Genomic DNA, 457,619 nt, shown 5'->3' with positions numbered 1-457,619 from the left:
TTTATCATTTGTTGTATTAATACGATTAGCAAAATAAGCAACTTGAACTCCGGATAGCCGGATATAAGGAGCACTGCTTATATTTTTTAATAATATTCAATCACGCGACGAATTTTTTCGTGGTTTCTATCGTGTCGGTGCTGATTTTACCCGGCGATCGTTTGAATAAAATGAGGAATCTTATACAGAAGGTTCATCAGACTCTTCTATAGGTTGCAATTGCAAGCAATTTCAACTCCACACAGGCGATCGTGGGAGTATTGCCCAGAAAAACTAATCTTATTTGCTTAATGGGCCGGATCACTATTTATTGCGACATTATTTAAACTAACTTCGCTATTCCTTCTCTACGATATATTTTTGCCTTTCTCAATAGAAAGGTATTGCAATTGCTCTGAAAACCGACTTTTTAACGGAGGGCCGAGTGACATATACCATTCGATTCAGTTCGTCGAGTTCGGCAAATGTCTGTGTGTGTATGTATGTGTGTGTGTATGTGCGTATGTGTGTGTATGTGACCAAAAATGTCACTCGTTTTTCTCAGAGATGGCTGAACCGATTTTGACAAACTTAGTCTGCTATTGAATTTCTAATGGATCCGACTTCCGGTTCCGGAATTACAGGGTGATGAGTACGAACACGCAGAAAATGCCGATTTTAATAAATTCTGCAATGAATGTATAAAGGTGAAAATTTTTCCAACATATGACCACAACTGCTTCGATTTGTAGTATTAGGTCACTAACATCCATTCAAAGTCTATTTGGCCACATTGGCCACCATCATCGGTTCCGGAAGCCCCGGCGGAAGTATCCAAATTCAGAGTAACAGTCACATTGGTTTCTCGGAGATGGCTAGACCGATTCGACTAAGCTTGGCCTCAAATGAAAGGTATTGCGTCCCCGTAAATGGCTATTTAATTTCATCCCGATCCGACTTCCGGTTCCGGAGTTACATGTTGTGGCGTGCGATCACATAGCAAATTGTGATTCAAACCGATACTCCGATGAAAGCAAAAAAGGTAAAAATTTTGCTAAAATGTCTCTCAAACAACTTAAATTTGCTGTTCTAGGTCACCGACGGCCAACCAAACATTCGTTGACTACATTGACCACCACAGACGGTTCCGGAAGTGCCCGGGAAAAGCGGCCACCTTTCAAAATGTACGAACTCACATCAGTTTTCCTGGAATGGTTGGGCCGATTTTCACAAACTTAGTCCCAAATGATAGCTATAATATCCCCACAGATGTCTATAAAATTTCGTACGGATCGCTTATATGGGTCCGGAAATATAGACTAAATCGTCCGGTCACATATGAAATTCCCATATAAGCCGGAACTCAAATTTTTTTTTTCAAAGGGGGGACCCCATGAAATTTCAGAAATCGAATTCGTATTTTTGATGCCAAACGTCTTTAAAATGCATGAAACGTCGAGATTTTATGTTATCTCGAAAATTTTTTTTTTTATGAAAATCGACTTTTTAGGACTTTGCCGATTTCGCACCTTTTTTCAGTTCAATATTACCGTGGCTGTTTTTTTCTTTTTCAAAATTTTAGAACTCGAATAATGATTTATTTTCCTGTATATAGTTGTCATGTGATGTATAATAATAAAATGTAATATATGCATTTAAAAGTTTTTAATGAATATAAACAACGCACACATTCTCGTGATTCATGATTGAGAAAGGCACAATTGCACCGCTAGGTGGATTAAAATAGGTTTTTGGGTTGCAAACTACCGAATGATGACACGTTATACAGACAAAGAGTTATGATAGCTCTAGATGTTATAAATCAACGAAAGTGTTTCCTATTTCTAATATCGGATTGTTTGTATACGATGTGTACGTATATTGTATATTGTATAGGATTGTATACGAATGATTATATCGAACATTGAAGGGAAATACAGAGGATCGTTAACCTGATGGACGGGCTTGTTACCAATAACGGAACTTGAAATTAGATTCATTAAAACAGACGCGGCGAATTTTCAGTACGTATTGATCCGCGATCATCGATACTAGTTAAATTAAAGTCTTATTGGAGCTGATACCCGAACAACTTTTACGGTATTGCTTTCTCGGCTAGATCTGTTCGCACAGTCTCATTCTGCTACTATCGGCAGAAGGCTGATAGTTCCCAGTCGTCGCCGGTCTAAGGACCAAATGTCATCAATAGACTTAGACTCGCGTGGAGGCATGAGATAGAATTGAAAGCTAATCAATGAAAATTACAACAAAACACTTATTCTTCGTGCTAACATAACTTAAGGTAATTGCCAACCGGTCCCCGATCCCTCTCGCGAATTGTCAATTCTCAAACCTTATACATGATTGAAGTCATCATTCCACTCAAATAAGGTCATGTGTTTTCCCTAAGCACATTGAATGCTCTGTGGATCAGTTCCTCCGTTGGTAAAACAAACCCTAAGCAAATATAGAAATTAATTTGCCGACCGGCAGATACGTGTTTCCTTACAGCGCCATCACATCAACAGACACCCAAAATTTACATGCGACAAAATATCTGCAATCCCGAATCTAAAAGATTCAAAACCTCTACTGATTTGCAATAAAATAGGAAAGTAAAAAAAAACAGTTGAATATCCAAGGCGGCTCATTTTCAAAGATAGCACCCCTAATAAACATCTTATGATCCAAGAGCCTAACAATCTGTTCAGGGTATCATCCAAACAATATGTGGAATCGTTAGACTATATAAGTTAAAGTTCATGTATATTTTTTTTATTAGGGACCGCGGATGAATCTCTAAATAAAAATAGGTGACAAGGGACGCGGACGAAATTAGCTGAGCTGGTTTGCCACCTATTTTTCGGGCGAAGAATTTTGGGGCGACACGTGGTAGTCGCTAGACGCTGGTGAAACGCCAAGTATTTGAATATGTCAATTTTTCTTATTGCCACATTTTTTCACTTTTCGGATCGAATTTTTTTCTCTGAAAAACCATTTTTCACTATTTTTACAATTTACGCTGTGTTTCCAGACATTTTCTGTGCACTTTTATTGTCATTGCATCGGGAATCGACGGCCCGTCATGCGAGGAAAAGATATTTTTCATTTGCCGGAATTCGATTTTCACAAACTGTCACCACTCGGGTCTGTCGAAAATATGCCGAAAAATGCTTTTATAAGCCACTTTACTTTGTATAGTCGTTAAATTGCACCGTTATTTACACTTTTGATAACCGGGAGGCAGTAATCTGTGCCGAAAATGATGAAAATTAACCGACTCGAAGGGAGCTCTACGAGAGTCCGCTGACTACGACAGTATCCTGGAACTACAAGCTTCACCCTTTATGAGGCGGTGGCAACTATATTGCCACCTTTTCGTTTCGTTCATAGCGCAGAAATATTAAGTGAACAGTGTTCCAATCTTATGAAATTTACTTGTTCGGAGTCTGGCAACTCCTCTTATTACTTTTTATTGAGATACAGTGAAAAGTGGCAGATTGGTGAGGAATTTTTTGAACAAAATGCGGTGATTGCCTTTTGGACAATAAAATTCTCCACACCCTATATGTTGATGATGCAAATTTGTAAAAACAACTATTTTTAATTCGAAAATTTGGTTTATGAGTGGGAAAAATTGCATAGAAATAAATAACATGAATAAATGAACGTCTGTAATCTGTAGTCTCATTTTTCTACTTATCCTCAGAATCCAGGGGTTATTTACTGTTAATCAGGTAATAACCAGTAACCCACCTTAATTTCTTTCCGAATTTCTGATCCTGCTCGATTTGTCTTTATATTTGCACCAATCTCGTTGGTAAATACATAAAACATTACGAAGACTGACATTTTCTAACGGGCGGGCTAGTATATTTTCAAAACAGTTTTCATTACGAAAAAAATGTAACTATATTCTAAACCAAGTGAATGAACCGTGTTTCTATAAATATAACATGCATTCATAGCCCCAAACCCCTTATAAAGGGTTAACAATAACGACGCGAACGATGCAGCGATGACGTTTTCTAATATTCTTAACTACCTAATCGACTGCCATGTGCCAAAACGAACTATTAGTACCAATCAACATCCTCCGTGCTGCCTACCTAAAAGCCAGAAGACGCGTTCAGAGAGCAAGATCTGAGGCAGTCAGAGAAGAGTGTAAGGTGACATTCCGGGCGGCTAGGACCGCTTTTAAACGCGAGATAGTGTTTATTAATTCTACTTTGCTACAGGGAGCTGTACATAAAAGTAGACGCTAACTCCCGGGGCAACGCTTACCTTGTCGTGATGGCCAAGATCAAGGGTTCAACGACGCCAACTGAACTGTGCGCGGAAAAATTAAAAATTGTCTTGGAGGGGCTTTTCCTGAAGCACAACCCAACCGCATGGCCTCCTACACCGAACGTTCATGCAGATGGTGGAGATGCTGGCGACAATCGAGTCCCCAACGACGAGCTTCTTATAGTGGCAAAAAGGCTGAAAACGAAGAAAGCTCACGGTCCGGACGGTATCCCCAACGTGGTACTGATGACCGCGATCCTAGCGTTTTCGGACATGTACAGAAATGCCTAAACCAAGGCTACTTCCCGGATAGATGCAAGATCCAGAAGCTGATGCTGCTGCCAAACCCTGGGAAGCCACCAGGAGATCCAGCATTGGCCTATATGCCATCTGGATACCCCTGGTAAACTTCTGGAAACGGTCCTCCTCAACAGGCCGACGAACGCTGAAAGTGAGAACGGATTATCGCAGAGGCTTTTTGGATTCTAGAAAGGCATCTCGACGGTGGACGCCATGCGCACAGTCATCGCGAGGGCGAAGCTAAGGAGATGGGATAATCGCTACTGCGCCGTGGTAACGATCAACGTGAAGAATGTGTTCAACAGTGTCAGATGGGTGGCGATCGCCGTGGCGGTGCACAAAATGCGGGTTCCGGATAATCTGGGCAAGGTTCAGAAAAGTTACTTTCTCTACGAAACGAACATGGGGCAGAGGTCGATTAGGGTCACGGCGGAAGAATCTCAGTGCTCCATACATGTCCCAACGATCTGGAATATAATGTTCAGCGGAGTGTTACCACTGGAACTGCCTAGAGGAGTTGAGATCGTCGGCTTTGCAGATGACGTTGCTTGACGATAACCAGCGAAACCCTTGAGCAGGACGAGGTGCGGATGGCAGAGACAATAGGCATCGTGGAAACCTGGATGGCTGACGTCAAGTTGCAGCTGGCTCACCACAAGACGGAGGTAGTGCTGATCAGTAACCGAAAAAAAATATCCAGCGAGGACCAGGACACTCAATTCCATCGATGCGTGCGCTAAAACACCTGGGTGTGATGATCGACGATCGGTTAAATTACAACAACCATGTCTACTATGTATGTGAGGACAACTAACGTATTGCGAGTAGATCTCGATAAAGCTGCGAGCCAAATGGCTCAAGGAAACGGGTATCGGTGTCTTCGACGGAGAACTCTCACTCGGAGTAGAGTGAGTTTACCGTCGGGTACTTTCCGAGTAGACCGTGATAAAGTTGGGAGCTGAATGTCTCACGAAAATAGGATCTAAATGGCTCACTGGGACAAGAGCTACACGGCGACAGAATAGATGGAGACAAGAAGGCTCAAAGGTCGAGCCATTTCATGGACCAACTGAGTCTCTAAAACAGAATAGAAGATAGAAGTGCGACGAAAGCACAACGTGCCCCCCTTCCCCCACGAAGTAATACCTTGACGTAGTTCCGTGGGGATGAAGGGCGAAAAAATATTAGGGAGTGCTTTTAGTGGTTGGGCATGAAAGTGAATCGTGAGTTCCATACAGTGCCAATGCACTACGGGCCATGCTTTTGAAGCTTTTTAAAACTTGTTATAAAAGACACGCACACACACCCCACACGAAGATCCCTACATACACGCTCTATTAGAATAGGTACACAATGTACACAATATTCATTGCAATATTCAACACATGAATTAGCAAATTCTTTATTTCAATTCGGATCCATCCGTCGGTGTACTGTCCGACGTCGCTGAGGTTCCGTTGCCAACGCCACATATGCTCTTCAGGTGCAAACTAATGCATATAGGGCGCAGTTGTCAGCTCGACCGGTGGAATCTCGTGATAAACGTGATAATATGTTCCGTTAACCCATTATATCCTAGCGTATGAAATTTCATACGCAGAACTATCCATCGGTTTACGCGTATTTACTACAGAATTTTGGCATCTAACTGCTTTTTTATTGCACTAATGGGATCATTGCACCTCATGTTTCATTGTGAAACAAGACAACTGCCATTTTTTATAATTTTGTTTACATTTTTGAATCATGTATAGTTGGGGCAAATGGCGGCTGAAAAGTAAGCAATACATTTAATTGAATTTTATTGTTGGAATTCGTGCTAATAATTCCATTATGTGACAAAACGTTCCTACAGGTGTAAAAGAAGTGTTGTCTATCAGAAAATCCGAAGAAATATGTCAAACAACTTAAAATTTGTTGTTTTTATTTAAGCGTACGAATTTTTTTGCACGAGATATTTTCATTCTCAAAACCATTTTAACCGGTGATTTTATTTTTCCCATAATCCTTGATACATTTTTTGGTGGAATTGAAGATATCACTGCATTTGGCTCACTTTTTGAAACCCCTGGGTTATAATGGGTTAACAAGTCGAATCAATTAAATTAGTAATTATATCATGCAGGGTGGAAGTCCATTTGGCATAATGTAGTTAGTAAATAGTAGCTCATAAAGGTTATGTGGCGAAGCTAGTGCAATGCGGGTTTGCCACAATTGCCGAGGTCGAGCAACCGAAGCGGAGGTCCCTCCCTGCTTGGTTTACTGAAACATAGGGGTTGATTCCTTCTTCAAATATGAGCAGTTCTTTGAGTTTGTAAACCAAATTGCCCTCGCAATTAAACTGGTGATCCACTCGTTTGCGCGGTTTACTCACACTTAGGGATTGATTCCTTCTTTTAAACAAGAGCAGCTCTTTTCTCACAATTAGGGGCTGATTGCTTCTTTCAAACGTAAACACATCCTTGGATTCGGAAGCTCACCGAATACAACTCATTTACAAACAAGTCATTGCCTTGGCTTTCTTGCCCCAACAAGGTATTCCAATGGCACTCGAAGAATTGAGGTTCTCGACGATTTTTTGGATTACATTAGTAAAACATTTAATTTTCGGTAGGAAAGAAGCTAACAAAAAGTTTCTCGATAACAGCTCTTTCCCCCCGCTTCGTGGTCCCTTTTCGAAAATGTATCGAAAAAGATTCCTAGGACCACCAATAATGTAGAAGGCTGGCACAATAAATGGAACGGTTTGTTAAGCCGTGGAAATCCTACATTCTATGGTGTTTTGAGGCAGTTGCAGCTTGAAAAGAAAAGCCCTAGTACGGATGTTTTACGTACACTACAACAACGGTACCAACAGCTAAAAAGTCTAAAAAAACTCACGAAAGGACCTAAAACTGGAAACCCTAGCTAAATCATACAAAGCAGATGATTGGATTAACTATTTGACTGGTATAACTTTAGTGTTAATTTCTTCTTAGCATCAATTGTTATAAAATTTGTATTTCAGCTTAATAAATTAAATTTTTTCGATTGACGTTTCGATGTTTTTCGGGTATATGGAATTCGGGCGAATGGCATTCGGGTGAATGTCTTTCGGGTGTTCGTGGCATTCGGGTGAATGACAATCGGGTTTATATGTGGTTTTAACCATAGGGTCATTCGCCTCTTTTCGGGTTAGAGAAATCTCCTTTTGGAAAAATCTCTAACCATGTGCGGGGTTGGGAATCGAACCCAGGTGAGCTGCATACAAAGCAATCGATTTACCAACTACGCTATGCTGCCGTTCTACGCATAATTGTCCCATGTATATAGGGAATCTTTGAGAACATGGAACAATTCAATATTAATTCGTCAAAAGGGCGAAAGCGTTTTTTGTAAACAAACTTATTTCGCTCATTAGTCTGCTGCAGAGTGGAATTTCATGAAAAATATGCCGTTATGTAAATTTTTACCCTTCGTAGAAGTAATTTCAATTGTTTTCTGCTTTGAAATTATAGTAAATTAAGAGAAACCATCAAAATAAAAGTTTGTTCACAAATCTTATTCGCCCTTTTGCAAATTTAATATGGAATTACGCGAATAACGGCAGTATGCCCGTCCCCCAAATTTGAGTTAGTTTTCTATTAAAATTGCTTAGGAGTTAGCATGGTTCCATTATTGGACCAGCTCCCCTATATCAAAACAATAACATCTGGGACAACAACATTGTTCAAACAACAAGTCTTTCATGCAATCTTGTATACAATATGCCTTTCGAGATGCGCAGTGTCATCTCCTTTGGTCATAACAAACGACCAGAAAGTTAAACATTACAGCAACCGCAACAAGAAGCCTTTCCATCCAAGCTGATTGCTCTGATGAACGTTGCCTATTAACTAGAACAGTTCAGAAAACAAACCACGAACTTATCTAATTCAAGTTCGTGGTCTGCAGAGGAACGTCTCATTAAAATAAATGGACAAATATTGTCCGTTTCGTCTGTAGATAGACATTCGTGTAAATTTTTGAAGCAGCTAAATAAATATCCTCACATCAAACTGCACGGGAGACAGCAAATAAACATACCGAACAGCTTATGCACAATCCTAGAGAGTGCGTTCATTGTTGTTTTTGTTAGTCGCCGCAACAACTAATCTATGGCAGATGCGGTGTGAGCATAATTTCGTGTGACAAAATTATTTTGCTGTGAGTCTATCTAGGGGTAAAATTCGCAATAATTCAAATACTAGATCACTTCTGGGTCATTATATTTATTTTTTTTAGTAGAGGAAATGTTGTAGTTTGTTGCCAGTGGTATTTCGGATAATAAATGATAGCATTAAGCCGTCAGTCAGATTGAACGAAGGACCAGACCGACATTAAAAAGTTAAACCCGGTAAAAAGCCATAGCAAATCGTATCAAATTACCAAGCACTCCCAAAAAACCCAGTTTACTCTAATTCTGAACTGTGACGTGAATTAACACTACATACAGACATGAGACGAATGACATGTGATGCTGCTCCTGTTCGGACAGATCATTCCGCCGAACAAAGTTTAAACTAGCAAATATAATTTCTCCAAGTCCAAAACTGAAGTCTTTATTACTCGATTACGTTGTGAAACTATCGTAAAATGTGATAACTGTAGCAGTACTTACCTAATCTAATATTATCCCTCTTTTATTCCTATAATAGACTATGTAGTACTTGGTGGTTTGTAGTATTTGGCAGCAACCGCTTCCGCCCACTGTTCGGGATGCGCTGTCTTTTTGTGGGTATACATGTTCGAGCTGGAGTTACACATTCGTGGACAGAACGGACATCTGTACAGCACATCTCCAGTATGGTTTGCCTCATGTTCCTACAAATAAAACCAGTTATAGACACTTAATCAAACGCGAAAACCAATCAATCGACGTACCTTGCAGCGTAATTGCTTTTTGAACTCCTTCCCGCAGAAACTGCATGCATATTTCGGTCGGTTGGAATGATGTAAGCGATTGTGTGACCTCAAAGCGGTTTCATTGACTGATACCAATCCACAAACTTCACACTTAACTGGTCCGCGGTTATTGAAACAACGCCGCTTGTGTCGCTGGTAGTTTCGATGGTTAGTTAACCTATTTTATAGTTCAATTTTGTGTTTAATATTTAATAAAAAATCAGAATCATTTAAGTATTACCATCTATTACACTTTTCACACTGTTTCCTCAAGCTCGCCAAACCCTCCTCGGTATGCGTAAGCCGATGCTGCTCCAACAGCGCCCGATGGGTGAACCCTTTGGCACAAGCATCGCACACCCAATCGCTCACCGCACCGTGCTGCGTTTGCATGTGAGTTTTCAACTGCTGACCGGTGGTGTAGGTCCGTCCGCACTGATCACAGGTGTGCGTCTTCCGTTCCTTCTCCATGTGTCGCTCCATATGCTGCTTCAGCAGGTAATCCTTCACAAAAGCATCTCCACAAACGTCACACTTAAACGGACGCTCCGAGACCGGCGTATGAATCCACCAGTTGTGATGCTGCAGTCCGTAACTGTCGGTGAACGTTTTCCCACAAAGTTCACACTTGAAATGATCCGGATTCAGGTGACGCAAACAATGTTCGTACAAGCGCAACCGCTTTCCGAAACGTCGCTCACAGCAAATTACAGCCCCACTGGCTGTTTTGTGAGCCTTCTTGCAATGGGATACCAAAGTTGTGAACGAATCGCCTATGAAATCACATCGGGTACAGTTGAAGGAAACAAACTGCCGTATTAGCGCTTCCTGTACGGCAATATCCTCCGGTGTACCACGTTTCCTTCTTAGTGGAAATTCCAAACCTTCCTTGACCGGAGTTTTATCCGTTGCCCTCTCCGTCGACTCCGGATTGCTATCATCATCGTCGTCATCCTCATTTTCCGCGGCAGTGTTTTGCACTGCAGTCGAACTTTCCTTTGCCTTGATGTTGCTGTGATGACTGATATTGTGATTATCCAAATTACCGGCACCCATGAAGTACCGATTACACAACGGACAGTGATGATTCCGTTGCTCAACCTCGTCGTGCCATTTAACGTGACTATTAAGCATTTCTTCATCGGCGAAGGCCTTCAAACAACGATCGCACTTGAACTGTTTGGCCTCCTCGGGTGTGTGCACTAAAAACATGTGATGTGCAAAAGAACCCTGATCCTTGAACCAGCGTTTACAGTCGAGACATCTCAGGCTGTTTGTCTTATTTTTCTTAGTGCCGCTGTGATAGGTTGTATGCAGATTGTAACTTCTTGTCGTTGGCCACTTTTTGTTACAGCAAAAAATGTAACAGGGCGAATCGTGCACTTTTTTGAAATGTTGCTTCAACCAGTAGAACGATTTGAACGTTTCACCTTTATCTGTCCGTGCTTCTACGCACTTGTGACAGGTGAAGTTGTCATTGCGTTCCGTTTTCTTTGGCGACGGACGTTTCTTTCCTGTCCGTCTGGCGATCGCACGTCTTGCCAGCGGGACATTCGACTCGGATTCGGAGTCTGATTGGTTTGTCTGTCCGATCGGTTTGTAGTCTGCGTCGTCACTCTCGCCGTCATCGTCATCATCATCTTCGTCGCTGTCATCACTCGATTCGTCTCGCTTAACTTCAATATTGTTGGATTTTTTGTCACTCTTTTTGTGTTTTGGGTTTGTTCCCTCAACGTCCAAGGGTTTTTCTTCTTCCGAATGATAAACTGCTTCCACAAACAGTTGACTGAAATATGCAAACACATATCATATTTTAATCTATAAATCTGTCGTAGCATCATTTGCAACCAATCAATTTTGCGCTAATTGCGTTACATAAACCAGAAAAAAAATCACGCACCTGCCAGCATGCTGACTTTCCTCTCCGGCAACTGCTGATTTATCATAGTCTTTGCCCATGGAATCCTGTTCCAACATGAACAATGCATCCTCCGGTGATTGATCCGAGGGTTCCAGCTTGACTTCCACGATCATATCTGGAGCATGAAATTTCTCGACTTCGCAGTAAAATTTGTGGAATTCGTCAATCTTCTCCCAGCAGCTGGTGCAAACGATCCGATTTTTGTAGTCATCTTTCTGAAAAATAAAAACATACCCACTGCTCAGCAGACCAGTTCAGTCCTACGCAGCATCCACTTACGGTAAACCAAAAATGTTTGGAAAAAATTGCTTCCACATTTTCACCGCTGACCGTGTCCTGTTCCGAGATGCACAGGAAATTTTCCGTTCTCCGGAAGCAGGTGAAACAGTTCTTCAGACCGATTGTGGTCATTCTGCACTGGGAAGCGGAAAAACTGGAATAATTGGAAATATTTACCAGTTTTCCAAAAACGAACGGTACTGTACTGACAGACTGACTAGGCGTGAATTTCCCCTCCATGAAAATTCATCTCACAAACGTTGAGATTATTTTTTTCGGATTTGTCGGAGTAACCTTTCACCGACAGCAGCGCTTGCGGCAAAACAGAACTTTCATATCTTGAATCATTTTTGAAAAGGGCCGGAGAACCGACCCCTTAGAACGGATGGTTTCAAAATCGCCCAATGAAGGACATTCGTTGGACAAATTTTTTAGGCTTCTCAGTGGGGACCCATCCCATAAAGATATATTCGAAAAGACCCCACAGAAAATTCTCCCGATTTTCCCACCGACCAGATCCGTTTGCATCGGCACAAACGGCCGACTATGCCACTATCTGGGTCATTAAATGAGAAAAAAAATTCGTTTTTGCCTTTCTCATATAAAGAAAGGCTATGCAATCACTGTAAAAATCGACTTTTTAACGGAGGCCCGGAGGGCCGAGTGTCATACACCATTCGATTCAGTTCGTCGAGATCGGCAAATGTCTGTGTGTATGTATGTGTGTGTGTGTCATTTAAACTCACACAATTTTCTCAGAGATGGCTGAACCGATTTTCGCAAACTTAGTTTCATATGAAAGGTATAACGCTCCCATAAGCTGCTATGGAATTTTTAGTTGATCCGACTTCCGGGTCCGGAGTTACGGGTTGAAGAGTGCGGTCACACAGCAAATTCCCATATAAACTGGTACCACCATGATGTTCAAATGATGTAAAACATTAAAATTGATGTAACATCACTCTAGTTTGCGGGTCTGGATCACTAATGATCAATCAAAGCAGCTTTGACCACATTGGCCACCTATGACAGTTCATGACGCCCCCGGGAAACCCGCCAAGTTCCTTAGCTAATATCACACCCATTCCCCAACGAATTCTCTACCGATTTTTACAAACTTGATTTCAAATGAAAGATACAGTAATACCATTGACTGCTGCTGAATTTCATTCTGTTTTGACTCTTGCTTCCGGAGTTACAGGGGTGTTAGTAAGGATACACTGGAATTTCCAATATAAATCGGTACAATCGTAATACCTCAGAGGCTAAAAACTATTGAAATGGTCACCAAATTACTTCTAATCGCAGATCTAGATCACTGATTGCCAATCAAACATTCTTTGAATATATTGTCCACTATCGATTCCGGAATTCCGGGCATATTCCACAAATAAAGTCACATCGGTTCTTCGGTGATGACTGAACCGATTTTCTCAAACCAAGTCTCAAATGGAAGGCAAAATATGCAGCTGAGTATTGCATCAGAGCCCCTCCGCCCCCCCCCCCCCCCCTTGCTCTTACATCTCCCTCCTTCATCACTACCCTCCCCTCCTTGGACCACCCTCACGCCCGCATTTCCTTCATCCACCCCGTATACCAAAATAAGATGAAGGATTTCTGACGCATCCTCCACTCCCACTCTACTAACCCCCCATTCCCTCCACTTTTAAACCCATTCCACCAACATTTCAAAATATAATCACATGAAGATAACATTGAACTCATGCTGATTAAGCTAATTAAATACTATTCTTTTGCCTTTCTCATATAGAAAGGTTACGCAATTGCTCCAAAACCGACTTTCTAACCGAGGCCCGGAGGGCCGAGTCTCATATAACATTCGACTCAGTTCGCCGAGATCGCAAAATATCTGTGTGTATACACACACACATACTGTGTATGTGACCAAAAATGTCACTCATTTTTCTCAGAGATGGCTGAACCGATTTTGACAAACTTAGTCTCAAATGAAAGGTGCAACGTTCCCATAGGCTGCTATTGAATTTATAATGGATCCGACTTCCGGTTCCCGAATTACAGGGTGATAAGTACGAACACGCAGAAAATGTCGATTTTAATAAATTCTGCAATGAATGTATAAAGGTGAATTTTTTTTCCAAAATATGACCACAACTGCTTCGATTTGTAGTATTAGGTCACTAACATCCATTCAAAGTCTATTTAGCCACATTGGCCACCATCCTCGGTTCCGGAAGCCCCGGCGGAAGTATCTAAATTCAGAATAACAGTCACATCGGTTTCTCGAAGATGGCCAGACCGATTCGACTAAACTTGGCCTCAAATGAAAGGTATTGCGTCCCCGTAAATGGCTATTTAATTTCATCCCGATCCGACTTCCGGTTCCGGAGTTACAGGTTGTGGCGTGCGATCACATAGCAAATTGTGATTCAAACCGATACTCCGATGAAAGCAAAAAAGGTAAAAATTTCGCTAAAATGTCTCTCAAATAACTTAAATTTGCTGTTCTAGGTCACCGACGGCCAACCAAACTTTCGTTGACTACATTGACCACCATAGACGGTTCCGGAAGTGCCCGGGAAAAGCGGCCATCTTTCAAAATTTACGAACTCACATCAGTTTCCCGGAAATGGTTGGGCCGATTTTCACAAACTTAGTCCCAAATGATAGCTATAATATCCCCACAGATGTCTATAAAATTTCGTACGGACCGCTTATATGGGTCCGGAAATATAGACTAAATCGTCCGGTGACATATGAAATTCCCATATAAGTCGGAACTCTAATTTTTTTTCAAAGGGGGGACCCCATGAAATTTCAGAAATCGAATTCGTATTTTTGATGCCAAACATCTTTAAAATGCATGAAACGTCGAGATTTTATGTTATCTCGAAAAATTTTTTTTTATCAAAATCGACTTTTTGGCACCTTTTTTCAGTTCAATATTACCATGGCTGTTTTTTCTTTTTCAAAATTTTAGAACTCGAATAATGATTTATTTTCCTGAATATAGTTGTCATGTGATGTATAATAAAATGTAATATATGCATTTAAAAGTTTTTAATGAATATAAACAACGCACACATTCTCGTGATTCATGATTGAGAAAGGCACAATTGCACCGCTAGGTGGATTAAAATAGGTTTTTATTACTTACATCGATAAAGCTGATTTTCGTAATTGCAACAATGTTTTTTTTCCAACTCAGGAAACGTGAAAATAATATTAAAATTTAAAATAAAGAAATATGTTGACAGTCTGGATTTGACACTATAGGAAGGATTTGACATATCGAATTTCACGACAAATGATGTCCTGTCAGAAAAATTAGGGCATGTTTTCTCGGTTTTCCTGAAAGGGTTATTTTTACTTGACATAAACACCATTGCGTATAGTTTTTTTTTTCATTTTGGGTGTTGTCCTGATAGGCCAGATGTAAACAACCGCAGTTTTCCTATGTATGGTTGCCAAGTTTACATAAGATTTATTTTAAAAAACAAAAAAATCGTTTTTACGTATTACAATGAAATTTTTTTTTGAAATAATGTTATATTATGTATTTTGGACCTAAAATTTATCGAATGGAACGGAAAACTATATATAGCTTAATGACCCAATTATTCGGTCGATTGTTGCACCGATGCTTATGCGAGTTTAACACGAGTGTCTGTCGACGCCACAAAATTTTTGCCACCATAATTTTTCGCCAATTTCACTTTCAATGTACAAGGAATATTTGAATAAATGAAAATTTTGTTTTTTTTTTGATAGCCCGCAGGATAGCTCACATACACATGTTAGGGAAGTGGTCGCAACGGTTAGAGCGAAATATGTCTCGCAACAAACCATCCACGGACGTTGAAGCCCGCGGAAGGCTTACCAGTTCCACAGAGATCTCTCAAAGTTCGTATAGAATACAAAATCAGGCCCGACCTACACACAGAAAAAAATGTTGGTAAAAATAAGAGTTTTTCACTCTTAGCAAAAAACAACCAACGTATAGTCTTAAATAAAAAATAAAACTTTTATTTTGAGTACTATTCTTCATTTGCTTAAAAGGAAAACTTTTACTTTGATTATTATTCTTGATTAATTTAAAAGTTTTACTTTCAACCTAATAGTTGGCGTTGGTTGTTTTTTGCTAAGAGCGGAACACTCTTACTTTTACCAATATTTTTTTCTGTGTGTAGATCAAGCTTGATCAGGCAAGGGCAAAAATAGTTTTGCCACAGAGAACAGACATCCATGATCGAACAAAAATATTAGATATATAAGAAGCATAGCGATTAATTAAAGCTTGTTGTTAGGTTAACGATCTATCGCAGATCACAGTGGTCTAGTTCCGCTTGTGTAAAAATACCTGACAGAAAAGGTAAATTAATCATTGTGAAAATAGGAATGTTGTACTAAAATTGCTAAACTAATGGGTCCCCAGCGGACCTTTTTGTCTTTCATACTTGTGCGAATACAGTTGTGATTCGCTGGTTGGACACTTTTTAACTGGACCGCTTTTTAGTTGGACCTCCGCTGGTTGGATCATTGTCCAACTAAAAAGCATCTGAACGCCAAAATCTTATGTCATATTACTTTGACAATCAATCTGACACTAGGGTAACCAACCTAATTTGAGCCCCTACATATTTTAGACCCTATTAATGTATTTGCCTCCTACCCGACCAGGAGAAAATAACTGGATAATAACCCGAGCATACTATTTTTTGGTATTCATACCAAAACTTGGTATTAATTGATTATTATACCTTATTGAGGTATTAGGCAGGTATTGAAAAAACATTTTTCAATACCTGCTTAATACTTCAATGAGGTATAATGCTTCATTTTAGTATTATTTATGTGTTCCAGTGATTTTTACAAATACCAAATCAATACCTTCTTGAATACTTCCATGGAGTGAATTTTGATACTGGAAGGTTGAAAAATGTTTTATTATTATTCAGGTATTATAATAACTCGTTTCATTATCAAATAGTTATTTGTAAAACATGTCTGTGTTATTTGTTTTGGTATTTTACCTCTTATGTAGAGCTTATTAATACCATATTGTGGTAAACAGTCGATGGTATTGATACCTATATTTAGTATTCCGCAGTTATTATATTCTGCTCGGGTACACTGCCAAGTTTCTCTGCATTTGTTTGGTTTGATGCAGCAATCACATTCCTTGGGTAGTCTATTAAGTTTCAATATCATTAATTCATCTCTAATTGTTTAAAATTAAACAGAATCCACAGTTTTCAAAAATATCACCGAAAACGTTTCATGTTTCAACGATAGCCAAGAGGAACCGGTGGAAATGATACATTTTCAAATTGGATTTAAATGTACAATTATAATATTTTTTATCGACTTAATTAATTTGTCTGATTTGGTATTATGCATGTTACGTGTTTGAAAAGGTTTCTTCCCGCATAAATGTGTACCATATGCCAACCATTGCATCAATCGTTTCAAAACCATTTTCAATATGGTTCGTTCAACAATAGATTAACCATTGCCTAGTATGATATCGAACATAATCAGTGTCGTTTTTCCATATTCGACCATACAAACAACGGGTTGTTAAGAACAGTCACCATACCAAAATGTGCTGTTTTCCATATACATTTTGACAACATACCATTCAAGAACCATACAGATTATGGTGGCATGAATATTTTAGGTCTAGCGATGGATAAAATATTAGCTGGAGAAAAAATCTCTTCCTCTTCACATTTCAATTCTATCGATAGATGAAATATTATTTTGCTCTCGCCATCTTCTGAAGAACGCTTCGTTGGCACTAAGTGGACTGACACTTTATCCAATTGAGCTATCGCCGTAATATTGTAAGACGAGGATTTTTGACCATCTTAAACTACAGATTTTTGGAGCAAGGTAAACAGATATACGAATAACAAAGCCCACCAGAGCAATATTAACCTCTGGCGCCAAAGGACAATGTAGTATACAAATCTTCGATATATGATACACGGAAGGTATTGGAAATGGTAACTAAAATGGGTATGGTAGTATAACAGTTCAATTATAATGGTGAAATATATCAGTACAATTCACAATATGGTGAGCATTATACGAATAGTTTGGAAATGGTTCCGAAGATTTCTGGAATGGTATTTATTTATACGGGTTCGCAATGTTTTATCTAAAAATCTTAAATGAATGGTGTCCACAATATGTCTTAAAAAATTGATATCAACTTATTTTGGATACCCCTCGATTTTCTTTCTTGACAGCGTTGTTTATCGAGTGCTCTTTTTGGTCAAATTATTTAAAAATGTCCAAACCAATGGATGTCGAAAATCAAACGATTGAGGAACATTTCATTGAAGACCATAATATGACCAAAGAGGAGACTTCTGAAATCCATGTTCACGAACATTTGTAGTTCAAATTTGTTGAATTCGACGAGCTATATGTTGACAAATCTAAGAGACATATCACAGCTAAATAACGATAATAAGAGTGAGCTTGCTGAATTCCTAGAATCGCCGAACATCACGATTCAAGCGACGTAGTCCTGCTGTTTTAACATTGCGCCAAACAATTGAATACCACAGGTTCGCCCTGAAGAAAAAAGGAAAGTAAAGGAAGAGAAACAAAGAAAAACTGAGCTTAGAAAGAATAACCAGAAACCACCTCGTAAACAAAAGAATTAAAAATTAATATTTAGTACAAGAAGATTCGTGACGAACTTTGAACCTTGATTTATCATACACTTGAGGATGTTACTCCATAATACTGTTACAGATGAATTGTTACACGAAATATATTATTGTTAACTCTATTGCATAACATTTAATGCTGCTTTGTTAAATCTGCAGTAACCTAATTGTACCGAAAGTTTTTCTATTTCTCAAAATGATAGAACTAAAAAAAATACTTCATACAGTCAGCCTTCCATATAATGATTAATGTACCATTTTTGATTGGCAGTCACTGGTTTGCTTATGTTCTTCTTTCATGCATTAAATATACTGCAAAGAGAACGAGTCAGTAGGCCAGTTTAGTAGAAAAAACTTCCAAAATATATTCAGTCACATTCAGTGTGTCAAAAATATGCTTGGAACACTGTCCATATTAGTATGGAGGGGTCCGAAATGTGAAAAATTCAAGCTGTGAAGAAATGTCATTTTCAAGTTTATGTCAATGTATAAAACATCCATTGACATTTTTCTTTCGAGAACAGTAATTTTGGAGCAGACTCGTGCATGTATTGCATTAAAAACATAGGCAAGCAAATATTTTTTGACGTTCACGTAATTTCACTTTCTCTAGGGGTCCAAAATTAGTTGGTTACCCTATTTAGAGATGTGAACAGATGCATTTACACTGCCAACATCTCTTTTGGAGAGTTTTTGACATTTGTCAGTCGGTCCAACTAGCGAATCAAATTCGTTAGTTGGCCAAGGCTGTGGCCCAACCAGCGAATCACGACTCCCAGTCAAAAAGGGCAAGTTGCTGGTTAACGATGGGCTATTTGCCAACTCGGATGCGCTAATTGCCCTTCAATTTGCCAACAAATTACTAGCAGTTAGGGGGCTATTTCAAATGCAACATTTGGGCGATTTGCTGCCGTCATTTTTTTGCCGCCCAACCCTGCCTCAAATCGCCCCCAAATTGCCCATGGAACGCGCCATTTAATCGCCCTTAATTACCTAATATGAAAATTAAAAATAATACTTATTTTCGGATTCATTATCTTCTCACATAAACTTATCAGTACACTAGGTAATCACTACCAACCTATAGGAAGAATCAAAGGTGAAATTGGTATTGCACACCAAAACTTATCACAATCTGACGTTCATTAAGACTTTAGGTCAGAGATCTTGTTCTACTATACTTACACACGAATCCACAATTTTTTACATTACACAACATACAAGTGAGAACACACCAATTGTTCAAAAAACAATTTTAAGCTTAAGCCAAACATGAACCGCCATGTTTGAAAAATGCAAAAAACAACCAAGTCCATTTCAGCCGCCAGAAAATTTGTCTAAGTATTGAAATTGCCTTTAAATCGCATTCGCAAATTGCATTTCTCGACAAACATATGATTACGGCCTAAAAGCCAACTGTCATAATCCACTTTGAATGGAAATTCCGGACAAACCGTTACATGCCAATCACAGATGTTGATAGTAAACGAAAAAGAAAAGTTTTCTCTTTCATAAACTGTTGTGAACTGTGTTCAGCTAGTAACGGTTTGTCCGGAATTTCCATTAAAAGTGGATTTTGACAGTTGGCTTTTAGGCCGTAATCATATGTTTGTCGAGATTTGTTCCTAGGGGCAATTGGCACAGGCGAGTTAAGTCAAACGTCAAACTTTTGAAATCGCTTGACCATGTTCGTCCGCATTTTTTGACAGGGTTGTAGTTTTCTTCAGTGCGGGATTTGCACATATTTCACTAATAGATGACGCTTTGTTTAGTACAACCGTTCGCCACGAGTCATCGCTTGTGATCATTCTAAATAATTTTAGAGGTTTGCTTGACGCAAGTCTCTGTGTATCAACCATCGGCGGTGTCAGCCAAAATAAACATAAACAAAAACCGATGAGATACTAATCCGTTCTATTTCAAGATGACTTCAAAGAAAAAACCAGCGAATACTTTAACAATCGAAAAAGTGCGCATGAAGCGAGTCAACGTCTCCCAGTGTCGACTTTGTCTACGCATCGTTCCACTAGAGCAACTACGAAGCACCCGCACTAGTCCCGGTTTTCAGCAGAAAATCGCAGAGGCGGTCGCAGTAAAGATATCACCACTTGAACCGAAGGCCTCTGTGTGCTTCAACTGTCTTCGATTGGTAAGCATTGTTTGGGACTTTCGGGAGGCTTGCCGGAAAAGTAACTTGATGCAGATAGCCAAACTGCCGATGAGAATGGACAACGGTAATTGGACAAGTGAGGAGAACCAGGAATCGTTGGAAAATTGTCAAGAAATGTTGAAACGACACCGGTCGCAAATGGATGCACTATTCAAATTGTCTGGGGTTAAGGAAGATGATTTTCCTGAGGAAATTTACAACCCGCTTCCAATAGAAGTGCTTATTGTTGACCAGTCGAACGAACCAGAAAAGCGGTTGGATGCGGCAACTAATGAGTCGTGTGCAGAAAAGAGGTTACTCGTCACGGATAAAACTGGTAGTGAGACCGAATCATGCGATGATGATTTTAACTGTTCCATTCCAATAACAATACCCGTGGAAGATGATCAACCGAAGGTCTCTAGCGTACCGAAATCGAAATATATCTGCGAAATTTGCGGGTTTATTGTAAGTCGGGCGAAGGAAGAAATTCACAGAAACAGGCACTTGGACGTTAGGCCATATACCTGTACGCAGGTGGGTTGCGAGCTGAAGTTTTTTTCGCTGGAAAGCATGAATGATCACGTGAAATTTGTTCACTCGGATTTCTACAAATACATTGAGTGCGAGATTTGCAACCGGAAACTCAAAGGCTTAATGCGGCTCAAGAGACACATGAACGGCCACGGGGAAAATAATAGGCTGAAGGTTCCATGTCTCATTTGCGGTAAGAAATACTACAAGTAAGTATTAATATACATGTAGCGAAAACTTAATGGGCAAGGCATTATCTTTCAGACATTACCTAATAGATCACCAGTCTGTACATATAGGAGCGCTAAACTATTCTTGCGAGAACTGCGGACGGCAATTTGCAGCAAAGAATAACCTTACCACCCATAAAAAACGTTGTCCACCGAAATCTACGGAAATGGTTTCTTAACGTTGCTTGTAAAATGCCGGTTTAATTCATTATAAGACTCGTTGAATTAAGATTAAAGTAATTCAATCTTAACGTTTGAAAAGGGTGTAACTGCTAAAGGTAAACATCAAGAAAATGGCAAAATAATGTTTAGTCAAATTCATCCTAATCCTATTTAAAAAAGAGGGACAAGCTTCGAGCAGTTGTAGTTTCGAATAATTCACTGTGTAGGTACTGATGAAATTGTTATCCAAAACCTTAATAACTCAATTATTGTAGTTTAGTTAAATAGTTAATGAATCAATTTGTTTACATTTTGCAGTTAGGCCCATTTCAAATATTTGGTTTGAATTGAGATACTACGTTTCTACTTAGTGAAGCGGGACCACATCATGTGAATCCGGATGACATTTTTTTCTATGTTTAAGTAGATTCGATCGTGCACCATACCGTTGCCCACAATCCGTGCATTCATGTGGCATTACTCCGGTGTGAACCGCCTGGTGGTCCTTCAAATAAGACCTACAAAAAATCATATATCCCTCTGTTTCGAGTTGCTCTTTTCGGTTTACTTACTTGTAGAACAATTTTTTGCAGATAGGACATGGAAACTTGCGAGGGTTCCGATCCTCATGACCTTTCATATGCCTATTAATTGAATGTATCCCTTTAACAGTTTTTTGGCAGATTTCACACTGGTATAGTTCCGGGTTGTGTACATGTTTATCGTGCACCCTGACTTGTTTAGGCGTATAGAAAGTCATTCCACACTCGGTATAGGGACAGGCATAAGGCTTTATCCCCAGGTGCTTGTTTTTGTGGTATTCGACCATAAAATTCGGTATCAGCACTCCACATTCATCACAGAAAAAATGCGACGACTTTTGATTGTTTTCGAGGGTTTCAGCTTGTGGAAAGCTCTCGCACTCTTCCGGATGATTGTCGAAAGACTCATCATCCGGTGACTGGTAAGAGAAGTCTCCCAATGGCGAAGGTGTTTCTTCTAAAATAAGTTCCTCTTTAAAAACCATTTCATCCTGTGCCATGCAGTCACTGTCGCTGTCTAGGCCAGCGCTCTGCCACAGTTCCTCCATGGCGGTGTAATGATCCTTGACAACTTTTTGGCAGTTTGCTAAAACTTGACTAGTTTCCTCGTTGTTCCATCTACTCGCAGGCAAGGTCTGGAATTCACCCGAGAGGATCGCATCTGCACGTCTGCATGCCACCCGAAAACGATAGACCACATCCACTAACCGCAAACAGTTTATACACACAGCAGTTGTTTTATCCTGTGCTGTTATATCTATCGCGACTGCGTCCAGTATTTTCGGTAGGAACTCAACTTCCACCTGAGTTTCCCGCAGTTTGTTGCGAGGCTGAATTCGCAAGCATAGCCGACAGCTAAGTTCTGACGATTCATCGACGGCACTTGATACTGGCGAGATGGCCAGATGAATGGAGATCACTCTCGCTCCGTTTTCGGTTGATTCTTGCTCCATTTCTTCCTTGATCGAACGTAAAGTGTAACTAACAGGCCCTCGTATAATTAATAAATTACAATTACAGTTTGATGTTGTTTATTCGTCCAGAAACCACAACAAACCAAGCTCGTAACTTCCGTGCTGGAATGCCAGGTGATATTTTGAAAAATCTGCGCGCGCACGCAAACGAAAAACTACCTAAAATTGAGTTCTTTTGACTCAATCTTGGGGTATCGTGGTCGTGGAGGTAAAATTAGGTAAACCGTGTTGAAGGTAGTTTCCATTTAACCACGGCAAAAATTACAACTCATTGATAGATTTTTTATACTCAAATTCTCAAACACCCCAAACAACTCAAAAGTACCTTCCTCCACGGAAGACCTCGACTGAGTCGAATCTCTCGTTTTGTTTTTGACAACACTAATAAGTGCGAAAGCGACGCACAACTCAAAAGTAAGTCAAAAGAACTTATTCTGGAGGTTGTTTTATTTTACCGTGTGGCCCATTTAAAATTTGTGTCCATTGAAGAATCAAAGCAAAACAGGGGTGCCAAGCTTCCAGATTTATCTGGATTCATCAAGATTTTCAAGCCTCGTCCAGACATAAAGATTTATGTTTGTCTGATCCAGATTTTAGGGAATTTGTCCAGATTTATCCAGACAATTTGAAAAATAACAAAATAAGTTTCATAAACCACTTTTTGAGAAAGCTGGAAACACAACATACCACCGTTTTTTCGTGAAAGTCAACAAATTTTTTGCCGAATTATATCATCTAGAAGTTCCAGCAGTCCAATATTCTGGAAACTCTGAGATTCAAATTTAATCAATGTGATCTATGCTGAAAATCAAGCATTGGACATTTCCAGATTAGCAGCGCAATCACCAAATTTTTAGTAAGCCGATATATTTACTAATATACAAACATGTTTCATTAGTAAAACGTAACAAATATAGCCGTCGGTGAGGAATGCACCTTTTCCTAAAGAATTTGGGTCATCCAGACAATTCCAGACTTTTTAAAAAAATATTACAGATTTTTTGGAAAAGCACTTGGCATCCCTGAAGCAAAACTAAAACGTGTTGTGAGACACCTGTCTGTCAGGCCTGCAATTACAAAAAGGATGATGGCGACATAGATCTTTCATTAGGGCTTAAATCGCAAATGTAAACAAACTGCGTTTTCGCTATTATGACATTATGCGACAAAAATACTACAAGATTGAGGTGAAAATTAGTTAAAATGGTTTTTAGTTCGATTTATAATTAAAGAAAACAAAACGGCGAAACATGCATTTTCTTCAAGATTTCGACTTAGGCCCTTCTTCTCATATGGAATATAAAGGCTAAACTTACATTTTTTGACAGAACCGGGCGTACGGTTATTATTCACAAAATTATTCTTTAAACGGCGGTTCTATTATATAAATGATAAGCAATATCTACTAGGATCATGTCTACTCGATAGTTGTTGCACATAAACATTCGAATATTTCGATATTTTCATGAAATTCGAAGAAAAGATGCACGCGCCCTATCATTTACATTGGGTTTCTATGCGCCCATTTGCTGAGCCCTATTAAAAAGTATACTGTCAAGCTCGCCCATTTACCCAGCCCTACCCAGCAAGACAGAGTCAGTTTAGCCCTTTTACCGCGCCCTTCTGAAAATTATGTACACCGTTTAGCCCTTCCGCAAATGGTGGTTGCTGAAGGGCGAAATCACGACTGGGATGCAAATTGGGCGTAAGCATTTTTTTAGTTTCTACCCACTAAAAGCACATAGGAATTAAATTCTTTGTTATATTGTCATAAGGTTTAACCAAAGATGCTTCCGGAAAAACATGGTCATAAAGTAATTTATACCTACAATAAAAACTACATTTAGAAAAGCATCGCCGTATATTGAAACTGATTTTTCTCCATTTGAGTACATTGCGACTTTGGCCCTATTGAAAGATCTGTGTCGATGGGTTAATTTTTATTCGTGATCTAACGCTAGATGTCGACCGCCAGAGGGCACGGAAGTTCAATGATGATGTTTTTATTTTCATCTGTCAAAACGCATTGGAAAGAAAATTCTGATTTTTTTAAATTCAATCAATATTATAATTAAACGTTATTTCTTCTAATGAAAAGTAATATTGGTGAAGAAAATATGTTTCCTACCTCTGAAAAATATCCAGATGGTAAATTTCTTGTTACTTCACTCACATTTGTTCTTCCGGTTTCAATTTATACTAAAATGAAATTCAGAGATTGAAATTTCGATAGAAAACACGAAGGTGGGCAAAAATCACTGGATTAAAGAGTGTAGTTGTTGGTAGTCGAGGTTATCCACTGATAAGTCCAATTTCTAGATAAACATTTTCCATATCTTAAACAACCAACCTAACCTCAGCAATACAAAAATAATTCCGGATCTCAATAATTCGTAATAAAATATTGAGTTCAACTGAATGTTTTGGTGTCAAACGAAAGAACGAGTGTTTTCTTATCACCTGTAATCAAGCTTTTTGTGAAACTATGTGATATTTATTTTAAAACAATTAAAATAGAACAACAATCCTATACCATCAATGCAAGAAAATGTTTTCATCATCATTTGACTAGTACCGAAAATGAAATCCAGTTGGCGCATCGAGCGAAAAAGTTTCACGTTTGAGAGCCAATAGACTTATCCAGCTGCGTTGGTATTGTGCCGTTTTGACGTTTGAATTGGGAGGAAAACAAATCGATTGCACGGCGAATTGGGAGGAAAACGAACCGCTTCTGGGCTTGAGGGGAGGGCGGTAGTATAAAAATGTAAGATATCAGTGTGAGTATTTTAAACGTCAGATATCTCAATAGAGGAAGCGAATTTCTAAACGATTCGTTGTCTAACGACAAAACGATACATAGGGCTGCGCTGCAGTCAAAATGATCATGTTTGTTAATGGAGCTGTCAAAATACAAGCAAAATAAAATTTTCGTTATAAAAATCGTTAATTTCTCTTTAAAAGTATCATTTGCGAACCAAATTCAATCGTTAAAGGGTTAGAAAAGTGTTTTTGTACCGATTGAAAAATTTTAATCGTAATTTAAAGATATTTGATAAAAGTTATTTATTTACAAAAAATAAGACTGGAATTTAAAGAAAATCAACTTTCTTCCCCGTGCCTCCAGTTTTTGTTAAGAAATATTACGTTTTTACTGCGCATCTATTGATTTTATTCGCGAGTTGTATGGTGCATGTCAAAATAAAAATCATTTTCTTGGTTCATGCTATGGGAGACAGGCGGCGCATGGCTATTTAGAGTTTTGCGTTAGACAGTCTATATTCTTACAGGTAAATTGGCTCTCAAACGTGAAACTTTTTCGCTCGATGCGCCAACTGGATTTCATTTTCGGTACTAGTCAAATGATGAAAACATTTTCTTGCATTGATGGTATAGGATTGTTGTTCTATTTTAATTGTTTTGAAATAAATATCACATAGTTTCACAAAAAGCTTGATTACAGGTGATAAGAAAACACTCGTTCTTTCGTTTGACACCAAAACATTCAGTTGAACTCAATATTTTATTACGAATTATTGAGATCCGGAATTATTTTTGTATTGCTGAGGTTAGGTTGGTTGTTTAAGATATGGAAAATGTTTATCTAGAAATTGGACTTATCAGTGGATAACCTCGACTACCAACAACTACACTCTTTAATCCAGTGATTTTTGCCCACCTTCGTGTTTTCTATCGAAATTTCAATCTCTGAATTTCATTTTAGTATAAATTGAAACCGGAAGAACAAATGTGAGTGAAGTAACAAGAAATTTACCATCTGGATATTTTTCAGAGGTAGGAAACATATTTTCTTCACCAATATTACTTTTCATTAGAAGAAATAACGTTTAATTATAATATTGATTGAATTTAAAAAAAATCAGAATTTTCTTTCCAATGCGTTTTGACAGATGAAAATAAAAACATCATCATTGAACTTCCGTGCCCTCTGGCGGTCGACATCTAGCGTTAGATCACGAATAGAAATTATCTTGATAGGAAATATAAAAGTGATGGTAAAAAATTATTTTTATTTTATTGCGCAATTTGGTAGAGTTATATATAGTTCATGAAGTTTTGAAGTATTGCAAAACCGACTCTGAATTATAAAAGGTTATGTTATTTTTGTCATATTGCGACCATGAACGTCCTGCATTACGTCGGAGAATCCGTCCGTCCAATAAAAAAAGGATATGCGGTTTTCGCAGCTTTTCTTAATTGCAATAATATCCGCCGAAGTAAAATGAGCTGAACATATAAATTCGGCGTTTACCGGAGAAGTGCAAGAGCTGCTTTCATTTATGAAACATGTTTAAATTGGCTGACAGTTTTATATATGACAGCTGGAGGAAAACAAACCCCCAAGTAGTGTGAGTGAAATCCCAGTGAGCAAATTTTCTGGTAGAGACCGCTCTGCTATAGATTTCTTCAAGTCTTGGTTTGGCAGCCCTGTCAGATTTCTGCGCGTATCCTGTCGGGTTAGTTGAGCTAGGGCGAACACGGTTTCGCTCGCGTTTTCTGGCATAACTCGGACATTAACTGTGCAAAGAGCCTGGCAATTCCTACCTGGTAGAAATTAGCACGAATCGAGCAAAACATCTGACACAGATGTGGCAGGACGCGTACAGAGATCTTGGTCGTACATTTCTGGCTGGATTCTGGATAAAAGTGAGCAGCATAGCGTTGGTTTAACCGCTTCTGTCAGAAACGGTTGGTGCATTTGAGCGAATTCGTTGCCTGAATTCTCGCACAAATCGCGCAAAATGCTCGCAGAAACTCTGCCAGCATCAATTTCGCTTTGCTTAACTTTTGCTAATTTTGTGCTTGCCACGCTGACCGGGATCGTTTGCATACACTCAGGTAACTAGACTAGCGTAATTCGTAAGTTTCGCCTTATGAAGCAGCAAAAACATTGGAAATCTAAAATACATAAAGCAACTATGAGTTCCATACGCTAACCATAATCCTTTTTAGAACAACGTATGAATATCGTACGTCACACATTGGATTTTCATTACCGCGCCTAATGAAATTCAATGTTGCCACTTGTGCGAAAAAAAAGTGAAGCAAACACAAAAATGGCGCCTATAATTTTGGACGAATTGAAGCTAATCGCGGATTTTTTGAACGGTGCACCCGGTGTAAACTTGAAAATATTCCAACGTAAGTCAAAGTAATTGTTCTCAATTGATTTAATAAAAAAATCATTTTGCTCTTCCTTTCAGGCGCAAAAATCACAACGATCCAACTGCTAACATTCAGCGAGACCGAATTTTCCAGCGCAATCGGAAACGTTCATGCGGAAGTTGACACTAACCAGTTGTGGTCCTGGATCGTTAGCTGGCGCAGAAGAAACGTAAGTAGAATTGAAAAAGCTTTGCAGCAGAAAACTTTATATTGGTGTTCTTAACAGGGTTTGGATAACGTGACACTTGCCTCGAAAGAAACTGAAAGTGAATCCATAAATGTTTCTCATCCTGAAAGCGTTGAGGTTTCACAGCAAGCTGAGCAAACTGATTTAGAACAGGTTTGATGCTCCAACTATATTTTATAGTTATGTAAATTTAACATTTGGTTTCGATTTATTTTTTCTATAGGATGCTACCAACGTTGATGCTACTGCGGAAGAATGTTCAGATATAGCGGAGACCAAAACTGTTAACACAAATTTCGAGGAACCTTTAGATTTGAAGTTGGTGCGTAATATGCCGGCAATCAAAATAACTTAAGTCATTATCATTCTTACTTTTTTTTATTATTCTAGAGTACGACATCGGAATATGATTTAAACTGTGGAATCATCAATAATGAACCTAGTTGCAGTCAAACAGCATTTCGGAACGAGAGTGATATTGTAGATGACGAATTTTCATCTTCTCTTAGTGAAGACGCAACAAATCAGTGTGAGGTATTTACAAACAATGAGAAAAAACTAAAATAATTTCTAAAATACTTACTTCCGTAATAGTTACACATCAACAAAGCAGACCTCCAAGGAAAAATCTTTAGGTGCTATATGTATTCCACCCGTCAAATGCGAAACTGCGGGCATTGATGTAGAAGGCAATGCAAGTTCATCCCGTTTAACTCCAGATTTGCTGAAGGATCTTTTACGGCAAACTATATACGGTAAACAATTATTGCAGACAGCTGAAACGCATTATTTATCGGATACTGTAAGGAGGTTAGTTGTAGATACTGTTGCAAGGTACCACCTAACCTTAAACCAACGTTGCTTAAACCGCAAAACTTCTGCCGAAGCTGTAGATGATTTGAGCGAAGTTGATGTTGGACTGTTCAAAAAGGAAAGAAAGGTAATGCCTAATAAGTTGCACTACTGATAGTATCATATACTTATATGTATATCTGTGTTCTCTATACAATCGGATGGTCATATTGATGACAACATTTTATATTTTATATTAGGAAACGTATTACATGCCAAAAGTTAAAAGCCGTGGCAATCCCTCTGGAAAATTGTACAGTCGGATTAATTATATTAAACAATCCGAGCGTAAGCGGGATCAAAAGGAAAAGCTGCATATTGCACTGAATACTAACGATAGCGACAGTGTAGGTCTTTTGCCAGAAGTATCTTCAGCGTTAGCTTGGTTGGAAATTAACAAGTTTCCTTGGACTACTGTCCTGGCACAGTGGGAAGTTAGTTTTCCTGCCAGAAAAGCTGCTTTACGCCAGTAAGTCAATCAGCTCATTGATAGCTACCCTCATTTGACAGAAGAATTTGGGTACCAACTGGTAATATTGTGTTTTATAATGTATTTGTATGTTATAATTCGATATAATTTATTCTAGTTGGATATTGACTACAAAAAGCTAGGACTGGGGAATCCGGCAGATCCATCTAAGAAGTGGAATTCTTTGTTTGAACCTGTCGCGCTATACATAAATAAAAACGCCAAAGATCCAATAGATTTAAGCCGCGCTCTCAAGGATAACGAACTTTCAGCTGGTAAGATAAACTAATTGACCAGCATAGATCGGGGATTTCAATGGTTTATTAATTTAGTTTTTTGTTCCTCGGCTTTTTGGTCTTTCAAATCAGAACGGGCATTGTATACTGCCCGAAAAACCGAGGAATAAAAAACAAAATTAATAAATATCCGGTCGTATTTATATACTTTAAAAATCAATTATTTATTTTATCATTACCAGGCCGTCGACTGCTGCACTTGCTTTTAGCTTTGAATACGGTACTAATTCCAGTTAAGGCTTCGAAAGGGTTCAAACCGACAGTAGCGACTGGTCAGGCTGAAACGTTTTTGTTGGTGAACAGCAAGGATCGCGCTCTAACTGAATTGGAGAAAACAATAAAAATATACGAAGAACATAATTTTGCCATTCCACCAAAGCTTATCGTCGTTGGAAGTAACTTGACCAACACTATAGAGGAGTGCATGGTGGTGTATAAAAGCATAATATACACCCTGCCAACAATAGACCTTTCTCGTCCGACCTAACCCCCTTTTTTCTTATTTTTATTCAAAAGACTACACATTTTTAAGAATATTGCCGTTGAAATGAGACTATTTCGAGCTATCGTGATTTTTTAATGATTTTTTTAAATTTGAAAAATGCAAGAATGTTGAGTATTTTTTTCACCTTTGCAAGAATGGTGGGACTCAAAATGTGTGTTTGGGCAACACTGTTTTGAATATTTTTGCTTGAGTTCCTGGCAACGCGGCAAATGAAGTGGTGAGTCGCGGTACAAAGTTCATTGGTTATGTAAACAAACTAAAGTGAACCTCTCGGTGGAGAACATGGCATGATAATGTTTAACCTCACTTTTTTGACAGTTCAGAGAGATTGTTTACATGGTCTTGGAAGTTTTGTTGATTCGGTCACAGTATGAGAAACTTGGTTTGGTTCGCTGCCAAATATTAACTCTTTCCAAACAAGCTCGCTCAGCTGTAATTTTTATTTGATGTCGGCATCATACATTGTTCCGTTAAATTTAACATTTTTACTTTTCTTGTACATGATTCATTGAAGAAGTAAGGAATTTCTAACCAAACATTTGAAAAAGGCCTACTGCCAAATCGAATTTTCATGTTCTCTATTAAAATCCTGGGACAGAACCTGTGGATAGATGTTTTCTGTTTTTTTTTTCTGTTCATTTTATCTCTTGTCTTGCATAGCCACTCTTTCTTACTCACATATTTTAAATGGACTGGCTACATTTGACAGTTCCCTCTGACAGCATTTGACGGTTCCCTTTGGCTGCATTTGACAGCTTCCCCTGGCTGCAATTGACATTAGGTTTTTCGTATCCATACGCCCCGTCCCAGTTAAAAACTATCTATCTGGCCATGTACATAAACATAACGCAACAATGGATTATGAAGAATTTTGATAATGATTTTATAACAAATTATAAAAGGGCCCGGCTGATATAAAAGTCCTAACTAGCAATACACTTATTATAAAATGATTATAAAGGATTATTGTAAATGATTCCAAAAGGATTATAAAGGCAGTGAAATACGTACTCAATGAATTAAGGGGAGTGTCTGATGTAAACAATATGCACAATTAAACTAAATAAAACAGCATTAAATCTTTTAAATTATGGCAGGGACTTGGATTAAAGACTAAAATGTCAGCTACGGCTGGTGAAGTTACTGCAATCGGCTTGCCTTCGGCCACGTTGGACATTCGGCTAACGGGAATATTCAGCGATTCCGATTCGAAGGAAGCAGCGCCAGTAGCAGACTGCTTCGGTTCAGCAATACGCTCCGGTATCGGGCGAAGCTAACACTCCGACAGGACGAAGGTTTCAACGAGGGGCTCAGGCATAAGTAGTAGAGTCCTTGCACTTACTGCGTGTCGAGTGAACAATTCCGACGAAACTACTGCTGCTCTCGCCAAGTTTGAATACCGTAATAAGTGCGACATCAGCGGTATAGTGCCAGGAATAGTCGAGAAGAGTGCCAGGACTGACTTGCCGAGAGCTACAAGATTAAATAGCAGGGCGTTTTTAAAGTGACCATAGTATAACCTAGAGGCTTTTTAGCAAAATTAGCCAAAACATAAGAGCGGGCTGCCGAAGTGAATCCACACACAGCATCACCTACAGAGGCAAGCAATATTGAAACGCAGCGAAATTCCTCACAATGAATTGATCTCGTCAGATGAAATTCCAGAAAATACAATTTTCATAGCATAATTTATCCGACCGAAATTGTAGTCCTCAATTGAGAGACTAATAGAGTAGCAGCAGCTAAGAATTTTCTTTCGAAAGCTGGCAGCGGTTTCGCGTATCCTGCGCTAAGTAGAGAGTGTTAAGACAGATCTCCGAAGCATGCCTAGTTATTTCCTACCAATTTGAACAAGACAGCAGATGAAAGATAGCTTTATTGCGGTGCCAAAATGATGGCAACTCGGGATATAATATAAATTTACATATAATTTCTCCTCCCTGATATTCTTCCAGAATGTATAATGCTCTGCATTCTTATCACTCCTATCAAATCCTTCTAACTCCTTATCGTCAGTGCCGAGCACTGTTTTGCATTTGCCGGCTAAATCAACGACAATGTGATCATCGACGAAACTTTTGCTGTAATGGAACTTGAACACGATTAATAAATAATTGTTCCATTCGAAAGCGATAACCTTGTTGTCCTCATGTTTGCAGCTATCATACGCTGGCAGGCATTCTGACCAATGGAAACGTTCTTCGATATGGGCATTGAACGAACAAAATCATTTCAACAACTTATCATAGACCGAATTCGTTACCTATACAGTTCAGGTAAACTTCACCACCTAAAATGAGTAATCATCTTGTTAGGACTTAACCCACGAGCAAACAAACAAATGTGTACAAATCCTTATCCATCATCCAGAAAGCAATCGTTTAATAGCCCAATACTTGATCTTGCGATTCACCATATGTCACCGGGTATTACATCCAGCGCCGATTGGTCAATGTATGAACAAAGAGCATCAAAATTATTCAAGTAATGTAAATTTTAAAAGTCCATGTAAACAAGTTTTAGGTAAACAAGCACACTGAACTGTCAGAAAAGTGAGGTTATACATTTTCATACAATGCTCTATGTTTTTGACAGGTATATGAATGAATCATTTCAGCATCAGTGATGCCAGGTCCATTTAAACAATAGCCTGCAGTAAAAATATAAAAGTCTGCAGATTGCTACAAAAATCTTTAATAAATTTGACATAGAAATGTAGTATGTATATATTTTAAATGATCAAAAATGTTGAAAGCAGATGTATAAATTGGCTGGCATCGGCTTTGTTCTGCTAAATATTTGTAATCTGCAAAAGATCTGCAGTGAAAATGCAAAATCTGCAGATTTACTAATATATATGCAGATCTGGCATCCTTTTAGTATTCCCCTCAGGAAATTCATCCAAATGGTGTAAAAATACGGGGAAGCAAGGCAAGATAGGTATTCAGAATATGGGGTTAAATGGGCAGCTTGCACTATTTTTTATTTTTTCAATAGTTAGAGGTACCAAATCATCGCGGCAATAGGCAGTAACGAATTGGGAATGAAAAAGGAAGCATCCTATCATATACAAAATTTTGACGAGAAAGGTCTATTGTGCGCGGAGTCGACGTTTTGGTGAAATTACAAATAATCTTCGGACTACCTGTCGCAAAGTTTTCCAAGTTGGTGTGGGTATTTATCGAACAATTTGTTTACGGAGTATAATCTGATCACGGAGGTTATTTGTGTATCAATAAGCTTATTCAATTTTTAAGAAGCCAGTCACAATGATAACGTGTTGCATCCCAGAATGCACCCGCACATTTGGAACGGCAGAAGAACTGATCGATCACGTTCAATGTATACATAAACCACCTGTTGAGTTCCTATATTAATGTACGTTTCCGCGATGCGTACAAATATTTTCGAAAATATATAATTATAAAAAGCATTTAAAAAATCATTAATTTGATTCTGTAGAGTCAGAATTGATAAAAGATAACAGTGAGCCCGATATTGTTGCAAGAATCGATGAACCCCCATGTAAGACCAGGAAGACTGTAAGCATCACAGATACAATTGATCTAATTTTCGATAAAAATTTAAATCACATTCAGCAAACTGCTCTGGAGTTCACATTAGATATGCACCTACGTGCAAACTTTGCCGGACGCGATGTACGAGACATACAAAAACCCACACAGCAATTTTGTTCTAAGGTTGTAGAACCTATTAGGAGCCTCAATATATCTGTAGAAAATCCAGAAGCTAAGTATCAGTTTCAAGTATACTTTTCCCAATTGCAACATTGTTTTGACTTTATTGATAGCGATTTTAAATTCTTTAAACATCTTGAAAACATTGGCATTTTCAAAGCACCAGTAACAATTACATTGAATCAGAATCAAGATCATGAAATATGTAGGAAATCATGTTTGATTTTAAATCCCATTGAGTTTCAAATTCGCACTTTTTTCGAAACAGAATATGTTCTACGTAAAACAATTGAACATACGAAAGCGTTGGAGAAATCATCTGATATTGCTCACTTTATTAACGGAAGCGTGTGAAACAAAGTAAAGGCCAAATACAACCAAGAAGACTGTGTTATACCTATTTGGATATATGCGGATGAATTTGAGGTTAATGATCCGCAGAGTTCGCATAACAAAGTGGATTCGATTTGTGGTATATACTACACCTTTCCAACAGTTCCTGATGAGTACAAATCAAAACTGGTGAACATTTTTGTAGCTGGTATGATCAGGAAAGTAATTATAACCACAGATAACAGACGTTTAGGCTAGAACAAAATTTCTTCAAAAACCTGTGTAAACTTTCAAATTGATATACGTTGAAAACCCGTGTTTCACTATTGCCATCTGCGGAACTGTTTGCTACACATATTTGACAGCTGCACTCTAACTGCATTGTAGTGATCACTGCGCCATCTGCAAACGTTTACCAAACATGTTTCAGATGTCTGATTTATTCGGAATTTCAGCAGCGGGTATTTACACACGATTCAAATCGAGCCTAAACGTCTATTATCTGTGTTATAACTAAAACTGGCATAAACAATCTTGTTGAAGCTTTGATTGCACCTTTTAAATCTATTGAAGCGGAAGGAATTATTTTAAAATAAGGGAAACAGCAAATCAAAGCTCGATTTGTCACGTGTTTATTTCAAGGTGACAACCTAGGAGTGCATTCCTTGTTATTGCTATCGAGTGCAAATTTTTATTGTCGATTTTGTCGTAGACATAGGCTTCAGCTACAGACTGACTGTAAGGAGCATGTCGAATCTTTAAGAAACAGACAAAATTATGACGAAGATGTTACCGTTAACTCCATTCAGCGGAATCACTGGTAATTCTGCGTTTAATCAGTTAAGCTCGTTTCACGTGATTGAAAACCCCAGTGGAGATGCAATGCACGATCTATTCAGCAATGGTGTTTGCAAGTATGGCCTTTTGTCTTCTCTTAATTATTTTATATACATAAAACGATTTTTGAGCCTTGCAGTTTTGAATACCAGGTTAAATTTCATCAGTAGAACTTCTTTGGATAAAGGTTTAAAACGTATGCCAAATTTTGACGAGACATATGACAAAAAAAGAAAAGAAAAATAGTAACAGTACGAATGACTGCAGCAGAAATGAGAGCTTTTTCTAAAAACTTTACTTTTATAATCGGACCTTATGTCCCTTACGATGATTCTGTATGGGGCTTTTGTAAAGTGTTGATAAAATTGGTGGACCTAATTATGTCAACATCATTCAACGAGACTACCTTATTGGAAATGGAAGGATTAATTCAATTACATCATAAATTGTATCAAGAACTTTTTTTTTTGCTTTCATTTAGGAAACACTGGATAGGGAATTTTAAAAAAGGTGGTAAAACTTTCGGATGCACTAAAATAGCTCAGGCACGCGTGAGGAACACATTTTTTTTTCTTTTCTGAAAAATAACCAATGTCAGCGGTTATTAAAACAGAAAACTATTTAAGTAACGTCAGGTTTTTGCAGTTATATCTTTGATAGATTTCAATAATTTACCTAACGTTTTTCTTGCCATTTTGGGTTCCATGTTGAAGATATTAGAGAAAGTTTCGCAAATACCAAAAAAATCACCGTAGTTTGACGGATGTCAAATTTCCCATTATCATTTTTACATACTTGCCATCTGTGAGTCAATCGCGCTTTGATTCGCCAATAGGGGTTGCTTGCGTTATGAAAAATATAATTTTCGCGATTTTGTGTTTTTATTTTGTGGTTAATATGATTTTCTCAAACACAGGTAGCGCGATTTTAGTACAGCCATTCAGCACTGGTTGTCGCTAAAGTGAATCGTTTTTTTGTAGATTGTTTCACGCGTCTGTTTTTATGTGAAAAAATGTCAGATATGACAGTCGCTTTTGGTAAGTGCCACGCCATTCCTCTCTCGGTTGTTCGAGTGTTTCAAAAAAAGAAAAGAACGCCGGCTTTTTTCCGGTATTATTGCCATTTTTGCATTGTTAAAATCCTATACCTACGGCTAAAATTGCTTTTTGTCCAATTCTCAGGTAACCATTGGTTGATTCAAAATGGAATAGCGAAAAAAATTGTACTGTTTTGGTTGAAATTGGACTTATCGAAGCGACATTTTACTGCGTTTGGTCTGCTAGGGGAAGGGGCGTCTGTATTCTACACGTACTGCGGTTCTAGTCATTTTCACCCGAGAACCGGTGAGAAAATTGTAACATCGACAGAGGAATAACATCTTGGTCATCAAAATGGAGCATGTTTCCAAGTTCCGGTTGAATCTGGAAAAGCAGGAGAGTCTGGTCAAGCTCGGAATTCTTACCACGGCTGCCATTCTGTGTAAGTTACGGTTCGCTAGAAACAGAATTTGTTTATAAGATTTTTTTTGTCGATTTTCAGCATTCTCGACCCGCCTCTTCTCGGTGCTGCGGTTCGAAAGTGTAATTCACGAGTTTGATCCGTACTTTAACTACCGAACCACAAAGTTTCTGGCCGAGCAAGGGTTCTACAATTTTCATAATTGGTTCGATGAACGAGCCTGGTATCCGCTGGGGCGCATCATTGGCGGTACTATCTATCCTGGCTTGATGGTTACGTCGGCCACGCTTTACAGGATACTCTGGCTGCTGAATATTACGGTAGATATTCGAAATGTTTGCGTGTTTTTGGCACCGTTCTTCTCGTCGTTGACCACCATCGTGACGTATCTGCTGACGAAGGAAATTCACAGTACTGGTGCCGGGTTGGTGGCAGCCGCCATGATCTCGATTGTTCCGGGATATATTTCTCGCTCGGTTGCCGGCTCGTATGACAACGAAGGCATCGCTATCTTCTGTATGTTGTTAACTTACTACACCTGGATCAAAGCCGTCAAAACTGGAGCTATTTTCTGGGCGACAATGTCCGCTTTGGCGTACTTCTACATGGTATCCTCATGGGGAGGTTACGTATTTTTGATCAATCTGATCCCGCTGCACGTGTTAGCCCTGATGGCTACTGGTCGGTTTACGCACCGAGTTTATATCGCGTACAGTACTTTGTACACTATTGGAACGATACTGTCGATGCAGATTTCCTTTGTCGGATTCCAGCCGGTTCAAAGTTCGGAGCATATGCTTGCGTTTGGCGTTTTTGGACTGTGCCAGTTGCATTCATTCGTTGATTACGTCCGGTCCCGCGTTCCGAAGGAACACTTTGAAATCTTGTTCAATGCACTGGTGGTAACGATTGCCTCGGTGACGGCGCTGGTAAGTGTGATTCTAACGCTTACCGGAAAAATTTCGCCCTGGACCGGACGATTCTACTCGCTACTGGATCCGTCGTACGCTAAGAATCACATTCCAATTATTGCCTCCGTATCGGAGCACCAGCCGACATCGTGGTCATCGTTCTACTTCGATCTTCAGATTTTGGTGTTCCTGTTTCCGGCCGGGCTGTACTTTTGTTTTTCGAAACTTTCCGACGCCAACATTTTCATCATCCTGTATGGGGTCACCTCGATCTATTTCGCGGTATGTATCAATTAAGCAACGAAACGCTGTCACAAATTACAAACTTTCCTTCCACAGGGCGTCATGGTGCGTCTGATGCTTGTTCTAGCTCCTGTAATGTGCGTCCTATCCGGGATTGCAATTTCTCATCTGTTGAGCAAATACATCCGCAATGTTGACACTGGAAGCGGCAGTAGTGGTTCCGGCGGTAAGACAGCGGAAACGAAGAAAGCCAAAAAATACGAACAACAATCGCCGATGAAGAGCGAAATTGCGATTGCGTTCGTCGGGGTCATTACGCTGCTACTGATCACGTACACTTTCCACTGCACCTGGGTCACATCGGAGGCGTACAGTTCCCCGAGTATCGTTCTCAGCGCAAGGTCCCACGACGGTGGACGGATCATTTTCGACGATTTCCGTGAGGCGTACTATTGGCTGAAGATGAACACACCGGAGGTGAGTATTTGCGTGAAGCGCATGTCTACTGTTTCCGACAAAACGCAATGATGAGCAATAGTTTAAGTTTGAGAGATCGGTCAACTAGCTTAGCTTCGGCAGCCTTGACAAATTTCCGGTTGAGTTCCTCGAGAATTCCTGGATCTTGTGCTAGTTTGCTGGAGCATTAGTCCGACCGAAAATGTCTCCATGATCAATAGCACTTTGATCGCTGAGCGTTATTTTCCACTGCACTCATACATTACTTTTTGTCAACGTTTGCTAATGTACGTCTTTCGAAATTAACTGTTTTTTGGCAGGACGCTCGCGTCATGTCCTGGTGGGACTACGGCTATCAGATAACGGCCATGGCAAACCGCACAATTTTAGTCGACAACAATACGTGGAACAACACGCACATCTCGCGGGTCGGTCAGGCAATGGCTTCCACCGAGGATAAGGCGTACGATATAATGAAAGAGTTGGACGTGGATTACGTCCTGGTAATCTTCGGAGGGTTGACCGGTTACTCATCGGATGGTAAGTAAACTTGAATAAAGATTTAGCAAAAATAACCCTTTTCTCCCACTCTCTAACAGACATAAACAAATTCCTGTGGATGGTCCGCATCGGTGGCAGCACGGATCGGGGAGCGCACATCAAGGAAACCGATTACTACGCCTCCAGCGGAGATTTCCGTATCGACAAGGAAGGATCTCCGACGCTACTCAATTGTCTGATGTACAAAATGTGCTACTACCGGTTCGGTCAAGTGTACACCGAAGGTGGTAAGGCCCCAGGGTACGATCGGGTGCGTGGCGCAGAGATCGGCAACAAAGACTTCGAACTGGATGTGCTCGAGGAGGCGTACACCACCGAACACTGGTTGGTGCGAATTTATAAGGTCAAAGACTTGAGCAATCGTGGCGTTTAGATAGGGTAGGATATCAGCTAATCGCGCACCAGGTTCTTCGAATAATGCGCTCGTACTCAAAATCTTTATTTAGGACATGTAATGCTGATTTACTATTTTGATTTATTTTTTCCGTGAACAAACTACTGATAAGCTGATTAATAATTGCACTCGCAGAAAAGTCCTAGATAGTGTGTACGTAATCCTCCCTATGTGGTGGACAGTTTTGTAATATGTACCCGCGGAAGTGATCAATAAAACAGTCTGTCACACAAGCCAGTAGTTTTTAAGCACAGCATTTTATACGCCAATGCAAAAATACAAAGCAGGAATCACACACACTAAGATTAAGTTGAGTTTTTATAACGAGCCGTGAACGTAATAAATCTGGAAAACTTGATATGAAATTGGCACATCGAAAAAAGTCTGCTGGTCTTTGTAGTACGCATCACAAGTCCTTTGTTATGTATTTAGAACCACGTCTTCTGCAAGAAGACCTACCTCTTGTGAAAGGGTAACTTCCTCTGGTCCCTGTATGAGCTTCGAGTTCCCTTCTCTCTGCTCGGCGCTGTAAATCTGAGTTTGGGGCTATTGAGCGCTATTCTCACAGTCACGTCACCTAGTGACTAGAAGGAAATTTTCTTCTAGTCACTAAGTGACGCGACAGAGAGAATAGGGTCCAAAAGCCAGGGATGTAATGCACCTCAGAGTAAATAAGAAGAGGAATTAAAAACGCTCTTTGCACTTTTCAGGCGAACCACCGCTCTTCTCTTTCACTAAGCGAGTAAAGGCGCTTTAACTTAGGCTTATTAGCCAGGGCAAGGTGTAAATACCTCTGTCCCATCCCAAAGGACCAACGGAGTGACATTAACCTTCTTAGCCAAGTCACTCCCAACGATTTATTATATTCCCTTTAAACTGAAACGGTCGGTACGGTTGTCCTCGTTTCTTCCTCCTTTAAGATTCAAAACAATTCGTCAATTAAATTATTCATTAAATGAATAATTTAATTGCCGTCTTATTTTGAAACAACTTCAAAACCCAACTCTGCACAGTAGGCCTGGCCGTTTTAATATTTGCGACATATGAAAATATGCTTCAAATATTAATATTGACAAGAAAAACACTTCAGACTAACTGCAGTGTTTTCCAGGATGCTTTTCAATACTGGCTGTGTAAGGGTTAGAATAGAATAGAACCACCGCTCTTCTCTTTCACAATAAACCTCTTCACTCCGATGTGTGTGGCTCCCCTGCGTGCATTCCACTCGATGGCTGCACGCATCAAAGAGTAGAAATAAAGAGGCTCTTTAGTGTGAATCTTGGTCCCACGCGCACAGAAGCAGAGAAAGCAACCAAAAAACATTTTAAAAACGTTCTTCCTACTACTTGCCGGTGAGGGGAGGCACAAAAATGAGACTTCAGGGGAGGCACAAAAATGAGACTCGCGCTTAGCGGAAAACGCCGGCAAAGCCGCTACTGCCTAGCCATTAACAACACTACCTTCACCGACCACGATGAAATCGCGGGCAGGATAGAATACCACTTCGAATCCCTATCCACCGACAAAGCTCTGATTGCTGCCTTCGTCCAGCGCAAAAACAGACTACAAACCCCTCCGACCACCTTGACGGCCGACTCCACTGCCGCCTACAACAAATCCTTGTAAGTAGCGGGTTTCTCCACTACTTAGGTTCTTATTTGCCTTTTTTTTACAATGGAGCATACATTTACGTACTAACCCAGTACACGTGCTATTAGTAGATGCCAAGCTACCACACGGGGTGTACTGGGGGTGTGTCGGGCTCTAATGGTGACGCAGCCATTGATACCGACTAAACTCCGTTGGGCTCGGTATTACTTCTAAGGGGGATGGCTGTATTTGATGTACTCATTCACTCTCGCTCACGCGTTCATACGTCCTGTATGGGGCTTACTTGGGTGCTCTCTCTGTCACACCTTGATTCACTCTCAATCATACCACTCTATTGCACCCCTGTCGCTCCCCCTGGCATCCCATGTAGGACATTTTTCTTAGGCACCACTTCTACCATACCATGTGAGGCTGGCTTTTGTGCTCACCCTTAACATACCGTGTGAGGATGACTTGGATGCTCATCCTTTCGCTCCTCTGCCGCGCCACGAGGCATCGATAGCTAAGTCCCAACATAATACGCTACGACCCACCCATCTTGGCATGAGGCAGTCCACATATACGCCTATACACTCGCTCTTCTGCCTTGCTTCGGGGTGGCTGGGTTTACCCCTTACACGGTTGCCAGTCGCTACGCCAAACCTGCCTCAGCATGGACAGACCATTCACTCACTTTTTTGCGCTCGGCCTTTTTCGCTCCAACTAACCAATCACTAGTTAGTCGTGCCCGTCGTCTGTTGCTCGGTTCGCCAAATTACCTGTAGCCTACAGGCAATCTGGGTGGTAGCAGCCGAGACTGCGTTCCACTTCTCCACCGATTGACACATCCGCTGAATAAGGGTATCAGGGGTTTCGTCCCAGCCGCAGACGACAAGCATTGCGAAAAGTATGTGCTCGGCTGTTTCGTCGACACCTAAGCAGTCAGGGCAGACGGGGACCTCCGCGTGCCCGAACCTGTGGAGGTACTGTCGGAAGCAGTCATGGCCTGACAGGAATTGTGTCAGATGGAAGTGAACTTCCCCATGGGGTCTGCCCACCCAGCTCGATATGTTAGGTATCAGCTGGTGGGTCCACCTGCCTTTCGAGGAGTTATCCCACTCACCCTGCCATCTGGCGACCGAGGTCACCCTGGTGCGCTCGCGGGCTCCTCTAGCTCCACGTAGCTCGAAGCACTCCTCGCGTTCCCGGATGACCAGCCCGACTGGCATGATGCTCGCTATCACGCAGGATGCACCGTGTAATACCGTGCGGTAAGCAGATATCACTCTGAGACGCATCACGTGGTAGGTGCTCTCCAGTTTCCGTAGGTAACTGGTTACCCTCAGTGCTCTTGACCACGACGGGCCGCCATACCTGAGGATAGATACGGCAACGCCTGCCAGTAGCCTACGTCTACTGGCGCACACCTTTAAGCTGTTGGACATCATCTTCGATAGTGCCGCAACAGCAGTCGACGCTCTCTTGTATGTATGGTCGACGTGGCTGCCGAAGGTCAGCTTGTCGTCTATAATGACTCCGAGAAACTTCAGAATCCGCTGTGAGGTGTCGACTTCTCCCACATGGATAACTGCATGTTGTGCCGACTTGCGGTTGTTGATGATAACTACCTCCGTCTTATGCTGAGCGAGCTCCAGGCCTCTCGCGCTCATCCATTCCTCCACCGTGTTGATCGCGTGTTCTGCAGTTAGTTCTACCTCAGGGATTGACTCCCCATAGACCTCCAAGGTTACGTCATCGGCAAATCCGACGATCTTGACCCCAGGAGGGAACTTGTCTCAGAACCCCGTCATACATGAGGTTCCATAGCACCGGGCCTAGAATCGAGCCCTGCGGGACTCCAGAAGTAATCGGAACCCTTTTCTAACCGGCATCGGTCTCGTTCTGGAAGTAGCTTTCCAAGATCCGGTACAGACCCACCGGTAGGCTAAGCCGGTGTAACGAGAGCATCCCAGCTCTTCACATCAAGTGTCACTAACGCATGCCTCGCAAAACAAAAATTAACGACGCTGAATCCTTCTGGATAAAGACACGACACGTCTATCGTTTGTTTACTATTTATCTATCAGTGTCATTCCAATCGAGCACGAGACCTGTCAATGACCCTCGTTCCAGAAGAATTCGAAGCGATTTTCTTCGGATTGAGTGCTTTTGACAGGTCTCGTGCTCAATTGGAATAACACCGCCAGAGAAATAATAAGAAAAAGATAGAGACGGCGAGTCTTTATCCAGAGGGATTCAGCGTCTTTAACAAAAATGTAAACAAACAAATATAAATTTACCGACTTTTATTCCTTCGCAGGACTCCACTTTACTGCAGCTGCTGTTGACCCAGTGCTGCGGGTGGAAAGGCGGGAAATAGGCGGTGAAGGCGATCTTGATAGCTTCATGATGAGACAGATACCGAATCTCGTGAATGGCAATGTCGGTAGATCTGGCTGGAACAACGATGTCCAAAAAATAATTCAAACCTCACTCTGAGGAAACGAGTGAACAATAGATATCACCGCACAGGGAATAGAAAAAAAACGCGTGTACTTTGTTTGGTTGTTCAAGTTCAAGTGTGTAATTCCTATATTCTGGTAGCAGTTGAAAATCGAAGAACTGACTTGCGCCTTTCGTTTTTTCTCTATTTGCAGAGTGGGCAACTAAATCGCATCTTGTGTACATGTTAGAGAATCAACTTGCGCATCATCTACACCAGTTGCGCTTTAGTTCCGCACGCTGTAAATAGGAGAAAAATCGAAAGGCGCAAGTTCACTATTTCGATTTTCAACTGCAACCAGAATAATAAAGGTAGGTTATACACGGGGAAAGTTCGTGGTAACGTTTGGTAACGGCAGGGGGTGCACAAAAATTTTATTCGTTGAATGTTGTAGCGAGTTACCCAACAGGCGGTTTCGTCCGACCAGCTGGGACTACAACGGCCGAGTTCTCCGGTATGTCGTTGGCTGCTCCGGCAGCGGTCATTTGCGTTTAGCTAGGGAGGTGAACTTGGCTTCTTTGTTGGAAGGGACATTTGCGAACGATCTGCGGATCGATTTGCTCGCCGCAAGTGATTCCGGAAGCCACCACAGTGATCTTCCCAGAGGGAACCTTTATCCGCCCTGCTTCGATCTCCTTGGCAATTTACTATAGAGGAGAGCTAGGCTCGTTCGACTTATCCTCTATAATGAGAACGATGTGTTGGTGTTCGGTTCCTTGAGTTTTAGCGGGGGACGCGAGAATGCTTCTTTACGGTTAGCTATAAACCATGGAACCACGAGTCGGCACTTTCCAAAGGGGATTTTTACTATCGCACACGCACACTATACCGTACTGGTTATGGTGGCGGGAAACTGTCCCGAAAAAGGATAATCTAATTTGGACGTCTGTTCGATGCCGTGGTTCATCACTGTCTACTCTTTTCGATTGCCGCCTTCCGCACTCGACCCAAACAACCAAACAAATCCAAAAACCCGCACCACCGCATACCTGTCTTCGCTATGGTACACCAGTCCGAAATTTTTTGCAGCGAGAGGAGAGCGGTGACCCACCCAAGCCCTATGTTATTAATAAACATTCAACAAAACTTACTACACCCATAACAAACGCGAAAATGAACAAAAATTTACAACCAAATGTGAACGCACGGAACAGCGGTGATAAGCATAATGTTGCGTAAACAAATACACTCTACGGAGTGTATAAACAAAAAATGGTATATTTTGCCCCAGTGGTAAATTGTTACTCTGACGGGTTACACCTAGGGGCAGATCACTTGTGATGCATTTTTAGAAATCAGCGAAATTAAATGCATTTATTTTTATAAAAATAGAAATTCATAATGTATTTTGCGTTGCGTGCAATGTTTTTGCGTTGCGTGCAATGTTTTTGCGTTGCATGCAATGTTGTTTGCGTTGCGTGTAAGACGTCAAAACCCTACAGAAAAACTAGCCCCACATTTAACAAAACGTCAAACAAAGTGGATCAGCGTAGGACGTTTGTTAAACCAACTTTTTTGCGAGGCAGTGCAAAGCTGATGCAAAAATGGAAATTAAATGCATTTTTTTCAATTTGATGCAAATTTGTTATACATTCTTAGAGTGATCTGCCCCTAGGGTTACATCCTTCACGGGAATAAAACTCGCCGCTGCCCTCAGTAGCGCCCGCGGATAAACCGACGACCCCGACAGAATGGAATACCTGATGCTCCGGCACAGTGCTACGAAATTTCAAAATCAGTTGCCTATTTCTGCTTGTATTTACTTGTATTCATTAACTTTCCAACTGACTGAAATTTCAAACAGAATCGAATGCTTGAGTGCAGAGGAAACATAAATTTCCTTCACCAACCAAAACATTCACTTGTTATTATGTGGACAGTTTGAAGGCAGAAGTTAGCATCTTCTGCATTTTCGAGCATAAGTGCACTGCGTAATCCATATCTGGTGCACTTTTGCTCAATAATCCCTCTCATAGCTAACATAGAAACAAAATTCAGTTTGCTGCTGAAACCGAACATGTGCGAACCAGAATGCGCTGTGTCGGGAGAACGAATGACGAGGGAAACGAATCAAACATTTCATTCATCGGTGCGGGCACGAATTGAATTTTGTCTCTCTTTCAAGTTCACGCAGGGACGTCAATTTTTTTAAGCTCCGCTCCGACATCTCCCCTTGGTGGATAAAGGGCCCTAAGCGATGCATTCAACGCTATCTGGAAAGACGGATTCTTCCCAAATAAATGGAAACTGGCACACGCAGTACCCATCCCCAAAAGTGCCAGGGGATGCGCACCACTAGCGATTTCCGACCAAACAGCTTGCTGTCTGGTACCAGCGACTGACCACGTGGCTGGAAGACCACAAACTCCTCGACCGCGTCAATATGCCTCCCGAAAGGGACTCGGGACCGCAGCTCACCTAGACTTCCTCGGTGAAGTGCTCGACAAGGCCAACGCTGAAACATTCACGCAGACATCGGCATCCTTCAAGTGACAAAAGCCTACAACACAGTGTGGTGCAAAGGCGTACTCCAAGAGCTCAAACGTTGGGGCCTGCAGGGAAACCTGGGCAGATTTATTCAGAACTAACTTACCAATGGCCGCTTCCGGGTCTGCGTAGGCGGGACCTTATCCCAGGAGTTCCATGAAACCAACGGGATGCCACAAGACTCAGTACTAACCATGACGCTATTCCTTTCGAGGATGAACTCGCTTTCCGTCGCGCCACCCGGAGGCATCTACGTTTTCGTTTACGCCGACGACATCATCCTCTGCTGAAAAACGATCCCACGTACCCGAATATCACTCCAGGCGGCCGTCAATGCGGTCGGTCGATGAGCACTCACCACTGGATTCAACACCTCTGCTGAAAAGTGCGCTATCACCTACTGCTGCGGTTCTCACTACCTAGCGAACTCAAGGCAAATCCACCTCAACAACACCGTCGCCCCTATCGGAAGAAACCAGTCGCCCTTAGAATTACTCTCAACCGAAAGCTAACATTGACGGCCCACTTCCGTCGTCTAAAAAAGGATTGCGAAAGCACAAAGAGGCTGGTCCGCACTATCTGCTCCCATCACCTCAAAAATAACGGCAAACCGCACTGAATGTCGGACGATCTCATATTCACAGCAAAATTTCGTACAGGACCGAACTGAGCTGCCTGAACCAGTATACCGCGGTTAGCCTGCGGATTATCAAGCACACCTGCCGAATCAGCCTGCGTCGAGACCGGAGTACTACCCAGGACTTCAGCAACAAGATACTCCCAACCATCGCCAGACGGCATCACGTGAGACGACGGGCCTGGCCTAACCCCGGACCAAACATCGACGACAGTTTTCCCGGTTAATAAAAGTCGACGACCCCCCGAGCAGCATAGTGACAAAATACAATGAACTCATCAACCGTAGATACCAACGGCACAACAAAATCTACACCGATGGTTCGAAGGAGCGAGAATCAGTGGCCTTGAGAGCGGATTCTCCTTACGTCTACCCCCCTCCTGCTCCATCTTCATGGCGGAAGCGGCTGCAATGGCTAATCCTGACGCACCAACAGTCATCTTTACCGACTCCCTATCCGTCCTGAGAGACATTGCATTAAGCACCTTCACTCTCCTTCGTACAGGCCATCGAAGTCACTACGCTGGGTTCCCTGGCCACAGCGGCATCAGAGACAACACCGAGGCCGACCGTCTGGCCCTACACTGCAGACGTGCCCTGACCCAACTCTCAGGCGAGACTCCAACCTCCGACATCTACAGGAAGTTCAACACAAACCTGCACGGATTCGCCAATCACTGGCGGAGATGCCAAGGCCACACAGAAAAGGCCAAGGCATCAAACGACAGGTGAATCGACCGGGTCAATCATAATGAGCAGAAGATACTCTCCCGACTCCGAGTGGGACACTCCAGGATGACCCACGCACACACCAGATGAGGTGACACCGAAGAACCACCACAATACTCGCTCGGAGAAAAGAGTGAGGCAAACAGGGGGACCAAGACGACCCGAAAATCAGAAGAGTGAGCTGGAGGGCACTGGCGAGGAATGTTAGGAAGGACCGTGGATGGTACATTGCGGTAAGTTAGCAGGCGCGGAAGGAATGAAAACGAAAAGACGTAACAAGAGAACCCAAGCAACACTTGCAACATGCAATGGCCGATGTTTGTTACATAACCATTAACTTTTTCTGGTGCGCTTTTTTGGTTGCTAAATCAGATGAATACAGTCGTGATTCGCTGGTTGGACACTTTTTAACTGGACCGCTTTTTAGTTGGACCTCCGCTAGTTGGACCATTGTCCAACTAAAAAGCACCTGAATGTCAAAATCTTATGTCAAATTTACTTTGACAATCAATCTGACAATTATTAGAGATGTGAATAGATGCAATTACACTACTAACGTCTCCTTTGGAGAGTTTTTGACATCTGTCAGTCGGTCCAACTAACGAATCAAATTCGTTGGTTGGACAGAGGTGTGGCCCAACTACCGAATCACGACTGTAATGGTTGATGTACGCTTCTTTTCAACGAATTATGTTGCAGAAACTGCTAATCAACAAACGGTGTTGCTCGGGAAACGCAAGTCTTCTCAGGAGAGGTACAAGGGCGATACACTGATCATCGAAGTGAACGATAAGCCGTACCACGCCGCTTTTCTCAAGAGAGTCAATGAGCACGCAAAGCTGAAGGAGTTGGGAACGACTGCTGGTAAAACGAGGTGCACTCAGAAAGGTGAGATGATCTTCGAGCTGAAAAAGGATCCTTCCGTCAAGAGCTCGGTCGATCGCGAGCTCGTTGCCCAAATCCTTGGGCAGCGAAGCGAACTCTGTCGCAGGAACTCGAATGTAAGAGTCTAGACGAGATAACGACCGTAGAAGAACTGAAGGGTGCACTGATCGAGAATGAACCGGTGACTACAAGGATGGAGATAACCCAGCTTAATCTCAATCATTGCGACATTGCACAGCAACTGTTGTGAAAGTCGACAAACAAACGAAGTACGACGTTGCAATTATTGCAGACCCGTATCGTGTTGCATCCGATAACGGTAGCTGGGTACTGGATAGTGCAGGTATGGTATCAATCCAAGTGATGGGCGGTTTCCCTGTCCAAGAGGCGGTGGATTACACACGTGATCGCCAGGACCAACGGCGTATTCGTCTGTAGCTGTTATGCTCCCCCTCGATGAACGCCAGGGCAATCGGAGGCTGGACGCACTAAACGACTCGTTAGTCTAACGAACGCCGGTTGTTATAGGAAGAGACTTGGGCCGTGGAGTGGGGTAGCAGACTGACCAACGCAAGAGGTTACAGCTTGTTGGAAGGCGCTAGCTGTTGGTAAAACTGGATGTAAGATTGTGCCATGAAGGTTCCACTATCCCATTCCGTAAAGATGGTCGGGATTCCTTCATCAACGTAGCATTCTGCAGTCCGTCGCTGATGGATAACATGAATTGGCGAGTTAGGGAGCAGTACACACATAGCGACCACCAGGCGATCCACTACACCATTGATCGACGGAATTGCATTGGAACGCGGAAAGTGAGGACTAGCGAGCGGAAGTGGAAAATACAGGACTTCGACAAGGATTTTTTTGTGAATGACGCTAACCCCTGAGGCCATGCTTACCGTGTTCTTATGGCCAGGATCGAAGGTCTAATGACGCCAATCGAAATGTGCGTTGACAAAATGAAGATTGTCAATGGTCTTTTCCCGAAACACGACTCAACCCCATGGCCACCTACACCGTTCGTCAATGCAGACGGTGGAAATGCTGGTGACAATCGAGTCTCCAACGACGAGCTCCTTATAGTGGCAAAAGGGTCGAAAGCGAAGAAAGCTCTGGTCCGAACATTATCTCCAAGGTGGAACTGAAGACCGCTATCCTGGCGTTTCCGGACATGTTCAGGATTGTTCTACAGAAATGCCTAGACGAAGGCTACTTCCCGGATAGGTGGAAGATCCAGAAGCTGGTGTAGCTACCAAAACCAGGGAAGCCACCAGGAGATCCGGCATCGTATCGGCCTATATGCCGGCTGGATAACCCTGGTAAACTTCTGGAAAGGGTCGTCCTCAACAAGCTAACGAACTACACTGAAAGTGAGAACAAACCTTCCCAGAAGCGGTCCGCGTCATCAGCGAGTGCGGAGAAAGCATCGAAGCAAAAGAGAAGGGGTAATCGCTAGTGCGAAGTGGGAACGATCGACGTAAAGAACGCGTTCAACAGTGCCAACTGGGTGGTGATCGCCGTAGCGCTGCACAGAACGTGGGTTCCGGAGTATCAGTGGTAGGTTCTGAAAAGTTACTTTCAAAACCGGACACTGGTCTACTGGTCTAAACGAACATGAGACAGAGGTCGACTAGGGTTTCGGCGAGAGTACCTCAGGGCTCCATACTCGGCCCAACGCTCTGGAATATATGGTACAACGGAGTCTTAATACTGCAACTGTCCAGAGGAGTCGAGATCGTCGGCTTTGCAGATGACGTTGTCCGATGACGATAACCGGCAAGACCCTTCAGGAGGTTGAGATGTTGACGGCAGAAACAATAGGCATCGTGGAAACCTGGATGGCTGACGTCAAGTTGCAGCTGCTTCACCACAAGACGGAAGTAGTGCTGGTCAGCAACGGGAACAAAAATCCAGCGTGTCGTGATCAGCGTCGGCGGACACTCAATCTCATCGGTGCGCTTAGGCGCCTGGGTGTGATGGTTAACGAGCGGTTAAATTACAAGAACCATATCGACTGTGTATGTGAGAAGACTGCGAGGACAGCTAACGTACTGGCAAGGATCATGCCGAACATCGAAGGAGCAAGATGCAGCGCGAGACGTCTTCTGGCGGGTGTCTTATCCTCAATACGAAGGTATGGCATACCGGCCTGGGCTATTCGTGGCGCGAGCGCATACAGCACGATATCGTCGGAGACGGTAATGTCATTTATTTATTTTAGAGATGATTCCGTTCTGCATCACTGTGGCTGAGGACGTGGAATGCTACCAGCGGAGGAATACACGAAATGCAAGAAGACTGGTCAGAGTAGACCCTTTAGCTAAGTGGCAGCAAGAGTGGGACAACGCGAAAAAAGGAAGGCAGACTCACCGACTCATCCCAAATGTGTCGGTGTTGGTGCGTAGAAAGCATGGAAAGAGTGTGTGAGAGTGCAAGAGACACCGAAACACGTGGTCTTCAAATGCCCTAGGTTCGAAGAAGTTCGTAGGGGTATGCCTGGTGTGACAGTTGACAATATCGTCGAAGAGATGTGCCACAATGAGTGCGGTCAACCGAGTGCTGACGAGTATATTCTTCGAGTTGAAGAGGAAGTGGTGAAGACACCAATAAAGCAGCGCCGTTTACTAGAAAACCGCTGTGACACAACAAATCGGATTCGGGAGAAATTCTACCGCCGAAGTAGACTAGATCCACCACCAGGGATCGGTTGAGTAGTACGCGACGCAGCACCATGTCGTCGGAGCGCAGCGAACCGAGCATCGGCTTCACCGGAATCGCCGGACCGAATTCGACGCAGGCAAGATCCACCGCCGGGGACTAGATCGAGTAGACCGCGTCGAACAGCCAACTGTGGGTCGTTGGGGCGCTAGTGAACTAGAAGCTACGCTCCACCCGGAATAGCTAGGCAGATCTCGGCACCTACTGGCTGGCCCGTTGAGTAGGCTAGGTCCACCGCCAGTAGATCGAGACGCTCACGGAAACGAACATCAGTATCGGGTAGAAATCTACCGCCGGAGAATACACAGTAGGGTAGATTCGCCGCCGAGGACTATCCGACTATATCGTGACAAAAATGGGAACTAATTGGCTTACGAAATAAACTTCGGTACCAAGAGAAATTCCGCTGCCGGAAAACTCTCAGTCGTAGTAGGATAGTTCACCGCCGGATAATATCCAAATAGATCTCGATAAAGCTGAGAGCTAAATTGCTAAAGGAAGTGAGTCTCGTTGTCGGGAGATATTCCTCCGTCGGGGAACTATCGGTCGGAGTAAGATGAATTCACCGTCGGGGACTATCCGAGTAGATCGTGATAAGCCAGGGACCTCAATGACTCAGCAGTAAAGAGCTAAATGGCTTATGGAATCAGAATTTAAACGGCTCACGGAGACGAGAGTTAAACAGGCGACATAATAGATGGAGACAAGAAGCAAGAGAAGAGTCGAGAGTTAAATCAAAGCTCAAAGGTTGAGCCATTTCATGAACCAAATGAGGCCCCGAGATCGAGCTGAAGAAAGAAGTGCGACGACAGCACAACGAGACCCCCTCCCGAAGTAATAACTTGATGTAGTTTCGTGCGGGAGGGCGACAAAAAAATAAAGGATTGTTTCTAGTGGTTAGGCACGAACGTGTGTCGTGATTCCCACACAGTGCCAATACACTACAGCAGGCCGCCAGGTTTTTCAAGCTTTTTTAACTTTACTACCTAAAACATACATACAGACAGATAAACACGACACAATTCTCAGCCGAAGTAGGATAGTTTCATCGTCGGATAATATCCGATTGGATCTCGGTAAAGCTGGGAGCTAAATTGCTCTAGAAAGCAGGTATCGGTGTCAGGAGAAATTCCTCCGTCGGGGAACTCTCAGTCGGAGTAGGGTGAGCTCACCGCCGGGGACTATACGAGTATATAGTGATAAAGCTGCTAGCTGAATGACTCACGTAAACAGGAGCTAAATGGTTAAGGAAATCATCAGCTGAACGGCTCACTGAGACGAGAACAAAATGGCGACGTGATAGATAGAGACGAAAAGCAAGAGAAAAGTTGAGAGCTAAATGGCTCAAAGGTCGAGTCATCTCATAGATCAAGGGTTCCGAGATAGCTGCGGAAAAGAAGTGAGCAAATGACAGAGGTGCGACGAAAGTACAATGAGCCCCCAAGAAGTAATACTTAGACATGGTTCCGCGGGAAAAGTGTGAAAAAAGACTAAAAAATTTCGGAATTCACATTGATGAACCCGTTCGTACACTGAGATAAGATTTTGTAGACTTTATTTCCGAATCGCTGACATTACATAACAAGAGAGAAAAGAACGTAATGCTCTACCCCTAACTAACAGAAGAACAACGTATCGCGGATGACGCGAGCGTAGTTGTTGAAACGCTCCACACCGCGATCGATGCAGGTGGAGATACGGGGCAGCATCTCGGTGGTTAGATCGAAAATTTCCTGCAGATTACGCTCCAGTGCCGGCTCGGTGACATTAGCGAAGTATTCGTGCTTCTGCTGGATGCGAGCACCCACAATGGTTGAGATGGATTCGGTGTAGTCGATCGCATTCCAGTCGATGAATCCGTGCACCACGATGTTCTGCAGTTCGGTTGATTGAGCCTGAGCTTCCTCAATGGCCCCATGAACATCGGCAGTAGCACGGGTAATATCCAGGTTGGCCTGAGTGGCGCAACGCTGCAGAGCCTGACCGACCCATTCGATTTCGATGTCCCAGTTAGCCATGGCCACATCGATGCAGGTCTGCTGGGCGTCCGATTCACTCACAAATGCTTCGGTGCTTTCCTTGATTTCCTCAATTCGGACCAAAGCGGTGTTCATGCGGGAAATCAGGTCTCGGTTCAGTTCGATCAGTTGGTCGCTCATGGTGAAACGCATGTTGTCGAACGTACCCTCCATGATTTGATGCACGGATTCAGCCTGAGCCTGAAGCTCCAGCAGGTATTCGACAAACTCATCCTGGCTTTGGGCCAACGACTAGTTGCGGAACAAGGAGAAAAAAAAATCACTAACAATTTCATGAATCAAACCATTTTTTCACTACTCACTTGTCCGGCCAGGGCCAGCAGCAAACACACTAAAAATGCCTTCATCGTAAGTTGAATTTACACTCACTGTTCCTTTCTTCAAACCGTTTCCTGGGACGGCTTCGACAAGACTGATCCTAACCGGTCAGCAGTTCAGAATAAAACTTTAGTCCACCCGCAAGTTGCGCTGCTTTTTGTTATAAAATCGACTTGTATTGGTGACCGACCATAGCTGGTGGACGTGGCCAACACATTGTGGAAGAAGTTTTTCTAGACCTGGCGCCTGATAACCGCACCAGACTGCGGATGACGTTCGCAGATTATCGCCAGGAACTTCAGATCGGCTAAATGGCGGGATGGCGTAACATCAGGGGGTTTAATCTAATCACCTCCACTGGCCGCTAACTTATTGCCCTGTTGTTTTTGGGCAATCTAGTGCGCGATTGTGTCCGAACTTAAGGTCGATAAGGATAAGATTATACCGGCTTGATTGGAAGGTTGATATTGTGGCAATTGGGTAATACGAAAATGTTGCCTTTTCTTTGTCAAACTAACGGACTTGATGGAACAATTATCGGCACATTCGGGTAGCTGATAGTAAGTTGAGGGGTTTTGCTATTTTTTATCTGAAAACTAAGAGTTTTCGAGTTAGTTTTTCTGGCTTGCAAAGTGAAGTCTTAGGGACCTCATCAGTGGCTTCTTGAAAAGGTGGGTTTTTGGCAGTTTTTCAAATAAACCACACATTTCACTCCAAGGAGTCTGTTACCAAAGGAGCGGTGGGAACCAATCACGTTTCTGGGAGTGAGTAAAAAGTCAAAGAAATCCAAAAAAGTTTTGACTCATAGGTTTTCATTTCCTGGTTTTGGCTCCTTCTGTTCACTCCGGTTTGTGATTCTTGTTCTGGCGCTGCTTATAAAAGGAATTTAATTTTAAACTTTGCCAAAAGTTCTTCAAGATTTGTACGTTCAATTTCTCAATTATCCCAGCAGCTCGTTAATTTTCGTTAACAAATATATTATTATAACGATAGTCTCGGGAAAACACAACTCAAATCCGGAGCAAAAATATTTCTGCTGGAGTGAAAAATCCAAAAGTTCAAATGCATAGTGGAAGCCATCAAAGCAGGTGTACCAGGTGTACTATTTATTACTGTAATAGCCGATTACGCTAATCATTGAATTCTAACTTGCGAAGTCTATCGAAAAAGAAGGTTTCGCCACGAACTGTACTAAGGTTCTGTTTTGCTTTTGTGCTTGATAAAAATGAAAATTAAAAATCTAAATTAGGCTCAACATCGGGCGCTTCAACTGTATGCTGCAATTATAATCTAGTAACCTCTTTATCGGTTTTCACTCCTCAAGAGCCAAAAAAATCATAAGTGATGAAATCATGGATTTTATGATTTGTCAAACTATAGTTTTTTTAACGCACACTGATTAGAGTGATTTTTGAAACACTGGTTTTTTGGATTTTTTTCGAACATGAAAACAACAAGAGAAACAAATTATCTTTCGCGTATTTTTTAACATATTTTTACTCAACAAAACAATTTTTGAATGTCGCGAAAAAGAAGAATGGTGGATTTTAAAGACGCTGAATCCCTCTGGATAAAGACTCGCCATCTGTATCTTATTCTTATTATTTATCTGTAAATGTCATTCCAATCGAGCACGAGACCTGTCAAAAGTACTCAATCCGAAGAAAATCGCTTCGAATCCTTCTGGAACGAGCGCCATTGACAGGTCTCGTGCTCGATTGGAATGACACTGACAGATAAATGGTAAACAAACGATTGATGTGTCGAGTCTTTATCCAGAGGGATTCAGCGTCTTTAGTGGATTTAAAAACAATCTCACGCAGCAGCTCACCACGTACAATTCAAACTCTATGCACGATTCAGTTCGTAATTTTCACCTGAAACAAAAAATTTAAATACTTCCTTATTCGAAAGGCTTTTCTGCTCAGAATGGACTATTATCAGGGCCTTGCCTCCACCGATTATTTTTTGGATCAATTTGGATTCGCCAATAAGAATAACTCACGGTCCCTCGAAATGTCGAACAAAAACATGACGTTTTACTGACGTCATAAATACGGGCACTCATTTTTCTAACGATGAATGGTATCCAAAGAAAAAAACAACATAATGGGCCCTATTCTCACAGTCACGTCACCTAGTGACTAAAACAAAATTCCCTTCTAGTCACGTATCGATATTGAGAGAACTGATGACCCAAACAGTCTTGATGATCATCTCATAGAACTGGCTGACCTGGAAATTCGATGCTGTGAAGCCAAAGGTATCTCCTTCAGTCTCGTAGGTGAAGCAGAGAAACCTTTCGAGAGTGTAGACATTGAAGCTGACACTCAGGCATCTGTGTGGGATGCTTTTTTGATGAGGTATGACAACCATCGATTCTTTAATTAAGCTGTTCTTTCGAACCCTCCATTATCTGCCACCGATGAAGAAAGAATCTACGCAAGAGTTACACGAGTTCGTCGATGAGTTTCAACATCATGTAAAAGCTCTCGCTAAGCTGAACGAACCGATCGGACTGGGATACTCCACTCGTCAATAATCTCGATCCAATAACACTCCGTGTATGGTGGAAAAAAGCAATCAAAATGAGGAAGTGATCTTCGACGTCTTCGTCGATTTCCTATATCAGCGAGTAAAGAGTATTGAAATCCGTTGCGTCGGATCTGTTACAACGTTCACAGTCGACTCAAGCAAAGGTGACCGGTATAAACGCATCTCCGAAGAAGTTTTCAGGCCCTATTCTTACCGTCACCGTCCAAATTCACGTGCCGCATCTGTCGCGATCGTCATCATACGTTGCTACACAATTCCAACTTGACATCCAAAAGCTTTGTTACTCCAAGAGTGACATCCACTTCTATGGTCCAGCACAAGAATCCATGGTGTAACATGTGAGAAATCCAGGATTGAACCTGTTGACTCCAAGTGGGAAATTTCGAAGCAAGAGCGTTATTGGATTCCGCCTCGATCTCAAAGTTCTTGTTGAAGAAACTTGCCAATCCACTTTAGAAACATTGTTTATATTTATTTGCATGCATCTAGGCCTGCGTTGATGATTTTCGTTTTATCAGAACTGAGCATTGCATGATGACGTCATATGAGTAAACATGCTCGAAAAAATGACAGTTCAGCGAGCTTGTTTACATGGTGTTAGAATTCGAACCAAGTTTCTTATACTGGGTGGAATCAGAAATTGTCTAAATCCATGTAAAAAAGCTCCCTGGACTGTCAGAAAAATGAGGTTATACATTTTTATGCAATGCTCTACTCTCTTAAAAGAAACTTCAGACTGGGGCGCCATCAAACCGTGAGTATGGTCAAATCACACGGTGTCACTCATTCAAAAATTGTAAAATGAGCCACAAATTTTAAGAACTTTCTTCGTACGATTTACGTCGGCGGTAAAACATGATGACGATACATACATACGGGGAACGTGCCATTTAAGCCAATACATTCTGATTCCTGAAATCCTACTTAGCAGAAGGCTAAGTGTTACACTCATTCAAACTTGGGTGTAATCAGTCTATCTCTTTCTTTGCACTACACCGGTGTAGCACCAAGAAAAAACGAAAACGCTATTGGCGATTCTACGTTGAAACCGCTCGCAGATAGCGCAGGAAGGAAAGTGTTACTGATTTGATTCTGTGCTGTCATAGTGCATATATTTTCTGTAAACATTGGTAAAAAACGACTTTTAAACACCAAATTACCGATCAAATTGTTGATAATTGTTTATGAAAATGAAGGAAAACCATCATTTTATAAGATGATGAGTAAACATCTTGCGAAAAGAGTGTAAAACATAGTGGTTTCTAATATTATTCGTAGAGCTATATGCGCGCTGTTTCGAAATGTAATTTGTTGAGCACCGTAGCCGCCGCAACAGCATTTCCCGTTCATCCTAAGTTAAGCTAAACCTTCATGAGATGGTGTAAATTCATGCAACTCTCCAGATCAGGCGAGGAAAGAATATATCCGGCTAATAGGAAAGTGTCAGCTTTGTATCATGCACAGCCGATCCTTCTCTCCGATAGCCTTCACTGAATCTCCTACGTAGTTCAAAATATGAAGGAGTTTGACATTGGTACTGATTGGGTCTCGGTTTCGAGTTGGAACTTTATTTATGGAACGATTTTTTATAACCACAATAATACCCCGATTACATTTCGAAGAAATGTATGAGTGAAATAGTTGCAAATGGCTATAATTTCAGAATAATTGCAAATAAAACTAAATTTCTTACTCGTTTCATTCATATTTTGGCAGTGGTAAGCTTTTTCCGAGAAGATAATGAAGATTTTGTTGTAAGCTACGACTCACTTACGGGTGAAAAAAAGCAAACTGTATCACTTTGCCAGTTCATGAGCTGAATCATAGGTGTCGCACGACTAATTTTGGCTTTGCCGCAAATCGCCAATTAGTCTTAAATTTGCCGAAAATAGCCAACAAAATCGATACAGTAGAACTTCCACTCGCCTGGGAACTAGCTATCGGTCTAATCTAAATTCCTCCGCCGCGGACTAGATGAGTGATGTGAGACGATGTAATGTTTTTGGACCGTCAAGACACCAGCGTGTAACCCGTCAGGGTACAATTTAGCACTGGGTGGATATATACCAATTTATGCGTACTCTCTCCGTAGAGTGTATTGTTTATGCTACATAAATGCTCACCACCGTTCCATATAATCGTTCACTTTTTAAGCGGCCCTTACACGTTCAATATTTTTGTCAATACCACTATTGACGATATTGTTGCAATATTTCAGTCCCGTTTGAAATCCACATCGTCAATACAACTTTTTTCCATTACACGTACAATACTTTCGACAATACTCTCTAGTATTGACAAAAATATTGAACGTGTAAGGGCCGCTTTACGTAAATTTTTGTTTATATTTTTGTTCGTCAACGATTTTGTTAGTCCAGATAGGTGTAGCACAGAGAACAGACATCCATGATCGAACAAAAATTAATATACGATAAACACTAGCGCCGCCACACCAACCTATCCCAACTATCCGTCAAATCCATTCCGGAACCGGTTCGAAATCCTGAATGGATTCAGTATGGTATCTTGCTCAAAGAAAACAATCGATTCCGACTCTATCGGTTAATGCATTTGAGATGTAATTCATGCTGGAAGTCCGAACCGGTTCCGGACTAGTTTGACTGCACACAGAAAAAAAATGTTGGTAAAAATAAAAGTTTTTCACTCTTAGCAAAAAAGAACCAACACGTACTCTCAGTTTGAAAATAAAACTTTTATTTTGAATACTATTCTTCATTAGCTTAAAAGGAAAACTTTTATTTTGATTATTATTCTTGATTAATTTAAAAGTTTTACTTTCAACCTCATAGTAGGCGTTAGTTGTTTTTTGCTAAGAGCGGAACACTCTTACTTTTACCAATATTTTTTTTCTGTGTGTGGGTAGAGGAACAACCGCTATCAATTCTGTCGAACTCAGCCACAAAAAAACATGACGACAGTAGCGCACCTGGTTTGGATATCCCAACTACCTTCGATGCCGTTAGAGATTTTACACAAGTTGAATGCTGAAGATGGACGTCTGTTCTCTGTGGGTGTAGTAATTTTTGTTAAACATTGGTATATAAGAAACATAGGGTTTAGGTAGGCCACCGCTCTCCTTTCGTTGAAATAAGTGTACTGACTATGCTACGCATGGGTGATGACCAGGGTTGCCACTATTTTTCAAAGAATATCTGGCAGATCAATTAAAAATGTCTGGCAAAATCTGTCACTTAACAGCGACCTCAAAGTCATTAATATTTATCAATCGATTTTTGATACATTTTGGAAAATATGCCCGAAATTTCCAAAACGTGTGTGCAATCACTTCTTTAATTTAAAAATCTGGCAGAATGAGAGGTTTGTCTTTTTGTGTGGAAGCTGCAAAAAACTCTTGCTGTGCCAGATAAATCTGGCATAATGGCATCCCTGGTGATGACAGCTATGCGGCGGTACGTTTTTTTTCAAAGGCTTTAGTATAAAGGTACGCAAAGAGTGTGCAGAGAGTGAAGCCAAAAAAGTCTACTTATCGAGCAAAATTAGAATGCAGCTTTGCTGCAGAGCTATCAGAGATGGATTCCAATTGTGCTTGATAGGTAGACTTTTTTGACTTCACTCTTTGCGCAACTGTTCTCTATCAACGGTGGTTTTTTGGTGTTGGTTGTCTTGGTCGAGTGCGGAAGGCGACCATAGCAGTTAGTGACGAACCACTGCAACGAGAAGACGTCATCGATTATTTTCGCGATAGTTTACCGCCACAAGCACAATTGTGAAGTGCGCGAGTGCGACGGAAACAAAACCCGTTGGAAAGTGATGGCCAGTGGTTCGGGCACTCGTATTTGCGGCTAACCGTAAAGGATCCAGACGCACCAATCCGCCCTCGCTGGGAAGGATAAGCCGAACGAGCCTTGCTCTCCTTCCCAGCTAAAAGCCAAGGAGGGCGAAGCAGGGTGGACCAAGGTGCTTAGAGTTCTAAGGTGATTCCTCTTTGGCAGTAACTAGGTGAGGAGTGAGGTAAGCGTGTAGCAAGCTGCGGGGAAGAAATATGACAGCGAACAACTTTGTTTGCATACTGAAATCCAAGCAAACATGCATGGAGATGCAGTAAACAATGTTGTTAGCTGTCGTTTCCAGCACCAACATGGCTGATCGGCGACTTCAAGGATCGTATCACCTGAAAATAAAAGCTCCTTGGGGTGGACAGTGACATCCCCTGGGAAGATCTCTGCGGTGTCTTCCGGGATTCTTTGCGGGGAGCAAAGAATCTAGTGATTCGTCACCACCGTCGCTAGGGAGATTCCAACAAAAGAGCCTGGCTCACCTCCCTAGCTAATTCATAAGGACCAGAGAGACCAGGCCGTTGTTGTCCCGGCCGTACGGAGAAACCCTCCGTCCAATTGCCGCCAGTATACTGTCTCCATCGAAGCGGGCACAGCGAACACAGCTACTTCAAGCAGTATCGTCATCGGTTCCGTCACACACACCTTCACCCTATTGCCTGGAGTGGAGGGTTTGGAGGAAACTTGAAACCCGTCAGAGTAACAATTTAACACTGGGTGGAAATACATCTATTTCTGGTTACTCTCTCCGTAGAGTGTATTTGTTTACGCAACATAATGCTCACTACTGCTCCTTGACCGTTCACAACTATCGTAAATTTTTATTTATATTTTGGTTTGCGAACAATTTTGTAGGTTTAGATAGATGTAGTTATCTTTATGGGTTGTTTGTGAATTAGTGTTAGGGCTTAGTTAGGTCACATTTCTCCTCCTGCTGCCGAAAACGTGCGCTGAATTCGCTATCCAGCAAGCGATGGCGGAGACGGTGATGGAAGGCGGGATGGTTTATTTACATCGTGTGGAAGGCGGCCATCGAGGATAGTCAGTGAGTTGCGGACCACGAGGGCAGAACGACGTTGTGGACTGCGAAAGTTTTGTCGGTTCCTAGCTGAAACAGCCCAGTGCGAGTGTGTGGGAAAATCTTCACCACAAAGCGCCGGCTGTGGTTCGGAAATTAGTGCGTTGGTGCTGGATCGCTGTTTGTGGGAGGTTTTGGTTCGCCGGCTAACCGTAAAGGATTCAGTTGCACCCATCCGCCCTCGCCGGGAAGGATAAGCCAAAGGAGCCTTGTTTTTCCTACCCAGCGAATCAAAGTGGATAACGGCTCCCCTTGGGAAGAACACTGCGGCTAGCAAAACATTCGGTGATTCGTCACCAACGTCGCTAGGGAGGTTCCAAAAAAGACTCAAGCTCCCCTCTCTAGCTAAAAAGCTAAAAATCAAGGACCGTTGCTGGAGCAGCTCACGGCACTTCGTCAGAGAATGCGACCGTTGCAGTCCTGGCCAGTCGGAAGACACCACCCGCCTTTCCGCCAACAATCGTAGCAGCAGCAGCGTGAGGATTTTGGGGAATATAAAAGTCGGTAAATTTATATTTGTTTTGTTTTCCCTTTTGTTTGATTATGTACGAAAATCCAAAATGCTTGTGAAGGCACCTAGGCCGCCCTGACAAATAGGGTCCACTGACCAAATAAGAACCCTATTAATAAGGAAACTTCTACTTACAAACTCCAAAGCACGTGGTCTTCGACTGCACTAGATACAAGAGATGTTTAAAGAAGAAAGGGCGTGGAGTACCGTTAGTATAGTCACGCAGCTTCTAGTGGAACTGCTAGAGAAATGGACAAGAGATCAACAAACAACAGCTCCGGGGACTAGATCGAAGTTGATCGCAACGAAGTGGGGAGCTGAATTTCTCACGAAAACGAGCATTGGTATTGGGACAAATCCAACGCCAGGGGATTCATGACAAACCTGTCTAGCTAGTGTTGTACCATTGTGGTAACGTGGCACGGAGCAATATGTATCATGTATGTAGGTATAAATGTAGTTGTGCGATATATTACAAGAATGGGAAACTTGTTAAAATCACGAACGCATATAACCAGTCATGTACCGTGACTGTTTGCCACTATGTCCATCAGAGTCAAAACTTCTGTACTAACGGGACTTAAGTTGATTAAATGTTAACACAAAGTTAATGCTCCCAAATCAAAAAATCTATTTATCTTACACTGATTCATCAAATAACTGAACCCAATTTAAGCAAACAAAATGAGTATGTTGGTGGTCAAATTTCCACTTGAGCTTAATTTATGACCGTGCTCACAATCACCCAGTTTCGATCGTATTATTACCGAAATATCCTCCCTTTGTAATCAGAAGACAACAATGGCCCCACAACACGGCGACGACAGGAAGTAACGGAAGATACGAGATTTGCCGAAATAAAGCGTTGTGTACCTTCAGCGTAGGGCTTTAATCGCGCGTGTTCAGGAACTAACGCAATCAAGCACCTGCACTCGATTGGCGCCATCGAGATACGGGTTATCGCAGGCCAATTTTCGACCCTGCTCTACTACTGATTGTGAAAATGGCAGCGTTTCTCACATTTCCTATTACGAACAGAAGGGGACGCAGCTCAGTTTTGAATTATTTTATGTAACTTCAATTTATTTTACATAGTTTTTTTTTGTCTTATGATATTTCTGTTTTCTTATGTTTCCTTCCATTCCGGTATAATTGATGTACTTGAATAATACCATATAAACTGTTGATTTTTTTTTTCTTTTGTTTGTCAGTTTTCAATAGTGATTAATTACTTTTATTCATTGATTTTCGATTCGTGGGCTCAAATTGTTACTTCTACACTGATTTAGATGGGAGTTGCTTTAAATGAGGGACTCGGTCGCTTGCACTTTGCAACACCTACTGTTTGTTATCTTGGTTTATGCTATCGTATCGTAATCGGGTAATGCACTGTATTGGTTAATGTGGTTCTGGCTTATATAATCTGAATTTAAAACATCATCAATGCAAATGTAGGCTACATTTTGGCGCCCTATCTCAAGCACATCCCTTCAGCAGTAGGAGCTGGTCGGAGACAGTCTGCTGCAGTTGGAATTTACGGTTTACCCTCTATTATCTCTATTGTGATGGGTGAACTTTATACAAAGAGGGGGGAATACTTTTGTTTTGCGATTCGTGGCGATTGTGAGTCATTCTCCTGGCGTGGCGAGACTATTGTTCGTTTTGTTTGTCTGACTGCTGTGTTGGGATTACGATGGTACTGATGAACCAATGAATGATTATTTGCTTCTTTAAAAAAAAAACAAAATTCGGATGAGTTTGTTTCAGTTTCTATCCTTTAAGTATATGAATATATTAAAACAATTCAACGCGTTGTTTTTTATTCTTTTTACCCCTTTGATTAAAAGGTTTATTTTTATTTATTATTATTTCTCTTCGATAAATACCTATTCAGGAAAGATGCTTACATACGTTATTGGGTAGGATCTTAATCACACTCCCATGCGGGGTTCGCCTTACTTTTTCATCTGGTATTTTGGCAAACGAAGAGCAGTGTAACACGCAATCACAGGATGCTGCCTTCATAAGGAAACAACTTAACCTTACAGACATAGTGGCAACCAATACAAATAATGATGGGTGTGCACAGTATTTTTTTCGTAATCCATTTTCAACGAAACCGTTATGGTTTTCGCCGGTGCTACTACTTTTTTCCCGAGAGTTATTTCCAAGAACGTAATTATGTAGATGAAAATTATGAATCTGAAAATTGTTGAAATTTTGGATCTGTCAAAAAAGAGCAACCGGAGAATGTATCCTGCACTGCACAAAGCAAGAACGTGTGCAAAAAAGTGCGACAAACTAACCCACCCTCTAATAGTGGATGACACATACATGAAATTGAGCTTACAGCTATTGAATTTATTTCCAATCTGATCGTTGTAGGTTACGAGCGTCGTCTGAGCGCGATGTGTCCCCTAGCCAAAAGTAACAAACGAAGCACTATTCTGCAACTTTTAAAGTCGTTTCCATTACAAAACAATACTTTCATGGCAATTTATCACAACATTTGCCATTTTCCTGTACATTGTACATTCATTGGAAACATCTCTCGGAGAAATCAAATAAATTTCAAAAACATCATACCGCCCAAAACGTAGGCGACGGAAGCAGGAAGGCAGCATCAAATCGAGCGAGCTGTTGAAGTAGGATAAGCTATTTACCATTCATTGTCAGCTGCTTTATACTATTATTAAATAGGCCTTGCTTTTGCTGGGCCCCGCAGTTCGTACATGGAAACAAGGAATCGATTGGCCTGAAGTAGTAGGGGTTCAAGTAATTGTTTCGCTGCCCAACAGTTGGCAGCACTCGTTTTCGTTAAATTATTATCTGCTTAGCAATACACCGGGTGTTTTACACTCTCTGGAGACTTTCGATTTTAGGATTTCGCTAACTACTAAAAGATTTGTCTCTTTCTGTTGATTCTTTTTTTGTTTAATCTGCCTCCTGCGAGGAAGATGCTCTAGCCATCTATTCTTGCGTAATGTATGTCCATCACTGCCGCATGAAGTATGAATGTATAAAATGCCATTGTTTAACTATGGTTCACTCATGTTTTAATTGTAAAATATACAACATTCACGAAAAATCTATTTCTCTCATCATTAATCTGTGTGTTTCGTAAATTAATGAAAATATTCTTGCTTAAAACACTCTTCACACCTTATCAGTCATTCAATTCACGCACATTCGGAAAGTGTGTGTGACTGTGATCATTCAAATAGCCTATAGGTAATATGCACGTGTGTAAGTTAAGGTAAGGAAATAAAGCGCCGTCAATGAAATCTCTGCTTAGAACCGTTCGAAAAAAAAAATAATAACTGCCAAGCGAATACTCTGATGCTTTCGATCGTCCGAGCGAAAAAAAAATCGTCGAAGGACATTCAGGATGATAAATGGGAAGCCTTCCGATTCGGATGGATGGAACAACAACTAATCATATATGTAACAATTCGAACATGTACAACATTGGACAACGCCGCATCGAGCGTTTTGGCTTTTGGGTGATATTCAAAAAACACGAGGAACGTGAGAGCTGCTGTGCTACACGCTACTATACTCACACATTGTGACCGTAGGGGGGTGTTGTAGCCACTTGTATGCTGTCATCGCCGCCGCCGCCGCTGCCAATCGTGACTGCATGATTTCGTGGGAACAGGAGGTAGGACAAGGATCGTAAGGTGGCGGTCATAGCGGCTAGTACGGTCGGACAACAGGACGGGGCACCAACGCCGGCGGTTTCGGTGGACCGAAGTGTGCCCCGGTGCACCTTTGAACCGCCGGAGCCAAGGGATTCTAGGTGATGGTGGTAGTCGTTTCGGTCATAAGCATGGTTCTGGTAGTGGTAAAAGGCAGTTGTGATGTACAGAGCGTCGTCTCAGGTTTTATACATTCTACTATCGCTCCTACAATGAGAAAGAGAAATTCGAGAATGGTATAGAATTACAGCGCGCCTAGCTATGAAACTTCTTTTGCGGAAGAACTGAATAATGTACCAACACCGAAATACTAATGATAACAGGAAAACGGAAGCACAGATGAAACAAACTACAAACATGCAGAACGCAGTTGAAGAACCGTCCGTGAGACCCGGGCAATGAGACTCATATTGTACCCATAATCTAATCTTGGCTTCCTTTATTAGGCTATTCTTATTCCGACAATTGCCCACGATAGGTATGGTTACATCTAATCAAACAGTAATCTAAGCCATGCTGTCATTGTAGTAATTCGAGATAATTAGACGTAGCAGCACTCTATCACGATAGGCGCCAATGTCAACTTAATAAAAAAAAAATAAAACATGTGTGGCTTGCGCTGCTCACGATAAAAACAGAAATAGAATTATGTATGTAGATTAGCGTTAGTTATTCAATCGGGAATTAACCCGAAAGCAGCTGCAGTCGTTTATCATTTGAAACCAATTATGTGGTCCCGCTCTAGCATTTTGTTACTCAGTCCTTTGACATGTGGGCCCGGGTTAATAAATATTAAACAAATGGTTCTATCATATGTAAGAGTTTGATAATATAACAGGTCTAACGGCGACATACACTCTTTGGTAGTTATAATCTCTTTTTGAATAAGTGTTGAATTACGATGAAGTGACATCTGATTCAGCGACCAGCTTAGTCATCCCAGTCCTTGCGTTCGGAGGTCGCGAGGAGGTCTTCCGAACTCCCTGCTCAGACGAGCATTTTGCTTTCAAATGATAATCCGCTCTCTGAAAACCTCTTCGTTCATAGCACACCGTCGCGTACTTACCTTACCTTTCAGGCTAGACCCTTGTTGTCTCTTGCTGTATGCAGAAGCCGTCTCCACTCTACTCGGTCCATTGCTGCTTGTCGCCAGCCTCGACCTTCGAACCACAGGACGTCCTCTATCTGGTCAATCCACCGTGCTCGCCGTGCGCCCCGTCTTCTTGTTCCTGTAGGGTCGCTCTCAAGAACCATCTTCACCGGGTCGTCGCCGACATTCCAGCCCACCGCAACCGTCCTATTTTTGCGGTATACTCGATGGATGGTTCTTCCAGCAGCTGATGTAACTCATGGTTCATTCGCCTACGCCACGTTCCGTCTTTCATCTGCACGCCACCATAGATGGTACGCAACACCTTTCGTTCGAAAACTTCAAGGGCGCGTTGGTCCTCCACGAGGATAGTTCAGGTCTCGTGGCCGTAGAGGACCACCGGACTAATCAGCGTGCGGCGGCGAATTTTGTTCGACCGGAGCGTTCCCCGGAGTCCAAAGTAGGCACGATTTTCCGTCAAGATCCGTATCTGAATTTCTCTGCTGGTATCATTGTCTCTAGTACCTTATCCTCTCATGTCTCTTTGTCTTCGAAACGTTGATGGTAAGTCCAATCCTGTTGGCTTCAACCTTCAGTCTGATGTAAGTTTCCGACCTCGCCTCAAAGTTCCGTGTCATTATGTCAATGTCGTCGGCGAAGCCAAGAAGCTGGACGGACATCCTGAATATCGTGCCACTCGTGTATATCCCCGCTCTCCTTATTACACCTTCTAACGCAACGTTGAACAGCAGGCACGATAGACCATCACTTTTCCGTAACTCTCTTCGAGATTCAAAGGGACTCGAGAGTGTCCCTAATACGAACAACGCACATTACCCGATCCATCGTCGCTTTGACTAATCGTGTTAGCTTATCCGGAAAACCGTACTCGTGCATTATCTGCCATAGCTGATCTTGATCGATTGTGTCATATGCCGATTTGAAATCGATGAACAAATGATGTGTGGGCACGTTGTATTCGCGGCACTTCTGCAGAACCATATGCCGGAATCGCGAATATTTGGTCCGTGGTGTCGTGGAAACCCACGAATCCTAAGTAGTGTGATCGCGCGGTAGTTGCAGCAATCCAACTTGTCACCCTTTTTGTAGATTGGGCAAACGACACCCTCCATGCACATTTAGCTACACTAAGTACCATCATATTTATTTCTTTATAACTAGAAATATTTTCAAGTCGTCGGCGAAGAACAGTTTCCCTCCACGCAATAAGACGAAAAATCGTGAAAATACTCGAGAAGTATCTGGCAAATAGGGAGCACTTTGGCACCGTCGTAGTCGCTACTTCGCCATTGTAGACCATCCTAGACGGAAGACCCGTTTCCTTTCTATTCGTATTAACAAAAGTCCAGAAGCCTTTCGGATTTCGTCGTAAGTTTTGTTGGATGCGGTTCACATATCCTTTGTACAGCAATTTATTGTAACAGCGGTACTCATTACTGGCTATAGCGAAAAAGGGCTTCAGAATAGGGCATCGTCGATTTGTGTACGCAGCTTTGGCACGGATGCGTTTCAGATTCCGAAGCATTGCGTTCGATCAGGGAGACTTCCTGGGAGGTTGATAATTTGGAACGAATTTTCCAACACAGACAAGAAGTAATCGATTATGGAGATTAACCGCAGCATCTACATCCACTTGATGAGGTAGTACACTCCAGTCAATCAGCAATAGTCAGCGGCGTAGACCTACTAGATCAGTTGTGCGAAAATTACGACGATTCACAGCTAAAGCTTCTTAATATAGTGGTGAACTAGTAATGGAAACGGATATTTCTAAAGCGGGATGATAGTTATCCAAAGGAACGATCGCACTGGAAGCTTCACTCACAGAACACTCAGGCAAAGCATTCTCATTGATGAGAATCATTGAGTACGCGGCTGGCAGGATTTGTTGTCGAGGGTTAGGGTAAGCGTACCCACGTCCCCACATGAATCCTGGTTGGTTGAAATCGCCTGGGACTATCATCACATCGTTTGCATCTGCCTGAGAAGAAGCGCGCTCTATGGAGTCTAGATGGAATTGCGTAATAGAGCAATCAAGTCGTTTTTCTGGAGGAATGTAAACAGCTCCCATAAAGTAGTTCTTCGTTTGCGTAGTAATCTTCGTCCAAACTGCTTCAATGCTTGATGAACTATCCACAACAAATTCACAGGAGGAAAGTGCGGAAGCAATCAAAACTCCCCCGCCGCAACCATGCATACTGTTACGAGCACCTCGATCCGCACGATAAACCGCGTAAGAATCCCCGAAGAGCTGCATCGATGTAATACGATCATCAAGCCAAGTTTCCGTCAGAACGTAAATATCGTAGTCACCGTCAAAAGCAGCCCAGCACAAGTCCTCGATTTTCGTTCTTAGCCCTCTGACGTTTTGGTAGTACAACCGCAAACCATCGGCGCCACGTGCCAAGAGTCACGACATAATGCAAGGACGTGATGTACCCGATGGCAAGCTGGAAACCAGAAGGTTTTCTGGAAGCGGATCGTCATTTAAAGCAAAATACGCGCCAGAGAAGGGAGTTGGGAAGATCCCCTCACGACTTCCGAACGCAGGGCCAAGCTGGTCGCTGACTGCGTCGAAACGCGCTCGGGAGCTTCCGTAGTGCGGCATAACAGGCGTCCCGGTAATGGCAGCGCAGCGTGAATTTGTTTGTTTGGCGGCGGAACAATGCTTCTTCGTAACGGTGGCAAGTGGTGCAAGAAAGGAATTCGGAAGTCGGCGATGTAACGTGTACTATTTCACATCAGCTACTTAGTCACCATTGAGTTATCCAAATTCTCAGTATGATTACGTCCGCTTGGAGTTTGGATTCGGTTTTGTCCGGGTCCACGATTGTATCGTGTCGACAACACACAACAGTGCAATGAGCCAACAAACGAGCCAGATTGTCAATGTGCAAGGTTACAGTTACACTCAATCGAAATGACAAACAAGACACCACGGCTAGAGCAAGGGCGCGTAAGTTGTACGCAGATTAATGGCGTCAGACTGGACGATGAAACATACACCAAAGTGGATTTCAAGCAATTCCCAGGCCAACAATCATACACAGCTTATAGTTTCCGAAAAAAAAACACTTGATTTGGCAACGGATTTGCACATGTGGGCTAAAAAGCAAATTTTTCTTGATAGCTGGCTTTGTTTGACTTAGCTTTTTCTCTCCATCTTGGGCTATAAGTCCTAGCAACAAGAGCGCAAGTTTCAAGGCGGATCCCTCGTCACTTCCGTTGGTTATATGCACCATTGCCCATGGCACCTGTACAAACCGACTTCAATTGGCTTTATTGGTGTGAGTCACTTCTGTTTTCGAGTGCTGGACGATGGTCTCTAACCAACCCATACGGGGAAGGCTGGCGGAATGCAAATCTATTTCGTTCGAGCCTGGGTGAATTTCTCTATCAGCCGGTCGTGATCGAGTTCCTGAAGGTTGATGCCGCTGTCACTCTAGATCACTGCTGGAACTCCCCTTCTAGTGTAATTATTCCGAATGTCCATCATACAGGAGTTGGTCGTTAGTATGTGAGTTCTAAGTTCTAAGTGTACGGCGCGAATGATACGACATGTGGCCAGCACTTCGAACTGCTTCTTTCTGCGTCATCCAATGCATACCGTTATCCGATCAAAGTAGTTTAACCCCATATACGCAAGGCAAGCGTGTGGTAGATCAATTACAGCAGGTAGTTGGGGGGTTGCTTTATTATTCTTACAATGTTGGCTCTCCTTCCGGATCGCACGATACGTTCCTTTCACACGTTGTTTCTTCTTTCATTGCTGGATTTGTGTGGGGGGTGCTGTCTGGATTACTATGTGATCCGGGCATGCGTCTGGTTGTGCAGTAGGGAAGACTTTTCAGAGAATTCATGTGGTTGAACCATTGGGTCTACCGCCACGGTATGAAGCCTAATTTGAGGTCGCAGCTCCTCTTTGTTTGGTTTGAACGAGAATCGGGGCTGTTGGCAGTCATGCTTCTCTCGATTACCAGAAAAGAATTGAAACCGCACAACCATCGACTGGAAAGTCATATTCGGAGCGCATGTAAATTTTGTTTCATTATCTATATTTCCTGATTATACATCATATTATCATGATTTAATCTGTTCCACAATATTTCGCCACGTCACTCGGTCAGTTGCTGATTGTCTCCAACCTCTCAGGTGTCCGATACTCGCCAGGTTCTGCTCCACTTGGTCCAGCCACCGGGAACGTTGCGCTCCTCTCCGTCTTGTACCTGCCGGGTTGGAGGTGAAAACCAACTTGGTGGGGTTGTTGTCCGGCATCCTCACAATATGCCCCGCACACCGTACCCTTCCAGCTTCAGCTACTTTCGGGATACTTGACTCACCATAGAGTCGCGCAAGTTCGTGGTTCATCCTTCTCCTCCACACGCCATCCTCCTGCACACCACCGAAGATTGTTCTTTCGAAGACCTAGATCCTCCTCGAGCATTGTCCACGTTTCGTGCCCGTAGAGAACCACCGGTCTAATCAGTGTGTTGTATATGGCGCATTTTGCGCGGTGGTGAAGCTTCCTGGATCTCAAAGTTTTGTGGAGCCCATAGTAAGCACGACTTCCAGAGATAACACGCCTTCTGATCTCCCGACTGGTGCATTGTCCGCAGTCACCAATGAGCCTAGATAGATGATCTCGTTAACAACCTCGAACTGGTCGCCGTCGGTCGTAATACTACTGCCCAAGCGTTCCCTATCGCGATCGGTTCCGTCAGCCAGCATGTACTTCGCGCTGCTTCGCGCTTCAGTCGGGTATAGAGATATGCTACCGTCTCCTTGTTTCTACCAATTATGTCCACGTCGTCAGCGAAGCACACGAACTGTCCGGACCTCGTGAAAACCGTGCCCCGCATGTTGAACCCCGCTCTTCGCATTACACCTTCCAGCGCTATATTGAACAGCAGGCAGGACAACCCATCGCCTTGTCTTAGTCCCCTGCGTGTTTCAAACGGACCCGAGAGGCCGTCCGAAAATTTGACACAACACCTTACACCATCCATCAAAGCCTTAATCAGTCTTGTCAGCTTACCAGGGAAGCCGTTCTCGTCCGTCATTTTCCATAGCTCTACACGGTCCACCGTGTCATATGCGGCTTTAAAGTCGATGAACAGGTGATGTGTCGGGACCTGGTATTCACGGCATTTTTGGAGGATTTGCCGTATAGTGCCGTTAATGAAACCGGTCTGATAACTAACGACAAATACATTTACCGGCGGTGATGGGCACCGGAACAGAATCTGGGATAGCACTTTGTAAGCGGCATTTGTCACTGTGATCGGTCTGTAGTTTTCACAGTCCAATTTGTCGGCTTTCTTGTATATCGGGGTGATGACCCCTTCCTTCCACTCCACCGGTAGCTGTTCTCTGTCCCAGATTCTTTCGATTATTCCGTTCATGCTTTCCGTCAGTTTCTCCGGACCCACCTTGAAGAGTTCCGCTCCTAGACCATCCTTACCAGCTGCCTTGTTGAGCTGTTGAATAGCCTCATTAACCTCATTCATAGTGGGCGCCGGTACATCCCATTCGGCTGCGACACTGACATAAACGTCCTCCTCGAACGCCTGATTGTCCGCCTGCGCACCATTCAGATGTTCATTGTAGTACTGCCTCCACCTTTCGACCACCTCACATTCGTCCGTCAAGATGCCACCTTCCTTGTCTCTACACATTTCGGCCCGCGGCACAAAACCGTTACGAGAGTCATTCAGCTTCTTGACGAACGGCCGTGTTTCTTGAGAGCGATACATCAGCTCCATCTCCTCTCTCTCTCAGGCTCTTCCAGGCGGTGCTTTTTGTCCTGAAAAAGACGAGTCTGCTGTTTTCGCTTCCGTCGATATGACTCCACGTTCTGACGAGTGGCTTGAAGCAACATCGCTGCGCGTGCTGCATTCTTCTTGTCCAATATCTCTTGGCACTCGCCATCGAACCAATCGTTCCGTCGTATCCCAGGACGTTCTCCGCAGTGCTGCTTATGGCTGCTTTAGTCCTGGTCCAGCAGGCCTCAAGGGTAGCATAGATGAGCTCCTCCTCCGGTGGCAGTGCTGCTTCAAGATGCTGCGCGTACGTTGTCGCAACGTTGGTTTCCCTCAGTCGGCCCAGGTTATACCGCGGCGGGCGCCGGTATCTGACACTGTTCACTACGGATAGTTTTGGACGCAGTTTAACCATCACCAGATAGTGGTCCGAGTCGATGTTAGCGCCCCGATAGGTCCTTACGTCGATAATGTCCGAGAAGTGCCATCCATCAATCAGAACATGATCAATTTGCGTCTCTGTTTGTTGCGGTGATCTCCAGGTGTATCGGTGCAGGAGGCGGTACTGGAAGAAGGTGCTGCTCTTGCCCATGTTTCATCATCTCTCATGTTCAATTTCGTTGGCACCCAATGCCCAGGGCCGGCGTTACACTATTACTATTTCCCGGAATATCATTTCCCGGAATGTCCCATTTCCCGAAATATCGTTTCCCGGAATATGCCATGCCATTTCCGGAAAACCATTTCCCGGAATGTCTTTTCCTGGAAAACCATTTCCCGGAATGTACCATTTCCCGGAATACCATTTCCCGGAACGTACTTTTTCTCGGCAATTTGTTATACTATTGAAATCTGAAGTACTTTGAGAACATTTGCATTTAGAACTATGTTGCTACTCAAATATTTGTTTGGTTCCCTTCACAGCTTCCCTTTGCTCGCTGATCATGTTAATGAATTTAAAAAAAAACTAATTCTTATGCATATGTAATTTTATTTGAAATTATTATCAATCGAAGGTCCAGAAAACAGCTTATGCTAAAAAGAAGGCGATATCAAAGAAGGTCATAATTTAATTTAAAATTAATAACAGTTCAAATTATGCTACGAAAATTTTAAAGAAGGCAAATCCATTTCATTGTATTTATTGTATTTGAATCAATGAAATTCTAAAATTATTTTCATTGATTTGCTCTTGTTCCAAAGAAGTCTAATTCATATAGAAATTTTTAATACGAAGTGAATTTTAAAATACTGAAGGCGTTTTCAATGCACTGTTACTGTAAGCAAATATTAGTGAGAATAAAAATGAATAAAAGTCCAAGAGTATTTTCAGAGAAACTTCAACAGTCTACAAAAAATTCAAAAGAAGAATGCATTTTTATAAGAAAGCAACATCTCAGACAGATACATTCACAATCTATAAAATTTCAAAGGTTCCAGGAATATTTATAACTAAATTTTAGGAAATGTTTATATTTTTTCGTTATCTTTTACCTAATCTTCAGGGCATTTTTGGAGTACTAGTAATTGGTTATCATAAAAATGGTGTTGTGGAAAATACTGCCTTTTCAATTTCAAAGATGGCCGCATTTCGAGGCGTTCTAAATTGATCGTAAATTGAATTTACACCATTCTAGAGTACGGTATAAGCTTATTAAATAAGCTTTTTTAAATTTTTCTTTGCGCAATAAGGAGATGAATCAAGATCCCAAAAATGGGTTTCATAATACGACTTATGCAACACAAAAATATTAATTTCAAGTAATTTCGTTCACCATTTTCAGTATTACCACGCGACGAAATCGATTCAAAATAGTAAAAAAATTGAAAATATACCATTTTAACTGAATCCGCAAAATTTGCAACAAATATCAGGCAAAATATAGGGCCTGTTAGTCAGGAATTAGACGGTCATGAATTTATTCACCCCTTCACTACCTGCGGTGGGAAAATTGGAAAGTATTTGTTACTATTTTGATACCCATTTAATTCATTGATATCCCATTCATTGGGGTGCTTTTTATTCCCCACTCGATTTTTTTAAATCCTCCCAAGTTTCTTTTTGGCTAAAAACCAAAAGTCGTTCGTAAGCTATTCATATAATGATCAATTTAAATAAATTTTCCTAACATCGCGGAATCGAGGAGATTAAATCTTTAAAATGACAGTTTTGCAATCTTGTCGCTATGTTGTTTTTTTACCACTATAACCACCAAATATTAAAAAAATAAAAATATTTTCAAACAACTTTTCATGTTCTAAAGTAGGTAGAATCTCCTAAAACATAATTAGCTGCATAGCAGGTCTTCCAAAAATAAGTGTGGTCGGTGAGGTGCGGGTTTTTTTTATTTTCCGGGAAATGGTATTCCGCGAAATAGTTTTTCCGGGAAATGATACATTCTGGGAACCAGTTTTCTGGGAAATGATACATTCCGGGAAATGGTTTTCCGGGGAATGGTATGCCGGAAAATGACGTACAACCAATTAAATCACTTGCGGTGCGATTGTGCAAATGGAATTGTCGTACATCGATGTTTTCAAATGTGTGCCCGAGATACTTACGTGGCAGATTTCAAATTTATGAAAAAGTCCAAAATTTCGAGTGGGTAATTACCCACTCGGATATTTTCGAGTGGGTAGTACTACCCACACTACCCACGCTATCCACCGGCCCTGCCAATGCCAGTCGTTGATGTACGTACGGCCTTATCTGAAGGGCGTGTGACGTGAGACGACTAGTCTCACCTCACTCTACGTGACTTTTCTACCAATTTTGAAGAGTCACTTAGGGCGTCTCAGGTGCGGGTGAGAAAAATCACGTAAAGTGAGGTGAGTTTAGTCGTGTCACGTCACACGTCGCGCAGAAAAAGGTTGGTAGTCTCGAGGATTTTGCTGACGCGGAAAGCCACAAATCGGCTGTAACAATGCTAATCCTAGTTGAATCTGCAGAGGACATCTCTAGAATCAGTCCAGAAGAAGCGTCGTTTAATTTAGATGGATAATGGTTTGGCGGGGGAAACTCATTTGGCATAAAGTCATTTGTCGTTTGGCTGATTTGACAATGGTACTCTCACGCGTATCACTGCAGCTTGTAGTTCGGATTACGGCTTTGAGAGAACCTTTAGCGGTGCGATTTTAGTTTTCGCTACGATAAATCTGCATTCGATGGTTTCTCCTTTTTTGAAAACACGGCAGCAACGTCTATGAACGTGTTCGTTCCGTCCATCGCAGACATGAGTGGTTGGTATCATCGAAGTATTTCGATAGACGAAAGCTGCGGCAATACTGTCAGCAATGCCAACCACTCTTGACATTGTGTCTTATTGATGGGCTCGTCCCAACTGATTGAAATTCGCCAGATTTCTTGCAGCATTTCAGTTGCAATAAGTCGCTCAACGCTACCCACAAATCATTTGCTACTCGTAGCGGGTTGACATTTTATACGTGAAGCAGCCCATCAAGGTGTTCCAACGTATTCCGAGAATCCGTTTAGTCACGTGCTCGTCACCGACACTGAGGTTATTCTCGACGAAGCCTGTTTCGCTCATAGCTGCTACAACTGAATAGTCAGTAGACGTCGAACCATTTGTAATGCTTCCTTGTCTGATTCTACACGCAGACGCATATCGTCGACGTAGTGTTGAGTTGCGATGGTGCCACTGGTGCGACCCTTTGCATTGTAATTTTTCATGTATTGTGCCGTACTCGGCGAGCAGGATGCACCAAATATTTGCGCTAACTAGATACGTGGCTCGCTATTTGTCTAAAAAGCTTTGGCAATGCGTGATCTTTTTCGCATCTTGGTACTACATTTCGCGAATGTCACCGATGTACCAAACTCCTGGAGCTGGAGTACCACAGATAAAAGGGACGTCAGTTGATCTGAATCTCTTGAGCTATGTATCAAATTTTACTAATCTTTGAGTGAAATATCAATTGCAATGTTTCCTTCTCTTGGAACAACCTTGATCTGATTAAAATATACAAGACTAAAATGAAAGGCATACAATACCATCACCTGAACCATAAAAAATCGATAAATTTGTGGCTGCTGTTCAGATCACAGAGGCAATTGCAAAATCAGCGTAAGTTCTGTCTTTAACGAAAAAACGCTTCAACACTGCACCTAAGACTATGTCCTGTAGATAAATTCTGCATGGAAACCTTTTCTGAACTTTTTCCATTTAATACTAAGCTTCACTGTGAAATAATGGTACGAGATTTAACTACACTAAGCAAACATTCAAATAAGGGAGACACCATATACCAGTAAGAAAAATAATCAACAAGTGCTGCAATAGTAAAGGCTACTTTCATATAATTACAATAGTGCGTACAATTTAAATAAATACTACCGGAAAATGATACACGCTGTTTTGATTATCTTTATCTCATGAGTAGATTAGCTCAGCGATAGTTACAGTATAGTTCAGAGTAGAGTAAATGTATATGCAGTAGGATTCTAGTAGGTTCATTACTAGCTAGAGTAACTAGGATTGGGTCACAGGTAGCAGCCGGGAAAATCATAGCAGATGATATTGATAGTACGAACAACAGCAGCAACAACAACAACGAATGTGAAGCACATAGTGCGAAGGAATGATCCTACACCATACACACAGAGAGTACGCCCAACACCCGTCAGCCTAGATCTTTCTCCACCTCGGAGCGGTAAATTGCCGCCCGATAACTGTACCTGTTGGAAGCGCTGCTACTGATCATGGGACCCAGTCCAAGCGAATTGTTCTCATTTGTTGTCAATCCTCCTCCTCCTCCTCCAACTCCAATACCACCACCAACTGTCTGTAGCTGAAATTGCTGCTGGCTTTGCTGGCTTAACGGTTGCTGCTGGATGATTGCCTGGTTAGCGCCTGCGCCTCCGAAGCTACCAACCATCAGCTCGCTGCCAGTGCCGCCACCACCGGCCGAGTTTTGTCGGTTCCGCTGCAGAATCTCGTCCGTTTCCATCAGGACACCACTTTCGCCCAGCGTCAGTAGATTTTCGAAATCCAGTGCCTGATCCGAGTTGATGCGGGAGCTTAGCAGGTAGTAGTACGTTTTGTAGCGTTTCAACTGAAGGCGGAGAGGGTTCAAATGTTAAATTAGAATATGTATTCTCAGAATCGGATGAGGTTGCCATGTATGGCAGTTAAGTACACCTACCTCATAGAGCAGATAAGCCTCTTTCTCTTTGTAGTTCTGCAGAGCTAATCCCTTGGTCGGAATTGTTGACCTTTTATGCTCCGTCAGCAGGTTGTCCAGTTTGTTGACCTGTTCTTCGTGGGATGCCACTTGTTCGCGCTGCAATCATAAGTTGGATCAAACCAATGTCTCAAACGCACACCCATACTACCATTAACTTACCAACAACAGCTTGGTGTGCGTGCAGGGCAGCAACGGTCGCTGAAATCGCTTCTGACTGCCAACGCCTCCCTCCAGGGGCGGTGCCGAGAATGAAGCGCACACGAAGTTGATCGTATCGATCCAGGACTGCAGCTCCTTGGAGTCACTGGTTTGGAAAAGATACTCGGACTGGTCGGCCGTCTGCAACCGGAAGACATGCTGCTTTTTGGTGTAATCGCTGGCCTTGGTCGCGAGGGCGTGGTGAAGACGAATCGCATTGTGCACATTGTCGGACATTTGATTTTTGCGGAAACCGTGCTCGTCCTTGTGCAGATAAAGCACCAGATCCCGTAGGGTGCAGTAGAACATCTTCCACGAACGCTTACCGAACGGGGCTGTAAAGAAAGCACAACAACCTGCGTCATAGGCGTGACTGCGGCACGGGATGGGGTAGGAAGGTTTGCGATTTCAAACTCGAACGGGTGCATATTAGTATTTTAGTGCATGCAATTACTATTCTACTCCCAGGAAGGTAATCTACTCTTTTGTTATTCGAGGGGGGAAGTAACGTACGTGTTAGGGTTAGATTTCAAGCAAGAGCAAGAACCAAAATTCTACTGTACACCACTCCAGTGAGTGCCGACAGTTTGATAAGGGCTTACTTTTTTTGAAGTTCGTGTCGTAACAGCACTTTCGCATTACGTAACCTTTCTTGTACTCGATTGCGGCCGGTTGTGGAGGATCCAGAAATGGATTCATGCCTACCGCACATCCCGGTGAACTTCCACCATTGCCACCACCGTTTCCACCCATGGTGCCCTCGTTGCGACCGGTTCCGACTTTCTGCTGATCGGGGGAATCGTCATCCCTAAAAAATAACGATAAAATTTCAGCATCCGGACTGATTCACCTAAAATTACAACCCGATAACTTACAAAGCCCACTCAAGCGGTTGCGATTTGATCGCTTGATACAGCTGCTTGAGGATATCCTTCGGGAAATTTTCCCCATCGTTCAGTTCGCTCAGATTTTCAATAAACTCCGAGCAGGTCATCTTTCGGCCAATGTTCTGACCGTGCAGGTCCGTGTTCAGCAGCATTATTGCACATGTCAAGGTGTGAACGGCATCTAAAAACAATGACGGATTTATTGTAATTCAAGTTACACTGGAACTAGTATCAACCTACCTTGAGAATTGAAAGATCCCAGATTGCAGTCCAGATAGCGTTTAGAGAAATGCACCAGCACCCGTTCACGTTCCTGCGTTTCGCCGGAAAGTGAAAATTGTTTCAGGAACATCCGCAGAGCTTCGTCAAGCGTTAACCGCTCAAACAGGAAAAATTTCAAATATTCATCAGCGACGGCACGACTGAAGTCATTGCTAGAATAAACGATTAAAGTTTGATAAACATATATTATACAAGTCAAAACTTTCCCAGGCATACTTTTTACTAAGATGACGCGAGACATCGCTCTTCTTAAAGCCCTCCAGATAGTACAAGCGCTTTGCCAGACGCTCAGCCGACGGTAGATCGACTGCCTTCGGCGAATAGTGAAACGAATGCAGCGAATCCACATCGCTTCCATCATCCGAAACGGGTGGCGACGATTCTCGGCCGCCACCGCTTCCAAATTGACCATCGTGTCCCAGCGGTCCCATTGCTGGCATATCTTCGGTAAGTGTCGCCAGTTCGTCTTCCGAGTCTTTCAGCTCGGAATAGCGCACACCTTCCTGCTGGCTATGAAGATGCAACTGCTGTTGCATTCCCTTAACCTGTATCACAATTTTATGATCACGGTCACGATCGCGATCGTGCACTCGATGCGTTGTCTCCGAAACCAGTATCGTTGAGTCGGAATCACTGGGATCGCTGATAGCCATCGCGGCCAAATCCCGTGTGCTGAGCAGATCATGCTCATCCTGGTAGTCCGGGCTGGAAATGTTCGAAACCGCTTCCGAGACGCTTTGGTCCATTGCAGTACCACCGCCTCCTCCGCCACCTACCCCAGGTCCACCATTCTGGCAGCTTAAACTCTGCAGATTACTATGCGTCCCGCTGCCTCCTCGGCCACCTTCGAAGCCACTGTTGCTGTACCCGTTGTGGGTATGATCATTGGCACCCTTAGAACCCCCGGACGAAGACATCACCGATGATGACACCGAAGTAGGAGAAGCAGGACTATCGCTAGCGGATCGCTGAGGTGACGAACTCATCGAGCTTGAGTGGGAAATAGGGGAAGTAATGATTCCGGCTCCTCCCATATGACCACCTCCTCCTCCTCCAGCGCCATTGTTTTGCGATACCGGCGCGTTGTACGTCCAAACTATTCGATCATGGTCGGATCCCTGAAATAAGAAAAAAAAAAAACATTTTCAAATCGACTCACAAACAATTTCCTTTTTCATCGAACAAACCTGCACTTCCTCCGAATCATGCCTGGTATCCAGCAGCGTATTCAACGAACTATTGACATCCTCATCGATATCAATTGGCACCACCGCTCCGATTCCGCCGTCCCGCTGTGTCTGCTGCAAGTGATCCTCGGATCGGCTGGTTCGGAAACCAGCGGCATCACACTTGCGCACCACCGCTCCACTGATACCCGCACCGGCTCCGGTCATACTGGCACTGACGAGATTGAAACAACCACCACCAACCGGTCCACTGTTTGCGGATTGGTTGCTACTAGATGTGAGATGATGATGATGGTGGTGATGGTGATGATGGGGGTGATGGGGATGACCGCTACCGCTGCGACGTACAACTTCCTGCGCTCCCGATTCCGGACTGGTTGGGACCGAGTTCGCCAGCAGCATGTCTCTCATTTTCAGTGAAGATGAATAACCATCCAGAATCGGTGCTGCCGATAGTGATGTTGGGGATGTTGGCACAGAATAGCTCATCTCCGGTGAGCTTTCACTTTTGACTGTGGCTCCACCACCGGAAGATGCAGCCGATGAAGACGATTTTATCCGTTCCCGGTCGGAATAGGGATGATGACGATGGTGACGCAAATCTCCGTTGGTGACAGCCGTGCTGCTACTATCGACACTATCGTTTCCCGTTCCGGCCGCTAGCTGCTGGGCGCCAACACTATTATTACTGCCATCCTGCCCTGGGCGAACATCTCTCCGGACGGAGTTCCGCTCTCCCAGCAACGAGGAAGACACACAGCCACTAGTGTTTGTTCGGTTACTTCCTAGATCCATAAAATCATCCGCATTTTCCTCTTCGTCGGCTGCGTCGACGCTACTTCCTCCGCTGTTGCTACTGCTGCCAATGGTTCGACCGGCGCCACCACCAGCAGCAGTAGCAGCCGCCGATGCACTGCTGCCATGTCTCGAAATCAATCCCTGCTCGTGCTCCTCTTCCATGATTCGGTTGTTGTTGTGATTGTTGTTATGATAGCTACCACCGCTAAGCTTTTTGCTGCTACTGTTCACTATCGACTCTATCGAACTGCCCGTGTTTTGATCGTTCTGTTCCAGTTCATCCACCTCCTCGTTCTCTTCCGCTTCCTCTTCCTCCTCGGCCCTTTGCTGACTGCGGTTCCGTTTCTTCGACGATGGTTGATCAGCCGGCGGCAGCACAATCTGCTGTTGGTGTTTGCTGTGTACTTTACCGTTGCTGTTGTCCTGTTGGTGGTTCTCCGAGTAGCTCTCGCTGGACGGTGACGACGGGGATGAATCGCACTTGGCGTGTGGTGCAATTGCACCGTTTTTCCGCTTCGTACTGGCCCGATGGCTGGGAGAGTCCCGTAGGCTGTCGATCTGGAAGTGAGAATAGGCGATTAGTTTACCGTTATGTTTAAAGAAAGGTACTGTGTACTGTAGGTAGTTGGGTAGGAATGCGTTGAAAGGCGTCAATTCATTGGTCATTACACTCTACAAACTGGTGCTAGGAGAATAATACTCCGATAGATCATTATGTCTTATCTGTTTTGACTACCGATCCAACCGGGTAGGCGCGACATTCTCGGTAATCAAAAAATAGGGAAGGCATAGGTACTACATACGTTATAATTTATAAAACCAATCGCTAAATAAAACTTGATATCGATATATTAAATAGAAACGAAAACATTTAAATTTTCGCTCAATTAATGACCATCTGATTCAGGGCATATATTTTACCTGAAATTTGGTCTAAATTTGGTAATCCATGAAACGTTTCTGATCACCTGATTATTTCTTGTTTATTTCTTCTGACAACACTTTGGTTGCGCGACGCCAGTCAAAATCGTTGATTCGATCCAATCGGACCAGCGCAAGATGTTCGTCGGGCGGGTTTTTCAATTCGCAAGAGAAGAGTAAAACAAACTTGTTGACAAAACCCACCGCTTAATTGTCAAACAAATGTCGAACAAATTTTCGGTGAAAACCGCAATAATAACGAGACGACTCAACAATAGAATACAAAGAGACTTGCATTACCTAGTAGTAGGTCGAGATGCATTATAGTATAGGTGTTCACATTCGTCATGTATGAGTGTGCTGGTTTGTTACTAGTGAAATTAATCATGGCGGCCCAGGACCGCGAAACACATAATCAACAAACCGACCAATCGAAACTAAGCTTGTAAGCACGTGGTAAAAATAAGTATGGCGTCCGGGATCAATGATATATATAGGTGTGGCAGAACACACGGTTTGCTAGTGTTGGCAACCGAAAATATGTAAACAATCCAGAAGCACAACGGGTCAACGTCATAGCGGTCACACGATTCAATGGGAGCGGAACGACCGCTATGACGAAAGCAAGTCGATTTATACTGTGATCACTCACACCACTCATGTAAGATTCATCTTACGAATACCAAAGTGCCATCTTCGCCAGACCTGTATATACGACATTGGTCCGGGATCGCAAAAGAGCAAATGTTTACATCACTAACCAATCAGAATGAAGCATGGGACCACGTGCTTCTGTTTTCTTCTTGTTTCCCCGAAAAAAGTGACAGCTGATGCACACATAGAAAAAAAATGTGTACACCTGTATACACCTCGGTAGTAGGTAATCTGAAATTAGTACTTCCTACTTCCTCCAACGAAAAGCTAAAGAGAGAATCCAATTATAACGATTATATAGAATTATATAGAATAAACGAGATATTCCGTAAGGGGTTACACAGCTTTGGCGAGAAGAAATTGAAAAAACTTTTTCAAAGTATACAAGAAATTTTTTTGATGGTGTATAAGAATGATTATCTTACATTAAAGTTATAGTTTTTTGGATTGTATACTATTCCCCCGAAAATCATTCCCCAGAAAGCCATTCCCCAGAATTCCACTCCCCAGAATATCATCTCCCAGAATATACTATTCCCCAGAAAGTCATTTCCCAGAATGTACCATTCCCCAGAATTCCATACCCCAGAACGCACCATCTCCCAGAAAGTCATTCCCCAGAAAAGTTTAACTTTTTTTTATTGATTTGATCTTTTCAAACGTACTAGTCGTTCCCACTTCCATCGAACGACGTTCTTCGATTCGGTCACATTTGAAATGATTTACGTTGTGTTGAAACCGGAAGTTAGGATGACATTATTCCGAATTGAAATAAAGAATGGCTGACTTTCCCCAAAAACCATTCCACAGAAACTAAAATCCCGATTTTTTTTCCCAGAAAGAACTATTCTCCAGAAAACCATATCCAGATAGAAACAATGCTCATAAGTTCATTCCACAGTTATAACCATTTCCCAGACTTTTTTTATAGTGGAAAATTTTTTTTGATGAAAATCAAAACATTTTTTCAGTATGTTGGCCATATTTCTCCCCTCGAAGAGTGCACTGGTAGCAGCATTAGACAATAGCAATATTTTTACCTTTCTTTTAATAATATAAACATACATATAGGAAAAATCGCAAAATTCAGTACAGGTGTGTTTTTCAGTGCCATTTGGCACCAACCATAGAAACCGGTAGCACCCTTCTTAAGATCCAAAAGAATGAAACAGTGTTATGTAAGTAAGGTTATGTGGCGAAACTATAACTTTGTACAGTACCTAAGTCAAGGAACTGATGCATGATGTTAAGCTGGTAAGGATAAGCCGTCGAAAGCAGAGGCTTCTCGCAAAAATATCGTTGCACCAATTCGGCCAAAACACTAGCTACACCTTTTATACACGTTTCCAACCACTCATTTACAAATTAGTTAACCCTCAGGCCCAGGAACAATTGGTATATCCGGTATATACTTGCGCATATGTCAGTGGCGCCATAATCGCGAATGCAATAACAGTCCCAACTAAATTTTATTCAATTCAAAATTACTGCTACCATTGACGAATAATTGTTGTCGAGTATTATGTCTGTAACTCTGTGGTATAAGTACCATTTGGCGTAAGCAGGCATTGCATTTATCGCTCATATGAGTAAATGCGCCTGGATAGTTTCCCGAGCAGAGTCTGATATCAAATTGAGAACTAAACTTGATGTTGTGATGTAGTAAGGAATGATTGCTCAGGTTGTTATCATTTTGGTCGTTTAAACGTTTAAAAGATCAAAATCGAAAGCAGAAAAATTGCACTATGACATCAAACAGAAAACTATTTATGCTATCAGTGAAAGCAAATTAAAAACTAATTGAGATGGTGAAATATTTATTGATAACAAAATAAGTAATCAATTTGATGTTTGTCAAAGAAATAGAAACAAACATTTTTTTCTAAAAATGTAAGCACATCAAAATGAGATCAAAATACGATGTCATATCTGAAAAAGTTCAAACTGATATCAAAATAAGATTTCAATTTGATGCTTGATATCAAAATATGTTGTATATTTGCTGTAATTTTGATGTTGGACTTTGCTCGGGTTGCTACTGCGACAATAAAAACTCACATTTTCACACGAAAAGTCATTGGCACTCACACAACTTCTCCGGATAAATACAACGTGTTATTTCTCCAGATAAATAAAACAGCCGGAGAATGAGTGAATGAGTTTATCACGGTATCCTTTTTGCGTTCGCTGCTTTGCTGTCGTTATTCCAAAACACGAAAAAACAAGTCTATCATATTTCTTTGCCGCTTTTCTTTGTAATTAAAAGTATTTTTGGGAGTTTTAATTGATTTTCACGAAATTAAAATTTTATCACCTTCTCCGGTGAGAAGGAAAAAGTAAAATAAATTTTATCCGGAAAATCATTCTCACGCTATTTGTGGAGACGGAGAATTTTGCGACTCATCTTATCTCGGAAAAGTTGGACATCGGATAAGCTACTTCTCGCGTGAGTGAGAGAGAATTACAATGCCTGGGCGTAAGGTATGAAAATACTTTCGAATGTATTTAGTGCAACCTGTTTGAGTAAACCGAGCAATCGGGTGGATCGTACATTTTCGTACGAAACATTACCAATACAAAAGAAAGATAAATGCTCTAAAAACCTACGAAACCATTTGTCAAAATATGCATTCATTTCGATTTTAATGGCGTACAAATTCAAAGAACTGCTCATGTTTGAAAGAAGGAACCAAGTCCTATGTTCGAGTAAACCGGTTATACGAGAGGATAACAGGTTTGCTTGCGAGAGGCCGCCACTTTCGACGGCACATCCTCAACAGCTTAACACCGCACCTTGAATTAGGTATGCGCAAACCTTTGGCTTAACCAAAGTTTGGTTGAATAAAAACATGTACTTTTCTGGGTAATGGGGCATTCTGGGGAATGACTTTCTAGGGAATAGGGCATTCTGGATAATGGTTTTCTAGGGATTGGTACATTCTGGGAAATGTCTTTCTGGGGAATGGTACGTTCTGGGGAAGGGAATTCTGGGGAATGGCTTTCTGGGAAATGGCTTTCGGGGGAATGGTATACAACCGTTTTTTGATAGCACATTTCTTCATAAAAAGAACAAGCATTAGTTTATAAACAGACTATTTAAAATTGGCAGAGTATTGGCCTTTTCCCCAAAAAAAATTGTTAAAGACTCCAAATATTTCTTTAGTATAGGTGTATTCCTCTTTAGTTAAAAAAAATATTGTTCTTTTTTGCATACGGAAACGTTTAGCCTTTCTCAATAGAACGGTATTTTCTCAGACAAATCAATGTTTTGGGCCCTAAAAATTGAATTAAAAAAATTTATTTACAAAGAAAAAATTTATATATATTTAAGGAATCGTTATTGGGAAGAAAAGGAATGTTAGTGTTACAAACGTTATTATGGAGACCGTGTATACCTCTGCATTTCCACGTTTTCCACCGGAAGGCGTTTTTGTTAGTGGATGGGGTGAAACGTTATACAAATCTGGATTTACCTTATCATGTATTATCACGTGTTTATTGCTCTGGGCAGCCGACTACCGAGAATACATGATAGATTTATCGTTTGTTGAATTAAAAAAAAATCTAAGTTGGTAAAATATGCAACTTCATCATCGGACAACCGACTGTCGGGATCGTGATTTTATTATTCCTTGCTCCTTTTTTCGGCGTTTCATGGAGTTTGTTTGCATCGTGTTTACGTTTTCTGGCTCCAATGGAAGATTTATTTTATCTGTTTTATACCTGCTGTTTTTTGGTGAAAAAAAAATCCAGTCGCTTGACTGGCATACTTTTCCCAATGGTGTACTGCTCACCAGCGAAATGGTGCAAAAAGGCTTTCTTTCGTAGTGTGAAAACTTTGCCAGTCTACGGGAAAATTGTGAAACTGCGTCCTATGTGTAATTTCCCACAGAAAATTTACGCGCTCATTTCGACATCTGCACGTGAGAACTGGAAAGTGTTGTGAAGCTGTAGATCATTTAAACGTGGTCGTCTCAAATCTCTCGAGCTGCATTAAAACTCACTTTCTGGCCAATTCTGGTGCTGTTTGTCAAGCGACTTCCGGGGGATCTGCCCACTGCAAAAATTCGCGCCACTGTCTGTGGTACTAGAACCCTTCAGCGAGAAATCGGAACAATTGAGAATAAGCGGGAGCAATTCTGAGACTATTTGAGCCTTCGCGATCCGAACCATACAAGAAATTGTTCTATGCTATATTTCACCCTAAGGAGGAAAATTTGGTAAAAACCAAAATTTCTCACTAGGGTTTCCTCCTTAGGGTGAAATATAGCATAGTGCTTTCGCATAGGCCTGCTAAGCCAAGACAAGTTTCGGCTTCACTTGTGTCTCATCGGCATAAACAGAACTTCTGCTCGAACGGGACATCACGTTTGATCAGTCGTTTGATTGAAACACATAGTGTGTTTTAGTTTTAAGGGATTTGCGTCAAGCCGGCGCTAATCTATTCCGACAATGTGTTAGTGTCGGTTTCTGATGAGGCGAAGCCGAAACGCAACATAGTATGAAGAAATTGTTGTTACGACTCAAGAATGCCTCGGAATAAGCGATACACCCAAAGTAATTGCGTTAGTAACGAAGCATACCGATCTCACGAAATTCAACTTCATTTCTTTCCGAGTTAAGCTTCCGAGCGAACTAAAGGACACTGCACTAAAAGCGTCTACTTGACCGACTGGAGTACTCGTTCGGGAATTCAATTTTGACCAGCCAAAGCAGGATAGATTTTGCTAATGGGATACCGGGATGCACCGCCGCTTGTATTATGGAAGCCCTCGATTCCCCCGCCACATTCCAGCTACTGCAACCAACGTACACCAGTTGTCCCGGTCTCGGCCCTGTGGTGGAGTTGAGACAAGGAGTCATCCACGAACCTAACACAGGCAAGTACAATGCATCTGTGAGCTCTTGCTTGCCTCAAAGCTCTTCGATTTCCAGCCTTGGTCAACGACAGGACAAGCTGCTGCTATACTACCAAAATGTTGGTGGTATAAACTCGACCGTTGAGCAATATCGCCTTGCTGTTTCTGATAAGAGTTTTCGCGTTTTTTTTCCGATGCGTTTATTTGACATGGCATTTGCGAAGGCTTTTACGTCCAAGTTTCTTTTTTTACTTAGCATGTTACAAAAATTCTTCAGACTAATGTTGACTGCCATCATAATATTAATTTGTCTAAAACTAACACCATAAAAATTATCATAATTTCAATGTTTACTTTTTTCTTAGATTCTTTTATTTCCGAATGATCTAATATTTTTAGTGTACTTATTAACATTTTTCTGGTATTGTCTCAACTTAAAACAATACTGAATATTCTAGGACACTTTAATTGGTAAATGATTAGCCTAGGATGAGAGTATGCGGAGATGAACCTAATAAAATTTTGGCAGACACTGTTTTTAAAAATTGATAGATTAGTTCCATTTATAGAGGATCGCGGCAAGCCAGGATGTCTCTAATAGGAACACGGATTCGTCTTCCTCGACTTCACGATACTCAGTGCACGACCAAACAACATACTCAATGTCGCGGAAAAGTTTTAACATCGTTGTATCCGTCGAAACGTGGTTCAACGATGATATGCTTTCTAGTCAGATGTTCGGTACGGACTACGAGGTGTTTCATTGTGACCGGAGCCCTAGCAATTGCCAAAAATGTACCGGAGGTGCTGTATTAGTAGCAGTTGTTTGCAGCATGAAGGCAAGAGCTGTCGAAAACATTTCTTGGGTTTGCCTTGAGCAGGGTCGGACGATTATCGATTATTGGCCATCGTAAGTTGTACTTGTGTGCGTTGTAGGTTCCACCCGACCGCGCTCGTTCATCGAAACAACTGCAGTTCAGTTTTTACGATCCTCGAAGATGCTAATACAGTTGATGAAATCATGATACTAGGTGATATTAATTTCTCTAGTATTTCATGGGAATCTTTCCGGGATTTCTTTATCCGGATCCCGACGCTTCCGTTCTCCATCAAGGTGCAGTGGGGCTACTTGGCAGCTATAGCTCCGCCATGTTACTACAAATCAATACTATTGCCAATGAAAGTAGCCACCATCTCGACCTTTGTTTTGCCAGCGATCAGGTTTCCGCCACATCAATGGGAATGGTTCCCTCTCCTCTAGTAAAACCAGTAGAGCATCATCCTCCATAGAGCGTCACGATTGATAGCACTGTGGTTCATGATTTCGATGTTTCACCGCTCTCCGTCTCTTACGATTTCCATTATCGATTGGAAAAAATACTCTGAACCTCGAAGATGTCGAAACAACAGTTCAAACTTTTTCCAACGTTCTGGTGTACGTTATTGACAGCCACGTTCCGAAGAAAGTTCACCATCGACAAACCCGGTCCTCCTTGACTATCGATGTCAATGCAACGATGATTACCAGAGCTTGCTCTCGGCTTAAGTCATCTTTTAATCCGGAACCCGACGGGACGACACGAATCTTCCGTTATCCTGAAAAAGCATATCGTAGCTTTGATTACTCCGCTTCATCACATCTTTCGCGAACGTATTCCCAGTTCATAAAAAGGGTAATAAGCGAGACGTCAATAGTTATCGAAGTTGTTCGAGCTGGTGATTATGGAACCTCTTCAGGCTCACTGTAAGCAGTACCTACCTAAGTGACGATCAACACGGTTTCACGTCTGGACAGTCAGCTGCATCTAACCTGCAGTGTTTTACATTCTACATCAGCGATTCTCAACCTGGGGTCCGTGACTTAGTTACCAGGGGTCCGCGCAGAAGATTATTTATCTCGGAAGGAGCTTTTTGTAACAGATTGAAAATAATATTTGGATAGTACACAAAATGGATGTTAATACGTGGGGGTCTGCAACATCCCTGGGTGATAACGAAGGGGTCGGCGGAACGAAAAAGATTGACAACCACTGTCTTACATAACAGAAAGTACGGAACATCGTGATCAAATCGACGTTGTTTACACCGACTTATCTACTGCTTTCGATCAGAAAAATCCCGATATCACAATCGCAAAAATGAAAAGATTTGGAATAAATAGTGTTTTGTAGTGCTTTCGATCCTACCTCACCGACCGAGAGATAGCGGTTGTGATAGGAGATTGTCACTTTCACTTCAACGCCAGGAATACCTCAAGGAAGCTATACTTCAATGATGTACATCTAGTTCTGAAGACTCCACGACTGTCCTTCGCGGATTATCCCACGATTTTTCGTGTAATTTGTTTAATTTAAGATTGCAGATTACTCCAAAAGCAGCTTCAAGTCTTTGATGATTGGTGTAACACGAACCGCATCACAGTGGGACGAGCCCGGACTTAAGTCCATATATGAATGTTATGCGATATTCTCGCTAGTATTTTTCTCCTATCAGCTGAGCCATCAGAGACATTTTTGCGAGATTTTAAGTGATTTTAACGTAAAATCAATTTTTGGCAGCTTTTTTAAGGGCATATTTCAGGTGTTTTTTGCATAACTTGACCATAGGAACTACATCCGGTTATTTTCGTTTTTCAAAGAAATGGTTGATTTTATGCATTGCATTACTTCACCAAAATTATCCGTGTGATAAAATTACATCATAAAATCGCCGAAAATAAGTTTAGTTTAGTTAGTGCTTAGATTACTGTTTGTCATAAGTTTTTATTGAATTCGAACTTCTAATGCGATAACAACAACGACGCCCGTGAATGCCTGCGATCACACTATACTCATTCGAAAGCTTTTAATTTTCTCTTTAAAATGAGTATATGCTAGTTTTGCGAAAACTTGCGATAAGCAGTCAAAATTTTAAAAAACTGTGAATGGAGACGCATGGTTATTACTGATATTGAATTTGAATGATCACTTTATAGCTAGAATAATGACGCGAATACATACACAACTGCCAAATAGTATTGAGAGCATGTTGAACAAGGGTTTTACTAGTGATCAAGAATAAGGAGCCGAGTGGGAAGTATGTTTTTTAAATGGTAGAGGCAGAATGTTTGAAAATCAGTAAAAAATGTTAACCATCTGAAATAGGTTATAAAATGTTTCTGTCGAACACACCTTATTTGATCCGTAAAAACAAAATAGTCATTTCTGAAGCCCCATAATGAGTGTCCATTAATTCGTTTCAATATGGAAAATAAATTCCAAAATAACTTGAAAAAAATCATTATAAAAGACAAAATATTTACTTTTGAACCACTCTAATAAGTAGTAAAGTTAATTTCTATTTTTATAATTAAAATAGAAATTTAGCGCATAAAAACTTCTTTAAACAAATTTTTGAATCTTCACAACAAAATAATTTTTTGAGCCACCCTAACGTAAAATTAACTAATTTTTTGCATGTGTTAATATCAAAATCGATTAAGCACACAAAAATTAATATACACAAATTTTAAGAACGATTTCGAAAAAAAATATTTTTGGGGCACCCTAATGATTAGTAAACGCTTATTTTTGAAATGTTTTAATATCAAAAACGAATTAAGCGTACCAAAATTACATAAAATCGTCCTATTTGAACCGATACGGCAAAGTTTGGACTTTAGTCCACCTTTTGTTCTAAGTCGTGCCACTGTGCGCATGTGTGTGAGTTCGAAGAAGTGTTCGTTCGAATATCATCTTCACGGAAGAAAGATTCGATTTATTTTAACTGCCGTCTACTAGAAGCAGACATTGAATGCGTCAGTCACCTTGACGGATCTGGGAGCGATTCTGAATTCTCAACTTGCGTTTAAACAACACTGTCTTCTATGCAGTTGGTAAAGCGTCTTGAGCACTGCGATCCATCTTCAGGATAGCTAAAAATTTTACGTATGTCTATTGTCTCAAATCATTCTACTGCTCATTTTCGCGATCAATCCTAGAATATTGCCCTGAAATGTTAGGCTCCGCTATAATAACGGCATTGGTAGAATTGAAACCGTGCAGCGTAGCTTTTTACGTTTCGCATTTCGTAGATTGCCGTGGAGACATCCTGCCCGACTACCTAGCTATGAAAACCGGTGTCAGCTGATTCAACTGGTGTCCTTTATGTTCGAAGGAATACCGTCCCAGCTATTTTCGAACAAATCAACATAAACGTCGCACCTCGAGCATTACGCAACAACATTATGTTCCGATTACCATTCTGACGTACTAATTATAGTAGGTATGGAGCCATCACTGGTCTGCCACGAAATATTAATCAGGTCGCTGCAGCATTCGATTTCAACGTTGCTCGACAAACTTATGCGTAAACGTTTTTCCAAGCTTTTTAATCAATTCGTTAACACCTTTTTATTCTTTTTTTAAATGTTGTATGACTATTGTTTTTGTGTATGACTTGATTGTTAGAAATGAGATTAATATTGAGGCCAACATCATTGGGGCTTTGATATGCCTGTTGATGTATATAACAAACATATAATCAAATATCTACAATACATTTCTTGTAGGGTAGGCAAGATACTGGAGCATACTTCGGAAAGTGAATGGCCATAGCTACCCTCCAAATCCAATCCGACGGACCACGATAGTGACCGCAGTTTCTAGGTTTCTAGCGAACAGACTGGATCCTTCGCAAAGAACCAACTACGGTTATCACGGAAGACCAAATGATGACAAACCTGAATAAAAAAAGTTTGCTGCGAGCACAAGACCGAGTCACGGCGTCTAAAAACATCGCTTACAACGTACGTTACCCGGTGATCATACCGACTGAACATCGCGTCACGGAACTCCAATGCCGAAACGGTCTGAAGAAAATGTGTCGTTGCGATTATTGCAGAGCCGTATCGAGTTTCTCCTACCAACGACAACTAGGCTTCGCATAGTGCAGGTATGGCTGCGATACAAGTTACGGGCAGATTCCCTATCCAAGACCCTGATGCTGGATGTCGAATGATGGTTGCCATCAGAGTTTTCAATGCATGGGTGGTAGAGTGAGGTAGCAGACTAATCAACACAAGAGGATCCAACCTACGGGAAGCTCTGACACAGAAGAAAAGCTGTGTAATGAAGACACTGTTAGCACATTTCGCAAAGACGGCCGGGAATCTATCATCTACAGCACGTTCTGCAGTTCGTCACTAGTGAAAAACATCAACTGGAGAGTTAGTGAGGAGTACACCCACAGCGACCATCAGGCGAATCAATACAGTATTGGCCTACGGAACTCTACGGCATTACAGCGATTAGAACTATCGCAACTTATCGGGGGAAATCACTCGCATAGACAACGGTATTCAGGACATGGATGCAGACAAGTTAACGGAAACGTATTGCGCGCCAACCGACATGTTTAGGACGGTATTTATGAAATGCCTGAGAGAAGGCTATTTCCCAGACAGGTGGAAAATCTAGAAGCTGATGCCGTTTCCCAAACCAGGGAAACCGCCCGAAGATTCAGTATCGTACATAGGTCTGCTGGATACCTTCGAGAAGCTCTTGGAAAGGAATACCCTGAACATAACGCACGGACCTTAAAAGCGGTCCGTCAAACAGACAGTTTGGATTCCGGAAAGAAAGATCGACGGTGGAAGCAATCCGGACAGTCATAGGGTTAGCGAGGAAGGCGTCCAAGCAGAAGAGAAGGGATAATCGGTACTGCGTAGTGGTAATGATAGATGCCAAAAATGCCTTCAGCAGCGCCAGCTAGTGCTATAGCAGCATCATTGCGCAAAATGCGAGTCGCCCAATGCTTGTGCAACATTCTGAAAAGCTAAAGCTCATAACTGAGTGCTGATCTACGACATAAATTCGAGGCGAAGTTGATGAGGATCACGGTAGGTCATAGGATATGTTGACGTTCTAACGCTAAAGCTGCCCATAGCAGTTGAGATTGTTGGGTTCTAACGATAACAGGGGAGACACTGAAAGACGTGGAAATGTTGACAATGGAGGAATCCACCAATACGCTCGAAAACTGAGTGCTAGTCAGCAACTGCAAAGCGCCCAGATCCGTACGAGGTCATAGCAATAGCATTGAAATGTGTACTAAAACGGGTGGGAGTAATAATCGACACTCGGTTAAACTTCAATAACCACGTCGATTATGCCTTTGAGAAAGCGGAGAACGTGACCAACACAGTGGCTAGAATAATGTCGAATATTGGTGGTCCATGAAGCAACAGGAGGCGTATTCTAACTGATGTGGTATCTTCCATGGTTGGGAAGGGTATTCAAGCCTGTGGGCTGCACTGAAGACCAAGCGAAATCCAGATAAGCTGAACAGTGCGTTCCGGATGATGGCCATGCGAGTCGCGAGAGCGCACAGAACCTTGTCGAGGAGGCAGTATGTGTAATCGCCGGGATGATCCCTGCCTGTATTACTCTAGCCGAGCATATCGAGTGTTATCATAATAGGGATAACAGAGGTGCGAGGAGATTACTAGATCTAGTTCGATATCCTACCGGGTAGCCTTTCAGCAAACTAGATTCACCGCCGGGTTCTAGATCAATTAGATCGCGGTGAATATCCAGTGGCGGGTTGTCAGGGCGCCAGTGAACTGGAACCCACGCTCAACACGGAATCGCCGGACATCCACACTTACTGGTTGGCCGGGGACTAGACCGACTAGATCGTGACGTAGCGAGGAGTTAAATGGCTCTCGAAAACGGGCATTGGTATCGGGAGAGATCCCGCCGTCGAAACTCTGTCGGAATAGGGTAGTTTCACCGCCGAGGCATATCCAAGTATATATTACGACAGAGCTGGTAGCTAAATGACTCACAGAAACAGGATCAGTATAGGGAAAAAATCAGAAGCTAAATGGGTCTGAACAACACCCATGAGAGATTGCCAACCTAGAAACCATGGAGCTGGACATACTGCAACGTGAAAGTAATGCGTCAGTAATTGCAGCAATACGGCGACAAAAAACGTCGCGTCAACTCAAATGACAGATGTCATTTGACGGAAGTTGACACATCATAGAACTGTCTACAAGCGAACCATATCCTCGTTTGTGGTTTTTTTCCGTTTTAGAGGCTCAGGCGAAAATAGTGCTCCAAAATACAAAAAAGTAGTTCTGTCCATTATTCTCCTTAATGGAGGTTTCTGCCTAAACATTTTTCCTTTGGGATAAATATAGCTTAGCGCATCATGCGTTGGCTGGTTAAGCCGAACCAAGTTTCGATTTCACCAGCTTTCATCAGCGTAATAAAACTGCTTTTCTTGCGGGATTCCACGCTTGACTAGGGGTTTGCACAGGAACACAAATTGTGTCTCCGTTTTTGGAGCTAGCGTCAATCCAGCGCTAGATTAGACCCGGAACTAACTTAGTGTCGGATTCTAATGAAACGATGTCGAAACGCAAATTCTATAGATAATTTAAGAGGGACGCCATTTTTGACACCTTACACTCGAAAATTTTTATTTTATGGATGAAACCTTAATAAAAATTTTACAGAATAGCGCACATGTCTAAGTCATTTTACTGCTTAAAAAAAAATTAAACATTAGGTACCTTAATGAATTCAAAAACATTTTTTTGATACCTTTTAAGAATCAATCAAATCACTGTCAACCTAGTTATCAACGAAATAGAGTGGCATCCCGACAAATGAGACGGATAAGGTTCGTTTACACTTGTAGGGTACATCCGTTTCCATTTTTTACCAATAAAAACTTTTATTGACCAGAAGGGGAAGTTCAAAAGAAACGCAATCTACCAGTAACTACGTCAAATCATGTACCTAGCAAATCGTTACTTGTAGTTAATAACGAATAAATTCTCACCTTAGCCTTCGCCTGCGGTAGAATTCCCGAGCTCTGCGGCGTCCGCGAGAGATTCAGGATAAGATCACCGGTCATCATGAACGCTTCGAAGCCTTTCTTCGGCGGGGGCTGTGGCTGCTGCTGGTAGAACGCAGATGCCGACGATGAATACTGATTGCTGTGCTGCTGCTGTTGATGATAGTGACCTTGCTGTACCGCAGACGCCGACGACGTTCCGTTAGCGGTCGGTATCTGCGACGGGCGCTGCACTTTGACACCGTGCGGAGACTGGGGTGCACTCCAGGAGTTTTTCGTGGCCTGTACTGCCTGTGGGATACGCGAGGGTCGACATGACGGATCGGATGTAGATACCCGGTGCCCGTGGCGACTACCGGCGGTGCTACCACCGGTCACCACCGGTGACTGAATTCGGCTGGGACCCCGCTCGGAAAGTGGTGACGCTGGCGAGTGCCGGTTGTGAATTGGCGACGAGGGATTAGAGTACTGCAGCTGATGACCGTCGGAGTGGGGATGCTGGTTGCTGATCGAGGCCAGGTACTTACGGACGTGAGCTTTTATTTTGGGATCTGAAAGGGTGAAATAAAAAAAAGATTAGTATCTTTGTTTTTTGTTTTGGAAGGTCAACGACAAAAAATTAACCATTTAGATTGCTGTAACGATCGGAATCTGCTAAGAAAAAGCTTCCCCTATTTCTTGTAATATCCATAATTGTGAAAATTATTACGCTGCGACAACAGACGCATTCCTAATCGTTGCCGAAGCTAACAAACAAATGTGTTTCAAGTAATTCTCTAGCCGCACAAAGTGTTCCAGCAAATATGTCCAGCGCTATGTATCAAGCTGATAGCAACATTAAAAATATAAAGCTGTAGATAAAAATACAAAAGGAATGTGTTTGGTTGCGGGTGGGCAATAATCTAATGACGGTTTTATGTTGGTACACACAAAAAATTGCGGAGCCGTTATTGTTCGTTTAGAATATAAAATGGCAATCAAGTTATGGTGATTTTAAAACTGATCACAACTCTTATGTCTGTTCATTCTATGGTCGAAAATAACCAGCAAAATAATTACGTGTGACGTAATTGTAAACTTAATATGTGTTTCGCAATTGGTCCCAGTTTACGTTACGGTACCGCGCGAAAATCCTAATAATTCGAGACTATTTTTATCCTCGTACATTGGATTCTCCAAGAAAAGGTCTGCTAATTATCGTTTTTGTCAAAAACACGCTAAATCAATTTTAATTTGACACCAGGGCAAACAGACAGGCACGATTTAACAGATCTGCATCAATGAATACTGTTTTTAATTTCACCTCCAGCCAAATGTCCGAACGGGGAGGAAAGTCTATCAGCTACGATAATCGTGATCTTGTACCGAATTAGCTACATCAAAACAGCATGGAATCCAGCTATGTATAGTGCGTCCGTGTGCTTATCACCTTCAACCTCGCCCCGTCAGTCATAGGCTTAATCCGCGTAGACGAAAACGGCACGTTTCATAGGTGTGGGCGGCCAAGCGTGACGTTGTGTTGGCATACACAGGCAGCTTGAGCTTTGACGAAAAAACAAGTTGGTCTTACTAGTAATTTGTTTAGCAATGATAAGCTTCGCGGATGACACACACAGGTTGTACAGGATTCCTTTTCCGCTTCTAGCTGGTGATGTTTATCCGAATCGAACCAGCTGCGGTCACGAGTTGTAAACGTGGATGGAATCTTAGCTATCGGAAGGAACGTATGTTACCTACTTCCAATAGGTTAAGTACTACGACTTTCACTAACTTCGATTGCGTAAAAAAAGTATTAAGTAGTAATACTGACCTCTTTTCAGCTCTAGCGTAACCGGATCCGTCGAAAGTCGAAGACATTTTAGCACTAAAACGAGACCAAGAAAACATCGAGAAACGTGAGAATTGTGGTGGAAGAGGAAAGTCACAACAGTTTCAGCGAAGAAAAAAAATAAGATGAAAATTTTCATTTCACTCGCTTACCATCTTTAGTAGTAAATCCGTGCACGTCAGTTCCGTTGACTTTCACGATTACATCGCCGGCTTCGACCTGAAAGGCAGAGGAGGGAGAAAAAGAGGAAATAATTAGACTATTTGGATAATAAAACCTATTCGGTAGGACAGACATTGTGCAGACTGCAATCGACAGTATACCGAGTGTCGATGTTTCAAATCCGGTTTAACATAAAATTTAGACATAATGGCGTTCGTCCAAGCATGTTCGTAACCCATATAAGCTCAAATAAAAATGTTCATGTCCAGTTTCAACCGTCTAATTGTTTTTCGTAAAACTAATAACACCAACAAAATATAGAATATGTTGAAAATTTCCATTTGCATCAATTTGATGCAATGTAGAAAAATATTATACAAATACAGTAAAGACCCGTTTTTATCAACCTCTTGGTGAAATTTAGGCTAATAAAACGGGGACATGTTCTTCTTTAGTCCCTAGATAGGGCCTCATAACCTTTTCTGATGATTTAGTTTAAATTTCCAGCGCAAAATTTAAAAAAAAATTATATTTTTGCAAATTTCGGATCTCTAAGACAAGAAAAATATGCTCAAGAAAGGATTTACTCCAAATCAACTTGGTTCGTCTGCTCGAGCCCATCAAAATATCAATTATCAATTTTCATATAAAGCTGATAAAATCAGGTCCAAAAGCTGATAAAAACGGGAGTAAACAAAATCGGGGGCTGATAAAATCGGATCTACACTGTATTACGAAATACGAAAGGCAGTTATTTTTTAAATTAGTTTTTTTCTGCTTCGTAACTATATTATTAATAAAATTTAAAAAACTCAAGGGATTGGACTCATAACGCAGATCGATTGGGTTTTCTGAGATCTTCTAGAGTCTTCTAATTTTTCTGAAACTTCTGAAATAAACTTAATTCTGCTCCAATTTTAGAACATATTTTCAAATCTGCTGAAATCTCTGGAAATCTGCTAACACTATCAGAAGACTTTTAATATTTGAAGACTGCCGATAAAATCCTATGGAACTCTTCTGGGATTTTCTAAAATCTGCTGAAAATATTTGAGCTCTTTTGTGTGGAATTTGTTGAAATTATCCGATGTCTCCTAATTTTCCAAATGCAGCTGAGATCTGCTAAAATTATACAAAGTTTTCTAAAACCTTCTGGAATAACTTGAAATTTTCTAAAATCTGCGAAAATCTAGTGAAATGTGTTAAAATGTTATTCAAAAATCTTCTGAATTCATACAGATATATTCTGAAGTCCGTTGAAACAGTCAGAACTATTCTTATATCTTCTTGAATACCATGAAATTATCCAAGATTTTCTATATCTTCCAATGTTCCCGGGAAAATTCTCAAAACAACTGCAGTCGCCAGAAGTCTTTTTGATTATTTTTAGAAATATCATAATGCTTTTCAGCAGATTTGGAAATCTTACAACTTCGGAAAGCTGCTGACATGATCGGAAGTCTTCTCTAATCATCTTCTGAATTCTGCCGAAATACTCGGAAAACTTCGGAAACATGTTGGAACCGTCTGAAATTTTCTAAAAAAAATTCTGGAATCTCTTGGTATCTTCTGGGAGCTTCGAGAATTTACTGATACTATTTGAACTCTTTTAAAGTTTGTTGGAGTCTGCCGAAAATCTTATGAACCCTTTTAGAGTCTTCCGAGATCTTCTGACAGCTTCTCAGATCTTCTGAGATCTTCTGGTAGCTTCCGACTCCACTGAAAGCATCTGAAATCTTTTGGAATCTGCTACATACATACATCTGAAATCCTTTGGAATCACCAAAATGTTCTGAAATCATTTACAATTTTCTGAAATCTATAACACTCTTCTGTAATATTCTTAAATCTTCCAAATTTTTCTGAAGCCTTCTGGAATCTTTAGGTATCTTCTGATTATTTTTTAAAGTTACAAAAGATCTTCTAAAATCGTTTGAACACCTCTGAAAGATTCTGTAAACGTCCGAAGTCTTCTGAAATCTTTAAAAATCTACCTCAATCTCTGTTGATACCTTCTAGGAGCTTCGAAATTTTTCTAGAACCAACGGAACTGTTCTAAAATCAGATGAAATTTGCTAAAACCTTCTTAATCTTTTTAGATTCTTTTGAGATTTTCTGAAAGCTTCCGTGAATAAATGGAAAACATTTGCAACGTTTTGAAATCTTCTACAATCCTCTGAGATCTTTTGCAGTCTTCAAGAACCATCGTAAATCTTCTAAAATTGCCTGAAATCTATAAAAATCTTCTGGAATATTCTTAAATCCTCCAAACTCTTCTGAAGCTTTCTTAAATGTTTTGGCATCTTCTTAAATGTTTTGGCATCTTCTGAAGGTAGTATCTAAAGTTACAAAAGATCTTCGTTTGAAATCTTCTGAAATATTCTGAAAACGTCCGAAGTCTTCTCAACTTTTTTTTTAAATCTACCTCAATCTACTGGAAATGGAAATTATTATTTTATAGAAAATCAACACTATCTCAAACTTTAACGTATTTTAGCCTTTCAGACCTTTCCAGCCGTCAATCGTCGACTTTTTTCGCTGTTTTGAACGTTTTCAGCCATTCAATAGTCTTTTAGCCATTTTAAATTGCTTTTTTGTCTTTTTGTAGCGTTTTAGACGTATTTGCCATTTTTAAAGTTGTCAGCATTTTTGAAATTTTGAGCCTATTTTATCCTTTAACCCTATTAAGTTTGTTAGCATTTTAAAACATTTTTTAGAATGTTAAACATTCTTAAGTTTTTCAACATTTTTTTGCATTTTAAGCATTATTGAGCTCTTTGAAGCGTTTTACCCTCTTTCAGGTATTTTAGCATTAAGATGCGTTTTTTCTCAATCTTTTTAAGTGTGTTTAGTCTTTTAAGTTTTTTTTTCAAACCTTCATTTAACGTTTCTCTATATATTTAAGCGATTGAGCCGATATTTAAACTTTTCAAGCCTTTTCTAATCCATTTTAACCTTTCAAAGCAATTCTTAGTTTTCTTGAAGCGTTACTAGTAGAGCCTTCATTTCCCGACGCATTTCAGCTTCCCGGGATTCGGGAAATAAACAAGTCTTTTTCCAAGAAATCCCGGGAACACAGAAGAAACATGTAAATGAATCGTTTACTTGAAAACAAAATATTTTTTTCAAAGCCGATTGATTGTATGTATTGCTGTATTGAAAGAGTTACGTCGGTTTGGTGGATTACAGATCACTGAATTATTCGATAACTTGACATTCAGTTTATAAAACGTCCTTTTGAATAATTTTTCTTGGATATACAACCTAAATGATGGTAATCACAATTCCGACTGAGACGATATATTGAACATAGCTGCTTGAGAATTCGTGGCAGAGCATTATGATGGTATTTAGTCGATTTAATGCAAAGCATCTTCTTTGGTTACACTGATTCAGCTGCTCAAGTGTTTTGTACAGTTACAGTTCTTCGAATAAGGATTGACTCAAAATTCGGCGGTGCACGAACAACACAGCGAGAAGATGCATCCAATAAACCGACCAACTATTTCAAACTTCTTTTGATAGACCGAATATAAAAAAAACATAATTTGCAAACCGGGTATGATAAATGTTTCCGTTACTTAAATGAAAAATTAGCACTAAAAATTGCATATGAAGGTACCTCAGATGTACGTGGTATTCTTGTAACGGGTCGTTGAATGTACGCTAGAGCTATCACCTTTCATCTCCAGGGCTAAAAATAACCATATCTGGATGTAATAGATATGTATCAAACGATGTAAATAATTTCTACCATAAAAATACTGTCGATCAGTGGGAGATAGAAAGTATGCACACATACACATACATTAGCTATGCGCCATTAACATCAAACTTCCTTGTTAAAAAGGCGCGAAGACTCCCATTTCACGAAAACAAGCAAATTCAATATTTATTCAGTTCAAGCGCATTAGAGTTCTTGTTCCAGAGACATTATTTCTTCTGTATGTGTTAGAATTGTGCCTTGTTACAAAATCAAAAACCAATAAGGGTTACAAACCTACAAGCTTGGTAAAACTCAGCGGATTTTCGTGATTTTTTTTTGCATTTAGTAGTAACAATATGAAGTATCACACAAATCATTTTAGGAATTTATTTATAATTATATTTATAAGGATGCACTTCTCAAAAACCTGATAAATCGGTGGCGAAGATATCGTGCGTATCGCAAACGCCTTAACAAAGATATATTTCAGGACAACAGTTGGCAACTTTATTCTTTAGTGATTACGTGTATAACTTGGACTATACACTCAAGTTTTTTTTACGCGGTTTTTTTTGCGCGGTATTTTTTTACGCGGTTTTTTTACGCGGATTTTGAAATTTACGCGGTTTTCATTTACGCGGATTTTGAAATTTACGCGGTTTTCATTTACGCGGATTTTGAAATTTACGCGGTTTTCATTTACGCGGTTTTTGAAATTTACGCGGATTTTGGAATTTAAGCGGTATCCATCAACGAGGTTCCCTTTATCGCGGATACTTAAATTTAAGTGGTCTTCATTTACGCGGATTTTGAAATTTACGCGGTTTTCATTTACGCGGATTTTGAAATTTACGCGGATTTTGAAATTTACGCGGTTTTCATCTACGCGTATTTTGAGATTTACGCGGTTTTCATTTACGCGGATTTTGAAATTTACGCGGTTTTCATTTACGCGGTTTTCATTTACGCGGCCTGTATCCCCCGCGTAAAAAAAACCTGAGTGTATACCCGAAAAAATACGAACAAATTTTGTATTTTACCGAGTTCAAAGTATTATTACCAACCTACCTACTAAATGATTACCGATCAAAAAAAAATATTCAATGCTTCGAATCGAATTTTTCATTCGATCTTTTCAGTTTGATTTTTGACATCAATTTATTAAAAAAAATCGCTTTTATTCTCAAGATACCTAGCAGATATATTCGCTTAACTTTCGACGAACTCAAGACTCTTGCAAAAAAACATCAAACAATCTTTTTCTCCCGGGAATAAAAACATGAAGAGGGAAGTGTAAGAATCCCGGGAAATAAACTCCCGTAATGAAATTTTAAACCTGTTTACGCCTCCCGAAGTCGTGCAGTGCACTGAGTTGAACTGCCCATGATCGCATAGTTGTCTCATTTTCAATGGGTTTTCCTATCTTTATGGGACTGATTTGCGATCATGGGCAGTGCACAACGCTATGAAAATCAGGTAAAATCATCTTAGAACTATAAGTGATCGCCTAGATGTAGATATTACAACGGTCAAGCCTTTTTGACGTTTAGTAGGCACTTCAACCTTTTGAAACATAAATTGGTTGCGAAGTTTGCATTTCGATTTTGTCTCTTCAGAATCCAACATTAACTTGGTACCAGGACTAAGCTATCCGACAAAACAAAAAACCCATAATATCCCCGTGGTCATGGTCCAATTTCAGCCCCACTGCATGGTGCTTGGGTAGTTTTTTTGAATCCATTTACAGTCTCCATGGTCCGGTTGATCCCATATAAAAACCATATTTTGGTGTATTTATGGATTAGTGAGACCATTTTATGTTGTTTGGATGGTTGTGAAACTTGACACGGATCATATTTATGGTGCTGGTAAGGGGATGAGTATCCTTTAGAATATGCTCGAGTAGCACCGGATTGACCCTAATTCCAAAAACAAAGACAATTATTTGTGTTTCTGAGCAAACTCCTAGTCAAGCGTGATATCCCGCAAGAAAATCACATCACCCTTGACTAGGGGTTTGCTCCAGGAACACAAATAGTGTCTACGTTTTTTGGAGTTAGCGTCAATTTGGCGCTAGCTTAGTCATGGTACTAATTATGATGAGATTATGATGAGACAAATGAAATTGAAAAAAAGGCTCTCAAAGCCTTCAATGAAGTAGCCAATTGCTAACATTCTTATTGGAAGCCCAATTAGAACGTTGTAAGATTGTGTGAAACATATCGAATTCTTCAAATATGAAATACATGCGTAACTGAAGAAAAATTTGGACCTGAAAAATAGAATAAAAAATATGTACATTATATTGAGAAAAAATGTACGTTTTACCGAGGATACGTTATATCAAGGATACGTTATATCGAAGATTACTTGCAGTGCGTCTCTATCTAGATTGATTAAAAAGTTAATATTTTTATCTTAGTAAAATTAGAACCACCCCAACTGTTTTTTAACAAAAAGAAGGGGCTCACAAACTATGAAAACTTTTTTCAAAGTCAGAATAAAGTTTAGTTAAAGTAAAAATTTAAAATTGTTGCCAAATTTGCAATCTGGGCCACTAAGCAGTGCAGTGAAGCAAACGAACAAATCGTTCCTATCTACATTCTACTTGTACTATAAGCAAGCAAAGTTATCAAAAAATAGCAGTCGTCCAAGTAAGTGTAAACAATTGAGCATCATTACGTTCGTCGTTGCGTTAACAATCGTTAACCAATTTTTTTGAAAATTGTCTTGGTTTTCGCAATTTTGTTTTAAAATAACATTGCGCATTTAAGAGTTAAAACCCGGAGAAATGGTCTAGTAGATATTTCAACCGGCGTTCGTGTCGTGAGAATGGGTGGGAAGAAAACTTTACCTTCTTACCTGACCTTTAATTACGAGATCAAAAGTGTTTGCAATTTTCAAACCACGTTGTGCACATATGAAGGACTGTCTCCACCGTGACAACTCTGTAACAAAAAAGACACTACGGTATTCGTTACAGTGTTTCAAAGATTGGAAACAGCTGGGGGCCCGAATTAGATCATATACCCCTATATAATAATCGGAGCGAAATTTGTGGCATTGTCCTCTGGTGATCTGCGCCGATTTTGATCAATTCTGCAGGAGAAACTCGAAATATATATTTTATAAGATAAGTTTCGGCCTTTAACTACAGTTTCGAATGAAATTCTCTACCGACTTCAGCTGGTTCTTTGTTAAAAAACAGATAACCACCTGAAATGGCGCATTCCAACATCGTTCCTACTGCCACAGCAAAAAAAAAATAAAAACAACGGAGAAGCAATGCAACTTGTACAACTTTCGATGTAGTATAATGAATTACAATTAGAAGCAGCACAACACGGAGTAAAAATTTTATCTGCTTGTTGTATGTAAAATATAACAGGAAAATAGTTTTACAACTGCAGCCAGACCTCACTGTGATGATGGTGGTGGTAGTGGTGGAAACACGCACAGTGGAAGTCGATAGATACAGACTAGCTTCCACCGTGTAAAAAATGCTAGAGCACATGTTCCCACCATACTAACTACTACTGCCGCTAACGATACATACATTAAACACCTTGAACAACTATTCCTCAAATGGAATTGGCATAGAAGAAGTGTGTCACTGAGAGTGAAAAAACGTGAGGAATTTTTGCAGATCTGTTCCCTGCAGCGGGCGGGCGGCGGAGCACTAGCATTGGCTAGCTTTCGAACCATGTTTAGTAGTAGAATGTGGACCTACAACAGTTAATATCGAAGGGTCGGTCATGTAACAAACGAGCGGTATGTTTTTCATTTGGGCTGGGAAACGTGAAACATTGCTATCGGGTGTAGAGTATGATTATGAATGGTCATTTTTTTATTATACTGGGTGTACATTGGAGCGCCCAAAGTCAATCCGTTTTTAGTGTCCATCTCCCGGTTATGCCGGATTACAAATGCGTCGGTATTTTGAAGCTAGGAATTGTTTCTTTAATGCGCCAAATGGTTTAATCCAGTTTCATCGGTTTTTTCGTCTGACTTAGTCGGCAAATGCCCGAGCGTCAACCGAAATGCAAATAAATTGATACTGCATGAATGTGCTAATGTGTGTAAACTTGTTGTAGAAATGGAAGTGCAGTACATTTTTTTCCAAAATTCAAGTGATGCATACATGCTTAACGCATATTATGCAATACACAAACAACCCGATGATTTGGTATGGATGATATGAAAACTAAGGGAACATACGGTATCACATATTTAACATGAATGTTTTACAGTGAGGACTTAATTATAGTTACTGTTACTTTTCGATATTTGTTTTATTTTATTATGCTAATATAACTAATATATTTGTATAATAAAATATTTAGGGTTTTTTTATTTTTTGCCGGGAAAATAAATAAAAATGATTGAGGAAGAAGTAGCTGGTTTTTAATTTATTTTTTATTAAGTACAAATTAAGTACAAATGGTGTTATGGTGATTCCGTGATTGGTTAATACCCTAAACGTTATTTTTGCAATATGATCCAGACAAAATCCATCATACATTGTCGAAGTGGAATCCCCACCTGGCTCGAAACCATGCAAATATATGCAAAACTGCACATATTACGCCACCTTTTGGGCAGCTTCGTGTAACTTCAAAACAAAACGAGAAAAAACAACACCTCACCAGACTTAACCAGTCGGCGGCAGTTCGTCTTCGCTAGCCAGCAGGTAATCACTACCACCAACGAAAAGCCCAGGTGATGCGATGGGTGGTAGTGGTTTGGTTCAGTTCCCTGGACAATCGTGGTAGACTACTACCCAACATCGACAACTGAGCTGGCTGTGTATTGGCACGCGCAGGGGAGCCTTGCCTTTGACTGTCCATGAACTAAGGTGTGGGAAATAAATTTACACTTTTTTATCTTTGTTTGTCTTCGGAGCCCAATGCTCTTGCGCCGGTTATGAACTCCTCAACCCGCCTAGTGGTATGTGTGGGTGGATTTGGCGGATAAAGAAATTGTGTACAGTTGTTTTTTTTCGACTGGTGGGTGGGGGTATTTTGCAGAAGAGTAGTTACAGGGTGTGAATTGATGAAACGAAAACAAGTTTTTGGGCCGGTCCGATTCGATTGAAAAATAGTGATTGGCAAAGTGAAAGATCAAATTCGGATTTTCGTCATGGAAATATTCGTGAAGTAATCTTAAGGGTAAACCGGAATGCTCCGCCATTGACGAAGTGTCAGACCCAATTTGAAAAAGCTATCGTGACAACATCGCCTTACTCGCTGCACAAAGCAAACCGTTGTTGGGCGGACTTTGATTTTTCGTAAATGATAGAGTATCATGAATAACTTTTAAGTCTACTGCCCATAAAAGCATAAGAGTCCCATATTGAAAAACAACAAGCCGAGAAAAACACTATTGAAGATTTATATTCTCATTGAGCCTAATGGATGGGACAACCATGTTCTGGTTTTTTTTCGGTATTTTCATAACAAACCTGGTAATTTTATTTGTTCATTGTGATTCAGTGGTGATACAGAATACAATCCAGCAGATAACTCATTTTCGTCATAAATCCATATGGGACTCTTATGCTTTTATAGGCAGTCTATGGGTTATCATTTAATATTCTTACCAACATATCGCTGGTATCTTGGATTTGAATATTTCTGAAGAATATCACAAAGGGATCATCCATAAATGACGTAGCATTTTTTGAGTGATTTTTAACACCCCCTCCCCCATCGTAGCATTTCGTCACAAACCTCTAAATACCCCCTGGTAATTACGTAGCTTAACGGTAACCCAACCCCCCCCCCCCCTTGTCACCGTTCCAAATAAAAAAAAATAAAAAACGATGTTAGTTAAGTGAAACGAATAAGATTGTCGTGACACTCCTATTCCCCTTTTAAAAAGCTACGTAGCATGACATGACACCCCTGTCGTCACGCATCATCACAAAATACAAAACTCCTCCCTCCCCCATATAATGCTACGTCACTTATGGATGATCCCAAAACGTGGAATTGTTATTCCAAAGCTTCGTTTTTTAATTTCAATTATAGAGATTTTAACCTTAAGGTCATTCGCCTCTTCGGGTTAGAAAAATCTTAGGAACCCTATGTGCGGGGTCGGGACTCGAACCCAGGTGCGCTGCGTACAAGGCAATCGATTTACCAATACGCTACGCCAACTCCCACCAAAGCTTCTCTTTGTACCTGTTATTAATCAACAAATTAATCAAAATTTGCACCATTTATTTAATTTTAGATCAGTTCCTAACCTCTAATAGCATACTATTCTTTTGACATCTTCCACAGCTAAAAATATTCCCAAAGGGGAAAAAACATTTTGGATTGAACCAATGTTTTTTGGTGTGAGAGAGCACAATACCTAACTTAAAGATAGTTTTTGACGTAACGAATTCTCCTCATCAGCAACTAGCATCAACTTGGGGTCAGTTAGCACCAAAATCGGACAGACTAGAACTTCTGTGCTTGACTTCCGAGAAATCATTCGAAACCTGCCAGATATTTAGGCGTCCATGCAAGACGTATGACCTCTTTGATCTAGGTAATGCCAATTTTGGTACCAGTTTAGATTTATTATTTGACTGATCCCAAGTTAGTAGTAAATTACTGATGAGGATAATTCGACACGTTAAAAAATAATCTTCTGCAGGATTTTAACATAACCAGAAAGTTATTTTGTATTTCTGAGCTCAACCCTTACGTCTAGTAAAAATGTTTCCCTATGTTTTAGTAGAGTCAAAATGGTTTAGGACTATAGTGTCACGGTGTCTCAGGTAGAAAATTTTATCACAAAAATCAGTACTGCTGAAGTATTCACTATTCGAATGCTTCGTGATTCGTTTTCATCTGAGTTTGAATTTGAAATGCTTTACCGAGGGGTCTAGAACATTTATTATTTTTTTAATCATTTTGATGATCAATTTTTTGAAACAGTTTTTCAATAAATACTTCTGTAATATCTCCCTTTTAGGAGATTCATACAAGATTTACCTTTAATTTTACTTCAATCTGGTTTCATCTTTTCATTCATTCATTCTTTTCTTTGAAAACTACGAGTTTTATTACGATCGAAGGAAATCCCCTCCGAAAACATATATTTTAGCAGTAAATTATATTTAAAGATTTCAGAAATATCCTAAATCGGCAGCAGGTTTCCGAAGATTCCAGCGAAATCTCAGAGAATTTTAGCAAAATTGAAAATATTTCTGGTGATTTCGGAATATTTTAGAAAGTTTCACAATACTCCAGAAGGTTTTTGTATATTGTAGAAATTCTAGATGACTTTAGAATATTTTTGAAGTCTTTTAGAAGATTTCAAATAATTTCAGATGCTTTCAGCGGATGTCGAAATCTTTCAGAAGCTTGTAATAGATTCTAGCAGATACCATCCGATTTTTGAAGATTTCAGATGGTTTCAGAAAATTTAAATTATTTTTGGCAAATTTCAAAAGATTTCAGAGAAGTTTAGAAATTTTTCGAAGATTTCAAAAAAAATCGGAATAAAACATTCAGCATTTTTCTTAAATATTGGAAGTTATTTTTTGTTTCGGAAGTATTTAGAATATTTCAAAAGATTTTAACAGTTTTTTTTATTCTCGTTTATTTTTCGTCGGCCTGAGTGTCAATCAATGACACTAGAGAGGTGACTTCACCATCTGGATTCCATATCGGTCGATCAACACATGACACATGGTCCGGGGCCAACGACCTAATTTCCTTTCCGAAGCAAGACGTGACCAAAGATTTTTCACCACAGAAAGTCTCTACGATCTCGGCTGGGATTGAACCCAGTTTGAGCGCTTGCCACTCAACCACCGGCGCCATCTATCAAAAGATTGTTTAATGACTTATATTTAAGCAGGGTTCCAGAAACGATTTTATAAGATTTTAGGAGATATCAGAATATTTCAGATAATTTTTGTAGGTGCACCTTCATTCAATCGCCGAGTATTTTATATATGTGGAACATCTCTGCAGTCAATTTTGTACAAAAATTTGTGGTGATGAAATGTGTACTGCTCTGATCGACAATGGCTAGAGTAGAACCAATCAATTTTCGGCAAGAGGTGTTAGACCGAACTCTCCGTTCCGACAAAGTTATCACATCATAAATAAATAATTTTGATCATTTCAATCTCTCATTAGATATCGTCTAATATCGTAATCCCAAATCTACAAATTGGGACCTCTACGAATAAGAATTGGCGATTAGGTTTCATGGGTATTTTTCAACGATTGAATCAGCAAATGACTTGGATGAAGTCGTGGATAAAACAAACTCACTCATAGTAGCAGCATAGCAAGCAGCCTTGCCGCTTCGGGTTATACGTACTTCTAGAGAAACCCATTGGTGGAATACCGAATTTGTTAGACACAAAAAGCTATGTAGAAGAGCTTGGAATGGCAGACGCAGGGACGGGTCGGAGGCATTTAAGTTGGCTCGAAAAGTATACCCTTCGGTCTTTTGAGCGAAGTGGTTGGAAATGCACATTACTTTAGCGTAGTGGGATTTCAATTTCCATTTCTAACGGTGGCAACATAACCTATGAGGAGGCAAAGAGCTTTAGCCCGATCAGTCTTACCGCCATCCCTCTCAAATTAGTGGAACGTTGTTCCCAGTGACCTTATACTTATAATCAACACATCTAGTCGACATCCAGGCGCTATGCATAGCGCAGATGAGTAGATTGTATACTTTTGAGGAAAATTCCAATCGATGTGGAATATATCAAGCAGTTTGTGCTGCGAATCACAACTATAGCGCACTTCACCTAGCGCAAGCGGACCACAACTTTAACTGTAGTCTACAGCCTATTGAAGAGAAGATTGCAGAATGGAAGCATAAAATTGTGCACAGTGAGAGATGAGTGAGTCGCATAAGCAAATGATGGTGGTCCTGCCAATCGCTACGACTAATGACTTTCCATCTGTTTGTATAAGACCGAGCATTCGTGACGTGGAATTTTTGTTGATGACCATGGAGTTTAGGCTTTCGGAAGTTGCATTTATCCAGTTCGAGCATGTCAGGCATTCAGTGCGCTTAACGTTTAACAAATTGCTTTAGGTCGAAAGATTCATTTTGCATAATAACATAAAGCACGTGCTTGTGTATGACAATACTAAAGTCAAGATCCCCATGAATATGGACGGTAGAAAAATCGAGGTTCGGCCAAATGATATGACACCCCACTCGCAGTGTTCATTAAAAAAATTGGAGAAGTGGAATCAAAGAGAACTTAATACGTACCAGTTATATGAGCATTATAGACAAACCTGCTGAAACTCATGGCAAATAAGAACCAATACACAGCCTACAACTACATTACGTGAACCCATCTAGTAGCGTGCCCTTGGCCGAATTGACCCCCGCCAACGGCGCCAAACCTGAACTACTTTATAAAATCATTGGAATGAATCATGAAAATTCGTTGAGCTATTTCCAGGCACATAATAATTTATTGTTCGAAAAGCGAACTGAAATAGATAGGCAATGTAAACACCAAGGGGGTGCAAAACTGATACTCCATGAAACAATTGGGAAAATTATCGCAAACTTTATCGCTCATTTTCTTAACTTCATAAAATGATAAATAGGACAGATTACATTCAATACCAGTAAAGCTGTTCTTAAAGCTACATAACAAAGATCGTGGAGTGAGCTTAATCGATTACGAGAACGCTTCAGATTCTCCGAGCACTGTTGTACGCGGGAGATGGTAATAGATGGAGACACTCCCACAGTAGACACGCTTTTCAGCATTCCTAATTTAAGAGTCCTCCTAACGATTCTCTGTGCACTTGCCACACCAGGCCTTTGCCATTCAAAATATTCGTTCACTGGAGCAAGGGGTCCTTGATACAAAAAATCCCGTGCTTCGGTAGTTCTATGCCAGAGAAACCCGAATCGATCACCACACCTACGATCTAAACTTTGTACGCGGGTACGTAGACGAGGTAATCTTTTATAAAATACTTATCGCCAGTAACCTCATTTGATTGCTTTTGGTTGGATATTATAGATGCTGAGCTTATTTTCGAAATCTTTAGAATACCTAGCGGATTAATAAATCAAATATGGTCCGACTTAGTTCAACGTGTATGATGTCCAATAGGAAGGAGTCTTCGATGACGAACTTGTGCGAAAACCGTTTTACCAACATCAGATTCTTTTTCAGGAGAGTTCATTTAAGCAGTCCTAGAATCTTGCGCAAAGTGAACACATTAAGAGTGCAAAGGAAGAGACAGAAATTACGGGAGATGTAAGAATTTGAAAGACGAGTCAGGAGGCAGTGAAGCACAAATGACCGCCTTTCTCTTCTTGATGTATGGCTGTATGTTTCCGTTAGAAAATGGCAATAAAAAGCTTTAACAGCAGCAGATCATGAAAGCATCGTTATTTTACACGCTTTTTTAAATGAAATGTCGTGATGGTATGTATGGTATGCACCATAATCAACAATCCACCTATCAGGTCACAGGTCTCAACAATTGTCTTCTCAGTGTACTGATGTTGATAAATGATGCAAATATTCAAATAAATTTTACGATTTTTTCTATGAGGGAGGCGGGTTGATTTCCCGAATAAATCGCCTGTTCAGTTAACCGATCTGCATATACATTCTCCCGAACAAATGCTCCGTTCATCGCATTAAAACACCTAGCGTCGAATGATTTCCACCCGTCCTCAAACACCGCAATGATGGTATTACAGAAAAATCAGCAGTAAGCTTATATTTCAAATTTTACAAAACTGCTTTATTGGTGCACCAAATTGATGGCTTTGCTCGAAATTGTGTGCCAAATTTCGGTTTTCTGCGTCATTTTCGAAAGATTGTTATACAACTTATGTTGTTTTCATTCTTGACCCCTGAAGTATTTCTTAAGGGGCATTGTAATAACTTGCCGGTTGTATTGTCGTACAGACACATAACATCATATTCATCGCAGCATATTGGATGAAAATGATGCTACCTGTGCAGGCCCGTAGCCATGCAGTTGTCCGGACTGTCAATTTGTGATCTAACGCTGGATGTCTACCGCCAGACGGCACGAGAGTGCAATGATGAAGTTTTTATTTTCATCTGTCAAAACACATTGGAAAGTAAATTTTGAATTTTATAAATTCAATCAATATTATAATTAAATGTTCTTTCTTCTAATGAAAAGTAATATTGATGAAGAAAATATGTTTCCTACCTCTCAAAAATATCCAGATGGTAATTTTTTTTTTTTACATCACTAAAACTTCGTTCTTCCGGGTTCAGTTTCTACTAAAATGATTGAAATCTCGATAGAAAACACGATAGTGGGCGAAAATCACTGGATTAAAGAGTGCAGGTGTTGACAGTCGAGATTATCCACTGATAAATCCAATTTCCAGGTAAACATTTTCCGTATTTAAAACAACCAACCTAGCCTCAACAATACAAAAATAGTTCCGGATCTCAATAATTCGCAATAAAATATCGAGTTCGACTGAATGTTTCGTTGTCAAACGAAAGCACGAGTGTTTTCTTATCACCTGCAATTAAATTTTTTGTGAAACAATGTAATGTTTATCTTAAAACAATTAGCATAGAATAACCATCCTATATCATCAATGCAAGAAAATATTTTCATCACCATTTGACTAGTACTGAAAATGAGATCTAGTTGGCGCATCGAGCGAAAAAGTTTCACGTTTGAGAGCCGACCAAGTGTGCCATTTCCACGTAAACAGCGCGGATAATGACATGGGCGACACAGATAGTAAGGAAGCAAATGCCTCCCCGCCTCATAAATAGATACTCGCGTGCACGAGATTTGATGGCCGACCATTAATAATTATATTTTTTTTTGTGCTTATTGTGTAAACTTATAAAAGATATACGGCTCCGTTAGGCGAACTCAATAAGTAGTCAACAACACAAATTTAAAAAAAGGTGATTTACGTGTGACATTTCTAGAACACGGAAGCATTTTCCCAGTTTCTCAAAAATGAAACACAAATTTTTGGAAATAGCGAAAATCGTATCCGATCACTAATCCGACCCTATTTCGTTTTGTTTTGACTACATTTTCGTTAAAACGTCACTCCACTTTGCGATGTAATGCAACAGGCCACAAAGTCGGTCCGGTGATTGGCACATGAGCTATGGAACCCACCGTTAGATGGCATCATCTTAGTAATAACATGGTGGAAATGCTAACACCTCAGTGGTCCGATTATTTTGACTGACATTGTAGATGATAAAAATGTAATAAGCGACTTTTAAAGTTCTTGTCGAAACAGGTAATTTTTCAACAAGAAATTAAAATAAATTGAGTAAAGGATAGAATAATCTGTTTTTTCTTTATATCCGTAAAACGTTTTAAACTATCTCAATTTGTAATGGTATTTACTATTCTCCTCGTCAGTAATTAGAGTTTCTGTGCATGCGGGACGTCACTAATGTTTCCAATATTGGATTTGACGTCTATCTGGTTGCCAAGTCAATCTTCAATGATACTGATGAGACAATGTCGAAATGCAAATTCCACGACTTATAATTTTGTGTCAAGAATGATCACACGCGATTTTTTTGCGCGGAGAAGGCAAACAATGTTATGTTAAATACTTTGTACTTGTTTATTGTTAACTCTATGGAAAAATAATCCATAAAAAACTTCAGCCTATCTCAAAATCGCACCACCGAAAAACTGTCCAAATATTAGCGGAACCAATTTTCGCAATTGAACCTCTTCGCAAATTGATCTATTTTCATCTAAACAGTTGATCAACAAATTCACAAGTTTTTATCGCTGTTGCTGACGGACACGGTTGAACGCTTCCCCTTTCCACTTCCGTCCGATTAACACTTTCCCAAAGTAGCATACCATTTGATAGATGATGACATTGATGGATTCTGCAATGTTGAAGTGTGAAATGGATATCGATATATTGTTTTCTGTTGGCCTTCGCGCTACCGGTGTTAAACTTTAACGAAGTAAGGACGCGCACATGCCAAGGGAAAAGGCAAAGACCAAAATAACCCAAATCAATTAGGCCTACTTTCAATTGCGAACATTTTGCAGCGTTGGTAAGTGTTGTTTTTTTCGGTACCTACTCGTTGGGATGGTTATAAATTATTCATGCTTGATTGCGTCTTAAATATTTCTTAACTGGGTCGGTTGAAAAGTTTTTCGATCGAATATCCCACAGGGATTGAGTATTTCAAAGAATTGTGTTAGGTTTAGTTGCTACCATACCGTTATCACTTAGTTTCTAATTCATTTGAAACCAGAAAGATAAATAATTGTTTTTAAATCGTTTTTCAATCTGGTAAGGGTGCAAAATGGGAATTTAAGTCAAAAGGACATAACTTTTCACTGTGCTAACTCATTATATGTGAATGAAATTCATTGTTTAGCGTATTACAAAATTATTAAGTTTATTCAAATTTTGCCAATCAAAGTTAATTAGAAACATTTCTTTATTTAACACGAGAATATATAGGAAATAGGAATTATAATTATTAGAATGATAAAAAATAAATGGCGAACCATGCGATCATTAACAAAGAACCGAATCAGTACTAGTTGTACAAGAGAGTAGTCACAAGAAAAACCGAGAGAATCACTAGAAAAATATTTTAGGCTAAATTTACAAAAAACGGTCCATCAATTTTTTGTAAATAGATAGGGTGATGAGCCTATTTGCACCATGTTTCTATTATCACCCTACCCATTTAAAGCCGTTGGTTAGAGCAGTGTCTGCCATCTTTGTTCAACGCATTGAGTCAAATGATAGCGCAACAATAGGGGCACCCGATTCGAGTTTTCATTGTGCTCAAACACGAGAATTTTACTGTTTTCAGCACATTTGTGTTATTATATTGGTTCTTAACAACGAAGCAAAGCGGTTCATGTCAATTTTTACGCATTCCATTGATTGTAAGGCAAGAAATTACCGAATTAGTGAGGCACCTTTCTTAGTATGGTGAAAATAGGCTCATCACCCTATCTGGGATCGCGTGGATCTGTGCTTAGCAAAGTTTTGTCAAGTTCCTTCTGAGCACATTGCCGGAAATTAAGTAAACAACCGGTTTCCCTTTACCTATCACTTTTACAAGCGAAACCACGACATCAATTTCGTATGAAGTATGAATCTCTTACCATGCGGGTACAAAACGATGACACGTCCAGCATTTTTCTCCAACACAATGTTTTCTACACAAACTTCGAAAAAACGTTCAAAATAATCCACCTGATGATGATTGCCGACCAAAATACGACCCCGCTCTCTGTTGCTAGGGGGCCACACATACACGAGCGCACGCACTTCACCGTCTCATCAATATCCACTTTCTCCGAGACGGAAGAAATCAGCTCCGCCCTTTCGCCCACATGTACCAACACTCAACTCGAAATCCAGAACTTTAGAGCACTCACAGCTCGTGCACGGCGCACGATCCCCCAATTAAAGAAATTCCTCACAGAACAGTCGGATCATGATGGGACCCGCAATTTTAGACAACTTCAAACTGACACGATCGGTCGGTCGGTCGGTGTCGATCCGCAAGCAAAAGTTTGCTGCCGAATGCACACACGGCAAACGAAACATTAAAACTGAACGCACGCTCGGGTAAACGGAAAGCGCGATTTGGGACAGTTGAATGTGTTTTTTTTTCTTGAGCGCGCGCGACCGCCGCAGGCATATTATCGCAATTCAGGTGAGGGCGATTGAGAGAGTGAGAGAAAGAGAGATAGCGAATTCGAAAACTATGTGCGTGGCATGGTTGCTAGGTACACAGCGCACCAACACTAGCTAGGGGACGCGATCAGCTGAACTGAACTGAAAACATTGCCGAGGGGTCCGACAGTGATTACTGGAGAAAATTTAGAATAAGGCGTAAGTAACATTGAGAGCCTCTCTTTTTTAATTTTCTCTTTCGATTATTAGGACGTCACTATAACACTTTGCACTAATTTTTGAGTACATATCGAAAGCCGATTGTTTCTACTAGAATATTATGCGAAGAGTTAAGTACTAAATGTTCAAACGACCGAGTAATGAACAGAAGAGAAAGGCCCCAAAGAGAATCTCTCATTGTTACTTACGTCCTATTCTAAATTCTTTGCTTGAATTTTGAATGGCTTACAGGCGGAATAACGCCCATAATGATCAGTTTATTCATGATACTTTTTGCAACTATTCCAAATGCCTAATGTTTTAAATTGGTTACTCAGAAAATTTTAGATAAATAATTCGAACGAATAATGCCGTTTTTGCTTGACCTCGAAGATGAGTCAGGTTCCAACCCACCCGCTGTCGGTTAATCCATTTTGACAGCAGTTGAGGTTAGTGACTAACTCAGTTTCGCTTCAAGCAAAAACCAAACGAATAAAAGTGGTACGCATGATGGACCCCCTGGCACCAACTTATCCAACTGTAGTAGGCTCGGTTATGCGCGTAACGACAGTTAGCGAGTGAGAGAATCCGCGTGAACGAGATAGTGGAGAAACATAAAAAAGAAGATTTTATAGCATGGTATCGCAGCGCAAGTTGACCCGGTCGCGCACTACGCCATACGTGCAGCAAGTTTACGAACGTGTGAGCGTTGTATGTATGCAGTTGCAAGTGCGGAATAGGCTCCGGAGTTGGAAACTAGTGTTGGATAGGTGTACCGTCGCATGGTAGGACTATGCAACAGAATCGTATATGAGGCAGTATCAGCAGTTAAAGAAAAGGGTATTGAATTTGTACAAATCAATTCACCCAAAAGTAACATTTTACTTTTTTATCCGAATCCGAAAACATTAATTCAACCCACTTATACCGAGAGTAAGCATCACAAATAAAATACCGTGTAACAAAGTAACACACTTTACTTTTAAAATTTTATTCGCATAGATTATGTACGATACAGATTTTTGAGGTAAACAACAGTTTGGTATAGATTTGCACAAGCTTTAATTTTAACCAGGACATCGCAAAGACTCTTTTTGAACAATGTTGCTGGATCGGAAAAAGGTCGAAATGGTTGTTGGTTCGAAAGACAGCAGAAGTTATTTCGAATCAGGTATACTTGGAGAATTCCGAAGCGATATATTAGGTCATCACACTCAGTAATAGTAAACGAATACTGACGGCTCAAGAGGAGGACGGACGGAAAAAATTTGCTCCCAAAATCGTGAACAAAGTGCCATGAATTTTGAAACAATCATGTTTTTACGATATGAAAACAGGACCATGAACAAAAATCATGTTTCATAATTATGCTCAATTTCCCTTCAGTAACGCGCGCATAACGCTTTTATTAGTGGAAATATTTATTTTTGTTTTGTGAACTTCAGTCACGGTTTCCGCCAAGTCATTTCTAATTCTATTTTCTGAACGCGAACTAATTCACAACTTTATGAACATTATTCATAAAACCAAAGGTTGACTCATGATATTTTTCATAGATATAGGAACCTTAGTTCACAAAATCAAAATATTCTGGATATTTTCACGAAATTCGGATTTTTTTCATGAATCCATTCAATCCTCGTGAACTAATTCATGATTTCTAATATATTAGTAACAATCCAATATCCGTGCTCGTGAAATAGTTCACAATATCATCAAATATTATTCATGTATTCGTGAACTGGTTCATGATTCCTAATATAATAGTCACGATCCAATATCCATACTTGTGAAATAGTTCACGAAATCATGAAATATTATTCACATATTTATGAACTGGTACACGATATCTAGTATAATAGTCACAACTTACCATTCGTTTTCGTGAAATGGTTCACGAAATCATTAAATATTATTCATATATTCGTGAACTGGTTCGTGATTCCCAACGTAATGGTCACGATACAATATCCGTGCTCGTGAAATAGTTCACGAAATCATGAAATATTATTCACGTATTCGTGAACTGGTTCATGATTCCTAATTTATAAGTCACGATCCAATATCCGTGATCGTAAAATAGTTCACGAAATCATGAAATATTATTCATGTATTCATGAGGTGGTTCATGATTCCAAGTACATGATTTACCATCTATGTTGCGTTCTGCTGATATTTAGAAGACATCCCTAATCATTTACATCCCTAATCATTTAATCTTTTTCATGAAATGCCCAGCTGCTAGCGATCAGTAATAGGTATGAGCAGTAGATATAAAAAAACTATTAGAACCTCGAACATTTCATATTCATTTGATAAGGTTCATTGTGATGTCTGGACAGAAAACGAAAACTGCGCTGAGAACCGCAAATAGTGTGCGTGATATAGCTCACAGTACAAGATATCGAGAATAAGTCACATTTTCATGACCATACTGTCACGTTGTTCCGTGTAAAAAAACCGATGGTAACTAAAAAATAACAGTTCACGTTAAGGCGAAGAAAATTAACGAATACCGTGATAAAACCGCTGATATCATGAACATTAGTCACATAACTCTTCGTGTCAAACTTGAAAGTAAGCTGTAAAATAAAATGTCACGATAACATGAAGAGAAATTGCGAAAATCGTGACTAAGATCCTCAAATCATGAACACAAATCGCACAACTCGTTGCAAAAATATCTAAAATCGTGACTAAGATCCTGAAATCATGAACATGAATCACGCTACTCATGACTAAAATATCACAATAACGTGAATAGAAATTACGAAAATAGCGACTAAGATCCTGAAATCATGAACTTTAATGTCTGCCAGAAAAATCCGACAGAAAACTCATGAATGAAAAAGCACGGTAACGTGATGGGCAATCACAATAATCGCGAATAAGCTCTTGAAATCATGAACAACGTTTTTTGACTGTCGACAGTGTATTCCCGAATCATGAACAAGAATCACAACAAAAACTAATCATGTCTAGGGAACAAAAGCAAAAACCCAACCAAATATTCTAATGTAACGCCATGTATATATTCGGCACGAACTAGTTTTTGAAAACACAAATAGTTTCAGGTTTATTATTCATAATTTCAAGAACTTGGTCACAGTTTTCGTAAATTGTTCAGTTCAGAGGCACGTAACTAAGTTTCGAAATAGCCGGAACAATTAGGCCAGCGATGCTCTTCAGAATCTGACCACACGAATTTCCCTTGGGTCGTGTAACGAACACTACAACAGGCTAATTTAAAAAATGGCGGAACTTGACCGGAAAATTTGTTAATTTTTATGTTAACCGTTGTGTGTCCGACGCGGTACCCGGGTACCTTTTTAAGTTTCAATTAATTAAATTCCTATGTTTTATCCATAGCTGGAAATTGAAATTTTGTGACATCTTAGAACTTTACTAAGTCAAGCTTTTGGGTTAATAATATTGTTGATATAGAAAGGGTGGGAGTGAGGAGGGGCTCCTGAATTTTTTTATTACGTAACAGGCCGACGTGGGTACCCGGGTACCCACAAAACTAAAATGCCCATAACTAAGGTAATATCCAACCGATTTCGATACTTTTGGCCGTTTTGGATTCAGGAACTCATCCACTTTTGGATTTGGTAAAAATGAATCGGGTTACTTCGTTCGGTTCCCGCGAATCCGGGTTTCCGGAAGCAGGTTCCAGAGCTGGGGTACTATTTGCGAACTTCAATGGAATACTAGCAATATGGGTATCAAAATTCTTGGAATTGCATCAGTAGGTCGTATCTCGTGGTTTTGGAACCATTTGGTGATTTGACCCCGGAACGGACATTCTGGAGCAGGTTCCCGTGGGGCCGTGAGTGGCCATTCCATTCCAATTCCATTTTTCAAATTGCCATAGGGTCTCGTAACAATAAAAAACAGACTTCCGAGACAGTTTGAAGAGTTTTGATACTCATATTGCTAGGGCATTATTAAAATTTACAAATCACATCCTAGTACTGGAACATTACTCCGGAAAATCCGGATCACCAAAAACCAGATCCATTATTCCGGTTCTATTGTACAGAATCAAAAAGTAGACGAGTTCCTGAATCCAAAACATCTAAAAGTGTCCAAATCGGTTAAAGGAAGCCATAGTTATGAGCATTTCAATTTGTGGGTACCCGGGTACCCTCGTTGGCCTGTTAAAGGTGTTTTTTGTTGGACACATAACTGTTAATTTTCTTGAAGACAAATGAAAAAAAAATTCTTTTAAACATTTGACATTTGAAAAATATATCTGATACCCCTGCCTGTTTCCAACAGTTCGTTCACAGAGAACAGACGTCCATCTTCGGCATTCAACTTGTGTAAAATCTCTAACGGTTTCGAAGGTAGTTGGGATATCCAAACCAGGTGCGCTACTGTCGCCATGTTTTTTTGTGGCTGAGTTCGACAGAATTGACAGCGGTTATTCCTCTACCCAGTCAAACTAGTCCGGAACCGGTTCGGACTTCCAGCATGAATTCCAGCTCAAATGCATCAACCGATAGAGTCGGAATCGGTTGTTTTCTTTGAGTAAGATTCCATACTGAATTCATTCAGGATTTCGGACCGGTTCCGGAATGGATTTGATGGATAGTTGGGAAAGGTTGGTGTGGCGGCGCTAGTGTTTATCGTATATTAATTCAAATGTTTACACACGTTTTTTTAATATTTTTGTTCGATCATGGATGTCTGTTCTCTGTGGTTCGTTTCAAAATGCGAAAAAGAAAGCAGACAAAATGGTAGGATTTAGTAGGATAGTTGTACGAACAATTCGACTACAAATCCTTACCGGGCCACAATATTACACGGTGCAAGGGTCAAGCTATTCGTGGCTGTGGTAAGATATCGCAACCATTCATTTCAACATTACATTAAAATTGCAACTAAGCGAAATGAAAGGGCAGAAAGGTATACTATCATGAATGTAATTTTCATTCCAAAAGACATGAAACCTTCTTCTTGTCTGCAAATTCCACTAATTGAAGAAATTGAGTTTTGACGAAGAAAGTGTCAAAATTTGTCGCCAAGAAGTCTGTGCTGAATGCAAGCAAAAATTATCGCGATAAATTGTTCTAGCTAGCATAAAATCGTTAGATAGCAAATATTGAGAACACGGACCTGTTCTAATCTTAGAGTATATCTAATAGAGTAAGGACCTATTTTATCAGCCCCTTAATGAATTTTATGCTAACAAAACACAGACAATGACAAAATCAGCACATTTTTTCTTTTCTTCTTAAAGTTTTTAAAATATTCTTCTTAGTTCCTAGACACGAGGTAATTTTGTTGGGAGTTCTCCTACTGGAGCTGTAGAGCTTAGTTCTCGGTAGGACTCCCTGTCAGAATCGCTCACTACAATTGCAGACGAAACGGGAAATGTCACCCAGTGAAACAGGCCAATTGCAGCGGGCCATGATTCTGACTGTTGATATCAAGTGTACTGTTTAGATGTACGGGCGTAGGGCCGTCGAGATTGCCTGGGTATAAGCGTTTATTTGTTCGCGCTTGGGGCTGTTTTTGTGTTTGCGAAAACTTGGCCGTAGATATGCGTGGATGATCACGATTGCATGTTCGTCTATGTGTATCATCGCGAGGAACTCGAGCGATTGTATGTTAACGTGTTCGATCGCGTGGATGTTTGAATGTTGAATTTGCTAACGTGTATGTAATTTCGCATGTATAAATTCGATTTTATAACCGTTCGGCCACTCGCATATTCGCGATTGTTGAATGATCGCGGGCGGACCGTGGATCTGATACTTAATTTTCAGTGTGCGGTTCAAATGCTAGGAGAGAGTTTTCCCATACCACTAGAGTTCCCGGTCATGTCATCATAAAACGTGTTGTCTAGTGGAGATGGGCGTATTTGTTTTATTAGTTCAACTGAACCAAGTGTATAAGCCTCCGGACGAGAAGAATTCATGATTACGTGGGAATGCGCGTTTGTATAATCGTACTTGATATCGCGTTTATACATTAGTAGGTATTAAAAAGTTCACACAATCACAGCGGTGTTTTTATGTTTATGGGATTACGGTTGTTGGTTTGCGTGGACGATCGCAATTACGGGTTCCCGTTTGTTATCAATGTTATATTATCGCCCAGAGCTCGAGCGTTCGTATGTTAACGAGTTTGATCGTGCGGATGTGTAGGTAGCGCGAATGTAACATCGCGTGCATAAATTCGTTTCTATAATCCTGTTTTTTTACTTATTCGCGTGAGCATTTTGATATTCGCGCGATCCACGATTTTGAGTGTTCGGTTCAGATCTAGAAAGGAATGAGTCTTCCCATATTACTAGAGTATCCGGTCATGGCGCCCTGAGACTAGTGTATGAGTTTCTTGAGACGAAACTGAAGGCTTCCGGACGTAAACGTTACCATATTGATTTGATCACCAGAGCGTTTTATGTATGCGAGATAGTGGGTGTAGGTGTGTGCGGATGATCGCGATTGCATATTTGCATTCATGGCCAGATTTGTATTACCGCGAACGGCACAAGCGGTTTTAGGTTAATGTGTTTGATGATCGCGTGGATGTATCAATGCTGCGGATGCTAGCGTGTGGATACTTTCGCGCGCTTGATTTCATTTTTTTATAAAGGGTAGTTGTTTGCATATTCGCGAGAGCCTTTGAATGTTCACACGGGCCATCGTTTTGAGAAAATGAGCTCTCCGTTCTCACTGGAGTCCTTAGTTGTGGCGCCCTGAAACATGTTATCTAGTGTATAGAAGTTCCGTACGACGATTACGATTCATGATTTCGTAAGATCGAGCATTTCTATGTTGGCGCTTGAGACTGTGTTTATAAATTCGTAATTGGATTTCTGTTATAAGAAGGCAATCGACTGTCCCTTTACCGTAAATTCATTTGCAGGAACCTAATTGTCGAGACGGAACAGGATCATTTTCTCGAACATTTTTCGAATACAAATTGTGATTGGAAGCTTGTTTTCCCTGTTTTTGGAATAGCAATCACCGTCACTTGCCTCCAGGGTGACAATGTTACTCGTTGATATTGTTTCGGTTGCGCATAGGTCGGCCAGTACCCTAAAGTGTGCTCATCGTTGTTTCTCTCGTTAATTCGTGGACAAACTGGCGCCTATAACCGCGTTTTTTTGGTTTTCAACAAACTCGTTAATTTCGTTTCCAACGTTGCGTACTTCCTCAAATTGTCGGACGTTCGAATCTTCTGGAAGTCTTCATACGTGGAAGCCTTATCCGCGTACAAATCTGAGCGCTCTTTGCCCCACCACAGAGTGAGAAGCCATCCTCGAATATTCGCATATGTGATATGCGTTTCGTCCGAACTTGAATCGCGCTGTCGAGAACCAAGCCTGCCAAAAACACTTATTATTCATTCAGATGAAGCACTTGTGTGGACTCGATTTGGTGGGATATCCCGGTCGCGTAGCTCTTCCGATCAATGTTTCATGTGAGGCTGTGATTAGCAATTGTGATTACAATTGTGGCTCGTACGGTGGGGATCAGAGTTATCTGCCATGCTTACATTTTTACTCGCGCTGTTTGTTCGCATTACATCTCTAGAGCTCAACCCCCCTCACAGTAGGGACAGTTTTCAGTATTTCCGCTGCAAGAATTATCACCTGCATACTAGCCACAACGCGCCATATTGTTACCCAATTGCTTGCATTCAGTGCAATTCATGACCTGCGGTACAAAAACCCGGCCAGACAGACGAACCTTGTCGAAAAGGACATAATTTGGCAAAACAGATCAGGCGGAAGTCACCCGCCACCAGTCAGAGTTGACGTAGGTTTATATCCTGTCCTGTGTGAATGATCCTGAATGCAATCACTTACAATCCAAAATCTTTACTGGATAGATTGTGGGATGTTTGAAACAACCAACTCCATGCTTAGCAAATCTACACATGTTCAACTCAAATCGATGACTACGCCATTTATCTCTATCTTGTGGGCGGGTAAGTAGACACGAAACTCCGTCGTCCAGGTTTTAACTCCAGCAATGTCATTTGCTTGCTTTAGATAGGAAACCACAACTCTGAGCTTGTTTGGGATGACTTACGATCGAATATGATTCAGTCACGTTTTTTCGACACTTTTTGTAATTTTCTTCATTTCAATAGATTTTTTACCTACAAGGTATTTCGGTCGTACCGGTTTATATGAGAAATTCATATGTGACCACAATAACCAACCTATAACTCCGGAACCAAGAGTCAGAACTGAATGAAATTCAAAACCAGTCAAGTATTATATCTTTCATTTGAAATCCAGTTTGTCCAAATCGGTTCAGAGTTCGCTGGAAAATAGGTGTGAAATTGGCTTAGGAGCTTGTGGAGTTTCCGGGGGCATCAAGAACCGTCATAGTGGTCAAAGCTACTTCGATTGATCATTAGTGGTCCAGACCCGCAAATCCAAGTAATATCGAACCCATTTGAATAAGTATTACATCATTCGGACAGCATAAAGCTACCTGTTTATGTGGGAATTTTCAGCCATTTCTGAGCGAATTGAGTGACATTATTTGACCAGACATACACACACATCCATACACACAGATAGTTTGCGATCTCAACGAACTGAATCGAATGGTATATGAAAGTCGGCCCTCCGGGACTCGGCTAAAATGTGCATTTTTGGAGTGACTACATAGCCTTTCTTTATATAAGAAAGGCAAAAGCATCCGTCTTGTGGCTATTGACCTCACGGGCAGCCGCTAGGTAGCTCATTATAGAAAAGAGAGAGAGAGAGAGAGAGAGAGAGAGTAGTTTTGGATTCAACAATATAGTTGCTCTTGGTGATGCCATGAGTATAATATAAATATGTGCCATATAACATAGTTATTCCCTCACTACTTGGTGGATTACATGGTGATCAGTGTATATGAATAGCATCAAACATGAAAACCACAGTCGAACGCAACGCATAATTCAGGGGGCAAATAGTCCTACTTTGGCCAAAACTAGCCTCCTCATACTCCAATATTCGAAACCCGTTGTATTTTACTTGTAACACCTAATAAATAGTAAGTGAGATATAAAAATATCAAATGTTTAATAGTGCTTGTGAGATCAAATCTGGCTAAATATACTGATTGATTTTCATGATAATTTAGCTAAAGCTTTTCCGTGTTCAAAACCTCTAATTTCAACATTAACGCTATGAACGCTGTTTTAATAAAAAAGATGACATTTAAAACACCCCTTAGATCCAAAGTAGCTTTCCATTACGGTAGATAAAAAACACTGAGGAGAGCGATCACTTGCTAACCGCATGATACGGGGAACGAATACAACAGCTGAGTTGTGTTGGTTGAACATGGGAGAGGCTAGAAAAAAGAAACATTTGAACTCTGTTAACCACACACAGAAATGGCCAACTGACATAATTGGATACACTGTTCAACGGTACGGTCTGTGAGAGAATTGTTATCTATGATATGCTACCAAAAGAAAACCCACTCGAGATTCGGTATGTGGGATAAAATTGGAATCGATTTTTTTTGTGGTTTGGCTTCGTTTCTGTCAAGGATTCACAAGATTATAATTTTTTGAATAGCTAGTGACGCACGTACAATACTAATTCAATTCCTTCAGGAGCCCTATTCTCACAGTCACGTCACTTGGTGACTAGAAGGAAATTTTCTTCTAGTCACTAGGTGACGTGACTGTGAGAATAGGGCCCCAGATATTCGCATTTTAGAACGGGGGTCCAAATTTGTGTAATCGCTGTTTTAGAATCATGTAAAAATTGTAGATGCTTCAAATAATCTGACTACGAAGTTTCGCAAACCTCTTTCCAGTAAGTCTCGCGCTGGATGCAACCTGCATTACTTACGTATAACATCTCAAGTTTTTAACGGAAACGTACCTGTAAGAGAAGATAAGATAATGATTGGTTAGTAAGTAGTTACTAGCGTTCTACAACGAATCACGGGTGTGAAGAAACACTTATGGTGGCCAAATCGGTTCAGTCAGATACTGACGAGACGAAATCGATACGGAAATTCTCGTCTTTATTATAATATAATAGTCAGCGCTAAATTGAAAACCATTTGATTTAATTTTATAATGCTTAAGGTTTAACTGAAAATAGTACTTTAGATAAATAAACTGATCGAAAATAAAAAAACCTGTTTTAATCCACCTAGCGGTGCAATTGTGCCTTTCTCATTTCTCTAAACTATGGCACGGAGACTTTTTATGTTCAACATAATCGTGGAAATGTCCATTACATTCTTAGTACACTTTGCACTTATACACAATGGCATGCCAGCCACGAACTTGATGAGCTACGTGTCGACGGTGAAACACTTGAAACAAAAAAATATCATACCTCATTAGCCTAATCAGCATTAGATCAATGTTATCTGCTTGCTAACTCATTTTGTCATGCGGGGGTGGGTATGTGAGGAGGGCGAAAGTCCCATGAACGAACGACTCCCCAGCTTAAATTGGTATGCTTTGTGATATAGTGGTGGTTTAAAGATGATGGGGTTGAAAGGGAGGGGTATGAGGGCTGGATGGGGTGGTGGTCTGAGGGGTGATTTAAGGAGATTTTTAAAGGAGGGGCGCGAACAGTAGAGGGGGGGTGTAACCCCTCTCCGTAAACCATCAACTACGCCCCTGTTAAAATCCAGAAACCCTAAACGAGTCGAAAAAAAATTAGGCCGGGATTAGGTTGACGTTTTTCACAGTGATTGCATAACCTTTCTATATGAGAAAGGCAAAAATGTGCCAAAATCCAAAAAAGTGAATCGTAGTCAAATTTTTTTTTCGAGTTTGCATCAAATCTCGACGTTTCATGCACCTTGAACACATTTAGCATCAAAAATAAAAATTCAGTTTTTAATTTTTCCTATAGTTTATATGAGAAATTTCTGTGTGGCCGCACTCTGAAACCCGTAATTCCGGAACCAGAATTCCGATCGATCCAAAATTCAATAGCAGCCGATGGGAAGGTTGCACCTTTCATTTGAGACTAAGTTTGGGCAAATCGGTCCAGCCATCTCTGAGAAAAATGAGTGACATTATTTGACACATACGCACATACATACACACACACATACACACACACATACACACACACATACACACACACATACACACACACATACAGACTTTTTCCGATCTCGACGAACTGAGTCGAATGGGATATGACACTCGGCCCTCCGGGCCGGGATTAGGTTGACGTTTTTCAGAGTGATTGCATAACCTTTCTATACAGTTAACTCTCTCTATGTCGATATTCTCTATGTCGATATTTTTCTCTATCTTGAATATTTCGTAGGTCCCTTCAGATCGCACGTATAAAAACTCCTCTATGTCGATATTTTCTCTATCTCGATATCTCCCTATCTCGATGTACCTAGCTTTGTATTTGCCTGAATTATTCTCTCTCTATGTCGATGTGTTTTTTTTTTCTCTCAGGACATCACAAAGCATATACATAATGAAATGAAAATTGGCGATCAGGGCGCTAAGTCCTATATCAATATTCTGCATGTAGGGGCTATTAAAGACATGATTTGGGGTAATGTGGATATTCAATGTTTTCCTACGAAAATTTGTAAAACGAATTTATCTTAAACTGCATATATCGAGGTTTTCTAGAAATTATGAATTTTTAGGTTCAAAATTTTAACTTAAAAGTGCTATAAAAATATTTAAAATGCAGCCATCTGTAGCACGGAAATCATTCTTCGTGATCAAAACAATATCAATTAGGGGAACATGGAGAGACTTGACCAAGCGCAGAATTCTATTATTGGCTGTGACGTATTCTATTAGGTTTTTTAAAAAATTTCAAAAATATTTTTATAGTAGTTTTGGTCCATCAAGGTAATTTTTAAAGTTTGGAATGAAAAATTCTTTCCTTATAGAAAATACTCCGTATTTAATAAATTTGCGTTAAATAATGTAATTTTGTATCAAACTTTGTATGGACATATCTACTCGCTAAATAATTACTTCTAAAGTACTCATACATTTTTTTATACTTTATGAACTAGTGAAATGATTTTACATAAATCGGAACATTGAAATAGTTATTATTAAAATTTGCACGAGATTGAACGCAATAACTAATATTGGGGAGACGACCAAGATTTTATGGGGAGACATGACCAAGTGGCAATGAGCCGAAGAAGTTTTTCTGATATTTACTATGCTGTCGTACCTACTATTAGTGTTAATCACGTCACAAAAAAATCCCACATCAAAAATCAGTCTATATTTTTTTCTACTAGTAAACAAAGTTAGTAGTTATATGGCTGCTTTCGTGACGTGTTAATATGCAATGTAAGCAGTACAGTTAATCCTTAAAAGAAAATGCATTAAACACAGTCGAAATTTATGAAATGCAACCCTTTTATTAGGGTTCGCCGCGGTTGCGGTAATTACCGGTGAGACGCTTTTTCACGCAGATGCGGTGCGGGAAAGAGCTTTTACCGCGCGGTTTTACCGCAACCCCACCGCAAAAAATAATTGATGAAGTGATAATTTTGATTATTCTAAATTGATAAACAGACTGCTATTACGAAAGAAAATCTAGCTGTGTCCGAAATATTTTGACGCTATTATTTTTACGACATATTTTGGACTAGTTATTTGATACTTCTAAGTAAAAATTCACAAACTAACCTTTTCAAATACATGAAATGCAAGATCCAAATAGAGACAAAATTATTAGATCATTTAAAAACAATAAATTTGTTCTCTTAAATCCAATTTAAAAGTGCATCACTTCTCCCGATTTCTGTTGGTAATCGTGGAATTATGAATCGTATACGATATCAATTTTTCAATTGCGAATTTTGACTAATTTAAAGGAATTAGAAATCAACTAATTATGCTGGGACTTAAACACAATCCAAAGAATATATCTTTGTCAAACCAAACGAATTTGCAATAATTGGCAGTAAAGGATACAAATGTATGAAAGCGTCCAAAATAAGGAGGGGTCCAAATTTGGATGATTATTCTATCATTCGATCCTCAACATCGTATTTCTATCTTCTTTGATTGCTGTGTAAATTCAATGTAATTTTTTCTACAGTCAATTTTAATGGACTCTTTCTCAAAAAGTATGCTACATAACTTTTTTTCGCGTACTTCCATTCAAATTTACTATAATTTTCTACCAAATTAAGTCCTAATATTTTTCAGTTAAGACTATTTTGTAGCTTTTTTGAAGCTTTTTTTTTGCCAAATACCACATAGTTTGACTCCCGTTCACTGCAATTGAAGTTTTTGCCTTTGGCTTATTGGTAAAATATTAGAGAAAAATACATTAAATGCTAGAACTTTTGAACTAGCCTTAGGAAAATTATACTTCATACATTTTTAAAGGGAGCAATCTTAGTTTTTGAATGAGAATACATCTGTTTCTTGAAGAATGCGGAAGTTAGAGTTTTGAGATATATTGTCCGTAAAACCCCCTATTTTTAAAAATCATTTCTGCTGTATGCTAAATCATACATTTTTAGCAGTTTTTCTAATGTTCAATAATTCTGTACCGGTTGAGACCGGACACCTGATTAGATGTAATGTATAGAGCAATTTTTTCGTCAAATATGGCGTCGTTCTTATTGATGAAATACAATATGTTTTTATTTCACTGTATTGGAATATATGCGCTACTATATAGAAGTACTGGTATTTCGACTTTAAATTTTTTTTGGTGAAATTCCTTTAAGAATGAAAGGTTATTTTCATATGTCAAAAGCATTGAAAATTTAAAGAAAAAATATGCAATTTCATTTCCTATTATATTTTTATTCCCCTTTTTTCAATTAACTGAAGGGTTGCTAAAATAAAAGTTTTCCTATTACTGCAGTAGAACCTTTTTTGAATGTATAATGTTTGCCTTAAAATGAACGGAATTTTATTAATAGAAAATGCAAAAGTTGATTTTTTCGTAAACATTCTGAGGAGTCTCTTAAAGTTAAATTTCGTGTGAATAAAAATAACATTTTATTATATACTGTTACACAAATGAACAATTTTCCAACACTTTTTTTTTAAATATAAAAATTTTACCGCATTTACCGCATTACCGCGCGGTGCGGTGCAGTAAATAAAGTGCGGTTGCGGTAAGCGGTGCAGGTTTATTATTTTTTGCGGTTGCGGTGCGGACAATCCATTTACCGCCCACATCCGCACCGCGACGAACCCTACCTTTTATATTTTTTACTGCTACCTAATGACCTCGATAATATGGAAAAAAAGGATTACAGTATTATTTGTCATTTTTTGTTCTGATTTTTCAAAATTCTCTTGGTCAAGTCTCCTCAGGCCTTGGTCGTCTCCCCGCAGTGGGGAGACTTTACCAAAAAAAAACTATCTCGGACAAACTTTTATAATTTTTGAAAAAGTAAATTAAAAATTCCGCGAAAAATTATGAACTCGAAACCTTTTTACATTATATCTCAATGACTTTGGAAGGATTGAAAACTTTTTTAGAGATTTATGCAGGTTTAGCTGAAAACCTGGTCAAGTCTCCCCATGCTCCCCTACATGTGGGGCAGAATTATAAACTGCAAATAAGGGATTCCTTCTCAAACAGCAAACTTGATGTTTTGCAGTGCGAGTGCACTTTACCTCGGCGTCTACTACGCTACTCCCCCCAATACGTGCATCTATCTTCATTTCCCGGTATGCATTATGATGTCCTGAAGGAAAAGTTTGTCTCAAAGAAAATCATTGTGTTCTATATGTCGATCTCTCCCTATGTCGATGGTCCCTTCAATATCGACATAGAGAGAGTTAACTGTATGAGAAAGGCAAAAATGTGCCAAAATCCAAAAAAGTGAATCGTAGTCAAATTTTTTTTTCGAGTTTGCATCAAATTTCGACGTTTCATGCACCTTGAACACATTTAGCATCAAAAATAAAAATTCAGTTTTTAATTTTTCCTATAGTTTATATGAGAAATTTCTGTGTGGCCGCACTCTGAAACCCGTAATTCCGGAACCAGAATTCCGATCGATCCAAAATTCAATAGCAGCCGATGGGAAGGTTGCACCTTTCATTTGAGACTAAGTTTGGGCAAATCGGTCCAGCCATCTCTGGGAAAAATGCGTGACATTATTTGACACATACGCACATACATACACACACACACATACACACACATACATACATACACACACACATACAGACTTTTTCCGATCTCGACGAACTGAGTCGAATGGGATATGACACTCGGCCCTCCGGGCCGGGATTAGGTTGACGTTTTTCAGAGTGATTGCATAACCTTTCTATATGAGAAAGGCAAAAATTGATAAAAAATCTATCGAACGGTGAGAGAAAACCTGTTTTTTGTCTTAGATATTTGTAGTGTTATCAAGTCAAGAGAATAAGAAAAAGAAGCAGCATTTATCTAAGACGTTTTGTTGATAAATATACTGAATAAATGCTCCAGAAGTGACATAAACATTCAAAATTTGGGTAGTGTATATACCTAATTGGTTGTAAGTTTAATGGAACCGAGCTAATCGTGATCAGTGTTAGGCAAACGAAAATGTAGAAACATAACCTTCAATTTCAATAAGCCGCATAAAATGTACCTTTACTCAGATGGAAAGCATTGGATACAGTAATATTTTTTCGACGTAATTCCCGATTGTTTTGGCATTCATAACTTCTATTTGCCCGCTTCGTGCTCCGGTTCAGAGCAAATAAATTTTAATTAGCTCTTATTGTCATTTACGATAAGAGCTGCTGGCATCCTATTTCGCCAGTTTGTATAATGTTACCAGTAAATTTAAATTATCTGCCACGGCTTCACCGTTGCTGCGTCGACGCATGTCGAGATCGAATTAGATTCGACAGGCGGGATTCAGCGCATCAGCGATATCAACTGAACGGCTGTCGCAACTGTCGATCAAACAGAAAAACACGGAGCAACAGGACCCTGATCATTCATCGTAACATGACTCCCCCCTAAGCTCAATGACGCGAATCGCGGACGGCATTTGTTTGAAATTCACTCTACTAGAGAGTGGCGTAGTTTTAAGCCGTCGTCGTCGTGTAGGACGACAGTTCAAACCGGCAACAGAACCGGTTTTTGTTTTTCACTACCGACCATCAAAAAAAAACATAAACACCACTGCGAAACGAAACCGGAGGAACGGAAGACAATTCGCACAGTATTCGGCAAATCAGAATGCGCGGGGAAGTAACGAGCAACCCTTGCCCACTGTCGGTGAAGTGTGTCCGGTTTGTTTTTGCCACTCGTCGAACCTGATCGTAGTGTCTTAGTATATGTTCGTCATTTGTTTATTTATTTTTCGGCCAAAACTCGTTTGCTTTGAACTTCCCCTCCCCCTAACTATTCGAGGAGTTAAGCCAAATGCTGCGACATGTTTGTCAACAACGGTCGAAGAGCGCATCAGTAGCTGGACTAGTATGGTGTAAAGAAATAAAAAATGGCCTTTGATTTAAGGTACCACAAGAGATTATTTAAGTCAAGGATTCGCGGAAATATTGATAAGCTCTGGTGCACAGATGGCATTACTATTATTTGCTAATACAGTAATGTTTCGATTATATCACGGTCGGTCTGTATTTTAGCGTGATATATTTGAAGCGTGATATATTCAAAACAAACCAAAAAATACATTCAAGCATTAATGCATGTATTTCTGTAATCAAAAAGTAATGAAAAGGTCAAGTTAGTCAAAAGAATAAATCATAGTAGGGTAATGGGCCTATTTTTGCCATGCTTCTATAATCACACTACCCATTTGAAGCCGTTGGCAGCGTCTGCCATCCTTGTTCAACGCATTGGCTAAAACGGTATGGCATCAGTGGATAATTTTTCCCCACACAGCTTCGCCTTACGTAGCACATACCGTTTCTTAAAATAGTTGAACCACCCAAAACTAAACTTAAAGGAATCTGCCACATTAAGGTTTTAGACAAATATCTTGACTATTAAAATCAGTGTATTCGAAGAGATTACGATTCAGTTCTCGTTGTTTCAACATCCATAGAAATAGTCCCATCACCAATTGTTGATGTTGTCCTTTCAAAAGAAAAGTATTCACATCGATTCAAGAGAAAATGCATATCTAGGCATACCTACCATATCTTGCGTATTTTGTTTTTCTCATTATTTTGTTAGATTTTCTGGCGGATAACTAACAATTTAAAAAAAAAAGTCGATTTGTTTACCTGCTACACCAAACGGTCCCTCCAGACAGTCCACGGTGTCTTTGTCGAACAACTTTATTCAAAAAAATTCGGCATCTGTAAAACTTCGGGATATGAATGAATGGACTTTTTCCTTTCATTTGAAAGTAAAATTTAAATATTCTGTCGGGAGGTCTAGAACAACTTTTTATTTTAAAGTTTTTTGATTGAAAACTTAAGTTTTCTAATGAAATTAATTCCCATTTTTGCTACTAATTGATACTATAGACATTCAAAAAATACTAAAAGTGAGAATCTGATGAACAATCCCATTGTCTACCACTTCGTAGAATGCTATAAATCGATATAAAATCACCCGAGAAAGTTATTAAAATTTTATCAGTTTTAGGTGTGCGCGGGGGGCCTATGAATTAAGAAGTCGATTAACAAGGACTTACAAAAAATGTTGGGTTTAAATGAACATTAAATTTAGATAAACTTCAATGTATACAAAGTCCCATTCTCAGCAGAAAAATATAGTTTCGGATTCCTCCGGGTCTGGTGCGAAAATGAATGACACTTTATGAACTATATGAAAGGTGTGGAAAGGTGTTGACAAAATTTATTCGATAATCTTATACCTTTTCAAGATTTTGATTAATGTAGTAACGGATTTTATCATGCCTTTTTCATTTCTTTTCTGGCTCTAGGAGATAGCTAATGTAAACTAGAATGACAATTCTTCCTGATCCTATCCTGCCTGGTAAAATACAATTGGCTTAAATTCAAAGCTTTTTGAATGAACTAAAGTAGTCAGTTCGAGTCATTGTAATAAACGACGGATTTTATTGCAATTTTTGGTTGAGAATCCTGTTTGTCTTTATCAACATTAAAAGAAAGATGATTGAAATAGAAAAAAGCTCTTCGAATTTTAAATCCATGTTTGTTATCTTTTGGGGTAGATTAATTTCATCAGAATTTATAGATGCAGCTTTTTGCTTGTCCTCAAATTTTATTTCCAAATCGAACACACTTCACACAATTTTAGAAAAAAGAATAAAACCAAGTTTCATAATTTCCTTTAAGAAGAAATTCCCAGTCGTTACTCGTTGAACACGGATCACAAAAGAAAACGAACAAGTCTGTTTATTGAAGATTTGCCTCATAGTATGGGATAAGAGCAAAGAAAACATATCAAGAAGACAGAGTTGCCAGTTCAGTTCAGAATTTGCAGCAACACGCCTTTCGGGTAAAGGTGATACTTTCTATATCTACTTTTATATTTAGATCGCTATCTTCGTACAATAGACAAAACCTTTATTTCTCATTTATTTTTCTATCCTTGATGAAACTGTCAATCAGGATTCTCAATCGAAATCAAATCAAATGACTGAATATCTAATCGAGTTTGATCAAATATAAAGTTAAAATTTAGTCCAAATATATCCTACAAGATGCTAACGAGCAAAAATGTTGATTCAAGATTACGTCAAGCATGCGCTAAAATGAGTGAAGAAATAAAAAAGAAGAAACAAATATATCTGTGACAGAAAAAAACTGTTTCATTTTGCTGCATTACCAAGCATCTTTCAAAAGGGTCTTAATTTCGTTCAAATTTTATCTACTCTTCTCTCTCCTTGCTCCTAAAATATCATTGGTGCGCATAAAACGGTGGAATCTGGAATTATGTTTTTCCGCTTAAAAGTGGGACTTTGTTAGCATTCAGGTTCTTCTGAGCACGCTATTAAAATAAGGCAATCCATTTTTTACAAATGAAAATGTTCTTGGAATAAAGCTTCTTAACCAGTAGGCCCCGTGCGAATCTGGAAATTTTGATAAAAATTTAATAGCTTTCTCTGGCGGTTTTAGATCGCGATGTTGTTTTCTAGTTGTACACCGATGAAATTATCCATCAGATTCTCACTTTTGGTAATATTTGAATGTCTAATGTACTACCTAGGGGCAAAAATGTGAACCATTTTCACTGAAAAACCTATGTTTTCAAACAAAAAAACTTTAAAATAAAAAGTTGTTCTGGAGCCCCCGACAGAATATTTTAATTTTACTGAAATGAAAGGGAAAAGCCCATTCTATCAAATACTGAAATTTTTAGCGATGCCGATTTTTTTCGAATAAAATTGTTCTACCAAACACACCGTGAGTCCCTTGAGGACACGGCAAATAAGTTACGAAGAATTTAAAACTAAAATTGAAATCGGTCGAAGAATATTTTAGCAATCCTAGTCATTGCAACAACGTCTTGGTAAAACATGATTTCGAGATTATTCACGTTTGAAGTTTCGCGCCACGCCCTGTCTTCACTTAAAGGAACAAGATGAACAGCACTATAACTTTGCTTCTACTACTTATACCTCTATAAAAATTTCAGATACTTTCTTAATAATCTATACTTTAAGATAAAAGAATAAAAAAGTTCGACTTTTTGACCGACCTCATCATATATAAACCCTTAACGAAATAGTCCGAAACCTAATAATAGGCTCATTACCCTATATGTAAATAAGCAAATCAATTGTAAAAAACTCTAAAAGTGTCAGGACACAACATGTGGCTTAATTGGAGCAAAACGCAGCCTTATCTGTTTTTCAAAAAGCGTGATATAATCGAGATAAAACCGTGATATATTCGAGGGTGATATAAACGAGTATTGATATAAACGCATAGTGATATAATCGAAACATTACTGTATTTGCATTTAAGTAACCTCTGTCGGATATCGCGTATGAGCAATTAAAGTTAGAGAAGCAGTAACCAACTCTTAAGTATGAACACGTTAAGAGGTGTAAATCGTGACTTCGACGAACTTGGCATGAATGGATCGTCATCTGTCAACCATCGTGTCGTGGGCCTTGGATCGCAGCCAGCAATGAGAATAGATACACACCAAGAAAAAATAGTTGGTGTTTCCCATCGAGCCTGGGGGGCCCGGATTGTTAATAGGAACTGTAATTTCGCCAAGTATCATTTCAAATTTATTTTAAAATGAAACTAAAACTAAAATCTTAATATCGTGTTCATGATGATAGCTTGTCTTTGAAAATAACAAATTGAAACAATCTTAAATTTTGTCGAAATTTTTTTCTCGAAATAAGTGAAATCGATACGTATTATTGTTTTTTTAAATGTGATATTTTTTTCTGTTTTAATATTTCATTATGATTTTTGAACTTAAAAAATTTAAAGTGTATAAATTGATCATTTTTTAAATATTACGACTTTGTCATCAGTAGAGTAGAATGAGGTCTAACAGGTATGGGGGTACAACAGGTATATGACATTGTCTTTCGTCCTCAGTACAGTACATATAAGCAACGTAAAAAGATTTCAAGTGAATATTTTCTTACGTGGAAATTAATGCTAAAAACGAGTTTTGTTTTGGTTTTTCGATATTTTTGGTTTTGAAAAAATAGGGGGACCAACATAAAACGTTTGGGGCACTATAGGTCACTACTATAATGAAAATTTAAAATATTTTGACAGGAAAATGATGCGTAATGTTGTGTGCAAAACACCAAAATTAAGTGAAGAGGATATAAGAAATGCAATTACATCTGTTCTAGATGGCGTCAGTATTCGATCAGAAATTCAAAGTTCCGTTCGAAACATTATATGCTCGTGCGAAAGAAAAGTGCTCGTCATCAATGAAAGCGCATCGGATATTTCGCGTGAGTTAGCGATATAATAATTTAAGGGATTGTTGAAGTAGATAATCGAAAAAAAGATCGAAAAGGAGAGAAAAACATAAAAAAACAGTTAAGCAAGCACGTTAGCCGGAATGCACAACTTCCATTCCACACTCTGGCGACGACGAGGATTTAGCTTGAAAAATATTTAGCCATGCGTAAAATTATGACTGCCAGAATGTTTTCAAATGTATAACCTTTCCAAAGAGTGCTTATTTGTCAAAATCAGTGCAAAAGCATCATCGCACGAGCCTGCAAAAAAAACTGATCTACTTAACCCCGCTCTACTCTGCATCAGGTAAAAAAATCAATAAATCGAACAGTTTTTTTAAATTAAAATTTCGTATTATGCAAAGTTTGGTGAAATTTCGTATTATGCAAAGTTTGGTTTTCATAAATGTTCCTTACTACTATTTCCTTATTTTTCCATTTCACACACTATGGCATTTATTTTTCTGTTCGCCTTTTTCTATATTCGTCGTTTCTTTATTTCGATTACAGAGGTTTCAACATTACGGTTATTTGTCTGGTTTTAGGGTTAGAAAAATCTCTAACCCTATATGCAGGGTTGGGAATCGAGCCTAGGTGAGCTGCGTACAAAGCAATCGATTTACCAACTACGCTATCCCGAGTAAATTCTCATGGGCTCAAACAACATACAACCCCTTAAAAAGACCAAGAATGTGGTTCTTCATAAATTTTACAACCATGAAAACACCATGAAATGGTCTCAATAACCCTTGGATACATCCAAATATGGTTTTTACATGAGATCTACCGGACCATGGCGATGTTGTTTTCATGGGTTGATCCCCTTACAAACACTGTCAAAATACTATATAATGGGGGTGAATCTGGAACATGAGCATGGGGGTATTATGGGCTTATCGTTTGCTCGAGATACCCGCCCCTTTTCGCTTTTCTTTTTTTTTTGAATTTCTTTGTTTTTGTCGCATTCTTTAAAAATATTCGGTTATTCTATTTTTTGCATTTTTTATGTTCAATGTTGGTTTTTAATTTTTAATTATTTTTTTTCTTTATCTATGATTTTATTTTACTTATCATTTCATAAGTTTTTTATAGCTAGCGCTACATGGAGATATGATAGAATAGGATAGGAGTTCTGCATAAGAGGTGAATAATCACATCAGAGCTTCTAATGTAGTAAATGATACAGCTTCACCGACACATCAATTAATTAATGGAACTAAAAGCAGATTATGTATTTTCATCGAACGACTTACCAATCAAATCAACATATTACAGTCGTGACACGCTGTTTAGACTTTTACTAGATAGGGTATTGTCCATTTAAAAGGGAACAAAGTTTCATGGCAGATTAACTTTGATGACAGAAAATAGTTTAAGATAGTTTAAAATGTGATCATTCTAAGCACATTGAATATTAAATCACATTTCTGGAAACCACACCAATAACAATGAAGAATCAACTGACCCATGGAGGCACAAACAGTAATAAAACCTTACTTCAATCACATTTCGCATGATCTCTCCCCCCCGGTTTCGTGCCGTACCCCATTCACCGAAACCAACCAAATCAAGACACTCGGTACTTTCATTCCACAGCAAACCAACCAGTTTTCCCACTAGTTTTATTTTGGAGGAGGAATTCCGGGAGACAATTAAATCAAGCAGTAACCCCACCGTGCCGCCTCCGGCCATCCTTAAGACTTTTGTTTGCATTTTATAATTGCAATTTAATTGTAGGACTAGTGAAGTAATTCGCCGAAGGTGTATTGTATACTATGTCGGAGGCAGTACTCGCAGTAACTAAGTGCTGCTCCAGCGACGACGGCTGTTGACATTTCGTCGCTGTTGTGCTATCTTATGACAAGCGCCATTTTGCACATTTCGAGAAAAACGATTTTTAAAGTTTGAGATTGAATATCTTGAAACTTATAAATGGTATAAACAATTCCATGAAGACAATTCATGCTTCTATCTAATCTGCATTAATCTCTCAAATATTACGAAGATCAGTAGACTATGTTGCGAGTTTTTACTATAAATGTAAACAAAAGTCGCACTCACACGTGTCATAGGTGTGTATTGATGACAAAATTTGTATGACGTGTCATAAACGTGCATGGAAAATTTTCCATGCAAAAAAATCATTAATTATAAGCTTTTATTCATATCTTTGGTTTCATTTGGTCTATTAACAATCGGTGAAATGCATTTTGAAGGAAATGAGTCAGGGAATCTAGAAAAAATAGTTATTTTTGATTACTGTGTTGCCAAATATACTATATTTCCAGTTTAAAACTTAAATTGCATTTTTCTCACCATTCGTGTATTTTTGTTTTAAAAATGATTATGCCATTGTGTTTCTCAGATAGTTTTACATATAAAAACATATTATACATGAAGAAAATTTGATTCTATCTCCAGGCGCAGTCATTTGAAGCAAAAAATTCAAAATTTCTCAGCACGTTTCTCGCTATATCTCAGTAACCAAGCAGAATGTCAAAATTCTGAAAACGCCACTTTGTAGAGAATTTTTAGACAAGTAATGTGGCATATCTAACTCAGTTAACCCCAAAATGGCGTTTGTCATAAGATAGCACAACAGCGACGATTTGTGGTTGGCGAGAAAATTAAATCTGACGATAGAAGTTCGGAGGTTGGTGAAAAAGTAAGCGAGGGAGATCGGGTAATTTTACGATCAGAACAAAAGCCGGTTTTTTGTGTTGGGAGTGTAACGTTAGTCAGTTTTGCGGTAGCGAGAAACAGGGGATGCTAAAGGGTGAAACGGACAAAAATTGATCAAACATTTCAACTGCCCACTGATTATGTTATTATATAAATACAAAAAAAAATCTTATCGTGAACCTTTCAATACTCCCATCACGAATTGTCGAATTTTACGTTTCATAGCTTCCATCAGATTTTGTGCTGCTGTTGTATCCACTCGATTTAAGGCCGAAACGCCAATTTGCTTTGATTTGTTTCTTTTTTCCCACCATATTCTGAGTTTTCTTGAGTTAACGAACGTCCATTATTTTTCAATTGGGTGCAACTCTGGCGACGAGTTGGATGGTTTTTGTTCTTAGGTACGACTTGTACAATGTTGGAGGTACACCATTTCTGAATCATTTTCCGGAGTGACGTGGACGTAGGTGTATTAATATCTTGATTGATTGATTAATTTTAACCGACAAGTGCAAATCGTCTGCCAAACTACATAGTTTTTTTGGAAACATTGGAAACTTTTTGTGCTTAAACTCATGTTGAAACTTTCCTTTTCCGGTAGCCATGTAAAACTCTTGACCTGAGAATTGGTTGAAATCTGCCTTGACGTATGTTTCATAGTCCATTACGAAGCATTACTTACAGGTCTTGCTTTAAGAAGGTACACCAGTGTGGCCACTTGTGCATGAGGTCAATTCCGCAGATTTGCTCCTTATTGCTCCTACTCGCTTTTTCGTGTCAAAATGGAGCTGAATTAGAACTTTGGGGTGCTTTTCAGTAATTTGTGTTAATACTTTTCAATTTCACAAAAGGAAATAGGTCATATTTTGTCATTGGGCCAGGAATCAGTTTTTCTGTTCCCGCTGGAATTATCAATTGCGACGGCGCCGGTGGTTGAGTGGTAAGGGTGGCCGCCACTCATTCCAATTTGTCTGGGTTCAATTCCAGCCGAGGTCGTTGAGATTTTTCTGAGGTGCAAAAATCTGTGGTCACGTCTTCCTTCGAAAGGGAAGTAAAGCCATTGGTCCCCGGTCTATGAGTTTGGTGGATAGATATCTAGTCCAGATAGTGAAGTCACCTTTCTGACGTCGGTACAGAAGAAGTGATCCAACTTCTATACTCTTACTAACAAAAATATCCTCCTCCGGTGATACTTGTGGAGTGCGTAGTAGTACATACGGTCTCTAGCAAAAGCAAATATCGGACTAACCATTCCTTCCCTTTCCTTCCGCGATCTACGTTCGGGCCTGGCCGGCGCCGGTATTGATCAATACTTTAGGATTACCAGGAGTTGCACATTGAAAGATGTTTCGCTATTCTCAAGCATAATTATCTACTTATTCTCTGTGCAACTTCAGCTAGTCCTGATCGATAACGGAGTAGCAGCCAGGGGTGGTCGCACAAGCTGAAGCTCTCGCTGGAATTATCAATTAATGACACAACACAATTATGGCCAAGATCTTCTCTTGACAAGTTTCGATTATGTATTATCGTTCATAATTGAAAAACAATCACGTCTTTATTAGATCTGCTGAATATTCTTTACATACAAAGGAACGAACAGCAATTCTATTGCACATTTGGCCTGCTAGTAGTGGAGAGAAAAGTAATTTTTATCGAAGCGCGACAGAAAGAAGTATGCAAGCTATGCTATGCCTAACGTCGATGTTAACCTACGCTGTATGCGAAATTAACGGAGAATAAACATAAACGCGATAGCTGCTATAGCATGAAGATGAGCACGATGACCGTACAATTCAGAGTTACTACTCCGTGACTGACTAGAACAAGCGAGAGCACAGAGAATGAACGAATGGAGCCTAGGAGAAACTATCCATCCTCAATGTGCACGTTTCGAGAGTTTTCTACTTTTAAATGCCAATAACGGAGCCGACCACGTCCTTACAGCCATTGGGAAAGGCAAGGTATGTTATTGTAACAAACGTTGTTATGGAGATCGTCTATACCTCCGCATCTCCACGTTTGCGACGGGTAGGGATTTCTGTTAATAGGATGGGGTAAAGATCATAAATTTGGATTCACCTCCATAAGTATAAGATAACTTTTTTTTTTTCGATTATAGAGGTTTTAACCTTAAGGTCATTCGCCTCTTCGGGTTAGAAAAATCTCTTATGACAAATTTCTAACCCTATGTGCGGGGTCGGGACTCGAACCCAGGTGCGCTGCGTACAAGGCAATCGATTTACCAATACGCTACGCCCACCCCCTATAAGATAACACTCAGAAGTGTTACCATGTGCTTATTGCTCTGGGCAGCCAGCTGCCGATAATGTCTAATAGATATAACGTTTGTTTAATTAATTTGGAAATTCCCGGTTTGTAAAAAAAGCAGTTTCAGCTTCGAACTGCCGACAGTCCTACCCTTTCCTTCCGCGATCTACGTTCGGGCCTTGCCGGCGCACAGTGGCTGGAGGCTGGCCAAAACCTCAAAAATTTATTTTTGAAATATTCATATTTTATATTTTTCCTGATTTTTTCATGTATTGAATGATGTATATTCAAAATTTTATGATCATTGGATAAGAACACGATTTTTAACATGAGTTTAAACGTAGCAAAGTCCGGACTTTTTAGTGATTTTCATTTCCGAAACCACCATTGCTCTGTTCACTTCAAATGCATGTTGCCCTTTTGATTTTGGTCCGATTTTAGCACAACTAGTTTCATTGTTTAGACGACCGAAAGAAGTTGGTTAGTGAATAAAATACATTTGGTAAATTTACTTGGAACTATGACTTTTTAGTTTAAATATGTTTGAGGGGGTCAGATCAAAAATAATTTTTTCACTAATGTGTTCTGTACAAATTTCGGAATCATTTCGGAACGGTCACATAGTATTCATTCTATGGGAAATAACCTCTACTTTTCGAATATCATGGTCTCGTTCTGCGCCTAGGTGCGCAAAATTTTTTAAGGAGATTTTGAAGCTTTGTTGCTGATATGGAGGCGCATGGTGTTTTGTGTAAAATAGTTAGACAATCTACAGTAAACCAACACGTTATACAATGGATTTAAAGCAGTGTTGTTCATTTTTTATGATATTGCTGACATTGGTGAACAGTAACGGAAAATCTATCATGAAAACGGGATCATAATTATAAGAAAGGTTCAATGACACTGTATGGAAAAATGCATTTAATATTTTACGACTTTTGACTTCAAAAATGAGCTCAGCACCTCAAAATTAGCTTAAATTGTGATTTTCAGCCAAATTAGGTAACATTTGAGGTTTTGTCCGTCTTTTGTTTGAAGACCCGCCACTGTGCGGCGCCGGTATTTATCAATAACACCTTAGGATTATCAGGAGTTGCACATTAAAAGATGTTTCGCTATTCCCATGCTTAATTATCTCCTTATTCCATGTGCGACTTCAGCTAGTCCAGATTGATAATGGAGTAGCAGCCACGGGGGGTTGCACAAGCTCAAGCTAAAAGGAAACTAATGAATATGCAAATAAAACACATGTTCCTCGTGCTAATATGAGTACCGCAAATTCGTAACTGGCTTTAGATTCTTCTCAAAACTGTCAATTCTCAACCCTCATACACGATTCGACAGTCTTGATTGCACTCAAACAAGACCATGCGTATTCTCCACGTATATTAAATCTCCAGTGGACAAGTTTCCTAGTTGGTCAAATAAACACTAAACAAACAAGGTTAGTTTGATCAGTCCAAAGAAATGGCAGCTCGATTGGCATCAACCGGCGGATACATGTTCACTACAATCCCATCAAATCACAGAACATTTCAAATTACATGAGAAAATATGTGCAATTCTGAATATAATAATACGAAGATTACTTAATTATGTACAAGAAAAGATCAGAAAATTAGATACATAATTAAGCTGGTTCATTTTCAAAGAAACAAAGCACTGTTGATGAATCTCCTTTTAAAATAGATGATGAGGGACGAGGACGCAAATAGCTGACCACCGCCTATTCGTTCATGAGCAATAGTTTTAAAATTATGGCCTAAATAGTCGGAAAATATGCTTAATTCCGAACATTATAACTCCCAGGACGTAGTCCGCGCATTTCTAATATGTGCTTGCAGCAATGGTTAACATTTAAAGCACATACATGATACATGATTCACTAGCCATCATTTCACTCAGACAAAACCATGCGTATTCTCCACGCATATTAAATGCCCAGTGGACTAGCTTCCTAGCTGGTAAAATAAACATTAAACAAAGAAAAGTCAATTTAAAAAAAATCATTTCAATGCAAAAAATCAGGTATATGGTAAATCTTGTTTTGCTCGCATTGCCTGACCTTGTTCATTTGTTTTATTATCCTTTCATCTGAAGCACAACGTCAAGAAATTTCTCGATTCCGTTGAAAAAGTAGTTAATATTTTCTATCAAAAGCAAACAAAATCCTGCTTTTTTCTGTAAATGTGCTTCACTTTGCAATTACTAAATATTTGATCATCAACCGTGACGACTGAAGACCTTTTACGTTACGTAAATAAAAAAACATCATCAAGGATCCGAGAAATTGATTGACACGCTTCCTAATAATTTGGAGGAAAGTGTTTTTCCCAGCCTTCTCATATTTTTCCTAGGGAGGAAAAAAAGATAAATTTAAATTTTGCTTGAAGAGAGTAGAGTCGGTTAAGACAAAAACAGTAATAAACAAAAAAAAACATTCAGCGCTCCCAAAAGGAATTTTGAACGATCTGCTTGTGCCAGAATTAGTAATCGTCGCAATAAAATTTCTGAGGAATGCTGACCTGTTGTTGATGAGTCGTGGGTGTAAACATTTAGGAATTAAAATTCCAATTAACTAAGGATAGCTCAAAGCGTAATTCACTCAGTAGAGATGCTGAACAATATCCTGGGGTCAATAAGCAGTGCATAAATGTATAAACAACCCTGAACTAGAATTGAACAATATACTACCTAGTCTTCTAATTCTCCTTGTAGATGTGGTCGTCTGTAAATTTATCATGGCCAACTTGAAAATTATGCTCGAGTAAAGAAAAAGCTTTTCATTAATCGCTATTTAGAAAAAAACATGCGATGTTCCTAAAAAAATCTTGAAATATCGAAATATTTACAAATATCCAGAAATCAACAAAACAATAACAATTTATCATCTGAGCAAAATTTTTGGTGCAAATAAATCTGATGTTACAGAAAAAAAATTAAATAACGCTGATTTCAGCTCGACGGTTCATGCATATTTCTGTCGGAGCAGAGAGTTTCACCTAAAACCTATTCACTTCCACACCGGAGGAATCTTAGTACTTCTCTTACATTGAATTCGTGCTATTTTGTCTGCTAAAAATATCGAGTTTTCGTATAACTTAAGACGGGCTTCTGGTGTAAAGTGCTTAAATCGAAAGTTATTTTGTTTTACGATTTTGAAGAAAATGGATCTTTTGTGTAATGTTAAGATTTACATTTTAACGACATTCAATTAGCTAGAGAATACTGGGTAGGGAAAGTTATGAAAATTAAAGGCCATAGTACTCAAGTGAGAGCAAGGATGTGAAGTAAACAGATCGGAAAACTAGAAGTGGTAGGGTCATTAGAACAGGCTTAATATCGTACGGGCTTAATTTTTGTCTTCTGCTATCGAGGGTCGAGCTTAGGCAGCATAACTATGAATCACCCGAGTTCACTAAGAGTTTAAGATTTATTTATAGATTAATTGCGAAAGAAAAAAAATTTCCAGCCACACATACTATACGAGCGTTCCTAGAGTAGACGTCCAACCGTTTCCACGCTGTGGAGCACCGCGGCGAAAACGATACCACTTGATAAAATTATCTGACACATGAAATTCAATAAGATCTGTAAAGCTTAGGCTTGTAGTTACTTGATGAACCAAAAAAATTAAAAAAGTTCGAGTTTTAGAAAAAGGCTCCATGAAAACCGAAAAATCATATTTTACTGTAAAAATCGCGCACTTTTCATCAAAATAATAGGAGAAAAAATTATTCAATTTTCTGTGGTTCATCGATAGGCTACACATTTTGTACATTCCCATAAAAAAAATCAAGTCAATTCGTTGATTAGTTTTTAAGTTGTATTCGCCAATTTGCAAAACGCGGTTTCGAGAAAAACCGCTATTAAAGTGTGTCCCACATCAAACTGCATCACGGAAAAAACGTATTTTATCTTGAAAATTTAGTTTAGAGTGTATTGTTTACACTGTATTTTTATCGCCGTCAGTTTTTAGAAAACTGTTACCGATAGGTTGAAATCTACGTGTGTTACAACAAATACATGCAAGAAATGCATGGTTGTTTAAAACAAAAAAAATCAGCGCGGAAATTTCTAGAAGTTCAATACTAACAATTAAGCTGGCAAAAAAGAAGTCGATCTTTTGCCCACCACCCCAGACGCCCTCCTTAATAGATACGTTATCCACCACTTTTAGCGTTTCAAATACTACTCATCAGTAACTAGTACTATCTTGGTGCCCGTTAGGTGAGAAATCTAAACTAGCACCAAAATTGGCAGCAGTTAGATGCTATTTAAAAATGTCATACGCCTTATATAAAGTAAACGTCTAGCTGGTTCCGAGTGATGTCTCAGAAGGCAAGCACAGAAGTCGCGGTTTGCTGATGAGAAAGTGGAACCCAAAATATTGTTTTGGTTTGAGAACCAATCGCCTAACATCAGTTAGTCGTTTACGGTCATGCAAGATGTGCGACTTTTGGAATTTAGCGTCAAACTAGTGCCAATTTTGGAGCTAGTTTAGCTTTATCGTCTAACTGGCACCAAGATGAGGAAAATACGACACGCTAAAAACCAACCATTGAATATGTGAATGCTTAGAACAGCATTTCTTAAAAATAGCCGTTCTACAAAAATCTAGAAAATGTGTAAAACTACACCAATTTTTTATTCTGTGGAGTATCAATTCAATATTCCTTTTCGATAATTAATCAGCCAATTATTGAGTTATCGGAAGGAATTAGATGTCATTGTTTCGAAGGTAATATTTGACGCGATGGTATTTTTTGTGCACGATCTTAAAATTGCGTCTGGTCTTCTTTGGTTTAAAACACTATCTTAATCGGTGATTTGGCTTTGTCTTAAACATGAGCGGCTCCCTACGTATATAGAATGCAATGAGACCACTTTGAAGAAGAGATTCACTAGAAAGTTTAATTCTAAAGGACACCATCGATAGCAAAATATAAGAAAGGCAAAGCAAACTGGAAGGCGTTCATAGAAACTGTTTGTTGAATGAAAAATCACAACACTTCCATTCTTTATTTCATGAGCTGTTCTTTAACGCAAATATTTGCTCATTGGAATATTTTGGAAAAGGCCTCGAGAAATAGTGCAGCAACAAAACAAGTACAAAAAGGTGGTCTCCCGTATTACAACGATGCTAAACATCTGGGTCGGTGTCCTACTTCTCGTCCTAACATTGAAGCCAATGCATTATAAATAGCGATAGCATAGCCTTTTCTAAAATCCTCAAATCAGCCAATATTTGTGTTAAAAAACAGCTCATGAAATAAAGAATGGAACAGTGTGATTTTTCATTCAACAAGCAGTTTACATGAATACCTTCCAGTTTGCTTGACGCTTCTTCTCTTAACCTTCATCGGATAAGCATTTTTGGTTCAGTTAGCCAATCTGCGAATCATCTTAAGCTACAGTTAGAAACAATCCAAAGTTCACCGTCAACGCTTTCCCATCCTGATCGAGCGACAGGTTGTCTAATTATAGCTGTCCACATGCTCCGAGCGAGCGATAATTGAGTGAACAATTGATACAGACGTGCCAGAAACCGAAAACCACGAACGAACAAAATCCACCGATAACAGTTCGTTGGCAGACACTATTATGCGCTGTCACTTCGCGGCACAGATTTCCTCCTGTACGTAGAACACAGCAACTTGTTGTGGGGTGGGACAATTATGACAAACGACAGGACGATTCTTCATCACGACACAAACTGACCATTCAGCCGAGCATTATTCGGCAATCAATCGTTTGTGAGTGAGTGAGTGTGTGTATGTGGGTGGGTGGCCTCTGTGATCCGTTGGATTGCTATGTCTGACGTCTCTTTGTGCGAGTAGCCTTGACCGACATAAACGGTTGGATGAGCTCTTATTGCAACTGGTGAATCAAACGTGATGAGTGATTGAAACTTTTAAAACTAGTTTTTAAACAAACCTTCTGTGTCAAAAAGTTACGACGGGTACTTCTAGGATAAAATTTTTGCACTAGTTCGGCTGCTGACTCAAAATAAACTTCAGACATAAATTAGCATTGCTTCTGGTTGCCATAAGAAGTCGACCTACATTCGTACTAGCTCTCATTTCATCACCATCGGTAATGTTCCACAGCAGCATCCATCACTCCACAAATACTAAATTGAATTGTGACTGCCATCACCATCGTCATTGTTTACATCCCCCCTCCGGGGCAACGGGCGGTGGTTATTTTCGATCGACGCTAAAAAGCGTAACAATATTCCAGAAAGTTTCACCAATTCGTTCGACCACCAACACTGCACCGCCACTGACTCGGATGCTAATTAAATTTGCACGCCACTAACAAAATCAGACGAAAGTCGCTGCTTTTATTCAGTCCTGGCTGGCTGGTTGGCTGTGCTGGTCCATCGTCCGTTTCGAAACTAACAAACTTACTTACACACCGTGCTCGAAACTGCGACTGAGACTGATGGGCGACGGCGGCGAACGATTTTCACAAACTGAGATGATGACAATGAAAAGAAAATAAAAACATTCTGTTTACGATGACGCTTGCACCGAGGGAAACTAGATTTCAATTTATCGGTTTAGTGTAGGGTTATAGCGGGAAATGGTACTACCCCTAACACACTCAGACACAACAATGCGTATTTCTCCGCATGCTCCTCCAAAACAGAGAACGGTCAGTGGTAACTTACTATGCTTCACAATGGGCGGGCCATTATTAAATTACATACAAAATGTATCGTTTTCTATCGTGCTCGGTTTGTCTACCAGCGGGATCTCAGAATAGTTGATGCGTGAAGGCTCAAATGGAATGTTCCGTTATTGATGCGGTGTCAGAGTTTCAATATTGACATGATTTAATTAGGAGAACTTGCCTAAATTCTAAATTGCAGCATGTTGGAAAACAAATATATGATTTTTTCAATTAGAAGATCAAGCATTTCATGGTATAAACAATGTTGGCGATTTGGTGAAAAATCATGATATTTTGTTTTTGATTTCGTAAGAATTTTGTGAAATGCTTTTTTTTCTAAAAGCACGTATTTTCGATCGAATAAATTATGACGACGTGCTTACGATACCAATATGAAGGTGTTGCAGCTGATAAGGCCAAACTGAACTGTGGTCAAAGGTTCATTTTGGCAAAAACAGAAATTACCAAATATGGTCCAATTTCTATAATAATAGGTAATTGTAAATTATAAAGTTTTTAACGTGCAGTGGGCCAAATGCATATGATCTTTTTTGTGAATTGTGTATTAAAAGACTGAAATTTATATTCTATTTAATACTTTACTATAATTATCTCAGGTCAGATAGAACTCGAGAAACGAATTTTGAATAGTTCTACAAATCAAGAAAGAACATGAAAATGCACGAAGAAAACGATCCATAGTAATTTTTCGCGTTCACTTAAAAATTATTATTTAAATACGAGAACAAGTAAGTTTCAGCTTTAACTTTCTCAATTTTAATGATTTTTTTCAATTTTTTTAGCATTTCGTCGGAGAAATTCTATTTTCTTCATATAATCTAAAGTTTCTATTGATGCCAAATTCTCTATCTTTTTTTATTCGTTCATATTTAAATTTTCTGCATTTTTCATTGTTTCTTTTTCTATTTCATCCTGGTTTTTTATTCGTTCTATTTCCTCTATTCTTATACTCTATTCAGTTTTATATACTTCCTTTTTCTATTATTACCAATCATGCTGCTTTACATTTAACATATTTGTCCCATTTTTATTGATTCGTTTCAGCTTTTTGTTTTTTTTTTTATAAATTTTAGCATTTTATTTGTTACTGTTTCATCCACTTCTTCAGTTTTTTCATTAAATTTATTTATTTCATTTCACTAAAATTTTATTTTTTTCGATTTTTTAGATTTGATTTTAGTATTTTTTTTTTCTTTTTTGTCACCTATTTTAGTATTTTCTCCATTCGCTCTTTTTCCATTTTTTTTTTAATTTTTAGACCTCTCAGTTTCATAAAAAAAAATTTTTTCTATTATTTGGTTTTAGTTTTTTTTGGGTTGTGAATTTTTATATTCTGCATTTATCAATTTTTAAATTTATGTTTTTCTTTTGGATGGATTCCATTTTCTTTATTGTTATGTTCAATTATCTTTAGCATTTTTATTTTTTACTCTTTTAAACAATTTTGAATTTCATGTTATTTTGATCTTTTTACGTTTTGTGCATGTTTTCTGTTTTTCATTCCATCAAATTTCGTTTTTTTGCTTTGACCTTACATAAGTTATTTATTATTTAACCCATTTTTTTATTTATTTTTCTTATTTTTCCAAATGTAATCTCTCCTTTTTTCCATTTCGCCAGGTATTTTTAATTTTAAGCATTTTTTAGTTTTCTTTAATTTCTCTTTGGTCTATTTTTGGGCTATTTACAAATGTCTCTGCATTCTATTTTTTCTTCAAGCTATTCCTTTGAATGGCTTCCATTTACACTCAGGTTTTTACGCGGATTTTCGCGCTGCTTTTACGATGTTTTTTACGCGGATTTATAGTAAAAAACCGCGTTAATTGGAAAATACACGTAAAAACCGCGTTAATTCGAAAATCCGTGTAAAAACGCGTTAACTCGAAAATCCTAGAAAAAAACCCTCAGCAAAAGACTAAGTATATTTTTGGAAGTTTTTTTGTACGGATTTCGCAAAAATGTTCTAATCCCTTTGAATGCAAAAGACTTAGAAGATTTTCGGAGAGACGGGTCTGGAAGACGCCTTGCGGCCCGCACCTCAACAATATGGGTATTTTCGGAATGATCTTGACGAGTAGATGCCAGAAATGCCTTTTTGACGTCATTTTCGATCTTATATTCGAAGAAATTTTGGATAATCGGCCAGATTTTTCATGCGGGAATTTCGGTAAACCGGAAGTCGCTATCTAGAATTTCAAAATAACGTCAAACATCAACCTTTGTCTCTTACATGTCAAGACTATTCCGAAAATATCCATATTGTCGAGGTGCGGGCCATAAGGAGTCTTCCAGATCCGTCTCACCCATCTTTCCGAAAATCTTTGCATTCAAAAGGATTTTTTGCAAAAACCTTGTTAATTGTTAAATCCACACGAAAAAAACTGCCAATATTCTTCTAAGTTTTTTGCATTTAAAAGAGCTTAGAAACTTTTTGCGAAATCCCTGCAAAAAAAACTTCTAAAAAATGTTTTAAGTGTTTTGCTGAGGGTTTTTTTACGCGGATTTTCGAATAAACGCGGTTTTTGTCGCGGATTTTCCAATTAACGCGGTTTTTTCACGCGAATTTTCCAATTAACGTGTTTTGTTACGCGGTACGTATCCCCCGCGTTAAAAAAAAACCTGGGTGTATTTCTACTTCTACTATTCCATTGCATTTATTCAGTTCCAAATTAGTTCGCTTAAAAAAATCGCCATTTTTTTATTTTTCATCGTAATTTTACTTTTATCTATTTATTCCATTCTTGTTCATTATCATTCCCTCAATTTTGAAATATTTTTAACATTTTTTTCCACTTACCGGCTCTCATTCTTTCCATTTTTCCAATTTTGTTACCAATTTTTTTATTTGAAACACTTTGTGATATTGTTATTTCTACGTCTAACACAGTGGATCCATTTTGTTTATTTCTATATTTGCTTACTTTTTTGTAGCTTTGTTTTTATTGTTTGCTATCTTCACTTTTAATCCTTTTGTCGTTTTTGCTGTTTTCCATGCTAATGATGCTTTATTTTTCATTTTGTCGTTCATTTTATTATTTCAAACATTTTGCCAAATTTTTACATTTCTTCAATTTTTGTCTAACTTCCTTTTTCATTTCCATTTATTCATTTTTATATATTTTTAAATCTTAACTTTTCCATTGTCTTAATTTTGTTCATTTTCTGTTGTTTCTCCTCTTTGGAATTTTTTTCTATTTTGGATATTAGTATGTTTTGACCGTTTGCAAATTATTAATCTTTTGCTATTGTTTTAAATGTCATTTTTCAGCTTTCTCGTTTAGTTCCATTTTATCTATTTATAATTTTTTTTCTCGTTTAATCTTTATTTTTTTTGTTTTCTCTGCTTTAAATTTTATCTCCATTGAATTTCTTTGAGTATTTTTTAATTTATTGCGCTTCCATTTTACTACTATTTTTGCAATTTGTGCAAGCTTGTAATTGTGAGTTTTTGAGTAATGTTGTACCAAGTATATAAATGAAGGACTCGCAAATATCACATGAATCAGTTTTCCCCGAAACCGAAGAAAGCCAGTTACACTATGTTGTATTTTCAGAGACTGGCAATGCGACAGTGGAATGACTTAAAAAAAGTGGACTAAAGTCAAAACTATGCCGTATCGGTTTAAATAGGTCGGTTTTATGTCATTTTGGTACGGTGAATTAGTTTATGATATTAAAACATATTAAAAATAAAAATTTACTATTTATCAGGGTGTCTCAAAAATATTTATTTCATCGAAATTGTTCTTAAAATTTTTGAATTTTTATTTTTGAGCGCTAAATCGTTTTTTATATTAACACTTGTATAAAAAAATCTTCATTATACATTAGGGTGACTCAAAAATACATAATTTTCATGCGAAGGTTCAAAAAAATATTAGAAATTAACTTTAAAACTTATTAGGATGACTCAAAAGTAAGCATTTTGTATTTTATAATATTTTTTTCAATAGTAAATATGGTAAGCTGAATCTATTTTCGATGTTAAAACGAAATGATTTACATCTTCTTATGGTACTTCAGAAATAAACATTTAGTTTTTACGGATTAAATAAGATGTATTCGACTAATTTAACGTTAACCCTTAAATGCAAAAAACTCATTTTCCCTTTGTATTCATTTTTCTGGTTGGATACGATATATACCTCTTGCTGAGGCTTTATAGCACAGAATTCGGTATAACATTGAAAATAAATTCTTAAAAAATCACCTCATCAATCAATTAATCAGAACACTATTTCTACTGAACACATTCGTGGAACATTATAAGTTTATGAAAATTCGCTGAAAAAAGTTATTTTTCTCTACAGCCCTTGTTCGTGATACGTCTAACGGTTTCCATCGACGTAAATTGATGGGCCGCAGCGTTATTGTTATTCTGTTGCAACGACGACGTCTAGTAGGACGAGGCGCGTAAATTCACGCGAACAACGCTATGAAGACCTTGACAGTTCTCGGGCCGACAGACTGCCGGTATGGCAAAAATAGTTTTGGCGCAGCAAACCGATTTAGCGGTTGCGAATGGCGATGTTATGAATGAAAGCGTAGAGAGTGCGGATACGAAGGGGAAATATTATCGGTGCTCGAACCGTGGGTTACATATATATTACAATGAATGGGAAGAAGTAGGAACAAGATGGCAAACGGGGGAAATAAATAGTTATTCGATTTCGCAAAACATTGATGTCAGTTTTGGTGCCAAAACACATAAATATAATTAAATTTACAAAATGAACATAAATAACCAATAAAAGTATACAATGTGTCGATACTCGTTAGATACAAGTGGGAGAGAATCGATGAGGCTTACCCGACCCGGCCAACCTTCGATATCTCGCGTGGGAAGCAAAAATATTATTATATCGCACAGTACACTGGCCAGGAAAAAAAATGTAATTCGTTGTTGAAAAAGACTTTGTAATTTATAATGGAACTCATCAGGATATAGTATAAAGAATTGGAACATCAATTCGAACGATTTGTATGTGGGCATGGTTACCGATTGCCATTAGTTCAACACTCTGGTTAATTGAATTATCAATACCATCATCATCCCCATCATTTCCACAACTATTTCTGGTGTTGACAGTTGACCTCTAATAATAACTCCCCGCTGCTACTGACCAGCTGACAAACGAATGCCCATGTATGCGCCTATATGTGACTAGCAAAACGTAGAGAATGGCACGTTCCAGACGCAACCGCCGATTCATTCGTGCCGATGTTTTCCTAATGTCAATGGGGGGAGAGACGGAAAATTCAAGCCAGTCGCCCGCGAAAAACTAGGCCAATCAACAGCACGCTCGCTCGTTTATTATGTTTTTCTTTCAATCGGTTTCAAATTTACTCCCGATGAAACAAGCACGAAACCGGTCCGGTGCGGTGGTGTGTGCTGCGGAATTTTCAGCACGGAAAAGATATGAGGACATCTGCAAAAACATGCCGGTCGAATGAAGAAATGCAGCCAGCAACGCTTTCCAGGCTGTAGAAGTGAAAACACACCCCTTTCCTCACGCCAGGGATTAATATCCTGACGCGGTGGGGGGAAGAAACATCAGCTGCAACAGAATACGGTATCATCATAAAGTCCGGGAAAATCGTGTTTTTATTGCGCTGAATATTTATCACTTCTGAGAGCTGCTGCTTAGTCTGTTGTAACGGATCTGGATCGAGTGATGCGGACACACGGAAGGAAGGATGTAAATACACTGGAATCGAACGTATGAATCAGTTCGTACTTGTATACATTCAAGGCAAGTTTCCGGAAGCGCATCACTACTAAACAAAAACAAAAAACTCAATCTTCTTGCATCATTTTTTCCATGAACATCCCCACCGAAGATCATTCCTCAAATTATTATTAAACTTCACACCACGTCAACTCAATTCCGAATCGCATCTTTTCGCCCTCAACTCAAATCATCCATCATCTTCCATTGCGAAAAGTGCTCGCTCACTGCTCCGTCGACTGGATAATCCAATTACTCAATAGATGTCACCTGCAGCGGCAGTCGTCACCCAAGTAACCACGACGCTTCAAATGATGTAAAGTTAACAGTCTTAAATGAGTCGTTCGCAGAATGCGATAAAATGCTTCATTGCTGTAAATGCAACACCAATGCTTTCATAAAGTGGAAAAGGGCGATTAAGCGACTGATGTAAGAGCTGTCAAAGAAAGCATTTATTTTACATTAGTAACGCTCTTATAAAGCTTTAGTCTGTTAAAAGCATTACTAGATGCTGCAATAATGTTTGTTTCGTTTTGACAGATCGATGTTATATAACACAACGAAAAGCTGATATAATGCCAAAATGAAAATAAAATGGAAAAATGAACGTTTTTCCATTTTCCACTTCTTATTATTAGTCAGATACAACATTAACATCACCACAAAATTCCAATTCCTTCAGATTTTTAAATTAATTTTATGGGATCCGAACCATGATCATCTGACATCAGCTTCATACGAGGTAGGCCGTTAGCACTCTTATCTGTGGAGGATAGTTGCCGACGGAATGATATTTGCAATATATGAATAACGTTTTACATTATATAGCCTTTGTTAATGCAATGACACGTCGGTATAGAAGGATAGGTGCAAACATTTGTCATTTTTTGAGTAGCACGAAGCAGAGATCAGTTTTATAGTAGAGATTCCGAAACATACTTAATATTGACATCAAATTGTGCAGATGAAATTATGAGCATTTAGTGGTTTCTCTATGATATGCTTCATCTGAGTTGCAAATTATAGGAATGCATACTCGCGTTGTTTAATTTCATGTATTCCTCAACGGAGATAGGATTGGTCAAAAGCTATAGGCGGTGCAGTGCTCCGATATTTTTGCCCCATTCGTAGAAAATTGCCCGTTTGCCACACTACTCTCCATGTTGTTTCAGGTTGATATTTTTTGATTAGAACATTTTCTTCATAAACGTCAAATTATTTTAATGTTTCATAACTTTTAGTTCAAGCATTATATGCTTTTCAAGTGTAGCGCAGTAGAGCGTCAAAGCATTTGTAAATGCAATGCGATCAAACACTAAACCGTTGCTCTAAAGGTATGTATAATGCCTGTTACATTGCTCATAAGAGGCAATGTCTTGAAACATTTGGGATGTTGTGTTATGGCAGCACTGTTTTAAGAAAGTAGTTTTAGAGCAAATGAACATTAACGATGTTAAAATAATGCTTCAATATAATGCATGTGGTTATTTGGGCAGCCAGATGAGCATTCAGCTCGTCACTCCCCCTGCACATGGGTGGACTGGCCCACTTGTATTAAAGTGGCTCGGAAAGTAAAACCAAAAAAAAATCAAATTTTCTACCGCACGAATTTTGTTCTGGAGATCGGTTGGGGTTGTGTCCTGCATTTTCCAGTCAGATCGTCACAATCAGTATCATCCGGCAGTTTTAAAGTTTTAAAGAACTGCTGACAGATTTTCGCCTGCTTAACGATGATTATTGCATAACGCCCCGATCGTTGTGCATCGAGGAAACCGAAGGCATTGTGTGCGATTTATCGGTCGGCTTCGTCATCGTGCATAAGCCAAATTAAAGAAATATAAAAGTAAAAGGCTGGGTTATGGAATGGATGCAGAACTGGCGTATATGATAGAATAGTGGGAGTCCTTCTTGGATTCGTTGGTCTTGTTGCACGTGAATCATCCATTCCCGGTCAGCATAGCATGCTAAAATTCATACAGAATGCAATATCATTTGCTTGCATTTAGTGGAATTACAGGTCCTACAGTGGAATTGCAGAAGTATCCTCCCGAAAATCGATTCCGTCAATTTTTACAAAACAGTTCAAAATTAACTCCCACGACTTTAATATAATCCGTCTGGATCGAGAAAACCCTTATGGAGGTGTACTTTTGGGAATTAAAAAGTGCTATTCTTTCAACCGAATTAACCTCCCTTCGCACCAGGTATTGAAATTGTCAAGTTATAATCAAACCTTTGCATTGCTTTCATCTACATTCCTCCTAGAGCCTCGGTAGGACACTGAACGCTTTGTAATATCACGGAATCCTTACCGGCACCGCGGATAGTTCTAGGAGATTTTAACTCGCACGGTACGGTATGGGGCTGTCTCGTATGACTTCACACGGAACATTGATTGGAAGAGTTGCGCGACCGCGATATCCGTTAAAATCGAATCCACTCAAGAGCTTCCTCCGGAGGAAGAGTACAGGTTTTTGGCAGGCTTAATTCTCGACAGTGCGAATCAAGCTCAGACTAAACCAGTACCCAGCGCGAATACCCATGGACAGTCTCCCACCCTGTGGTGGGATAAGGAGTGGTCAGAGCTGTACGCGAAGAAGTCCACTGCATATAAGGCCTTCCGGGAAGAAGGGTTACCAGCTAGCTATCACCAGTACGCATCGTTAGAAAGGCGAATGAACAGTCTAATGAAAGCCAAGTTATTGGCGCCGGTTCGTCGACGGGTTAACGAGAGAAACAGCGATGAGCACTCTTTGGGGTACGGCTCGACGTATGCGTAATCGAAACAGTACCAACGAGAACGTGGAACATTCAACCGCTGGATATTCGCTTTCGCCAAGATCTGTCCGGACTCTGTCCCGGTACAGAAAACTTACCACGCCACGCCTCCTCACGATACACCGCTTTCGATGGTGGAGTTCTCACTTGCTCTCTTAACATGCAACAATAACGCCCTGGGGTTAGACAGAATCAAATTCAACTTGCTGAAGAATCTGCCTGACACTGCAAAAAGGCGATTGTTGAACTTATTTAACAAGTTTCTTGAGGGTAACATTGTCCCTAATGACTGGAGGCAAGTCAAGGTCATCGCCATCCAAAAACCAGGAAAACCATCATCCGACCACAACTCGTATCGACCGATTGCAATGCTGTCCTGTGTTCGGAAGTTGTTTGAGTAAATGATCTTGTTTCGCTTCAACAATTGGGTCGAAGCAAATGGCTTACTGTCAGATACACAATTTGTCTTCCGCAAAGGCAAAGGGACGAACGATTGCCTTGCATTGCTTTCTACAGAAATCCAATTGGCCTATACTAACAAAGAGCAGATGGCGCCAGTCTTCTCGGATATTAAGGGGGCTTTTGATTCAGTTTCTACATTCTGTTAGAGAAGCTGCACCAGCATGGTCTTTCACCGATTTTAAATAACTTTTTGATAAACATGATGTCTGAAAAGCACATGTACTTTTCGCATGGCGATTTAACAACATTGCGATTTAGCTACATGGGTCTTCCCCAGGGCTCATGTCTAAGTCCCCTGTTCCACAATTTTTACGTGAATGACATTGACGATTGTCTTGCCAATTCATGCACGCAAAGGCAACTTGCAGACGACGGGGTGGTCTCTGTTACAGGGCCCAAAGCTGCCGATTTGCAAGGACCATTACAAAATACCTTGGACAATTCGTCTACTTGGGCTCTTCAGCTGGGTATCGAATTCTCCACGGAGAAAACTGAGTTGGTTGTTCTTTCTAGGAAGCGAGAGCCGGCGCAACTCCAGCTTCTATTAATGGGTGTAACGATCAATCAAGTCTTCACATTTAAATATCTCGGGGTCTGGTTCGACTCTAAAGGTACTAAAGGTAGGGGATGTCACATTAGGTATCTGAAATAGAAATGCCAACAAAGGATCAATTTTCTCCGGACAATAACTGGAACATGGTAAGGTTCCAGTTATTGTCAGGAGACCTGATCAGGTTATACCAATCAACGATATTGTTGGTGATGGTGTACCGGTGTTTCTGTTTCCGCTCCGCTGCGCACATACACTTCATTAAACTGGAGAGAATCCAGTATCGTTGCTTGCGCATTGCCTTGGGTTGCATGCACTCTACCCATACGATGAGCCTCGAAGTGCTGGCGGGCGTTCTCCCGCTAAAAAAAATCAATTTTGCTCATCCGATGCGACTTTCTTAACCCGTTGGTGACTGCAAACTTCGAGAGGCTCGTCGAGCCTTATTCTCAAACCCGATTTATGTCCTTGTACTTCGACTACATGGCACCAAGCATCAATCCTTCTTCGTATAATCCCAACCGCGGCCGTCTCCTAGATACTTCTAATTCTACTGTATTATTCGACACATCCATGAAGGAAGAGATTCGTGGAATCTCGGACCATATATGCCCCCAAGTTATCCGCAATATATTTTATAATAAATTCCGATAAGTCGACTATGACAAAATGTTCTACACTGACGGATCAAATCTCGATGGGTCCACTAGCTTCGGTATCTTCAATAATACTATCAACGCTTCATTCAAGCTCAATGATCCCGCTTCAGTTTACGTCGAAGAGTGAGCTGCAATTCAGTACACCCTTGGGATCATCGACACTCTGCCTACAGATCACTACTTCATCATTTCGGACAGCCTCAGCTCTATAGAGGCTCTTCGTGCGGTGAAGCCTAAAAAGCAATTTCCGTATTTTCTGGGGAAGATACGGGAGTCTCTACGCAAGTTATCTGAAAAATCTTACCAGATTACCTTTGTTTGGGTCCCTATCCCGGGCAACGAAAAGGCCGACTCTTTAGCAAAGATGGGCGCATTAGAAGGTGACATCTACGAAACACCAATCTGCTTCAACGAATTTTTTAGTATTTGTCGTCAGAGGACACTCAACAGTTGGAAAACCTCGTGGAGCAATGGTGAACTTGGACGATGGCTACATTCCATTATCCCAAATGTATCAACGTAGCCTTTTTTTATTTCGTTTATTTGACATGGCTCATAGCGGTAGCTTAACGGAGCCGTGGATCTTTTATGTGTTTACAATATGTAAAAAATAAAAATAAAAACCAATATTATTGATTGTCCGTTGGATCTCGTGCGCGCAACTTTTTATTGCGGGCGGAGACCTTCTTTAGCGGCTCGCCTGCTGCGTCATGTGGACCATTTAATTCTCTCCTGTCCTCCACATCAAGGTCATCAACGAAGCCTTGGTTCAGGGGGATGGATATGGGTCGGAATTTCATTCGTGTAATGTCCCGGCTTATGTCCAACCACTACCCCTTGGATGCACATTTGCGGTGTATTGGGCTTGCGGAGAGTAGTCTGTGCGCTTGTGACGAGGGCTATCACGACATCGAGCACGTTGTCTGGGTATGCGCCGGGTATTGTGACGCCAGGTCTCAGTTAAAAGGTTCCCTTTGGGCCCGAGGTAGACCACCCAATGTCCCAGTTCGGAATATGCTGGCATATCTATATGTCCCTTATTTATTTTAGCACTTCTCTTTTATTTCTTGTTTTTAGAAGAGCCCTGTGAAACCGATCCGCACCAGAGTGCCATTTTGTGACCGCCGTCGCCCTTACCACGCAATTTGAAGCGAGAGCGACCCGATTCTCCGCAGGTCCGATGAATCCCACCCATCAATCCAGGGGTGGCATTGCGCATCTCGAAACGAAAGGTTTATTGTATGCAAGACCAAACGAGACCAAATTTATAACACAATATTTTACGAAAATTGTATTCTGTTATAATCTCGTTATTTCATTCTGATCGGGAATGGTGGATGTATAAAAAGACCTAGGAAACTTAGTTTGTTTTTGACGTAGGACTACGCTTTATTCCCCATGTGGTATACGTTATATCAATTAAACAAAAATGATATGTAACAAAAAGTTGTTCGGTTTTGAGGTTATCCTGTTCGGAACACATGAAGTCCAATACAGGAGAAACCAGTATGACGTATGCTTCTGTTTTTTAGTAAGTATTTTTGACCCTATTCTCACCTTCACCTCGCCTAGTGAGGTGACTATAGCGATTCCAAGATTCACTCTGGGTGACGATAGTCACCGTGTGATGGTCAAAAAGTGATTAAATTCTTACCTACCAAAAGTGTTGTGGGTTGTTTTCAAAATATTTTTGGAACATACTGGCAATGTTTCCTTTTGGGATAATGACATTTTTAGATGGCGAAAAATGATGATTAACGCCATTTTGAAATATGAGCTGGCTTCCGGTTACCACAAAACAGTGAAAACCATTACCAATGTGGGTCTCGTTTGAAAGGCGGTAGTCAGTAAAAGGTGAAAATTGATGACAGTCGCTATTTAGAAATTCGAGATGGTAGCTTACGGTTGCCACAAAACACTGAAAATAGTGCTTTCACATAGGCCTGCTAAGCCAAGACAAGTCTCGGCTTCACTGTGTCTTATCGGCATAAACAGAACTTCTGCTCGGACGGGCCATCACGTTTGACCAGTCGTTCGATTGAAACACAAAGTGTGTTTTAGTTTTAGAGATTTGCGTCAAGCCGGCGCTTATGTATTCCGACAAACAGTTAATGTCGGTTTTTGATGAGACGAAGTCGAAACGCACCCATGTACTAAGTAAGGATTTGTGCCCTTCAAGTGCAAATACTGGTTTTACCAAAAATCTTCGTCCTGGTGAGAAATTTTGGTATTTACCCTATTTTTCTCCTTGGGGTGAAATATAGCATACTGAAAACCAGCAGGAATATGGATGCCGTTTGAAAGCGGGTGATCGGTAGATGACGAAAATTTACGGTTAACGCCATTTCGAAAGTAAAAATAACGACTTCCGATTACCACAGAACACTGAAATCAATATGGATGTCGTTTGAAAGCGGGTGATCAGTAGATGACGAAAATTGATGATTGACACAATTTTGAAAGCAAAAACGGTGACTTCCGATTGCCACAAAACAATGAAAACCATTATCAATATCGGTGTAATTTGAAAGTTGGTTAGTAGAAGATAATCATTGATGTTTGGCGCCATTTTGAAATAGAAGATGATAGCTCCCGGTAACCTCCTGAAAAGCATCACCAATGTGGGTGTCGTTTGAAGGGAGATAGGTAACGAAATTTGATGACTGAATTGATTTAAAATCTAAGATGGCGGCTTTCGGTTACCATAAAACCCATATACGAACGGAAATTTACGTTGGCGACTTGCGGTTAACAAAAAAAAGAAACCCTTATAAAAATGGGTGTTATTTGAAAGGAAGTAGGTAAATGACGGAAATGGTTGTTGGAAGCCGTTTTCGAATTGAAGTTCGCGATTCCGGCTACCAGTAAACTCATAGTTGTCGCCAACTGATTTGGTGCGTCCGCTCTGTTTTGGTTCCCGATTTGGTCTGCCCTAGATTTTGTGATTAGTCCCCGATTTCGTCAGTTTTTTGTCCTGATTTTGTCAGCATCGCATGATCTCTACCAGATGCACAAAGCCAAGTTCGAGTAAATCCTTTGTTGAGCATATTTGTTTTATCTTATAGATGCAAAATATGCAAAAATAAAAATCAAAGCTAATAATTTGATTTCAAGTTACAGTGCTGACCCGATTTTATTAGCCCATGGTGTCGAGGAACATAGGTCAATTCGGACTCTCAGCTGCTAATATAGGTTTTCAGTATTTTGTGGTTACCGGTAGCCGCCATCTTGTTTTAAAAATGGCGTCAATCATCAAGTTTCATCTTCTACTGACCATCACTGTTTCAAATAACCAGAGCTGCGATTTGTCGTTTGAAATCTGTCACCAAAAAGATATCTTTAAATTCTAAAAACAAAAGTATGATAGGGGCGGGCGTAGTTGATAAATCGATTGTCTTGTTCGCACGCAATTCATTTCTGTTCGATTGTCAACCCCGTACATAGGGTTAAAGATTTTTCTAACTCGAATACAGAAGAGAAATGACCCTAAGGTTAAAACCACTATAATTAAAAAATGAATGTTCCAGTTTCGTACAATAAATTGAGTATATTCAATAATTTAAAACAATAAACCTCAACGACGCCGTCAAAAAGAACGAAAAAAAGAAGGGAATGGAGACACAGGAATGCTCATTGCTTATTTAGCCACTTCCTCAGATGTTGGTAAACAAACAAATAATAGGGTATTCACAAACAATTCAGAATTTTTTGAGGCGATGTCCCTTAAACTTATCTTATTCGTTTTATTTAATATTTTATAATTAATTTCAATGAATTCACTAGTTTAATTCGAATTTTAATGTTTATTTTATTCCGTTTAATTTTTTTGTTCGATTTGCTTGTTTTATTTGTTTGATTGTTAACATTTTATAGTTTTTTTCTTTTCTAAATATTTCTTATTTAATCCGTTAGTTTTGTTTATTATTTAATTTACTGAATTTCATACTTTTAATCGATTTTCTATGATTTATTCGAGGCTTTATTCGTGCACAACACTATTTGGATGCGTACTGCGAAAACACGAAAATATTTTGTAGACAGTATTGAGTAGATCGTTTTGTATGTTTCACTAAAAATCAACAGCAAAGTCGTTTGCGGAACTTGACCTTCGGTTAAACTGATTGTATCCACATGTTTCTCATTCGACTGGCGAACGATGAATGAAGCACTAGCGCAAAATGCATTTAGGACTTAGGTAGTATTTGATTAGGTCTCTAAGGTGTACCATATTGACGGCTCTGCATGAAATAGACTATCAAATTTCGGGTTCTCCGAGTAACTCATTTCTTTGAGGGCCTAGTATTCCCAGCGATTGGAGTGAAAATTTATAGTAGAGTTCAGTGTGGTCAAGCAGGTCAGTTTTCTTTGATGAGCTCGTGCGATGGTATTTTTGCACTGATTTTGACAAACAAGCACTCGTTGGGAAGGTTATACATCTGGGATGTTTATAATACTTTTATGCCTGGCTAAATATTTTTCAAGCTAAATTCAATAAGGCGTGGGTACTTCTTTCGATGTTTTTAAAAGCTGGAGGTGCGATAGGTCACTATATTCGAGATTAATAAAACAATGTACACGCCTAGAAAATCAGCGGTTTAACTTTTATTTGAAAAGTATGTATGTAGAAAAGAGGGTAAGGAGTGGTTGAGAATATCAGAAATTAACTTTATTTAATTTTAATAATACAGAAACGCGTAGATGCGTGCGCATCATCAGGTAGTCACTTGAAAACTGATTTTTTATTCGCTTTCTCCGGGGGGTGCACCAATCGCCCCACACGGCCACTCCTGATATCACTTCCGACCCGGAAGTGACCATGGCTTCATAAAATCACCAGATGTCGTTGTCTTGTTTGGTCCTTCCGATTCGGTATCCAACTTCCGCACCTCATATCGATCATTCGGCCAAACTCGAACAATTTCATAGGGTCCAAAGTATTTCCGCTTCACTTTCTGGCCAACACCGAATTGCGTTTTCGGCACAGCCACAACATCACCGAGTTTGTACGTCTGCGCCGGCTTTCTTCGAAGATTATAATATTTTTTGTTCTCTTCCTGAATTTGCTGAATATTTCGAAGAGCGGTCTCACGTGACTCATGGCGACTGTTGAAAGTCGTCCTGTAGTTCACGCTGTAGTATCTCGTACAAAACTTCATCGTCCTTCGTCCTCATCTTTACACCAAACAATAGCTCGAATGGAGTCATTTGAATCGCTCGCTGCCAACTGTTATTCAAACACTTCTGGACACTGGCGACGTGAACGAACCATCCTTCAGGTTTATCAATTGATAACTTCGTCAGCATCGGAATGATAATGCGGTGAACACGTTCCACCTGACCATTACCACGGGGAACTCCGGTAACAATCGTGTGTAACTCGATACCTTCGTCGAAACAAAACTTAGTCAAAATCCTGGAAGTAAACGCTGCACCCCGATCACTGATAATCCGCCGCGGGTTTCCGAAAGTGTCGAAGATAATTCGAAGCTTTTTCAATGTTTCCTCGGCACCTGTGGACTTCGTCGAGAATAACCAGACAAACTTTGTAAATGCATCAATCACCGTAAGGATATAATTGTACGCCTTTCTAGTTGACGGCATTGGACCAAGATGATCGACGTGTAGAGTGTCAAACGGTACGTCACCCTTTGGAATGGGCTTTAGTTCACCTTCCAATTTCCCGCGTTTCTTTTCGCCTACGATACAAGGAACACACGTTGCGATGCAATTTTTAATTTTCTCTTCCAGACCAGGTATGAAATAGCCTGCATCGATTCGCTCTTTTGTCTTCTTCACACCGAAATGCCCTTTTTCATGAGCCGCTCGTATGGTCGCTGACTCCATTGATTGTGGCACGAACAGCCGCCTGTTCTCCCCATCACCTTGGTATAAAACGCCGTTCCTGATACTGTACCCATTATGTTCGCCATCACGTTCTAATGCCGCTACAATTGTTTTGGCTTTATCGTTCTTCTTTTGACCTTCGGTTATTTGCGCACTGACAGACGCCGAGAGTACTAATACATTGACTCGAGACATTGCGTCGACGTGAGGCATCTTTTCCCCAGGACGGTGTTCAACATCAAAATCGAACTCGGAAAGGTCGACAATCCAACGGGCAACTCGTGCATTCATCCTCTTCTTCGTCAATGAATCCTTGAAAGCTCTGCAGTCTGTAACGACCTTGAACTTGCGCCCCAAAAGATAGCATCTGAATTTTTTGATTGATTCCACGACAGCCAAAGCTTCTTGTTCAAACGAATGGTAGTTCTTTTCGGCGCTGCTCGTCAAACGACTAAAATAATAACAAGGGTGGAACTTACCATCGTCTTCCGCGCGTTGCATCAAAATACCTGCCAGAGCATGCTTGCTCGCATCTGTGTGAACTTCGGTCTCTACCTCGGATCGGAATATACGCAATACAGGGTAGCTTGCAAGTATTTCCTTAATACGATTGAAGGAGAACATTGCTTCGTCTTCGAAACGGAACTTACTATCTTTTTTCAACATATCCGATAGGGGACGGGCAATGGCAGCAAACGAGGGTATAAACTTTCGGAAGTAGCTTGCCAAACCGTAGAAACGCTGAAGCTGCTTCACTGTGGTGGGTATCGGGAATTGCTTAACCTTTTCAATCTTCGCAGGGGCCGGTTCAACTTGGCCGTCATGAACTATGTAGCCGATATACTCCACACGTCGTTGTAAAAATACACACTTTCCCCAATTGAACTTTAGCCCTGCCTTTTCGGCAACTTTTAACACTTTTTGTAAGGCTTCCATTCCTTTTTCTTCATTCTCCGTCGGTATAATTATGTCGTCAATAAACGCTATTATTGTGCCGTCGTTTATTAGACCCTTCAGCACAGTGCTTATGAATCGTCCGAAAGCATTCCCACTGGTACACAAACCGAATGGTGCACGCAAGAATTCGAATTGCCCATCACTCGTAACAAACGATGTATATTTTTGGCTTGCTTCGTCGACGGGTACGTGAAAATAAGAATTTTCTAGGTCCAACGTAGTAAACACTCGCGCACCAGATAGTCTATCAATTTGTTCTTCCACATTCGGCATAGGAAACTTATCACGGATCATCTTTTTATTGATTTCTCGATAGTCGATACACACCCGACGCGACCCGTCTTTCTTCGGTACAACGACTACGGCACTCGCGTACTCACTCTCGGACGGTTGAATAATACCGTTTAACAACCACTCGTCAATCTGCTTCGTAACAACATTCTTCTCTAGAGGAGCTAACCGTCGTGGATTCACACACACAACTTCATTGTCGCACAACTTGATACTCAGTTTATTCGACGCCACAATAGATGGTTCCGGATGGTAATTCTTGATAAGAACCATAACCTCGTTGCAATATTGATACGGCACTATAATTTCGTTTTGATCGACGTATTCTTCAATCCTCCCGATCCACTTGACATCGCATTCCGATTCTACCACCGAAATCTTATTGAATCGAACGCCTTCTGGATTGATACAATAATCAACACCTTGAAGAAAATTCATCCCAATCAGCATCTTCATATCGATTGCTTGCTGCGGAACGATGTAAACAAGAATGTCGTACAATTCATTTTCGATCGAAATGGTGAGCATCGATTCCCCACACACGTTTTTTGCATCACCAGCATAACCACGCACTTTCATATTGGATTTCTTCAATTGAGCTCCGTTATTTGCTAAATCCAACCAAAAATCACTTCGGATCAGAGAAACTTCGCTTCCTGTATCGACGATTGCACTGACAACACATCCGTTGACGTTCACCAACACATTCGGAGCTGCATTGGCTACGCTTTTCAGTGTGTTCACTTTTGAAGCACTCTTCTTAACAGCATCGTGTTGCTTCGGTTTTTCGTCCGGTTTTGGACAATTCCGCGACAAATGTCCAAATGCATTACAGTTAAAACACTTCGGTCCATCATCCCTTTGTGGACAATTGCTGGCGACGTGAGAACCGTCTCCACAGTTGAAGCACTGTTTCTTTTGACTGGAATTCGGCTGGTTTTTCATCTCTTTCTGACGTTGATCCTTTTTCTTCAGCAGAGCGTCGTGTGGCTTCGGTTTTGCTCCAGTCTTTTTTTGCACTTTTTCGAAATTGAGAAGTTTTTCTTTCAACTGACGGATAGTCTGCGCTTCGTAAAGCAACGATCGGTGGAACTCATCTTCGGTGATGCCATCAACAACGTATTCGCAAATACTCGGCTCATCGAGGTCGATGGAAAGAGCGATTCGTTGCATCTCGTAGATATAGTCACGTATAGCTTCGTTTGGTTTTCTCTTTCGCGCTGCTAATTGACGGTGAATATCAGTCGCACGGACGAAAGGAGCAAATTCTTTTATGAGGGCATTCTTCAGTTTGCCGAACGATGTGAGACCTCTTTGCGCGAATATGAACCGACGGGCTGTGCCTGTCATCTTTTTTCTGCACATTATAAGTTTTTGTTCGTCGTTCCATAAAGCTGTTCGGGACATCGCTTCGAATTGTGACATCCATAGCTTTACGTCCTGGCCATCTTCGACACCAAAAGTTTCGATGCTATCTTCTACATCTCTGAACGAGTACGGCTGGCGTCGCTCATTCGCAACACGATCTATCGGCGTAGACGTTCGTTTGTCTCTCGATAACGCTGTGAGAAACTTACCGGAATCATCACTTCCACAACTATCTCTTTCATCATCACCGTCTTGCTCATTGCTAACGTCGTTAGCGTCATCATCAATAGCATCATTTTCATCGTCGTCGCTGCGGTGATCGTCGTTGTGTGCATTGCTGCCATCGTTTTCATCGTCGTGCTGTTCACCACTACCAACGTTGCTCAGTTGCTTACCGTCCCGCATCACGTCGTTGATACACGAACGGCCGTCGTTTGCAACCAGCGCCATGTCATGGTAAACGATTCTTTGCGCCATCTCGTTCTTGCATCCATCTAAAGACAGACCACGTTTCTCGCACTCTCGCTCGATTCCAGCTTTGGTGAAAATTTTGCACAGTTCATCCGCTTTTTCCGCCATTTTGATTTCACTTCGTTTCTTCTTAAATCCAATTATATTTGAATTACAACGCGATATCAACGTATTTTCCGAACAAATCTCGATAACTCCATCCCGGTTGAGCCCCCATGTAGAAAAGAGGGTAAGGAGTGGTTGAGAATATCAGAAATTAACTTTATTTAATTTTAACCCTTTCATGCCCAACTTTTTTCTTGTGCATGTAGGGTTTCAAAAAATTTTTTCCTTGAAAACGGTGGGGTCAAGAAACACAAAAAGCCTTTTCTCATAAAGATAGGTGCTTCCTTCCCAGTGCTAGAAGCTGCTCAATTTTTACCTTCGAATGTTCAATACAATTTTCCTAGAATATTTACAATAGTCCAATTGCGTGGAAAATGTAGCCAAAGACAGTCTAAATTGATAAGTTTTATCAATTTTCAATAATATTGCAACATAACGAAGATATATGAAAAATTCATTTTCCGTCGTCAACGTTAACTGTTCCTGGCAGCACTGCTCCATCGGATTTCAATCAGACTAATTGCAATAACTTCAGTTCTAGAGCTGTTCCTTGGAACTATTAATACTCAAATGAAAGGCAATAGTCACATTTATTAGCCTTACTTATTTTCGTGAGCAAGTTTTGCCTTAATCAAAAGTTATAGCTGTTTAAAAACGTTGTTGTCCACAAACAACATGGGCATGAATGGGTTAATAATACAGAAACGCGTAGATGCGTGCGCATCATCAGGTAGTCACTTGAAAACTGATTTTTTATTCGCTTTCTCCGGGGGGTGCACCAATCGCCCCACATGTATACTGTAGATTATTTAAAATTTATTACCCAAATAATATGGATTGCACAATCCATTGACGTCATTTAGATAAGAAAGTGAGGAAGTGGCAAATGATGTGAAAAATCATGAAACCGCGTAAGGAGAACATGTTTTTTCAGTAACTGCATCTGGCTTTCTACTTGCGAATGACTTCTTCGGTGTCCTCGTTGTCGCCAGAGTGTGGAATCGAAGTTGTGCATTCCGGCTCACGTGGTTGCTTAGCTGTGCGACGACCACGTTTGCGCATTGGAGCATTTTTTTGGATACCTTTTCCTTCTCTTTTTCGATCATATTTTTCTCGAATATCTACTTCAACAAGAACTTAAATTATTATATGGCTAACTCAAGCGATAAATCTGACGCGCTTTCACCATACCTATTTGACCCCATTCTACTCTATACATTTATCTTGAACGAACTTATAAATGAACATGTCAGGATAGATTCGGAGAAAATAAACTTAAACCTTGTAGTTGTGGTACTGGTTTATAATTAAATTTCAAACGTTAAGCCAATTCATATTAAAATATTCATATTTAACGGAACGTTCTAAGTGAATTGTTGTCAGATGTTTAAGAACTCGATTTGCGTCCTAAATTTTTAATTTTTGCGAAACGCTTTCCTTTCGATATACATAAATTATGGTCTGTTTCGCTCATACAATTGAATTCGCCATAGTGTCTCCCTCAAAGGAACAGGGATAACCAGCATGAATGACGGCAAGACAAGAGAAAAGATATAACGTTTCCAAATGCTACAGTGTCAAGCAGAATGCTCCATCACTGTCGCAGATGCCAGAAACAATTTGAACAGTTTTAAAGTAATCGTGACAACAGAAAGCAATCTATGTTGTGGCAGACTTTTCAAACGATACAATCACGGAGTATTCCGATGGATTCTTGAGTACTAATCTGCTTCACTTCATATATTATAAAGATTTCGTTTTTACATCCAAATCATTTTTTTTAAATTCCATTGCGGATTTTCATACCCTTCAATATTATCGGGACCCCTTTATTTTTCCAAGTGGAGTTAAAAACGGCCCTTTTCTTACTCAGGGAACATGCGCCGTACCGTCGTTAAGCAATACAGTGACTCACAATCAGTAAAAAAAACGCATATTCCTGCCTCACCACGGATGCAGAACCCACTGCCGATAAGTTTCAAATTCATCCCCCACTGAGCAACAGCTCTATTCTAAGAGCACCACCAAAGGTCAAAGGTCGCGACGCAGCATTCCCGTGCGAACCGGAACGGCAAAACATTCCAGAGTAAAAGTCGATAAATCGTGTAAAGGATATTGCCGTTCCTTCGTCACACGAAACAACCGGATCCATTGACATCATCGTTAGATTCGCAGAGCAAACTTTTATCCCTTTCCAAAAGTATTCAGAGGCACTGATTTTTGGTTAACCTTTTACCTTTACGCTTTACCGTATACCACAAAACCACAGACGCACTCCAAAGTTTGGTGACAAAGCATGACAAAGCTCGAAAATAAAACGCCTGAATGTATACACGACGACGGTGCTAAGGTGCTTCGTTTCTGCTCACTCTCCCCATTCGGTCTATCAAAACACGATAACGGGCCGAATGATAATTTCATTCACGAAAGCAATGTCCACTTTCCCATACTGACTCACGCAGAAGTTTTCCGTTTACTGGAATATCTATAATTATATCGGCTCAATATAGTCAGTCAGGTCGCGTAGCCCTGGGCCCCGTAGTTGCTGACAAGGCGCCTCCCACCGGCCGACATTGATTGGTAGCCGCCCAAAATTGGTCGAGGAAAAGGAAAATCATTTCCGTCCCAGACGACCTTCCGCTCGGTCATTCAGGATTGTTTTATTTCTGGAACATTGCTGTTCGTATTACTTGGTATGCGGCTCGTTACTGATTTATGCAGGGGGATGAGGTTGCTACCGTCGTGCAGTTTGTTGAAATAATTTGTATTTTTGGTACTTTTCCTGGTCACCAATATGTCATTTCTGTCAACGCATTTCACCGCATTCAAGTCATATTTAGCGTAAAAGCAAAGCTTTTACGCAGCTAATAGTTTTGGACTATCAGAAATCCAGGAAAGTAAAAGCCCGGTCTGACAATTCTGTTAAACCATGGCTTGGTTTTAGTAGTGAATGAGGCGATGTTATTCTGATACCTTTCCACATTGAGCCTACCGCTGTCCAAGCATTCTATTTTAGTCTTAAGAGTTTTAAGCAGCTTACAGCTTTATTAAACTTCTATCTGGATAGGAATAGAGGTGTTACGTAATTTCCAATAAGTATTATAATTGACGTATTACAAGCATTAGCAATTCCGAGACTCCTACGCAGTTGCTTACTGTTTCATTGCTTTGGTCGGTTCCTCAATCCTCCGTGTAATTTTATACGGCACATTGTCCGTCGACGAAACCGGATCGTAGCACTTACCTAAAAAAAGAACAGGAAAGAGAAGAAAACAACGATTTAATTGAATGTTTCATTTACAATAGAATTCAGTCAAATTTTTCGGGGTGACGAAGGTGGCTGCGTGATCGAGCAACTGAACAAATTATGTACCGTAATTCTTAGGGGATTTGTTTAACCACAAGTCCGGCTGGGGGAACGAGAGAGGTTAAAACTTGATGGGCAGCGACGGCGGTAATGAAACAACACAACAACCGCACACCGGGAAGCGAATGACTAATCGCACGCCGTTGCTGCTACCGCACAGGTCAAATCACGGTTGCGTGACGCGCAAAATGTGGTTTATGTTTTGTTTTCGGTTGTTTTCCCTACTTCGTTCACGAAGTGCAAGCAAAAGGATAAATATAGTTCTGTGGCGTAAGAGTTTCGAAGAACAACTGTGACGATGGATGTAATCATTCTGAGAGTTGTGAAAGTAATCATAACAGTGTTGCCAGTGTGTAATTCTGATTGCAAAACGTAATCCGATCAGTAGCTTTATACTCATGTTACCAGTTCTAGTGAATTGTTTAAAAATGCGTTTAACTGTGTCGGTAAATATAAAAAGTTAGACTTTCACAACGCAACTAATTAAAAACAATCAACTGCTGGAAACACGGTTCCCTCTAAAAAAACAAGCAATCCATCCGTAACCGGGCGACTGAAATCGCTGAATCGTGTCGACAGTTGACAGTTGTCATATGTCTTGTTCGTTCGGCTCACCAGAAGCTCAGCTTACTCAGACCCGTGGTTCTGTTTGCACTCTTTTTTTTTGCTGTTGGCGTGGAAAATCTCCCATTCGGGTTGCTCTAAATTTCCGCCCCCGCCGGGGTTTGATCATTTTTAATTTGATCTTTTCTATGTCACCACGCGTCACACGTCATGAGGTAACAGTTTACGTTGCTATTTCCCGTTTTCAGCAATGTTATGGGACAGCATGATACAAGCGCGCTTGCGATTGCTTCTACCTTTCACAATGAGAAGTGCAATGGCAACAAGCCGCGCGACAACAAAAATAAACGTTCCTGTTGACGGTGGTGACACATCTCGCCGATACTCCCAAGATTCTGGTGCGCGGTTGAAAAATCTAGTGGATCCGGTGAGGGAGTGTGTGTTTAGATAGTGAAAGGAAGTGGGAATGTGTGTGTGTGTTTGAGAGAGAGGATATTTTAGCATTCCAATGGGTATCAAAGGGAAGCCGCGTTGAAACGATGGCGACAAAATATTACTGAGCAGTTAATTGATGGATTAGTTGAAATTTATAGAAACACGCTACAATTTGATACTTTATTTTCAGAATTCAAACGGTTACAAATGTTTTAATAGGATAAAACACATTTAACATACCACAGCCTAACAAAAATCTTGTATGTTAGGGAGAAGCTGAATAGACATAAGGTAGGGGAGGTTGTCTAAGCAAATCACTCTTTTAGGTGGATAGATGTGAAAGAATTTATCGTTAGTTTGTTAGTTTGAAACCACAGCATTTGCACCACTCCATGACAGCGTTAGGACCCCGTACGCGGAAGGTACGGACGGTCTGTCAAGCAACCAGTTTGGCTTTCGGAAGGGTAAGTCCACAGTGGACGCTCTCAACTCAGTGATAAATACTGCCGAGATAGCGATCCAACGAAAAAGGCGAGGTATTCGATACTGCGCGTTAGTGACACTTGACGTGAAGAACGCATTTAACAGCGCAAGCTGGGATGCCATCGCGCTCTCGTTACACCGGCTTAGCCTACCGGTGGGTCTGTACGGGATCCTGGAAAGTTACTTCCAAAACCGCGTACTGCTATACGAGACCGATGCCGGTCAGAAAAGGGTTCCGATTACCGCCGGAGTCCCGCAGGGCTCGATCCTAGGCCCGGTGCTATGGAACCTCATGTATGACGGGGTTCTGAGACTGAAGTTCCCTCCTGGGGTCAAGATCGTCGGCTTTGCCGACGACGTAACCTTGGAGGTCTACGGGGAGTCAATTCCTGAGGTAGAACTAACCGCAGAACACGCGATTAGCACGGTGGAGGAATGGATGAGCGCGAGAGGCCTGGAGCTCGCTCATCATAAGACGGAGGTAGTTATCGTCAACAACCGCAAGTCGGCACAACATGCAGTTATCCATGTGGGAGAAGTCGCGATCACTTCACAGCGAAGTCTGAAGTCTCTCGGAGTCATTATAGACGACAAGCTGACCTTCGGCAGCCATGTCGACTATACGTGCAAGAGAGCGTCGACTGCTGTTGCGGCACTATCGAGAATGATGTCCAACAGCTCAAAGGTGTGCGCCAGTAGACGTAGGTTACTGGCAGGCGTTGCCGTATCTATCCTCAGGTACGGCGGCCCGTCATGGTCAAGAGCACTGAGGGTAACCAGTTACCTACAGAAACTGGAGAGCACCTACCGCGTGATGTGCCTCAGAGTGATATCTGCCTACCGCACGGTATCACACGATGCATCCTGCGTGATAGCGAGCATGATGCCAGTCGGGCTGGTCATTCGGGAAGATGAGGAGTGCTTTGAGCTACGTGGAAATAGGGGAGCCCGCGAGCGCACCAGGGTGACCTCGGTCGCCAGATGGCAGCGTGAGTGGGACAACTCCTCGAAAGGTAGGTGGACCCACCGGCTGATACCTAGCATATCGAGCTGGGTGGGAAGACCCCATGGGGAAGTTCACTTCCACCTGACACAATTCCTGTCAGGCCATGGCTGTTTCCGTCAGTACCTCCACAGGTTCGGGCACGCGGAGGTCCCAGTCTGCCCGGACTGCCCAGGTGTAGATGAAACTGCCGAACACATCATCGGTTCGACGTCGAAAGAAGAGCAATGCTTGACGTCTGTGGCTGGGACACAACCCCGGATACCCTTATTCAGCGGATGTGTCAAACGGTGGAGAAGTGGAACGCAGTCTCGGCTGCTACCATCCAGATTGCCAGTAGGCTACAGGTAATCTGGCGAACCGAGCAACAGACGGCGGGCACGGCTAACTAGTGATTGGTTAGCTGGAGCGAAAAAAGGCCAAGCGCAAAATAAGAGAGTGAATGGTCTGTTCATGCCGAGGTAGGTTGGCGCAGCGAATGGCAACCGCGTAAGGGGTAAACCCAGCCACCCCGAAGCAAGACAGAAGAGTGAGTGTATAGGCGTATAAGTGGACTGCCTCATGCCAAGACGGGAGGGTCGTAGCGTAGTATGTTGGAACTAAGCTATCGATGCCTCATGGCGTGGCAGAGGAGTGAAAGGGTGAGCATCCAAGTCAGTCTCACACTGCATGTTAAGGGTGAGCATAAAAGTCAGCCTCACAGGTTGGTAGAGGCTAGCACAAAAGTCAGCCTAGCAAGGAATGAAAAAGGTGAGCACAAAAGTCAGCCTCGCATGGTATGTCAGAAGTGGGGCCTAAGAAAAATGTCCCACATGGGATGCCAGAGGGAGTGACAAAGGTACAATAGAGTGGCACGATTGAGAGTGAATCAGGTGATAGGGTGAGCACCCAAGTCAGCCTCACATGGATGGGTAGGGCGAGCACAAAAGTAAGCCTAGCAAGGAATGAGTAAGGTGAGCACACAAGTCAGCCTCGCATGGAACGTAAAAGGTGAGCACAAAAGTCAGCCTCATGTGGGAGTGTTTGAGAGTGAATCAAAGTGCGATTGAGAGAGCACCCAAGTAAGCCTCATACAGGATGTATGAACGCGTGAGTGAGAGTGAATGAGTACATTTAGTACAGCCATCCCCCCAGAAGTAATACCGAGAGGTAGTTCCTGGGAGGAATGATGGCGGAGCCCAATGGAGTTTAGTCGGTATTAATGGCTGGTCACCATTCGAGTCCGACACGCCCCCAGTGCACCCCGTGTGGTAGATTGGACCCTACCGTTAGCACGTGTACTGGGCTAGGACATAAAGGTCTTCTCCATTGTAAAAAAAAAAAAATGACAGCGTTAGGCGACGATTCGCAAAACTCTACGTTTTTCCATCCTTCAAGAATTGGACCTCCCCTAATTCAGATCGTCATTTTTTTCACGATGGAATTATGTTTACCTATGAAATCATTATTGGAGAAACTCCTAAAGACGCAAAAAATAATTGTTTGAAAAAAATTAATCGAAATAGTCACGGCTGTCGATTGTGTTTTCTTTGCTGTGGCATGGCAATCGTGTGCGCCGACGCAAGCCGCTGAACGGTGGTTGATGGAATAGGGGGTCCGAATAGCGCCGTACGCTCATTATGCACACAAGTGGTGAGCGTCTTGAAAATATCTGTTTTCACCTAAAAAACCATTCCTTAAAATAGGAGCCTCAATCTTTCCAAAATACTTACTTGTTATTTTTTTACCTTTATTTGTTACTTTAATCACGATTTTGCCGTTATATTGATTTTTGTTTTGTGGACTGATAAGGCTTCATGACAAAGCAAAAAAATGAAACAAAAGTTTCCTATCTAAAAAAAACTGCAGAATAGGATTCATCTGTCAAAATTATTGTTTCGGAATGGTGTTTCCACGAATATGTACGACAGTTAGAAAGTCTTACGATTTTCTGAGAAATCAAGGGGGTCTGAATTACCCCCACGGTCTTAATAGCCCCGGGTTCCCCTATATTTAAATTGTCCAAGTAGCGCTTTTACCATTACTTCAGTGCAGATTTTTTTTTGCTAGACTGATCATTCGCTTAAGAGTGGCCAAGATGCGTTTACTATGTATTTTATATGTCGTGCGATGAATAAGGAAATTGAACAATTCCACAGCGAGACTGGCAGGTGCTTTTGGATTCTTTGTGGATAGCAAGGAAAATGTAATTTTACACCAAGCAATATTATTCACAAACACGAAAACAAACAAAATTTACAGATACCGACAGAGAAAAATGGATTTACCAAAACATTTTACTGTATAAGGCTTGTATAAAAAAAGAGACAATTTTCGAACAAATGGGAAAAAACGATAAAAGATGTCAAAACAAAACAAATTTTCATTGATTCTTGTGTTAATTCATGAATCCCACAAAAGCGACTCCCGTCGCTGTTACGGCAGTTAGCCGAAATTTTAGCCTTCTTGAGTAGTTCCTTATTGGTTTTCGTCACTAAATTGCGCGAAAAGATTCACGGCTTCACTGATTATAATTGTATGTTTCTCTCATGTTATATGGGATTTTCTATCCACACGGGACTGATTTACGATTATAGGCAGTTCAGATTCGCCCAGAAATTTTCAACTCGCCGCAGCTGGGGCATGTAAGGAGCTTGGCGTGCTTTGGAACGACTGGGATCTTCAAACGCTCCGTCTTTTCCAGCGACCGCTTCGCGACATCGTCCTTCGGGCGGTGTTTCTTAATGGAGGTGGCAACTTGCGGTAAGAGTTTCATGTTGTTCACCTCCCCGTTTGCTGCGAAGTTGCGAAGAAAAGAAGACCGGCCTTGACATCTCTCTCACCCTGATTGTCAGCCGCAAGAGGACCTTCTTTGGGAACTTCGTGAGGACGTACTTTACGTCGCTGCTCATTTCTTTCCTGGGGGACGTGAAATAACTGATCCCTTGTCAGTCATTGCGTCGAGCGTTAGGTATCGCCATGATCACAACCACGTCGCGCTTCACAGACAAGGCATTCTTAACAAGTACCTTCAACCGCTGCTTTTGGGTGGCCGCTTGGTTTTTCGACACTTTCGCTTCCTCATGACGATGTCCATGTTGACCAAATAGTTTTCAACCGTTGCACCGAATTCCCGGCCCGAGGCGTGAAGAGATTTCGCCACCATGCCTTCAACCTTCCGTTTCAGGTCATGCCAAACCGATGGACGGCTGGAACCTGGCTTGCGCTCGTGGCTTTCGCATTTGTCCAGAAGCGCCAGTATCTTGTATATAGGCGCTCGGCTGTATTGGGTCGATACAAAGTGTGCCTGGATGACGGACTTTCAAAACGATTAACAACGTCAGAAGGAAAAACACTTCGGTACCGGTCGTGATTAACGACCGGGATGGCAATCTGTGGACAGATCGTACAGGCTTTCAGGCGAAAGAGCCGTGTGAGGACCTATTAAACGGACAAACAAGTGGAGAAGACTTATAAAAAATGATGGTTGAGAATGATGAACAAACTGTGAATCCAGCCATACTAGACGAAGTGCGAAAGGCTATTCAAGAGCTGGAAAACGGTAAGGCCGTTGGGAAGAATAGAATTCCGGACGAAATTTGACAATTCGGGAGAGATCGCCTATGCCTGTGTATGGAAGAAGAGACGGGCTTCATATGCCCTATCTACAAGAAAGGTCATAAACTCGAATACACTCAGGTTTTTTACGCGGGGGATACAGGCCGCGTAAATGAAAACCGCGTAAATTTCAAAATCCGCGTAAATGAAAACCGCGTAAATTTCAAAATCCGCGTAAATGAAAACCGCGTAAATTTCAAAATCCGCGTAAAAAACCGCGTAAAAAAATACCGCGTAAAAAAAAACTTGAGTGTATAATAACTATCGAAGCATATTGATCCTCGATGTCGTCTATGAGGTACCCAGCCGTCTTCTGTTTAGTATACAGCGCCCACCCCGCGAATCCGCGGGAGGAAACGATCTATGACTGGTAAACCTTCATGACAAAACTGGTAAAGCTGATTCGTAGAACAAAATCAAACATCAAAATAACCGAGGAGACATCCAACTCGTTAGATGGATGTACTCTTTAATCTATTGTATAATATAGCGCACGAAGATGCGATACGAAGATCTGATGTGCAAAGAAACGAGATCATCTCTTCGAGATCTCACATGCTTCTTACCATAATCATTGACGTTGACCATAGTACAGTGGAAGAGGCATTTTTGCCATTTAAAAGGGAGGCTGCGAGAATCGGACTCACTGTAAACTCTAACAAGACAAAGAACATGGCAGTCGATAGAGAACGAAGCAGTTCGAATTGTGTTGATTCCGAGGTGGAAATCGATGGGGTACGGGACGAGGTTGTTAACAAATTTTTATATCTTGGAAAACTAGTAGTAGCCGCGAAGAAAAAAATCGTGTTGCGGTTGCGAATATGGCTTTTCTCTGGTTAACGTTGTTGAGACATACGAAACTTGACCTATACAAACCGCTGATACTCCCTGTTACTAGCCGCAGCCGTGGGCGTTGAAGGAAGCCGACTATCTAGTGCTCGCTTTGTTCTTCAGCAAAAAAAATGCGCTCAATAGTTCGCATTTTTTGAGTAATGTTTAACACCCCCCCCCTCCCCTATCGTAGCATTTCGTCACAAACCTCTAAATACACCCCCCGTGGTAATTAAGTAGCGTGACGGTAACTCCCCCCCCCCCCCCTGTCTCCACAATTTTTTTTTAAATAAGGAACGATGTTAGTTATTCCCCTTTAAAAAAGCTACGTAGCCTGACATGACCCCCTACCCCCCCCCCCCCGTCGTCACACATCATCACAAAATGCAAAACTCCCCCTCCCATGCTACGTCATTTATATATGGTCCTAAATAGATACTGGCGCAAATTCAAGAATTTTCTTGTGGGACTTGTCTTACTGGAGCTGTAGAGCTAGGTTCTCGGGTATCATCGCGAAGGACACGAGCATTTATACGTTAACGTGTTCAATCGCGTGTGCGTTTGTATGTCGCATGTGCTAACGTGTATGTAATTTCGCCTGTATAATTCTACTTTATAACCGTGTGCCTTTCGCAAATTCGCGTGTGTTAATTTAACTTAAACTTACTTAATTTTTGGAGTACGGCTTCTTCCATATCACTAGAGTTCCCGGTCATGTCGCCATGGAACGTGTTGTCTAGTGGATGAGCTTTATTTTTTGATTGGTCCTACTGAATGTATGAACCTATTTTTTAAGTTTTTAACGACATTCATTTAGCAAGGAACTGAAAAATTAAGCATATTTTTCAATATTAAGAGCCATAGTACTCAAGGGAGAGCAAGGAGTTGAAAGAAGAAAGCTTAGAAAAGCGTGGAAAGGGTCATGTTAGCAAGCCTAGAGTTAACCGGCGAATTAACCCTTTGTCTGCTACCGCAGGAGCCAGGATTTTTTGTCATTAGAAATGTGAATCACCTGAAAAAAATGCATGGACCTGAATTGCTAGGACAGAGGATAATGGTTTCCGGACGTGACCGATTCATGATCGCACGAACACGGACGATTGTAGATTCGCGTTTGAGACAGCGTTTAAAAATTTCGTAAGTGCTACAACGTTCACCTTATTACCGGGGTGTTATCAAGCTTGCGCGATCGCGGGCGTAGGTGTATGTGTATGATCGCGAAAGGCTTAAGCGTTCGTATATTAACGTGTTTGTCGTGTGTGCCCGCGTGTATATGACTGCGCGTGTATAAATTCGATTTTGTAACCGTTGGGCCATTCACATATTCGCGTGAGATATTTAGTTTTCTGTGTACGGATCACATTCTGACAGGGAGTGAGTCACCCCAAATCACTAGAGTTCCCGGTCATGGCGCCATGGGACGTGTTATCCAGTAAATATGGGAGCTTTCATTTTGTTTTTTAATTGGTCCAATTGAAGGCATGAGCCTAGACTGGTACTGAGCATGATCCTAGACTGGTACCGAGGATAGACTTCTGGAAGTGACCGATTCATGATCGCGCGATCGTGTGAGTTTGTAGGGTCACGTTTGAAACCGCGTTTGGAGACGTTCACCTCATCACCGGAATGTTATCATGTTGGCGAGATCGCGGGTGTAGTGGATGATCGCGAAGGGCTCAAGCATTTGTATGTTATCGTTTTTATCGCATGTATGTGACTTCGCGTGTGTAAATTCGATTTTGTAACCGTGTGTCCATTCACATATTCACGTGTTTTTAGATGACCGCGTGTGTACCGTGAATCTTATATGGTTCAGATACTAAAAGAGAATGAGTTCTCCTATATTACTAGTGTTCCCGGTCATGCCACCATGGAACGTGATATCTAGTTACATGAGCGTCATTTTTATTGGTACAACTGAAGGTATGAGGCTAGGGTGCTAGGATCCAGGGTTGAGACTTCCGGACGGGACCGATTCATGCTCGAGCGAGCGGTGGGTTAATGCTTGAGACCGCTTTTGTAAATTTAAAAATGCCAAAACATTCACTTAATTACCGGGTTGCTTTAATTTTGGCTAAATCGTGAGTGTAAGTATGTGTGGATGATTGCAATTGCATGTTGGTATTTGTGACCAGCTTTGTATTATCGCGCTGGGCACGAGCGTTTGTAAACGTACATGGGAGAGATTGCGGGATTGTACGTTTGGAATGGGAAAGAATATGCAATTTATTGTCTTAGTGAGTTAATATGAATCTGAGTTAAGATATAGTAATAAAAGGAAAAATGAGTCAAGCAAAGATAGATGGAGTTAGAACACAAATATAGCTTATTTTTAGCATGCATGGATAGTGTTAAGGCAGAGTAAATTTATCTATAAAGCGGGAAATACAGAGATTTTCTATACTATTGAGTAAATAAAAATATATTAGTTGCAAAGAGAAATATATTAGTTACAGAGAGAAATAGATAGATTTTTTTATCCCTTTATGGGCAGCTAGGGCCGAGGGTGGTGGCTAGCGGGTTTCATACATCCTTGACCTGACGGACGAAGCTATGGTGCCTTGAACACAGGCAACGCAGATCCAAGGCTATCATTGAAATGATAAGTTTTGCGTTGGAGATGTACTTCACCCGGTTGCCAGACGAATACCTGTAATTATGTGTGATTTTGTATGTATACGTCTAATTGTGGCGTTGTCGTGGATGCTCACTAATTGCGTAAGAGTGTGTGGATGTTTTTTCGAGAGTTGCTCTACTGGAGCTGCAGACGAGATCCATTGCAGCGGGTCGTGATTCTAAATGACATTTACTGTTCGGTACAGACAAGTGCAAACACAAGGACGTAACGATCGCGTGCAACATCACGAGGGGCTCGAGCGTTTGTCCGTTAACGTGTTCGATCGCGTGGACGTTTGTATGTCGCGTGTGCCAACGTGCATGTAACTTCGCATGTATAAATTCGATTTAATAACCGTGTTTCCATTCGCATATTCGCGTGTGTTCTTAGATGATCGCGCGCGCACCGTAAATTTGATACTTAATTTTCGCAGTATGGCTCAGATGCTGAAAGTGAGTGCGTTCTTCCATATCACTTTCGCGTATTCGAGATTTTGGATGTATTGGTGGACGACTGAATTTGCATGTTCGCCCCTGCCAATTCATGACGAGGGACTCAGATATTTGTATGGTAGCGTATTCGATCGCGTGGGTCTATGTATGTCGCGTGCATTGGCGTGTATGCAGCTTCGCGAGTATAGTTTCGGTTCTGTAGTCGGGCGGCCATGGAGCAGACTTCCGGACGTGATCGACCCGTGACCGCGCGAACACGGGCGCCTGTGGGTTAGCGTTTGTAAATTTGTGTCATCTTCGGGAGGCCTGACATGGTACAGTCCAAATTTAGGAGAGTCCCAGGTCGGGGCTCGTCGCTAAGCCCAAGGTGCCTCCAGAGAGTACTTGGCCCTAAATCCACATTGTACATTATTTCGACCATGGCATAAGTGGGTAATAAAGGTCGCCAAGTTAAGTACTAAATTTGATCACAATGTAGCTATGTAATCGTATTCCAAGTTTCTATGTGATATCATCACTGTAATACTGCTTTGGTGGAAAAGCCCCCGAACCAAGTCAAGGTACAGTATCATGCCGAGGGAGTTACAGAGAGAAATAGATAGATATATCAAAAACTTCCATTTTTTACGTCAAAGTTGACTTGCAACAAGTATTAGGACAAGAGTTTATGGCAAGAAAAGATAAGTTCAAAGGGAATGATAGTTTTCAAAAAGGAGAAAATATCGAAATTCGGAATACCTTATCTGGCAGGCAATCTGCACCTATGGAAGACGATGTCAACGTTCCATCCCAACAAACGCCATGAATGCTGGACTCCACAGCACTAAACGCCCCCAAAAACATATTTTAACAATATTGGAATAGCTTAAGGAAAAACCACAATTTAAGTCAGGATTTAGTGAACGTGATTCCACCGACTTTTTCCGAAATAGTCTAATCGAAATCACGATGAAGAAGAAACTCAGAAACACAGACGAAGGGCCGATGGACGCTAATATTATGCTTAGAAAATAAACTGCGTTGAAGACATGGATAAAGCTGTCCTACGTTGAGAATATACTAAACAAGGCACAATTTTGTTGTGGTAAAAAGGTTCAATAATACGCTGATTTGGCAGATACTTCATTTAGTGAAAGACTTGCAAGTTTGCAAATTTAAATTAATTATGTGTTATTGAAAAATAACAGATGAGTATGGAAATTTATTTCCTAAGAGAGTTATTACAAAGATCCAAAAAATGTTAATTACTTAAAAGTTTGAAGTAAAAATGTAGTTAGTAAAGTGTGGTCTATGGTTTTAATAAAACAGCATTTTAATGGTTTTTTTTTTGGTTTCATGGTTAAAAAAATTTGCAAAATACATTTCTCGCGCGTTTGGATCTTTGAAATGATCATGTACGGTGGCCACATTTCACAAATCACAATTGATGTCACTAATTTAACCAGCACCGGCCCACGGAAGGGGAAATCTGAATCGCTTGACACCGTTCGCGATCTCCGTGTGTGTGCTTGCTTGTTTTTATTTTATGCTGGCCCCTACCTAACTATGTAATATGGACCAAGCGAACTCGATACGCAGAGATAGATCCACTCGGTCAAGGTCGTTTCTATTCAGAATCCGAACGGGCGGTTTCCGGTTGCTTTGTTTGTTTGTTTATTCGGTTGCCTCGGTTCGACTTAATTGGACGAAAGGGGGAAAATAATAGGAATCATCGAATGTATTTAGAGGGGAGCACTGATTCGTGGAAAGAGTGGTTTTCTGGCAAGCATGAGGAGGATGATTTGCTGGTAGAGGTTGTCCGAAAACTTTCCGACGAAAAATATTGTAAGACATTTTTCTGAATAGAACTTTGATTAATCAAGGATTTTTTAGATTTTTTTTGGACCAAAGCCTGTGCTAGGTACTGATGAGCCGAGGTTTAAACGAAAATATCTCGACTTATGTTTGTTAGGTGTTGTGCTTATTTTTGGGGTTGTGCTAACGCAAGAACTAAGTCTACACTCACAAAAACTTGACGTGAGACAGGACACAACATTTGTTTTTCTTACAAACCAAAAAAAGGTTAAAAAATTGCCTTTTTAGCCGACCGATTTCAGGAGTACGTAGATGGGCAACATCTAGTCCTAACCCGGTCGACTAAAATGGAAAATTTCAAGCCATTTTCATCCGTTGCAGGAATAAAAAGTTTCACGTCGCGTTTTTGTGAGTGTTGTGTCCTGTGTATGAACACAACATCGTTTAATCCAGTTATCTACTTAGATAAAATAAAACAGTACTCGTATGTGTTAATAAGTTGCAGTCCTGGAGCGCTACACCCAAATATATATTTAGGGCCAAAAATTGTAGTGCGTACAGAACAGTCAAATGTTAAGAGTTTCAAATGAATAGGATCATTAGTCAAAGAGCCTACAAAACTAATAATCACATACACTGATTTTATTAATAGATTAGACTAAATATATCTAGTTAGATAAATAAATAAACTATACAATCAAACCAAACCCCTTCATCGCATCTACTGTGTAATAGTCTACCTAAATAAATCTATCTAATTGTGAAGGGGTAGAAATAACCTTCAATTCCAACCGAAAAACAGACAGATGTGGCTGCTAGTCTAAAAATCTTTTATTCATCATTTTGCAAGAGCCGACGTGGGCTTCACATCGCCCACTAAATATGACAACGAGGAGGTGAGGAGGCACCACAAAAAAAAAACGCAGCTCTGAACCCCTCTAAAAACAACGGAACAAAAAATCAGTCAGCTTACAATTGCATGTAAATATTTAATTATTCGATCTGCAGTTTCCTGTGTGAATAGGTCTAAAATATGCTGGGTGGACAGTCTACCGGGTAACTAAAGGCAGTACAATCGAGAGTGTTGTTTTAAAATCGTTCCCGTCCGAATTTTCATCGAGTAACAAAGGTCATCTAAGCATCGCGAATTTGTACTTGCCGGCAGTCAGCAATTCCACAGCCAAGAAACCCCCACGCGCTGGAGGAGTGCGCTTTTCAAAACATCTAAATATAAAGCAACTTCCTTGGCGCCAATGGATTTGAGTGATTTGAGCGCAAGAAATTTGGGCAGAACCGGTCCAGGTAATAATCGAGCGTTACTTCATGATTTGTATTTACTAGCAATTGCATCGTTAATGTCGGCAAACATTTATTCTACTAAATACCGTAAAATCGAAGACAATATACCTGGGAGATGTGTGACTCTATAAAAAAAATTAAGACAAACACCAGCAATACCTTTTCAAGATGAACCTTTCTAAATTGATATACACATTGAGCTTCTCGTTCGTTTCTCATTTATATGGAGAAAAAAAGAGCTATCAGTCTTCCTGATAGTTATATCGACTTCAGTAAAATGGTCTACTTAATATGAGGAATTTTTGGAATAGATACTTGGATACCATTTTCCGAAAAGGCATTCCCAAAAAATCAACGGAGCCAGTGGTGTATTTTACCCCTTCCACACCCGTTACTTGTTGGACGCTAACCGTGATCCACCTGGAGATGGAGGGGAACACATCATGGTGCTGATGGTAGCACATTATCGCACAGCTGCTAATTGGTGTTAGATTCGCGCAGATCTGTTAATTGTCGTGGGTAAGTTTGCGTATGCTTATGGATTTTATTGTGGTACACACAAAAACATGTTGAAATTTTAACGACCTGCAAACCGATAGGATTGTAAACATACATTGTCCAAATCAAAAATTTGAACTGACTGTGCGTCGCTTTGTCTACATACAAAAGCAAATTATTATTATGCAACATTTTTCCCAAAGAAGAAAAATGGAGAAATCAATTTGCGCATGAGAGCACTTAATATAGAAGAGTTGGATTTGAATGTTTCGTATTCCACTCGTCAATAACTGATACCAACTTGCTACCAGATGGACGATCTATCCAAACTAACACTAAAATTGGCTCCACCTTAAGTTAGCGAAGTGCAATTTCACCACCTACGCCATTCCGTACTGATTACGTTCAAAACCATTACCCAAGCATAATCATTCGTTTCGCGGAACAACATGAATGTGATAACGTTTTTTACAGCATATACACGATGATACTATTGGAGTAAGGCTACATGATCTGACATTGCGTACCAATGCTAGCGTTATTAAACAACTCATGTAAAAATACAGAGAAGTGGATACTGTTAAGGATGATACTTAAAGGATTATCCTTAACAGCATCATAATTCAACGCAAGGTGTTAGGTAGACCACTAGTGAAAAATTGTTCTCGAATCTGAGGGATAACTCTCTTTCAAATGAGTGATTGGGACCATGTATAAAAGTTGTTTTGGCGAAATTTGCGGATCGATATTTTTATATTTCAGCAGTAAACGATCCTTTCCGAAATCTGCAGGAATCTTCCGAACGATCAGCAAACGCGATGGAGTAGAAGATTCGTGATCTCGAGAATGACGCGATGTGGAAAAACTCTCGCATACAGGAGTTGCAGATGGAAAAAGATTTAGCTGAAAGAACTCCGAAAGCAGCCGCAGGCGCTTCAGAAATCTGTGGAGCGAAACGAAGCCATGGAGGCTCAACTGGTTGAGAGAAGTTCCCAGCTGGAGGCAATGAGCAAACAACTTTTCCAGACGGTTGGTCCGAGTCCGAGGGAGCAACCACTGCAGGTCATATCTACTGCACAGCTCTGCTCGTCGTCTCCGTCACAATGAAGTGCTGCCGCTTTGTTCGATTCCGTGGGAGAGACCTGGAGCTGGAACGAGCCGTTTACAGCGCATCACTCGAAACATTCGCTAATCGAGACGATGAATTCCACCAGTTGAAGGACGAGATTAATATCTTCGAGCGCAAAATTACTCGCTGCGTTACGAACTAGAAATGAAGACCTCCAAAATCAAGGACATTTCGCAGCAGTTGTAAAGCGGCCAGTCGAAGGTCGATCAGCTGGAGTAGCAAATTAAAAATCAACACGTTATAACGCTTTCTTCGGTGGCGTCCTTTTACCGATACCGACTCCTTGTCTGCACCCGTCTTCAAAAACATCATAACATTATCGATGCACTTAAAGTATTATAAAAGCTTTCCTCACAGTGAACTTTATTTTTATTATGGAGGTTTTAACCATAGGCTCATCCGCCTCTTTTCGGGTTAGAGAAATCTCTTTTTGGAAAAATCTCTAACCTTATGTGCGGGGTTGGGAATCGAACCAAGGCAATCGATTTACCAACTACGTCATGCCCATCCCCTGAAATATTGATTAAAACCTAAAAATGCGGATATTGGCGCTGGTTCACCGACGGGTTAACGAGAGAAATATCGATGAGCAATCTTTGGAGCATGGTCAAACGCAAGCGTGGAAGATTAGAAATACTGGATATTCCATTTCGCAAGGAATCGCTGTCAGTATTCCGTACCGGCACAGAAATTCTGACGCGTCGTGTCTACTGACGATGCCGCGAACGAAATACCGTTTTTTGCTTTACCACAACAAAGTTCCGGGGCAGAAGAGAATCGAATTCAACTTGTTAAAGAATCTACCTTCCTCTGCAAAAAAGACACTTGTTGAACGTGATGAACAAATTCCTTGACGTCCCTTAATATGGGAGACAATCCATCGCCGTTCCAAGAAAACCAGCGTCCGATCACAATTCGTATTGACCGATTGAAATGCTGTCCTGCATTTGAAAGTTTCTGGAGAAAATGAACCTATTCTGCCTTGATCATTCGTTCGAATCAAATGACTTTCGATTAAATACATAATCTGGCTACCGGAAATGTAAAAAAACGAACGATTGTCTGGCATTGCTTTCACATGACAGCAGTGTTCTTGAATAGTCGGTGGGCTTTTGACTCAGTTTCTATCAACGTCAAAGAAGCTGCACCAGCACGATCTTTTACCGATTTAAAAACAAAATTTAGCTAAATTTGTCTGAAAAGCACGTGCATTTTTCGTAACGCGAGTTATCAACATCACGATTTAGCTACATACACTACTCGTCAAATACTTCAATAAATATCGCAACAATTCATGATATATCTCAAGATACTTGATGTGTGCTTCTTCAGCAAAGTGGTACGAAAGACCAATTGGGTGCGACAGGTGCACATATTCGTTCCAAATTCTGTCAATACATGGCGCTATAATACATATGATGTATATTTTAAACATATTACATTTTTCTTCTTAACGACCTACCGACGTCATGTTTTCAACAAATGGATTAAGGGGTTATATACAAAGTTGTGGCGGAAAAGTGAGATAAATTCGTGATTTTTTTAAGTGTTTTATGCAAATTTTATTTGAAAAAGCGAAGGACAGTTCATTGGTAGTACTCTCGAAGATAGAAAAACCAAGTTGAATTTAAAAAAAATATACAAGGTTGTCGGAGTTATGGCCCATTCCTCGAAGCGTGTTTTTTGACAGAGCTTTGTGGTGAACGCTCTCCAAGCCGAACCGCTCAGCTGAAATCGAAAAACTAAAAAGATTATCGAAGAAAAATGTATTGTGGTGTACTTGAACGGATCGCTTTCCCAAAAGAAAATTGTTTTGTTGCAAAAAAAAATATTGACAAAAAAATTGAGTTTTATGTGTTTCAAATTTAAAAAAAAATTCATTGCAAAGATCGAAAAAATTTTGATGAAAATGAACCGTTTACACGAGAATATAAATACAAACACTTAAAAAAATTATGAAGATCGGATGAATAATTTTTGAGATATCACGTTCATCGCAACGGTACTTTTCAAAAAAAATTCATTCCGAGTTAATTGTGTTTAAAGTTGTGTGTTAACTTCGCCCGTAGAAGAACCAGCTCGCCAAAAATGGCTGTAATTAGAAATCTTGTGCTCCGATCTAGGTGAAATTTTGCACAGATTCTTTCAAAAGCATGTACTTTCAGAATATTCAATAAAAAAAATTTCCGATTTTTTGAGTTACAACTTTGTATATAACCCCTTAATGGTATCGCCAATAGCATCAAGCAATATAAAATGCATCAGCAAAAAACTTGGTGCATCAATAAACAACAACTAATACAACTTTAATGCATCAGCAAGGAAATACAATCGCTCGAGTCTTTCGCGATAATACAAACCCGGTCGCAAACGCGTGGTGGTTGAGTGGCAAGCGTGACCGCCACTTATTTCAGATGGCCGGGTTCAATTCCAGCCGAGAACGTTGAGATTTTGCTGGCGTGAAAAAATCTGTGGTCACGTCTTCCTTCGGAAGGGAAGTAATGCCGTTGGTGCCCAGTCCATGAGTTGATGGATTTATATCTCTAGTCCAGATAGTAAAGTCACCTTTCTGGCGTCGGTAAAGAAGATGTAAAATCCAACTTCTATACTTACTAACAAATATCCTTTTCCCGTGATACGCAGTGCGAGTGCGCAGTAGTATATACGGCCTCTAGCAAAAGCAAGTATCGGACTAACCATTCCTTCCCTTTCCTTCCGCGATCTACGTTCGGGCCTGGCCGGCGCAGGTATTGATCAATAAACAATTTAGGATTACCAAAAGATGCACATTGAAAGATGATTCGCTACTCCCAAGCATAATTATCTACTGATTCCCCGTGCAACTTCAGTTAGTCCAGATCGATAACGGAGTAGCAGCCAGGGGTAGTCGCACAAGCTCTAAGCTAAAAAAAAATACAGTCGCAAAAGCGATCACTCACGCGTACCTACGCCCACGATAATCATAAAACGCCCCAGTGATTAAATTAACGTGCGGGTCCTTTGCTAATTTATAAACGCGATCTCCAGTGCGATTATACAAACGCCCGGTCTCACGCGATCATGAATCGGTCACGTCCGCAGCCACTACCCTTGGTCCTAGGAGCCTAGACTCATCCTTTCTCAAAACCACCACCAATCTCAAAAAAGTTACGCTCATATACACTTGATAAAACGTTTCGTAGCGACATTGCTCCAACTCCAAATTAAACATTAGACTCGCGGTCCGCGCGAACACTCAAGTAAACACGTGACTATGCAAACGGCCACAGGATCGCATTTATACACGCAAAGCTATATGAGCTATAAGCTAACACAAGCGACATACAAGCGCTCACGCGATCAAACATGTTAACATACCAACGCTCGAGCGATTCGCGATAATCCTCGCACACTTATGCCCGCAAACACGAGAACGACTCGGTGCCGATCCTTCTCGGATATCGTCCTGTGGATGGGCAAAATCAAGCACAAAACCGCTTGATTTTGTAGTTATTTTTTCTAAACGACATGGGTCGATGAACAACTAATAAATCGTGTATTTAATAAAAATATTGTTAATCTGAAAATGCGGAAGTTTTTTCCAATTCATTTTAAAATGAAAAATGTGGCCCAGCCATTCATATGTACTACTTTTCAATTCACGAGCATCTTTGTAGCTCGGGGAGCTAACCCCGGGGGTACCTGGGGTCCAAAGGACCCACAATTCGTGCGTTCTTTCCTTTTCCTTCGTTTTAGAGTTATGGTGTCTGGTAAAGCTTCAGCATAGCATCCAGCGCTTTATTTAGCGCCCTAGCGACTGAATTTGGAATTAATATGTAATTCGAAATTCAGTTGCTAAAGCGGCGTTGTTATTAGCTTTTTAATGGAACTAGATAAAAAATGGTGTCTACGACGAAGTCGTGGATCGGACACTTGTAAGTATATCTTCCGAAAATATGAACTTTGTAGGTCCTGCAGATTTTAAAAAATGGCGAATTTTTTGGAAGTAAGATGCATTTTTACACAAAAGCTTATTTTTAATCCAATCTTTTACTGTGAGAAGAAAACTCTCTAATAAATTGACAGTATAAGCACACTTCGCCTTTGACTACCGTAGATGAAGATGGCAAGTTTCTGCAACCAAAAATACATTAGATAATTGCTTAGAAACCTCAAAATGATTATTCAGAAGAAATCTGCGTAAGAGGAGTAAAAAAATCGAATTTGTTCATATTTTTGTGATTTTATGATTTAACAAAAAAAAGTTTTTTTTCCTTTACAATTTTATCTCCAAGCAGCTCTCATATCATTGCAATTAGTTTTTCGGTATCTGGTAAAGAACTTGTGTATCATTATCCAATACATAATCAGATAAAAAAAATGCAAGTTTTGAGTAAAAATTAGAAGGAAGATCATATTTTCAAAACAGCATACTGTCTCGAAATGTACTAGGGTAACCTCCATGGTTAACTTTGATTGCTAATAGCAAAAAAACTAGGAATGATTTTCAATTTTCTCGAATGACAGTACATGTGGATTACTTAAAACTATTAAAAAAATGTAAAAAAACAATTCGTTTCAGCACTTACATAAACGCTATTTCAAGCTCGAACATATAAACGCTCGTTCCCACGCGGTCATGCAGTTTCCAAGCTCCCAATCTAAAGCATACACTCAATCTAACGATCCTAATCACGCCCCGCTGCAATTGGCCTTAAGCAGCGTTTTACTGGGTCACAACTATCCTACTAGGTGTATTAAGACGGGGTTTCTTTATACAAATTGGAGAATCTTTATGACCCGACACATATTTTGAGGAGATTGAGGCTAGACTATTCGTGTGTCGGATACGTGGACCCCTGCAACCACTAAATTCCGACCTTGTGACGCTGTGTACCTTTCCCTCGGGACTGCATCAAAGAACTACTTCGTCGGATGCTGATAGAGCTTTTCACACATCGTCGTTTTTGCTCTCGAATTTGCCGTAATTATCCGATCAGAAACATATAACAAAGAGATTTCAAAACTATATCTCGCGTTGTTACTTGTTATAATTTTGTATGTTTTAACTACTAACGAGACTTAATTTATAACACAATGTGTTACGAAAATTGTATTCAGTTATAATCTTGTTAACATTCAAATCGTTTATTTGATAAGGCACGTTGCGTTAGCTTAAAGGTGCCAATCTTGTTTTGTTTTACATTTTAAATTGCTTAAAACTAGGGGATTACATATTGATTTTTAAAAAATGAAACTAATGCGATTTTATAGCTATCTTATATATCTACACAAGGGGATAATATTGTTTTCGTAAGATTAGGAGGGTCATTTAGTTTTTGTGGCAATATGGTTTGACATTTTTATCAGTGAGATTATTGGAGCAAATAATGTTTAATTAAGGGGGACAATTTTTTACGACTAACTTAAAACTAGGAATAACTAGAGGGCATGATTGAATTTTGTAAAGATTCGTAATTATAGTTATTTTTGTGGGTAGTAGAGTTGGGCAATTTCAACGAGATTATATAATATAATAGTTAAAACTAGAAAAGACAAGAAGAGCTAAATGCTTCGTGATGATATTGGGGGGGGGGGGGGGTAGGGGTGTTACTTCTGGGTATAAGAGTCAGGGGAGGGAGGGTAGACAAAGATGGCAGGGAGAGAAAATTATTTCAGTTTCAGGCATCGTGAGATCAACGGATGGATTACAAACTCGGGTGTCCTTCATCAGGGGAATCATGTACTGGGACGCTGGGTAGTCCTCCTCAAGGTGGCAGGGGTTTTTCCAGACGATTTCGTAGTACGGCTCAGATGTGGATCGGCTACATTTCGAGTTAAGCGTGTTATGTTCGTGCCGTAGGTCCCGTGTTTGTTGGCTCATTCGATACAGATGGTTTGATACAGGTGGAAGAGCGTTCTGAGAATGATAAGGAGATAACAAGGGGCAGTTAGACTTGTATATTGATGGTTTTCACAAAGGTGTATATAAGGGACATATAGAGAACATCGCGGCTTGCCAGCACATCTCGAACCGGGACGTTGGTTGGTCTTCCTCGGGCCCGCAGGGTATCCATTAGCCGAGACCTAGCGGAACTGTACTCGGTGCACGCCCAGACAATGTGCTCGATGTCGTGATAGCCGTCGCCACAAGCGCAGATACCACTATCCACGAGCCCAATACGCCGGAGATGTGCATCCAGCGTGTAATGGTTTGCCATGAGTCGGGACATCACACGAATGAAGTCACGACCCACTTCCATCCCCTTGAACCAAGGTTTCGTCGATACCTTAGGAATTATCGAATGTAGCCACCTTCCCAGCTCTCCACTGCTCCACGAAGTTTGCCAACTTTCGAGGGTTCTCTGATGAGTAATACTGAAAAATTCGCTGAAGCAAATTGGTCTTTCGTAAACGTCTCCTTCTAAGGCACCCACCTTGGCTAAGGAGTCTGCCTTCTCATTGCCCGGAATGGAGCAATGAGAAGGGACCCATACCAAGGTAATCTGGAAAGAGTTGTCAGATAAAGCACTCAGTAGCTCCCGTATTTTCCCCAAAAAATACGAGGAGTGCTTGCCTTGCTTCATCGAGCGAATAGCGTCAATGGAACTGAGGCTATCCGAAACGATGAAGTAATGGTCTGCGGGTAATGTTTCAATGACTCCAAGGGTATACTGAATGGCAGCTAGTTCTGCGGCGTAAACTGAAGCAGGGTCACTGAGTTTGTAGGAGGCGGTGAACTTTTGATTGAAAATACCGAAGCCAGTGGATCCTTCGAGGTTTGATCCGTCAGTATAAAACATCTTAGAACAGTCGACTTCTCGGAATTTATTATAAAAAATGTTTGGAACCACTTGTGGGCGTATGTGGTCCGGAATTCCACTAATCTCGTCTTTCATGGATGTGTCGAAGAAAACAGTAGATTCAGAAGTATTTATGAAATGCACACGGTTGGGATTGTAAGAAGAAGGGTTAATATTCTGCGCCATGTAGTCAAAGTACAGGGACATGAAACGGGTCTGAGAATTGAGCTCAACAAGCCTTTCGAAATTTTCAATCACGACCGGGTTCAAGATATCGCATCGAATGAGCAATCGATATGAGAGTTCCCAAAATCGATTTTTCAACGGGAGAACGCCCGACAGCACTTCGAGACTCATCGTATGGGTCGACTGCATGCACCCTAAGGCGATACGCAAACAACGATACTGAATTCTTTCGAGTTTGATGAAATGTATGTTCGCGGCGGAGCGAAAGCAGAAGCATCCGTATTCCATTACCGACAGTATCGTTGTTTGATACAACCTAATTAGGTCTCCTGGGTGGGCACCCCACCATGTTCCGGTTATTGTACGAAGAAAGTTGATCCTTTGTTGGCATTTCTGTTTCAGATACCGAATATGGCATCCCCAAGTACCTTTCGAGTCGAACCAGACCCCTAGATATTTTACTGTGAAGACCTGAGCGATAGTTTGACCCATTAATAGAAGCTGTAGTTGTGCTGGTTCACGCTTCCTTGAAAATACAACTAGCTCAGTTTTCTCCGTGGAGAATTCGATACCCAGCTTAATAGCCCAAGCAGACAAATTGTCCAGGGTATTCTGTAATGGTCCTTGTAGATCGACAGCTTTGGGTCCCGTAACAGACACCACGCCATCGTCTGCAAGTTGCCTTAACGTGCAGGAATTGTCAAGACATTCATCAATGTCGTTGACATAGAAATTGTATAAAAGGGGGCTTAGACATGAGCCCTGGGGAAGGCCCATGTAGCTAAATCGTGATGTCGATAAGTCACCATGCGAAAAATGCATGTGCTTTTCCGACAACAAGTTTAGTAAAAAGTTGTTTAAAGTCGCTGAAAGACCATGCTGGTGCAGCTTCTCTGAAAGAATGTTGATCGAAACTGAATCAAAAGCCCCCTTAATATCTAGGAACACTGATGCCATCTGCTCTTTGCTAGCATAGGCCATTTGAATTTCAGTTGAGAGCAACGCAAGACAATCGTTCGTCCCTTTGCCTTTGCGAAAGCCAAATTGTGTATCTGACAGTAAGCCATTTGCTTCGACCCAATTGTCGAGGCGGGATAGGATCATTTTCTCGAACAACTTCCGGATACAGGATAGCATTGCGATCGGACGGTACGAATTGTGGTCGGAGGCTGGTTTTCCTGGTTTTTGGATGGCGATGACCTTCACTTGTCTCCAATCGAGTGGGACAATGTTAGCCTCGAGAAACTTATTAAATAAGTTCAACAAGCGTCTCTTGGCAGAGTCAGGCAGATTCTTCAACAAGTTGAATTTGATTCTGTCTGGCCCCGGAGCTTTATTGTTACACGACAAGAGAGCAAGTGAGAACTCCACCATCGAAAAAGGTGTTTCGTTCGCGCTATCGTGAGGAGACGCGGCGCGGTAAATCTTCTGTGCCGGGGCGGAATCCGGACAAACCTTCTTGGCGAAATCGAATATCCAACGGTTTGAATATTCCACGCTCTCATTAGTACTGTTTCGATTTCGCATACGTCGGGCTGTTCCCCAAAGAGTGCTCATCGATGTTTCTCTCGTTAATCCGTCGACGAACCGGCGCCAATAATCGCGTTTTTTGGCTTTCATCAAACTCTTCATTCGCTTGTCTAACGTCGCGTACTGTCGAAAACTGGCGGGTAACCCGTCGTTCCGGAAGGTCTTAAACGCGGCGGCCTTCTCTGCGTACACGTCTGAGCACTCTTTATCCCACCAGGGATTGGGAGAACGTTTTTGTATGTTCGCGCCGGGTACTGGCCTAGTCTGAGCTTGATTCGCGCTGTCGAGAATCAAGCCAGCCAAAAAGCTGTACTCTTCCTCCGGAGGAAGTTCTTGGGTAGATTCGATGTTGTCGGATATCGCGGCAGCATAGCTCTTCCAATCGATATTTCGTGTGAGGTCATACGAAATATTGATTGATTTCAATGGCCTTGAACCGTTATTGATTGAGACTACAATCGGCAGATGGTCGCTGCCGTGGGGATCAGGAATTACCTTCCACGTGCAATCTAACCGCAGCGATGTTGAGCAAAGGGACAAGTCTAAGGCGCTCGGGCGCGCTGGAGGAGCAGGAATCCGTGTCATTTCACCCGTGTTTAAAATTGTCAAATTGAAGTTATCGCAAAGATCCTGAATTAAGGAAGACCGGTTATCATCATAGAGGCAACCCCATGCTGTACCGTGAGAGTTAAAGTCTCCTAAAACTAGTCGCGGTGCTGGCAGGGATTCTAAGATGTCTTGTAGCCGTCGGTGCCCAACCGCGGTGTTGGGGGGAATATATATGGAAGCTATGCAAAGGCTTTTGCCTTTGGTTGTTACTTGACAAGCGACAACTTCAATACCTGTTATCGAGGGAAGGTTAATTCTGTAGAAGGAATAGCACTTTTTGATCCCCAAAAGCACTCCTCCATAGGGGGTGTCTCGATCCAGGCGAATAATATTAAAGTCGTGGAAGTTGAGTTCTATGTCGGAAGTTAACCAAGTTTCACATAATGCAAATGCATCGCAACTCAAATTATTTATTAAAATTTTGAAGGAATCGATTTTCGGGATGATACTTCTGCAATTCCACTGTAGAACAGTGATCAAATCCGTGACCTCGTTCGATGAGTTAGCCATCGAAGGATACAATCGCTGAGAGGAGGGGCCATTTAGCAGTCAACTGCTTCAAAAATGTTCTCACTGTAGGGAGAAAAGCTAACATAAGACTTTTAATAGGATCAGTAATATTGAAAGTTTTTATTATCCAGTCCACTATGTCCGAGAGTTTTATAATTCCAGTGCTGTGATTACTCTCGAACTGAAACAAAGGAACACTTGGGATTTTTGATGTTCCTGGAAGTGCTGGGAACTCCTTCTCTGAGCTTAATCCTCCGAGACCAGGAGCTAATTGCTTCGGTTTGGTTGCAACACTTCCAATAGATGTGACTTTCGGAGCCCCCTCAAGGGACACCTTCTGGCCTTTACAAGGAACTTTACGAGAGGAAGTGTTCCTCCTCTTCCTATAAATTCTAGGCACCCTAGTAGATGTTCCCTCTTGTGGGTTACCAGCCTCGCCCTCGTCAGGAGGCAAGTGAGTATAGATGTTTGCTGAGGATGGTGGCGTAGCATTCTTTAACATTTCTGCGAAAGAATGTTTGGATCGTCCCGCAAGGGAACGTTTCAGTTTATCCCCGCGTAGTTTGTACGCGGGACATGCCGAGATATCATGCAGACTCTCCGCACAGTAAGGACACTTTTCGGCTTGCCTACTGCACGAATCATCTAGATGATTCTCCCCGCATTTTCCACAGCGGGCCTTGTTGCTACAATGGGTGGCTGTGTGACCCAGTTGTTTACACTTTGTGCAATTCATGACCCGCGGCACAAACAGACGCACAGGCAGACGAACCTTGTGCAAGAGGACGAAATTTGGCAAAGCGGTACCAGCGAAGGTCACCCGATAAGAGTTTGATTGGGGGTACGTTTTTGAACCATCCCCCGCAACTACTACTGAGTGCAAACGTTTGCACTCAAGTATTTTAACTGGCTGAAGTAAGCGGTCTCTGAATCGGCCAACCCCGTACTTCAGCAGATCCTCGCACGTCAAACTCTCATCGGTTACGACGCCTTCGGATTGTACTCTTACAGCCGGAATATACACGTTATAATCCCGCGTAAAGTGCTCACAGCAAGCAATATCGTTTGCCTGCTTTGAGTTGGCTAGCAACACCCTTATCTTGTCCGAGCGGACCTTTGAAATTTCGGTCACAGCCGAGAACCGTTCCGTCAGGTCTCTAGAAATCTGAAGAAGATTCAGTGATTTAGTCTTGGGCCGAAAGAAGACCACAAATGGACCAGTTGAGAGTTCTGGATAGCATTTGGGCCGGGGGGGAGCCTTAGAAGTTGAACCCGATTCAACTTCCATTTGACCATCCGGAGAGGGAACCATAGAAAACGTCAACGCACGGGGTCAGCGCCCGCGCAGACGGAAGAAAGCAATAAATGTGTTACAAAAGACAAAAACCACTTAGCTTTAAACTGGTGTCCAACGACGAACCGATCCAGCTTATACAGCTGGCTATTGTTTAATCCTCACACGCGAACAAAAGACTGAGGACCGAACCGAACTGGCAAAATAACCTTGAATGCGGATTAAAACTATTCTTTATCGCCTCACACAGCACTACGGACTAGAAAAAACAACCTCTGTCTCGATGGAGAGCTCGAAAACGAATGTGAGTTATAATCTTGTTATTTCATTCTGATCGGGTATCTCGGTGTCAGCCATCAAATTACCCATCCTTTGTGTCATTTATCTCAGGGCAGGATTCATTTTACTGAAGAAAGTTCCTTTAGAAAAAGGAACATTTCACGCAAATAGATTGAATTGGTTTCCTGTATCCGGAAATCGTCGAAAGAAGTTTTCATAAGATGATCTGGACAGTTGAGTTATATCGAACTCGATGTCTGCAATTAATGAATGATACATCAATCGCTTCCTTCCACCAGCAACCGATATCATCTTCAACGAATAAATATAAATTAATAATCGATCCAGCGGCATGCGGCTCCATCAATCTTCATACAGTTAATATTGACACTGGATCCGGGTGAAGATCTCTGGTCGGCCATAAATTTCGATTAAGATCCACAAAACAGATCATAATTCCGAACACGGGCAACGACACCGGACACTGGCCTTGATGAGCCCGTCCGTGCGCCGCCTCCGACACTGGACGAGCGAAACCCACCCCGGAGAAAGCTCCAGACTCAGTTGTGGGAAGCCACCATCATCTCTCGCGCAGCAAAAGTGCGATACGAACGTGCTCCAAATTAACTTTCTGCATTATTAATCGCCGCTGTAATAATAGTTTATAAATTTTAGCCAATTTAGCCGTGGCCTGGCCATATACCATCCATACCGGCTTCGTCAGTTTCGAGATGTGCGGTTTTCCAATGTGTGCATAACTCACCCGGCGCGCTCGCTGCATCGACGAGGGCCGTGGGGAGGCGAACAACTTTCTTCTGCCATTGGGTAGCTGTGTGTGATCACATCTATAGACCAGCCAGCCGGTTAGCTGGCTGGCTGGCTGGCCGGTCGGAGTGTGAAAGTACTCACTCGGATGCACTCCTGCGCAGTTTGAGGTGTGGCGTTTGGTGAACCAAGCAAACTTACAACCGCACACAGCTTCTGGCAGCAGCAGATGAGACTTTGGGAGGAATCATTGATTAGGTTGGGTTCGTAGAACTAATAATGGTGGATGGGGTAGTTTTGACAAGTCAATTTATTTTTGATTATGAGAGTTTTCTGCTAAATCAAACCATTGAACGAAAAAAGGTGCACAACTGACCATTCTAATTGTTCCCAGTAGTTGGGCGTTCCCCGTTTTAATCCAGAACATTATCGATAGAATTTCGGGTGAAAATTCTGAAATCTGAGAAAAATCCTGAAGCTCATACTTCTTCTATTCTTCCGTTGGAACGAGTCGGAAAAATACATGGACACTGATTTTAATAAAGAAGCAAACAAGTTTACTTTAACAGAATTCAATGCATTCTATACTTGTTACTTGAATAAACTGATGTCAATAATCTATGTCATAACAATGCGTATTTCTACCGCAAAGTCTGACACTACCCTGAGCAAACATTAATTACAGTACCCTTAGTAAACATAAAGTTTCATAACACACTTTGTTATACAAATTGCTTTCTGTTATAATTTTGTTCTTTGATTCTGATCGGGATTTCCGAAAAAATGTATTGGAAGCTGTTTCTGGGCACTACCATAACATAGACCCTCTCAAAATTCGAACGGTTAGTCCTCTTCCACATCAATCAATCTATCTTCACCTTGATGAATCGGTTTGGATCTTTCAAAATGGATGTACAACCCTCACCAGACAATCAATTATCGCGTCGATTTTGTTCACGAAGTCCGCAATATCAGAGCTAACCATTTTTAATTGGCACTCGATTGACCTTGCCCTCGAAAACGAACCGTGGTATGAACCGCGACAGTCGACTAATTTGAATTGTCCAATCATCGCCTTTTCGAATCCACTAACTTGAGGTGTCGTCCAGGATCCCGTGGCATGCAATGTCGGTTGCAAACCGCGCAACGGACACCTTAAATCCACTTTCTTAATTATACCTTGAACTTATTCCGCCAGATCTCTCGGCTAATATGATGTATACCACAGTAAGTAATCCCTTTCACCTGATAATTGTTTGGCTATTATCGCCACCCAGGTGAATCTTTTGTTCGCTCGTCAGCCAGCCCGTTCATGGAAGGTTTACCTTTATTGTTTCATAAACGACCATCTCCCTCTAACTATCAACAACTTGGCGAATACGACACGGTGAGATGAAGATCGGTGGAGTACCCCGCGCGCGCCATACTTCGAGGAGGTGTCAAATGAAACAACAAAGTGTGACCATCAACGAGAGGTTGGTGTTGCGGTGCAAACTTATTGGAGCACAAAAGGCAATTAATTAGTGACATAGCAGCAGCAGCGCCTTCGAGGCGTACGAGATGAAAGGCGACCTTGCGAACAAACGCTGTAACAGAAGCCAGCGAAGCGTCCCGGAAAGGTGCGCGCCACGCCACGCCACCGTCAGTACCAATTTGCAGTGAATTTCATTTGATACCTTTCAAATTCCATGTTACAACAAGTGTTGGCTCGTGCTTCAGTAGAAGATTAAAAATGTTAAAAGTATACCTGGCAACATCGACGATTTTTTTCTATTAGGTATTATTAATACTGCGTAGCAACCCCTTCACCACTAATATGATAAATACAAAAACATCCCTTAAAACCCTGTGGATAGTGATTCACTTCTATTGAGTTTTCTTCTGAAACAGACAGGTTCTGGAGGGGAGTAATGAGCGAAATTTTGACAAAACCAGAATATTTCCAGGAATTGAAATAAAGCTCAATTCCAAACTTCTGGTAAATTTTCTGTGAATCATGTTTTTAAAATTTTTGTTTTTATAAATTCATGACAAAACCACGATTTCGTAAAAGAGGAATTCCACGAAGATCCGTCCGAAAATATTGAAAATCGTGACCGACCATCTTAGATTCATATGAAACTTTATACGCTTCATCGGCATGGAAGACTAAACATTTTCCACAATCAGTAAGATTATTTTGACTCAGAAGTATTTTTCAAAAAGGACGTAAACATTTCTCCGTACATTAATTTAAAAAAAAAATCGATTAGTCTTTTATACAGTAAAACTTTCTGAGAACAAGTTTGAGGGAAAAATATTTATGTGCGAAAAAAATATAACCTGAAAAACATGTTGTGTCATTTTTCACCAAAACAAAAATTTGTGTTAAAAATGTAAATTGCAAAATAACCCATTTTTTCTATTTTTTATATTTTGTCAACAAAAACATAAAGAGAAAAGAAACATTTTGAATGTGTTTGTGTGATAGAGAACTTATCGGTAATCGTTATAAATCAAAATGCATTTAACAAAAAATTTCCAAAATGCGAGAGTTTTAGAGATATTTGGAATTTTGTTCCAACAAAAACAGTATACAGGGTGTTTGGTTCATGGTTAAGAATCTCTCGGGGGGTTATAGACTGCCATATTTGGAGAAAAAAATTGTTCCACACATACTATCAAATCTCAACCATTACAGAGTTACTGAACTTTTTGTGTAAAAAACATATTTGTCTTAAAATGCCTCTAACTTTAAAAGTATACTTTGTATTTTAAATGTTTTAGTTCCATTCGAAAGGTGAGAAAATTTCGCATTGAGTGATGCCCTCACTTGTTTCAGCCAATGAGTTTAAGTAGCATTTACAAAGTAATTTATTGAAAATTAAACAATTTTAAACGATTTTTCATTCATTTCTTGAAAATCCTAATAGTTAACCTCATCATTTTAATAATTCAGATTGTTAGTCTTGATGAGATGCTTAATTCTTTCTTTGACATGATATACTTACCTTTTCTTATTTTCATGAGTTTGGGTTATTCAACTTGAATATTTTTATCTCATTTTCACTAGTACCAGCTCTAATTGAAAAATTATGGCACTTATTGTACTTTTATTCTTTTTATTCGAAAGCCAGGAAAATTTTACAGTGAAAAACGTATTAATACCTTTCAGTTAAGTGAATTTAGTATTCTTTTAAAAGTAAATTAGTTTAAAGTTAGTGCTATTATTAACATTTTCGTTAATTTTCTTAAAATAGTAAATAATAAACATCACCATTATTATCATGGAAATAATGCACCTCAGCAAGTTCTACAGTTCTTTCTTTGACTCCATTCAATTATCTCTTTTGGTTTCGACGCAAAATCGTTTTTATCGCATCGTTTCATATGCAAAAATATCGATTTCGAACCCACTACATTTGTGGCGAGCTCATGCTGTGTTAACTATGTAATAGCAGCAAAATGAAAAGAGATATAGACAAAGTGTCAAATAAAAAGTTATAGAGAACATTAAGGGGCATCAAATGAACAATAGTAACGATAAATTTTGTTGATAAATAATTAGAATAATTAAAAAACTCTCCAAAAAACACAAATTTTGAGTTATTTCTTTAGTAAAAAATCATTTAGTACACTTAACTAAAAGATATTTGTACATACACTGATAGGATATTTTCTCAGCTTTCCAATGAAATCTTGTAAATAACGATATAAAGCATATTTTTTAGATTAGAGCCTTTTAAGCACTTGCAAGTCGGTTACAGGAAAAGTATAGTAATGAAATTACAAAGAAATGAGAAGAGATAGAAATATGACGTCCAAGAACAAATTATGAATCGTTCAAAAACCCAACTTTTGGATAATGGATATTGCTATAATCATACTTCATTATTTCGAGAAAATTAGCAAAAACCTCCTCAAAAACACTAACTTTTAACTACTTTACAGCTAAAAGGTAATTAAAACTAATTACTTAAAAGATGTGAGAACACTATTCAATAGAAAATTTTCTCACCTTTCGAATGGAACTGAAATATTTAAAATACAAAGTATACTTTTAAAGTTAGAGGTATTTTAAGACAAATAAGTTTTTTACACAAAAAGTTCAATAACTCTGTAACGGTTGAGATTTGATGGTATGTGTAGAACAATTTTTTTTCTCCAAATATGGCAGTCTATCACCCCCCGAGAGATTCTTAACCATGAACCAAACACCCTGTATAATACTATTCAACCATAGGGTCTTATGATTAAACTAAATAGCTCGATCATATTTTGGTTGTTTTCGTATAGCTTTCAAATGGTTTACAATATCATCTTGATGTCAAAGAGAAAGTTACAGGAAATGTTATGTGCCTTTTGAAAAACTTATTGTTGTTGATGGCGAATAACTTCTTAAAAGGTCATAATAAAACAAAAGAATTGTGTTAAAACAAAATTTAAAATATCTTAAAAACTACTACATTTCAGAAATTTTTTTGCTATTAGCATTATGATTTAAAATAGCGTTTAGAATCACATTCAAAAAGAAAATTGTATTTTTGACTGCAAACAGTATGAATTATAAAAGTATGTTGTTGTTGTTAGGAAAACTTTTTTATTGAAAGCTTCTCCATGATCCAATTACACTGAAAAAGTTTCTTTTACGACTTTGAAACGATAAACATTTGATTTTTTTTACATTTTATGATGGGGTAACGCGAATAACTTTTAAAAAGGGCATAATCACACGAATTAACTGTTTTTGTTGGAACAAAATTCCAAATATCTCGAAAACTATAGCATTTTGGAAGATTTTTATTAAATGCATTTTGAATTAAAATGATACTTAGAATTATATTCTGTAATAAAATTACAGTTTTGTATGTCAATTAGAATGAAATTTGAAAAAATGTATAAAGTTATTGTTAGAAAAACTTTTTTACCGATAAGTTCTTCACCATACAATCACATTCAAAATATTTCTTTTCTCTTTAAGTTTTCGTTGACAAAGTATAACAAATTAGAAAAAATGTTTTTTGCGATTTAAATTTTTAACACAAATTATTGCTTCTGTGAAACATGATACAACATTTTTTTCAGTGTATATTTTTTTCGTACATAAATATTTATTCCCTGAAACTCGTTCTCAGAAAGTTTTGCTGTATAAAGTACAGTAATCGAACAAAATTTACGTCCTTTTGAACTTTTACGTTTACGTCCTTTTGAAAAATTGCTCTTGTATCAAAAGATTGCAAATGTCAGAGAAAATTATGGAGATTCATAAGCCGAACACAACTTCAAAGTTTCGTTCGAATCGACGATGGCCATAGTTTGTGGTCGGCCGGTTTCTCATGGAATCTCTCAAAATGAGCCGTTTCCAAAAATTGTGATGAGGCTCCGATCTAAACTTCGTAATCATGAAAACATTTATGTTTCCACAAAACTAGTTCACGCAAAAAAAAACTGTAACGCAATCGAATGTTTGGCAAGGTTACTGTCAGATACTAGAATTTATTGACTCAATTATTACTCAAATTGGTTAATGTTGCTGTGTCCTATGTTTATGTTATTTATGTCATAATTTGGGAATACACTGATTAGTATGAACTACATCGACTAAAAGAGCCGACAACTGAACGATGTTTATGATTTTGGGAGATTAGTCACGATTTTTGTAACTTCTATATACGTTATCGTGATATTTGTTCACCCACTATCGGATTTTTCTGGGAGAGTAATGTGATTCAGGTTCATGAATTCATGAACACGATATTCGTAAATTCTTAGTGCGTTATTATTTTGGTCTCATGCTTACTATCGGATTTTTTACGCAAAGTAACGTGACACACTGGATAATGGAAGAGTAGTCAACGATATCTTATGGTTTTGTTAACTATTTTGACGAATACGAATTGCGACTCTGTGATGATTTTTTGATGCTCATCGCAGTTTTCGTTTTTTTCCCGGACATCATATTGAATCTCATTGAATGAATAACGACGTCCGAAGTCCTAGTAGTTTTCTTATATTTACTCATCGCACCTATGTATGATTGCACAATAGTTCGGCTTAGAACAAAAGGTGTGCCAAAGTCATTCGTACGGTGACTCTCGGATCGATCAGTTGATCTTTCCAGTTCGTGCAGTGTATAGCGATAAAGAATAGTGCTAATCTGCTTTCAAGGTTATCTCCGCCTCTTCGGGGTTTTGAAGTTTTTTCTTCTTTTGTGTTTGCGCGTTAAACATTAGGCGATCAGCAGAGCAGTAGCAGTGTTTCGTTTCTTGTGAGTTTCCTGGATACCGTTATCCTAGATAATTACCGCTATTATTTTACGTTTCCTTTTTTAGGATCTCCTACTACTGTGCCAAGTAAAATGACCGTGTAAAAATGACTTCCCCGGACAATGATTTGCCTCAAGATGAGATGAATGTGGAAACAAAATCGGCTCCCCGGCTCAAGGTACAACCATGCTCGGTCACCGGGCCGCTCGTGACCTTCTTCTGGGCCAAAGACAAATAACTGTTTGAATTTAATGCAGATTTCTCGAGTTTTGACGGAAAGATGTTCGGCCGTGACAGAAAAAGATCGAAAATTCGCCCTGTTCAGCTTCGGGTGGTAGTAAATAGTTTGAAACAGGCAAATGATATTGCTGGGTACGGCCCCTTACAAAGGAATACAGAGTATATGTACCAGCTAATCAGGTTGAAATATGTGGGGTCGCTCCGATTCCAGTTTGAATTGTGGTGGGGTTGGCACCCCATGCTTTAGACACTGGGCGTGCAAAACTTTGCATTCAACATCAGTCACGCCGGACGGGAAGAGAAGATATGTCAACTCAGACTCTTATCGGGTGACACTCGCCGCGTCTGCTCTACCCAACTACCTCAACTTTGACAAAGTTCGTCTACCTATTCGACTATGGCCCGGGTCATGAACTGTACTAATTACAAACAATTGGAACACAGAGCTACCCATTGTAGCAATAAGATTCGTTGTGAGAATGGCGATTGGAAGCAAGGAACAGGGATGTTGTAAAGTGTCTATACTGTGGAGGTAATCCACATGATCTCCCAACATGTCCCGCGTAGAACCAGCACGAGGAGATACTGAAGCGTTACCTTCAGGGACGTTCTAAACGATATTTTGCAGAAATGCTTAAGATATCTACGCAACCGATCTCTGAGAATACCTATACTAACTTGTCTAGTGACGAATACGACTCTGATGACCCCCAGGAACATCTGATGCGTCTAGAAGCAATAGAGAATCTCCTAGACTTCGTTGTGAAGGTCAGAAAGTGTCTTTTCAAGGTCCTCCAAAAATTACGGTGGACCGTATTTTTACAGCTTTAAATATTTCTGACCCTCTTAAAAGCATCCTGACAAACTTTCTTTCCGTAGTAAAAACATTCTTGATGTAGTTTACTGCAATATGGCCAATTTTATCCTTCGATGGCTAATTCATAGAACGAGGTCACGAATTCGATCCCTGTTCTGCAGTGGAATTGCAGAAGTATTATCCCGAAAATCGAATCTTCTAAAATTTTATTAAATAACTTCAAATGCGAAGCATGGCTGACTTCAGAAAGACCTCAACTTTCACGATTTCTGTATTATTCGCTTGAATCGAGAAAACTGTTACAGAACAGTACTTTTGGGGATCAAAAAGTGCTATTCTTTCAATCGAATCGATCTGCCATCGAAACCAGGCATTGAAATCGTCGCTTGCCAAACTAGGATTAAAGGCAAACACTTTTTTCATTGCATCCACCTACATTGTCCCTAAAGCCTCAGTTAGCTATCGACGGCTTGGCGATATTACGGAAATCATCTCAGCACCGAGACTAGTTCTGGGCGATTTTAACTCTTACGGTGCGGCTTGGGATTGCCTTCATTTCATGACGACAATTGATGTACCTTCCTCACTCCACGAACTTCAACATGACCGTTTTGAGTGCGCGTCCGAGCGTCTTAGACTTGTCCCTCTGCTCTACATCGCTGCGATTAGCTTGCATGTGGGAGGAAATCCCTGATCCTACCGGTAATTACTATAACTAACGGTTCAGGACCACCGAATACAATCAAGGTTTCGTATGACACGAAATATTAATTGAAAGAGCTAAGCGTACCAGGCGCGAACACTCGTGGAAGGTCTCCTAACCCAAGGTAGCACAAAGAGTGCTCAGATGTGTACGCGGAGAAGACTTCCGCGTATAAGACCTTCCGGGACGACGGGCTACCCGCTAGCGATCGACAGTGGGCGACGTTAGAAATGCCGCGAGTGAAAAGTTTGATGAATGCCAAGAAACGAAGTTACTGGCGCCGATTCGTTGACGGACTAACGAGGGAAATAACGATGAGCAGTGCAGTGTTCCCAAAAGAGTGCTCATTGAGCACTCTTTTGGGAACGGCCCGGCGTATGTTAAACCGAAACAGTAATAACGAAAGCGTGGAATATTCAAACCGATATTCGATTTCGCCAAGAAGGTTTGTCCGGATTCCGCCCCGGAGCAGAAGATCTACAGCGTTCCTTCACAATAGCGCGAACCTTTTTCGATGATGGAGTTCTCATTTACTCTCTTATCATGGAACAATTAAGCCCTGGGACCAGACAGAATCAAATTCAACTTGCTGAAGAATCTGCTAAACTCTACCAAGAAACGCTTGTTGAATTTATTTAATAAGTTTCTTGAGGGTAACATTGTCCCTCAGGATTGGAGTGCAGGTCGTCGCCATTAAAAAAATCAGGAAACCCAGCCTCCGACCACAACTCGTATCGACCGATCGCAATGCTGTCCTGTAACCGAAAGTTGTTCGAGAAAATTATCCTATTTTGCCTGGGCAATTGGTCGAAGTAAATGGCTTACTGTTAGACGTTGAACACAATTTGGCTTCCGCAAAGGCAAAGGAACGAACGGTTGCCTTGTGTTACTCACAACAGTAATTGAAATAACCTAGGCTAGCAATGAGCAGATCTCGTGGAGAAATGGGGAGCTTGGACGATGGTTACATTTTATTATCCAAAAGGTATAAACGAAGCCTTAGTTCAGGGAATTGGATGTGGGTCGGGATTTCATTCTTATAATGTCCCGGCTTATGTCGAATCACTACACGTTGGATGCGTATTTGCGACCTTTGCGAGATTGCAGAGAGTAGTCTGTGTGCTTGTGACGATAGCTATCACGACATTGAGCATGTTGTCTTGATATGCGCAGATTATTGTGACGCCAGGTCTCAGCTAAAAGACTTCCCTCCGGGCCCGAGCTAGAGCACCTAATGTCCCGGTTTGGGATATCCTGAAATCTCGCTATTTCCTCTCTATATCCCCAAATACATCCGTGTCATCGTGTCAGCTCTCTCTCTCTGAATATTTTGCCCAAGCATAAGTCGCCGATACAAAAATCACATTTGAACTTGAGCTTGTGCGACAATTCCTGGCTGCTACTCCATTATCGGTCTGGACTAACTGAGATTGCACAGGGAATCAGTAGATAATTATGCTTGGGAGTAGCGAAATATCTTTCAATGTGGTTCCTGGTAATCCTAAACTGTTTTATTGATCAATACCGGCGCCGGCCAGGCCCGAACGTAAATCGCGGAAGGAAAGGGAAGGAATATTAGTCCGATACTTGCTTATGCTAGAGGCCGTATCACGGGAGGAGGATATTTGTTAGTAAATATAGAGACTGGATTCTACTTCTGCATGATCGACGCCAGAGAGGTGACTTCACTATCTGGACTAGATATCGATTCATCAACTCATGGACCGGGGACCAACGGCTTTACTTCTCTTCCGAAGGAAGACGTGACCACAGATTTTTTCACCTCAGAAAAATCTCAACGACCTCTGCTGGGATTGGACCCAGACCCACTGGGATGAGTGGCGGTCACGTCATTTTTTTGGAATTTTTCCTCAATCTGGAAAACGGTTTATCTGAATTTTAGAATTACAGTCGCGTCAGATATAAGCGCAAAAATCGTACTTACGCCACTTATGGAATTATAGCTGCAGATTTTTGTAACATACCTGAAAAAGAAAAAAAAAATATTTATTATCAAATCTGTGATTATGCATATCTAAATTCAAGGACAACCTACTTAACTAAAAATGAGCAAAATTTGAACGATAAGCTCCAACCAGTCGGACTAGGAGATACACTCAAGACGCTTTTTCAACGAAGGGTTCATGGTAAATTCTAAACAATGTAAATACAGTTCAAAATTTGTTTTACTTTAAAACCCGCGAAATTTAAGCACATCGATTGGACCGAATGATGCTAGAAGCTCACAAATCACATATAAGATTTTACACGGTCATTACGTCCAACAAAATCTTGGGCAGCTGAGACCTCCTTAAATCTAAACGTACAATAATTGAATAGTAACATAGATACACAAATCTCTGATCACATCAATTTGCCGAAAAAAAACCATACCGGAGCTCAAATCGAATGGGAAAATAACCCTCACCCGAGTTTATTGCTATCCCCATAATCACATGTCGCCGTCAACCGAGCTCCGGCTCGTCGCTGTTGTCGTGAAATTGAAATTCTGTGCATTCTGCCTTTGGCGCATATTGCCTCGAGGGTGCACCATTGCCGGTACATCGACTGGCTTTCTCTCTTGTCCGGATCTGACCAGCCAGCGTGTTGTTACACCGAACCCCGGACTGGAGCGGAGACCCGGAGACCATAACAAACGATACGACGCTAAGTTTTCTCAGGCCTATCACGTCCATTATTTTCTTTTTCGGTTACTACCGTTTTCAGTCGATTGTATCATCTTCCTCTGGCAGCCAACAAGCGCCGACCGATACCCGCCGAGAGGAGAAAACTGTTTTCCGAGAGTGATGATATATCGGTCGAAATTGGGCCCAAACTAGTGCAGCGGCACGGCAAAAGCGAAAGGTTCGCGCGGATAAATCAATGCTTTCCAGCTAGCTAGCTTGTTATCCGAGGCTGCACGAGGCGTGCCACGGTCCATTCGGTTGCGGTATAAAGTGCTATAATGTTCACCAAATTATGATACGCTATCGCAGTGAAAACATTGTAATTTATGACGGCATGTGTGGTGGGGAGAATAACAAGTTGAGTCTTTCTCTTGCAATAAAAGCCCTGTTACTGCCCGAACTCCTCCCGTGTCTGCAGCTTGTTAACAAATAGTCCGAATGTGTTTACGCTTTGGTTGGCCAGCAGAATCGTCCGAGGCCGAGGCCGAAATGTCGACCATGTTGTTGCCGTTTGTAAGACAATTTCTTGCTCGGTTCGTTCGCGTGCCTGCCGGCTATTATTAGACCTCGTCATCAGAAACCATAAGATTAAGAACTTGTTGCGAACGTCACCTACACCCAAGCCCCTGGTCCCGGCACCAACATACCAGCACCTGCACCGCCACGTGCAGCAAACGGTGTAGCCAGCCAGTCAGTACACAGCGAATGAAGAAAACTACCACTCTTTTTCCACGGTCGGTTTGGCGGAAACCAGTCCCCGTGCAATTGCTTCTCCTATCATTTACTTTCGTGCCACAGCCCGTCGTAGAGTTGTGCAAACCTATTCAATGTTTCATATTACAAAATCCAATTACAATTACTTTCTACCGACCGGAGGGCTTTTTTGCACATACATATACACACATATACCAGGATACCCGTCTTTTTTCAGTGAAAGAGAATTGACGCCACCGTCGCTTCGAGTCCGTCACGTGAGAAACGAAATCCAAACTTATCGGGTGGAGAAATTGATTTAATCAATTGTGTAGCTAGTTCTACTTTTTTTATATACGTCGTACATACTTCGATACGGTTGGTGATTTCTGCCAGCTCCGGGCAGCTCGAGTCACTTCTAGCTGATTTGACGGTTTCCTGTTTTCTGCCACCATCCAGAGTTCGGCAATGGCAAGCATTGCATCGCCTTTTAAAACCCGTAATCCATATGTAGTTGGACGATGGCCATCTAATAATCAACAGGAGACTCACGTACGCGAGGGTGTTGAACTTATAAAAATCAAAAGTCAACATTTTTGGACATCTTTTCGGTCGCCATGTGCCGGTGGTGTGCACGACTGGAAATCTCGATGACGTAACGAATGGAATTCTTGCTATCGGTATGTTGTACTTGCTTCTCCCGAAAGCATCCATCGTTGGACCGATGAGTAAATGTAAAATTCGTCAAAGCATAAATCATAGACACGCTGCTGACATAAATGGGAACCGCGGGATCATGTGGATGTGGGTGTGCGTGATGATCGGTGATTGCGGGAAACCAGCTTTAAAAGTTCTAAATATATACACAGTCGGCAAACATTCGGTGCACTCTGCAAGACAGAGCGTTCCAGAGGAGTACTCCGATGACGACGGAGACGGCACAGCATCCAACAAACGACGAGATATGCAAGTGGCTTGTTAGCTGAAGAGTAAACATTCGAATGGGATTGAGATGAGGTATTGTATTTCAAAGAATGTGTAGTCGCTGTTTTTTCCTACTTCCAATGATCAGCACGAAAAGTAACGACTACTTCCGCAGTTTTCATTCATTGCATCGCAGAGAATCGAAAATAACGAAGAATCATTGGAAAATAGTAACTTCTCGCGAACAAGCAACCAGAGGAAACAAGCAGTAGCGTGAAAAATCAATTCCGGCGAAATGTAAACGGAGACGACAAATATTTACATATTAATGCAATTCATCCGAACGCAAAAATACAAACATGACAATCTATCCGCAGAATATTTTCCTGATTCTGACACCAGAAGCATGCTGAATATTCTGGTGGGCGTATATCATCATATGTGGTTTCAAGGGAACTAGTTGGACTGCTGCCAGATATGTAGCATGATTTTTGGTAACATATTGTGAGGTTTTATTTCAAGTGATTTGTATTGTTTTTTTATCGTATGAGTGCGATTGCAATGGGTTTATTCTCATACTGATGCAAGTTGTTTAATTCCTTAGTTGATGACGATATGTATTGATTGTTTTACGCCATTTTCACTGTGCATGTTTTGTAGATAACAATTCTTCTATTGTTGTTTTGCGAGCGTTAAATATATTTTCATCACAAGTTTCTTATAATAATACAGCTTGAGTCTGATTTCGGGAGTAAGCATAAACTTTTCGAGGTTCCAGAAACGGATATTTTTTTTAAATGTACGTCCTAATGCGTGAGCTTGACTGAACTCTGAGTCTTATGTTTTTACAGTATATAAAAGATGAAAAATCAACTAAAATGTAATGATGCTCGTTGAATTCTGTAGAACCTGGTTGCTGCTGCGTATTAAGACCCTTTTTCGGGTCGCCATTGTATATCGTTTTTCATGGGCATTTACTTCTTTACTGGCGGTACTGGTTGTTGGTTTGAAGGCTCTAGCTGCCATTCGTGTTCGCTGTTGATATTGGATAGGGTCTGCGACACAAAACACATCAGCTAAGTCTAAAGAGTGGAATCAGGAATCAGAATATATTGGCTCAAATGGCACGTTCCCCGTATGTAGTCGGGAATTTGTGCCTTGCCGTGTGTTTTCATCATTTCCTGAGCGGAAGGAAAGGACAAGGAGGTGTGGGGAAGTAGAATTGGAAGGGTGGGAAAAATAACAGCACAAAGCAAAAATAAACAACAGGTAAGTTAAACTCACAAGTAGTTCAACTTGCCTGCGAAGGACGGCTGAAGACTCGAAATCGCAATTGCGCTACCGCTGGACAGTTGCATATCAGATGATATGAGGTTCCGTAGTCGGATTCACAAAGATCACATGAAAAAGACTCAGCGCGCTGAATAGTTTCCATGTGATAATTGAGTTTGCAGTGGCCGGTTAAAGCCCTGGACAGCATGCCGCAGTGGAGCTTCGAAAAATGTAAGAGATTTTTCGAAACCACTGGGCATGGTTGTTCTGGAAACGCCTTTGTTTGGCGACACGTTCGTAGGTTTCTCCAATAATTGCGGTGCTCGGACGAAGCCCAGGACCGTATTTTTTCCCTTATCCAACTTGTCGAAATTGGCAGCGCGGGCTCAGGACCAACGAAGTCAATCGCTGAACCTGCCCTGGCCAATTCGTCAGCCCATTCATTTCCAGTAATACCAGAATGTCCGGGCACCCAGACAAGGTAGATAGTGTTGACAATGCTTAGTTCTTCGATTTGGGTTCGGCACGCGATCACTAGCTTGGACCGGGATTTGTCTGAACTAAGGGCCTTGATTGCAGGCTGACTGTCGGAGCAGAAGTTTATAACTCTGCCGGACAAACTCAGTTGAATAGCCGATTGCACCCCGCACATAATCGCAAAGATTTCTGCTTGGAATACAGTACAGTATCTACCTAGTAAGTAAGATTGTTCCAATCTCATTTCACGACAGTAGACACCAGCACCAGCACGTCCCTCCATCAGAGAACCGTCAGTGTAACAGACCACTTGCGTTTGTTGTTGTCTTTCCATAAAGCCAAACAACCACTCTTTTCGAGAAGGAATCTTCACATGGAATGTCCTGTAGGGCAAACTACAAGTGAGTGTAATATCGTTGGGAGCAAGAATATCTTCACCCCATGTAACCATTTGTGCCCACAAGCAAGATCAACATGATTACTGTTCCAAAGCCCAGTAACCTGCAGTCTGTATGCACATGATAGTGCCTCTTGTTTGAGGTGTATGTGTAATGGTTTGATATTTAAAAGTGCCTCAAGAGCAGCAGTCGGAGTCGTGGTGAAAGCACCAGACAACGCCATGAGCGCCATTCTTTGCAGATGGTTTAGCTTTAACTGGACTGTCACCACCTCTCCCCTCTGCCACCACACAAGGCATCCGTATGACAGTATTGGACATACAATTGTCGTGTAAATCCAATAGATGTATTTAGGTTTGAGACCCCAGGTCTTTCCAAAAGTTCGCCTGCACTGCCCGAAGGCCATACACGCTTTCTTGAAGTTTTGCTTGGGTTATGGACTTGTTGACTTTTCTCGGTGAAAATGGAAACTCCAAATTTTCCCATTACCACACGTAACGTTTCGGCTTACTGCTCTTCAGCCATCGTCGGACGCCTACAAACATTTATTTAGCATTAAGGTTAACATCAATTTATTCACAAAAAATTACAAAGCTAGCATTCACAAGCAGATGTTAATGCCTGTTGCATTAAGTCAAAGATTGTTCCGATGCAAAATCCAGTAATTAGTATTTGGTAATCATCAGCAAACCCGTAGGTTGGAAATCCAAGCTCATTGAGTTTCTTCAACAAGCCGTCAACTACCAAATTCCATAACAATGGTGACAGAACGCCGCCCTGAGGACAACCGCAAATACTTAACTTCCGTATCTCAGCCTGTCGCAGTGACGAGCAAAGTATGCGGTTACTAAGCATTGCGTTTATCCAACCTGAGATACATGCAGGTATCCCATGACCGCGCGTTGCTTCCAGAATAGACTGGAAGGACACATTGTCAAAAGCACCCTCAATATCTAGGAATACACCCAAGCTAGATTACTTGAGCGAGAAGGCTTTCTCAATGTTGTGAACAACATCGTGAAGCAGAGTGATCGTGGATTTCCCACACTGATATGCATGTTGCATTTTGTGCAGTGGATATTCAACTAAACTAACGTTCCTGATGTGATGATCGATTATCCGTTCCGAAGCTTTCAGAAGAAAAGAACTTAAGCTGATAGGCATAAAACTCTTGGCTTCTTCATAGCTTGAGCGCCCCCCTTTGGGAATAAATCTAACAGTTATTTCTCGCCATGCTTTCAGGATATACCCGGTAGCAAGACTGGAAAGCTAAATCTTTTTCAAGACATGTTTAAGAATATCAAATCCCTTTTGCAGTAGTACGGGAAGTATTCCATCTTTTCCGGGTGATTTGTATGGAGCAAAGCTGTCAACTGCCCACTTGACCGATTCAGTGGAAACCAATGTGCGTGCTAACTCCCACGAGTCCGAATCACCAGAATGAGATCTGTGAACATTGTTCAACTCCGGATCGATACAACCTGGAAAGTGTGTGTCGAAGAGACAATTAAGAACATCTTTTTCGTCCGTCACATAAACACCATCTCTGGTTTCCAAGGAGTTCATCTGAAAATCATTCGATTTGGAGAGAATTTTATTTAACCTGCTAGCCTCGTTCAGACTAGAGACATTAGTGCATAGGCTTTGCCAGCCAGCCCGTTCTGCAGAACTAAGACATTTCTTATATGCACTACGAGCTGACCAGAAAGCCCTGGAGTCATCATGCTGACGCCGGTTCCAAGCTCTTCTCATAACTTTCTTCATTCTTTCAAGCTCAGCCCTCCACCAAGGGGTTCCCCTAGTCGATTTAACAGTACGAAGTGGACAAGCGTCTTCGTAGGATGCTAATATGAATGAGTTTGTCGTATCCACGACGTCATCTAAGTCGTCTAGTTGACTAATTGTTGGAAAATATCCATGAAATTTAGTCGCCAAGTTTTCCAAAAAGAGGTCCCAGTTTGTAGATTTAGGATTAAGATGTCACCACATTGAAGGTGACATCAAAATGATCGAAAAATATATATTTATGATCAGATAGAGACGTTTCAGTTTCATTTGGAACCTGCCAATTTCCCAGCTCATGTAAAATTCTATCAGAGCAAAGTGTTATGTCTCCCAGACCTCGCAAAAGTTGGTCGGTTTCCCACATTCAGAATATGGAGATTTGAACTACTTATGTACTACATCAGTTCAGAGCGGAAGCCCATTTCTGCTACAATATGATACAACGCTTTTGAAATCATCAGAAGGAGATGACTCGTTATGCGGTAGGTATGATGAACAATATATTTTTTGTCTACGTTTCCGACAGTCAGTGTAACTGTGACAACACAGATATCGCGAGTTGTGAGCTCCGATATGAGACACGCGTCAATAGCCTTATTTGCAAGAATGCAAGCACGAGGCATTTCACGTGGGTTAGTCATGCCTGTCTTGTTGTAAGCAATTAAGGCAGTGTTAAGTAACTTTCCAAAATAAAAGTTTCCTTTATGGAAATACGATTCTTGAACCAATGCTATGGAAGCTTTACCTTCCGGCATGAGTCGAGATAAATTCATAGTTGCTGTACGTTTATGTTGGAGATTGATTTGTGCTATTCTAACCATTGTTGATTAGAGAACTGTACATTTCATCTCCAACACAAATTGCACAACAACTAGAGGACGCCAAGCGAGTTGGGATGTTAACGCATTTAGCGACCCATATCAGGTTTAAATGGGACATGATCATTTGATTCCCACAATTTGCGAAGAAAATAATGGTCCACTGTGTCAGAGATTCGCATAACACAGTAAGGGCAAAACCCAAAACTTAGGCAACTTAGGGTCTCCTACTTGCAGTCGCCTCCTACGACATGGGAGAAGGACTTCAGTGGCTCAATTCTAGGCCGGATACCACACGGCCTCTGGGCAGGTTCATCTGTACACATCGAAATTGATATTCGAAATTCAACAAAACTTCACCGAACTACTATCAGCCGAGAGTCTCAGCAAGCCCCCAGCCAACAAAAATTCGGCAAAATTAAGTGGATCATCGGTGAAAAAAACTTCGGTGCGTAGAGTGAACGTTCCACTGCGTTATGCAGCATACTGGGGAGTTCGCCCAACTCTTCCCAGGCTCCGTTCGCCATTGAGAATATTTTAAACCCCCTCAACAATTTTACCCATAGCACGGGTCGCATAACACTATGGAATTGGGGTTCCCTGTTTAGTGGATTTTTACCACTGGAACAGGTAGTCCGTAGTGTAATTCTTAGCCGGTTGAAGCAACCACTACCGACACTACACGGCTTATCTAGGCTGTTCGGTGAAAGAAGCTGACATTGAAGGGCAGCTTCCATAGATGGCCGAACAGCCGCAGAAGGAAGGAAGGATAACGGGAGGAGAGGGATTCATTGCAACAGTATTTAGACAGATTTTGTTATTTCTTCTCTACAATATATTTATTAGGAGCACCGAGCGATAACACGAAATATAAACAAATAGCTATGTTGGCGTGAAATGCTATGAATCAAGTTAAATATTACCTACTGCATTGAAATAAAAAATATTTTTTTTTTCTAGAGTTGTCCTACTGGAGCTGTAGAGCTAGGTTCTCGGAAGGGCTCCCCGTCAGAATCACATACTACAATTTGCAGACGAGACAGGTAATGTCGCCCAATAAAACACTGCAATAGGCCAATTGTAGCGGGCCGTGATTCTGAATGTGATATTCATTGTACGGTTCAGGCATGTGCGGGCGTAGGGACTCGGAATCGCGTGTATCATTGTAGCGGGCCGTGATTCTGAATGCGATATTCATTGTACGGTTCAGGCATGTGCGGGCGTAGGGACTCGGAATCGCGTGTATCATCGCGAAGGGCTCGAACATTTGTACGTTAATGTGCTCGATCGCGTGTGCGTTTATATGTCGCGTGTGCTAACGTGTAACTTCACGTGCATAAATTCTATTTCATAACCGTGTGCCCTTCGCATATTCGCGTGTGTTCTAGAATGATCGCGCGCGGACCGTGAATCTGATACTTAATTTTTTGTGCACGGTTCAGATTCCAGAAGGAAGTGGGTTCTTCCATATCATTAGAGATCCCAATCATGTCGTCGTAGAACGCGTGGTCTAGTGGATATGAGCTTTATTTTTTTTTTTGTTGGTCCAACTGAATGTATGAACCTAAATTGCTAGAATGAAGGTTAAAGATTTCCGGACGTGACCGATTCATGATCACGCATTTGCGGGTTGGCGTTTGAGATCGCGTTTGTAACTTCGTAAGTACTAAAACGCTCACACAATTGCCGCAGTATTATCAAGTTTACGCGATCGCGGGCATAGGTGTGCGTAGATGATCGCGAAGGGCTTAAGCGTTCGTATGTTGACGTGTTTGTCCCGTGTGCTCGCGTGTATGTGACTTCGCGTGTATAAATTCGATTTTGAAACCCTGCGACGATTTATATATTCGCGGACCGTCATTCTGATCTTTAGTTTTCGGTGTACGGATCACATTCTGACAGGGAGAGAGTTACCCCATATCACTAGAGTTTCCGGTCATGTCGCCATGGAACGTTTTGTCTAGTGGATATGGTAGTTATTTTTCAATTTTATTATTTTTTAAATAATTAACAAGGACCTAGATTGTTTGTACCGAGGATAGATACTTCCGGACGATCCCGATTCATGATGGCGCGAGCGCGGGAGTTTGTAGGTTGACACTTGAGATCGTGTTGGTAAGTTTATGAGTGCTGAGATTTTCACCTTATCACCGGGGTGTAATCATGTTTGCGAGTTCGTAGGTTGCTTGGAAAATCGCGAGGGGCTCTAACGTTTGTGCGCTGACGTGATTTTGTAACGTGTGTTCTTGAATGGTTGCGCGAACCGTGAGTCTGATATTAAATTTTCAGTGCGCGGTTTGAATTCTGGCAGAGAGTGGGATCGTTTATATCGATAGGGTTCCCGGTCATGTCGCCATGAGACGTGTTGTCTAATAGGTATGGACGTATTTTCTTAATTGGTCCAGCTGAAGGCATGGACCTAGGCTTCTAGGAGCAAGGATAGACTTTCGGACGTGACCGATTCGTAATCGCGTGCACGATGGCATTTTTGTAGGTTCCCGCTGAGACCGCGTTTGAGAATGTGTGAGTGTTAAGACGTTCACTATCACCATCTTTGTTGACCCAGCTGAAGGCGGGTGTAGAATGGCAGTATAGGACTCGAAAAGAAGAAATAAAAGACAATATATGAGAGACGTAATAGATTAGATAGGTACAAGATACAGCTGAAGTTATGATCATCACATGAGACATACATTAGTACTTCAAACACTACTAATACTTGAATAGCCAATCACCACACATAGCACATCCTTTCTCAATTATCTATTTGTTACTGGTTGATTGTTGGTTATGAGCTGGTGAATAGAGGAAAGGTATAGAACAGACAAAAGGCTCAAATCAGCCCTCCCGGCCTCCTCGACACACCACTATCGAGGCGTATTGTAATCAACATCTTGAAGCGGGCTTCTTATATAAATCAAATCCTCAGTAGTCATAATGTTTGGTGGAATATTAACATGAGAACTAATTAACCTCTAGTAGTAGAACTTGGTGCAAATAAAAACTAAAAAGAGCGAAGGTCCTTATATTTAGATAACTCTATTGAATATATTGTGGCTTGATGATGTTTACAATACCGTCAATCCCATCAACCTGCGAGAGGGACTTCAAAACCGTAACACTTTGTAAACATTTTATCAGTATGGTTCGAAAAACGGAGGTTTTTACTAGCTTATTACGCAGACATTTGAAGAGAAATCAGAAAGGTAACCGAGTAATTCGCGGAAGAGAAAGTAAACAAAGAAAGTCTCTCCCTTGCTGATTGGACCCACTGAAAAAAGCCCTCATATGCGCCTGTTACCTCGTGCAAATAAAACTAGTAAAACATTTTACTGGTTGACACCATTACCTGCCCCGGTACATCTCAAAACTCAAACACTTATCTATGTGTTGCGCCAAATTGGTACTAGCGCAACACTCAAAACCCTCTCCCGCCTACCCACACTCACGCAGTCAGCACAGCACCTGCGTGTCGTCATAGTCACATTTCTGATCCAAGTACGACCCACACGATTTGCCTCCTTCGCCGGCACAGCACGCCAACGGAACGTCAAAATCTGTCACATGTAGTTAAGATGCACTCAGGCACAATATCAACGGTGCGGAGAATCCCGACGTACGGAACACGAAAAATGCATTCAATTTATTCTGATGGATAGCTGACGCTCTAATTCGTTGGCGGAAGCCGACGCATCGTCTGAATCGGACGTTGAATCACTTTTGAAGTATACGTTGTAACTAAAAAAACAAAAAGAAAAACGCACACAGACATAGAACGAGCTCACCCGAGAAGTTTTGCCGTATTCCTCGCCAGGTTTCGAAAGATTCTCCTACACAAATCATCATAGCAGGAACTCACTAACACTACATTCTTTAGACGTACACCATTTTTATAAATTCTCGTCATCGTACGACCGAAATTTTGCAAAATTACAATTTTTCGTCTATGGACAGCACTTTTTAATTACATTTCTCATCACTATCGCACATTTGAAGTATACACATATGTACACTAGGGTGGGACAAAAAATAGATTCCAGCTCCGAGCAACTTTTTGGGTTCCATTTGGGTCCTAGAACATCTGTGCAAATTCTTAGCTTGATCCCTGAAACTATATTTTTGCGCCCACTGTTTAAAGTTTACATGGGATTTTATATGGGAAAATTAACTTTCACAAAATAATTCCTCCAGGAGTCGCCCATTGCTTCTTAAAAATAAACCGTTATGTGGCTTTTGTAGGAAATTTAACACAGAAACAAAGTCTCGAAAACTACGAAACGATCTACCGCTTGAGAAAAAAGTTATTAAGCTGAAACCAATTGATGCTTTGACGATTGATAAAATATTCATTTTTTCTAGCACCACTGTTGTTGGTTGTCCAATTATATGCAATTTTGTTTTGATCTTCTCTTAATGTCTCCAAATCATTTTTCTATACTGTCTGGACACTTCGCGAGAGTTTTCAGGGATAAATTGAGTCTTCTTTTGTACATAATAAGAGAAAATTAAAGATTTTGTATATAATTCGACCGTCAGCAGCAGTGATGCTATGAAAAGTAAAATTTTCATCAATCTTCAGGGCATGAATCGGTTTTTGCTTAATAACTTTTTCCACAAGCATCAGATCGTTTCGTGGTCTTCTCGACTTTGTTTCCTTGACAAATTTCCTATAAAAATCATACATCTATTTATTTTTAGGAGGTAACGGGTGACTCTTGGAAGAATTAATTTGCAAAAGACGTTTTCCCCATACGAAATCCCATGTAAACTTTAAACAGTGGGCGCGAAAATATAGTTTCACCGATCGAACTAAAAATTTGCAGAGATGTTCTGGGAGCTAAATGGGACCCAAAAAGTTACTCGGAGCGAAATTTTATTTTTTTCATATAACCATGTCCCACTCTAATGTACACTATCACCATTTTCGAGTGAAATCGATGCAACACAACCCCTGCGTGCGACGATCGACCGCGTACACAAAAACACGTCTTCTCACCGCCGCTGACGCCAACCGACTCCCTTAAAAATACAGTGTAAACAATGATCTCTAAACTACTTCTACCAAAACTTTCAAGAGGAAACTCTAATGGGTTAATTTCCACAGTGTTTTTTTCCGTGATGCAATTTGATGTGAGGCACCCTTAACCCACCCATGGCCTTTTTTCGTCATGGACTAATTCCAAACTCGACCATATAAGAACGGAGCTATTGTGTTGCTTGAGGAAAGACAAGTCGTTTTTCCAGTCACTTCTGCAAAAAAAAATCCCAGTTGCGATGTAAATATCGCTCTTCAAGCCACAGAAACAGATAGCCTGCTACACGAGACAAATCCTTGCGAACTTCGAAAGCTTAATATGATTGAAAATCTTTGCCACCTTTTCTCTTCCAGTCTAATATTTCTGTTTACAGTCTGTCTTGTTTAGGTTCCATCATCTTGTACCACGAAATCAAACGTCATCAGAATCTCCCAGTACAGGTTTCGCGATCGTGCTTTGCCGACTTGCTTATCGTCACGATTTGTAGTAACCACCTTCTTGTTAGTCGTGAAATGCGCAGTGAATATTTGCGTGCTCTAAATAAATTATTTATCTAAAGCGTTCTAAAAGAGGTGCAATGTATCCAATATCAGTTAACCAAATAACAATCATCACTTTCTCCTCACTCATGCACAACAATATGTATTTGTCCGACAAATTCACCATCCACACAAGCACACGCGACAATAACGTTAACATACAAACGCTTGAGACCTTCGCGACCATCCACGCACACCTACGTCCGCGATCTCGCAATCATGATAACACCCCGGTGATTAAGTAAACGTGTTAGAGCTGATAAATTTACAAAACGCTATCTCAAGAGTGAACCTACAAACGCCCGTGTTCGCGCGATCATGAATCGGTTACGTCCGCAAGCCCCTAACCTCGGGCCTTGTAGCATAGGTCCAATGCCTTCAGGTGGACTAATAAAAAAATGACACTCATGTCCACTGAAAAAACACGTTCCATGCCAACATGACCTGGAGCTCTAGTGATATGGTAGAACTCACTCTTTTCTAACATCTGAACTGTACATTGAAAATTAAGACTCAGATTCACGGTCTGCGCAATCATCTAAAAACACACGCGAAGATGCGGTTATCAAAATCGAATTTATACACGCGATGTAACATACACGTGATATACATACAAATGCTTGAACCCTTCACGATCATCCACGCAACCTACATCCGCGCTCTCGCAAACATGGTAACACCCCGGTGATAAGGTGAACGTCTCAGCACTTATACATTTTCAAAAGCAAGCGTGAACCTACAAACTCGCGCGCTCGTGCGATCGTGTTTAGTCACTTCCGAAAGTCTTTATCCTTGGTACCAGCAGTCTACGCCTATGCTATCAATTGGACCAAATCAAAAAGGAAGCACCTATGTCTACTGGACAACACGTTCCATAGCGACATGACTGGGAACTTTAATAATATGGGGTAACTTACTCCTTGTCAGAATTTGAAGCGTGCACCGAAAACTAAATATCAGTTCGTGCGACCAATCCAAGAACACATGTAAATATGTGAATTGCCAGTTATAGTTACAAAACAGTCTTCCCATATGCACATCGCACACAATGTTCGCTCGGGTTCTGTGCTCATATTAAACCCACACTTCGTGTACGCGCTCAAACACGCTATTTCGTACCTAAACACGTGCACATGTTCGCCTGCACAACTGAACGCCATGTACGTACACGGTGTGCGTACACATCGGATCGTGGCACCAGTTTTCTCTTTCTCACTATCATCGTCACTAGCGCTGACTTTTTTTGCCATGTGCGAATCGTTCTCGTGTACGCACCCGATGTACGTGTTTGAAGTAGAGTTCAAACATCCGTGTTGGAACTAGAGTTTGCACATCGTTCGCTTGAGTTCGATGTTCGAGGCGAACTTGTACATCGAGACGAAGCATGTTTGAAGTTGAACGCGTGCACGAAATTTTGTACACAGGTACAAAATTGTCCATGTTCATGGGAAGTTACAAAATCGAATTTATACACGCGAAGTCACATACACGCGAGCAAAGGCGATCGAACTCGTTAACGTACATACGCTCAATGCTTTCGCGATGATACACGCGATCGCGAAGTCCCTACGCCCGAACATATCTGAACCGTACAATGAATATCACATTCAAAATCACGGCCCGCTGCAATTGACCTTAAGCAGTGCAATTGTAGTGAGTGACCTTCCGAGAACCTAGATCTACAGCTCCAGTAGAACAACTCCCGATAGAAAAAAAATGACTTTTTTGAATTTTAACTGACCTTTATGTTGTATGTATGAAAGCTGGTATATTAAATGGTTATTTCCTTAATCCCCTATACTCGCCGAACTGTAACTCCACAACGAAAAGTCCGATCAGAATGAAATGCAATAGCAACCTATGAGAACATTGCACTTTTCATTTGATTTTTGGGAGAATCGTTTCAGGCATCTCCGAAAAATCTATGGGAACATTTTTCTAACAAAAGGGATGGTGAGGAGTAATGTCTTGCTTTCGAAGACGTTTTCATGATTAGATCTCCTCAGCAAAGTTTCATGAAACTTGATTGCACACCTAAATGGGTTTGAAAATATTTTCTCCTATTAAAAACTTTATTTCAACAAGAAAAACAAGGTTTTCTGTGCTGCAACTCTGCGTATTGAAGTTAATTTGGAGCAACATTTCTTAAGATACCACTTATCTATGTATTTACACAGAAGAAATATGTGAATGTGTTGGTAGTAGTACCTTAAAATCAGTTTTATGACTTTTTCCTTATACAATCGGTATTTTAGGTATTTTGCATTTACTTATACGCTATAAAGAATTCAATCGAATTTAACAATTTTTAAGAATACTAAAATACGAAAATGAAATCAACTAACCCATTTAGATGAGTGATCAAATTTCATAAAACTTTGCCGAGGACAGCTAAATACGAAAACGTAATTGAACTTTGACGTTTTCGCATTTAGCTGTCTAAATTTAAATGCTTTGATCGTCGTTTTTGAGTTTGGGACCACTGCGCGTCAGTGGTGGAGCATTCTGTTCCACCCTCATCTCATGCGGAGACAGTGAATAGAATAACTCATCTAAATTCTTCACATCAATTGTTTATTTTTAACAATATATGTGCTTTCAGAAATGTTGATCTATTCTAGCCGGACTGAGAATGATGCAAACAAAGCAAAACGATTATGAAGAAAGAGAGCAAATCCTTCTGGAATGGCTATAGAAGCACCCCTTCTAAGGATATTTTCCATTTGATTCCTGTCAAACTAGCTACAACTCGACATCAACCACATTTCCCTCCGGTTACGTCCATATAAGTCTGTGACAGTACCTTCATCACTACCGCTAAATACCCTAGCTGATTTGTACGAGCGAAAAATAAAGTCTGAAGAAGGCAGCACCACCACCTACCAAACAGCATTGCCCATGGATGGAACTAACAGTTGGCTGACCATATGAGGCCACATTTGTTCCTAGTTAGTCCGTATCCGGGCGACCGCTCGCTGCTCGTATGGTGTAAATTTAATTAATCCCATGTCCCACCTTCACACACACAGTGTGACGTCAGCTTAGTGTCTCTGCCCTCGTTAATTAGTTCTACCTTCCTGTCCTTTCCGGCGACTCGCTCTATTAAAACAAATATGAAAAGTGAACTCCAAATATAACAAATGTCCCCCTCCTAACGAATGACGTTTGATCAGAGTTGAAGTACTTGTATGTGTGTCAAGGTTTACTCGTTTCGCTAAACTCCATCTTAGAGTGTCACATTCGAACGGCTCTATACGTGGCCCGAACTTGTTCTGCCGTGTACCTCCTAACTAAACAGGGTCTCTCCTACAGCTTAAACTCAGTGCTCGCGGAACCCACACGTTCTAGTTCTAAACGGTTTTTTTTGCTGAACGACTCTGGTCTGCTGAAGTATTTTCCCATCCCATATAGCGCAACAACAACAACAACAACAACAACAAGAATAACAACCGTCAGGAGCCCTCGATTCTCGATTTTAAAAAAGCACCTACATACGACCATCGTTGAACGACGCACGATGCCGAACAGAAGGAAGGTTCTTGCCAGTGTGGCGAAGAATTTGCAATTCAACGAACCTTGACGCCAACGGGGGGCTGGCGGTACGACCGGATGACAGAAGTTGCAAGTTGCAAGGGACGGTGGTTGAAGTATGTGTGCTTCAGTTGGCACTCCATTTGGAAGTCGTTTATGTTTTGAACTTGTATTTTTCAATCGTTCGAAGATATTATTCGGCTACTGGTGAGGTTTTGTTGTTGTTTTGTACGTATAATCTTTCTAGGTTGTTGTTAAGAGCTTCCTTAACAAGCATATTGTGCCTTCTTTTACTTTATCACTTAATGGTGCACATACTCTTCCGGTCAGGAATCTTCCAAGAATTTAGGCGTAGGTTGATTTGGCAATATATTTCGTCTTCCATTACGACGCAACTCTCGTCGGTTTCGAATCGGAATCGGGCATTAAAAATCGAACTCGACAAACTTTAATCTAGAATACAATACAATATCGTCAACGTCTTCAATAGGAACTTTTGGGTAATACAGTTTTTTAAAACATTTAATCCACCTGGCGGTGAGATGAGACATTTCTTATACATATCTCTGTTGGATCATTCATTAGTTTGAAGAATTCACGCGAAGTTGGCACCTAACTAGAGGTGAGACGAACACGCTTTCGAGTCCTGCACGAAAAAAACCTCGAGTAAACTAAATAAATTTTAGAAAATTTATAAAGCAAATAAAATTTACAAAAAAAGTAAAAAAGTTAATTAAATTATTGATATACATCAACTTAATAAAATAAATCAAATTAGTTTAACTAAAATAAAAACACAGACTAACAGACACACATTTGCAATTATGGCGCCATTGACATATGAACAAGCATATGAGGATAGCCCACTAGTGAAAATTGTTCCCAAACCGGGGACCGTGAATAAAAGGTGGTGCTAGTGTTCTGGGAAAATTGTCGGATCGATGTTTTTGGAGAGAATTTCCTCATAGAGTTATGTCTGTTAGTCTGTGTTAAATATTTGATAAAAAAAAGTTCAAAAATTAATAGAATAAGATAAATTGTTTCAAGCTAACGAATTGCATGAAACGAATTAAAAGAATGAATAAACGGAATTAACCGATTTGATGGTATGAAGAAACTGAATAAAGTGTATAAACTGGAAAATAATAGTAAAATTAATAAAATAAATAAAATTAATAAAATAAATGAAATGAATAATACAAATAAAACAGAAAAAGAAATAAAATTTACAAAGGTAATAAAACAAATTATTCGCTTATAATATGGATAAAATTAACCCTTTCATGCCCAAATTATTTTCTAGCACATATAGGGTTTTCCTTTAAAAGTGTTAGAGTGAAGAAACACGAAAAACCTGTTTTGATTAAGATAGGTCCTTCTCTAGCAGTGCTAGAAGCTGCTTAATTTTTACGTTCAAATACTCACTACACATCTCCTGCAAAGTTTTCAATAGTTCACTTGGGCTGAAAAAATAGTCTAAATTGATAATATTTATCAGTTTGCTAAAAAAATAAAGACAACGAGGATATATCAACATATTGTTTCACCGAAAACTGAAAATGTCTTTGGCAGCACTGCTTCAGTGAAATTCAATTAGAAAAATTGCCATAACTTCAGTTCTGCGGATAATTCTTGTAACTGTCACCGCTCAAATAAAAGGTAATAGTAACAATAAAATCAATAAAACGAACAGAATGAATAAAATAAACAAAATGAAAACAAATGACCAAATGAATAAAAAACAATAAAATCACAGATTAAAAAAAGTACAACAAGAAAATTTACGATATTAAAAAAGTTATGAAATTAATAGAATACATTTAATTGCGCCTAATTAATATTCTGGATGAAGTGAATAGAAAGAATGATCGAGAAAAATTAGATTATTAAAATGGAGAAAGTGACTAAAATGTATAAACTGAATCAATAACATGAAAAAAGTGAATAAAATAAATTACGGACAAAATTCATTAAATGAGTAAACTGATCAGAATTAATTCAAAGAATGGAACAAATAAAATAGATAAAATGAGCTAGAATGAACAAATTAAATAAAAAAAATGCTGAGTGAAAAAAATGATTAATATGAAATAATCATATATTTAAAATTAGTCAAATATTTAAAATGAATAAAATAAACAAAGCGAGTAAAATCCATGAAATGAATGAACTGGAAAAATGAGTACAGAGTAGAGCGGGGTCAAGTAGGTCAGTTTTTTGGGCGAGCTCGCGCGGTGGTATTTTTGCACTGATTTTGGCAAAAACAAGCACTCGTTGTGAGGGTTTATACATCTGGCAACGTTTTGTTTGTAATTAGTTTATGCCTGGCCAAATATTTTCAAAGCGAAATCCAATAAGGAAAAGGAACTTTTTTCGACGTTTTTGAAATCTGGGCGTACGATAGGTCACTATATTCGAGGTTAAATAAAACAATGTACACACCTAGAAAATCAGCGGCTTAACTTTTATTTAAAAAAAACACAGCAAAATATTTAAAAATTGATAACACTAAACTATTCATGCAATCCATTGACGTCTTTTAGGTAAGAAAATGAGAAAGTAATAAATGATGTGAAAAATCATGAAACCGCGAAAGGAAATGTCGAAAAAACATGTTTTTCAGTGGCAGCGTCTATCTTTGTACTTGCGAATGACTTCTTCGGTGTCCTCGTCGTTGCCAGAGTGTGGAATTGAAGCTGTGCATTTCGGCTCACGTGGTTGCTCGGCTGTGCGACGATCACATTTGCGTTTCGGAACATTTTTTGGATTCCTTTTCCTTCTTTTTTTCGATCATGTTTTTTTTCGATTGTCTACTTTAACAACACGTTATTTATTACATTGTTAACTCGTCGCTGTTGTGCTATCTTATGACAAACGCCATTTTGGGGTGAACTGAGTTAGATATGCCATGTTACTAAGTTTTAAAATCTCCATAAAGTCGCGTTTTCAGAATTTTGAAATTCTGCTGGGTTACTGAGATATAGCGAAATACGATTATGACAAGCGCCAATTTCTCGAGTGATCGAGTTCTGCTATCTTATGACAAAGAAAAAAGAGACAACATTTTAGGTTTGTTGGCTTGCTATAAGCCGAAAAGCTTATAGCAAGCCAACAGATGTCTCTGATGACATAGGTAATTCCTATGCAGATCAACCATAAGCACTAGCTAGGTTCTTGTCTCGGGAGCAAAACTTTTCCTACCATAGTTTTTTTCTGGGAATGGTTGGCTTATATATTCATGATTATTGAACAAATTTCCTTTTGAGATTTCCACTTGTTTTGGAAAGTATACCGAAATGTAGTGATGGATTATGCAAGAAGAACATTTGTTTCGTCTAGTCACCTGTCAACAATAACATTGTTTGATATACATTGTCTCTAAATTGTCAATGAAACCAATTTTTGTTCATTGTTTTTCCTGAATAAAGAAGGAAAATTGAAAAAACTTTGTGTTCCAATACCATCATTTTGTAACCTGATATTGCTGCTATCGCATGGAAAAGTATGATATTGGACATAGTGATCTATAACGCAAAATTTTACGAATCAGTTATAATTCATTTTTATATGAAATCTTCTGTACACATTTGTGACACGTCATACATATTTTATCATCAATACACAGTTATGACACGTATGTGAGCGACTTTGGTTTACATTTTAAGCAAAAACTGTAAATATAGTCAACCGATCTTCGCACAAATCGAGAGTTTACTTCAGAAAAGATAGAAGCATCGAATGCCTTCTCCGAAAAGCTTCTAACATTTATAAATTTTAAGATATTCAATCTCAAACTTTAAAAATCGTTTTTCTCAAAAAGTGCTAAATGGCGCTTGTCATAAGATAGCACAACAGCGACGAACTGTTGATGCGAAATATCTGACACGCTTTCATTGATTTCATTTCGAGCACTTTCATTTTTAGCTACACAGTAATGTGTATGGTAAAAATGTAGTCAGATCAACTATATATCCCATGCTGAAACTCTGATTGTAATACTCGCTAATTTACGTGTAGGAAACAGATCGCTTAAATGAAACGCGTACTGAATTATCCACATTGAGAGTTCAGGGGGTCTTTGGGCGACTTTTTCTGGATCTTTTTATTGGATATTTTTGAACTTTGATCCGTTATTTTTCATAAAAGGTCATACCAATACACTGCCTCTGATCGCATATTAGTCCCATAAAGATAGGAATATGGGACAAATATGCGATGGGTAGTACAATGAATAGGCATTTTCAATATCATCCCAAAACATGCTCATAGTATTCAAATTATTCTTAGTATTCAAATGACATATTTGAACATATGTTTCATTCAATATTTCATGTAGTTACGAAAAGTTTAAAGTGGAATGTCTCTTTTCAAAATTCTCATCCTCAAACATTCATATTACCCAGTTTGAGAAACCTAAGGATTTCCTTTTATTAACCCTCCGGAAGTCGCGCTTATGGTCCACTGAACGCGCAGCCGCTGGTGACCTAAGACGATTTCGCTAGATTTTCAGAGCAGCGTGCACTCAGTCCACTAGCGCGACTTCCGGAAGGTTAACATGTATATAAACGCTCAGTGTAGAATTGAATTAAATCGAAGTTGAAGTAGTTTTCGATTTTCGGTCACATCACTCTCCATAGTGCAACGTTTCGAAGGGCTATCTTCAGGGTAAAGCAGGATCTGAATATAAATTATAGTTTTCTCATAAAACAAATATCTTGCAGATTTTGTCAGGACTATAAATATTTTCTTTTCCAGGTAGAATATAATATTAAGTTTGTTAGCTTGGACAATAACAAATATTTCCTAAAAATGAATAAATAAATAGCAGAATAGATGTGAGTCCTGACAATTCCCATCATGGGGAAGATATGTGAGGAATTAAAACAATTAGTGCTGTGACATTATTTTTGTACATTGGGCGATAGTTTGCGACCAGTATTTAGTTCTATTGGTGTGCCCCTTCCTTAACATAAGTGTACTATCTACTATGACATATCACTATTGACGAGTGATTATCATTATTGAGATACACACTCTTCCCTACTTTCGCTTTCAGATCCGCAGACGCGGCATATATCGTTTGTAAGCTTACCAATTTTCTTAAGATGATATTTACTCGGACAGTGTCTGGTAAAGTAGTCCTGCCATGATGCATAGCTCTTATTTGTTTAGTCTAAGCGACCCCAGATTTCTTTTCTCGTTGGTTATGATAAATTTCTTTGATTGCCGTAGTCCAGGTGCGGTACTCCAATTGTTCTTTATAGCTGTGATTTTCTATCTTTTTCACTTCCATTTAAGGGCATTCGATGAGACTCCACAGAATAGTTCTGGGCCGATAAAGGTAGTGGAAGACCCTCTTCTTGCTAGCTCATCGGCTTTTTTGTTCGCTGCAATTCCACAATGCTCTGGAACCCAGTATAAATTAACATAAGTACAGGACTACACTCCCATACTAGTTTTGAGCGACATGTAGGAGCTTATTATAAATAATGCAGTTGGTAATTTTTGGTATCTGTGCTTGTGGCACCGGTTATCACGATATTGATCATATTGTCTGGGCATGCGCCGGGTACTATTCTGCCAGATCTCAACTATTTGATTCTCTTTGGGACCGTGGAAGATCACCCAATGTCCCGCTTCCAGTTGTACTGGCAAGCCGCAATCTCTTCTATATGTCCTTCATATTCAGCTACCTAAAAACCGTCAATGTGAAGATTTGACTGCTTCCATTATTTTTCTTATCATTGTCAGAAGTGCCCTCTTTCTCCTGTACCGTATACCAACGATGGTTTAATGCGTCTTCCAGCTGACACGAAACATATCTGTCGACTGGGCCACCAAACAATGCGGTGTGTTACCGATCCGCATCTGAGCCGTACTACGAAATTGTCTGGAAGAACTGCCGATTTGAGGAAGGCCGCTTGGCCTCAGGGTTACCGCATATACAGATTATTCTGTATTTTACAGATTTTTCAAGATAATTTACGAGTAAGATTATGTATATAATAGATTACAGATTTTTGGCTAAAATATAGATTTTCAGTGTAGGTTTGTAGTACCCATCTATCAGAATCGAATAACACTTAAAAAGCATCCTAGGGAGTTCAGACCTTAAGCAACCGCCAAGGCGTGGAACAAAGCGCCAAATTTAGATATCAGATCGTTCTCTAGATAAAAAATAACATCAATCTGATAGTTAAATCTGTGATCGGTTATCACAATTAATTTTTCATTGTCAAAATATTGTGTTTTGGGAAGCTGAGGAATTCCGCGAAGATCCGTCCGAAAATAATTAAAATCCTGACCGATCATCTTAGATTCCTATGAAACTTTACACATTTCATCAGAATGGAAGACTAAACATTTTCCGAAATCAGTAAGATTATTTTGACTCAAGAGCAATTTTTTTAAAAGGGCGTTAACATTTCTACGCGCATTAATTTCAAAATTGTGCTGTATTTTAAGCAGCAAAACTTTCTGAGAACAAGTTTCAGAGATTGAATATTTATGTACGAAAAAATACACACTGAAAAAAATGTTGTCATTTTTCACAAAAACAAAAATTTGTGTAAATAATTTAAATTGTGAAAAACCCATTTTTTCTAAATTTTATTTTTTGTCAATAAAAATGTCAAGAGAAAAGAAAAATTTTGAGTGTAATTGTATGATGGAGAACTTATCGGTAAAAAAGTTTTTCTAACAACTTTATACATGCTTTTAAATTTCATACTAATTGACATACAAAACTGTAATTTTATTACAGAATATTATTCTAAGTCTCATTTTAAATCAAAATGTATTTAAAAGAAATCTTCCAAAATGCGATAGTTTTTGATATATTTGGAATTTTGTTCCAACAAAAGCAGTTAATTCCTGTGATCAAGCCCTTTTTAAAAGTGATTCGCGTTACCCCATCATAAAATGTCAAAAGTCTAATGTTTACCGTTTTAAAGATAAAGAAACTTTTCAGTGTATTTGGATCATGAAGAAGCTTTCAATAAAATAGTTTTTCTTACAACTTTTGACATATTTTTATAATTCATACTATTTGCAGTCAAAAATACAATTTACTTTTTGAATGTAATTCTAAACGCTATTTTAAATCAAAATGGACATAACAAATATGTTATGTTATGGGCCTTTTGAAAAAAATATTGTTGATGGAGAAACGCGAATAATTTCTGAAAATGTCGTAAGAAAACAAAAGAATTGTGTTGTTAAAACAAAATTTGAAATATCTCGAAAACTAATACATTTCAAAATTTTTTTGCTATGAGCATTTTGATTTAAAATAGCGTTTGGAATAGTATTCAAAAAGAAAACTGTATTTTTGACTGCAAATTATATGAATTATAAAAATATGTTAAAAGTTGTTGTTAGCAAAAAATTTTTATTGAAAGCTTCTCCATGATCCAAATACACCGAAAAAGTTTCTTTTACGTCTTTAAGACGATAAACATTAAATCTTGGACATTTTATGATGGGGTAACGCGAATAACTTTTAAAAAGGGCATAATCACACGAACTAACTGTTTTTGTTAGAACAAAATTCCAAATATCTCGAACACTATCGCATTTTGGAAGATTTTTGTTAAATACATTTTGATTTAAAATAAGACTAAAAATCATATACTGTAATAAGATTGCTGTTTTGTATGTCAATTAGTATGAAATTTAAAAACATGTATAAAGTAATTGTTAGAAAAACTTTTTTACAGATAAGTTCTCCATCATACAATCACATTCAAAATATTTCTTCTCTCTTTAGGTTTTTGTTTCTAAAAAATAAAAAATTAGAAAAATTGGGCTTTTTGTAATTTAAATTTTTAATTTTTGTTTTTGTAAAAAATGACATTTTTTTCAGTGTATATTTTTTTAATATTCATTCCCTGAAACTCGTTCTCAGAAAGTTTTGCTGTATAAAATACAGTAATCGAGCAAAAAAAAATGAAATTTATTCACCTAGAAATGTTTACGCTTTTTCGAAAAATTGCTCTTGTATCAAAATATTGCAATTGTTAGAGAAAATAATGGATATTCAAAAAACCGAACAGAACTTCAAAGTTTCGTTCGAATCGACGATGGTCATATTTTGTGGTCGGCCGGTTTCTCATGGAATCCCTCAGCTTCTAGTTAGTTTTTGAATGGATTTTCGATTCAGAATTTTTCTCCCGCGATACAGATTTCAAGATTTTTTCACGAAGCATACAGATTTCAATGTGGCAACCCTGCTCTTCGTCCCAATACATGATACTCCCAGATGAATACCGTCCGCGTCTGTAATCTCTACCGTCGATTTCCCGATGCTGGAAACTGAAAGTTAATATCTTTCTCCTCCTGTCAGCTTTGTTCACCCTCCCTCCCGTGTCTCTGATACCCAGATGGATGGAATTCGTCACCCTCCCCTCCTGAATATCTTCTCAAAACTTATTTACACCCTAATCTCAGTATAGAATTGAATTAATTGGAGTTGAAGTAGTTATCGATTTTCGGTCACATGACTCTCCATAGTGCAACGTTTCGATCGGGCTTCCCTTCATCTTTAGGGTAAAGTAGGGCTTGAATGTTTTATTGATACAGAAATACAGAAATTGTCCCAATTTGTCGAGCTGAGTTGATTGGTATATGAGCCTCGGAGTTTTCAAAATTTGAGCGGCTTTCTTTTGCAAGAAATGTAAAACAGATTTGATGATGTTTTGAACATATCAGGATCCGCGGTTGGTAAAGTGGATGCGAGAAACTGAGCAAAACTCATTGGAACTGAACATGAAGCTGTTAGATGCAAGAAAACCTAGTTCACAGCGAAAAATCTGCTTGATTTTTACGCTGATATACGCTAGCTTTGCATTGCACTGCTATCTCGGTTTAACTTCTTTTCAGCTTTTGTCAGTTTATAGCTTTAAAGGGTCCGTAACGGTAATAATTTCCTACAATCACCCGTTTTAACGAACTATTAATAATATTTGTATTCAATTATGTTTTTTCTTCATTTTGAATATCCACACAATCGACATGGTACCTTCTAGTCCCCCGACCAACTCCTCTTCAAATAAACGTAGGCCGCGCACTATGGCTATTCATTTTCACTGAAATTAAATTGCTGCACAATGGGAGGGAAAAAGTCTCAAGAGTTTCAGCTACTACATTCATCCACCCACAACACACATTCACACACATCCAGCTAGCGCGAGGTGGGTGTAATTACCGTGAACCATCACCGAAGTGGGTGAAGTTGTGAGTGCACCTCCCACTGCTGTATAGAGAAGCAATGCGGGAATGCAGAGGCCGCAGATGTGCATCGTGCAACATGATTGGGATTAGGGCAAATGTTAAAGGTTACCTTGCGCAGAAATGTTACTACTTTGTCGGTTCGTTACCACGACCGAAAAGCTAGCTCTAGCAACGGTACTGGATTGGATTGAAACACGGGAAAAATTTTCCTCGTTCCATCATAGCGGGATGAATACTTTAAAAACTTCGCTCGAGCTTTCTTGGTGCGGTGTGATGTTCTTAGGTATTTACTTTCGATCTACATCCTAGCTGCACCCCATCAGTTGAAGTGCAACATTCTACACGATCCACCACAAAAGGATTGGATTACTTTGTACTCCAGATGCTACGATGAGAGTGAAATGTACTTTTCAAACACTCAAAGTTTCGCCTTTCTCGCACCGTCACCGAGAAGCTAGAAATGTTTCTTCAAGAATATTTTCGCTAGTAACCGAACCACCATCACATCACGTCGGTGTACTCCGGAGCGGACAAACGAAAACCAACTTCGAACGTTTGGGGAGCATATCTTCTCCATCGTCGATGAGGCGCCAGGAGTCCTGGCCCCTGGCTGCTATCAATCGAAGTTGTGCCGCCGTGTAGAGGAGGGGAGCAGAGCAGAACATTTTTACGACTTTCTTAGCGCAATGGGTCAGTTTCGCCACAAGGGAAAGGGATGAAAAACGAGTCTATCCGATTAATGCCCTGGATGGAGCCGTGTTCATATAAAATTGGAACAACGTTCCAATGACAATCGTTTTATAGAACTCATTTCCTTTTCCGGGCTAGCTAGGATGAAGCTCACAGAATGTGCAACGAAACAATAAAAATTCGAATATAAAATCCCGACCAGTAAACCGCATGAAAAATTACATTGAAAAAGTTTTCCGTTGCTTGATGTCTGTGGTGAATGATCTAACCGGTAAAATCTCTGGACATTATGTGCTCTTTTAGTTATGAATCCAGATCACACTAGCGTTAACTGTATTGTGTGTATAAGAGTTACAGACAAATGAAAAAAAAATTTAAAGGGTGAGTCAATAATTATTGCAACTTTCAAATTTGCGCAGCTTTTTTCATACTTGACCCGGCAAGTTTAGGATCATAATCCTTCCCGCATTCAGTATATTTCTGTGTATTAACAAACTATGCATTTCTGGAATAGACTAGGTATGAAAAGCAATGTGAAAACTTACTCACATGGAAGTAAATTGTTCGTACGCATCCGGCAATAGGATGAAAAGTTCTAATCGTTATGGTAAAAAGCGAGAACACGTCTTAGAAACAGACTAATTTGATTTCATTATTCAAATATTCTTTTACAGAAGGAATACTAGAACAAAATAGTCTGCAAAAGCTTAATTTAGGCTACGGCTGATACGGAAAAAAACTATTGCTTTTATTCGTGAAGAGAATAGGAAATAATTTTGAGCGGCCTAAAATAAGCATTAACTGTACCGAAATTATTACTTTGTATAAAGGATACACTAAAAATGTCACGTGCCCGTCGTTTGTTCTCCTTCCCTGTCAACGTGCGACTACAGACTCCGCCCGATTTTCTCTAATATCATTTCTGTTCGAAGTGTAGCTGGCAGGATCCAGAAAAAAAAATTAGGACTTCTGTATTAGACACGAACCACGTATGTTAATTTTTCGAAAAATAAATCTAATTCCATATGAAAGCAAAATGCTTTATTGTTAAAACAGTTCTTGCATCATGCTTATCAATTATTTGTAATAACGTTAATAGTGGTTGTATTTCCACTTCAATATCAATGAATTTCATCATTTTGAATGAAATTCCTATAAGCGTATTTTTGTTTGCGGAATGCGGAACATGTTGCAATGTTGAAGATACCCAAAGGAAAGTTTCATGACGAACTGAGCTGAAGATAACTCCCTGAATTTAGGGATATCGACAAAGGCAACTACAATAGGTGGACATCCGGAACAAAAATTCCAAGATAGAAACTTGAGCACCTTGGCAAAAATTCAAGCAATGTTTCATTTGGAATTTTCGTTGCGGAGATATGGGTTAATGAGTTGTAGATTTCGATTTACGGCCACATGACTCTCCTTAGTGCAACGTTTCGAAGGACTATCTTTAGGGTAAAACAGGTTTTGAATATAAATTAACGCCTTGTTCGCATGATATATGGGTATGTGAGTTCGGAAGCAAAACAGCACAATGTCGAATATCCCCAAAGCAAAGTTTTATGATGAACTGAACTGAATATAACTCGCTGAATTTAGGGATGTCGACATAGGCAACTATACAATAGGTGGACATCCGGAACAAAAATTTCAAGATAAAAAACTGGAGCACATCGGCAAAAATATACGTTAATGAAAGTTCTAAAAGTCTCCAGGACAAAACATTTGCGAGAAATAAGCACATAAAGAAATAATACAATGAAAATGATTTTTGAGCGTCAATCTACCTTTAATGGTTGAAACATTATGGCTCATAAACCACTTGCAGTTGTTACTCTGTGATTGACCAATAAAGTGAAATTGCACCTACAACCTCCTGGACGCCTGGAATTAGCAATCCATTTAGCAGCATATTTGCATGTTTCGAGTGTTCTATAATTTCGAATTACAATAACGGCGTCGGCCACGACCTTTCAGTCATAGGAGAAGGAAGAGAATGTTAGTGTGACAACCGTTGTTGTGGAGACCGCGTATACCTCTGCATGTCCCGAGGTGCAGTTTTGTCAGTGGGATTGGATAAATAGATACATAAATCTGAGTTCACCTTGGTTAGTGATCCGATCGATGCAACTTCTCGAAAAATTATCATGTGTTTATTGCTCTGGACAACCGGCTGCCGAAAGTTCGTGGTAGATTGTTGATTTGATTCGTAAATTTTCAGTGCAAACAATGCAAACTTAACTAACGGGTGTTCAATAAAAAATGAGAATTTTTTCAGTTATGTAGTTGAAAAACAAAGAATCTCAGTGAATTCAGTATTTTTTGTTAAAAACATAACTCTTCAAAAACCGTTAATGAATATTGGAGAAGGGGCGCTGGTTAGCCTTACGACGCAATTTAGTCGCGATGCTCTCACAAGAGCGCTGGACGGCACACAAGAGCGCTGGACGGCATCTTCCAGATACAATTGCGGATCCTGGTGGTCAACTGCTTCGTATCCTTGGCCCGCCAATTATTTTTGTACACTAGAGCACTGAGGGAGCCGAAAAAATCCTCGATGGGACGGCACTGGGGCAAGTTGATCGGGTTCCTTTCTTTCGGTACATACGGTATCTTTTTCTACTCACGATACTCCAGCGTCTTCTTTGCGTAATGGGAAAACGCCTTATCCGGCCAGAAGACATACATCCAATCAGCATGATGCTCTTTTAAAAATGGCAGAAGAATTTTCTCAAGACGCTCCTCCTGGTGCACTTGTTGATTGATGACCACATTGCTTGGCTTGAACTGCGGCTTTGAAATCCCTCTGTCCGAAATGGCGATGCACAGCATAACTTTTATTTTTTTTCAAATTTATGCTTAAACTTATATTGTACTTAAGGGGGTGTAGCCGACTTGTCGCTGGAACAGTAGGTGTCATTTCTTGGAATGTGGGTCTTCGAGAGCGGAAAGTAAAATTCATCGTCCAGCGGTACTTCTTCGTCAACCACCGGCACTGCGATTTCACGATCGCTATCTGCTCGCCCATGTACTCAGGGGACCGAGTCTTCTTTCGACAGATGATGTCCTCCATCTTGAGGGTTCCGTGGATCAAGGTATGGGAGAAGTGATATTTTCGGCCGGCGTGATCGCAAACTCGTTCCGTCCTTGTGTCGAACGGTTTTTTCAACACTTCCTTCTTTTTCTTCGTGCTTATCTTCGCCGGACGGCCGCTACCGGCCTTCCGCTCCACGCTCAGGGATTCCAGGATCTGGTAAACTGTACTCACGGGCACGTTTTCGTCTCGAAAGTGGTCTACCATAAACTTTTTCCTCGATGGCCATGCCTTTCGTAAAACCGTACAACACGCTCGCGGAGTGTTTGCTGTTTCGACGCCATCTTCGATTGAATTGGCAGCACCCGAGCGAAAAGAAACATGCCAGCCATTTCCAGGGAGTCCAGAGAGCAAAAAATTTACTTTAATTACAGAAAGATATTGAAATCATTCTCTTTTTTATTGAACGCCCGTGAGGTACGTATTTGAGCATTTTTTCTTAATTTAATTTAATAAATTTTCAAATTTATTTTCAAATGCTTATAAAATTCTAGAGACAAACACATTTTTTGGTAATGCATCGTTTAGAAAAACAATATGCTATCACAGCACACTTAAGTTAGTTTCATCCTAGTAATTTACATACAAGCGCTCGTATCCTTCGCGATAATGCAAATACCCACTATTTCGCCATCATGAATCGTCCACGTCTGAAAGCTCTCATTATAAGCCTTAGCAGCCAATAAAGGGAAACATTAACAATGTACCGTTTTATTTCCAATTGCTTCGAAAAACCTTACGTTAGCGTGATATGTTGCTGCCACCATCACTGCAAGGACTACGCCAATGGTTACAGTAGCTTTCAACAGCTATCTGAAGGGCCAAGAAGGGATACATTAGCAGAAATTCTTCACTCCACAGGGATAATCCCAAGGTACTAAGAATCCCCTTTCAGCAATCAAATCCAGCGATTTGAATAGCGCCATTCGCAATACTCGTTAGGGTACTGCCTGATGGTTTGTGTGAGAGAAGTGCGTCAAACTTACTGAGCCGTGACAGTGACATTTCCCGTCTCGTCTGCAATTGTAGTGAGGGGGAGCCCTACCGAGACCCTAGCTCTACAGCTCCAGTAGGACAACTGTCGAAAAAACCGTGTAAAATACAAAATTCATTTGAAAAAATCGCGTTAATTCCAAAAACTGTGCAAATATTCGTAAAAAGATCCGCGAAAAAAATCTCATAATAACGCGTGTTTTTTGCACAGCATTTATATGGTACGGTTCTTCCTTATACAAAGCCTTAGTGTACTCGCTTATATTCTGCACCGGTAAGTCGGCACCCACAAGGGGTCGAGTCTCCTGGGACTTTCGGAACCAGTGTATCTGAGTCATTTATATGTAATCCGTCTCTTGTAAAATATCCTAACCGCAAAACATCTTTACCTAGTTGTTGATCCCTTCAAAAATATGTTCGATCTAGATTTGAATAATCGCATGGCTTTACTGTTTAAAATAAAATTATTCTAGAGAAAACTGTGCCTAATCCACAAAACACCAACAAATAGACGGTAATAGATGCATCCAAATTGCACCATGGATGCAGTACGGATTATATCCGGAATTAAGTCACACCCCGCCCGATAGGTAGTCCGTAACTGCAATGAACGCAAATGCAAAACGATTCACTAATCGAATGATGGAGACACACCACGAGCCTTTGACCCAACCATTGTACCACAATCCATCCAGTATTGTCCACACCGACGATGCAGTGCCAAGGTTTCGATTACAATGCCAACAATCTGAAGTTCAGAGCTTTGACTATAGGGGAGAAATTTGATCCCCCTCTAGAATCAGGATGGGACGCACATGAGAAGGACTTGAAAACTAAGTCACACACTACAAAAAGGATACATATACGAAAAAGGAAATCTTGTTTTGCCACCGCATAGATAGAGGATGCTATTGGGTGTGAAATCCGAATAAGTGTCCACTTCTGCTACATCGCAAGGGAAGAAAAAGAACCAGAAACCATCAAGAAATGGAGAGCCAATCGTAAGTGGGTTGTGTTTATGTGTGTGTGTGTTTTCGCGAAAGGTTAATGCTGGGCAGAGACTTCTTCGGCAGGCACCTTCCTGTGCTGACTCATAGAAGGAGCTCGAGAAGGAGGATGATGGGTTCTCACCCCTCCCACCCATTTTGGAACATAAAAGGAATGTACGGAAGAAAAATGACGGATTAAATGGTCCGTAAGTAAGTGCATTTATTATCAGGCACTGGCTGGCTGGCTGGCTAGACGTCGTCGTTCTTCGTTCACTGTTGGTACTGTTGTGTTGAGATGATACTTGAGTAGGCAAAATGTTTTCGATGTAGGTCTCTTCTTCTAATTGGCACTACATCCCAAATGAAACGGGTTTGTGTTGTTTACATTTAAGCGGTAATATGTTGTTAATGTTCGTGAACGTGATTTTGTGTACATGTTTTGTGAGGCAAGCATAACAAATGACACATAATAGATTAGGTAGTTAAGATGACTTCCCAACTGAAATAACTTGAAGTTCTGGTGAGACAGCTATTAAATTCAACATGATTGTTAAGTTTCATACTTATTCAGCCCGGAGTGTTACATATTGTTTTCGGTTTGAATAGCTGCTGGCCACCTCAGAGCTATTATTTTCCCTGTCGAAACCTTTGCGTAATATTGGCAAAGTGAAATGAAAACCGAAAAAATCAGGGCAGTGGATAACCATCAACTCAGAAAAAAAAACCCAATCAATGTAATCGATGAAAGGGTACGGAACGGTACGATGTGGATTGTGTGTCGTAAGCCGATTCGCAACCGTGTACGTATTCATTTTCAGCTTACCTACCTTCCAGTGAGTGACGGGCGGAAATAAACAAAACCGACGAGCAGCGCAAACTTCGTACACATCGGCAAGTGCATCAAGCGGACTTATCCGCAGTAAGGTTATCTGCAAACAAAATCCATCAGCTTCTGTGGGGCTGATAGATGGAACCGGTTGCCGTCACTATTCCGCAGTAAGCCAGCCATATTGCTTTAGATAAGCCAATCGTTATAACTTCAAGACGAGACGAAGTCATTGAAAACCATCCGTTACTTCGCTTCTTCCGTACCAAAACCACTACCAACACCATCACCAACGCCAGAGGCACATAACTTATGGGCTTACGACACGGCTAGCTATCGGTTATGAAGTAGGTAGGTACTGCGCTCACCAGCATTGTGTGTGACTAGCATATTTTATAACGATGTCATCACTGCATCGCGAAGTGCTGCTGCAAGCATGAATGGATGAATGGAGAGAGGTCCACCACTAATCAGTCCCCTTACTTTATTGAAATATGTACACACAAACTTATGACCCCAGTCAGTAAGTAGGCAGGGGAGAGTTGAGGAAATCTACCACCAGTCGTGCGAGCAACGGCGTCACGAGAATGACATAGTTCGGAATAGCTACCAGGGCTCCTCTACACACGGGGAAGGAAAGGGTACATCTTAATAATATGCACTTTTCTTTTTTTTCACCGTTCTCGTTCTTTCTTTCCTATTCGCGGTGCTTCCTGCTGGTGGCTTTCTAGTGATGACGTACGGACTGAAAGAGGACTCTTAATCATCTATCCTGCGTATGGAGACGTTGAATGGATTTCTTTAGAACTATCGAACCGAAACTGCAAGGTTAAGCGGAGAAAAACTTCCGCAGTGTCATTATTTGTGTCAGGGGAGAAAAACAAATGCGCATTTCGGGCACTTCCAGATCTACAGAATTATTGCGTCATATGGTCGCTTGAAATCAGCTGCGCCGTGGTGGAACTAAATTGTTCCTTCAATTACGAACAGATGCTATAAAACACATCAAATACGCAGGGCCGCCGAGAGATTTGATGGGGGGGGGGGGAGTTTGTTGCCCCCCGGACTTTGAACAGAAGGAATGATTCAGGATATTTCAATAACATTTTTTTACTTCAATTAGAATTTCAATATTGGTATGATTAAATTACCTCCAACTTCTATCATAAAGTTAATCGTAAATTATAATGTAAATTTGATACTGAATGAAAAAAATTATCAAAAGAAAACTTTGAAACTTAGAACTCAAAAACGATTTTAACGCATAGTGGGCAAAAATACATCAATTTTTTTTTGTAAATTGTAAATTTAAAAACTGAAATTCATTTTCATATAATAATTATCTCATGGATTTGGACCGACTATTTGAAAAATTGAGTTAGTTAGAGTTAAAAGTTCCAGGCTCTTGATATTTATTTTGATTCGTATTTTCCTAATTAATTCGGAATTTTTCAATCCGTGAATGGGTTTCAAAAAACAATGGTTTATTTTTTTGTTTAGATATACGGTTAAAATAGTTCAATTGCGATTATTTATCTTTTCAGGACGATATCTGACTTCCATTTCTCCTTATTTCAATCCATCGTGGATCACAAAAAATTTATTAGAAAGAAGAAGAAAACTCGGCAACTTTCTTTAAGAGTGCTCAATGGGTGAAATAGGGTTTGCGAACCGATTCCTGAATAAGTCCACAAATCAAGAAATACCATGAGAATCCATGAAGAAAACGATCCATAGTAATTTTTCGTATTCACTTGGAAAATATTATTTAAATACGAGAAGCCGATTTTTTTTCTCATCTTTAACTTTCTTAATTTAAATTTTTTTCTCTTGTTTTTTTACATTTCATCCAGGTTCTGCATTCTTTCTATTTTCATTTCTTTCATTTACTATTATTTTACTTTTTTGTATATTTGTCCCATATTTCCTTTTTCCATGTTTACTTCTTTTTTAAAATTTTCCCGTTTTTTGTATTTGTCCCATTTTTTCGATTCGTTTCATCTTTTCATGTTTTTTGCCTTTCTCATATAGAAAGGTTATGCAATCACTCTGAAAAACGTCAACCTAATCCCGGCCCGGAGGGCCGAGTGTCATATCCCGTTCGACTCAGTTCGTCGAGATCGGAAAAAGTCTGTATGTGTGTGTGTATGTGTGTATGTATGTGTGTGTATGTGTGTGTGTATGTGTGTGTGTATGTATGTGCGTATGTGTCAAATAATGTCACTCATTTTTCTCAGAGATGGCTGGACCGATTTGCCCAAACTTAGTCTCAAATGAAAGGTGCAACCTTCCCATCGGCTGCTATTGAATTTTGGATCGATCGGAATTCTGGTTCCGGAATTACGGGTTTCAGAGTGCGGCCACACAGAAATTTCTCATAAAAACTATAGGAAAAATTAAAAATAGAATTTTTATTTTTTATGCTAAATGTATTCAAGGTGCATAAAACGTCGAGATTTGATGCAAACACGAAAAAAAATTTGACGAAGATTCACTTTTTTGGATTTTTTTTTTTTTTTTTTCGAGAGTTGTCCTACTGGAGCTGTAGAGCTAGGTTCTCGGAAGGGCTCCCCGTCAGAATCACATACTACAATTTGCAGACGAGACAGGCAATGTCGCCCAATAAAACACTGCAATAGGCCAATTGTAGCGGGCCGTGATTCTGAATGTGATATTCATTGTACGGTTCAGGCATGTGCGGGCGTAGGGACTCGGAGTCGCGTGTATCATCGCGAAGGGCTCGAACATTTGTACGTTAATGTGCTCGATCGCGTGTGCGTTTGTATGTCGCGTGTGCTAACGTGTAACTTCGCGTGCATAAATTCTATTTCATAACCGTGTGCCTTTCGCATATTCGCGTGTGTTCTAGAATGATCGCGCGCGGACCGTGAATCTGATACTTAATTTTTTGTGTACGGTTCAGATTCCAGAAGGAAGAGGGTTCTTCCATATCATTAGAGTTCCCAATCATGTCGTCGTAGAACGCGTGGTCCAGTGGATATGAGCTTTATTTTTTCTTTATTTTTTTTATTGGTCCAACTGAATGTATGGACCTAAATTGCTAGAATGAAGGTTAAAGATTTCCGGACGTGACCGATTCATGATCGCGCGCGTTTGCGGGTTCGCGTTTGAGACCGCGTTTGTAACTTCGTAAGTACTAAAACGTTCACACAATTGCCGCAGTGTTATCAAGTTTACGCGATCGCGGGCATAGGTGTGCGTAGATGATCGCGAAGGGCTTAAGCGTTCGTATGTTGACGTGTTTGTCGCGTGTATGTGGCTTCGCATGTATAAATTCGATTTTGAAACCCTGCGGCGATTCATATATTCGCGGACCGTCATTCTGATCTTTAGTTTTCGGTGTACGGATCACATTCTGACAGGGAGAGAGTTACCCCATATCACTAGAGTTTCCGGTCATGTCGCCATGGAACGTTTTGTCTAGTGGATATGGTAGTTATTTTTCAATTTTATTATTTTTTTAATAATTAACAAGGACCTAGATTGTTTGTACCGAGGATAGATACTTCCGGACGATCCCGATTCATGATGGCGCGAGCGCGGGAGTTTGTAGGTTGACACTTGAGATCGTGTTGGTAAGTTTATGAGTGCTGAGATTTTCACCTTATCACCGGGGTGTAATCATGTTTGCGAGTTCGTATGTTGCTTGGAAAATCGCGAGGGGCTCTAACGTTTGTGCGCTGACGTGATTTTGTAACGTATGTTCTTGAATGGTTGCGCGAACCGTGAGTCTGATATTAAATTTTCAGTGCGCGGTTTGAATTCTGGCAGAGAGTGGGATCGTTTATATCGATAGGGTTCCCGGTCATGTCGCCATGAGACGTGTTGTCTAATAGGTATGGGCGTATTTTCTTAAATGGTCCAGCTGAAGGCATGGACCTAGGCTTCTAGGATCAAGGATAGACTTTCGGACGTGACCGATTCGTAATCGCGTGCACGATGGCATTTTTGTAGGTTCCCGCTGAGACCGCGTTTGAGAATGTGTGTGTTAAGACGTTCACTATCACCATCGTTATTGATTCAGCTGAAGGCGGGTGTAGAATGGCAGTATAGGACTCGAAAAGAAGAAATAAAAGACAATATATGAGAGACGTAATAGATTAGATAGGTACAAGATACAGCTGAAGTTATGATCATCACATGAGACATACATTAGTACTTCAAACACTACTAATACTTGAATAGCCAATCACCACACATAGCACATCCTTTCTCAATTATCTATTTGTTACTGGTTGATTGTTGGTTATGAGCTGGTGAATAGAGGAAAGGTATAGAACAGATAAAAGGCTCATATCAGCCCTCCCGGCCTCCCCGACACACCACTATCGAGGCGTATTGTAATCAACATCTTGAAGCGGGCTTCTTATATAAATCAAATCCTCAGTAGTCATAATGTTTGGTGGAATATTAACATGAGAACTAATTAACCTCTAGTAGTAGAACTTGGTGCAAATAAAAACTAAAAAGAGCGAAGGTCCTTATATTTAGATAACTCTATTGAATATATTGTGGCTTGATGATGTTTACAATACCGTCAATCCCATCAACCTGCGAGAGGGAAGATTCACTTTTTTGGATTTTGCACATTTTTGCCTTTCTCATATAGAAAGGTTATGCAATCACTCTGAAAAACGTCAACCTAATCCCGGAAAAACGTCAACCTAATTTTTTTTTCGACTAGCATAAGGTTTCTGGATTTTAACAGGGGCGTAGTTGATGGTTTACGGAGAGGGGTTACACCCCCCTTCTACTGTTCACTCCCCTCCTTTAAAAATCTCCTTAAATCACCCCTCAGACCACCACCTCATACCCCTCCCTTTCAACCCCATCATCTTTAAACCACCACTATATTACAAAGGATACCAATTTAAGCTGGGGAGTCGTTCGTTCATGGGACTTTCGCCCTCCTCACATGCCCATCCCCGCATGACATAATGAGTTAGCAAGCAGATAACATTGATCTAATGCTGATTAGACGAATGGAGTATGATATTTTTTTGTTTCAAGTGTTTCACCGTCGACACGTAGCTCACCAAGTTCGTGGCTGGCATGCCATTGTGTATAAGTGCAAAGTGTACTAAGAATGTAATGGACATTTCCACAATTATGTTGAACATAAAAAGCCTCCGTGCCATAGTTTCGAGAAATGAGAAAGGCACAATTGCACCGCTAGGTGGATTAAAACAGGTTTTTTTTTTAATTTTTTTGTTTCTCATTTTATCTATCGTTTTATTTTTTATCTGTTTGTTCAATTGGTTTCCTTAAATTGATTTAATTTATTCAACCCAACTTTTATTTTCTATTACGTTTTCGTATTTTTTCGCCTTTTGCAATAAACTTATTTTAGTATTTCCCCGCCCTTTTCCATAATTTTCACATTAGGTGTCTCTCATTTGCTTAAAAAGTTAATTTTTTCTATTCATTTGGTTTTTTTTATTTTTTCCGCATCGTGAATTTTTCTGTTCTCCATTTCTAGTTTTGAAATTTATGCTTTTCTTTTGCATGGATTTTTTTAAATATTCTCCCATTTAGCTTTTTGTTCTGTTTACCCCTTTAAACAATTTTAAATTCCATGTTTTCCATTTCGTTACTTTTTTCATCTGAATATTTTTACTATTATTTTATTTTGAACTTTTAGCGTTTTGTGAATGTTTTCGGTTTTTCATTTCATCAAATTTTCATTTTTTTCCACTTTTACTTTATATAGATTTATTATTTAACCCATTTATTGATTAAAATTTATCTTATTTTTCTTTATGGTAATATTTTTCCCATTTCTTTTACGATTTTAATTTTTAGCCTTTTAAAACATTTTGATTTTACATGTTTTCTGTGACTTCACTTTAATCTGTTTTTGGGCTATTTCCACTTGTTCCTGTTTTCTATTTTTTTTATTCAATCTATTCCATTCAATTGCCCCCATCTATTTTTATTTCTATTAGTTCTTAAAACATAACCCATTCATTTTTTTCATAGTTATTTTATTTTTATATTTTTATTCAATAATTTTACTTTATCGAAATGATTTTTCTATTATTTCATTTTCTAGTTTTCATGATTCCATTGTTTAATTTGTTACTATGTTTTTTTATTTCAAGCATTTTGTATTATTGTTATTTTTATGCCTAACTCAGTGGATCCATTTCGTTCATTTCCACGTTTGTTAACTTTATTGTAGTCTTGTTTTTAATTTTTTTGTGTGTTCATTTTTCTTCCTTTTGTTATTTTTACTGTTTTTCATGTTCATGATGTTTTATTTTTCATTGTGTTGTTTACCCGTTTTTTACTCCCAAGCAACCAAAAGTTCGTAGAAGGGAGCTACATAAACTTCTCGTTTTAAGTAATTTTTCGATACGCTTCGTATTATAATAGCGACTTAACCCTTTGCGATACAGTGGGACGTACACGTCCCACCTACTTCTCCTAAGTTTTTATTGGATTTCTAGTTGGCGTTGACATATAAATACGATTTCATTCTTTTAATCTACTCTTAGGGATGTAAGAGTACAACTGGCACAAAAAATTACTTGAATTTGTTATTTACTTATTACTTATAAACAAATAAAACTTGAAAATTTCGTTTTTTTTACAATAAATTCGGCTGTGTTTGAAATCAAAGTTCTAGACATCTAATTTTTTCAAGTATCTCAAACATTGAACTAAATAATAGATTTTTTGCAGAATTTTTCGTAAGTCAGTTCTTTCGAAAAAAAAAATTAAAATAGGAAAAATAGAATTTATTATTATGTAGGTCTATAAAAGATTCTGAGAGACACGGATAACTTCTCAACTAGCATAAAAATAGGTTATGTGGTTTTTGGGGTCGCTGATTACGATTCTGATAACAGAATTTGAAAATTTAAAATAGCGACTGCACAATTTGAATGAAATTTGCAGATTTTGTTACAATGAGCATACAGTTCGATTTACGAGTTTTTGTGGTAGCTGATTACGATTCTAATGTCAGAATCAGAATCAGAATCAGCGACCTCGAAAACCCCTTGTAAGACGATTTAGGCCAATATAAAGATACAGTGAAGACCCGATTTTATCAGCCCCCGATTTTACCAGCTTTTTGACCCGATTTTGTCAGCTTCCTATGAAAATTGATAGTTTGATGGGCTCTAGCAGCCGAACTAACTTGAATTCGAGCAAATCCTTTCCTTAGTATATTTTTTTTTTATCTTAGAGATCCGGAATATGCAAAAATAATTTGTTTTTATGAATTTTGCACTGTTATACCCCCCCTTAAAGGAAATTTAAGCCAAATAATCAGAAAAGGGTTATGAGGCTATATCTAAGGATTAACGAAGAATATTTTAAGAGCTTCGGTTTCTTAAACTGAAGAAAAATATATGTCCCCCAATTTTATCCATGTCTTCGTTTTATCTTTTTTTTCGAGAGTTGTCCTACTGGAGCTGTAGAGCTAGGTTCTCGGAAGGGCTCCCCGTCAGAATCACATACTACATTTTGCAGACGAGACAGGCAATGTCGCCCACTAAAACACTGCATTAGTCCAATTGTAGCGGGCCGTGATTCTGAATGTGATATTCATTGTACGGTTCAGGTAGGTGCGGGCGTAGGGACTCGAGATCGCGTGTATCATCGCGAAGAGATCGAGCATTTGTACGTTAACGTGCTCGATCGCGTGTGCGTTTGTATGTCGCGTGTGCTAACGTGTATGTAACTTCGCGTGTATGAATTCTATTTTATAACCGTGTGCCTTTCGCAGATTCTCGTGTGTTCTTGGATAATCGCGCGCGGACTGCGAATCTATTTTTTTTATTTTTTGGTGTACTGCTAAGATGCTAAAAGAGTGTGAGATCTTCCATATCACCAAAGTGCCCGGTGATGTCGCCATGGAACGTGTTGTCTAGTGGATATTAGCTTTATTTTTTGATTGGTCCTACTGAGTGTACGGACCTAAGTTATTAAGACAGAGAGTAATGGTTTCCGGACGTGACCGATTCATGAGCGTGCGAAAACGGACGTTTGTAGGTTCGTGTTTGAGACAGCGTTTGGAACTTCGAGAGTGCTAAAACGTTCTCCTTATTACCGGAGTGTTATTAAGTTTGCGCGATCGCGAACGTAGGTGTGCGTTGTTAATCGCGAAGGGCTTAAGCGTTCGTACGTTAACGTGTTTGTCACGTGTGTCGCGTTCATATGACTTCGCGTGTGGATTTTGTAACCGTGTGGCATTTCCTATACACGCGTGCGTTCTTGGATGGTCACGCGGACCTTAGTTCTGATAGTTAGTTTTTGGTGTACAATTCACATTCTGACAGGGAGTAAGTTACCCCATATCACTAGAGTCCTCGGTCATGTCGCCATGTAACGTGGTGTCCAGTGGATATGAGAGGTTTCTTTTTATAATTGATCCAAATGAAGGCATGGACGTAGTCAGCTGATATCAAGGATAGAAACATCGGGAAGTGATCGATTCATGATCGTGCGAATGAGGGGGTTTATAGGTTCACGCCTGAGACCGCACTTGAAAATTTATAGGATCAGAGACATTCACTTTATCACCGGGGTGCCATCATGTTTACGAGATCGCGGGTATAGGTGCCGGGGATGGTCGCGAAGGGCTCAAGCATTTGTATATTAACGAGTTTGTCACGTGTATGTGACTTCGAGTGTATAATTTTGATTTTACAATGATGTAGCGTGTATTCTTGTTTGATCGCGCGCGGATCGTGAATCTGATGCTTAATTTTTAGTATATGGTACAAATGGTAGTCCGTTTCCCTATGGAAAAACTTGAGTTCCAGGTCATGTCACCATGGAACGTGTTGTTTAAGAATATGAGCGTCACTTTTTTGATTGGCATTAGTCCAGACTGGTAAAACTTTCGGACGTGACCGTTTCATGATCGCGCGAGTGGCGGGTTAATGTTTGAGACCGCGTTTGGAAGTTTAAAGATGACCCGTTTACTTAACCACCGGGGTGTTTTCATGTAGGCGAAATCGCGGGAGTAAGTATATGTGGATTATTGCGATTGTATGGTCGCGTTTGTGGCCAGGTTTGGGTTATTGCGAAGGCCACGAGCGTTTGTACCTATATGAGTATAGATAGCGTATAGTAGATATACTAATAAAAGGAATCATAACATGCCGAATAAAGAAAAAAACCTGTTTTAATCCACCTAGCGGTGCAATTGTGCCTTTCTCATTTCTCTAAACTATGGCACGGAGGCTTTTTATGTTCAACATAATCGTGGAAATGTCCATTACATTCTTAGTACACTTTGCACTTATACACAATGGCATGCCAGCCACGAACTTGATGAGCTACGTGTCGACGGTGAAACACTTGAAACAAAAAAATATCATACTCCATTAGCCTAATCAGCATTAGATCAATGTTATCTGCTTGCTAACTCATTTTGTCATGCGGGGCTGGGTATGTGAAGAGGGCGAAAGTCCCATGAACGAACGACTCCCCAGCTTAAATTGGTATGCTTTGTGATATAGTGGTGGTTTAAAGATGATGGGGTTGAAAGGGAGGAGTATGAGGGCTGGATGGGGTGGTGGTCTGAGGGGTGATTTAAGGAGATTTTTAAAGGAAGGGCGCGAACAGTAGAGGGGGGGGGGGTGTAACCCCTCTCCGAAAAACCATCAACTACGCCCCTGTTAAAATCCAGAAACCCTATGCGAGTCGAAAAAAAAATTAGGGGCCGGGATTAGGTTGACATTTTTCAGAGTGATTGCATAACTTTTCTATATGAGAAAGGCAAAAATGTGCCAAAATCCAAAAAAGTGAATCGTAGTCAATTTTTTTTTTCGAGTTTGCATAGTTTATATGAGAAATTTCTGTGTGGTCGCACTCTGAAACCCGTAATTCCGGAATAAGAATTCCGATCGATCCAAAATTCAATAGCAGCCGATGGGAAGGTTGCACCTTTCATTTGAGACTAAGTTTGGGCAAATCGGTCCAGCCATCTCTGAGAAAAATGAGTGACATTATTTGACACATACGCACATACATATACACACACATACATACATACACACACATACAGACTTTTTCCGATCTCGACGAACTGAGTCGAATGGGATATGACACTCAGCCCTCCGGGCCGGGATTAGGTTGACATTTTTCAGAGTGATTGCATAACCTTTCTATATGAGAAAGGCAAAAAGATGCACAGAGCTCGACTAGAATTGTATAAATTGAACAATACTATTTTGGTATGCATAAATAATGGAAAAGCAAACTACTTGCACTTGGCCCAGTCACCTGTCGAGCTTTTGTATATTTGCGTGTGTGAATGTTTACGTGTGTATGTTAATACAAATAATATGTAATATGTTAAAATAAGACATATGTAATATGCTACTTGCAGTTTGTTGCTCGTTCCTACTTATCTGATTCATTTGAGTATGAATGTACATCTCAATTCTTCTAAAACCTGGCGACGTCTGATGGCAGCACTGTTGCCCTTTTTTGTTGAATGAACTCGGAGATGTCATCAGAGGAATGTGGCGCATGAGACCGAAAATAAATAAAATAAAATGAAATAAAAAGAAGAGTTAGTATTGCTAATGAGTATTAATTGAACAACACTCATGTAACATGCAATAAAACTACTTGGAATCGTCCAAATGCCAGAAAATGATATACATTTACCATTAACGACAATTGCACTCCGCCAGAAGTTTCTCATGCTATGCTGACCGGGAATGGATGATTGACGTGCATCGGCAAATTATTCGTACCTTCATTTCTCCAATCCGAATGAATCGAATCGAATGCACGAATTGAACACCGGTAAAAAGTGACCAACGAATCCTAAGAAGGATTACCCACTATTCTATCATATAAGCCAGTTCTGCATCCATTCCCTGACCCATATGTCACAAATACTCAGACGAACACATGCACAGATAGACATACGCCTATCACGTAACAATTGTACACTAGTACTAAAAACTACAATTAATACAACACAACACAACTAATAGGGTTCAACTGTTATTTTTTTAATGAGCCTGTGCACGTTGCCGAGGTCGACCGATAAATCGACACACAATGACTTCCACTGCGAGCCGTGCCGTTAAGCTGTTGAACAATGTCTGCAAACACAGCCCATAGAAAAAGTCAATCCACGGCGACCCGCCAATCGGCCACGCCAGTGTGCACAGGCTCTTAGTTGACTGTTAATTTGGGCTGGTGCAGAGTATGAAAAAAAAACACAAAACATAAAAAAGGCCCATAAGCCCTCTCGATCTCCTCGATGCACCACTATCGAGGCGTAATGCAATAACCATCTTAAAGCAGTCTTCTGTCAGAGCTTCTTTAAAACTAACGCTGAAATATGCTTGAAGATGTTTGCAATACCGTCAAACCCGTCAACCTTGGGGAGGGAATTTTATCCCTGTCCTCGTTTTATCAGCCTAAAATTCACCAAAAGGCTGATAAAAACGGGTTTTCACTGTACATGAAATTTAGCGAAGAGCAGTCGCCATATTGGATCCGCAATTTTGAATTTTTCAACGCCAGAATCAGAATAAGCTACTCCGAAAACTTCCTTGTACTCCGTTTTAGGCAAATATAAAAAAATGAAATTAAGCAAAGCGCAGCCGCCATATTGGATCCGCCATTTTGTATTTTACATTTTCGACCTCAGAATCAGAATCAGCGACCCCGAAATAGGTATGAAGTTAAAAATAACAGTATTAACAACGAAAAATAAATTCGCGTCGCAAAGGGTTAAGCAGCTTTCAAGTTCCATAAAAGCTTTCGCTAAGAACCATATACATACAAACTTTAAGCTGTGCTTATTAAGAATTATCCTTCTTTTTCTTTCTTGGGCTTTTTTAGCCTTTTGGCAAAATTTTTCTATTTCTTCGACGCTTGTCTAATATCCTTTTTAATTTTTTTCGTTTAATTTGATTGTTTCAATTCAAATCTGTTTTGTTTTGCTATTTCTTCAAATTGTTTACATATTTTCAAATTTTAACTTTTCCATTATCTTAATTTTGTCCATTTTCTGCTGTTTTTCCGTTTTGGATTTTGTTTCTATTCTTGATATTGGTAGGTTTTTGACTATTTATATATTTTTAAACTTTTTGCACTATTTTAATTGTCATTTTTCAGCTTCCTGTTTTGTTTCATTCCGATTTATTGATTTTCCTCGCTTATTTCTTTTTTCGTTTTTCTCTCTTTAAACTATTCTGTTCTTTTTGTTTTAATTTGAATTTATTATATTTCCTTTTGGCTACTATTTTCGCAATGCGTGCAATGTTTTAATTCTGAGTTGTTCAATATCATTGTACCAAATATATAACTGAAGGATTAACAAAAATCATCTGAATCATTTTTTTCCTGAAAGCAAAAAAGTCAACTACACTATCGAACAAATGAGATGTTGTTTCTGTAACGAATTTTAGGTAAAACAAGACAAAAAATCGAGCAAATCTACGCAATACCGACACCTGGATTTATATGAAAATAATGAGAAATCAACTGCTTTCAAACACACTGAAAAAGTCGAAGAGATATTTAAAACGTTTTACGATCAAAATTTGGCCGACCAAAACTTGACGTATTTCTTTGCATGATATTCAATAAATCTGAAAAACCCTCATTTGCGTGCAGAAAGATATCTTTTTAAATTTTGACATTTGCTCTTCAGTTATAAAAGTGTCGAGGAATTTTGCTCGCGTGTAGCCTGAATCCGAACTAATTCCACGACAAGGTAGCGAAATCGTTAAAAGTGACCAAACCAGCTGTCACCAGCGTAATGACAACTGGGAGGAATAGTGGCCGATATTTTAAAGCATATGAAGCTGTCGAAGTTCACCGATAAATATCTGGTTTGGCAGGCTTGCTGTACCTGTGGTTTGAAAAGCGACCCTTTCATTGCGAACGATTCCGTGAATAAGGAAAGTATGAAAAAACGTCTGCTACTTTTGATGAAGCAACACGATTATTCCACGCTTTTTGGCCGGATTTTGAATTCTGGCCTTACGGAAAAAGGACATGTAGTGGTATGACGCCTACAACGTTCAGGTGGCGTCCGAGGACATAAACCCTCTCAACACACTAGAGCTCAGCCCACCCGAGGAATATTGGTCCGTCGTTAAGGTTAAGTGGAACCTGAAGAAGACCCAATACTGTGGCTTTGGCGAACAAAGTGGACGAGGTGGCTGTACAGACCCGTTTTTATCAGCCCCTTGGTGAATTTTAGGCTGATAAAATGGGCACATATATATTTCTGTCTTATTAAGAAACTGAAGCTCTTAAAATATTCTTCTTTAATCTCTAGATATAGCCTCATAACTTTTCCTGAATATTTAGCTTAAACTTCCCTTAAGGGGGTCTGGCAGCGCAAAAAAAATGTTTTGTTCGCATTTTTCGGATCTCTAAGATAAGAAAAATATGCTCTAGAGAGGATTTACTCGAATTCAACTTGGTTTGTCTGCTAAAGCCCGCCAAACTACACACTATCATTTTTCATATGATGCTGATAAAATCGGAGGATGATAAAATCGAATCTTCACTGTATACATAATAGCAGATAATTAATTTTTCCGATAGATTTCAAACTTAACAGTTTCTGTGTTCGAAAAATCTACATTGAGGGGGGGCCCTTATGCTGGACCCGCCGGGCTACTGCGTTTTAAGTTTACTGAAATTGGATCATGCAGGAAAGTAAGATTTTCAATAAAACGAATCGACAGGTAGTGGGTTCGTTTACGACAAAATGACAATAGTTCAACAACTTTTAATTTTTTCCTTTTTTATTAACGACTTATAGTGAGTCAATCTTTTTCCTTTTTTTTATATTGTAACGACATATAATTAGTAAGGGACTGAAAGGTGAAGTATTTTTCAAATATTAATAGCCATAGAACTCAAGGGAGAACAAGGATTTGAATAAGAAAGAAAGTTTAGAAAAGCGTGGAGTAGGGTCAATGAACAAGCTTAGAGTTTCCCGTCTAATTAACTCTTTGTCTTCTGCAACGCAGGAGTCAGGATCTTTTGGCATTAAATGAGAATCACCTGAGTCTGCGGCATGTCCGGACAAGCGTAAAGTCAATTTAATGACTTATGCTGTCGGAGCCGACTATGGATCTTAATATTTGAAAATACTTCACCTTCCAGTCCCTTACTAATTATATGTCGTTACAATATAAAAAAACAACTTTTAATATCTAATACGAAGACCGGTGTCATCGAACAGAATCAAACGCCTCTATTATTTATAGTAAATACAATCATCTATCGTGTTGAGTAAGTTCGAAATGTACACACCCCCCCTCGCAGCAACTCCGGAACTCGAGATATCAAGATTACAATTGAGTTGAGTACATATTGCAGGGTAACAAACCGCACAGTAGATGATAACCTCAAAACACACACACACACACACACACACACAATGAATGAGGAAAAATACATTTGAAGATGTCAACTCTTCACTTGAAAAAAAACTGGATACGAGGCAGCCGCTACCACTTAGGGCTCAGGATTGTTCACTGCTGCTGACGTACGAGTTTGAGCTGCCCCTACAGTGACTGCCAGTAACTATCAGTACCATCTTCATGTCGTAACAGTAAATAATAATATTATATCTGTTCCTATTAGGTGCTTTACCGAAACAGTTGACCTCACTTTTCTTGACAGTTTACTAGTATTGTTTACATGGACTTAGAAAAATTTTGTGGGCGACTAGATTCGCTTCAAGCAAATCGAAATAATTTTGCTAAGTCCATGTAAACAGCACAAGCGAACTGTCAAAAATTAACATGTTAATTTTTGACAGTTCCCTTGTACTATTTACATGGACTTAGAAAAATTATATGCTATTTGCTTTGAATGAATTTAGTAGCCTGCAAAAATTTTCTAAGGTCATGCAAATAGTAGTAGTAAACTGTCAAGAAAAGTGAGGTTAGTTGTGTCAATTAAGAACCTAGCTATGTAAAGAGTTGAGGTACAAACGTTAACGGTCGCTTCACGTTAATAACGGAAGAGAAGGTAAACCAAAAGAGATTATTTACTTACGGAAATTTTTCATCCAGATATCTCCAATTTTCCGCAAATTGAATGTCTAACCGATTGAACATTCTTTTATTCAAAGCCCCATACTTCCGCTCAGAATGATGGTTTCTAAACGTACAGCCGGCTCTGTGAGCTGGCTGCTGCATCTGATGGTTGCCATAATTTAGCACAAAACCACACTGCACCGGAGGAGGAGCGGGATGAAGGGATAATGGGTGGATTGGGGGGCAAGCAACAAACAGTACCAGTCAAAGTGGATTGTTGTTTGGCTTCATCAGCGTGTGTACCATCCATCTCTTCCTAGTCGGGTCTCGTTGTTTCTTTCGTTGTCTCTTGCTTCACCTTGCGTACAAAGTGTATTAGAAACGGGACAGAGACATGACACGGCGCGAGAGAGAGACAGAGACTCAATGTGTCACACAACAAATGCGTAGTAAATCTCATCTTACATGGGTGATAGGATCGAGGCTGTATTTTATACCCCGCACTGTGCGGTGCTGAACGAAGGTAACGTAGGTTGAAGAAGGGTTCAAACGGGATGCAAATGGCGTTAGTTGAAACTGGATCTTTGAAGTTTCCTGTGAAATGTTGAGTGTCAACCTCTACGCGGATAGTTGTTTGCAGTGAATTCGAAATCTTGGGTATCGCGAACAGCTCAATTATAATCAGAAAATAAAATAAAGAGTAGTGTACAAGACATGGTTGGGGACATTAAGGATTCAGTAATATTTTTCACGCATATGCCTGCAAATTTGTCATAAAGGTAAACACCTTTTGGATGACTACCTTGGATCGCTTTTGTAAATTCTTGGAAGCAAATCAACACTGAAACTGTTCCAACATGACTCAATTTCCTAACCCACCAAAATCACGAACTAAAGAAACAATTTCAGTAGTCGCAGTATGTCTGCCCGCGCATTAGAAATACCTGTCAAAGTACATTGATGGACCAGATAAACCGAAATATCACACGTCATTCATTGCAAATAAAAAGATTGTTCCCAAATTCGAGAGTTGCCCTACTGGAGCTGCAGAGCCAGGATTTCGGCAGGGCACCCCGTCAGATTCACACACTACAATTTCAGACGAGACGGGAAATGTCACCCACTAAAACACTGCTTAAGGCTAATTGCAGCGGCCGTAATTCTGAATGCGATATTCATTGTACGGTTCAGATATGAGCGACTGAAAATAAAAGTCACAAGGCCTGAATATTCTTCGTAAGACCCGCTTCGAATATATTAGAATATTTAAACCGAATATAAACTTCACGCATAAAAATCGGACTGGGACTTTGCTTTGTAAGAGTCGGATAAAAAAAAACCTTCAGTATAAAAACCGGGGAAAAATATATCCGATTCTTACAAAGTAATTTTCTTAGCCAACTTTCAATCTTGAACATCACGATACACGAATGCTCCTGCGAACGATTCATTTAGTTTGAAACGGTTTTTATGCTGGAGGTTTACCCTTACCGTGTTTTACGGGTGAACATTTTTTAAGCGATTCCTATTCTCTCAGTCCAATTTTAATGCTTGAAGTTTATTTTCGATTTTTATATTGCAATATATTTGAAACGAATCATACGAAGTATGTTCTGTCCTTGCGACTTTTACTTACGGTCATGTGTGCGGGTGTAGGTACTTCATGATCGCGTGTATTATTGCGAAAGGCTCGAGCGTTTGTGCGTTAATGTGTTCGATCGCGAGGGCGTTTGTATGTCGCGTGTATGTAACTTTGCATGTAAAAATTAGATTTTATAACCGTTTGCCCATTCGCATAATCGCGTGTGTTCTTGAATGATCACGCGCGGACCGTGAATCTGATTGTTGTTGTTGTTGTTTATTAACGACACTTTACACCTAAGGGTGTATTTATGTCGGAAGAAAATTGGTTTCTATAATCGTATTAACATCTCATAACAATTTACAATTCAGTATTTTTATATTCGTTTGTACAAATTAGTTTCCTTGAGGAAGCTTAGCAGTTTGTCTTCGGTGTCCCCGTCGTTGCCTAGAGCCACTCGCAGGCTGGTCGAATCGATGTTGTGCATCCTTCTAGCATCGTCGTGTTTTCGGCACTGAAGAATTATATGACGAACTTCTACGGTTACCCCGCAGCAGTCGCAAACTGGTGGGGATTCTCTCTTCAGAAGGAAGTCGTGCGTCAATCGGGTATGCCCTATTCGCAACCGGGTGAGCACTCGCTGATCAACCGAACTCTCGCGGTCAGTCCACTTCACCGTATCGAATTTTATTTCGCGAAGCTTCACTTCAGTGGATGCAGACCATCGACGGTACCACTGATTTCGGCTAGCTGATTTTACCTGATTGTTGGCGTCTGCTCCCGGAACGGCTTCTCCTGCGAGGCGGTCTGCCTCTTCATTCCCGCGACTGCCAGCGTGTCCTGGAATCCAGCAGAGATTGATTGGACGATGTCGTATCATGGTTTCAATATCCTGGATCCACGGATGCTGGGACGTGCCAGCTTCAATTGCCGATAAACAACTGGCTGAGTCTGTCATTATTAGCAGATCGTTGGAAGTGTAGTATGAAGTTACCGCTGTTTTAATTGCAAACGCCTCGGCCGAGAACACGCTGCACTGTGGCGGAAGACCAATCGACTGCTGGAGATGTTCTCCAAACATTCCCGCCCCTACTGCGTCGTCGTCCTTCCATCCGTCGGTATACACAACCGTTGAGTTGTTCGTTCAGGAGTTCCTGAACGATAGGACGGACCACTTCAGAGGGATCTCCGGCATTCACACTTCTTTTGATATCCCACACAACGTGGGGCTTGGGCTCGTTCCACTTTCGGGTCGCTAGTCGCATTCGAGTGCAAATATTTGGTAGGGGCATTCCGATCACCTCTGACAGTTCTTCGGAAGCTCGACGTACTAGTGGGAGATCCGCATTATCTTTGCTTTTTTTTCCAACATACGCATGGACAATCGGGTTATGCTTTGGAGAACGAGATCAAATGGTAAGGTGCCTGCTTCGGCCATGATGGCTAAGATCGGACTTGTAACGAATGCACCAGATGCAAATCTTACCATCCTGTTGTGGGTGGGCGCGAGAGTTTTGGTGACGGCATCTCCGCTCCGACTATCGAGTCCCATCCCATACAATAGTCGCGAAGTGACAATGGCGGAGTCGATTTGTAGCAAGGAAGTTCGTTGACCACGTGGTAGCTTTGCTCCGATCATTTTCAGGATACGTAGCCTGGATTCACATGCCTTCTTCGTTAGCTTGCAATGCGCTTTGAAGTTCAGCGATCTGACGGTATAGCTACTGTATCTATCCTGATGGATTGCGTGGGCTCACGGCGGGCATTCGGGCTACAGTAAAAGATGCTGGATTTTGTTGCTGATATCGTGAATGCAACACTTTTCGCCCATCTATGAACGGCTTTTACTGCTGACTGTAGCTTTCGATAGAGTGGTTGTTCTTTTCTGCCCCGCACTGCAAGAAGGATGTCATCGGCGTACAATAGCACTGTCACGGTATTCGGAACCACCCGGAAGATAGGTTGGATTGCTACGAGGAATAGGGTAACTGAGAGCACAGAACCCTGTGGTACACCATTTTCCAGCGGTAGCTTGCGCGATAAATGCCCATCGACGTTAACCTGGAACGTTCGCTCTGAAAGAAAGCTAGTGAGCATGTTTATCATGTTTCCGCGTGTCTGCCACTTTCGCAATGTTCGCAGGATGCCGTATCTCCAAGTGGTGTCGTACGCCTTAGCCAAGTCAAGCGATGCTATCAGACAGTGCTCGTCAGGGTCGGGTAATGACCTCTCCAACTCCGCAAAATGTGTCAGTACCCCGGCCGAATCTGAAGGCATGTTGTCGAGTGTCCAGCCGCCCGTTCGATTCAAGCTCGGTAGTCAACTGTTAAAACCTCTATAATCAAAATTTTAAAAAAGCCTTGAGACAGGAAAAAATTACAAAAACGCTGTTAAACGACTTAGGGAACGTGTTTGGGCTTGCCATAACCCGACCCGCTAAAAACTGCTCTTGGCCAGAACCTGATTCCTTCGCGGCACTACTTCGGGGAGGGGTTTTTATGTACATATCACCCACTCTATTTCAAATACTAAGTAGTTAGTTTCTTCAGTAGGGTTACAGCACCACTCCTCAACACACCACCAGTTCACCACCAACCACACAGACCATGGCAGCCGGAGAGCTAGCTGTGGGTCGAAACTTAGTGTTCTTCCCCTACGAAGACAATCTGGGCGGCAACTTCAGATTGTCTATTTTACCGAGCGCTTCGGTTCCCTTGTACCATTCAGCACTACTTACTCGTTGAGCTCCCGACTTGTTCCCGAACTACCCGACGATGCACCTAGGCTACTGCAACGGAGAAGTACCCCGTGAGAAATGTTCTCCCGGAACCGAGCCAGGTCAGTTCGGCGATTCCGGTGGAGCAGGGCGTCCGGTTCGCTGGTGCCCCGACGATTCGTGACTGGTGGTGTCTCGTCGTGGTTTGCCCAGTCTAGTTTCCGGTGAAGGAATTTCCCCGATACCGATTTATCTTTGGTTGCACCACAACTTCTTGAGGCATTTGGTACCGGAACTCCTTTGAGCCCTTTGGTTCCCCTCTCGTTCCATTTCACTCCACTTCCCCGATTAGCCATTCAGCTCCCGCCCTTACTTGTTTGCGAACCACTCGGTTTAGTTCCCGACAACGGATCTATTCTATTCCGACAGAGAATTCCCCTGCGAGCTTTCACTGGTGCCCCAACGACCCACTGTTAGCTATTCGACGCGGTCTACTCCCTTACTCACGAGCTACCTGGCAGGGTGCCGAAGTAGATCCGGCGATTCCGGTGAAGCTTGATGTCCGGTTCACTGGCGGCGCGACGACCCAAACCCGGTGCCACGTCGCGTGCTACTCAACTGGTCCCCGGCGGTGGACCTAGTCTACAAAGTCGAAGAGTTCCCCGGCGGCGGAATTTTTCTCGAAACCCCATTTGTGCCTTCACAGCGAATTTCTAGCCAATGGCGCTACTTTGTTAGTTCCTTCGTCACTTCCTCTGCAGCACGGAGAGTATACTTGTAACCACTCTGTTGACAGCGTCCCAGGTATGCTCGTCGTTGCACATCGATATTGTCAACTGTCACACCAGGCATACCCCTACGAACTTCTTCGAACCTAGGCCATTCGAAGAACACGTGTTCCGGTGTTTCTTGCACGTTCGCACACTCCGGGCAAAAAGGGGGACGAAGCATGTCCAAACCGATGTAAATACTTCCGGAAGCTTCCGTGCCCGGACAAAAACTGCGTCAAATGGAAGTTCACCTCTCCATGCTTCCTATGCACCCAAGCTGACACATTTGGAATGAGTCGGTGGGTTCACCTTCCTTTCTCTGCGTTGTCCCATTCTTGCTACCATTTAATCAACGAGTCCGCTTGAACAAGTCTCCTTGCGTTACGTGCATTTCGCCGCTGGTAGCATTTCACATCCTCAACCAGAGTGATGCAAATGGGGATCATCCCGGTGATAACGCATACTGCCTCTGACGATATTGTTCTGTAAGCACTCGCGACTCGTACGACCATCAGCCGGAATGTCCTGTTCAGCTTTCAACGGTTCCGCTTGGTTTTCAGCGTAGCACCCCAGGCAGGAACCTCATATCGGAGTATCGACGACGAAACAGTAGATAGCAGACGTCTCGTGCTGCTTCTCGGGCCGCCGACGTTTGGCATGATTCTCACTATTGCGTTCGTTGTCTTCGCTGACTTCCGCAGGCGTAGTCGACGTGGTTGTTGAAGCTTAACCGGTCGTTGATTATCACTCCCAATTGCTTCAGCGCACGATTCGATGCAATCACGTTCCCTCCGACGTAGATCTGCATCCGCTGAACCGCTTTGTAGTTGCTGACCAACAACACCTACGTCTTGTAGTGAGCTACTGGCAGCTTGACACCGTTCACCCAGCTCTCGATCGCATCTATCGTATCCGTCACCGACACCTCCACTCCTTTAGGTGTCTCACCCATCACCGTTAGCGACACGCCGTACGCGAAACCCACAATTTTTACTTTCTTGGCCAGTCGCAGCAGCGATGGCTTCCCTGCTGGCGCTGTTAAATGCATTCTTCACATCTATCCTGACTACAGTGTATGATTCGATCTCCTCTTCGCTTCTGTTTACATACCTTCTCAGCACTCTCGGTTACTGTCCGAATTGCATCCACTGGCGATGATCCTTTGCGGAATCGGAACTGCATCTTGGACAGTCCGCGCTCACCTTCCGTGAATTTCGTCATCCTGTTAGGGATGATCCTTTCCAGCAGTTTCCGAGTGTATTCAGCAGACATATGGGCCAGTAAGAGGCTGATTCGGCAGGTGCCTTCCCTGGCTTTGGTAGCAACACCAGCGTCTGGACCTTCCATATTTTGGGGAAGTTGTCTTCATTTAGACACTTCTGCAGCACCATCCTAAACATGTCCGGATATGCGGGGATCACAGCTTACAGCACCACTTTTGGTACTCAATATCTGGACCGGGGGCTTTCTTTGATTTCAGGCGTTTCGATGCCTCTGCGTACTCATCGTTAGTCACTTGCCGATCGTCCGTGTTTGTTCCTTCTTCTTCGCCGTACGATGTTGGTGACCACATAGTTGGATCGTGCTTCGGGAAAAGACTCTCGACAAGTATCTTCAGCTTGCTCGGGCACATTTCGGCTGGCGTCGTCGAGCCCTTCATTTTCGCCATCACGACTCGCACCAGGGATTGGCGTCTACTTCTCGGCACAGCTCCTTGTGGCAATCTGACTAATGAAGTAAAAGAAAAGAAGACAAGTAACATATATTCCTAGTTTTTTATGTGAGTCAAGTTGTTTTGTAACATGCAATCAAACTAGTTGAACTTGTCTATATGCCAGCAAATGATATTGATTAACGACAATTAACGACCATTAATGGCATTCTGTTAGAATTTTTTCATGCTATGCTGACCGAGAATGGATGATTCATATGCGTCGGTAAATTAATCGTACCGCAATTTATCCAATCCGATCTTCCCGAATGAAAATAATCGAATGCACGAATTGAACACCGGTAAAAAGTGACCAACGAATCCTAGGAAAGATTCCATCATATACGTTAGTTCGGAGGTTGAACAGAGAAAGCGCAAAAATCGAAAACGAAACAAGCAGATGTTTTACACACCGTGTGTTAGATCTTCGTAAAAATCAATCAGCAGCACTGTAACAATATTCTACATAAGCTGATTGATTTTTATGAAGATCTAACACACGGTGGGTAAAAAACTGCTTTTTTTCGTTTTCGATTTTTGCCCATTCTCTGTTCAACCTTAAATGAACATGCGATTATTTTTGTAGCTTCGCAGAATCAGCACCCTTTTGATAAGACACTTAATTGCTGTACTAGTGTATGCAGCTTCTCCGTCAGCTGGTGAGTTCCCAACTTGCGAAACCTGTGATGTTATGGCGCCTCTGGGCGCGAGTCAGTAGGCCAAAATTGTCTCCACTGGAAAACAGAACACTATTTATTAGCAACATGTCTTCGAGGTCAGTTGACCATGGCAGTCGAAGGCCACAGGTTTAACAATATACTAATTTAATAAACTCATGCATAATAATTGCCACAGAAATCAGTACATAGCTGATCATATCAACACTGAACAAAGTAAAAATATAGGTTGTTCAGTTTGCTTTTGAGTTTTGCCCCGCCAACACACTTTGCCCAACATCTACTGCGCTATTATCGATGCGATGTGATATTCGTTACAAGACTTTGATGTTGATTTTTAGTCAGGTAATTAATGCGCTTTCAACAACAAAACTGCTTCTTCCGGATTCGAAAATCAAGATTCGATGAATCAATGATCAAGGGATCCCACGTTTCAAATATTAGAGGCAAAAACCTCCAACACCAAAGGAAGTGGAAAAATTATTCAACGTTCCAAAGATTAAAGATTGCATATACCTATACATAAGTTTACGATAAAAAATGAACCAGTCGTGATATCGGAGCATTCGAACTCCCGGCAAAACCAGCCAACAAAATGAGCCGCAATTTCGGCAGGCTTCTGCTATGGTCCAATGACAATCGATTCTGAGTTGGAATCGCTTGTCATTGGAGCCGGAATTCCAACAAAAACCAGCCGAAATTGCGGCTTATTTTTAGGCTTTAGCTTTTGTTCACTAGATTACCAGCATGGAATTTTGGGTTTGACAGACCCAAATCAATGTGGGCTGCGTTAAGCGAATGGTCGAAATTTTTGCACAACCGTACAATGACCAACTAATCAAACCATTTGCGGAGACCTTTCCCTTCCGTATATAACCATTCTTCAAATCCGTACAACCCAAAATGACCTTTTTTTTCTTTAAAAACAAAGAAAAAATAATTAGTAAATAAAAAAAACCCTGAAGCCACTCACCTCACCACACTCGGCAGCCGGCGAGTTCTCGACGATGTCGTAGATGACGTGCGGGAAGCCCTCGGTCCGGAGCAGCGAGAACCCGAACGTTGCATCCTCGCTCTTTCGCAGCACGACCATCAACTCTTCCTCAGCCATAATATGGCCGCCGTGGCCGTCACCGCCACCACCACCGATGACGAACAGCCAGCAGCTAAACGAGCATCGATCGCAGTCGTCGTGGTCACAGCCGTAATCGTCGCTCTTTCAAGAGTCGCGTTGTTTTCTTCTTTCTGTTTTGGTTTTGCCGTATCAATTTGCCTTCTACACTCAAAACTCCTTGACCGGGGCGCTGGCTGACTTCAAGAGATCCGAGAAATTAATTCGCACACGGACACAACGGCAAGCAAAAAAAAAAAAAGAAAACTTGTTTCAGCAATTTTCCACACACTTTTCCAAAGCAGCTTTTTCACTCGGACCGAATGCCTTCCTGCACAGTAAAACCACTTTTTTTCTGAAGGAAGTAACTCTTCTTCGTTTCTATTACCGCTTCCTCTTCCTGCTCGGCAAAACACCACAATACTCCTGCGATTTTTTTCACATTACCATTAATTTGATTCTATGAAAATAGATTGATTTGATTTTCACTTAGCACATTGCATGAGCACACAATTTTCGTTCCCTGGTACGGTTAGGGTGGAACGCAGTTTTTTTTTCCAACACCCGGAAAGTTGCGATATAACTTCAAATTTTGACGGCAAGGCAAAACAGCCCACTCCACAGATTCCTTTTACACGGCCCTTGCCATACATAAAACTTTTCATGTACGGTACTTGCGAAGCCTGAATGATTGGAAGTTTATTCTTCGAACACACCGAACGGCTGCTGCTTTTGGCGAAGAGGAACAAAATAAGAAAAAGGTAGGTAATTCAGGAAGAAAAAATGCACCAAGAAAACCTGATTTTTGTTGTTGCTGTTATGTCGACACAGACTTTATAATGGGGACCGACGAATGATGCGACTTTTGGAACTTTGCGAGAATACCGTTTACACATACGCTCCTCGGCGAAGACTGGATTGACGGCGAACTCTGGGCGACCTAGCCGCGAGTTTCGTGAGTGCTTCGCGATATTTCGAATGGGTCGCTGCAGCAGTGAGCGGAGCGAAAGCGCCGCACGGTCGCTCGAATTCAAACACCTTCAGCGGCCACAGGCCGGTGCTCAGGTATCTCTTTCACTCACTCTCCGCGATTACTGCTGTTTTTTTGTGCGTGGATCAATGCTGCCAGTTCCGTTGTTAAATGCTGCTGAAATCCGTTGTTAATTTTTTTTAGGAATTTTGAGAGAATCCTCATGATCGTTATTTCCAATCGTTCTGAAACTTCCCCATAGAAAATTTGGCAGTTGTAAAATTTCCCAGTCGACCGACTAAATTGATTGCTTCGAGGTCGACCGATTAGTTAACTGACTAAGTTGGGTTTCGTCGGTAAACAACATCCGTCGGCATATTAATCACCAGATTTAATCTGTGTAAATCTGGTTCCAGTTTCATAACTACCAAGTAATCGACCGATTATGTAGGTTGAAATAGACCGATTTCAACAGATTTCGTCGGTCGTATTCAATCGGTTGTCGCGTTGGCAGACTCCCATGTTAAACTCCCATAAGAGTCGGTGCAACAATCGACCGATTAATTGGTGGCATAGTCGGCCGATTTTGCCGACGCAAGCCGATTTAGTCGGTGGGAACATCGGGAGGATTTTCTATGGGGTTCGCAACATTGTTTTGTATTTAGAGATGCCATTTTGCAAAATCTGTTCTTCGCATTCTGGTTACAGTTGAAAACTGAAAAATTCAACCAGCGGCAACCGTGTTTTCTCTTCCCCATAGAAAGTCCTCCCGATGTTCTCACCGACTAAATCGGCTTGCGTCGGCAAAATCGGCCGACTATGCCAGCAATTAATCGGTCGATTGTTGCACCGACTCTTATGGGAGTTAAACATGGGAGTCTGCCAACGCGACAACCGATTAAATATGACTGAAGAAATCTGTTGAAATCGGTCTATTTCAACCTACTAAATCGGTCGATTCCTTGGTAGTTTAAAACTGGAACCAGATTTACACAGATTAAATCTGGTGATTAATATGCCGACGGATGTTATTTACCGACGAAACCCAACTTAGTCGGTTAACTAATCGGTCGACCTCGAAGCAATCAATTTAGTCGGTCGACTGGGAAATTTTACAACTGCCAAATTTTCTATGGGGTTGTTATAAACCATGGCGTACCCTAGGATAAGTAGAGCGCATTATTCGTATAATGATGCGCTACAATGCGCACTACTTCCGACGTGAAGACTTAGCACTGTACAAGAGAAAAAACGATTGTCGCTGGATGGATTTTTTAGTTTTCAACTGTAACAATAATATTAGGTTCCAATATTTTTTTCAATTTTTTTTTCCAAAATAGTCTCAATATATGTAGCAAAAACGACTAGCTTCATTGATTTTGATTATCACGAAATTTTTAATTTTAGCAACTACTCATAATACTAATTATCGACCTATCGAATCTATCAAAAGTTCGCATTAAAAAAATTAATTTATTGCATTTTCATTAAACATTTGTTATTTGTAGAATTACAGTCACATTCAGTACAACACTACAATATTAATCATGTAGTTTTTGAATAAAAATAATAATTAATTCACTGAAACTATCCAAACGCAATTCCCATTGGAAAATTAATTTTTATCCAATAGGAAGAACTTAATGTAGAAAGATTACAATGAATTCCCAAAAGATGTAGTCACAACAAGACTATAAAAAAATTATCCAAAAAAGCAAGTTTTGTGCCACAGTACAGAAAAATTGACATCATCGTGGGAGCTTGAAAAAAAGAAGTTCATTTCATGCCCGCTGAGCTGAATGGAATTTTTCGTTTGTGTGCCTCGTCATTCATTTGTACACTTGCAGCGTAGTCGTTCAGATTTTCGGCTTTAAATAGCAATCTATTAAATTTTATTTCTATGCTGGCTCTGAGGAATTTTCGAGTTAAAATGCACCAAACATAGATTACGCAGTTCAATTGTGCTTGAAAATGCAAAATATGCCACCTTCTGCCTCCAATTAGTTCACATATAGCAAATGAATGCTTTGGTTTGTGAATGAGTTTATATTTCCTCTACACTCAAGCATTCGATTCTGCGTGAAACTTCGTGGAAGTGAATAAATGAGGAAGGCATTCAAACCGAATGTTAGTTTCGGTAATGTCAGCTGAAATGGGCAATTGAGTTTGAGATTTTGCATCACTGTCATGTGTACAACATTAACTACCTCTTTTCTATCAAGATGCTTATCACAAAAAATGCTGTAGAAAATTGAGAATACGACGTACGAACATTGAGAGCCTCTCTTTGTTTACTTTCTCTTTCGATTATTACGTCACTATAACACTTTGCACTAATTATCGAAAGCCGACGGTTTTTACTAGAATATTATACAGAGTTGAATAGGAAATGTTGAAACGACGGAGCAATGAACAGAAGGGAAAGACCCCAGAGAGAATCTCTCATTGTTACTTACGTCCTATTTTAAATTTTCTTCACAATAATGCTCTGTACCTATCTGTGTTAACCGGGTTGTCGTGGACATTCTACAAATTATGGAATACACCCAGTAATATATTAACTACAAATTATCTTGTTATCTTACATTTCTAGTGTAATTTGCAAACATTTTCAGGTTTACTCTGACGTAGTTAGTTTTGATAAGTTCACCGAATGATTTTGGCTCATGGAAAAGCAGCAACGCCTGAGAATTCCTGTCGGTTAGTCTCAGAGACAAGCACTTCTCCGGAGGGCTTGTCGAATGCTCCGGCATGGCTCTTAATATTTGCGGGTGCCATCCAAACATTTACGCTGATAGAGTTGAATTCAACTGCGCATCACAATAATAGTTCAGAATGGTTCAAACATTTCTTGCACACCTGTCACTCGACAATTTCCGGTAGCAAAATGTCCCTATCGTCGAGGAATTTCATCGCCAGTAGGACCTCGGAAACGGCTCGTCTCAGCCTTAAGGGCACTGGAAAAAACGCGGTGAAATAACCATTTGCCATGTTAATGAAAAAGGCGCAATACCGTTAGCGGAAAACCTCGAGCACAATTCTATTACTAGACTCACCGAAAAACATTTAAAGCAAAAATCAATTACCAACAGCTCATCAAGCACTCTGCGATAACGTGGATAGTCGAACCACTTTTGATGCAGGGAGATCTTGCATCATATTGTAACGTTTTTGTAACTGAGCTGCACCATATTTTAATAGCAATCAATCTAAGTATTCCTTCCCATTAGATAATATGTATTTTGCACGCAGCTCATGAACAAGTTCGATTGCTATTTTTACGAACATTGATCATTTCCGATACAACTTTTACCAAATTCGGGTGTTCGATTGGAACTAGTCAACCAAAACGTTTTTCTGACAAAAAAAAAATGAGAAACAAAGTAGTTAAGAAGGAATACATAAAGCTGATCTAGCTCAAAAATTTAACAGAAATTATCAAATATTCAGCTTTCGATGAGTCGTGTCTGTCACGATACCGAGCCAAAAGAAGCAGTAGTGCTACCAAGACCATGGTGGTTTAACGCGATGTGCTCCACATAAACGATTAATTCGATCAAATTGTCATATACTGTTAATTTTATTGACCGTGCAGCTCAAAAGCATTTAAATTATTAGAAGTACAGATCAAGCAAAATTAAAGCATTTTTGTACAATCGATGCCGACAAATCTGACAGATTAATTTTCCAACGATAGCCCAAGTAGTAAAAGCATGCCAATATTTTCTGAATATTGCGGTTGTTGAGATTTTAGCAAATGTACGTAAGCTCTTTTGTTTTCACGAATGTAGGCGCGAAATGTCAGAAAATCGCAAAAAGAAATTGTTTGCATTTTGGGTCAAAATCATTTATCTGTGCCTGACTTTCGGTACTGTAGCTTCCGCATTTCGTGCTGAACATTTAGAGCTCTATACTTATACGCGTTCTCAAAATACACAATTTGTGTTCGAGGCAACCGACTGCTTAAATGTGATGTCCCGTCAGAGCAGAAGTTCTGTTGTCAATAGAACAGCAAATCTGCCACTAATTTATTCCGGCTCTAAGTTAGTGTCAGACCAAGTATGGTAGACTGGTTATACTCTACAATAGTCAAACCAAGGATAACATATGCCTCGCTAGTTTGGTGGCCTAAAACAAGACATCAACTCAAAAAAGCTAGGTAAACTTCAAAGGCTTATTTGTGAGCGATAACCGGTGCCATGCGAAGTACTACATCGAACGCATTAGATGCAATGTTGCATCTCCTTTAGTTATATCAGGTGGTACAGCTTGAGGCGGAAAAAAGCGTAAGTCGTCAGAAACAATTATTTGGAAATTTAACAGGACATCTTGCGGTTCTGATAGAATTCTCCTATAAATAACCTCGTCATTGCAGCTGAAGACTGGCTGCATGCGATGCCGAACTTTGAAACTATTTATAAAATTATGGATCCGGTCAATCTGGGAACAAAGTAGCCCTAGTCTCCGCCCAGGCTCAGTAATTTTCTTCACAGATGGGTCAAAAATGAACCATTTGACAGGATCTGGTATCACAGGACCAGGAATAAACGCTAGTGTCTCTATGGGATACTGGCCGAGTGTTTCAAGAGAAATATACGCCATTCTAGAATTCACTTATGTAGTCTGAAAATATCGCAAATATCTGCATTTTAACTTTAATCACGAATGTAGGCGCAAAATGTCAGAAAATCGCAAAAAGAAATTGTTTAAATTTTAGGTCAAGGTACAGCAACTTCCGTATTGAACATTAAGAGCTATATACTTGAACGTGTTCTAAAAAGACACAATTTGTATATTCAAAGCAAACGACAGCTCAAATCTTGAGCGTTTTTTTCAAAACGTCATATCTGCAATGAGTTACTCTCTTTGTTTACTTCCTCTTCTGTTAATAATTCGGTCACTAACATTTATCCCTCAACTCCTTTGCATAATATGCTAGTTAAAACCACCGTCTTTCGATCTGTACTGTAAAATAAGTGAAAAGTTTTAGTGACGCCGTAAAAATCGAAAGAGAAAGTAAACAAAGAGAGTAACTCATTGCAGATATGACGTTTTGAAAAAACGCTCAAGAAATGTGATGTCCCGTCAGAGCAGCAGAAGCTGTTATGTCGATAAAACAGCGAATCCGGCTCTAAGTTAGTGTAGGATTCTGATTATACCAATGACTTTACATAGTTTACATAGGTTTTTAAAGAAATTTTGTTCAAGTCTAATGTTTAGGAAATTTAGAGTTTTTGTTTTTCTTGGTGCTACACCGGTGTAATGCAAAAAAGAAAGACTGATTACACCCAAGTTTGAGTGACAGTAACACCGACTACTCCGGTGCAGTGCACGGTCAAAAACGAAAATGACATTAGATTAGGTTATAAGTAACATCATGAGCCTCTGTTTTTCTTTCTCTTTCGATTATTACGACGTCGCTATAACACTGCACTATTTTTCCGGTACATATCCAAAGCCGGTTTTTGCTAGAATATTTTGCAAAGAGGTGAGTAGTAAAGGTTGCAACGACCGAGTATTGTACGGAAGAGAAAGATTCCAACGAGAATCTCTAATTGCCACTTACAACCTGAATTATACCGTACGTTTAATAAATTACAAATTAATCTAAATTTTCTCCAGGATTGCAAATTGTAAGAATAAAAGAACATCGCGAATTTAGAATCACATCATTTTTCCTAAAAAGGAATCAGCAACACTGAACACGCAAATGAGTGCTTGCTTCCACCCTTTACAGCCGCGGGAGAGTGAGTGAAGAACTCACGTTTCCAGCCAGCCTACTCTGTGATGCGTATGTGTGCGTGTGGGTGGGTGCCGTTGGATTGGAATCTCTCTGTCGAACAGCACTAGAGAATTAACACTTTTTTGATCGCAAAAAAAAGTTGATTTTCACTTCCGAATCAGCCAAAATGTCACTTCACGATACACTGACGAATCATTTTCGGCGCAACAGCACTATCCCAATCGAAACGTTTATCAATAAAAGTTCAAAAAGCACTTTTTACAACGAACCTACGGAGAGCACCTACAAAAACAAAACCTGCTTTGCTCACTTGCTAGCTGCTGCTGAGCTGAGTGTGGCATGTTTTTTCATCACCTGCAAGCAAACCATGGACCCGGAGTTTCTGCGGATGCACTGAGTGCCACGGCGAATGCGGTTGCATGCGTGCATGCAAGGTGGGAACTCAAATAAACTTGCATTGCATACTACACGCAACCGTAAAATAACCTACAGAATAAGTTCTTTTAACTTAAATTTAGGTACTTTTGAGCTGTGCATCGCTTTCGCACTTATTAGTGTTGTCAAAAACAAAACGAGAGATTCGACTCAGTCGAGGTCTTCCGTACAGTACTTTTGAGTTGTTTGGGGTATACTTAAAATTAGGTAAATTCAACTTAAATTTAAGTAAATTAAACTCAAGGTTGAGTTATAATTTTTGCCGTAGTTAAATGGAAGCTACCTTCAACTCGGTTTACCTAATTTTACATTCCTGCACGATACCACGAGATTGAGTCAAAAGTACTGAATTTTAGGTAGTTTTTCGGTGGCGTGTACACTGTTAGCACCGAAAGGGGAGTTTTTGGTTTCTACCCAATCAATTAGGTTGTTAATCACTCGATGCCCGAACAGAAAGCAATATCAAAATTGATCGTAGAAACGTTGAATTTACAACAGTTTTATTTGTTAACAACTTTTCTTGTAACATCAATGCACTTATGATGCAGTGCTTCATGCCTCCAAAAACTACAACGGAAAAAAACAATGTAAATCGATGTTTTTGATTTCAGAATGTATGGGAAAAGATCAATTTTTTCTTTGTTACATCCCTTAACGACCCCCCTTTTTCCATGTAAAAAATCGGGTTTACAATGAAATTGGATGTAGAAACAACAAATGTGATTACATTTCCATTGTAAATTTTCCAGAATAACATTGTTTTTCGTTGTAATGTAACAATAAAAAATGTTTGTAATACTGGTGTGCATTTCTATTCGGGTGGACTTTTGGTCGGTGGCTGCCGGGGAAGAAACGTCTTTTTATGTTAAATCTCTAGTGCAATTTTGAAGTATTTTCAGGTTTACTCCGACGTTCTGATCGCACCAAGAAGACGTTAGGGTCTTACACGCAACCAAGGATGCAAAAATCGCTCAAATGAAAATCGATCGTACCCAAGATCGTACCTCTCTACCGATATTCCTTCCCAAATGATACTTTTTAATAAATACACAGTGATAGAAAATCGTTCACTATGATCTGATTCAACAGCCTAGAAAGATTGTTCATTTTCACTTTCTCCGATCGGTATCAGACAATGCTAAAACAGGAAAAAATATTACCCCAAGAGAACACAAGATACCTAATTTTTGATAATTTAGATCGGGGAAAACCGAAACCAATACAACAACTGTCTATTGTAACAATATTGGGCGTGTTTCCGGCCATTACCGGGGTACACACTAGCAAATGTACTGTTTTTCACTATGCTGTTCTCTTGCTCTAAAATTTGTAGATTAAAGTGATTTATTTAAAGGTAGGTTTTCTGAAGGACGTTCTCAAAGACATTTTGCATTGGTGGCATATTTTGGTGATGCCCTAGCAGAGTAACGTGATAATTAAAATCGACAGAATTAGATTATGAATAAACTCTGTCATTGTTTCTCGGTTTTCGATGGTAAGTACGTTTTGTCTCCGTCATTTTTCTTGTAGCTATGGCGCTGAAGCACTTCACACTCGTGTTCGAGGTTAAGTACCTACTAAATCGATGAATTTTGGCATGAGCAATTTTCTTCTGTGGTATATTTACTTTATGTAATCTTTTGGGGCAGTTTTTAGAGGCAATTGCCTCTCAGCACTGAGAATAGAAGAAAACATCTGCTGCTCTACACATGGCGAATATTTATCGGAAATCGTACAGCAGAGATCTATAAGTATCCAAATTACACTTGGTCACAAGTAGAAGCATGTCATAAGCTTCTAAACCCCAGCGATGTCGCGTAATTAGTATTACACACAGAAAAAAAATGTTGGTAAAAATAAGAGTTTTTTACTCTTAGCAAAAAACAACCAACGTATACTCTTAGTTTAAAAATAAAACTTTTGTTTTGAGTACTATTCATCATTTCTCGACAAACATATGATTACGGCCTAAAAGCCAACTGTCAAAATCCACTTTGAATGGAAATTCCGGACAAACTATTATGCGCCAGTCACAGATGTTTATAGTAACCGAAAGAGAAAAGTTTTCTCTTTCATAAACTGTTGTGAACTGTGTTCGGCTAGTAACGGTTTGTCCGGAATTTCCCTTCAAAGTGGATTTTGACAGTTGGCTTTTAGGCCGTAATCATATGTTTGTCGAGATTTGCTTAAAAGGAAAACTTTTACTTTGATTATTATTCTTGATTAATTTAAAAGATTTACTTTCAACCTAATAGTTGGCGTTGGTTGCTTTTTGCTAAGATCGGAACACTCTTACTTTTACCAATATTTTTTTTCTGTGTGTAGGTTTGTTCCAGTACCAGGAGAAACTGGAAGTACTCCGGAGCAAACAGGGAGAAAATCGTTCCTGTATTATCTTCATTTCTTTTTCTTCTTCTGGTAGCAAATCGGAGTGAAAAGGAGCGAGAATTTTTTGCTCCGGAGCAACAGGGAGTGACTTCCGTGTACTGGAACAAACCTATTGATTGTCAAGAATTTTGGAATATTGGTCTTGATGTTACTTCAGTCACCACACTATATGATGTGCTGGAACATAGAGTACAGTTTATAGTTGTATAAAACGTCTCAATACTGGAGACGTTATTCGCGCTTTTCCCGTGATATTGATTACTGGTTAACGTTATCGCACCTATTGCTCCAACTGTCGTTTTTGGAAAGAAGTTCACGAAACAATTGAAATATTACCAAGAGAAGTTCTCGCACAGAAGTAAAGAGAATAGCTTCTTTCTGGGATTGGATACAAGAAGTTTGTTGTATGATGGGAAGAGATGTAGTTAATGTCGTTTTTCGTATTTTCCATGATTTCCATGATATAGCCCTGCCCATAAAACGCTTCCAGGTAGACGACTATAATGTCCCGATATACCAGAAACCATTGTACCATTGTACCAAATACAAATATGTTAATATGGAATGCTCTGATTCGAGGACTCGTTTTAAGCTACCATGTACCTAGAAAGGTACAGTGTCAAAGTGACAGTGTACGTTGATGAATTATCATTGGAACTGGCAACGCAAAACGCCAAGCTGTTTTCTATTGTATCCTAGTGAAATTTCTGTTATTCGTTTTTTTTGTTTACGCGAATTTAAAGTATTTCATTCGTTTGCGTTTTCGACATGAAATGTCCAAAGGCACCGAGGTTGAGTTGATGTTGGGTTGCCTATCAGCGCTAGCCAGTCCCGCCCTGTGGCTCCAATCTGCCGATTTTCGGAACGCATAGCATCGTAGGTTCGACTATCGGTTTCAGTCTGGTCGCCGTGGAATGCAAGGACTCAAGTGGAGCACACTCGGAACGATCATCGGATCGTGATTCATTTCACCCGTGCTCAATGGTATGATGAGCTTTCGTCTCCGCATGCAATCAAAAAACAAACCAAATCCGTACAAGATCGATCCGAAAATTGTGAAGAAAGCAGAAAACCTATTTTCAGACAACAAAATAGGTCTGGACAACACCGATCTGATGATAACCAGCTTAAACAACATCGATAAATATCAGATAACGATTAATGGAAATGGACGCGTCGTTCTGAACACGTACATTGATCGTCGGAATAGTAGCAACATGTCACCAAAGTAACCGGATTCAACTACGCAAAATAACGGAGTAAAAAACTAATCGAACACGATCCAGAATGGGAAATCTCCTACTAGCCCCAAGAGTGATAGCACTCTTCCAATACCTGATTACACGCTGGCGATGCTGAGTATTGTTTTGAACAGTACCGACAAAGATCTCAGGAAAGATATTGGTAGAATTGAAAATGCAGCTGGACTAGATCATACATTAATCAGTACGACCCTGTATCCGAATTCGAGTAAAGTTCCTTTAATTAGTGGTAAGGAAGGTTCGGAAGAGAGCAGACACAATCCAATGGAGGAAGAAAATGAGGAAGCCCTGTTTTAGTTCCTGTAAATACTGTCTGCGACGTTCGGAAGTTTTGCTCACATTGGTAACGATGTGCGTAACGCGGTAGGACCACTCATTGCTCTCTTTATGCTCTATCGGGAAAGCTCAGTATTGCAAAAGTTTGAAACTCCGCTTGCATTACTACTGTACGGTGGCATCGGTGTCTCACTATGTCTGTGGCTATGGGGCCATCGTGTCATACAAACGATTGACAATGATCTCACAAAAATTACCCCATCAACAGGCTTTACCATCGAAATTGGTGCTGCCTTCACGGTACTGGTGGCGGTACAATGATGGACATGTTCTCAATTGTTTTTTAATAGCATTTTTTACCGTAAAATATTGGTTTAAACTACGGAAAAACCTTGCCATAAAATAATTTATATCTACAATAAAAGCTCTAAATGGAGCTTTTATTGTAAATGCGTCGTAGAATATTCAAACTGATTTTTCTTCATTTCAGTACATTGCGACTTAGGCCCTAATGAAAAATCTGTGTCGATATTCTAAAAAATTATAACAGTTAATATAAAGTGAGTTTAAAACATGTAGGATAAAAAATCAGTCATCTACTCTATGTGGGTATTTTGAGTACAAGAGGGTGAATGTTTTGACATTTCTTTGAAATATGAGGGAATTAAAAAAAATAATATATTGTCTTCGAATCAATAAATTTTCGTACAGACTGAAATACTATACTAACTTAAACCTATTTTCAATTTGAACATTTCTCTACTTAAATTAAAGTCAAAATGATGAAAAACGCTATTGAAGAGCTGACAGCAAACATCTACCGGGTTATTCTGGCCGTACTGCGTGCGATGAGTAGAGCGCCGAAAGAAGTCCATTCTCCGCAGAGACCTACCAGGAACGTTGAAGTCCAGCTTAGCGAGAAGCAGAGGGCAGTCAATGTTGTCAGCGAGAAGATCGAACACAAAAAGTCGCTGCAGAAAAACTCCTGTTTCGTAGCGTAGGCAGGTTGATAAGAGCACAACGATGCTCATACGGTGGTAGTTCAAATCGATTTCGCCAGGGAAGCCGTCGAAGGGCATACCTGACGAAGCTCTTTTGCACCCGTTCTATGCGATTAATGTGTACGGTGTGATACGGGGCCCAAACAACAACTCCATACTCTAGAATGCTGCGTACCAGACTGATGTACAGCGCCTTCATACAGTAGACGTCGTTGAAATCTTGGGTGTTTCGTTTGATGAGTCCTAGTACTGCATAGGCTTTAGCAGTTACTGCATTGAAGTGTTCGATGAAACGTAGCTTACGGTCAAGTATAACACCAAGGTCCTTGATTGATGAAACTCGCTTTACTGGGGCAGCGCTTACTGCATACTCAAACGTAATTGGCGAGAGTATTCGTGTGAATGTGATTATGTTGCATTTCTGAATGTATATAGTCATTCCGTTTCTATCACACCAACTCATGATCCTATCTATGTCCATCTGAAGTGCACAACATTCTACCAGAGTTGTTATGATGCGAAAAATTTTTAGATCATCTGCGTACATCACCTTACACGATGTCAATTCGCTGCAAATGTCATTCACAAAGAGCACGAAGAGAAGAGGTCCAAGGTGACTCCCTTGAGGTACACCCGATGTGATGTCGAATGGGTCTGAAAGTACAGTTCCCTGTCGCACAGATGCACTGCGGTTTGTAAGGTACGAGAAGATCCAATTGGTCAGCCAGTCCGGAAATCCGATTCGCCTCAACTTTTCAAAAGCTAGCTGATGAGGAAGGCGATCGAAGGCTTTGGAGAAATATACATACACTGCATCAATTTGTTGTCGTTTCTCTAATTTATCAATCAGCGTTGACACATAGCTCATTAAGTTCGTCGTTGTTGAGCGCTTTCTAACAAACCCATGCCGGGATAAGCTGGCTTTCTGGCTCGGCTAGTTGCCAAAAATGACAGCAAACGCGCTTTAAGCAATGTTCACATCGCTACGAACCAATGTTGTTAACTCGACCTGGAACTTTTCGAATGCAAACAAACTTCATTTTGATGTGCTTAACTGATACTCGGGTGATAAAAGCGTTCGGATTTTGTGGAGAAGAAGCGATGCAAGAGAAAGCGTGATTTTTCATATATATGTAAATAATTATTTGTTTTGAATCCAACTTTTCAACAGTTTTGTACATTGATGTGAATAGACCTTGAACATTTGAAACGTAGCTAGCGCTACTGGCATTAGGTGACAGCTTCAGGCAACAAACAGTTTTCACGTGGCTGTTTGAGTACAACTCACTCAAACCTGCTAGTGTTGACCCCTCGTGCTATTAAATATACTCTACCACCTCTACCCTCACTAATCGAAAACCACTGGGCTGGATCAGTGGGTGCACTGCATTCGCGAACTGTCAGTACCACGAACCCATTCGGTAGCTGATCGTTGTGCAAGGAAACAACAGAGCACCATCTAGTTTTTCTACCTGTTTCGGATTAAATCACTGTCTTCTAGGAGTATTAGAAAGTAGTGAGCTGTTGCTTTTTGTCGTTTTCACGTGTTTTTCTGTAATTAGTGTTTTTTACCCCTTTCTGACCAGGTATTAGCAGCATCAATATATAGAGAAAGAGCAGAATGGAAACATTTTCGGGACTGGTGAAAACCACACTGCCAAACTATCTGGCCGGTTTGCCCATTCCTAACAGCATCGGTGGATGGTTTCGGCTGGGATGTAAGTAGATGACTCCATTTTTACTTTGCTAGCACTAGAAATCGGCCGCTGCGAACACCAAGGCCATGCATGCGTTCATTGCCGAGAGAAGGGAAAGGCGACAAGAAAAATGTTCAATGATCGTGTACTCGAAACGGTTGACTTACTATTTCACGGTGGATGTCGTAAAAATGGAAAAGTTACTCGAAGTTGGTAAACTTTCTACCTTATAGGTAGCCGAAAATGACTCGGTGACAGAAAACAGAACTAGTTCGTCGATTACATAAGCTTTTGTTTTCTATGTCACATTCATAAGTGTATGTCTTGTAGGTAGTATACATGTGTAACTAATAGTCGATTAATAGTATATGTAGGTTAGCCTTTGTTTACCAAGCGATTAGAACAGGTGCTTGAACCTGTTTTTAGTTCTTTGCGTGTCATGGAAACCTTCTCCGGCAATAAGATATTTTCTGGCCGACCCACATACTGTCCTTACACGCATAATTGTCACATGTGAGGTTACTATGCCCTAATTAATCTTAGCAGTTCTATTTACTTTACCCATGGGAAGACATGCTTTAGAGCTGCGCCTGCTATCTCTAATCAAGCCATTAGCTCAAATTGTAGGATTAATAGGGGTACGTTAGACGGCTTTTCGCTTCGCTTAAACACGAGGCCATGTCAGATTTTTTTATTGTACATCTTCTTAGGAGAAGCAACAGTTTAAGCCGTTATCTGTTACTGGCTGCAGAATTACCAACATTATACGCTTAAATCTTCCACAATCTACTGTCGCAACGATGCATTACTTTCTTTTCTAAACTTACTCTAAAAATTTCTTTTATCATTCCATCAGTCAGGGATTGGCTCTCGCTGATTCCACCGACCGCCGCCCTCGGCGGTCTAGTGTACATGTCGTATCTGGCCTTCTGTCCCGAGGCACGACCGAAACCAAGCACTAAGGTTAACCGCAAGATTCGCATGTCCGAGGGTAAGGTGGTGGACATGATCGACATCGAAGATATCGCCGAGAAGGCTGCCTTCTGCCGCTGCTGGAAGTCCAACAATGTAAGTAAGCAACATATTTGCCAAAATCGTTTATTCTAATGACTATCGACCTACTTCCAGTGGCCGTACTGTGATGGATCGCACGGTTCCCACAATAAGGAATGCGAGGATAATCTCGGCCCAGTGGTTGTCCAGCGCAAGAAGAACTAAGCTGAGAACGTTCTCTAGGGGCTGGATTTCACTGCTGGCTGTTGAATAGTGCTTTTCTTATAGTTACATCCATGGAATTAAGAGCCAACGAAAACGCGCATTATGCCTCATACATTTAGCCACTTGCAATCTAGAAGATATACTTAAACTAGAAGGAGGAAGAGCATTAAGATTTAATTTCTCATCAATTCGTTATTTTTCTGTTCCCAATCAATTGAAAGATTGAGTCATGCGATTGGAAAATATTTATCTGCTTAAACATAAACATTAAAAAATCACAGCATGATTCAGCTGCTTCAATGTTCTGTTGATATTAGGTTTTTGCGTGTAAACGCAAACATACAAAGAAGTGCTTGTAAAATTGATAAATCTAAACTGGCGAATGTTATAAACAATTGTCACAATTGGGTTCACTATTAGAGACTGGTGAAGGCTGTTAGGTAAAAAAAACAAAGAACAATAAATTGATTGAAACGTTGAGTTGAAGCAATGTGTGCTTGTAGTTGCTGAGAAACACCTTCACTTTTCAGACATTTTAAGAAATGAGAATGGGAGCAATCAGCGAAGGACCATGTTAAAGGAATTTTCGCTTCTGTAATCAGATTATCGAAACAACAATTGCCATTTTTAATCCATTACACAGCATTACCGAAACTTAAAGTTTTCTATTGTGGTGTTGCTTACATTTTTTAGTCCCCTACTGTCCACGGGGGAGAGCGATCGCTAGTTCCTACAGGTCTACGATGCCGTAATGCTGGGCCAAACTTTTGTTAGCGGGTGCGTGCAGTGTTGCTACAATTAAATCTGTACCGGGAGTTGAAAAATCTTTTCGATCTGTACTCTTCTATAGAAAAATCTGTACCGGATTCTGTACCCAAACAATAACAAGGTTGTAAGAAAAATCATTTATCTTGTACATATTTTTCATTCGGGGAAATCAAACCAGACATTTTGACTGGGTTGTTTTATTTGAGCTGGAATTCCACAAGAAACCAGTTAGAATTCCGGATGATGAGTTTGACTGAGTAATGTAAATATCAGCTCCAGCTCAAATTCTCGTTGCCACTTTGTTTGCAACCAACAGAGTGGTGGCGAGAAGCTGAGATGGGGCTGGTAATATCAATAGGATGCGAGAAACTTGCTTGCAGGAATTCAAATGGAGCAGGTCAGAGTGAACGTATGCACTTCGAGAAGATTCGTTCGCCTTTCACTTAGACATCATCCCTTTGATTTGCTAGAAGCAGGTATCTCGCATTCTATTGTCAGCTTCAGTTCAAGCTCAATAAGTATCAGCTCCACTTCAGATTCTTGCTATCACTGCTGCCTGACGCAGCATAGTTGGAACCTGTGTACATTTTTCGCGACATGTCAAGCCACCCGTACATTCACGCTCTGCTGAAAACGTCTCATGTCTCAAACAGGTTAGCCTCCAAGCCTCGACGGTTGGTCTCGTGACATGTCATGGAATTTAAATGCGTCATCGGTCTTGAGACTGGTCATGAGAATAATTTACCTGTCGCGCGTAAGGCGATACCAGTCACACAGTTTACGAACCTGTACAAAGATGAACATTTTGTTATGGTTTGCTTGTTTGACCTGTATCTTATTCTTGATCGTTTAAGTACCGTGCAGTGGCAAATAAACGGAATGGTAGACGCTATATAAATTGAATTATTTTGAACTTTTTCAACTTTTTGATAGTAAATGTAGCGAGTTACGAGGAGTTAAAAATCAATCAACTGGGAGGTAAATGCGTCAAAATTGAAAATTTTTCATCTTTTCACAGATAAATATTGTTCGTTATTGCAAGCTACGAGGAGTTGAAAATCAATAGTTTTAGACATTTTGGTAATTGTTCCGAATCGCGGCTTTTTCGAAAAGAGGGTTAATTTCTTTTGGAAATGGTTCTAAATGGCCTATTTTATAACAAGCAATGAAAAAAATTTGGGGGGAAAGCTTTAAAGTAGTTTAAACTGGAAAAAATAAGTTGTTCCCACTTACCTTAGGGGAACTGGGGGTAAGCCCGACACCCTGGGTAAGCCCGACATCCCACGACTTTTCCCAGATATCAAATTTTAAATCATACAATAATGACAGGATATTATTAGTACGATTATTTTAGGCATTTCGATACACATCGATTCCATATGGGTTCATTAAACGTCAACAAAATAAACAAAACAATCGAAAGCAAAGTTGTTGTGCTTTTGATGTTATTTTTAGTTGATACATTTTAAGGTTTCAATAACACAAAAGCTTTGAAAATGACCAGTTTTTGTATCACATATTCTATTCTACTCTCCATATCGTTATTTGTGTGTATTGAAGATAAGTTTGAGTATTTCAATACTGTTAATTGAGCATTTAACAAAAATGTGCACTGTTGGGGTAAGACCGACAGTTTTTGGGCGGGGTAAGACCGACACGGTGTTTAGATGTTTGGGTTCGTTTTTGAATCGATACAAACGACTGGGTATATTTGTTGTGTTCAATTATACTATAATTACGTCATTTTAATAATTGAAATACACGGAAACTATGTTTTTTTGCAAGCCGACCAAAAAAATTAAGAATTAAATTGAACGTGATATTACAAAACGAAACGAAAAGTATAATCTAATATGAGATTTTGAAATGCATTGATGAAAAATTTTCATTAACCGTTAACCGGATTGTTGATCAACAGTGTTCCGAATAATCACAACACGAACCGGATAGCTTACTACGAAGCGTGCGTCACTTTTAAGTGAATGAGTCCTAGTAACAACGTATATAATCTGCTTGCAGAACAGCTCATCCTCGTTAGAATGGCTATACAAGTGGTAACAAAGCTCGAAAGAATTACTTGAAAAAACCCGTACCATAATATAAACCATGCGTTAAACATTATTTCCATATCAACATTTGAATAGGGCTAATAAGATTTGTAAACAAACTTTTGTTTTGCTGATTTCTCCTAATTTGTTATCATTTCAACACAGAAAACATTTGAAAATGATTCTACCAAGGGTAAAGATGTTGATTCATGTGTATTTTTCATGAAATTCAACTCGGTGGCGGAATAATGAGAAAAATAAGTTTGTTTACAAAAGTCTCATTCGCCCTTTTGAAGAATTACTATTGATTTATTCATAACACCACGCATTCGAATGTTCTTCCTCTTGCTACGCGATGAAACTACAGAAAGCATACGTTCGCATCACACATACTCATATACACATAATTGCACTTTATCACACATACACAATGCATTTTTAATGGAAAAAATTGGACAAAAAGAAAGTTCAAAAGGGGGTCACTCTTGCCCCTTTGGGGTGTCGGTCTTACCCGCTGCGTTTTTAAAATGTCATTTTTCTCCATTTTTTGGCAACCAATAATTTTTAATGAATTCAATGTTTTTAAACGCTGAAAAAATTATATTTTGTTAAGAACCACCTAAACAAGGATGATGCACAGAATATACAATTTTAGGATCTTTGTGGAATTTTAGAAAAATTATTGCGCTTAAGGTGTCGGACTTGCCCCGAGTTCCCCTACTAACAATGGCATTGCTCATGAGAAAGTGACGTTAAGGGTGGAGGTAGTGTGATGCGGCTTTGCCGCATAGTCGAGTCCAAGGATTCGAAGCGGCGCAAAGCCGCTGAGAAACCGACGGACGAGGTGGTTTTCATCTTGCTATCGAAGGGTGCAATCAAACCTGTAATCCACTCGTTTGCCCGGTATACTTAAACATAGGGGCTATCCCTAGTTTAAGTCCGACTGAGCGGCAGCGAAGTCGGACAGCACTTGAATGAAGCGATGTGGCGTAGCCACATTCGGCACTAACAAAATTTTATTGTTGTAAATGAATACTATCCTTTTGTTACTAAATAAAACATTGTTAATGCCTAATGTGGCTACGCCACATCGCTTTTTGTCATGCTGTCCGACTTCGCTGCCGCTCAGTCGGACTTAAACTAGGGATAGCCCCTATGTTTAAGTATACCGGGCAAACGAGTGGATTACAGGTTTGATTGCACCCTTCGATAGCAAGATCAAAACCACCTCGTCCGTCGGTTTCTCAGCGGCTTTGCGCCGCTTCGAACCCTCGGACTCGACTATGCGGCAAAGCCGCATCACACTACATTCACCCTTAACGTCACTTTCTCATGAGCAATGCCACTGTTAGTAAGGTAACTGGGAACAACTTATTTTTCCAGTTTAAACTACTTTAAAGCTTCCCCCCCCAATTTTTTTCGTTGCTTGTTGTAAAATAGGCCATTTAGAACCATTTCCAAAAAAAAATTAACGCTCTTTTCGAAAAAGCCGCGATTCGGAACAATTACCGTTTTAGACATTTTAAACGCACACTGGGAAGTAAATGCGTCAAAATCGAAAAAATTTCAAGTTTTCACAGACAAATATTTTTCGTCATTGCGAGTTACTAGGAGTTGAAAATCAATAGGTTTAGACATTTTAAACGCACACTGGGAAGTAAATGCGTCAAAATTTGAAAATTTCCATCTCTTCACAGATAAATATTGTTTGTTATTGCGAGTTAAGAGGTGTTGAAAATCGATCGTTTTAGACATTTTAAACGCACAAGGGGAAGTAAATGCGTTAAAATTGAAAAATTTTCATCTTTTCACAGATAAATATTGTTCGTTAGTGCAAGCTACGAGGAGTTAAAAATCAATTGTTTTAAACATTTTAAACGTACACTTGAAAGTAAATGCGTCAAAATCGAAAAAATTTCAACTTTTCACAGATAAATATTGTTTGTTATTGCGAGTTACGAGGTGTTGAAAATCAATAATTTTAGACATTTTAAACGCACACTTGAAATTAAATGCGTCATAATGGAAAAAAATCTACTTTCACACAAATTTTTTTTTGTTATTGCTAGTTACGTGAAGTTGAAAAACGATAGTTTTGGACTTTTTAGACACACATTAGTAAGTAAATGCGTCAAAATGGAAAATTTTTCAACTTTTCGCTATTTTTTTTTGTTTTTCGAGTTACAGTAAGATTCCGTTTTGGCACGTTCCGTTTTTGGCATGCTCCCATTTTGGCACACTCCGATTTTGGCAACAAATGGGTTCCGTTTTTGTCAACATTCTTGTTGTACATAATAAATCTTTTAAAAATGTGCAATAGATATTTTTTGTATCAATTGACATTGCATTTGACTTTATTTCCAAACATGGGAGTCATATTAATCCTCAAAAGCCCAAATCATTTTTTTTTTTTTAATTTTGTTAACCCTTGTGAAGGCAAGCTAAAATCCTAACATTAAAGGGCAAGCCGGGCCTCTCAGGCCCGTCTAAATTCAAGCTCCTTTTTGCCGTTCTCATATAGAAAGGTTATGCAATCGGTCGAAAATCTCTTATATCATTCGACTCAGTTCGTCGAGATCGTAAAATGTCTGTATGTATGTGTGTGTATGTATGTATGTATGGATGTATGTATGTGGCAAATAATCTCACTGATTTTTATCTGAGGTGGCTGGACCGATTTGTACAAATTTAGTCTCAAATGAAAGGTGCAGCCTTCCCATCGGTCGCCATTGATTTTTTTTATTGATCCGACTTTCGGTTCTGGAGTTACGTGTTGAAGAGTACAATCACAGAGCAAATTTCCATAGAAACTGATACCACCATGATGTCCAAATGATGCAATATATATTAAAATATGTCCAACATTACTTGGCTTTGCATGCCTAGATCATTAATGACCCACCGAAGGCATTACGACCACATTGGCCAGCTATGGCGGTTCTTGATGGCCCGGGGGAACTTACCAAGTTCCTAAGATAATGTCATGCCTATTTCTCAGCGAATTATTTACCGATTTTTACAAACTTGGTTTCAAATGAAAGGTACTGCATTCCCATTGGCTCCTGTTGAATTTCTAATTTATCCGTCTTCCGGTTCCGGAATTACAGGATGATGAGTACGAACGCGCAGCAAATCCCGATTTCAGCGTATAAGGTGATGGATGTAAAAAGGTCAAATTTTTTTTCCAAAAGGTGAGTACTCGGAAGATCACGTCGACTGTCGATTGGTTCTGAGCTCCATTTCGTTTGAACACGACCAATAAATGTTTCTGGGTTGCTATTAATTTCTTCTGATGCATAACCGGAGTACATATCCACATTTTTCTGCATCAGATTCATCGTCGGAAGCAATATCATTCACATCTTCTTCCTCGCTTTGCAAATCAGTTTCGGAATCGTCTGCTGTTGAATTTGCTCGAATTTCTTCCATTATTTCAGATTCTTTGAGCCGATTGAAAACATGGGCATATCGTCTTATAGCCATTTCAATTTTTTATTGCTTTTAGATCCTACAATTTGAATAATTACGACAACTATAACACAAAGAATAACCAACAAAAATAGACAATAACGACAGAGTTAGGTTATGTTGTATCCAAATAATTGTCAAGTACACCACAGTGGGTGAAATAAAAGTATTTACCCAAAAAAATATGACACACGTCATTATCGTATGCTATTTTTACATTCCTTATAAAATAAATGTATAGAATTCGCTCAAACTTTCAAGATTTTTTTCTTATAAGAAAAGGTAAAGATAAAATCAATCAAAACATGAAAAAAAAATCCTGCTAATATGAAGATGAACTCATCAAAATGTTTTTTTCAGATAAATATTAATGTATAAAACCCGTGGTATTCCTAGTAATTATTGCATGCACACCGGGCCTGCCAGGCCCGGCTTGCCTTTTTGTGAATGTAAAAAATTCAAACATAGCTGCGCATCATTCCATAGATGAAAATTTCACAATTCTTTATTTTTGTTATAGATTTCAAAGCTACTTATCAAAATTTCCATGCCCAAGCTTATACTGCATACACATTTTTTTGTAACTAAAAAATTGTAACGTGCCGGGCCTCTGAGACCCGGTTGCCTTTTTGAGGGTTAAAATTGTCTTACAGTTTCAATGCTTTACTGTGATAATTTTGTGGTGTTTTTCGCAATGTTATTTAAAAAAAGCGTTATGCATTTAAAGGTTAAGGTGAAGATATGCGGAAGCCACGTTGCTAGGCACCGACTCGCTTGTTTACATTAGGAAAAACTGAAATCTGAAGTGAAAATTCAAACGCACAAATGAGAGTTTCCGAACATTTTCCTTTGGTCATCTGCACATTGGCAGAAAATTTGAAGTTTTGTTAGTAAACGATTAAAGTTGCGCGAGTGTTTTTGCAGTGGTGTGTGAAAAAAGTGCTTTTGAAAAGTGCAATGAAAACGTGAAGAAGTGTTTCGAAAAGAAACCCCAAGTGAAGAGGGGCGATATTTTCGCAGAAAATAGGAGCTACAGATGGCATTCCGTCAAAAACTCGGATTGATTGTATAGGAAAATATTCTAGCTTCCTTAAGTAGCAGTTTCGTGGCACACCAGCAAGGTTAGTGTGTTGAAAAACGTATTTTTATATTTGCTCATGTCAGATACATGGTTAGGCAGGGGAGAGGGGTGTGTGTGTGGCGCAGCAGCTATGTTGTGGCTCGCATGTATAATGTCCTTAACTATGTTTTACACTATATGTGTCGTATTTAATGATAACAATAAGTATAGAAATGTATTGTTTATGTATAGTACAAGTGGTAGCAGTGTAACTAGTGTTAGACGGAATCAATTTTTATAGTCGAATGCAGATGAATGCGCTACACCGCATAATACAACGTCACTACAAAACTTGGCACTAAATTTGCAATACATATCGAAAGCCCGTATTTAGGAATACAAAACTGTAGGCGAATGACCACTTCGGTTAAAGCCTATAAATAAATAAATAAATAAATAAATACAAAACTGATAGCTCCCAAATAGTTTACGATGTCTTTTTGAAAATGCATTTTTAGATATAGTGCACTTTATATTCGTAAATGTTGATTTTGCAAACCTCCCTAGGTGCCAAAATTTTCTGGTAAAAAGAAATAATAAATTAACACCAAACATGAATTCAGCGACGTAAAATTACCCCAATGTGAAGTTTTTATCAAATTCGGATCCCTTTTGAGGTTTTGACCGACTTTTTTTATGGAAGGTGATCACTGTGCGAAGACTGAATTTGATAAACATGAATAAAATTAAATTTTCTTATTTTTTCCTTTCATCTAATTCCATTTCACACATGGTTAAAAATCCTTGAAACATTTTTGAAGTCGTAAATTGAAAATCCAAACTTTAAAAATAAGGTTCAATTTTTGGCACGGTTCCGGTTTTGGCAACAGCAAAAAATAAAATTGTTGCCAAAAACGGAATCCTACTGTACTAGGATATGAAAATCAATAGTTTTGAACATTTTAAACGCACATGGGGAAGTAAATGCGTCAAAATCGCAAAATTCACTTTTTACAGATGAATGTTGCTTGTTTTTCCGAGTTATTAGTTATTACTTCCCAGTGTGCGTTTAAAATGTCTAAAACTATTGATTTTCAACATCTCTTAACTCGCAATAACAAACAATGTTTATCTGTGAAAAGTTGAAAATTTTTCGATTTTGACGCATTTACTTCCCAGTGTGCGTTTAAAATGTCTAAAATTATTGATTTTCAACACCTCGTAACTCGCAATAACAAACAATGTTTACCTGTGAAAAGTTGAATTTTTTTCGATTTTGACGCATTTATTTCCCAGTGTGCGTTTAAAATGTCTAAAACTATTGATTTTCAACATCTCTTAACTCGCAATAACAAACAATGTTTATCTGTGAAAAGTTGAATTTTTTCGATTTTGACGCATTTACTTCCTAATGTGCGTTTAAAATGTCTAAAACTATTGATTTTCAACGCCTCGTAACTCGCAATAACAAACCATGTTTATCTGTGAAAAGTCGAAAATTTTTCGATTTTGACGCATTTACTTCCCAGTGTGCGTTTAAAATGTCTAAAATTATTGATTTTCAACACCTCGTAACTCGCAATAACAAACAATGTTTATCTGTGAAATGTTGAAAGAAATACAATTATCTCATTTTCTATATTTCCAATTATCCGCCAAAGTACGGTATCCAATATTTTACCCATTTTCAATACCGGTTCATTGTCGACATGTCACATAACAAGCAAACCTGTTTTTCTATTGTCGCGACCGTTCGCAAACGAACATACATGTCACAGTTCAGTAAATGTACAGCCGCTTGACAAACCAGTTTTGTTTTGAAACATGTACAAATTTTATGACATGTCACGGGGAAAATGTATCGTGTCACAGTACACGCGCTTGTGTCACATGTCGCAAGAATCCGCAACTTGTACATGTCACGAGCAAACATGCGACCAGTCACCAGATGACTGGTCATAACCATGACATTTTCCAGCTATGCTGACGCAACGTTTACCTGCTGTTTACTGGGATGCATCGCAGGGTTCAAATATTTTAATTTGCTGTGTTGTAAAAAATCTGTACCAATCTGTACTTTTTTACAAAAATCTGTAATCTGTACCGTACAGACTCTATACCAAGAATGCTTCAAAAGTCTGTACCTTTCTAGATAAATCTGTACTTGTGGCATCACTGGGTGCGTGTATCGGCTAAACTTTCACCAAACCATGCGCATGGGTGCTGTAATGTCGTGCTACTTACAGTCTTCCATTGTTGCTTACCTACTAACATTCGCCCTATTGCGTCCCGATGCGGGGGTGGCGATGAATGTGTACCGGCGATAATGAATTCGCGCTGTCAGCGGCTAAGGATCTCCGGATGTCTTCCTGCGTACGGAATTGGTAACTGCTGGCAGTGTCGGAGCGCCGGATAGGCTGTCAGTAACAAAATAAGTTCACTCCGGGTGGTCGTTACGTGTAGCTCGGCTATGCAACACGTGAAATCAAGCGTCGCACTGCTGGCTTTTTTGGTTGAAGCGAAAGGATTTTGCAAGCTAGTGCGTGGATCTGGAGCGAAGCCGATGAAGAGAGCCAATTTAAATGGGAAATGTTGTATTTTCGGATGGTTGGGTCGAACGATACACAAACAACGTACGATTGGTTTGAACTATTAAAAGGAATGACTCTTGATTAAAAAAGTTATTAACATAGTCAATGAAATGTGAGTGTGATGGACTGGTAATGTAGGTTTACAGTAGATTTATTGCCTATCCCGAGATAAAGTAAAGTTTCGTGACCGACACGAAGCCGGGAGAGGGTCTTCTGCTCTCTCTGGTTGTTGCGGTCGGTCCATACCACAACCAGTTTCACCGGTGGTTGATGAAGCTGGTTTTAATGCATGCGTTGAATTCTCGAATTATGTCGATTGTTGGTGTTTCCGCCGCTAGTTGGGCGCGGGTCCACCTACCGAGGGAGGCAAATCGATCTGCGACGACATTCCCTTTTATGCTGCTGTGGCCTGGGACCCAGCAGATGGTCAGTAGTGGGTCACGGTAGGCTTCGATGGCCTGTGCTTCGATGTTCCGCTCTAGATATCCTTTAACATGGAGAGCGAGTCGGTGATGATGGCTGTCGGGGAGTCGATGGGTCTTTTATGCAATGCTACTGCCAGGGCTGCTGCCTCAGCGAAGAAGGCTGACCACGAGGAGGGCAGGCAAAACGAGACCGCCCTCCAGGCCGCTGACCCTCGCGTCTACACCATCTACTCCGATGCGGTTAGGGTGGTCACCTGCTCTGACGACCATGTAGTCGTTGTTGTGGCTCGGGTCGTTCCAGGCACGATGTCTCACCCGGTGAAGGCGGGCGATGGGCAGAAGGGAGCTGTTTGCCTACTTGTTGTTGAAGCCGGTGGCTATGGACATAGCGAAACACTCACCTCCCGATGTCTTTTCCAAGAATCCGAGAATTCTCCTGAATGCTGTTTCTGCGGCTGCCCAGCGGCAGGGAAGGATTGCCGTCTCGACGCATGCGGATTTGCAGGTGTGCTTGGTAGCAGGATGGAGGTTAGTCGGACGGCTCCGTTGGCCAGTGTGCCGGGGACATCGACCAGTCCGTCTAGGTTGCGACAGGTCAATTCGATCCCGTAATACATACTGCTGTGGATTGAGGCGCGGTTTTGCTGTAATTTTTGGTGTGGCGGGAGCAGATCGTTCGAGCCAGCCGCTTTCGGCTCTCTCTTTACTTGACGGAGGTAAGAGACGAAAGCTTTCCTGTCTAGTGTGGTACCGAGCACGGGGTTGAGATACCCTTCCGGAATGAGCCGAACTCTTTCCGAAAGGGTATCTGAACCCCGTTGAGCGAAACCGGTCTGGCGTTGGCGAGGTGGAAGGATCCGCAGCAGTGAGTGCTAGCACACTTAGAAGCAGTGAGGTTGAAGCCGGTGGCTAGAGCCCATCGTCCGACAGCATTGGCGGCGGCTTGTAGGGAGATCCGTGTACGGGGGATCGTTTTTCCCAAGGCAACAAGAATGATGTCGTCCGCGTAGACGAACACATAGACTCCTTTGGGTAGTGAAGCGAACATTGAGTTCATCCTAATTAGGAATAGCGTTACTGCAAGCACTGATCCTTGCGGGACTCCGTTGGTCTCCCAGAATTCGTCGGAGAGTTTACCACCGATGTATACCTGGAATCGTCGGTCCTTTAGGTAGTTTTGAATGAAGGCTCTGAGACTTCCGTGGAAGCCTGCAGCACTCGTAGAACTCCTTCGCGCCGCTGTATTGTAGGCCTTCGCCACGTCTAAGATGGCGATGTCGGCATGTAAGTTTTTCGCCCTCGCTTCTTCAATAAGTTCTCCTAGGAATCCCAGGTGGATTCCTGTCCTGAGTCCTTTCCGGAAGGTGATTTTCCGATTACCAACAAATTTGCCTCCATCCAGCCATGTAATAAGCCGTCAGTTCACCATTCTCTCTAGAAACTTTGCGGTACACGATGGAAGGCTTATGGGACGGAATTCGCTCGGTGATCGTGAGCCTTTACTCTTTGAGGGGATTGGCACGAAGTAGGCAAGTTTCCAGTCGTCTGAGAAGGTTCCACCTTCCCAGATTCTATTGAAGGCATCAAGGAGTGCCCGTTTTTCCGTATGGAGGCAGATGTCTTAACATTAGGTACCTTACTCTGTCGGGACCAGCCGTTTTTGCGCGGGCTGTATTGAGGGCGGCAGTGAGTTCTGTCCCGCAGAAGGGTTTGTAATATATTCCGCTGTAGAGTTTGGTGAAAAGTTGTGGGCGTTGCTTCGGTACGTATCTTGTGCCGAACGAAGTCGACGGGGAGGGTGTCGTTCGCGGATAGCGATTGGAATTGACTGCCGATGCTGTTTGCGATCTCTCGTGGGTCGGTGATTGTTACATCGTTGATTGAACAGTCAGAAGCCGTTTTGTCACTGTTTACCGCTAAGAGCGTCGACCCGCTCCACAACTCAGGGGAATCTGGCAGTGTATGCCGTTCAAGATGTTGGACAAGCTGAATTTTTTGGCTTTTTGGATAGTTTGCCTAGCTAGATTGCGGAGTGTCCTGAACTCGGCTGCTCTTTTATCAGGCAGGTAGTTTTTTGTAGAAGGCGTAAGGCTTTCCTGCGTATCCTGATGGCGGAGGCGACATCTGTATTCCACCAGTAGATGACGCGGCGGGCACGACCCCACTAGTTCGGGGGATGCTTAGTTATATTGTATTTCCTGATTGTACATCATATTATCATGATTTAATCTGTTCCACAATATTCCGCCACGTCACTCGGTCAGTTGCTGCTTGTCTCCAACCTCTCAGGTGCCCGATACTCGCCGGGTTCTGCTCCCCTTGGTCCAGCCACCGGGAACGCTACGCTTCTCTCCGTCTTGTACCTGCCGGGTTGGAGGTGAAAACCAACTTGGTGGGGTTGTTGTCCGGCATCGCCACAATATGCCCCGCCCACCGTACCCTTCCAGCTTGAGCTACTTTCCGGATACTTGGCTCACCATAGAGTCGCGCAAGTTCGCGCATCCTCCTGCACACCACCGAAGATCGTTCTCAGCACCCTTCTTTCGAAGACTTCGAGTGCTTGCATATCCTCCTCGAGCATTGTCAACGTTTCGTGCCCGTAGAGAACCACCGGTGTAATCAGTGTGTTGTGCATGGCGCATTTCGTGCGGTGGTGAAGCTTCCTGGATCTCAATGTTTTGTGGAGCCCATAGTAAGCTCGACTTCCAGAGATAATAGATAGATGAACTCGTCAACCACTTCGAACTCGTCGCCGTCGATCGTAATACTACTGCCCAAGCGTTCCCTATCGCGATCGGTTCCGCCAGCCAGCATGTACTTCGTCATCGACACATTTATCTTCAGTCCTACTCGTGCTGCTTCGCGCTTCAATCGGGTATACAGATCTGTTACCGTCTCCTTGTTTCTACCGATTATGTCCACGTCGTCAGCGAAGCACACGAACTGTCCGGACCTCGTGAAAATCGTGCCCCGCATGTTGAACCCTGCTCTTCGCATTACACCTTCCAGCGCTATATTTATGGGAATGCTTAGTTCTGTAGCTCTAATAATAGGTTCGAAGAGCTCTTGGTAGGTAGGTGCGGTCCCAGTCAAGATTGGACTGGAGATCTGCGTCGAAAGTATCCCTGTCAGCGTTATCGTACAACCACCGGCGACGAACGGTACTCTTGGGTCGTCCTCTTTCGATGGGAAAGTGGTCACTGTCGTTGGATCTCGCCCAGCCGCAGGGCTTAGCAATGGTGTTGGAGCATAAGTTGACGTCCAAAGCCGATGTGGAGTTTCCGCGGATGAAGGTTGTGCTGCCGTCGTTGAGGACCACGGCGTCGCTTGTTTCGATGGCTCTAAGTATCTCATTACCGCGGTGGCAGCACTTATCCGACCCCAAGCGGTGTGGTGGGCGTTTAAATCCCTCATTACGATGAATGGAGCAGGGATCTGTTTAATGAGGTCGAACAGTATATGGAGACGATGGAGCACCGAATGCGGGTTGACAACCTCCTGGCGACGGCAATCAATTTGGTATTGAGGGGGATGTGCTCCGACAAAAGTTCTGCTTTGATACCAAGACCGAAGGTTTGATAATTGTTGATTCCTTTGGCCGTCTCCCACTCGTACCGACACCAGAATCAGGGGGACGGGTCGACGCCGGTGTAAAGGTGGGTCTCCTGAATAACAAGACAGAGTAGTTTAAGGCGTGAGATGAGATAATACTTTGCAGGTTCCCGATGTTATGTCTCAGCCCGTTGATGTTCCACAGAACGGCGAGGGTGGACAGCTCGCGAGTTCCGTGGGATTCGGGTCGGCTGGTAGGCTGATTGGTGGAGCAGGTATATCCGTCGTTCGTGTTGGGCAAATTATTACCGAGGCTGCGAGTGCTGTCTGAAATGGATGGGGCACTATTCTGGTCTTTGTGAGATTTTGGAGTGTGTTAACTTACCCGAGGGGGAATCGGGCCCCCTGCACTGGCAGCCGTTGGAGGTTCTTCAGTCGAAACCAGGACATTCAGTGCAGAGGAGGAGGCTTTTTTCAGGCCGGAGAGCAATCTCTTTTGGATATGAAGGTTTGTCTTTCAGTTGGATGTTCGGACTGCACTTTTGGCGACCGTCGGGGGTGTGACAAGGGGTCCGCGTGGGTTTAGCAGGTGAACTGTTTTCGTTGCGTTTTTGTCATGGCGATTCTGGGTGTTGGAAGCGAGATGTTGTATCGTTCTTTCTGGACGGGTGGTATCCAGCACGTCAGCTGGGCAAAAGTTTTCTATAAGAGGAATTGGGACGCTGAACTGTTCTCGGAGTGTGGATGGTGAGCTGAACTTAATCGGGGGGTAGCTGGGCCCCCGTCACCGGCAGCCGTCGAAGGCTCGTCGGTGGGATCCGGTACATTCGCGAGCAGGCCCAACAAACATTTCGTGGTTTTATAAACGTTTTAACAGTTGCTTTATTCAGCTCTAGCTGAACATTGGAAGTATACGTGTAATCATATATCGTTTATTCCACCCTTAAACATCCGGGATTTGGAGAATTTATTCAGCTTGTCTGATTAAGACACATGAAAGAACAATTCTTCAGCACGTATACAGCCTGAAGAAAACCACAGTACAGCTTTATCAATAAACCTTTTCGTTACCGCTATTCAGCTGAGAGAATTATCATAGGAAAATTGTTAAAAAAAGACATTTATTTCAAGTTACACACGCCATCAATCCCTTTGGAAGCCATATTCTTTTATTAGTGTTACGTTACAGTTAGAGAAAAATTGTATTACCCTTGTTGGAAGTCATATCACGTACCTGGATCCGAACCAGCAACCTGTTGAATACTAAGCACTTACCTTACTGTCTACACCAATCTTGCATACATCGAATGCTTAAGATTTCACCGATGTACCGACAAGTCTAGGCTGCTGAATAGAGTCTGTACAAAGGCTACAGTAGCCTTCTATAGATTTGAGTGAACCTAGTTGGCTTGGGTTCGAATCCCAACCTACGATAATTTTTTATTTCAATTTTTTTTAATTAATAATTTTTAGAACATTCTGGAATTTTAAATAAGATAATTTATTTATTTCCAAAGTGACGATTATAGTCGTTTTTGTTTCCAAGGTGAGGATTTATGGTTGTCACAAAACATTTAGATAAGTAAAAATGGGTGTTATATGAAAGTGGTGGTAACTGAATTGGATTGAAGTCATTTATAATTCTAAGGTGGCAATCTCCTCAATTTATTTACCACTCCCTGCCAAATGATTTTCTTTCCATTGTGATTTTTTTTTTGGTAAGCGGACGTCGCTGTTCGAATTCAATAGTTTATTTATTTATATCAACTAAGTTCGCCAGCGTGAATAATCATTTCATTGTACCTTTGTTTGCAAGTCGATGGATAGAAAAAAATCATGGTGACAATGCTGGTGTCAAAAATTTATAGCGACGTTGGAACAAAAAGTTTCTCTTGTGTTCAATATGAGAATATTCATGTTTCACATGTAAACAGACCGTTTCGAATTAAAAGGTAAATTTACATAAACGAGGGCGCGTGTGATTTGGTAAGCTACATTGAAAAACTGTAAATCGTGTATTTCCCGTGGTGAAAACTCAGTAGATATAAAAAAACTAAATAAACTTTCTTTATTTCTTTATTCATTTATTGATCTATAGCTCCTAAACTGTAATATATGCAAAACATCTCAATTGGAATATACCGAAATAATAAAAAAAATCCTTCACTTAAAAGTAAAAAAAATATTGTGTGTGTTGGGACTCGAACCCAGGTCGGTTGCCATTCCTCATGATTTGCTAATCGCGCCAATTTTTGTAGTAGTTACAATTACCTTTGTTAAACACATAATTCAGCTAAAAGTTAAAGGTGGTATAACGGCAAATGTAAAGGTAGAAACAACCTTTTGAAGACATGTAGTGCAGCTTAATGATTAAAGGTAATAGTATTGGTAACAGCATCGTTTATTCAACTCGCAATTCAGTCTAATTAAGACGGTTGAATAAAAGCTTTAATATTGTCGCTATTACATTTATTAGCAGTATAGTTCAGCCTAGTTGGAACTGGCGAATACTGGATTTTAAATAGGCTGAATAAACTGTTAATGTTTAAATAGTTCAGCGAAAGTTTTATTCAGCTTACATAACCTTTAATCTGCTTTAAATCAACACGTAGTCTTATAGTTCAGCTCCTAATGTTTGTTGGGGGGCCGGTACAGGGGAGAAAGCTTTTTCCCTATTGCTCTTGCGCTTGATATTCTCAGTTACGGGGTGTGATTCGTTAGTTATACCACAGACTAACAGACATAACACTCGAAAACAATGCTTCGCCCGCTTTAACGGTCATTTTAAATATATTTGTAGTTGGGACTGTGGCCACATTTTAAATTATGGCGCCACTGACATATGAGCAAGCATATGGGGGATAAACGACTAGTGAAAAATTGTTCCCAAACCTGAGGGGTAACTCACCAGCAAATGAGTATTTGGGACTGTGAATAAAAGGTGGAGCTAGTCTGTGGTTATATCTCGGTGGCCAAATTCTGGAGAATCGTTTGTTGTCTTCCTTATTAGGAAGGTTACCGGGTGCCAGGAGCATCCGGCGATTGGACTGGCTGATCGTTGTGTTGAGTTCTTTGGATTCAATTTTCCTTCTCCTGGTTTGTGCTGTTTGGCGTTGTAGATCCCGGTTAACTGCATCCCAGCTGTCATGCGCTGGGGCTTCCGGGTGGATACCGGCCGGGAGAGCCCGGTTCGCCGCTTAGGGGGCTCGTTTATTGGTGGTGGGGCGGGAGGTCCACGCGGGTTAGGTTGACTGAAGGGACTTCTGTCGGTTGTCAGGTGTGGAATCTAATTGGATGCCAACAGCATCTGGCAATGAAGCTTGGTTCCCGATGGAATGAGCTTTTGGTGTGATCATTCGCTGGTGGCTTTGTGCTAGTCTTTGTCAGTAGGTGCCGGTTTCCTACGCATAATTGTCCCATGTGTATGGGGAATCCCATAGCACATGGCACAGTTATGCGTATAGCGGCAGGATAGCAAGGAAAAAAATCGTCGCTCGGCTTTTCGATACGGTGAACGCTTTGTCCTTTTCCAAAATTACACCATAGGAATTTATCTTTTGTTGACTTTTTAACGCACCTTATGTTATCTCTGTTACAATTTAAATTATGTAATCATTATATTTAGGGCGAGGCACGTTGATGGAACTAATGGAACGATTTTAATTTATTTTTGGTAAAAGTAAAGGATTTCACCACAATCCACCAAAAGATTTTCTTTTTGTTCTACTACTAACATAAAAAGTCAGCAATCATCAGATAATCACTTAATATCACAGTCATTATTATTTCTGCAACAAACAAAATAAATTTCACTATTTTCATTTTACGTTTGTATTGTATTGGGTGTAGTGCTATTGGGTTGATATTGCTTCTAATAATGTTTACGCTTCTCTTGTACAGGTTTTATCACAAATGGCTAATCAGAAAAAAATGTAACAATAATTATTATTATCCAATCGGTCATCCAATTCATGTGCCGTTACAAACTGAGTTTTGTTTCAAATGGAGGAATTTTCAGACTAACGTTAATTTTCACATTCTGTACTCTACTCTTGACTCAAAGGAAGTATATATTTAACTTGTAATAATGTCAGAGGATTGTGCGAAACATAGGACATTCAGAGTAAACTAATGTATTTAGTGAAGCCTGCTTAAATCTAATGGCACTTATTGCTGGAATTCACCTGCAGTGGCGTTCTACAAAATTGGTCGGATTTTACCCACGAAGGATGGCGCTTTTCTCGTCGTGTGTCTGTTTTCTCCATATAACCGAATCTCATTGTGGAATGACTTTGGGGGATTTCACTACTCGTTGATCGTCTTTCGTTCGAGGGTGTTGAAAGAGTACTAGATCTGTAAGATAATAGGGGCATTAGCATAGGTAAGAAAGTTTACACGATTGGAAGAGTGTTAGTTAATGGTGGTAAAGATCCGAAGATTTATTCATAAATCGTATATTCGTTTCAAAACTTCCATGTAGTCACCGGTACTGCATTCATGCCGCTCAAGGTTGGACGTTCTTGATTGTTTCTTGTTCTCACGGGTCTCTAATTTTTTTTACCGTCTTCGTCGGCGTTTGCTTCTTTATTGCTTGTGCTGGGTGTTTGTTTGGAAGCAGTTGGCGAAATCGTTGTTACTTCGCTGTTGGTGCTGGCAGTTGGTTTCGAGATACAGAACGTATCAGTTATTGGTTGGTCGTTCCATTTCATTCATACCCTACATCTTGTCTCGTTCCAGCACTTTGGACGCCATTTTTTGTTACTTCACTCCAAAAAAGAACATACGAAACAGTACTGTGTATACTGGTGGATAAGCAACAAATTGGTAGATATAATTTATTGCTTCTTGACAGTTTCAGAGTACGGTTTTTACCTTCTGCGCTGTACAAGCTGACAAAGTGGACTGCTTCACGAGTTGGCTTGTCTTGTATTAGCTCGCTACGATCTAGGTTCTAGCCTAAACTGCTGTCAAAACGAATGAACTGACAGCGGTGAGGTGAGTTTTGGGGTCAATCAAAATCTGTATTAGATTTTTTTTAATTTCACCGCAGTACGCAGCTCGCCGAATTGTCATTTTTACTTTGATGATGTGATCATACAATGTTCTCTTGATGCCACCAAAGAGGCTCGTCGGTGAAGAAGCTGTTACGAACATTGTGTAAGCATGCATCACAGAGGAGACCCCATCCTGTTCGTATTAAACTGACGTTGGGCAAACATGTCCCGTCCCAGGTTAAACCCCGAACCTGTTTGCTTACTTTGGGGTAGCTAGCCTTGAAAAGCTTTCTTGGTCAAAATAGAAACGATATAATTCGTTTAGACATTTAAACAAGAAGTTCTGCGAGGTACATCCATGGATTTTTTTTGTTTCGATTATAGAGGTTTTAAACCTTGCGGTCATTCGTCTCTTTTTGGGTTAGAGAAAACTCTTTTGGAAAAATCTAACCCTATGTGCGAGGTTGGGAATCGAACCCAAGTGAGCTGCGTACAAGGCAATCGATTTACCAACTACGCTATGCCCATCCAAATCTACATTCATACAATCAAAAATGATGCAGACAAGTTAGATCCTTATTTTAAATTCTCTGTCTGGCTGTAGGCGTAAAAACAAATCAGAAGTCTAACTTACATCATTGTTGGTGTAGAAATCATCTTCCGTCACCAAACGCTGTCGCATTCCGTAGCGTCGCCTGAAAAGAAATTATAGTTAAATTTTCTGCTATTACCAAATATCAAAATTGTAAACAGTGAGAACACTGGGAAGCTTTTTTTACTCACTCCAGTCGATTTCGATACACCACCATCGCAATGTAGGCCGCAAGTGTCAGTACGAAAATGGCTCCGGCTACGATGACCCACAAGTGCTCCTGACGAATGGATACTTCGATCATCGTGTTATCGATTACCATTGGGAAGTGGTCGTCCTTGTTCCTTCTGCAAAAAAGGTATGTGTTAGTTTCGGAGCTATTAACCTCACTGCGAGGGAAATTCCGGATCTCAAGTTTTTTGGACGTATATAGTGTTGATTTGATTTTGCTAGATTGCATCTGTTGCTTTTGCATTCGTCTTTCCATAGCAGAATTTAATCCCTGACTACATTACTTCTGTTCCATAACTACACTACTGGGTTAGGCTCGTTCGATTTATCGATGACTGTTGCTGCCGAGCCGAGCATATGTAGAGGAGATACACAAGCCACCCCCGAGCTACAGACCACTTCTCTTTGTCTCTTTTGAATAGAAGACCTTTGTAAAACGCACCGAGTTACCCTAATTTAGTGGTGAAACCAAGGGTTAAAAGCAATTTGAACCAGGTCTTCCTATAGTTGCCTCTAAAGACTTCCACCATCGATTGGGAAAATATTATGGACCCCGTAGGTCAGTTCAAACTTTTTCCAACGTTCTGGCGTACGTTAACTACAAGCACATTCCGAAGAATGTTCACCATCAACAAACTGGCCCTCATGACGAACGAGTACGCTGCGACGGTTGAAGTTTGACTAGACAGCTTTCCTGCAGGGATTTACCAAGTATCGCACAATACCACTCAAACACTATTACGCCAGTCCCAACTATGCGTATGAACGAGCCAGCAAAAATATTCAGCGTAATCTTAAATCGCATCCGAAACGTCTTTGGAAATATGTAAATGTGCAAAACAAGGACTGTGGATTGCCGTTGTTTATGACTCACAATGGAAACACAGCTACCACATCACGAGATAATTGTGCACTTTTTTCGAAAAAATTCACGAATGTCACACAAAATCACTGATGAGGCCCTAACTATTGAGCAGATCGACCTTGCTGCTAGCAGAGCTCCAATTGTGTGTGGACCAAAGTATGGGTGCGTTGCAACGACGATTGCCAGAGCTTCCTCTTAGCTTGTCATCTTTCAATCCCCTCCATTACTATGAAAAGGTACATCGATGTTTCGGTTACTTCGCTTCTTCATATCTTTCCGGCATCTCTTGCTAGATATTTTTCAATCTTGCTGGAAGTCAGCGAACATGTTTTCGGTCCACAAAAAGTCAATAATTACCGTGGAATAAATTCATTGAACACGATATCGCAATAGCAAAAATGGAGAGATTTGGAATAAATGGTAGTGTTTTGCAGTGATTTCTATCCTACCTCACAGAGCTAGAGATAGCGGTCGCCATAGGAGATTACCAGACCGTTATATTCACTTATACGTCAGGAATACCTCAAGGAAGCCACATGGGAATCCCAAGTTGAGATCGTTTATGTTTCTGCTATACTTCAATGATGTACATCTAGCTCTGAAGACTCCACGATTGTCCTTCACGGATGATCTACAGATTGTTCGTCTACTTCCATCAACTGAAGATTGATTCCAATCTTTGCTGGTTGGTGTACCATGAGCCGCATGTGTGTAAACCCGTAGAAGTGCTCAGTAATATAATTTTTAAGGGATTCGATTTATTTTAACCGTCCGTTAAAGACAGAAATTGAACGCGTCAGTCACGTGAAAGATTTAAGAGTGATTCTGGATTCTCAACATACGTTTAAGCAACATGTGCCCTATGCAGTTGGTAAAACGTCTCGAGCATGCATCTTCAGGATAGCCAAAAATGTTACGAATATTTATTGCTTCAAATCTCTGTACTGTTCGTTATCACGATTAATCCTAGAATACTGCCCCTAAAGTGTAGAGCCCAAACTACAATAACAGCGTTAATAGAGTTGAAAACGTACAGCATCGCCTTTTCCGTTTCGCGCTCCGTAGATTGCCGTGGAGATATCCTGTACGATTGCCTAACTATGAACATCGGAGTCAGCTGATTCAACTGGAGCCCTCGTATGTTCTAAGGAATACAACAAGAGCTTTGTTCAACGCTGACACTCTGTAAGGTCGTATAGCTGCCCCAGTTATTTTGGGGCAAATCAACATAAACGTTCATTTACAACCAGGGCGCTCCAATTTTCGATTTCAACGTGTATCGAAAAAACTGCACCTATGATTTTTCAGACTTGTTAACTGCATTTGACCTTTTTATCATTTTTTTGTAAATTATTTTATGACGATTATTTTTGTGTACGGCTTAATTGTTGAAAATAAGATTAGTATTAAGACTAACACCAACAGGCGATTAACAAACCAAATAAATAAATCAAAACATTCCATGCTACCCGTATTCTCATAACACGCCACATTATAAACGCATCGCACTCCATCATTTCCCGTTGATCTTTCACTAAGTGCCTAACACCGACGGCAGAGAGACGACTACACCATCTGGACTCTAGATATCGGACCATCAACGCCTGGAATGGCACCAACGTCTTTTTACTTTTAAAGTTGCTAAAAGGTAAATATAGGCGCAACAATGATGTGTTGTACGGGAGTGTGTAGCACGCAGTCAAAAAGACAAGAGGGCATGAACACACCCCAACCGCGATCAATGTAGTATATACAGGTATGGCGAAGATGGCACTTTGGTATTCGTAAGATGAATCTTACATGAGTGGCGTGAGTGATCACAGTATAAATCGACTTGCTTTCGTCATACCGGTCGTTCCGCTACCATTGAATCGTGTGAACGCTATGACGCCGATCCGTTGTGCTTCTGGATTGTTTACATGTTTTTGATTGCCAACACTAGCAAACCGTGTGTTCTGCCACACCTATACATACCTCATTGAATCGTGATGGGATTGGTAGTCGCAGGATGACAGCAACACTGGAGCTGTCAAACACGGAAAACGGCGGCAGGTTTAGAAAATGTTATAACCGGTTGAGTATGGAAGAATGGCGTCTGCGGTCAAGGACAGAAAAACCTCATGCACAGATAACAGACGTTTAGGCTCGATTTAAATCATGTGTAAATACCCGCTACTGAAATTCCGAATAAATTAGACGTCTGAAATACGTTTGGCAAACGTTTGCAGATGGCGCAGTGATCGATACAATGCAGTTAGAGTGCAGCTGTCAAACACGTGTAGCAAACAGTTGCGCAGATGGCAATAGTGAAACACGGATTTCCAACGTTTATTAATTTGAAAGTTTACACAGGTTTTTGAAGAAATTTTGTTCTAGCCTAAACGTCTGTTATCTGTGCCTCATGCTTCAGAAGGTAGCCAGCAAGAAAAGTTAGCGAACGCAGTGCAAACGTCGGTGTGCATTTTTCGCTCGCACAGGTACTTTACCGTCGATGGAAAACGGTGAAAAATAGTCAAAAACTGATCCCACAGTGCATAGTTGTGGTCTTCCTCTAAATGATTCCCAAAGGGATCCCGGTGTGTTGCTGTCGCGCTGTTTATTTGTGTATGCTGGAATGAATTCTCGCGGAAGAACAAAGAAGTTGTACAAGACGGAAGTGTCCCGGAATAAGGAAGTTGCAGGTGTGTGTTCTGGCCATGCGGGAAAGATTCCTATACCCAAGAATAGAGCGCGAGGAAGTCACGACTATTGAGCGGTCAAAGGCGCAGATATTTCCCGATGAGTTGCAGGAATGGTTGCACAAACAGCGTAGTAGCATTGCTGCCAAATGGAGCGTGAATGTGGATGTGGACCGTCACAAGGAACAATTCGAAGATACACATGTTTCAGCTGATCAATCTGAACGCAAACCAGACTGACAGTAAGTATGGCCATCCGGATCCATAGAATTCTTGGACCATTTTTCTAGACTAGCTCCTCGACGGATACCAATCAGCTGCAGCCAATGAAACCTAGGTATCTGTTAATAGTTTTCAAGTGTTACGATCCCATCGAGAAGCAGTTAAATTACTGCGGGCATGGGTTCTTCAAAATGTCCCGGTTTTTGTCGGACGAGGCCTTACAAAAGAAGTGTATTAGGCAGGCACAGGGATTCTACAGTTTGACTAGAATACAGATCTGTGACACAGCCACGAACGAAGGCGCACCGTTAATCTTTTTTTTTCGTACTTCCTCCGCACTTCCACGCCCTTCAACCAGCTATTTATGGGTTTTTTCGAGATCCAGAAAGAGAACCATATGCAAACACACACACACTCGCGGTATGCACTTGATGGACTCTTGGGATTCGCGATCCGATAGGGAAAAACCGTTCTTCGCATTTTCGTCAGAAGGTGCTGTTCTTCTTGTTCTCCCGCGGAATCGGACGGGCTGGATACTCCAGAAACGCTCGGTCTCTCGCTCACTCAAACACACGCGGCTCCGGTTGATGGGAACGTGAAAATGCCGAGAAATGTATATCACTAACTGTACAGAGTTTTATCTCCGGGAAGTACGTAGAAACATTAAAACAGAACTGCAGAAATTATGTATCACTTGTAACAATGTACCAACATCCCTTCGAGAAAAAAGCATAACAAAACAATTTTAACTTCCAAAATGCCTAACGATTATGACTAGGATTGAGCCAAGAGCCACTGGTGTGAGAGGTATCCACACATGGTGGAAATATACTTCGGTTTTAGAGTTTACACCACTGTAGAGCACAATAAAAAGGGAATTTTCGGGACTAGTGATTGGAGATGCGTTTCGACTTCCTCTCATCAGAATACGACACTAAAATATGGGATTTTCGATTGATGTGCACCGGTGTATTGGGGTGCACTGGTTTTGCACTTTCTAGTAGAAGTGGCAATGGAACATACCCAGTTTTCTGCACTTTTTGTAGAAAGTGTAAAAATGGTGCAGAACCAGTGCACTCCACTACACCGGTGTCAATCAATCGAATATCCCAATAGTGACAGGACTAATCTAGGGCTGGATTTCGGGTATTTTTCTTGGCGCATTGAATAGATGAATCGAGATCCTATAAAATTGACTTTTGGTTCTTGGTCAGTTTTCCTTGAACTGTATCTACCTGACAACTGTCTTTTGAGTCTTCTCTTAATCTTAAGATTCAGCTTGACGATTTACCAACATTTTTCTATTGGGTGAAGTTCTGGCGTGTTAAGAGGGTTCATGTCCTTGGGCGCCACCTGAACGTTGTTCGCGGCATGCCACTTCATGGCCTTTTCTCAGTAATAACAAGATGTCAGATCCGACTAAAACAGAACGGAACAATTGTGCTACTTGAGAAAAGGCAACTGCCGTTTTTCCAGGCGCTCCTGCACATAAATTTTCGGTCGATAATCTCGATTGCAATGTAAATGTCACTCTTCAAGCCACAGGAATAGATGGCCTGCCACACGAGGTATTTCTTTACGAACTTCGACAGATCAATGTGTTTGAAAATCTCTACCACGTTTGCTCTTCCAGTCGACGTATATTTTTCCTGTCCAGAAAGCTGTTTAAAGTCTGCCTTGGCGTAGGTTTCATCTTCCTGTACTACGCAATCATCTTCATGTACAACTTCCGCGATCGTTCTCTGGTCGATTTGTTTTGCTTATCGTTACTATTCCGAGTCATCAGCTTCCGGCTCGTTTTTTAGCTCTAGGTACTGTTGTAAACGACACTCCCAGCTTATCTTATTTGTGACATCTTGGACGGAGAGGTTATGGCTCCGCTCGAAAGAGTTGGTCATTCTTTTCGTCGTTTTGATGGCCAGTCTTCCTGGCTGTCGACAAAGATTATTTAACAGGAATTTTAAGCTGCGCGCACGAGATCCAATATTATAATAATATTAGTTAATATTTTTTTTATTTTTACATTTGTAAACATATAAAAGATCCATGGCTCGGTTAAGCTACCGCTATGAGCCGTGTCAAATAAAAAAAAAGGAATTTTAAGCTGTTAAGCACTCACGAGGAGAATCCGAAACACAAAACATCAGACTTAACTTTAAGTTGGTTTGTGCACCTATTGCATAAATTAGGGGGTTTGCCCCAATTTTGCTCCTTTAGGGAGTATAAGCAATTTTTTTTTTGCTTTTTAACTACATGACTGAAAAAAAATCATTTTTATTGAACACACGTTAGGTATGGGGGTACAATAGGTATAGGGCATTATCTTTGCTGTTATTGCATAAGTCGCTTATGTTGTGTGAATTAGATAAACGGTAGAGAACATCGTTAACGACTGTCATTTTGGCTGTTACCGTGGAACGGCTGTAGTAGTCACGGCGTTATTTAATTTTTCGCGTGTTGTTCAGCGAAAACCCATTGTCTTTCGTACTTAGCACAGTATATTTTATCAATGTCAAAATATTTCAAGCGAGTTTTTTCTTACGTAATAATTAATGGTGAACATGAGTATGTTGGTTTTTCAATATTTTTTGTTTTGAAAAAATACGGGCATCGACATGAAACATACGCTTGGGGGCACTATAGGTCAAGCAATCAATTTCAATTGAAGGCTTCCAGCCATTCCCTAAAGCTCCACTGTGCAAGCCATCGAATCGAGGCCGAAAGCGACATAAAGCTACACTTCTCACTGATTCAGCGATGCTGGAGTCTTTACGAGCTGAGCAAGCAGCTACAGCTAAAAAACAAACGCCGAAGCAAGAAAAAAATTTGCCGCTGAAAAAGAAGAAAAAAGAGAGGCAGCAAAATGGCAAAAACAGATCGAAAAAGAACGAAAATTGATCGAAAAAGAGAAGAAAAAAGAATGCAAAAAAACTGTTATGAAATGCAAATATGGTCGTCCCGAAGCTAAGCAACCACGTAAGCCGGAATGCACAACTTCTATTCCACACTCTGGCGACGACGAGGACACTGAACAAGCCAGTAGCAAGTACAAAACCTGACGCAACTGCCGAAAAATACACGTTTTTTCAACGTTTCCCTACATGATTTCATGATTCTTCACATCATTTGCCACTTCCTCAATTTCTTACCTGAATTATGTCAACAAATAGTATTATTTGTGTTATTAATTTATAAATAATCTGCACTATTCATACTCTTAAAATAAAAGTAGAACTGCTGATTTTTTAGGCTTCTAAATCGTTTTGTTTAACCTCGCATAAAGTGACCTATCGTGCCACCAGATTTTTAAGACGTCGAAAAACTTACCTTCGCCTTAATAGATGTGGCTTGAAAAATATTTAGCCAAACGAAATCATTATTGCCAGATGTATAACCTTTCCAACGAGTTCTTGTTTGTCTAAATCGGTGCAAAAATATCATCGCACGAGCTTGCCAAAGAAAACTGGCCTATTTGACCCTCTGTACTCTACCAGGAGAAATGGAAAAATAAAAAGCCCGTTGTCTCATTTTGTCTTAGATTTTCACAACTGAAGAGCAAATGTCATAAGCAAACAGTAGGCATGATGTTAGACAAATACATCATTAAAAGGAGTGCACTTTTTTTAATGCACGATAATAAAAAATGTGTTAAGTTGAAGTTAATCAATTTTGGATCGTAACACCCTTTAAACTTATAGAAGTTAGAATTGAATTCATATTGATCAGTTTTTGTTGAGAAATCATTAACAAAAACCTTAACTTTTTTTTCTAGCGGTAATATTTTTAGAACAGAAAAATGCATTATGAAACCTATAGTTTCTTACCCGAACTGTTCCTCCAATCCATCCTCCTTTTCCGGATCCTCCGGTTGGACATCGACCGTCTCTGTGTCGATAGTTCCATACTCATCATTCTGTTCGTCATCCTTATCATCCGCCTCGGTGCTGTAATAGTCATCATCGTCATATTCACCATCATCATCATCGTCGCCGTCATCGTCGTCGTTGCTGTTGGATGACGGTGTCGAGGAAAAGTTTGATGACTGACTGCCGGTGCTGTTACCGTTGACCGCATTCAGCTCACCATCGCTAACCCCGTTGCCGGCTGCGGAGAGCGGCTGTTGTGACTGTTGCTGCACGTTTTGACCCTGGGAACAAAGACAACAAAACAAACAACCACCGATGAATAAGTTACAACACCTAGGTCTGTCTGGTTTCGACTGTGAGACAAAGTATGGTTTGCTTGAGCAGCGCATTGATCAATATTCTACCGATCACCGATCACATCTGCGATCGACTCGATCAACTACAGCTGAGAGGACCCTAATGAACTCCGCTTGAACCTTGCGGCGCCTTAATAAGCTTCCGTATCTGGTCGTGTGAAGCATCCAACGTACGAGATAAAAGATCGTTGAATGATCGCGATCGTTTACTAGTAGGTGAAACATAGACAGGATTGGTAATATACCCAATGCAAATATATTCCACGACGAGCAAAACGTGTTTTCTCACTAATAATGGGAAAGGCCACCTGCTCTTTTGTTGGCTTGAGACAAGTGTGCGGAAGGGAGGGAACCTGATATTTACCGTCAGTGATTGCAATCCCTCATGGAGGGTGGCGGCTATTCCAGACTCCATATGGCACACACTAATTATCTCCGAAGCGGACAGTAATCATCTTCGATCGGTTCGGTACTGTCTGGTTCAAAGACTGACTGATGAAGTTATTTCTTCTCGTGCATAAATTATTTATAAATCTGTTTACATTGTGCACTCTTCGTTCGAGTCGGCTTACTGCTTGTCAAGCAAGGATTACAGTGTAAACAGCGCAAACAGATACAGGTCGAAAGAAAACGGCGCGGTCAAGCAATGGCCTGCTAATAAGTGATCAATAAACAATAATAATTAGCCCTAGCTCGAGTGTTGAGAGTTGCCGGGTTCCGCCTGAGAGGAATTTACCCATCACGAGCGTTTGAGTGACCGTCGAATGATCGATCGGTGGGGGAAGGCCCACTGGATCGTTCTAAACGTAGGATGCAGAATCAGAGCTCGATCTATAATTGAGTACATTGTAATGTTTTGAACTTCACTCTTTTGGGCAGATTAGGTATGATGTACATCTGGCGATGAATAAGATTAGAGACACAACCGCGAGGTTAGTGTGACTAACCGGTGGTGAATGTGAATCATATTGTGGCCATCCAATAGTGAGTGTTAACTAGGTGATTAACCAGACACACACATACACCATAGCTGAAATAAAACCCAAATTTGATTGAGACGGATTTCACTTGGGCAACCAACGATAAAAGCCACAATGACAAAAATTGCCTTACAGTTCCCTTCCGAAGGAAGATTAGGCAGGAGATTTTTGTTTTATAAACTACTTATAAACAATATATAAACAATTTCGAATAAGTACAAAAACACGATAATTTCTTGATTTGGCAAGCCATCTGCTGCTGTGACCAGAAAATTTATCTCCGCCTCACAAAAAAAATCCAAGGTTGCGAGGTTCGCTTTGTAGCAAGAACTTGGAAGAGGATTGGTGACTAACGCCCTAAACGTCACCACCTTCTCGGAAATCCCAGGACAGCAAATTAACGACCTCTTTAAAAAAGATTTTATCATTTAAAATTCATTGTGTCTCGACACAAACGACAGTTCAAGACAATCATCTTGCTCCAATTTACGCTGCCAGTGCTACATCCCAGTAACCGCAAGAGACACAGAGAGAGAGAAATCGTACCAGTTCAGACCGATTTACGGTGTACGTACGCAGAAATTATATAAATCATATTCGCAACGCTAAATTGAACAAGTACACAAACGCCTGGATCCAAGTACAGTGGGTAGTTGGGTACAGAAGCACTTCCTATTTGTGTACGAAGAGAGATCTACATAAAAGCTGTTTGGTCCAACCAGGCAGCGTGAATTTAAAACATATGCTACACAGTGGATGCAGTATACACCACTAATAAAATCTCGCGTCTTTTTGAAAAGGACTTATGAACCAACTGTCAAAATCCACTTTCTTACGTCGTTTTTGCTTGAAGCAAAATTGAGTCAGGTTCTAACTATAGACACTCATAGTAATAGATCAGCGAAGGTACTTTTATCGAGCCAAACGAACTGTCAAAATCCGGAGCCAAACGAGCATGACGTCATTCAATGCAAACAAGCAGAACAAGTATTGCGATTTTATTTAAAAAAATATATTTTGTTATTCACCGTAGGCTTCACTTTTCATGTCCGTATTAGTATTTCACAAAGTTATTTAGAAAGATATTTATTGTGTTCAATATAACTACACAAAAAGCATTTTACTTATGCTCTTTTTCATCAACTTTGTGTTTCTGAAGAAATTGGATTTTTTTCTTTCTTTTCTCAATTTCTTGTTGCTCGGTATCAAACATATAACTTCTCGTTTGATTCATATATTGAACCACTTGAAAAATTATTTTGATAAAAACAGATGATCGAATACAGTCGAGCACGTTCGAGCTTGCACATTTTTGGGTGATGCCAGTTTAACATGCTTGTTTTTCTAGTTGCCAGTTTTGCGGTTTTTACATCCGCGAGTCTATTACTATGAGTGTTTATAGTTCTAACCCCAACTGCTGTTAAAATGTATGAACTGGTTGGGGTTGCCACCTGACTTAGAGTCGGGGTCAAGCAAAAACGGTATTGGGAAGCTCCGATAACAGTTTCTCCTCAAAGTTAAATGTTAACAGATAGTTTTTATTCCCTAATTTTAAGTTATTAAATTTATTAAAAGATGATATTATCTATACCTGACCAGTAACGGTTCGACAGTAGATTGTGCCCAATTGTTCATTGGCCCTTTTCAAAAAAAAAACCTCGCGAGAAATCCCTTAATTCCGGTCACTGATTTAGCCCAACAATCCCCTACCGACTTTCTTCGGGCAAGAGCGCGATTCTGCTCGGTGGCAGTTACTTGTCCCGGTAATTGACCAATTAGGTTCAATATTACGAAAGAATGCCTGCAGGCGTACGCCTGCGACCATCGCCGGTCGCAATCCACCGCGTCACGAAGATAAAGATCGCAATGATTTTCGCGTAAGGATATAAGTAAATTATTTTGTTTACATCGCATCGCTGGAAGTATGTCGTAAATGTCTGCCACTGTGGTCTTCATCGTGTTGAGTCCATCAGGTGCGTGCAACCGCGTTTGTTTACGTGTCGTCACTGTGAGATGCTCCTATTGCTGACCTGCCTGTCACTGATCTGGGTATCTGAATAGCTTGTCGTGCGTTTTCGTACTGTAGATGCATAGATGCAGGGTCAATGGATATTTTTGCCAACATGAGCTGAACCCCCAAGCCAACAAAAATACAATATCCCATAGCATTGATTCAGAAAGTTTTCACCTCACGAGGTTAGGCAATTATTAGTTTTTTTTAATATTCAAAATCTAAACACTATAATTATTATTATTTAAATTTCTTACTTTTTTATGTCGCTTCTGACCGATAACCGTCATTAGATCTTTATGAAACCCCGGTACAGCGGTCAGAGAGCTGACTAGGTTTCGTTCCCACTTTTCGGTGGAAGAGAAATCACGTATACCAATCTCCGTTTGAGAATCTGACAAATGAATAATTACTCCACTGAAATTCCTAAAAAGTCTGAGTTCCACTTTCGGGAAACATTTGCGGGGATCCTTGGCTGAGGCACCGCAAATAAGTATTTAATCTTCTAGGTCCTTCACCACAGTTGACAAGCGCGTTTAGATTCGGACAGTTGTTCGACTTGTCCATTCGTCGATAGTTTGCCCTCCGCAGTGGCGTAGTAAGAAAATTGGGGGGGGGGGGATTTGATTTTTTTTGTATATACACTCAGGTTTTTTTTTTACGCGGGGGATACGAGCCGCGTAAATGAAAACCGCGTAAATGAAAACCGCGTAAATTTCAAAATCCGCGTAAATGAAAACCGCGTAAATTTCAAAATCCGCGTAAATGAAAACCGCGTAAATTTCAAAATCCGCGTAAATGAAAACCGCGTAAATTTCAAAATCCGCGTAAATGAAAACCGCGTAAATTTCAAAATCCGCGTAAATGAAGACCACTTAAATTTAAGAATCCGCGATAAAGGGAACCTCATTGATGGATACCGCGTAAATTCCAAAATCCGCGTAAATGAAAACCGCGTAAATTTCAAAAACCGCGTAAATGAAAACCGCGTAAATTTCAAAATCCGCGTAAATGAAAACCGCGTAAATTTCAAAATCCGCGTAAATGAAAACCGCGTAAATTTCAAAATCCGCGTAAAAAAAAAACCGCGTAAAAAAATACCGCGCAAAAAAAAACCGCGTAAAAAAAAACTTGAGTGTATATGAAAAAAGCGGGTTTGGGTAGTCAAGGTAGGAAAGCTAGCTGTTGGTATAGAATTAATGCTCTTCCCCTATGAGGACAATCTGGGCGGCAAACTTCAGAATGTCTAGTTTACTGAGCCCTTCAGTTCCATTGTGCAATTCAGTACCACTTCCTCGTTGAGCTTCCGACTGGTTCGCGAACTACTCGGTCTAGTCCCCGACGATAGATCTAGCCTACTCCGACGAAAAGTTCCCTGGCGAGAGAAGTTGGAAAGCGAGCCAATCAGCCAGGTGCTCCGGTAGAGTAGGGCATCCGGTTTGCTGGAGCCCCGGCGCAGCTGGTCGTGTATCGTCGCGATCTACGCGGTCTCGTTCCCTGCGGTGAATCTGACTGTACAATGACGGAGAGGTCCCGGACGAAAGAAGTTCTCCCGATACCGATTCTTATTTGGTTTCAGTATTACAACTTCTTGAGTCCTTTGGCTCCGTGACCGGTGCCATTTAGCATCGCAACTCCTTTAAGCCCTTTAGTTCTCTTCTTGGGCCATTTAGCACTACTTCCTTGATGGTCCATTCAGCTTCTCGACTTGTTCGCGAACAACTCGGTCTATTCCACGACGATGGACCTGACGTACTCTGACAGAGAATTCCCCGACGAGAGAAGTTCTCTCGAGATCGAGCTAATCAGCTGGGTGCCGAGGTCAGTTCGGCGATTCTGGTGAAGCAGGGTGTCCGGTGCACTGGTGCGCCGATGACCCGCGACTAGTGGTGCCTCGTCGCTGTCTACTCAGTCTAGTCACCAGCGGCGAATCTAGCTTACGCTAACGGAGAGTTCCCTGGCGAATAAAGTTCTCCCAATATCGATTCTTCTTTGGTTTTCGCTATTTTTCTATCGGAACAACCGGTGAAGTGCCGTGGCCGGTCTGACGAATCCGCATGGAGCGTGACGTCCGGTCGCTGGTGTTTCGACGACTCATACTCGCTGCTCTGTTGCAGTCTACTCGACTAGTCCTCGGCGGTGAATCTAGCTTATTCCTGCGGAGAGTTCCCTGGCGGTGATTGCTCTCCCGAAACCGTTGTTCGATGTCCATTCCGTTGTAAGACGGTCATGATCTACATCAGCGGTTCTCAACCTTTTTCGTACCAAGAACTCCTTAGATATCACACTGGGTTACTGCGGACCCCCATAGATAAACATCAATTTTGTATGCTATCAATATGTTATTTTCGATTTGTTAGGAAACATGACTTTAAATTTCAATATGCACTCGGAAAATATATTTTTCTTCAATGACTTTGCGGCTCCCTAGGGGTCCGCGGACCCCAGATGGAGAACCACTGATCTACATCATATCTTTGTTTACTGCGTTCCACGTCTTTACGTCGCTTGTCATTCTGTAGGCTACATTATCCGGGTTGATGTCCGGTCCTCCCGTTTTAAGTAGCTTCCCGCACGTCACTTCAAACCTCGGACATTCAAAGACGCTCCGGTGTCTCCTCGACGTTCTCACACTCCAGGCACAGTGTTGATGTGGCTTACCCACACCGATGAAGCTCCTTAAGCAGCCGTGGCTCGGTAGGAGCTGTTTCAGGTGGAAGGTCATCTCTCCGTGCTTTCTATTGACCCACGCCGACAGGTTTGGATGAGCCGGTAGGCCCACTTCCCTTTCTCCGTATTGTCCCATTACTGCTGCCAGGTCACCATCGAATCGATTCTCATCATCTTCCTAACGTTTCTGACGTTTCATTGATTGTGGCACTTGATATCCTCCGTCAGGGTAATGCAGGTGGGGATCATCTCGGCGACAAGGCATACTGCCTCCAATTTTCACTTTCCTGGGAAGCCGCAGTGTTAAGACCCCATCGTACATCCCATTCCAAAGTGTTGGACAGAGAATGGAGCCCTGAGGAACGCCCGCTGTGACTCGCATTGCCTATTGCCCTTTTGTTCGTCTGGTACAGCAGTGCTCTACTCTGGAAGTAGCTTTTCAGGATCTGGCTCATTCTTTTATGCCACGCTGCGGCATTGGTCTATTCGAGGCTGGATGGCCCGGTGACTTCCCTGACTTTGACAGCAACATCAGTTTCTGCACCTTCCTCATTGCGGTGATTACCATCATCTAAAGACTTCAGCAGTAGCATCCTGAACATGTCCGGATATGCCAGGATCGCAGCTTTCAGCGCCACGGTTGGTATTCCATCCGGACCGAGGGTTTTCTTTGATTTTAGTCACATCGACGCTTCTTTGAGCTCGTCGTTAGTCACTTGCCACTCGGCTGTGTTACCTCCTTCGTCTTCGCCGTACGGTGTCGGTGACCAGGTAGTTGAATCGTGGTTCGGGAAGAGACCCTCAACCCGGGTATATTACAGCTGGTGTCGACGGACCCTCGTCTTCGTCATGACGACTCAGTACGCGTCCCCCAGGGATTGGCGTTTATTTCTCAGCACAACTACTTATGGTAATTGGCTTGCTAAGCTTGATCTCCCGTTTTAAACAGTCCCAACCTCTCTCCCTCTCCGATCTCACGCTCTGAGCCCGCCTTCTGGATCTAAGACAAGCAGCGTGTAGCGTACTGAGTTACTCATTTAACCAGTAAGCTGCACGCCGTCTACTGCATGTCCCTAGTTTTCGAGACATACGTCACAATCCTTCTTGTTCGATCAGCCGCATCAACGTACTTGATTCCGTTGTTCGCCGAAGTAACTCAACAAAGAGGTTTTCGTTAAAGGCTTTCGTCTTCCACTTTAGCTTGCGGCCCGTCCTTCTTTGTGCTGCAGCAGGGTTCCATTGGCCGATGCGGTAGTGAATCGCCTGGTGGTCTCTATGGGGATACTTCTCTCACACTCTCCAGTCCATGTTCGCCGTCAGTCAAGGACTACAGAATGTGGCGAAAGTTCTCTCGGTATCATCGGCGGCAAAAAAATGGGAGAGGACCTTGTAGGCGGCGCTAAGTAGTGTGATCGCGCGGTAGTTGCAGCAATCCAACTTGTCACCCTTTTTGTAGATTGAGCAAACGACACACTCCATCCACTCCTCCGGAAGAATCTCCTCCTCCGAAGCTATGGCGATTACCCAGTGCAGCGCTCTAGCCAGTGTTTCACCACCGTATTTTATTAGCTCGCTGGGTAGTTGATCTACACCGGCAGCTTTGTGATTTTTCAGCCGACCGATCTTCTCCTTGACTTCTTGGAGAACAGGGACCGGCAGCCTATCGTCTTCTGCGCGTGCTCCAAGATCCGTTGCCATACCGCCTTCGTCCTCTGCTGCTTCATCGTTGAGGTGCTCGTTACAGTACTGCTTCCACCTCTCAATCACCTCACACTCGTTCGTAAGAATTCTTACCTTAAGGTTGCCGTCTAAGTCCCTGCACATATCGGCTTGCGGAACGAATCCTTTGCACGAACTGTTCACCTTTCGTAGAACTTTCGTGTGACGTTTACGCGCTTCGCAATCTCGTTTCTCCTGTTGGCGCTTCTTTCTCCGGAGGACTGAGGTTTGCCTGTTCCGTGCTTGTTTGTATCGCTCCACATTCTGTCTCGTTCCGTGCTGTAGCATCCTCGCCCGTGTTGCATTCTTCTCCTCGATTAACTACTTGCATTTGTGCCGCTATAGCAGTACTGCCTATGGCGGAACGGATCTCCCTCCAGCCATCTTCAAGAGTAGTTGCGCCCAGCTGTTCTTCCGTGGGTAGTGCTGCTTCTAGCCGCTGTGCGTAGTCTTGGGCAACCCCGGCCTCCCAAAGTTGCGCGATGTTGGGTCTCGGCATCCGACTACGACGAGTGTTGTACACCGTCGAGAGTTTTGAGCGTATGAATACTGCAACTAGGTAATGATCCGTATCTATATTCGCACTGCGGTAGGTACGAACGTTGGTCATATCTGATAAGAATCGCCCATCGATTAGAACGTGATCGATTTGGTTTTCGGTGCGTTGGTCAGGTGATCTCCAGGTGGCTTTGTGGATATCTTTGCGTGGGAAGGGTGTACTTCGGACTACCACGCCACGGGAGCCTGCGAAGTTCACGTTGGCCGTTGTCATTCGATACGGTATGCAATCTGTTTGGCGCGATTACCGGTCTAAATATGACCTCCCGTCCTACCTGAGCGTTCATATCACCGATGACGATTTTCACATCCCGTTGCAAACAGTCATCGTACACCGCCTCCAGCTTCGTATAGAACACTTCCTTCTCGTCGTCGGGTCTCCCATCGTATGGGCAGTGTACGTTGATGATGCTGTAGTTGAAGAAACGGGTTTTGATTATCAACTTACACATTCTTGCGTTGATCGGAGTCCATCCAATCACGCGTTGACGCATCCTACTCAGCACTACAAAGCCAGTTCCTAGCTTGTTGGTGGTACCACAGCTCTGGTCGAAAGTCGCCGCCCAATGCCCGCTTTTCCATATCTTTTGTCCTGTCAAGCAAAGCTCCTGCAGTGCTACGACTTCAAAGTTGCGCGGTTGGAGTTCGTCGTAGATTATGCTGTCGAAAGCTTATTTAATTCGTCGCATAGGTCTTTGCCGATTCGTATTTTCTTCTGCATTGTTCGTAACGGTTAGTTTTCCAGGGCGATTTGTTGGGCCTCCCCCAACCCCCTGTCTGTTTAGAGTCCCACACTGACACGAGGACGATACAGCCACCCCTAACATGGAGAACAGACGCTGTTTTGAGCCGCCTCTAACATAGGGAACAGACGCTCGGATGGACTCACCCTCCGAAAAGAGGAGCCCCCCTTCTCTGTCAGCATGCGACCATGGTCCCACCGGGCTTGTCTACCCGATCGTTGGTTACTCGTACCCCAGCTGGCACCGCGAGGAGGTAGGGATAGGAGTTACTGGACAAGAGGCTAAGGACCATATTCTTTTATATTGTGTGACTCGTCGGAAGAACAAAAGAAACTGTTACTTTTATTTTTGCTGTGGTGAGATGATGAGATCGGTCGGTCGCAGAAGCAAGAGTAGTGCTCCAGCCAAGTATGGAGGCTATGGACTTCCGGCCTTTTCGCATTAGACCGAGCGTTCGTGCTATGAAATTACATTACATCTTTGCATATGCATAGTCTCCAATACCATTAACTGAACCACAAACAATTGTCACATTTGTGGCTGCTGTTCAGGTAATATTGGTGTCAAAAGCAGCGTCAAGTATCTCAAAATCAACAGCCATCACCATCATTGAGGAAGCCCACACTAGTAACCTGTAAAGGCAAGAAACAAAGAATGAAATCAGATGTTCGCGAACATGAACATGGCAGTAACCACGATGATGACACGAAAGTGTACGAGTTAGAAATAAACAACGACCAAGACGCTATTGATTAAGAAAGTTATTTTCCAACCAACCCAGCAGGTCTCAACATTATGGTAGATATTGGCCAGAATAAAGTTAGAAATTATACGCAAATTGAATTTCCGTTAGTGCACTCTACGCTTAGCATAAACACGAGGCACCTCACTGAAGCGTGCTAGGCAAAATACATTTCAATTTGCTGATAGCCATACAGCTGAGAAGCCAGTTTGCGTTTTGGCGTCTTCTTAATGCAATAGTATTTCTAAAGACACTCAATTTCATTCTTATGCGGGGAATGCGTCCCGTACTAAAAACACTTAATCCAGTAAACCAATCGAACAATAAGCAAGAAAAAGGTGTAAAAGAAGCCAAAAGGTGCTAAAACAGTGGTTTTACTGAGATGTTCATATAGCCACGAATTATATACACTCGTCGGATATCAATTGATGCTAAATCATATATTAGTAAATCAATCATAATGAACTTTATGTTGCAAATAAAACTAGCATTTTAGTCGCTTTTTATAGTTACCAATTAATGTCTATGTAAGCTTTTAAAAATGACGTGACGACACAGAAAACAGGCATCAGCAGGTAATCACGGAGAACGACTAAAATGTTGTAACTGGTTGAATCTACAAGTCAATAAGTTGGGATTGTTTCGATTTCAATGCCTTTCTGGGCAGTAATAATTACTATTTAGATCTAATGACCGAGATCCAAAAGAGTAAACTACCTTCCTGGAATCCCCTTCAATGGGCTAATAATCCCACTCTGAGTCAACAGCATCGAGAGCGACACATTCGTCGAAATCGCGGCGAAGAAGCGGCTGTATTTATACGTGAGAGATGAATGCAGTGGGATAACTACTACAAATCGACGGGCAGTTAGCCATTTCAATTTGATCTAGAACCCGAGCACCGATCTTTATCCCGTTACTCACGACAATTAAAATGGTAATTACAATATGGTCACACTTACCTCAGTAGTCGTTTCGTCATTGCTACTAGCCTCCGCAAGCTCGGCTGCCGTCCGCGCCTGTAGAATCTTGAGAGCGGTGTCATTTTCCACTATTTTGTAAACTCCAGTGTTCCCGCTAGGGAAAACCAGTGGTGGCGGAGCGGCTGAAGTTTGACTGCTCGACGACAGCCACGTGCTCGCAGCAAGCTGGTCGCTCAGCTTATCAGGTTCACCCACCGGGATGCAGTTGGTAAAATCTGTTGAACAGTGAATGAGCAATAAGTTACGTGTGATTCGAAAATGCGGCTGCCAGGCAAGGATCACTGCTGATTACAACGCAACAATGTAGCTAATGGGGGCACTGGACCGGTATAATTGCATGATATGGAACTGGAGTTTCGCATTTACCATATAGAAATCAGGTTTGAGACGGTTGAATCTTTCGGAGTGAGCTTGCATACTGCAGTCATGTATTATCGCCTGCGGGAAGACCCTGAAATTGATTAGATGAGAGTGCGTCTCTGCCAAAATTATACGTCGATTACTAGTGCATATACGTGGAATTTCGGAATAAATTATCACATTCGACCTGACGTGTAACATTATCACAGTTTAGAGACAATGACTGGCTAGAGCTATCTTTAACTGGTGTCAATTACTATCAATCCTATCTGTCGTCGGGATGGACTGATTAAGTTCAGATTATCGAGCTGTAGCAATAATTAGCGGGTGTTTTGCCAAAATTACATAACGCAATGACACATCAGTTTCGCTTTTAATCATTTTTGTAAAATTATTTAATGACGTGATTGCTACGAAACAGTGAGTTAACTTATTTCTGCTGATAAAACGTATAAGTACTTACTGAAAGTTCGAATAGGGTTACTGCGCCCTAAATCATCTTAGCTCCTCTATTCATCCCATCCATTTGAACACATTAGTTAGAACAGTGTCTGCTATCTCTATTCAATGCATTAGCTCAAATGTTGGGATGAATATGGGTACGTTGTACTCGACTTTTCACTTCGCACAAGTACGAGCATTTCACATTTTCCAGGCAAAAATTTTAACTGTACTGCTTCTTAGGAACGAAGCAAAGATGATGACACCTATTTAAGCGCAATCCAGTCACTCTAAGTCAAGTTATCAACGAAATAGTGTGACATCCTGCCTAATGAGATGAATAAGGGCTCGTCTACCCTAGATACAATATTCGGTTGGAAATTCAACATACTTTCAATCGTTAATACACACTCTGGAGATGTAAATGGCTTGTTTTCTGAATTGGATTACATTTATTCAATTCTGCATTATAAAAATCCACACGAATCAACTATAGACACATTCCAGCGTTAGGGGACAACGTTTGCACGCATCATGCAACTGTTAACAGCTCGTCGTTTGAAAAATCCTACGGTGCGCTCGAAAAACTTAATTGAATACTTTAAAAGTCCTAACACAACGTTAATGTTATGGGTTTGATGGTTTTCAGGTTGTCCTTTCATTCTGAGAGGTGAAAATGTCGCGTTAGGGGACAACAGCGCAAGAAATTGATTTTCCAACCTACACTTGTATTTATCAAAAAACCTGCTCTGTCTCAAACTTTAGAGCATCTATTTGTTCTAGAAATTTGATCATCGATAGTCACAAAACAATACTGTATACTTAGATTTTCGAGTTTTTAGGAAAATTTTTTCACGACCGCTACGAACACTGCGTTAGGGGACAACACCAAAATGAACACAAACGGTCGCATATGAAGTGTTGTCCACTAACGCGACTGAAGAATTTGTTGAAGCTCAAACAAAGCGATGTATATTATCTCTGAACCTGTAAATAACTCAAAATAAAGATTTAAAATGCCAAACCAGATGTATTTCTTGTTTCACCTTCATGTGTATTTGACAAATGATATTTAGAAATCAAATTAATATGGATTGAGAACAGGACACACCGCATACCATAGAGTGGCGCGGTATAGAATTGTCGACCACAATCGCCACTTTCTAATAGATCGAAAAAGGTGGTTTCAAGTAGTTTTGGTAAGTTTAATACATTATTGACATCGGAAAATATATGAAATACAATTACCTATTTGTTAGGGTGTCTCAAATTTCATTATTTTGTTGACCAAATAAGTTTTTTTCAAGTGATTTTGGTGCACTGACTTTGTCTTTTGACATTATAAAATCTTGAAAATAAAATTGACTGTTGATTAGGGCAGATAAAATACGTTCAACATTTATTTTGTGTTGCGTTACAAATATACAAATGTGACTCTGGAGCAACTCAACAAAGGTAAGACTGTCAAACGATTATACTCAGTCGAACAGTTATTATATTTACAAATTGTATATAATGTTGTCGCGAAAAACCAGTAATACGGTTAAAATTAACATTTCGAAAGAGAAAATCGCCTTTCCAGTTCAACCTCTGGCGTTTGTACAACTGTTTCTACTTATAGATCTGCAAGACGACACTTATTAGTGATGATTGCGGAAATTAATCAAAATGTAGCCGTTTTACGCAATTTTTGGAAAAGAAGGGTAAGATCCAGCTTTTGAAAATTTAGATATATTAGAGTACAAAAAAAATCGTTAAAAAATTTCACACAATTGCGGTCTATTGGTCTAAATGATGGCTGGACCTAATTATCTAAATGACATAAAACTGGAAAATTTCGTGAAATTGTATTAGCGAATTCTAAGAAATGCGTATCCCCTCAGGATAACATTTTGAATTTAACGTACTATAAAAACATTAAAAAGCTGCATTGAACTACGATGTTTGGTTCATGTTGAAGAAAATCTATCCCGAAAAGACAAACCGTGATTAGTTCCAAGTAGTCAAAAATTATCCTGTCAAGTTGAAAGAATGTTTAAGGAGAAAGAGTGAGTGTTGTTCTCTATGACCAAATTCTTCCGCGCGCTCTCATACTTATTTGGCATTCTAAAGCGTGGAAAAAGCGTAAAGAATGGACTATATCTTTGAAATCACGTCGAACTCTATTCTTAAATTGTTGATTTATCCTTAGACAGTTTATTTACTGATAGATGTAATAAAAAACTTGATCATTTTTCGATATTTTAAGGTAGGCCTCCCCCTTAATGGCATCCCCCTCTTAATGGTACCTCCTTCTCACCGCCCCTGATGCCCCCCGTAACACTGCATGGCTGCGGTATTGCTGAAATAGGTTGGTTATATCTTTTATGTCTATATACTGTTCTGTAGGCTCTCAAAGTAACTCCGCAGAAGGATTTATCGTAGTGTAACGGAAAGCGTTAGGAGACAGCAGTTCAGTGCACCCCTGTGAAAGAACGATTTCAAAGCTTGTTATATACAAATAGCACATTTTTAGAAAGGTATTGATGAGTACTAATAGCTTCTGAAAAGATTTCATAGATAGCGTGCTTTGTTTTCGTGAAAAATTGAAAAAAAAAACATATTTGCGTTAGGGGACAACGCAAAAATGGTCAATTTTTGCCCCCTTTTATCCGACGATCAATTCACTCAATAAATCTGCGTCCGAAGATGAAATCTTTGTACAATATGTGAACAATAAAATGGAATTTAAGCTTATTCCAAATAAATTTTATTACAAACCTGTCGGTGTGGTACGGAAAAATCAATTCAATTATTAAGAACCTGTTTTAATCCACCTAGCGGTGCAATTGTGCCTTTCTCATTTCTCTAAACTATGGCACGGAGGCTTTTTATATTCAACATAATTGTGGAAATGTCCATTACATTCTTAGTACACTTTGCACTTTTACACAAAGGCATGCCAGCCACGAACTTGATGAGCTACGTGTCGACGGTGAAACACTTGAAACAAAAAAATATCATACTCCATTAGCCTAATCAGCATTAGATCAATGTTATCTGCTTGCTAACTCATTTTGTCATGCGGGGGTGGGTATGTGAGGAGGGCGAATGTCCCATGAACGAACGACTGCCCAGCTTAAATTGGTATGCTTTGTGATATAGTGGTGGTTTAAAGATGATGGGGTTGAAAGAGAGGGACATGAGGGCTGGATGGGGTGGTGGTCTGAGGGGTGATCTAAGGAGATTTTTAAGGGAGGGAAGTGAACAGTAGAGGAAGGGGGGTGTAACCCCTCTCCGTAAACCATCAACTATACCCCTGTTAAAATCCAGAAACCTTATGCGATTCGAAAAAAACATTTAGGTTGACGTTTTTCAGAGTGATTGCATAACCTTTCTATATGAGAAAGGCAAAAATGTGCCAAAATCCAAAAAAGTGAATCGTCGTCAAATTTTTTTTCGAGTTTGCATCAAATCTCGACGTTTCATGCACCTTGAACACATTTAGCATCAAAAATAAAAATTCTATTTTTAATTTTTCCTATAGTTTATATGAGAAATTTCTGTATGGCCGCACTCTGAAACCCGTAATTCCGGAACCAGAATTCCGATCGATCCAAAATTCAATAGCAGCCGATGGGAAGGTTGCACCTTTCATTTGAGACTAAGTTTGGGCAAATCGGTTCAGCCATCTCTGAGAAAAATGAGTGACATTATTTGACACATACGCACATACATACACACACACACATACACACACATACAGACTTTTTCCGATCTCGACGAACTGAGTCGAATTGGATATAACACTCGGCCCTCCGGGATTACGTTGACGTTTTTCAGAGTGATTGCATAACCTTTCTATATGAGAAAGGCAAAACGAGTCATAAATGTATTACTGGTTTTCATCGACGACCGTTATAAAATTCTTTTAAAAAAATTCTATATATCTATGATTTTAGAGCCTTAAACCTATGCCAACATATTTCAGAACAACTTTTACTTATATTAGCAGATTTATTTTTATGAGGTAAGCGATACAAGTGCGTGGAATGTGTCTATAGATCCGTCGTCCATAGAAAAGGTGCCAGATTAGAATGGGACCCAAATTTTGAGCGAAGGATTTCGTCCACTTTCTCTTCTGCACATGACTTTAATTGTTCTCTGTTACCGGCATTCGCACTACAAGCCGTACCCATTGTAGTCTGTCATGCATTATCAGACTTTAAATATTGTTTATTGCTTTGAAAGTTAGATTTTTGATGCACTTCACTATCACACTTTTTTCACGGTTGCCAAATGAAATGATAGGAAATCGACAAAAAAATTACTTTTCGATCAGATATATTATAGAAAACCGCGAGGCTGGCAGCCATGCTGGCCTACCCGATAGTAAAAGTAAGAAGTCTGTTTTTGATACATGTCAATGTCAAAAATCTGTCAGGTTAAAGGAGTTGCACTTTTGATCACACTTTTGATACATCACACTTTAAACTGTTCAATTTGGTGTGAACTGTGCAATATCAGTATTCTCCACCGATTGACACATCCGCTGAATAAGGGCATCAGGGGTTGTGTCCCAGCCACAGACGTCAAGCATTGCTCTTCTTTCGACGTCGAACCGATGACATACGAACAGTATGTGTTCGGCAGTTTCATCTACACCTGGGCAGTCCGGGCAGACTGGGACCTCCGCGTGCCCGAACCTGTGGAGGTACTGACGGAAACAGCCATGGCCTGACAGGAATTGTGTCAGATGGAAGTGAACTTCCCCATGGGGTCTTCCCATCCAGCTCGATATGTTATGTATCAGCCGGTGGGTCCACCTGCCTTTCGAGGAGTTATCCCACTCACGCTGCCATCTGGCGACCGAGGTCACCCTGGTGCGCTCGCGGGCTCCTCTATTTCCACGTAGCTCGAAGCACTCCTCATCTTCCCGGATGACCAGACCGACTGGCATCATGCTCGCTATCACGCAGGATGCATCGTGTGATATTGTGCGGTAGGCAGATATCGCTCTGAGGCACATCACGCGGTAGGTGCTCTCCAGTTTCTGTAGGTAACTGGTTATCCTCAGTGCTCTTGACCATGACGGGCCGCCGTACCTGAGAATAGATACGGCAACGCCTGCCAGTAACCTACGTCTACTGGCGCACACCTTTGAGCTGTTGGACATCATTCTCGATAGAGCCGCAACAGCAGTCGCGTTGACCCCAGGAGGGAACTTCGGTCTCAGAACCCCGTCATACACGAGGTTCCATAGCAGCGGGCCTAGGATCGAGACCTGCGGGACTCCGGCAGTAATCGGAACCCTTTTCTGACCGGCATCGGTCTCGTATAGCAGTACGGGGTTCTGGAAGTACCTTTCCAGGATCCGCTACAGACCCACCGGTAGGCTAAGCCGGTGTAACGAAAGCGCGATAGCATCCCAGCTTGCGCTGTTGAATGCGTTCTTCACGTCAAGCGTCACTAACGCACCGTATCGCCTTTTTCGTTGGATCGCTATCTCGGCAGTCTTTATCACTGAGTTGATAGCGTCCACTGTGGACTTACCCTTCCGAAAGCCAAACTGGTTGCTTGACAGACCGTCCGTACCTTCCGCGTACGGGGTGAGCCTGTTGAGGATGATCCTCTCAAGCAGTTTGCCAGTCGTGTCTATCAGACAGATTGGTCTGTAAGCCGATGGGTCGCCTGGCGGCTTCCCGGGCTTCGGCAACAGCACCAGTTTCTACCTTTTCCATCTATCGGGGAAACGGCACTCGTCAAGGCATCTCTGCATAGCTAGCCTGAACATGTTCGGGTTCGCTATGATCGCTGCCTTGAGAGCGCTGTTTGGAACTCCATCCGGCCCTGGAGCTTTGTTCATTGCTTGGGATTTAGCCACTGCGAGTAGTTCTTAATTCGTCACCGGAGCCACCATTTCGGCCGTACCCGCACTGTCTCGTTGTGCAGGTGGCCAGGGGCTTGTGGCTCGAGACGAGAAGAGTACTTCGATAATCGTCGCCAACCGGTCCGGAGACCGTTCTGGGGGTGAAGAGCCCCTTTGGTCTTGGCCATCACGATCTTGTAGGCGTCACCCCACGGATTCGTGTTGGCACTCTCACACAGGTTGTCGAAACACGCTCTCTTGCTGCTTTTAATGGCCTTGTTAAGGGCCAATTTCGCAGCTCGAAACACTTCATGGCGGTTCTCTCTTGCATCCTCGGTGCGGGCTCTTTGCATCCTACGTCTAGCTCTGAGGCAGGCTGATCGTAGAGCTGCAATCTCGGCACTCCACCATTATACCGGGCAGGATTTTTCCCTGCATAGTGGTGTCGCTCGCGCGTGATAGAACAGCTACCAGCGCATCCCTGCTTAGACTATCGGTGTTGGCCTCCAGTCCCAGGGCCGCGGTGAAAGCTTCGCTGTCGAAGTGATTGGACTTCCACCCGCGTACCTGACAGGGATCTCCCGCCCTCGGATGCTGCACACCATAGTTGATCCTAAAGCGGATTGCTAAATGATCGCTATGGGTGTAGCCTTCGTCTACCCTCCATTCCATGCCTGGAACCAGACTCGGGCTGGCAAATGTTACGTCAATCCATGCCTCCATCCCGTTTCTACGGAATGTGCTAGCGGAGCCATTGTTAGCCAGCACAGTATCGAGTTTCGCAAGTGCCTCCATTAGCGCTTGGCCCCTGCTATTTGTACAGCGGCTGCCCCACTCTACTGCCCAAGCGTTAAAGTCTCCCGTTATAACTACCGGTTTCCGGCCCACTAGGTCTGATGAGAGCCTGTCGATCATCTGGTTGAACTGTTCTATGGGCCACCTTGGTGGAGCGTAGAACTGTATTTCTATTCTTAAGATTGCTGTAGAATTCTTCCTCTCAATATAAAAAAAAATCTGAACTTTGTCGACTCCCAGAATAGGGTGAGAAAAGTCACGTAAAATGAGGTGAGATTAGTCGTCTCACGTCACACGCCGTGCAGAATATGGCCGAATATTGCGCTAAAAATCAGTACACAAATCTCACTTTGCTGATCGGCCCTATTCTACGCGGCGTGTGACGTGAGACGACTAATCTCCGGCCTTATTCTGCGCTGCGTGTGACGTGAGACGACTAAACTCACCTCACTTTACGTGATTTTTTTCACACGATTCTGAGAGTCGACTCGGGTGAGGTGAGATTCCCCATTGCGCTTAAATGGGCATCTCACGTCACCCGAAGTGACTCTTCAGAATTGGGTGAGAAAAGTCACGTAGAGCGAGGTGAGATTAGTCGTTTCACGTCACACGCCACGCAGAATAGGGCCGCTCATCTCACTCTACGTGACTGTTCTCACCCAATTCTGAAGAGTCACTTCGGGTGACGTGAAACGCTCATTTAACCGCAATGGAGAATCTCATCTCACCCGAATCGGCTCTAAGAATCGAGTGAAAAGTCACGTAAAGTAAGGTGAGTTTAGTCACCTCACGTCACACACCGCGCAGAATAAGGCCGGATGTGTTCGTTGTTAAATTTGCTGACTACACGGTTGTGCAGAAATAGCCGATCCGAAATGAGCATGCATGAATCATCTTTCATGCCGTTTTCGCTTGGCCCAAAAAATGAATCCGGTTGAAACCCCAACCGCTGTCAGTTCATACATTTTGAAAGCAGTTGGCGTTTACCATCGGTTATGATCCCTGGTGCAAACGATGCTTCATCCACCAAAGATATTTGTGATTTATTTCGTAAGCAATTCAGCAGTGTTTTATATGTGATAAACTGAACTCTTCGCAAATCTCTACTGCTGCTCTTCGAGTTCCATGTGGGCTCCCCATTGGTCAATATCCTCGTATCACTTCTAATGCAGTTATTACTGCATGTAGAAAACTAAAAACATCATGCAACGTTGGTCCTGATGGGATCCCAGCGATTGTTCTAAAACAATGTTCTCGCGGAAAAGCGCCCGGACCACGTCAAGGGCACTGTGTAGTTGCTTTCGTTTCTAAATTTGTTGTATTATGTTGTAAGTAGTACTTAAGAAAGTTCCTCTTTTTGAGTTGATGTTAGACATAGTTATTAGGTACTGAACTTACTAGTATGCTCTATCATTGAATATTATTTATATTCTATGTATTGTATAGTAATTAGCTTTTTTGTCATTAGGGTTAGCATAATGCCTGTTGACAATAAAAAGATGAGAAGGTTTTATGTCTACTGGAGAAGAGGCGAAAATGAGCTGCACTCCAGCAAGCTTTTCCCTGCTCTACAAATAAATAAAAAAATTACAACCAATTTCTTTAGCCAATAAAACAACTAGAGCGACCGTCTTTCCAATTAGGGTAAAGTGTCTATTTGAACCATACCAAGGAGAGTGCTTCACTAATTCATTAATTACTACAATCAATGGAATGCGTACAAATTGGCATCAACAGCGTTGTTAAGAACCAAGATAATAACACAAATGCCCTAAAAACGGTGAAATTCTCGTGTTTTAGCGCAACGAAAACTCGAATCGAGTAGTCACTATTGTTGCGCTTGCATTTGACTCAATGCGTTGAACAAAGATGACAGGCGCTGCTCTAACTAATGGCAAGTTGACCAGTTAATAACAGTTTCCCAGTATTTCATTATCATATCTTGCTTTGAAAGCAACGGAAATAAAAAAAATCTTCAGATCAATCATTGATGTCATCATGGCAGATCCGGATCAACAAGCTGTACCGAGACAGAACACCATCCAAAGCAATCCCTCCGGAGAAGCCCACGAGACAACCTTTGGTATAAAAACAAACAAAACCGACAGGTTGCAGCATCGAGTTTCTGTTTCGTTTCACATCGATAGTAGATCGGCGGTGGCCAGTTTGCAAAACGGGTTTGCTATTTTTGTTTTCTGCAGCTCCTAGCTAGCTGAAACCAGCTTGCAGAATCTGTAACCCGTTACGCAGCACGCTACTTGGTGGCACCGTTGCAAGGTCTATAAAATGTGATGAGTGCGTAGAAAAAATGGTTTCTACTTTGTTGTTTGAATGTACAGTTTGTAATTTGTTTTGATTTTTCAATTCAGACTATTTACTTTTAGCGTTTTTGTTCTCATATCGATGCAGCACCTCCTAAACTCGCTGAAACTTTGGTGTAATAACTGCATCGGTTTTCTCTTGCTAGAATGGTCTAACAGTGCTACTTAACCATCCGGAAGTCCGCGTTAATGGGTCTCTGAAAGAGACCTACTGCCGCGCTTAGCATCGCCAGATTCTATTTTAAAAAACCGGTAGACTCACTGTAGATTTATCGCGATAGGCCATATTTTTACAATTCAAAATTGCAGGATTGGGTAGCCCTTGAATAGTGGTTCCGGAATCCAGGGCGGGTTTGGGTGTTTATACTCTCATACTCGCCCATCTATAATGCAGTCCTTTTGTACACATAACAACTATTTAACCATAACACAGTTTTTGTTCGATAGGTCTCCGTCGAACGACAATTCACAAGAGTCAGTTGTTAAATTAGCCCCCGAGTTATTTGATGTCATCCATCTTTCAACTTATTTCCTGTCTCCTAAAAGAAGTAATAAAAATAGACCCATCCACCGCAGATAGCACATCTATACCTGTTGCGTTGATCAGCAATCAAACAAAGGAACCCGCGAACAGCAACTTACCAAATCTGGTTGCGATGGCTACTAGAACCGAGAGCGCGCACCGTAAATTGACGACGGCGACCTTCATCTTTATAGCTGCTGATTCCGAGGATGAAGATGATGATTGTTATTGATTAAGCTTTTTGTTGAGTTTGCAAACTAATCCCCCGCGCACTAGGTGATGCTTACAAACGTATTAGCAAATATTTTCAGTTAAGCGTCTTCACTGATTCGATGACTTCAGAGCTCGCGAATATTCGCATTCGATGTAGGTTTTGTTTATTAACACCTTCGCGGTTAGTCAACGAAATATTTCAAATCCGATTCAATCCCGCACTAGTGATAGCAATTATTTTAAACGCACTAGTATCACTTCTTGTCACCAAATCGGCTAGCGCAAGTCTTCACGCGACACTACTTACAAAATGAATTGACACCAATCGCTTGCTACTACAAATTACTATTATTACTCATCACGACACTTGCCTTTCGATTCACTTCTAGGCTAGCTTGGCGGTCCACAAATGAGCTACATTCTTGTACCGTTGATTAATAAATACAGAGCAAAATAAAGGTTTTCCTCGGTAACCTGCGACGCACAACAATCACATTCACCAAATCCCGGCCTACTTGGAATTTCAATCCGCTTCCTTTGCGAAAATTAACACGTTTCGGTTCTCCAATATCCCAGGTACGGCGAAATAAAGAAATTAACACCACCACAAAGTGACGTGCTGCCCGCGAGCGCTGGTGTGTTCCACGTTTTTGAAAATCTCCCGAAATACTATACTTCTCACTATATACCAGTCCGATCCGATATCACACACGTAGCCCCTACAGATTTGGTGATGTTCGAATCGCGTAATCAGCTGCGTTCCACCGATAATTTGATAAAAGCAATTGGAACTGATAAGAAATCCAACCTTTCCGCACTCGATTCGATAGAGCACCTCTTCCCACCACGCACGAGTTGTCGCGACCGGATTGCCTGCCGATTACACACGCCCTCTGGAGTCCCGTTCCAGTTAGTCCTAACGGTGCGCCTGTTCGCATGGAACTGAGCGGCTGTGTTCCGAGGAACAATCATTTTAAAACGGCAGCTGTTTCTTTCCGCGGCAAGCTGCTGAACCGAGAGATGCCGACGCCGCCATTCGATTCTCTTGCACGTGGTTGATGGGGCCCGGTCGACCGACGCTTGGTTAATCCGCGGCGAACCATGGCTGGATTGGTCTGGGAACTGGGTGGAAGATATAAGTGTCAATGAGAAGTGATTCGAAATCTCAGAGAAAAATAATCAACGTAAGGAGCGAGAGAGCAGTCGAAGCCGCCCCCGAAGCGACGTCGATGGACAACGGCGGCGGCGACGACGACGACGACGGCTTGTGCCACTGGTGGAATGCGATTTCGCGCAAAGTGATCGTATTTAATATTCAATTAGGTTTGATTCGGCTGATGGCTGCCGCCGGCTGGATCGATTTTTGGATGAAAATTTAATCATTAAACTAGATTGAAAGGTTAGCTTTGCGGGAGGAAGCTGGTGCCTTGAGCGTGACCGCGAATGCAAGGTTCGTGATATAGTTGGGGGCTTGGGAAGGCTTCCGGGAATACTAGTTGGCCTTTCGTTAACTGTGGTATGGTCGGTTTGAGACAAAAAAAGCATTGGACACTGTACGTTGCGTTAGCTTGAAGGCCCTTTTGTCTACATTTTAATTATTAAATCTGATTTTAAATATTTTAAAGTTTCCCTAATATTAAAGCGATAAATTTAGAAATTCGTTTCAATGGACATATTTAACGTTTTTGTTAAGCCTAAAAAAGATGTGTTGAGATTTTTGAAGCCGAATTGCTTGCGTGTCAAAATTTCGGAAAACAGGATGACATTTTTTTTAGCTATCAGGAATCAGAATATATTGGCTTAAATGGCACGTTCCACGTATGTAGTCGGGGATGTGTGCCTTGCCGTGTGTTTTCATCATTTCCTGAGCGGAAGGAAAGGATAAGGAGGTGTGGGGAAGTAGAATTAGAAGGGTGGGAAAAATAACAGCACAAAAACAAAAATAAACAACAGGTAAGTTAAACTCACAAGTAGTTCAACTTGCCTGCGAATAAGCCTAAAGCTCTTTATACCACATTGGATAAGAAACTTTAGTATGTCTCTGAGTTTCAGTCGTCCAAACATGGTTTCGTCTATATAAGGACAGCCGAAGACTCGAAATCGCAATTGCGCTACCGCTGGACAGTTGCATATCAGATGATATGAGGTTCCGTAGTCGAATTCACAAAGATCACATGAAAAAGACTCAGCGCGCTGAATAGTTGCCATGTGATAATTGAGTTTGCAGTGGCCGGTTAAAGCCCTGGAGATTTTTCGAAATCACTGCCCAAGCAACATTTGCAACATGTAATGGCCGCGGTTTGTTGCATAACCATAAACTTTTTCTGGTGCACTTTTTCAGTTGCTAAATAAGTTGAATAATAGTTTATGTAGGCTTCTTTTCAACAAGTTTTATTGTAGAACAAGTTTTGTTGTAGCGGTGCTGCTCGGGTGGGCACGGTTGTTTCTATAATTGCGGTGCTCGGACAAAGCCCAGGACCGTATTTTTTCCCTTATCCAACTTGTCGAAATTGGCATCCAACTTGTCGAAATATCTCAGCACGTATCCGCCGACTAACACGAAGGTGGACGCTGACACACTTTGAACAAAAAAGTAGAATAGTTAATTAGCTTAATCAGCATAAGGTTAATGTTATCTTCATGTGATCATATTTTGGAATGCAGGGGGAATGGGTTTAGAAGGGGAGAGACGTTAGTAGTGTTAGAGGGGGGATGCATCCATCTTATTTTGGAATGCGGTGTGGATGAAGGGAATGCCGGTGTGATGGTAGTCCAAGGGGAGGGGAGTAATGAGAGAGTGGGGGTGTAAGGGTCAGGAGGGGGATGAAACTATGCCATTTTTTGCGGGACTGCCGGAACCTTTATGGTGGTCAATGTGGCCAACGAGACTTCGAGTGGTGAGGGGGGGGGGGGGGGGGAGGGAGGGCTTGAAGAAGGGCCGATGGAGGTACAACCAATCATATTTTATATCTTCCATTTGATATTTGGTTTATTAAAATCGGTTCAATCAACACCGAATAACCGATATTACTTGAATTCTGGAATACACTTAGGTTATTTTTTACGCGGTATTTTTAGGCGTTTTTTACGCGGATTCTTAAATTTACGCGGTCTTCATTTACGCGGATTTTGAAATTTACGCGGTTTTCATTTACGCGGCCTGTATCCCCCGCGTAAAAAACCTAAGTGTATTGCCGAAGCCCGAGACTTCCAAAAATGTCGGGAGTACACAATAACTTCTTTCGCCAAAAACAGTAGTCTAGATCTGAAAATTGCAGCAATTTGATGTCAATAGATTTTTAACCTCTGAGGTATTGCGATTGTAACGGTTTATAGGGGACGTTCCTGTGTTACCTTACTAATTAACATGTAACTCCGGAACCAAAAGTCAGATCAGAATAATAGTCAATAGTAGTCAATAGGAGTGTTGTAACTTTCATTTGAAATCAATTTTGTAAACATCGGACAAGAATTTGTTGAAAAATAGGTGTGATATTAAGTTGGAACGCAAGTTTCCCGGGGGCACCAAGAACCGTCATATTCGGCCAATGAGGTCAAAGCTACTTTGATTGGTCATTAGTGATCTAAACCGGCAAATTCAACTAATGTTACACCCATTCTAATATGTACTGCTTCATTTGGGTACCACGGTGGTACCAGTTTATATGGGAATGTGCTTTGTGACCGCACTCTTCAATCCGTATCTCCGGAGCCGCAAGCTCAAAAATTCAATAGCAGCTTATGAGAGCGTTTTACCGTTCTTTTGGAACTAAGTTTGTGCAAATCGGTTCAGCCTCTGAGAAAAATAAGTTATATTAGAAAATATATACGCACACACCCACATACACTAGCGGGCAACAGAGACAGAAGCTCAGGGGCTTAACAAACCCCTCCCTGCTCCCGGATCTACAACAAGTTTGGGCGGTCATACTAGAATATGATGGGGCTTGGATTGGTCTCTACTAAACCTCCTAAACCTCTAAAAAAATTCCTAAAGCAGCTCCGTCGAAGCCCTGTGTCGCTTCTGCTAAGATCCTAAGATTCCAATAATCTAAGATTTTAGCAATAAAAGTTTTCTAGCACAACCGGCACGTCAAGATCGACGCCAATAACATCCTGATTACAACATACTGGCCATGGTGAACCTCAACGAACAGGACACGGATCACGAATCGAACGGCGACTCTGGGCTGACAGGCGTGCTGGTTTACTCCCTGAGTAGACATCGACACCCGTGTACAAAATTTCGTGCACGCCGCGTTCAACCTCAAACATGCCTTTGTGTACAGGTTTGCATCGAACACCGAACCCAAACGAACGATGTGCAAACTTAGGTTTAAACATCGTGTACGCACACCGTGTGCGTATATAAGAAAGGCAAACACAAAACAGAATGAGTCAATGCCAGTGATGATGGGTGATATAAAGAGAAAACTAGTATCAAGAACCTGTGTGTACGAACACCACGTACGTACATGGGGTTCGGTTGTGCAGACGAACATGTGCTCATGTTTTGGCACGCATTAGCGCGTTCGAGTTTACACACGAAATTATGGTGTAGGATGAGCACAGAACTAGAGCGAATATGGTGTTCGATGTTCATTTGGGAAGACTGTCCCTGAGTAAGGAAGGGTGATACCGACTTGAAATGGCGAGTGAGCTAACAGCATGGCCGCCTCCGTCCCTCCAAACCCTGGGCAGGTCTCCTGGTACGTTCAAAATTCGTCACCATTTAGTTGGTGGTACTAGGTGGTAACGCCGATCCGGCTCTAACACTACTCGCCATCAGGCATTGCATTTATCGCTCATATGAGTAAATGCGCCCGGATAAATTGCTACTGCGACAATAAAAACTCACATTTTCACACGAAAAGTTATTGGCACTCACACAACTTCTCCGGATAAATACAACGTGTTATTTCTCCGGATAAATAAAACAGCCGGAGAATGAGTGAATGAGTTTATCACGATATCGTTTTTGCGTTCCCTGCTTTGCTGTCGTTATTCCAAAACACGATAAAACAAGTCTATCATACTCCTTTGCCGCTTTTCTTTGTAATTGAGTGTATTTTTTGAAGTTTTTATTAATTTTCACGAAATTAAAATTTTATCACCTTCTCCGGTGAGAAGGAAAAAGTCAAATAAATTTTATCCGGAAAATCATTCTCACGCTATTTGTGGAGACGGAGAATTTTGCGACTCATCTTATCTCGGAAAAGTTGGACATCGGATAAGCTACTTCTCGCGTGAGTGAGAGAGAATTACAATCCCTGCTCCCCATGAAGGATAGTGTCAACCCTAGCATGGTCTGTTTGCTTGCCACAGATAACCATGGGATCACAAGATGCGACTACGTACCACGAATGGAGATAGCAGCCTGGAGTTGGGACCCACCAGCACGGAAAGGCATGCAGAGCGCAATTGCGTTTGCACGGAGCTGCAGAGATCGCAATTGTTACGCCACCGATAGCCATAGCGAGTACCAACATGAGATGGGGTTACTGAATCGTGTGTTCACCCTGAGATCAGGTAGTGACACCACCCAGAATGATTCACATCTTGGGAAGTCGTACTTGACGAGCTCCATGGGTTCGCGAAGGATGTGCACACAAACGTCAGGCAGCTAGCGTCGAGTATTAAATCGGCCGTAATAGCTGCTGAACGCGAGCAGATGGCGCTCTTTATGAGAACTGAATCAGCCGAAAAAGCTCTGATGAAAGCCGCAGAACACGCGATGGCAGAAATCGAAGTGACACCGAAGAGTCTCCACAATACTCGCTCTAAGAAAAAAGTGAGGGACGCGCAGGGAGAATCCGAAAAAGCAGAAGAGCGAGTTGGAGGGCACCAGCCACCAGACAAACGTTGGGTAAGACCGTGGTTTGTGTATCGTGGGAAGTCAGCAGGCGAAGCGGAAGGAACGGAAACAAACGTAAGGAAAGAGAAACGCAAACCTTCACGGGAAAGGTACAAGGGCGATGCACTGATCATCGAAGCGAACGATAAGATGTCCTACGCCGCTCTTCTCAAGAAAGTGAGAGAGGACCCAGAGCTGAAGGAGCTGTGAGAGAACGTTGTTAAAACGAGGCGTACTCAGAAAGGCAATATGATCATCAAACTGAAGAAGGATCCTTCCATCAAGAGCTCGACCTACCGCGAGCTCGTTGCTAAACCCTTAGGCAGCGAAGCGAACGTGAGAGTCCTGTCGCAGGAAGCCGTATTTGAGTGCAAGGGTGCACTGATCGAACAGTGCAAACTGGATGTGCAGGCGACTATCCGGAAAACGTATGGAGGCACTCAAAGGGATTAGACTACCGGTGGTCGTTGCTAACAAGCTGGCGGACACCGGCAAGATAAAAGTCGAATGGTCGGTCTGCTCGCAGAGAGTCGCTCCGTGAGTTACCACGCAGATGGAGCGATGCTTGGACCTCGGACATTAGGCGACGAAATGCAAGGGCCCGAGACAAGTTTGCATTGTGTATAAAATGCGGAGGAAAGGGGCACGTTGCTAGAGACTGCACGAAGCAACCAAGGGACATGATCTACAAACCGGAGGACGGAAATGACCACACGATGGGCGACTTCAAGTGCCCTTCGTACAAGAAGGTGAAAGCAGACTAATGATGATGGGGATGATCCTGCCTAATCTGCAATTATTGCAGAACCGCATCGCGTTCCTCCCGATAATGGTAACTGGGGTAGTGGATAGTGCAGGGATGGCGGCAATCCAAATGATGGTCGATATAGCACACACGAAGGCTTAGTGATCGCCAGGATCAATGGCGTATTCGTATGCAGCTGTTATGCACCACAGCAATACAATCGGATGCTACACGCGCTAAACGACTCGTTGGTCGCAGGTGGTTGTAGAAGGAGATTTTAACGCTTAGAACGTAGCGTGGGTAGCAGGCTGACCAACGCAAGAGGTTACAGCTGTTTGGACGCCCTGGCGAAGCTGGATGTAAGGCTGCATAACAAAGGTTCCACTAGCACATTCCATAAAAGACGTTCGGTAATCCATCATCGACGTGACATTCTGCAGTCCGTCGTTAATGAATAACATAAATTGGCGAGTTAGTGAACAGTACACATATATCGACAGCGGAAGGACTTTCATAAGGACCGTTTTGTTGAAGCACTTCGAGCTAACAGCCTCGGTCTAATTTCGAATGCCGATGAGTAGTCGGAAACATTAGCAAGGGCGTGTGACGTAACAAAGACGAAGGAAATGTAGGCGAGGAACTGCCGACGTCCGGCGTATTGGTGAAACGAACGACTGTATTCCTGTGTTGCTGCCAAAAATTCCAGAAGACGCGTTTGGAGAGCGAGACCTGAGGCAGTTATAGAAGAGTGTGAGGTGACATTCAGGGCGGCTAGGGCCGCTTTAAAACGCGAGATAGTGCTTAGTTAGTCCATCTGCTACATGGAGCTGTGCAGAGAAGTAGATGCTTATCGTGTCGAGACGGCCAAGATCAAGCGTTCAACGACGCCAGCTGAAATGTGCGTTGACAAACCCGTTTTTCCCGAAGCACCCAATGGCATGGCCGCCTATACCGTACATTGATGCAAACGGTGGAAATGACGAGCTCCTTATAGTGGCAAAAGAGCTGAAAGCGAAGAAAGCTCCCGGTCCGAACAATATCCCCAACGTGGTACTGAAGACCGCGAACCGGTCGTTTCTAGAACATCCAGCATCGCATCGGCCAACATGCCTGCTGGATACACTTGGTAAAGTTCTCCTCAACAGGCTGACGAACTACACTGAAAGTGAGAACGAACTACCGTAGAGACAATCCGGAAAGGGATCTCGCCGGTGGACTCCATCCGCACAGTTATTCCGAACGCAGAGGAAGCAAAGAAGCAAAAGAGAAGAGGTAATCGCTACCGCGCCGTAACATCGATCGACGTGAATAATGCGTTCAACAGCGTTCCCAGACTATTTGTGCAAGGGTCTGAAAAGTTACTTTCATAACCAAGTACTGGTCTACGAGACGACAGAGATCGATTAGGGTTACGGCAGGTTCCAACGCTCTGGAATATAACGTACAACGAAGTGTTCACACTGCAACTGCCCAGGGGAGTCGAGATCGTCGGCTTTGCAGATGACCTTGTCCTGACGATAGCCGGCGAGACCCTCGAGGAAGTGGAGATGGTGACGTCATAGACAATAGACATTGTGGAAACCTGGATGTTGATGTCAAATTGCAGCTGGCTCACCACAAGACGGAGGAAGTGCTGCTCAGGTAGGACACACTTCGTTACCCCTTTGCCCGGAGTGTGTGAAGGTTCAAGAGACGCCGGAACACGTGGTTTTCGGATGCTCTAGGTTCGAAGAAGTTCCAAGGGGTTTTCTCAGCGTGATAGTCGACAATATCGTCGAAGAGATCTGGGACGCCCACAGAGTAGTGACGAGTATACTCTCCGAGCTGCAGAGGAAGTGGTGAAAGGACCAACAAAGCAACGCGGCCGACTAGAAACAAGCCGGGAAACAACAAATCTAACTCGAAAAAAAATCCGCCGCCGGGGAACTCTCCGTCAAGAAATCGGACACCAGAATCGCCAGACCGATGCCGATACTCTACCGGGTAGCTCGTGAGCAGGCCAGATCCACCGCCGGGGACTAGATCGAGCAAACCGGGACAAAGCGGGAAGCTAAATGGTTAACGAAAAACCAAGCATCGGAATAATCCACCGCTGAGGAACTTTACAGTAGGGAAGATTCTAATTGGTTGGGAGCTATTGGCTCACGTAACAGACATCGGTACCGAGAGAAATTCCGCCGCCGGGGAACTCTCAGTCGGAGTAGGGTAGTTGCACTGCCGGATAATATCTGAGCAGATCTCGATAAAGCTAGGAGTTAAATTGTTCTAGAAAGCGAGTATCAGTGTCGGTAGAAATTCCTCTTTCGGGAAACTCTCAGTAGGAGTAGGGTTAGTTCACCCCCGGGGAATATCCGAGTAGATCCTGATACGGCCGGGAGCTGAATGACTCACGGAAACAGGAGCTAAATGGTTTATGAAATCAGCAGCTAAGCGACTCATTGAGACGAAAGCTTAATGGCGACATTATTATTTCTTTATATGATGTTACATCAATTAATTTGATATAAACTTATCAACAATTCGTCTCCATAACACTCGGTTCGCGGTTGCCTCTCTCCACCCACGGTTGCGTCCGATACCTTCCAGATCTTGCTGCACCTGATCAGCTCACCTGGTCTGCAGTGCTCCTCGTCGTCTTGTACCTGCCGGATTTGAGCAAAACACAATTTTTTCAGAGTTGTTGTCCGGCATTCTCGCAACGTGCTCTGCCCATCGTACCCTTCCGGCTTTGGCCACCGGCTGGATACTTGGTTTGCCGTAAAGCCTGGCGAGCTCATGGTTCATCCTTCGCCTCCACACACCGTTCTCCTGCACGCCGCCAAAGATAATCCTAAGCACACGGCGCTCGAAGACTCCAAGTGCTTGCAGGTCCTCCTCGCGCATGGTCCAGGTTTCGTGTCCGTAGAGGACCACCGGTCTTATTAGCGTTCTGTACATGATACATTTAGTGAGTGGGTGACTTTTTTGTTTATCGCAATTTCTTTTGGAGCACGAGAGACCATCACCTTGTCTTAGTCCCCGGTAGGATCCGAATGGGCTTGAGAGTTCACCCGATATCTCTACACAGTTTTGCACCCCCTCCATCGTCGATTTGATTAGCCTCCCGGGGAAGTCGTGTTCGTTCTTAATTTTCTATAGCTCTTCAGCTATATCGTAAGCCACCTTGAAATTGACGAACAGGTGGTGCGTTGGGACCTGGTATTCACGACATTTCTGGAGGATTTGCCGCACGCTGAAGATCTGGTCTGTTGTCGAGTGCTCATAATAGATGGAGACGAACAGCAAGAGAAGAGCTAAATGGCTCAAACGTTATCCGAAATAGCTACCGAAACAGTATTGCTGGGATTATGGTTAAATTTGTGGCTTACATCGAATAATTTCTCATCCGAATAGAGAACGACGACGTCAGGATGATTTGCGAACCAACCCTTTAGCATTTTGCATCTTTCCAGTCTCTTTTTTTTCGTTGCCTCAGAAAGAAAAGCTGCTGTTGTCGGAGATTCCATGGACATTAACCAAGATCTTTTTCACTGAAGTTTGGGACCGTCATACGTGACCTATTGTAGTCCTTAGCTATTTGATTCATGGATCTCGACGGACTGTGACGTATTTTGTTGGTCACAGCTTGAAACAATGCCTTCGTCCTTTCAGAACGAGGCCTTTCTGATACTTGCACGTCTAGATAGTCCACTTCCATCTTGCAATCGCTCATTTCATTGCCAGAGAAATTTTCAATTCACACCAAGTAGCTTCGATATGTCTCCAACGAACTTCTGTTTCGTTAATAGTTCCATAACTGCACAGCGACCAGTCCATAGTTCTGAAATTTCTCAATATCATTAAACAATTATTAAATTAATTTAATCATAGATGAATAAATTTGATTTGCTCCCTTCGGTTTGTACTTGAAGTTTGACGGATCAAAACAATACTTCACGCTGACGTCACAAATGAACTGAGTGTTCATTTTTGACAGTTCGCTTGTACTGTTTACATGGACTTAGAAAAATTGTTTACGATTTACTTCGAGCGAATCTAGTCATCCACAAATTTTTCTAAGTCCATGTAAACAGTACAAGCGAACTGTCAAGAAAAGTGAGGTTAACTGTGTCAGTAAAGAACCTAATATATCGTAATTGTAAATTGCTAACGAACCAAGTCAATCTGTGATTGATGAGAAAAATGCAAAATAGAAAGTCCGACTTATTAAAGTTAACGTATTACTTTTCTAAATCTAATTTGCTTTTGTTTGATCCCTGAACCGATAATGTTCAAACAAAGCGAATTTTGCGAGGTTATGTTAGATCAGTGTATACCCATATTACGCAATTTTAGATCTTGTTAGATAATCCGGACCATCTTCCCACTGAAGTCAACCTCATCAGAAAGGTTCAATTAGAACCGCCTAAGATCCGGCCAAACTAAGCCACTTCTAAGTTTTCGTAACCGGTGAACGCAAACGTTTCAGCCAATCAGCACAAAATTGCTCCGCATTAGCTAAGCGTAAGCGGTCATAAATTGAATTGACTTGACCTGGTACGGCCATTCACCTTGCCATTTTGGCAAACTGGGAGGTTCTCGTTCGGAGTCTGTCTTCGAACACGTGTGCTGTTTTACTGTGACAGACCGAACGAGCGATATGAACTTGACCTGTCGCGCGCGCGAAATTGAATTATTAACCCGCACGGCGCGCCGCCCCGGCGAACGTTCTAGAACTTGAGCCAATGTTTTGTTGCGGTTAAATTTAGTTCCCAGCAATCAATTGAGCAGATGTTTCTATACCACATCACATCAGTTTCGGGACCGATCCGCTTGATGGGTTTCTTTTGTTCTATTTTACGGAAAGCAGTGATATCATTGTAAAAACTGCAGTACTTTAATTAATTTTAGTCGTAATATTGAATTAGTAGGTCTAGTTTTTGAAACTAACTCTGCGCTCCTTTCCTTCCGCAATCGCTGTCTAGTGTGTGGTGTAAATAGAGAAATTCTAAATAGCGTCTAAGTCTCTCCCCGCCAGTAAAGCGTAGGATTGGGAATAAATGGTCTTTTATAGTCACCCTTACCTCGTCTCTATCAGTGAATTTTAATTTAATTTTGGAACCATTTAGTTCGAACAGTATCACCGGTTCATTGTGTTATATTCTCAGGAAAGTTCTTTGATAAATAAGTTTTGCTTTAAACGATTTCAGACACCAACAGTTATTATATGAATAGTTTTTTTTTTGTTTGTTTATAGACGGCAATAATTAATTTTCTGTCGCCAGCTCCGAAGCCTGATTCAGCGAACAAATATCTAACCCTCGCTTAGGTGAAACGGTTTGCGCAGAATGATTTTCTAGTTCTGTAAAATAACGCTCAACTATTAATCGCGGAATAAATCAAATCTTTCGTTTAATATTGTCTTTTTAAGCATAAATTAAAACAGTCGCTAAACCTTAATAACTCACACTAAAAAGCTGACTATTTGCTATGTTACTGTAACATCTTCGCGAAAGGTAAGCGGGTAATATTGCAAAAATAAAGCGAAATACTCACACTGGAATTTATTTCTTTCATTCCGGAATGTCGCTAATAAACTTCACATTTTTTAATATAGTTTTGAAAAATTAAAGGCACCAAAACGCAAGACACTCGAAAATCAACCGAAGTACAACCCACTCCTTCCGATTGATGATGAAAATACTTTGTGTGGTCTTTTGAAATTTTCGAAAATTTATCTATTTTCCGATTTGAATCCAACCCTTCCGCGGAAGTCTCATTTAAAACTCTTCACTTGCCTACCTTCTTGAACGGTTTACCCCCATTCCGCTCCCACTCACGGTTGAACTCATGCTCGAGAATCTCAGCACCTCGCTTTCGCGTCAAACCAGTCTCCTCCAGGCTCAGCTCGCACATCTGCATATCGTCAACGCCGGCAACCAGCAAGATGGGTGGCTTGTCGGCGTGCAGCTCCATCTGGCGAGCGACGTACTGGCCGTCAAAGTGCGCATACCACCAGCCCCGTTTGTTGTTGTCCTCCGGGTTAATACTGGGCCGTACGAACGGGATGCGGAAATAGCGGTGCAACGAACCGGTAGTGATTTCCTGCTTCTGCGATAGGCGTGGCGGTGCGCGGGCGGCTGAAATAGGAAAATAAATCTGAACTCATTCTCTGAACCTGTATAGATGACTAAGTTAGTGTCGAGTTTCGATGAGACGAAGTTGAAATGCAGCTTCCATAACTAATTTACTCATTCTGTATGTGCTCTACCTGCTTCCATGACGCTGCGCGGTGCTCGTTCGTTCTCGTCCATCGTGGTACGCTTGCGGTTCTTTGCCTTCCAGGCGTGGTACACCTTGAGGCGACGGTGGAACTCATGGCGGCAGGCCTCCAGCAGTTCGATGTCGCAGCTGGTGTTGATTGCGTCCCGCAGTTCCGAGTACTTCCACTTGGACAGATCGTGCTTCTGCTTCTCGATCAGCTGCTGCTGGGCACGAATTGCTTCAGATCTGCGGAAGGGGGAAGATGGTCGTGGTGGATGGAAAAGTTTTTAGGGTCAAACGGTTCAAGCACTGATCGAGTTCGAACGTGGGGTTTGGTCTACGTAGGTTCTACTCTGGTTCTAATGATAAACACACACACACACACAAACGAACATACAGAACTGTCGTTTTTTATTGACAGATGCCAAAGTGGGAGTTGTCTTTGGTAGAGTACTTTCGAGCAAAAGTGGGAATGAAACTCTGCTCAAAAATGCAACACCAGGACAATCCACAGGTGTTTTCAATGAAAAGCGACATGAGTAATTAGTCTATATTTATGAAAGCTACAAAAATCAGAAAGCATAGGTAGGATGTTTAGCGGAAATCGTTCACACATGCAGATTGATTGTTGTCGGTGCAGTGCAAAAGTTCTATAAAATGCTATTGATTAGAAAATTGCATAAGAAAATTACTGCCCATGATCGCATATTTGTCCCGTTTTCTATGGGATTTCCTATCTTTATGGGACTGATTTGCGATCATGGGCAGATTAGCTCTTCATTATACTTATTAGCGAAATAGGAGGTGTTTGTGGTGCTGATGATACATCTCAGAGTTGCGTGAAGTATGACAGTCGGAGTTCGGGTTAGTTATATGAAGGAAAGGATAATATATGAATAGCGAGCGAAAATTTGCATGGACATCAATAATCTACTAGAGATTCAACGGAACAGTGCGGAGTTTGGAATCGAACCCAGGTAAGCTGCGCACAAGGCAATCGATTTACCAACTACTCTATGCGAACCCTGGTTTTTTGTTTCTTAACAGTTCGAGACAATTCTCGACAATCATGTCATGGTCCTAAGTGCAAATAAGAGCCTCTCTTTGTTTGCTTTCTCTTTCGATTATTACGGCGTCATCATAAAACTTTTCAATATTCTTTCAGGATATATCGAAAAACTCTGATTTCGACTAGCTTATTCTGCTAAGCGTTGAGTAACAAACGTATAAACTGCCGAATTATTAGCGAAAGAGAAAGTAAACAAAAAGAAACTGTCATTTGCACTTAGAACCATTTGACATGTTTGGTTAGAATTGTTATGTAATTCCACATTAATTTTTTTCTCTCGCGACGCGTCTCTTTGACAAAGATAATAGATATTTGGGTTGACCCGGGAAGTAGTGGTTTAAACAATTCTGAACAGGGCGCTGGCATTCAGTCTGATCAAGCCGCAAAGTAACTGTTCGAATGGTTCCTACTTAATCCGGATGAATCTTTACGATGCGAGCCGCCTCCCATGTGGAGCATTTTCATGTTTCTCCTGTACAAATTGATTCTTTCTTCGCGTTTTCTTCAGTGACACACCACTTCGATCTGGGCTGCAAACTACAGTCGGTTTGTAGATATTTGACACACAGCAGGCTCCGGAACAATTTTCCTAGGATGACCGACCGACTCGGGGATTTCAGGTTATCTTTTGTGGCTGCTCATCATTGGTTGAATTCCCTTTTAAGCACTTTTATTTCAACAGATTAGACTAACACAACCCGCTCGACTTCCTAGATCCTTCCTGTTCCCCCTCACCTTCGGGGATCTCAGGTCATCTTTCACTGCGTATAGCCAACATGTTCGTGACCTCCCACGAAGTCGACGTCCTCTTTCTGGCTCCCTGCTATATATTGTTGTTGCAATTCTTTCTTCCGACATTCGTACCACATGACCAGTCCTTTGCTGTTTGCGGTATTTCATCTGTTTAACAATATCCACTGTTTTGTATACTTGGTATAACACACGATTCATGCGTCTACGCCACACTCCATTTTCGCATATCCTGGCGAATATTGTTCGTATTGCTTTACGCTCGAAGACTCCGATTGCTCTCCTATCTCCCTCCCTCAACGTCCACGCTTCGTGACCATAAAGAGCGTCAGGGAGGATCAGTATCTTGTATAAGGCGACGTTTGCAGATTGCGGGACCTAAGCCGGTTACGTAGACCGCCAATGCCCCTGTTGATGACTAAGCCTATCCTTGCTGTCTCCCTCTTAAAAGGCACGAAGGCCTCTTCCACTGTTCTACGATCGATTCCAATTACATCAATATCGTCCGCAAAACCAAGGAGCATATGCGACCTTGTGATGATAATTCCGTTCCTTTGCACGCGAGCTCTCCTATCTCCTTCAAGAGCAATATTGAACAGCAAACTTGAAAGTACATCACCTTGCTTCAGCCCATCTAAGATCACAAATGAGATTGAGATCTCATCTGCAATCCGAATACTTGATTTTGAGCCATCCAACGTCGCACGTGACAGCTCATTTCTTTTCACTGAATCGAACGCCGCCTTAAAATCAATGAACATATGGTGGGTCTGCAAGTTGTACTCCCGGAATTTGTCTAGGATCGGAGGATAGGATACGCGACAGTATTTCGTACGCCGAGTTCAGGAGACATCCCGCTGTAATTAACGCACTCCAGTCTGTGCCGTTTCTTGTAGATAGGGGCAAATGAGTCCATCCAGCCAACTAGCAGGCAATTGTTTGTCCGCCCATATTCTTAGAATAATGCGGTGGAGATTGAGGTAATAATGAAATCCAATATGTCGATTTCCAGCCATATTGGATATCAATATAAATCAGTGGAAACCGTCATCAATATTGATATCATTTGTAAAGGAATCAGTAGATAACGAAAATCGATTGTTGACGCCATTCTAAAATCCAAGATGGCGTGTTCCAGTTGCCATAAAACAGTGAAAACATCATCAATATGGGTGTCATTTGAAAAGTGGTGATCAAAATCATGATTGACGTCATTCTGAAAATAAAGATATCAGTTTTCAGTTGCCACAAATCTCTGAAAAGCACCTAAATTGATGAGTGAAAAGTAACACGGATACGCAAAGGTTAACTGGATAAGGGACCAGGAATCGAACGTCTCCATTAGCTCTGCGACTCACCGGACGATGACGATGGGTAATGAACTAAAATCAAACATCAAACGATAATAAAAACCCCGACCTTGGTATTTAACGGAGAAATTAAAGAGATCAAATGTGTTGAGTGGCAGCGGCGGTTGGGTGTTATCTAGCTCTAGAGGTAGTGGTACGATCACTGTCGCCAATGCGACAATCATAAGTTCTTCCTGGGACGTCATCATAGCCCAGGGATAGCATAAGCGCCTGTGCATTGGGCCGGAGTCCCAAGGGTTGCATGTTCGAATCCTGCCTCTGAGGGGAATTTTTTCATTCGTTTAACTCACCATTTCGCTCTGTTTTCCCCGCTGTACCATAGTAAATGCTCCTGAAAACTAATCGTAGGAGAGTTATTACGTAGAGCTCCAATGTGGGCTTGAATATCCGGGCGTTCGAGAATTTTGGAGCAATCCACGCTGGCAGACAGGAGGTCCGAGACGAATAGGGCTCGAGAGCAGTACCTCGGGATGCTAAAGGCATCGAGGTGTGTTAACGGACAACTGTTCTTGTAGCTCGGCAGTTGAAATCTGTTTCGCCATTGGAGATGTCGAAGGGTAAAACGTATGAACCGGCGCTGGACAGGCTCGATACTGTTAACCACGTTCTGGTAGTACGGATTCCAAACAGTAGAACAATATTCTAGAGTTGAACGGACCAACGCGCAATAAAACGAATTAAAACAATATACGTTCCTAAAGCTTTTTGCTATCCGGAAGATGAGCCCTAGCTGTCATGATACCATATTCACAATGTATGCAGTATGTGGTTTGAATGTTAGTGTCGAATCCAAGATGACTCCGAGATCCGAGTTGACGTGAACGTGTCTGAGAGTACTCGAGTCGAACAAACGGTAGTTGAATTGGATCGGATGGTGTTTCCGCGCAAACGTGATAACGTGGTTTAAAAACATTCTGTTTAGATCACAGCTGTCCAGTTCGCTTTAAGGAAATTCGGCATCGGTAAGGCAGTATCTGTCGAAAAGTGTTCATGTCGTCGACTAAGGAAAGGCGGTGTCGTTGTAGTTTGATATTGATGTCGTTAAAATAGAAGAGAAATTTTACTGGGCCGAGATGGCTTCCTTGCGGGATTCCATTTGTAGCGAGAAATGGTGCAGATAGATAATGCTGATTTGGAGTTGCCTTTCATGTTAGCGGTTTGCAGTCCGTCGGCAATTCCGTTGAATACATACGTTGTGAATGCGAGCAAGTTAGTCGTTGTCGATCATTCAGCCCCAAATTATGTTGATCGTATGCGATGTAGGGTTTGCAGTGAAAGAATATATTGCCTAAAACTCTAAAACAACCCGCTCAAATAGTCTTGATACGGTACTTACGCACAAGATTCCTCGTGTATTATCAATGTTAGATTTGTTTCCTTATTTGGGGACTGGAAACATTTGGGCCGCTTTTCAGCAGGAAAGATCAAATAGCGAGATAGTTTAAAGACTTGTCGAAGTGGATCAAAAAACCCACCGATGCATTTTTTGACTAAAACCGAGGAAACAACATCTGGTCCCGGGGAACTAGATGCCTTTAGCTTGAAGTTTGCTTGTAATAATGGTAGCATTTTCGACGCAAATTCGCTTAATCAATAGTCACAAAGAAGAAGTGAGATTCATTTGACTTGTGGTATAAGGCACTCGTCGAAAAAAAAACGGAGATCAGTTGGCAGAGTTCCTTAGGCGCGGTGCCTAAAACTCCATTCAATGACATAGGAAATGAGATTTCGGATTTTTTCGCTGCTCAATGGCACTACTGCAAATATCTAGTATACAGCTAACGTTGATGTTAGCGCAGATTGTTCGGTATACTGTCGTAAAATCTATTACTTGCCGGACACCGTGTCAAGTCGCCCAGAATAAGATATCATCATTCGGGACGGCAATCGAGATTGCAAAAGAAACGGAGGAAAGATGTACATCGATCAGGCTGGAATCACGATTTCCAATGGGGTGGGAAATACACAACACACAGGAACAGCGATAGAGCGGCCAATTACACTAATAGCCACGCTTGCTTGAAGCTCGCCCGCCCGTTATCGTTGATCGCTTTTATAACAATGCGAACAGCGATAAGCGCACCACCACCTAACGTCTTATGGCTATTGCGTTGGTTGTGGAACCAAACACCTAGCGAGACAGAGTACGATAGTCAAACCAAGTATCGGTCAAGGCGATGATGTCATAAGTCACGAGCTGTCGTTGATGAAAATAGGCCCCCGACGTACTGGTAGTAATTCTCGATGCTGTTGGAGATTTCGACTTGCGTGGCGTCGACTTAAATAACAAAGAGCGTAGCGATGTTGGAAGACTTTGGAGGAAGTTCGATGTACTGATATCAATTCCTTTTTTCACCAGCGGGATAACTTTTGTAGCCTCGTTGAAGTTTAGCGTTTCTTCGGTCATATTTTCTATGACGGTGCCGGCGGTTCAGTGGTAAGCGTGACCGCCACTCATTCCAGTTGGTCTGGGTTCAATCCCAGCAGAGGTCGTTGAGATTTTTCTGTGGTCAAAAAATCTGTGGTTACGTCTTCCTTCGAAAGGGAAGTAAAGCCGTTGGTCCCCGGTCCATGAGTTGATGGATCGATATCTAGTCCAGATAGCGAAGTCACCTATCCGGCGTCAATCATGAAGATGAAGAATCCAACTTCTATACTTACCAACAAATATCCTCCTCCCGCGCTACTTGTGAAGTGCGCAGTAGTATACACGGCCTCTAGCAAAAGCAAGTATCGGACTAACATTCCTTCCCTTTCCTGGTCGGAACCGGTACTGACCAAAAAAGACTTTAGAATTACCAGGAGTTGCACATTGAAAGATGTTTCGCTACTCTCAAGCATAATCATCTACTGATGCCCTGTGCAACTTCAGCTAGTCCAGATCGATAACGGAGTAGCAGCCAGGGCTAATCGCACAAGCTCAAGCTCTTCTATCGTCTTCTTTGCCAACGCTCGGTTGTAGGCAGGAAATACACACCCAAATCAACGTCGTAGAAGGTGGAACCGTAAGAATGTTGCTATTGCTGTCGACCAACAACCAGAATATTGCTCGGAAAAAGACCATCCCCGCGACAACGTTTCTAGGGTGATCGGGAAATACCAGAATTGGGCCGGACTGGAGAAGATACCTTTCCGATTGTTTTTGGATAACTCGGGAACGCCGTGCTGGTCTGAGGGAAGTGTAATAAGAGGTGATCTAAAGGGGGTTTACAAGCAACGGTGGGGGTGATCCGTGAGAGGGTGGTAGGGGTAACCACTCTCCATATCCCCTAACTACGCTCCTGTTTAAACTCTACGTCAGCCGAAAAAAAAATTAGGTTGACGATTTTCAGAGTGATTGCATAATCTTTCTACATATATGAAAAATGGCAAAATGCGTCAAAATCCAAAAAAGTCGTTTCATAAAAAAATTCCTCGATTTTTTAATTTTCCTTTCCTTCCTGTGAACATTATTCAGTTACTGCTTCTATGGACTCAGGAACTGTCGTAGGTGGCCAATGTGGTCAAAGCGACTTTGATTTGTCATTAATGATCTGTACTGGCAAATCCAAGTTATTTTGCAACCATTCAAAAAAGTTTTGCATCATTTTGATATCGTAATGGTACTAGATTATATGAAAAATTGCTGTGAGGCCAAACTCGTAACTCCGGAACCGGAACTCCGATCGACACAAAATTCAATAGCAGCCGATGGGAAGGTTGTACCCATTTGAGACTAAGTTTACCCACTCGGTCCAGCCATCTCAGAGTCATCGTAGAAGCGCTATTTTCACAGCATGAACCCACGACCTGGCCGCCCACGCCGTACGCGAATCGGTATGACTACGAAGAAGAAGCTCGGCTAACCAACGAGGAACTGACAATGGTGACAAAAGGCCTTCAGAACCAAGAATGCCATGGGACCAGACGGTATCCCCAACGTGGTTCTGAAGATAGCAATCCTAAAGAACCCGGATATGCTTAGAACCGCGTTGCAAAAATGTATCGACGATGGTAACTTCCCCGACAACTGGAAGCGACAAGAGCTGGTGTTGTAGCCGAAGCCAGGCTGAAGATCCTTCAGCATACAGACCGATATGCCTGTTGGATACAGTCGGCAAGCTGCTTGAAAGAGTAATCCTTGACAGACTTACAACATACACGGAGAGCGAGAATGACCCATCCAATATGCAATTCGGTTTTCGGAAAGGTAGATCCACTGTGGACTCCATACGAACGACCGTGGAAGCCATGGATGCTGCGCAGAAGCAAAAGAGAAGAGAAAACCGTTACGGCGGAGTGGTTACACTGGTCGTAAAAAAACGCCTTCAACAGCGCTAGTTGGGCTACAATCGCTGATTCGCGGGTCCCCCTCCCCCTTTGTAGGATTCTATAGGAGCTGCTTTCAGAACCGGCAACCGATCAAAAAAATTGACGCCGAAAAAAGAAGTGTAATTATAACAGCGGGCATTTCACAGGGTTCCATACTCAGTCCAATTCTTTGGAAAGCTATGTACGTCGGAGTTCTGAAGTTGAGCCTACCCAGGGACGTAAAGATTGTCGGTTTTGCGGATGGCATGGTGCTTCTAGTGATCGGCGAATCACTAAAGGAAGTAGAAGCACTTGCCACGTAGACGATATATGCTGTAGAAGAACCTGGCGTTAGCTCACCACAAAACCGAGTTGGTTGTGATAAGCAACCGATAGGCAGTACAACAGGCAAGAATTTCGGGCGGAGAGTGTATCATCAACTCAAAGTGGGAAGTTAGACAACTGGGAGTGATGATAGACTATCGCTTAAGCTTTAATAAGCACATCGACTACGTATGCGTGAAGGTTGTAAAAGTTGTCTCGTCACTGTCTCAGATCATGCCCAACAATTCGGCGATCAGCAGCAGTAAAAAGAGACTACTGGCGAGTGTCTCCACATCAGTACTCTGATACGCAGGACCTGCAAGAATGGCGGCACTGCAGACGAAGAGGAACACATCTCGACTGAACAGCATATTCAGGCTGATGGCCGTGCGGGTGTCTAGCGCGTATCGAATTATCTCGTCGGAGGCAGCCTACGAGATAGCTGGGACGATTTCCTTAAACTTTCTACTCGAAGAAGATAGCTAGTGTTATGGGGATCGAGGCACGAGAGGAGTCCGCAAACGAGCCCGAGCTGATACCTTAAGCAAGTGGCAACATCAGTGGGATAACGCTGTAAACGGTAGACAACCTCCATGCCTGTCGGTGTGGGTGAACAGAGTGTAGTTCTTGTTTAGTCATGGCAGTTTCCAGAAATATCTCAAAAGGCTCGGTCACGCGAGATTGTCGTTCTGCATCGCGTGCGGTAATACAGAGGAGATGCCTGAGTACGTGGTCTTCGAATGCCCGCGATTCGAGCACGAGCAAAAAAAATCAGAACCATTGTCGGTGAGGACGTCGACATGAACAAAATTTTCAAAAAAAATGTGTGCGGCGAAGAAAAATGGGACGCTGTGAACAGAACAGTCGTTCAGATCATGTCAGCGGTGCAACGAAGATGGCGAATTGAGCAACGACCAGCAACGTAGCAGTACAGGGCTTTGGGTCGTCGCGGCACCCATGAACCGTAAGTTACACTCCAACCGGAGTCGCCGGATCAACCTTGGTACTCAACAAGTCAGTCTGTTGCAGATAAATAGAGGAGACCAGCGCGCGATCTAACTAGGCTAGATTTGCCGCCAGGGACAAGACTGAACGCACGAAGATGGGTCGTCGGGGCACCTGAGAACCGAAAGTTATCCTCCCCCCGGAATCGCAGGACTGACCTCGACACCTAGTCGACCAGTATCGAGATAACGGTTTCGAGAGAACTTTCGGTGTCGGGATTTTTTTTCCGTTGAAGTAGGTTAGGCCCCGGGGACTAGTTCGAGTAGATCGTGAAATGGCTGCAACGAATGGACATCGGGGCACCTGTGAACTGGAAGTCATTCTGTACCCAGAATCGCAGGACCGACTTCGGCATCTACTCGGGTAGCATCTTTCTCAGAAGAGATTCCACTGACGGGGAACTCTTCGCCGAAGTAGGAAAGATACACCGTCGGGGACTATTCCGAGTAGTTCGTAGCGATTCGTTGGGGCACCAGTGAACTGGACGCAATCCTCCAACCGGAATCGATGGACACACTTCGACACTCTGCCGGACTGCATCGAAGCAGGAATAACGCGTCCGTCAACGATTTCGGGAGACATTCTTTCATTGGTGAACTCTCCGCCGAGGTAAGCTAGCTCCACCGTCGGGGACTAACGCCGAGTAGCACCGAACGCGACAAATCACCAGCATAGGATCGTCGGTGCACCAGTAAACCGGAAGCCACCGTCCAACCGGAATCGACCACGGCATCCAACTGATCAATGCAGAGAGGAGCGCATGTAAAATATCATGGCGTGCAGGACTTATACGGGGGTATGAGACCAGCGAACTGGCACGGCCAGCAAGACCTGGAATCAAGTAAAATGCATGAGCACATGAAATGGAAAGGAAAAAAATGGATGTTCCGATTTGTGCGTAAGTGCACAATACCTAAATAAGATAAGTTGGATTCGAATGTTTCGTGTTCCACTCATCAACACCAAATCGTCTAACTGGCAGCAAGTTGATGCCGGATACTGACGATTGGAACACGAAACAATTAAAATCATGGCGGCCTACCAGAAGCATGGAATCCGTAATCTTTCTGCAACAATTTGAATTTGAAACGATTTGGCTGCCAGTTGTTTCGAAAATACACGTGTTTCAGTGGCGAAAAGGAAATTGCTCCTGCTCGCGATCAACGTGGGAAACTAAATGGCTCGAAGAGCCCAAGTGAAGATGCCGGCCTGAAATAATGAAGTGCATTCTGATGCTTTACAAGAGGAAAGCCGATAGCTAAATGGCTCAAAAGACGAAGACGAAGGCTTCGAGATACTAACAGCAAATTCGAGTGCGAAAAGTTGGGCGCGATTCGCACAATCAACTTACTTACGAAGTAGTTTCAGTTCCACGAGGGGAGCAGACAGTGTTACAAGATTGAAGGGGTTTGAGAAAGCATGGTCTGGTCAACTATACACTCAAATCACTATCCCTGTGAAAATTTCTTCTCTTTCGGGACGTTACATAGTTGTTGATTCAAATCGCCTAATATTATGCAATTAACAAACACAATTGATATTAGCAGGGTTTGCAAATTTACAGCTCTGCATACGGTCATTTAATTCATATCATATGTAGGATTCCGATGACTTATTCTTTTGTACCAACCGATTTAATGGAAATTTACAAATTTCTTGGAACTGTGTATACAACAAAAAAACTACAAAGCAGAGCCCGCACTGAATTGTGTGATGCAAGTAACAAAAAGACGCTACAATGTGTGTTAAATACAAGATACCGAACATATAAAATGGAATGATAGAATAGCTAACTACGACAGTTAAGTGTTTGAATATGCACGATCATAGGTTGTAACGTACTTATCAACGGAATAACAGAATTACAGATAGGTACAAACAAAATGATTAAAATAGAGGAAAGAGCTAGCTAGGATGCGGTATTTTCTTCTACGTTTTTAAACTATGTTTCAAAAAACAACAAATACCTGATCAATCGATTCGGATTACCCAAAGGCGTAACTTCTGGCGTACCGCTGTGGAATGATCGAATGTGGATGATATAAAATTTGTAGTCCGTTGTTGTTGTATTGTAGCTAACTTGATTGCTATTGTACTTTTCTTATTATAGGAAACCGATGAAGTACGAAACAGAGAGTATGGAAATTTACAGGTCGTGTGAGAAGAGGATTAATAAATTTACAGGGTTCGTGTAATTTTCTATTGATTGTGTTCGGATGCCTCGAATTGTGTGATGTAAGAGAATAAGGAGGGTTTGATCATAGACCCAGCACTGTTCTCACTCCAGAAAATTTACTATTTACAGCCGAAAGAAGGACAAAACCAGAGAGGATTAATTTTGTTCTGTGAAAGCAGCACACGGAATAAAAAAAAACGAAATTTGCCTTTTGTACAAATGAAAGCTTAAAATTACTGCTACCCTGTAGATTTGGAAATCGGCGGAAGAGTTTGTAAAATTCAAGAACGATAGAATTTTCTGAGAAAAAGTGTAAAAAAGGAGGAGGAATTTCTGTGCATACTTCCTTAGTAACGGTGGACTGTCCTCCACCTGACCGTTGGATTCCTGTGCTAGTCGCAGGGCAAGTTCATGATCGCGTCTCTCTTGCTCCAACTGTTGCCTGTATTTGGTGTCCTCCTGAGCTTCCTTCTCAAGTTGGGCCTGATCGGGAAAAGGATACGAATATAATAAATTAAATTATAAATATTTCGATAGGATACCTGTAACGCAACGGCGGCTTTCCGATCTTCTTCCTCCTGCTTCAAACGCCGTAATTCCTCCTCTTTACGTCTAGCTTCCATTTCGGCTTTCCTGTTGATACGAAAAAAATTGTTGCCAAAAACCACCGATACACGATTACAAAAACCACTTACTTCCTTCGGGTATCCTCCTCTTCCCGCAACCGTCGCTCTTCCTCCTCTTTGGCTTTCCGTTCCGCCTCGAAGGCAGCTTGAATTTTCCGCAACCGTTCCTGTTCCTCGGCGTTTCGCTGCTCCTGCAGCTTAATGTGTATCATCTTCATCTGGGTGTCAATCTTGGCCATCACCCCGCTATGCAGGCTATCGATTTCGGCGGCGCTGATTTTGGGATTTGCCTTAATCTTCCGTACCGCCTCGTCGATTGCTCGTGTCACATCGGCCACCTGGCGAAGCATGCTGTCACGTTCGGCCTTCAGCTGGTTGGCGATTTCCTGCATCTTGCCCAGGCTCGTTTTGATGGCTTTGATCTTGATGATGCCCTTGTAGCGGGGTTGGTGCTGCTTCCGCGCCTGATAACCGCGAACCGTTTTCTGCATCATCAGTACGCACTTGTTGCGGTAGATGATGCGGTTCTTTACTATGGATTGGAGGATGTTTTCAATTGTAGAACATTATAGAAGAATACATTTCAAGAAATCAGTCTTCACAAATGAACATCGTACACAATGTTCGCTTTGGTTCTGTGCTCATATTAAACCCACACTTCGTATACAAACGCAAACACGATATTTCGTACCAAAACACGTGCACATGTTCGCCTGCACAACCGAACCCCACGTACGTACATGGTGTGCGTACATATAAGTTCGTAGCACTAGTTTTCTGTTTATCACACTTATCATCACTAGCGTTGACTCTTTTTGCTTTGTGCGAAGTGTGCTCGTGTGCGCACCCGGTGTACGTACACGGATGTTTGAACTAGCGTTTGTACATCGCTTGCTTGGGTTCGATGTTCAAGGCGAACCTGTACATCGAGATGAAGCGTGTTTGGGTTGAACGCGTGCACGAAATTTTGTACACAGGTACAAACTTGTCGATGTTCATGGGAAGTCTGTTTGAAATACTCACATTTGATCACACAAATAGCACAGAACACGGACTTGATCCAGCGGGATCGAACCAGCCACTTCTTCACGTTAGCCACAATCGCCCGCAGATTCTCCGGATCTGACTTCATAATCCGATCGAACTCCACGAACTTGCCGGGTCGGAAGAACACTTTCGTGATGCCGAACTTGAAATCTTTGTTGTTGAGCTTAAGCGAGTGTAGCATCGCCTCGCAGAAGGTACGTGGGTTGAGCCGGGCCAGTTCCGGTGGAAGAAACGATATGTACATGTTGTACAGCTCGTTGAAGGGTACCCGCGAAGGGTAGCCGTACTCCATCAGCTCCAGCACCGAGGTTGTTCCGGAGCATTTGAGCTGTGCTAGTGCAAGGCTTCCCTCAAACTCGTGATCAATCATGCGACTGTTGGGTTTAATGCACCGGATGAAATTTGTGCCCTGAAAAAGACACCAAGATTTTGAACCTTCAACAGGTAGAAAACCTAAGGATAACTTACATTTTTCTCAAGTTTATCCATCAGTTCACCCAGCTGGGTTTTGAATTTGGAACCAACGGAGATAAAGGCAAGCTTGCCTTTGGTGGCGGTTACTTTTCCGCTGACAAAGAGCCGCTTCAGAAGAGGGTTTTCCGACTCCTGGACCAGTCCCTCGAGGGAAGCATGAAGTGCATCGTTGTTCTTCTCGATGAATTGATTCTATAGCCAACAAGAAGACAGATTTGAATGGATTAGCTCGATAATACCGGAGTTAGGGACATTTGACATAATGACCACTTGGCATAATGGTAATTTGGCATAATTTTGGGAACTGATCACACTGTAGGTCATTTGACATAACGGACATTTAGCATAATTTATTTTATCTCTAGGATAACAGTGACATTCGTTGAGATCAAGTAGCCAAATGTCCGTTATACCAAATGACCGTTACACTAGACGTCCATTATGCCAAATGACCTTACGCCAAATGGCCCGCTCCCATGCTACCGAGTTGAGCCGTACGTACCGTATTGTAGCAAACAGCACCGGCGAAGTGACGCACCAGAAAGCCTTCATCGTCTCGGATGACACGATGAGCCTTCAACCTGGAAGCACGCGGCAACGATAGCCGGAAATGTCCCTGCCATGCGCTGTGCACTTCGGCAGTGAAATGAGCATACGACGGCTTTGGAAGTTTCGATTCTTCGTCTAGCAGATTGAAAATACCGCTCGATTTTGACTCGATCAGTTCTAAGATGGAAAGTTTCATGTTAATATAGAGTACAAAATCTGGCCAATAAATTGATAAGAGCCTACCAATGATATCCTGATTGTCGGTGAATTTGATCTCCGGTACGTTAAGACCTTCCCGTTTGTAGAGATCCTGCTCGGCCGCCAGAATGTTGTCATTGAAAAACTTCTGAAGTTTCTCGTTGCAATAGTTGATGCAAAACTGTTCAAACGAGTTCACCGTGAAGTACTCTGGAAAGACAAAACTCATAAGTATCTCTCTGTAACATTTCAACCGAGTTAACCCTACCAAACCCAGCGATATCAAGCACCCCGATGTAGTAACTCGAAGCCTGGAACGGAATGTTCTGATTGATCAGCGTAACGATGTGATCAAACAATCTCGAGTACAAAGCTTTCGCCAGCGCATCCCGTGCGTTGTTCGCTTCGTACACCTTCAGCGGAACCATGATAACAGTTCCCTTGATACCACCGCCCTTACTCTGCATCACTCTGGAAACCAGCGCTTGTCTCAGCTCCGAAGGATCCAGTCCAATCAAGCTTGCCGTAATTATCAAAGCCTTCTCGGAACCATGAGTCACCCGGCAACCTCCCTTGGCATCTTCTGGATTTTCCTCGAAACAGATATTTCCCAAGTGCAGTACCGCCGCCACCAATCCATAGATCTGAAACTTTTGCGCATCGGAAAGACCCAACCGCGCCAAAGCCTGATCCAAATCCTGAAAATCAGTGTAATCGTCCAATATTGGATCTTTCAGAGACCCCCTGCTCAAATGATCCTTCGATTTCTGCGAGTTAGGAATCTTCCGGTCCGTTTGCGCCGTCGAAAAATACTGAGTACACCCGGTCAAATACCGGTAGTCGTCCGGTTTCCCAATCAACAGCTTATCCCGCAGCTGCTGCGGTGCTCCCGCACACAACAGATAAAACACGTGATAGTTCCTCTCCTCCGCACTCTGCGTACAGATCCTGCTCTTCTCCAGCAGATAGTGAGAAATGTGTCCCCCTACCACCTGACACTTGCTGTCGTAATGCACCTCGATGAACTTGCCGAATCGTGAACTGTTGTTGTTTCGTGTCGTCTTGGCATTACCGAACGCTTCCAGAATTGGATTTGCATCGAGAATTTTCTGCTCGATCGGTCCGGCCGTCGCTGCCGCATCGCACAGGTATCTTAGCAGATACTTAGTACTCTCGGTCTTACCGGCACCGGATTCACCGGACACGATGATCGACTGGGACACCTTGAGGACGCGCATATCTCGGATCGCTTTGTCGGCGATGGCGTACACGTGCGGTGGAAGCTCGCCGAGTGATTTGCCATTGTACCGCTTGATGGTTGCCTTCGAGTACAGGTCCCGGATTTCTTTGTACGGATTGACCGCTATTAGGATATTTGCTACGTATGTCTGGTTGTAGGTGGATGGACGGAAGAAAGGAGAGCATGTTAGACCAGAAGACCTTGGAAGCCTTGCGGATAATACTTACGTAAATTTTGTCTTTATAGTATCGGTTCTTGATATTGTCTAGCAGAGTAGCCTCATTTAGGAACATTAATTCACCTGAAAGTTGGAAAGAGGATAATAAAGTAAAACATTAGTTTAAAGCAGTTCAGTGGGAATTATCTGGTTTCAAAAATAGTCTATATGTTACAATATATTTTCGAGTTATTTTAAGGGGCTTTATTAAAAACAGTTTACGACGATTAGAAACATTTTTGTGGAATACAAAATAGCTGGTTTAAATTTTATTATAGTTATATTGCAGCTCTTCATAACATTGGTTGAGTGCCAATTTGCTATTCTCCTTGAAAAATTCTGAGTGCATTATCTCACCAAAGATAAAAACATCTGCCATCTTACATCTTTAGATACCTTGCCAAATCACGAAAACTGCGGAACACAACATCAAGTTGCCAATTTAACCCGCTGACAATATTTTTCGACAAACGCTCTGTAGGGCATTTCGTGATATTTTTAATTAAAGTTTCGAATACACCAGCATCTCTCTGTGAACGAGTGCGGGTCTGCCCAAAAAATCGACCTCTTCCAGTTTCTCTGCTGAGCATAACTCTTGTACGGCATTCGCGCTACATGTTCAGCTCACTGTAGTCAACCGTGGTACAGCACATGGTACTAGAGTCTGCGTCATTTTTCATTGTGCCGCAGTCTGTCTCCTTCGGCCACAAGGAGTATCAGCGATTTGTATAGAGCAAGTTTCGAGGGAGTAGGGACTTTAGCTGACTCCGAAAACTGTAAAAAGTTCACCTCGCAGCTACAGCACACCTTTTTAGCTCGCGGCTAACGTCACAAGTATATACCAACATATATGTACTTGATGACAACCCGTCCAACTCAGAATTTACACCGTTCTGATTGCCTCATTCTCTACCAGCTACCATGTACATTGTCTTGTTTAACAAAACAATGGTACAAACGCCATTGAACTATGAGCAGCTCCAATGCTGTCAATGTCTTCCGCGAACCCAAGAAGCACGTGAGATCTCGTGATGATAGTGCCGTTTCTATGCACACGAGATCTTCGTTTCACACTTTCGAGTTTTAGATTGAACAAGTTACAACACCTTGCTTCAATCCATCCAAAGTCACAAACGAGTCAAGTTACCCTATTATCTGACACAGGCCATTTCGTTTGACGGAATCGTACGCGGCCTTCAAATCTACAAACATGATTTGTTTACAAATTATATTCTCGAAATGTAGTCAGTATTTGTAGCAATATAAATATTTGGTTCGTTGTTCATCGTCCTTTTTGTATACAGCTTTGGTATTCGTCTACAAAAGTTTCATCCAACGGATCCAATCTTCTAAACAAACTCTCGAATAGCTTTTCGCACTTTGTCTAGCGTGGGTGGTGCCACAGCTTGTCAAATTATCCTCGATCCTTGTTCCATTTGCGCTTTCTCTTCTACTTACCTGGCAGCCATCTGTGTACGAACTGTTAACAGATTCCCGTCTTGGTCGTTGATCATGACCGATGTCATTGATCATTTATTAAATTTTTGGTGGTCTAACCTGAAGAACACTTCCCTCTGCTTCCGCGAGTACATTTTTTTTTTCGTAACCACGTTTTTCACGGCTATGAAGACTGCCCTCAGCTCACCATATCGCTTCTTGCTCCGACGAGTAGCCGCTGCAAGCATTCGGTTTCCAGCCAATTTAGTTTTTTTCTGTCTGTTGCTCTTTAACACTCACCGTTGAGCCACTCATTTCACTGATTTCTACTTGTGATACCCAACACCTCTGTGATTGTTGTACTCCCGGGTCTTGGACCTGCTGCCATGCTACGTTCAGGTTATCTTTAACTGGCCGTTTAACAATTCATTCCCCGAGCTTCTGGGCTGTCCAGTCGCATGGTCCTCTCACGCCTGGAACCGATTATGCTGGACAGACTTGCGCGAATCATGCACTTCTCCAAGTAATGGTCAGAGGTGACGTTCGGTTCTCTAAAGATCCTGGCATCAAATGTCGATCGTCCATCAAAACATGGTTTGGAGATCAGTAAACCTTGCCAAGTTCAGACGTACAAATAGTTCCATCTCAAATTTTCAAAAGCATCTTATAACTAGTTTCGTAGCTCTCTTATTATCCTATTTTTTCGCTTTTTGCGATTATCTGTCTCGGTCTCGCTTTGTGCTGTTTCAGTTTTATACAATACTCGGTTGAACTTAATCGGTGCGTCAATAGCAAAATACTGTTCGTTCATTCTATCATCCCTACACACTGTAAATGGAGTTATTGCATTCATTCCGGTTCCCGATAACGGATTCCCCTGCGGATGACAAAGTAAAGGTCGAATCAGCGCTCCGACCACTGACTCAAAAGATACCCATAACTTTCGAACGGTCAATGTGTGATATTTTTCTGATCCAAAGAAAATACTAAATCTTTAAACTTATTACGGATTTTCAAATACCTCAAGAAACGCTTCTCGGTTAAACGTAGAGTCGTAATGGTGAGTTGAATTCAGACAAAGGATGTTACTTGCTGCGTTACTTGCTACACGAAGGACGATCGTGTCGAGATCGATGGTGCACAGTGGCACGATTTAGAAGAAAAGGTGGACTAAAGTCAAAACTTTGCCGTTTCGGTTCAAATAGGACGGTTTTATGTAATGTTGGTACGCTGAATTCGTTTTTGACATTAAAACCTATTGAAAATAAACATTAGAGTGTCTCAAAAATATCTATTTTATCGAAAAAGTTCATTAAATTTTTGTATATTAATTTTCGTTCGCTAAATTGTTTTAGATTTAACACTTGTTAAAAAAAAACCTTCATTATATATTAGGCTGCCTCAAAAATAATTATTTTGTGGTGAAGATTGATAATTTGCGCTGAATTCCTTTTTTGGTTATTAACTATATAAGCAATATACTTTACTACTTATTAGGGTGACCTAAAAGTGAGGTTTTTGTTTTCACGAGTACAATGATTTCTTCAATAGTAATTATGGTAAACTGAATTTATTTTCAATGATCGCCAGTTTTCGCAGAACCAGCACAGATTCATTTTCAATAGAAAATAAACACATTCGTATAGTGTAATCGCGGCCATTCACGGACATTATTGTTATCGCAAAAGCTGTCAAAAATTCCGAAATCACCTAAAATCTCGCAAAAATGTCGCTGATACCTCAGCGGATACAAGAAAAATACTAGCGAGAATATCACGTAACCTTCATACATGAAGTTATATCTGGGCTCGCCCCACTGTGCGATGAAGTCATCGATGAGGACGTGCGAGATTCTGCTGAAGTACGTAGACGGTCTATCAAATCATGGTCGTTTTGTGAGCACGTTTTGTCATTCGGGTGCCTCTGCTTTTGCTTCCGAATATACTACAGACAATAGGCCTTGTCCAGTATAGATGCGAAAATTGTTCCATCTTAAATTTTCACACGCATTGTTCTAGTTCGTTTTGTAACTTTCCTATTATTCTGTTTTTCCGCTTTTTTCAGATTATCTGTCTCTGTCTCATTTTGTCCTGTTTATGTTTCAAATAATAGCCGGTTATACTGAATCGGTGCGTCGTCCGGACTGGCATTCACTGGCTAGGTTTTGTTTGTTCATTCTCTCTTCTCTTCCGATGGCTAAATGGAGGTTCAATCAGAATCGATTTCCGAATACTACACTGAAACTGCGTTGAATAGACTCGTGACCCTCGACTCAAACGAAACCGAGAACATTCGAACGGTTAGCGTGTAGTTCTCAAGACTGGACGGAACGCTTCTCAACTGTCACAAAAATTTACAAAGATTCACTCTGACAAACTCAGGGCGGCGCGATTTTACATGCTTTGAACTCTCCACGGTGGTCTATCGTATCTATATCCCGGCTCGTAAAGTCGAGATCGACAGTGTGCTCATTAGATTAGCAACAATTTTGACTTTTTTCGACATCATCAATTTAAATTATAATTGGTTTCATAGACCATATGCCAACCGATAGCTTTTACCGATGGCTCTAACTCAGAAGTGTTTTAGAGTTTCTATATTAATGTATGTGGAAAATCGATAATGGAAACTCAATATTCAATAAAAAAAATCCCACAGTAACTCTGCATACCTGCATGCATCCTGGGATCCCGGGAACACTCCAGAATATAAAAATGTACCGTTTTATTTCAAACAAAAAAAAATGCGTGTAACCAATTGATTTTATGTATTTTTTTTTGCTTAAAAGATGTCGGTTTTTTCAGATTTTTCAATCAATCCTGCGTATTGATAATTTGCCACTCATTTCACACAAATTCTTCTTTTGGATAATTTTTCTTTGATATATAAACGAAATTGTTGTAATCACTATTGTGATTGAGAAGATATACAGTTGCTTGAGTTGCTGTACAACATTGGAATTCGTGGCAGAGCATATCGATGGGTTCTGGTCAAATTAATTTAAAATTTTGAATATAGGAGTGTGAAAGCATTGCACGCATCCAAAAGATACGTGAACGTATTCATACGAGGCTTATTGTATATGATAGCGATCTTTGAATGTACGTGGCGTTCTTAAAATGGATCATTGGATGTACTGTACGGCTATCACCTGCCGTCGCCAGAGCTAATAAGCTTCACAGCTGGTTTCAATTGCGTTTTGTTACTAACGATATCCCCTCAACCAATCCAGTGATCTATCTGAATATTTCAGGATTGTTCCATAAAATCCAGTTCCTGAACGAAAAAAAAAATATTTGAATGAAAATTGTACTTTTTTATGCTCAAATATTTCCAAATATATTTAATAAGCTTTTTGGGATATTACTGTCCACGCTATCTAAAAATCAGGAAAATCAGCGTCCGATCACCATTCGTATCGGCCGATTACAATGGTATCTTAATCCGGAAGTTGTTTAAGAAAAGAAACTGAAAAGCTGCATCTGACACAAAATTTATTTTTTGGGCTAATCAACATCCCGTAGCTTACTTTTGCAAAGCTCTGTGCACAAAAAAAGTTCGCTGACCGAGACTTTCGTTTTCCCGGGATTCCCAAGTCCAGTTGCAATTTACTTCCTGGAGGACTGTAATCTCCACCTTCACTTTCTCGTCACGGAGACGACAGTACAAGGCTAGATGGATGGAAAAGAAACTGACGATAGGTCAGACGCGGCGTTTATTAGAAACGGAAAAGCAAAAATCACATCAGGAGAATACACCCACGACTCGAAGCGTGAGGTAAAACAATTGGGCGTGATATTTGATGACCGACTGAATGCTATAAGTCACGTCGATTACGCCTGTGAGAATGCGGAAATTCGGCGATAAGCAGTAGCAAGAGGAGGCTGCTCACGAGCGCATCAGTGCCAATTCTCCGGTACAGCAGTCCAACCTAGTTCCAAACAACGTAACCGTTGAGTAACTTAGATCGATTCTGCTTCAAAAATGGCGAGATGATCGAGCGGGTGGATTAATGGAACAGCGGGTAATCGCACCGTGGATCCACAACCGGGTGCATTAAGTTAGGTCATGTCCAAGATGGAGTTGGGCGAAAGCGAACGTCGGCACCTATTGGTTAACCCGTCAAGTAAGATAGGTCCACTTCCGGGGACTATCCGAATAGATTGTTTGTGACAAAAGTGGTAGCTCACGAGATGGGCATCTGTATCGGGAGAAATTCCGCCACCGGAAAAGTCTCAGTCGGAGTAAGGTAGATTCATCGTTGGGACCAATCCAAGATTAGTGGTGCATTGAGACGGGAGTTTGCAAAAACAGGGGCTATATGACCGCCGCGGAGGATTCGATAAGAACTAAATGGCTCAAGAACGCAGAGGATCTAAACGGTCTAATGTATGCAGAGACTGTACAAGTAAGCACAAGTACAAGAGGAAAGTCGGAAGCTACACGGCTCAAAGGACGAAAAATTTAATGGTTCAAACAAGATTCCCAGTTAACCGTGAAAACTTTGTGAACAAAAAAAAAAGAGCCACCCCACGAAGTAATGCTTTGATGCACTTCTGTGGGAAAAGACAGGAAGGAGAATAAAGAGTGTGTTTAGTGGTTAAGCATGAAAGTACACTCAGGTTTCATTTACGCGGGTTGACCGGTTTTTTACGCGGATTTTCCAATTTACGCGGTTTTTGCAATTAGTCCTTTTGAATGCAAAAGAATTACATAGAAGATTTTTGGAAAGATGAAAGACTCCTAATGGCCCGCACCTCAACAATATGGATATTTGCGGAATGGTCTTGAAGAGTAGGTGCTAGAAATTTTTGTTAGACACTATTTTGAAATCCAAGATGGCGACTTCCGGTTTAGCGCAAATTCTCTACAACCCATGCAATAAGGATATTGTCGGAATGGTCTTGACGAGTAGTTGCTTGAAAATTAAGAAAACTGCCAAAATTCTTCAAAGTTTTTCGCATTTAAAAGGACTTAGAATTTTTTTTTCAGGAAAAAGTCGAAGTTTTTTGCATTCAAAAGGACTAAGAATATTTTTGCAAAAACCGTGTTATTTGCGAAATTCGTGCAAAAAAAGAAAACTTCCAAAAATCTAAAAAGTCTTTTGCTAAGTTTTTTTTACACGAATTCTTGAATTAACGCGGTTTTTTGCGCGGATTTTCAAATTAATGCGGTTTTTATTTATGCGAATTTTCCAATTAACGCGGATTTTTCAATTAACGCGTTTTTTTACGCGGTACGTATCCCCCGCGTAAAAAAACCTGGGTGTATCCCGAAAACACTATTGACGTAAAATCAACCGTTTCAACGTAAACAACCAATCACTATTTGAAATACTATATTTTTCAAAAATTGCCGAATGACGTCGAAAATACACGAGTTTAGCCAATGTTTTTTTTTTTTTTTTTTTCCAATTCGTTTATTTGATAAGGCAGGTTTGCGTTAGCTTAAAGGTGCCAATTTTGTTTTGTTTTACATTTTAAATTACTTAAAACTAGGGGATTACATATTGATTAGCTATACATATACACAAGGGGTAATATAATTTTCGTAAGATTAGGGGGTCATTTAGTTTTTATGGCAATATGGTTTGACATTTTTAGCAATGAGATTATTGGAGCAAATAATGTTTAACTAAGGGGGAAAATTTATACGACTATCTTAAAAGTAGAAATAATTAGAGGGCGTGATTAAATTTTGTAAAGATTCGGAGACATTAATTAGAGTTATTTTATGTGGTAGTAGAGTTGGGCATTTTCAACGAGATCATATAATATAATAGTTAAAACTAGAAAAGGCAAGAAGAGCTAAATGCTTCATGAAGATATTTGGGGGGGGGGGGGGGGAGGGGTGTTACTTCTGTGTATAAGAGTCAGGGGAAGTAGGGTGGACAAACATGGCAGGGGGAGAATATTATTTCAGTTTCAGACTTCGGGAGATCAACGGATGGATTACAGAATCAGGGTGGCCTTCATCAGGAAGAATCATGTACTGGGACGCCGGGTGGTCGTTCTTAAGATGGCAGGGGTTTCTCCAGACGATTTCGTAGTGCGGCTCAGATGTTGATCGGCTACATTTCGAGTTGTGCGTGTGATGTTCGTGCTTTAGGTCCCGTGTTTGTTGGCTCATTTGACAAGGATGTTTTGTGTCGCCTTGGAGTCGCATCAAACCATCGTGGGTGTATGGTACAGGTGGAAGAGAGCGTTTCTGAGAATGATAAGGAAAAAGGGGCAGTTAAAGTTGAATATTGATGGTTTTTATGAAGGTGTATATAAGGGACATATAGAGGACATCGCGGCTTGCCAACACATCTCGAACCGGGACGTTGGGTGGTCTTCCTCGGGCCCGGAGGGTGTCCATAAGCCGAGACCTGGCGGAACTGTACTCGGTACACGCCCAGACTATGTGCTCTATATCGTGATAACCGTCGCCACAAGCGCAGATACCACTCTCCACGAGCCCAATACGTCGGAGATGTGCATCCAGCGTGTAATGGTTCGCCATGAGTCGAGACATCACACGAATGAAGTCACGACCCACATCCATCCCCTTGAACCAAGGTTTCGTCGATACCTTAGGGACTATCGAATGTAGCCACCTTCCTAGCTCCCCATTGCTCCACGAGGTTTGCCAACTTTCGAGGGTTCTCTGATGAGTAATACTGAAAAATTCGTGGAAGCAAATTGGTCTTTCAAAAACGTCACCTTCAATGGCACCCACCTTAGCTAAGGAGTCCGCCTTCTCATTGCCCGGAATGGAGCAATGAGAAGGGACCCACACCAAGGTAATCTGGAAAGATTTGTCAGATAAAGCACTCAGTAGCTCCCGTATTTTCCCCAAAAAATACGAGGAATGCTTTCCATGTTTCATCGAGCGAATAGCGTCAATAGAACTCAGGCTGTCCGAGACGATGAAGTAATGGTCTGCGGGTAATGTGTCAATGACTCCAAGGGTATACTGAATAGCAGCTAGTTCTGCGGCGTAAACTGAAGCAGGGTCACTGAGTTTGTAGGAGGCGGTGAACTTTTGATTGAAAATACCGAAGCCAGTGGACCCTTCGAGGTTTGATCCGTCAGTATAAAACATCTTAGAACAGTCGACTTCTCGGAATTTATTATAAAAAATATTTGGAACCACTTGTGGGCGTATGTGGTCCGGAATTCCACTAATCTCATCTTTCATGGATGTGTCGAAGAAAACAGTAGATTCAGAAGTATTTATGAAATGGACACGGTTGGGATTGTAAGAAGAAGGATTAATATTTTGCGCCATGTAGTCAAAGTACAGGGACATAAAACGGGTCTGAGAATTGAGCTCAACAAGCCTTTCGAAATTTTTAATCACCAACGGGTTCAAGATATCGCATCGAATGAGCAATCGATATGAGAGTTCCCAAAATCGATTTTTCAACGGGAGAACGCCCGACAGGACTTCGAGACTCATCGTATGGGTCGACTGCATGCACCCTAAGGCGATACGCAAACAACGATACTGAATTCTTTCGAGTTTGATGAAATGTATGTTCGCGGCGGATCGAAAGCAGAAGCATCCGTATTCCAGTACCGACAGTATCGTTGTTTGATACAACCTAATTAGGTCTCCTGGGTGGGCACCCCACCACGTTCCGGTTATTGTACGAAGAAAGTTGATCCTTTGTTGGCATTTCTGTTTCAGATACCGAATATGGCATCCCCAAGTACCTTTCGAGTCGAACCAGACCCCTAGATATTTTACTGTGAAGACCTGAGCTATAGTTTGACCCATTAATAGAAGCTGTAGTTGTGCTGGTTCGCGCTTCCTAGAAAATACAACTAGCTCAGTTTTCTCCGTGGAGAATTCGATACCCAGCTTAATAGCCCATGCAGACAAATTGTCCAAGGTATTCTGTAATGGTCCTTGTAGATCGACAGCTTTGGGTCCCGTAACAGACACCACGCCATCGTCTGCAAGTTGTCTTAACGTGCAGGAATTGTCAAGACATTCATCAATGTCGTTGACGTAGAAATTGTATAACAGGGGGCTTAGACATGAGCCCTGGGGAAGGCCCATGTAGCTAAATCGTGATGTCGATAAGTCACCATGCGAAAAATGCATGTGCTTTTCCGACAACAAGTTTAGTAAAAAGTTGTTTAAAGTCGCTGAAAGACCATGCTGGTGCAGCTTCTCTGAAAGAATGTTGATAGAAACTGAATCAAAAGCCCCCTTTATATCTAGGAACACTGATGCCATCTGCTCTTTACTAGCATAGGCCATTTGAATTTCGGTTGAGAGCAACGCAAGACAATCGTTCGTCCCTTTGCCTTTGCGAAAGCCAAACTGTGTATCTGACAGTAAGCCATTTGCTTCGACCCAATTGTCGAGGCGGGATAGGATCATTTTCTCGAACAACTTCCGGATACAAGATAGCATTGCGATCGGTCGATACGAATTGTGGTCGGAGGCTGGTTTTCCTGGTTTTTGGATGGCGATGACCTTCACTTGCCTCCAATCGTGTGGGACAATGTTAGCCTCAAGAAACTTATTAAATAAGTTCAACAAGCGTCTCTTGGCAGAGTCTGGCAGATTCTTCAACAAGTTGAATTTGATTCTGTCTGGCCCTGGAGCTTTATTGTTACACGACAAGAGAGCAAGTGAGAACTCCACCATCGAAAAAGGTGTTTCGTTCGCGTTATCGTGACGGGACGCGGCGCGGTAGATCTTCTGTGCCGGGGCGGAATCCGGACAAACCTTCTTGGCGAAATCGAATATCCAACGGTTTGAATATTCCACGCTCTCATTAGTACTGTTTCGATTTCGCATACGTCGGGCTGTTCCCCAAAGAGTGCTCATCGATGTTTCTCTCGTTAATCCGTCGACGAACCGGCGCCAATAACCGCGTTTTTTGGCTTTCATCAAACTCTTCATTCGCTTGTCTAACGTCGCGTACTGTCGAAAACTAGCGGGTAACCCGTCGTTCCGGAAGGTCTTAAACGCGGCGGCCTTCTCCGCGTACACGTCTGAGCACTCTTTGTCCCACCAGGGATTGGGAGAACGTTTTTGTATGTTCGCGCCGGGTACTGGCTTAGTCTGAGCTTGATTCGCGCTGTCGAGAATCAAGCCAGCCAAAAAGCTGTACTCTTCCTCCGGAGGAAGTTCTTGAGTAGATTCGATGTTGTCGGATATCGCGGCAGCATAGCTCTTCCAATCGATATTTCGTGTGAGGTCATACGAAATATTGATTGTTTCCAATGGCCTTGAGCCGTTATTGATTGAGACTACGATCGGCAGATGGTCGCTACCGTGGGGATCAGGGATTACCTTCCACGCGCATTCTAACTTTAGCGAGGTCGAGCAAAGGGATAAATCTAATGCGCTTGGGCGCGCAGGTGGGGGAGGAATCCGTGTCATTTCACCCGTGTTTAGAATTGTCATGTTGAAGTTGTCGCAAATATTGTGAATTAAAGAGGAACGGTTATCATCATAAAGGCAACCCCATTCCGTACCGTGAGAGTTAAAGTCGCCTAAAACTAGTCGCGGTGCAGGCAGGGATTCTATGATGTCATGTAGCCGGCGATGCCCAATCGCGGTGTTGGGGGGAATATATATGGAAGCTATGCAAAGATCTTTGCCTTTGGTTGTTACTTGACAAGCGACAACTTCAATACCTGTTATCGAGGGAAGGTTAATTCTGTAGAAGGAATAGCGCTTTTTGATCCCCAAAAGCACTCCTCCATAGGGGGTGTCTCGATCCAGGCGAATAATATTAAAGTCGTGGAAGTTGAGATCTATGTCGGAAGTTAACCAAGTTTCACATAATGCAAATGCATCGCAACTCAAATTATTTATTAAAATTTTGAAGCAATCGATTTTCGGGATGATACTTCTGCAATTCCACTGTAGAACAGTGATCAAATCCGTGACCTCGTTCGATGAGTTAGCCATCGAAGGATACAATCGCTGAAAGGAGGGGCCATTTAGCAGTCAACTGCTTCAAAAATGTTCTTACTGTAGGGAGAAAAGCTAACATAAGACTTTTAATAGGATCAGTTATATTGAAAGTTTTTATTATCCAGTCCACAATGTCCGAGAGTTTGATAATTCCAGTGCCCCGATTATTCTCGAACTGAAACAGAGGAACACTTGGGATTTTTGATGTTCCGGGAAGTGCTGGGAACTCCTTCTCTGAGTTTAATCCTCCGAGACCAGGAGCTAATTGCTTCGGTTTGGTTGCAACACTTCCAATAGATGTGACTTTCGGAGTCCCGTCAAGGGATACCTTCTGGCCTTTACAACGAACTTTAGGAGAGGAAATGTTCCTCCTCTTCCTATAACTTCTAGGCGCCCTAGTAGATGTTCCCTCTTGTGGGTCATCAGCCTCGCCCTCGTTAGGAGGCAAGTGAGCATAGATGTTTGTTGAGGTTGGTGGTGTAGCTTTCTTTAGCATTTCTGCGAAAGAACGTTCGGATCGTCCCGCAAGGGAACGTTTTAGTTTATCCCCGCGTAGTTTGTACGCGGGACATGCCGAGATATCATGCAGATTCTCTGCACAGTAAGGACACTTCTCAGCATTCCTACTGCACGAATCATCTAGATGATTCTCCCCGCATTTTCCACAGCGGGCCTTATTGCTACAATGGGTGGCTGTGTGACCCAATTGTTTACACTTTGTGCAATTCATGACCCGCGGCACAAACAGACGCACAGGCAGACGAACCTTGTGCAAGAGGACGTAATTTGGCAAAGCGGTACCAGCGAAGGTCAACCGATAAGAGATTGGGGTACGTTTTTGAACCATCCCCCGCAACTACTACTGAGTGCAAACGCTTGCACTCGAGTATTTTCACTGGCTGAAGTATGCGGTCTCTGAAACGGCCAACCCCGTACTGCAGCAGATCCTCGCATGTCAAACTGTCATCGGTGACAACGCCTTCAGACTGTACTTTCACAGCTGGAATATACACGTGATAGTCCTTCGTAAAGTGCTCGCAGCAAGCAATATCGTTTGCCTGCTTTGAGTTAGTCAGCACGACCCTCAGCCTGTCTAAGCGGACCTTTTTTATTTCGATCACAGCCGAGAACCGTTCCGTTAGGTCTTTTGAAATCTGTAATAGATTCAGCGATTTTGTTTTGGGCCGAAAGAAGACCACAAAGGGACCGGTCGAGAGCTCTGGATATTGTTTGGGCCGGGGGAGAGCCTTAGGAGTCGACTCGATCTCCATTTGGCCATCCGGGGAGGAAGCCATCGACACCGTCAATGCACGGGGTCAGCACCCGCGCAGACGGGAAAAAGCCGTAAATGTATCAAAAAGGTGGATTTCACTTATCTGTATACTCGTTTCCCACGACGCACCAGTCCAGCTTAAATAGCTGGTTATTGTTCAATCCTCGCTTTACGAACAAAAGGTTGAGGAATGTGGCCTAACGGTTAACACACGCACAAAAGAATAAAAGTCCAAACCTCGAAGAGGCAGAGAATGGCAAAATAACCTTGAACGCGGATTACTGCACTGTTCTTTTTCCAACAGACCGAAAACAAAACACTTCTATCTCGATCGAGCGATGCGTAGAGACTGAGTTTAGCCAATGTTGTAATATAGAAAGTTGACCATTTTGACAATTCAAACCTTTTCACGGAACATGCCCAATTTGGATGGTACCTAAAAAGTTATAAAATTGAATTGGTTTTAAGGGATTATTCACAAACAACAAGCAATAATGTTGAAGATATTAAAGATGAAGGTTTTTTGTCTTCAGCGAAGTTATTGGCAAAAGCTAACGCTTTGCAGTAGACAAAATTTTAATATATATATATATATATATATATATATATATATATATATATATATATATATATATATATATATATATATATATATATATATATATATATATATATATATATATATATATATATATATATATATATATATATATATATATATATATATATATATATATATATATATATATATATATATATATATATATATATATATATATATATATATATATATATATATATATATATATATATATATATATATATATATATATATATATATATATATATATATATATATATATATATATATATATATATATATATATATATATATATATATATATATATATATATATATATATATATATATATATATACTTGCAAGAAAATTGATTGGACTACTTATTAGCTTGTACGTCACGGGACACATTCTCTGTCGTGCGTTTGAAAAACAGTCCAACGCGAACCAGTTTGCACAATCAAAAGATTATCCTATAGGCACATACAATATCAGCAAGTACACGCAAGTCAGTCTCACATAGACAGACCGTCCCATAAAACATGGGATAAGTATGTGATTATAGGCAGTATAGGTAGGTATTGTACAAACCCAACAACTGATGCCTGATTAGTGCTTACATATGTAGCAGTTTCCTATCTTCTAGCACAAGTGAATCAAGTGCGGCGAAAGAAAAACTGCACTCGTTTCCTAACAAAATCGCATTCCATTGTTTCATTAGTTATCTGATGTAGCCATCCGACTGCAAATATTAGCGGTCTTTATATATCAGCTGGGTAACCATTGTTTGCAAGCAACCGCGAATGTTTACGTCATATAACATACGACTACGGCTAGCGGCTTTGGCCTGTCTCGCTAGAGTAATTCTCTAAACAAACAATCTTTTGCTTGACAAATATCCATGAAGAATCGAGCATCTCCAGCTTCGAGTACAATTCCATATAGTTTCAACTGTTGTTGAGACATTTGCAGTTGTGGAATCTCGTGTAACGCTAAGCAACACAGACTTGACGACCTGCACGGCAGGTGCCAGCCGGTTGCCATGCGAATTCCCAACAATACCCCGTACAATGTGTAGACATCTGTATGACGTATTACTTTACACATTAATTAGTAGGCTACAACCATCTACTGAATTACCACACCCTCCGGAAGGCAATATACATAAACAATTGCCTTTTAAAAACGAACATTAATTTTCGAATGAGATTTACGCTGCAACAAAACCATATAAAGAAATATCATCTACTCACAGTTATCGTCATGATCGGACACGGCCTCGCAGGAAGCGAAGATATCCTCCAGAATGCAGTTCCGCCGGGGCTGTCGGCTTTCCAGCGGTTGTATCTCGTACTCGTGTGCACCGATCTCCGTGATCCGGCCCTGGATGTAACCCTGTTGGGAGTCCCGAGCCCACACCAGCTGGGAGTCCCACATGGTGTCGGTGTGGCCTTGTTCGCGTACTATATGGTACCCGCTGCCTGGGTCGCTGCCCGCGTGCTAGCAGCCACAGTTCGGCCGTTTCGCTACGATGATTCACGGTGACTGCTGTTGTCGTCGGCCTGTAGCAGCAATCTACACGGGAAGGAGAGAATGAAGAGAAAAACGACGCTCGGTTAGATAAGATTATGGTGTTATCTGGGTCGGACGGTTTGGTTTGATATTCTGAAATGTACAGAGATGTTCGGGATTTGTGCAAAGCAAAAAATAATCATTACCTAGTTCTTTGGTGGAATCAGAAAATCGAACATCCCTTGATCAAATTAGTCACCAGTATAGTTTCATACTGACGTGATAATTGAAAGACTTATCAACGCTGCCGGCAGTCCAGAGGTGCAACTTGATAGTGATTGCGAAAATAGCCAGCCCTAGCGAAATGAAGTGATAGAATTTGATGGATTTGACCTTGTATGTATGTGTGTGCGCGCCCGCGATTTTATATCGCGATTGTAGTTCCGTCAACTGTGGCGTCGTGTCAGAATCATTGGAATTATACCTCTGTACGGCTCTGATTCGAGCCGTGTATGTATTGGCTGGAAAAACATCTATTCGGTTCTACAGGGAAATTGCTGCCGATCTTGTATTAATTTTATATTAGTTACAAGTTTCGCCCCAGTTTGATTTTTGCGCTATTTTCCTACATTTTCATTGCAAACTATTTAGAATTGAGTTTCCGAGGATAATTCTTCGAAGACGCACAACGGTTCAAAAATGTGAAAAGCTGGTCAAAAGTAATTATTTCGTGAGTTTTGAATTTAAGCAATGGAGTGTCTTAGAGAATTTCAGTACAAAAAAGTCCCTGCACACTTATTTTTTTCTACCGAATCTCAGCTTTTTTACATCTTTTGCCGAAATCTCAACAGCTGAGATTCAGCAAACATATTTTTTGGCAGAGATCTCAGTAAAAGTGACGTTTGAGTGCTGAGACAAAATATTTCACCGAAAATCAGCAAACTAATCTCACTTTACTGAGATATCAGTTTCTAAATTTGCTGACTTCACAGCTGTAGGGAAATTACCGACCCGCATTGAGTGTGTGCTATTGGTGATGACATATCAATGAATTATCCACCTAGTGGTGAGATCTGAAACTTTTCTGTTTCCAAAAAGTTCATATTCAGGATCGGTGTCTTCGGTAAAATTTTAGAAAATATAAGTCCAAGAGTCTTTGCTGAAAACTCTAGATGAATTCTTCCTCTTTTTCTTCGTAATTGTACCGATTTTAAATATTCTACAACATGATTTAAAACATTAAAACATAAATTTTCTGGATATTATAGTACGCTAGGTCGCGAAATAAAAAAGTTATAATTGATTTATTTGTGTTCTAGGAAGCTTCCATCAATAGATAGAACTGATCTAGATAATTTCAAATTTATCTAGATCAAAACCAAAGAGTAACGATGGTGGTGGTCAGCTATTTTCGTCCGCGTCCCTTATCACCTATTTTTATAAAGTGATTCATAAACAGTGCTATCTTTGAATATGAACCCGCTTAATTGTGCAACTAATATTTTCCGGTCTTATGTTAAAGCAAATAATTAAGCAGTTTTCATTCTATTATATCCAGAATTACACATATTTTGTCGCATGTAATTTTAAATGTTCTTTAATTTGATGGCATTGCAAGGGAAAACGTATCCGCCGGTTTATGCCAATCGACCTGACATTTCATTGGACTGAGCAAATTAATGCCTTTGTCTGCTTAGTGTTCATTTGATCTACTAGGGAACTAATCTACCGGGCATTTAATGCGCGTGGGGAATACGCATGGTTTTGTCTGAGTGAACGGTGACTTTTGAATTATATATGAGTGTTGAGAATTGACAGTTCGTGAGAAGAATGTAAAACCAGTAATCCAGATTTTTGTTACTCTTTACCCCATCCTACTAACAAAAACTCCTTCCGGTGGCAAACGTGCAGATGCAGTGGTAGATATACACGATCTCCTTAACAACGTTTGTTACACTATTCAAACTATAGAACTCTCGAAGCGTGCACATTGAGAATGGATAATTACTCCCAGGCCCCATACGTGCAATTTTGCTTGGTCTGTTCAATCACGGAGTTGCAACTACGAATTGTACGGTCATCATGCTCATCAAATCCAAAAGAGTAAAGATCTAGCTTCATTTTTTTCCGAGATACTTAACCAAACCCATGATACATACTTAGAGCGCAAGAGGCTTTCCTCTTCGCGGTAATTTTCTACAAGCGATATTTTCTACACAGGCTGTGAAATATAGGTGTCTTTGAAAAATATGTCAAAAATGTTACTTGTTACTTTGTTAAAGAAAACGAGGAAAAAAATTTAAAATGATTTATGAACGTAAAAATTGCCATTTTTAATAGTATTTGTGAGGTGTTGCTATACAATGCTATTTACATACATTTTGGAGTATAACTGTTTTCGAAACAAATGAAATTATCAAAACAAACAACACTTCTATCAAAAGATAAAACTTGTCTAGATCAGTTGCATGTAATCCAAATCAAAAGCTAAGTTCTCGCTAAATTTTTCCCGTCATGCTTTACCGAAGACTCTAAACTGACAAAACGTATACCCAGAGCACTAGCGGTTCGTCGAAAGTAATTTCGTACCCCACTGTGTGCCGTCACAATAACCGAATCATGCCCAAACAACGTGTGTGGTGTCGTGATAAACCTCGCTGCAAGTAGTGTAAAAATAACTCTCGAATCATCGCGCTCTGCGCGTCTTATAATTTCACCGCAAACAGTGTCCATTTAATATATTACATTATCACGAGCCCGTTGCTACTGTTTCGATTACACACATGTCGGTCCGTGCCCGCCCCCAATCGATATTTCGCTCGTTAATCCATCAACGAAACGGTGCCAATAACCGCGTCTTTTTGGCTTTCACCAAGCTCTTCATTGCCTTTTCTAACGTCGCGTATTTCCTTAAGCTGGTGGGTGTCCTAGCGTTCGGGAAAGTATTATACGTAGAAGACATTTCCGTGTACACGACAGAGCACTATTTGTCCTACCAAGGGGTTGGAGATCGACCGCGTCTCCACGTTGAGTACTGGTTTAGTCTGAACTTGACTCGCGTACTGTACTCGAGCTTGTACTGTTCCGAAGGAAGGTCTTAAGTTGACTAGATCTATTCAGATATTTCAGTCGTGTATCTTTGCCAGTGGAGGTTTCGTGTGAGGTCATACGAGACATTCGTTGTTTCCAAAGGTCTTGATTGAAGTCATGATAAACAGATGATTATACCCGTAGGGATCAATCCAACTCTAGCGAGATCTGTATCGGAAGTTAGCCAAGTTTCACACAATGTGAATGCATCATATCTCAAACTGTTTAGTAAAATTTTGAAGCAATCGATTTTCGGGAGTATACTTCTGCAATTCCACTGTAGAAGAGTGATCGATTCGGTGAACTCATTCGATGGCTTACACATTGAAGGATACGATTGCTAGAATGACATAGAAGACATTGGGGGTCGACAGGTCAATTGAGAGCAATTGGAGGCGACAGCGGTGATCACGATACTATTGGGAATATGTGATGACATCGTCACAGTTCCTCGATGACGGAGTGGTTAACGCACCCAACTAGAGACTGGGAGATCGCAGGTTCGATTTCTGCTTGAGGACATATCTTTTCTCGGTGTTTCCAATAAAAAGGTGAATTTTCACCGTTTCTTCATTCTCACCGTTCCGGTAATTTTTTCTCTGTCTGTTTTCCAGTGGACACGTTCATAAAAATCCTTAAGAAAGGAAAAAAAACAAAGACTCACGTCAAAAGAAGAATTTTTGATGTTCCTGGAGGTGCTGCGTATTCCTTGCTGGAACTCAAATTTATAAGTACGAGAGCAACTTGCCTCTGCTTTAGGGCAGCACTTTCATTGGTTTTATTCGGTGTAGTTGGCATACCCACAAAGGGGACACATTATGACCCTACGAGGAAATATTTCTTCTCTTCTTGGACGTCTACGGATCAACAAAAATGTGTCCTCTTGATTGATAGGTGTCTTTTAAAAAACATATGGCGAGAAACTCTACAAACACATAAGTTTATCCCCCTATTTGCTGCATCGTTTCGTATTGTCACCAGACGTGACTGTGTGTCCCACATGTTTGCGATTGATACATTTCATTACCAACCGTACAAACAACAGAACAGGTAGACGAACCTTGTCCAGGAGAGCCTAGTTAGGAAGTGAAGACCCAGCGACGGTCACTCGAAACTAGTTTGTTGTAGATTTTTGCTAAATACAATTGCGTACAGTTCAAAATCTTCACCTGTTCAGTTAAGGGTTGCTTGAAGCAGCCAAACCCGGTGACTACACCATCTATCTCCACTACCCTGGCAGGTACATAGAGACGAAACAGATGCGTATAACGCTTTCCTGAATATTTCCATTTTTATAGCTTCCATTTTAGTACCTTTTGGCTAGGTTTCCTTCCAAATATTATTTTTATTGACGCTTTAAAAAAAAATCAGCCTTATTGTAGGCGGTATTTTCTAATCTTATCCCAGCTCATTTATCATTGTTTATCCTTTTAAGTATTTTTCACTGTTTCATTTAGTCTTTTCAACTGTTTGTTAGTTTTTTTTTAAGAATTTTTTGTTTGTATCCAAGTAGTTCGAATTACTGCCAGAAATATTTGCACCCTTTCAACTCCAAATATTCCCATAACTCAGATTTTTAGTAAAACTTGACTCCACATCTCGAAAGCTGATTAAATGTGGCTGCTCAAAAGTAGTGTGTTATGTAAAAAAAGTTCAGGAAATGCTTGTAACGGCAGGATAAAAATGAACAAAACTGTTGCTAAAAGATTAGGGTGGGGGAGTTCTAATCGCATGTTGTTCTAAATTCAAATCGCACCTTTTGCTTCTCTCACCACGCACCAGTGTCGAACAAGTTTGGGTTACTCTCACGCTTACAAAGTATCCGCTTTACGTTTGTATACTCTATTTTCCACCCGACCGTGTATCCGATTGCCCAAGCGATCAGCAGTTAAATTCACCATCATTAATAACGGTTCAAATGGTTTGTTAATAATAAGAGCATTACATTCGGTGACATCAAACCAAATATACTACATTTCTCCCTATGGAACCAAAGACGCTGAATTTTCACAGGATTTACCAATTGCTGCTACGCCAATAGGATGGAATTAATTACCTATAAGTGTTCGGTTATACAGTATGTAAAAAAATTTATCCACCCCCATCAAAAAATCAGTATTTGTTCAATATTCTCGACAAAATTGTTCAAAGGACCTTTTGTATTTGCATGTTTTATTGTTTATGCACTAGATCATCAAATACATTATAAAAATACTTCCGAGACTCTGTACTGTTGTAAATAGTAGTAGGTAATGCAAAGGCGCAAAAAATGTTGAACCACCCTGATGAACCTAATTACATTTTAGCGTAAATAAACATATTACTGTCATTTTATTAAACATTGTATATAAAAGCTGTATACAATGGAAACATAGAGCACGAGAAATTTCTCGTATTTCTGAAAAAAAGCCAAAAGGGTAAAAAAGGAGCAATTACACCAATTAATTGTTGTAAAATGACAATTAGAATCATATTTTATAATAAAATTTTAGTTTTGTCTGTCAATCTGCATTAAATCAAAAAACATGTCTAAAATTATAACTCCAGGACAATATTTGAAGCTAGATCCGCCCAGAAGATCGCAGGAGGGCCCTGTCGGTCAGGGGCCCTATTCTCACAGTCACGTCACCTAGTGACTAGAACAAAATTTCCTTCTACTCACTAGGTGACGTGACTGTGAGAATAGGGCCCCAGTAGAGGAAACAGACGCTTCAGTAGAGGAAACAGACGCCTGGAGATAGATCTTCCTGTTTAAAGTCCCGGTAGTCATGAACGGCGCGCTCCGTTTGCCACATGAGCAGAGCGCTTGCCAAATTATGCATTTATTGGCAAACTTTGAAAGTTTCTGCTTCCTTACTTCCTCCGGAACATCAAACTTGTGATGGGCAGCGAAGACCAGTAGTTCGTCACGATTTGGAGCGTTCCGCATTTTGTACGGATGCAGTCTCTCACGGTCCTCGGCTCTCTGAACGAAAGACTTGAACAGATTCAACTTTTTGGCCACATCCCTAACCGAAGCTTTGGGATTCCCCTTAAACGTTTGTTGTCCTGGTCGCAAATACAACATCCATTCTGACCACATGTCTCCTTCCGTTCGATGCTCAGAGTTTGGTAATAACGTTTAATCACACGACTCACCGTTGACTGCCCGATTTCGGAGTTGTTTTCCGATGTCCCGATGAGAGAGTTAGGAATTTTCCAGGTGCTTGCGCAAAATCAATTCGCGGCGTTGCTTTTCGGGTGACGCCATTTTTTTCAATTTTCGAAAAACTGACAGCGATGAAAATGCAGTGTAAACCATACACTCTAAACTAGTTCGACCTAAATTTTCAAGAGAAAAAATCGTTTCTTCCGTGTTTCTATGTGAGACACCCTTTAGGTCTTATATTTGGAACTCGAATTCACCCATTCTAGGCACCTTATTGCAAAAATGATATTCATCGCATTGAAACTATTCGGCGCAAATTTGTTCGGTTCGGACTTTTTCGACATCCAAGGGAGGCACTCACTGAATCTGCCGAACTGCCTAGATTGCTGTAAACTTATAGACCTCGATCTCCTGTCTGCACACTCGGGATATTTTCAAGGTAATTTTCATTTTCCGAGCTGCTACAATATCGAGTCAACTGTTCTGAATTTCTACGTCATAGTCTTCGATCCCATCACTTTTTCGCATACCGGCCACCAGAATAACGGCATATATTCCTTGTTTTGACGTTTTGTCTTTGCTTTTTCAAGGTTTTTGGGAACGGTAAAAATGAATATACGGTGAAAATTCACATTTTATAAGACGCCCTGACAAAAGATATGATAGATAGGTATCTAGCGGGGAAATTAAATAGATCAAATGTGTTGTGGTGATCAGCTGCCGTTGTGTGTGATTCTCGCTTTGCAGGCAGGGTACGATCACTGTTGCCAGTGGGATAACCATATGTTATTTCTGGGATGTCACCATGCCCAGGGATAGCATCAGGGTTAGTGCATTGGGCCGGAGTCTCAAAGGTTGCGAGTTCGAGTCTCGCCTCTGGGGGGAATTTTTTTTCACATGATTGCTTAGCTTCACTCACCATTTCCGATCGTTTTTCCCCGTTGGATACCACCAGTCCTAAAAGATATGTCCTCAAGCAGGAATCGAACCTGTTATCTCTGTGTGTCACCGCCCCCTCTTTTCGATCGTCCCATTCTCTCTCTCTAGTTATCTTTTTTTAGCTTCAGTGACTGTGTTCATGCGTGAGATATTATTATCACTGTTCGCGTCCCATTAGCTAGCTCAGACACCGCCAGACTTTGGTGGCGAATAGAGCTATGGATAAGCATATTGCGCATACAATTATAACGGACCATTCGTCAGTTGGTGTCATCTATTCAATCGCTGTTCCCCTTTCATTTGTCCCGCAATGCTGCCAAGAAATTTTTTAGATCGTTATCTTGTTAGATTTAGTGTAGTGCTAGTTCTTTGTTATTAATACTATGCTGTTAGTATTAACTGTAGAAATAAGAGTTGTGGCATATAAAAAGTGAAGAGGTTTTACGCCTGCTGGAGAGCGAGTTTAAATCAAGAATCTCAGCTCCAGCGGGCTTTTCTCGGCTCTGAAATAAAACGTATTACACATCGCATTACATTGCTAAGCCGATTTCTCTGATCTAATCAGCCAATCAGAACCTCCATGTTCTATAGGATTTTCTATATACATGGGGCAGGTATGCGTAGAACGGCAGTTCATACAGCGATAAATTGAAAGTCGTTTGCTAGCAACATTTGGCTTTGCTGTTAAAAAACAACTGCAGCCACTGGCGTAGCCCTTGCACTGATGGTGGGTTCACTACATCATCATCATCCAATCAGAAACTCGTTACTTGCGGGACATCACACTAGTTTTTTTTCTTTGAAACACAAATTGTAGTAAAATACAAAAAAAGGTTTTAATTGAACATAAACACACATACGCCAAGGTGATACGGTTTTATTGGGTTGAAACCATTCCGAACACCCATTCATAGGTGTTATAACGAGTATAAGGGCGTCACGGAACAATCATTTGCTAGGGAAGTACCTTTCTAAGGCGAAAAAATATTCTTTTGCTGTTGTTCCTATATAGAAGGGTTAGTTTTTGCATAGATCTATGTGATATAGGCGAAGGAAAAAGGAAGCTCCGCTCGTGACCATAACCTAAGTAGCTCTGTAATCCATTTAACACATTTGGTTGACGAAACAGTCTAAGCTGTAGGACAGACATTGTGCCTATTACGGCAGAACATCACACAAAGATACACTATTTAGCTTGTGCCAGGCCACCAGAATTCCTCAACAGCGCGCAATTCCGCGCTGGTTTTGATCTGGTTTCAGTATAATTGCTACTCACATTGTTAGTTCAGGTACCCTAGCCTAGCCTGTGCGGCTGGGGGGTAGCGTGAAGCCAAAACAATTACATCCATATTTCCCTTTCACAAGCAATTTCCACCCAGCAGCAGCAGAAGTGATGAAAAACCACTTCATCCGTCATGCTGAAAGTACACGAAACCCACGGTAAAAGGTATAGTCATCATAAGTTGCAGGCAGTTTCCTCGATTGCGTGATTCGCGCTGTTTGCCCCCGTTAATTGTTTGTTTATAAATATTTATTATCTTAAGTACTTTTGTGAGTCTCAGTCGATGTACTATTGATTAACCGCCGTTGTAGGCGTTCGGTTTCGTCCCCACCCAGGACCGCAATACATGATGCGATTAAGCAAGTGAAGCGTACCTACATCAATAAATATTTATTGGTCGATAGCGATAGTTAATCAAATCGTTCCGATGGAATCCGACTACTTTCATCGCGAAAAGTGTCTCGCAATTCTCTAGGTGCGTGCTGGGCGCCTATGCATGCTAACGGAACGTTTTCCTGGTTGGCTTTGAAAGCCAAAGCTGTTTTATACTGTAGCTTTCACTTTATCTGTCCATCTTGAAGAGTGCAAGTGATTGCACATTTCTCACATTGGCTGTTCGGGAAAATGCGAAGCGGAAAACCTAAACCGGTTAAGTGCGCATTTGGCTGGTTGCTTCCTACTAACGTTGCTTTGAGCGCATGCTTCTGGGGTAACTGGATCACTGTTCTGATTAGGGTTCGAACGCAAGAAACGTATTTCAACAATTTTGTAGAATAGTGAAGTTCCATGGTTTCGTTAAGCTAACGCATTGAGCCGTGCCAAATATAAGAATTGATGAAAATGAAGTAAAAATCAAGCAACCGTGGCAGAAATTAGTGGTCAAACGAGGCGACTCCAATATCCAATCGCACTGTGTGAAGAATTGTATCAACTATGCGACTTTACTCAATAACTTGAAAGAAAGATAAGTGTGGATATACAAAAATTATAAAAATCAATTAATTGTGGAATTTGCATTTCGACTTCGTCTCATCAGAATCCGACACTAAATTAGTGAAAGGACTAAGCTAGCGCCAGATTGACCAAAACACTACTGGTGTTTCTGAGCAAACCCTTGGTCGTGCGTAATGTCGCACAAGAAAAGGAATTCTTATTAAGCTGATGAGAATTAATGAAATAGAAACATTAAGCAGAAAATTGTGCATAATACAGCGTAGATGTATATAACCGCCAGTTTTCGTGTAAATAATCTCAAATATCTCAAAATCCTGACCAGATTGACCAATCATGACCCCAGATTCGGATTCTAAGTCGCAAATTACTCTGGAAATGACCGTTAGCTGTCCAACAGCTGTCATATCAGTATTATTACGGAAAAAGATGTACCACAAACCAATGAAAACCATCATCAATATGGGTGTAACTTGAAGGGAGTGGACAGTAGATAACGGAAATAGATGTTTGACGTCGCTTCAAAATGATTGAAAATTACCATTAATATTGGTGTCGTTTGAAATTAATTTCCGGCTACTACAAAAAACACTGCAAATTTTCGAAGGAGGTGGCCAGAAGTTACCATAAATAGCGGTTTTAAAATCCATGGTGGCAGTTCCTAGCTACCACGATAACCTGCAAATTATCATCAATATGGATGTGAAAGAAAATTTTAAGGTCAGAGCTTCCGGTCACCATTAAAGCTGTCCGCAGACGAGGTCACAGAACACGCGTCAGAAAGAAATATTCACTATAGATTTTGTTCTAGCTATTCACACGCTGTTGCCGCTTCTGCGTTAGAATAGCTAGAGCAAAATCAATGGCGAATATTTTTTGTGGCCTCGTCAACGGACAGCTTAAACAGTTAACACCATCACTATAGTTGTCAATTGTGAGGAGGTGATAAGTAGATGACGGAAATTGATGATTGACACCATTTTGAAATTTAAGATGGGGATTTCCAGTCATCATAAACTCTGAAAATCATCAATGTGACTGTGGCGCCCATAGGCGGAAGGAGAGTCCTCGGTGTAGACGGGCGTCTGGTGGCAGGTCCACGTCTGTATATTCGCGATGGATCTCACTGACCATCCGTAACAGGAAGCAGTCCTCACCGGCTGCCCGCTTCAAAAATCCCACTGCTCTTCTGGCAATGATGAGTGCAGCCGCCCGACGAAGGGGTATGATCCCGACCTCCACGCAGGCCGCTTCAGCAGGCGTGCTGGGAAGCAGGCCAGAAGCAGCGCGGATTTGTCCGTGATATAGGGGGCTTAAAATATTGATGAAGCCTTCCATATTACAGGACGTCAGCTCCACCCAGTAAAATATCTTGCTGTGGATAAGTGCCTGGCTAATATTGAGTGAAGTGCGATGCTTGCAGCGCTGCCCAGCGGCTCACCGCACTTACGGCGGCTTGGAGTTTACGGCTGGTTCGTCTGGTGGTCCTTCCATCGCGACAAGCCCGAAGTCATCGGCGTACACGAAAACGGAGATTCATGGACACCAGTAACAGTGTGACGGCGAGGACTGATCCCTGGGGGACCCCGTTGTCCTCCGAAAAGGCGTCGGTTTGGGTACCTCCTTTTGGTGCGGTTAGATAAGTAGTCGCTCAAGAAATGGCTCCTGTTTCCGGTTTTTGTTTCTAGTTGGCCAGTTGTTGCATTACTCCGTGACGCCACACGTTATTATAAGCCTTCGCCACGTCGAGTATAGCGATATCGGCGTGCAGGTCATCAGTTACGGATTGACGCACAACCTCTCCAAAGCAGGCGAGATAGTCACCTGTTCCTGCTTCACGTCGGAACGCAAACTGTCGTTGATCCAAGAGTTCCTGCAGTAGGTTCATCAGCCGTCTGTTGACCATTCGCTCCATCGTCTTAGCGAGGCAGGGTAGCAGGCTGAGTCGACTAGTAAACGGCAGTGAAAAACATCTAATTCGTTCTCGCGCTTGTTTGTCTCTCGATCTATGGAAGCATTTTGGAATCTGTGCTCTCTCGCCCATTGGTAAACGGTTACAGAAACCTACCTTAAGAAATTTTCCCTTTATCATATTCTAAGTTTTTTTTTATATTCGACATGTCACAAATGTCATGGGAAGAAGGCGATTATTAGTAATAATAGCGATTCGCCTAAAAATTACAATGGGATTCGCGCGGAGTTTCTGGGCGTCTGGGTACTAGCAAATTCATTAAGTGCCAAAAATACGGTTCAGGAATATCGTTAATGCGAATAGTGAGGAATTGTTAGACTACCTAGAAACATACTTAATTCAAATATCATTTTTTACAAAAGACAAATTAGCCAAAAGAAAAGCATCAAATGATCTCGAAAAAAAATAATTAAGGGTAATAAACACAGTGAGAATACCACTGAAAACCTCTCGATTGTATTCATGACGAGAATAAGAAATAATTTTGAGCGGCCCAAAATTATCATTACGGATAACCATACTTTGCATGACTATTATACTAAAAATACCAGTGTCATTTGTTTTCATTCTAACTACCGGAAAGAAACTCGACATTAATTACGAATAAATTAAGCAAAATTAAGAAGATCGGCCGAACAGTTTTTCGGCAATCGTGATCCAGCACTTTTGCATATCACCGTTTCGAGATAATCGTACTTTAACTTCTAAATAATTACTACTCTTAGTAGAAATTCGAATCTCTATGGAAATTTGGAAAAATATTTTCAAGGAGTTTAATTTAAGCTGAAGCAATATTTTTTTTGGCTATTTTTGAACATCAAAAAGTATGTAAACCATTAGAACACATAATTTGAAGCGTAATTTTGTTTAGGCTCCGGTTACTCTTAATGAAAAACATTATATGAACACAAATAGTGTTTCTTTTTGGAATTAACACCTTGTGGTTCTTCAAGCCAACTACCGCACACTGTAGAGATGAAATGGCCTGTGTTAAGCCAAAGAGGACCAAGCGCCATTTAGAGATACATGCTCTAAAATCGCTATCGCATCCAACATAGCACTAGCAACAGCCACATCTAATTATTTTTGGGAACACAAATATCAAACGAAAGCAACTAAGTGGTCTTTAACTTGCAACTTTAATAAGAGGTTATCTAAAAATGCATTTTAACATGAAAAATACCAGAAAAAAAATATGGCGCTCAGCTCGGTCTGGCTTAACGCAGGCCAAATCGAAATGTTAAATACATCCCCATTGGAACATTCCAGCAAGAAAAGAACTCGTGCTCCTCCACCGAGCGGCCCAGTTGGTAGAGTCAGAGAAAAATGGAAACCCTTTTCGGACCGGAGCCCACTTGAATTCCCGTGAACCCAATCAGTGGCCACGGCTGTTGCTGCTTCCTCCAACCAGCAAAGTCAAAATTTGAGTACGCATGGATTTTTTTGTTCCTCTCCTCCCAAATAGAAACGATGAGTGTTTTATGTTTAACGGAATCCGGCTGGAGCAAGTGGAAACATATGGTTGAGGCTTTCGTGCTCATTTATGGAGTGTAATTTTAAAAGAAGAAGTGAGACGTCAGAGTGAATGATGATATGTCGACGATCGATAATATGCTGCGCGTTTAGCGTTAGGTAAAATAGGTCTATTGTAGCTGAATTGATTCCGGATTTTTTTTTCCATTTGAACTTTAACCACTGGTGACCACATCTTCTACCCATAAAATTGAACAATTTTAACTTAGCGTGTTGCTTGAGCAAACCCACTATCACGGCACGTTGCTCGGCGTGAAGTCCGTCACTGCTGCCTGATAACTTATCACAAGCCAACGTTGGCGGAAGATCCATTATCGGGCCAACATTGGTTACCGCCGTCCAAATGAAATGAGACCATCGGCGAACGATAAGACATTTCGTTATTCTTTCAATCGTGTCAGATACCCGTGGAGTGACGTGTTGGCGCACCGATCGCTATCAAACAACGGAAAGTACAAGAGTTTGGACAAATGTTGACTTGACTTGCTCAGGAATCTGATGTTGATAACTGCAATCCATACCTATACAAAGTATAGGGGTATCAATTGTAATTAATTTTGAAACTAGGTCTTCCGTGTGTGTTTTGGTTATTCAGCTACAATAAAAACAATCGGACTGCATCAATTTAATGTATAACTGCGCCTAAACATCTAGTTATAGTTCGAACTCCCTGTTTTAGCTAGTGGCTGCTGCACTGGCCGGGAACAACGATAGACACGTGCAAATCACGAATCCCTTGTAGCGGGCGTGTAGATGTTTACACAGGTTGTACTACCAATGGATTCACACTGCAAACACCAGCTCTTCAACTAAACTACAGATGCGATTCATCATCCTACTACTAACTGGTGTATCTAACTGCATGTGTGGGAATACTTTTTCAATTCAGCCATTGATTGTGCAGTCAGTGCAGCCTGCCGTTCGGGTTAGAGCGGTGGTGTTGAGGCGTAATCGAGGGGATGCAACACACCTACGCCATGCAACGCAGCATCAGGAAACTGGCCCACACAACACAGCACAGCACGGCACAACACCCGTTTCATCAAATTATAATAGTGAGATGAGTTATGCACACAGAGCACACATACGAGTGGGCATGACAGCCGCGTTGTGATGATTGTTTGTAATTTGTTTTATCGCGGTTATGTGCACTCATTCACGCAAGATCGTTTGTAATCAACTTTTGGCGCAACATAGTTTTTTGTGCATAACTTTTCCATCATACCTATATTGATACTTTTACTGTGTATAAATTGTATCGAAGAAGTATTGTTTCCCTTCACCAAATGCGACAATATTGTACTTCTTCTCCTGATTCAGCTAGCGACAAATTTATTTCAATTTTTGCACTTGTTTCACACGGTCAGATGGTCTGAACGAACTTTACGTGCTTTTCAGCAAGCACGTGTCATGTACCGTAAAACGGGGTACCTTAGATCAGCGAGATAAGTTTGATCAAATGAGACTTTTTCAACGTACGACAAGATGATTCCTTCAAGCAAAATCATCGGAACAAAACACAAGCCAAATTCTAAACATGTTCAGTATCTATCGGCAACGATAATTTCGTCATTTAATGTACATTTTATGAACACAAATTCAAATTGAAAATGATACAACTCTTATGCATCGTTTCAATCTGTTTAAACAATTCCTTGTATATTAATGAAATCAATCAACTTCTGAGCTTAACTGATCACTTGTTTAGAATCCTTAAATATTTTTGTTCAATAATTCATTTTAAGAATCCGAGATATTTGTTGTTAACTATTTAATTTCGACCATTTTCCTGAAAAAGTTCGATAAAAGTCGACCGTATCCTTCTCGGCAATTTTTTCTTACGAGACGACACAATATCGGGCCATGAAATAGCCTGCGGATATGCAATTTACACAACATTTCGAGCGTTATCTCCCATTTCGAAAAAAAAACATATTTTGCTAGTCAAAGTTACCCCGAAAACAACGAATGAAAATTTACAACAAAGTAATTTTATTTTTATAGTAAAACGAAATAAACTATCTAACAGTTTGAACATTTTCAGTCTATGGGTACCAGTGCTTGTTTTAAAAATTCATACAGTTACATCTACTTGAATTGAAGACAGTTAATAGAAAAACTTTTGAAAAAGTGATCAATGTTCCCCCATTTTACGGTACTTGAGAACGGGTTCGTATCTTACACATCGAATACTTATTGACCAGGTGTCGCATAGGGTAGTGATTTAGGGCCCGTGAAACCGTTTCGATTCAATGGGATCATATATGATCCTTACAAGAAATTGACCGTCATAAATCATGGTATAAAATTAGACATACACTTCCTTCAACGTGAATATTCGTTACAGTTGAAAACTGGAAAATCCGACCAGCGACAATCGGCTTTTCTCGTGTTCAGTGCTAATGCTTAAGGCGTAGAATGGCTGCCCAGAACGATACTGATGTTAACACCCAGACAGATGATTTGACTACTACCTTTGAACTAAGCACACCGATTTCACTAAAAACAAAGAACAGCGACATAAAAAATTCAATATATTTTGGATCAAGAACGCCCAGCAACACCCAGCTACCAGTACTTCAACAGCGGAATCAGTTAGGAATCTACTAACAGAACGTGCGAGGTCTGCGTACCAAAATTGATGAGCTTTTAGCTGCGGTCTACGACGAATGTTATGACGTCATCATTTTGACCGAGACATAGACGATGAAATAAATTCTCTGCAATTATTTGGCCGAACTACGGTGTTTACCGCAACGATAGAGGTTCAGCTAAAACAGGTAAAAGGCGAGGTGGTGGTGTTCTTATCGCTGTGACTAATCGGTTGGCATCTAAAATAATGGATGGTAATGATAGTTATCTTGAACAATTGTTGGTTACCGTTATCAGTGAAAACCCCATGATCTGTATTATAGGAGCTATCTACATCTCCCCGAACTTGCTTATGATCTCAACGTTATTGAGCTATATATCGAGACAATGCTGACTACGTCTACTAAGCTTAAATCACACGACTTTTTCTTAAGGGGTTACATATCATTTTGTGCGGAAAATGCCAAGAAAGTTTGAATTTACGCAAAGGCATAAAGTAATGATTTCATTACATCAAACTTATAGTTTTTTGATAGTACATTTTTCAGTTAAATAAACAAGCATAAGTTTATAAAAATATCTCGATAATTGGCGGAACTATGGCTTTTTCCCCGAAACCATTTTTTATTTAAGAGGTTTGTGGTGATCACGATTGAAGACCAATGGATCAACTAAAATCCCAAAACTTAAAAAATTACATTAGTATTTGATGCCTCGTACCTTAACGATTAGTTGTATAAAGAATATTTTTTTCCAGCATTTGGGGAAGCTCCAAAAATTATATTCAAAAATTCTCATGTTCAAAACAAAAATTTATGCATAAAAAAGAAATCGTTAAGGCACGAGAAAAATTAATTACGATCAATTGAAAAAAAATTGAAGAAATTTGGTTGAGTGGTTTTTCGTCAATCGTGATCACAGAAAACCATTATTTTGAAAAACGACGTTTCGAGAAAACCGAGTTTAAAATTTCCAGTTACCACTGTTCTTGGTAGACGAAGAGCGCTTGGAAGCGCTGTAACTTTCGATCTATTTCTCGGAACTCTATAAAAATTTGGGAATATATTCTCAAGGAGTTTCAGATAAAGTAATAAAAAAATTAGATTCTTTGGAATATAAAAAGGTATGTAACCCCTTAACGTGTGGATAAGGCACATTAATTTAGATTAGTTCTTACATATATGCATGGCGCAATTGTACAAGAAGAAATTATATGCCATGAAGAACAGCTCATGAAAGAAAGAATGATGCATTTTATTATTCATTTAACGAATAAACGAATATTGCAACTTCTCTATTGATTATCTCCCATATCATTCAGTACAAAAACTATATATTTGAGAGCATTAAAGATAGAACTACGGCAACTTATAGGAGGGATAATATATACGCGAACGGAGGTCTTAGTGGAGTGCACGTAATATTTCAAAGGTTTTCTTCCATTTAATTCCACTATGTTTTGGAAGTGGGAACATAGTGGAATTAAATGGGAGAAAACCTTTGAAATATTATAGGAGATAGTGTATCCGTGTAGTATGACAACTTACCGAAACCCAAAAGGTATCGTCACAAACGTTACATCTGTTGCCTAATTCTGATGCTGTCCATAACAAGGTTCTAAACCTTAATGTTTCTTATTATATTGCTTTATTTTTCAATATTTGAATGCAATTATATTGATAATATATCTAATAGGCTTGAAATGTGCTTGAATCATAACTATTCACTTAAATGAAGAAAGCATCCAGCTCATCCACAACAAAAATAGAAAAAAAAATCCATACTTATAGGAGATAAATATCTCGCATGGTATTTTTAATCCTCAAAAAAGCAAGGGGTCTCAGATGCCCGGTTATTTACAGTTCCCTAGTTTCATGGAACTTGTAATTTGAAAAACAAATGATCGAGCGTTTTCGGGCTTTCGATTTTCTCACTGATAAAACGACAAAAAAGAACCTCTTGATTTTATTGGGTCTTAGGAGCAGCAACACTTTTTGAAATCACAATTTTGGCTTGCCTTTTTTAGGGTTAATTTGGCAATCGCTCGTTAAAGTTTTATGAAGGCTTGGTATAGCAAAGCGTAGTTTTTTTCTAACCCGAAAAAACGAGCATGAGATTAAAATCTTTACTATCAAGTAAGCCTTGCAATTGCTTTTATATTTTTGTGTATTATGCCAATCGTCCATTATGCCTAACGCTCCTTATTCCTAACGCAGTTATGCCAAACGTATTTATGCTTGACGTCATACACCCCAACCTTATTTTGGTATGCTTGGCTGGTTAAGGGGTTGGTGGTAGGAGGGAAGGGGGTTTTTGAGGGAGTGCGAAACTACAAACAGCACCTCCCACCCTTGTAAATTCCTGAATACATCCCAGCAAAAAAAATAGCCGAGAATCAGGAATCAGAATATATTGGCTCAAATGGCACGTTCTCCGTATGTAGTCGGGAACGTGCCATTTGAGCCAATATATTCTCATTCCTAATTCACGGTAATTTTTACATCCCAGCAAAAAAAATATCCGGGACTAGATCGTCAATTTTCAAAGTAATTGCATAACCTTTCTTTATACGAGAAAGACAACAAGGTACGAAATCAGCTAAACTTGAGCTTGAGCGACCATGCATGATACATGATAATGCCTGGAAGTAACGAGTTATCCTTCGATGTACAACTCCTGGTAAACCCAAGTTGTTTATTGATCAATACCGGCGCCGACCGGGCCTGAATGTAGATTGCAACAGGAAAGGGAAAGAATGTTAGTCCGACACTTGTTTTTGATAGAGGCTATATATACTACTGGGAACTTTTCATTTACCACGGAAGAAGTGAAATTGTTAGTAAGGATAGGGGTTTAAAATTGTGCTGGAGTTCGCATGCGATTCGTGGTTTTTGAAGTCTCTGGACGCCCGGCTATCAGGAGAATTATTAGGTGCTTAAAGTTCGTTTCAGAAATAGCATAGCGAAAAATATACTTAATGCATATATTATTTTTACAGAAGACAAACTAGCAAAAGGAAAACCCCATAAAAATTTCGAAAAGAAAAAGAACTTATAGTGAAAAACGAACTATAAAAATGCCGACTTAAAAATATCGATTGTTTTTTGCAATAACAATATGAAACAAATTTGAGCGGCCCAAAATAAGGATAAACTGCAACGAAAAAATCACCTTGTGCGACGGACATACTAACAATTTCATGCGTGCGTGCTTTTTTATGAACCCAATTATTAGAAGGAAAAGCAAGTAGCTTTATCACGAATAGATAAGATTACAATTCTCGACAAACATATGATAACGGCGTGAAAGCCAACTGTCAAAATTCTCTTTGAAGGGAAATTCCGGACGATCCATACTGGCCGAACACATTTCATAGCACGCAAAGAAAGAGAAAACTTTTCTGTTTTGTTTACTATAATCATCTGTGATTGAAGAGTAACCGTTTGTCCAGGATTTTCACTCATGTGAATGTTGACAGTTGGCTTATATGCCCTAATCATATGTTTGTCGAGAATTTAATAATTTAGTACAAAAATTTGAAAGCCCAAAGGATGCACTAAATGAAGCATAGAATCCTATTTCTGTCGCTTCTTGCGACATGGGAGCAGGAACCTATTAGATAAATTCGTGGGATCTCCCGCCGGAAGCCTCGCGGCCTCTAAGTTGGGTTAGGAGCATGGTATTAGTGATATTAAGGCTCAAGTTACTTTCTTTATGCATGTGTTAGAAATGAACTGCTTGGTAGTATGCCTAGGAAAAATTGTGTACAGCTTTGCCGCCGATTTATTCTATAATGCATTTAGTAAACTCTAAAAGAAGAAAATCAGTCGATTTATTAGATTATCAGGATTCAAATCATGCAAAATAGTTGGTGTAAAAACAATTGACCGGTCGGGATGATGCTTTTGAAAAAGTGGCTGTGGTTTTTTAACTACGCAGTTGACGAAAAATCACCGCCACATTTTCAAAAGCACAATTCAACCCGGTCAATTGTTTTTCCACCAACTATTTTGCATGATTTGAATCCTGATAATCTAATAAATCGACTGATTTTCTTCTTTTAGAGTTTAGTAAATGTTTTTTATGGGTAAACCGGTGACAAAATTGAACGCATTTTTTCCAACGCATACTATCAAGCGTTCAAATCGTGTAGACGTCACCGAAAGTTCTTTGAACCTTAACTTCCTAGTGGACACCTGCCCCTGAAGACACGCGCGTTTGTTTTTAGGCTAATTACTAGAAGAAGATTCCCGAGCAAAGTCGAACATCAACATTACAACAAGCAGAATCCATATTCAAATTGAAATCATATTTTGCTCTCAGGTTTAGTTTTCTTAGATATGATATCAAATGTTGATCTCATTTTGCTATTTTTATCTACTCTGCGTTTCTTAGAAGAATTTTCCTTGCTTATATTTCTTTGGTAAAACATCAAAGTGAATACATATCTTATTATCAAAAAATCAATTCAACATCTCAATGAGCTTCCAATTTGCTCTCACTGATAGGAGAAATAGTTTTCTGTTTGAGGTCATAGGACGTTTTTTCTGCTCTCCATTTTGACAACCTGAGTAATCATTTGCCGAACATCACAACATTAAAGTTAGTTTTTAATTTATTATCAGACTCCGCTCGGGTTGGAGACAATAAGAACGAACAGAAACTATTTTAGTAATTTAACACAATATGCTAAACCCAGAAATTGACGCAGATGCAATCCTGGATTCGTGACAAATTATAATATAGTGCATGTACAACTCAAAAGTACATGAAACTACTCAATACAACGAGGACAAACTATTATAATTAACATGATTTAACTGCATATGATCGCAAATCAGTCCCATAAAGATAGGAAATCCCATAGAAAATGGGACAAATATGCGATCATGGGCAGCTTACTGGTCACAAATTGCTAACTGGTATTTGATCCTTTTCGCGAATTGTTAATTTACAACCGTCATACATGATTTAACAGTCATCATTCACTCAGACAAGACCGTGCGTATACCCTACTTACATTAAATGCCCAGTGGATCAATTTCCTAGTTGGCTAAATAAACATTAAACAAACAAAGAAACTAGTTAGCTCAGTCTAAGGAAATGTCAGATCGATTGACATCACCCGACGGATACGTGTTCCCTTACAATGCAATCAAATCAACGAATATTTAAAATTACATGCAACGAAATATGTGTCATTTTCAAAATAATAAAATGAAGATTTGAAGAATTTGCAGTAGAAAAATTCTAAAAAAATAGTTGCGTAATCAAGATGGCTCATTTTCAAAGATAGCACTGTTGATGATTCACCTTACAAAAATAGGTGATAAAGGACGCGGACGAAAATAGCAAACCACCGCCGCAACGTGGTGCAAAAACAACTAAGTACGAAAATTCAAATTTGGTCAAGAAATTTGTTTTTGAGATATTACAACAAATCTGGAAGTTTCATACATTTCAAATGCATAATTCGATTTCCCTTTGAACGTTTTTCAGTTTCTGCTTTTAATGGGATGGGATGGAATCAAGAACCCTTCTAGCTGGCAAATGTGGCTTCGGTTAGTCATTAGTGATCTGCACGGAAAAAATCCGTTCATAAATTCATGAGAAAAATCATGACTTCGTGATCTGAACGCGTCAACCTTCGGTTTATGAATAATGCTCATAAAGTTGCGAACTAGCATTTCCAAATTAATGCAACAAACGATAAATCTATCATAAATTCTCGGCAGCCGGCTGCCCGGAGCAATAAACACAGGATAACACTTCTGAGAGTTACACAGATCGTATCACATATCAAGGTGAATCCAGACTTGTGTAACTCTTTACCCATCCTTCCCGTGGTAAGCGTGGAGATACAGATGGTCTCCATAGCAACGTTTGTTACACTTACATTCCTTTCTTTCCCCAATGACTGTAGGGACGGGGCCGGTGCCGTTATTGGCATTTCAAAAAATAGAATGCTCGAAACGTGCTACTCCCAGGCCCCATTAGTAGATTCTCTGTGCAATTTCGCTTATTCTGGTCAATCACGGTGTAGCGACTTCGAATTGTACGGTCATCATGCTCATGATCAATACTAATAATGTTGCGAAATAGTCCACGAAATAGTTCTGTTTCTCATCTCACTCAGTTCAGACGCTAGAAATCGCTCCGCTGCTATTTGCAAAGGCAAAAATTGATTCCTGTGTGAAACATGAACAAACAATGAATGACAATACAAAGTAAGAGTATGTCCCGTTGCGGGCAAACTGTGCTGCTGTAGACTTCTCGAAATGTCCGGTAAGACCATCAATTCGTGAAGTGGAGCAAATGTTGAAAGTGAAGATGAAGCTCAACGTAGCAGAAGTTAATGCGGTGCAATTCCATCATTTACGTCATGCGGTACTGACTATGCTCAAAAACATTAGTCAAGCAGAATCATTCGCTTCCCAGAACAACATGAAACACGTCGTCGAATGTAATGACATTTTATACAGTATCCCAACGTATATAGATGCTGACAGTATTGAAATAAAGATACATGACCTGGCACAACGTACTCACTCCTCCGTTATCAAGAAAAAATCATGTCAAAATACGGAGAGGTCAATAGATACTTGGAGGAACTTCTTCCCAGGACGGTGTTCGTGTGGTGAGAATGCGTCCGACCTATTCCCTCTTATTTGACTTTCACATGCACATCACCTCAAGGTGCTGAATATTCTCAACGAACACTAATCACGTACCCAGGCCAGATTCCTACATGTCAATATTGTGATCAGCCGCTACACCACGGGAAACCTTGCGCAGAGACTGCTAAAGAAATTCCACGTGATACGACCAAAGCCGGTGTACAGTAGGGTGTCCCAAAATGACATCATGTTAAAAAAGTCATCGGGCTCACTTCTTAAATGAAAGGTTAGGGTATTGGGACCACTTTCTTCTTCGGAGTGAGTTTGCTAAAACGCTTCCTACTGGTGGCGACTTTTGATTTTTTGAAAAATGGGCCGATTTTGGATAAAATTTCAAATTTATGCCTGTTGAAGTGGTCCTGAACTGTCATAGATTTTTTTCAGCATTTTTATTTTTCTGGAGATCCCAACGGAGAAGTTTGGTTAGTTAGTTTGTACCAATTTGGAATTATAAGAGCAGCAGGGCCATTAAAATTTAGTAAAAAGTGAAATTTTTGGTGTTTTTCAGTATTTTTTTTTCAAAACTGGGTATATACAAAATTTTAAAAGTACAGAAAACACTTTATATAGTTGGGCCGAATTCAGGGGCGTAATTTTGCCGAAGAAAGTGTATAGCTATGGCTAATGGGGTATGAGTTATTTAAGTTTTTGTTAGATAACCTTTGACATTTTTAGCAATTTATCAAAAATAATGCTGTTCCAAAAAGTAAATCAGTTCAAATGTGTTTTGACCACACATTGTTTTTCAAAAAATGGAAGGAAAATTATGAAAAATGACGTTTTCTGTACGTCTTTAGTATGTCAGGACGAGGTTTAATGAGCATCTGATGATTTTTTTTGTAACTTAAATTATAAAAATAATAACTTTGCTAATGACGCCAAGTCTCTAATTATTTTTTGAAGAAGTGATTCTCCATAATTACTTCTAGGAGGCATCTTCAACAAAACGATTGTGTCAGAATATGCGCTGTATTCTGTTGTAAAACTTTTTCGAGGATTTTTGCCCCAAATTTGACTATTTCGGAATTATGTGATCTAAATAGTAAATATCAGTTTTTCAACACTCACCTCACTCTTCTACATTTTTCTCCACTTCAAAGTTCCTAACTTGAAAATAAGACTTTATATACTAAATGTAAGTACGTTACTCAATTCAGCCTTCAAATATACGCCATAACTTGCCATTAACTCGACATATTTGTTTAATTTTAGTGATTTTCAAACCCGCTAGGTGGCTTGTAGTACAGAAAATATTTTTTAAAAAAATCGTCAAATGCTCATAAAAACCGATTCTGATGTATTAGAGACAAGCGAAAAAAGCCATTTTTCATCATTTTCCTTCTATTTTCTGAAGAATAATATGCGGACTAAGCCCACTTAAGTTGTTTTATTTTGTAGAACAGTGTTATTTTTTATGAATATCATAAAATGTCAAAAGTGTATTTAACAAAAACGTAAATAACTTATGCCCCATTGGCCGTAGCTATACACTTTCTTCAGCAAAATTACGCCCCTGAATTCGGCTCAACTATATAAAGTGTTTTCTGTACTTTTAAAATTTTGTAGATACCCAGTTTTGAAGAAAAAATACTGAAAAACATCAAAAATTTCATTTTTTTTACTAAGTTTTAATGGCTCTGCCGCTCTTATAATTCAAAATTTGTGCAAACTAACTAACCAAACTTCTCCGTTTGGATCTCCAAAAAAATAAAAAATGCTGAAAAAATATCTAAGACAGTGCAGGACCGCTTCAACAGGCATAAATTTGAAATTTTATCCAAAATCGGCCCATTTTTCAAAAAATCAAAAGTCGCCACCAGTAGGAAGCGTTTTAGCAAACTCACTCCGAAGAAGAAAGTGGTCCTAATACCCTAACCTTTCATTTAAGAAGTGAGCCCGATGACTTTTTTAACATGATGTCATTTTGGGACACCCTAGTATATAGTCGTCGTATGCTAAACCACAACCGGTTGGTAAACCAACGACTGAGGACAGGGCATTCACTAACCCCAGCTCAACAACGATCGAACCCAGTACCACTAAACAAACTGACATTATCAACATCGAAGTAACAACGAGTACAGCAAATGTTTCCAAACCAACAACCAACACCACCAATAAGGAATCAAGATGAAGAAGGATTTACAATAGCGACCCATAAGCACAAACAACAAATAAGAACATCCGACCGTGAGCAACATGAATGCTGTACCGATGACGACATGGACATAAACGAAAACACGAGAGAAGACGGACCGAATGATCACCAAGGTGCAGCAGACAACGCACCTAATATTTCACCACCAAGGAAGAGGTCAACACGCAGCAGTAAGATGCGTCAACAAGACCCGACGAACAGACTGTAGCGATATTTTTTTTTTTCTATTTTTACATATTGTAAAAACACGGAAGATCCACGGCTCAGTTGCGCTAACGCATTGAACCGTATTAGTCCAATGTAAATTAGTAAATTAGTCCACGTATAGAAAAACGATTTGGTCCACAAACAATAACAATAAAACTAATAAGTTATGTAGGTGCTACTGCCTTGAAATTGAACATAATTATAAATCACATGATTTTTGTTCATGATTCTGTTTTCGTTGCGTAAAAACGTGATTGTTTCAGAGTTCTTGGCAGTTTATTCACGATTTTGCAAACAATTTATTCCATGTTGTTCTGCAATTCCGAGTAATTTTGCTTTTATTAAGCTTTCCATGAACTTGATATGATGGTTGGACCGCACCTTTCAACCTGTAACTCCGGATCCAGAACTGCGATCGAGCATTAAACCGTCAATTTGAAAACAATTTTGTGCAAATGGGTTCAACCATCGCTGAGAAAGTTGTGTGACATTTTTTGACACATACACTGACACAGACCAGTTCAGACAGTTAAAAAAAATTAAGGGGTTATATGGGAATTAAATATGTGACACAGATTAAGAGAGTTCCTAGCAGGCTGTTATCCAAAAGTCGATGATACTTAGCACCTGCGCGATCTTACGAGCCTGCTGGGGCATGACGATATGCCGGTTCCAGAAGACTAGCTGATCAAAGTTTTAATGTGTTTTGTGTTAAATTTTGAAATATTCGTGTAATGTAGCTTGTATTTGTATCTATATGTTAACGTTGATCAAATAAATGTTGGTGAATACCGTCACAAAGAAAAAACGGACATTTGTCGTACGCGACGAGCTGTATCGAACGGTATATGATACTCGACATGACGATTTTCAGAGAAAGACAAAAAATTACATAAAACTATTACTCGTCTTAATGGAATATTACTGATCCATTCTTGACACTGTTGACATAATAGGTCGCACCCTGAATATAGAGCAAAAACTGCCAATTCCTTTCGGAAACCAAAAGGCCATTTTTATTCCCTATTGGAAATTGGCTACAGAAAATAAAATCTTATATCTCTTCGTCTTAGGTAAAACCTGTCCCTGTAGCGATATGAGACATTCGACTGGCCGGCAATGGAGTTATGGTGGAAAACATTAGACGTAGGTACTCATGGCTCGATACTAGTCTCAATGCGCGCAGTCCATCGATTTCCCTTTCGCAGTTATACTTAACGATCGTTCACCTCGTAGGTAGGTTTCGTAGGTGCACCTTGAAATGTTGTAAACTTAGCACTTGAAAAAAAACCCGATCTGTTGTGTTCAACTAAACGGTGTTCTCTAATCATGAGTTGGTCAAAATGTGGCATTAGTTGAAACATCTCTCTTACTTTTCATTGGACTGATTAGTAAATCCAATTTTCGTCACTATATAACCTATGATCATCCTAAGCAGTACGAACGAATGAGAGCCACCCTATTACGACTTACGCCTCACCATAATCGCTGTGCTTTCATTTTCCACGGAAGCTTGTTTAGAAAAGTGCTCACAATTGAAGGTTGGCCAGGAGTTTCTTAACAGCTTCGTTTATGCAGTTACCTACAATGTCGGCTGGGTGCAGCTTTGTGCCAACGGCCTAACGAACCAACCAACCCACTTGTCTATGGAACTTGCATTCAGCGGTGTGCCAGAAGCAGAAGACCGCTCGTGAAGAAAATTCAATTTATGCTGGCCTATTACCCCGTAGCTAACCGCACACTGCATTGGCTGACTGGGAAAGTGGGAAACTATCATCGATTGGTAGGTTAAGTAGGATATAAAAATGCAGGACTAATTAGGATGGGTTGTCGGTTCCGGAGTTACAAGATGTTTGGCAAGCAGGTTCACAGTTGAGGAGCCATCTTACAAAGTAAGGATCGTTACCGTATTTCATAATATGCAAGTCGTTTGGCCTCAATTTGTATGCAGTGAAACTGAATAGGATAAGAACAAATCTGACCTTATTCTAGTCGTGATGGTACTTGTGGGAAAATCGGATCGTTGAACCAAGCTTAGTGTGCGGAGTGCAATTACTTTACGACACCCGACCTCATGAATGAAGACGATGATTATTATTATTGCTGTCGGAGCGTTATAAAGGGTGTATGTACTATGCACCCGCAAAGGAGGGACCATGTAGATTGTAGACACTGATGCCATGAACTAGTGAGAGATTTGGTCTTCAATATCAACCGCACTTTGCAATATTCATGAGCAGTCTTTGCGGAAGTTACACTTAGGGCAGTATCGAAGATAACAGCTAATGTTGGTCGTGTCTTTAGAAATCCAATAAATCGTGTAGAAATTTTTTGCTGGTATACCTACTGATTTTGCTTGCTAATGTTTTTTTTTGAATTTGCGCTATATATGCATAATTATTAGTTGTAATTGCATAAACAAAACGTCGCTGTTGTGCTATCTTATGACAAGCGCCATTTTGGGGTAAACTGAGTTAGATATTCCACATCACTTGTCTAAAAAATCTTTACAAAGTGACGTTTTCAGAATTTTGAAATTCTGCTTGGTTACTGGGATATCGCGAGAAACGTGCTGAGAAATGAATGTGTCTGGGGATTGACTCAAGTTATCTTGATGCATACGATGTTTTTATGTGTAAAACTATCTGAAAAACAATAGCATAATTATTTTCAAAACAAAAATTCACAAATTGTCAGAAAAATGCAGTTTTAATTTTAAACAGAAAATATAGCATATTTGGCAACGCTGTAACCAAAAAAAAAAACAATTTTTTCTAGATTCTCTGACTCATTTCCTTCAAAATTCATCTCACCGATTGTTTATAAACCGAATGAAGTCAAAGATATGAATAAAAGTTACTAATGGATGATGATGTTTCCTATGGAAAATTTTTCATGCACGATTATGACACGTTATACAAAGTTTGTCATCAATACACACCTATGACACGTGTGAGTGCGTCCTTGTTTACATTTATAGTAAAAACTCGCTTCATAGTCAACCTATCTTCGTAATATTTGAAAGATTAGTACGGAATAGATATAAGTATTTTTTGTCTTCTTTGAGTTGTTTATACAATTTATAAGTTTCAAGATATTCAATTTCAAACTTTAAACTTCGTTTTTCTCGAAATGTCAGAATCACTCATTACAATTGCAGACAAAACAGGAAATGTTACCCACTGCTAAGTACCAATTGCAGCGCGTTGTGATTCTGATTGTTATATTAAGGGGTTGCACCACTGTAGAGTACGAAAAAATAAAATTTTACTTGACGCAATATAAAGATGAATCTAGATCCCCTAAAATGAGATTTATAATACTAGTTTTGACGTGCAATAAATAAAATTATTAAGTATTTTCAACAAAAGACTGGACTGCATTTTCTCGCAGGCGAGTCCTTTTCTGAATGGTATACGGCTGGAAATCATCTTCCGTAATTTTTTGACCTGGAGCCAAAAACAAGTTTTTTTTCGATTCATTAGAACGAAAAAAGGGCGACGTACGTAGGATTTTTTTCGATATTTTGATTTTTTGCGAAACAACTTACTTTTTAATAGAAAAACCCTGAAAATGTCATAAATCCACATAAATTCCTGTCATGTCGCTCATTTAAAAAAATTATAGAATAAAAAAAAATGAAATTCTACGTACATTGCCGGAGTAAGGTTTTTTGAAAACACTGAAAATAACAGAACGATGAAAAATCATTTGTTCGAGTTGTATTTTCGGCCACCGCAAAAAAAATGTGATTTCCTGAAAAACCCAGTTGAAGTTTTCAGTACTCAGGGTATACATAAGAGGCGTTGCGGTTAAATTGAAAATAATTCATATTTTAGACAAAAAATGCGATTTAAAAAAAATCTTCGGTGGTGCAACTCCTTAAGTTCAGATGGGGAGGCGCGAAAATTTCATTATCGCGTGGGAACGAACGTTTATATGTTCGCGATTGAGACCGTTTATAAATTTAAAAAACAGCACGCTAAAACGTTCACTTAATCACAATAGTGTTTACGTAAATGATTGCAATTACATCATTACGTTCATGGCCAGGGTTGTGAACGAGCGTTTGTACGGTTACGCCTGTATGTGATTCGTTTGTATAACCGTGTAACCGCTTGCATATTGGCGTGGGCCTTTGGAATGGTCGTGCAAAGCCTGATTTTGAGCATACGGTCATATCTAGAAGGCAAGGTCTAGAAGCTCCCCGATCTCACCAGAGTATTCGACAATTCCGTTCTGAAACTTTTAGTGTACAAGTTTTTTTTGTTTTTGAAACGAACATTGAAGATATGAATCTAGGATGCAATCACATCAAAAAATTTATTTTCTATCTCTTTTTTTTCGAGAGTTGTCCTACTGGAGCTGTAGAGCTAGGCTCTCGAAAGGGCTCCTCGTCAGAATCACATACTACAATTTGCAGACGAGACAGGCAATGGCGTCCACTAAAACACTGCTTTAGGCCAATTGTAGCGGGCCGTGATTCTGAATGCGATATTTATTGTACGGTTCAGGTATGTGGGGGCGTAGAACTCGCGATCGCGTGTATCATCGCAAAAGGCTCGAGCATTTGTACGTTAACGTGTTCGATCGCGTGTCCGTTTGTATGTCGCTTGTGTTAACGTGTAACTTCGCGTATATAAATTCTATATTAAAACCGTGTGCCTTTCGCATATTCGCGTGTATTCTAGAATGATCGCGCGCGGACTGCGAATCAGATACTTAATTTTTCGTGTGCGGTTCAGATTCTAGAAAAAAGTGGGTTCTTCCATATCACTAGAGTTTCCAGTCATGTCGCCACGCGAACACATGTTGTCTAGTGGATATGAGCTTTATTTTTTTGATTGGTCCAACTGAATGTATGGACCTAAGTTGCTAGGACAGAGGGTAATGGTTTCCGGACGTGACCGATTCATGATCGCGCGAACACGGACGGTTTGTAGGTTCGCGTTTGAAACTTCGTAAGTGCTAAAACGTTCACCTAATTACCGGGGTGTTATCAAGTTTGCGCGATCGCGAACGTAGGCGTGCGTTGTTCATCGCGAAGGGCTTAAGCGCTCGTATATTAACGTGTTTGTCACGTGTGCTTGCGTGCATGTAACTTCGCGGGTACAAAACTGTATTTTGTAGCCGTGTGGCCATTCATGTATTCGCGTGGGTTCTTTGATGGTCACGCGTACCTTCATTCTTATATTTAGTTTTCGGTGTACAATTCACATTCTGAGAGGGAGTGAGTTACCCCATATCACTAGAGTTCCCGGTCAAGTTGCCATGGAACGTACTGTCTAGTGAATATGAGAGCTTTCTTTTTAAACGGTCCATTTGAAAGCATGAACCTAGTCTGCTGCTACCAAGGATAGAAACTTCCGGAAGTGACCGATGATCGTGCGATCACGGAAGTTTTTAGGTTCACGCTTGAGACCGCGTTTGAAAATTTATAAGCGCTGTGACGTTCACCTTATTACCGGGATGTTATGTTTGCAAGATCGCTGGTGTAGGTGCCATGGATGGTCGCGAAGGGATCAAGCATTTGTATGTTAACGTATTTGTCACGTGTGTGTAACTTCGTGTGTTTAATTTTAATTTTATAATCATGTAACGTGTATTCTTGAATGATCGCGCACGAACCGTGAATCTGATGCTTAATTTTGAGTGTATGGTACAGATGGTAGAAGAGTCCAGGTCATGTCACCATGGAACGTGTTGTCTAGTGAATATGAGCGTCATTTTTTTGATTGGTTCAACTGAAGGCATTAGTCTGGACTGCTAGGACCGAGGTTAGAGTTCCGGACGTGACCATTTCATGATCGCGAGAGTGGTGGGATAATGCTTGAGACCGCATTTGTAAGTTTATAGGTGCTACAATGTTTACTTAACTACCGGGGCGTTTTAATGTTGGCAAAATCGCTGGCGTAAGTATGTGTAGATGATTGCAATAGCATGGTCGCGTTTGTGACCACGAGCGTTTGTATGTTTGTACCTATATGAGTATAGAGTAAAGTATACTAATAAAGGGAATCATAACATGCCGAATAACGAAAAAAGATGCAAAGAGCTTGATTCGAAATGTATAAAATGACCGATATAATTTTGGTATACATGAGTAATGGAAAATCAAACTAATAGATGTACAAAAGAAAAAGACTAATACAGTAGAATAGAAGAACACATGAGGGATTCCATGAGAAACCGGCCGACCGCAAAATATGACCATCGTCGATTCGAACGAAACTTTGCAGGTGTGTTCGCTGTATGAATCTCCATGATATTCTCTGGCAATTGGAATATTTTGATACAAGAGTAATTTTTCAAAAGGGCGTAAACGTTTCTACGTGCATGAATTTCAATTTTTTTTGTTGTATTACTGTATGTATACAGCAAAACTATCTGAGAACAAGTTACAGGGAATGAATACTTCTGTCCGAAAAAAATATACACTGGAAAAAATGTCATTTTTCAAAAAAACAAAAATTTATGATAAAAATTCAAATTGCGAAAAAACCCATTTTTTTTTAATTTTTTATATTTTGTTACCAAAAACCTAAAGAGAAAAGAAACATTTTGATTGTGATTGCATGATGGAGAAAAAATCGGTAAAAAAGTTTTCCTAACAATAACTGTTTTTAAATTTCATACTAATAGACATACAAAATTGTAATTCTATTACAGAATATAATTCTAAGCACCATTTAAAAACGTAAAAGCAACCTTTTTAGTGTATTTGGATCATGGAGAAGCTTTCAATAAAAAAGTTTTCCTAACAACAACTTTTGACATTTTTTTATAATTCTTACTATTTGCAGTCAAAAATACAATTTTCTTTTTGAATATGATTCTAAACGCCATTTTAAATCGAAATGCTCTTAACAAAAAATTTCTAAAATGTAGTAGTTCTCGAGATATTTTAACTTTTGTTTTAACAACGCAATTATTTTGTTTTATTACGACCTTTTCATAAGTTAGTCGCGTTTCTCCATCAACAATAATAGGTTTTTCAAAAGGCCCGTAAACTTTCGTGCAACTTTCTCTTTGGCATCAAGGCGATATTGTAAACCATTTGAAAGTTACATGAAAGCAACCAAAATATATTTCAACCATAGGCTCTGTTGATTAAACTATATAGCTGAATCATATGTTGGGGACCATTAATAAATTACGTAACGCAAAAATTGCCCAAAATTGACTCCCCCCTCCCCCTATGTAACAAATTGTCACAAATTTTTCCATCCCCCCCTCCCCTGTTACGTAACTAATTCCAAGAAAAAATTTTTTTCTTCGATGAAAATATGTTACGTAACGATCTAGTTAACACCCCCTCCCCCTATGTCACAACTTGTCGTACCCTCCCCCCCCCCTAAAAGCGTTACGTAATTTATGAATGGTCCCTTGGTTGTTTTCATGTTACTTTAAAATGTTTCACAATATCGCCTTGATGTCAAAGAGAAAGTTGCAAGAAAGTTTACGGGCCTTTTGAAAAACCTATTATTGTTGATGGAGAAACGCGACTAACTTATGAAAAGGTCGTAATAAAACAAAATAATTGTGTTGTTAAAACAAAAGTTAAAATATCTCGAGAACTACCACATTTTAGAAAATTTTTGTTAAGAGCATTTCGATTTAAAAAAGGCGTTTAGAATCATATTCAAAAAGAAAATTGTATTTTTGACTGCAAATAGTAAGAAAAAAAAATGTCAAAAGTTGTTGTTAGGAAAACTTTTTTATTGAAAGCTTCTCCAGGATCCAAATACACTAAAAAAGTTGCTTTTACGTCTTTAAAACGATAAACATTAAATTTTTGACATTTTTTGATGGGGTAACGCGAATAACTTTTAAAAAGAGCATAATTACACGAATTAATTGTTTTTGAAGGAGTAAAATTTCAAATATCTCGAAAACTATCGCATTTTGGAAGATTTTTGTTAAATGCATTTTGATTTTAAATGGTGCTTAGAATTATATTCTGTAATAGAATTACAATTTTGTATTAGTATGAAATTTAAAAACATGTACGAAGTTATTGTTAGGAAAACTTTTTTACCGATTTTTTCTCCATCATGCGATCACATTCAAAATGTTTCTTTTCTCTTTAGGTTTTTGGTAACAAAATATAAAAAATTTAAAAAAATGGGTTTTTTCGTAATTTAAATTTTTATCATAAATTTTTGTTTTTTTGAAAAATTACACAACATTTTTTTCAGTGTATATTTTTTTAGACAGAAGTATTCATTCCCTGTAACTCGTTCTCAGATAGTTTTGCTGTATAAAATACAGCAATCGAACAAAAAAAATTTGAAATTCATACACGTAGAAACGTTTACGCCCTTTTAAATAGTTGCTCTTGAGTCAAAATAATTTTATTACCTGTGGAAAATATTTAGTCTTGCATGACGGTGAAACGTGTAAAGTTTCATTGGAATCTAAGATGGTCGGTCACGATTTTAAAGATTTTCGGACGGATCTTCGTGGAATTCCTCACATGTAACATGCAAACTACTTTAACTCGTCTAAATACAGAAAATGTTGTTTATTTTTAATGATAATTAACGACAATTGCATTCTGTTAGACTTTCATCATGATATACTGACTGAGAATGGATGCGTCGGTAATCTCATTGTTCCTTAATTTGTCCAATCCGACCGCCATCAAACTGTGGAACAATGTTAGCAAACACGGCACACAGCAAAAGTCAATTACCGTCGATCCGCCAGTCGGCCAGGCCACCGCGCACAGACTATGGTGGTTGAGTATGAAAAAATACAAAACATATAAAAGGCGCCTAAGCTCTCTCCGTCTCTTCGATGTACCACTATCAAGGTGTAATGTAATAACCATCTTAAAGCAATTGTCTGTCAGAGGTTCTGTAGCACTGATGCACGCAATATGTTTGACGATGTTTGTAATACCGTCAAACCCTTCAACCTTGGGGAGGGAAAGCCTGTTCTCGGAATTGTGGAAATCATGCCGCTTGAAAGAGGTCACGGCACCGAGCGGCGCGTATAGAATTACGAAAAAACTAGTGTATCAAATTTCTTCGTAAAGCATTTATTTTGAGGGGCATAAAAAATTGTTCTATGTAAATTTTTTGAACCAAAAACAATCGAAATTTTATTTATTAAAGAACAATATTTTTATAAGACCCTGATTTTTGTGGTAAATTTTAAAATTAATATTTTTTTCGGTTCATCGATGATATACAATCCTCTAAAGAAAAACGTGTGGTATTATGATTTCAGATGAGAATTGAGATCAGGATCACTCACGCCAATTTCGATGTCAGCGGTGAGGTGATTTACAATATCGACCAGAACCTTAATAATTTTCAATTTCACATATTGTAAGAAAATGTTTTTTTTTCATCCTCAAACATTGCCCTAAATATGTAGTATACCAAACTGGTGCATACTATCTTCGTTTTCCCAAAATTAAATGTCCAAAAAGTACGTTTTTTCGGCGGAAAGAGGGACAACTAAAGAAATAATATTTCAAATCCAATATTTCAGTGGTATTTTATTACATTTTTAAGTGTCTAGATTGTTATTATAGTCTTCTAGATTATAGCTATAGTTGCAATTGATATATTTCTAATCATTTTGCTAATTTTAAGCCAACTACAACGCAATGACAATGGCTCTTTCCGCCTGAAAACACAATGACTTATAGCCTACCAACCAAACTAACATCGATTCCGCACAATCGCTTCCATATACCACAGTTGGAACTGACCGTTCTCTACCTTTTTCCAACAGCCACGGCTATTTTACGGAAGACCTACAGCCCCCGTCCACGCAAGTAGGAAAGAGAAAAAGATAATGGAAAACCATATCAAGTGCAAATGCAAACCCAAGGAAAAGAAGGAAAGGTTATTGATCCTCTGCGATTTTTTTTTGTTCGTTGTTTTCTGTTCGCACTTTGGATGTAGCATTCCAACGGCCGATGGTTTACCATCTTAGTTATCTAGGCTATGCCACTGCTTGAAACTTGGGTAAGGAAGGAAAATGAGATATATTGGCTGCACGAGTGCTGTAAATGTGGTACAAAACAACAAACAAATGGGTTCAATTACATAAAACAAATTGTGCTATTGATTTTCCGACGAACGGCTTTCATCCTAACTGCAGTCAGTACAGCAGTTTGATGGAAGCTTAGATTTATTGCAGTACAAATTAAAACAAAAAAAAATAAACAAATTGCGGGATAGCTTTAGTGAGAAATTTAAGTAATTTATATTTTCCCAGTACCACCGACGAAGCCAGGTCCGACTCATTGCATGGATCATGCACATTCGAAAAGGTCGCCGACTAAGAATAAAGTAAAAGAAACCCTACTCTGCCCGTCGAACCGTCCGACTAGAAATTGATTCTTCAACAGCACTGTCATAACCACATACCAGTGTCTAGCAGCATACTGGCCTCTGGAAAGTACGTCATCCTCTGTAGAACCATACCATAGCTTCAAAGGTGTAAAAAAGACAATTGCAGTGGTAGTCCTTCGAACACGTAATTTTCCTCGTCTTGTACTTTGTGGTATGCTGGCTGAGCTATAGGAATCGATAACGACCACGTTTTGCTGACTGGTCTGGATCCGATGATAAAATTATCACCTGGTCACCAAGCAAAATATGATATCAGTTTCATACGGACACAAGTGACTCAGTTGCGTTCGTAAATCAATTTTTTGTTTTGGAAGATAGAGGAACCATTTTTCGACATTCCTCTGGCGATTGACTGTTCCGATAGTGTATACGAATTGTTTTACGTGCTGAATTGATTGATTAATCGATCAAGTACAGATAGTTTACCACATTATCTAGGACGAATAAACGGATTCCAACTTTTTCAGTTAAAACGCGAAAAATCATAGTTTCTAATTTGGCAAAAAATAGCATACAAAAGCTCAAAAAAAACTTTTTCGAGTCCAAACTATGGAAGTCGCTATTACAAATCGCTTGCCAAACTTTTTACTTTTGACAAATTTTTATTTTCATTTCGGCTTTGTTTTCCACTGACGTTGCTTCCCATAATAATAATTAACAGATTGTCACCATCAGAGTGCTGCAGCCATTATTTGCACTATGACGTGAAAATAAACAGACAGCGCTAGCGCAAAGATGAAAATGATTCATATAGTGGGGAGCCAAAAATTCACTACTAGAACGTTCCCCTTGTGTAGTAGACGTCATCATATGACAGGTCAACTCACGTTTTTCACCTCACCCCAGTTGTGTACAATTACGACCGACAAAGGGGCATTGTCACGTTACCGAATGGAGTTAGAATACCGAATGCATACACTAGGTAGTGTGGGTGCTCATGGAAGCGGAACTTTCTACAATAAAACGCCGTTTGGATCGTCGCGTCATGTCACGTTGCGGATCATTGATATGCATCTTTGCTCGTGGGGTGAAGAAGGGTGAATTAAAATGAACCTTTTCAAGTTTCGGGGTTATCCAAACTGTTATTTGAAATAACAGTCGTTAGTGCTGGGTCCAATTCGAAGGGGGACGTGGGTTATGATGTCACGACCCGTTGTTGATGTGTTAAATAAAAAAGAACAAACGGACAAAGTCTCTACATTCCATCGCGAAAATTGACCTTCTGTTTCGACAGACTTTGCAGCCTAGTGTAATGAACTATTACACTAAGAAATCGTCCTATTTGGGGCTCGAAAACACGACGACTGGCTTTCCGGTCAGCTTATCATAACAAAAATTAATAGATTGTGGACAAGACATCAACAATGATGCTGTTTACACGAGTGTGCAATATACCCAAGTAGCAATTGCAACTTGTTGAAAGTTTTAAATGTTTTATATACAATATTACAATATTATTGATATTTTTTATTGATGGATATATTTGAAAAGAATTTTCACGGGTTTTTAAACTGATTGTGCAACTATGTAACTATAGAGCTAGCCAATAGTGTTAAATATGCAAACATCAATAACAGTTGTGAAACTAATCAGAAACTTTGCTAACTTGCACAAACAGTCTAACAAGTTGCAAATGCCTCTTTGTTTGCCATTCCACCCTAAAACAGAACTGTCCAACTACCCAGTGCTCGACAAATAGCATAGCTATTGTTTTCATTATTTTGCTGCAATTAGGAACATGTTGCACAACATACAAACAAAGTGCGCTTTTTCCATAGCATAGTTGTTACCAAGAAAGTTACAAATACTATACAGTAACAAAGCGTGCTACTTGGGTAATTCACCAATGAGTGTTTATCCATCAAAGCTTTTGCCCAATTCCAGGACTTAAGAGCATATCCAGCAAAAATCTGTAGAATTGAGATTAGACGAAATGACGCCGAATTAGGTACAAAACATACATGCGAGAATCATATATGGGCGCCAAAAATCCATAATGTCTATTTCTTACTACACCATCTGGACGTACAATCCCAATATAATGCACGCTCGCTTAGCGACCCACGGATGTGGTATAAAAAACACATGCTGGACTTGCGAAACTTCCCAATAATCGATTTGGCTAGATAGGTGCTCCATATTGATGGCTCTGCCCGGAATAGCTTCCTCATGTATGGATAAATTTCCCTTGCTGAAGTCATAGAAGCATGCAACGCTATCGTACTTAACAGAAGCTATGCTAATTCTCTTCAGCTCTGGATCTATCTTTGAGCTCCGCGGATCTCGCTGGGACCTATTATTGGTCCGTTTCCACAAAAACCGGCCATAGCGACTAGACTTTTCGATTCAGATAAGATTCCATTGCAAAAGCCGCTATCTTTGAAAAGGTGAAAAGCAGTTTTTCGCTATCCTCAAACAATATCTTCATGAAAATCAATCAATGTACTGGGGGCATTGTTGGAATACTACTCAAAGTTTTTACTAACGGTGTATAAAAAACTGCTTTTTCATTTATAAGGATGGCCGCTTTCTCTAGCTTTCTCAGTTGAACCATAACGCACGACCACATAGCAGCGGACGCGACTCGTCTTTCGTTCGGTATATTTTACTTACATACACACAGCTTACTGCAACTTTACTTGTTAATGTAAACCTATACTGTTGGACTATGTGAGTTTTGGGTAAGAATCAACTATTATTTTTTTTCAATAAACGTATTACCTCGAATCATTTACGACCTACACAGTTAGTATCCTCAGAAGAGAGCTGTTCAGAATAAAATTGTCTAAAACTTCTTCGAAGATACCGTCCTTCTATCATATCTCATCGAAAAGTCGATTGAAGCACCGCCCTTGCGGCCGACTTCCGAACTACTTTGATGCACTTTGCTGAAGACACTGTACTTCTATAACGTAACCGCTAGAGTGGGACACAGTCACTTTTTGAGTTACATTTGGTCCCTAGCTCATCCGCGCAAAATCTGAGCCTGATTGGTGAATTATATTTTTCCTCCAGAAGTCGTCCAGTCTATCAAAAATAAATCGGTATGTGTTTTTTGTAGCAAATTTAACAAGGAAACAATGCCTAAAAGACCGCTAGCGACGAAGTTTAACTTCAGTTCTAAGAAATAATTCTTGTAACTGTTATTGTTCAATTTTTTTCACACTTATTAACCTACTTGTTTCTATGATAAAGTCTTGTCTAACCCAAAAGATATAATGTTTGAAAACGTTGTTGTTTACAAACACCATGGGCATGAAGGGGTTAACAAAAATCGAAAATTGATAAAATATTCAATAATTCTAGCACCACTGCTGTTGGCGGTCGATTTATATGCAATCTTTGTAATTGCGTCGAGGAAATCAACTTTGTATCTCCTTTTTGTTGAACAATTGGTTTCTGCAGCGTCTTTTTCAGTGATATTTGGAACATTGTGGCTAAATTTGGATTATCTCGAAAGCCACGAGCGTGCGTGCGTTTCCAATGAGCGATTGTGAGTGTATATGAAAAAAATGTGCAATTGTGGTTTGTTATGTTTCGATTTTGTCTCATTAGAATCCGACACTTACTTAGTGATAGGACTAAGCTTTAAGCGTCAATCCGGTGCTAGGTTTTACCCAATTATCTCCTTAATGGAGGAAAATAGATTTTCGCCAAAAAATTTCTCCTCAGGCAGAAATATAGTGCAATCGATCGGGTTAGTGTTAGTATGAATAAAACTGAAATACAGCAAAAGCAAACTAATGACGTAGAAAAAGAACTCATGTAACATGCAATCAAACTACTTGAACTCGTCTAGGTTATCAGAAAAACACATCAAAATGTCAGCCATCCTATGCTGATTGGGAGTGATTCACGTGCGTCGGCGAATCAATCGAATTATTCTCGAATGAATTGCATGGAATGCTCAATTGAACACCAAAAAAAATCTAACGAATCCTGAGAAGAATGAATTGGGGCTGGTGCAATGTATGTAAAAAAACATGAAGTAAGCCAAATAACCCCTCTCGGTTAGTCGGTTAGGATCCAAAAATGTGACAATACAACAATACATGCCTTAAATCATCAAGAAATAGAAAAACTGAAAGACCCACAGATCCATATATTCAAAATTTAAAAGATCAAATAGTTCAATTATGAGAAGATTCAAAAGTGTCACACTCCAAGGATCCAAAGGTACAAAGGATTAATGAGTTAAGTATCCAAAAATGCCAGGATCAACAAATCAACTGTTCAAAAGAAGATAAAATAGTGTAAAATAGAATCCAAAATTCAAAGGGTTTAAGGATTCGGAGAAAATTCCGAGATAGAAAAATTCAAATATTCAAAGATAGAATCACAGCTACAAAGATTCAAAAACTCAAGAAGTTATTAGTTCAAAAATAAGAAGCCGAGAGATGTAAGGAACCAAAGATCGAAAAATTCAACCCAAAGATCTAAAGATGAAAGGATGCACCATTCTGAACATACAACAATATATAGCTTAAAAATCCAAAAAAAAATGATAGCTCCAGATCCAGAGCTTTAAAGGATCAAATTGTCCAAATATTCAATATTAAGAAGATTAAGAAATACTAAGCTCTAAAGAGCTAAATATTCAACGTTACAACAATGCGAAAACCCGAAAAACCGAAGTATTCAAATATTCAGATATTTAAATTTCTTAAATCTTAACTATCCAAAGATCTAAAGATAAAAAAAACTCGAAATCCCAGGCTCCAAGGGTGAAAAGATTTATATCATCAAAGATTCAATGATTCGATGAAAGATCCCAAAATATAAAATCCCGAAAAAAAAAAAAACAATATATCTAAAAATTCCAAGATTCAAAGGTACAGTGATCCAAGGAATAAAAGATATGAAAATAATAAACTTAATAGATCCAAAGATGGAAAGATTCACATGTTCAAAGATCTAACGTTTCAAAGGCTCAAAACTTTAAAGATCCATAAAGCTAATGATTCGACGATCCCCGAGATTCAAAGAGTTAAAATTCCAAGCATCAAATAGTTCAAAAGTTTTACAGATCCGAAAATCCAAAAATACTGGCCGTTTACAAAAACACGCGAGATATGTCGTTCATTTTCACACAACTTTAACGCTGGTTTTGTCTAATACTAAAAACCCCCTAGCGTCGGGGACAAAATTCAAGGGAACATTGTCTTTTTTCCAACAATGTTGTTTCTTTCGGATGAAACGTTCCTAGTCATTGAGTAAAACGAGCAGTGTTACCTAACGTTACCTTCCGACTCCCAGCTCGACCAGAATGACATTTTCTACCCTCTTTCTCTACTGTTGCTGATTAGCTGTTCCTTAGGAAATCTGAAAACAACTGACCAGTAACAGTATACAAAGAGCGTAGCGAATGTCTTTCCAAACAAACTGGGACTCTGAAAGATAACGCTATGTACAACACATTCATTACCACTTTTTATCAACACCAGTCTTTCTCTGTGATATAACTAAGTATTTAAGTCTGACCGATATTTATTGTATAACCAGTTCAGTTTTTTTCACCGCTTTGAATAACTTTCTGTAAAACATGAATAATCTATGCTCGCCAAATTCGACTATAAATGCATCCAAAAATAGCTATCTGAGTATAAATGTACCCCAAGAATAAAGTTTCAATGTAAAATAATCAGATCGTTGCAGAATACCTGTGTTGGGGATTAGGGAAGAATCACATTCCATTTTATTACCTTCGAACAAGAGGCAGTCTAACGACAGGTTATCTGAAAATAAAGAAAAAAGCATTTATTATTCAATTATAATTAAGCTGCGAGTTAAAAGGTTGTATTTCCGGTTTCAAATTTAGTGTAGAATTTGTTCTTTAAAAGCTAAATTTAAAATTTCGAAAATGTGGAACAATATACTCAAAATACAATGAATTCAATCGGCAATCATAATAAGAGACAGTATTTCACGAATTACATTTGAGATCACGTGATATATCTGCATTTTGATAATGCGAGAAATGCATCAGAAGCTGGAGCATGCAAATTACGCATGACGTCTTTTTGTCGTAGAACATAATAATGTCAATCATTACAAATCCGTATATTTGATTTGGATTGCCATCTAATATGGTAAATCCCAGATGGAGGATGTAATTTCCACGCATTCGGAACATATTGAATGTTACCAAAGTTGGAAATTCCCAGCGAAACAATAACGCCGACACCCGTCCTAGATGTATACAAGAGCAAAATTACTAACCAAGCAACAAAAATAAAAATAATAACGCATTCAAACGCAACTGTACACAAACAAGCAACGTAATCGGGTAAAATTTATGCGGCGTTTTTTTTTTCTATCATTTATATACGGCAAAGTGCACTCAGCAGCAGTTTTGCTCCGCGTTGCGTGGTGTGGCGTATGATTTTAAAATACAACACATAACCAACCGACATACAGCTCAAGAGACCGAAACTTTTCGTTCCCCTTTCCCAGCCAATACTAGTTGTTGGTACCTATGTAGCTTCGATGGAGTGACTCTTCATTTCCTTCTTCCATTATTATCCATCCATCGGCTCCCTCTGGTCGTTTTCCACCTGGTTCCGTGCGATGTTTTCATAGTTTTTTTTATTCACCACTTGAACGATTAGGTGAATTTGGCTCCCTATACAATAACCAATAGGCCCGCGATGGAGAAGCAAAACAGAAAAGGAATGAAAACTCGTGGATCCTATACAATACCTAGTCAATTATTATGACACCACACTGATCCGACAACTGTCTAATTAAATGTGGTGTAATGAATCTGACTGTTGTTTTTTTTGTCGTGTCTTTCACTTCAACCATTCTCGCAAGACAGCACTATAGTTACTATATTCATAGTTAGGCGGAGACACTGTGCGGAGCCAATTGAACATGTCAAATGCCGGAGCCAATCGAGTATGACGTCACATAACATGTTCTATTCGGATGTTTATGGAAAAGGTATTGTGATTATGGCGATAATTATTTTACATTTTCCTTGTGCTATCGAGCGTAGAGAAACGAAAATAAACAAAAAAAATTCTGTGACACCAAGACATATTCGTGCAAGTATGAAACCACATCATATCATCGCATTCGTGCATGTAAAGTTCTTACTGACGACACCAACAATGAAACTATAGAGTTCTATGCAAATGATTTCACTCACACTACTTGGGGGTTTGTTTTCCTCCAGCTGTAAGAGTATCAGTCAATTTAAACGTTTGAAATCACTGGCCAAAAGTATTTATGATAGTGTTTAAATGCTCTGTATCACATTGAAACTTATTTCGGAGACGTACAATACCGGCTGGTATGGATCTACAATGCAAATAATCCGACCGAAAAGTTATTTTCGATTTGTTTTCCTGCACCTATCAGAAATTATGACAGGCGGAGGAAAACAAATCGTTGAACACACTAATACAGCTACAGATTGTCAAGTACTCTATTAAGCTAGAGCTTGAACATTTGCATGGTATGCCAGTGTTTTCTTCCTGGAATAAGAGCTGCCAGTTTTCCGGATTTGGGTCCGCCTAACTATGAATATAGTAACTATACAAAGCACGCTATGGGGTCGGTTTCTGTTGTTTTTGTTATTGTCGCCGGCAGTGGCAAAGAGAATGAATGATTCGTGCGATGGTGGAAGCGATTAGAAAAAATAACACAAATTGAGAAGCGATTCGTTTGTGCGACGAGCACGCTAATATGAGGCGATAATTTGTGAATACTCGGTATGAGTCATGGACTATAGCGTTACCTACGCGTTTAACCCTTTTTTGTTGCGGAATACGTCTGACCGTATTTGGGATCTAAAAAACGTGTACTCACGTGGATGCAAGCAAATGATTAATACACGAGTTCGAGAATCCAAGCTAGAGCTTAAAATTGCACTTTCAAAGTTGTCAGAGACATCCAACTCGTGGTACAGGAATATTTCACGGGGAAGGGTAAGTATGGGAAACGTGGCAATCGAACCAATTCATTCTGATTCTTCAATAAGGTATTTTAAGTGGAATGTAAATTTCGAAAACATCGATATTGAACCAGTTTTTAACCTCTGAACGAAATATGTTTATTCGAGGGGAGGGGAAGTTTTAAAACCCTTGCTCGAGAGTTTTGGAAAATCATATTTTGTTTTATTTTCCTGAACCCTCCACGCTATGTCAGAGTCAGATTCGTCCGAAAATAAGATAGCTAAGGTGTTTTCTGGAGCTGAGGGTTCAAGAGTGGCTTTTTTGTTGTCTTTCTGCATACGAGCGCTTAGGCCCTCCTTCACGGATCGTTTAATTCTATATTCGCGCAATTTATAGATAATCTGCGCAAAGCGAAACATGTTAACAACATTTTTTTGCATTCCTCATTCAGATGAAACACCCCGCATTACCAACACCGTGGTTAATTGGAACAGTAGGTGGTTATACGGCCACGCTGTTCTAAATTAAGGCGCTTCCTCGCACAAGAGATAAAAAGACGAGCAGGGAGACGAATCAATGGAAACATGGCTTGACAATACTGATTCAGTAAGTCATTTGTAATAAATCGGATGGACGGTAAGCCTTTTTTCCCTTCGGGCGATTGCTTACAGTCAAGTACCTTTACTTCTTTAGCTTCAGCGTGCTGAATTTGAAACGACTAACAACATTATTTAATAGATTCCCGAAGATAACACTTAATTCGGTGATAACACCGTCAATCTCGACGTCGCGGGATGGAATGTAAAGGCGATATTCACGCGTTAAGAGCTTGCAGGAGGTTATATTGTTAGCTAAGATTACCGATGCTAATGCGTAGCTTTTTTGTGGACTTTCGCGATCTCTTTCACTGCATCTTGTATTTCATCGACTTTGAAACCCCAACAGAAAACCATCCCTGGTCCTCGAGACATTTGAATTTGAATTTTCATTCTTGGGGAATTTGAGAAAGGGAGAGCTTTGCATCTAATGGTTTTCTCGTCATAGTATAAACTTTAGGGGTTAGGAAGGTCATATGCAGAAGCAGATGGAAGAAATAGTGTTGAGACAATAGAGAGGACAATTGAAAACATATGTGAGATTGGATACTCTTTTTCGAGAGAGTAAAATTTGTGACTGGCTTGTTTCTCGATACCGCGATTCAAGCTCAGAAGAAACGTGAACCCGATGCGTACTCTCGTGGGTGGTCTTCAAGCCAGTGATGTTACAGAGAATGCACAGACGTGTGCGTTGAGATCAATTTTATGATTATCCATCTCTATCCATTGTATTGTCCCAATACTACTTTTCTACATCTTTTTCTACAAGAATCCACTTTAACAAGAAAAAAAATATTGCAAAATTCTACTAATTCTTCTTCCTCTAATTCCCTTCATCTTCAATAAAAACACAAAATTGTCCATTTGAAATTTACGTACGAATCCTATCAGGAGTGTCTGCTCCAAAATTTTAGCTAAATCGAACAAGTCTAGCAACCGGACAAGTTATTCGTAGTTTGCATGGGATTTGTCGACACTCGACAATTTGCATGGAGAAGGACCACTTACTTGCATTTTAAGCGCTAGATGCCACTAGGTGGTACTGTATGCAGCTTATCGCCGTGAGCGAACATAAGGAAGATAATTTTATTGTCTAGAAAAATACTGTCTTTTCTCTGTAATCGACTTTGATTCTCAAAACTTCCCGACAAACTCTAGAGCTCTTTACCACACTGGGTTAGGAACAATAGCAATTGCATTATTGCAGGACAGTTACGTATCAAATGATATTAAGTTCCGTAATCGGATACACAAAGATCACACGAATAATACTCAGCGCGCTGAATAGTAGCCATGTGAAAATTGAGTTTGCAATGTCCAATCAGTCCCTGACTAGAATACTACAATTGTGCTTGGAAAAATGCAGTAAATTCTATGACATTTTCGGACTCACATCCGGCAGAAAAGTCTTTGCTTGAACGCAAGTTTGCAAGCTGTTTGACATGTTCGGATGCAACCTAAGAGCGAACATTGTGCTTTATCTAACTTATCGGCAGTGGTAGAACTGGTTCTGGACCAACGAAGCCAGTCGCAGCGCCCGCTCTAGCCCATTCATTGCCAGTAATACCGGAATGATCGGGCACCTATAGAAGATAGATAGCATTGGAAATGCTAAGTTCTTCGATTTCAGTTCGACATGCGATTAATAATTTCGATCTCGAATCTGCCAAACTAAGTGCTTTCAGGGCGGCCTGGCTGTCAGAGCAAAAATAAATTCTTTTAACGCAAATTTCCTGTTGACATGCCGACTGTACGGCGCAGGGAAGATTTCTGCTTGGAATACGGTAGAGTATCTACCAAACGAATAGGATTGGTCTTATCTCATTTCGCGACAGTAGAAACCGACTCGGTCCTCCAACAAAGAACCGTCAGTGTAACAAACTACATATTATTCAGATTGTCGCTCCATCCAGCCAGACAGCCATGCCTCGTGTGGAGGAATTCTCCCATTGAAAGTTTTAAAAGGAAAACTACGTGTGAGTTTAACGTTACTGGGAGCAAGTGTATATTTATCCCAAGTAACTGTTTGGGGCCACAGTGGCTAGTTGCACGATCTATTGGGTACAGGGATGCCAGATTAAAATCTGTGTTTCGGTCAAAAAATCTTTTTAGCATCTGTGATGACTGTGTGGAAACAAAATCTGTGGAAATCTGTTATAAATTTCCAAAAAATCTGTGAAAAATCACAATATTTCCAAAAATCTGTGAAATTTTCATCAAAATGCTAAAAATCTGTCATCTGTAAAAAAGAATCTGTGATAAAAAATTATGAAAAAAATCTGTGGCATTACAGAAAAATCTGTGAATATGGTAACCCTGATTGGGTTACTGTTCCAGAGCCCAGTAACCTCAAGACGGTGTGCGCAAGAAAGTGTTCCTTGTTTCAGAAACACATATAGTAGTTTTATGTTCAAGAGTGCCTCTAGAGCAGTAGTAGGTGTTATCGAGAACGCACAAGTCATCACCATCAAGACCATCCTCTGAAGATGGTCTAACTTTAATTGGATTTCCAGTATTAGTCTAACAATTGATGTGTAAATCCACAGAATGTGCTTGGGTTTGAGTGTCCCCAAGATTTGCCGAAAGCCCGTCTACATTGGCTGAGGGTCATGCAAGCTCTTTTGATTCTGAAATCGATGAGAGCCCCAACGTGCTTATAGAAGGAAGAAAAATCCGTTCATAAATTCATGAACAAAAGATCACGATTTCGTGAACTGAACAATTTGCGAAAACTGTGACCAAGTTCCTGAACGTATGAATAATAAAACTAGTATTCATGAAACTATTTGTGTTTTCAAAAAACTAGTTCGTCCCCAATATTCATTATTTGGGAATGCACTGCCAAACGTTGTTCATGATTTCAAGAGCTTATTCGCAATTATTGTGATTTCTTATCACGTTACCATGCTATTTTATTCATAGCGAATTTTTCTGTCAGACTAGCAGCATTTAAGTTCATGATTTCAGGATCTCAGTCGCTATTTTCGCAATTTCTTTTCACGTTATTGTGATATGTTAGTCATGAATTCTCTTCGCCTTAACGTGAACTGTTATTTTTAGTTACTATCGGTTTCATTTACACGGAATAATGTGACAATATGAATTGGGTCATGAAAATGTGACTGATTCTCGATATCTTGTTCTTTTAACTATATCGCGCACACTATTTGGGGTTCTCAGCGTAGTTTTCGTTTTCTGTCCAGACATCACAATGAACCTTATCAAATAAATAACGATGTTTTAGGTCCTAATAGTTTTTTATATCTACTGCTCGTACCTATTACTGGTCGCTAGCAGCTGGGTATTTCATGAAAAAGCGCATGGAACAAAAATGATTCAACGAATAATACTCCAAATTTTGCGAAAAAGTTCACGTGAAAATTTCATTGACATGTCGCAAGAAATTGTAAATAATTAGGGATATCTTCTAAATATCACTAGCACGCAAAATAGGTTGTAAATCATGTACTAGGAATCAAAAAAAATAAATTATGAACCAGTTTACGAATACGTGAATATTTCTTAATTTCGTGAACTATTTCACAAGCACAGATATTGGGTCTATTATATTAGAAATCATGAACCAGTTCACGAATACATGAATAATATTTGGTGATTTTGTGAACTATTTCATGAGCATGGATATTAGATCGTGACAAATATATTAGAATTAATAAATTAGTTCACGAGAATTGAATGGAATCATGAATAATATTCCGTATTTCGTAAAATAGTTCACGAAAAAATATCCATAAAATATTTCGATTTTGTGAACTAAGGTCGCTATATCTATGAAAAACATCATGAGTCAACCTTTGGTTTTATGAATAATGTTCATAAAGTTGTGAACTAGTTCGCGTACAGAAAATAGACTTAGAAACGACTTGGTGGAAACCGTGACTGAAGTTCACAAAACAAAACAAAAATATTAACACCAATAAAAGCGTTATGCGGACGTTACTGAAGGGAAATTGAACATAATTATAAAACACATGATTTTTGTTCATGGTCCTGTTTTCATAACGTAAAAACGTGATTGTTCCGGAATTCATGGCACTTTATTCACGATTTTTTTCGAGGACAACGTTTCGCAATAGCGAATTTATGCCTGGTTAAATATTTTATTACATTTTTCAAGCTAAATTCAATAAGACGAAGGGCCTTTTTTCGATGCTTTTAAAATCTGGGGGTACTATATTCGAGGTTAAATAAAACAATGCGCACGCCTAAAAAATCAGCCATCCAACTTTTATTTGAAGAGTATGAATACAGTAGATTATTTAAAAATGAAAACACAAATAATACATGCAATCCGTTGACTTCATTCTGGTAAGAAAAAGAGGAAGTGGCAAATGATGTGAAAAATCATGAAACCGCAGAAGGAAATGTTGAAAAAATCATGCTTTTTCAGCAGCTACATCTGGCTTTGTACTTGCGAATATCTTCTTCGGTGTCCTCGTCGTCGCCAGAGTGTAGAATTGAAGTTGTGCATTCCGGCTCAGGTGGTTGCTTAGCTGTGCGACTATCACATTTGCGCTTCGGAGCACTTTTTATTCTTTTTCCTTCTCTTTTATGATCATGTTTTTTCGACTTTAACAACACCTTAAATTATTATATTGTTAACTCACGCGAAATATCTGAAGCGCTTTCATTGATGACGAGCACTTTTCTTTCACACTAGCACGTAATGTTTCGAACAGGAACCTTGAATTGTTTAGAAACTGATCGAATACTGGCGCCCTCTTGAATAGATGCAATTGCGTTCTTTATGTCTTCTTCACTTCGTATTGGCGTTTTTCGCGCGAAATTACGCGCAATTCCTTTGTCAAAATTAATCTAATTTGCATTATAGTAGTGACCTGTCGTGCCCCAAGCGTATGTTTCATGGTGATGTCCGGAATATTTTCAAAAAAAAAACATCGAAAAACCAACACAAAACTAGTGTTTGGCATTAATTTTTACGTAAGAGAAAACTTAGTTGACATTTTTTTTACATTGATTAAATGTAGTGTACTGAGGACGAAAGACAATGCGTATTCGCAGAACAACTCGCGAAAACATAAACGACGCAGTAACTAATACAGCTGATCCACGGTAACAGTCGAAAGGACAACTATGTTCTCTACCGTGTACCTAATTCACGCAACACGAGCGACCTCTGCAATAACATAGCAATGATAATGTTCTATACCTACTGTATCCCCATACCTATTTGACCCTTTCTACCCTACAATATATCCAAAACTCAAAAAAAAATTAATGCTAAATTTTTCCACAAAAAAACTGTTCTCTATTTCAATAAAAAGAAGAAATAGGCACCTAATGTCTTCAAAAAAGTTTTTCCGAATATTTTCTATAACTTTGCCGAATATACTGATCCTGAAATGAACTTTTCGAAAAAGTAGTTTTCAGATCTCACCACTATGGGGAATAATCATCGATACATCAATGCCAAGAGCAGGAGCTTTTCTTGTACTGAAAGTTTTTCAAAGACCCATTGCTAAAATACCAAAACCAAGATAATTACTTTTGGCCAGCTTTTCACAGTTCTGGACAACAGTGCGCCACCGTGACATACCGAAGCGTCGTCCAATAACCCCGGACAGTAAAAATAAGTTAAATAAGCGATGTTCCTCCGACAAGTAGCAAGACTTTATTATCCTATGATTTTAGATAATCTACTACCGCTTTTAGTTAGCTAACCACATTTTGTGACACGTAACATCTGTAAAACAAATCGCAAAACCATGACGCAAGTACCACAAAGTCTTCCCCGTATACGATCGACGAGTTGTTTCGTAGCCCTCAATTTTCCAAGTTACGAGTATATCTGTAAGAGAGAAACCAAACCACAGTGCGTAAAACCGAACTACTTACCATGAATAACTCTAGCGGTAAACGAAAAAACATAATTACTGTAAAATATAGTAATAACAAATTGGAACTAATTGTCTGATGGTTCCTCCACGGTGCCGAGGCCCGTTCGCAATCGGGTCGGCCGCTTCTTCGAGTTAGTCAGATTTAACTCAAGTAATTTATTTCTTCGTTTTACAAATGCCAAAAAAACCAAAAACTAGGTTGCCTGTTTGTAGGTCAAATTCCGTACACTTCGGGATGATTTTTCTCTCGTTGCTCGTTTTTTTCCTCGCTGCAAAATGATTGCCTGCAGTTAAGCTGCTTCATTTGTTTGCGATAAAATTATATAAAATGGAAAGTAAGAGAAAGCGAGCTTCGCTCAAGCTCGGGAAATTCGTAAACAAAGAGGAGCCACAACAGCGCACCGCGCACGGTCAGGGGTCCAAAGTTGAATTCGCGTTATGCTAACCCAGCATCAACTGGGGCGTCACTCTTTCATTGTCCGCTCCGCATCACATTCATCTCGTCCAAAGAGGCTATAATACGTATTGCGCAACCTGTGCTGGTACATACTGCAAACCCGCTTGCCTCTGTAAGACTCATTGCCAATTCGGCAGCTGCAATTTCTCCGGCGCATCTGCTGCGGTCATCTGTGGTGCGTGGCGCGCTTGGTGGTGTGAACTAAAACTCAGCTGGTGTTACATCGCACTATGTATACATGATAGTACCGTCACCGTAATTAGGGGATTACGCATACAAGCACGGAAAATGATAATTTTCTATGAGAAAATACGATGTGGGTTGCGCTATTTGACATGGTTCGGTGATCAACTTTCTGTTTCTGATTTTATTTTGAAGCTAGCCGCCATCAGAATCTGAGACACTTTCAAGCTTACGCATCATCTAGTTTAACTACTTCCGGAAATGCTTTTCCAGCCTAAAGTACAACACAGCGAGGCCATACGTCTCCCAACCTTTGAACGGAACGGATCGTTATATTTCACAGTGGTGCTCGGTGTGTAAATTTTAGTGAGTCAAGGTCATCCTTTGTTCGTTCGTTAGCAGCCGTTCTGCTGGTGCCGACAGTAAATCCAGTACATTGTTTTCGCTGGTGCGGAACAATCGACGTTGTTTGCAGATAAGTTTTGCTTTATTTTTTTTCCTCGTTTGCTTTCTTTCCTTTTCCCTCCTTTTACTCTACCTTGTAATCAAATAATAAGACACATTCCCGTTTATATAACGCTCTGCCCTCGTGCTTAAATGGCCGAGGGCGAAATACCATCTGATGCAATCATGGAAGTCCCTGATCCCCCTAATACTCGCATTGCTCCCCGTATAAAGCAGTACCCAGAAGGTTCCTCTGGGCCATGGGTGGTATATTTTCGGACCGGAGAGAAACCGGTTAATATATTAAAACTTTCTCGAGATCTGACTGCTAATTACCCGGCCGTAACTCAGATAACACGTGTTCGGGCAAACAAGATACGTGTTCTAGTGAGTGATCTCGGCCAGGCAAACGCGATTGCTTGCTGTGAGCGCTTTACGCGGGAATTTAAAGCGTACGTGCCTTGTGTGGCCTGTGAAATCGATGGGGTAGTGTCCGAACCGGGCCTGAAATGCGAAGAACTGTTGGAGCACGGGGTTGGCTGCTTTAAGGACCCTTCTCTTGAACAGATTAAGATCTTAGAATGCAAACAATTGTATACCGCAAACACCGAGGGAGGTAAGACTACCTACTCTCTATCAGGCTCGCTTCGGGTGACATTCGCCGGGTCCTCTCTTCCCAACTACATCCTCCTTGACAGGGTTCGCCTACCAGTTCGCCTGTTTGTACCGCGGGTCATGAGCTGCAGCAATTGCAAGCAGTTGGGCCACACAGCCACATATTGTGGAAATAAGAAACGATGCGGCAAATGCGAAGGAGAGCATGAGGATGACTCTTGCGACAAAGAAACTGAAAAGTGTATTTGCTGCGGGGGCCCTTTACATGCTCTTAAATCATGCCCTGCGTACAAGCAGCGCGGGGATAAAATTAAGCGCTCCCTTAAGGAACGCTCAAGGCGTTCTTATGCAGAAATGCTAAAGAATGCTTCGCCATCTGTCCTGTCCGAAAATCCCTATGCTGATTTGGCTAACGTTGAGCAAGAATCTGACGACCCACGAGAGGGAACATCTTTGGTTAACCCAGGGGAATCCAGGAAGAGGAGAAATCCAGCCTCCCCTACATTGCCTCGTAAGGGTGCCAAGGTGTCGTCCACTCAGAGTGCGCCATCTACAACCAATAAATCCAACGGAAGTGATGCACAAAAGCCGAAGCAATTTGCTCCAGGACTTGGAAATATTAATTCTAACAAGGAGTACCCACCACTTCCAGGGACATCCAAAACCCCAAGTGTCCCCTTTTTTCAAACAGATACTCAGTTCAGTAGCGGACTAATGAAATTTTCTGACATAGTGGACTTAATTTTCACAGCTTTCAATGTTACTGATCCTCTTAAAAGCCTTCTGATACGTTTTCTCCCTATAGTGCAAACATTTTTGAAGCAGTTGACTACTAAATGGCCCCTCCTTGCAGCGATCGTATCCTTCGATGGCTAAGTCATCGAACGAGGTCACCGATTCGATCACTGTTCTACAGTGGAACAGCAGAAGTATCCTCCCGAAAATCGATTCCTTTAAATTTTTACTAAATAGTTTAAAATGTGATGCTTTCGCATTATGTGAAACTTGGTTAACTTCCGATATAAATCTCAACTTCCACGACTTTAATATAATTCGTCTGGATCGAGAAAACCCCTATGGAGGAGTACTTTTGGGGATCAAAAAGTGCTATTCTTTCAACCGAATTAACCTCCCTTCGACACCAGGCATTGAAATTGTCGCTTGTCAAGTTTTAATCAAAGGTAAAGACCTTTGCATTGCTTCCATCTACATTCCTCCTAGAGCCTCGGTAGGGCACCGAACGCTTTGTAATATCACGGAATCCTTACCGGCACCGCGGCTAGTTCTGGGAGACTTTAACTCGCACGGTACGGTATGGGGCTGTCTTCATGATGATAATAGATCAACATTAATCCAAGATCTTTGCGATAATTTCAACATGACCATCTTAAACACGGGAGAAATGACGCGGATTCCTACACCACCAGCACGCGCAAGCGCGTTGGATTTATCGCTTTGCTCGACATCGCTACAGTTAGATTGCATGTGGAAGGTGATCCCTGATCCCCACGGTAGCGATCATTTGCCTATCGTGATTTCAATTGCTAACGGTTCAAGACCATCGGAAACAATCAATGTATCGTATGACCTCACACGGAACATTGATTGGAAGAGTTACGCGACCGCGATATCCGTTAAAATCGAATCCACTCAAGAACTTCCTCCGGAGGAAGAGTACAGGTTTTTGGCTGGCTTGATTCTCGACAGTGCGAATCAAACTCAGACTAAACCAGTACCCAGCGCGAATACCCATAGACGGTCTCCCAGCCTGTGGTGGGATAAAGAGTGCTCAGAGCTGTACGCGGAAAAGTCCACTGCATATAAGGCCTTCCGGGAAGACGGGTTACCCGCTAGCTATCACCAGTACGCGTCGTTAGAAAGGCGAATGAAGAGTCTAATGAAAGCCAAAAAACGCAGTTATTGGCGCCGGTTCGTCGACGGGTTAACGAGAGAAACAGCGATGAGCACTCTTTGGGGTACGGCTCGACGTATGCGTAATCATAATAGTACCAACGAGAACGTGGAATATTCAAACCGTTGGATATTCGCTTTCGCCAAGAAGATCTGTCCGGACTCTGTCCCGGTACAGAAAACGTACCGCGCCGCGTCTTCTCACGATACCGCGAACGAAACACCGTTTTCGATGGTGGAGTTCTCACTTGCTCTCTTATCGTGCAACAATAACGCCCCAGGGTTAGACAGAATCAAATTCAACTTGCTGAAGAATCTGCCTGACACTGCAAAAAGGCGCCTGTTGAATTTATTTAACAAGTTTCTTGAGGGTAACATTGTCCCTTATGAATGGAGGCAAGTGAAGGTCATCGCCATCCAAAAACCAGGAAAACCAGCCTCCGACCACAACTCGTATCGGCCGATTGCAATGCTGTCCTGTATTCGGAAGTTGTTCGAGAAAATGATCATGTTTCGCCTCGACAATTGGGTTGAAGCAAATGGCTTACTGTCAGATACACAATTTGGCTTCCGCAAAGGCAAAGGGACGAACGATTGCCTTGCGTTGCTTTCTACAGAAATCCAAATGGCCTATGCTAACAAAGAGCAGATGGCATCAGTCTTCTTGGATATTAAGGGGGCTTTTGACTCAGTTTCTATCAACACTCTGTCAGAGAAGCTGCACCAGCATGGTCTTTCGCCAATTTTAAATAACTTTGTGCTAAACCTGTTGTCTGAAAAGCACATGCACTTTTCGCATGGCGATTTAACAACATCGCGATTTAGCTACATGGGTCTTCCCCAGGGCTCATGTCTAAGTCCCCTGCTCTACAATTTCTACGTGAATGACATTGACGATTGTCTTGCCAATTCATGCACGCTAAGGCAACTTGCAGACGACGGGGTGGTCTCTGTTACAGGGCCCAAAGCTGCCGACTTGCAAGGACCATTACAAAATACCTTGGACAATTTGTCTGCTTGGGCTCTTCAGCTGGGTATTGAGTTCTCCACGGAGAAAACTGAGTTGGTTGTTTTTTCTAGGAAACGTGAGCCGGCGCAACTCCAGCTTTTAATAATGGGTGCAACGATCAACCAGGTTTTCACATTTAAATATCTCGGGGTCTGGTTCGACTCTAAAGGTACCTGGGGATGTCACATTAGGTATCTGAAACAGAAATGCCAACAAAGGATCAATTTTCTCCGAACAATAACTGGAACATGGTGGGGTGCTCACCCAGGAGACCTGATCAGGTTGTACCAAACAACGATATTGTCGGTGATGGAGTACGGGTGTTTCTGTTTCCGCTCCGCTGCGAACATACACTTCATCAAACTAGAGAGAATCCAGTATCGTTGCTTGCGCATTGCCTTGGGTTGCATGCACTCGACCCATACGATGAGTCTCGAAGTGCTGGCGGGCGTTCTTCCGCTAAAAAATCGATTTTGGGAACTCTCATATCGATTGCTCATCCGATGCGACATTCTGAACCCGTTGGTAATTGAAAACTTCGAGAGGCTCGTCGAGCTTAATTCTCAAACCCGATTTATGGCCTTGTACTTCGACTACATGGCACAGAGCATTAATCCTTCTGCATATACTCCCAACCGTGTTCGTTTCCTAGATACTTCTGATTCTACTGTATTCTTCGACACATCCATGAAGGAAGAGATTCGTGGAATCCCGGACCATATACGCCCGCAGGTGATCCCCAATATATTTTATAATAAATTCCGAGAAGTCGACTGCGACAAAATGTTTTACACTGACGGATCAAATCTCGATGGGTCCACTGGCTTCGGTATCTTCAACAATACTATCACCGCTTCATTCAAGCTCAATGATCCCGCTTCAGTTTACGTCGCAGAGTTAGCTGCAATTCAGTACACCCTTGGGATCATCGACACTCTGCCCACAGATCACTACTTCATCGTTTCGGACAGCCTCAGCTCTATCGAGGCTCTTCGTGCGGTGAAGCCTAAAAAGCAATTACCGTATTTTCTGGGGAAGATACAGGAGTCCTTGTGTACGTTATCTGAAAAATCTTATAAGATTACCTTTGTTTGGGTCCCCTCTCATTGTTCTATCCCGGGCAATGAAAAGGCCGACTCATTAGCAAAGGTGGGCGCATTAAATGGTGACATATACGAAAGACCAATCTGCTTCAATGAATTTTTTAGTATTTGTCGTCAGAGGACGCTCAACAGTTGGCAAACCTCGTGGAGCAATGGGGAACTTGGACGATGGCTACATTCGATTATCCCAAAGGTATCAACGAAGCCTTGGTTCGGGGGGATGGATGTGGGTCGGGATTTTATTCGTGTAATGTCCCGACTTATGTCCAATCACTACACCATGGATGCGCATTTGCGGCGTATTGGGCTTGCAGAGAGTAGTCTGTGCGCTTGTGACGAGGGCTATCACGACATCGAACACGTTGTCTGGGTGTGCGCCGGGTATTGTGACGCCAGGTCTCAGTTAAAGGAATCCCTTCGGGCCCGAGGTAGACCACCCAATGTACCAGTCCGAGATATGCTGGCAACTCGTGATTTCCCCTATATGTCCCTTATTTATACCTTCATAAAAACGATAAATATCCCAATTTAGCCCCTCTCTTTTATTTCTCGTTTTTAGAGTTTCCTCCTGCCTTGTGGAACCGATCAGCTCCAGAGTGCCACTATGTAACCGCCGTCGCCCTTACCACTACGCCTGCATAGAAGGAAACTGAAGCGAGAGCGACTCGAGGTCCGATGACTTTTGAAGGATTCCCCGCGGGTCCGAAGAATACCATCCGCCAATCCGGTACTCGACGACTTACTAGACTGAGGCGCAAATTTGATACGCTGATCTCCCTCCCCCCCCCCCGCCGTTCGAGCGAAAGTTGCAAGTTTTGCTCTTCTTTCCCTGTCTCTCCCCTGTCTTTGATACAACTGCTGCTACACTGATGCGGAAATAAGCCACCCTTTGAATATCTTGACCAAGCATAAGTTTTAGTTAAAAAATTCAAATTAGTATTCTGTATTCCTAGTTTTAAGATAGCTATAATTTTTACTCTTTATTGAAACTCTTGTCCTCCATCTTGTAAATAGAATTGAATCCCTAGTTTTAAGATTTCTGTGAAATTTCTCATAAATATTTGTTCCCCCTTTTGTGTACTAAACTATATTGTTAGTTTTAAGATAACCGTAAAATATTTCGTAAAATACTATTACTCCCCCTCTTGTATATCAAAGTGAATCCCTTGTTTTAAATTTTTTTCATAAAAAAATCTTTTGGCCCTCTTTTGTATATTGAATCTTATTTCTAGTCTTAAGATAGCTGTAAACTTTCTTTTCCTTTGTAAAAAAAAAATATTTCAACATTGTAACCTCCTAGTTTTAAGATATCCAAAATGTAAAAACAAAAGCATTTGGCACCGCCAAGCTAACGCATTTGTGCCTATCAAATAAACGAAATGAATAAAAAAAAAAAAAAAAAAAAAAAAAAAACACAGCGAGGCCATAGCAATAAGACAAAGCCTTCTATGGCTTATCTTAAACAACGGTAACAACAAGTTATTTACTTTCTTCCATGCCAGCCGCTTTTTACCTCCTCGATTTGCCACTTCAACTATGGCCTAACAAGTATCGAGCGAAGAAAAATGCACTCTCAAAAGCCCGTATAAGCACTAAAGACTTTACACGTACACAAGAGAGGGGCTCTTTTGTACAACTTTAAGTCCATCATCCACACTATGAATAGAATGTGCCCTTAGTAGGCATGCAGCAGTTTAAGCACACTCTTCTCGACGTCAGAGGAAGATGATTCCGCCCGGCATCGAAGCCTATGTTATGTCATGTTTTTTTTTGCAGCATGTTCCGGAGAGAAGAAGTTACTGCCACTGGCTTTTCTGCGCTTCTTTCAGTGCGATCGATGCCACTGCACAATGTCTGATGATAGTGGCGGCCACCGAGGAGGCTACGGTACACCATTCGGTTGTGCAAACATGCTGCTACCGCCGTACCACAACGAAAAGGTATAAAAATTAACCCAGATATTTCCGGGCTTCCTCGTTTCGCGTTTGCCATGTCGTCGTCGCCGGTACGTTTTCTGGTTCGGTTTTTTTTTCACGTGCCCGTAAGTCAGTCTCGCTCGCAAGCATAGTAAGCATAGCAATGTAAAACAAAAATCAACCGAAGCGATGTTCGCCACTCTATACGGAACACGAGCCTACGCGCGAGTTCGCGGTTTTTCTAATTGGGTCAGCTGTCAAAAGTTGGCGGCTGCTTCTGGTGTTACCAACCGACAACGTTGCAACTGAGGTAGGTAGGTTTCAGTTGCAGAAATCTAGAACGGTTTGTGGTTGTGTGAGTGCGGCTGTTGGAGTTTGATTTCAAGTTCGATATCCGTAGCAGGAGAGAAACTTAAATCGATGTGTGGTGGCGAGTTCAGCTGAATTTGATTCGGTACTACTGTTGTGGATGAAAATCCTTTTTTTCCGCTGACTGCATTTCTGCGCTTAATAGTCATTTCTCGACAAACATATGATTACGGCCTAAAAGCCAACTGTCAAAATCCACTTTGAATGGAAATTCCGGACAAACCGTTACACGCCAATCACAGATGTTGGTAGTAAATGAAAGAGAAAAGTTTTCTCTTTCATAAACTGTTGTGAACTGTGTTCGATTAGTAACGTTTTGTCTGGAATTTCCATTCAAAGTGGATTTTGACAGTTGGCTTTTAGTCCGTAATCATATATTTGTCGAGATTTGATCTAAAACAGACAACTGAGCGAAACTGAAAGAAAAAAAGCAATCAATAAATTTTTATTAAATTAAATTAACTTTTTAGCGGACAGAAAGGACTGCAGCGATTTGCAAAATAAACCCACGACAAAAAATTGGCACACTGAGTGATAACTAGTCTGAAGAAGGCAAATGACATTGCTAGCTACGGACGTTTTGCGAATGAGTCCCATGTCTAAGTAGCTGCAAAAGAAGTGCAGATCGATGGCGTGGTTACCAATTTCAGTTTGTATTGCGCAGATCTGCTTAAGCATGGGGTTGACTGTTTTTAAGGACCCCTTCGCTTAGCGGTTCACCTTTTTGTGATATTCGCGTGGGTTCTTAAATGATCGCGCGGACCGTGAATCTGATGCTTCATTACGAGTGCATGGTTCAGAGGCCAGAAGAGAGTCAATTCCCTCAAATCACTAGAATCCCCCGTCACGTCGCCCTGAAACGTGTTGTCTAATTTATGTGAGCGTTATTTTTTAGAATTGCTGCTTGGACCGTGTGTATGGACCTCCGGACGTGACCGATTCATAACTGCGCGAACGAAATGGTGATTGACTGCCATGTAAATACCGCTTATATTGTACATGAGGAAATATAACTGTATTTTAAATACATGAGAGATATTCACACCCTCTCTCGGAGACTATGAATCCATTGAACGAATTCAATCTGACTGAACCGAATTTCAATTTGAACTACCTGGGAGTATTCGACTCGAACCAACATTACCGATCTAAAGAAGCGATTCGTCATTCCAAGAGTCAAAATGATTGGTCAAGCGAAACAATCAAGTACATTAATTAATATACAATCTTTTAGGTACCAGTTTAGGTAGCTCTCTTCTGAATCAGCAATGACACTTAAAGGTAAAAGAATCGACCATCAGCACATTCCACATGCCTCCCCACCCAAGCAAATTGAATTCACTTGTAAGTAAGAACACACATCTACCAACGAATCATGAAAATATCCGTATCAATGAGGATGGGTCATGCCAGTCGAAGGCCACGGGCCCGGCACCATACCACAGTATTTCAACTGTTAACAAAAATACGTATTTAAGACGCTTTGAAAATCTCATATAATGAAAGATCATTCGTACGCTGCTTCTCGGATCGCTTAGACGCTCTTCTCTGATCGATCAGTGTAGCACCATAACGTATTGTGCAAAGTTTGCTATTTTCCTTTTAAGGTTTTTCGTTGGTGCTTTTCCTTATTGAAGGTTTTATATTGTTAGAGTAGCAGAAAAGATCTTTCGTCGTGATTACGACATACCTTCCAATATAGGAGCTCCTTTCGAAATATCATAAGAAACACGAGCGAGAGTTTTTGAACGTTAATAACTTTCATTATACCGAACGGAATTAAACAATGTTTGCAATAATCAGTCGGAAAAATGAGCACCAATTTTGAATAAAATTTCGAATTTTGTAGGGTTACTGTACCCTATTTCATCTCAGCACCTCTATTCATCCCATTCATTTGAACACATTAGTTAGAGCAGTGTCTGCTATCTCTATCCATCGCATTAGCTCAAATGGTAGGATGAATAAGGGTGCGTTGTACTCGACTTTTAGTATCGTTCAAGCGCGAGTGTTATGCATTTTCCAGGTAAAATTTTTAATTGTGCTCCTTCCTAGGAACGAAGCAAAGATGATGATACCTATTTAACCGCAATCCAATCACTGTAAGCCGAGCTGTCAATGAAATAGTGCTACCTCCTGACTAATGAGATGAATAAGGGCTCGTCTACCCTGCCACATCTATAAACAACCCAAAACTGATTTTCAGAAAATCTTTCGGAAACTACTTGGAAAACCGATATGTTTCCAAACAATTTGAGACGCTAAGAGTAAGAGAGGGTTGAAATTTCGTTCAGAGCAAAAGCCGGTTAAAATATTCTGTTAGATCAGAAACGGTACATTTATCACAACCTTACGCTAAAGTGGGTCAAATATTAATTAGCGCAAAAATGGTTCGACAAATTTTTTAGGGCAGGAAAGGTATACAATATATTTTTGGGCTAAGAATATGATATACAGTTTCATAGCAGGCGTTAAGAATATTTCTTATTCGGACTTGTGGGTGATGAAATTTTAGTACATTTTTCGACTCCCTAAGAATCATGAGATATACGATCCGTGTCAGTAGCTAGCGGAAGTCGTTTATTGACGCCACAGTGAAAGCCAAGATGGCGACTTCTGGTTATCCCAAAATAGTGAAACCCATCATCAATATGGTTGTCGTTCGAAAGGGGGTGGTCAATAGACATCGGATATTAATGATTAGTGCCATTTTGATAGCGAAGATGGCGACTTTCGGTTACCACAAAATATTGAGAAATATCACCAATACGGCTGTTGATTGAAATTGATGAGAAACACCATTTTGAAATCCATGATGGTAACTAAGTGCACATATTTTGTGTGATAACTGCGTTCTAGTTGTATTTTATGATGCACATTGCTCCAATTTCCTTTCATGAATATTAATATACACATCGAAAGTTACTGAGTGTAAATAAAAGAGATTAGGGTTATTGGGATTTTCATAGGGAAACGAAAGTTGCTACTTTTGCCACTCGTTTTCGTAGCGTGGAAAGAAGATTGGGCTTTTCTTTATTGTTTTGTTTGTATGGATTTAGTAACGAAGGAGACACGAAAGTGAATCCATCGAATTTCATCGTACGTAAAATAGATATGATAATTTTGGGCCCTACTCAACTGCTTTGTGCAGAGAGGAATGCAACTGACGAGAAGCATTATCAGCCTCTCATCCCACCCTCCCTGTAACAAACTCTTCAACAAAAGAGGTTATAACTACTAGAGGGAGCCTGCAGCTGATAATCCTAATAGTTTAAAAATTTATTAAATTTATCGCGCTTAGTAGCATGCGTAGGGAGAAACGTGTTTAACTTTGTCATCGGCTTATTTTTTTCGAGAGTTGTCCTACTGGAGCTGTAGAGCTAGGTTCTCGGAAGGGCTCCTCGTCGTCAGAATCACATACTACAATTTGCAGACGAGACAGGCGAATGGAGCCCACTAAAACACTGCTTAAGGCCAATTGCAGCGGGTCATGATTCTGAATGTGATATTCGTTGTACGGTTCAGATACGTGCGGGGGTAGAGTCTTCGCGATCGCGTGTATCATCGCGAAGGGCTCGAGCATTTGTACGTTAACGTGTTCGATCGCGTGTGCGTTTGGAAGCTGCGTGTGCTAACGTGTATGTTACTTCGCGTGTATAAATTCTATTTTATAACCGTGTGCCTTTCGCATATTCGCGTGTGTTCTAGAATGATCGCGCGCGGACCGTGAATCTGATACTTAATTTGTCGTGTACGGTTCAGATTCTAGAAGAAAATGGGTTCTTCCATATCACTAGAGTTCCCAGTCATGTCGCCGTAGAACGTGTGGTCTAGTGGATATGAGCTTTATTTTTTTATTGGTCCAACTGAATGAATGGACCTAAGTTGCTAGAATGAAGGGTAATGATTTCCGAACGTGACCGATTCATGATCGCACGCGTTTGTACCTTCGTAAGTACTAAAAACGTTCACATAACTACTGGAGTGTTCTCAAGTTTGCGCGATCACGGGCATAGGTGTAGACGATCGCGAAGGACTTAAGCGTTCGTATGTTGACGTGTTTGTAGCGTGTGCTCGCGTGTATGTGGCTTCGCGTGTATAAATTCGATTTTGAAACCCTGCGGCCATTCACATATTCACGGAACGTCATTCTGATATTTAGTTTTCGGTGTACGGATCACATTCTGACTGGGAGTGAGTTACCCCATATCACTAGAGTTTCCGGTAATGTCGCCATGGAACGTTTTGTCTAGTAGATGAGTTTTTTTTTCTTAATTTTTCAATTTTATTTTTTTTATTAATTAACATGGATCTAGACTATTGGTACCGAGGATAGGGACTTCCGTACGATCCCGATTCATGATGACGCGAGCGCGGGAGTTTGTAGGTTGACGCTTGAGTAAGTTTCTGAGTGCTGAGACGTTCACCTTATCACCGAGGTGTAATCATGTTTGCGAGTTCGTGGGCGTAGATTGCTTGGAAAATCGCGAGGGGCTCTAACGTTTGTACGCTGACGTGATTTTGTAACATTTTTACGTGTGTTCTTGAATGGTCGCGCGAACCGTGAGTCTGATAGTAAAGTTTCGGTGTGTGGTTAGAATTCTGGCAGAGAGTGGGATCCCTTACATCGATAAGGTCGCCATGAGACGTGTTGTCCAATAGGTATGAGCGTCTTTTCTAAATTGGTCCAGCTGAAGGCATGGACCTAGGCTTCTAGGATCAAGGATAGACTTCCGGATGTGACCGATTCGTAATCGCTTGCGCGAGGGCATTTTTGTATGTTCCCGGTAGAGACCGCGTTTGAGAATGTGTGAGTGTTAAGACGTCCACTATCACCATCTTTGCTGACCCAGCTGAAGGCGGGTGTAGAATGGCAGTATAGGACTCGAAAAGAAGAAATAAAAGTCAATATATGGGAGACGTAATAGATTAGATAGGTACAAAATACCGCTGAAGTTATGATCATCACATGAAAGACATACATCGATGCTTCAAACACTACTAAGACTTGAATAGCCAACCACCACACATAGCACATCCTTTCTCAATTATCTAGTTGTTACTGGTTGATTGTTGATTACGAGTGGGTAAATAGAGGAAAGGTATAGAACAGAAAAAAGGCTCATATCAGCCTTTCCGGCCTCCTCGATCCACCACTATCGAGGCGTATTGTATCAACATCTTGATTCTTATGTCATAATGATTGGTGTATTATTAACATGAGAACTAATTAACCTCTAGTAGTAGAACTTGGTGCAAATAGAAACCAAAAAAAGCCAAGGTCCATATATTTAGATAACTCTATTGAATCTATTGTGGCTTGATGATGTTTACAATACCGTCAATCTCATGAACCTGCGAGAGGGTACTCCTTGGTCAAAGGGATATTAAAATAAAATTGACTCTTCGTTTGAAATTACTCTCCCATGCTCATCAATCGGACCCTGTGAGATCTTCTTATGCGTCAAAACCAAAAGAAATTTGATTATTTAGAAATTTCAAGAGTGCTATCGCAACGTTAACTTGCTAGCAAATGACATGGCTTCCCTTTTACGAAGGAGTACCATGTCTATGTACCTACAAATTAAGTCTAGATCGATGGCGTAGTTATCAATTTATGTTTGAAATGGATGAACCTACTGAAGCATGAGATTGGCTGTTTCAATAATACGACGCGGTTAGGTTAAAATGAAAATACGGTAGTATTTTCATTTTATCTTAAACAAGCGTTCGACTCTACTAATCAGAAATTATTCATGGGTGCATTGTGTTTTCTGAAGATTCAATTTTTTGGCTGCATAAGATAAAAGGAAACTTGAAAGACAATTTATTGGTATAGAGAAAGGAAAACAAATCGAACAGGATTGCCCTATTTATGTTAGTTCTTCGTCATATCTTGAATAACTACTGGATAAATTCCCAGAGATTCTCTAGAACATCTTAACATTTGCGAGCCGACTTAATTGCCTCTGACCCGTTTGTGCATTTGCGATTCTAAACATAACTCTTTCAGTCTAGCAAGTGCGGCATTCTACCAGTGGATTCCTCTAGAAGCATACGTTCACTCGAAGCGAACAGGATATTATGAAAACGACGGTACGAACTCATTCGTTACAAATCAGAGTGCCAACTCATACGTCAGAGCAGAGAATACTTGGGAACTCATCATCTGTTAGTGGATTTCAAGACAGCGTACGGTTCAGTAAAACGAAACCTGTGTCGCAGATTGCGTTGCGTTGTGACGATGATTTTGATGAATGGCACAATGACTTCACCACGTTTGACTGCTGATTATGTAATGAGAGTTGCTTCGGAAATGGTAACTAGAGATTCATACCAATCCGACCCATATTAAAAATTTAAACAGCATGCTAGTCATCATTGCTGGCCGCTTAGATCTCCATCGTTCACGTGGAAGGATAAAGGATAAGGTAGACGAGAACTGTTGATGCTTCACCTATTTAATAGAAACACGACGATTCATCAGACTCTTCCATAGGTGTCGCGGAGTTGGTGATTTGGAAGGGTATAGGGTTTAGGACTCGCTCCAAGCACACGAGCGAACTGTTAATCATAGTTTATTATATAGTTGTTCAATTAGTCTTAGAGTACAGGATCACTCGAAAAAGAAAAGATCTTATTCAGTTTTGCAAGTTTTTTAAACTCCGGCTACCGAGAGTATCCTATAGTTTCTATAGGATACTCTCGGTAACCTCTCGAATTCTGAGTTGAAAACTACCGAGATATGACATGTAATACAGACAAATAGTTTGATAGCGCGAAATGTTATAAATCAAGGAAAAAAATTCTATGCTCCATAGCGGATTGTTTGTAAAATAGGCGTATACCACTGAAGGGAACTATAAGGTGTTGATAACCGAATGCAGGGGGTTTTTTTAGTAATAATGGAACTTGAAATTAGATTCAGATATCCGATCAAATATTTATTTCCTCGGTAGTGTTTCAAGCCTAGATTCATTCGTACCCTCTCATTCTACTACTATTGGCAGAGGGCTGATAGAACCCGATACCGATAGCAGGTCTAGGGTCTACGGACCAAATGTCATCAATAGACTTAGACTCGCGAGAAAGCATGAGACAGAAGTAAGAGAGCTATGTTATTTCACCGTTTGACGACCATGCGACTGAATATGCAACAACTGTGGGTTATAATCGCCTTATGGACAGCACGTCCATAAGGCGATTATAACAACAATTACAGATGTGTTGGTACTACACGGAACGGCTGATTCGACATTGAGTGCCAAAGAGCGAGAAAAACCATGCTGGAAGCCGAATGCTTGCAGTGGCTGCACGTCAGAACAGAGAACATTATGGCGAGCTGAGGACAGTCAAGAAAAACATCGTCAGCGTATGCCCGCAAGCAAGTATAGAAACCACAAATAAAATGAGGATTGAGGATGATGGGCACTGTTTTCCAACCACGACAGATCTGCATGCAAGTATGTATGCAAGAGCTGAAAAAACGGTTAGTTCGTTGGGAAAAACGGAATCCTGACCGAATTTCTAAAATTTTGGAGTTGCCGGCTGAAATCCACTGCTCTCCCGTGTTCTGTTTAGTAGACTGCACCCGCCGGCTGAACCCTTAGTCGGCGAATACAAAAAAGGGTTTCGAGAAGGACGAACAACGATAGATCAGACAAATTCCAAGCAAATTCCGGGCCTACAATTTGCAGACTTATTACCTGTTTGTGGATTTCATGGCGGCGTACGATTCAATCAAACGAAGCGAATAAGATAAAACCTGAGTATGACTTTCTGAGAATCTTGATTAAGCTGATTCGTATGATGCTGTATGGGTCTAAATTCAGCGTCAGACTAGCTGTAAAGACAGCCGACAACTCCTTTGTGATTATAGATGGAATGAAGCAGGGCGATGCACTTTCTAAGTTGTTGTTCAACGCAGCGCTCGAACGTGCGAGGTGAAGATCTGATTTGCAAGAAACGGGTTCGGTTTCGCGGTCGTCATAGACATCATGGGAGCCGAACCTGGAGCAATGCAAGATGCGTCTTTTAAAAAGAAAACTGCGAGAATCAAACTGACTACAGACTCTGACAAGACAAAGTACATGGCAGCTGGTACAGAAAAGTTCAAATGATGTTGATTGTCATTTTTACCAAAATTTTGGCAAAGTCTTGTATTTGTATTTGTTAGTGTGAATGAATTTCACACTAACAAATACATTGTATCGCAATCCATGACGGCAACCAAATTATAAGAACAATGGCTGGACTAAACGATTTTGTATCCGTTAAAAAAGATGCCTAGTGTCAATAGGTCAGCTCTTTGGCGAAGAAAACTAAAAATCATCAATACGCGACATGGAAGCGTAGAATCGCATTGCTGCTGAGATCACTAACAAAAACAGTTCTAGATCATGCGAAACGTTCGACACGAGCTAGCTGGCATCAAAAGGAAGAAAATTGTCATCAATCTGTCCCAGAGACACCACAGTGCTAATTTCGAAAGTGTTTGATCAAACTCTGTTAAACCACGTTCTGCAGAATGCAAATACCTTTCCACGCTGTATCATATGCAAATCGAGCTTTCTGGAAACCGACGCGACGTTTGAGATTTATGCAACCATTGTTTCCATTTACTAACCGATCATTAGGATTAGCTTTTTGCTTCAAATTTTAATTGGAGCACATCGCGAAAAGATATATGATTCCATTATTGCTCCATCGTGTTGTGGCAGCAGCAACAAAATAAAAACTATCTAAAAATGTACGTATGGAATCACACGTATTGGGTATAATGGACGTGTCAAAGTTATGACTTAGGAAGCGTACGAGAGTACAATCGGCTATAATAACAATTACCGGAGAAGAAAGTGTTTCTATCTGGGGCTGTTTGAAAAGTATCTTCATTCAACCGGCGTCCGTTAATTAGAGCCCTGTTAACTGACGTTCAATTTGGTGGGGAGGAGTCAATGTTCCACTCGGCAGCCCTTCTTCCTATTGCTGCGTTCTTATGCAGCGATTTTCAACCGGGCTATTAGTAGGAAGTAGATGTTGGGTATCTGTGAAGAATTGCTGTCCCGAAAAGTTATTGAAATTTCAAGTTTTTAATAAAATTTTAGAAAATGAAGGTAAATCTACCAAAATTAACTTTAAACCGTAGGCGGGAACGCCACTAGTCGTGGCTCCGTGATTCAAATAGGTTGAGAAGCGCTGATACTGCAGACGGTGATTGCAGTTGGCGATCGTTGCTTGGTTACGTTGTTTATTCATTACAATTCGACCGAAAGCTCCCCTAACGATCAAACGTGATGATTGGATGGATGATGGACTATGATATAAATATCGGTGGAGGGCAACCGCGTGAATAGGCGCTAGCGCAAACGAAGCCATTACGCGTCAGCTACTGAACAGCTGCGGAAGAAGCGTGTGGATTTGCAATCAGCTGGTGGGTTTTATTGAAAAGGTCTATTATTTTTCGGCAGGAGAAAGTTTGCTTGGAAAAGTAAGCTCTATTATTTATGAATTGGTACAACATATGATTTGGATGTTGTGGAAATTTATCTCACTTTGGCAGGACAATCAGCCTTAGTCTGCAACGGATTAAATTTGAATTCCCAAAAATGGCTGCTAATAAAACAGAACGTGGATTCGGTTAAAAACTAACTCTGTCGTAACGCAGAGCAAACTAGAAAATGCAAAGGAGTATTACGTTTCTTGTTCCCGATCAGTAGCAAATTATTATCTAGAATTGAACTCAACATTATTGCTATACGCTACATGATCTGACCTTATCCCTAAGACTGGACGTCGTCCAAACTTTCCATGCATCTAGCTAGCTATATGAAAAACGTGGTTATCATCATTGTCATTTGAACCGATTTGTCGTTTGATGATTTTCCAGCTGCACTGAATCTTTATTTTTCAAACAATCATTCAAGCTTTGAAGCACACGATGCACGTTGTTCTAGCGCACAACAAGAGTAGCAACCCGAAGAAGCCACATTCCATAAATAGAGCTGGCATTCTAGTTTCCAACTGCAACTACCGAAGCCCACAAACGTTCAATAACTGTAATTACCAGTTTCTCTTTTTATGCCTGCTTTCAGCACTGATTTTCTGCCGTTTCATTACTATTTGCTCAGTTCGGTTCGGTTCAACCACAGTAGTATCAGGTCCGGGGACGTGAACGCGCATATATTCATGGGAAGCGGCGGCCGGTTGGCGCCGGTTGCTGAAATGCAAAGCAGGAGTCGCCGTCATCCGACGACGGTAAATATCCGAATCCTACGCACAGCGCTAGTCTTCCGTATCAACACGCTGGTGGTCAAGTAAAGTAGTGACCACGACGAAAAGGCTTTAGAAAAAAAAACTTTCACGCGTCATCGTTCCAGAACCGGTGCTGTCCAGCCTCTTGCATACGTTTTGCCTTTCTCATATAAAGAAAGGCTATGCAATCACTGTAAAAATCGACTTTTTAACCGAGGCCCGGAGGGCCGAATGTCATACACCATTCGATTCAGTTCGTCGAGATCGGCAAATGTCTGTGTGTGTGTATGTATGTGTGTGTGTATGTGTGTGTGTGTCATTTAAACTCACACAATTTTCTCAGAGATGGCTGAACCGATTTTCGCAAACTTAGTTTCATCTGAAAGGTATAACGCTCCCATAAGCTGCTATTGAATTTTTAGTTGATCCGACTTCCAGTTCCGGAGTTACGGGTTGAAGAGTGCGGTCACACAGCAAATTCCCATATAAACTGGTACCACCATGATGTTCAAATGATGTAAAACATATTAAAATTGATGTAACATTACTCTAGTTTGCGGGTCTGGATCACTAATGATCAATCAAAGTAGCTTTGACCACATTGGCCACCTATGACGGTTCATGACGCCCCCGGGGAGCTCGCCAAGTTCCTAAGCTAATATCACACCCATTTCCCAACGAATTCTCTACCGATTTTTACAAATTTGATTTCAAATGAAAGATACAGTAATACCACTGACTGCTGCTGAATTTCATTCTGTTCTGACTCTTGCTTCCGGAGTTACAGGGCTGTTAGTAAGGATACACTGTAATTTCCCATATAAATCGGTACAATCGTAATACCTCAGAGGCTAAAAACTATTGAAATGGTCACCAAATAACTTCTAATCGCAGATCTAGATCACTGATTGCCAATCAAACATTCTTTGAATATATTGTCTACTATCGACGATTACGGAAGTCCGGAATTCCGGGCATATTCCACAATTAAAGTCAAATCGGTGCTTCGGTGATGACTGAACCGATTTTCTCAAACCAAGTCTCAAATGGAAGGCAAAATATGCAGTTGAGTATTGCGTCGCCGCCCCTCCCCCCCGCTTGCCCTTACACCTCCCTCCTTCATCACTCCCCTCCCCTTGGACCACCCTCACGCCCGCATTTCCTTCATCAATCCCGTATACCGAAATAAGATGAAGGATTTTTGACACATCCTCCACTCCCACTCTACTAACCCCCCATTCCCTACATGTTCAAACCCATTCCACCAACCTTTCCAAATTATAATCACATGAAGATAACATTGAACTCATGCTTATTAAGCTAATTAAATATTATTCTTTTGCCTTTCTTATATAGAAAGGTTATGCAATTGCTCCAAAAACCGACTTTCTAACCGAGGCCCGGAAGGCCGAGTCTCATATAACATTCGACTCAATTCGCCGAGATCGCAAAATATCTGTGTGTATGTATGTGTGTATGTATATGTGTATGTATATGTGTATGTATGTATGTATGTATGTATGTATGTATGTATGTATGTATGTATGTGTGTATGTGCGGATTTGTTAACAAAATGTCCACATCGGTTTCTTGGAGATGGCTGAACCGATTTTTACAAACTAAGATTCAAATGAAAGGTATAATATTCCCATAGGTTGCTATTGAATTTCATTTTCAACCGACATCTTGTTCCGGATTACGAGTTGAAGAGTATGGTTACAAAACAAAATTTGTTGATTTGTCCACATCGGTTTCTCGAAATTTTCTGAACCGATTTTGACAAACTTGATTTTAAATGAAAGGTCCATCAGCTGCTGTTGAATTTTGTGTGGATCCGAGTTCTGGTTCCTGAATTACAGGGTGATACGTACGATCACGCAGCAAATCCCGATTCTAACGAATTCTGCGATGAATTGGTGAGGTAATTTTTTTCCAAAATATAAACACAACTGTTGAATTTGTAGATCTAGGTCACTAACAGTCATTAAAAGTCTCTTTGGCCACACTGGCCACCATCGACGGATCCGGAAGCATCCAAATTAAGAATAACGGTTATATTGGTTTTTCGAAAATGGCTAGAACGATTTGATCAACTTAGTCTCAAATGAAAGGTGTTGCGTCCCCGGAAACTGATATTAAATTCCATCTCCATCCGACTTCCAGCTCCGGAGTTACGGGTTGTGGAGTGCGATCACATAGAAAACTCCGATGCAAACCGATTCCTCGATGAATGTAAAAAGGTGCTCTTATATATACTTACCAAGTGTAATAAGAATGAAAGACATTTCCATAATGTTATATTGTACGAACCAGTTATTAAATCATAGTTTGGAGAAATGAGAAAGGCACAATTGCACCTATAGGTGGATTAAAACAGGTTTTTTTCTTTTCCATCGGTTATCTACTCGGGCATCATGCTCTGCTGCTATAGTTATATGGAAATTAATCCAATCTGCATCATCTAATGCTGTGAAAACTTTGCTCAAGTGAAACCGTTTTTCCCTTTCTCCGCCCTTTTGTGCAACTGACTGCGACGTGGATGGAATCGGGAGCTCTGCGCGGTATGGCAGACGAGAGCGGATGAATGCAACAGTGACTTTGTATGTGTTTTATTTCAAAATGACTGCGATTTTGAAGCTGGGTCTCGTTGGAAATTAGGGAAATTAAAATCTACCTGAATGAGTTAAATTAAGTTGAAAATGCGGTGTGCTCAGGGAAGCGCTGTCAAGTAACTATTTCGGAATTATCACGTGGATCGTGGTAGAACCTAAATAAACATACTTTTTGCAGTATTGTCAACGACTTGTAGAGATTTCATTCGTACGAAATGCAAATTCGATAAAGGATGCAAACTGAAATTGGTTACCAATCGAACGTTCCTACATAAAAAGCCCCACTGTGTGTAGTTCAATGCAAATATGCATACCCACGCGGAACAGCGTTGCGAAGGGAACGAACGAACTCACAGTTCCATGAACTATGCAGTAAAATTGCACAAGTACGAGCGCCATTGGATTGCAAATCAATAAACAAACAGACATGTCTTTATTTGGCATGACACCAACGGGCTGCCGCACGTAAAACAAGGCCACTGATCTTTGTAGGCCGAATCCACTGCAATAAATCAGGCGTCTCATGAAGCAGCCTAAACGCGGTGCTGTGGCTAGCCATGTCACAAAAAGTTCAATTCAACAAAATCATTCTTTAATCATCAGCTGTTATTAACATGCAGAGAACTGTAAATTTGATACAATTTCTACAGTCCCATGAGTATTAACTATTCAAGAGTACTTATTCAAAAGGTCCTAAGTGACATTGAGCTCGAACTGAGAAAAACGATGCTGAAGTTTCATGGACCTAAAACAAATCCTTATTAGAGAACAAATATGCGTTTTGATGAAATAATTATGCCAATATAGTCTATGGACTATGCTCTTTAGGTAAATAATACTAAAAACATGAAATGTTTAGTGCTTATGTAGTTTTTAATCGCTTTAAAATGATGCGTCCTTTTGAAAATTATAGGACCTTTCACATAGGTCTTTTTTTTCGGGCCTAAGAATCATACGACGCTGCACATAAGGCTTTTTTCAGCAAAGGTAGCTCTTGCGACGAATATTGAATATCTTCAAAGTTTTCGAGAAAATGAGCACCGGAATACGAATGATCTTCATTACTATGGTAAATAGTTGCACCGGATTTAACAGAAGTCTTGCAGAAAAAAAATTGCGCGAAACTTTAGTTTATATTAACAAACCATTGGCTGGAAGTGGTTAAAACCAACGAATGGCATGTTACTTTAGATTAACTAAGCTTTCCAATTATCATTTAATTTATTATACTTACTAAATTCAACTTCGAAAATAAGTCGCATGAACAGAAGAAAATAATTTCTTTTATTTTGATGCTAGGACGTTTTTACTAGGTACCTATCTGCAGTGGGAAAAACATAGAATGAAATGAATCTTGCGTCGTTTTTGCATGGCGCCTATGAACAGTTGCAGAGGTTTTGAAATATTTCGCGCATAGGTCCTTTCATTTTAAAAGGTCTCAAGTGCAAAATTTCAAAATATGATCATGAAAACTTTGCGACTTTTTATATAATGCTTGTTATTTTGATAAATACTGGGTATAATGGATCCTAGTTTTCGGTATTCGTTGGCTATGTTGTAATCACATGCTGTGCTGCAAATAACTCAGTTTGTTTACATTTGTCACTAAGGACCATTTGAATCAGCACTCTTGTATTGATCTAAGGATTGCACGGATACCGTTGTCTGCTCTCAATAGCACGCAGGGTTGCCAGAAGTAAATCTTTATTTCTTTACAGCTTTGTTTCCGTTCTTAGAAAAGCTGAATCATTTTAAAAAAAAGTTTCTGTGTAGACGCTTGACAGTATACTGCCCATAAAAGCATAAGAGTCCCATAATGAAAAACAGCAAGCCGAGAAAAACGCTGTTTAAGATTTACATTTTCATTGAGCCTTATGAGATGGGACAACCATGTTTTGGTATTTTTTCGATATTTTCTAAACAAATCTGGTAATCCTATATGTGCATTGTGATTCAGTGGTGATACAGAATATAATACAACAGATAACTCATTTTCGACAAAAATCCATATGGGACTCTTATGCTTTTATGGGCAGTATACTGCCGTTCTACGCATAATTGTCCCATGTTGCTTTTCGGGCATTTTCACTTTTTTTTAATGAAGCAGTCCTTTTTGATGTATATTTTCAGAAAACACATCCAAATCATAAAGTTTGTTCGAAGACTTCGTGGAAAAATACCAAGTCTGTTTGTCCCATTGTTGATATTCTACGCATAATTGTCCCACTAACAAAAATCCCAAAAAAGCGCGCAATAAAAAAATAATTACGTAGCGTTTAGTTAAGAAGTACATTACGCTAGATGTCGGGCACTGAAAAAATTGATGGAAAAATACAGGATCATTAAAAAAGAGATGGCAGTGGCAATATTAATCACAGCAGTGAGAACAATCCTGTAAAGCTCTTCATTATTATCGTCGCTTGCATAACATGGCGAACGCATCTAGGATAACTAGCCTATATTCGCAATGTTTCTATTATCACGCTACCCATTTGAAGCCGTTGGTTAGTGCAGCGTTTGCTATCTTTGTTCAACAAAGATTATCAACTGGTAGGGCGACAATTGGGGCACTCGATTCGAACTTAAGTTGCGATCAAACACTAGCATTTCATCGTTTTTAGGCCATTTTTGTTATTAGATTGGTTCTTAAGAACGAAGCAAGGTTGTGAATGCCAAATTAATGCACTCCATCGAGTGTAGGCAGAGTAATTAATGACCTTGTGAGGTACCCTTCTAAATAGAGTAAAAATAGGTACTTTACCCTATTTCCAATTTTGATGAAGCAACAAATCTCCCGAGTAACAGAAAAACTCACGACATACACTTTTGTAAAAAAAATGAGTTATGAGCATCATTTACATAGATTGTTATGGGACTGATATGCGTAGAACTTTCCGGTTTCCGGTCGATTTCTCGGCATAACAGTCCCACTTAACATTTTTCTTAAAAACTAACGTTAATTGAATCTCTATAATAAAAAAAACTGGACTGATTATATTGAAAACGATTGCCATGAACGTAATTTTAGACAATAAAGCTTTATTTGTTACACCGTTTTCCTCCAGATTGCTAATTCAATTCTCATCTTCAATCGCGTTTTTCTCAGTTGCCAGTTTTGCAACATGGGACAATTGGGCGTAGAACGGCAGTATAGTACTGTTTAGATTATCCATAACTCAATTAAAGATTATTTCAACTAGAATTTGACTTCCTTGCAGTTTTTGGAAACCAGGCATATGACACAGCTTCCAACAGCCACTGTGCTGCCGAGAATAATCTCAAGCCCTCGATAGTCTAGCTCCTTCGGCGACCTCGCTTCTTGACCGTACATAGCAACAGGGAGTATCAGTGATTGGTAAAAAGCAAGTATTGTGGGTGTCAGTGGGCTACGGGCCAGAACCCACACAAAATGTAAAACATCTTATTCGCAGCCACCACACGCCTTTTCTCTTCGCATCATTACAATAAAGGATGTCCTGCAAACTCTGTAGAAAATTACCTAGTGGACCGATCCTAGCTTTTGGCTTACTTATATCAGTCAACTTCAAAACCATAACCGTACGCCCGCACCTTACTCTTAACTCCACTTATTAGATTCTGTACAACTTCTGGCTGCAGCCTCTTCCGTACGGAAATCCATCCTTTCTTCAAGTATTCCACAGATTTGACCTCCTTGGGATGCTTCCTGCTTCATAATTGCCCTGTAATTTGAGTCTTAGTTTCCGGTGCGTTGGGGGGTTCATGTCTTTGGGTACAAAAGTGAACCCGTTGGCTTTGTACCACTCCAGAACAACATTTGAATAGTGGCACGAAGCTAGATTTGGCCAGAAGATCGTAGGACCCTGGTGTTGCCTCAACAGCGGAAGCAAACTTCTTGAGGTAGACCTCCCCGTTTACAGTCCCGGTAGTCACGAACGGCGCACTCCGTTTACCACATGAGCAGATCGCTTGCCAAATCATGTATATATTGGTCAACTTTAAAAGTTCCTGCTTCCTTGCTTCCTCCGGACCATCAAACTTGTACTGGGCGGTGAAGAGCAGTATCCCCAGAAGTCCGCCTTGAAGTAACTCTTATCATCCATGATGAAACGATGAGGCTTCGTCTGCATCTGCCTGTACAATTTCCGGACTCGTGACTTTCCCCCTGTATTTTTGCCGTTCACGATTTGGAGTCTTATGCACTTTGTACGTATGCGGTCTCCCCTGGTTTTTGGCTCACTGAACGAAAGACTTGGACTGATTCATCTTTTTGGTCACATCTCTGACCGAAGCATTGGGATTTCGCTTAAACGCTTTCACTGCACGCTTTTGATACTGATCACTAAGAGAGCATCCATTTTGACCGCCTTTCTTTTTCCGTTCGATGCTCAGATTTTGGTAATAACGTTTAATCACACGACTCACCGAGTTGATTTCCAATGTCTGCATGACATAGTTGAGGATTTTCCAGGTGCTTGGGCGAAATTAATCCGCGACGCTAGTTTTCGGATGACGCCATTTTTCTGATTTGCTAAATTCTGATAGCAATAAAACTGCAATTTGATGTTATTTTGCGGTCCTTACACGTTTTTTCAATATTTTTAACAAAAGTTGTGTAATGTATTGTCAGAGATTCTTGGAGACTCTTCCACTACTCTACGGTCGACTCGAATAATGTCGATGTCGTCTGCAAATCCAATAAGCAGACCGTTTCGTAAACACTAGATTTTCGTAGCAGGTGCACCTCAAACGGCACTATCGGCACAAATGAGCCGTCTCTCCGGATGATCTGACGCTTGATTTTGAGCAAAATAAGAATCAGCTTTATCGCGACTGTCAGAAAACTACGTTCAAACATCTGTCATTTTGTCCTGCTAGGGGAAAATTTGCCGCTTCGATCACCAATCAGATTATCGTTTTCTATATATGTTGCAAATTACTCGATTCCATTGTCGTCGAAAGAGAGTTGATTGTCCACATGTGTCGTTTCAATCGGGTATTACATTATTAACGTAGCTGATGGTTCGCTTGCCATTTTTCCAAAGTTTTACAGATGGTACTTGATAGGACAATGTCCTGTAATTATACATAAGTTGTTTCATGTGAAATTCATCCATTTTACGGTTCTTTTTGTATCTGGAAAGATGATTTTTTTTAACTATTTTTATTAAGACTGTTTTTTGCGCAATAGAAATGAGCGTATAGTAATTGGACATGAAGCCCGAATGAAATCCCGACTTACATCCAATCCCTTAAACCATGCGTTCGCCGATACATAAAGAATAATGCAATGTAGCCATAGCCCAAGGTTCCCACTGTTTCAAACGGTTTGCCAACTCGTTTAGTTCGCTGTGCTCCGTGGAGAACTCAATAGCTAATTTGTAGCTCCAAATGATTAAATTGTCCAAAGTTTCTATGGAAATCTATAGCTGGGTCCTGCGATGGAAACCACGCCATTATCTGCAAATTGTTCTAATGTACATGGGTTACCAAAGGGAATAATTATTGTTAATGACGTAGAAATTTAAAAAAAGGGGGCCTAAACATGAGGCTTGTGGAAGGCCCTTGTAGCTTAATCGAGAAGTTGTCCAACCGTCACGAGAAAGGTTCATGTGTTTTCTGACAACAAGAGAGAACCTCAATTAATACAGAATTGAAAGCCCTCTTAATGGCCAAGAATGCAGATGCCATATGCTCTTTACGAGCATATGTCAGTTCAGTTAAATTCCTGATGAAAGCAGCGCAAGACAAAAGTTCGTTCCCTTGCCTTTGCGAAAACCAACAAAACTTAATCCAAGTAACGAGGCGTCGTTTTTTCTATTAAGTTTCTGATACAGATAATTCAATCGGCCGATACGAATTGTGGTCGGAGACTGATTTTCCCTGTTTACGGTTTGCAATCACTCCCATTTGTGGCATTATGTCCTGCACAAGAAACCTATTGAACAAACTCAACAAATGTTTCTTTGCAGTGCCAGGCAGTCTTCAATAGGTTGAATTTTATTCTGTCTAGTCCGGGAGCATTATTCATGCATGACAGAAGCGGGAATACCTTCCTTGTAAAGCCAAAAACCGCTCGCGTCGAATATTCCTCGCTTTCGTTCGCATCATTTCAATTACGCATTCTTTTAGCAGTGTTTCATAGAAAGCCTATCGATGTTTCTCTTGTTAAACCATCAACGAGCCGGCGCCAATAATCGCTTTTTTCGCGCGTAGCAAGTTTTTAATATTTGCTACTCAAACAAATCTAATTTTTTCGGTGTTCCACTATCAGACTGCAGAAATTCTGTATCTGCTTCGGAACGCTATTACATTTCGTTGCGACTTGGCCGGCGGCTTTAATTATCAAACCCGCGAGGAAGTCGAATTTTTCGTTCGAAGGAAGCTCCTGTAGCGTGGCTATAGTATGTCACTGTTTCTTCCAATCAATGTTTCGTGTGAGATTATTCGAAACATTAATTCGTGAGAAGCCGGCTGACCACAGAATATGACCACCGTTGATTCGAACGAGACTTTGAAGGTAAATTGATTCTTTTCGACTGTGGAATCTGCAAGAACGGGAAATGTTTTCGGCAGTGCAGTCACGTAAGAATTTGCGTCGATTCTAACTTATCTTCGCCGTCGTTTCGATCCGTGGTAGGGATCTTCTTCAGGGCCTAATTTATTGCGGAAAGTAACTGTTGTATTACATGTACTTATGACCGATTTGTGCGTAGAATGATGTTTGTTCGTTGATAGCCATACTTCAAGGTAAATTGATTCTTTGAGATTTGAAGAATTGAGACTTTGAAGTTGTGTTCGGTTTATGAATTTTCTTGATTTTCTCTGACAATTACAATATTTTGATACAAGAGCAATTTTTAAAAAGGGCGTAAACATTTCTACCGTGCAGAGCCCATCCACCGCTAGGCCTCCATTTACCGATCAATTTGACGGCGAAATTGTTTTGACTCAAATAATTATATTTGAATCCTGCATTAAATCCGTTGCCAGTTTACCGTTTTTTTCTATTAACTCAAAGCCAACTGTTAATAAAACTGTGTAAGGACAATATTTCTAAGTGAATTATACACAAACCGAATGAACAAAGTCTGCAACACATGTTTGGAGCTAATTTGTCGGTAATAAAAAATTATAAACCTAGAATTTTGGGCAAATGGATATCTATTACTTGTAGTGATCGGTGAATGGCACTCTAGAATTGTTGGGCTTTTCGGTTATTTTGCACTGTTTGCCAATTCATCCACAAATTTGTGTATTTTTTCTTGATAGTTGATTAAATTTTCTAGTCGAAAACGAAGATCGAATTAAAATGCCTTTTAGCATTGTTTTTTAAAGAGCGTTGGAAGTAGAAATCGCTGTTAATTGATCGGTAAATGGGTCTTGTACGGTACGTGCATTAATTTCATTTTTTTTCTGTTCGATTACTGTATTTTATATAGCAAAACTTTCTGAGAACGAGTTTCAGGGAATAAATATTTATGTGCGAAAAAAATATACACTGAAAAAAAATTGCGTTAAAAGTTCAAATTCCAAAAACCCATATTTTTTAATTTTTTATATTTTGTCAACAAAAACCTAAAGAGAAAAGAAACATTTTGAATTTGATTGTATGATGGAGAACTTATAAGTAAAAAAATTTCTAGTAATAATTTTATACATGTTTTTAAATTTCTTGCTAATAGACATACAAAATCATATTTCATTACAGAGTATCATTTGAAATCAAAATGAATTAAACAAAAATCTTCCAAAATGTGATAGCTTTTAAGATATTTGGAATTTTGTTCCAACAGAAACGGTTAATTCGTGTTAAAAGTTATTCGCGTTACCCCATCATAAAACGTCAAAAATAAAATGTTTATCGTTATAAAGAAGCAAAAGAAACTTGTTCAGTGTATTTGGATCGTGGAGAAGCTTTCAATCAAAAAAGTTTTCCTAACAACATTTGACATATTTTTAAACTTTATATTATTTTCAGTCTTTTTCTTTTTGAATATGATTCTAAATGACCCTTAAACTCGTTCTAAGAAAGTTTTGCTGTATAAAATCCAGTAATCGAACCAAAAAAAAATTGAGGTTGATGCGCCTAGATATGTTTACGCCTTTAAAAAAAATTAAACCTGGGTCAAAATAAACTGATTGTGGGAAATGTTTAGTCTTTCATACCGGTGAAACGAGTAAAGTTTCATAGGAATCTAGGTCTAGGGTAGGGGCTCTACTATCGCGCGGGAATGAGCGTTCATTTGAACGTGCTTGACACCGCGTTAATTGGCTCATAAGTGTTATAGCGTTCACTAAATTATAGGGGCGTTTGTAAGTTAAGGGGTTCGATCGTTTGTATGTCGCGTGTGGCTGCGTGTATCTTTGAATGTATAAATTCGATTGTATTGCCGTGTGTATTCGCATATTCGCGAGTGTCCTTGGATGATCGTGCGGACCGTCAATCTGATACTTAGTTTTCAGTGTATGGTTCAGATGCTAGAAGAGAGTAAGTTGGTCCATATCACTAGAGTTCTCGGTCCTGTCACCGTGGAACGTGTTGTCTAGGATGGGCGTAATTTTTTATTGGTCTAACTGAAGGCATGGCCCTTGGCTGCTAGGATCGAGTAGCGACTTCCGGACGTAACTAATTAATGAAAGTGTGAACACGGGCATTTGTATGTTCTCTCTTGAGAGCGCGTTTGTAAATTTATAAGCACTAAAACTTACACTTAGTCACCAGGATGTTATCCTGTTTGCGAGATCGCGGGCGTAGGTCTGGGTGAATGACAGAGAGAGCTCGAGCGTTTGTATGTTAACGTGTTTGTTGCGTGTTCTAGCGTATAAGCAACTTCGCGTGAATAAATTCGGTTTTATAATCGTGTGGCCATCCGCACATTCGCGTGTATTCTTGAACGATCGAGAGCGGACCGTAAATCTGATACTTTTTAGAGAATGGTACGGATGCTATTAGTTTCCCCATATTACTAGAGTTCCCGATCATGTCACCAAGAAACTAATTGGGCCAACTGAGTGCTAGGACCGAGGGTAGGGACTTCCGGACGTGGCCAATTTATGATCGCGCGATTGGTAGGTTAACGCATGAGATCGCGTTTATAAATTTGTAAGTACTAGAACGTTCACTTAATTACCGGAGTGTTTCAATGTTGTTGAGATCGCGGGTATGTGTGGAAGACTGCAATTGCATGTTCGCGTATGCGACCAGGTTTATCACGAAGGCCACGAACGTTTGTACGTTTGGAATGAGATTTTGAGTGTATATGAGAAAATATGGAGGAAAAATAACATGCCGAATAAAGAAAAAACGCAAAGGGATTAAGTAGAAGCGCATATATTGACCGATATTATTTTTGAGTGAGTAGTGGAAAAGTAAACTACTAGAAGTACAACAAAAACAGGCTAGTGAAGTAGAAGAAAAAAACACATGTAACGTGCAATCAAACTATTTGAACTCGCCTAAATGCCAGCAAATGACATTTATTTACCATTAACGACAATTACATTCTGTTAGAATTTTATCATGCCATGCTGACCGGGAATAGATGCTTTACGTGCGACGGCAAATTAATCGTACTTTTTTATCAAATCCGATCATCCCGAATGAAATACTAGAATTGAACCCAGCAAAAAGTGACCAACGAATTCTAGAAAGGGTTACCCACTATTCTATCATATACGCCAGTTCTGCAAACATTCCCTGAACAAGCCGTCGCAAATACTCAGGCAAACACAAATAGATATACGACCAGCACAAAACAGTTGTACAGTAGTACAGAAAACGACAACTATTACTACACTGACACTAATATGCTTTTACTTTTAAATTTTTTTAGTTCGCCTGTGCCCGATGACGCAGTCGCCCGATAAATTGATAAACAATGACCTCCACTGCGACCCGTGTCCACCAGCATCGCCATTAAGCTGTTGAAAAAATATTTGGAAGCACGGCAAAAGCCAATCCACGTAGACCCACCAGTCGGCCACGTCAACGCGCACAAGCTAGTGGTTGATCGTTAGTTTGGGCAGGTGCAGAGTATGACTAAAAAAAAACAAAACATAAAAAAGACGGTCTATCGGTCTCCTCGATGCACCACCAATAATATGCAATAACCATCTTAAAGCCATTGTCTGTCACAGGTTCTTTAAAGCTGATGTGGGAAATGTTTAAAATACCGTCAAACTAGGGAAGGTCATTTCAAAAGTATGAATTACAATTTAAAAAACCTAAAATTATTTCTGCCTTCTATCCTGGATGCATTGCTGTCCGTTCCGCGTCGGGATTTTCTTTCTCGATGAAGATTCATTGTCCGCTTTGTCTCTCCGTTACTTGTTAATCGTTCCGTCTGCCTTCTCCCTTCTCAGTAGTGTTTGGATTCATATCGTCATCGCTAGTGCAGCTTTGGTTTTCACTGTTAGATGTTTGGTTCGTTTTTGACATTAAAAATGTCTTACTCCACTATCTGGGGCTAGGTGTCATTCTAAAATCTAAACTATCTCCCATGTAACGAAACCATGTAAGGTTTGCACGCTTATAACTCCGATATTACTAGATGGATTTTAATCATTCATACACCAACCGATTCAGAAACACCTAACTTAAATATTGGTTATAATTTAATATCTCCCCAATAAAAGTAGACTTTTGGAAATTGGTAACATTAAAAAGTTCACAAAAAACGGGAAAAATACCATTCGTGAGGCAGATTTCTCAGACACAGCCGTCAAAATAGGGCAGCTTAGTTGCTCAATGAAACACGAAAAGTCATAAATAGAAGCAACGCATGTCCGTTTAAATCAGTTGTTGCTCTTATCCCACACGAGCAACGTCGTCTCCGGGCGATGCAATAAGCGCTATCGATTTTCGGTAACGTTGGCATTTGCACACACTCGCACCTAAGTGACTAAACCATATACGGTTAGTTTATAAATAGAGGTGACGCGTACCCGTTTGAATCAGTTTTTGTTCTTATGTCGAACGGGTAAGATCATGGCTGCAGCGTCTGGGCACTACAATAAGCGGTAGACGCTATGCATTTTTGGCAGCGGTGGCCGTGTGCGGATTTGTCGGGTACCAGCATGGTGTCACAGAATGATTTGCAAAGTGGGTGGGCGGGGTGGTTTGGATTTAATTCAATACGGTGTGTGCTGCTTAAGGTTCAAGTTACCTTTTTTAAGCATGTGTTAGAATTGAACGCTTGGTAGTGTGCGTAGGAAAATTTGTGTTCAGCTTTGCCACCGGATTATCCATTTAAACCTCTTTAAAACTTTAAAAGAAGAATATCAGTCGATTTATTAGATCATCACGATTCAATTCATGCAAAATACCTGCTGAAAAAACCATCGGCTTAGCTAAATGGTGCTTTTGAAAAAGTGGCTGTGGTTTTTTCATTGCGCAGTTGTGTTGCGTACCCCAGCTCGGTGTGGTAGTGTGATAAAAAATCACAGCCACTTTTTCAAAGCACCATCCAGCTATGCCGATGGTTTTTCCAGCAGGTATTTTGCATGAATTGAATCGTGATGATCTAATAAATCAACTGATATTCTTCTTTTAGAGTTTTGAAAAGGTTTAAATGGATAATCTGGTGGCAAAGCTGAACACAATTTTTCTTACGCATACTACCAAGCCTTGAGGTAACTTGAGCCTTAAGAGTGTTGCGTTTGAAAAAAATATATTTATTTTTATGCATGCGTGTGCGTTGTAACTTGTTAATCCATGTTTACGGCGCTTTGTAGCTGCGTAGGGTAAAGAGCCAATTGGTTTTCATGTTTCATATTTCGGTTATATGTTTTTTATCAGTAAGGCATCTGACAACGTGCTTCTGTAGTTATTGCACTGTTCAGCAGCGTAGTATTTTATATAGGAGAGTACATTCAGGTTTTTTACGCGGATTTTGAAATTTACGCGGTTTTCATTAACGCGTTTTTTTTTAATTTACGCGGTGTTCATTTACACGGCCTGTATCCCCTGCGTGAAAAATCTGAGTGTAATTGCATCGGAAACAATCACATTCCCAGCAGAACTTTTTGTTTTCTAATTTCAAACACTTTTGTTTCGTACTGCACACAACGGAAAATTTTAAAACAGAACTTACTGTCCCAGCAGCAGTTGAAGCGGGTGTTCTTTTTCGATTCAAATTCAAGCCATGTCTTAAGCGTTACTGGACTTAAAATTGTTTTCCCAGTTTAACCAGTCAGAATATCTGTCCTACCCTATGTATTTAAAACACAGTTATAATTGCGTTTTAAGGTATACAACAAATACGGTTGGGTATACTAATTTAAATTTTAAAATAAATCTGTTTTAAATTATGAAACAAACCGCTGTACTGAAGATATAATTATGTCAGTCCTATTACCACATAAAACACCTAACATAAAACGCTGCAGAATTGGTTTAATAATACAATGTTTACACTACAGAGTTATAACACGTTTTAATAATTAGCAACAAGAAAAATGTCACCAAGATAGCATAAAAACCCGTTTTAACTGGTAGTGCGAACGTTGCATAACAATGTAATTTATCAAATAATTTCATTTTTCCACCACTAATCGATCAAGAAATACTTACACTTAAGATTGTTTACTTAAGTTCATTAGTACATTATTGAAAATTTAAATGGAAAATGAAATTTCATATTTTATGGAGAATCTGTATATTTCCGTTGGCGGGCGTGGGTTTCCTCATCACAGCTCTCAATATGGAACTTTTCTTTTGAATATATTTTCTGGACAGGCCAGCCTATTTTTACTAGATGGATCAGCCAAATAATGCCAATCACCTAGTGAGATACTTGATTAATTAATAGATTACCGTTAAAAGACCTTCAATAAATTATGTTTTAATGGGGAGGGTATATAGCAAATTGTAACATATGAAAACAGGCGAGTGAGCAAGAACGTGTGTCGATATGTGTGATAGATAAAAAAGCTATATTTTTAATGTCACCGTGGTCGTGTCCTGTACACAACCCTTTAATTTTTTTGTTTTCGAGTGACTCTGGTATAGCCGCTTCTTTTTTGTTAAATAATTCCCAAGGTATGTTATTTATTGGTTGAGAGATGCCATGAAATATTGGTTGACAGGCATTTTTTTTTGGTCTGCTGTCTGTGGGGCATCACCAGATTGTTATTATTACAGTAAAGACCCAATTTAATCAGCCCCCGATTTTATCAGCTTTTTTATCCGATTTTTTCAGTTTCATATGAAAATTGATAGTTGGTAGTTTGATGGACTCTAGCAGACGAACCAAGTTGAATTCGAGTAAATCCTTTCTTGCGTATATTTTTCTTATCCTAGAGATCCGAAATATGCAAAAATAAAAATTAGATTTTTTTTTACAGTCATACCCCCTTAAGGAAAGTTTTAGCTAAATAATCGGAAAGGGTTATGAGACTACATTTAAGGACTAAAGAAAAATATTTTAAGATCTTCGGTTGATTAAAAATAAAGGTAAATATATATTCCGATTTTGTCAATGTCCCCGTTTTATCAGCCTAAAATTCACTAAAGGGCTGATATAAACGGGTTTTTGCTGTATTTATTTATTAAGGCTTTAACTTCGAGGGTTATTCATTTTTTTGAAAATAATTATCTTAATCCTGTCGACTATCCTGGGCACACTACCATCCGCTACTTGCATTAATTTACTTTCCTGGTAGTGAGCAATGGTCAGGCTTACTGTCTACCGCTTGCTCATACCGTCATTTACTTGTGTTTGTGTTCATGTCGTCGTTGCTAGAGCTTTAATTTTTGCTGTTGGGAGCTTTTTGTGTTTTCGAGTGATTCTAGTATGGACGTCTTCTTTCCTGTTTTTTCTGACCTTGATATGTAACCTATTGGTTGGGGGATACCGTGGGATATTGAAAGCTGTTTGGTGGCGTTGATTGTAGTAGATGAATTAGTCTGTACGAGATGAGTACGCAGACTGGCATCACTAGATGTCGAAGGCTGTTTGTTGTAGTGAATGAATGTAGTGTCTAATCGTTTAGGCAAATTTGCGTTTTATCATTAACCATACACACAGGGATCTTGGTTTTGACGTTTTCATTTCTGACGTCATGTTGTATATTGTTATTCGTTACAAAACTTTCTGACTTAGCTAAAAAAATGTTATTAGTACTACATTTCTGGTATGATGTAGTTGTATGTGCGACACTCCTGTAAGGACAGGTTCCATTTTCACTTTTATCGATTGTTTCACCTCACGCACTGTAGGTCTAAGACTGATATGCGCAAAAATCAATTGCGATTGTTTTCTCCCGTAACGGGCGCAATTTCATCTGCGATTAAAGGACGATTCAGACGATACATCAGCTTACGTCAACGTCAACGGAACGTCACCGTTCCGTCAGGATAAGTTACATGCAGTTAAATGGAGGCAATCACACACAAAATCAACGGCACGGAACGTGTTGACGTACGGCACGTGTGAACGGGCGCAAGAGAAAAGTATTTAACTGATCCTGACGGAACGGTGACGTTCCGTTGGCGTTGACGGAAGCTGATGTATCGTCTGAGTCGCGCTTAACTCACTTCACTTTGGGGAACTGGTCTTTGATTTGATGTAGCTATAGTATACACTTAGCAGAGCGGCGCGGAAGTTTTGTTCGTTTGTTTACTGTTAACAAGCGGAGCACTTTTTGGCTTCTGATCTGTACCAAATAAGAATGCAGACTGGATGCAAAACTGAACTAAGAATTTAGTTATTTATTTATCATCGGACATTATAGCCTAAATGAATTAGGTGGGGAAAAGTCGGCTTGAGTTGTCCTCCTCCTACCAGGCGCCATCTTCAAACCAGTGTAAGAACCACTATCTTTTCACAGTGGTTCGTGGAATCCAAAAGTTGTTCGATGGAACCTCGGCAATAACACCACAGTTACATCATTAAAAAACAGTGATAAAAGCAGTGGGCTCAGTTTACTGCTCTGCAGAATACTAGATCGATTGGAGCTGGTATACAAGAGTCCAGTTTCACACAAAGCGTTCTCTGTAAGATATGAGCGTAACCACGACGAAAGCTTGTCGCCAATTTGGACAACTTCTTGAATTTTCTCTTGACTCTCCAACAGAATCTAACGTATACAAATACAATTATTACCAGTAAATGCTAGCATGAATGACAGCACCCCCACAGTCTTATTGAAATAGTTTAATATAGTTACCAAATTGCTTTCCTTTAGGCATCACCAAAAATTTTAAGTAACGCATAACGTTAAACTTTACAACACGGAAATTCTTTAAGAAAGCAATAATTTTCTTAACCTGATATAAGGCAAATACGCTAACACACTATCGTCACTAATAAACATACAAATACAAATAATTCAAAATGAAGACAAAATATCTTCACAAAAAAACTCCCCATTCTGCAATATTCAGCACATTTTGGCAACTCTGCACTACTACCTTATGCCGATGAGTGAGCAACAGACTGCAGCAGATCGCGTCGACGAATGTTCCCTCTTCTGCAAGAGCGCACTCACTGCTCCTGCTCTGAACGAACGCAGCTGAACCGGTAACTTCAGCAATGATGATTATGATAAAAAAAGTTCCTCCAGCTGGAAGCAATTGAACTCGGGGCAAATCCAATATTATGTACTGTGCTCCAGCGAAAGCCAATTTCTGCTGACGGGAAATCCACTAGTTTTTCACTGGCTGTTCACAATCATTTGCTGCACCATTACACAATTAAATCACTATGTTATGCGATGGAGAAACACATGAAATTCCATTCAATCCAATTAATATTTGCTTCTGCCGAACACGATAAGCCTGAAAACAACGAAACAATCACAAGTTGCACCAGGTACCTAGAAATCTTTAACTGTTTCACTTATTTAACACATTTTCGTTACATCCCGTTATAATTTTTCGATGAATCACAGCGCAATGTTCTTCTATAAAGCCCTAATCCAAAACAAAATTCGAAAACAAATCCAGTGACCAGGTAAAAAGCGCGACGGAAGTGTAAATAGCAGCTACTTCCCGTCAATTTTTGCTTCTATGTTTTCTCCATCGCCGTTTGTTACACTGCCGGGCCTACTACCGAGTACCGACGATGCTATATTATGGATATTATGCGGTATTCATTCACCCCGACAGTACAAAAGAACACACGGTGGGCGAGAAAGGCAAACGAAAAAAAAACAGAAGTAAAAACTTGCCACGGGAGCAGGAAAAACTGTACCGTAAAAATGGAATCGAAAAGATCCGAAACACAACCAACCGAGCTGAACGCCAAACGCGAACTGCTGAGCTGAGCTTGAGCGAGTGTTGAGTGTGCTTGCTTCGGTAGGCAACGAACAACATGCTGTTGTTCCTGGGAGGGAGATGAGCGATGAGCGCGAACCGAAAAAGCTTCCGTTTGTTTGCTGAGTGGTTGAATGAGAGCAACGGTACTTGGTCAAGATATCGGAAAATGGTAGCGGTTTTAATTTGTTGAGAGCAGACTTCCCGTGGAAAATATTATTCGTTGGTTTTTTTTTTATTTTATTCCATTTTAGGAGCGATTTCTGCATCGACGCCTAACTTTAACCCTCAAAAAGGCAAGCTGAACTTTTGATTTTAACAAGCATCGCTCCTAAGACCCAATGAAATCAAAACCTCTTTTTTGACGTTTTATCAGTGAGAGAATCGAAAGCCTAAAAACGCGCAATAATTTGAATTTTAAATTACAAGTTCGTTGAAACTACACTCAGAAAAAAGTAAACGTTATGCCTATTGATTTTACACATAGATTTTTGCAATTAACGGAGGCATATAGACACTATTTGCTGGCACATAAACCTAATGTGTGTATTTACAAGAAATATTAATCTTACATTCACATTCCATAACTATTAGGCACATAAAACCCCATTCTATAACAATATGCACATATAACTTATGTGTGTGCATACATAGTTTATACAGTTGACACATAGAAGGTATGTGTGCGCGTGATAACAATAGCATTTCTTCTTCATATGAATTTTAAGCGGTTTGAAGCAAATAGAATTAACGTTTGGATTTTTTTCAGTGTAGAGAACAGTAAATAGCTGGGTCTCTGAAACCCGTGCCGTTTGGTGGGTTAACACCAGGTATAAAGCACAAGTAAACCTGCTTTAAAAGATAAGCGTGGGTGAAGAAATTGGTCCGTAAGTGATTACACAACTATAGAGCACGAGAAAATAGGCTTACTTTTTTTTTACGCGATGAAGAGATGATCATGATATGAGATCCTTTGAAATTTGATTTATAATAAAAATTGTGATGCACAAAACATAATATTTTCAATTAATCAAGGCTGTATAACATCTTCCCAGCGATGATTTTTTTTTGTCCACGGTCAGAAATCTATCTCGCGTAATTTTTGACCTAGAGGCAAAACCATTTTTTTTTTGATTCTTTAGAAAGTTACGTGCGTAGTATTTTTTTATATCTTGTTTTTTTGCGAAATGGCACATTTTTAAATAGAAAAACGCAGAAAATATAATGAAAATCAACACAAAACTGCGTTTGCTATTAAGAAAACAATATCCTGCGTACGTCACTGAAGAAAATAAATTTGGATGAACTGTGAAAATTACAGAACGATCAAAAATCATCCACGTAATAAAAAGTTTTAGTACACGCAGAGTACATATAAGAGGCCTTACGGCAGAATTAAAACTATGAACATTTCTATAAATTCCATATATTCACAAAACCCGAAAATATTTTATGAGCTTATGTTAAAACACCCAGAAAGCATATTCTAATTTCTGTGACATTCTTCAATATTTCAAAGAGACTCAATGAAATGATAATTCACAGGCTAGAGCCATATGATTCGATTAGTAGAGATGGTCGGGTTCGTAGAGAGTGTTGGGATGTAGAGTAGAGATGGTCGGTTAGTATTTTTGGACCCGAGACCCGGACCCGACTCAAACCCGATGGGTTTCGGGTCGGGTACGGATTCTTTGAATTTAAAATTATCAGGTTCGGGTCGGGTTTCGTTTTTTTGCATCTGGAATTCTCGACACAGTAAACGAAATGGCAACTGTGCGGGTTAAAATAGATGCTGGTGGGCGGTAAGCATTTGAAATTTTGTTCTAGGCTACCCGCTGTGACATGCCGTTTGCTATAAAAATAGTGTGGTCGGACCCGGGTTTTTAAAATTTGAAATGTTTGGGTTCTGCTCGGGTCTGGGTTTCGAACAGATCAAATCCAACAATTTCTTGCCACTGTTTACGTCTGTATACCGAACCTAGTGTACTAAGGTCAATTAACTTTATTTCGTGATTCAAAATGATTATACGCATAATCGTATTATATTTATGAAATCACTGATTGCTAGCCAGAGGCCTGAAACATTGATTAATCTTCTGTTGTTGTTTTATAACAATCGATATGCTTCAATTGGATCATTAAATGAGAGATAAATTTTTTTTATTACATACATCGATAAAGCTGATTTTCGTGATTGCAACCATGTTTTTTTCTAACTCAGGAAACGTGAAAATAATATTAAAATTTAAAA

General features: G+C 40.6%; 9 protein-coding genes and 1 pseudogene across 19 annotated transcripts; 4 read left to right on the top strand and 6 right to left on the bottom strand.

Annotated features, from left to right (window-relative positions):
- Window positions 1–9,115: 9,115 nt before the first annotated feature.
- Window positions 9,116–11,912, bottom strand: LOC131676101 (transcription factor grauzone-like). Its single transcript, XM_058955227.1, has 5 exons — window positions 11,690–11,912; window positions 11,390–11,625; window positions 9,731–11,275; window positions 9,469–9,667; window positions 9,116–9,408 (listed from the first exon to the last, which is right to left on the bottom strand). Exons 1-5 carry the CDS (start codon window positions 11,819–11,821, stop codon window positions 9,244–9,246), a joined length of 2,277 nt encoding a protein of 758 aa, XP_058811210.1. The 5' UTR covers window positions 11,822–11,912; the 3' UTR covers window positions 9,116–9,243.
- An 8,282-nt stretch (window positions 11,913–20,194) lies between these two features.
- LOC131682582 (zinc finger and BTB domain-containing protein 49-like) lies at window positions 20,195–21,474 on the top strand. Its single transcript, XM_058964177.1, has 2 exons — window positions 20,195–21,243; window positions 21,299–21,474. Exons 1-2 carry the CDS (start codon window positions 20,276–20,278, stop codon window positions 21,441–21,443), a joined length of 1,113 nt encoding a protein of 370 aa, XP_058820160.1. The 5' UTR covers window positions 20,195–20,275; the 3' UTR covers window positions 21,444–21,474.
- Window positions 21,475–21,743: 269 nt separating this feature from the next.
- LOC131682586 (zinc finger protein 829-like) lies at window positions 21,744–23,386 on the bottom strand. The gene is made up of 2 exons (XM_058964191.1): window positions 21,999–23,386; window positions 21,744–21,944 (listed from the first exon to the last, which is right to left on the bottom strand). The coding sequence occupies exons 1-2, from the start codon at window positions 22,919–22,921 to the stop codon at window positions 21,794–21,796; spliced, it is 1,074 nt and encodes a 357-aa protein (XP_058820174.1). The 5' UTR covers window positions 22,922–23,386; the 3' UTR covers window positions 21,744–21,793.
- A 12,943-nt stretch (window positions 23,387–36,329) lies between these two features.
- LOC131682576 (dolichyl-diphosphooligosaccharide--protein glycosyltransferase subunit STT3A) lies at window positions 36,330–39,559 on the top strand. The gene is made up of 6 exons (XM_058964162.1): window positions 36,330–36,413; window positions 36,485–36,782; window positions 36,843–37,954; window positions 38,012–38,392; window positions 38,692–38,911; window positions 38,971–39,559. Exons 2-6 carry the CDS (start codon window positions 36,695–36,697, stop codon window positions 39,303–39,305), a joined length of 2,136 nt encoding a protein of 711 aa, XP_058820145.1. The 5' UTR covers window positions 36,330–36,413; window positions 36,485–36,694; the 3' UTR covers window positions 39,306–39,559.
- Window positions 39,560–52,403: 12,844 nt separating this feature from the next.
- LOC131676416 (uncharacterized) lies at window positions 52,404–53,404 on the bottom strand. The gene is made up of 2 exons (XM_058955484.1): window positions 53,217–53,404; window positions 52,404–53,145 (listed from the first exon to the last, which is right to left on the bottom strand). Exons 1-2 carry the CDS (start codon window positions 53,259–53,261, stop codon window positions 52,492–52,494), a joined length of 699 nt encoding a protein of 232 aa, XP_058811467.1. The 5' UTR covers window positions 53,262–53,404; the 3' UTR covers window positions 52,404–52,491.
- Window positions 53,405–64,022: 10,618 nt separating this feature from the next.
- LOC131682547 (PH and SEC7 domain-containing protein) lies at window positions 64,023–269,484 on the bottom strand. 6 transcript variants are annotated; one of them, XM_058964119.1, is made up of 14 exons: window positions 269,430–269,484; window positions 262,310–263,176; window positions 96,583–96,649; window positions 96,413–96,466; window positions 94,588–95,153; window positions 79,523–80,878; window positions 78,552–79,453; window positions 78,294–78,487; window positions 78,042–78,234; window positions 77,769–77,974; window positions 77,128–77,522; window positions 76,927–77,064; window positions 76,460–76,836; window positions 64,023–65,100 (listed from the first exon to the last, which is right to left on the bottom strand). In XM_058964119.1, the coding sequence occupies exons 2-14, from the start codon at window positions 262,445–262,447 to the stop codon at window positions 65,073–65,075; spliced, it is 4,614 nt and encodes a 1,537-aa protein (XP_058820102.1). In that variant the 5' UTR covers window positions 262,448–263,176; window positions 269,430–269,484; the 3' UTR covers window positions 64,023–65,072. The 6 variants fall into 6 exon arrangements, with proteins under 6 accessions (XP_058820102.1, XP_058820093.1, XP_058820112.1 ...); XM_058964110.1 differs by having other exon boundaries at window positions 262,310–263,173; XM_058964129.1 differs by lacking the exon at window positions 269,430–269,484 and having other exon boundaries at window positions 77,128–77,501; window positions 262,310–263,378.
- Window positions 269,485–272,756: 3,272 nt separating this feature from the next.
- LOC131676100 (sodium-dependent phosphate transporter 2-like) lies at window positions 272,757–273,842 on the top strand (annotated as a pseudogene).
- A 2,046-nt stretch (window positions 273,843–275,888) lies between these two features.
- LOC131682537 (CDGSH iron-sulfur domain-containing protein 2 homolog) lies at window positions 275,889–277,923 on the top strand. Of its 2 annotated transcripts, none has more exons than XM_058964090.1 (4): window positions 275,889–276,035; window positions 276,109–276,240; window positions 277,076–277,287; window positions 277,348–277,923. In XM_058964090.1, exons 2-4 carry the CDS (start codon window positions 276,144–276,146, stop codon window positions 277,435–277,437), a joined length of 399 nt encoding a protein of 132 aa, XP_058820073.1. In that variant the 5' UTR covers window positions 275,889–276,035; window positions 276,109–276,143; the 3' UTR covers window positions 277,438–277,923. The 2 variants fall into 2 exon arrangements, with proteins under 2 accessions (XP_058820073.1, XP_058820083.1); XM_058964100.1 differs by having other exon boundaries at window positions 275,892–276,038.
- Window positions 277,924–295,098: 17,175 nt separating this feature from the next.
- On the bottom strand, window positions 295,099–327,021 carry LOC131682532 (trigger factor). Its single transcript, XM_058964077.1, has 6 exons — window positions 325,967–327,021; window positions 315,539–315,774; window positions 304,756–305,078; window positions 297,127–297,282; window positions 296,978–297,038; window positions 295,099–295,702 (listed from the first exon to the last, which is right to left on the bottom strand). Exons 1-6 carry the CDS (start codon window positions 326,031–326,033, stop codon window positions 295,697–295,699), a joined length of 849 nt encoding a protein of 282 aa, XP_058820060.1. The 5' UTR covers window positions 326,034–327,021; the 3' UTR covers window positions 295,099–295,696.
- A 10,492-nt stretch (window positions 327,022–337,513) lies between these two features.
- On the bottom strand, window positions 337,514–455,412 carry LOC131682507 (myosin heavy chain 95F). Of its 5 annotated transcripts, none has more exons than XM_058964038.1 (16): window positions 455,307–455,412; window positions 454,526–454,891; window positions 409,591–409,623; window positions 368,708–369,029; window positions 354,248–354,321; window positions 353,049–354,168; window positions 352,826–352,990; window positions 352,536–352,759; window positions 352,028–352,225; window positions 351,536–351,968; window positions 350,582–351,044; window positions 350,429–350,519; window positions 350,230–350,369; window positions 349,678–349,725; window positions 338,910–339,148; window positions 337,514–338,778 (listed from the first exon to the last, which is right to left on the bottom strand). In XM_058964038.1, exons 4-16 carry the CDS (start codon window positions 368,889–368,891, stop codon window positions 338,429–338,431), a joined length of 3,729 nt encoding a protein of 1,242 aa, XP_058820021.1. In that variant the 5' UTR covers window positions 368,892–369,029; window positions 409,591–409,623; window positions 454,526–454,891; window positions 455,307–455,412; the 3' UTR covers window positions 337,514–338,428. The 5 variants fall into 5 exon arrangements, with proteins under 5 accessions (XP_058820021.1, XP_058820038.1, XP_058820013.1 ...); XM_058964055.1 differs by having other exon boundaries at window positions 454,526–454,791; window positions 455,307–455,362; XM_058964030.1 differs by lacking the exon at window positions 455,307–455,412 and having other exon boundaries at window positions 454,526–455,275.
- Window positions 455,413–457,619: the final 2,207 nt, after the last annotated feature.

Source organism: Topomyia yanbarensis, chromosome 1 (genome assembly GCF_030247195.1).
Source record: "Topomyia yanbarensis strain Yona2022 chromosome 1, ASM3024719v1, whole genome shotgun sequence".
Lineage (NCBI taxonomy): Eukaryota > Metazoa > Arthropoda > Insecta > Diptera > Culicidae > Topomyia > Topomyia yanbarensis.
This window is presented reverse-complemented; position numbering and strand designations above follow the sequence as displayed.

Coding starts and splice junctions, on each gene's coding strand:
- LOC131682547 (XM_058964119.1), bottom strand. CDS start 262,447: ATGGCTGAGGAAGAGTTGATGGTCGTGCTGCGAAAGAGCGAGGATGCA. Junction 95,154..96,412: donor TACGCTAGAGCTGAAAAGAG/GTCAGTATTACT, acceptor TCACCCTTTCAG/ATCCCAAAATAAAAGCTCAC. Junction 80,879..94,587: donor TACCGCAGGCGAAGGCTAAG/GTGAGAATTTAT, acceptor TCTCACTTCCAG/ATCGACAGCCTACGGGACTC.
- LOC131682586 (XM_058964191.1), bottom strand. CDS start 22,921: ATGGAGCAAGAATCAACCGAAAACGGAGCGAGAGTGATCTCCATTCAT. Junction 21,945..21,998: donor TGCAAAAAATTGTTCTACAA/GTAAGTAAACCG, acceptor GATTTTTTGTAG/GTCTTATTTGAAGGACCACC.
- LOC131676416 (XM_058955484.1), bottom strand. CDS start 53,261: ATGAAGGCATTTTTAGTGTGTTTGCTGCTGGCCCTGGCCGGACAA. Junction 53,146..53,216: donor TGCTGGCCCTGGCCGGACAA/GTGAGTAGTGAA, acceptor TTCCGCAACTAG/TCGTTGGCCCAAAGCCAGGA.
- LOC131682507 (XM_058964038.1), bottom strand. CDS start 368,891: ATGTGGGACTCCCAGCTGGTGTGGGCTCGGGACTCCCAACAGGGTTAC. Junction 354,322..368,707: donor GTCCGATCATGACGATAACT/GTGAGTAGATGA, acceptor TCCAACTTTCAG/GTGAATTAATGTTCCTAAAT. Junction 349,726..350,229: donor AGTCCACCGTTACTAAGGAA/GTATGCACAGAA, acceptor ATCATTCCACAG/CGGTACGCCAGAAGTTACGC.
- LOC131682576 (XM_058964162.1), top strand. CDS start 36,695: ATGGAGCATGTTTCCAAGTTCCGGTTGAATCTGGAAAAGCAGGAGAGT. Junction 36,783..36,842: donor TACCACGGCTGCCATTCTGT/GTAAGTTACGGT, acceptor GTCGATTTTCAG/CATTCTCGACCCGCCTCTTC. Junction 37,955..38,011: donor TCACCTCGATCTATTTCGCG/GTATGTATCAAT, acceptor TTCCTTCCACAG/GGCGTCATGGTGCGTCTGAT.
- LOC131676101 (XM_058955227.1), bottom strand. CDS start 11,821: ATGACCACAATCGGTCTGAAGAACTGTTTCACCTGCTTCCGGAGAACG. Junction 11,626..11,689: donor CCAAACATTTTTGGTTTACC/GTAAGTGGATGC, acceptor TTTATTTTTCAG/AAAGATGACTACAAAAATCG. Junction 11,276..11,389: donor GAAAGTCAGCATGCTGGCAG/GTGCGTGATTTT, acceptor TGCATATTTCAG/TCAACTGTTTGTGGAAGCAG.
- LOC131682582 (XM_058964177.1), top strand. CDS start 20,276: ATGACTTCAAAGAAAAAACCAGCGAATACTTTAACAATCGAAAAAGTG. Junction 21,244..21,298: donor TGCGGTAAGAAATACTACAA/GTAAGTATTAAT, acceptor ATTATCTTTCAG/ACATTACCTAATAGATCACC.
- LOC131682537 (XM_058964090.1), top strand. CDS start 276,144: ATGGAAACATTTTCGGGACTGGTGAAAACCACACTGCCAAACTATCTG. Junction 276,241..277,075: donor TGGATGGTTTCGGCTGGGAT/GTAAGTAGATGA, acceptor TCATTCCATCAG/TCAGGGATTGGCTCTCGCTG. Junction 277,288..277,347: donor GCTGCTGGAAGTCCAACAAT/GTAAGTAAGCAA, acceptor ACCTACTTCCAG/TGGCCGTACTGTGATGGATC.
- LOC131682532 (XM_058964077.1), bottom strand. CDS start 326,033: ATGAAGGTCGCCGTCGTCAATTTACGGTGCGCGCTCTCGGTTCTAGTA. Junction 305,079..315,538: donor ATGACGAAACGACTACTGAG/GTAAGTGTGACC, acceptor CTTTGTTCCCAG/GGTCAAAACGTGCAGCAACA. Junction 297,039..297,126: donor GTGTATCGAAATCGACTGGA/GTGAGTAAAAAA, acceptor ATTTCTTTTCAG/GCGACGCTACGGAATGCGAC.